The 480849-nt window shown below is 47.3% G+C and overlaps 18 protein-coding genes and 6 long non-coding RNA genes across 70 annotated transcripts; 15 read left to right on the forward strand and 9 right to left on the reverse strand.

The window, feature by feature from the left end:
• Positions 1–17180: 17180 nt before the first annotated feature.
• LOC142091115 (uncharacterized) lies at positions 17181–19880 on the reverse strand. Its single transcript, XM_075170003.1, has 2 exons — positions 19287–19880; positions 17181–19167 (listed from the first exon to the last, which is right to left on the reverse strand). The coding sequence occupies exon 2, from the start codon at positions 19122–19124 to the stop codon at positions 17256–17258; it is 1869 nt and encodes a 622-aa protein (XP_075026104.1). The 5' UTR covers positions 19125–19167; positions 19287–19880; the 3' UTR covers positions 17181–17255.
• Positions 19881–35426: 15546 nt separating this feature from the next.
• LLGL2 (LLGL scribble cell polarity complex component 2) lies at positions 35427–70590 on the reverse strand. 9 transcript variants are annotated; one of them, XM_075170014.1, is made up of 26 exons: positions 69872–70590; positions 61647–61754; positions 55132–55229; positions 54062–54143; positions 52711–52826; positions 51935–52093; positions 50974–51136; positions 50659–50791; positions 49802–49856; positions 49454–49608; positions 45882–46099; positions 45323–45390; positions 44170–44323; positions 43957–44061; positions 43372–43664; positions 42955–43108; positions 42467–42575; positions 41668–41784; positions 40976–41142; positions 39964–40228; positions 39096–39246; positions 38388–38425; positions 37866–37913; positions 37280–37322; positions 36497–36558; positions 35427–36104 (listed from the first exon to the last, which is right to left on the reverse strand). In XM_075170014.1, exons 1-26 carry the CDS (start codon positions 69899–69901, stop codon positions 36097–36099), a joined length of 3099 nt encoding a protein of 1032 aa, XP_075026115.1. In that variant the 5' UTR covers positions 69902–70590; the 3' UTR covers positions 35427–36096. The 9 variants fall into 9 exon arrangements, with proteins under 9 accessions (XP_075026115.1, XP_075026113.1, XP_075026118.1 ...); XM_075170012.1 differs by having other exon boundaries at positions 42467–42617; XM_075170017.1 differs by lacking the exon at positions 69872–70590 and adding an exon at positions 69113–69196.
• Positions 70591–70880: 290 nt separating this feature from the next.
• On the reverse strand, positions 70881–81528 carry TSEN54 (tRNA splicing endonuclease subunit 54). 2 transcript variants are annotated; one of them, XM_075170022.1, is made up of 12 exons: positions 81462–81528; positions 81155–81313; positions 79742–79805; positions 79514–79597; positions 77539–77637; positions 77178–77230; positions 76727–76825; positions 74942–75576; positions 74326–74386; positions 73479–73595; positions 71324–72379; positions 70881–71162 (listed from the first exon to the last, which is right to left on the reverse strand). In XM_075170022.1, exons 1-11 carry the CDS (start codon positions 81488–81490, stop codon positions 72229–72231), a joined length of 1551 nt encoding a protein of 516 aa, XP_075026123.1. In that variant the 5' UTR covers positions 81491–81528; the 3' UTR covers positions 70881–71162; positions 71324–72228. The 2 variants fall into 2 exon arrangements, with proteins under 2 accessions (XP_075026123.1, XP_075026124.1); XM_075170023.1 differs by lacking the exon at positions 70881–71162 and adding an exon at positions 73160–73313 and having other exon boundaries at positions 72193–72379.
• Positions 81529–113072: 31544 nt separating this feature from the next.
• On the reverse strand, positions 113073–117690 carry LOC142091185 (melanin-concentrating hormone receptor 1-like). Its single transcript, XM_075170120.1, has 2 exons — positions 117633–117690; positions 113073–114121 (listed from the first exon to the last, which is right to left on the reverse strand). Exons 1-2 carry the CDS (start codon positions 117688–117690, stop codon positions 113073–113075), a joined length of 1107 nt encoding a protein of 368 aa, XP_075026221.1.
• A 19451-nt stretch (positions 117691–137141) lies between these two features.
• Positions 137142–168475, forward strand: CASKIN2 (CASK interacting protein 2). Its single transcript, XM_075170024.1, has 20 exons — positions 137142–137235; positions 156322–156373; positions 158383–158480; positions 158588–158733; positions 158880–158975; positions 159864–159994; positions 160215–160323; positions 160465–160573; positions 160890–160984; positions 161066–161183; positions 161430–161612; positions 162049–162170; positions 162656–162737; positions 162850–162944; positions 163145–163255; positions 163370–163471; positions 163703–163841; positions 164173–166344; positions 166466–166781; positions 167034–168475. The coding sequence occupies exons 1-20, from the start codon at positions 137142–137144 to the stop codon at positions 167128–167130; spliced, it is 4467 nt and encodes a 1488-aa protein (XP_075026125.1). The 3' UTR covers positions 167131–168475.
• TMEM94 (transmembrane protein 94) lies at positions 167836–238325 on the reverse strand. Of its 9 annotated transcripts, XM_075170026.1 has the most exons (35): positions 238108–238325; positions 234756–235506; positions 231678–231853; positions 219477–219603; positions 219199–219318; positions 207889–208008; positions 207069–207196; positions 206335–206471; positions 205448–205644; positions 204501–204652; positions 203260–203362; positions 202860–202946; positions 202234–202350; positions 193406–193462; positions 191456–191560; positions 190674–190838; positions 190222–190431; positions 189738–190053; positions 188827–189000; positions 185473–185575; positions 183999–184216; positions 182598–182779; positions 182259–182397; positions 181521–181636; positions 180529–180628; positions 178972–179080; positions 178236–178425; positions 177603–177680; positions 177113–177198; positions 176465–176546; positions 175989–176143; positions 175565–175659; positions 174287–174380; positions 173867–174037; positions 167836–173018 (listed from the first exon to the last, which is right to left on the reverse strand). In XM_075170026.1, exons 4-35 carry the CDS (start codon positions 219498–219500, stop codon positions 172946–172948), a joined length of 4203 nt encoding a protein of 1400 aa, XP_075026127.1. In that variant the 5' UTR covers positions 219501–219603; positions 231678–231853; positions 234756–235506; positions 238108–238325; the 3' UTR covers positions 167836–172945. The 9 variants fall into 9 exon arrangements, with proteins under 9 accessions (XP_075026127.1, XP_075026129.1, XP_075026128.1 ...); XM_075170028.1 differs by lacking the exons at positions 231678–231853; positions 234756–235506; positions 238108–238325 and adding an exon at positions 229216–229335 and having other exon boundaries at positions 219199–219294; XM_075170027.1 differs by lacking the exons at positions 231678–231853; positions 234756–235506; positions 238108–238325 and adding an exon at positions 229216–229335 and having other exon boundaries at positions 219199–219297.
• Positions 238326–238503: 178 nt separating this feature from the next.
• GRB2 (growth factor receptor bound protein 2) lies at positions 238504–293000 on the forward strand. Its single transcript, XM_075170054.1, has 6 exons — positions 238504–238639; positions 243848–244062; positions 280638–280735; positions 286532–286654; positions 289142–289310; positions 290702–293000. The coding sequence occupies exons 2-6, from the start codon at positions 243985–243987 to the stop codon at positions 290885–290887; spliced, it is 654 nt and encodes a 217-aa protein (XP_075026155.1). The 5' UTR covers positions 238504–238639; positions 243848–243984; the 3' UTR covers positions 290888–293000.
• Positions 293001–293117: 117 nt separating this feature from the next.
• SLC25A19 (solute carrier family 25 member 19) lies at positions 293118–303659 on the forward strand. 4 transcript variants are annotated; one of them, XR_012676713.1, is made up of 9 exons: positions 293118–293572; positions 293999–294069; positions 294819–294966; positions 295480–295635; positions 296434–296604; positions 297563–297746; positions 298371–298501; positions 299728–300316; positions 303206–303659. XR_012676713.1 is itself a non-coding variant. In XM_075170044.1 (8 exons), the coding sequence occupies exons 3-8, from the start codon at positions 294841–294843 to the stop codon at positions 299926–299928; spliced, it is 969 nt and encodes a 322-aa protein (XP_075026145.1). In that variant the 5' UTR covers positions 293118–293572; positions 293999–294069; positions 294819–294840; the 3' UTR covers positions 299929–303659. The 4 variants fall into 4 exon arrangements, 3 of the variants coding, with proteins under 3 accessions (XP_075026145.1, XP_075026146.1, XP_075026147.1); XM_075170044.1 differs by having other exon boundaries at positions 299728–303659; XM_075170045.1 differs by lacking the exons at positions 293118–293572; positions 293999–294069 and adding an exon at positions 294297–294533 and having other exon boundaries at positions 299728–303659.
• On the forward strand, positions 295548–311480 carry MIF4GD (MIF4G domain containing). Of its 4 annotated transcripts, none has more exons than XM_075170051.1 (6): positions 295548–295635; positions 306947–307083; positions 307891–308000; positions 308315–308470; positions 309206–309298; positions 310499–311480. In XM_075170051.1, exons 2-6 carry the CDS (start codon positions 307002–307004, stop codon positions 310724–310726), a joined length of 669 nt encoding a protein of 222 aa, XP_075026152.1. In that variant the 5' UTR covers positions 295548–295635; positions 306947–307001; the 3' UTR covers positions 310727–311480. The 4 variants fall into 4 exon arrangements, with proteins under 4 accessions (XP_075026152.1, XP_075026154.1, XP_075026153.1 ...); XM_075170053.1 differs by lacking the exon at positions 295548–295635 and adding an exon at positions 298481–298501; XM_075170052.1 differs by lacking the exon at positions 295548–295635 and adding an exon at positions 300240–300316.
• A 181-nt stretch (positions 311481–311661) lies between these two features.
• Positions 311662–315895, reverse strand: MRPS7 (mitochondrial ribosomal protein S7). 2 transcript variants are annotated; one of them, XM_075170047.1, is made up of 5 exons: positions 315787–315895; positions 314817–315008; positions 314442–314505; positions 313294–313461; positions 311662–312442 (listed from the first exon to the last, which is right to left on the reverse strand). In XM_075170047.1, the coding sequence occupies exons 1-5, from the start codon at positions 315840–315842 to the stop codon at positions 312221–312223; spliced, it is 702 nt and encodes a 233-aa protein (XP_075026148.1). In that variant the 5' UTR covers positions 315843–315895; the 3' UTR covers positions 311662–312220. The 2 variants fall into 2 exon arrangements, with proteins under 2 accessions (XP_075026148.1, XP_075026149.1); XM_075170048.1 differs by having other exon boundaries at positions 315439–315853.
• Positions 315896–315920: 25 nt separating this feature from the next.
• GGA3 (golgi associated, gamma adaptin ear containing, ARF binding protein 3) lies at positions 315921–338574 on the forward strand. Of its 6 annotated transcripts, none has more exons than XM_075170034.1 (17): positions 315921–315999; positions 321271–321355; positions 322096–322171; positions 322706–322804; positions 323622–323745; positions 324713–324816; positions 325335–325415; positions 326598–326735; positions 327753–327834; positions 328327–328443; positions 329387–329656; positions 330309–330376; positions 330779–331101; positions 331611–331876; positions 332062–332231; positions 332831–332941; positions 334133–338574. In XM_075170034.1, the coding sequence occupies exons 1-17, from the start codon at positions 315960–315962 to the stop codon at positions 334241–334243; spliced, it is 2265 nt and encodes a 754-aa protein (XP_075026135.1). In that variant the 5' UTR covers positions 315921–315959; the 3' UTR covers positions 334244–338574. The 6 variants fall into 6 exon arrangements, with proteins under 6 accessions (XP_075026135.1, XP_075026137.1, XP_075026140.1 ...); XM_075170038.1 differs by having other exon boundaries at positions 315955–315999; positions 321296–321355; XM_075170040.1 differs by lacking the exon at positions 315921–315999 and adding an exon at positions 316931–317005.
• On the reverse strand, positions 336899–349364 carry NUP85 (nucleoporin 85). Of its 2 annotated transcripts, XM_075170043.1 has the most exons (19): positions 349281–349364; positions 349097–349190; positions 348859–349021; positions 348409–348479; positions 347837–347880; positions 346985–347054; positions 345920–346041; positions 345406–345540; positions 344713–344835; positions 344236–344367; positions 343725–343831; positions 343339–343422; positions 342629–342694; positions 342020–342171; positions 341816–341933; positions 340354–340454; positions 338422–338573; positions 337697–337783; positions 336899–337093 (listed from the first exon to the last, which is right to left on the reverse strand). In XM_075170043.1, exons 1-19 carry the CDS (start codon positions 349311–349313, stop codon positions 336992–336994), a joined length of 1956 nt encoding a protein of 651 aa, XP_075026144.1. In that variant the 5' UTR covers positions 349314–349364; the 3' UTR covers positions 336899–336991. The 2 variants fall into 2 exon arrangements, with proteins under 2 accessions (XP_075026144.1, XP_075026143.1); XM_075170042.1 differs by having other exon boundaries at positions 348859–349190.
• Positions 349365–357423: 8059 nt separating this feature from the next.
• SUMO2 (small ubiquitin like modifier 2) lies at positions 357424–370852 on the forward strand. 4 transcript variants are annotated; one of them, XM_075170066.1, is made up of 4 exons: positions 357424–357777; positions 359507–359638; positions 362784–362855; positions 364421–365106. In XM_075170066.1, exons 1-4 carry the CDS (start codon positions 357757–357759, stop codon positions 364481–364483), a joined length of 288 nt encoding a protein of 95 aa, XP_075026167.1. In that variant the 5' UTR covers positions 357424–357756; the 3' UTR covers positions 364484–365106. The 4 variants fall into 4 exon arrangements, with proteins under 4 accessions (XP_075026167.1, XP_075026168.1, XP_075026166.1 ...); XM_075170067.1 differs by lacking the exon at positions 364421–365106 and adding an exon at positions 369847–370852 and having other exon boundaries at positions 357538–357777; XM_075170065.1 differs by lacking the exon at positions 364421–365106 and adding an exon at positions 367633–367711 and having other exon boundaries at positions 357538–357777.
• On the forward strand, positions 367645–408150 carry JPT1 (Jupiter microtubule associated homolog 1). Of its 6 annotated transcripts, none has more exons than XM_075170063.1 (5): positions 367645–367711; positions 375814–375956; positions 376417–376514; positions 378456–378483; positions 382877–383162. In XM_075170063.1, the coding sequence occupies exons 2-5, from the start codon at positions 375881–375883 to the stop codon at positions 383032–383034; spliced, it is 360 nt and encodes a 119-aa protein (XP_075026164.1). In that variant the 5' UTR covers positions 367645–367711; positions 375814–375880; the 3' UTR covers positions 383035–383162. The 6 variants fall into 6 exon arrangements, with proteins under 6 accessions (XP_075026164.1, XP_075026163.1, XP_075026161.1 ...); XM_075170062.1 differs by lacking the exons at positions 367645–367711; positions 382877–383162 and adding exons at positions 372460–372680; positions 400614–408150; XM_075170060.1 differs by lacking the exons at positions 367645–367711; positions 382877–383162 and adding exons at positions 372460–372680; positions 384051–384139.
• On the forward strand, positions 384842–391499 carry NT5C (5', 3'-nucleotidase, cytosolic). The gene is given in 6 exon segments (XM_075170055.1): positions 384842–384907; positions 384909–385112; positions 389820–389920; positions 390002–390062; positions 390865–390979; positions 391065–391499. Coding segments are annotated over 6 exon segments (690 nt in total). The 3' UTR covers positions 391208–391499.
• On the reverse strand, positions 391847–394399 carry ARMC7 (armadillo repeat containing 7). 2 transcript variants are annotated; one of them, XM_075170057.1, is made up of 3 exons: positions 394096–394399; positions 393871–394014; positions 391847–392893 (listed from the first exon to the last, which is right to left on the reverse strand). In XM_075170057.1, exons 1-3 carry the CDS (start codon positions 394160–394162, stop codon positions 392556–392558), a joined length of 549 nt encoding a protein of 182 aa, XP_075026158.1. In that variant the 5' UTR covers positions 394163–394399; the 3' UTR covers positions 391847–392555. The 2 variants fall into 2 exon arrangements, with proteins under 2 accessions (XP_075026158.1, XP_075026157.1); XM_075170056.1 differs by having other exon boundaries at positions 391848–392893; positions 393871–394363.
• On the reverse strand, positions 400473–409294 carry SLC16A5 (solute carrier family 16 member 5). Of its 2 annotated transcripts, XM_075170069.1 has the most exons (4): positions 408997–409294; positions 404256–404399; positions 402372–403238; positions 400473–400714 (listed from the first exon to the last, which is right to left on the reverse strand). In XM_075170069.1, the coding sequence occupies exons 1-4, from the start codon at positions 409214–409216 to the stop codon at positions 400473–400475; spliced, it is 1473 nt and encodes a 490-aa protein (XP_075026170.1). In that variant the 5' UTR covers positions 409217–409294. The 2 variants fall into 2 exon arrangements, 1 of the variants encoding a protein (XP_075026170.1); XR_012676714.1 differs by lacking the exons at positions 400473–400714; positions 402372–403238; positions 404256–404399 and adding an exon at positions 406460–406508 and having other exon boundaries at positions 408997–409048.
• A 5543-nt stretch (positions 409295–414837) lies between these two features.
• Positions 414838–460469, forward strand: LOC142091138 (uncharacterized). The gene is made up of 7 exons (XR_012676715.1): positions 414838–414927; positions 416600–417148; positions 421209–421427; positions 455157–455672; positions 457626–457689; positions 458184–458244; positions 459814–460469. It is a non-coding gene; the product is annotated as an uncharacterized LOC142091138 (long non-coding RNA).
• LOC142091139 (uncharacterized) lies at positions 421468–424979 on the forward strand. Its single transcript, XR_012676716.1, has 2 exons — positions 421468–423088; positions 424516–424979. It is a non-coding gene; the product is annotated as an uncharacterized LOC142091139 (long non-coding RNA).
• On the forward strand, positions 440619–441654 carry LOC142091144 (uncharacterized). The gene is made up of 3 exons (XR_012676722.1): positions 440619–440759; positions 440983–441058; positions 441589–441654. It is a non-coding gene; the product is annotated as an uncharacterized LOC142091144 (long non-coding RNA).
• LOC142091141 (uncharacterized) lies at positions 442035–443266 on the forward strand. Its single transcript, XR_012676719.1, has 3 exons — positions 442035–442537; positions 443032–443092; positions 443197–443266. It is a non-coding gene; the product is annotated as an uncharacterized LOC142091141 (long non-coding RNA).
• Positions 443297–444798, forward strand: LOC142091140 (uncharacterized). 2 transcript variants are annotated; one of them, XR_012676718.1, is made up of 3 exons: positions 443297–443361; positions 443783–444279; positions 444559–444798. It is a non-coding gene; the product is annotated as an uncharacterized LOC142091140 (long non-coding RNA). The 2 variants fall into 2 exon arrangements; XR_012676717.1 differs by having other exon boundaries at positions 443783–444798.
• Positions 460470–465203: 4734 nt separating the features above from the next.
• Positions 465204–468815, forward strand: LOC142091187 (uncharacterized). Its single transcript, XR_012676727.1, has 4 exons — positions 465204–465987; positions 467078–467217; positions 467449–467524; positions 468718–468815. It is a non-coding gene; the product is annotated as an uncharacterized LOC142091187 (long non-coding RNA).
• A 2712-nt stretch (positions 468816–471527) lies between these two features.
• On the forward strand, positions 471528–478892 carry LOC142091142 (uncharacterized). Of its 6 annotated transcripts, none has more exons than XM_075170074.1 (4): positions 471528–472831; positions 473007–473116; positions 475023–475132; positions 478682–478892. In XM_075170074.1, the coding sequence occupies exons 1-4, from the start codon at positions 472764–472766 to the stop codon at positions 478865–478867; spliced, it is 474 nt and encodes a 157-aa protein (XP_075026175.1). In that variant the 5' UTR covers positions 471528–472763; the 3' UTR covers positions 478868–478892. The 6 variants fall into 6 exon arrangements, 4 of the variants coding, with proteins under 4 accessions (XP_075026175.1, XP_075026172.1, XP_075026173.1 ...); XM_075170071.1 differs by having other exon boundaries at positions 471528–472754; XM_075170072.1 differs by having other exon boundaries at positions 471528–472754; positions 478699–478892.
• The last annotated feature ends 1957 nt before the right edge of the window (positions 478893–480849 follow it).

Consider the following 480849-nt stretch of genomic DNA (forward strand, 5'->3'; position numbering starts at 1 on the left):
AAGGAAATATCAACAAAATTTAGGCAGACTGTGGACTCAATTTGAGGGTACGGGCCAAACAGAACATTAATAAAATCAGTCCGGATTTGGTCTTACTGTGTTAAGCCTGGTCCTCTCTTAGATGTTTTCCTTACATCCTTTACTCTAGCTATCACAATATCAGCCTTAGCACAGGCAAGTTACTATAGCAGTTTTGACAGCAGCTGTATTTCCCCTGGAACCTTAGTGTTGGGAACCAGGCTGGGAAGTCCCTCCTCCACCATTCCAGTGACAGGATTCCCCCCTGGCAGAGGAGGCCAGGAGCCAACATGAGGAGGGTCCTGGTCAGGCACATCCCCACCTTGCTGTCCTAGCCAAGGACAAAGGGCTGTACCTTGCCTGGTCTTTTGACTCCTGACCTTGCCTGGTAACCTCGGAAGTAAGCCTGAATGATTGTGACTTTCTCCTGGAGGACACGGAGGCGTCTGTGGCGAAGAAGGCATCGGAAGTTCCTTTGCAAGGTAACAATGGCCCAACTCTGCCTCTGGTTCCACCGTCTCTCCAGAAGCTGCCTGGCCCTCTCCTTCAGAAAGACCTGGGAAAAGGAAACAGTTGCTGACCCACAAGGAAAGCAGCCAGCTTCTCCAAGTGTTGATCAATAATAAAAGCTGCTGGTTTATCTCCTGGTAGCCTTTAAGGCTCCCTGCTAAGGAAACTGCACTCCTTTAATTGGGAAGGACAGAAGGCACAGGCGCAGGTAACAGAGACGGATGTATATTTGTGGAGGACAGGTGTCCTGGTTTTGGCTGGGATGGAGTTGATTTTCTTCCTATTAACTGGTATAGTGCTGTGTTTTGGATGTAGCGTGAGAATAATGTTGATGATACGCTGATGTTTTGGTTGTTGCTAGGTACTGTTTATGCTAGTCAAGGACTTTTCATCTTCCCATGCCCTGCCAGATGTGCAGGGGGCTGGGAAGGAGTGTGGCCAGGGCGGCTGGCCCAGCTGGCCAATAGGCTATTCCATACCATATGATGTCACGCTCAGCATATAAGGCTGGGTGAAGAAGAAGGAGGGGGGGCGTTCGAAGTGATGGCGTGTGTCTTCCCAAGTAACCGTTACGCGTGATGGAGCCCTGCTTTCCTGGCGATGGCTGAACACCTGCCTGCCGATGGGAAATGGTGAATGAATTCCTTGATTTGCTTTGCTTGCGTGCGCGGCTTTTGCTTTCCCTATTAAACTGTCTTTATCTCAACCCACGAGTTTTTCTCACTTTTACCCTTCTGATTCTCTCCCCCATCCCACCTGGCGGGGGGGGTGAGCGAGCGGCTGCGTGGTATTTGGCTGCTGCCAGGTTAAACCACGACAACAAGGAATCAAGGAGTGATGGAGGTTAGTAGGCAGGAAAGGCAGAAGCCCAGATCTCCATCAAGGAATGCTGGGTAGACAAAGGAGTTGGCCATGCTACTACAACAGGCTGGAGCCAGAGTCTCCTGTTTCTTTATCTGAAATGCTAAAAATCCCTCCTTCATACTTGAGACAAAAGGCAAAGCAAAAGGGAGGTGAAGGCATGCAATGTTCTCCCTCTTTGGGCAGAGAGCCAAGCTGCTCTCTGTCCATTGACAGCCAGTGAATAAATGGCTGTGCCTGTGCAATTAAGATGGGATTCTCTATAGGCATCACCTTTGTTACTCCAATCTGGTAGAGATCTGAGGGGTTCCCCACCACATGAGACAGCACTGCCATGCAGCCTTCTCTCTCCTCCAAGCAGTTGTGACCTTGCCCAGCCAGGAGGCCATACCTGGAAGATGAGATGTTGACAGGACAGAAACCAGGGCTGTAACTGGAGTCCTCAGAGAACAAATCACAGTGTGCTGACAAGTTCATCCAGGCTGGGGAATACTAAGCCAGTACACTACTGTACCTGGCTAGGAAGTTCTGGAATGGAAGACGGACTGGGTATCCCTCCTTTCTAATGTGGATGGCCTCCAGTATCCCAGAATGCCGCAGCTGACAAGTGACATACTCCACATCAAAGATATTGGACAGCTGTGAATATAAGGCAGAAGAAAAATTTAAAACAAGAAATAAAGAAAGAAAAAAGAAAGGAGACAGAGGGCGGAGAGTTTAGAAAGGGTCTCCTTCTATTGTCCTGTCTTTGAGTTAGATCTTGCCATGGTCTATGGGCGATGGAACACAAAACCCAACACGTCCTTTAGTGTCCAGCTGGCACTAGCTTCTTATACTCCAGCATGTAGTCAGCTCACATGGCCACAGGGAAGGGTGAGAGACACAGAAAGGGGAAGAAAATTTTCAAGCTATCAAATGAAGCAGAGAAGTCCAAACCCCAACTGCAAAAGGAGAGCTGCTGGAGAGGACTGGACTTCATGGAACTGAGGGACTCTATAAGGAGCTCAGGGTGCTGCCCTACCTTTTTGAGATTAGGGGTGATGCAGCGAATGAAGAAGGCATGGCTCCTGCAAAACAGAAGGAAGACCCTTTGATCACCCTTCTCTCTGTGCCGACCTAGGAAGGCTTCACACACTTCTGGGTGCAGCAATTGGCCCAGTGCAGGGATGGCACCTTAACAGCATCTCTCACCTTCTCAGCTTGGCTATGAGGTCCTGCAAAGACTGTTGGAATTTGGACACCAGCATGGAGGCCTGAGGCTTGTGCCCTTTGCCTCTGGCCCCCATCTGCTTTTGCTGACTATAGGCAGCTTTAGCCTTCTGGAAAATGTGAGACACCACCTGCAAAAACAAAGAAATGACCAAAGCTCCCTGAACTACAGGGAAATAACAATCTCTTCTATCTGAAACTGGGGGACCATCCTCTCTTGCCCCTAGCAGTGCCAGGAACCCGGCTGCATCCTCAGGCAGTCTGTGTGTTTTATATATAAAATGCATCAATTGCAGGCAAAGACAACTTGCTCAATTTCCAAGTGTCCTTCAGTAGAACAAAACTCCTCACGGTTTCTCCAGGTTCTCCTGACACCTGACCAGGATCTTTCTGCTTCTCACATGAAAGCAGTGAGTGGCTTGTTAGGTGTCTGCAATAGAGATCTTCATCCTGAACCACTAGTGTACCTTGAGGCGGCTCTGAGAGAAGATATCCAGTACCTCTGGACGCAGGTGGTCACGGTTTTTATTAAGAAATTTGTGGACCTGCAGAGGCAAAGTCTGATTTAACGCACTATTCAGACCACCAACCAGACAAGCAAACACCCCTCTTACACAGACCTTGACTTGGGGCAGACAATTGGAGAGGTGGAACAAGGAGAAAGCCCTAGGGAATGAAGCCTGCTGTTCCTGCTGCCACCAGGAGTGGAGGGGACAATGACTTCTGCTTTTAGGAGGGATTGCTCCTTTTCCCCTTCACATTGCCCAGCAGGCTTTGACCCCTCACTTTCTTTCAGCAGCAACAGCTTTCCTGGATTTCCAGGGCTCTGAGACAAGCAATGCAGGCTGTTGTGTAGCTGAGGCCATTACCTATTTTGCTTCCACCCAGAGGCAGCTTAGTTGCCTCTTCTAATAAGAATCTCATTTCTGATAAACCGATGCTCTAGAGGATGTGCAGTTACAAAGAGAGGGCTTTGTTCACAGCAGTTTGAGCTGGTCCATCAGGACATCCACAGTATGCTTCCAAGCTGGCCTATTGCTCCACTGCTCATTGCCCCCTGACAGCTCACCTGATAGGTGACAGGGCCTGCATAGTGCTTCACAGTGAAGACTGGTAAAGGCAGCTTGGGTTTGGCGTACCAAGGGCTGTTTCCATGATGGTAATGACACTTCTGGAGGAAAGTATGGTCAGTGGCCTGTAAATGAGATGACAAACATGTTTCCTGCTGCTGCAACATATTCAGTAGGCCCTACCTTTTTGAGATTAGGGGTGATGCAGCGAATGAAGAAGGCATGGCTCCTGCAAAACAGAAGGAAGAACCTTTGATCACCCTTCTCTCTGTGCCGACCTAGGAAGGCTTCACACACTTAAAGCTGCTGTTAAACCAAAGGTAAATAATACTTGTGCAAACACAGTCCTTGTTCAATTTGTATAACAACTGCCTTGCCATAACCATCCTGTGATAGAGATCACATAAGAGGATAAGAGCTTCTCACCTGAGTCAGTGAAGTCTGGTCATCCAGGATACACAAAATGCCATGGGGTTTTGCAGCAATGAAATCTAGACATGACTCACTGTACATCTTGGAAATAGGAATCCAAGCTAACTGCTCTTGGCTATATTCCTCCTGCATGTGAAAGACCAACCAGTCAAATCCAGCCGTGCAAACAAGAACAAATGGAGGGAGTTAACAGAGGGATTTGTTTTATTCATCAGGAAGCTGGTGTTTCACTGCTGTTAGAATTATCTGGGTTTGCCTTATGAAACTTCTTCTAAAGCCACTAATGATTTTCCTAATTTAAGAGAGGAAGGCTCCTAAGCAGAGTGATAAAGTGAACTGTAAGAGGTAACAAGTCTGATAAATACGCTTTCATCTGCAGGTGGACATGAGTGGTACATAAAATGCTACAAAGAATCTACCACCCAGGCTTTAAAAGTACCAGCTAAAGTCTCGGGTCCTTGATCATGACCAGCTCACTTATAAAGTCTGTAAAAGGGAGCAGGGCACTAACAAAGTCCCCTTCCCTTAATTTTCTACAGAATTAGTAAAAGATATTAAGTAGCCAGCTGTTTGACTAGCATTCCATGAGTACTGCTTAAGAGGGCCAGGTTCACATTCAGCTCCCTGCTTCCCTGCTGAAGGGTACTCTCCAGCTGAGGCTGCCTCAGCTCATTCCATATGTGCTGCCTTTCAGCTGCTGGCATAAGTTCCATTACCTCTTCCTGGGCAATGACAGTCTGGCTGAAAAAATTCTGGAGATGCTCATTGGCAAAGTTGATGCAGAGTTGCTCTAAGCTGTTCACACCTAGATCCTGCAAAGACAAAAAGGCATCGTCACTTCCCAACCCACAGCCCTCCCAGGAGGCTGTCTCTCCTTGCTAATAATGCACAGTGCCAGGTGGTGCTGATCTGACCTGCTGGTTCAGACAGCTTGTTCTGATTAGTAAGTGTGAATGAACTGAGAAATCCAAATCATCTTATGTCTGGTTTGCAAGCCCTCAGCCTGGTTTATTGACTAGGCTGAACAGCAAGAGGCAAGACAAGCTGTAAAGGAGCACAAAGAAGAGGAGATCTACTCTTGGATGCACATTCCCACCTGTATATGCTCCATTGTTTTCCGCATTCATCAGAACACACAGATTTTAACAGGAATCTTAAGTAAAATACTCACAGGCCTTGATGAGCCATATCATTCTAAGCCCCTGCTCTGCCTGTTATTTACTTACTGCAAGTAGTCTGGGAAGCCCCCAGGAGCTCATTGGGGCAGAGACATGCGTGTATATCTGCCACAAGGGTAATAATTCCTGACTCAGAACTTTAGATGTTATCCTAATCTCAATTTAAAAAAGTAACACCTTGCAGGGCCTTTGCTTACAAAATTATCTGCACTTCTATCCCTGGCCTGATCCAAAGCCTAGCGGATCAGGGAGAATCTCTTCAGAAACTTCAGTGGATTCTGGACTTGTCCCTGCTCAGGCTGGGACTAACAGAAAAGCAGGATATGCTGAAGCACGTGAAAAGAAGTAAGTTGTAAAAGATAGTGTTAACATATTTCCAGCTTTATCCAAGTCTTCAGGAACAAATGGGAACAGTTAGATTAAAACTACATTAAAAATGTTTTTCTTACTTCTGTTAGTAATGGCACCAGGAATAATTAAAATGTGATTCATTAAGAGTTAGCTCACTCAGCTCATCAATACAGCAAATTTATACTAGGTGTTTTTCTGGGTTTGGTCCATCAAAACAGGTTGAAGAAGGATCTGGCTCCCCAAGCCACAGCTGAGCAGCAGAACACAGGCTGTGGGGAAAGGACTCTGAGCTACTTTTTACAGGAATTTGTGTATAAGTGAACACTCTAGGAAACTTCTAGGGGATTTGTCAAACTTTCTTTAGATGAGAATCAAACCATGGAGTTAAAATCCCCTTGTGTCCTTTCAACAGCATACATAACTTGGTTTCTAAACTCCAGTGCACTTGCTGAAAAGACAGTTTTGATCTGTATTTAAGACAGCATATGAGCTAATTCAATGGGCCAAGCTGGCTGAAACTGCTGGTTTTGTTGTGATTTAAAACTAAATTATTTTCCTCTTCCTTAGAATGATAGAACCAAAGCTAGCTATATGCACTATCTATGCAGCATCATACTGGTGAGTTCATGCAAAGGTATCAAACATGCAAGGCTGACATGGTGGGAGTACTAGAAGCCACTCTGAGACTAGGTTGTTAACTGCCTACAATTGTTAGGACTCCACTCACACACCAATACTATTTGCAATCCACCCAGTCCTATGTACCTTCAGATTCTACCTATGCCACACAGTCATGGAAGACTATGGGCTTCTCCACATAGCAATTCATAACAAGTGTCTATAGTAAAGGTGTTAAATCACACCCTGAAAGAGCACTTCTCTACTGCCTCTGAAAAAAAAAGTACCCCCCTGAACACAGACATCTATATTACATGGTACAATTACTGTCTCCTTTCTGGGAAAACAAACAAACAAACAAACAAACCCAAAAAGAACCAAAACCACCCATCAGATACCCTTCCATTTCTGGCAGAGACTGAGGAGAATCAGCACATGCACTTGCAGCCCAGAAAATATCAAAAGAATAGGAAAAGCAACCTCAAAACCATGTATGTCCACAATGCCCACGCCACAGTCCGATTCCCAGGGAGCCAACCACTCATTGATTCTCAGCAGCAGCCACTCAAAGAGCAGGTAATACAGAGTCTTGGCAATGGAGTTCCTGAGTATGAGAGAGGAGTAGAACCAGTTACAGCAAAGACAGCACCCATGGGTGCATCTCACCAACTCAGACAATAGCAGCAGAAGTCACCTGGCATCGATGGCTCCTTCTACAGACAGAGGGGTGAAGATCCGATCATAGGATGTCACCTGGATACACAAAGAGCTGGAATTTACTGTTATTATCTCACAAATACACTTTTTTTTTTTAAATCCACACGGAAGTCAGCTCGGTTAATAAACAGATATTTTCTATTTGGCATGAGAATTTACCCAAATCTCAAAGGAAAAAGTAAAAACAGAATTTTGCTGCCACATTTCAGGGTGGGAGTCAGCTGGCCAAAGTGTTAGGCTTGAAGCCACCTCATGTCAGAAAAGAGCCCTCCTAGATGTGAGTTATTCCATCTTTACAGAGTTGCCTTGAGAGGTTCAGCCCATCGCCGTTACTGATCCAGCACAGCAACGATTTTACTCCTGCTGTTACCTCCCAGATTTTGGACCCTCTAAGGTGTTGGACCTTCTGCTGACAGAGCACTGGGCTAGGGCATTCCATGTTTCAGGATGAATGAGAAATTGCCAAAAAGGTACTCACAGTGACACGGTGAGTGACAGCACTTTGCGGGGAATCTGCTGAGACAGACAACAAATTGGCCACAATCTGAATCTCAGTGTCACTGGCGATGGCTGCATGTTCATAGGATTCTTTCTAAATAATGGAGAAGAACAGATTCAACTATGGATGGGATACTAGGTTCCACTAGTATTAATGTTCTTGACAGCACTCAGCTGCACAGAGCTGGTAACAACCTCGGCAAAACACCAGCATCTAGGTTCATTTTGGCTCCTCAAAGAGCCACCCAAGCTCTAATGACCTTTAGTTGCCTCTCATCTTCTGTCCCCGCCTACGTCAGTCTAGAGCCTAATATCAAAAGACCAGAATAGTCTTCAAAGGATATCATCTTCAGTCAAGAATAATGTCCCCAGTCCCACCACATGGGATAACAACAATGTTCAGCACAAATAGCCTATTCCCAAGCTGCCAAGGATTAATGTACCTCATAGGAGGTAAAGCAGATATTTCCCAGTTGCAGAATGGCAGCCAGGACAGCCCAGGTGGAGGTGAGCTGATCGTCCGAGAGGCTGATTCCCTCCAGAGCTTGTACCAAGACCAGAAAGTCCTGACTGTCCTCCTTCCCCAGGATGTCACAGGCTCCGCCCTGAGAGAATATGGACAGATAAGCGTGGTCAGCCCCTTTTGCCTCAGGCTGGAGCTGAGCTACCAGCAGCAATCTTCAGAGTAGTATGTTTTAAGGACTGGAGGAATCTGAAACAAAAAGATCAAACACACCACTAGTGGGAGCTCAGCATTTGTAACAGACCAGTCTCTTTTCTCTCTGGAGTTTTTGAGAGTAAGATCTCTCTTGCCAACACATGCTAATTTTTTATTATGGTTCCAATATAGGCACCCCAGCTACACCTTGCCCACTGTTGGTGTGCAGCTTGAGAGAAGAAGGGATGCCAGAAGCTACTCCCAAATAAGTCATGTCAGAGTTGCTACCCCAGATGGTACCAGAATCCAATGTATCAAAGCAAATGGGTTTCTGTGGCCTAGAGAGCCATCCTGGGTTATAGTCTCACTCACCTCTGCCACAGAGCTTCACTACAACATGGGCACATCACTGTTACTCTTCTTGTGCTTTTCCCTATAAGAGGACACTCCTAACAACTGCCTGTGACCCTAAAGTTCATGAAATCCTGGGTCAAGGCGGTCTGTAGAACCTGTTTGTGTACAAGGGCACTCTTTGACAAAAGTTTCCAGCTGATCGCCAGATTCAGATGAGGACAAGAATGAAGTCCGGGTAGCCCTTTGGACTTCTTCTTGCCAGGACCAAGATTCAAGAGACATTTTGTCAGTCTCTGCTAACTTCTTTACACACAATCTGATCTTTTTCCTTTTTCTTCTCTGCAGCAGGCTGAGACACTCCTGTTAACTATCACCTTGAAGAGTTTAGTTTACAATACAGATCCTTTGCCAACTAGGAACATCACCCCATTACGGGATGGGCCCTTAATTGCCCTCCATCCTTGAGTTATTAATGGTACTTGTCCATTCCTTGACTGAAGGAAAGATGATAGCAATTATTCCTCAAGGATTCCTCATATGACCACAGCTGCTGTAAAGAGTTTGCCCACCTGGGAAAGCTGACCCACACAGCTGAAATAGGAAAGATATCTTGCTATTGCTGTGAACTCCTTGAGTATGGAAAATATTCTCAAACAAAAGAAACCGTGCTCCAAGGTGATGGCTTGCCATAAGTCTGGCAAACAATTTTCTAATTTAAATAGATTGTAATCAGCAGTACATTTCAGTGGTTTAAAATTTCCACCCATTGACTCAGTCAATGAAGCTAGTGTTTTGCCAAAGGTAGAAAGAAATAACCCCTGCTCTTTTCAATCTCACAATAAATTGCAAATGCAAGGAAAGGCAACGAGAAAATAATTTCTTCACCACAGGGTGGAGCCATGGGCCTACATGATGACTCCTTTTTTAAAAGGCTTTCTTTGGGAGCAGAAGGGGCCTGAAAGTTGAGGAAAAGATCACATAAGAGACAAAGGTATTCTTTAGTAGGTCAGGTGTGACAAGGAAGAGAGCAGACTTTAGCATAGTCCTGTGAGGGACACATCAGGAGAGAAGCAAAGTTATTAGGTGCCTCACTAACCAAACAGAAGTGATGTCTTGGCCATTTCACTCTATCAGTTGCTGCAGAGCATCCTCACCTCACTCACCTGATTCAGATAAAAGTAAGACTCTGCCTCTTGCAAGTACATCTCCTCTTTCTGCTCCACAGGCAGCCCAGCCAGTAGCTCATAAAACACATGGTAGTTCCTCTCACCATGGGCCTGACAGGGGACACAGTTCATAGAGTTGACTCATATTCAGTTCCAAAAACCTACAGAAGACACTCAAAGAGCAGGACACTGAAACTCTGAGGTCAGGAAGATGAGGCCAGAAGCCACCCAAGAACTATTTAATTTGAAAACTTTCCAGGGTTTCTCACTGACACCTTAAGAGCATTCCATCTGAGAGCAGTCCCTTTCACATGACTCCAATATCTGAACTTTTCCACACTCCAGACATTAAGAAAAATCAGTGGAGGAAATATTTAACTTCCAGTAATCTCTAATAAGTGGCTTAATTCAACCTGTTTGAGACAGAGCAACCTCCTATTTTACTCAAATAAAATAAGCAATCACCTTGTGCTACACAGAGGGGACATAATTCTTGCTAACAGAAGAAATGGGAGGCAATTCTCATACTTATTCCCATCCCTGTTATTTAACAATAAATTTAAGATTAAATATTAATAAGGGAGACAGGGACCCCTCTAGGAGGGAGGGGCTCATTGGTCCTCACCTGAAACACCACACGAGACTTCTCCAGCAGGTACTGGGAGATGGATGTTCCCACCACAACGCCACTGAGCATAAGACAACAACAGATCCTGTCAGAAGCTAGTGACAGGTTTTCTGTAGATCCATTTCTCTGAGGGTTTAGCAGAGGGAGTTGTTGCTGAGAAACAAGGATATGATCAGACCAACCTGGTCTGATTTTTAAGCTTTCCAGCACTGGTGTTTTGTATCAGACTATTACAGAGAAAGCAGCTATGAAACAAACAGATTCAAGTTTGGGTTCTGAACAGTCTCCAGAGTACAAAGGAGCTTGGACTTGAATGATCCTCACAGGATATATCCTGAAAATAGTCCAGTGAACATGCCATGCCCCTTCCCTTCAGCCATATCCAATTGCTGTTGCATTACCACTTCCCCATCTGACCTTACCCACCCATTTCATATGTCAGGCTGATAGCCTGTGGGGACAGGGACCGCCTTTTTGTTTTGTAATTTAATTGCATCTTGCACAAAGTGATCCTGGACCAAAACCAGGATGTCCAAGTACTACAGCAATAGTGGGACATGTAGCCAGCAGCCTAGAGTTAAACTGCATGCAAGGATCTATTGGCCTTTAAGCCTGTCATGTGTCCCATGCAGATTAGGCAGACGTGTTAATGAAAGGCTGAATTAGTGGGTACCTTAATATATACAATTGATTTGAGAAGAGTCAATATGGCTTCTGTAAAAGGACATCCTGCCTCACAAACCTCCTGGAGTCGTTTGAAGGGGACGACAAATTTGCAGATAAAAACGATATAAGGGATACAGTCTACATGAATTTCCAAAAGGTTTTGACAAAGTTATGGGACTTTCAGGGAAACCAAGCAACCATGGCGTAAGAGGGAAAGTCCTGACATGGGTAGGATTAAATGGCTAATCCTCTTAACAGTGGAAGGCAACCACTAGAGTTCCACAAAGTATCTGTGCTCTGACCTGTGAGTGTAACTCAAGGTTTGATAAGTGACCTAAAAGAGGAGCTGAACTGTAATGTGACAAAGCTTCCCGATTGTATGAAGTTATTCAAGGCAGTGAGGATGAAGGTCAACTGTGAATAAATGGAGATAGATCTTACAATACTGAGTGAGTGAGCAAGAAAATGGCACATGAAAATCATTGTAGATAAATGTAAAGTGACGCATACAGGCCGAAGTAATCCCAGCTTCACATATAAACTGACAGGCTCCGAGTTAACCATTGCTGCTTAAGACTGAGACCTTGGGGTTATGATAGACAGTTCCATGAAAATACCAGCTCAGTGCTTGGCAACAGTCAAAAAGAGTTCCATGAAAATACCAGCTCAGTGCTTGGCAACAGTCAAAAAGGAAAAAAAAAAAAAAAAAAAAAGAAGAAACCAGAAGTTAGAAAGGAGGCAGGTTCAAAACAAAAAAGGTGTTTTTCATGGAACTGGTTAGACCAGTAGAACACTTGCCAAAGACTGTTGCAGAGGCATGAAGTTTATATGAGTCCAAGAGGAAACTGGAAAACCACAAGAGTCTCAGAAAAACTCCTGAACTGCTGCAAATGGTTAAGAGCTAGCAGAGTGTAAGAGAAAAGCATTATATGTATTTGGCCGGTTCTTACTGTTGCCTCAGTGAATGCTTGTGGCCAGTATTGGAGGCACAACATTGTGTTAGATGGCTCCTTGGTATAAACCAGTTCAGCTATTCTTATGTTCTTAATTAATCACCCATCTTGAGAGGTGAAGATCTATTCTTTTGTGGAAGAAACCTAAAAGCAAAATAGGAGTGTAAACTCACCCTCTTCCTGTCCTGCTGATAACAAGAGTGTAGGGGAGGGAGGGCTATTGCATGAGCTCTAAGCACTGCTAGACCTTTTCTCACTCAAGCACCCCTCGACAGCTGGGAAGGACAGCATCCCAAGATGTTCCTTTAACTCACTGTCGCAGGTGGACATTCAGAAGCTTTCCAAAACGGCTTGAGTTGTCATTGAGGATGGTTCTGGCATTCCCAAAACTCTCCAGGATGGGTAGGACATTGCAGGGCTTGAATAAAAGAGGGAGAGAACACTTCAGTAGCAATCACAGGTTTTTAAACCCAAAAGGGACCTTAAGTAACTGTTAGTTTGACAATCCAAGAAAAATGGGACTTCACTGAAATAATTCTTGCCTGGCTAAAAAGTCTCTTTTTAGATTTATCTTGGTATCATTACCTCTAGCCATTGGTGAGGTAATTTACCATTTACCTTCACCGCTATGATCTTTCATTTTACTTCTGCTCTGTGTTTGTTCAGATTTACCTCCCAGACACTGCTATAAGGTCTCTAAGGCAGGTATCATCTCTCTGCTCAGATGCAGCACTCTATACAGCATCAGGACTCCCAGATACTAAAATACAGAACAACAAATACATCAGCTGTCCTCATGTCTTTATGGGAGCTTCATCTTGAACTACAAGCCATCCAAAGTCCAGCTCAGTTAAACAGGAACGAAGAAATAACATAAACAGTACAGCCTCTTTACCCTGTCTTTGGCTTCCGCTCCTTGCCTAACCATCACAGCATAAAGCCAATCTCAGTTGCCTCTTACCTGCCTGATCCTGTGGCTGTCTGATCTCTGGTACAGCATGGTCAGGTACTGAACAATTGCTTTGGCAGCTTCTGTTTTACCTGATCCACTGTGTCCACTAGAGGAACAAGAGGTAAAGAAGCTGGCATCAAAACAGAATTACCTAATTTAGATATATCAGAGAATCTGTTACAGTAAATCAGCAGAGTTGTACTGATTTACAACAAATGAAGATCTATCACATCTATATTGTTTGAAACACTGAGACAACTTGACAAAACAGGCCCAAATAAGATTCCACTGTGGAATGCCAAACACCTTCTCTTGCACTCCTCTGAATTGATGTGAAGCTAAATTCAAACTGTATTTGCACAGAGTGAAATAAAAATCCACCTTATTCATGTTCTCTACTGACAGCCTTCACACACGAGCCAGAATGATAAACTTATGGACAGTGAAATACAAAGATGAAAGTCTTACATAAAGAAATGAACAAGCCTTCAAAAAAGTACCTTTATTTCCTACCTGATGATAACATACTGCTCATGCTCTGATGATTGGGATAGCGTGTAGGCCATTTCTGCTATGGCAAAGATGTGTCTAAATGTACAGAAAGAAAACCCCAGTTAACCGACCTCACATTTCTACCTCACAAATACAGCACCAAAAGGTTACTCATCAGTGATCTACATTAGAGATGGGCCACTATCTTGATCTGAGAGACGTGAGAAACCAGGGAAATCAGAGCTTTGTTCTTTGCTGACATCAGGTTAATATCACTGTTACAAGCTACTGCAAAGTTAGGTTCCTCCAGGACCTCTTCAACCTAATCTGAGTAATGCTCTGTGCCATGGTGTTTAATACAAGGGACACCAGCAGTATTATCTGCACTAGAGGAACCTGCCTACATTGCTAGCTCTGGTAGGGCTGTACAGTGTTAGCAGTGGGGAGCGCATACTGCTAGAACTCCTTAGGTACAGTCCCAGCAGGCATTGAATTCAGGACCTTCAAGCAATGCTGAAGAAACTTGACCTAAAGATTTTAGTTCTGTAGCATTACAGATCCGAGCAACTACAACTTTACCAAATGCATTGTTCACTTCCTGTGGCATTCATCCTGCTCTATCAGATAACTGGAAGAAAATAAAATACTTTCTGGAGCATAAACAGAACAGAGTTTAGGGAGTTATTTGAGAAAGAGAAACATACGGAGCATTTTTTGAGAGGGTCCCTTGGTGGTACTGGGTAGCCACGTCTTCAGAGTAGATACTGAGATCTTTGAAAGGATTCACAGAAACCAAAATTTGCCCAATGTAAGTCTAGGACAAAAATAAGAAAGGGAAAAAAAAATTTGATGGCTTCTTAGAATTTTCTGAATGGGGAATGCAACTGAACACATATATTAATATGAAGATTAAAATGACCTTCAAAGAAATACTGCCTATTCTGACTATACTGCCACCTTATTCAGGGCACAGCACAATTTTTCAATGGTCATTTTCAAAGCTCTGTCATTAATATTTTGGGATAAGTGGGCACTCACTAGTCCGTGGTCATCTTCACTGGTCACTCTATTCTCCAAGCTTCACATGAAATTACAGGCACAGGTTTGAACATGAAGAAGAGAACAATTAGCCATCCAGAACTAGCTCTGGACTGCAACACTGTGAAATGTTTGCAGAAACTATGAATTTTCTTCTCGAGATCCACAATTTTTACCCAGAACTGCTTTGCTAAGACAGGAGAGTTCCATTAGGAGCAGCTGAGGCTAAAACTGAACCCAAGTATACTCATGAGTTGGCAACAAATACCAAAATTAAAGAGAAACGCTGGGACTTTCAGATTTTACCACAAATATTTCATGCTACCTGTTTTCTGAGCAAAAGCAGTGTGAGTATCCTTCTTATCACTCTTCCCAGTAATGAGTGAGCTCTCGGGCTACTTGGTGCAATATTAAAGCTTGATGGTAGGATAGAAATTCTTTTCTCTTAAAGCTCATTGTTCAGAATAAATAAGCACCAGGAAAAAAAAAAAAAACAACCGAACACCACTACCCATACATAAATAAGATTGCGATGGAACCTCTTCTTCAGACACAGCAGAACTGAGCTCTCACTGACTTTCCTACAAACACAGGAAAGGACTTGTCAGCCATAAGCTTCACTTGCATGTATTAATATTAACCTTTCTGCCCTCCCAAGGATTTTGTAGGAGGCTGGGATCTGAAACTATTCACTGCCCTCACGTGGTTCCAACACGTCCAGGATTAACACTCAGAGAATAGAGCAGACAAAGCTCAGAACATCCAGCCTGTCCATCTCCATATGATCACACTTCCTTGCACACAGCCTTTACAGTTGTTTATCTCAACAGGATGGCAAGGGTAGAGGGTGCAGAACATGTGTGAGAAGCAGTGTTAGGTGCTTCTTTTTCAACAACAGCAGTGAACCCGTGATTTAAAAGCTGTTAAAGATGTAGGGCCTGAGTTTGCCATAGCTGAAGGCAATGGGAGTTGCTAAAGCCACAGATGCCAGTGTCAGTAGGCAAACAACATAGAAATGTGCCTCTCATCCTGCAAGTCTTCCTGACTTACCACCCACTTCATGCAACAAGAATGGTATGTCAAATTCCCAGTTTTGTCCCTCTGCAACACCATGAAAGTCACATCAGCCTCTAAACCTCATTTCCCCCACCCGTAAAGTATATTTGGTTTTTTTAGAATGCATTTCAGGACTAGGAACCATTTAACAGGAGAGGTAGAGTTCCCTGGACGCATCTGTAAGAAGGTCTGCTAACTAGGATGGGCTGCTCTCTCTGGTGTGTGACTGCAGAGATTCAATGTGCACTCTCTGTGCAGCAAAGCTTGGGAACACACTATACAAAACAGTCAGGAGTTCCCTCTGCAGCTGTGCTCCTCCCCATGTGATTCAGTGTAGGTCCATAACTTGAATAGTGCAATTCAGTCTTTTACTTAGCTTTACTGCAGACCATCAGTGATATGCATCAAATTAATTCTATTTTCTCACATGGTAGCCAAGGATCTATAATGTGCTTTCTGTTGTTAAGCCAACAGTAACTTTGAAGGATAACAAGCAAGCCCCCCATGACCTTGAATTAGCTGCAGAATACCACTGACAACACATACTCCAGTCTGGTTAGATCTTCAATCTTCTCAACTTCTACACAGTGGTCTTCACACACGTACATCTGAAATGCATAGATACATTACTGAAAATCAGGAGAAGTTCAGCTTCATTCCAACACTGGAGACAACATCTGTACCTCTTTCTGCATGAATTCCATCTCTAGCATATTGTCAGTGATGTCTTCTGCCTCCCACTGGTCCTTGCAGACCTTCATCACATGGCTGTTGGCCAGATGTGAGTCCTTGTAGATGGCCCATTTGCTTAGATTCTCAATGGTTAGTCGTGGCAGCAGCAATTCAGAGTTCAGCCATACTGCAGGATCACATCCCTGAGCCTGCCGCTGAGACCAGTGAACACAAGGTGTGTCTGTGGACCCTGCAGTCTGGAGGACACCTGAACCCTCTTTGACATCTATCTCACTGGAATAATCTAATGTACGTATTGGATCCTCTTCTTGATGTGGAAGGAAGCCCTGTTCACTGTTTCTCTGAGGGCTTTGATCCATCAAAGATCTGGGAAGGTCACATTTGAATCTGCAACCCTGTTGCACAGGCATCACATATTTTCTGTCTGATAGAGATCTCAGTTTCTGTAGGGAATAACCATTCCCAGAGCCCCTGGATAAGGAGCTCTTTTTCTTAACCATGCTGTGGACTCTGGGGAATACTATGGCAAACTTGGCATCAGTAGCATTGTTGTTCTCCTCATCCAAGCGAAGTAAGTATGGAAAGGAACTGGTTCCATGAAGAGGGGAATCACCAGAAGGCAAATCAATGTGTCCCACTTCCTCTGCCATTTTAAGACCACCTTTCCCCTCTACTAATGGAGGAGAAGATTCTTTGTCACTCAACTCAGCCCTCCCCAGCTGTCCGGCTGCACCAGGGAAGGCTTTGCCAGACTGACCAACCCACCCAGCAGTGCTTACAATCTGGATTGCCACTCTCTTTCTGAATCCAAAAGGTTTGCTGCTCCTCTTTCTCTTCCCAAATTTCTTCAAGAGCCATTTTGAAATACCAATTGCACGTGCCATGCCCAGAAGACGAGCTTTCAGGCTTGCTTTCTTGGCAGGTTTTTGACCAAGCCAGCTGGTGACTTTTCTAAAAGCAGAATAGGTGTGCGAATACTTGGATCCTTTCCCATCACGCACATTTTCTTTTTCAGAAGGTGCCTCTGCAACCACTTCTTCTGCTTTCTCTTTTTTTGCCTCTAAAGTCTGGCCTGAACTCAGTTTAACTTTTCCAATAACTTCTCCAACTTTCTTCTTCTTGCCAAGGAGCTGCTTATCAGATGATTTTTTTTGTAATAGTGCAGCAGCTTGAAATATTTGAAAGATTTAATCTTTTCTCTCCAAAACTTTGAGCTATGTTGGGTTCTTTCTGTGTACTGAAGGTTTCTAAAGTCGTGGGTTTTGAACAGATGCTTTCAACATTTTTCAGGTCAGAGTTGGTTTCCAAAACTATCTGGTCAGGATTTGGTTTACAGCTTGTTAATAGTTTGGTCTCAGCATTTTTATGTTTGTTTTTCAGATTGAGAAAGATCTGGGATTGAGAAGAGCATTTCTTTGTAAGCATCATTGCTGCTAACTCCTGCTTGCTGCAGTCTGATGAACTGTCCCTCTGTATATGTTCTACCACTTTACCTTGTTCTGCAATCTCACACTTCCCATATTTCTCTTTCAATGTCATCTGCTGCTTGGAGAGCAAAAGGCTATCTTCCAGTGTGCTGCCTTCATCATTCACCTTCTCTTCCTGTTCAGTTCCTTGAAGTACTTTGCTAAGGCAAACGTGGAGATTTGCTTTCACAGCACTAGGCAGTGGTTGTTTTGTTGCATTTTCTTTTCCTTTGTCAATGCTCTCTTCAGTGCTGTTCTCCTCACTGCCGTCAGAATTATCATGTGCATCTTTTGACATATCTTGAACTTTGTAATTTTCTAATATATTTTCCTTGCCTACTTCATTATTGCCATTTTCTCTGTTCTTAAGACTTTTAAGTTGGAATCCTGAAATTCTTACATCATCATCTTCCTCACTGCTCTCAGCTAGAATAGATTTTGGTTGTCTTGGCATGTCATCTTGCTTCTTCATTTTCTCCTCTGCCTCCAATCCTGCAAAGTCAGTGCCCTCATCCTCAGATTCATTCCTTCCATCTGTGGTCACCTGCTCCCTTTCAGTTTCATTAGATGCTTCATTGCTTTCATCAAGCAGTTCCTTGTAGCCTTTTCCTTCAGCCACAGGAGGATCTTCAAGCGTGGCTTCTTTCTCACTGATGCCATCTTCCTCTGAAGAACTACTCTTCTCTTCACTGCTTGCAGTGCTGTCCACTACAGTCTCTTTTGTACCTTTTTTATGGGTCCAATGGCCTTCATTGCTGGAGTTAGAGCAGCAGTTATCTGAGGTTTCCAGGATATTTTCTTCTGCACTTTCAGTGACAATAATCTTGGTATGTTTTCTAACTTGCTTTTTCCCAGTTCTCTCACCTTTTCCCTGTGCCATGCTGCCTTGGGATAGAGAACCTGACTTCTGCTCAGAAGCTTCCTTAAAGCCGTGATTCTCGTTGTGCTTTTCCCTGGCATTGTGTGCCTTCTGCGGCAAGTCACGTTTCTGAAGAGGGCCTTCAACACTTTGCACTGCAATTGACTTTACAGACTCTGACTCGGTGACTTTTTCACTAACAGCAGGACGCTTTTCACACTTCTTCTTAAAACTGTGTTTCTCACTGTTTATGGTGGCCTTTTCCTCCTTATCGCTGCTGTCCTCACTTTCTCGCCCTGATGTCATTTCCTGTTGCTTGCAGGCGTTTCCTTTTTTCCCCTCCAACTTGGACACTAATTGTTCTCCTTGTTTTCTCCCCAAACCAGATTCTCTTTCGTCATTTCTCTTGTAGGCTCTTTCCCCATGGAATAACTTTTTGTGGCCATTTTCTTTGCTTCCCTGAAGCCTTACCAGCCTCTGGCTTTTTAAGGGGTCCTCTTCACGGGTGTCATCTTGTTCAGGCAATGACTCTTTGTCCTTCAGCTGGCCTTTACTCTTACCTTCCCACTGTCTCCCACAGTGGATCTTAGAATCTCCTGGGGAGCTTTCTTTTTTCTCACAATTCAGCACTTTTTCTTTTCCAACCTTTTTGTGCCGAGTCTTGGATTGGGAAGGAGGCATTTCTTCAGTGTTCAGGAGTATGTGATGGCTTATCTCAATTCACCTATGAATGGAAACATTGTGCATTTTGCTGTGAAATAAGCTACAAAGAGAGGCCAGATCCTCCTAAGCAGTAATTTACCTCATTTCTATAGAACCGACCAAATGTTTGCAGAACCATACCTGTGCAGCTGAGGAGTGCCAAACTGACTGTCCTGTTCCAGGTTAATGTCTGTTTATTTTGTCACTAATCACTCTTATTTTCTTCTTTTATTAGGACTCTTGCCAGAGGCCAGTCATATACAGGCAACTGAACGAATGTCCATGATTTTCCACAGCTGGCAAAGGTTTGGCCACACTGTAGTTTAAGAAAAAATGATTATTTTATTTCAGTTTTTGCTTCTCCAATAACCTTCTTTGTGCTGAAGAAGAGAGGAACACATCTAATGATCTACATCAAATGAATGAACAGTAAATAGTTAACTCAGTTTCCTAGGTATCCAGAATCACAGTTGGACCTATATGAACAACACTGGCTTGCAGGTTGAAAATACACAATACTGAATAGATGCTGTATCGCCGAGTAGAACTGAAAAGACCACAACCGATTGTTAACCAAAAAAAAAAAAAATTAACTCAAACTGTACAAGCTGAATTGATACTGCAGTACTAGAATTTGTACAAGCTGAGCTGATACATAATTAGTAGAAAAGATGCAAAAATATAAGCTCCATGTTTTGTGTGTATTTATTATTCTTCCCCCTTTTATTTGAGCACGTCTCTTAACAAGCAAATAAGTACTTGGTAAATTTAAATAGATATCGTAATTACAGTTAAATACTATCTGATTTTTCAGGGGATAACCTTTTAAATTTTCTCCAGTCCAAGAGAAGGACATTAAAGAACAGATCATACTCAAGATTTGACCTGTCACGAAAAGAGTTTAGCCCAAACAACAAAATTTATGAGGAAACCAGCTCTCATAGCAAATAATGTCTGTCCCTGAACAGCTCTCCTGAAATCTTACTGAAGAGAAGGCTAAATAAATAAGGGAATTAATGAGGAATGGGAAAAAGAGAGAAGAAATAAAGTGGTAGAAAAAAGAAATATAATAATGAGCGGACAACAACAATAACAATCCAATCATGTAAACTGATAATCTCTGCAGGAAAAGGCAGTTGAAACTAGGTTAACTTTGTAGCTTAAGTCTACATTTCCGAATTGCTTCTGAAGACATAAAATACTGACAGAAGACTGCTTTTTTTATTTTTTTAGGATAGCGTATGTTAGTTGCCCACAGCAAAAGGATTTTCAAATCATTATAACCTATTATACATCAGGATTTTTGTTGATACATAACTGTACTGCAGAAACACACTGCATAAATCCTGGCAAGCATTTGTATGCCAAAGAAAATTCCTAATACAGAGCCAGTGCATGTTTGTGGAATTGCCTGACTCCATCTTTTCTTTTAGCATGATGGGGCTGGTTTTGAAGGGTGTGTTCCATGAAAAAGCATTCAATGCCTTCCAGGATGTGGCTAAACTGAACAAGAAGTCAAAAGCAAATACTACTCCACTATGTAACAGCATCCACACAACTCCTCCTGAGTACACTGTTATTAGCTGATAGTCTAGGAAATGTTCAGTATTCTAAGTGTTAATCAGCATTGCTTATCTCTTTATCTTTCCTCTAATCATAGGCAGGAAATAAAGGATGTAAAAGTGCCCAAAGGATTAGTCCTGACCTTTCAGCCTGTTGGAAAATATCACTTCCATCCTTTCCAGTTATAAAGATCCTTTATTTTATGAGTCAACGTCTTGCTGCTTCAGACAGTCGAAAATACCACTTGGGCTCCAGACTCCACTTCTGCACCTTTGTCTGAATGAAGTGCAAATGGCAGAGCCTGGTTTTGATTCCCCAGTCACTAAACACTTACAGAAAACTGTAAGGGCATAACTGAAAGGAAATGGTGGACCAGAGAAAGTAAAACTTGGAGGTGAATGGAAGAGGAGAATGGGACTAAGAAAAAAATCTTATAGCAAGGAAACCCAAGAATCTGCAACATCTTTCCAAACTAAAAAAGGTAAAAAGCCTCCTGTTAGGGGCATTTGTAACTACCTTAGAGATTACAGTAGCCAATGATGGGCAAGGAACAAACCAGCACACAGGACGGGAAATTCCATTATATATTTTGTCCTCTCACCTCTCTCTCTGTTAAACTCTTCTCTCCCTTTGCTCCTTCTTTCTCTTTGTTTTTCAGCCAACTCCATAGATTCTCTACAGGCAGAAGAGAAACTTCCACCCATCGTAGCCTTACAATTTCTCTCAATAGGTAACAGAGGACCTAGCAGTCAAGATTTTGCTACTAATTCCTACCGTCATCATAACTCCACAAAGCGTTAACTTACTTATTTAAAGGCTGAAATACAGTGTCTGGAAGCCTTCAGTCAGATGTTGGACTATTATGGGATGCTGGCAACATATTTACCTGTCTCACAGCTCTGAACCCTGCATCTCAGTGACCATGGTTGCAGTGTACAAGCTCTGACAGCCATACCCAACAGTGATGGGGACTGCAAAGACACACAAGGGCCAGTGGGGAATTCTTGAGAGATGGGATTGAGCTGGGAGGACTTAGCTATACTATATGGTACCAATGTTTTCTTCCCCATAACGAAAAGTAAACCCTTGCTGGTTATTCTACACATGCTACAAGCCCAAAAGAGTGCTGGCCAAGATTTGTTGAAACGTGCTTCCATCCACAGGCCTCTCCTTGCCCTAGGGTGGGGGGATGGGTGAAGAGTACACAGTCAACATTGCAATTCAGCATAAAGCTTTAAATCTTTGCAGCTACTATAAAGTCTGACAAGGAATGAGAAATTTTAACATTTAGTACCTCAAGAAGGCAGCCTACTCTGCTGAATGGAAATCCATCCACTCTCCAGAATACCTTATGACTTGCTTGCAGACTTAAATTTGTCCAAGCATCTTTACAAGTTTGTTTTTTTTTTAAAAAAAAAAAAAAGCCATTAAAAAAATACATTCCAGTGCTTTGGGAACAAACTGGTAAAGAACAACTCAGTGAATCAAAGTTTACCTCACCTCAATCACTCCAAGGAGGGCAGCAAAACCACATTTGAGATTTACACAGTCCAGGAACACTGATGCTCTAAAAAAAGCACACTAAGCGTATGTAAAGCACATGGTTTTATTGAAGATGGGTTTTTTGCGTACTACCCATTTTGTACTCTTCTGCATGACAGAACAATCTTCTGCAACTGGAAAAAACAGTATCTTCCTTTTCCCCAGTTGCAACTCCAATGCTGAGCAAAAAGTTGCTGCCCTGAGGGTTCCTCAACAATCAGTGTCTTCAGTGTTACCTCTAAACTTGCTTTTTTACTCTGGTCTAGAGTTGACACTATTCAAAAAATCTTGGACACGTATGTTGCACAGTATAGAGCTCATCTCTTAACATCAAATCCTCTTCTTTTATCCCTATCTTTAAACAGTACTCTCTATAATATGTAGGTGTCTGGTCACCTTATTTCAGCCCTCCCTCCCCACTTAATACAACAGTACTAGTGGCCTGTATCTCTAAATCCTGCAACAAGAGTTTTGATTAACGGTAGCTGAATTGTACCCTAATGCTGAGATTAACGGTAGCTGAATTAGACCCTAAATCCTCAGTACAGAACAGTTGTTAATATTCTCTCCTCCTGGGGGCTTAATGTTGATACTGCTTCTCTTCAATGCCAAATGCAGCGGAGAAAAAAATGAATTTAAAAGTCTGCTTTTATGAGCTACTGCTAGATTAGTCATGTGTCTGGAAAGCTAAAGCCTTCTGCAGAACAAAAATGTTGCAATACTTGGATGATGAGGAAGGTCAGGAACACTGCCCAAATTTGTAGGGAGCTTAGACACAGGAGTTCGGTTTGACTCACTGTAAAGATAGGACCCCAGACTCTGAATCTGGGTTAGAACGTGAAAACCTAGAGTTCACAATTCTTCTGAGACAGGGTTTTAGAGCAGATTGTTTTGTAACACCACTGTTATTACTGGGAATGGTAAGATGAATTATTGCTTAGATAAACAATTCCTTTGACATCAGACCTGCTTTGATTAACTGCCCTGGACCATCTGCCTCCTGGACACACTGGAGCAGGTGAAAGATCCTCCTCTTCAGTTTTTCAACTCCCCTCACTACACCAACTTCATCTAAATCACTAGAGGAAAAAGAAAAATTCATTTTTGTTCTTCCTTTTTAGAAGAAATAAGAATACTTTACATCAGAGAAAGGAGAACCTCAATGCTATTAAAAAACACAGCATGAACCTACAGACAAAAAGAAGAGTGGATAGTTCATGCTGTTATTTTAAGACCAGTAGAGAAGTCTCATCTTCTGTAAACACAGTGGTTTCTCCCAACTCATACAGAGGAAAAAGTACAATCGTTAATCTTAAAGGGAAATGCTTGGAACTTAATTCTTAACAGTTTCTGTTTTCATTCACCTGTACAAATTGCTCAAGCTCCTTCTTTATAATTCTGCACATTAACTTTTTCAACGTACCTACACCGTCTGTGTTGATTCCAGCGAGCTTCTCAGTACTGCATATCATAGGTCATATTCATGAATATGGTAACATATTCACTCTCCTATACCTTGTTTCCATGCAGCCTAGAGTCTGTTCCAGTGTCCTTGCAAGCCTGCCCAGCTGTAGAGTCTAACATCAATTGTGGCTGGGCTCTGCCCAAACAGTAGATGATTACAGGCATACGGAAGGAAAGCAGCATCAATAATTCAAGCTTTCTCATGGCACCTTTGAACTTTTCAACCAGCAATATCACCAGCTGGTTGGCAGAGTTTTGGATAAGAGAAGAGGCAGGATTTCACCTAGGCAAAAGCCAGGCTCAGATGTGGTATGACTAGGTACATCTCCAGAGAAAGACTGAAAAGGAGAGGTCAATTCCAATACCAAAACATGGCTGCTATAATCCAAGAGGCTACCAGATAAGGCACAGTGAATACTACCTAGATAAGAGCTTAGGCTAGTGAAAAGGATTAAATCATAGGCCTCTTCTGCATCCCTGGAGTTTTATTTCAGGGAGCCAAGCATGGATACCTCAGCCTCTGCCCTCTTCTCCTTGCCAATACCAAGCTCTCTGCTGACAATAGGAAAGTAGTTTCCAGCTCAGCACTGAAAAGACAGCAAAACTGGCATAATTTTTGTCCTCATTATGCCTAAATCTCAGTCCAAATCAAGCAGAATGATTAAATCTCCTTTCAACTGGAATTTCCAAGTAAAGCCATGCTCCCCTTTAAACAAAGCTTTTGCAGACAGGTCAAGGTTACTTGTAGCAGGTGATTACGTACATGCAACGTTGTTGTCTAATTCAGTGACTTCCCCTTCCTAGGTTTTTCTCAAGAAAGCAGGTAACAGAGCAAACACAAATGCACGCAGTCTAGTCTGTACATGCAGTCTCCCTCTGCACTCACCAGGTTGCAAAGTGACAGCGTGGTTAGTGCAGGATTTAACTACTCTGAGGATGACCCTGGTTCTTTAAGGCAAAGTCCCCTTATATCCCCTACCTCCTCCCAAAAGGGCTTTCCAGAGAAATTGGAGATTAAACAAGATAAACTCAGGTGTGGCCAGAACAAGTGACCCTAACATAAAATGCGATGAGTGCTGTTAAGATAATATATTAGATGCTTAGTAGCATTAGTTTGGGTGGAGCCTGTTTTCCTATCTCCTTCCAAGAACCCCCTGGCTGTTATATACTGTCCTTTGAGGGCTCCTTTACTAAGAAGCAAAGATAGAAACTGAGCGCTGAGCTGGAGAACTTAAGAAACATGCTTTACCTTATGCCCATACTTTACTTGTCACTGGATGGTTCTCTTCTCTTAGCTCTTAAAAATGAGGCTGTAGAGCAACAGGTTAGTTAACTATTTCATCATGTTCTTTTATTCATTATTTATAAATAACTCTCTATCCCTCTCTGCAGAGGAGAGAGACCCCTTTTGTAAAGCCCAGAATGACTGTTGTCATCTAGATCATGAATTCCTTATCCAATCTTGAAAATAAGTCCTGGGACTCTTAGCTCTAAACTTCTAATGTGTGCATAGCAGGGAGGAGAAACTTCTTCACAGTTCCTGCGGAGAAAGTGGCTCTAACAAACTCTATGTCATTATCAGCTGGAGTCTCTTCAAGGTTCTGTATACCCAAGGCAGAACTGGAGCCCTCTGTTTCTTTGATTTGTCAGAAATCTCAGACAGTATGATTGGGTTTTGCCTGAGGAGGATGGCCAAGATGAAGGTACTGATCATGTTCACTTTCTTATCAGACTACTGTCTGCTTTGAGCTACACTGAGATGAGAGAGGCTAAACTGAGTCTGTGTAAATATTCCCTCTCCACCTTTACTCAGTCAAGCCTGTCTGCCTCAGCACCTCTAACCCGAATTCTCTGTACAGACTAAACACTGCATTTGTTTGCCTTTCAAAGTGCTCCTAGCAAGATGCTGGCAGTTTGTTCATATCTTTTTAAGGGAAGGGGAGGTAAGCAACAAGAAAGATGAAACATTTCCAGATTTCAGCTCCAGATCCCTGAGCAAACTGGACAGTGGAGTTTGTGGCCCGAGACTTGGGTTCAATGCCCACCTCAACCATTGATTTACCATGTAGTTTTGCCCAAGTCATTGCTTCAATAACAAGACAGATTCACTTCAGACAAGAGTATGAATACTGACGCAACTTGCCCTCATGCACAGCACCCTCAACATTCGATACATACAACTAAGTCATCTTTCAAACTAAAGTCTTGTTTGCACTTTCCCAATTTCACTGCCCTTCTCTCCTCTGCCCATTTCTGTCTAGAGGCACAGGGTTGAGAAGGCAGTGCTGGGTGTGGTAAGGAGCTGGGAAGTACACTGTCTTTGCCAGCTATGTGCTACCCAAGGATACCAGAACCAAGAGGAATTTCGAGCTGGCCAGCTCCTCTGACTTAAAAGCCCTTTTACCTTGGAGAAACAGCTTTGACTGGGGAATCCAACAGCAGATGGAAGAAACAGAAGGCTTTAAAAAAGAGGCTACATTCCTTGAGAAAGTACAAGGCTTCCCAGTTTCCTAAAGATTCCTTCATTTACACAAAATATCAGGTCTTTCCAGCTAGTATTCAGCCACTATTATTTTAAATTATTATTAGAGAGTGATAACACATCAGACCCACCTTTTCACTCCAAATTTTTCTTAAGTCAACTACATAAAATAAAAGCATTGATGCCATTGCAGAAAAGAGAGCTAAGAAGGTAACTCAACTTAAAAAAAAAAGGCTAAATGAATAAAAGAGTAGAAACTGGTCATGACTGATCAAAGAAATTACACTTTGCATAAATTCATAACAACCTTGTTTGTTTGTTAATGGTTTGGGTAAGGGGGCTGGTCAATGCTGTTCCTAACTATTTTTAAGATGAAATGTGATAAATTTATAAAGAGGGTCTCCTCTTGGTTTCATTCTATAGCAAGTAGGATTGACAATCCAGTCAGAACCTTGCAGCCTATAAGGCTGACTTAAAAATATTTTCCTTTTTTTTTGTGGTTGTTTCCGCCCCTCCCCCCCCAGGTCTCATTGCATTAATATAAAATATTTACTCTGTTCCTTCCATATCACATGCTGCCTCATATTGACAGAAAACATTCTCCCTTGAGCCTGTACCCCAGGCTATTGAGGGAGAATTCCTGGCCTTTCACTGCTTCAAACTGGTAAGGCCACTGCTCCCTTCTTCTAGCTATGTTAAGATGAGCTAGAAGGTCTCCAAGGCCCTCTTCCTCAGCAATAACCTGAGAAAGCCAAATAAAGTATTCATGACTGTAAGAAGAAACCAGAACAATTAAGTTACATACGTTTGAAAACAGCCTCCTTGAATATTTCAGGAGCACTTTGTTGTCCAATTGTCTGCCATTCAATGAGGTTGGATGATCCTGTTACACTGGAAGCCAGTGTCCCATGACCTCTACTCAGAGGTCAGCCAAAACGACAGACCAGCACACTGTACAGATGGTATTACACCCTACTGGAGGGATGGACCTTATCTGGGTCTGAGCTGAAAGACTCTGCACTATGCTAAGAGGCAGCTCAGGCTTCCTTCTTTTAATGCCCCGACCCACCTCTGTAGTTAGTGTCTAAAAAGAGCAAACTGAAGATGCAAGGCCAAGCAAGCCTGTACTAACTTTAATCTGGTTTGGTAACCAGAGCAGGTAACAACAGTGAACAGAATAACTACAACAGCAGGAACTCTGGCATGATTAGAAACCAGCAAACAGGCCCATGTGTCATTCTACTGCATCTTCACTGCTGTTGTGTCCTGTGCTAGCCAGAGTATAAATAAAGAGGATGTGATCTTTGTGCTTCCATCATACTTACTTTTTACTGGGCACATTGAGGTGCCTGGGTGGCCTCAAATAAGGAGCAGTCCTTGTTCCCTTTCTCCTTTTCTGCATAGCTGGGAACTGTGGGTTTGATACAGAACTCATTTGAAATCCCCTGGATTTGAACTGGTTTTCAAACCAATTATACATGAATGCAAGAGACTTTCCAATTGTGTGGGCTACAGCCCTGGTATGTGGCTGCCCACAGGGCCTGTTCTCCCATGAGAAATGACTTCTCTGCAGAAAGCATCATAGCCCTTGAAGCATAAATCAAAGGATCAAAGTGGAAAGTTAGATTGTCCAGACTGAAATGATTACACCCAGGTATTTGAAAATGCCCAGCAGATGCTAATAAGCTTGCAGAGATAAAGGTAGAAGGATCATGCAGCTAGGGCTGAGGTTTCATATTACAGCTAAACTGACTTTATGACTGTCATCTGAAAGGGGCCACTCCTTCCTTCCAGTCTCTTCTATGTTCCTCAGTTGTTTCCTTTGCACTAGTTCTGGTAGTCATCTCAGTGCAATTTGACCTCACAGGAAAGTTGATCTAATGATGAGTTTCCTTTTAAATGAGTGGGCCTGCTTGCCTGCAACTGTTCTTGCTGGTTATTCCCTTACTCCAGATCATAAGGCAAGATCATAAGACATTGGTTCAGTTGACTGATTCAGCAAAATTTTAACATAGTTAAAAATAAAACTGAAAAGCACAAATATGTATTAGGAGAAGAAAGGGAGCAGGAGCAAGTGACACAGGAGGGCAGAACAGCTCTTAGCAGCAACACCACAGGTGCGAAACTCTTTTAGGGCTCCTAAACTCTGGGAGAGAATGAAGAGGAGACTACACGGAGGTTAGAGTACCTAGAAGAAGGTTTGGATTTGAAACCTTGACAGATGCTCTGTCAAAAGCAGATTATCCTATAGTGGAACAACCGAAACTTTAGTATGATATTGGGCTACTCATGCCTTTTGTGCCCTGTTATATTGTCTTTACAGTTTTGCAAGCACAGGCAAGTTTATTATGTCTTGCTACCAAATATTTGGGACAAACTGGGAGTGGTTTGCCTAGCCAGGCATTAGAAAACACACTCACAGACTCTTCTCAAGGGGATTGCCTTCAAGACTTGCCATTTATTTTATAGGATGATGAACATTTTCTCCCATTTAATATTAACAAGTCTGTCAGTATCTTGTGCTCTATTCCACTGCAGATATTTCATTTCCTTAATTTTCTGTAGATAGATCCCTATTCATTTTACAAGAGGTCTCATCCCTCCCTATGCACAGAAGAGATCCTCATAAGTGAAAAATACTTCTCAATAGACATCACTTTAACAAGGAAATGGTTTATAGAATTTGAGTCACTTTCATGCAGTATACATTCAAATGGAAAGTTCCCTTTCTGTGCATAAATAGTCCTAAGACAAGCACATCAGTGAGCAAGTTAACCTGCTGAACCAAGTCTGTTCCGTCTTATGAAACAAGAAAAGATCACAGCTACTATCTGCTGCTTCTCGTCAGAGAAAATCTAGCAGTGTTAATGGTACCTGCCTCCCATGTTATTAACTAATGAGGCATATGGAGTTCTGATACATTTATTCATGGCTGTGATGTGAGCTACTGAGAAATTAGCATTTTTCTTGTGCACTAAAAAAAATTGCTAGATGAAGATCTTACTCTTAAGCAGGGTTTTCTAATGGTTTAACGAATAAACCTTTAAGTAACAGCTATATGGGCACAGAGAACAGCAGGGAGGAATCTGCCTATGCAACATCATTACACAGAGTTGAAACACACTAGGAGTGGTTTCTATCCAACCCAAGATTAGTCTTTGAAAGCACAATGCACTTCAGAAAGATGACATGATATTATTTCACTTTGCAATTTTTATGTCCCACTTACCACAGCCAAAAGAAGCCTTTTTAAGGATGGAACCTGAATGTTGCACAACAGAAGTCATAGTGCCTGGACTCTCAGATTGCTTTTAGTAAAGGCTTCTTTCTGTGCTTCCTGAGCCTTTAGGACTGAGGCATTGCCAACTGCAGGGCTCCGTGTGGAGTCTCCAGCAAGTCAACTACGTATAAAATTAAACCAGTCTTTTTTAAAGGTTAATTCCATAGTAGGTGACTACCACTTAATGCTTAAGTTTTATTATTTCCAGAAACTGTGCCTTATGGGCCTAACTTGACATAACTGAGTTTCTTTGAGATGGATTTTTTAAAGTTCTCATTACTGTTCATTGGCATTCAAAATGTCTTCCTATCATGAAAGTACAGGCAAATATCATCAGGTCTGAACTGTAAGCAAACTGTCACAGCAGTGACAACATCACAGGCTATCAAACCAATTAAGGGCTATTATACTTCCTTTGGTCACAAGCCTGCATTTCATCTGCTCTTACCTGTGTCAGAATAAAGACAGGAGGATGTACTTGTCTGTAGAACAATCACACCCTTTAAGAATACCTCCACCAAATTCAAGTGTGGCTAACAGGACAGACACTCTTCCAAATCCAATAATCATCATACTTTGCAGTTTCGAATAAAGCTCCCTCAGCAATAGCTTAAACAGCTTTCAACTCAATATATCGTCTAAGCTAGCAGGTTCTCCTAAAATAACACTAAGCCTTTACTTGAACCTGCACATTCTCTGCTTCCTTGGACCCTTACCTCCATCAGGACTTGAGCTGTAACATCTGACTTTGGGGTGGCATTCAGCAGCTCAGAGATGTGCTTGTATAGCAGATTTGGTTCTTAAGAGCTCAGCCTATTTTTCAAGGGCTCAGGCACAGCAATCTGATAAAGCTAAGTTCTCTTTAAGGAAAGAGAGTGTGAGCAGAATCCAAGCTTCGTTTTTTGAAGCTCCTGCCCTAAGCATAAGCAGAGAACAGGAGACTGACTTTAAACAAAGGAACAACATTCAGAGTCTCTTTAGGAATAAGCACATAATACACAGACTCATTTGCCACAGGAGCATACAGGAAGAAGAGATCCGTATCTTTGGAAGGGGAAGAGTCAGTGACAGGCTGGGCTCTGCCCATGGAGAAACAGGTCCTTCCTACCTAGGGTGACTCTCCCTCACTGCTGTCAGCACGTGTTCAGAACCATCCATCTTAAAGAGAGTCCCCTCACCAAAAAGCCATTTTAAAATACAACTTACCTCAGGACACAAAAGCCACAAAGAGCTGGAGAGCAGTCTCTACGCATTTAGCTGGGGAAGAGGTGTGCAGTGGTAACAGTCACACATCAAAGTATCTTTCTAGCTACTTTCCTCTCTACTGAAACAGGCCACAACTGCAAGGAGCCTTTTAGCTCTCCTGTCTCTTGTGTTCCTGGCAACCCTCCTCCTGCCATCCCCATGGTTCAGTCAACATTTATAAAAACCACATCTTCATGAGATACAAGAGGCAAATGAGAAGTTTGTTTACACAATAGTGTTTCACTACAAAAAAAATCAGTTCCTCTGGAGTCCCTGCAGAGCTGACTGACCTTTCAGGGTATGACTTCCCCCAGCACCAGGGTGGTATCCTTTTCTGCTCAGAGATGGTGGTGAAAGAGACTGCTTGCTTGAATTTCCCATCGCCCACCTTTATTGCTTTGTAGCTTTCACAGTCCTATTTTAGGCAGCAAAAGCAGAGGCTGCTGCAAAGGCACTATTGCTGACCCTCTGCTGAGCAAGGGATGGACATTGGGGCCCAGCTTGAGGGTAAAGTATCAGGAAGGTGAGGTATTTTATGCATTCACACCATGCTCAGAAGGCATTCAATGGTGGCAGCCATGAACAGCATCTGGACCTCACCCAGGACACTTCAGCATGTTTCTAGGGGACAAAGGTGCTTCCTGGGGCAGACTTGGACTGCTATAGCCCTTGCTCCACCATTATCACAACAGAGAAACTTTTTAGCGGTGTACCTCTAGAGAGATGGCTGTGCCAGGGCTTGCATGCACAGGGAAGCTGTCCTAAGGGGACATCCGCGGCCTTCCGCTGAGCCGCCTGACAGCAGCGGCCATGGCGAGCAGCGCCCTCTGCCGCCTCCCCGAGACGGGCGAAAGGGCGGGAAAAGGCGCCGCGTCCCGCTCTGAGGCGAGGGCAGAACCGCCGGGGAGGGCGGCAGGGAGCCGGGCGGGCAGCACTCGAGGCGAAGCCTTCTCCCTAAGCACCGCCAGACCCCCTACCTCCTGGCTGTCACGGCTCAGAGGCGAAGCAGCAGGAGAGGGCTGAGACCCTGCAACAGCTGTCAGAGGGCAGGTTCAGCTCTCCCGCTCTGGAAACCTGTCTCTGAACAGAGGCTGTAGTGACAGGAAACATAAAAAGTAACGAAGAGTCACCTCTCAGCAGACTGTGGAGCACCCAGCCAAGAAGGGAAGAAACTCACCCGTCCCTGCTGACACCCAGCCGTGGCCTCTTTCCTGACGCATAAGCCTACACAGCCTTGCAGCTACATGTAGCCAGTCAGTGGAAGATGACCACTCGCACTGCGAAGAGCATTGACTTCAGTTGTTTACTTCCCATGCCACAGGGAAGACTAACTAAAGGACAAACTAGTTAAGTGGAGAAAACATTCTCCTTTCCCTGCAATCATTTACTATTATCATTGCAGTGCTTGCAACTGCCACCAGAGAAAGCCAGGCTACCTCAGTCTATACATCTCTGCAGGTGCAGCATGAAGAAAAAGTCCTTCCTCGACCAGAAACCACGACCCAGACGCATTTGGCAAGGGGCTCTGCTTGAGAGGACCATTTCTACCCAAGCAACAGTTAGAACAAATTAATCAGCAGCAGGATGATCTCAAGGGCCATCCTACTGCTAAAGCAGCCTTTTCAGCTGCTAAAGCAGCCTAGGATTTTGCTGGTCCTCTTCTAAGTTGCGCCTAATCTGGAAAGCTTGTCAAACTCTCCATCACCATCAGAGGAAGAGGTTGATGTGCTGCGTGGAAATAATCCAAGCACTTGGGGCTTGGGGCTGACAGCGAAGGCATAGAGTTTTCTATGACCAAGAGCTTGTGGCAGCTATAGAAGGAATCGGTCTTCTCCACCTGGCTTACCTCAGTTGCAACAGAACCTTGGCCTTTGCTTGAGAGAGATCACCAAGTCAAATAATGTGGCTTAGCAAGGACTGTCGGGCTTTAGAAGAAAACTTCCACTAAAGTCTGTCTCACACAAATTCAACACCAGATTCCAGTCCTGCTCTTATTAAAGACATCCCAATTCGTGAGGCCACATAGGCAGTGCCGTGCTTTGCAGGCTGAATTTAGGACTACAGTCCAGGTCCAGGCATGCATTTATTCTAGCTGCAATAGATACAAACCATATTCTAAGAAACAGACCAATTAAGCTGTAAAAAATTTTCTTTCTCTCACTAACCAGACATGCCTCAGGCCTTATGACTAAGATGAAAAGTACTTTTTCTTCCAACATTATGTTCTTCTAATAGAAATGTTAGACAAATTCAGCAAATATTCAGTTGCTAAATGTCTGAGGAAAGCCTGCATTACTATTGGGGGGGGGGGGGAAGAGCTCCAGGCCAAGCTTTTCTAGGACTAGAGAATTTTGGCACCAAACATGCAACCCTATAAAAAAGCTCACGTTACAAGAAAGCATTTGACCTAAAACTCAGGCCACTATAAAACAGCGTCCCATATTAGGTACCCAATACGTGTATTCAGATGTGGAAAATTTGGGCTGTTCTTAGCTGTGATCCAAGACTTTCCCCTCTGCAGAGAAACAGGTCTGCAAGGGGTAGGGAACATGCTGCCAGCAGAGTTATAAGAAAGGATTTTTTCAAGCACTGGCAGCCAGTGTTAACAGCAGCTCAGTTCCTGCAGCAAAGGGGCACTTTACGGTGCCAGACCTCAATGAGACTTCATAAAGCAGGAGAAGGGGAGAGCACTGCCAAAGCCCAACTGGCAATAACATTAATAAGGGCCAATGAGCCCTCAGAGTGCTTCCAAGCATTAAGCATTAGCTCTTGGAGACAGCAAGCTTCTATCAGATCCCAGACAAGGGGAGTTCAAGTGAAAAGTAGAGGTAGGCACAAAACTCAAGGAGTTTGGCAGCAGCTGAATCCTCGGATCAGAAATAGGCTATTATTATTACTGTCAACTGATGGGCAGACTAGTGTAATGGAAAGGCTCAGAAGGCAACTCCTGAAAGGGAGAGATGCAGAGGGATTTTTTCCCATTACATTCAAAAGCTGCTTACAGACATTCATTGAAGACTCCCATCCTTCATGAACACCTCATCCCATCACTGTTTTTACTTGCTAGTGGTTTTCTGAGAGCACAAAAAAATACACCCTAGTTCTGAATGTCATGAGCCTTTCCATCCTCTCCTGCTCAGCTCAGAATATAACTGAAAGCACAACACATAAGTTCCAGTCTTCCCCCGCTTTGCCCCTTTGCTATTTCTCCTGTATTTTAGGCATGGCAGCTCTAAAAGGGTTCTAAATACCTTTGCTCACAACAATAAGCCAAACCACTTACTCCAGTGAATCCTTCACCTGTAGGTTTCAAATAAGCATTGCTAGGAAAAATCTGCCATATATCAGCACGCGTCCTAAACTACTCAATCCCATTAACAGTCTGGCTTGTGCTTTCAGGAAGATAACAAGAAGCCTGGATAAAGTGTTTTTTGTTTTGTTTTTAAATCTAAATTCACTTTAATGTGGTCAAATTATGATAGCATTTTTGTGACTTGTCTAACTCTTTCAGTGGACCTATTGGATGTTTCAAGTTAAGTGGGTGAAAATGGGGAGAAGTTATAAACTGCTTTGCCCTTTCTGAGCAGGACTGCTATATCACTTACCCCAAGCCTGCCAGCAAATGAAATACTCAGAAAAAGCATTAGAACCAGCCCATCTGTGAGGAGCAGAAAGAAGCAGCTGGGTGCACCAGGATGATGCACATGCACAGGATCACACCAGCTCAGAAGCTGCTGATTAAACCATAACTTCCTGTAAATTTGCAGCATCAGTGCCTGGCACAAGAGGCAGAAAACAGCAGGCCGCCTTTCTGTTAGCCTCAATCCTGCAGCAGTAGAAACAAGGAAATAATGAAGCTAGTAGAAATAAGGAAATGGAAACTCCTACTGCTGAGTAGGAGAGAAGGCTCTCTAAAACCTCATTAGCAATAAATTAGGTCTCAAAGGAGATACTTCTAGAAGGAAGGGTGCCTGAAGCATCACCTGAGCAACAGCAACTCTGCAACCATACTCTCCTGCAAAATAGAAAGTGCCACCCTAGTACTCTAGGACATAAAGGATCCCTTCGCCTTGCTCAGGAAGATAAAGACAGAGCCCAAAACAAGAGGGCTTCCAAGGAGAGGTTTCCAAAGTATGCCAAGGATGATGGCTCAGCACCCAGTCTGGGAAGATTTAGTTCTTTCTCACTGACTCTTATAGTGCTACAAGCAAGTTACAGGAGAGAAACAGGAGAATACTCTGTTCTTTTTCTTAGCTGGAAAAGAAGAAAGTAGTGTTAGGTCAGGGACAAAGGAACCAAAAAGTTTAAAGAGTGATGAACTACTCTACGCAGAGTTTCACCAGTTTCGATTCAAAATCCATTGGCTGACTAGTCCAGCATTGCCAGATCAGCTGTTTCTCCCTTCAGTGTATTATCACCCTAGTTATTTCAGCACAAGTTAGGAGATGACCTTCGGGGGACTATAATCTGAACCAGTGCCCTTTTCTGGCAACACGATGTATGAATTGCAGGACAGTGATACAATCAACTTGCTTGCCACACTTTGCTTAACAAGGCCACTTAATCTCCAGGCGTGCTCTTTGCCTCTACAGCTCAGAGAGGGACAGCTCCACCTTCTTCAAGGGGTAAGTGGGCATAAGCCTGTCGCCAATGTGTAAGAAGCTGTTGATAGAAAGAATAGATATGAGAGCAGACAAGGATCACAAAAGGGAATTCAGAGTTTTATTTCCAAAAAAGAGCAATGTAGTGTTGAAAAAAATCAAGATCAATTAGTTTTTCTGATTTGAATGGCTACAAAAATAGATTCTACCCAAATCCATAAAGCCAGTTAACAGTACCATAACAAACAAAAACCAAAATTACTCATTCAGATCTGACATACAGCAGTCACAGGAATCTAGCATATATTATTTAATGTTTTTTTTTAAAAAGTAAATTTCTAAAATGTTTCCGTTAAAACCGAAACACCCATACGATTTTTAAAAAATTGTACAAAAAATAATTTTAAACCAGTTGGAGGTAACAGTGTGCGTTTATTAAAATCCTGCACCAAGGCAGTAACATTTATAATTTAAAACCCAGCCCCGTAGAAAAGAGAAATGTGCAAACATTTAAAAGTTAGGTGTACTCAGAGGCTTGTAGTGCATCAGACCTGGTGATCCACTTCTGTCCTAATGCAAGGCGGGCTCCAAGAGGAAATGTCTCTAATGAGGCACTAAAAGGGGAGGCAGAGGCAGGCATGCATATGCATGCAAGTTGCAGCTCACTAGCCTGCGATGCAGGGAGCAGTGGTGCCCTCTCCCCAGGGACGGTTTGCCCAATCAGTAGTGTTACGGCACTCAATCCAATGCCAGAAAGTCAGTGATGAATTCTGGTCAATCTGCTTTGGGATAAAAGAATGCAAAAGCCATTTTAGAAAACAGAAGTTGAAAGCTAATGAGAGCTAATGAGTTGATATACTCAAAAGATTATTGCTATGAGCTCTGGCTACCTCTCCAGCTTGTTTTATGGTAAGGTTAAGAGTCAGGCAGGAGCCTTCAAAGGATTTTTATCTCTTCCTTTAAAACTGATGCAGCATATTTACTCATGTGGCACAAGGTGTGAACAGCACTAGTACATCACACAGCCAGCAGATTCCCATCCTGAAAATTCAGATCAGAGTTCTGAACTATCACAAAGCATTTAAATAAGCTAAATTTTATAAACAAACTTCACTCTACTTTCTGCTTCCTTTGGCTACTTCACTGGGCCTGAAATATCCTTAGCCTCACCTACCTCCTCCATTACTTAGTCCATGTCCTAATGGACTTCTTGCCAAATTTCTTTCTGCATAGCTCCTGCAATGACACAAGAAAAGATTCATTATTGCAATGCAGTATCATCCCATCCACTCCCAGCTGCTGATAGAAGACCAGGATTAGGTAGTGTCCAGAGGAAGTGTGCAGAGCAGAGCATGTCAGGCAGTCACTTATCCTTACACACCAGCAGTTACCAATCCCACCAAGCTTCCTGCATCCGTTGCAAACAGTAGTCCTTTGTCTACACTTCCGTAGCCCCTGTCACCTGAACATCAGTATTCTAGGGAGACAAGATAAAGCCCCGCACCCATGGTGGTAGCTTAGCTCTATTGTATAGGCAGAATGGGAGCAGAGATACTGAACACATTCAAGTGACAGTGTCAAGCCAGGATTAAAACTCCAGAGTCCCATCCTCGACCAACTAAGCCCATGTGGCCTGCCCTTAGATCAGTATGGGTTGACACGAATAGAAACCTGTATGCGAATACTCAGAGTCCTGTTCCTTTGGGATGTGGGAATGTGATCTCTCCTGCTTTTCGGAGAGAAAGAGACAAAGCATTATTCATAAAAAACATCAAGGGACAACATGTGAAAGAGAACCTGCCTCTCTCTTACTATTTCCCTTCGATAGTTTGTGGGACACATACATGACCACATTCCAGCACAAAGATCCATCACGTTGGGCATCCCCCTCTTTCAACTAGAAATGCCCTCCCTTGCCAGCACCACTCATTAGGAACAGAAGTTGGTTGATACTCACCCTCGGCCACCCTCCAGAGTACTCTGGATCTCCTTCAGGACTTCTGGAAAGCAGAGGGTTAAAGCAGTGAGCCAAACTAGTGGAGATCTGCTTTCAGGCAGCAGCCTAGCCACATTCCACCTCCCTGCTGAACAGCCTTTAAAACCTGCCTCCCACAACACAGAGGTCAGACCTTATAATATCATTGCCTCTTCAACAGTACTAGGTTTTTACTGAACAGGCTGGCATAAAGGACTGAAGCAGTCATTTGCCAGAGGAAATGTTGCCAGTCTCAGTGTACCAGAGCCCCAACGGAACAGTCCGTTCCATCTGTCATTTTACCCAAGTCCTACTGGAAAGTAAAGAACCTTCTCTTACCACAGCAGTGAATACGGCTATGTGGAACAACCCCTGCCTGAGGTCATGACTATCTTTCCAACCCCTCACTTCTACTGATTCATGCAGACCCAGTACTTCTACCAGACTTGTGTAAATTGCAGATCCCTTGGAACTGAGTACTGGAACCCACAAAATTCTGAGCAGCTTTCTTCTTTTCCCACCCAGAAAGGCACCTGCCCTGTCAGTAGCAAGACTTCATCTCACTCACTTTCGTCATTGAGTAAGGCATGTTCCATCAGCCTCCCAGACTTCCTTTCTAAAAAAAGAGTAGGAAAAAAGCTTTTACCTATCAATATTTTCCCCTCTTCATGAAATATGTGCAGTTTTGGAAACCCACAGTAGAACTAGATTTTTTTTTTCCCTGTTAAGTACCTTTGGCTTTACTGAGTGCTTCACAATTAATCCTTAAAGCCTCTCACATACTGAATTGTATTTTCCAGCAATACTAGTTTGGCTAACAGAAGATCTCATCTGTAATTTCAGACCTTATTTTCCCACAGCCTCTTCCTTCCAGCAGAAACTACGTTCTATCCTTTCAAGGCAATCTTGCCACATGCAACTTACTTTAGAGCTAGTAACTGCTGCATCCAAGCAGGTCACAATGTTTCCCCTCATAACCCTCCTTACTTTCCCCTTTCTTAGGTAGAAAACATCAACTGTAGCAATAGGAAAGATGTTTCAGGGTTTACACGTCACCATTCTACATTTAGTACAATTATTTTTTGCTTACCATCTTCTCCATAGTCACCCAAACTCCTTCCTGATCCCCTAGAAAAAGAAAGGAGGCAGAAAACAAATACTGACTCTGAGGCATAGGTGTGCAGAGAATTCATGTATACTCTTGGCAGCTACAAGAAGTTCCCGTGCATGCTAACTAAATGATTCGTTGAGCAAGAATGTAGGAAGGGCTTCATCACATGTTGGTGATGCAGAAGTCTGCAGGCACCAGAGAACATTTCTAAACTTTTGGAATAAAATTCCTATAGGATCTCCATGAGCGTCAGATCTACTGTTATTTGCTGATGTTCCAAGAGGAGAGAAGGAACACTGGCTTTTCCTTCACAGAACAACAGTTCAGCCTCATCAGTAACACACAGCCCCTGAAGTATGCAAGAGTCAGGTGTCAGTCAGTCACATCATTAAGAAACAAGTAAAGCAAGCTAGAGCTTACAGTTTATGACTCTAGCTTAGGGATACCAATTCCAAGGCTTCACTACTTTGTCCCACCAGCTGCACTGCAAGTAGGAAAACCATCAGGGAGAGGGTTACATTTCCTCATGCCAATCCATCTAGGAATGTTGTTAACAAAGACTTCAAAGTCTTTTTTTTTTTTTTTGAAAGATGACATTCTCTATAAAATACAAAACTTTGTTGGAAGCAGTCAAGTAGATGTCACTACTCAGACACAGTCAGTGTGCAAGAGTTTTACAGGCTTTACCTGGATTTTCTTACAGCATTCTCCATGCCAGACTTGTGCACAAGATTGTTGCTTGTAACTTCTGGCATGTCCACAACACACCGGGGCTCCACTAACCATTTGGTAGAAAGGGAAAACCTCTCAAACTCCGATGGTGAGATCAGATAGAAACCTACAGATGATTGGGAATTTATAAGCAATTCTCAAGTCCAAGAATACAGTTCCAGAACTAGAGGTGATCCAAAAAAGAACAGATCTAAGCATCCTCTATGTTTGGCAGAAAGGGTTTGCATTTCCACCTATCTAAATGAGGAGGAATTGTTGAGGAAGATATTACCCCAGTTTCCCAAGAATTGGTTAAGCCTAGAGACTGGGCAATTTAAGATTATGCTGAGAGATAACTGTATTGTCCTGTGCTGACATTTATGAAAAGCAGCATAGAAAGATGTAAAAACTGAACTGCAAAGCAGCGATCCACCTGTAGCAGCCATAGAATGTTGGATCCCAGTTTTGCAATTTGAGTGTTGAGCCACAGGCATGTATAGGAGGCACAATGCAGCCATGTCCACAGTGCCTGCTGCTTAGAGAGCCCTGCTTTTGACTCCAGACAAAAGGAGGGTGGCCAGATGGAAGCTACCTATGGGACACGTCCAACCTGTTATCTGAAAACTAGTGTATTCATTAACAATAATGGAATCAACTCACTTCTGCTTCTGCTAATTCATGTGTCAGTACCTGTTGGCAACTGGTACTGGCCAGAAACACATAATGGACATATTTATGTAATATTCACATATATACGCAGCCAATTCTAAACTAAGCCCTATAATCCCTTTTTCATTGTCTCAAACACAATAGAGGTAGATGATCTGGGAGAAGCACACCTTACCTTGGCCGTACTTGGTGAAGACGCAGGATGCAATGCCGCTCACATCCTCTTTGCGGATGCAAGGGTAGCGGATCTGTAACTTGAGGAAGGGCAGTGAGATGATCTGAATGTCTCCCAGGTTAGTCAGGACAGCCAGGTCATTTTCGCTGTAATCGTCAGTCTTGCAGCTGCCAAAGTTAGCAACAGTCACCTTTCGTACCCTACAGCCTTCCAGGGCCGTCAGCTTGAGCTTCAGTTTGGAGCTAACTTTGGGTAATGTGAATACCTGTCAATAGAAACAAGACACTGACATCTCTTTCCTGCACAATGGCAGCAGCCACACCCCAGGACATCTGCTGCTCCCTGCTTTAACAAGGTTTTCATTCACAGTGAATACACACAGGTGTAATCTAAGTCAACCTGGCCCCTTGCTCATGGGACAAGAAGTAATCAGCCAGCCAGTGTTAAAACCTGTTTCTGTTCTGACATCAAGCAGTTCTACCCTTCAGGCTGCAAATTGCATTTCTCCCCTAGTTCTTTCAAAACATCTCCATATTTGGCTACAAATTATTACAGAAAAAGAACAGGGTTTATACTAACTCTGTGCTTTTCTGCATTAAAAAGCCAGGGCCAGCTTAGAGCAAGCTACTTCAAGTCTTCTCTTCTATGCTGACTAGTTAGTGTGCAAAACAAGAAGCTTTTTTAGTTGCTTCATAGAAATGCCTACCAATTCCTGCTTCCGTACTAACCACAGCAAAAGCTCTTTCTCAAAAGCAGAAGCGGCCTTGTCCCAAAGTATAATGTATTATAGGAATAAAATTTCTATGTTCAGCATGTGCACCACTATGCTGAATACCCAATTTGTCAGCACACACCTGATTTATGGACTGCACCAAACAGAAACGCTGTTCCAGGGGTGTTATTCAGGTACAGAAGAATAAGTACTCCCAAGAGTTATGTTTCCACTGAGCACTGCTCAGTGCTTTAGCAGATTTTATGCGCAGTCCATATGCACCTCCTGGGTGATACTTACCTTAAACTGCTCTTCAGACACCACCAACAATTGATGGCTGCCTTGCATATCAGGACTCTTAGAAAGGTCATGTGCTACTTCTAGAGGTTCTGGGAGGGGAGTGCTGCGTCCATCCAAGACGAGTATACCCACAACAGGAGCCCTGTGCATCAGTTGAATCTCTTTGGCTAGACAAGCAAGACAAGAAGGAAAATAAACAAACAGAAAAACCAAACAGGAGTCTAGTCAGAGACACTGTGTTACAACCTCACTCACATCCTCTCAGAGCTGGAGACCTACACAATATGGCTAGAGAAACCCTGCCTAAAAAGATTCAGTAGTTAAAGGGTATTTGGACTGAACTGGCTCATGTTAAACAGTAACTATTATTACATAAAGATAGCAGGTCCAGCTGTCAAAATAACGTACATGTGCACTGAGGCTTGATGGTAAACTTCAATGACAGCTGATGCAAATTTAGATTTCTGAAGTCAGTAGGAAATGAGGCTAAGGCACATCAGGCAGTGCTGGAGCTCACTTACTCTTCAGTTCAGTTGCTGCAGTGAGCATTGCTTAGCTCAGGCACTGCTACATTTAGCTCCACTCTCACTGATAAACAGCAGTGATTGAGCTACCTTGCTTTTCTGTAACTCTTGGTTATACAAGTGATAGCTCAGATCCATTAGGACCTTGCTTTCACAAGGCATACTTACCCTGCTCTGCCCTGACAGGTTCATCCATCCTCCTCTCTGCTGGAGGAACACGTAAACAGAAGGCGTAGACTGTACCTCCATTGGTGCCTGCCCACAAGGACGGGCAGTGGCGGGAGCCTGGAGCAACAAGAAGGCTCATGAGCAAGGCACCACCTGTGACATCCTGGGATAACTGCTTTCCACTAGCTATACACATCCTCCCTCCTAAGTATCTTTATATTAGGGCAGACTTGCCAGGGCAACTACAGGTTCTTGGCACTTCTTTTCCCAATACGTGTCCATCAGCAGCCCTGATAAAGGACATGGCTCGTGAGTAAAGGGAACAGAGTGCTGTTTTCATCAGACAGCACAATTGCTGCATCCAGTTTTCACATATTTATATCACATATGAGCAGAGTAAACTTGTGCATATCAGTCTGGGCTCTGATGCACAACCAGCCACCACCCTCACCAAAATTAAAAGGCTCTGCTGGGGGCAGGGGTGAACTTTAGAGTAATAAGACAAGGAAAAGCTTATCCTAAGAAGTCAGAGGTCATTCCAGCACATTTGAAAACCATATTTAAAGGCTGCATCCAAAGATGAACTACTACTTACTTGCCTTGGATTAGCCAGCAGCCAGAATGGCTAAATAACAATTCTGCATGAGAACATATGCTCTTGTTCTATATTAGTTTTTCAGCATACACAAAGTAGGACATAGGAGGTACTGAATTTTCCTGGTGGTAAATCCTAATACATTCCTTGGCAGAAGGAGGAAAAACCCATTCGGAAGAAAGGAGAGATGCTTTTTCTACTCACTGTCTCTCAAGAAGGTATCAGCAAAATATAAGGTGCGCACAAAGCCAGTGAAAGAGTCTTCTGCAGACCGGGCTTCAATCTTCCGCTGGACTGGAGCCAGTTCCATTTCCTGCAATGCATCTTGGTCAAATTTGGCATTTGCTTCTTGCACCTTCCAAGATGAGGAGACATTTTGTCAGCCAGGCAAAGACATAGGGGAGAGAGAGATAGTAAGAGTGGCAGCAATAGAAAGGGAAAGCACCATCATACCAGCGAACAGGCATATTCTGCATCATATGTTCAACTACAGACAATACGTTTTCTCTAAAAATGTGACTGTTTTATCTTAACAGATAGCAGCATCAGAAGTTGCCATTTTTACCCTTATACCAGTAGCTACTGATACCATAGCAGGACTGCAGACCACCTCCTGCTCTAGGCAGTCTAATCAGGACTCTGCATGCTCCAAGCTATAAACAGACCGGACCGCAAAAAGGTGGACAGCTCACCTCTGAGGCATTTCCACTACCTCCTCGTCGCTTCCTACTGGACACCCGGCTTCTTCTGATCCGCCTGAATGACTGACGGAGGGACTTCTTCAAGGACTTCACCCGAGACAGTGGGCCTTCTAAGGCCAATTGGTCACTGGGATGCAGTGTACACCTGAAAGAGGGAGACAGTAGACACGTGGTCACTTTCTACTGGGTGGCAATCACTCCCAAAAGTCCAACAGGACACACAAAAATGTCAGAACATGCTTATATATTCTTGAAGATCTTCAAGGACTGAGTCCAATGAGGCAGGGCGTCTTGTCTTGCTACACTGACTGCTCTTGAGAAATCACATATCACGATTTGCTTTGTTAGCAATTCCAGGCCATCTTTAACAGAGGATTACCACAGACCTCCTGGAAAGAAGGTACTTACTTGACAAAGACCAGTCGTTTCTGCTGGTGGTCAAAAAGCCCAAAACCATGACTGGTACCAAAGGCCACAAGCTTCCATTCAGAGTGAAGGGCCAATGAGGTGACCACAGCTGGTGGTTGACATTGGACAAGGACAAACGGCTGAAAACCAGCTTCAAATCGAACAGGTCCATCTCGAGTCTTTAGTTTCTCGTGACCTTTCCATCGATAGCCCTCTTGGTCCTGCAGGAGATCTGCTTCAGCATGGTCCACAACATGTTCTGCATCTTCGTCATTCAGTTCCATCACCAGTACCTGCAGGGAACAGGACAAACTTTGCTACAGCTTTTACAATGCAAGCAGTCCTCCAAGCTGCAGGCCTTCTCAGCAGCCGCAAAACTATAGCGTCTCTCAGGGCTGATAAATAGCATTAGATAAAGTCTAAAATACAGATTAGAGAAAGCAGAGAACCATGAAACAACATTTCCAGCAACTGGATCAATTTACCACTATAGAAATGAGTATTTCCAATTTTAACACATCTCCAAGTTGCACTGTGACAATCTGCACTAAAAACAAGGTTTATGGTGACTTTATGTTTCAATACCTGTCCTGCTGTACCAGCTACAGCCAAGTATCCACTGTATTTACACAGGTAGATCTTCTGGATCCCAAGTCTAGGATCATCACTATAAGGGTCGAAGGTACCAACCTAGGTGAGAGAATACACAGTGGCTGGTCTTTGCAGATGCATTAACTAGGACAAGAATCAAAACTCCTCAGGTTTTCAGAAAGCTTGTAAAAGCAATAGCTATCTTACCTTGCGAAGTGGAGGCCATTCGTCCTCACCCAGGGTGTTCATGTTGTCATTGGGATCAGCATCTGTGAGAAATACTCTCACTGTGCTTAGCTTATAAAGGAGATGTAAGCAAACACCAGATGCATCCCAAAACCGCACAGTGCCATCTTCATGCCTGTATGGCGGAGGGTTACAGAAACACACATCATATGAGAGAACAGCAAATCACCCAGATGAGAAAGATAAAACAGAGGGGAAAGAAAACAACCAAAGATTAAACCACACTGTTTACAAAGCCCAGAGCTGTGGCAACCTAGAGCTTCAAGAGAAAGATTTTTGGGGGTTTTTTTGTTGGTTTTTTTGTGGGGTTTGGGTTTGGTTTAAGTTGGGCTTTTTAAATCCAATTTGTTCTCCATAATCTGACACCAGTGAACAATTTAAGATTACTCCAAAAAGCACTGAAGAGGAAAAAAAGCTTAGCATATAGAAGGAAAAACTCATCCTGACAAAAATACTACTACTGGAAGGGAGGGAAAGAAATCAAGCTTTAATCTTAGTTCTCCAGGTGAAAACTGGCAACATTCTTCCAACGTAAGGGTAAGAACTTCTAAGAACTTGGTGCATAAAGAATGAAGTCTAATCAGCCCACTGAAATTCTTAAAAGTGCTTTGAAAAGAAAATGATACATTTTTATGCGATGAGACAATCTCTTGCTAGCTACTTCCACCGCTTAGCTAGATCTGTTCATGCTGATCAAAGCAGAGAGGAGTCCAAGCTAACCTCTTTTTTGAGATTCAGAACAGTGTAAGGTAAAGGGGAAAACGCTTCAAAACCTGCAAGATTAAGCTCCACTTTTACTTTGCTCCCTTTGAACCAGTCTGGATTACTGCCTGCACTTCTACACTGACGTTTGTGAGGGGAATGGATAACACATCAGAACTACAAATAAGCCAACTTTATAGGTTATCTGTAGACATCACGACCTGTTTGCTCAGAAGTAGTAGAATCAGTCAGCTTTACAAAGCTAGCAGTCCAGCTTTGAGAAGTTGTATTGTGAAGTTGCAGCCTTCTCCCTTCAAGATGAGCAAACTTTAATCCCATGGGAAAGCCTCAGTTCAAAAGGAAGAACAGAAACTGGAAATGGCTCCTTGATTGTTATCCGTTAAGCACATACCCTGTCAGAAGCAAGTCCCTCTGCGGAGGATCTGGAGCTATGTTGGTGCCACCATCAATCGGCCACGGCTACAATACATTAAGGGAAGACTGTGACTTCCTAGGCAGTGACAGTGTGAAGAGAATATGCAGTCAGCAGGAGAGCATGAACTTCAGTGCAAGTGGCAGTGAGAGAGTCCATGCTGTTAGCTTTTGTTTGGACTAGATGTTCCCGTTCTGACACCAGCTGTGCTGTTTAGAAGATATTCTACACACTTCCTCAAGAAGCTGTGCCGAAAGCTTCTAAACAAGAAGTTTGTTACTACTGACAGCTGGGAACACTCAGACTTTCCTCTGGCTTGTCAAAGCCTGAAAAAAAAATCACATTTTAATCCCCAGTGTGAATAACTGTATTGGTGGTGCTTTGGGAAAAAGCCTTTCTCGACCCTATTAAGAGGCAGGACAATGTCTGTTGGGACTCATCCCTTCACACGCAGTCAGCAGCACAGACCACCCACATTCTGAGCAGTCATGCTGTTCTTAAATGCATGGGAACACATGTACATTTAAAACTGCCATACCATATTTGAGTAGTGAATGTTCTGCTTGCTCCCAGCACTGATAATCCTCTCCCACAGTTTCAGCGGGATGTTGGAGACATGGTGTGAGCAGGTGATGGCTGAGCAATGGAGAGAAGCCAGGTATGGAGGATGGACTGCTGGCCAGCCTGCAGTTTTCAAGTCTATAACTACCAGCTCTTCTTCTGCCAGCACTACCATAGCAGAAGGGTCATCAAACTCTGCAGAAACAAGATTCATTGAGGCTGACAAAAATGACCATCTAAGGTTAATGGAAACAAGCTTCCTGTAAGGCTTATTTGAAAACTGTTATCACAGATCTCTACACAAACATTTTTGTTGGCAAAACCTCTAAATGCTTCTGTGTTAACTGGGCCTATTGAGGCACTAATGTTAATAGATTTCAAGATACTAACAGATTTACTGCAAATTCATGTTTCTTTACACCACTCCTGGGACTGTCAGAGTGACTTTTTATAGATTCCACTGCAGAATAAAAATATTTGTTAACAACATACATCGCTAAATTACACTTTCATATTCACCATTGTAACAGCCAGAACTCAAAGGACTTTATCTACAGCTAATTAACAGCATGGGGTAGACAGATATGCATACATCCCAGCAGTGACCCATTTAGTACTGTGTTAGGACCACAGTCCATCTAGGCTAAGCTGCTTAAACACAATAATGCCTTGGGTTCTGCAGAATGCTTCTCTGCTTGAACTGACAAGTATTTACAATTCAGCTCTCTTACTTTTCATTTTCCCTGCTTCTCATATGTTGTGACACATCCTCTGGACTTTCTTTTTTAAAGAGTGTGTATATCATCTAATATACATTCACATGTATATTAGACAAGATTACAAACACAAGAAATCTGTTAATGTAACTTTACAGATAACACCTGACACAATCAAGAATTTAAGATTTTTCATTGCAACTAGAATTAAAGTGAAAAAAATTTAGTCTACAAGGACATTATTGCAGTAACATTCCAAGACAGCCACAACAGCAACTGGTGGGGAAAACCAAAACCATGAATCAGTTCACACCAATAATGATTAACACAGCTACAGAAATCTAAGTGAATACACAGCTGTAATGTGTCACATCGGGGCAGGGGGGGGTGATAAACAGCGAGCCACATGCAACCTAGCAGCTTTTCACTGACCTTCCCTGCTAACCTGTACTTTTACTTCCCTTCTTTAGTTGTTTGATTACCTGGAATATACTTGCAAGAAGGCACGTCTATAAGCAAGCACATACCAATGCTGTTCACTCAGCAAAATTAACTTCAAGTAATTAGTACTTGGCGCCACTCTAGTTAGACACCCGAAGTTTCACCTCTGACTAGCCACAGCCATAACACACCACTAATCAGTTCAGTTTCTTCATGAAAAAATGTTTTATGTTCAGTTTTACTTTGCTTTCTTATGTGTCATCATTTGCAGTTGCCTACAGGACTTCTGAATAGAACAAATAATATCATACCTGTACTACATTATGCATGATCAGCCCTGCACTCTGACTGCTGCTGCCAATATTAACCAAATATGCTCTGTTTTAACAATTCTTTCCATGCAAAGGCACATATCTGAGCTCATTGCTTATGGCGAGAATCTATTTTAAGTTGCTGAAGTAGCAAGAATACTAGAATTTGTCATGACTGCCATATACTCATCCACCTGCTAATTTAAAAAAAAAGAAAACAGGAAGGGCTAGCCTTTTAAAAATTGTTTCCACAGCATATTCAGGGTAGTGGAAAGTCACCAGCTACCACCATGCTGCAATGCATAAGCTTTGTGCTTATTAAATTAAGTGGCTTTGGTATACAATTAATACCTTCTTATTGCCATTGCAGGGAAGACTGCTTAAGGGCAAACAAGGCAAGCTACGTAGACCCACTAAGCTTAGGCAATCAGCCACAAGGAAGCTTGTCAACCACAGAAACCTCATTTTATTGTAAAAAAACTTCCTCATCTAAGTGCAACAGCTTCAGCTTCCTGTAGCAGCTCCTGTCTATACCCACTAGAAGTCGTGTTAACTAGGTAATTCAATCCTTGGGTAGTATAAATATAAAGCCTGTAAGTTCAGTTACTTCATCCTAAAGAACTTCTAATAATACCCAGGAATTGAACTCTTACCTAAAAAACTCAGATTTCTTTCACCTTTAAGACTTTTGTTCCATCATCTAGAATCTCAGCTCTGACAACTTCATAGAAAGTAAAAGGGTCTAGTTCCTTTAATAATAAAAGCTAAACAGTCCCTCAAGTTTAATGGCATTGTTAAGCTTGAAGGTTTAGACCTATAGGTTCTGCACATTTGGAAGATGTTTATAAAAGGCAGTGTTGTGTAGGGAAAATCTGTAACAACAGGCACTTCATTTCAGTTACATTCTGCCTATTTCTTTACTGGTTTTTCAGTGACTTGAGAGGGTCTGTTAAGGTCTGGGGGGAGAGGCGAGGGGAATCCAAAAGCTGTTTCTTTATGCCTACTTTCCTAAGACAGTCCTCCCCTGGATCTGTGGTCTGCTTTGCACAATAGGCCAGGGGGAGCCATCCTGCATCTACATATTTGAATGCCCACGCCTGCACAGCGTGTAGCTGGGAGCTGTCACCACCACCACTGGCAGTACATAAGACAAAAAGGTTTGGAAACTAGTCTACTAGGCAAACTAGAAAGCTTGAGAAGATTCAGTAACAGAAGATTTGCCTACAAGCTCCTAAAAAGCTTCCAGACTGCTGCAATTTGGTCTGACCCAACTTCCAATGCTGCACATTTGTGGAGCTTGAAATAGCATTTTATACTCAGTTACTTCAAGTTAACCAGAAGCATGAACTACACCAGCATTAGACAAACAGTTCTCGGGGAAAATCCTTTACAATTCCATGAAGAGAAAGAGTATTATGGCTACGGTGGAAGTAAGGGCACCAAAGCTCTTCAACAGAAGCAAGAATCTGACAAGCTCTAAGCAAGCCATGGAATAAGTACTGTTCAGTTTTAGAACTGTTTACATTCATGTTCACCAGCAGTAAGTAAACTAAGTTCTCTATATACTGACCCTTAGTTCTATGTCACCCTTTGCTGATTTATTACCCAGAGCTCTAGTCATAAATCCAGGTAGTAATTAAAAGAAACAGTGTCTCAGTGGGAGTAAATTCTGTTTTTAATTATTGCCTCCTTTGAAGTGCTATTTCCAAACAGCAATATTCAGATCCTCATTTCACGACCTGGTTATGTCCAGTGTCCAGCTTACACAGACATGAGCCTAAGAGATCTTTTCTCATTAATGGAGTAGCTTAATTTTTTGAGGAATGTATAGCATTTGTAACCAGCCCATTCTTTCTACCAGTATTTTACACTTCACTTTTAAATAGCAAATCTCTTCTACGGTTGGACTCAATCTTAAGGGTCTTTTCCAACTTAAATGATTCTATGATTCTCCATTAAAGTCTCAAAAAAACCCCAAACAACTGACATCCCTCACATTTCATATGCTATTTATACCAGGCAGATTCCCACATGCGTCCACAGCTATTCTAATTCCTCAGTAATGCCCTTTCATCACATACCTGCAGTAGGCTCTGAACTGAAGATTATAAAGAAGTCTATCACCCGTGACGTGAAGTCAAAGGCTGTTTGCTGACTGCCATGGACAACAGAGATACTGTGCCGGTCACCATAGCTAGCCCGGGGCATCCCTCCTTGGAATATAATGTAAGGAAGCCTTAAGAGAAAGACAGAGTTAGAGTGGTGTATGCTGAAGTGAAGAGTAAGTAAAATTTCAAAGACATGAAGCAAGTCAAACTTTGACAAAAAATTCTTACAACATTACTCTAAAGGGCTCTTACGGTATTACGCATTGCACCCTTTAAATGCCTTTGAACAGGTGAGAGTGAAGGGATACACCACGAACTTACCCATTTTTTGTTGTCTGCCAGTAGATCTTGGAGATGGCCTTGCAAGGAAAAGGACCTAAGAGAACAGAGTTATTTGCCGTAATTCAAGAAATGCATCTTTACGTTAAGAAGTTTCTTATTCTGCTTCACCTAGGTCACCTCAGCCTCCAACTCAAGGGGAGCCACCTGAATTAGTAGGCACCACCACCACCTCCCCAGACCAAGCCACATCAGACAACAAGTCTTCTGGGACACACTGGCCACGGTACTCCTCAGTAAAACAAGGCTTAGACTCAAGGGAAGTTTTGAACCGTGTTGCTGATGGCTAGCGGGGAGTGGAAGTGCTGTTGTAGAAGCTGATTAACTAGAAAGGATTGTTAAAAACACAGGCATTCCTGAAACTAATGTAAAGGTTATAGAGCTTTAGAAGCTTCTATATGCTTGAAAGATGAGGTCACCCCCACTTGATGGGTTTCAGCAAACCAGAGGCATCATTTCATCACTGCTCAGGTCAACAAAAAGTACACTTAGCTCACTATTAATTACAGAAGATCCAAGCAACTCCTGCTGAACAGGACACTTGAACTAAAACAAAGAGCTGCATCACTAACACCCTTCTTCATAAGGGACGCTAAGTTCTTCAACACATTTGCTCTCCATGTTCAGAACAGACCTCAACATTGTAAAGGAGTTTAAAATCCAAGAAAAAAAACTAGACTGAAATCCCTTAGTCTAGGCTCACGACCCATTCAAAAGGCAGCTCTGCATTTTGCCATTAGGATTAAGCACTGGGGAGAACGCGACTTAAATATCCCACGCAAGCTCAAAATGAGTTTGCGTTTAGATGGATATGCAACAATTAAACCTCACTTACTGACCATAAGGCACAAGGTTTTCCAGAGGCTCAGGCTGCCTGTTGTCACTGGATACTGGCCACTGGGTGTAACTTCCATCATAGTGACAACTAATGAATTTACTGCCATCCCTCTGCCAGTAGAGGTTCTCCAGTTGCTGAAGAGGAAGACACACAATGACTGCTCTCCAGAGAGCTGTTAACCCCCCCCAAAACCAATGTATTCTTACTAAAAAAAAAACCTTTGTCAGGCTCTCCCTGCACCTACTTGTCTTCAGAGTGCTCTGAGAGGAGAGCGCCCTTCCTCCCCTGCTGAACTGACTTTGGATTGAATTAATACCTGGCTACCCAGGAAATGGTGTGTCACTTTGTTATTCTGCAGGTCCCACAGGACAATCAAGCCCCTGCTGTATCCAATCAGGATCTGGTCGGGGTTCTTAGGATGCTCCTGAAGGGCTTCCACCAATTCACATGATCGCCTGTTAGAGTAATCTTCCTGTACCCTACAGAAGCAGAAGAGAAAATCAAGAAAAGTTTATTCCAGGTACAACCCAATATGACTGTAATAACAGTTAAGGTATAAGAATAAGAAATTAAGCAACAAAAAGTTCAAACAGATGAGAATAAGTACGATCTTTCCACAAATCCTCCAAGCAGCAGAAAAATCTTATGTAAGACATCACACCAGGCCTGCCACATGAACATGCATCCAGTTCCATTTTCCTCAGGGAAAACCCAAGGTTTACAACGAATTCCAGGACTGGATCCCAGGAGTGTAAAGACAGTCTGAATCACCCGCGCTATTCTCTTGTGATCCTTACAGAATAAAGGTAACATGGAAATGTCAGTAGGAAGCAACAACAACATGAAGTAGGACAGTTTTCAGCAGCACTTGAATCTCCAGGGTGACAAAATCCTCATTTGGACAAAGCAGCATCAGAAGTTATGCCAATGGTCAAAAAAAAAAAAAAAAGGGCAATTACAGCTAAGCATAACATTTTTTACAAAAGTAAACAGAAGGAACAGAGCACAAGGTTTGCAGATTTATACTCCTGTATAGTTCTACCTATATGCAGAACTGCCTATATGTCACCTCCACGGTGACAGTACTGAGTTGACCAGGACAGAAACTGTTACTTAACACATACCAGGACCTGACTTTCACAGGAGTCATGCAGATTTGAACAATGCTTAACACAACTGTGAGGCCCCGATACATAATCTAGAGTGACATTTTAACAAAGGATATGTCTGCCAATGAGATTCCACCTCTACACTGCGGTGCCTGTTTGCTCACTCACCGCTGCAGCACAGCCTCAGAGGTTATGGTCCTGTCCTCTAGCACTCTGAATGATGGGAGCTCCACCACAAAGATGTTGCCACTCTCCGTGCCAAGATACAGGACTTCCCGTGAGGAATGGGGAAGGACAGCTGTTATCTGCGTGGCACTTGGTGGAGACCTGGGGATGCAAAGAGGCTCTCATCAACTGCACGCAAAAAGACTGTCTTTACTAAACTTGAGAGAACTAAGAACTCAACAGGGATATTTACAAGTGTCACTTGTTTTATAGACAGAGATTTTGAGCCAGGCATGACTTTTTTGAAGGAGGAAAACACTAGCTTTAAGATAAATTATGTCAAAAGACTTTTGACAAGCATGTGAACAAAGACCCAGATGCCTTTTTAGAGAAGCCTCTCTTATTAAGTGTAGCCAAAGGAGCTAAAAATCGCTCACCCAAAATTGGCAAGATCAAGTGAAACTAAAAGCACAGCAGTATTTTAAACTCTGACTTAAGGGATGCTTAGATTTACTTAACCTTAAGATTTACAGCTCCTGTACACACAGAAGTGGATGCACAATATTAAAAAAAGATGTCATCCTTTACATTGGTACAACACTCTTAAAAGGTGGTCTCCGGACCCCTAGCCAACTCCTGTTTGGTTTCCATGGATGCCCCTTTAATGGATTCACAGGAGTGAGAGTCTGTAAGAACAGGACAAGGTCTAGCTAGAACAATAGCAGAATTTTCTTACTTGCTTATCACCAAACTAGCCCAAAAACACTTTTGCAGATTACCCAGGTGGCCCTTTCAACGTGAAGCGGTGCTCCTCCCGTAGCTCAGATGCTTCATTGTGCTGCTTCAGGCTCCAGAGATGCAAGCTGTTATCATCTAGCAATGTCACCAGCTGGCACTACAGAATCACAACATTAAATATAACACAGTAAATTTAGCAATAAAGTTGCTGCTGTTCATAATTCTCTGCTAAAACAGGACTGAGGAGGCAGCCACAGTTCTTTATAGCAGTGGATATATAGTGCAGCAACACTGTTGGCTAACAAGGGATTTGGGGGTTGGGGGGAGAATCCCAAGAACTAGCCTAAAGGCTAAAAACCCTCTTATATAGGACTAAGGCACAGTTTATCACTGAGGGGGATGACAAGGATTTAGGCTCTTGAAAAAGATCAGCCTATGCCGTAAAGCTCAGCAAGGAGCTGCAGGCTGTTAGCTCACCACCTTCTCACTCAGCATGGTTTGCTGCAACACACCCCAGCTTTGGGTGGGGCTGATACAGTCTACTACACCACACTCCTTACATTCTTCATGTCCAACCTCATTCTGGAGGGTTGTGTCAGAGTCCTTTTATGAGCCCAGCCCTACTGGCTGCATGTTCAAATTGAAGCATTTTACCTGCTGAAGCCACACCTGGTGCAACACTCCCCGTGGGAGTTTCAGCTTATACTATTAGTTAAGCAAACAGACACCCAAAACCGTCTCAAGAATTAAATCCCCTCTCATAAAGGGGCCATACAGGGGGCATCAAGCAACAAAGTATGTGGCCAAGACACCAGTCTTCCAGTCAAGGGAAGGGAAAGTGGTTAGACAGCCACCAGACATTTGGAAAATTTTGCCTTCCTATTTTTAGTTTGTGGCAATAACTGTTCAGCAATCCCCAGGAGCAAGATTCAATATCCCAAAACACAAAGGCAAGAAGCTTAACAGCAGGCAAGGTTAGCAGTACTGTTTTGAACTCCTGAAAATAAATCAGTTCAGCAGCGGCTACTGTTCTGTCTGTTCTGCAGAAGAAAGACCACCCAGTCCTACTGAAATAATAGGGGCTGCAAAAGCAAAACTAAGTCCTTGCTTTTGCAGCAGATTGCCTGAACTATTCTGGCATTATTACCATTCCCAGTATGTTGCTTGAGATAAATGACTAACAGTTATGAACAATAAAGCTACTCTTAAGTTTTACCGAGCATCTCCACAGCAACAAGTGCTGCTAAGAGCACAAAATACACTGCGATAAGCATTCCCAACCAAGCAGCACCTGAATATACTTGGTAATAGGAGCCCAGTTGCCTGGAACAAACTCAACACCTGTTTAAGAGAGGTCTACATAAGTCGCAGAGGTACTGAAAATACACTTACCTGATCAGGTATAAAGTGAATCTGCATTACAGTATTGTTTTCTTCATGTAAACCCATGAACTCCACCCCAGGAGCACCATATCTGAAGAGTTTGTTGAGGATCTACAGTATTTAAGATGACCTACAGCTACAATTAATTGATAAGAAGCTTGCTAGCAAGCAAGATGAAAAGAGATTAGTTTGAAACCATGTTTTACTGTTAGTAATCTGGACTGAAAAGAACCAATAAAAATTACTATATGCTTGTGGCAGGTTACACACACTACAGGAGAACATGGAAGTTTACTTCATCCTTTAAGCATATGCAGAAGAGGTGCCTGGACCCTTTTTTGCTCAGAGATGTTTAGTGGTTTCCCAGACACTACAATCCTGCTTAACTAATTTGTAACCAAGAGACAGATGGCTACTGCCCGCATGTGGCGTCCAGTCTCTGAACAAACGCCACCAAGAATGAATGATTAAGCAGGCAGAGAGAGCATCAACTTTTCCTTTCTGGGCTGAGTGATATGCCTGTTTTACAGCTTGCCTAGCTGGTACTGTGCCATGGGAATCATCTCAGTGCCTCACACGTATACAAAAATTGGACTGGTCATCATTAGCTAAAAAAAAGTCACCACCTTCAATGTTTAAGTCTTTAATGCCTGGATGGTCAAAAACTCTGGAAGCCGAAAGCATTTCTGACTTCAGTTTTAACCTTTGAAATAGAATTGCTTTTAAAAAAAAAAAAAAAAAAGGAACCCTGCCCCAAATATTTAAACCACCCTGGAATTTACAACATGAAGGATTGCTAAACATAGGGCAGATCTAGTCTGACCTCCTGCATAGCAAGAGCAAAGAGTCTTGTCTAATATCTGCATCAGCTCAGCTTCAGTTTGAGCTGTAGTTCAGCTCTTGGCAAGATAATCCCATTCTGATCAGACCAAAATCACTTCAGACCTAGGCAAACTGTTCCAATGTTCCAGTAACCCTTGCTTGCAAATTTATACTTAGTCTAACTTTTTACAGTGTCTTCAAAGTTCCACATTCTGATGCGGTCAGAGAAATCTAGCCAAAGTTGTTCAAAAGAATACAGTTTGATGGCTCCCGATCGTGTTCCAATGGCCATAAGGCGGAGAAATGGGCTATAGCCCAGTGCACTGGGTTGATGGGGAAATCCATGTTCCACAGTCTGGAGAAAAAAAAAATCATGATCAACAGCATGATTCATGGGCATTGTTGTATACAGATAAAAAACATAAGTTAAATATGGCATGGCAGTCTGAAACACAGCACTTAATGGCAGCTTTTTCTGTTGAGAAATGTTCAAATACAGGTTAGATTTGCTGAACAATAGCCTAAGGATGAATCTATTCCAAGAACCCCTGGCTCTGCAGCCAGGATATGCAGAAGTGTAACAGAAATGAAAGAGAAATATTCTGAAAACAGTAACTCAAGCAGCTTTTTATGTTAAGATTATAAATAACTCTGCATAAGCACAGCTTACTCAGTCACCACAATACACTCCATCACTCCACATCAACTTTACTTCTGTAAACCAACTGCTCAGCACAATTTCAAAGTCTGACACAAATACCACGTATCATAAGGTCAGCTTTATCTGTCAAATTCCACACAGGTCAGCCTTCATGACCTCCTCTTGTTGATTGACATCAAGAAATGGTGCAAAGCTATGAAGAACTATTGAGTGAACATCAGAGCTCATCAAGAAAACTAAACAGATTTCCTATGGGCCAGCCAGGAAAACTAATGTAACTGATATCCATTTTCCAGAGGTAGCACAAGGAACACTGGAATTTAATGAGAGCAGGAGCCTGCTAGGCCACCTCAGACTAATTCAAAGCCATTTGGTAATAAAAAGATGTCAGTCACTGTCATGGGGAGCAGTATGTGGCTTGGCCTTAGTGGCTTCCCTAAAGCACAATTTACACTGCACCAAGAGGAAGATTTGGAGCATGTTGTACACACCACACTTAGCATGGCTGATGCATTTACACACTATGGACTAATATTCTGCCGTACTTACAGGATGCAACCAAGCTGCTTGTAAAATAGCTCTGTCAAGTTTTTAGAAGTGCTAATGTACAGCTATTATCGTCGTTTAGACAAAACAAGTATGCATGAGTGTTCAACAACATATAGCCACGTAAAGAGGGATTTGCGTGCCCAAAGATTAATAGGGCTACTTCCTGGAAAACATTGTTATCCTTACAGTCCCAGCTTCTGGAAAATATGTTCTTCTAAGGCAAGCTGGTCAGCTACAGAATAGGAATTTGTTACAAAACATGCAAAAAAAAAAAAAAGAAAAAAAAAAAAAGAGAAGAATAAGCAGCGAACCCTCCATCTACAGAAGGAGGTGCATCTACTTGCACCTCACTCCCATCCTCATTTCCATCATGTCTTTGAGACAGAGCTACCACATCACTTGGCTTTATGGTTTATTCAACCTAAAAGTAACACCTGGACTTTATTTCCTGCATAGTCATTTCCCAACTTAATCCCTTGCAGGAGAATCAAATAAAGCCAGTTTCATTTCTGTGGTCATGCCATTAGCCTGAGGTGCTCCCAGCTGCTGTGAAGTAGTTTAATGCCCCTTTACTGTTCCTGCTCAAAGACACAGACATAGGAGGATATGGCTGACTCCATAGTCTGCCAGACTGCTTCAGTTTTAGCCATTTGATCACAATTCCTAAATTGTAAAAAAGACCTCCTTCCTCTAAATCATCAGTTACCCCAGTCTGAGGTCCTATTAGGGGAAGATGAGCCATTTCAGAAGACAGAAAATTGGAAATACTGGAGCATTTCCCAGTTTTCTGCTTGCCAACTCGTAAGACTAGGCAAAGGAGTAGTTACTAATTTTTAACCTTTTATATATAGTAAATCAAGATTAGTATTACTGGCTCTAAGACCACTGAGTTTATTTCCCTTTATGATAACTTAATCTCCAGCCTTACTTATTTATATTCTAAGAAGATAATTGAAGTGTTAAGTTTGTATTATTAAAAACAAATTTTGAGAAGTCAATCTTTTTAATGTCACCCTTGAAGTTGTTGCTAATCAACCTTTGCTTGCATAGCTGTACATATGAAACTTCCTAGAGGAGACTATATGAAAGTAGCAACCTACCTATGGACTCAGAACTGAAACAGGGCCTTTTTCTAATCCAGCACAGGCAAAGAGTAATTTCTCTGTACCATGATAGCTACTGAGACAACAGAGAAAAGCTTCCTAGTTGTCAAAGTTGTGGGAGCATGAAGCCGTGGTATACAATTCTGGGAAGAAGACTCAAGATAAGATGTTATCTTAACAACAAGTCAGACACTTAACTGAATCAGGTGTACCATGGACAACAGACACCATTCCACTCTTCCCCAAAACAGAGTCAGGAACTTGTTAGGGAGAACACCAGTGTAATTCCACAGTTGTAGTTTCAACTTGTTCGCAGTCGCTGCACTGTCATGTCATCAGCACAACTAGGTGCCATTTTCAATGAAACATCAATTAGAATCTGTGTTTATTCTGAGATGTTTTCCAGCCCAGAAGATAGGGCTTTAGCTATAATTCTCATAATAGAAAACCATGACTTATACAATACTGTACTGCCTGTTAGGAAGCTGTCAATACTAGCCTTAATATTGGCCTAATTATATCTTAATTTTGATGTGTTAATTTGTAAACACATTAGACAAGTCAATAAAAGCTTTAATTTTTAAGTATGAGACCTACGAACTGCATAATTGAGTGTGTACCATTCAGTAATGATAATAGGAGGGTAATTTTTTCTCTCCAGGTTTCCCTTCAATAGAAAATTTCAAGCACTCCCCATTCCATAGATAAATTTGCAAAAGCTACAGTAACTATTACATCCAGGAGTAAACTGTTAGTAATAGAAGGCCACTGCAGAAAATAGTACCCCATGCAGAAGCACAAGAAGAGAGTATCAGTAACTACCACAGTGTGTTACACAACTGCTTATGCAGTAAAGTAAATGTACTAATGGTTTCTGATAGCTTTGAATCTTCAACCAAGATACCCATAAGAGGCAACGAAGATAACTCTCTAACATGTCGTTCATTTGTTTCCACAGCCAGGAAAGAAAGGCATCAGGGTGGCTTTTTGGCTGTATTTGACACCATCAGGGCCAGGCATTCACATTCACTGTACTGATTACCCAGATCTTTTTCTCGTACTTATTTACACCCAGTTGTCAAATCACATCAAGTCAGCTTTTCGGCCGGCCTCCCTTCCTCCCCTCTCTCAGGCAGCTTTCATCAGCGAATCCTTTCACCTGCTCAGCAGGTAAACCCAGCAAGGGGGAGCAAGGGGGGCAGAAGGCAGGAGAGGTTACAATGGAGCCTTTCAGCAGAGCTGAAATGAGAAATTAGAGTGCCCACAACATGCCCTCCTTCTCAAAAGGGCCTTTGTTTCTTCAAGGAAAGGTAGGAGCTTTCGTTTTCATTTTGCTCAGACCACAGATTTGTCAGACTCAGTAAAAGTAAGCCTGATGTCAGCAGCAATAACTAACAGAAATGCCTCATGCCAGTCATACTTACTGCAGGAAAAATGCAGCCAAACTTAACAGTTGTTTGCCGCCCACACTAAAGCTGTGCAGATGAAATTCAGTGCTGTCTTCCTTCTTTCATTCCTCTCCTCTTCTCCTCTCAGATTGTTTTATGACAAAGCTGAGACAAACCCAACCACAGGCAATACAAACCCTGTACCTTTGTTAATATGTCTTTTGAAGAAACAATGAAGCCTGTATGTGTTAAATCTACTTTGCATAGACACTAATTCAGATTTTAGGTAAGCTATCCATCACACCCATTAGCAAAAGGTTAGGAAGACTGAAAAGAGGGGAAAAAAAAAAAACACAAAGCCATAAATTAAATGCAGTGTTCCCAGTTTGGTAACATTCAGCTGTAAGACAGGCTGGTTCACCTGTGTGTTACCCATCATCTAGCCTGACAATGCCAGCCTGAACACGTTTGTTCTGCAGAGCTTGGACTGAGCCAAAGGCATCCAAATACTACTTCCAAAAGCAGGATAAACTTAAAGAAGTAGACTGCCAAGTCCACATACCTTATCCTTCATTCTATCCACTGAGCTAAAAACAGTTTCTTGCAACAGGTACACACAAGTACGGGAAGTTCTTACTCATACAGAGAAACAGATATGCAAAGCTAAGTGACTAGCAGAATTTAGGAAGGTGTTTTTTGAAACAAACACAAGTTTGAGGACAGTTTGAAGAGCTAGTCCAGTGGTGTCAATCAAGCCTTTAAAACCATCTGGACCACCTCCTATCTGGAACAGAAATGTAAGACGGAAACAGTAAAAGGATTGCAACCTATTTATACTTGAGGGAGTAAAAAAAAAATTCCACCACCACCAATTAAAAAGACTTTTTTAATTGAAGACCATTACTAGGTCAGCATGGCCAAATACATTCCACTATATTAACACTAAACTTGTGCAGCATCATGCATTCATACTCAACTTTAGTGTAAACAATAAAATGAGGGCAGGAATCCCCAGCACTTTTAAGGTACAGACCTTCCATTTAGTCACTATCAGCATCACACACCGAAGAGGTGTTTTGCAAATACACCATGCAATTTCTCTGATCAGCAACTTTATAGTCCCACAAAATATTTGCCAAGCAGGTTCTTAACCAGAAGTGTTTCAAAGACCTCAAATAACAAGTGTTTAAAATCTTGCTTACCAGCACTAATGTGCTTGCTTTACTAGCACATTAGACAAGGACGGTCTTGGCACAGAAAGTACTGTTTCTTGGCTCCTTGAAGCCACAACCTTCAACAGGTCAGAATTAAGGTCTGACTTTCCCAGATCTTCTCAGTCTACCTAGCTGTGAGTAGATGTTTATTGTATCAAAGGGTAGAGGCTTTCAAATGATCAATTATCTCTGGAAATACTGGAACGGGACACACAAGACTTGGAGGGAAAAAAAAATATTATGCAAGAAAAAAGTATAATGTAAAAGATCCTGGTATAATGCAATGGTATAATGCTCATTACCTTTGCGATTCTTGATAGAAAAGAACATGTTACTGTGGCTTAAAAGTGCAAACGCATTTTTCAAGGTCTTTAATTACCAGGTTGTTAATGAGAGTAAACCATTAGGAAGTGTCCAAAGTAGTCGCCTCCCTAGAAACAAGATGCAATATTTACCTTCAGGACTGAATCAAATGGAGTCACAAATCCTGATGCCAACTTCTATGATATTTGGATGTTTCCTTCTGCTGCAAAAGCTAGTTCTTTCAACCCTGTTTTGCATCATCCAAATTAGTCTGTCTCTGGCACGTAAAGTTTGGCCAAACGTTCTTGTAAGTGAAAAGTGTATTCAAGGAAGAGACATCCCTAAAACAGCAAAGGTTTTTCCAAGGTATATACAATTTTACGCGCTTATAAGCAATGCTGACCCATCCCTGGGGCATCTTTTCTGAAGCTGACATCACATTCAGCTAAATGCAAACAACTCGATCCTGGTCTTCATCTACTGAAATTTTTACTGCATCTGCACTAGCATTTCCTCATGGTAGCAAGCAGAAAATAGGCCTGAAGCCCTCTTGAGTTCCTTTTGGCTCCCCAGTGGGAGGGAGGTATGCATGGAAATGGTGTGGTTTAGTACCAAATTACACTAAATCATTCATCTCAAATATCCAAAGTTCCACTTTAAGTATATATCTACACTAGAATTTTAATGAATCAAGGAGATTATTTCCTAAGCTGACTTCATTTATCCATTATACTTTTCAACAAAATTCCATTTAAACCTTGGAAATACAAAACCTACAAATATATTTCGGATACCAAATGAAGGTGTTTGTAAGTAGCCATTAGCCTAGCAATGAAATAATACTAGGCATTTACAAAGATGAAAGCACTATGTTCCTGGCCAGGGCTCAAAAGAAAAATGCCCAGAGTGTTGGATAGATAGCACGGCCATTGCCATTTCCTCTTCACAGAGGGAAGGAAAAAAACTAGACACAGATTCAGACTAAGATAACAGCAAAGTCATTATTATTGGCCATTGTGCTGCCTAAGTGCTACCACATTTCTACCACAGGCTTTTAAATTCACATTTAAAAACAGGTATGCTTATAAACCCAAAGTATAATCATGGACAAAGACCTCTGGCTTCAGCTGCATCACAAGCTGTGGCTTATGCATATCTTTAGAAAAATGTTTACTTTCATAGTGGTACTGCAAAGACTACCTATAACATAAGTAGTCACAGCGCATAGCAGGACAAAGTACAGAACACTCGGAGTATATAAAAACTGCTGCAAAGATCTCTTCTTTCAAGCAAGTGCCACTCAGCAGCGTGACAATATCCTTTTTTCTTAAAAATGAAAGCCAGAATTGAGAACATGCTCATGAGTTTAAAGAAAACTAGTCAGGCGCATCAGGGAAAAAAGGACAGAACTGAAAAAGAGAACAAACCACCTCTCCTAAATTTAATTTTTCCACCCACACTCAAGTAGTTTTTCCTTCGCTTTACACTGTGCAGTGGCTCAGGATAGATTTGCCTTGCACACATATGCCTTGAAATTTGAGGAAAGCACTGTACCTTGTTAAACTGGAAAAGGTCGCGTTTAAGCCTCTCTCTCACTGGATCATGTCCGGGTCTTAAGAACCTTCTCATCTTCCTCGCTGTAGTATCTTGGCACCAAAAATCCTAACAAAAAACACAGCAAAGCCATATAAACGAAAGCAGCCTGAGAAAAGAAGCAAGCAGAAGTAGGTTATTTATTTTGGTTTAGCAGGTAACACAAATCAGCCAGAGCAGAATGAGAAAACACCACTATTGAGTAACTAAAACCTGATACCACCACAGAGCGGCACCTCTGGTGCAGGAGTTACACAATACCATTTTCACATTGCTACAGCAAACCAGTACAGATAAGCCAAGAGGATTTTAGAAGAGTTTTTACACTTGGCCATTCTGCGATCACTTCAGTTGACCTTATCCAAAGAAGAGGCAAGCAAAACTGCAGCATTTGCATAAACTTTTAGACAAATCCAATCTAAAAGCTAACTTCCAGGCTCACAGGCATTATTGACCAGTATCAGTTTTCACCCCAGGTAACCCTCCAGCTATTGAGCTAAAAAGAGAAGAATCACATTTTCAGCTCACGCCACGGGTACGGTAGAAAGGGCACTGTGCTGCCTGCAGGGTAGCTGCATTAATTATTAACTTGCTTTTGTAAAATATCAAGCCTAACTCCCTGCTCAAGGTGGGGGTAGGGGAAGGAAATCTTGCACCTGCAGTTCAATGTGCAGCTAGAAGCACAAGATTTTCAGTGTATCTCACTGCCTTGCCTCTCACAGCACCAGCACGATCCAAGCAGGACAAATTAGACCTGACTTGCAACCTAGCAATCACACTGGGGATACCAGGCTACAGCCTCCTATTCTGTACACTCAAGAGATTGTTTGTCACATCTCCCCTCTGCAGAGCTGCTAAGTGGCAAGTAAAACTTTGCCAACGCAAGAGCAAAAGTTCGAATCGCACCCTGACAATTTACCTTGGCGTAAGTGCTCCTGCCTGCCCTGGCAGGGAACAGATAGCTCAGCTGTTCATGAAGCAGCTACTGGACACTCCAGTCAGTATTTTATTTTAATTTGTTGGACAAGAAATTATAGCAAATTACCAGCTACTCTGTACACAACACACATGCACAGCGGGGGCTAGAACTGCTGAGGTGCAATGAAGAATCAGTACAGATATTCTATAGTAACCCATCATCAGAAGAGGTACACACACACATACAGCAAGGTGGGGAGCAGGGATGAGAAGGTTAGTGTCGCAAGAGGAAGAGAGGGACCAGGAGCACCAAAGGCACTGTCAAGTGAACAGAGGGCCTTGGGCCCTTGTTCAGACCACAGCTGGATAGTGATTGAGGGAAGAAAGCTTTCACAATCCATCTGTATAGATGGGAGTAGCAGAGCTGGCAAGTAAGGTGTCTACCTCTGTGCTCCTGCCAATAACGATGGTCTTTGGTTGACTAAATCAGGCAGCCATTCCTGAGGAGCTTGAATTGTTTTTCAAATGGTTTCTAGCAAGGCCTTACCAGCTGTGAAGGACCGAAAAAGGAAATGGTACTGTAAACAGGATGCTCCATAGCCATGCTTTGACAAGTCCCTTTAGAAACTCCCTGAGCTAGAACTTATACCTCTCTGTTGCATTAATCCCCTTTTACCTTTCCTGCTCACACTCCAAAATCTCCAGCCACCTATGCAGTACTGTCCAGAGCTCACCAAGAGGACTGCAATGCAGTCCTGGTTCAGAGGACCAGATCACATCAGCACCAAGAGCCTGAGTCACTTAGTCCCCACCTAGAATCACTAGCATCTCCACTCACCACGGAGAAAAGTGGCTCTGAGTAGGCAGCTACAGGCATCTGTGTTCGTGAACTGTGCCGTCAGCACATGCAGGGATGAAGAATACGCACAGAAACACACAGAGCAGGGGACCCCAAAAAAGAGAGGAAGAAAAAATGTGTAGTTTACTTGGAAAGTATATCCTTCTGCAATGATTTAGGTACCTGAACTGAAATTTCAAAAATTGGATCAGATCATAAGTCTTCTTTCACCAGACATTCCTGAGAGAAAGAGGGACATATTTACACAAGGCTACATTTACTCTAAGTTAGCAAAAGCTACAGAGCAGTGACAAGCTGCTGTGCTATGCAAGGAGAGCATATCACACCCGTGTATAACACACAGTTTGCCCTTAGCCAGACAAGGAAAGGAAAGTGCCAGAGACGCACCCTTTCCCACTGTCAATCAATACCCTGGACCTGTTAAACTAGGCAAACCCACAGAGAAACTCTACTAATTATCCTCCCCACTTTAGAAAACAGACCTCCTCAGCTGTGACAGCAGAGACAAACTCACTTGTTACGAGCAAAGAAAGAAGAGTGGGCTTGATTTGAGAGAGACACAACTTTATATTTAACACCCTGCTAGAATGTTTTATCCTGAAATATTAATTGCATCTAGAAGAATGCTGTTTTAACCTGCTTATGCAAGAAATCTAGCATTCACACTCCAGCCCACAACAACTTGCTCAACTGGCTAAGGAGCATAATAGTTCAGAATCATGCAGTAACTCACTTGAAGAAATGTCATCCTGGCAAGTTGATGTGTCCATTATGATCAGAGAAGGCATGCTACAAAAGTCATCTCTTTTTGACTTGTATCAGCATTTCATGCCTGACCAAAGAATTCCCGAGTGTCACAGTATGGGAGGGAATGAGAGGAAAAGCAGTTTTGAGCAACGGCAAAGAAGGAACAGCGAAGAGAATGGCATCCACTGTACCCCAGGTTGTCCAAGTGGAATTATTATTACAAGTTTACAAGGTTCTTGTCAATGAGAAGAATTTTCTTTTCAGTACAATAAGCAAGCACCTTTTCCAATTCTAGAAAAACAAAAAGATTCCACAATCTGTATAATCTTATCTTCCAGATGCACATTTACATGTTAGCAGACCAGTTTCTCTCCCACACATCTTTGGTGTCTTACATAAAACTCCAGTCCCATGTGCTTTGCAGTTATCGGCCAGTCAGCATTTACAACCATATGGTAACAGTTGTGGCTATCAGTAGCCAGAGAGAAATTCTCCAGTAGCCTCTGAAGCCATGCCAGGTCTGCATGTATCTAACGCTCCAGGGAAACAATTCTTTAGGCTTTCAAAGATGAGCCTTTTACCAGAAACTATGTGCAACATTCTCTTCTTCTAAGATGCATTGAGGTCAGCTGTTTATAAGCAACAATAGCCCAAGGCGGAGTCAATCCCAATTTTGCTCATATTCAGTACATGGACACCTGACAGCAAAGCTCAGAGTGCCCCATACATCGAGCTCCTGCCACTTTGTTAGCCGAATGCTTAGCTAAATATGATGAGGTACCCTTTTTCACCTCAGTTGATTAGATCCAGCCACAAAACAAAAGCTCTTCACTATTCATACAGAAAGGCAACGAAAGCATGAGTTGCAAGATGATGCTGTTTCCAATCACAGACTAAGGAGCAGTTAACATCGAAACCAGATTTCATTCTGGCTTCCTTGCTCAGCTCTGTTCATTTTAGATGTTGAGATTTATGGCAAGTACACATGCCATGTCTCACGACAGACCCATATTCCATAGAAGGCCAAATGCTTCTTCCTAGGAGAAGGAATTGTTCCTCACTGCTGTGTGTTAGCAATCCCATCAGAGCTCCACGTTTTGCTTTGTCTTCATTGCTTTTGCATGCAGCAATATGTCTTGATGCCTATGCACAGCTTGCCAAGACACTCTGGATTTTCTCCATCAACTCGGCATGGGCTGGGGGGGAATTACTCTTTGTAGGAATTTGTTGCAATTTTTGCTTATGTCCTCCCAAGACAGTGGAATTTCCAGCCAAAAGTGTAAGAGAACCAATGTTGTAAGTCCCATTCACACAAGTTAAGCCAGTCTTACAAGATGAGGAAGCCCAGGTCAGAAGTTTTTACTACATAGACAGTATTAAGTGTGGATACGGTCCCAAGTTAACCCCACAACAAAAACATACCCATAATGAGTTTATTTTGCTCATGCAGGAGAGTTGCAAGGTATCATCTGTGTGCTTCCTAGGCAACCTTTACTCAACTTGAACAGGTTTTCAATGGGATAAGGTCCAACAGCTTTCTTTTCAAAATGCCATCAAGTATCTCAAGGACTCTTAAATCTTGCCTTGCTTTAGGTCTCCTTTTCATTCCTTCCTCCTCACCCCTTCCTGCTTATAGGTCCTTAAAGGGAGAACTTCTACCTATGCATCTGATAATTACTTTATCAACCCTGCTAAAATAAAAGAGGCCTTATCAACAAGCTTTGTTTGAACTACAAGCAGTCAGTGCTCCTATAACAAACAGTCACCACCACAGCCTTGTCTGAACTAGGTTTCCTCCCGCACCCAGAAGTTTGCCTTGTTCCTGTTACCAACACAGTCAGCAGCAACAGAACAGAGGCCCGATCAATTGCATAGGAAAAAGCTAGTCCTTAGCACCAATGATCTCACAACAACAAAAATGATCAAAGCATCATTTAAATACTAGTCTTATCAAGTTTATCGATTACAGGAGCCATCAGACATGACTCACCATGAAATCACAAATTTAAGAACACTTTTTAGCTTGAAATTGATGAAACAACCCCTAGCTATTCTTTAACTGGGCTGTCACTGTAAAGTTCATCTCCACAATCATGCTTGGCTCTAGCACACTATCAAGACAGATACTCAAGAAGAAAGCACAAGCCAAGCACAAGCCAGGCAGAACAGCTACAGCAAGGGAAGGAACAGTTGCAGTACGCGGAAAGCTTGGAAGTGTAAGATACCACCCCCTTTTCCCAGGATAAGGCTTCACGGGAAGATGCTCTAAAAACCTTAATGTCATAGTTTAATGATACCATGCAGAGATCTCCTTTACACAACACAACTGCTGATCAACTGCTAGCCCCCCAGCACTCACAGTTTTATAAACAGGAGAGTGTTCAGATGCACCTTGCATACAGTAGTCAGGCATTAGCAGAGAGGTAAACCGAAAGATCCTCCCGTAAAAAGGATTTATTTTTGTGAACCTGGAGAGACAGACAGTTAAATGAATAACTGAACAGACTGCATCAACACAACGTGCAGGTGGCCGCCCTCCCAAAACACAGAAAATACTAAATAAAAGATCAGAGATAGATTCTCCAAGAACTCTTGGAAAATAATTGAGAACCAATCATACAAATCAGGCAAGTTCATGTACTTTCACAGCTTTGTGCTTAGAGTTACCAGGGACCGCCCACTTGCAATGAATTTACTAATTGTGCAAACCTTGTGTGTCGTTATGACTCCTATTGTGTTCTCCTTGTCATGGGAGCATGACAACATGACGTTTCAAAACGCTACAGCAGAACAAAGTCTTTGCACTGAACAACATTATTGCACATGATGCAAAATTCTTTGTACGCTTCTACTAAGAAGCATGATTCAAACGGAAGAGTGGCTTGTAACTTTGGAACAGCATTTTACATCAAACATAGTGTGTCAACGGAGTAAACCACAAAAGCATTTGCTTCTTAAAGCAACACAAAGAGATCTTGCTAGAAGAAACTTTTAGATGAGAATTGGAGTTTCCATAGAATTTCTGCACAGAAATCAAACTTTATCCTTTGATAAACTATTTTAAAGAAAGATCAGGCTACTAGCAGTATTGCATATTTTTATTGTCATGTACTAACTGCATTACATTATATACGTTTAAAACCTCTTACACTTTGACATCTCTCAAGCCTCTATGTCAGCCAAGAAAAAAACCACACTTCTTCCATAAGCAATTCCCAGTAATAATCCCATTACTGTACCAAAAAGCCACTAGAAGATACAGGACTCTCAACTAGTTTAACTCCTCCAATAATTTTTTTCAGACAGTAGTTAGAGCAGATGCAATCTGTTCAAAACCAAGTAAAAGACGTTCCTCAGCACCATCCTATGAAGATCCTATGGACTCCCCTCAAGCGCCTACAAGCAGCACTGAGCAGGATTAGGGACTGGTCACTACTTGCACAGATCACCCGTGTCCCCTCCATGAGTCTTTACAAGAAACGTGCCAGGATGCATGGAGAAGCCTTGCGACGTACCACGGCTTTGCATTCCGCTTGCCAGAAGCGCCAGCTTTCCGAATCAAAGCTAAAATCACCAGGCAGCTGCTTTGGGCATACAGCTTCACCTGGGACTTGGTAAAGCAAGATATTCCAGTTGACTGAAGTGCTCTCAGATGACTACAAAGAGCAGCATTCCCCATCAAGTAACACATTACAATGGACAACTTTTATTATCTCAGTGAAGCTGTCCTCCTCCTATCTTGTCACTATCCTCACACAAGCGTAAAGCTTTGTGCCACTACACTGCAGAAACACAGACCCAGAAGTCTACTTCAACGGCTCTACACCATTAACAACACTACATATAAACACACAAAACTTTCTCCAAAGCCAAGGTTAAGCCTCACCTCCAGGAGGGGAGATATCAGTGACCAGCTTGCTCCCATACCACAACTGCAGGGCAACCCGACACAAAGGCTAAACAACTTGTTTCACCTGCTCGCTGCCTATTAGAAGTAACGTGCTCCCTCACCCATCAAGCTCTTACAACTTTGGGGACGAAAAAAACAAACAGCGACCCGATATATTTAATATGGGCAAGGATTTGAAGGCGGGGGGGGAAGAGAAGAGAATGCTAACAGAGCGTCCCAAGTGAGACACTGCAATTCTTATTAATCACGTCTGCCTCGAGCCAGGCGTAGCAGACGGAGACCCACGAGGCCCGGCTGCGGGGAGCGACATCTCCCACCGCGGGACGAGGCCGAAGCAGAGCGAGGGGCCACTCCGGGACGGCTCCGGAGCGGCCGCGGCAGCTCCCGCCACGGGGCCGCCCCCGCCCCCGGCCCGGGCCCGCTTGCGCCGAGGGCTAAGCCAGGAAGTCGCGCAGCCGCCAGCTCCGCCAGGAAATCCCGGGACGCCCAGCTCCGGCCAGGGCAAACGCGGCACATCAAACCCGGCCGGCAAAACGAACAAGCGAAAAGAAGCGAACGCAAGCCCCCAACAAACCCACCCCTCAGCGCAGCGCGTGAAGGCTGATAGGCGAGCCAAGGGCGGCGTCCCGGGGCGCGCCGGGGCACAGGGGCTTCAGCTGTGGGCGGCCCCAACGCGTCCGGGCCGGTGCCGGCAGCCGGGCTCGCCGGAGCGGGGCAGCGCGGAGGGCCCGGGCACCCGGCGGAGCGGACCTCCCCGGGGGCGGGCGAGCACCTGCCAATCGCCCCGGAGGGATCCCGGGAGCGAGCCCGCGGGGCGCTGCACAGTCCAGGAGGGGCGGGCAGGCGGGCTCGGGTGCCGCCCCGGCCCGGCGCAGCGAGCCCCGGCGGGGCCGCGCTAGCCGGAGCCCCGCGAGGACCCCCTCCCCAGAGCCCATCCCGCCAGGCTGTCCCCGGCCCCGCACCTCCCGCAGAGGCCGAGCGAGCCGCGCTCACCTGCGGGGCCTGGAGCCGGGCCGCCCCGGCCGCGCTCCGCTCCGCGCCCGCTCCCCCCTCGCCTGCGCGGCGGCAGCAGCCCGCCTCCCGGGCACCTCCGGGAGGGGTGCGGCGGGGCGGGGCCTCGCACGCACACCGCCCCCCACGGGGCGGGACCTACAATGCAACCCGCCCCCCCGCAGGGGGCGGGGCTTCGCATGCAAACCGCCCCCCGGGGCGGGGCTCCGCGTACGCAGGCTGCCCTCTTGGGGCGGGGTCTCGCATGCAAAGTAACCTGAGCCGTGGCCTCTCCTCCCTTTCGTCTGGCGCGCTCATGAATAATTCAGCAGCCCGCTCACTCGGAGCCAATCAGAAAGCGGCCACCGCCCCGCGCTGCCTGGCTCGGGGAGAGCTCGCCGCGGCCCCCGAGCCCCGCCCTGGCCCCGGGGAGCGCCGGACCTCGAGCACCGGCCAGGCCCCTTCTCCCGGCTCTGTTCGGCCGCCAGCCCCACGAGGGGCAGGGACCCGGCGCGAAACCGAGGGAAGGTGCCAAGCTGCCGTCGGTCGCAAAAAAAAAGATGGAAAGACTCAACAGAAAGTTGAAGCCTTAGCTGGAAAGAGCCAGACAACTGCCGCTGTCCTGCCACACAGCTCGGCTGCAGACAGCCCGCGTCCTACCATAGGGAGCAATAGCTAGGTGAGGAATTGGTAGTTTGTGGAGCGCAATAGTAGTCCAAGGTCTGCCAATCTCTCTGCAGCCATGCAAAAGCTTGAAATTACCTCTGACAAAGGGCCAGTAATGGTCAACATTTCAGCCAAGCTTCCAGAAGTGCTGTTTTTCAAAAAAAATACTTGTTTCCATCATCTTCTTGCAACATTCAGCTGATGCGCATCGCAGGCCAAAATGAAGCAGTGGTATCAGTCTGTATCATAATCCCATCCTGGTAAAGGCACCATCAGATGTTGTGGTGCTGAGCAAGACAGCCACAGTTTCTCAATCCTCCCTGCAGTGGTTATTAAATTGTAATTGTTTTGTGCTGAATCAGGGAGTCTCTGCCCCAGCGAAACTCACTGGGTGGCTCTTGTAGAGTTCATTGATACAATTCCACCTTGGCATAAGCAGATGAGACTGACTGAAATCAACAGGAGTGAGTTTGACCTAATTCCAGAACAAACACGAGCCCCATGGGTCAGACTGGAGCTCTTCTGGCTGCTCCTGTTCTTAGAAAGTCTCTTCCTGCTGCCTTTAATCTGCAAAACAGTCTGGGACAATGCCGAGGGCACAGACTGGAGATCCCAACAACCCCAGCGTTTGAAGAGGACTATCAGAGCAAAAGCACTGCTGGAAGGAGGAAGAGGAACGGGAGGGCGTGTGGGAGAAGCTGTCAGACCCTCACCTCAGCAGAGCCCTGCTGACTTCTAGCATCTGATAACAGGGGTGTGTGCCTGAGACAGGACCCGGCGTAGTGCTTGCAGCAGATCTCTGCCACCTTGGGCTACGATACCTCTGACCACGCAGGAGGGAGATCGCAAGCTGTCGTGTGCCGACAGGAACTGCAAGCGGACGTACGGACTCCTCCAGGCTCTGAGTCAGGCTGCCCTCCCAGGGAACGGGGCAGGAGCTGGATCCAAACACAGACGGGTGTAGGAGTGGGGTTATGCAGCCACAGGGTTGTATGACTATGAGCTGATGCTACTGGGGTCCCAATAGCCTCCCCAAGAGTGTCTCCCTCTGCATAACTTATTAACATTTCTGCAGGAATTAAGAACCACACTGAGGGGCTCGCACTGTTGGAAAAGGCTTTTTTATTGCTTAGCCTTCTCCCCATCTCCAAAAGGAACTCAAAAATTATCAAATAAAATGCATCTAAACCAGTTGCTATCACAGTTCTGAAAAACCTTGATACTGAACACAGTCGCGCTCAGCACGCTTCTATCCACTGAGCAGACTTTCTGGCACCTGTCATAGGCACTTCTGCATAGAGGCTAAAGCAAATTTGGTACCTGGATATCCTGATGGAAAGCTCCCACAGTAGGGCCTGGAAAACAATGATGTCCTCAGTTTGGAGCACTACAGCCATAGGACTGGAAGGCTCATGAGGAATTTGTAGCTTCTTTCTTTACTCAGGGATCTCTCTCTTGCAAAAGAGAAGACAAGGATCTGCAGCCAGGAAAGTGAATGTCAGGCTGAAACAGAGCCTGGAAAACAATGATGTCCTCAGTTTGGAGCACTACAGCCATAGGACTGGAAGGCTCATGAGGAATTTGTAGCTTCTTTCTTTACTCAGGGATCTCTCTCTTGCAAAAGAGAAGACAAGGATCTGCAGCCAGGAAAGTGAATGTCAGGCTGAAACAGAGGGGGCTGCAATACAGCCCTGGTGAGGCTATCAGATACAGTGTGTTGATATCGGTGGCCAAACTTTAATACAGCATAATGCTGTGTGACCAAAACACAACTCAGCACAGCCACTACAGCATGAGGCTGGGGTGCCATCTGCAATGCTCTGGGGCTTTCTGTGACCCCTGGCTGATGAAATAGCATTCAAGGCAGAGTTCCCTGCTCTCAAGTGCCTGGAAACTTTACACCGGGTGGCTGAGTTTTATGGCTGTGCCTTTTTCCGATCAGAATCTGATCTGACGGTTGTTGGCGTAGCTGAACGACAAGAGGCTCAGGACACCACCACTGATCTGATCAGCTTATTCTGTCCCTGATTGACCTCAATGACCCTCCAACCATTCAACTGGTGTAGCACAGTGGCTCTTAACACGTGACAAGAGGATCACCAGCAAAGTGTTCTCTAATAGTCCACAGATCAGCCAAAGATGACACAGAAAAGGCAGACTAGTGGTCCACGAGTCGAGAAAGCTGGAGAACCAGTGGCTTTAAAAACAAAGCGGTGTGTATTCCAGTCCAGAAATGCCCAGCTAAGCCATACACACTTGTTTGCTGTAAATTTTGCTATTATGCCTGAATCACCTGGTTGGGTGAAGTCTGTAACAGTAAATAAAGTGGTCAACTACCCAAGGTTCCAGTTATCACAGGCTCCATTTTCTGTAATATTTCATTAATAAAGAAAACAAATCCTCAGTAAAGCTCTTCCCTTCATCCCATACCATTTCTGCAAGTGACAGCAACTTCAGTGATTAACATCAACTGGCAGCTTGAATTCCTTTAGCGAATAAAAGGCAATTTCTCCGTGATCCACCAGAGCAAAGACCACCGGGACGTCTCCACTCTGATAGGTAACCTGCTTCAAAGCCCGAAGGGATGGAATCTGCTCGTCAAAGCTGCAGAGAGAAAAATATCCTGTTGTTCTCAAAGCAAGAAGAATACAGAGACAAAGCTGTCCTAGTCAACAATCACAACAGCTCACTTTCGTCTGAGGAGTTGGTAGTGAGCCTCCCCACCCCCTTCAGTCAAAGCAGGAGGCTGCCAGCCCTAAGAGAGTACACTGCATGCCGGGAATGGGGAGCTGTCAAATCCTTTGCCAAAAACAAGGGCAACTGCACACTGCTTCACGCTATGGCTATTAGATGCAGCTCACAGGGCTATTGGCAAATTGCCAATCCAGTGCAATCTTAATACCTTTGTGCTAGGAAGATCTTTAGGTTGCTGGGATCAATATCTGACCTGCTTTTCCCTCCTTTTAATTCTGCAGAGTCTGTATGCTCATAAATGAAAACATTTATAAAGCAAGGATCATCCTATTTGCTCACGACAGACCTTTGTAAAACTGCATTACCACCTTTCTTGCTCTGGCTACTACAGCTGCAGAGAGTGGAGAAGGAACAGTTTTAATATATATCAAAATTAGAAAAGGCAGAGACTGAACTTTGTACCTGCCTTTGGAGTTTAAGTATCAGATTGTGGATCCAGCAAGAAAGGGGACACCTATCCTCTGTTCATATGGATCTTAAAAGTTACATTTGACAAAGATCAAAATACTAAACCCACAGCCCTGAGCCTGTAGCGAGCTCTCAGGAGGTACACCTCTGCAGAAATCCATAGGGATCTGCACCAGCTGAGGATTCAGGTACCATATGTCTCCCTGCAAAACTGAGCTCTACCTGAGTTTCACAAGCATTGCATAAATACAGTATTGGCTTCTTATTCCTGACTCCAGTAATACTCAGACATAAGCAGCAACCAGATGACCATGTAGCGTGGGCTGAGTGCAAGGGCTGGGGGAATTGTCAGCCACAGCCTCCAACAAAGGAGGAACTGAAAGAAAAAAACAGGAAAATTCTGGGCAGGACCACCCTCAAGGGAGGCACTGTGATGATCTGTAAAGCTCACAAGATGCTGGGTCATTTACAGATCATTAGGACTTCATTTCCGCAACAGCAACTGCTATGTTTCAGAACACAGCATAAAACTCATGGATACCTCCGAACACACATCCTGACATATGGCTTCCCAGGGTTTGTCTTCTTAAACTTGGCTACAGCATCTGCTTGATACACATTGAAGTCTATCTTCATGCTCTCTGGGTCCTCCTGCAGCCTACAGAAGACAGAACATATCCGTATAGGAATGAAACATTGTAAGGTATAGGTACAGCAGAGGAAAGAGGGAGCAAAAGCTCTTGAAGCCTGGCTAGTCTGAGCCCTTTGAAAGGCTTCACTCCTCAAAGGACTGACCCTGCAATTGTTCTAATTACTGTCCAGATCTTTCCTGTAGTCAGACCAGAGCGAGCTCCTTCCCCACATCTGCCACACTCCCTTCTCTGCAGACCCCCTTGCAAGAAGCACCACTAACCGATACAGAAGCAAAGCACTGCTCTGCCCTACAGGGACTGCACACAAACACCACACAGACTCTGAGGCGGGAGCAGAACCAAAAGTCCCAAAGCCACGGTTTTATAATCACTGCAGCAGGGATGGCAGCACATTCCAGGGATGAGGCACAGGTAAAACCCAACCAAAACTCCAGGGGAGATTACCTGCCTGGGGTGCAGAGAGGGAACGGCAGGAAAAGAGAGCAACCGCAATGTTTTAATTGGCCTGGAATGCCCTAGCTCTCTTGCTGCAGGACTTGGTACTTCACAGAAATGTCAGCCCCTCACTACAGATGCCACAGGGTCATGGAGCAGAGCGCTGGATTGTCCTGGCATCCTGGATGCCAGGCAGCTCCCAAGCTGCTGCTGCAAGCATCTCACAGACCTCACAAGCAGGGACAGTCACAAGACACCCGCACTCCCTAACAGCTACAAGCTGGCTGGCTGGATACTAACCGGGAGGCTCCATCCAGGATGTGGGAGGGCTGCAGCACGCTGATCTGCTGGAGGAGCACAGCTGGAGAGAGAAAGAATACGAGAGGATCAGCCCAGCTATTTCTCTCCCAGGGCACTCCAAGCACTTCACCACCACCCACGAGCCTTCCTCCTACGACAATGGCTGGCAGCACCACAGTCACCACTGGCTACTTCAAAGACCTCAACTTCCTCATATCCTCCCAGCGCACAGACCAGAACACCCTGCAATTTCTTTGCATCTTGCTGGCCCTGATTTCACATGCCTAACAGCCTAGCAGGAAGGACTGCAAAACAGTAGGACATGGGGAATGGATTAGAGGACGTCCCAAGGCCCTGTTTATCCTGGCACTTGAGTGGGCTATAAAGAGATGGAAAGGCAGAGGACAAGCTTTCTTCTCTCTCCGCATGTCCATGGCTGGGCTCCTCTGTGCCTGCTTTGCCTAGGCCTTCTAACGAGATTCTCCTTCTCAAGGTACTGTCTCCTAAACTGATGTTCAGCTTCTCTATGTCATCCCTTTTGCTGTTGCATACCAGACAATGTTTCATGGCGTTGGGGGGGAGAAGAGGGTCCCTGTCAAATTCCCAGAGCCACTACCTGATGAGGTAGCTTCATCTGGCCGCAAAAGCGGTGTGACAGCTTGCTCCCAGAGATGTGGCGGTCGACTCCAAACCCTCTGCTGGCACCTCTGCTCCAAAAGGGCTTTGTACTCCTGCCAGTTGGAGCAGCGCCTCACCTCCCGGTCAGCATTGACACTGCTCTTGTACCTGCTCTCCCTCTCTCGCTGCTCCCCTTCCTTCCGTGACAGCTTCTCCTGTTTCTGATTGATGCGTGCGCACCAGCAAGCTGCATCAACCTCTCTCCCCGGCACATTTTCTGGCAAGAGCCCGTTATCAGGTGAGGGCAGATGTGTGCATGGCTGGTCTGGGGCCACGTTTGGCAAGATGATGGTGGTAAAATCCCAGCGGGGTGCATGGGTGCCAGTGCTGCTTTCCTTGTGGTCTCCAGCCGAGCTCCTGGAGGGGCTCAGGGAGTTCTTTTGTCCTGCATCAAGAGGAACTGGGTTTGACTCCCCCTCTCCCCTGCCAGCATCTGATTCCTTTGGCTGCTCTGACAAGGGCTTTTCATCCATGGGAAGGCAGCTGGAGTCTCCACAGGCATCTCCAGCTTTTTCAGAGGTCCCTTCAGCTTCTGGAAGGTCCTCGGATACCTTATGTTTCTTCTCATGAGATCTAAAGACAGAAGCAGCAGCATAAAAGACACAGCGAGTGTGTGGTGGAACTTTACACCCTTTGAATCCTGCCTCCGCCCTGCTAACAGGAAGAATGCAGTCTGCCAAGCCTGAAGGAAGGACGGCAAAGGCAGCAGGAACCCCCAGACAGGTTTGCAAACCCTTGACAACAACCTCTTGGCTGAAAGGAGGACGTTTGCTTGTGTGACAAGATGAGAAGGGAAAAAAGCAAGCCAAAAACAAGCAGTGAATGCCAAAGGCAGAATAAACTTCTCAGCAGTCCTGCGTAAGATTTGACTTCAATACCCAGGAGAATCCCAGCCTTGATTTGTATAGACACATGTTCCCAACCTGCCATGCAGCCTCCACACACCCATACATATACTGACCCAAACATCTCCACGTAAACACAATGGACTTCAGCTAAACCAGCACAAGCCAGGCAGACAGCTTCCTGCCAGCACCTCTTACTGGTATGAGATTCAGTCCCTGGATCCCAGAGAAGATGGGGCAGTTTTTAAACCAGCAGTTTTATCTCCCAATTCCTAAAATTTCATAACTCTTCAGGCACTGAGTTACTTGCAACAGGGGAGGACTTGCAGACCCCTCTCGTCCTTCCTGTTTCTTAAAAGATGACGCCACCTACTGGAAGCTATCATAATTATTAGCAAAACTAGTAATTTTATCAGCTTGTGTTTGCATTTTGCAACTTCTAGACACAACTTCTAGGTCCGTGTGCAAGGACCAGGACCCAGCTATGCTTTCTGCTGTACAGTCCTAGCATGTAAGCTGCATTGAGGGGGTGGATAAGTGCAAGGTGAGCACTGTGGTGTCTGCGATCCCTCTAAAAAAGAGCAAGAGGAGACATCTGCCACAAGTTTCTTCTGCAGTGACCTCTCTACCCTTCTATTTTGGCATCTCACCACTGCAGTTGGGAAGCTCAGGAGTACACTGCCCCTATTAGCCTTGCGTGAAGTACAGATATGACAAAAGGCACACTGCAAAGAGTTCAGGAAAAGCACTGCACTGCTTGGGGACAGCCAAGAGAGCTGTACCAGACAAGTCACCCACAGCACAAAGGGCTAAGGATGCTGTTCCCAAGCCACAGAGTCTGTGAGAAGATGGAAGGCGGCTTTGGGCCACATCCTTACCGGGGGCTGGAACTCCTCCTCCTTTTGCGATGGTGTTTCCCAGAGCTCTTGCAGTGACTTTCCAGGTTCAGTTGCCTCTCGTAAGGAGACAGGACAGTGCTGCAAGGAGACACCAACACAGAGGGTGAGAGCAGAGTGGGGCAGTGAAACTACCCTTCTGCTCAGCTCCCAGAATACAGCAACAAAAACCTTTTCTTCCGGGCACAGAAAATCCACAAGCAGGACCAGGATGGTCCTCAGTTCATGCCCCATTTCATGTTCCCAATCACCTCCTCAAGAGGGAGGAGCAAGGAAGGGTAGAGTGCCACTTTTAGCCTTTAATCCTCCCAACAGATGGAATGCAGAGCCAAAGTCCTCTTCCCTGCCGTTCCACTGGGGCCATACAGTGGGCACAGAGCTGCTCAGGGTCTTCAGAAAGGAGAAAGCAGCATGGAAAGGAAAAGCTGGTTACCTGGGGTCGAATCTCAGTACAACATAACCCAGTTGCTTCAAGTGGCTGAACACCTTAGAGCAAAGGAAAGCAAGAGTATTAAACCACTACTCTAAAACCAAACAATTTACTTCAGTCCCACTACAACTGAGTGAACACAATGTGGCACTGGCAGAGGAGAAAATGCCAGGGTTAGGACCCAAAGCAAAGGTGGGGAAACAGGAACTGATCATCTGGAAGACAGTGAATGGGAAAAACTGAGAACGACTCCCCTTCCCTCCCTAACTGTCCTACTCTGCTTTCAGCCACTGGAAGAGGTTGTGTGGCAGAGGCTGGGCTCTCTGCCTTCATCTCCCTGCAATACCTGGAGGTTCCAACACACCTGGTAATGTGGCAGGCTCATTGCCTCCTGGGACAGCAGGATCTCGTAGGCTTCCTGGATTGACAAGGGCAAATCCCTGTAAAAGAGCTGAACAGAGCCCTGCAGGGCAAAAGATTGGTGTTGAGAAAATCACAGGGAATAAATCTATGCAAGCTCACACCAGTCTCTTCCCACCAGTCTCAGTACCCTCTTTTACATGATATCCATGTCTCTGCCACCTGGATTACTTACAGTCCCTCTCCTGTGCCCAGTTCCCCCATGCCCTGGTTTTAGCAGCCAGGTAAGAAGTTCCTACCCACAGCTGTCAGCTCCTGCTCCAGCGCTGCATCTGTTTGGAGGACGCAGCTGGGAGCACAATGCTCAACTGTTAAAATAGTCATTGCTTTGGGAGATAATTTTCTTTAACTTTTATGATCTCAGTGATTCAGGACACAGCACAACTACAAAAACATTTAGGACCAGCACAACTGAGAGAGCTGGAGCAGAGGAATTGATGGCATCCTCAGATGCACCACCATCAATTGGTGGCTCCTCAGATGCATTTACGGCAGCCCCAGTGATCCCATCGGTAGATTCCCCAGGCAATAGCAACTAACCACCAGCAGGCAGTTTTAGGCTACCCCTTTTTTCCTCTTTTTTTTTTTAAATGTGTTTACTCATAAACAAAGAAAACAAAACACACATTTAACACGTCTTTTCTGCTTCTGGGGAGACATTTTGTACTCAGCAACAACTTTATTTTCATCAATTTGTTTACAATCTATTGTTTGTCAAACTGTCAGAGTTAAAAAAGCCCTACCTTTGCAGTTAGGATTTAAAGGATGGCATCAGATGTCCATAATCTGATTAAGTTTTGCTAAGGGAAAAAAGGTCCCCTTTAAATCGGTGCAACCTATTCTACTGATAAAAGGCTTTGGTGGAGAGGAAAAAAAACCCTCTCTACAGCAAAGAAATCCAACTGAGCCCTAACCAGCATTTCTGCAAGCAAAGGAGCACTGAAAGCAACTTGGTCTCACTCCCCTGTCTGCCACATTTAAATTTCTTTCTGCCATATATACTGGGAAGAGATGCCAAGTAGCAACCCCAAAGATCTCTGCTGCAGTGTAAAGCATGTACAGCACTGGCCACTAATGTGGCCCTACCAAGCTGGATAGAGTTTCACTAATTCCCATCAGCTTCTTAGGGAAGCACAGAAAAACCGTGTTAATGAACTTACAAACCCTGTCATTGCAAAATATGTAAAATACACTGGATAAGGGAGGAAGTCAGCTTATGACAGAAAAGGCACTGACCAGGCTCAGATGTCCTAATTAACTGTATACCGGTTCTGAGGAAAAGGATTTCTCAGTGTCAAACCTTTTATTCCAATTAACTCCTGCAAGGAACAGAAGATAATGGTTTGATCTCGTTTCCAGAAATTCACAGAACAGTGAGTTTTCCTGGACCGTGGAAGTTCAAGTCCCCATACACAGACTTCAGTAAAGAAGTAATTGATGTATAAATGTGTGCTTCATCGCCCCCAGAGCAAGAAAGTAGAGATCTCAATAGAAAACTTTGTAACATGCTCCTCATGCTTCTTTCACTCTTGTAAGAGAGCTTATTACTGCTGTACTAACAGAAATTCGGATCAGCTAAAACTCTCCTAGTCTCTATTGTCATATTTGATGTAGGAGTGGGTTAAACACAATACCAGCTGAATAAACCGGCCACCAATTCAACTAATACTCGCTGTCAATGACAGAGAGGCTGCTTTGAAGTACAACATATGAACCCATGGCCTGGAGACAAACAGCTCCATCAGCAACAGGCTAAAAGAGACAATTCCTTGAGAACCAGGTGTTTATCAGCTGCTCAAACTGCAGCAGTGACCAACACAAGTCAAGTGATTTCAGACTTCGGTCTAAAGCTGCTACAGCTCTTCCAATTATTCAGGAAGGACCCAATGGCCCCATCCACACACAGTTATCCTACTTACACACTCCAGCAGGTACAGAGCTTCCTCGGGCAGCAGGCACTGTTTGCCACGCTCTGTGAACCCCATGGTGTGCCAGAACTTCCCCTGGAACAGAAGCACAAATCCGTGATGGGCTCTGGCTCTTCCCTGCTGACAACCAGGCTCTCTCCCATTTCAAGCAGCAAATTAAGGAATCTGCAATGGCCAGCAAGAGATGATGGCACTGAGTACACTCTGCAGCAGACTCACCGCAGGGGACTGCAGCTCTACGATGCTCTGTTCTGGCTTCCACTCAGCCTTCACCAGACTCCCCCTGAGAAGGTTAAAGATTAGTTTGTTATTTCTAGCATGTCCTACAATCAACTCCTATTGTAGCAACACAACAAGCTCGGGAAGGTATCAAAAGGCAGCAAACTTCCAGGTGGCATTTTGGCAGGGTAAGGCTTTAGAAAGACATCATCCTCTGGATCTAGCAGCAGCAGCTGAAGATTTTGTCACCACCAGCTAGTTAAGAGTGTCTTCAGTCAGCACCGCAGATGTCTGTCCATAGGCTACAGCAGCCTGCTGGAGATGCCTGGCCACAATATATCATACGATTGTTTGGATGCTGCCAAGACTCTCAAATCACTGTATCTCACCCACATGGTCTCACAGGAAAAATTTAATAGCTGAGAAAAAGCAGAGGGTGACTTTGCAAGAATGCAAACATGCATTCTTAACAGCTGGCTCATGGAAACAGAAGGTAAGACCTGTAGGGTCCACCATGGACTTGCTCTACATCTTTAGTCAGTACCGCAATTTCCCCACCTAAAAGGAAACCTAAACCTACCCCGTCGCCCTCCCATCCTGAGAGTTTCCACTGCTGCCCCAGACAAGCATTTAAGGATGTACTTGAACGAACCCAACTGTGACACCAGTGGAAGATACCAGTCCACCCTGTCTGACCTGCCTGTCTGCTGGAGGTCGCCATTCTCTCTCTAAAGTCCTCAGTGGTGTGATTTTATGTGAATAGTTTCTGCTGCTACTGATCAGTGCAGATAGAGAAACTGTTACCAAAAACAGCAGGCCAAACAGGTAAAGCGTGTGCTGAGAGGCTGCATGTGAAAATCTCCCAAGAAGTTATAAGCTCCAGAGACTGGTAGCGCTGTTGAAACCACCAAAACTGATAAACCAGGGACACCTAGAGTCGGCCGAACCTGCACAAGGCCATACATGAGCACCGACAATGGGCTGTGCAGCTCAGACCGTGCCCAAGACGACAGTGGCTGCTATTTGCAAAGGCTACAGCATTATGCACACACCTGAGAAAACTAAGGGGCCTTTGAAGGACTTCTGAACGCCCACACTGAAGCCACTAGCATGCCGGTATGGCCTTCTGCTCCCGAGGGAAGAGCCGGGGCAAGCTGTCCTGCTGCTGCTCCAGCCAGGGAGCTGGGAGTGGGTGAACTGAGGGGACGGGCCAGGGAACCTACTGTGCCAACGCCTACGCGCTACTAACAGCTCGATTCCACTCACAGCAACACCTGAACGGATAGCAGCCGTGCTCTGACCGCCCCCGACACGGCCCCTGCCAGGGAAAAAGCCATTCACCGCCCCGCGCTCGGCGGCCGGGCACAGCGGCCCTCAGCGAGGCAGCCCGGCCGCCCCAGCCCGGGGACTCACAGCCGCTCCACGCGCTCCTCGGAGAGGAGCTGCCACTGCTCCTCCCGGCACAGCCGCAGCCTCTCCGCCTGCTCGGCCGAGCCGTCGGGAATGAAGTCCTTCTGGCCGTGGGGACGCCGAGGGGCCTTGCGGCCGCGGGCCGCCAGCAGCTCCGCCGCGCTGCGGGGCGAGAGGGGAGGCAGGGTGAGGGGAGAGCGCCCCGACAGCCACCCCGCGGCCGCCCAGCCGGGGCACCAGCCCCCCGTGCCGCGGGCAGCCCCCGGGGGCGCCAGAGCTGCCCCTGCGAGCCCCGCCCGGGCCGCCCTACCTGCGGCGGCGGGAGCCGCCGGGCTGCATGGCCGCGCCGCGGAAGCCCCTTCCGTCCGCCGCCGGGCCCTAGCGCCGGCAGAGCGAGGCGGGCGCGAGCGCGCCCCCTGGGGGCCCGGAGGGCTGCCCGCGGCGGGGACCGGCACGGGGGAGCGGGGACGGGAGCGGCCCGGGGCTGGCGCTGAGCCATGCTCGGGGCCGTGCGACGGGACGCCCTGCAGGTGCGCACCGGCCGTGCGCGGAACCGGGCTGCGTGCTGCGCCACGCGCAGGAGCTGGGCGCTGGTGCCGTGCGTTGAGCCGTGCGACCGGGGCCGTGCACTAGAGTAGCTAGGGCTGTGCACCGAGCTTTGCCCCAGGGCCGTGACCCAGCGCCGCTGGGGTGAGCTGACCTTGGCTGCTGCCAGCAGCCCACCCAGCCGCTCTCACTCCCCCTCCTCAACAGGACTGGGGAGAAAGTAAGGTGAAACAGCTCGTGGATTGAGATAAAGACAGGGACATCACTCACCAATCACCGTCACGGGCAAAACTGACTCGGCTTGGGGAAAATTAATTTATTGCCAATTAATATTAATCCCAGGCGTGGATATCTGCTCTGGCAGGGACTCCTCTGGGGGCTTCCGGGGAACGCCTGCTCCAGCACCTGGACCACCTCTTCTTCCCCTCCTCCTTCCTCCCTGACCATGCTGCTCAAGGCTATTTCTCACACTTTTCCTCCTCTCCCCTCACTGCCACGCAGTGTTTTGCTCTTTCTTAAATACATTTCCCCAAAGGCACCACCAGCATCACTGATGGGCTCAGCTGTGCCCTGCGGTGGGGCTGTTGAAGCCATCTGGAACCAGCCAGCACCATCTGGAAGTGGCTGCATCCAGCACGGGGCAGCCCCATCCTCTCTTCACAGAGCCCCTCACAGCCCCCCATGGCTGGTGCTGTGCACGCTCAGGCACATGCCGCAGCCCCCAGAGCAGAAGCAGCGGTGCTGGGGAAGGATGTTTCTCCCTTCAGTGAGTGTCACTATTTCTCATGGCTTGGGCTCCAGCAGCGGCCAGCGGGGTGCCAGTGCTGCCAGGCTGTGCGGAACACGCAGCAGTCCAGCCAGGCTGGAAAGTGAGAAACCTCCCTGCACCATAGCCTCGCGTCTCTGCTGACATGGCTGGATTTGCTGCTTGGGGAGGTGTGAATGGACCTGACGGGGAAACGCACCAAAAGTTCAAGTTTCACCTCAAGCTGTCTCCTGTTGCTGCAGGATAGCTCACAGAAGTCACTGAGCCTCAAGTAGGAAAAATACAGTTTTCCCCCGACCGGAGTCCCTGGTTCCCACCATAGTTTCCCAATAATAGTCCTTTGACAAGATGCCAGCATAGGCAGATTAATGCAAAAACAATTCCCCTCCATTTTCCACTGAATGGTTTAATTTTCACTTCCTGCCTGATTATTTCCTCCTTCTGAATTGAGCCTTCATCCTGCAAGGGGGTCAAGCGATATTGGTCAGCGGCGCCTCCCTGCAGCACACGGGGGATGAGGACTCGCAGACGGCGCAAGGGACAGCGGGTTGTGCGGTGGCAGTGCTTTTCCCCCCCAGTTTCCAAAAAACATGTATTTTGGAGGCTGCTCAGACTGCCTGATTTTAACATAATCCCAGGACGCTATGTCCTGTGGCTTTCAACTTGCCGGCTGTCTTTCCTTAAAAAGGAGAGTCTTTAACTTTCCTTTGTTTAACTCAGCCTTTCCTTAAAATAGATGTGTTTCAATTGCTTGGAAAGGCTCTGATCCAGAATTTGCTTTTGTCACCCACTGTGATTACAAGATCCAGAAGACTAATCTCAGTTCACTTTTCAATACTGGTATTTTAGCTGTCATGGGGGGGGCATCCTGTTCCTCACAGGGGCACCAGCAGAGCCTTGTCCATGGTGGGACTGACGTTCTCCACAGCTGAAGCCTCTTATCAGCCCTAATTGACTGAGTGCCATCAGCTGGCTGTGCATGGTTCTGGGGGGCTGCACTTTCTTTTCCCTGTTTACAAATGGAGGGTGAGGTGGGTTTATTTTTTCTCTTTAGATATTTTTCTAGGTTTAAGTTAGGTTTTTTAACATTAAGTTTCTGTGTAGCTGTCTTGAAACCGTGACTGTGGTGGTCATGGTGGTTTTGGGTTGTTTTGGTTTTTTTCTTAAGTTTGGGGTCTTTTTCCCTTTACTCTGCGTAGGACCCTAGTGCATTTCCTGTGTGTGGCAGGAAACCTAAAAAGCAGCTGATGGGGACTGTCCTGGGTGCTCTGCAGTGATTCTTTGTGGCAGGGTTGTGAGAAGGTGGACAGCTGCTTTTGGAGCAGTTCCTCTTGGAGCTAAAATAATGATCATTGAGCTGAGCAGTGGCAAAACTTGGCTTTGTGAGTGAATGGTCTGCTCGGAGGGTCCCGTGAGCTGAAATAAGAACGGATATGGGACTATGAGTCTGGAGGCTGCCAGGGAGGAAGAGTATGGGTGTGTGACGCCAGGTAGCAGAGCAGGATCTAGCCTCATCATTTGGGTGGCATGTGCAGCTGTTGAGCAGCCGTAGAGGAAGTTGATGGTGGAGGCCAATGCTGCCCTCGCCCCAAGGGAAAACGGGCTTGATCTGTCTGGAGAGATGCAACGCTGAATACACCAGGGCTGTGCACCAGGACCATGGGCTCTCAGAGCAGGTAAGTGTGGAGGTTTTGCTCACTTCTCTATTTTTTTTTTTCCTGTTTTCTCTTGGGGCTGGAAGAAGTGTTGATAAAGTGTAAAAAGACTCTCAGGATTGAAAATGTGGGCTGGCTGCCTCTTCTGAACGAGGCGGCCCGTTCCCAACTCTCCCTCCTGCTGCTGACCCTGGAGCTCTGAGGGGGAGTAGAGCAGAGCTGCGGTGCGGGGGGACGGGTTTGAGCCCTTTCAGTCCTTTTCTGTTGTGTCCAAGTTGTGTTTGTGCAGTCCCTGTAATCACAAGTTCTTTGTGGTTAACTCCTGGATGAACGTGGTCTAAATAGACACAGTATTTCTTGAGAAAATAGGAGAAAGTGTGGCCTTAGGATTGTTGTTCTAGTTTCACGTAGTATGCAAGGTACAGCCAGGTGGGAATTGTGTGCTCTGCGCTTGAGCTAAGCAGCTCTGCCAGATATGGTTACCTGCTTTAATCCCTGTGTTAACAACTCCTGCAGTTCCTGGCATAGTGTTTGGAAATATTTTAGTAACTTTGCAGAAATCAGCTGTGCCTCAGCTGTTTGTGGCTCAGACTTACTTGCCAACAAATGGTAACACTTAGAAAACAGTGTCTGAGGTGGGTAACATGGCCCATCCACTTCGTTACGACCCATGGAGCATGTCCTGATACCAGGAGGTTTTGTGTGTAGATGCTCTATGTGATTTGGGACAGACAAGGATGTTACAAAACTCCCTAAAACTGGCAAGTGTTTCAGTTCTCGTGTGTCTTGCAATACATGTTAGCACAATTGCTTAGCTCTGAGCTATGCTCGTATCATCGCTGTTCAACAAACCTGTTACCACAGGTTAGCTGTAGTTCAGCATACAATTGTCTAATTATTATTATACTTAATTATATTAAATATCTTAACTCCGAGCTTCTAGAGCATCATATAGACAAACTTCTTACAGTAGAACATAAGAAGGGGGAGGGTTTGGCAATCAATTTCAACAGGATTTGGCAGACCTTTAATATACACTAAAAGGTTTGGATGAAAAGCAGATAACGGTGTCAGGTGTTACAGCTTGTCTGGGAGGTGTGGGATCAGTCTGTTTTCTAGCCTCACCTAGGAGTTTTTGGCAAATTCCTTGCTGCTTTAGGATGCTTGTGATGCCTGCGATCATTCCCACAGTGTGTTACAGCTGAGAGTTGGGCAGGGCAATGGAAAGAGACTTTTGCCCAAAAAGGATATTACTGAGGAATGTTTCTGGTCTAAACCTCTGTTGTCACCTGTCAGGGCTTGGCTTGGCAGGTGTAAGGAGAAGGTTTTTAAGGAAAAAAAAAAACAACAAACTGTCTTTGAGTACAGGACTTTGGGGTTAAGCGGTTAATACTTCTACATAACCAGTGTGTGTGTGCTGTGGTTCACTGGCATTTACTGCTGCCTTCTGATGGCTGAGAAATGGAAGAGCTTAAATTTCGCCTCCTCTCTTCTGATAAGTTTGTTGTAGAAATCACTTTCATATGACTGTCCATAGACTACAGCACAATTCTTGGGGCTCTGCTCTGCAGCAGGAAAACCAATATAGCATCGTTATGTAGGCTTGTGGTATACAATGAGCTAGCTGAGGCCCCAGGTAATGATCTGAACCTAGGCTTTCAAACCCCACCACTATGTGAATTTCTAGAGCTGCTGTCTGTTAGTCGTCTAAGAATTTATTTGAAATCATTTACTGGAACCTGCACATTGTTAATTACATGTGAAAAGCCAAGGAACCATGGACCAAATCCAGCAACATTGATTAAAATAGGAGTCTTTCTTACCTCACTGATGCATTGCACTAGGCTGAGAGAAATGCCGAATTATTTCTGTCTGGAGATAATGGCTGAAGTTTTCTCATTTCCCCAATTTACCTTGGCATCCTGCTCACGATTCACTTGAACAGATTGAAGATTTACACTGGGATGCCTGCCTTGGGGTAAAGAAGCCTCACTGTTTAGAGTTCAAGGCTATAGATTATGGTCCTTGCTGAAGTTTCATAACTTCTCCTGCAATGTGTTTGCACTCACCAGGTACTTTGAAATGTCTTCTCTGGGCTTTGGAGAAGCACTCAAAGACCTGCTGCTTGTTGCTGCTCCTTTTCCATGAAAGGAGATGCCTGGTAGGGACATGCCTTTAGGTCAGAGACAAGCAACTGAGTCAGGTCTCCCAGGGTGTCTTTGGCTTGTGCTGTGGACTGAGGAGGAGGAAATATTGTTTAAGGCAAGGAACTGGGAGATCAAGGATCTGCTCTGCAATGTCTCAGTGGCTTGTGAAGCTCCATGCTGTTCCTTGCTTGTTCTGCGCATCCCAGGCTTTAAACCAAATGGGATGAACAGTTTATGCTCTGCTTGTAAGGCTGAGTCCATAACCATGACGAGGCTGGGAGCAGCGGGCAATTAAGGTGCTAAGGAAGGGTGAAGAGCTGCTCAGTATCTGCACCAGCAGCCCCCGAGACCACTAAACTTTCTTCTGTGTCGCTGCCTGCATTTTGAAGGTGTTTGCATTGATTAGTTGGAGTACTGATGCATGCTCCTCTGGGGTCTTAAGTTTAATTAAAGTGCTACAGCAAGAAGTTAGAATAATGAAGATATTTTAACAGCTCTAACAAACAAATCAGCCTTGTGAACACTAAGTCCCATCCACAGCACTGTGATGGTGACAGGTCGAGGCAACTTCAATGACAGCACTATAGTATGTTGATTTGTTCTCTGTATGCAAGGCTAAAAAGGATGTTGCTTGCTTTCTTCTTTGCTTGTGGGAAGAAAATTGCCGACACGATTACCAGATGGGGTGGGAAGGGATGAGTCTCCAGCCAGTAGCTGGTGTGAAGCAGGCACTGAGGAGAGGAGTGGGAAGTGAGACTGGTTGTGATTATGCTTCGGGCTATTTGAAAACTGAGCTGCTGCTTGAAAGCTGGCCCATGGCAGCCGTCAAAGTGCTTGTGGGTGGGTTGGAGAGGCTGGCACGCTCTGCTCTGGTGAGGAAGGTGCTAGGAGGCTTCACGTTATCTTCAAACAAATAGCATCCCCTTCACATCATTGACTACTTTGATGCTTCTCTTCCTGCCAGCCCCTGTGTTTCTGCACTGCTGCCTGCTGCTGGGTGCCCAGCTCTCACTCCTGAGCATCTCTTGAATGCTGGGAGGAGGTTTGCAACAATATGATGCTTGCAACCCCTCTTAATATCTCCTTTGGGCTCCCTCCCTCCCGAATGTGTGGCTTCAGGAGCCAAGCTGGGAGCCTGGCAGTGTTGATGGGATGCCCAGAAGGTCTTTGATCCCAGATGTCCCACTACTTGTGGGATCCTGCAGGGTGAGTCCTGTCCCTTGGAGACTTTAAATAAATTTTAAAGACTCTGGATTACTTCTTGCCACCCTTGACTTAAGGCCATCTCCTAACCGAGTGGTGGTTCTTGCATTCGAAGTTGTACACAAGTTTCAGAGCCTACATCAAGGCCATTTAGTGGCTGTAACTCCCTTTTGTTTCAAACTTATAACCTGAGAACTTTCTCTCAAATGTGTACGTGGTATTTTATGTGATTGGATTCCATTTGGACAAAAAAGGCAGGTTTGTAGAAGTGATATGTTTGTGCACTGAAAAGGCTGTGTAAGTGGAAAACCACTCAATGCCTAAGGGCTTTGTGCCAGTCATATATGGGTCTGGGTCCAGCTTGTAAAGCCAGTTACCTGCTTTTTACTCTTCAACAAGGCTTTATGCTGAAGAATAGAGTAATTTTCACCTTACACAGCAAAGGTGGTTTTTAGTTACCTAAAAACAAGTTGGCAGCAGATGTGTTAGATGGAGCACTTGGGGGAGGTGTGGAGTCCACCTATGTGTGTGCAGTAGCCCTGGGGCATCCAGATGAGTATTGCATGCGGCAGCTCCTGTCCCACATGCAGGGATTTCACATAAATCTTTTCCAAATAACCAAGCTGCTTTCTTTCCCCCACTCACCCCATAAAGTTGTTGCTAAAAATTGGAATAAGTTTATAGTCTGCTCCCATGCTGGGCCCTGCTGCCTGTGCTTGCTTGGGAGCAGGGGGCAGCTGGGGGAGCCCCTGCCTGCTTCAGGGGAGTAGTTATGTCCTGATAGCTGCTGCTATTGGTCATCCTGGGGTCACTGAGCTTCACAATAGCAGTTGGCAGGTGCCTCAGATTTAGAGCTGCAAGAGCAGAGCTTGTTCCCCAGTGGTTATTGCAGTCCACCAAATCTCTTGTAAGAGGTGCTTCAGCTTCCCTCAAATACCAGAACTGAGACTTCAGTATGAAAGGTGTAGCTGTAAGATGACTCACAGGAGGAAAAGATAGCTACATATTTGTCTTTAATCAGGGTGAAGAGTTCAGTATGTATCTGCAATGGGAATAGAGGACATGATGGAAATGGCCCTCTGCAGCCTCGTTTGATCCTGGAGTGGCTTCCTGGCTTCTGTGCCAGCTGCTCCCTTGCTTGTGTGCTGCTGTGCATCAGGAAGCACAATTTAGTGCAAGGGCTGTGCCCCTTGGTGTGAACCTCCAGACACCTGGGCTGTGCTCTGTCTCAGGTGTAGCTTGAGTAGTTTCCATTATTGTGCAGCTAAATCAATAGCTTTTATTTCATTTATTTCAGCTGGGAGCACTGAGAACTGGCATTATGAACCTTTCCCTGTCCATCTGTGAGGCTTTAAAAGCTAAAATGTGTGCTTGGGCTGAACTTGAGGGACAGTATGGGATGTAATCTTTGTACATAGTGCTCTGAACAAGGTACTTGGAAAAGTGAGGGCAATGTCCCTGAAGTGAACAGAAATGTTTCTTTCTCCTGAAAGCCTCATTTTCCTTCTTTCAGGAGTTTCAGCTGTTGCTGAGAGCTGTCAGTAGCTGTAGGGATGGGTAGATTTAAGCAAGAAACTGTTCCAGCAGAAATGGCTGTGCAGTGTCAACTTGAGCCAGGTGTAACTTTATGCTAATGCATCTAGAGAGAGTACTTTTTTGTTCCCTTGGTGCACTCCTAAAATGAGATTGAATTTATGCTTCTTCCTGAGCTGACTCTGAAATACCTGTTAGCAAGTATGCCCTGCATACAGGGAACAGCATTAGGAGGGAATGAGTTTTGTTGGAAAACATTTGCAGTGTGGGTTAGCAATAATCCCACCAGCCTAGTGGGATCTGGGGTGGGAACAGGCAAGGTTAAGCCCTTTGATTATACCTACACATCCAAAGGCAACCCTGGATACAGAAACCCTTCTGTTATCAGTGTGCAATGCTCTAACAGGATGCCTGCAGCAGGCTGATATTACCAGTGTGCAGCTGCTATCAAATGGGTGAAATATAGGAGCTTCCAAGGGGGTGGAGGATGGGGAAGGTTGTCTCCCTGCCTTTTCCTGGTGGGTGGGAAGGAGGAATGGTTACAGGATGGGGGGCATGGGCAGGGAGGTGATCTCTTGCCCCTTTGGGCAGTGGCAAGGGCAGAGATGCTAAAATCGCCTGTACAGCTTTAGTATCAGCGTTTTTAAAAGGATATTGAAAGCTTGGAAGGCATGTAGAAGGAAATACCTTGGAGGGAAGGAATGCAAGAACTCAATCTGCTTAGTCCTTATCAAATGAAGGACTGGGTGACTTAATTACACTGTAAGTACTTTCCCAGATAGCAAAGAGCACTTTAATCTTGCAGAAAAAGGCACAATGAGAGCCTGTGTCTGAAGGATAAAATCAGACCAATTGAAGCTAGAAATACTGTGCAATCCGCTAATGACTTCCACCTCGAGGGGGAAATTTTTACTCTTGATGGGATGGCATGAATTGGCCAGAGTTGTCTTGCATCTTGACTAAACCAAGCACCTCGTTTGGCTGACAACGTGATAGTCATTAGAGAGGTCAGATGGGAAGAGGAGGTGTTTCCCACCCCAGGATGTGGGGAATGGGCTCCCTTGTCAGCACTGTGAGGCAGCAGGGTCCAAGTTCTGGGGCTTCTGGTCACCCTTGAACATCTGGCCAGCCTCTTCATACTGGCCATGACAAGCCAGCTGTGCAGTTAGGTGGGCTGATGGTCCTGCCTTGGCCTCAGCCTCCACAAACTCTGGTGTCCAGAGCGTGTTCGATGAACCAGCAGCAGACATGGTCTTCCCTAGAGCCAAGCTCGCCAGAGGCAGTGGGCGGAAAGCAGGCTGTGCTCATACGTGAGCAGAAAAATTACTTCTGCTGGCTCTGTTCTTCCACTTTTATCACTGCTGTTGGCATTAAAAGGGCATTGTATCTGGATTATTCATGCACTGCTAATAATTCCGGAGTGCTGTATGCTAGATCCTGCTTTCAGCTGCACCCAGCATTTCAGTTGCGCTGAAGCCAAGGGAGCTGTACTGACAGATCTGAGGAAAGTCAGAATTTGATATTAAATAAGCTTGCATCCATTTCCAAAGCATGGCTGCTACAGAACAGGAACAGCATGATCCCTGCTACTGGCATAATTCCATTTAAATGACATATCTGCAGACGGAAAAGCTGCCAGTGGGTCTGTCTGGTGGTGTAGAGAGAATTGGAGCACTGGGCTTAGAACACCTGATAAGATAAGTTTTTTTGTCTTCTCTTTTATGAACTGGAGATGAAAAGTGTGTGGGTCAAGCAGATCTCCTGTTGCAAGCTGCAAGGAGTCAACAAGTCTCCAAGGGAGGGTACAGGGAGCACGGTAATTAATATTCACCTAAAATGCTGGTCCTTCTGTACTTGCCCTAATGCTGGAGGGAGCCCAGGTCTGTGTAGGGGTGCAAGTGGGATGATGCAGCATTGGGTTATGGCAGTGCTCAGGGATAGGAAACATTGAGGGAAGCATTGCTCTTAATAAGCTTTATTTGCAAGAAAATGGAGCTTCTTTCTCTGGCATTGGAAATGTGACCTGCTAACACAGTCCCCAGGGGCTGCAGGCAGCTTGGGTCTTCTCTCAGCTCTCCTATGGCTCCAGAAATCTGATGGTGTCTTTGAGGAAGAATCCTTATTTAATTAAGTTGTATGTGTTGGGAGGTGACTTTGAGTGATTTCCTTTGTTAGCTGCTGTCTTGCTTGGGGAATGGCTTGCCTTGTTCTTAATGAAACCTCTCCCTTCTGCTATGAATGGAAAACTGTTTGGAGACTAAAGACCCAGACCTTCCAGAGATGCCCTTGCTTCTTAGGGACCCCAAAGATGCATTTACTTTTTGTGGGGACCTAGCTCTCCAGCAGCAAGATAACCAGCTCCCAGGCAAGCAAGTAAATAAACTGGACGTGTCAGCCCAAAGGGTAAATACTTCCTAGGGGCCAATAGAGACAGCTCCAGAGAGGTGTTGGGGGCCCACGGGTACGATTGCAGGACTGGGACCTCATGCGTTCAGCATTGAATGTTGCTGGGTACTAGTGTAGCAGAGCTGCACCTTTGCCGTTGCACAGAATAAGATGTGTGACTGATCATCTCAATCCTACATGTCAAAACTTGCATATGACTGAAAACCAAACCATGCTTATCTACTGCATGGAGTGTTAAAGAGCAAGGGAGCTTGGGCAGAGTCACAGGTGGAAGAGGCAAAGGCTCCACTATTGCAAGATGAGGCTGAAACTACCCACAGCAGAATGGAGAGCTGGGCTTGAGCCCTGGGTAGTCACTGCCATCCCCAGGGTGATGGGCCTGTAGCTCCAGCTGTGCAACCAGATGCTGATAATGATTAAGTGCTACAGACACTTGCATTGACTTCAGGTGTGGAGCATGGAAAGCTCCTCTCTTGTGTCACTAATAATTCTCCAACCTAATTTCTTTTTCTCAATTCAAATTGACATGTTTCCCAGCAGTTGTCTGCTAAATCCCAGGCAGGTTTTGTAATTGGCCCCCTTTCCCCAGGAGCTCTGCAACAGCAAAGCAGCTTTTGTCATCTTTTCATTCTTCATGAAACTTTTTTCCTGGTGAAGAATGAAATTTTTTTCCTGCTGCCTTTGGTCCTTCCAGGCATGGCTCCTGTGGCTCTCTGGGGGCTGGAGGAATAGTTTCTCAGCTCCCCCTGACAGCATTGCTAATTTCCTGATTATGCAGATAATCAGGAGTCATAAATATTAACTTGGGCTTTCTATATTTCCTTTTTGTTTTGGGGGTTTTTTTTGTGTGTGTGTTGAGAAGTAGATAGGGGCTGCAGCTGGGGCTCTTGCTGGTTTGCTGGGCAAGGGCTCTTTGGGTCAAGGAGAAGTCGAGATCTGTGGATGCTGTCAGACACTGCCATGGGGCTTTGCACAAATACTGATGCTGCAGTGGAGGAGCCACATATGCAGTAAATCCTGTTCCGGGAGTGTCCTGTGCATCAGGGAGCCTGCTGCTGCCGAAAAGCTGTGTTTGGGAGTTAAAGGGAAGGAGCGTGAGGGAAATCCTGCAGTTGTGGGCTGCAACAGTTGCAACAGGTGACCTGTTTTTATCCTGGAGAAGGATCCTGCTGCATTTCTGTGCCTGTGAACCTGCTGGCAGAGACAGGTCCAGGTCTATGTTGCTTCTGCTTGCATGCAAGGTCTACCTCTTGTCAGGAGATTATGGGGAAATGACAGAGCGTCAATGTTGGATGGATCTAACCCTACTGCAACTTTCAGTTTGGACAACTGGAGCTGGTGCCAGGATCCTGTTTGCTGGGGTGGGATGTGTTAATGGGGGGCTGCAGGCAACTGTGCCATGCAAATGTGCTGCTTTTTGCTCAGTGCATCCAGTGCAGGCAGGGTCACAGCCCTGTCAGCAATGAGGGTGCCAGGGGCTCCTGGCTTTCCCTGGCAGCTCACCATCGCTGAGTGCAAATGCAACTTGCACAGTGTCAAGGAAGAGCATCTTCTCTTGGGAGCCCGAGGGCTCAGTCCAGATAAGTTGGCAGTATCAGCCCTTGTGTTGCTGAGCAACCCTGTGGACAGCCTGTGGTGAAGGAGGCGGCTGTGAATTAGAGAAGGATCCACATCTCCTGGTGGCTCTAATCAAGGTCGTGGCCCTGGATGCAGATTGCAGCCTGGTTCGGCTGCTTCTCTTAACTTGAGTCCTGGATGAGTGTTTGTAATCCAGACCTTCCCTGGTGAGGGTGAGAGGTGCATTGGGTGATACTTTTCATAAGAAAACTCAGCTGTCCCCTGGCCAGGGGTGAGACTCAGCTGAGAAGTCTCTTGCTTGTGTGCTCCAAGGTCCCAGGAGCACATATTCTGCCCCAGGCCCAGGATCAGGGACTCCATGGGATCTGCTACATCCAGGAATAGCTCTGCAGGACTGGGCTGATCAGGGTGATGCTCCTGAAATCCAGGCTTGTGGCACCCAGAAAGCAGCCATCTGCTGCAGCTTCACTGTTGGCTGAAGGTTAATCCCCCTGAGATCTGTTCATGTTGCTTCTCCCTAAACTAGTGAGGCTGGGGCTGTCCTGACCAGCAGCTCACCTCTCAAATCTGCTGTCCCAGTGCTGCCTGTAAGGAATTCCAGCAGCTTACATCATGATTTGCGCGTCCCTGAAAATCCTGCATTGGTTCTGCAAGTTGCTCCTGAAGACTGATTTGAATGGTGCTAAACATTTTGATCTCTGTGTTCTTGTTTGCCACCTCCTCCCCTGACCTGCTTTGCGCTGTGACTTTCTTCTGCTGGCTGTAGCCTGCAGTTCTCCAACATTAGTTTCCATTAGGTGACACCTCTTTACCAACATCTACATGCTCAATGTACAATCAGGTAATTGCTGTGCAAATTCACAAACACGGGTGATTTATTGCAAGCTCATGCAGTCAGAGACTATAATAATTAATCTGCAAATTAAGCTTGCTTTTAAATTAAGCCATGCATTATAGCAGCATGATGGCTAACTGCTAACTCTTTAGAGTTAGAAGGCAGTGTCACTTGCTTCTCCCAACCAAACAAACCGTGATGGCTTTAATGTGACTTCATGTGTCCCATCATTCCCAAGCACTGGGAAGCCAAAGCAAAGATCGATCTTGGGGCATCGAGAGCAAAGAGTGTGGTGATGCAGCTTATTGGATGCCATCAATACCAGGAACCAACTGCCATGTGAATCAGACCAGCTCACTCACCAGGCTGAAAACTAATCTTAATCCCAAACTTTGCCTCTAATCCCTCCTGATGTTGGACTTGACTTTAAAATAGCTTGAGAATAAGGGAAAAAGAAGATTTAATTTTTTGCTTGTTTTGCAGCTTCCACTGGGCTACATCTTCCTGATCCAGCCAGAAGTCAATAGGTCTTAAATGAGCAATGCTTGGTATAAATACCTCAGTAAATACCAAATGTCCTTTTGGTTTTCTGCAGCTTTTAAGACTTTGGGAGGAAACTAGCATCATGTGGGTCCATCTCTCAAGGAGGACAAAAACTGTTGGGAACTGAGTGGTGTCAGCAGTCAGAAGTTCAGCATTTCTGCAAAACCAGCCCTTTCTATGCAATATGTGGTTGGTCTAAACTTTAAACCCTTCATACCTTTCTCTTTGTTTGATTTCCCCTTAAGTGAATCCTTTCAGAGATGCTTGTTAATTCATCTCCATTTGAACGGGGATCCCTGGGAGCCCTTGGTGTCTGTAATGCTAAACACTAGCCATACGGGTTATCTCTCTGGCAGTCCCTCGCATTGTGGCTGGCATCCCCCCTTCCTCCTGCAGCTGGGAGCCCAGGTCCCACTCATTGATTCATTAATCCCTTTCATTCCCTGCTCATTTGTTCATATCCTCTGCAGCATGGGGAGAAAATTGCAATCCTGAGAACAAATAGGAATTCTTCTCCTCTTTAGAAATAAAAGCTGGTCCATTTAAATCATTTGTTCTCTTTGAGATTTGCCTGTGTGCAGATGAGAAAGAGGTCTCCTATAATGGAGTCGAAGCCTTGGTGCTGAGCAGGGACAATAGGAGGGAACCTATCTCTCTTCCTTTTGAATTGCACCCTCTCCCTGCACCTCCCCCTCAAAGGGGATCAGATGAATTTTCCAGGGCAGATGGATCAGTTTTAATGATGTACTTCTGTGCTGCTCTGGCCTCCAGTAAACATGATTAAAGCAAAGAGATTTGCTGATTTTTTTTTTTAAGACTGCAAAGCTACTCTGTGGCTCCTGCCGTGCAGAACAGCCACTGCTGCAATGTTTCTTTCAGCCTGTGCTCTAGGAGGGTGCTGGGCTTTGGGTCCATGTGATTGCAAATTCTCCTGCCAGGACATTGACCCTTTTCCTGGCTGTGCGTGCACGCAGAGCCCTGGCAGCTCTGGAGGGGACAAGGTTCAAACCCAGGAGCCTGCTCCCCTCCCACAGGCGTGGGAAAGCGTGGGACCCTTGGCCTCTTGGACCTCTGGGAGGAGAAGATGCCAGTGGCATCTCTCCCAGTCTCCTGCCTCATTCCAGCTGATCCCTTCTCTTATGACTTCCCAGCATAAGACAAGCTTAAGCTCTGCCTGTAACTTTGCTGGATGAGCAGTTTTAATTCCAGATAAAAAAGACACTGGGGCTTACCCTGTTTGGCTTCCCACCACAGCCAGGCTGGGGCAGAGCATGTATCTGTGGGGAATGGGGTTGTCCTGAGCCAGGCGGGCTGCAGCAACCTGATGCAGGGCGCATGTGAGCCCAGGCTCCTGGTCTGTGGTGGGGACATGGCTACCTGGGGGCAAGGGACCTCCTGCAGAGCCTGAGCCAGGCTGCTGGCATGGGTGGTGGAAGGAGGTTTGGGGAACTTGCTTTGTTGTCTGTAGGTGAGTGTAGGCTGATCTTTTTTCCCCTGCAAAAAAGGAGTGGAGTAAGTCCTCCCAAGGTGGATGTGAAAAAGCTATTTAGCTACTGCAGCCTATTAAGTGATCCTCAAAATGTAAGTTTCCCAGTTTGAGAGATGTTGAGCTGCTCAAGTGTTTGAGGTGCTCTGGAAGTGGTTGCTGCCTTCTGAAGTGTCTCTATTTAAAGCTGAGGAGATCCTTGTCCCTGTCTCACACAAGGGGCTTCTTTTCCAGCTTGAACAGTCATCAGCTACATTTACTGTCAGAAAAACTTGTGAGAGTAATGAACTCTGGAAACTGCTTATCTGTCTTTTGAAATAAAAATGGTTTTGTCCTGGAAACCAAATGATATCTTGCATTTGGCAAAAAACAACTAAAACATACTCCATCTCAAATGTCATCTGCTCACAAAACTTCTCTTGAACGACCTACAAAGCAGAAATTGTTTAACATGTGACTGACAGGGTTGAGTTAGTATCACTTTCTGGAGGGCAATAAAGTGAGTGAATTCTTGTAAAGTGAGCTTAGGAGTGTTTGCTTTGGTTTTGCTTTGGATGAGCCCTTTCACCCCCATCCCATCTGAATGAAGTAGTGCTGTTACTTCTCTGACAGGATGTAGCTTACCTTATAAAGGAGACTCTTACCCAGTGCTGGCAGTCCTTCACTGCCTCTCTGCCGTTGCCTTCATCCCCCAGTGTGCTTAGAAAACCAGATAATTTTGCCTACCAGTTTGGGAAAAATTTGTCTACCACAGTGCTAGAGAGTTTATCCAGAAACCCGTCCTGCATCGCTGTCCGATGGCATGCTTATGGTGGAGACTCACCACCCCACAGAGACAGAGCTGCGATCCTCCCAAAGGGGAGTCTGCAGTGTGTTGAGCTGCTGTCTGCCTGCACAGCTGTTGGGAAAAGCACTGCTGACTTTTTCCTTGTCCAAAACCTCTCATTTTTGCTTTTTGCCACTTTAATTCTCCATAGGCAAAAGCATGAGTCTCCAGTTTGAGCCAAATGAGTAAACCGAGCCATTGTGAGCAGCTGTTGCTCAGCTCGCAGCTGGGAGTGGGGTCCTTTCTGGAGGATGCAGCACACAGACCTGGGCTGACCTCGGCTGCAAAGAGCACCTCTGAAGTTGTGCATCGCTCTGACAACTCAGAGGGTAAAACTTCCCCAAGCCTCGCTGCTCTGCATGATTCATCCATTTGGGCTTTGTGTCTCGGTGCTCCTGCTCCTTGTCTCTGGTTAGAGGCGGCATGGCAACCGCGCAGCCCCATGCTCTGCAACCAATGCCAGTAAATCAGCCAGAAAAGTGCCATTTCCACTTCTTGCTTAAAAACACTATCTGCACTAAAAATACCTCTGCCCCTGCAACCCAGACAGTGAATGGAGGAGTTGTCGGGACCGCAGGGGCCCAGAAGGCTGCTTAGCATGACAATAGATCTCTCTAATTGTTCATATGCAATGTTTGGTGTGGTGCTGAGTGGATGAGATGAATAGGCTGGTTGGTGATTCACAGCTGAGTCATGGGTCCTTTGGCTGGAGGGAAGTGTTGCCCCCCAGTTGGAGCAAGGGGAGAGGACTAAAATGAGCTCTAAACTTTAAACTACATGAGGTCAAGGGTGTCCTTCCACGAAGGGCTTAGCAGGTGCTTGCTGCTGAAAGATGTCCAGCTTCCTTCTCATGTGGCTGCTCAGCAAACTAGGGACTGGCTTGGATTGGGTTCAGCATGTGCTAATTAATCCTGAGCTGTTAACCACTGCACAAATGCAGCTCTGTTGCCCCATCTTTAATGTAGGATGACCTGGCCCTGCTCAGATGTGAAGGACTTTCTGGTTTTGCAGCTCTTTAAGAATAAAGAACATGAAAGGTTCAGCCTTAATTGTGGCTTTAAATTAATTTACATCTCTTGAAAAAGCTGCAGGTAGAAGTAGAGATTTGGGAGAATAAAGTGCCTTGCTGCAGGGGCAGCTGGTTTGGCAGGCTGGAGTCCAGCCTCTCCTGGGTGTCTATGGAGAGGCCAGAACTTGGCTGCCTTCTTGCAGGGTTAAAATTGGATGAGGTGTGGGTTAAAATTGGATGAGGAGCTGCAACTGTTGCTGGGCAGGGTCTTTATTTCAGTTGGAAGACTGAAACGGCTGCCAAAGCCATCTCCCTCCTCTGATGGTCTGCAACAGTGCTGTGCGGTTGCTTTTCCTCCACCACTTTAACCTATAAGAGAAATGAGTTTCTGGAGCTGTTGCTTGATGTTACTTTTGAGGAGAAGTAAGTGGGGAAATGCTAATGTGAAAATGCAGCACTTTCCCCTGGCCACTCCTCTTAGGTTTGAGTTAAAATGCATTCAGGCTCCTGGGAGGAAGAGGAGTGCCTCCAATGTGGTAGTCTTAGTCTTGGTTTTTCATTTAATTTAGTATAACTTCATGGCCTGTCTCAAAAAGCCTTATTAACAAGGTAGGGTGTGAATTCAGTGTGAAGGCACTAGGAGCAACATGTGTGGTGATGTGGTTCGTAGTCCCGGTCTAGCTGTCTGGTTTGATTTTTTTTTTTTTTTTTTTAACTGCTGCTGTCCTTTCCTTCAGAGGCAGCTTCCCTCTCGAGGTGGAGGAAACTGTACGTCATCACACCTAGCATGTACTCCACTGAGGCTGACCCTGTTACGGCAGAGTCGAAATGCCGGAGGGTTAGGGTCCTGGCATGCCAAGCACCGATAGTTAAGGATAAGAACCCAAAATGAGTTGTGGGTGGGAGAGACCTCACAAGCACATCTCACAGGCACCCTCCAGGTATTCGGAAATCTGAGAACTTGCTGCCATCTATCCTTGTATCCTGAAAGGCTGGTTTCCTGCGCTGTGGAAGAGAGTACCATGGGAAGACCTTTGGAAGGGGAAGGATGCTGCCCATGTTTTTGGGCTATAGATGGAGTCAAGTCTGATGTTCCTGAATTCTTGGGGGCTGCAGTACTGCAGGCATTAACTGGGGTGGTAAGAAGTTGGGTATTTCTATTGCAATCATGCCCAAAAAGCCAGAACTGGAGATCCAGGATGGGACTTGCTGTGTCAGACACATAATAAGACATTAATGATCCTCTGGGCTTCCAGTCTTTGCTGTTTGGGGAAAAGAGGAGGCGGGGGGGGGAGAAACAACCCCAGGTGTCTGAATTCAAACCAACCAATGTGCAGAGGCTGCTGTGTGCTGATGGGCAGGGCAGGAGGCACTCAGTGCTGTGAGGTGAGCTTATGCTGCCGAGCCCTGCCAGCACAGCCCTTGGTGAGCTGCCTCCCAGAGTCAGTGAAGACAAGCCCTCGCTTGCTGTATGGATGTGTGCAGGATGTCACTGGTAGGGGATGCAGAGCCAGGCTGGTGAGCACCTCAGCTGTGGGCTGGAGACCCTGTGGGAAGCAGTCTGGCCAAACCTCAGCATCTTACAGCTGTATTTGTTAAACCTGATGGAAATGGCTTTTTCTGCCCTGCCTTTGTGCAAAGCCCTAGCTTCTGGGGAGGGCTAAAACTTGGTAACAGCATCCAACGGGAGCTCTAGTCTCTTGTCTAATGACTCACTGATATGGCTATCAGCTCATTACTGCGTGCTGCTCTGCCTAAGTGGACAGTTAATTTGCTCATAGCAGGCACTGCTAGTTTGCATCCCTTATCTGCTTTGTTATTGATGTAACTGCACCCAGCTGCAAATTAATTGGCTGCTGCTTCGTTGGCCCAGAGCAAATTGCTTGCAGATGTATCATAAATTCATGGATGGTAGACTAGATTGGTGGGGAGCTGGGTGTCCTCTACACCCCTCTGTATCAAACTCTCTGATTAACAACTCATAGTGCTTGGAGGGAGGGAAGGAGGTGTGCTCCAGAACAAAGTCATCATGGCCCTGGGTGCCTACAGTTTGGTCGGGGAGCTTGAGAGGAGGTGAAAATAGAAAGAGGATGGTGCTGGATAACCTTTGAAGTTAAGAGCTCTTTGTGGAAGTAGCTTAGTGTAATTTGTCATCTCTTCCCCGTTGCACGCAGTTGGGGTCTGTGGTGCAGAGAGATGCCGTGGGTTGGGGTGAGCCCTGCAGGCAGGGCAGAGCTGGCAGCAAGCCATGGTCTGTCCGCTTTCAGAGTGAGGGTCTTGGTGTGGCTGGGCTTGAAGTGCTTTAACCTGTAGATGCAGGCTGGTTCTTTAGCTGGTTTATCTTCACCCGGCACAAGCATAGCCTAAGTGAAGTATTGCCTCTCTTCACAGCGTTGACGACAGTATAACATCAACGATCTTAAATTAATGATATGTTGAAAGCTCAAGGCTAAGGGAGCAGGAATTAATATCCTTGAGACCTGTCTAGTTCTGCCTCTTCTGACACCTCCTAATTTTCTGTGTAAATTGGCTTATGGGTCTTTGGCTCAAAGGCTGTGTTGTGTGCTGGGGGAGTCTGGCCTGTCTGCTAGGAAATTATCCAGCATAATGGCAGGGTTATCATTGTGCTGTAGCTATTCAGATCTGCCTCCTCTGTGTGGATGCCCTATCTGTGACTATCAGAACAATCACTGCATTTATAGCAGTTTAGCGTGCTTTTCTGGTTTGTTAAATATTGTACGCCGGTATGCGACAGGCCCGTGTGTGCACAGTCGTGCTCATAATAAAACAGGATGTTTAATTCTTCTGTTATATTGACTCAACCATGCATGAACAGCAGGGATAGTTCTTATGCACACACCTAGAAGAATAAGCTTGGGCTTTGGCTTACCCAAGTAAAGTAAATTCGCCCAGAATTTTGCAGGAAGTAGATAGAGGCGTGAGCACAGCTGCAGGGAAATCCATCCAAAAGGTATCAATTCACTCAATTCTGGATTTGTACTGTACAACAGTACAGACTGAAGTCTGTTTCTGACTTCACAGAAAATCAAATGTGGGGGTTGACTTTTAAAACTAATTGTACAATAGGGGAAAAAAAGCTGTGCAAGTCATTCAATCAGCTGAAATTCATTTAGCTTTTAAATTACAAAAGGTCTATCGACTAGCTGTGCTTTGAGTGCTGCTGACTTGAGGGCTGCTTAGCACAGATGAGAACTTGTCCCTCTGCACAGATGGAATAAAGAAAAACAAGGTACGAAAAGAGCCAGTGTCCCTTTGTGCTATGAGTTTGCGATTGGAAAATTCCCTTAATTTGCACACAGCAATGCTCCTTACTTTTAAGGCCTGAGCTGAAGATGGGAACCATAGTAACATCAATAATAAATCCCCAGATGAAAGGGAAGTTTTGCTGAAAAAGTGTCCCTGTTTGACCCTGGAAGATGGCTATGGAAACAAACCTGTGCCTGTGCTGGAGGCTCAGGGGATGATGCTGCCCCTTTTGCAGACGCAGATCTGCTCAGCAGGCTGCTGGGATGGGCTCAGGCTCAGCCCAACAAAGCCTGACAGTTGCTTTCAGGTAGATGTGTATGAGGGCAGGGACCTTTCCTAAGCCCAGGATTGAAAATGAAGTCTTCGCTTAGTTCAATCACCCAAGTTCTGGAATATCTCAGTAGAGATGCTCTGAGCATCAGGTTCAGTCTGACTAGTTGAAATATTTTTGTCTTTCAGGGAGGAAATTAAGATGGAAATGTGCAGACTAGAAGCTCTCACACGCTTGGGAAGGACCTTTCCTTGTAGGCTGGAAGCTGGTTATGTTGCCAACATCCCCTTGCTGACACTGAATGCTGCTTTGTGCTATGGGGTGTTTCAGCAACAGCGTGGCCGGGGCGTGCCCAGGAGGGGAGCCTGAACAGGCAGTGAATGGAGATCTTGAAACTCCTGTGCCAGCCTAAAAAGCAGTATTATAAGCAGCAGTCTTATAAACAGCCAAAATCAACTATCTTGACAGAGCTACTAACAAGGCAGATAAGACTGCAATAGATTTTGGTAAAACTTACCTCTGGTTTTAATTAGCTCAATTCTATTTTCAAAGTCTGCTTGAAAGACTCGGAATTAACTTAGATTCCCCACCCTCCACCCCCTTTATTTTCCTCCCTAGGAGTAAGTAGCAGGAACTAACTTCTGGAGGTGGTCTATTTAAAAACAACCAAACCCACAAATTCTTTCTTTCATAAAACAAGAAGAAGATTGTTTCCCTTTGGCTACCCTTCTCTCAGTGCTCAAATTGTCTGGCTCACTGAGTCTCCAGTGCCCATTGCTCCTTCTGAAGCTTAAAACAGGCCCCTCAGGGGTGCTGCTGATTTCTCTTGACTATTTCCTCTCCCAAAGTGGCACAAATGGTGCTGACTGATCTCTTCGCCAAGTCCTTAGAGCTTCCTTGCATCTCTGATCCCTTCCTAGCGCCTGTTTCATCACCCTTCGTCATGGATCTTTTTGAATAAATATGTCTTGTTTCTAGTTATTTGATGAAAACTGACTAACAGTCCAGCTGACACACTCATCATCGTGGTGTCCTGACCTTGGAGGCTGGTGAAAACCCTTCCTGGGAACCTAAAAGGAAACCTCTAAGTAGAAGCCCAAGGCGGGAAAAGTCAGGTCAGGAGTGAAAAGGAGGAAAGAGATTTATGCCAAACTATTGAGATGTTTTTACCTTGTGTTATCATCCAGAGCAAAGCCTCCAAAGTGCCGTTAGCTCATCTCATTTTAAACCAGAGTATGTGTGCGTGTGTGTGCATCTTGGTTTTCCTGTGTGGGCAAACATTGCTAGACAGGCTGCTGGAGTGGTTGCTGCTTCATCTCGCAGTCTGAGCAAAGATGTAAACACCCCAGGGTGAGCAAATCACAGGGCAGTGGTCAGGATCTGATGTGTCTTGCTGGAATATATCACCACCACCATGAGCACCCATTTCTGTAACTATAGAAATGGGGATAAGTTCATTTCTGCCCCCTCTGCAAGTTATGGGCATGGAGTTATTAATGCTCATAACATGGGCCAGAGGGTGTTGCAAAAGTGCCACCTAAGACAATTTTGCAAGCTTCAAAAGTAGTATAGAATCTGCTGATCAATACTCATTCCCACTCCCTCTTCTCCCAACCAGCTACAGCTCAAGTAAGGCTAATTTTTTTTTCCTTAAGGTGTTTGCTATTCACACTAATGCATCCTGAAATACAGCCATTGGCACAAAAATGTTAGATGTGATGTGAAGAGCCGGATGGGGTAATATAAGCCACTTGCAGAGCCACCGCTACTAGCTGTGTCTTCGCTATGTGTGACACTGTACAAATGCAGGCAGACATCTCGCAGGTCAGTGAGTGGCTCCCACTTCCAGACAGCAATTTTTCTTTCAGGAGTTAATAAAAGTATCAAGTCACAAAAGTCCCTATTTGGATTTTGCAAGGACCAAACCTGTTTTGGCCTTTTTCCTTTTTTTCTGTTGCTGCATCCTTTCATTTGGTTAAAAAGAATATTTATTTACAAATTTCTGTTGTCTTCCTATTGGCGTTTATACTCCACATTTCTCAAAGCTTCCTTTACTGTGAGATATATCAGCTTTGCCTTTTTAGGAGTCAGGCTTTTTTGAAAGACTAACATTATGCTGAGTTTTGTTTCCTGGTGCCCTGTTCTGCAGGAGCCAGCTCTTGTCTCCTCACCACCACCAGTGCCATCTCCAGATTCCTCCCTCTGTGTGGTGCTTTACAAGTCAAACAAAGTTTGAATAGTACTGCCCTTTTGTAGCTCAGCATCAAGGTGAGGAAGGAGCAGAGTAAAGGGACTGGGGAATTTGCTTAAAACTTGATTGATAATCCTCATGAGTTATCCCATTCTAGTTGATGGGAGGGTGAGATAGAGCAGCTTTTCTCCAGCTGTGATCTGGGCTCATTGCTTCTTCCAAAATGAGACACATCTTCAAAGCTTCCTTTGCAAATGAGTTGATAGACATCACCCAACAGCTGCCCGCAAGGGGAGAAATGTGATGTGGATTTTCTGCTTGTGACTCTGAATGTTGGTGAGGTATCCTGATGTGACCGAACACATAGATCTTCCCACGGGAGCTGCAGTGAAGGGTTTCTATTGATAAATCCCATTTCTCCAGAGCTTGCAGTAGCTGGACTGTGCCCTGCTGCTTTTTGTCCCAAGATGGTTGTGTTTTGGGGAATGTGATAAACGCAGATAAATTAGTTCCTGCAGGGTTTTTATGGAAAATATGTTCCAAAATATGAACTGCTGCTTAGATAGTAACTTTGTGAACTGCCTGTGTTGTCTTTGAGGAAAAGACAACATCTCTTCCATCACACTTATTATATCTAATACAGTAGCAAAAGGGTTGAAGAATTCCTACAAAGACCTGACGGTCCTGTAGCATTATTTGACTAAGTTTACTACACGAACAGTCAGATACAAAATTTAAAATTTGGGCTTCTGCACTGAGTTATCACAATTGCAGTTCATTAGTATTGATGGTTCCTCTTTAAAGAAGAGATTAAACACTCCTGAAAAACAGTCATGACAGATTTAATGTATCACAGCCTTGTTGCTGGTTACAGAAGCTTGTTTTCTGCTAATAATTCTGTAAGTCAGCTGCATGTCACTTAGCTAATCTCATACACGTCTGTAGCAATACTCACTGCTCGGTCATCTCTCCCAGCCCACGGGATGTATCTGATATCTTTGCAGCTATTGGAATAAGCACATTTTAAAGAATTAGTACAATAAAGTGATTTGGGGAGATTGAAGAAATTGAGGTTATGTCCTGTCTCTGATACATCAAGGCTCGGCTGATCTGCCTGATCCCTGATGCTTGCAGCCTCGTCAGTACTGCAGCTTTATCTGTCACTTGTAATGCTGCAGACTCAAGTGTTTCTGGTAACTTTGTCTTTTCTTGAATCATCCACTACTGTTTTCTGGTTTCCTTTCCTGTACTAAAGGACAGAGTCAAGATAAGCACTTGCTTGTCTCAGCAGTACTATAGATTTTATCTACACTTTCCAAGGATAAAATGGTCATCATTATTCTCCTGTCTCCAGCCGTCATCTGAGGTTTGAGTCATTAATACTTATAAAGGATTTGAGATTATTAGACTCAAGGAACTAGAGGACAGCAACATGTCAGCTTTCCTCTTGGCAGCTCGTTTTGGTGGTGAAATCAGAGCCTTGAGATGTCAAACTCCACTCTTGGGCAGCCACAGAAGAAGCTTCTGGCATGACTCAGACCTTGTTTTGCTTGGCTTTTCTCTAATCCCATGTCATTAATTTCAGTTGGAGGCAGTGGTGTGAGTGAGAGCAGACTGGATTTCTTTCTGTGGTTGTGCAGTAAAGGGAGTCTGAGGCTGCCTGTGCAACTGGTCTCTTTCCTTGTGCGATCATGGACTGTTCAGTTGCCTGATGAGTGTTAACCTCTTGGATGCATGTGTGCAATGTGTAGGGTGCTGTCCCATTTTGGAAGGGATTAAATACCTGTCTGAACATGGGTGCTGGGGGCTGGTCAGAGAGGGCAGTGAGGCTGGGTGATACTCGCACCCCTTTATCGTGTCAGTTCAGTCACGGGACATGTTTGGCCATACAAGGCAGGTTCCTGGGTTAACTCTTGTTCTAGGAGCGAGTTAGACCATGTGTGAGCAGAAGGGAGATCAGAGCGTGTGGAGTCTGGTCCACAGCTGCCCCGTGTCTGCCCCCAGTGGACTCTCAGTGGTGTCCATCACAGCTTCCATGTTTGCAGCTTGGTTTATAATCTCCTCCTGTTCAGCCTTTCAAGTCTTTCTCTCCAAGCACAGATGATAACTCGTGAAGTTTCATGAACATGTGAGCTGGGAATTATTGCTGCTAAAGAAACTTCTCTAGCCTTGAGCAAACTAAGGCAGCAAGAAGGAAAAGGGCAGACAGCCATGAAACGAGGGACTGAGTCTACCTGCCAGACGTGTCTGGAAATTGTTGTAAAGAAATAAGCAGACACTGATGTATACTGGGCCAAGTCTCAATATGCAGGTATGGGGCCAGATGAGTGCAGCCTTGATTGAGACCACAGTGGTGTCCCCCCTCATCTCACACCCACACACCAACACTTCAGCTATGTGCTTTAGCCAAATCTGGAGATGAGAAAATAGCAGAATATCAACAGTGGAGCTCTAATCCATTCCTAGCAAGCCTGAGCTTGGACACGATGCCATGTGGACAGGGAAGATGATAAATAAGGCCGCTTGTGTGGAGATGTGGGCTGTGAGAGGCTCACATGTTAGCCAGTGGCTGGGAGGTGGGCTACAGATGCTCCCACAGCACCTCTCTGAGTGATGGGATCCCTGTTGGGACCCCATAACTGGATGGCAGAGGGGCTCCATAGGGTCTGCCAGCCTGAACGTGGATGCACACCTGGGCGATCATGGCTGCACCGTGGGATCTAGTGTGGAAAGGCAAGGGAGATGGAGAAGTGCCCATCCAGCTTCCAGCAGCCTTGGGAAAGGCTCTGTTTTGTGTGCCGTGGCAGTATATGATGCTTTCCTGCCCTGAAGAGTTGCCTGGTGTCTCTGCAGGGGGTTTCTCAGTTTTCTGCATGCACATTTCTTAGCTTTCATATTGGCACTGGAGCCGCAGGGAAGACACCTGGCTGCCCTTTTGCTCCAGAGGAGTTTGAAGATAAATAAAGAGGTCTCTGGGGCACGTAGGTCTTTATGCTCGTTCGTTTAAGAACTAACCACCCAGACCAGCCTCTTCCATCCTGTAGCCTTCAGCGTACCAGGAGATCTTCTAGTAGGACCAAAGGTAAAGCCAAAACCTGACTGTACTCAGGATAGCCTTTTTCCCAACTGCATAGAAAGCTGGTCTGCTCCCCTTCCCTCTAAAACCAGGGGTATTTGGCTATGCTGCGGCAAGGTAATGAACAGCGGGCTGGATTTGGTCAGTAAAGCCTCCTAGAGAACACAAGAGACATCCTAATTACCCTGATTGGGCCATTACGATGCAGGGTTGATGGAGAGATGCTGGAATGTTGTTTTGCTTTTTTCTTTTACCCTGAGTCTGAAAGTGTCAGGAAAAGAGGGGGGAGGCCTCATTAAAATCCTCCCAAGAAAGACACGTAATTTATTTCACACCGAACAATTGATGTTTCTCATGCTGAAGAAAGAATGAGTATTAATTCCAGCAAATGAGTCCCTTCTCATTGAGCTGCCAGTGTTTGTGCTCTTAAACCTAGAGACTGTGTCAGTATTGGCTGGGGGCCGCAGCTTGGCACAATGCGTCTCAGCCCGGGAGCAAGTGTTTATGTGCTTTCTTCAGTGGCAGTGGTTGGCTGGAAAAGTATCTGGACTTAAAAGCAAAGGACAGGCAACTTGTTCTCACTCCAAGAGGTGACATTTTACTCTTTTTCCCTTCTAAAGTGGTTCCCCCATTGATAATATGACGAATTTACGTTGCCAGAGCACTTGGAGGTCTAAATTGGGGATTATGGTCTAGGAGGTTATAATGACTTGACCTTTAAAAAAAAAAACGGGGGGGAGGCAGAACTTAAATCCCAAAAATGCTTTGTGCATATTGAAATCCAAAGTCTTCATTTATGAGCAGGCAGGAGGGAGGACAGAGGGAGCCCTGACATGAACAGTCTGCTCCTTTCAAAACCTGTTTCCGTTTCTCAGTGGGAGGGACCTGGCTGCTGGAGAAGGTGCACCTCCAAGAACCGACCTTCTAATGGAATAAGTCTATAAGAGCTTTAAGAAGTTCTCATCAGTGCTAACTTCACTCACCATTTCCATCACCATGCTTATCCCTACCAAGTGTTCTATGCCAAAATGTTAGTGTTTGGCTTTCTGTGGTCAAGCCCCATGGGAGAAAAAGCACAGGCCTGTGTCCCCGAGCCTGCAGTGGGATGTGGGTATGAGAAGCACTGCTCCTGGACGAGGCAGGAGTTTTCTCCTTGGTGTGGCTGCCTAAGGAGAGCTCTGCTTTCTCCTGTGAAGTTTCTGGTGGACCAGGGCATGGCAGCCTGGTGTCGCCAAGCTGCTGTGCTTCCAGCAGCATGTGTAGGAAGATAATCATTAAGAGCTCCTTCAGACTTAGTAAAGGCAATTTAATAATAACCAAACACCAGAGTAATTAAAATGGTATCACTGACTCTCAGCCTGCCTACACTGTGAGTGGAAACCTGCAGAGGACAGAAGAGTACAGGTTGGAGGGAAGGGCTGACTCATCTGTTAACTTAGTTTTAAGTGGAAGAAATAAGGTTTAAGGCCTAAACCAAAACCTGTGTGTGTCACTGTTTAACTGAAGCTTGGAAAAGTCACTGCCTTGAAGGTATTTGTGTGGAGCCAGACCCTACAGATCTCCTTTTCTCATGCAGTGCCAGATGATGATGCAGTCAGTACCCAGGATAGAGTCTGCTCCCTGTTAGTTGTCCCAAAACCCCACTGACTGCTGTGTTGTAAACTCAGACCCACCCTGGTGCGAGGGGCAGAACTTGGCTCTCATTTCCAGGGACTAACCCTGCATGGACCTGCAGGATGGGGCCTTGAGCCTTCAGTGGTGCTTGTGTTCAGCTGCTGCGCTTGGGAGGGTGATGCTGATGTATTCTGACTTTGCTTTGGAGGAGGAATCCTTCCTACAAAGGCTTGACCCCAGAGAGCGTTGACATTACTCCAGCAGCATTTAGAGATGGTGAAAGGTACTGAGCTGACAACCCTGGAGGCTTTTCTAGCATGTTTGTCCTCAGCACGTCTAGAAGTGCTTATGAAATCACCACTCTGTGCACCATCATGTCTCATACTGAAGTAAGCCACTTCTCAAGTGTAACTTTGCAGTTGTTGAAGCCCAACTCTACCCTTCAGGAGAAGCCAGTGCCACTGCTGTCCCATGAGCCAGATTGGAAGATCAGGAGTGACAATTTCCGTAGCCAACACAACCACACTGATAGAAAGATGCTGTCAGAGGAACAACTATTGGTCATGTATGATCGTAGGAACTGTTTCCCAAATGGGATATGGGTAGGGCACAAAGGCTCTAAGAGCAGGTATCATCCCTTGTGCCCTCCTGCAACTGGGGTCTACATCCCTTACCAAAGGTTTTCCCTCCAGTGGTACAGCAAGTTCCCTGCTCAAATGCTGCCTTGTAAATACAGTTTCAAAATACATCTTCTGTTGCCTGGAGGCACTGAAGGGCTTCTGTCTGCTGGAGGAGCCCTCCAGTGGGAGATCAGGTCTCTAGGTAAGACACCTGCCACCCCCTCAACTTTTACTTCTGTACTGGTTGGCGAGACTTTCCTGCGTGCTGCCTCCTCCCCAGCCCCGCAGCAGAGATGGAGCAAGTGGAAAGGCTGCAGGGGGGTGTGAGGGTTTAGCTGTGTTGCTTTGCTAACGGAAGGTGAGCAAGAAAGGGTATTGAAGTGTGGTCCCTGCATCTGGCAGGAGGACCAATGCGAAGCAAGTGGGCTGGGAATGTATCTGTACCTGCTGCGTGGCTCCTCTCCCACCAGTGAGTCTGTTGAATGAAATGCATCCAATTAGCAACTCAGAAGGATTGATGAAACACAATTAGTCAGGTTCTGGCTGTGTCCCAGGGGCCAGTGAGTCACCCCACCTTTCCCTCCTCCCCACCCAGCAGCTGCCAGCATTGTGCTTGCTCTCCATCAGAGCTGCAGCTTGCTCCTGGGCAGGTTTAGCTGTGCAGAGACTTCAAGGTGGAGAAGGGTGCCTGGGGAAGGATGCCACCAGCCCTCTGGGGACCTCAGCTCCAGCTTGTCCTTTGGGCTGGCTTGGTAGAGGTGTGACTGTGGGGAAGGCAGGAGTATATTTTACTGTCCAGTGTGGATGTGGGGATCTGCATAGTGGAAAAGAGGTGAGTGAGAAGGGTGAGCCAGGGACTGAATCCTGCAGCAACCAGCCAAGAGGGCTCTGTTGCTAGCTGGGAAAGTAGGAGTAAAAGTAACTGGACCATCTGCCCCTTGTGGGAGTTTATCAAGAGCACAGCTGTGACATGTGGCTTCAGTCACACCTCTAAGGACAAGGAGGAGAAGAAGAGGAGGTGGAGAGTAAACCGATCTGTCTTCCTGCTGTCTGATGAGGCAGTTCATGAACACATGGGAAAAGTGCTGGCAAAAGGAGCTGAGGAAATTTGTCTCATCCAGTGTGGCCGGCTGTTGATCTGAACAACTAGATGGAATAGTTTCTTTCTATCACCTTTTTGGTTTTGGGGGTGTTTTTCCCCCTGGTTATTTAGCTGGTTTTCTCTTAGTTTCTCTCAAGCAAGAGAGACAACGGGCTGTGTATGGGAGGCAGGACTGCAGGGAAACATGCTGCGTTATCTCTGTGCCCTTCTCACCATGCCTTTCAGACAGACCTCGCAGCACTTCAGCTGCCTATCTTTGCAGGAGTAGCTGTGTCCTTTTCTACTTGGTGATGCCTCTTATTCAGGCTCTGCAATCAGTAACCAAGGCACTGAGATGGGGCGGGGCGGGGGGGAAGGAGAGAATCACATAATAAAAACAAAGAGCAGAATAGACAGAGAGGTAAAGCTGAACACAAACCAGAATGTCAACAGATTCTCCAACTTAACAAAACCAACTCTGAAAAATATGGAAAAGGGGTAGGATGTTTGGAATAGGTCACACCAAGGTGCACAGAGACTGTATAGCTTCTGGAAGTCCTCACCTTTGCCCTTAGGTAGGGGGACACCTCTGGAGGCCTTTGATCAAAAGGTTTGTGTTCAAAGGAGAGGCTTTTGTTCATCTTGCCCCGTGCTTTAGGGTGATTTAGGGAAGGGGGCAAAAAGCTGTCTGTGTTCTTTGCTAGTTTCCTTTGTACCTCTCTTCCTAATCTCCCAGCACATCCACAGATATCGACATCCTTGTCTTCCCAAGGTGCATTTGCCACAGCTTTTATGGGTATATATGGAAAGGGAGGGGAGCCCACAGCCAGCACTTGGACATCTGGACTAGGAAACCCTATGGGGACAGGCAGGAGGAACATGAGGGAATGGAAACTATGAGCCTTTGCGGGGTGGTGGGAAGAGGCAAGTGCCGCTGCTGGGACACCAGCTAAATGGGAAGCCTTGTCTCCCGTGTTGGGACCAGGTCTCTCTAGCATGGCTTTCCCCCCTCATGTAAATGAGATGTAAAAAGACTTCAACTTGGGAAGATGCCTTGACTTCAGTGTGATGAGATCTGGAAAAGGTCTACCCCACAAAGACCCTTGCTGACTGCCCTTCTTCGTTAGCCACGGTGCCCCTGTGGTTTTTAGTGCGAGGCTTGGCCACACTGGGTCAGACTGACTCACTTCAGGTGGGAACAGACTAGTTCAACCACAAACACCTTTGCTGTAAGCAAGATAATATCTTCAATGTGCTGCTCTCTCAGAACCCTGACAATTCAGTCTGTTTTTATTTTCCTCATACTTTCCTCATGGCTGGTATTAAAGGAGGAAAACAACCCACCCAACCATTACCACCTCATTTCACAAAGAAGCATGCCAGTCCTCCCCTTAACTTCCTTACGGGAGAAAGGTAACACAATAGCTTCCCTTGTCCTTGAGAGCAAGTCTGGCTTGGCACAGCACACATCTTCCTCGACCTTTGCTCCCTTCGGGGAGAGTACTGACCAAAGAGCAAAGCAGCTCCATGAACACCAGCACAGGTGAAAATTCCTGGCAGTTAAAATGAGGCAAAGATTTTGAAGTCACAAAGCTTGAAAGCTCCATATGTGTCTGTCTGGCTTTATTGCCCAGGAAAATGATGTCAAAAACATTGACAAGATACTGTAAAGTCGCAGTGTGGAGGTGCTGCTGTGTGCAGGTTGACAGAGCCTGGAATGAAAATACAGAGAGACCCTGTTATGAGGTTTGTTCAGTGACTAAAAAGCAATACACTGCATCTGATGATGTTAAAAGTGCTGCTTTGATTGCCAGAGGTGAGTGAATGGCTGTGTGTTCTCTACAAGGTGTAGACTTAAGTATTGGCTGTTCTTAAAAATACCTGCGAGTGTGGTGTGTGTGCATTAGGAGCACCTCTAAGCGTGCATGTGGCTTGGGAGGTCCTGTGCAGGTGACACAGTTTTGCTGTGTAGCTGTGTAAGGGTGAATTGCTGTTCTGGGTATATCGTGGGTGGCTGGCGGCATGAAACCATAAGCGTGGTAAGAAATTCTTTTGTGCTGTTTGATGTTTTTAATTCTTCTTTATATTAAATTTATCTACAGTAACCAGTTCCTCCATGTTTGACAAAGTGTTTAACAATGCCTGCAAAGTCCCCTGGGAGCCCTGTGTAGGCCATCGGTGTAATCCCCCGCGTTTAGCTGGTCTATGCCGTCTTTTCTTTAGTCTTTGTAATGAGCAAAATTATTTCCTAATCCCCGACTGTTAAAGCCACATATGCAAAACACAGACATTTAATTTTCCCTCTTTTAACTTTGTAAAGCATTTGTTATTTTGAGGAAGCTGCATAAGCAACTCTGCTTCCTCTGAGCTGCCTTTTCACATTTTCTTGCTCCGCAGATCTCTGCACATTGTGTTTTTAGACATGTTTAAAACACTCTGCCTGGGGTTCCCTGATGGCCATGCAGACTGCGAGGCACAAGAGCAGCATGAGGAACTAGCAGTGTGAAAAAAGGCTCATTGGCATGAAAAGCCACAAATCTGGTGTTAGCAGCAGTAGTTTTGAGAGTTGTTTGCAATCCCTTGAAGCAGTGCAATTATTATCTGCCTGATTTTTGAAATATTTAGGATTAGCATAAAGATTAGCCAGTTCTTGAAAATGTCTTGGTTGCCAAACAATACAGCCCACTGGAGGTAGACAGGGCTGGACCAAAAGGCCAAGTGGCAGACCTAGATGAGACTTCTGGCCCCAAGATCTCTCTCTACTATTTTGCTTCTAGGATATGAGCGCAGCCATCAAAGTTTGCAGGTCAGATTTCTTACCAAAAATAAATATATGACATTGTGTTTCAAAGGTTCACGTTTTGAATGAAGAAGATCTATATTCCTAAGCATGCTGCTTAGGAATCCTGGTCAGGCCAAGAGGCAGGGAATCACTGGGCAGTGTTGTTGATAGAGGTTTTACTCTTCCAGGGTGAACATTCCCCCTTGAAATCCTCTTTCTGTCCTTTCTCTCTTTTCCATCCATCCTTTTTGGGGGCCCAGTGTCTTGTGTGATCCCTTGCAGGAGTAGAAAGAAGCAGCATTATGCAGCATCTTGTAGGCCAAGGGCAGTGTGGGAGCAGAGCCCTACAATGAAAAAGGGAGGCACCTGGGCTCTTGGAGGTGGAAGCCTGTAGTTCATATGCTTCACCAAGAATTGCGTGAAGCTTCTGCTTCTCCATTGACTTACAGATCTGAAGGCTTTTTGCTGCGGTCACTTTAAAGTGCCCTAGTGAACAGCCACAGTTACAGGCAGTGAACGTGGGGATAAGTCCTCCAGAAACTGAGTCTGCTGAGTAGATTCTGGTGCCAGTTTTAGACATACACTGGCCTCTGTCATGCTACTGTTGTTGCCAGAGCTGCTGTTGTGACGTGGCTCTTTTGCAGGGCGGATGGCCACTAAGAACTGGTGCTTGAAGGTCTCGCTGAGGGCAATGTAGAGGAAGGGGTTGAGGCAACTGTTGGCATAGCCCAAGCTAATGGCAAAGTTGTAGGCATAAAAGAAGGCCATGGATGGTGTGTCGATGCCGAGGTGAACCAGCTGGAGGATGTAGAAGGGAGCCCAACAAATAAAAAAGGCAGAGCAGATGGCAACTGCCATGCGGGTGACTTTCTTGGTACGTACCCGAAGGCTTCTTTGGGGCAATGGGACCACAGTGGTGGCCATGTGCTGGAGGATCTTAAAATAGACCACGCAGATGACAACCAATGGCACAGCAAATGCCAGCATGAACTGGTAGAGGGTAAACCAGTAGATATCAGTCTCTGGGTTGGGAAGCAAGAGAGCACAGCGGACGGTCCCATCCTCCAGAGGCATAAGACCTGCATACATCCACACAGGAATGATGGTCAGGAAGGAAAGGAGCCACACCAAGCAGATAACTAAAGCTGCAACACATGGGGTCCGGACGTAGGTAGATTTTAGAGGGTAGACAGTTGCCAGGTAACGGTCCAGTGTCATCACTGTAAGGATGTTGGTGCTCGTGATCTGACTGTTGGTGTCCAGGGCAGTGATGATGGTGCATAGGGGTGCTCCAAAATACCATGAGCCATTGCCTAGGAGCTGGTGGATGAGGAAAGGCATACCCAAGAGGAAGAGGAGGTCCACAATGGAGAGGTTGAAGATGAAAATGTCAGGCACAGTCTGTTTGCATTTCAGCTTCTTCTTCTTGACGATAGTGTAGATGACAATGAGGTTCCCCACAATGCCCAGGAAACAGATGATGCTGAAGAGACTGGGCATGATCACGTTGGTGTATGGTGCTGGCTTCTCTGCCACTGCCAAAACAAACCAAAGCCATGAGTATGACCTAGAGGCAACCTCTTTACATGTCTGTGTGCTTGCTCTGTCCTGCAGCTGGATCCCCCTCAAAGATGTAGCTTGGAATGATGTTTAAGACCCTCTACTGTACTTGGAGAGGCTTAGCTGAGGATTTGACATTTCTTCCTCTGCCACCCAATGCATGCAGCACACCACCCAAATCTGGCCATGTGTAGACATCTTTCCTCAGTTCTCCTGATGTACTTCTATCCTCCCCAGCTCTTTTTGGGGGACTAGCATCAGGCTGGTGTGCCTCTGCACTTGCCAGTATCTGACAGGGAGTGGATAGTAACTTTTCTTCCAGGGAGTGCTGGGTGTCCAGCCATTTTGAGGGGAGTGGGTGGGGCAGATGGTGCTTTCCACATCAGAGAAGAAGCCTCTATGTGGGTGCCAAAATCTGGATATAGTCAATGCTGAAGCTGTTGTCAGAAAGCTTCAGGTCGTCTGTTGGGTGGTTTATCTATTGTACGGTATGAGACAGAGTTCAATGACCATGCAGGCAGATAACAAATGCTTATCTATATTGTGAGATCTGGGACTGTACCCTGGCTGTGTCCCACCTCTGTTGTCAGGGCTAGGCCAGAGCACGCACTCCTTTCCATCTTCCTTCCCTGCCCCTCCCCCTTTCTTTAGTTTCTTTTCTAGAAAGAAATCCAGGTGTGTGGCCAGACAGGGTTTTGGGAGTATGTTTCAGAGTGGCCCTTCAGCAGGGAATGCCCTAGTACATGGAGAAAAACATGGCTTAAAGCTGCTGTCTCTGGGTCTGGATGTAGGTGGATTTCCAAGGCAAAATTCTTGCCTGATAACACTTAGCTTATTAGCACTGATGCTTGACTGTTGCTGTTTGGGGTGGGAGGCCCAAACAATCAAATTCACATTTGTCTTGTCTCCAATCGGGGTTTAAAGTTGCATTTTGAAGCCACAAGGCCTCAGTGCCAATCAACAGGGATTTCTGCTCTTGGGCACAGAAGGTTGTGTCTAAGGCACTGATTGTGCTGCTCTCTGAATTGCAAGACTGCCATGTGCAGTGTTTGATGAAGTCTTAAATCACCTTCTCAGCTGAGGCAAATCTCATTTCATCTCATTACTCCTCTCCTATGGGACCTGTTTTTTTTTTTTCTAGGGGAAGGCTTTGTGTGAGTTTTTTGTGTGGTTGTTACAAAGACACGCATGACAGCCCCTAAGCCTAGACTGCATGTGTCTTTCATTGAATTGCAGATGATTCAATGTGGTGTTAATTGGAAATGCTTTCACTCACTGTACTATTCCATCTCCTTAGCAGCCTACACCTGTAGGAGAAGTGGGGAGGTCTCCTCCAACGTAACCTAGGGAAATCTTGAAAATGAGATTAAGTGAAATAACAGATACTCGTAAGGTGTTGACACTCTGCCAGAGCAGTATCTGTTTGCTGAGATGGTATTTGCTTACTTTGACCTCTAGAATTCTTGAGTACAAACTTCTCCACATTTACTTTGGTACGACAGAGAAGCTTGACTGAATTGGCAAGGTATCTGGGATTACATCGCTGGCCTGGCCTGTGGCTGGAAAGCGTGTGCCATATCAACTGTATGTAATATTTCAGTGCTCTTAGAAGTGAGACATGATGAGCCACCACTGCCTCAGTCCTTCTGGCACTAGGAAGCAGACAGCTTAGGCATAAGCAAGGCCAAGGTCAGAATCCAGTAGAGCTGTTGCTGCACCATTTTATTGGAAAGCCTCTATGCAGATGACAGAAAGCAGCCAATGAGGCAGGGACCTGAAGGTGAAAGCCAGGCTTGGTTGAGTAGACAAAAAAAGTCTGGTCCAGGCCACTCATGGGGGTTTAAATGGTCCCCGTTCCTCCTGGCTGCTCATTAATGCAAGGAAATGCCCTGTGTTACATGGCTTTTGGTAGGTAACATACTGTCATCAGCACCCTATTGAGGCCTGATACTTACTCTTCAGCATCCAGCCTGTGCATCTCCTGCACATCCAGACACATCTCGCACCTCCTTAATGCTTGAAGATGGCAGACTAGAAATCGGAAGAATGCCACTGTGGTCCTGTTGTTCTGCACGTAGCTATTATGAGTTCTGCTCTCCTCTTTTAGCCCCAAATGTTGTTATGAATGTGGTGGGAATAGATTGTATGAGTGAACCATAAAGGCCAGTTGGTTAGCTGGAAATTGGGACAAAATGTCCTTTTCCTGCAGTATAATCAATAGAGTGCTCATGGTGACCTTGTCACATTTGGAATGAGCTCAGCTGGCCTGAAAGCAGAATGTGTGCAAGCCCAAAGGCTTTGTGTGAAAGGTAGTCTGTATAGTGCTGTAGCGTCTTTCCTGCTGTTCATATTTGTATAAGCAGGACTTTCAAGTGTTATTAGCTGGAAGCTAGTCTGAAGCTGTAGTCCATGTGTGTATTATATGGGTTGGAGTCAGAAGTGCATGACTACCAAATACTCAAAAGTTATCTCTGTTCTAAAGTCTCTTTCATCCTGAGATATGGTTGAATTTGAATTTTCAGTGCTGCTTCTGTGCACACCCAAATGGCTGTACTTTGTTTACTGAAAGAGCTACTTCAGGCATTGATTTGTCCTTGCTTGTAGATCTGTGGCTGCCCTGTTACTCTTTTTAAAAGTCCCAAAGGGGACTGCACTATGTGAACTGAATGAGGACTGGCCTAAATTTTTTTTTTCTCTAAGTTGATTTTTGTCCTCAGCCATGCCGAGATACATAAGAAACTACGTCTTTGCCTCATTTCAGAAGGAAGCACCTAAGGCACACTTTCAGTTTATAAAGGACGTGCTGGTGGAGAGGGAGTCAAAGACCACATATAAAACACCTTCTGTTGAAGAGTTTCACCAGCTTGCACCATTGAGAACTGGTCTGCCTTGACCCTAAACCGTTGATTTGGTAATAGTGGTAGTATGGAGAAAACAGGAGACTGATGGGGATCTCTGCATCCCTCCCCAGTGATGTCTCATGTTCTGTGCCTTGTTCCCCTCCCTGTCTAGCTGGGCTGGTTCATTTCTGCAGCTAAGACCAACAGGCTGCTGGAGTTATTCCTGTCTCACAGCCAAAAGGTAGCGAATCGCTTCAAGCCCCTAGGGCCGGCTGCGGTGGTCGGGCTTTATTTTGATGCTATGCGGTGTCCCGGGAGGGAGGTCTGGGGCCCTCCCCAGCCCCCGGAGGGGGTGGGCCCCGTCTCGCCCGCCGTGTGCAGCCCCGCTCAGGGCCCGGAGCTGTCCGCCCTCGGGTGCTGAAGGCGGCTCGCCCCGGCTGGCAGCCCGGGGGTGGGGTGCTGGGGGGGGCTGTGCTCTCCCGCTCCATGGGGTACCGACCGGCCCCGCAGTCCCGCTGAGCACGAGCGGCGCCAGAGGCACGTGCAGGCGGACTTTCCGCCGCAAACGCTCCGCGCCTCCGCCCCGGCCCCAGCGCGGGCGCCCCGCCGGGGAAGTGCGCCTCCGCACCGCGCAGCCCCTGCTCACCTGAGCCGTTCCGAGCCTCCGGCGCGGAGAAGTTGCGGGAGGAGTTGGCGGGGGCCATGGGAGTGAGTCCCAGTGCCAGGGACGGAGAAAGCTGGGCAAGTTCCCTCGCTGGATCCGCGGCAGCGATGGGGTGGGGGCTCCCCTTTCCCCGCCGGGGCGACCGGAGCCGGGCAGAGCTCGGGAGGCAGGAGCCCTCCTGCAGCCGGCAGAGGCTGCGGCTCGGCTGTGCTGCGCTCCGCTCGCCCACTCCCGCCCCGCCGAGCCCGGAGCAGGTACTGACATCAAAGAGCAGCTGACTCCGCCAGCCACGTCGTCTGAGAGCATCCCTCCACTGCCGTCGAGTGGGAGGGGATGCCGGTGCTGAGCGGGGCCGGGGGGAGCTGCCCTCCTCGAGTGGGAGGGGGCTGGGCAGTGCCTCGGCAGGGCTGCGGTGAGCGCCCCTTCACATCGCTTCCCCTTGCCGCCCCCGAAGGGATGGCTAGGATCTGCACCTTCCCAATTACAGCCAGCCGGCTCTCGCTATCCTCAGCAGGAGAGGAATAGCAGATTTTGTCTTTTAAGTAGCTCCGATTTCCTGCCTTCAGCGTGTGTCTTTCTCTCTTGCAGAGACACGTGCACGTTTCATCCCTGAGTCACGGGCACATCCCCACTAGTGGGGTCGGGGGATGTCAAGGCACCAAATTACCCGCTGAAAATTGTTGCTTTGACCCTCTGAGCCCTCTAACTCTAATTCCAACCTGAGACACTTCACTTGTAATTAATTCTCTGCTGTTTTCTGCTGTTCCACTTCTTGTCACAGCTCATTTGCTTCCTAGCTCCAGAAATTAGCTCTATTGCTAGCTCAGATTTTATTTGTGTTCTATTTTTTTGGCCTTAAAAATACTAGGCAAGGGAACCCCCTTGTGTTTTGAGAAACTGCTTTGCTTTTTTTCTGTGCTTTGCCAGAACAGCAGCCTGCTCTTTTCTGTGGCTTTGAGTTGATGATTTTGTTGTGCTTCCTGCCCACTGTTTATACATGAGTTGGGTTCCTCCATTATGGTTTGATAAATCACATGTTACCAGGGTGAAAGGATCATTCTGTACCTCTGAGCATTTCCTGCACTGAAAAAGCATGATAGCATGTCAGAAGTTTGCAAGAAAACCAGCAGCAACAGGCAGCTCTTTATCTGTGGTAGAGTGCAGTGTAGCGTACTGGGTTTGCTTTATAAAAACTACATTTGTCTGTCTGGAAATCTCCCTTGCTTCTGTCTCTTTCTCTGTAGTTGCAAAGGCTGGCATCAACTGTAGGGGCTATTTTTTGGAGCTTAATAAGGCAGTATCAATCAGGACTAGAAGTAATCTATACCATTAAAAATGAGGTCCAGCACACATACCAGCAACAATCCCAACATGGGCTGTAAACCAGATTTGGCAGCAGGATTTCCAGTATGGGCCTTTTATTATGTGAGCCAAAGGAGTTCATCATTATTAGGTTGTCCTCTAGTGGACCAGTAGTAGACAGAAATCTGGAGCATGCTTTGCCCAGGCATTGTAGCTCTTAGGAACTGGAGACAGGCTGGGGCCAATATGTCTGCTATGCTGTGAGGTTTTTGCCGAGTCTCTGGAGTTGCCTCAGTCAGTGATTTGGCCAAAAGTTTTTTCCCTGGTAGGTATCCATGGTATATAAGACAGTTTTGAACCTGTACAGCTTGTGAAAAAAGTGGTGTTTCTCAGTCACTTGGTATTTTCTTAAAAGACCATTTTTTCTCACATCTTGGACAAATCTTAGTCTTCATCTATATGGGGTTACTACTGCAAAGCAAGCTATGGTTTGTGTACTGGGATATTGGAGCTAATGTAGGAGAGCTATTGTGAACAGGGTGCTGTCCTCTGCAGTGAGTGCCTTCATGTAATTTTGCTTAATCTAATCTTGAAGCACAGAGTATGTGTTTGCATGGGAAACTGGTGGGCAGTTGCTATTCCAAACATTTTCCCTGCATTGACAAGCTCCTACTCACTTTCCCTGGAGAGGAACCAGCTATCTTAGAGCTTTCAAAGAAAGAACCTGACGTTTAAATTTAGCAGTTTCCCAAGCACAGCGTTATTTTTAATTTGCAATCTCAAATATTGCTGTTCACTTGGAAACTGCCTTGTATTTGAGAAGGCTCTATTTCCTTCTTGTTAGCTGTGGGGGCATGATAAACCACAGCTGCTCCTTCCCTGATGCACACATGTCATAGCTGCAATGACAAAGTCATGCTCAGCACTTGAGATTCACTTCACAGCGTGGCAATGTCACTGTTTTTATTATTGGGCTTTTATATTGAGACTTTGACAAGGTTTGGTTCCCTCTTTTTGCTATGTCAATAATCTATGGAAGCCCTTGCCCCAAAGAGGGGCTGGTCTCTGTAAAACCAGCCCCACCAAGTTGAAGGGATCATAGAATCATAGAATCATACAGGTTGGAAAAGACCTCTAAGATCATCGTGTCCAACCGTCAACCCAACACCACCATGCCCACTACACCATGTCCCTAAGGGCCTCATCTACACGTCTTTTAAATACCTCCAGGGATGGTGACTCCACCACTTCCCTGGGCAGCCTGTTCCAAGGCCTGACCACTCTTTCAGTAAAGAAATTTTTCCTAATGTTCAATCTAAACCTCCCTTGGCGCAACTTGAGGCCATTTCCTCTTGTCCTATCGCTAGTTACTTGGGAGAAGAGACCAACACCCACCTCGCTACACCCTCCTTTCAGGTAGTTGTAGAGCGCGATGAGGTCTCCCCTCAGCCTCCTCTTCTCCAGGCTAAACAACCCCAGTTCCCTCAGCCGCTCCTTATAAGACTTGTGCTCCAGGCCCTTCACCAGCTTCGTTGCCCTCCTCTGGACGCGCTCCAGCACCTCCATGTCCTTCTTGTAGTGAGGGGCCCAAAACTGAACACAGTATTCGAGGTGCGGCCTCACCAGTGCCGAGTACAGGGGCACGATCACCTCCCTATTCCTGCTGGCCACACTATTGCTGATACAGGCCAGGATGCCATTGGCCTTCTTGGCCACCTGAGCACACTGCCGGCTCATGTTCAGCCGGCTGTCAACCAGTACCCCCAGGTCCTTTTCCTCTGGGCAGCTTTCCAGCCACTCTTCCCCAAGCCTGTAGCGTTGCCTGGGGTTGTTGTGGCCGAAGTGCAGGACCCGGCACTTGGCCTTGTGGAACCTCATACATTGGCCTCGGCCCATCGATCCAGCCTGTCCAGGTCCCTCTGCAGAGCCTTCCTACCCTCCAGCAGATCAACACTCCCGCCCAACTTGGTGTCGTCTGCAAACTTACTGAGGGAGCACTCGATCCCCTCGTCCAGATCATTGATGAAGATATTGAACAGGACCGGCCCCAAAACTGAGCCCTGGGGAACACCGCTCGTGACCGGCCGCCAACTGGATTTAACTCCGTTCACCACAACTCTCTGGGCTCGGCCGTCCAGCCAGTTTTTTACCCAGCGAAGAGTGTACCTGTCTAGGCCGTGAGCCGCCAGCTTCCCTAGGAGAATGCTGTGGGAGACAGTGTCAAAGGCTTTACTGAAGTCCAGGTAGACCACATCCACTGCCTTTCCCTCATCCACTAGGCGGGTCACCTGGTCATAGAAGGAGATCAGGTTGGTCAAGCAGGACCTGCCTTCCATGAACCCGTGCTGGCTGGGCCTGATCCCCTGGTTGTCCCGGACATGGCTCGTGAGCACTCTCAAAACCAACCGCTCCATGATCTTCCCCGGCACCGAGGTCAGGCTGACCGGCCTGTAGTTCCCCGGATCCTCCTTCCGGCCCTTCTTGTAGATGGGAGTCACACTGGCGAGCCTCCAGTCGTCCGGGACCTCCCCAGTTAACCAGGACTGCTGGTAAATGATGGAGAGCGGCTCGGCAAGCTCCTCCGCCAGCTCCCTCAGAACCCTCGGGTGGATCCCATCCGGCCCCATAGACTTGTGAACATCCAGGTGGCATAGCAGGTCATGAACTTCATCCTCTTGAATTATGGGGGGTTTATCCTGCTCGTCGTCCCTGTCTTCCAGCTCAGGGGGCTGAGTACCCTGAGGATAACCATTCTGACTACTAAAGACTGAGGCAAAGAAGGCGTTGAGTACCTCAGCCTTATCCTCATCCTTGGTGGCAACGTTCCCCCCCGCATCCAATAGAGGATGGAGATTCTCCTTGGCTCTCCTTTTGTCATTAACATACTTATAAAAGCATTTTTTGTTGTCTCTCACGACAGTGGCCAGGTTGAGTTCTAGCTGGGCTTTTGCCTTTCTAATTTCCTCTCTGCACGACCTAACGCGATCCCTGTACTCTTCCTGAGTTGCCTGACCCTTCCTCCACAAGTGATAAACTCTCCTTTTTTCCCTGAGTCCCAGCCAGAGCTCCCTGTTCAGCCAGGCCGGTCGCCTTCCCCGCCCATTCTTCTTGTGGCACATGGGGACAGCCCGCTCCTGCGCCATTAAGACTTCCTTCTTGAAGAACGTCCAGCCTTCCTGGACCCCTTTGCCCTTCAGGACCGTCTCCCAAGGGACCCTCTCGATCAGTGTCCTGAGCAGGCCAAAGTCCGCCCGCCGGAAGTCCATGGTAGCGGTTTTGCTGGCCCCCCTCTTTACTTCACCAAGTATCGAAAATTCTACCATTTCATGGTCGCTAAGCCCAAGCCGGCCTCCGACCACCACATCTCCCACCAGCCCTTCTCTGTTCGTGAACAGCAGGTCAAGCGAGGCATCTCCCCTGGTGGGCTCGCTTACCAGCTGCGTCAGGAAGTTATCCTCCACACACTCCAGGAACCTCCTCGACTGTTTCCTCTCTGCCGTGTGGTATTTCCAGCAGACATCCGGAAAGTTGAAGTCCCCCACAAGAACAAGGGCTAGCGACTGGGAGACTTCTGCCAGCCTCTGGTAGAATATTTCGTCTGCCTCCTCTTCCTGGCCAGGTGGTCTATAACAGACCCCCAGCAGGATATCTGCCTTGTTGGCCTTCCCCCTCATCCTTACCCACAAGCACTCGACCTCGTCATCACTATCATTGAGCTCTAGACAGTCGAAGCATTCCCTAACATACAGGGCTACTCCACCGCCTCTCCTTCCTCGCCTGTTCCTTCTGAAAAGCTTATAGCCGTCCATTGCAGCACTCCAATCGTGCGACTCATCCCACCATGTTTCCGTGATGGCGACTAAGTCATAGCTACCCCGCTGCACAATGGCTTCCAGCTCCTCCTGTTTGCCGCCCATGCTGCGTGCATTGGTATAGATGCACTTGAGCTGGGCTGCCGATTTCTCCCCCGACAATGGCGTGCGGACCCTAGGCTCTTCTCTAGAGAGCCTGGTTTTATCCCCGTCCCCCTTCGAATCTAGTTTAAAGCCCTCTCGATAGATAGATAGGATAGAGAGAAGAAGAGGAATATTAACCACAGCAGTTGGTGATGTACAGCCTGGCTGTGCATAGAGCTCGCTGTTGCCAGGAAGAGCAGGCAGATTAATCGGCTCATTATCTGGCTGAGCACTTGAAGACAGCAACTCTCTGAAGGACTAGTTCTGTGAGTGTTCATCTACTGGAAACTGCAGCAGGGACAAGCTCTCAAGGAACCTTGGGATATAGCCAAGGAGTTGTACTAACCACTCCATGTAATTACAAGGAAGATTGAGGCACTAACCCCGTGAAAACACATCTTAGAAGAGAGATATAGTAATTAACATTGAAGCAGAGAACTGCCATCTTGACAGCCTAATGATGTAGGTTAAAGGTATGAAATGGAGCTCAGCCCTTGAACATAAAAGAAAAAAAATTACTTCTTCCTACAAACTTGGCATCACCATTACCCTTAGACTATCCTGTCTGCAACATCACTGTTATGAAGAAAGATAGTAATCTTCCAAAGCTGCTGCTAGGCAAATTCTGTGACTAGGGAATTAATCTGGCTGGTCTAACAGTGGTTTAACCCTGAAAGGCTCTTGCATTTCAGTAATGAGTTATATTTCCTGTGTCTGTCCCAGCTGGAGATCCTGTCTTACGCAACACGAGTAGAACCACACCATCCCGTGGGGCAGAACGCAGCGCCGGCTACTGAAACCATTTCCCAAGCTCATTTCACCCAATAATTTCTCATTAAATGGAGACTTTCTCATTTGCTAAATATTTATTTAGTGCCTAGCTACTACTCTGATTTGCACTCTGGAGAGAGGAGCCTTCACTAAAAGCCAAGTTGCAAATCCTCCCCTCTAACTCACTGGTCTCTTTATTCGCAACTCCAGACTTACAGAACGGGCCTCTGCATTTTTATTGCTTAGCTCTTTGTCTTTGTTTATATTGATCAAATAGCCTAATGGGTGAAGTTTTGCCCTTGCAGCGGCCTTAGGGGTAGGGATGATTTCTTTCAGGATGTGTTAGACATGATGCATCAACCCTCTATACTGGCTGAGTACTTGAATATTGTTGTCTTTGTCCGATAGCTGCACATCAGTCTCACTTACCCCTTTCCAGGCAGGATTGGTAAAATAGTTTCCAACTAGTGATCCGTTTTCCCTTCCTTGATCCTGGAAAGTGAGTCTTTGCTATCACTGCTTATCTACAGGGAAGGAAAATGTCATGTGGCAAAGGTAAATAATTTCCCTAAAGCCACATGCTGAGCTCGAGGTCAAAAATTGACAGTAATTTTCTCTACAACAGCACTGGCTTAGGCAACATCTTATCCATCTTCCTGCAATGATTATCACAACCGTTTGTATCCCCACAGAGAGACGTGTGCTGAATGTAATCATTTGATTTTTTAAAAAAAAAAAACAAAACCACCAAACAAAAAAAAAACCCAACCCACAGAAAACCCAAAGGTTTGAAGGAGTAGCTTTGTCAAGGCAACTTGATGGTGACTCAGGCGTTGCTGTCGTCGATCTAGATGTGTGCTGCATATATGGTCTGGCTGACTGGAAAGAGGTTGCTGTCACGTCTTGATGCCTGATTTGGTTCAGATCAGTGCTACCATGTGAGCCAGTACTGCCCTGAGCTGGTATTAATGAACACGGAGCCATGGCCTGAGACTGAGCTATGACCAAAGCCCTGATTTCCCAGCTCCCAGATTCTGCTTTCTCTTACGTGTGCATCTCTAATGAACGCAACAGGGTGAATCCCCTTTCTCAGCTGCTCAATAGTCACACGTGGCTTTACAGGAATACTTAGCTAAACAATCATCTAAAGCCTCTTGTTATCCACGCTGGATTTCTAATTAATTAGCACAAAGTGGGCATTTATCTGAAATCAGATGACCACCTCCTCTCTCCCTGCAGGCTTCCTGCCCTTGAAATGACAGGTCCAAGCTGCCTGGTCAGCCCTGGCTCATTCCGGTCCCACGCTGCTAATTTGAGGTTTTAGCCTTCAGCCTCTGCCCATCCCAGTTGCTCGCAGCAAGCCAAAGGATAGGGCAGCAGCCTTCTGTGGTTTTATTTTCATTGCTAAAGGTTAGAGGACCCCAGAGACGAAATCACAGCCAAAAATAACAAGAAGGGACCAAGCAGGGCTTGCCCTGTGACAGGGAAGCAGAGAGGCAGGTGGGCTCCACAGCTGTCTGCGGCCGATGTGCTGAGGTGAGGGATGCGGATGTGCATCCCTGAATGAAATGTGAAATGAGCAGATCCCCTCGTCACAGATAAGAAACTGTCGGCAGCTCCCGGCATCCGACAGAAACAGCCAGGAGCCCCCAGGGAGGCAAATCCTGCCACAGGGTACGGTGTTAATCACTGTGCTTCCCTTTTACAAGAACAGGCATTAGTGCAAGGAGGAGGCAGCTGTAATCTGAATTCCTTTTCAGTCTGAACGGGGAAAAAAGTTTTGGCTCAGATCTGTAGCTCGCAGATAACTCTGCACGGGGCTCAAGAGGAGGCAGAGCAGGAGGATTGATGCAGGGGGGGTTGATGGCCAAGAATAGATGTCTGCCCAACCCAAAATGAGCGCTCTGCCACCCTTTTCAATGAGAATGTTGTTGAACTTGGAAATGGAAATTACAGCTCTGAGATGAAGCAAAACTAAAAATCCTGAGAGGTTCAAGTCAGGGAGACGAGATAAACTCCAGTCGGTGCCTGGAAAGAGCTGTCACATGAAATTGCAAATCCAAGCACGAGGATTTATGACAGAGCTATCAAAAAAAAGACGTGATGTTTTATAACCAGACTCTGCGATCCTGCTGCCTGATTCTGAGCAGGGGCAGGAGGGAGGAAAGCCGTAATAGCTGATTTTTGAGCTGCGGTACTTTGAAACTACCTAAAGACCAGTAAAGCGTTTGATACGGCATCTCCCAAGAAATTCTTAGGGTGGAGAAGCACAAAACCTGTAAAATGAATAAGGAATAAATCACAGGTGAGACTGAAGTCTTGTGTTGAGAGGGGGGCTGTTAGCAGTGGTAGCATGGGATGGGAAACCCTCCTGACATGGACGTGCAAGCCCCAGGAAAAGCTCTGCTCACTTCAGCAGCTGGGTTGCTGGAGCAGCCAGATGTTTCTTTCCTCTCTGCTTCCCCACTGGCAAATCAGCCATATGTGCCCTGTGCCACTGTTGGGAATGGAGACGTCTGGCAGGGTTGGAGGCAATGGCTGAGGGCACTGGAAGAGATGGGAACCTTTTAAAATTATAATGAAAAAGTAAAATGATGCTCACTTATGAAAACAATAATTGGTAAACCACTTAGCCCCTTAGGCTGTTAAATACTAAGAGCAGAGACAGACATTTCAGCAACAGCAATCAGCATTTGTTATCAGCTGGGAGCTCATTAGTTGGAAAGATGGGAGAGGAGCAAGACATGGGTTTGGTGTAAGCTCCCTGTTTAACATGGCTCCAAAAAGGCAAATGTGATTCTCAGAGGGACCGGGTGAGATGTTTCCCTGGCAGGAGTTACTGTTGTTGTGTAAGATGGGGGTGACGCTTCCGCTGCAAACCTGTGCGGATTTTTGGTCTTTGAGTCCAGGTCGCCATAGAAGGTCAAGCTGCAGAAAGACTAAGCAGGTCAGGGCAGAATTGGGGCGCAGGAAGGTGACTGGGGTGGTGCTGGGGACGGGCAGACCCAGTACCACTTCCAGTTTTGCAAGTCAAGCTCATAGAACAAAATGTTTTCTGAGATGGTGCTTTCTTTCAGACTTGATGCAGGTTTCAGGAGAAGGGTTAAACAAGCCAGAAGTTGGCCGTTTTATTGGTTGCCTTAAAATATTTGGAGAGAGTTCATCTGGATAAAAATCAGCCCCAAATGTTTTTTATTGACTCAGTTCCTAGAGGGTTTTGCGGCAGTAGAGGATGCAGATACATCAGTGCGATGCTTTCTAAATGTCCCAGTTTGCCACTGGGCCTCTTTCTCTCCTCTCCCCCTGGTTTTTCCTGCTGTGTGAGAAGGGCTGTTGGCTTAGAAGGCAATGGAGATATTTCTACTGCCTCCTGCCCAGGGTTATTCCTCTATGCAGAGGCCCCTTTCCACATCTTGAGCCACCGTAGCCCTGTGGTTCAGTGCTCTTGGATCCTCTTCCTGCCAGCGCTGTGCTCGGTAGCCTTGCTCACGCCTGTTTTTTTTCCCTCTATGCTGTATTTTCCAGACTGGGGTAACACTCAATGCCTTTGTAAAGCAAATTGAAATGTATTGTGTAAAGTTTTGTATAAAAGCATGTGTGTGTGTATGAATCTGGGCTGCTGAGGTTGCAGCTGGGGTTGTCACCAGACCCAAGAAACCAGACCTATCTCCAGGTCCAGGATTCTTTCCTGACAGAAAAACATAGTTAATTAAAGCCTTCTCCTGAAAGGAATTTCTTAGCCACGCCAGAGGGATGACAAAGTGAAAGCCGTATCCTTAATCCTGCCCTTTCATCTCCTGGAAATTCCTTCCTCTCCTGTCTCTTTCTCTGTGTCCTGATTGTTAAAAGAAATAAGAAATAATTTCCACTTGGAAAAAACCCAAGACAACAAAACTCCAGCCCAGCTGATCACAGCAGAAGCCAAGGAGACGAGAGCTGAAAGGAGAGAGCTGTTAATGAAGCATCAGCGGCAAGCCAGGGGCAGGAGCTGGAGCCCATCCAGATGGCACCGCTAATCCCCTGGATCCACTTTACTCACGTGTCCTCCACAGCGCTGGTCAGCCGCAGCCTCACCCACGGCCCCGGGAGGGGATTTGCCTGGGTTACTCCAGGCCTCCAAATTGGCTCGTCTGAATTCCCTCCGTGGATGGGGAGTGACATCTTCCCCGCTGACCCTCAAGGGGAAATGGAGCCCCAGACTTTGGGTTTTGACATTGCATTCCTGCAGGGATGCATCAGTGCTCCAGTTGCTGCTCTCCCTCCAGCCGTCCCTGCCAGCATGGCAGGGAAGAGCTGTGAGGAAGGAGCAGAGGGTGCAGAGAGGCAGAGAGCAACGGGAATGGGGCTGCAGCATGGGGAGCAGGGGGTGCGTTATCACGGCCCCGATGGCAGAGCATAGCCAGTAGCCAGGCCGGTAGCGCCCCGTCTGCAGCCCGAGCGCCCGCAGCTTCCCTTCATCCCCAGTCAACCCGGATATTCATGTTTCCTGGCCTGACAGATAAGGCAGCCTCACCATTAATCAAGGGGCCTGGAGTATGGGATCAACATGAGGCAGGCGTGCTGCGGAGTTAATCTCCTTTACTCCCCGATGATGGATGGAGCTCATTGCAGACATTAATCAAGTCTGTGTGCGTGCACTGGGCAAAATGGATTAGACACTGTGCTGTTGGCAGAGGCGCGTCCCGAATCCCTGGGCAATCCTGGAGGATGCCCGATGCAGTGGCCGTGCCAGCTGGGGCTGGAGCACAGTAGCGTGGTGTGGGTGACAGAGGGATTACAGCTGCCAGATCCCAGGGAGAGCTTAGGTGTGCCGTGCCCCCACTTCTGCTCTGCAGGTGCTGGCTGTGCCTCTCTCTGGGGACAGGGCTGGGAGGTAGGTCCTGTCTGTGCTCACCCATGGAACCACTTTCCCGAACAACCTGCAGAAGCTGCTGGGATGGTTCCAGTTGTAACCAAACATTTCCGGTTCTGCAGCCCCTAGACCTACCTGTTACCCAGAAGAGACCCAACTGCCTATGTGCTGAAGCTGAGATGGGAACAGAGCTGGAGCATCAGGCAGCAGAAACCACCTGCAGGCCCCTGGGAAAGGGCTGTCCTGGATGAGCAGGAATAGGACCCACCATCAGATCCCAGCCCTGGTCTCAGCTCTGCAGAATCCCATGTAAAAGGCTCTTTTCTGGTGTGAGATCAGTGCAGGGCAGAGATGGGGGAGATCATGCCCCAGCTCCAAACTGTACTGCAGGCTAGTTTGGACATCATGGACTCAAGGAGCTGTGTCTCGGAGGCAAAGCAAGACTGTCGCAGACAGCATGAGAAAAATGCTCTTCGTCTGCTTCAGACTGGTGTTGGAGGTACTGGCCAGTGAAAATAACCCCAAGTCCTTGTCCTTCAAAGGCAGAAGCTCAGGCCTGAGGAAGCAGAGGGAAATGCCCAATTCATGGACTGTGCTGTAGCACAAGTGTCACACCACAAAGAGCAGGGTACGGATTTCTATCTTAGCCACCCTGCAGCACCTGCTTCTCCCTTAGAAATGAGTGGCTCAGGGTATTCCTGGTGGGCAGCCCTGAGCCCCAATCTCTATTGAACTGATGCTGGTGGCCTGCACACTCCCTGCTGCGTGGCAGCTGGAAGTTGCAATATTCACTGACAGCCAATGAGTTGTGGTTCTCCGATGATTAATGACACCTCCCTCCTGAAGGGAGCCATTCAGCCTCCACAGTGCTGGATGATAACATAGTCAGAGTGGAAATTGGGCATTTCCAGAGAATAACATCCAGCAGGGACCATGGTGCTGGGGTTGCAAGTTGGTCTATTCCCCCGGGATTGACAGTGGAAGGGGACCCAGTTTCTGCAGGTAAATGTCCCTGACCTTCATTTGCAGGATGGGTGCAAGCGGATGGGCAGAACTCAAGAGGTTTGTTAACAGACATTTTCTTTTTCCCCCTCTGCCTTAAGTGCAAAGCCCAACTGACATCAAAGCAACAGAAAGTCTAATCCCGTTTTGAATCAGCGCAAGCACACACAGCGAATGTTAAACAGGGAATCCGGCAGCAAAAAAAGGGAGGATTATCTTTAATTTCCTGAGAGAGGGACTGAGCAAGGGAGACGGAGAGAAAAGAAAGGCACAGGACCAGAAAGAAGTGGCTGTCAGCACGGGGAGGCTCGTGAAGGAGGAGGAAAGCAGGCAGATGGGGAGGATGGTGTGAGCAGCAGCACATGTGTGCCAGGGAGAGGTGAGTCTGGTGGGAGCCAAGTGTTGGCATGTGGCAAGGCTGCTCCTGCTGGGAGCCCCGTGCCGGCCCAATTTCCCACGCGGATGCAGGGGAAGGGATTGTGAGTGGGGTTTGCCGTGCCAGGGCAGAGGCTGGTATGGGCTGTAACTCCTACTCACAGCTCACGCATGTTCGAGCTGTGGCTGCGGAGCTGCTTTTTGAGGGAGCTCGGAGCTGGACTTCAGCAGATCAATGTAATCAGGGGCTGCTTACTTGAGGTTGCATGTGTGCAGGGCATTTCTTTGCTGTAAAAGACTGTAGCTGAGCAGAGTTTCCTAAATCATCTCCAAAGCCCTGTTACCTGCTGGAAAGCCAACTCTAGGTACGGTTTACGTTACTGTCTGCCACCAGCGGGTGCCACCAGCTCTGCAAAGGGCAGTCACTGCTGCTTTTTATAATATGGTTGATGTTCAGCTTCACAGGGCACCTGCACAAGGAGCTGTGTCCAGGTTCTGGCTTGGGGCTGGGATGTGTCCTGGTATTGAAGCCCTGCTGGCAGCGGTGGCCAGCCCGAGACTGCAGGCAGCGACTCTGCTGCACGTGGTGTGGGGGCAGGAGGTGTCTGAGGCCAAACCAGCCCAAAAATCCCCAGCCAGCACCTGGTCCCTGGGAGCACAGCATCCTTTTCCTTGTAGGCAGTGCATCTCCCTCTTGATCAAACCCCCTGGTTTTCCTCCTTGGGCTTCTTCCAGCAGCAGCTATTGCCAGGAGGGTTTATAAAAGGCGATGGAGTAAATGCATAGGTAAGCACCTTGTGTGTCCGGATTCTCCTGTCCTTCTCTAGCTTTGCCCTTGACATTGCGTCCAGCGAGGAGTGCTGAGCCAGGTGGGAAATGCCTCTACTGGACATCATGCGGGAGGGGACAGATGCCTGCGCAGGGAAGAGTCCCCGGGGATGGGATGTGACTGCTGGCCACTAGGAATGAGACCAAGACTTGCTGGGCTGCTTACGGACAGTACCAAAGCCCAGCAGTAGGGCACCTGTCGCCTTTCGGTGCTCAGCGAGCCAGGTGCTATGGGAATGAATGTCGGGAGGTGCAGGAAGGGCTCCTGTGGCTGGTTTTAAATCTGGACAATAACCTGCTTTCTGCCGTGGCCTGATTCAGTGTGGGAGAGGCTGCTCCTCAACCTGCTTCATCTTCAGCCTGCTCCTTCTTCCCCGCAGGACAGATACCATGGTGCCATTGTGGGGTGCCACAGCCTCCATTGCCATGGTGTTGCCCTTATGGATGTGCAGGAACCAGCCTCCAGCCCCTCTCTGTCCCTGAATTAGGAGCGTCCGGGCAGCAGCGTCTGCACACCCACCCAGGGAAAGCAACCCTGTTTGCCTGCAGGAATCCTCCTCTGCCTGCACGGCTGCCTTTACTCCCACGTTAGGCTGAGCCTCCCCCTAGCTGGGTGCGAGAGGCAGTTTTGGGGTTGCAGCAGCAAGTCTTCAGGTCGAGCTGGGCCAGTCCCCTATGGTTTTAAACAGGAGGAGCCGAAGCTGAGAGGGGAGAAGTATGTTTCCATCCATACTTAAAATGTTTTGGATGTCTGGTGTGGACCTTTGCAGCTGTCCTACCCATTCCTGCTTGGTGTGGATGAGATTGCCCCGACTTTCCAAATTTGGCTTTCATGGGTGAGACTAGGAGTGGGAGTTTTGCACTCTCAGATCTTGGAGCCATGTCTGTAACAGCCTCACCTGGAGCCAGCGCTGGCAGCGGAGCTGCTGTGGATGCCACTGCGTGAATCGCTCCTGCCAGCGGGGCTCCTTCCCTCCCTGCTAGCAAATGCATCACATTGTTTTGAGGATGGGGTAAAAAAACGAATCTCAGAGTAGAGAGGAGGGGTTTGAACAGCTGCTAGGGCTGCGAGACGAGCTGGTATGAGTTGCAGCCATCGATCAGATGTATAAGACATGGGCTGGGGAGAGCTGGCAAAGCATTAAGCAGTGGTATTTTGAGTCAAAACCACATCGACTGTAGGAGCAGCTAATCTGCTCCTCCCCCTCAGCCCCTAACCCCGAAAAGCTGCCTTGAAATGAAATGCGCTGAATTAAAAAAAAAACCAACTCTTTCCCGATACTTTGCAAGAAGATGATCTGTGTAGCAGGGGCCTCTAGATGGCAACATCGACCCGAAGATCTGCGAGCAGGAGCAGGGGCCCTGGGTGGGAGCCCCTAGGCCCCGCACCCAAACTGGAGGACATGAATCAGTGCTGCCTTGGGCACCTTTCTGCAGGGGCTGAGGACAGGGCCGGCCATCCAAGGGTGCCTGCACCCCAAAAACCCCGTAGACTGCAAACATCTCACCCCAGTGCGGAGAGGTAGCAAAATGTTAAAGGGGTTTCTCTGCAGCAGAAACTCGATCGATGCTCTTGGCACCTGCTCTGCGGACACATAGGGATAAATGTCACGGTGAGTCTGTTGACTCTGCAAGGTGGACATGGCTGGAGCTGCTGGCATGTCTTTGTGCTGGGATCACCCACTAGCCGTTCAACTTCTGAGAGCTGATGGAAAGCTGTGAGATACATGATAGGAAATGGGGGCCACTGCCTGGTCATCCCCTCTCTGCTGCCTACCTGTGGGCAGGGACGTAAAGCAAAGGCGTCAGGCTTTGGTGTGGAATCAGGAGCGCTGATATGTGGTTTAATGTTCAAAGGCTCCGCTAGAAATGGTGGATTTCTAGTAAATCGAGGTAAACCCTCCAGTGGCACCCTCCGTTCAAAAGGCTTGTGTGACACCAGCTATTAAAGCTTAAATTACCCAGCTTTAACCACACGAGTGTGATTGAAGTGGCACAAGCTTTGGATGGGAATACGGGTGCGGCATGCCCTTACTGCGGTGTTGCGGTCATTGGGGTGGAAAAGTCCTATTCCTGCCTGGAACAGGACACACATTTTGTACAAAGTGGGGCCTGGGCTCCTCTTGCAAAGCGGGTTTAGTCTGTGCTCAGGGAGCTGCAAAGCTTAATTAAGATCCTTAAAAAGACAAAAGGTGCTACATAAATTCAGAGGATTATTATAAATGTCACTGCGCTTTACAAACTCTGGCAAAACTCACAGGAGGAATAACAAGACCTTTCACTTCACAGCCCTTCCTAGCAGGGCTACTTACAGCTTCACGCTTCAACGTAGCAGCCGTAAAATGTTGACATTTCTAATTAGATGTGCATAATAATCTCTTTATTCCCGAACTGAAAAGACAGGGTGTGTCTTGAAACGTCAGTTCCTCTTCCTCGCCAAGGATCCCCCTTATTGGGATTGCTCACGAAACCATCATTTGGCGAAATGTCATGGGGCCTGGTTTGAAGAGGTACTGGATCTTTGCAACTTCCCCAGGGAGCTGTGGGCTGGGCACTTAGTGAATAAAATCAAAGCCTCTGTGTGTTTTTAATCTGATTAGTTGATGATAATCCAGTGGTATCATGCAGCAAAAGCTGTCCAGCTTTATTAGGCAGCTCTTGTTTTAAGAGAACTGTGCTTGGGGGAGCACTCAGCTCTGGTGTTTCTCTTGAGGACCGGCAGAAATGGGTGATTTTTGGTGGTTTTAGTGTTTTGTCAGAGTAGGATATTAATTTGGGGCTTGGACAGCTGGTGATCGGTGGATTTTGGTCCCGGGGCTGCCACCAGCAGCCTGTGCACTCCTCTGCCAGGGTGGTCGGTGGTGGAGGGGGCAAAGGGCTGACTGGGTCGGTCTGGGGCTGAAGGTGGGGGCTCGCCCCCCCCGGGGCCAGTCCCAGAGCACCGGGTCAAGGACGGGGGCTCGCCCCCCCTCCCCCCCCCCGGGGCCGGTCCCGGAGCACCGGGTCGAGGATGGGGGCTCGACCCCCGGCGCCGGTCCCGGAGCACCGGGTCGGGCCCGCCCGCCGGAGCCGGTCCCGGACCGCGGTGGCTCTCCGGCCAGTCCCCGTTCAAAGCGAGGCACTTACCCGGGAGCCCCAGGGGCATCCCCCGGGGCGGGGCGGGAGCGGTGCCGGTGCGCCGGGCTGCGGCGGCCCTGCCCCTGCCCAAATCTGCCGGCGCATCACGGTGAGTGACAGCAGCCCCGGCCCTGCCCAGCCCGCACAACCCGCCGGGCTTTTCCAATCAGGCCGGGCCGGGGAGGGATTTCCTGCCGGGACGGGGCCGGCCTGAGCGGGACTTCGCCGAGCGCCGCCCGCCCTGCGAGCCGGGCAGCCGGGACCGCGCCGCTCGCTCCGGTCCCGGTGCCGCTCCCGCTGCGCGCGGCTCCGCAAGTTGCTGCTTGGCTCGGCTCCGTACTTCTCGGCGTGGCGCGGTCCGGTCCAGTGCGGCTCGGTTCGCCCCGGCGCGGCGGGGAGCGCCGGCAGGTGAGTGGGGCCGCCGGCTGCGGAGCCCGCCTGGCCCGGGCCGCTCGCAGAAGCAGCGGAGCGACTCGTCTCGGTGGGGGCAAAAATCCCCCCGAGCCCTCCCCGAAGGAGGGAGCGGCCCGGTCCCGGGGTGGGGGGAGGCGGAGACGCGGCCGGTGCCCCCCTCGCCCCGGCGGCGGGCAGCGCGGGGGCCTCCCGGGGGAGGCGAGCTTCTCGCGCCCGCCCCTTCGGGATCTAGTCCTGGTGCCTGCTGCTCTTTCGCATCTTTTCTTCTCCACTTACGTAATTGGTTTGTGTTTGGGTTTTTTTTTTCCTCCTCTCCCTCCTTTTTCCCGGCGCTGCTGTTGGCTGTGGGAATGTTTGGGATACTTTCTTGGTTCTCCAGGTGGATTCCTGGGCTGGAGGCTCAGCTCTGCTCGGGTGGGAGGGATGTTTGCTGTTGCTTTTCCAGCTTTGTGCATTTCTCGAATTTTACCTTCGCTGCTGCTCTTCTCTCGAGAGGCTGAAGAGGTGGAGATCGGTATTCGGAGCTCTCGATACCTCTGAGTTACTCGCTGAGCCTCACGTGCTCCAGGAGAGGTAGGCAGCAGCATGGGGCTGTTTTCTAAGTGAGGCCGTGCAGACTTTTTTAATAAATGACTAAATAGTCTTAGTGCCCTCACACTCACTTTTTGTGAGCGCTTTTGAAGAGTAGCACAAACTTGGATGCAGTGCACGGGGTTAAATGAAATAGTTTTGAAGACGGTGCAATGCAGGAGGTTTCAGGAGGGGATTTGTTTGTGGCAAGAGGTTAGTCTGAGTCAAGTGGCTGAAACTTTGTTGTAACGTAGATAAGCGAGTAGGGGTGCCCCAGGATGCAGGGAGGTGACAACTGACTTCGGCGGGCACTGGCCTCAGTGCCTGGTACCAAGCCCCCAGGCAGCCCCAGTGCCCAGGGGCTCGTCAGCTGAACGAACTGTGGGCTCTAGGGGAGCGACAACGGGGAGAGAACCCCCCAGCCTGGTGTGGGAATCTCAGCATCCCCTCGTCCGAGAAGTTAAGCCAGCACCGGAGCATCGCCTCTCCGGCTGCCCTGAATACCGCTGCACCCTGGGGAGGGCTGGAGCACGGGGAGCCCATGGGTAGTCCATGCTTGTGGGCAGCTGCAGCTTCCAGTTTTACCATGGGTGGGCTGAGCGATGCTGTGCCATGGGACGCCCCTTCTGGTTTTGCCCCCCCCACCCCTGACCCAGGCAGGACCTCTCTTCCCGCTGTTGCCTTCTCTCCCCTGTGGCTTCCATCCTCAAAACAGGGACTTCAATTGCTCAGAGGAAGCAACACCTGCTATTATATAAAGGGCTGAGGGCAAGCACTCTGGGAAGGGAGATGGCACGCCTGAGCCCTTCTAAGAGTGCTTGCCCTCAGCCCTTTATGGCTGGGGAAACCGGAGCCGGTTCCGATCCAGCCCAGATCGGCACGGGGGAGTCGCGGGGTGATCTGGCGATGGCCTTGCAGCTGGCATGGCGCACACTCCCTGCCCCCCTGCGCACAAGCTCCTCCCCAGGTGTCAGAGCAGCCTGCCAGATGCATGGCCCTGAACCAGGAGGGATTTTCTCGCCACCCAGTTTGGGCAGCCTGGGCGCAGTGGGAGGGCACAGCTGCGTGAACAGCTGCCACGGGACCCCGTGCACTCTCCGGGGTACCCCAGCTGGCCAGGATGTGGGCTTGATCCTGTTCTCCTGAGCGTGGTTGTGCTGCTGAATTATACCCAGCTCCTCGCTTAGGCCAGAGAGAGCTCACGTACTGGTTAAAGAGTGTCTTGGGTCCCAGGGCACTGAGCTTCACAGGTAATCCAGAGGGTAAGGGTCTACCCCTGAACAGGAGGGGAAGGGTGCCAGGCAGGCTGACCCACTCCCGTGGCCTGCAGAGGACTTTGGCTAAACCTGCCCAGCTCCATCCCTTGGGTGCTGCCACCGGGAAAGGAGAGGGGGAGACATCGTGGTGCCCCGAGCCCCATGTGCTGCCTTTAGGGAGGGGATGGCATGTGCAGCCCCGGGGGGATGGGGAAGGCTCTCTGCCCCCGTCCCGCTCCTCAGCCACCCCCTCGGGAGGTTTCCTCCGCAGGTTCTTCCCTCTTCATTTAACACAAGGACGAGCCAAGTCCCGCCAGGACTAAATATAGTCAAAGTATTCGTTCTTCGGCACAGATACAAAAGCTGTTGCAATGGAGCCGGGAGGTAAATGGCCTTTGAGGGCTGACTCTGCTCTTCCCCTCTGCAGGTCCCAGGCTGCCGTGCCAGGGCTCAGCCGTGTGCAGGGCTCCCCAGCGTGGCTGCAGTGCCGTCGCCAAGAGGAATGCCGAAACGAAGGGGCTAATGAGCACCAGAGAGGGAGGATCTATAACTTCCAGATGGCGACGAGTCTGTAATCTCTTTGGGAAGAATTAGGGACTCATCAGCGCAGCAGAGCCTGGTGAGGGGAGCAAAGCACGACACCTCCAGCTCTGGGAGTGCTGTGAGAGGCTGAGGGCATTCCGATGCCGACTGCGCTGGCTGCCCTGCCCTGAGCCACCTGGCTTTGTCTCGTGGAGCCCTGGTGCTGCCGGGAGCTCGTCCCCAGGTGCTGAACTATTTCTCATTTTAATTTGAACGCATGTTCTCCAACCAAACCCCATCCAGGTCGTGCTCCTCCCAACACAGAAAGGGACTTCTGTCCTTAACAGAAAGACTTATTCCTTCTGGTTTTTATGTCCCGTGGGACTGCAAAGCATCTTTCTTGCTGGATTTCGTCTCCCATCAAAGTTTGTTTTGAGGAATTACGAGCTTATTCCCATGGCTTTATAAGCCTCCAGGATCTGAGGGTCTCTGCCTTCTGCATCGCCGCCGCTCCCACCTGTCTGCGATGGGGCGAGAGCAGGAGCTGATCCAGGCCGTGAAGAACGGGGATATACCTGGTGTGCAGAAACTAGTGGCCAAGATCAAGGCATCCAAGAGCAGTGAGTACCTGGGTGTAGAGCTGCGGGCTCCCTCTCCCTGGCCAGGCACCGCTGCCTGTCCCAGGGTGTGAGTCCCGGCAGCGGGCTCGGTGCTACCTAAGCTAAGGTGGAAGGGCTGGCTCTGAACGAACCCCAGCGCATGAGTTACACCGTGGCTGGTGGCGGGAGCGCAAGCGCAGCCTGTGCAGATAAATGACTGGCTGTAAGCGATCCTCCCGGCAGGGCTGGGGTTACCCTCGGGCTCGGGGCCGGTGGCCCTGAAGTGTGGGCTACTGAGCAAGTATGGGCACAGGGAAACGGCAGCATTGGCGGGAAGCGAAGCTGCTTAGGCGGGGGACGCTGTTACAAAGGGTCTTTAGCTATTGCCGCTCGCTCCTGGCTGTATTTATCTTGTGAAAAATTATCATCCCAGCCAGTCGACTGGAACCAATCGTCAAGCCTTGAATTTCAGTCTGGTAATGTTTAACCCTTCAGCAGGGCTGTTTTCTTGCACGTGCTCTTGGAAAGGTCAGCAGCAAGCATGGCTTGGAGCGAACGTCGGGCTTGTGGGGATCCCCAAGGGCACCGGCGTCCTGCAGGCGCCACACGGCATCTGGAGGAGATGGGGAGGATGGAAGGGTGGAAGAGCAGATCTTGGCTGGTGCCATGGTGCCCTTGTAGAGAGCTGAGCTCCTGGTCGCTTCTCGTGACCTACCAAGAGAAGAAAACTAGGAAAAGTAAATAAAAGGGCTCTCGGTGTGGTGTGTGGCTGGGGGACAGTGGATGGCGCCTGCCCAGGCTGCGGGAGCTTCTCTGGGCTGGGGAGTGCAGGACCTGCCAGGGCTGCTCGTCGTGGGGGGTCTCATGGGTATGTGTGGGAAAGCTGGAGGGGAAAAAACTGTCCTGGGGAGGGAGAGGGGAAACTCAGGCAGGAGAAGAACTCCCCTGGATCAGCTACTGGAAAGCTTTGATTGGGGCCAAAACTTTGCAAATCCCAACTGCCGGGCCTGTAGGAGGGCTGGGGGCTACCTCCTTCCCAGAACAGGGGGTGCCTGGTGCCCCCTCCCTGGGTGAAGGGACTGAGTGCCATTGCCTCTGCTTGCGCTCAGGGACTGCGCCCGTACGGGGTCCTGAGCTGGAGCGAGAGAGGTTTGCCTGTGCAGGCAGGTTGAAGGACACCCCCAAGGCAATAAATCACGTCAGGATGTGAGCGTCCCGCCGGCGGACGCAGCCCTGTTCCCCCGAGCTGGTGTCCCATGGCCGGCGTGGGCAGGCTGGGGTGCCCGTGGCTCTCCTCCTGCACACTCAGAGGGGTGAAGTTACACTTGTTTCTTCTGGTCCCCTCCAGTAACTCTCTCCCAGTTAGACCCCATCTGTGTTTTCCCTCTGGTGTCTTCCCCTCCCTCTAGCTGTGGGGCACCCACTGCAGCGGCATCAGCAGCTCCCTCTGCTTATTTTTGTTTTATTCCTTTGGAGGGGGGGAAGGCGGGCAAAAAGCCCATACCCCTGCAAGGCCACTGCTGCAGCTCCCGAGCTGGACCCGCTGTGTGGGCTTGCCTGGTCCCAGGGGCTCGTCCCCGGCATGGAGGGCATCGCCGCTCCCCATCCCTTACAGTTCCCTCTCCCTCCGCTCACTGATGCTATGTGGGCTGAGCATTTACTGCATTTGCTGCTCATTAAAGTGCCTTTTTCATATGACAGGCTGAGATGCTGATTTTTTTTTTTTTTTTTAAATCTGTCTAAGAGTCCTTCTGCTGTCTCAGTGGATTGGGAGCTCAGTTGCTGTGATCAGCCCTCTGGGGCTTCCTGTACCTAAAAAAGTCACCGCACATAAGCAAAAATCAAGCGCCAGTCCCGGCAGCGGGAATTTCAGGGACACGTTTTTTAATATTCACCATGTGCAGCCCTCCTCCCTGTGCGAGCGCTGCCATACAAGTGGGTCACAGCACCTATTATTATAAGGCGGTGAGAGGGGCAAGGAGAAAGTTTTGGGGGCAGGAGGGGGAGGGCAGGCGTCCCGCCTGCAGGAAGGGGACATTGGGATGATGCCGTGGTCACTTCTGCAGCTGGAAAGGGGGGTCTCCTCTGGGAAAGCCAGGCTGCTCCTGCCGAGTTGGCTGCACTTTGCTGAGGTTCCCCGGCGCAGCAATAGAAACATCCCGCTTTTTGATTTCCTTCTCTCTCTCCCTCTCCCCTCCCCTCTGCGTCGGAGCGCTGCAGAGTTTAATTGAAATTGTTAAACGACCTGTCACGGCTTTGGCCTTTCTCCCTGGTGATCAATCGCTTCCCTGGGCTGGCCGCGCTCACCAACAACATGCCAGTTGGCTGGCCCGGGGTGGCTGCCGTGACACCGAGGGGCTGGGTCTCCCAGGGGAGGTGAGAGGCAGAGCCCCCTGGCCAGGGCTCTCGTCCCTGGGAAGGGTGACGGCTCCTGGAGCTGGATGGTGCCTAGCAAGTTTTGCGTGTCCCCATCCCTGGATGTGCAGGGCTAAGGGGCAGGGGATGCTGGGCTGATGCTGCGGGGCAAGTGTGGAAGCTGATGAGAGCTGGACTCGCTGTTTGCCTTCCTTAAGGGAGTGGTGAAGGCTTTTGTTTAAACGTGCGCAAAGTGCAAAGAAAGGGCGTCAGCTGAGCAAACTGGCGTTAAACTCTCAAGGACAGGGAGCGAAGCCCTGCTGGGGTTCAGCTGCTGCCTCCAGGAGATTCGGCCAGCTTTGGCCAGCCGCTTGCCCCATTTTACCAGTGACTTGCCCCATTTCACTAGCTATGTCGGTGCTGTCCAGACCGTGGATATATTGAGGACAGGGGTGGGTGCCCGGGACTTGGCTGTGCCTGGGTTGTGACCTAGCAAGTTGTTAAATGCTAGCGAAGCTTGCAGGGGGTCTTGGCTTTATCTCGATGTTTGGGTTGGTGCCCCTCATTGCTGCATCCTGACAGCACAAAGCACAGCAAGGTTTTCCCAAAAGTGGTGCCGGCCCTCGGATGCTGCTGTCACCCATCCAGCTGGGCAGGAGAGGGACAATGTTGCTCCGCGTGCTGTGAGACTGCATGGGGGATAACTTGTGGGATAACTTGCTCTCTCCTTCTCCCTTAAATTTCCTCCTAATCCCTGGTAGCAATATCAGCTTAAGCCCCAAAGCGTGAGGTTTAATACCTCTTCTGTGATTTGTTAGCCTTTGCCACTGGCACTCTGTGTCCCCATCCTCTGCAGAAACACCTGCCCTCCCTTCACCTTCTGCTGGGCTTTATCCTTCTCTCAGTGGCAGCGGGTCCATAGTTTTTTGGGGAAGAAGTCACTCCTTTTCACAGTTTGGGGGTTATTTTGCGATGTTGTTGGATGTGCCTTTGTGCTGGCTAGCAAGCCCAGCATGCCATCACCCCTCACTGAAGAGGACCGTCCTCCTCTTTGCTGCTGCTCCCAAGGGAGGTTTGTCCCAAGCCCTGGGTGCTCCGGCTGCTCTGTGTGGTCTGACTGTGGGGAAGAGTCAGGACCGGCCTCGGGCAGGATCTTTATTATTTCAGGCTCTGTTACAGCCGATGGCTTCCCCTGCTGCCCCTGTCTGGGCACCCTGCCCACTCCAGTCCTGCCCTGGGCAGTGCAGGCGGCTGGACCCGACTCTGCCACTGAGCCCAAGTGTGGCCCTGGCCACGTTCCTTGAAGCCTGAGTTTCAAGGCCGGGTTCCCAAGCGTTCTCGGCCGTGTCCTCCCCTCCTCTCCCTGCATGCTGTAGGTCTGACGGGCTGGACCGGCTCCGCAGCCGCACGCCGGCTTGGAAAGACCGTGGGCACGCCTGCGGAGAGACGCCGAGAAACTCTGCCGAAACGGGCAAAACTCCCTCTTCCGCCGAGACTGAGCCAGGAGCAGGGCGAGGCGTCGTGCCCAGGGGAGCCCGGCTGGCGGCCGCCCCGCACCAGGGACCCCACCACCCCACAGCCTACCGAAATCTGCTTTTGAACCAGCCCGCAGTGGGTGGGTGGGTGGGAGGGGGAGAAAAGAGGGTTCAAAAGCTCTGGCGAGCATGGCAGCCACGGGGATGGATGGCGGCGGCGCTGCAGCTGCGTGGCATGGGGGGGGGGGTGTGTCTGTCTTCCCCCCCCTTCTCTTCCTCCTCATGTGGCTCCCGGCGTCACGGGGATGAGGGTCTCCTCTGGCAGCCTGGTGTTGGTGTTTGCTTGGTGGGTTTTCCCACCCATATCCTGGCTGTCCCAGCTTTTTTTTCACCTCTCTCCCCAGAAAGAAAGAGCCCCACACAGGCAGCGGTGGTGAAAGTAAAGCGGTTGCTTTTCAAAGCCAGCCTCTAACGGGTGTTGTGTTTGGAAAGGGGCCCAGCTGCCGCCAGTGTGCACAGAGCCGGGGAAAGCGTCACCGTGCCGAGCGCAGGAGATAAGGCACGAGCAAACAGCGTCAGACAGGGAGACGGAGGAGGCTGTGCTGGGCATCACCCAGCCCAGCGGGCATGGCCTCCTTGGGGTGCCTGGCCCCACGCCCCTCTGCATCCCATCTTCCTGTGTTCACAGGTCCACATGTCCCCCTGTCCCAGGTCTGTATTTCTGTCCCTAGCCTTTGAAAACCTGTTGGCAGGGCAGCCTGGGGCTCCTTGCTATCAGCCTGGGCCACCTGCAGCTGCCTTTTCCCTGCCTGGGTAAAAGAGTGGGGGGAAAAATGGGCTAGTTCTGGGGAAGGGGACAAGTGTGGCGTCTGTCGGGGCTGCTCCAGGACATGCTGCCTTCCCTTGGGGATGGCCGGGCAGCCCTGGGGTATCCCAGGGACTTGCCGGTCTCTCAGGGGGATGCGGAGGTCCCTCAGGGCCATGGATGGAGCCAGGCTGGCGGCCATCCCCGGTGTCACAGGCAGGAGGCTGAGGTTTGGCACAGGAGGGGGATTTCCATCCTTTGGGCACTTCCCAGTGACTCAGCCCAGACCAGGGGGCTCAGCCCTCCCTTCCCGAGGGCTGCGGAGGCTCTTCTGGCTGTCTGACCCATAAACATGGGATGATTTGGATGCAAACAGGGAGGGCAGCCCCGAGCCATGGGACGGCATGTGCCTGGCTGCCGGCGGCACACGAGCACCGTAACGGGGACGGTGCTCCCCAGGGCTGCGCCTAGGCAGGGGAGGAGGGGACATGGCAAGGACACCGCCAGCGTGGGCGTCCCATCCTCCGGCTGGGGCCAGGGATGTGCTGGGGGCACGGGGCTGGTTGCAGGCAGGAAGGAGCTGGTGGATAGAGACTTTCTGGATGGCAGCGACCCGTGCAAAAAGGCAGTTGGCCCTGCGGGTTTGGGGATGCTGGGTGCATGCTGCCGGCACTCCCTGGCTTTCTACCATGTGGGAGAGGAGCTGCTTTTAGGCGAAAGCATCATTGTGCTCTTCCTTTTTCTCATTCCCCCACAGGGCTGCTGGGTCCAAAGATCTTGGCTGCGACCTAGAAAGGGGTTGCAGTGTTGTCCCTGTTTAGGACAAGCGGGTCCCTGTGGACCACGACAGCATCACCAGCATCACTCCTGCCACCTCTCCATCAGGATCCCGGCACCACAAGAAGGTTTCCCTGGGAAGGAGGCAGTGAATTATTGGATCCCAGTGGCAATCGACAGCATCCCCCACGGAAGATAGTTTCCAGCCAGTCATGAGTGCACTACTGCATGCTCCTGACTGGCTGGAAACCATCTTCCACGCAGCATCGCCCCGGCAAGAGTTAAAAGAGGGGCTGGATGCCGTGCGTGTGTGTGTGCATGCACGCGCCCTGCTTTGTTTTTAAAAGCGCCTCGGCTGCCCTGGCCCCCCGCCAGACCCGGGGCCTGCCGCTGGCAAAAACTCCAGCAAAGGAGTATGAAAGGGGCAGAAACTAAATAACAATAAACCACCTCTTTCTGGCTGCTCTAGGAAGCGAAGGGGTGGGGAGGAGCTGCGAGCACTCTGGCTCCCCCAAATCCCATCCTGGTTTCCCCAAAAAATCATGCCTGGGATGGAGAGGGAGGGACCTGCTTCAACCTTGGGGCTGCAACATCGCCCGGGCCTTGCCGAGGTGTCCCAGTGAGTCACAGACCTGTCTGGAGATGCCCAAACTGCTTGGAAATGGCTCTGCCAGGATGATCTTTACCCTCTCAGGGAAGGGCTGGACACCCTCGCCCATCCCTTGCTCCTGTGGGATGCCCGGGGCTGCAGCAGCCTGTGCCTGGGATAGGTGCGCAGGCACCCCAAGCCGTTTGCAACCCTGGGGAGAAAGGCTGGAGCTGCAACCGAGTATAGCTTCGATGGCGAGATAAAGGAGCAGGGAAAACCTGCACGCGCGGCAGGTATGTGGCTCCTGCAGCATCCCAGGCCTGGTGCAACACGTCCGGCTGCGCTTCCGCCGAGCCCTGCCAGCACCAGCGCCACTCCCCCACCAGGCCCCAGCCAAGGCTGCAGAGAGAACGCACGGCCCCCGATGCTGCCACCGTGACCAGACCCCCGCCCCAGCCTCCCCTGGGTGCCATCCCGGGAGCCAGAGCCTGTATCGGCTAACGCCCGTGGGCAGCTGTGCCATGAGGGGTGAAAAGTCCCGAGGTTTCGTAACACTGCCCTCAGCCGCGGGCACAGCTGGTTGTGTAAGGCGCCCTGTCTGCTTGCGAAGGGAGTCAGTGAGCATGGCGCAGGCGTCGGGTGCCTGGCACGGAGGTGCCCTCGGTGGCGGGGCTGGCTTGGGCTGTCCCACCCACTTTGCAGGTGTCTCTTGCCCTCTTGGAGCGTCGGTCCTAGGGTCTGGCTGGCTTTTGGTCCTTGCTCCCCGCCTCGAGCAACCCATCTTGGGGCATCGTCTTGTTTCTTTGCTAGGACAGGCATGGAGAAGCCTGAAGGGGCTTTTGCAGCTGGAGCCGAATTGGGTGCAAACAGCAACAGGGAGACTGCGGATTGGGAGCCCCATGGACCTTCCCCTCCCATGGGCAGGACACCCAACTCACAGCCTGCGCGGCCCCTCGGGGACCTTCCCAGATGCGTCCCTGCCACGGTGAGGCCATGTGAGCACCCCTTGCTTCGGTGGCCTCCGAAAGGGACCAGAGTCCTTCCCAGTGGCTAATCATTGCCTACGTGGGGGACACGGGTGCACAGCGAGCCCAGCCGGCAGCATAGGGGCCAGCACAGCCACGGCAGTGGGGATTGCTCTGGGCTGCAGCCCGGGCTGCTCTGGTTGGCCTGAAGCACCTCAGGTTTGGTTTTGTTGGGCTGATGCAGGTGGGAAGGGCTGCATGAGCCCTCCTGGCTTCCCTGAACAAGCACCCGCTAATTCTGCTGGGTTAAAAAGAAGGGAAACACTCCTCCGTGCAGGGGAAGAGGCTCCTGCACAGACGGAGGAGCTGCCTCTGACCCTGCTCTGTGTCTCCAAACCCTGAGGGCTGCTCAAGCCTTGGGAGAGCCCTCAGCTTCCTCCTTGGCAGTGCTGGGGCACAGGCAGCTCCCTGGCTCAGAGCATCTGTCCCACTGGTTATATTTAGCAGCACGTGCTCGGCTGCACGTGGATGTCCTGGAGCTGCTTCTCCGTTCCCTCCACATCCTTGGTGTGGACATGGGGGGGGTCCAGCTCTGAGCCCCCAAATTCATGGCTCTGCTCTATCCTGTTGCAGCCTGCTCAAAATGCCTGCGGCTTCACGGGGCTGAATTCACACCAGGTGTTGGTGACACCCATGAATACTGTCCTGGATAAACATTTCTTCCCAGGAGCAGTGCAGGTGGGTGCCTCTGCACAGCCCCACCCGGGGACAATCCGGGCACTGGGACAGGGACCGGCGCTTGGCCATCAGTCCCCTAAGCCCCCACACTTGGACGGCCACGTGCTTGCAAAGCTGGCGCCTCGTCGGCCGGGAAGGGACATGCAGCTTCCAGGGCTTGTTTGTTTTCCCAGCAAGGTTGGCATGGCTCGGAAAGCCATTTGCCGGTGGGGCCTGGGGATGAGGCAACCCGCCATGATTCCCTGGTTGGGTGGGGGGCATGGGGTGCCACAGGAGGGGTGGCACAGTGCAAGAAGGGGTGCCTTTTCCTACGAAAAGGAGCCGAGGGAGGTGGGGGGACCCTTTTTCCCCCTGTGCAACCCCGTCTTTCTCCCCGCCACCCCCCCGGGATGCTGCAAGGAGGCAGGCGGGGGTTTCTGCGCTTGGCTTCACCGTCCTGCCTCTGCCGCCAACTCGGGCTTGCTGGGGCCGTTCCCAACACGCACCCGCCGCACTGGAAAGGCGTAAACAGATCGGGTTGCCGGCAGGGGTCCAGGGAGCGGGCAGGCCTTGGCTTGCGTCCCTCCACTGCTCCGTTGGGCCGGGGTGTGGGGAGCGCCGAGGCAGGGGAACAGGATGGAGGGGGCCGACCTGGTGGCAGGGTCCGCACAGGCAGCAGGGTCCCTGTGGGAAGCCGGGCACAACCTTGGTTTGACGAGGGGCCAGGGATGCCGCCCCTGCCTGAGTTTACCTCTGGTGCTAAGGTGGGCCTGCTCTTTAGAGGTTCAGAGGTGTTGATGTGCTGCCCCCCAACCCCCTTTCCCGTCCTCGCGTGGGAAGCTGCCGACTGGAGCTCAGCCTGTGGAGTGGCGGTCCTCAGATCCAACCCCCCTTATCCATTGCAGTCGTATTCTGATGCCTTTGGCCTTGCTGTAAATCGGCCCTTGTCCTTCCCACAGTACGCTGGGGGACGGGGCTGCTCCGTGTTGTCCTTGTCCCCAGCTGGTCCCCGAGCAGCTGCCGGCCAGCTCTGGCGCCTGGGCTGGGCAATGGGAGGAACCTACTGCCCTCCTTGCTGGCCCCGGAGCAGCTGGGATGGGAGGAGGGGGACAGGAACGCAGTGCCCGGAATAACTCAGCAGCCGCCGAGGCCCCCACAGGGATGGCGAGACGGATGCGGGGTCCTGGTGTGGGTTCCTGCTTCCAACACGGGAATGGGGAGGTGCCTCTCCTGGGACATACCGCGTCACTGGCTGCTAAATGCGTTTATCAGTGATTGCTGCTTCCACCTGGGGACACACAGGGTGGTGCACGGCACCACAGTGATACGGGTGTCGCATCCCTCTCCTGTCCCCTGCAGGCAGGGTTCCGGGGGAATCCTTCACTGCCACAGCTGGGTGAAAACATCCTGCTCCAGCCAAGGCACGAGAAAAGCGCCACCAGCCAGATGATTTTGGCAACGGCTTCTCCTGCTTTGTGGCATTGCCCGGCCAGCTGGAAACCTGGGTGGGCAGCCGGAGAGTCTGACCTGGCTGGCGAAGAGCCCTCACACTGGGCATAGGCAAAGCCGCCCTGCTTTCCCCGGCCTTGGCCAGGGAAAGGAGAGAGCAGCAGCAGGTTTGTCTCTCTCGAGCTGCTTGTCCCAGGCTGGTGGGAGCTTGGCCTGTGCCTGCTGGGGACAGACCTGTCCCTTTCCCCTTCCTGCTGGCGGCAGTGTGGAGCAGCCAGGCAGTTCCCGCTTGCTTTGGTAGGCAATCTTGCGCAGGGGATGGGAGCAGCAAGGGTAGACGGGTGCCCTCTGTGCCCTTGCCATCACCAGAGAGGGCATTTGAAGAGGGATCCTTTCCATCCCTCATGGCTTGGGAGTGCCAAGCAGCCGCTGCTGGGTGAGATCCTCTTGCTCTTTCCCAATGCAGACGCCAGAAATGGCTGCAGCACCATGGCAACTGCAGGAGCAATCCCCCATCCAGCATCCCTTGGGACCAGCAGGAGCCAGAGGCCACGTTCCGGCTCTGTCTAGGAGGGAAGGAAACGGTTTGCTCAAGCTGCTCAGATCTGGGCTGCAATTCAGATGTGGCCGAATAGCCCGCGCATCGTTTGCTAGAAGACAGCTGTAGGAAGCAAAGAGCCTCTCGTTTCGGTTTGGTAATAGAGGGTAGAGGCAGCAGTCCCCCAGGAGTGGAAATCCTTGGTTCGTAGGGAGGAAAACCCAGTCCCCAGGCAGCGTCTGCCCCGTCCCCACACAGATCGGGCTGTGTGCGTCCCAGGGGACCACGCCAGCACGTCCCTGAGCAGGGCTGGTGGCAGCACCAGCTTGCGGGGTCAGAGTTGAGGAAGGGCATCCACAAGGTATTTTTAACCACGTGTGACTCCAAACCCCGGCCACGCAGCTGCCAGCAGCGGTCTGAGGTTAGTCTTTGGCTGCCAACGGTTGATTGCTCACGGGCTGGTGGCGGCGAGGGGCTTTGGGGAAAATTCGGTTCCCGGTCACTGGGGCCTCGGGAAGGAGTGACGGCACTTGAACCATCGACCTTCTGGGTGACCTCGAGTGAACGGCTTCACCTCCCAGTGCCTCCCCTCCCATCCTGTGTGTGCCTTGCCTAGATTAGAGCATCCAGGGTGGGGGCAGCCACTCCGTCCGCCCCGGCAGCGCCTGCTCTGGGCACACGGCAGCTTCCCCGGGGCCAAAGTGGGAGGATGTCGCAGGATTTCCAGCCGCCACATCATTGTGTGCTTTGAGTACTGGGTCCATCGGCCAGAGCGGCTCCCAGGTACCAGCTGCCACATGCAGGTACCGGGCTGGCAGTGATGCAGACAGTGCCATAGGGCCATGGTAGCTCAGTCCCCCAGCCTCAGCTTTGCCCCACTGTCCCCCGGGAACTGCATGATTTGCTGCAACCATCCAAGCTACAGCGGGGGGCTGGATCCTTGTTTCACTCCCTTGAGCTCGTGGGGTTTTGCTGGCCACTCTTGGCTGCTCTAATTTTTATCTGGGGCTCATTGTTAGAACCATAAAATAAATAGCTGCGTGTTCCTCTTGAGCGTCAAAACCCTCCAGGTGTAGGTGGGTTGCTGCGTTCCCGCCCGCCCTCCCTAATTAACTGTTGCTCAGCAAATCCAGACTTACTGACCTGCCCTAATCTTCCTGTGCAAGGCAAGCCCTTCGGCTGCTGGCTTCTGCTGCTCGCCTCTCCTGTCCCCCCAAGCCTCTCATGTCCCCCATGAGCTCGTATCATGTGCACAGCCCTGGGCACACGATGGAAAATGGTACCCCAGGAAGCGGCATCCCCCCACGCAGGGCTGCCGAGGTTGTTTTCCTCGCCAGCGGCTCCCTCCGTGCCCGCGCTCACGCTGCTCTCACCGTCCCCCCACATCCTGCTTCCCCTCTTTCTTCCTCCCTTTCTTCCTCCCATCCGTCTGCAGGTCGGATTATTTTTCCCCAGATACTGCAGTCTGCAGTTTTCCCAAGTTGAATCTGCCTGGGTTTGTTCTCCTAATCTCCCTAAGTCCCTTTTGTGTTATTTCTGCCCTCGTTGATCTGTTGAGCAGCCTCCACAGATTATATTAATGTGTCATTTGCTTGGTATCGTGTTAATGAGAATGCTGAGGGTGTCTGTAGGTGCAGCCCCTTTACCTGGGTACCCAGGGGGCACCGGAGCCCTGCGGCCCCTTCCCCGGCTCCCAGGGGAACCAGCTGGAACCAGTCTGGAACCAGTTGAATGGGAGCCAAGGCGCGTTGTTAATGCTGGACCGGATGCTCTGCTGGTCCCCATGTCCTGCAGCCTGGCGATGGCTCCTGGGCCCTGCAGCGTGCCTGGCGATGCACTGTGGGCGCAGATGGAGCTCGCGCTTGGCCGCGGGCCCCTGCCACTATCGCCCCATCTCTTCCCGCTCAGCAGGCGTCCTGTCCTTTCGGAAGGATGGGGGAAATGGAAAAGGCTCCACCTCTTCCCTGGGCAAATACAGCTCCTCTGAGTTCATATCCTGGAGAGCGGAACAGCCAGGTCCCAGCAGGGATGGTGACTTCACCTCCCGGTAACGCGTTTCCCCGGCAGCTGGGAAAGGAGCCCTTGTATCTCTGAAGGAGCCGCCCGGCTTCCCCCACCCAAAGCCTTTCCCAGCTGTTTCCATCCTGGCCAGGGCTGGGGAATGCGATTTTGGCTCTGTAGGGAAGGGGTGTTACCGTTCCCCCTTGCTGGTGGAGCTGGGCTGGGGTGCATTGCTTTGGGATAGGCAGCCAGTGCGAACCCCCACATTATTGCGGGGAAGGGGATCGAGTGCCGTTCATCCCACCGTGCAGCTGAGATCCTTCTGGGGGCCTAAAACTCAAAGCACGAGCACATGTTTGGCTTTTGCAAGGGGTGAATCCAGCCCTAAAGGGGCTGTTTCCCCCCCTTGGCGTTTGTCCCCTCCATCCCCACTGCAGCCGTCAAACCTCGGGGGCGAGAGCTGCACCTTCTTCCCAGCTGCATGGATGGGGATGGGTTTTCCGACTCTGCTTTTCCTTTCATTGTTCTGGGAGCCTTTGCTTTGAACAAGCTGCCTGTTTTTTCCTGCTTTGCTTGGGGGGGAAGCAGTGGGGGGAAATTGAGGATCTGGCCGGGGGTACCGGGGTGGCTGGGCTGGGGGTGAGTGATCGACGTCTGTGCTGTGTGGGGATGCTACCCCTGCTCCCTCCTGCTGCCAACCTCTTTAAAAAACTTAGTTGTTGGATTTTCCCTGGGAAAAAGGCTCCCAGTCTTTCCTAGAGAAGGAAAAAGGCTCTCGGTTGACTCCATGGTCCTGCTGCCATGTCCCCAAACCCTCAACTTTGCCTGTCATGGGTCCCCAGCCCAGGGAGGAAGGCAGATGCCTTGGACCTCTCAAACTCCTCTGCCTTTGCCATCGCCTGCCTTCACCATCATCCACCATCATATCTGAACACGTTGCAGGACGGGAGAACTTAGAGAAGAAGAAAGCACAGATGAGGAGGGAGGCAGAGCTGCCAGAGGAGACTTAGACATGCCATTGACAGAGACAACTTGGTCTCTGTGTGGCTGTAAGCCCTAAGATTTGGGGCTCAAGCCAGGGGTAAATGGTGGAGGCTATTGAGGTTAGAGACACGCAGTCTGTTTTGGCGTGGGGATGCTCACAGCGCAGGGGTGCTGTGTCCAGCCCTTGGGATGCTGTGAGGAGCCGCCAGGAGTTCAGCTCCCGGCAGGTTGCTGCACCTGCTGGGGTTATTGCAGCTGGACCCGGGCTGCTGAAACCAGCAGCGGGACTTGGGTGTGACAGCCGTTGCGCAGCCTGTGCAGCGTCAGAGCAGGCAGGGCTCTGGCCAGGTCCAGTGTGTCTCGCACCTGGGTTTGGTAGGTTTCTCAAGGGATGAAGACACCAGTTATTCTTAAGGAGTTGCCAGACTCTGGTGTAGGGAAAGATAAGGGGCTTTCTGCCATGTCACGCTCTCCCATCGCTGCTATTCGCCCTGTGTTGATGGGAATCTGCCTCCCTGATTGCAGCCTCCCTGTCCCTGCCAGTTAACCCAGAGGCTTTGCCCCAGTCAGACTCACCCTGCAGTGCCTGGCTTGGTGGAGGACCTGTTTATCAGCGTTGGTGGGGAGCCCATTCGCAGGGATGCTGCGAAGCCTCAAACCCTGGCATGGGCCATTTGTGGGCAGGAAAGCACCCATGGCATTTGGACACGCGTGGCATTTGGATACCCATGGCATTTGGATGCAGGGACAGGTGCTTGGCTGGGTATCCCAGGCGGCAGCACCCTGGCAGCCAAATTCACCCACCAAATTCACCCACCATAACCATGGGGGAAATAGGGAAGCCCCTGCCTGCCCAGGAAGCTGGGTGCAGCACTGGGCTTGGCGTTTGGGGTGCAGGCAGGTGGCTACGGCAGGCAGCCGGGGTCAGGAGCCCTTGGCTCTCACCCAACCTCTGTCCCAAGCTTGCTGGGCAACTTTGGTTGAGTTTCTTAACGTCTCTGTGGCCGAGCTCCTTCCCTATCAAAGCAGGCAAATCTCTTCTGAACCTTTTGGGAAACTGTACCTGAAGCAGCCGGTTTGCCGGGAGGCTGCGCTGGGAGGAGCTGGGTGTGGGTGGCTGCAACGGACATGCCTGTGGACGGAGGGGTGACAGGAAAGGGTGATTCCTGCAGAAGAGAGATGGACGTCATGTCTTTGGGTCTCAGTTTGGGGCAAGACATTGAGTCTCTCCTGAGCTTCAGCACGAACTCACTGTATGCCAAGGCAGGGCCACCCCAGGCCGTCGGTGCAGGTCGACGCCGGGCAGGACAGGTCAGGTGAAGCTGCCACCTCCTGCCACCTCCGCCTCCAGCACCAGGAGGCTGCCACTGCCATCGGAGATGGCTGGTGCTCTGCGGGATTGCAGCTGATTAGCTCCTCCAGCTGGTTTATTGGCTTAGTGGTGACAGTCCCTAGGTGGAATTTATTTTCCCAAGAGGGTATGTGCATGTATTTGGTGTGTCTAGAGCACATGGTCCTTCTCCCACTGCCCAGGGCAGCAGGATCCTCCAGTGCCCAGGCAGAGCATCCCTGCGTACAGGGTACTTGTGGCTGGCAATGCAGGGATGCTCATGGGTGGTGGTCCAGGGATGCTCAAGCTGGATGTTGAGGGATGCTCGTGATACAGGGATGCTCAGACCTGCAGTGCCGGGAGGCACTGGCGGTACTTGCAGCCAGCAGTGTGGGGATGCTATTTCCTGGGGCAAGGGGAAGGGACGAGGGTCTGTGACACAGGGCCAGCAGAAAGGTGTATTTTTTCAAGGTGTCTCTAGCAAGGAGGTGGGTCTCCAGTTATAGATCTCTCTGTCCTGCACAGAGACAAAGGCTTGCAATGGAGGAGCTCTGCTGTGGCTACGCTGGATGGACAAAATTGGGGGGTCACAGCAAAAGCACTGCTTTCTGGAGCCTGACTCTCCGTGTGAGAGCCAAGGCAGGAGTCTCCAAGGGGCGCTTTTGGAGGGACATGGGATATTTGGGCATTTCCTTCCCCAGCCAAATCCAGGCAAGCGTGTATTGCTCCTTCCCAGCGAGCGATGAGTGGTTCAGCGCTTCGGAGGGATCGTGTCCATCTCCGAGACCTCGGGGTGAAGCCCAAGGGTGGACATGGGGACAAGGTCTCCAGTGACCTTGTGTGACACAGTGTGACACAGGTGTGCTGGCACAGGGGTGCCGGCCAGGCCGGGCGAGGGCACACCTGGCTCCACGCAGCCAGCACAGCTGGTGCCGGGCAAGCACCCCAGGGTGGTAAATACAGGTTTGTGCCAGGCCAGCTGCCAGCAGTGCGGGTGAGGCGCCCGCCCTGGTCAGCTGCTCCCCAGCTCCTCAGCCCAGCCTGGCATCCCTGCCGTGGGGGTGCAGCCCAGCCCCATGGGAAAACTGAGGCACGGGGTGCAGCATGATAGAGGGGGCTGCTTGGTCGGGGCAGCTGGTTGGAAACACGCTGTGCAGGGCTGTGCCATCCTGGCCCCCGCCACTAGCGAGGATCCAAAAGTCTGAGGGCCAGCACTTTACCCCCCGGCCGGGACCAGAGCCAGAGCGTGCCGCAGAAGAGGGTCTCGGCCCCTTCTGGCGAGCGGGCGGCCACACTGCCTTTGCCACGGCCGGCGTCCAGCGGAGCACGCAGGCCCTACATTTGTAAGCAATTTGCTGGAGCGCTCCAGAGGTGCTTCCCGCCTGCCGCTTGGCAGCCAGACGCTGCACAGAAGCTCACTGGCTCCCTCGAGGCCTCGCTCAGCCCTGGCCCTGTTCTGCCAAGCCTTGTCCTGCTCAGGCAGGCACTGGTGAACGTGCCGGGGTGGGGGGGCAGAGCGGGATGGGAGCCTAGCGGGACCCCTTGAAGGGGTCGTGTTGGGGAGTGGGGCCGTGCAGGCTGGAGTTAACCCTCAGGGTGTGCCAAGCCGGGTTTTCCCCTGGAAATAACCCCTTCAGGGCTTTTTGCATTTTGGCGCTGGGTCCATGTTTTTCTGGGTTCATTTTCCCGGGATGTGAGTGTGCTCCTGGCAGGGAGCGGGGGGTGTGGATCCAGCCCGCGGGTGCTCCTGCCCTGTTGCAAACCCATACGAGGTGACAGTGTGGCTGGGAAGGCCATCCTATCCCAGTGCTGTGGCTGGATCAGCCCTGACCCTGCAGCCCTTTCTCAGCCTGGCTCTGCGGTCTCCCGGCCAGAGCCACGCCTCCGAACTAGCAGGTCTGGGAGGGCTGTGGGATTGAGAACAGCTTGGCCCAGTTTCTGCCGAGCCCCAAAATGTCTGGATGGGAAAGGCTGGGAAGCCTGGAGCTGCCAGGGCACTGACAGGGAGAGAAGGGGCTGAAGAAATGGGGAGAAAAACAGAGGAGCATATGGATGGAACGAGGAAGAGGGATGCAGGGAAGCGTCCCATCACCTGCCTTCCTGTCACCACGTCCCCAGGCGCATGATGGGGTGGCACTCTCTTGGCAGCCCTCATGCTCTCCTGCTGCTTCACCCCATCCTGGCGCTGGCTGCCCGCTGAGGCAGGGCTGCTTTGCTGGCCCTGCATGCTGTACGGTGCAGAGGTGTGCAGCAGGACGGTGCTGGAGAAGGCGTCCCAGCTGCCTGGCTGCGCTCTGTTTTCCCCTCCATCCCTCCACTTTTCTCCTCTTTGCCCGTGCCTTTGTGCCCACAGTGCTAGGGCGCCTGGCCCCTTTCCTATCAGCGCTTTATCTTCCAGCCTGGCTGCAAACCCTCCAGCTCTCTAAGCAGCAATTTACCCACCTACAAACTGGGGACGAACTCTTTCCCTTCCTGCCCAAGGTGGGTACAAGCGTTATTGCATTCACATTCTGGAAGAGCCCCAAAGGGGATGCTGCTCCCAACTCTGCATTTTGGGACCTGCTGCTTTCCCTGCCACCCACGCCGTGTCCACTTGCTCCTGCCCCACGTCCTGACCTTGCTGGGCTGCTGGAGCAGGGAACTAATTTGAGGAATGTTGCTCAGGGGAGGAGCAAAGACACAGGCATTTTGCTGTGGAGATGCTGACAGCTGCTTCCTGGGGCCAAGGAGCAGGCAGGGACACCCGCCGTGTCCTGGGACACCCACTGCATCCCAGCCCTGCCTAATGGACTCCACCGGCCAGCCTGGTCCCCTTGTAGGAGAGGGTCAGGGATGGCATTTTGGGGTGAGCTCTCCCTCTTCAAATAGTGGGTATTGCTCAACTCCAGGACCAGCCCCTGGGGGCTGTGGGATGTTTCTGCCTCTTTCGGGTATGCTTGTGCTCAGTGGGCATCTCCATCCAGCCTTTCTCTTCTTGGCATCGCCTGCCCAGCTCCACTCCGCTGCCCGGCTCACATGGTTCAGGCTCTGCCCCTCCTGCCATGGGTAAGGACCCCTCTTCCTCACCACCCTTTCCCAGCAGCAAAACCCCAGTGGCAATTTTCAGCTGCAGCTGATGGGAGCAAACCTGCGTTGGCCTTTGTTTCCCCCCACACAGAGCACCCTTTAAAAATACCTGTTTATAAACCCCAATTAAAAGGCAGGGGGGCTGGGGGATCGCTCGGGGAGCGGGAGGTGATGGCTTCACAGGCATTGCCTAAAGCTTAGTGGAACTCTTTGTTTATTTTTAATTTTATCTTGATTGCGTCCTTTGGAAATCCCCCAGCAGCAAACGGTTCCTAGCCCTTCCTGCTCCCCGCTTGCAGGATCCATCCCAAGACTTTCAGAGGAGCAGGATGAGGCCTTTGCCCAGCACAGCCGACCCTGTTCCTGGTTCTGCTGTACAGCCCAAGCGCGATCCTGGCTCTGTGAAAGAGGCACCGCAGAGCTCAGTGGTTATGGTTGCTCCCTCACTTGGGTCAGAAGTGGCCGGTTCACGAGTGAAATGTTATTTTTTCCTGGCCAGCGGGACCAAGGGAAGTGGCTTGTCCTTGATGGAGACCCTGGATCCTGGGCTCTCGGGCAATACAGGTCTGGAAGAGAAAAGCAGGAGCTCCGCTGAACGATGGCTTTGGGAGCTGGTTCCTTTGGGAAGGGCTTTCGGGTTGGCAGAGCTGCTCGCTGCTGCTCTGAAGATGAACAGCCCCTGGAAGAGGTAATTAGGGTGATCCTATCCTGATCTCCTCAGCTGTGGCAACGAGTCACAAGTCCTTCATGAGCAGCCACTCCAAGCTCATTTTGCATTAATTAGGCTGTTTACAAAACACTGTAAATTGCAGTAATGAACACACTGTTCCTTGGTTTCCTTTAATTATCCATTTGCATGATGAGTAAGCTGGCCCCCTCTTCAGCTCTCCTTTCTGATAGAGGGGCCACGCAGCAGAGTATGGCTTTGTATGGGATCTGCCGTGTGAGGTGGGCAGAGAGCTTGGGAGAGACGGAGAAGAGAAGGGAATGGAAAAGGAGGAGCAGGAGAGGGGGAGAAGGAGGAGAGGGAGCTGCAGCCCCAGAGATCTGCCTGGCTACAAGGGAGGGGGCTCTTTCCCCAGGACCCCACCACGTTTCAGTGGGGTTTGAGCAGCTGTTTCACCCTGGGCTCAGAGCCTGGCTCTCAGACTTTGATTTTTCCATAGGAAACAGCACAGAAACCTTTCAAAGTATGTAATCCTCCCTGGTTCGGCGATGGGGCTGCCTGGAAAGGCAGAGGAGGCGCGGTGGCATTTGTTGCCCCCCGCATACCTTCCTCTTTCTTTCCCTTTTGACTTGGCGGATGAATTCCAGAGATGTTAATCTGCTCTCAAGCCCTCAGTGAAGAATAAAATGTCCTCTCTGTGTGGGAGGAAGGAATTCATTCAAATTAATTGCGGGAAGGAGCGGGGAGCTGGGGGCGCGTGTGAGGTTGTGCCGAGGGTAGGGTGAGCATCCTCCGCCGCTCAGTGGTCCCCAAAGGGGAGGGAGGGACAGGCAGGGAGATGGGGATATCCGAGGTGGCACAATCCTCGCGTTCACAGCCGGAGGCTTCAGCCTCTGCCCTGGCTGTAAAAATGCCAATCATGTGGTCTGTGGGCCAGGCCTTGGCGGCAGTGGCGGACACAGGGAGCGAGTGGGGGGCAAAACGGCCCCGTTCAGCAGTTTTGGGGTGTTGCTGCCTATAAAAGGAAGGGAAGTGCCATCCTGCTGAGCCGGGGTGACAGGAGCTGTGGGGTCCGACCCGTCCCAGGGGCGCACAGAGGTGGGGCAGGAGGGACAGAGGGAGGAAAGGGTCTGAGCTCGAGCTGGGTCAGCCCGTGGAGGTGAACGTGGAGGGAGAGGAGAGGAGGGGAGGGGAGGGGAGGGGCGGGGCGGGGCGGGGCGGGGCGGGGCGGGGCGGGGCGGGGTGGGGTGGCCGGGATGGGGCAGGTGCTGTTCTGCGTGCTGGGAGGTCAGTGTGGTCGTGGGACAGGGTTCACACGGGGTCCCAGGGGCCATGTGGGGCGGTGCGGGCTTTGCCTCCTGCCCTGACCTTTGCCTCTTCTCTCTGCAGAGCTCCTGGGATCTGCCAAGCGCCTGAACGTGAACTACCAGGATGCAGACGGGTGAGTGCTCGCCAGGCAGGGTGCGGGGTGCTGCTGCCACCAGTGTGGGTGGGCTCGCTCTACCCGATATCCAGGTGATTCTGCAGCTCTGGGTATCGTAAAGCTTTTGAGGGTAGCTGCTGAGCCCCGGAGAAGGCAACAGCATCCTGAGAGGGTGCCACGTCCCAAACTCAGGGCAAGCCCTGCAGAGGCAGACCCAACACCTGCCTGGATCTGAGCTGAGGGTTGTGCTCAATCCATCCTGCAAAATCCTTCGTAAAGCTCTTCTGTATCCCCCTCCATAGGGTTGGGGGTGATAAGAGATCGCAGCGTGTCCATCCAGTGCCCGGTGTCCTGAGTGCTGGTTGAAGCACGGAGGAGCACCTGGCCGGCCACGGCGCCTGCACGTGCTTGTGTCTGTGTTTAATATCCCAAGAGCAAAATCCTTTTGTTTGGAGGGAGGCTTAGAGAAAGAAAAGATGAGGTTGCCAAGTGACCACAGCATATTTGTGTAGCTCATCATTTCCAAAATCCAAGCACTTAATAAGCTGGGTACCGAGAGTTAAAGAAACCACAAAGGCCCGTAAAATAAATAGGCATGTTATTCTTATTGAATTAACTCTGACCCTTGAGTTATTAGCATTGTTTTATGTACTGTTGTTGTTGTACCTAATTTCTATATGTTTTCTTTTCGAGGACTCTGTGGGAGGAGATGTCCGTGATGAGTCCTAACAGGCCAGGGGGGTTTGAAAATGTGCAGGATGGCTCTGTCTTAAAATAATACTGTGCAGATGGAGCTTAATAGAAAAAAAATGTAATAATAGAAGCAATGATCTGATTCTGATAAGGCACAGGGCTTGTGCTCGGGCAGCGCCAGGAGGGCTACTGATGGGAACGTGGGTAAAGGATCCTCATCAGAGGCCCATGTGCGGGGTATTAACAGTGCGAGCGGCACGTTGGGTTTTGCTGGGGCACAGGAAGGGGATGGTGGGGAGGTGAGACCTGTGCACGGAGACAGCAGCGTGCACCCCATGGGAGAGCCATGCTGCTGGTGGTGTCCTCAGCATCGCCTTGCTTGTGGCTTGGAGATGATGGGGCAGGCAAGCGTGGGTTTGTGCAGCCACCTCCAGGGCAGAGCTGGCCCCGCAGGGATCCCCGCAGGGTTGGCTCGAGGGGTATTTTGTATCCCTGCATTCTCGCTTCGAGGCAGAGGTTTGGCATGGGCTCAGGGACACGGCAGCTGCATTGAAGGAGGGAGCAGCATCCCTCCTGTGATACCTAGAGACCCAGTGCAGAGATTTGGGCGTGCCCTGGGACCGCAGGTCGGGAGGAGAGCTGTGTGGCTGGGCTGCATCCCTAGCATAGGGCTGGGACACTGCTGAGTCCGTCAGAGCCCCGGGCCGGCTGGAGCTCCCCACACCTCTTGGAGCAGCACGCAGGCTAATCCCTGGCAGCATGGGGACCCTTCACTCTGCTGTGGCCCTTCACGTGACAGCACGGGGGGAGCGCCGGGCAGACAGGCCCCTTTCACAGCCCCGAGACACAGGGCTCTTTCATTGCCGGCAGCCTCCCACACTGTGCTGTGGGCTCCCGGCATCCCTGCTGGCACGGGGAGGGGGCAGCTGGTGGAGGAGTAGCCGCAGGGCCAATGCGTTTGCTGGATGCTGTGAGCAGCACAGCTTCAGGCTGCCTGGCTGCACTGCGGAGAGGGAAGATGCATCTCTCTCCATCCCACCTGCTTGGCCCCCACACACATCAGGGGGGTGTGGGACCCCTCTTGCTGGGGTCTCAGGGGGTGCACAGGGTCCCTGCATCCCTCGCTGAGCCCTGGGGCGTGGACAGCATGGAGGGATTTATCTCTGCTTTGCTATGAGGAAACTGAGGCACTGGGAGCGGGGAATCAGGAGGGACATAGCCATGAACAGCCGGTGACCATCCCGGTCCTTGGCTCGTGTACCTGTGCAGGCAGTGGCTGTAGGGGACAGCACAACGGGGACCGGGGCTGGGCTGAGACCTGCCTTGTGTCGCAGGTTCTCGGCGCTGCACCATGCGGCCCTGGGCGGCAGCCTGGACCTCATTTCGCTGCTACTGGAGGCACAGGCTACTGTCGACATCAAGGACAGCAATGGTAAGGGGTAACCCCCCAGCATGGCCCCGTGCCTTCGGCAGCCGGCTCAGCCCTCCGAGTGAGGCTGGGGGCCACATCCAGCCCTGCTGAGCCCCGATCCCCTGCAGGGATGCGCCCCCTGCACTATGCAGCCTGGCAGGGGCGCATGGAGCCGGTGCGGGTACTGCTGCGTGCCGCCGCTTCCGTCAACATGGCCTCACTGGATGGGCAGATCCCGCTGCACCTCTCGGCGCAGTACGGCCACTATGAGGTGGTAAGTGAGAGCCCCACGCCACTCATGCATCCACCCTGGGTCTCTCTGAGAGTGCGCAAGTGGGGGCGAACCCTATCGTGCTGGGTGGGAGGGAGACAGGGGCGTGAAATGATGCTGAGCCCCTGTACCACATTGCTCCCCTGCAGTCGGAGATGCTGCTCCAGCACCAGTCCAACCCCTGCCTCATCAACAAGGCGAAGAAAACCCCCCTGGACCTAGCCTGTGAGTTTGGGCGATTGAAGGTGAGCACTGCGGGGCTCTGCCCTGCACCGGGTGCTTCTCTGGGGGCAGTTCTGGAGCTGGCTGGCTCCTCTGGGAGCAAAGCGCTGGGTCCGGCTGTGACTGCTCTCCCTCCGCGACGAGCCTTGGAGCCTGGCAGGCAGCACCTGCCTCTTCCTGCGGCTGGACAAGGCCAGATCCTGAACCTGGGAGCCGCAGGTTTTGCTCCTGACCTCGTTGCAGGGCAGTGTCAGGCTGGGAGAGAAGCTAGGAGTCCTCGCTCCTGGTTCCCCGCAGCCTCCCCCCCCGCCCACCCCAGATTTGCTCCCGTTTAAGCACAGATAGGCTCAGGTGGCTAATCCCCACAAGCCCTGAGCGCCTGGCCCCGCTCGGCTGCTCGAGGTCCCCAGCACGGCTCGCGAGGACAGGGCCGCCTCGTGCTCAGGGAGACTCTGGCCCAGCCAGCACCACCCTGCAGGGCTGGGCTGGAACACAGCCAGCCAGACCATCCCATGTCCTACTGGGGACGAGACGAGGGGGATATTTCCATTTTTGGAGTATCTATAATGTCTGCAGCTATAAACAGGGCAGTAAAAATAATTCCTCTGTGCCTCTGGGCTGCCCTGAGACGCTGAGAGTCACTCCAGGCTTGGAGAGACAGGCGATTTTTAGGGCTTGGTCTGAAAAGCCTGATTATGGGAAGGCTATTTCTGGCTGTTGTGACCTTTTACAGCCCCTCGCGACTGTGGGCCCTGCCAAGCACTGGCCAGCTCTGGCCGAGCCCTGGGGCTGTGGATGGAGGGGAGCAGCGGGATGGGGAGCAGAGGGCTGGCCCTGAGTGTGAGCCCCTCACTGGGAGGGTGCAGGCGGGGGTACCTGCGCCCTGCTGCTCACCCCTGTGCCCCGTGCAGGTGGCCCAGCTGCTGTTGAACAGCCATCTATGCGTTGCCCTCCTGGAGGGACAATCCAAGGATGCCACTGACCCCAACTACACCACCCCGCTGCACCTGGCAGCCAAGAACGGGCACAAGGAGATCATCAGGTAACTCCCCGCCAGCCCGGGATACTGCCCTATCCCAAAAAAACTCATCGTGGCTTCAGTCCTGCTTCCTCCCAAAGCCACCTCCCCGCTGCAGGCTTCAGTCCCTCATCCCCAAACCCTCAGTGGTGCAAGGGGTTGTCCCCTTCCCATTGCAAAGCAGCCCATCACCTGCCCTGATGTCCGTGTCCTCCCGTTCACGCCTCTCCCTCTGTCCTACCAGGCAACTGCTGAAGGCCGGGATCGAGATCAACAAGCAGACGAAGACGGGCACAGCCCTGCACGAGGCTGCGCTCTATGGCAAAACAGAGGTGGTGCGGTTGCTGCTGGAGGTGAGCGCGGCAGGGACAGGGCTGCAAGGGGGACAAGCCCCTGGGTGTCAGCCATCATCCCCTTCCCCTTGGTTCCTCTGTCCTCTGTGGGTCTGGCAGCAGCCGCGGGGTCTGTCCCTGACCACATCCCTTCCTGGGCAGGGCGGCGTCGACGTGAATATCAGGAACACATACAACCAGACGGCGCTGGACATCGTGAACCAGTTCACCACCTCGCACGCCAGCAAGGACATCAAGCAGCTGCTGAGAGGTGAGGTGGGGCCAGTGCGCAGCCGGGTGCTGCCTGGCATTGAGAGGGGCTTCCTCCCCACGGACCTGCCTGGGGCTCCTAATGCTCCTCCTGAACAGCCTAGACCAGCCTGGCTGTGAGCGTCAGTATTCCAGTCCCATCAGGCGTGCCCCTATTCTCCATGTAAGCAATGTCCAGGGATTGAGTCCTTCCTGCAGTATTAATGTTCTCTCCTACTCTCTCCTCGCTCTTGTTTTCTCCCTCCACCTTCCTCGAACTGCTCTCTTTCCCCCTGCCCTCTGGCGTCTTCTTTCTTTCCTCTGTCCCTTGTCTTCAGAGGCATCAGGAATCCTGAAGGTCCGAGCTTTGAAGGATTTTTGGAATCTCCACGACCCGACTGCTCTCAACGTCCGGGCAGGAGATGTCATCACGGTGAGGCTGCTCCCTGCTCCCCGTCTCTCTGCCCCGCCATGGCCCTAGGTACCAACCCCATTCCTCTCGTTCCCACGGCAGGTCCTGGAGCAGCATCCGGATGGGCGATGGAAGGGGCACATCCACGATGCTCAGAAAGGCACTGATCGGGTTGGGTACTTCCCCCCCTCCATTGCTGAAGTCATCAGCAAGCGAACAGGTCAGTGGCTGTCCTGGGCATTACAGGGACAGTCCCCTGTGTGAAACCATCCCAGCCTTCCTGGCACCTCCTGTAGGACAGGGCCCCGCAACCCTGGCTAGCTAGTGGGAGGAAGAGAAGGACTCGGGTGGGCACAGGTGGTTGCACCATCGCTGGGGTGGTAATTTGGGGGTTGAGGCTCAGATATCCCCTCCACGCTGCCTCCCGCACGAGCTCTGACCACGCGTGTTTTGTCTTTGAATGCAGGCATGGTTGTCCCCCGCGTGGCGCCCGCACACCAGCGCCAGGGTCCCCCCGGGGCCCTCCCGGCCCCCCCCGGCGGGTTGCAGCACCTCCCCGACGAGTGTCCTCACCAGGCAGCCCTGAGCGTCCCAGCGGCCTATGGCCACCTCACCCTAACCCGGACGGCCCCAGGCCCTGACAGCTCAGGTCAGGGGTGCAGCTGGGGAGGGAGAGGGGCTGGGAACCTCCCCCTGTTCCCAGCCCTGCCCACGCAGGGGGACATGGGGGTAGACTCTCCTTCCACCTCCCGGCAGGGAAACAGCCAGACGAGAGGGAGCAGGCACAGGGAAGAGGAGTTTAGGGGAGCCCGTAGAGCAGCCCCTTCCCTCCCTATGTCCTTGGCCAGGCCACGTCTCCATGTCCCCTTCGTGCATCCCTTGCCAGCCCAGGTCACCCTGTCTGTGTTGTGCGTGCCAGGAGGCGGGAGGGACCGATGCATCGTCTGTGGCCGGAGGGATCTTGTGGGAGGCTGATTTTTACTGGTGTCACTGCATTGGCACATGGGTCCCTGCAGGGACACAGTGCCCTGTGTCAGCCCCAATCCCGGGGCGCTGCTGACGGCCTCCCCGCTTGCCCCGAGCAGCAGGAGACAGGAACAGTGTGGGCAGCGAGGGCAGCATTGGCAGCATCCGCAGTGCCGGCAGCGGCCAGAGCACCGAGGGCACCAACGGGCAGAGCACCAGCATCCTCATCGAGAACGCCAGGGTAGGCGCCAGCCCCCGCTCCCCCCGTGCTGCTCCCCAGGCCTGCCCTGGCTGGCTTGGGCTGGAGATGGAGCCCTAGCACCTTCCCTGTCACCCCCTGTACCTCCTAGCGAAGGAGGGGCTGCAGGAGTTGAGCATCCTCCACCAAACACGTATTTACTGCTGGGACTCAGTGGAGAGATGCTCCTGGGTGGTCCCCAGTTGCCCCCCACAGCACAGCTGGCCCTTTCGAGTGGGGCTGGAGGCTGTGGTTGGTACCACACAGCATCTCCATGTCCTATGTCACCTGAGAGGATGAAAAGGGCCCTGGGCCAAATCCTGCCCAGATCTCTTCCGAGGGGCCAGCCCTTCACTAGGTGAAGCTGTGCCCGGCAGCCCAGTGTGGGGACCTCTGCCCCACTCCCAGGGGTGCGAGGCAGACCCTATCACCCACCTGGGGGGACAGGGAGGGAGGTCCCTCCTCCACTCACTCCTCCTCTCTCACAGCCGCTGCCCTCCGCTGGCGACGACCTCCAGCAACACCTTTTGGGATCGGAGCCACACAATGGGCAGTTGACCTCCACGGCAGGTGAGGGATGTCCTAATGCCATGGGGCCTTGGGGACAGCTGTCCCCCCAGCCCTGGGGGCTGCTCGCTGCCCAAGTGCCCCTGTGACGGTTCTCCTCTCTCCTCTCTGCCAGGGCCACAGGGCCACCAGACACTGGGCAGCTGCCCCCCTGGAGACAGGGTCTTTTCCCACCAGTTCTTGCGGCCTGAGCAGCTCCTTGAGGGGAAGGTAACTGGGCCAACTGGGGACCTGGTGTGCCGGGTGGGAGGGCCGCATTTGGGGCTCAGACCAGCTCTTGCTGCACTGGAGACATAGGGGACTGGTGGTTCTTGCCCAAGGAGGTCTTGTTGTCCTGCCTGGAGCAACCAGGTCCTTCCAGGCCCTGCAGCCACTGTCACCGGCTGCTCTTTGTCCCGTCCTCTCCCCAGGATGCAGAAGCCATTTACAACTGGCTGAGTGAGTTCCAGTTGGAATTGTACACCGCGAACTTCCTCAATGCCGGCTACGACGTCCCCACCATCAGCCGCATGACCCCAGAGGTAGGGCAGATCCTTCCCCGCCGCCAGCACCTGCCACAGCTGCTGGCCGCAGGTACCCACTGCCCTGCGCTCCCCATGCCACTGCTAACTGCAGCCCCACTCTGCTCGCATTAGGATCTGACGGCCATTGGCGTGACCAAACCAGGCCACAGGAAGAAGATCTCCACCGAGATCGGGCAGCTCAGCATTGCTGAGTGGCTGCCCAACTACATCCCGGTGAGTCCCTGGCTCCAGGGTTTCAGTCAGGCACCCTCTTTTCCCCAGGTCTTTTCTCAGAGCCACCTTCCCCCAGGACAGGATGGGGTGATTTAAGGAAACGCATGCTGCAACGGCCTGCGTTAATGCAGCCAGAGAAACCCCAAAACCACAGTCTCCTGGCCAGGGCCAGGGAGGGGATGGTTGAAAGTGCTGCCCATCCCTCAATGCTCATGGCAGTGCTCTTCGCAGGATGACCTGACAGACTGGCTCAGTGCCATTGGATTGCCCCAGTACCACAAAAAGCTGGTGAACAATGGCTATGACTCCATTACCATCGTGACGGACCTGACGTGGGAGGATCTGCAAGAGATTGGCATCAACAAGCTGGGTGAGTCCCTGGGGTGGCCCAGAGCAGCCAAGTTTCCCACCCAGGTCCCCACGCCCCGTTCTCCCTCGGGCTGGGAGGTGCAGGCATGTCCTGCGCACCCAGAAAAGGCAGTTCATGGCTGTCCCTAAGGACTCCTCTTGGCAGGCTGGAGCTGGGCTGAGCCAGGCTGGATGCCAGCCATAAACTGTCTCCTCCCATAGGCAGGGTTTGGATAACCTGGAGGCCTTTGCCCTGGTTGGTGACATGACCACGGCTCTTCTTGGCCAGGAAACAAAGGCCTTGGAGGCCAGAGCTGACCTAACGCCCCTTTTCTGTTGCAACCTTCCTGCAGGCCACCAGAAGAAGATCATGTTGGCTGTCAAGAAGCTCAGAGACCTCCGCAAAAGCCTCAACCAAGCAGAAGCAACTCTGGCAAGACGCAAAGTCCCCAGTGCCCTGGAGATCGTCACCATTGAGTCACTGGAGAATGGGGAGTGCCAGTCCCCGCACACCCCCAAAATGACAACCTTCCAGGACAGCGAGCTCAGCTACGAGCTCCAGACGGCCATGTCGAACAGCTGCCACGAGACGCTCGGCATCAAGAGCAGCCAGGGGATGTCGCGGAGCCAGGAGAGCATCGGGGTGCGGTCCCGGGGCTCGGGGCACTCGCAGGACAACGTGCTGTCCCGGCATCTCTCCAGCCCCTCACAGGAGAGCCTGGGCAGCGGGGAGAGCAGCAGCAGCAGCGGGCAGTCCTGCACACCACCCCGCAGCAAGGAGAGCCCAGCCAGCCTGCTGGGACGGCCCAGTCCTGAGCCCTATGGGAAGCTCGTCTCCCTCGAGGGGCTGAACGGCTATGCCAACAGCGGCGGAGGCAGCCCTCTCAAGGAGAGGAACCTGCCCGAAGGCACAGATCAGTACGCACAGCCAGTGGCTCAGAAAGGTGCCACGACACCGGCGATCACCCACTGTACTCCTCCCCAGACCCCCAGCAAGGCAACGGCCCCATACGTCTTCATGTACCCGCACGTTTCCTTGAAATCCCCAGCGGTCCCTTCCCTCCTGGGAGCGGAGCAGCCCAAGACCCTGGCGCACCCATACCCCTCCATCTCCTCCGGACAGAAGAGCAGCCTGCAGATGTCGGCCCAAAAAGCCTTCTCCTACCTGCACAGCCAGTGTGGCCCCATGGAGCCGCCCGCCATGCTGCCCACGGCTGGGGCAGCCGCAGGCGCCTGGCAGGCTGGGGAGCAGCACAACGGGGGTGAAGGCTTCAAGTACAAGAAGCGTTCGCACAGCCTGAACCGCTATGCGCTGTCAGACGGGGAGCATGAGGAGGAGGAGGGGGCGCCCACCAGCACCCTGGGCTCCTATGCCACCCTGACACGACGGCCGGGCCGCAGCCAGATGCCACGGGCCTGTCTGCAGACGGATGCCAAGGTGACCCGCAGCCAGTCCTTCGCCATACGGGCCAAGCGCAAGGGCCCTCCACCGCCACCTCCCAAGCGCCTCAGCTCCGTCTCCAGTGCCCTCGCTGCAGAGGCAGATGGCGAGCAGCCCCCTGACCCTGAGCGGCAGCCCGCAGCTCCCCAGGATGTGGCCAATGCAGGTGCCAGCCTCAGTGATGCCAGCCGCAGCAGGACAGTGAAGAGCCTGGCAACTGCACTGGAGGGGATGCCGGGGGCGAGTCCCCCCAAGCCCCTCCTGGCCCCAAAACCACTGCATGTGGCTCAGGACTGTCTCCCTGGGGCAGATGTGGACGATGAGTCCTATGATGGTGGTGACACCAGCATCGCCATGCTTTCCGACGCCGGCAGGGAACCCTTCGAGAGCAGCAAGCCACGGAGACGGACATTCAGCGAGCCCAGTGCTCCCATGACGGAGGTGGCTGCGCAGGGCAGGCGGGAGGATGCCTGCTCAGACACAGAGGAGGAGGTCAAGCCGGGGGTCTCCTCCTCATCCTCCCAGAACAGCTCCAGTGAGTGCATTCCCTTTGCAGAAGAAGGCAACTTAACCATCAAACAGCGGCCAAAGCCCACCGGGCACCCCAAGGCCGACGCAGCTGTGCTGGACACAGAGCCTGGTTCCCAGCCAGCAGAGTCTCCCTTCTGCGCTGGGAAGGAGCCAGTGGTGCCCGCCGCCGCCAAGGAGCTGCCCATGCTGGAGTTCAACCTCACAGAGTCCGACACAGTGAAGCGCCGGCCTCGCTTCAGGGAGCGGGAGCCGCTCCAGGCGGTGCTGAAGGCGTTCAGCATGGCGGGGCAGGCTGAGGCGGGGGCCAGCCCTGTGCCCCAGTATGCCCAGGCCCAAGCAGTGAGCATCGCGGGCCCCACTGTGCCAGCACTGGCACCACAGGCTGGGCTGGTCGGGGATGCATTTGATGATGACAGCATGGAGTTCAGGATTGCCGAGATAGAGAAAAGCATCTTGTCACTGCAGAAGGGGATCAAGAAGGCACCAAGCCCCACCAAAGCCCCCAGCTCCGCGGAGCTGCTTGGCACCACCGTGGTGAGGACACCCGCTCCAGGTAGGTGGGCTTATGGGGGTGTCTCTGAGGCAGTGGTGGGGCCTGAGGCTCCCTCCTGGGTTGGTACAGGAGGCGAGGAGTACGTGTGCCACCGTGAGCCACAAGTCCCCTTCCTTTGCAGATGTCCCTGCCAAGCACACCTCTGTGGCGTCCACCAAGCTAGTCTTCTCTGGGCCCAAGACCATCTACCAGCAGGTCCTGCAGCCCTCCCGCCACACTGTTGCTCCCCGGGCAGCCGCCGAGGCAGTGCCGGATGTGATCGGGTCCCTGGCTGGTCCCGGCTCACTGACGCTGGAGGCGGGCAGCAAGGTGTCGGCAAAGCCTTTGGCAGCTGCCCCGGGGGCCACCCTGGCCCAGCAGCGGCTGGAGCAGACCAACTCCACCCTGGCTGCCACGCTGCAGGCAGCTGAGAAGATCACAGTGGAGGAGGCAGAGAGGTGAGGCAGTGCTGGAGGTGAGGGAAACGCTCTGGTTGGGCCCCTCGAGGCGGAATTGGGAAGCCCCCAGCAAGGGCAAGTGAAGGGCTGTGCAGGGGCACATGCCTGTACACTAAGTCACACGTGCTTGAGTCCGGCTGCATGCTGAGCTCCAGCTGCCACTGGGAAGGTCGGATCCAGCCTGGCCAACCCTACCCTGTCAGCACCTGAAGCCTTTGGATGGTGTTATGACTCTCTCCCTTTCCTCCCCAGCCACCCCAGGGCTGTGCACTCAGCCAAGAACATCCTGGAAGACATCAGCAACATGTTCGATGACCTGGCTGACCAGCTGGACGCGATGCTGGACTGAGGCTTGCTCCCTCCTTCCCCTCCCTGCCTCCGACTGCTCCGCCAGTGCCCCTCATGATGGGGAGAGAGCAGGTCCGGCACCGAGCGGTGCGTTCAGGTCACTCCACTTCCCGACTTTGCACTGCGGCTGGGAACGCAGATGCCCCTCCTTCCTCCCCCCGGCTCCATATCACATGTGCCAGTGCGGCCGCAGGCTGGTTTCCGAGTGGGTCAGGCGTTTCCCACCAGATTGGCAGCAGGAGGAGAGCCCAGAGGGGGTGCACATGCAGTCCTGGAGGCCACGTAGAAGCCCTCGGTCCCTTGCACAGAGCCGAGGAGCCTCCACAAGGGACCTTTCTCTTTCCCTGCTGCATTGCTGAATCCTGCCTCTTACTATTTATCCCCTGCCAACAATGTGTCAAAGGAGAGACCTCCCCGGGCAGCCACCACTGAGCTGGTTATTTACTGAGCAGATTCCAGCCCCAGCAAGGCCTGACAGCAGCTAAAAGAAGACGGGGCTTGTCGCAATCTGGCAGCTTGCGGAGCGAGAAGGAACCTTTCTGCTTTATTTGTGGCTTTTCCAAACGCGTCAGCATCAGGCAGCGTGTAATCCAAGTGGATTGAAATCCTTCCGGTGGGACCCACAAACCCCTCAAGACAGGGCTGGCACAGCCTGCTCCGCCATGGCCCTGCCAGACATGGAGGTCTACCTGCCCCTTCCCCAGAGCGATGAGGATGGTGATGGCAGCAATGAAAGCCTGTGCATTTGTGCCAGTCCGGCTGGATCATGCTGCTAAATGGAGGCTGCCCTCTGCCGACACCATGCCTAGGCAAACTGCCACCCCAGTGCTTCTGGGGTAAAGTAGCAGCATGGTTAGTGCTTTTTTTTCTTTTTTTTTTTCTCCCCTATCCCTTTTTCGGGGAGAAAATGGTCCCTTTTCTCACTCCCCCTCCCTGCGGGGAGCTGCTGGCACAAACTCCGCTGTCAGCATTGTTAAACAGTAGCAGCTTTTGGGACTCTGCGAGATGCTTCCTTGCAGCACTAAAACCCAGCGGGAGAGATGACCCCACGTGCACTGGGTAAATTCAGCTCAGCAACAGCTACTGTGCATACAGGCTGGATGTGGTCACGGCCCTGTGGCTGCAGCAGGGGAACAGCAGCAATAGCTCATTGCATCCAAGCGGTAGGAACGGCTGCATAGCTTCAAGACAGATTTCTCTAGCAGGATCTGTTTAGTAGTGCATGTCTAAATATGTCCAAGAGCCCCAAACTTGGCTTGTGCTTGGCATGCCAAGCAAATGAAAGCATCAGAGCACCAGAAGGGAACCTAAGATCGTACTAAAGTGCCATTTGCTACAAAAATTCCAAACAAAGGGAAAAAAAAATCCACATATCCCCCCTTTTTTTAAAAAATCACCAATGCAAAACCAAACTGGAAAGGAAGAAGGTGGCTGAAGAGGCAGTTGCTTCCCAATCCTTTTAGGAGTTTGCGACTGAATCGGACTGTTGGCAATCCCTTGTCCCCTTGCACGGGAAGGGGAGCAGCCCCTGCAAGCAGAGCCCGCCTGGACATTCCCAAGGGTCTCCACTCACGAGCAGCAGTTGTGCCACGGGCCAGGCGGGCAGGAGGTGCCTGCCGGGCTTCTAGGCTGAAAAACAAAGACAAAAAAGCCCTGAAAAAAAAATATTGTTGGCTGGGACTTGGGGTCAGTTTGAGGCAGTTAAGACAACTTCTCTCCTGGGTAGTTAGTTGCTCTGATTTATACATCACATTGAGTGTATTTAAATGACCGTGTCTGACAGGCAAGTGCTACATCGTGGACCCAATTGTTTTTAAATAGCTACAACCAGTGGCACTTTATCAAAAGGTTTGCAGAAACCTTTTAAAACTGATTTTTACTCTCACAAGTCAACCTGGGACAAGCCCAGTTATTTTTTTTCCAATGTTGATAAACTGTAAATGTTTTTTAAAGGCCAATGTATATATTTTAAATGTGATTTATTATATATATTTACTAACCAGAACTGCAAGTCTTGTACTCTAGGGTCAGGGATAAGAGGACACTGGGGTGGAGCTGTCGCTATCTGAGCCACCTGAGGGCAGCACCACGCTGCTCTCATTGTCAATAAGGGAAACATTTGATTTTGCAATAGAATCCCTATTTTTTAAGCTCTAGATCTCTATTTTGAAGCTACTGTATGGTGTTTAAGTTATGTACACTGCAACTGGGACTAACTGACCCTGGCTGCACCTGCTCCATGCAGCAAGACAGTGAGGGGTAAAAATAGCCCGTGTAATCACCAGACTGACAACAGATTTTAAACCATCTGCTGTTTGTGTTAATCATGTGTTTTGTTTTCCACTAACATCCATTAAGACTAAATTCTATTAAACAGTGGGGCATATTTTACCCTTTTGATAGTTTTGCCTAGTTGTCTCCTTTGTGTCAAATCACACAAGCTTGTCTCCTGCTCTGAAGTTTATCAAGCATCAGCTTTATCCTGCCTCTTGAGTGCTTAAGATCTGGGTTTCCTCAGATAATCTCCCCTGGTAAGAGTCCCACTGTCATCTCCAGCGAGGTTAATGTTCAGTTTGAGTCTTACCACCATGGCATGTGGTGAGAGCGCTGGGGACCAACACTACCTTCCCATGCCCCACTGCCCGGCTTTGGGCACATCTGAAGCCACGGCTACCCCTGCCTGCCAGGCAAAGCACTCCTCCATGCTCCTGGGTGATCAGAGTGGCCACAGCGACACCAGGTCCTGCTTTGCTCACGAACAAGAAGCCCAGGCCTCCTCGTCTCGCCACACTGCTTTTCTCCAGTGCTCGCAGTGCCTGTTCCAGCTCACCCCTGACCTTTCATCCAGAAGGCTTCAAACCGTGCCACCAGCCACAACTGAAGCAGTGCCTGGGAACAACCACATGTGCTGTGCCTGGGATCCAGGAGACCGCGAGGTAATTGGACTGTTACTCTGTAGGAAGAGGCATGCAGAGCTGGACAGATTTCCCCAAAGCTGAGCAGAAAGTGCCAGGATCACGTCACAGGAGCATCAAGCTCTCCAGCTGTGTCCCTACAACAGGTGAGCCAGGTAACTCGGATCCTATGACCCAGCAGCCATACACATTTTTATCTCCTTGCTTTGCTGGGTGCAAACTCCCTCCCACTCTCACTGTATGTGTTATCCAAGACAATTGTTTATTGCCGTTCATACACTGGATGCATGTGGGTCTAGGTTTGTTTCTGTTTTGGTTTTTTTTTATACAATTTACAAGTTTTAATACAAATCAAATATTTTTACATACATCCCAAAAAATTTATTATAAAATATACACCATTTAAAAACATCTTGATGTAGGAAGTTTTTTTCTGAAGCTGTGCACCCTGACCCTCAGATTCCTCAATGGCCGAGGGCAGGGTGGCATTGATGAGACCATCCAAAAGGCTCCATTCATATGCCTCAGCTCCCTCTAAGTCTAGCAGGGGAAGGAGGGTGCAGGAAAATAAACATTTGTGATCACCCAGAGAAGGAAACCTTGGAGGTGCCTCCTCTAGAGGAAGGTGTGGCCAGCAGGAAGCCCCAGTATCTGCTGCCTTTTATCACCTACAACAGTTAGTAGCACAGGGCAAGAGCTAAGGTCTCAGGGGGGCAAGGGGGGAGGAATGTTGCTCTGCAGGAATAGCAGTGAGCAGCTTGGTGCTGCCTCTGACACCAGCTCAGCTCTGCCACAGAGGAGACCGTATCCCACCTGCTAGCTGACCCTGGCATCAGAAAGAAAAGCTGATTTCTCAGGTGCCAGGCGTAGCAGGTCTGGAGCTGGCATTTAGTGAATTGAGTGAGACAGAGAAAGATGCAGCTTGTTCTCCCTGAGTCAGGTAGCTCAGGGAGAGTGAAGGCAATGTTCAGCCTAGCTGGCAAAGGTGAGCAGACCCACTTGCAAGCAGGAGTGGCCAGGTACTGCTGCATTGCAGGAGAGCAGCCCTGTGTTTCCCCAGTGAGATGCTGGCTCCCTATCCCATGCAACCCTGCCAGCAGCATGGAATCTAAACATCCACTCTCCAGCTGTAGGAACAGGGTCCAGGCCTCTGAACACCCCCAGCTGCCCCCCTCCAGCATCCTCCATCTGTCCCCAGAGCTCAGAGGCTGACTGTACCCCTGCTTTGCTCTCCTACCAGACCCATAGCAGGGAGAAGGGTATTGCTTAGAGACATGCAGTAGTGTGCATGCTCTCTCATTATGCTGAAATGTAAGGAAGACAAGGTGGAGCAGCATGGCAGAGCTTAAGGGTTCCCAGCCAGCTCTGGGAAACTGCCAGGAAAGGAGCAACAGCCATTTGTTAGTCCCGGGTACCATAAGGGAAGTAACAGCCATATATTGTAGTGTTAATATTGGGAGCAAAAACAGGGCCAGAATTTACCAGCTTTAGACAGTTTTTAGAACTAGGAAGGGAGTCAACATCTCCATGAGCTGCAAATACTCCAGTAGCCAAGCCTGTATGCTCCTGTGTGGCCCTCAACTGTCAGACCACAATAGCACCAGTGTTCCCAGTATAGTTGGGGTCTGTTCAGAGCTCAAAAGCATGTGTGCTGCATTGGGGCAAATCATGGTTTGCAGCAGCCCTCAGGGGAAGGTTTCCCCCAGTCAAAGGAAGAGACCGCCAGAAAAACAGGGAATATGTGAGGGCAGCAGCATGGAGGGGAGAGACTTCCAAACACTATCACAGAAAGACATGGTGAGGGGGGATTCCCTGTGCAAGTACCAGATGCAGCACAATCCCAGGACTGGGAAAGGAGCCATCCACCAGCTCCGTGTTAGTCACAACTGCAAGATGCAGATACCCTGCCTCCCTCCATGGCAGGTTAAACAGGTCTCGGGTTTTATCTCTAGCGATGGCCCTCTCAAGCAGGCATTTTACTGAAGCAGAACAGCAATTCAAATCACAAAAATGAAGACAGTTATAAACCTCTCTGGGGATTGCTAAAGCAGGTAAGGCAGGGCTGGAGGAATCTGAGCCATGCTGACTCGTGCAGGCAGGCAGAGCTGCCCTCCTGACTCTCTCTGCACCAGATCACTAAGGTCAAATGCAGACAGCGTTTCTTAAAGCCCTGTCTCATCCCTCTTCTCTTGAAGCACTCAACAGTCGGCATGTGGCTACAGCGACAACGCTAGAGGGCAGGCCTGGCACAACCTGGCCATCGCAGGGGCTTTCCCAGCACCCTGCCAGAGACCTTTCCCAGTGTCCCCCTTGGGAATATGAGCTCCAGCCCTCACCTGGCACCCAGCACTCCTGGAGCTGCAAGAGAGATGGCTCCTTTGCCGCAGGACCCAGGGACGTGGGTGGGGGCACGCACAGGCATGCACACACACATCATCCAAGAGAGCACACAGAGATGGAAAAACAAGATGGCTTTCAACAGAGATCTCTTGCTTCAGCAGCCCTATGTCTCCCCTGCTGGCTCCAGATTCTCCTGCCGCATCTAGGAAACCCATTTGCTCACACAGAGGGAAGGAGTCACTTCATTTCAGCATCACCATGATACTAACAAAAACCTCTAGTAATAAATAAATAAAGGAAGAGCAGCCTGAACAGCCACCAGAGCTTGCAGGCTCACTTGAGAGTACCCTAGCAGGCTGGGGACCAGCTGCATACCTGCTGGGGGATCCTGATAGCAATGCCCTGCCTGGGGCCCCCTGGAAGGTGCTGATGTAGTTTTGCAAGGAGGCTGTCTGGTTTGCATGTGTGAGGGAAAACTCCCTGAGCCTTTGGTGCAGCCACTCTCCTAGTGCAGGATGTGCCTGTGTGGCCCTGGCTCCAGGGAACTCGAGCTGGGAGTATTTAAAATGGCGAATTCATCCCCAGCTTTGTTTCAAACTGCAACTTCTGCCTCTTCTGGTAACGGACCCGGACCCTGGAGAAGGCAGAATAAAGAAGAGAGTCAGCATGTGGAGGGGTGAAAGGCAAGCAAGGCTGCCCCATAGTGATTCCTGAGCTGCACAGCCCCAAAAAGCAGGGAAGCCCCTGGCCTAGGCCCTGTGGTACCCTGGGAGTGGAACTGAATCCAGAGAGCAACCCATGGTCTCAGTCCTACCCCATCCAGCCAAGTCCCATCTCTAGGGCCTCCAGACACAGCAGAGAAAGGCCCAGAAATCCTTCCCAGGAACAGGGACAGCAGCTCTGTCCCCATCAGGGTTCCCTGTAATCCCCGCTGCTTTTCCTCAGCAACCCATTTCCTGAATCAACCCTCATTAGTGTTAACTCCCAGCTCCAGCTGCTCCCTGTGCTAGGAAGAACAGCCAGTCACTTTGCCTGCTACTAATTCTTGGCTTCAGCCACTTCCCGTGAAAATGTGTCCCACAGTTCAGGCACTGTGTGAAGACGTATTTCCTCTGCTGTGATTCAATGCCTCTCTGTCCTCATGGGACGAGAGGAAGAGAACAGGCCTCTCCAATTCCATACTGGTATTTCATAGACCTTGGCTGTCTCCCTCTCATTGGTTTGAGATAAGGAAATTTTGGTCTCCCTTCCTGCTCCCAATCACTGCCACTGCCCTTCCCTGACCCTCTTTCCTCCCCTGCACTTCCTCTCTCAGAGGTGGAACATGAGCTTGCACACAATAGCCAGGTGATTTACATAATGCAATCATCTTTTCCTTTTTATTCCCCACCCTGTTCCCTGAGCATCTTTTTTTTGCAGCTCAAGGCCAGGCTGGAGTGAAGCTCCAGCCCTTTTTCCCCATCTTCCCTACTACCCCCATACCTGATTTCATGCAGCTTGACAATCTCATTGATGATAACCACAAGGACCAAGGAAAGAAAACCCAGGAGCCATGAGACCGGGGAGATGGAAACATGGTTAAAGGTCAATGAAGAATTGAGGTTTTCCCAGAGTTTCAGGTCCAGCACAGTCTGTGCCACTTGCCCCAGCAATCTAAAATCGTAAACAGATACAGCACATCTCAGCAGAGATAACAAGCTTCCCAGAATCTGCAGATGAGGGTTCAGGCCCAGATGTAACACTCCTGAGTTCACAACAGAGACCCTTCACCAATTCAGCAGTGAGAACAATTGCCATGTACTATCATTTTCCTCAGCACCAGCAAACTGGTGCTGGAGCAGGTCTAGAGCCCTCCTTCCTCCAGCATTCTGGAGTGCCTCATCAGGGCCTGGGGATACTCACACAACAGCCACAGTGAGCGTCCACCACCGGTTGGAGAGGGGGCTCTTCTTCCACAACGGCTTGGTGCGATGGACATGGGTGATGGATATGAACACTATGCGGACAGATGGAAGAGGAGGTTATTTAGCATCACACACAGATACAACACTTCACAATATCCACCAACAGCTATTACTCCAAAAGGATATGGAGTTTATGTCCCCGAAGCCAACCTTTCATTCAAGGTCCTTTCACCAGACTCCCCACAGCAATTCCAAGTCCCCAAATATGCAGGGCCAGGGGGAGTGCAGTAGTAGTACTGCATAGGATTACTCACTGTGGGGATGCCAAGATTGGTTCGCAGCCTGGCATGTTAAAGCAGATCAGGCAAAGGACAAGAACTAGGGACCAGGGGGGTGTCCTTGTGTCTGGGTCACTGCAGGCCTGCACCAGTGGAAAGCTCCAACCCAGAGAAAGACGTTTAGCCAGAGACCCAGAGCTGTCTGCACAGGACAGAGCACTGGCTCAGCTTTTGCTTGGGCTCTTCAAAACAGCATTTCCCACCTCCCAGGCAGAGCTTCCCTGCCTAGCCTCAGTGATCTGAAGGACATAAAACAGTAATGCACACTACCTCTCTCCAAAGCAGGGCTGCCTCTTAAATCAGGAAGCGTTTCTGTTGGTCTGGACACCCCGCACATCTCAACATGCAATGCTCTGCCTTGCACCAAGGCACAGCACTATGTGACATGGTGGAAAGGGAGCAGAAACCCTTTAAGGTCATCAAAGAGCAGCTGGACCTATTCTGCCAGGCAATCGTGTGCAGGTGATGAGGGTCAGCCAGGGGCTGGCTCCCTGCCCCTCCAGAGGGTTTAAAAAGGCTTCCAGCTCCAGGGTAGTCACAGCTGCACCAGTGCTGTTTGGGGGAAGGAAATGGGGTGCTTCACAAAATGGCAGCAGGCATATAAAGACTTCTCAATCTGTGAATATTTTTGGAGAGCTGCAGGATGCTGCTACCTGATTTGCAAGAAGGCAAAGAGGGATGCTGCTCTTCTGGTGAGATTGGAAAGGAATCAGCACTTCACCAGGCTGGTAGGAGGCAGCATCAGCTATGAAGGTGCTGTCTTTAATCTGTTAGGACAATATATAGTAAGACAAGGGGCTTTATGCCTGTGCTGAGAGACCACTGCAGTGTCTGCTTCAACCAGGGAGTTTGTGCTCTGGTGTAGGGGGCAAAGAAAGAGTCAAAGGATGAAAATTTTCCCCCAGAGTGGGGAAAGGGGCCTGGGAACAGGGACTTACCTGTGTGTAAAACAATCAGACCAGCTGTGAGCTTCTGGGCTACAAGAAGAGCATTGGAAAATGTCCCAAACCAGTCAGGAGCACCAACAGCATTGCTAGTAAATGAGAGGACACAGGAAAGAAGTCAACAGTGGGGACTTACTGTCCAACCTGTTCCCACTAGGGCCATGTCCTCCTCTGATAGCTGAGAGAACTAAGTGTGAGCTTGGAGTCAGGTTGTCCTAGTGCCAGGAGGCAACAGTGAGCAAATGCGCCAAAGATGCAATTGTCAAGGCTATATACCCAGCCCTCTGTATAGCCATTATAGCTGTATCATGCAAGAGTCTGAAGCTTGTTAGAGGGAAATCAGTCCTACCTGGGAAGGGCAAGAACAACAGGCCCTGCAGGGTAAGGGTGTGTGTGTGCGCCAGGCTCAGTTCCTCACCTGTGCAACATGATGGAGGAGCAGGCTGTGAGATTGAGGCTAGTAGTGTTCACGTCTTTGCAGGACTCATGCAGCGTGAACCCGAAGCAGATGAGGCAGGAGCAGATGGTCAGGCTGAATTTCAGCAGGAAGCAGAACAGGAAGTAATGCTGAGTCTGTGAATAAGGGAGAGGCAGGAGGATGACATAGGCATGTCACTGGCCCAACCTCCCCCACATGAACCATCAGGGAATCAGTGGCTGCAAAAGACAAGCTGTAGTACAGCTGAGATGCTGCACTGTGGATCTGCCCTGTGGGCATGCTGGCAGTAAGGGTCTCCCTTCCTGTCCATGCCAGGCTTTTGGATAGCATGGCTCATGCCATGGATCAATTTACTGAGGGAGCTGGGAAGGCACAAGGCCTCAGCTATGCATCAACACTGGGACAAAGTAGAAGAGAAAAATGTGTGAACAATTTTAATCTGATGGGCCACCTACCTTCTTAGGAATGGAAGTCAAGTTTTTCCCTGTTGCCATGGTCATGATGGAGCTGTGGGGAGGCTTGCCCAGGAGCGAGACACTGGAGAAAGGTAAGTTAGTCTCTCAGTAACAAGTTCAGGTACAGGAACTATTGCTTTTTTATCTGTGTCTAACATTTGAACCCAAATAACCTCCTCAGACTGCTTGGAGCATTGGCATTTATCTGGCCACTGCCTCAACCATATGCTGTAAAAGGTGTCATTCGTGGCAGGTGCAGACAGGGAGAGAGGTGACCTCCAAATGTGTGATGGGGAAAACCCCACCCATGGTACCTTGGCTGCTGCCTGACACCCTAGGCTCTCCATCACACTCCAGCTAGTGCAACAGTAGCAGGATTAGAAGATGATCTTCAGCTGGAGGTTCAAGCCACAAAATAGTAGCAGCTCTCAGACAGCAGGCAGAGCTAACACAGCAGTACACAAATGCTCCTATCTGTGTTTCCAAGCACCTTGTCAAAGCAGGTGCTTGGAATACTCCTTGCAGCCTTCTTAGCATGCTGAGGGTGATGTCAGCTTTCTTTTAACATGAACACAGTGAGGCTGGGGGACTGGTCTGTGCATCCTGTGGGTGGGAGGCAGGAGATTCCACCCTGTCTGAAAGACTCACCTGAGCAGTGGGTAGCAGAAACAGGAGAGCCACACAATGTCTGTAGTACTGAGGATGGGGGGCAGCTGTACCAGGCAGGAGAGGAACTGGACAGGAACAATCCAGAGTGAACAGTGTGAGCAGTGCTAGGACAGTATTTTTACCCAAGATGACACCATCCTCCCCCAAAACACTGTGATGTGCTGGTAACTAGGCTGCCACTGCACAGCCTCTCCACATGTTCCAGGTTGCTGGGGCAGGTGCCACAGGGGATGCTTTTCTCCAGGGAAAAAGGGGTTGTAAAGAAACTTCTGTAGGAGGGACAGGGAGAAGGGGCAATGTAGGCTGAGATCACATAGTCTCTATCTGTAACTTCCCCAAACATGCTGCGTAAACCTGACTGAAGGCCACCTTCCTCTCTCGCAAGGCTGCCCCACTGCAGCCACCTATATCTGTGCTAGCACTCCCGTGCTCTGAGCTAAATGCTGTCCCCAGCAAGGCCAGGACTCACCTGAATGACAACCAAGGTCAGCTGGCACTGCAGTAGGAAGAGGAAACACTTGCGGATCCCATACGTTGCATGCCTGGCCTGGAAGGAAGCACAAGCCCTCAGAGCCCTCACTGTGATGGGAGCAGCTATCAGCCAAGAGTAATTATTGGCAGGCAGGGGCAGAACATGTGGCCTGCAGGGGAAGTGGGAGGGGAGAGGATCTGGACACATTGTAAGCAAAAGGGGAAGGTCTCCTGCCTAGATGTAGTGGTCGTGAAGGAAAGGCAGAATTTAGCCATAGGGTAAGTTTGTTTAAACCTCCTGGCTTTTCTGGGGTACGCTTCTCCCTGGCACTGCATTGTGGCTGGCTAGGTTTCTCTGCAAGTTTATACTTTATGCAGTTGAACAATATTCATGTTCTGTTGCCACGAGGCACCATTCCCAAACCATTCCCTACAGCTTGGACCGGTAGGGCCAGGCAGGAAGAGTATCTCTGTTGTGCTTCCTGAACAAAGGACAGGAGACACGAGCAAAACTAATGCTGGCAGCTTATTGTGGGCAACGCAACAAAATGCTCACATCAGCTCCTAGCTTTGTTCTTTGTGAGCTGCAGGCAGAGGGATGAGTACAAGAGAGGGGATATGCCTGGCTTACCTGCTCTATGAGCCTGATGATGCTGGTACTCTCTTCTTGGCGGAAGGACATGGAGCAAGGCAGGCTGTTGAGTTGTCCTGAGAGCTGCAGCGGGGTGAGCTCATCAGAAACATGAGTCATGGTGGTGCTGGTGGCATAGCCAAAAGTCTCCCAGGAGCAGCGAGATGGGTAGAGAGGGTCCAGTGCTATACTGCAAGGACAACACAGGAGGATTAGCGAAAAGTTGTCATGCCAGAGGAGAAACTATGTTTCACTGCAGTCCAGCTTGTAAAGTCATGCTGTGCTGTGCCACCTCTACCTCTCTGGTAGAGAAGTCCTGAGCTGCAACATGAATTTAGGATCAATCTCCCTAGACTTTCAGTTATTCCCAGAGAAATAATAAACATATTTGGGTTTGTGGCTCAAGGTCAACACATTGGTTGATCCAGAGGGGCATTTCCACTCTTTCACCCAACAAGAAACATCTGTAATGCCAGTTGGTGCACAACAGTTTGGCATGTAAGAGTAACGGCTTCCTTTCAAAGATGGAGAGAAACACCTCTGTGTGTCAAGAGATCTAGGTAATCATCCCATCCAATACCACCCAAATGTCCCGTATGGAGACAAATGCAGCTAATAATGGACAGAGCAATTGTGAGCATTGCCCTGCACAATCCACAGGCCTGGTGTGACCCATGGTTGGGCACTTGCTAAGCTCAAGGCAAAGGCAGCTGGAGGAGTCTGGATCCTGCCCCACCTGATATCACTTTGCAGGAAGAGGCAGCTGTTCCGCAGGTTGGCAGAGCTTCCCAGACAGCAAGTCACCTCCCCGTATTCCTGCATGATCTTGATCATCTCACACATGGCTACAAAGGGACAGAAGGAGAAACACAGTCCGTTATCTCATTATGCACACAAAGATGCAGTGTTTCACACACCCTTTCCAGTCTGGATAACAAGCAATCAAATCTTTTAAAATTACCCCAACTGATATTCATCAGTCATGTATAGTGAGATCCAAAGTCAAAGTACACAATTAGATAGCTAATTAATTGCAGTCCAAGTACTCTGTATACCTGCCTCCTGCAGGAACTGAGCTGGGATTCAGAGAACTGTGATCCAGAGATTTACATCTCTTTCAGACCAGAGCTGTAGGTATAGCCTGAGTATATAACACGGATGGCTTCAGCATCAAATGGTTAGAAAAGAGCAGAAACTGATTAACCTAAATAATTCAAACCTAAAATAAATAAACAATTTTAAATTCTGCTCAGCAGCACATCACTACTGTTCCAAGTCTAAAGGAACAGAGGGAATATAAAGAAGTGCCACACTTAGCCATACTCAGAGCCAGGCCCTGCTCCTGCACTGCCACCACTACCTCTAGCCTTCATCAATCTTTTTATCAACATTCTCCCAGGGCCTCTAAATCAAAGCTGGTGTTTGATCTGATTTTTCTTCTGTAGCTCTGTGCACAGTGCTCTGTGTGTATGAGTTTTCTAGAATGTTCCAGGTAAAAAAAAAAAACCAAACCCACCCTCTGCAGATTCCTGTGTAAACAACTTATCTAAATGACTGGTGCACCCAGATCTACAGTATAGTGAGGGGTTAGACCAAGTGGGGAACTGCCACTTCTGTCAAAAAGAGAGAAGAAATCTACTGGGCACTGAATGCCTAGGCAGACTGGGCTGTAACTGGTTCTCACTGACACTGTAAACTGTGCCTAGAGGTACCTAAAATGTCAAATTATAATGACGCTTAGCAATTTTACTGTAGATTAGACAGGTATTAGCCAGCTGAGCACTCAGCCCCTTTCTTAGATAAAATAGCATCTCTTGAAGAGATAAAGAAATTTTGTCCTTTCTGGTCTCTGCAATCAAAAACTCTGCAAAGCAGCAGAAGGTGTTAACAGCAACTGCCAGAGGAAAACACTTCTGGGAAGTGATTTCCAAATTATATAAGGCAGCGAGGGTTGCGAGCAGAGATCAAAGTCTCCTAGCACACCAATAATGTTTACTTAATAAAAAAAGGCAGTAGCATTTTGAATGTTTGCTTTTGTGTCTCTTACAGATGCAAATTGAGAGGATTGGTTCTTAGCCCAATTCTGTAGCTAGGGAACAGTTGCATTAAAACAAAGTTAACACCTCGCTTCTTACAGGTAGCAATAGAGGGTCATTAATATCAAAACGCCGTTCTAGATTTCCAGACTGCATCCCCTTCCCTTCACCAATGTCCACACCCAGATGAGCTAGAGCAAATGGATGGGGAAGGTATTCATGGGCAGCAGGACAGACCCAGGCTCTGTGCCACTTACTCTCTGGGGTGCAGTCTGTGAAGAGGGGCACCAGCAAAGGCACGTTGTCTATATTTTGCAGGTGAGGTCTCACCTGGTGAATCCCCCGTGGGAGTTTGGCCTGAAAAAGAGAAAGAAGAGACTAAGCAGGGGAGTGTGCGTGTCTGTGAGGGAGAGGCATTTCAGAGGGAACAGCTGAAATGAGAATTATGATTCCCAGAATTATGCAGCCTCAAGATCAGATACAAATTGATGTCCCTGCAGACAGAAGCTGGCTTTCCCAAGCCACTGTAAAAAGTTCTGCGAAAGTTCTACACTGACACGCCAAGCTGTCTGTGCTCACCCTCATGGTTTGTAAGATCAGCATGATAAACCTGTGCTCAAGGATTTCTAAGGACTTTTTACCTGTGTGGAGAATCTAGTCAGAGACTGTGTGCTGTCTCTCGGCAACTAGATCTACTTCAATTGTAGCCACATCAACAGACAGCAAGGGAAGGGTTCTTGCTTTCTAAAATGAGGCCTAATAGATTTTTTTTTTTTTTAAATCTGCATCTATCTCTGATATTCCTGTAACCTCTGCTGTGCATATCCGAGTTCTTTATGAGGCAGGAAGAGCTTGTCCCGCACTCTGACTCCTGGGCAGCACGAGCTATGGCTCACAGCTGGAGGAAAGAAAAGTTTCTTCTGTCTGCATGGAATGTGGGGATGTCCCCATTTCCTGCCCAGCACATGGGAAGGGGACCCAGACAGACTGAGATGCGGCTTTCAAGGCTACCCCATGTGTCCATTCCTAAACTCCAAAGAAAAGACCTCTTCAGCAAAAGTGATTAACTGAGAGAATCCCAAACTTCCCCGGCTCTAGATACCAAGCTGGAAGAGGGTGAGGGAAATCAGGAGTCCCAACGCAAACCAGTCAATCAATGTGCTTTGGAGAGCAATTCCCTCTGGGAGTAATGAGGTGATACTGCTGACCATGACAACAGCATAAGGTGTGTAGGGAAAGGGGGCCTCACCCTGTTACAGTCCTCCAGGAAGCTGGGGATATCGCTGTCTGTTGGCTGAAAGCTGATGAGATCCGAGTGCCCTTCCTCTTCCATCAGCAGAAGCCCCTCCACATCATCTCGAGAAACTGGAGCAGAGAGAAGCGGCATAAATAATAAGCACAAACCTGCCTCTGCCACCCCTGTGCCACCCACATGGTATATTCATGTGGCGCTGCAGAAGCCAGGAAACGTGAGGCCTGATTTTCTAGGTTAGCAACACTTAGATCCCACTCAGTCATCTAAAATTTTTAGATGACTAATCTGCTCAGAAGTAGATATGTGAGCCTAGTCTCTGCTCTTCTGAGACACGATAGTTTATTTGTTCTGCTCTTTCTTCTTCTAGGGGAAGAAGAGAATAAAGAAATCCCACCTGAAGCAAGAAAAGAGAGTAATTTACAGGCAAGAGACCCTCAGTGGCTTGACCAGGGCCCCAGCAAGAACCAAAAGCATTAATGAGCAGTTGTAAAATTATGGCAGCTGGTGCACAGAAAGATGTTTTTTTCCAACATCTATGGTACTGACTGGGTAGAAAGGCTAAATGTAAGGTGCTCTCACTCACACGCACGCACACACCTCAGGCCCATCCAGTTTTGTGCTCAAAGCTCTGAAGGACCAGATATCTGATGAGGACACAGGAACCTATGAATGGGTTTAAAAGAACCATCCAGGAAACACGTGGCATTCAAGGCTTAGGTGCAGTTCTCTCACCCTGATGTAGGTCGTCGTGCAGAGAGCCAGCATGGCTGGGGCTAGAGGGAGGGATCTCTGAGCCAGGCACATCACCATTAGGCGTTAAAGATATGTGGCAATTCCAGCCGGTCTCAAGACCCATCTTCTCGGCAAACACCTGTAGGTGAGCAGACAGAAGATTTTAGTGTAGCTGTCCAGGCCAGTGTATTGCAGGCCAATGCCATATTGGAGCGCAGGTACCTTCTGGACTCATTAGGTAGCTGAATCAGATTAACCTTAGATTCCACTGGAGCTAGACTGTCCAGTCAGACAACTAGGGGATATGCAAGTTCAGGGGCTTCAGCAAAGACAGCTTACCTTGCTTTTGAGTTCATCTTCCAGGGAGAAGTAGACGAAGCGAATGCAGGCATTGACCAATCCATCAATGAGGCGGACAATGTCGAGGCGGGCCTGATACTGAGATGAGACCATTCCCATGAAGATCTGTCCGCTCAGAGCCTGGATACAGTCTTCCTTCTCCATCACTTCCCCAATCCCTTCTTCAGACATGCAAACAACACGCAATCACATTGAGACACAAGGAGCCACAAGTGTATCAGACAACAGCACACATGGTGGGAGAGGCCACCAAGATAACACGTAAGGGCACAGTACCCAGATACACAAAAACATGCAGATACACACACATATACAGGAAGAAAGATGAAGAGACATCCATTTGTCCCAGCATATCCAATCACAGAAGCGGTTTCAGGACATCCCCACATATGCGATCAAGAACACAAGCGTGAAACAGCGAGCATGGAATGGAAAAAGACAAAACAGAAGACAGGGATCAGTCACAAGGAACTGGGGCAGAAGGATAAAGGATGTGTGCTGCATAATGTTCACATGTGCATTTTAAACACATCATACTGTGCTTAAACAACATGGCGAGTCTGGCTGAGGCAGAGTGGCATCAGAGCATGAGGGGCTGATGCAAAGGAACTGGATCATGTTCCCTCCAGTGACATTGCAGACACTCCCAAAGAGCCTGCAAAGGCTCTTTGACAGGGTTCCTTCACGATCACCAGATCAGCCTGTGATGAATGGGAGCTGCAGCAGCATGAGGAACAAAATAATAAAATACTTCACACAATTACAAAGCTTGCCACAGGTGGGACTGAAAAATGTTTCGAAAACACTCAGTCACAACTGCCTCTCAACTGTTGGAAACCCTATTATTCACATTTCACACAATGGGAGACCAAGGCAGAAGGAGATTTAGACTGGTTTTCTAGAAAAGCCTCCTGGAGGCTATGTAATGGTATGTGCTTATTTCTCAGTTTTCATTGCTGTTCTGGAGGAGATGTACAATTCAGCTAGTGGGAATCAGTTCCTTCAGCACAGCAACAAAATCCATCAAGGGAGAATAGTCGCATACCACCATGCATTTAATTCCTTTGAAAAACCCAACATATGTGATTTCCATAAAATCAGACAAATAGCAAGCCAAGTATTGAAATACCCAGAAATCTTGACTCTCAGCTGCCTTCTTTAAGAAACAGACTTCCCACAAGTAGAAGAATTTCTCTGCAAGCTTCAATAACTTAACTAGAAACACACCTACCAGCTGCTACATCATTACTTTCTCTGGAAATGCATCTATTTCAGAAACAGTTCTCAATTTCCATCTGCTACTCTGAATAACAATGTTCTTACAGCTCTAGACTGATCAGAAAGAAAGCACCTGGCCCAGCCACAGCAGAAGACACATACCATCTGAGCTCCAGCTATTCCTCCGACTGCTCTGTTTGATGGGGGTTGTCCCGGGGAGATCACAGCATGTGAAGATAGCACTTTGCCCAGGGACCTGCACCAGTTCTATGCACTTGCCATTGAGTTGGGAGGACAAGGCACAATGCATTGGCTTGTATGCAAAGGCAGAACAGTATCCCGAGAGGCAGGCTCGCTGGTAGAAATCTAAGACCTTCTTCCTATGTGGAAGAGACAAAAAACAGCGAAAGTTAGCAGAAACGCGCTGCATTTCTAACAATGTACACTGTAGTTCAATGTAGAAATCACTAGCTGGGTATCTGGAAAAATGTATTCCATGAGGAGTGGTCAGAGACTCTGAAAAAGCCTTTCCTTACTGTTTCTGCATTCTCTAAGCTGCAGGCACTACAGGGCAACAAAAAATACATATTCCAACAGGGACAGTGGTGAATGTTTCTGTTTGCTCATCAGACAGATTGATGAGTATGAACACAGTACTCTTTGAATATACTTATTAATATAATATGCTCTATATGGCTGCCAGATGACTCCAAGGCAGTTCACTGCATGACAGCAGAAGCTTAATTCATCAGAGAGAATTTATCTGTAGGGAGATAAACACCAAGGAAGGAACTGACAACTCTGACAATGGTATCTATGCCAGAAATAGTTACAGTAAGACTCTTCTCCTATCTCCTTTCAGAGTTTGGGTCCCAGGAGCTGTATGTGAAGTCTCCATTTAGACAACATTCAGTCACTGGAATAGTGTAAAGTTCCTTCTCTATGTTGAACTCACAAAGGTAACAAATTAGACTATACATAGGATTTTTCATTGGCTTCTACTATGATAAATATTCCAAAAAGGACCAGTGGGAGTTTTCTTACACCTGAGGATAAGCAGGCTTAGAAGAACAATGTGCTGCTATTCAATGAAACTAAACATTACTGGTCTGCTCTGCTGGCAGGACAGAAATTTAGCCTATAGATGAAAATGCAACAGACACTGTCAGATGTTGCAGAAGGACTAAAAGGGTGTGATGCATTGTGGTGGACTGGTTTGAAGCTGAGAGCTTCAACAGTAGGATTGATCACTTTGCATTTCATGCATTTCACTGCACAAGGCATTTGTCTTGAACAACAAAAAAATTCTCTGCCACCAGCATATGACCTGATTATAATTCACGGTCCTACTATATAATACAGTCAGAGTCCACTTATAAGAGGCTAATATGTTAACAGATACAGTAAGAAGTGGCTTAGTCTTATAGTCTAACAGATTGCTTGTTGTTATCTAATCTCTTACATTGCTATAATTATAATAATTAATTATAAGCAGAGAAGGCTCATGTTCATAACCTACTTGAAGTTTCTATTAAATAGCTTAACAAGCATCAGTAAAGGGAATTTTAACAGAGAGCGTTATCTCTCTGCAATTTATCTGGAGCTCCTGAATGCACCAAATGACAAAGCTGCCCACCTGTCAGAGCCAGAGAGGGGGTAGATATCAGTACCGTCCCAAAAGTCTGTGCAGGCTTCAAGGATGATGTCAGCTGTCCCATGAGAAAACATCTGCTCAGTGCCTGAAGTGTAGGAGAACAATGAGTCAGCATCACACATACAGGCTCCCAGAAAAGGGATATCATACGAACTGCTCCCCTATTTGTTAAAAGCGAGTATTCCCGCAAACTGCCTTGATGCACTCCAGATATCCCCTTTCCTCTGTTGAAAGTCTTCAGTCTCCATCGAGAAATTATTCAAGACTGGATGATATGTATTCAGCTGCTATATGTCTAACCGTGAGTTCAAACAAGGCTGTGATAAAATGTGAGCCACATAGTCAGTTCCTATTCTCCCTTTACACTGTGTAACAATCCTGCTTCTACAGAAGCTGGGATAATATCTTGCTCCTGTATCCAACAGAGAAGAAGAAAAGATACTCCTGTGTGCCTCTTCTCGTGAGAGTACAAGCACCAGTGATGAGCCTATGGGGATCAAAGTCTGCCCACACTGGAAAGTGTATGCAATTTTAGGCCAGGCATGGATCTAAAGGGTCAGAGCTATTCTTTAATACCTTCCATTCAAGTAGCAGAAGATAATTTAACAGTGTGACCCATTAGATAGCAGCCTGTTTCACAAAGGATTCTGAAAACGTGTTAAATCGGGATGGGTCAAGAGTTCAACATAACAGACTCTTTTAGAGTAACTCATGTTGTGATCAGGGAAAAACTGAAAATCAATGGACACCTCAGCTTGTCCTGTTTTTTTTTCCCCCACTACTTTACTCTTTAATACAGACTTAAAATCTTTCATTCTCTCTCGTAGACAGGGGTGTCAAAAAGTGTTTCCCAGAGGTGTGTGATGTCACTTGTCTGATGCAGGTCCCAGGCACAGGACACAAGTTAAAGGATGCAGGGCTACCTCCCCCTCCTCACTTCCTGCTCCCTTTCATTAGCACTGATACATTAACATTGCATGCACGTAGACGTCACTGCCTAGGTTCCCTCCTCCAGCTGCTCTGTGACTTTGCCCCCAACAGCTTCAAAGCTGATCTAATGAAAAAAACATCACTGCCAAGAAAAATGAGCCCAAAGGCTTCTTGCAGGCATTGTTGCCGACTGCAAATGCTCACACTAGCTGGTGAAATCAAGAGCCAAGAATATCCACTCGCACAAACCAGGCAGGGACATTCAGGAACACCGGAGGATTTTCCAAAACATAGCAGCTCTCTGCTTTCTTCTATAAATAGTCATTACACGCCAAGTTTATCAGCATAACAAACCTCCAAGACGAATAGGAGCTGTGTGTGAAAGAAGGAGCCTGTTTCAGGGACACAGAGGAGTACTTGTGCAGAGTTCTGGTTAATTTTATTGTATAAACACCTAATCCTTCCCACCTTGCTCCTACAGTCAGATAGTCCTTGCTAGGAAAAAGGGAACAAGAGTTGTTTATTGATTCATGCAAAACCTATGCCCTGGACACAGAGCAAGAGCTTGCAGATGACCACATGCACACACATACCTACGGTCATGCCTGACAGCAATTGCAATCCATTTCCCATTCAGTATCATCAGCATCCCACACAACAATCCTTCTAAGGCGTAAATAACAGTGACAGCACGCACTATAAACTGGAAGGAGTTCATTCAGCTTTTATTGCCAGTAAAGTGAGCTCAGCCTCTTCCCTTCCTAAATCATGAACTTGAAGGCCAGGATTTCTCTGGCACAAGGGAGAAAACTAATGAATAGGACAGGGAGTATGACTAGCCATTCATGACTGTTGGGACTCGTTAGGAAGAACCAAGCCGCTAGAGCTGAGCCAGTGAGACAGAGCAAAAGGAATCAAAGAGTGCAGCTATAGCAAGGGAAGACAGAGTGATATCAAGCCATTTTACTCCACTGAAGATGCTGGTAAGCCCCTCATTTTCATATGGTTACTACGGATTTGGGATGAACGCTGCCAGATGGCAAGACACATATTTCAATGGAATAGCAAGGGAACATACAAATAAGCTACCTCCTATTTCTGCTACAGCTGTAGAATTTATTATGTATCTTCAGCATGTCATGGGAGTGGGTGGATTCAAAGATTTATTCACAACTAATGTATCAAGAGAGGTCAGTTATGATCATCTGGTGTGACTCTTCTGCATAAACAGAGCTATTTGATTTCACCCAATATTATCTGCATAATTCATTATTCCTGGTTGTACACATTCTAGAAAGATTCAAGGGACAAGACTATCATGTAAGAGGTGTTCCAATGGTTAACTAGCCCTGCTGGCAAAATTCCTCTTAGAATTTACTCTAGACAGCATAATCCAGGTCACACACGTATTCGTCTGAGCTGCAGCCTCTAAACTAAACTGATTAAAAATGACGATAAGGAGTTGAAATAAGGCAACATTAAAGGTTTTTCCCTACACTAAGAATCTCAGCATCAGAAAAATCCTTGCTCACAAAGGCAAGACAGCAGCAATCAGGACAAATGAAAAAGCTCCTCCCCAGATTAAGATACAAATTTAAGAAGAATTGAGCAAGAGAAGACAGCTTACCTGGTTAATCTCGGGCCAGCATAATAATCATATTTCAGATTCAATATTGAACATATGTCAACTCCAGAGCAAAGTTTTGTCAATTTAAGGTATTATGAAGAAACTAAGAGCTCTGACAGGCAAGCTGTTAGATCTTGTTGAAGCGCTTTAAGACCTCATCGTGCCCAGCTGTAAATCCTTTCTATCCTAGCCCATTCCTATTAGAATAGGAAGGAGTAGAAGGAGTGGAGAAGTCAGCATGGCTTCAGGTGTTGTATTCATGGTCGCCATGAGTTTGCACGGGATTTCTGTGATTTCTTAGTAGTATGCAATATACAAATAGAGTATGCAATATAATATACTAGACAACTCACTAAGATAATGATTTATGATTTGGGTTATCAGAAGGATGAGCATCACTAGCTAAAACCCTGAGTAATATTCAACCCTGTGCAGTATCAATTTCACTACCATAATGAAGTCTATTCAAAACCCAATAAAACGCCCACCTTGCCCTGCACTGCCATTTGGTCCCAGAAAACAGATTTACTATGTGCTAAGATAATTTTTAAAAATTATTTATGATTCTGGAGTAAGCCAGAGCTGGGAAGAATTCCCCCCCCCAGTACGCCATAGCACGGATCACTAAGGTTTGTTGAGCATATCTCTACTGGCCATAGGCAGAGCAAGGCTATCACCCCATAGGGACTTCAGACTATTCCAGTGTGACGTTTTCCAGGCTCTCTGGGGAAAAGATCCTCCTGTACCAAGTGGATGCCCAAAGAAAGGGGCAGCCTTACTGGTAGTGGTGTCCTTCACAAACAGGTTAATCATGTGGCTCAGGGGTGGTCTCCTCTTGGTGATTGATGAAAGCTTCCCCAGGATTGTTTCCTTAACCATCTCATCACTTGGCAAGCGGTACAATGCCAAATAGTTCTCCTGCTTGAAAAGATCTTTAGCACCTGGTGTGAAACCTGAAATGTGAACATAAGGAGGAGAAAAATTAGGCTCTAACCAAAGCAAAAGAAAGGTCCTCTCTCCTACTTCTCTGCCACCCACTTTGCCTGCGCTCATTCTGACATGTCCCCAGCAATAGGCAGGTGAGCTGTGTTCACTGTGCATCTACACCAAGATGGCTCAAGATCTGTGATGCAAAACATTCAGAAGGACTAGATGTTATTTGTAATTACAGCTTTCATGCTTCTGGCTCATTGAAGAGAGGAATTATGACATTGAAGGACAGGCACAGAAGTGAGTTCAAGAGCTTCCAGATTTTAATCCTAGTGTTGCCGCTAACTTCTTACCTCCCCTATGCCTCATTTTTCCCATCTATAAAACAAGCTGAGGTACCTCACATCATTTATACTCAAACTTCTGATAAAGCATTACTGTAAAGACAGGGCAGCTATCTGTCCATTAGCAGCTATTCTCTCCTCATGAGATTGCCAGAAGAATACCAAGCCTAGCCAGGGCTGGCACGAAATATCCTTGATGACATTTGTTCCTTTGACAGTGTCTGCAATGTCAGAACCTGCCAAAAGCACTCTCTTTAATAGACTCTTTTGGCAACTGAACAACAACAGAGTCAGCTCTGTAATTCTACCTTCTCAGCAACCAGGACTGGGGAAATATCTTTCTTGTGGTCTCTAAGGATTAAGTATGTATTGACAGCTCTGATTCCTCTGTGTCCGCTCATCCAATTTCTCCTTACCTATTAGCCTGGCAAGCTCACAGAGGCCCCAGGGCACGTGGACAGGCAGCACGGCATTGTGAGTTTCCTGGAGCGCAATGTTGCAGAGGTGGTCAGAGAAGCGGCACAGACGCTCTGTCACACTGGCATTGCAGAGATTGAGCAGCACATTCAGGCCCAGAGGCTTAAGGGAATTCAAGTGCATCTGCCAGTTGGAGTCATCAAACTGGATGCAGGAGGGGTTCTGCTGGTCTTGGGACAGGCTAAGCATCTCAAGGTGGTAGTCACACACAAAGTCTTCAGCCTCACAAGCCAACACCTCACTGTCACCAACAACCTGGTCCAACAGACAGGAAAATTCTAATTGGTTATGATGAATACAGCTTGAGCCTAGAATCCCACAGGGAATTCCCAATTAAATTCCCAAAAGGGGAGACTCTACGGGTTTAAGTCTGTCTTGTAGCTCCACAAAAGACTGATTGTGTGCCCCTTCATTATGTCTTACCTGAGTATGTTCCTCCTCTCCACCCTCTGTGTCCTTGCTAAAACTCACATTGGACCCAGAGGGATGCTTGCTTCTGCTGTTTGGCTTTCGGTGGGCATGGGCATCGGGAGCCTTTGGAGGGTCACTAGACCAGTTGTTCCTCTCTTGCTCATTGGTCAGGTGGACTGTGTCTGCCAGGGGGCCAGAGAGCAAAGCATCTCTTTCATGGGGCTGCAAGAGACCGACAAAGTGGTATTCAGTGGTTGAATATGAGCCACTACTGATTCACATGCTGCTTAAGGACTCCTGTAGAAGAGGATCTCATCCTCGCTGCTTCTTTACCTTTTACGCAAAGAATCATGGCACAGGACTTCTCTACAAGCAAAGGGTCCTCTCTATAATACCACGTTGTGCATGTCAGTCAAACTGTGATTAGAGCCAACATACTACATTATGAATTACATATTCCTCACCTCGTCTTCCATCTCAGGATGGCAGAAGGACCGTGTAGAGAGCTCATCAGTCAGATCTTCATGGCTATCATGAGGTGGTTCCACCTTCCCACTGAAGAACAGAACAGTCTCTGGGCTGGGGTTTGGCCAGGAAAGAATCCCCTGCTTGTCTACACAGCAGAGCACCTAGAACATCCCACAACACCCCCGAGAAAGCAAAATCTCAATGAAAATCTCAGTGTTCATGCATAATTGTAAATATCGCAAGTTTAATAAATACATGGGAGGATAGACAAGGCTCTCCTTCACCAACCTTCTGTCTTAAGACACTGCACCTAACAACCCTCCAAGAAATCTGAGAATTCCTTGCTCTAGCAGGATTGATGGGTTGTTTAACACCAATTTCATCTCAGGATATTGCAAAACTAGGCATGAAGACCACAGAAAGGAAGCAACTACTCAACCTGTTTCACCAGCTAGTACCGTATCAGGATCTGAACCAGCTGGTAGCTGGTTCTTGAACAGGAGTCAAGAAGCTTATGGGACCAGAACCAGAGCTGGAAAATACAGACACCCTGTTAGATGCCACAGAGTATCTATAACCATTGTTTTAGCCTGTAAATGTCCTGCTTGGACAAGACAAGACAGTTACAAACTCTTCTACAAAGACAGGTGCCTGAAGGGTTTCTAATTCCAGCACAGTGAGCTGATTGCTAACAGTCTGCTCAGGGAAGGACGACATGAACGATGCAAATGAAGCATCCATGTAGGGCTCCTCCTTCTGACAACCCAGCAATACTCACAGTGACAGATCCCAGACTATGGAGCAAGCTGGAAGTGAAGCTCAGAGTTGGGGATTTGCCTTTTAAAACACAGAGGAAGTGGCTCCAGATACAGCGTATCATTTCCTGCCAAGGGAAGCAGAGGACATCAATCAATTAAAGACTCATTCAGTGAATGACGAGGGAGAGAAGGAAGAAAGGGAGTATGACATTACCTGCCTTCAGGTTCAACATAGTGATACACTGTAAGACAAACATCAGTCTCCATGGGAACCTGTTAACTGACGGTGCTGACATTCTCAAGGGAAAGGCATTTCTTCCCCCTTCCAGAGGATGCTAACAGACAGTCCAATTGTTGAATTGAGAATTCACTGAAACTGCCTTTGTCTATCCAAAAACACAGGAAGGAATCCTGAAATGATTTCGTTTGGGATGAATCAGTTGTTACTTCTTAGTATTTTTTCCTAAAGTAACTCTCATCCCCTTGAATTATAGAGTTTGAGGCCTTAAGCTTACAATCACCATGCTGCAAATTGGGTAAATGGAGTCACTGTGGTGAGGTGACTTGCCCAAGGTTACTTACTGAGGCAGTGACAATGTTGGAAATAAAGCCAAGGTGCCTGACTACTCCATCATTACAAGTGAATTGTAATCAACATGGTAATAAACTGAAAGAAGGGGATATTTTGCAAAATTAAAATGTCAAGTTGGCACCCTTCATCTTCCAGATGAAAATGTTTCAGAGGGAGTCTAGATAGCAGCAATCAATCGAAGCACCAGAGCTGTATGCTTTTCTCTGTGCACTCCTAAAGCCAGCAAAACCAGGTTTGCATTAAAGTGTTATTTTACTGCTTTTTAGCTGTTGTTCTGGAATGCTGTCACTGCAGAGCATTTCCCACAAAGCTCCTTAGATCAAGTTCGTTACATCTTAAGGGTTAGTACAGCCATAAGCTCAAATGCAAAACCATCATGAGCTATCACCAGGAAGAAAAAAAGCTCTAACTTAAACCAGTTTCTCATAAGCAAAAATGTTACAAAAGGAAAGCAGATCTTTTCAACGAGGAAGGTCAGCTCAAATCACTCCCACTTAACACCTGAAAAACATCTCAGCTAAATGATGAACTGGCATAGAAAGACAACAAAATATTCAACAAAGGAAGCGTGTGTGTGTGTGTGTGTATGTGCATCCACGTGCACTCCTCTGTGTGGCTGGGAGCAAGGAGATATGATTTGGTTCTTATAATATCTAGGGATTTTTAATCACTTCGGGAGTCCATCTGCTTCCTTATGAAAAGGGGAATCTTAATGCCAGATTAGACAGAAAAGTGTCTTTCCTCTACCCACCTGTTTAATCTGGATGATGCAATTTATAGAGTGGCCAGATGCAGTTCCTCCCCCAGAAAAGAGTCTTCTGAATGTTTATTTGCCCCAGCTTTGGAAGCACTAGTAATGTGCTTAAGCTTGTTAAGGAGCCTATGAAACAGGATCAGGCTTTTAGCCTGAACATCCCATGCTCCCCTCTTCACATTTGGTCTTGGTGCTGACCGCCATCCCCTCTGTTCTTTAGTTTTGGCTTGAAGAAGGAGGTTTTTCTAGTACAAGCAAAATACTTCCCTTCTTTCTGACACACACCATAAAAAGTTTATTTTACTCTTGGAACAGGAGGACTTGAAAGAGGTACTTTCTAAAAAAGTTGATTTCAAACCATTTGCAATATTCAGAAAAGCACAACTGGACTTAGCGTCAAAGTCACCTAAATCTCTGGTCAGCAGAGCAGCATTTACATGGGAACATGTAGGGAAAAGACATGCAACCTGCATGCATAGCAAATTAAAGCAGCAAATGAGTGACAATGGACAACTGACACAAGTAAAAAGGGTCTAGGAACAAGCAGGAGATCAGAGAGGAAGGGAAAGGATATCAAGAAGTTCTGCAATGAAGATGGAAGAAAACAATTCATAATAATAGTACCTGAGAAGATACCATCTCTGTGTAGCTGCTGAGAGTGTCCTCTGAAAACTTAGCAAGCTGCAGCAAGAGAAGAGACCAGTTACTATAATTGTGCTCAGAAATGTGTCATGAGGAACATCTTTCCCTAAATACTGTGCCTTCAGAGAGAAGAAAGCAGGAGTCCTGCTCTGTGGGAATCGCTATACCAAGGCAGACCAATAATTCATCAAAGCAATTAAGTCTTTAATGGACTATGCCTTTATCTACGTGTGAAGCACAATCAGAATGCTTGGTGCTGTACATCACAGAAGAACACACAGTCATTACCTAAATGTCTACAGAGGAAATAATGGCAATTAGACCCAGAGGAGGCTCTTTCTGGATGGTTATTTTTAGACAGAAAGAGCCAGGATTGACTGATCTGTTTTTAAGCTATATGGGTCAGTTAAAAGAAGGGAGCTAGAAGAGTGCTTGTAAAAGCAGGTGCCTGGAACACAACGGACACAGAGGAATGAGGTGACGTGAATGGGATGTGTATAGGAAATGAAAAGAAATTATAGCAGGGCACCACCATGGGGCTCTTGGAATTACACCAAGAAATTTACTAACTCAAAATTTGTGCATCCAGCACAAAGGAATTCCACAGTAGATGTAAGTTTGAAAAACAGTTTAAATTTAAGTATATTCATAAGCACAAGTGAATATGGCAATTACATTTGTATGTAAATAAAATGACACCCCAAAATAATACTGCATATATCTGGCACTTTAAAAAGGATCAGTTTAACAAAGCTGAAAAAAGCCAAGTCAAATTTGTGAGAAATAATTTAAACTGAGAACGATGAAGGATAATTAGGAACTGTTTAACCATATTTTATTAAAATTACAAAGAGCAACAACCCCATAGTAAAAATAAAAAAGTCCAGTTTTGAGTGGAAGTGAAAATAGAAGTAAAACTTAACATAAAAATAAGAAAAAGTATACCAGTAGGTAATTAAAACCAGTCCACTGCTTGTTGAAGACAGTGAAATTGCAAATGATATTGCAGGCAAGGCAGATGTGTTAAATAAATACTGCTATTTCTTTATCCAGTGATATAATCATACCACATGATAACTATGAAATATTTTCCATTCTAACACTAGCTACTGAAAGTAAATATGTTTAAATTAGCATATCTGGACAACTTTCTGACTGTTACTGCTGATTTTGCACAAGGCTTGAAGCATGGATTAAGTCCCAGTGCAATGGAAGAAAGCTAATGTGGAACCAATGCCTAAAAAGGGTAAGGAGAACAAACCAAGTTACCACAGGACCCCAGACAGACTTTGATTTCAGATAGAATAACAGAGCTGCTAATATGAGACTCAATTAAAAGAAAATAAGTGGAATAATACAACCAGCACCAAACACAAGTACATTAGTAACAAATATCATCGGGAACCACCTCTGCCCATCTATATGTTGCATCTCTTCCTTGATGGCCTGAGGCATCATGGGCCCACCGAGCTATAAATAATTCACCCTTATGTTGCCAGTCCAGATCCACCTGAGCCACTTCAATCTTAGCAGCCTGGTCCACCTGCTGGTTGTTTTGATGTTCTTCAGTGGCCCGACTCTTGGGTACGTGAGCATCTACGTGACGTACTTTTACAACCAGGTTCTCTACTTGGGCAGCAATATCTTGCCACAATGCGGCAGCCCAGATGGGTTTACCTCTGCGCTGCCAGTTGTTCTGCTTCCACTGCTGCAACCACCCCCACAGGGCATTTGCCACCATCCATGAGTCAGTATAGAGATAGAGTACTGGCCATTTTTCTCGTTCAGCAATGTCCAAGGCCAGCTGGATGGCTTTTACCTCTGCAAACTGGCTCGATTCACCTTCTCCTTCAGCAGTTTCTGCAACTTGGCGTATAGGACTCCATACAGCAGCTTTCCACCTCCGATGCTTTCCCACAAGGCGACAGGACCCATCAGTGAACAGGACATATTGCTTCTCGTTTTCTGGTAGTTTATTATACAGTGGGGCTTCTTCAGCACGTGTCACCTCCTCCTCTGGGGATATTCCAAAATCTTTGCCTTCTGGCCAGTTCGTGATCACCTCCAAGATTCCTGGGCGACTGGGGTTTCCTATTCGGGCCCGTTGTGTGATCAGCGCGACCCACTTACTCCACGTAGCATCAGTTGCATGATGTGTAGAGGGGACGCTCCCTTTGAACATCCAGCCCAGCACCGGCAGTCGGGGTGCCAGGAGGAGCTGTGCTTCAGTACCAACCACTTCCGAAGCAGCTCGAACCCCTTCATATGCTGCCAATATCTCCTTCTCAGTTGGAGTGTAGCGGGCCTCCGATCCTCTGTATCCCCGACTCCAGAACCCTAAGGGTCGACCTCGAGTCTCCCCTGGTGCTTTCTGCCAGAGGCTCCAGGTAGGGCCATTCTCCCCGGCTGCGGTGTAGAGCACATTCTTCACATCTTGTCCTGCCCGGACTGGCCCAAGGGCTACTGCATGAACTATCTCCTGTTTAATTTGTTCAAAGGCTTGTTGTTGCTCAGGGCCCCATCTGAAGTCGTTCTTCTTCCTGGTCACTTGATAGAGAGGGCTTACAATCAGGCTGTAATCTGGAATATGCATTCTCCAAAAGCCCACAACGCCTAAGAAAGCTTGTGTTTCCCTTTTGCTAGTTGGTGGGGACATGGCTGTTATTTTGTTGATCACATCCATTGGGATCTGACGACGTCCGTCTTGCCATTTTATTCCTAAAAACTGGATCTCCTGTGCAGGTCCCTTGACCTTACTTTGTTTTATGGCAAAACCGGCTTTCAGAAGGATTTGAATTATTCTCTCCCCTTTCTCAAAAACTTCTTCTGCTGTGTTGCCCCACACGATGATGTCATCAATGTATTGCAGGTGTTCTGGAGCCTCACCCTGTTCCAGTGCGGTGTGGATTAGTCCATGGCAAATGGTAGGGCTGTGTTTCCACCCCTGGGGCAGTCGGTTCCAGGTATACTGGACGCCCCTCCAAGTGAAAGCAAACTGTGGCCTGCACTCTGCTGCCAAAGGGATGGAGAAGAAGGCATTAGCAATGTCAATTGTGGTGTACCACTTGGCTGCCTTTGACTCCAGTTCGTATTGAAGTTCTAGCATGTCCGGCACGGCAGCACTCAGTGGCGGCGTGACTTCGTTCAGGCCACGGTAGTCTACTATTAGTCTCCACTCTCCATTAGACTTTCGCACTGGCCATATGGGACTGTTGAAGGGTGAGCGAGTCTTGCTGATCACTCCTTGGCACTCCAATCGACGAATCAGCTCATGGATAGGGATCAGGGAATCTCGGTTGGTGCGGTATTGTCGCCGATGCACTGTTGTGGTAGCGATTGGTACTTGTTGTTCTTCAACCCTCAACAACCCCACAACAGAAGGGTCCTCTGAGAGACCGGGCAAGGTGGACAGCTGTTTAATTTCCTTCGTCTCCAGGGCAGCTATACCAAAAGCCCACCGATACCCTTTTGGGTCCTTAAAATACCCTCTCCTGAGGTAGTCTATGCCAAGGATGCACGGAGCCTCTGGGCCAGTCACAATGGGGTGCTTCTGCCACTCGTTCCCGGTTAGGCTCACTTCGGCCTCCAATACAGTTAACTCTTGGGATCCCCCTGTCACTCCAGAAATACAAATGGGTTCTGCCCCTTTATAGCTTGATGGCATTAGGGTGCACTGTGCACCAATGTCTACGAGAGCCTTATACTCCTGTGGCTCTGATGTGCCAGGCCATCGAATCCACACAGTCCAGTAAACCCGGTTGTCCCTTTCCTCCACCTGGCCGGAGGCAGGGCCCCTCTAGTTCTGGTCATAGTATCCGCTTCTCACTTCTTGCAAACGTGAGTCAAGAATTCCTTCATTGCAGTCCGAAGTAAGATCAGCCCTTCTACTCTGTCTGGGGAACTGTTCACTGGAAACTGGACCGCCGTGAGACAGGGTTTTCCTGAAAACTGGAGCAGCATTTTTCCTGAGAGAACCCCCTTGTGTGATTGTTTTTCCTTGCAACTCACGTACACGTGCCTCTAGGGTCAAGGTAGGTTTTCCATCCCACTGCCTCATGTCCTCTCCGTGGTCACGCAGGTAAAACCACAGGGTGCCCCGTGGTGTGTACTTTCGATATCCTCTCTCTTGAGGACAAAAACGCTGACTCCTAATGGCTGAGATACTGGTCCGTATAGGTGGAAAATAGGACCTATCGTCTTTGAGTTGCTGGACCTCTCGGGACAGTTTCTCTACAGCCGAGACAAGGGAGGAGGAGATAGTTTCTTCGAAATCCCGAAGTCTGTTAACCACCTCATCCACCGTTGGTGCTTCTTCCTCTTTCCAGCACAGTACTGCCAACGAACTGGCATACGATGCTGGTGCGCTCCGTACCAACTTCCGCCACATGGGTCGGGTGCACTGGACGTCATCTGGATCTTTGGGTGTTCGGGCGTCATCCAGGTCACTATAAACCACCTCCAGCACGCCTAGTTCTCTCAGGTACTGGATACCTCTCTCCATAGTGGTCCATTTGCCTAGGCGATATATAACATCTTCCTTGAAGGGATACCTTTCCTTTACGCCTGACAGCAGTCGCCTCCAGAGGCTGAGGACCTGTGTCCCTTTTCCGATTGCTTTGTCAATACCCGCTTCCCTAGCAAGGGATCCCAGCTGTTTGACCTCCTTCCACTCTAATTCCAGACTACTGGCCCCATTATCCCAGCATCGGAGCAGCCAGGTAACAATATGCTCGCCTGGACGACGGCTGAAATCTTTCCACATATCTCGCAGCTCACTCAGGGATAGGGATCGGGTGGTTTCCGTCTCGTTTATGAGTTCTTCCTCTTCCTCCTCCTCTCCTCGTGATGTCCCTGCTCTTTCATCATCCCTTTCTAAACGACCTGATCTCCGCTTCCAAGATTTCCTCTTCTGTACAGGGGCAACGGATACCAGCAAGGGTTGGTCCTCTGGTTCAGCTGTAGTGCCTGTTGCTGGGGTTTGGGTAGCTGCAGTGCTTGTCATGGGGGTTGGAGTAATTGTAGTGCCTGTTGCCGGAGCTTGAGTGGCTGCAGTGCTTGTCGCAGGGGTTGGAGAAGCTACGGTGACTGTTGCCGGGGTTTGAGTAGCCACAGGGGTTGTCATGGGGGTTGGAGTAGCCGCAGTGCCTGTCGTGGGGTTTTGAGTAGCCATCGTGTCTGTAGCCGCCCCCGAGACTCGCCGCTCCGCCCGCCCCGATGAGGCACCGCTGCTTGCCCTCCCTCTTTTCTTGTTCCTGAGGGTTGATCTCTGGACAGTATTCCTGAATAGTTGTTTAACCCTAAACAAGGCCTGAACCACATTCAGGAGACATAGCAATATGAACATGCTTGTTTGAGCATCCCAAGGATATTCAAAATTCTCAGGGAATATTGTGGACATCTTTGTGAAGAGGATAGAAGAAAAAGGAGTTTCTGACGATATGGAAGGGAAGATGAACAAGTGGGAGAGAGTGTCCCATCCCGTCTCCCCCTTAAATTCATTCTCCGAGGAGAAGCAAGTGCAATTACCAATAATTTCTAAGAGGTGGTTCCCGAGGTACAGAAATGACGGCAGTGCCGAATACAGATACCAGATTAGACTTACGACCAATGATTTTATCACCTCATAAAACAGCAACAAAATTATAATCTTGGCCCAGTTCCGAATAATGATAAACAGCACAAACGGGAACATATACTGCAAGCAAGGTATTACATGACCCAACATTGAGAGCCAGCCCCACACCTTTGACAGCCAATACATCAACATTGTGACCAATCAATATAATGGATGCTTATAACAATTTTGCCTTAACACACTTTGGTCAGATCTATCGTTATCTCAACCCTTCGAGCCCCACGTTGGGCGCCAAAAAGGACTGTCGTGGTTTAACCTGGCAGGCAGCCAAATACCACGCAGCCGCTCACTCACTCCCCCGGCCCCCCCAGTGGGACGGGGAGAGAATCGGAAGGGTAAGAGTGAGAAAAACTCATGGGTTGAGATAAAGACAATTTAATAGAACAGAAAAGGGAGAATAATGATAATAAATAATGATAGAATATACAAAATGAGTGATGCACAATGCAATTGCTCACCACCCGCGCTGACCGATAACCAAGTAGCGATCGGCACTTCCTGGATCACGCCTACCGTTCATATACTGAGCATGATGTCACATGGTATGGAATACCCCATTGGCCAGCTGGGCTGGCTGTCCTGATTATGTTCCCTCCCATCTTGTGTACCTAGCTCAGTCAGTAGGCATGGGAGCTGTCCTTGGACTAGGAGGGCACTTAGCAACAACTGAAAACATCAGTGTGTTATCAACATTCTCCTCATACTAAATCCAAAACACAGCACTAGGAAGAAATTTAACCCTATCCCTGCCGAAACTAGGACATATCTTTTTTGACAAAATTACAAATTTGACTGATAAATTTAATGCTTTTGACATAGATCATTTGGTACTTTGACTTGATTGATACAAAATGCTTTACTGGTTTTCTAACAAAAACTAGAGTAATAATGGAGAAATAGGGCCCATATTTAATACATTAGAAATAGACTATCTCCAAATGGAACAGAAACTGAGGAATTACTTGCAATAGGATATGTTACTACCTCAAGCAGCGACAAATTCTGGGTATTTTGTTAATAGCCTGAAAGAAAACTAAAAAAACATAACTGATAGAGACTATACAAAGTTTGGGGTAAGGTCCAGTAATAAAGAGAACAGACCACTATTACAGAACAATATGGATTGCTTGCTAAATAAGCAAAAACATGCATACCAACAGGCACAAAAGTAAGGTTGCATACCTAGGAGCAAAAATGAAGGTTGGACCTATAGGATGAGGACTCTATCTTAGAAAGCGGTAACTGTAGATTATCAGCTGAACAAAGCCTGGCCATTTAAAGCAGTGGCTAAAAGATCTAATATAAGCCTTTATTGCATTAACAAGGGAACATAGAGTAGAAAGTCCAAATTATTCTGAAATTTCGTACAAGCACAACTGTTACTGGAATATTTTGTGGGGTTTGGAGATTGGTAATTCTACAGTGATCCTGAAGCACTGGAGAAAGCTAAGAGGAAAGCCAAGAGAAAGATTAGAGGGTTGGAAAATATGCTTATAGTGATTTCAAGGTGCTTAAACTCTTTACTTAACCAAAGAGACGGTACAAGGGAATGTGAGTAGCTACAACAGACCTGAAATTTGATTGACATGCTCTTAAATCTAGGAGACAAAAGATGTAAATGTTCCAAGGGCTGGAAATCAGATACTACAAAAATTTCCACTAACATAGAATGCCCATTTTTAGAAGTGAAACAACCTATCAAAGGCAGTACAAAAGTTTTCAAACCAACATCAAATACCCTTCTAAAAGGAATGCTGCTGTAGTCCAACTGTAGTAACACAACTTGGGGCAGGGGCTCATTTCGGGGGGCACTGGTTTGTGTCCTGCAGGATGTCTGACTAACCAGTCACAAGGGTCACCTATGGCCTTGAAAAACTGGGAATGAAACAGCTTGAACACGATGGGAGGGAGCAGAAGGTGGAGAAAAGCATCACACAGGCCAAGTGATTGGAGAGGAAGAGGGTCTTACCTGCTTGAACAGAGTAGAGAGAAGGAAGCAGTGAAATAGAGAGGCCAAGAGAAGACTGCCCTAGTCAAGAGGGAGAATGACCAAGGCACATCACAACAGTTGTTCTGCAGCAGCAAGGATGGAAGATCATGTTTGAGATGTCACAGAAAGAGCTGGCTGGACAGAGTGAGTTGCCTGGACAAGAAAAAGGAGAAGACAGGAAAGAACACAAGGAAGGTGCAAGTATGAGTGACAGGGCAAATGGGTATGTTGAGAATGATGAAGCAGGGAAGCCAAGAAGTTCTGGCATTTCCCAGCCAAATAGCAAGGTGTGAAGAGAAAGAGGAAGGTTCCAAAGACAGAAACCAAGTGATGCTGAGAATGGGTGGGAAAGGTAAAGTGGAGAAAACACTGAAAAGAGATGGTAAAGGTGCAAATGCCACTGAGGGAGGTAACATGTGTCCTCCCCTCCCAGGACACAGGCAGCTTAGTCATATACAACCCATAGGAAAAAGAATAGAAAACACAGACCCAGGGCCACAGAGGCCAAGGAAGGACAAGAAGGAGAGAGAAACTCTGTCCAAGTACAGGCATAACAGAAGTCAGCACAGAAGACAAACATAGCACACTGCATCTCACCAGCACGGCCACCAGGAGAGAACGAGACACCCATCAGTGCATCCAGTTCAGGATCACCCACCCATCAGACTACCAAACTCCACTCCGCAAACCAGCACAACCACCAGAAGTTCCTCTTACTCCCTGACGCACTGCAAAGGCCATGCCTGCAAGCAAAGCCCCAGAGCCTCAAAAAAGGGCTGTTCAGACCCCTGACAGGGGATTGCAGAGAATCTCATGTATCCCATTCCTTCTCAGGGGTTAAGTGTTCCCTAGTTACTGCCACCACAGGGCATGTATCTCCATGTTAACTCATCTGACAGATTATATTTAGCTGATAGAAAGCACATGCTTTGAAAAGATTTATGGAATCACTGGAGCTTCCTATCACCTTGGGATATCCATAGACAGGTTGAAAAAATTAAAACATCTGTTCAAGAAGAAGCCACACTGTGCTCCAGGGAGAGGGCATAGGTGGGACAACCAAAGGTCCAACAAGCTTTTACAATTACGTGGACACATCTGCTGAATTCACTGTGCTCACTTCACAGAGCCTTTCTCATCTTCTGCCCTTTTCTCTGCAATGGTTTGATGTGGAGAGATACCTACCAGTGAAGTGGATGAGGCCTTGCTCATCTGGGCTAAGACTCTGGCTTCTCCAAAGGCTGTAGCAAGAATCCACAGGACAGGAAAGAGCAATGGAAGGATGGGCAGGACACCATTCACCTGAAAAAAAACATTTGTAATCACCAGCAAGCAGAGAGAAAACAAGAAGTCAGACCTTTCACATGATATCTTTTCCACCACAGTGAGAGGACGGGTAAAAGGCAATGGCAGAAAGGATAGATACTTCTTGCACTGGAAGCATACACCCTTTGGGGCTTGTAATGAAGGAGGCCATGAATAAATCACACCAACTTGCAGCTGGTTTTCCTGCTGAATTTGGCATAAAATCTTATAAGTTTAAAGGCAAAGGATACCATATATATATATACACACACACACACGTATATACATACATGGCAAATGAGAGAGAGCAAACAATTTAAAGGGCAGTCTAGGAGGAATGGCCAGGGTAGAGCTGCTGTCCTGCTCCACTGAGAGCTCCTGGATCCAGCGTGCACAAGGGCGTGCATAGGATGCTGTCACAGGACGAAGCAAGTCACCAAGGGAGGGAATCAGTCTCAGTGGTGCTCTGGGGAGGAGGTGTAGCGGAGCTTAAAGCTCTCCTTTACCTGTAGCTGAAGAAGAGTGTACTGCCAAGAAGCAATTCCAGGAGCTTTGAAAATGAAGCGCACAGCATTGGTGATCAGGAAGCCAGCCTGCAATTCAAACAGAGATGACACTGTCAGCTAGCTACTAGTACTTGTAGGGAAGGACTTTTCACTGCCTTGTAACATTCTCAGCCCTGGGAAAGTCTGGAAGATATACCTGGTCTGCTGCTGCAGTTCCTCCCTCCACTCTCACTGCTAGATGGCTCAGCACCTTTGCTTCTCTGAACTACCCAAGGTACACACACAGTCAGCTGCATGAGTTAAGGCCTGGCCACAATTTCCTGTTGATGGCTGCAAATTCTTCACTTTTATTGACAAAACATGGCTATATTCAACAACAAAGGCTTGAAATGAGACCTACCAATACAATAGGGACAGCGTATTTCAGCATCACTGACTGTACAGTGAATCTCTCATTATCCAGGGCTGTCACAGGACGTGACAAAGCCATTTCCAGACACCACCTAAAAAATGGAAAACAGCTTGAGATTTCAGCAACCAAGACCCTAACCCTGCACTTTCCTCAGATATAAACCTCCTAGTAGACCTGATTAGAACACTGCGTTCACCCTATGCTATGAGAGACGACCTTCAAAAGAGAAGGCAAGTTCTACAATAACAGCGTTGCACTTGCCATGGTAAATTTGCAGTGCTGTTGAGCAAACTCCCCAGGTCTCCTCACCCGCTTAACAGGAAGGCTCCATTGCCCCAATGTGTACTGAAACTCTAACAGGACATTCAGATACCTGTATCTCCAGTTGACCAAAGGGTGTCATATCACTGGTTACATCAAATGCATGAAATCTATGCCCTCCCTGCATTGCTCAAATTTAGTTGGAAAGTAATAAGCTGAACAGTAATACTTAGCACATATGTGGTTTTATGTATTAGCCTAACCTACCAGTTAAGGAGGACAATTGAAGACAGACAGTAAGAGACTTATAGCATTCCCAGGTAATAAAGAAAACACAGCACAGCTGTTGTGGTTTAGTCCCAGCCGCTCGCTCAATCCCCCCCCCACCAGTGGCATAGGGAATAGCATCGGAAAAAAAAACTAAAATTCGTGGATTGAGACAAAGACAGTTTAATATAACAGAAGAGGGAGGCAAAATAATAATAATAATCATGATGATAGAATATACAAAATAAGTGATGTACAATACAATTGCTCACCACCCGCCAACTGATACCCAGCTGGTTCCTAAGCAGCGGTCACTGCTCCCCGGCCAACCCCCCCAGCTTATATACTAAGCATGTCATCATATAGTATGGAATATTCCGTTGGCCAGTTGGGTCAGCTGTCCTGGCTATGCTCCCTCCCAGCTTCTTGTGCACCTGGTAGAGCATGAGAAGCCGAAAAGTCCTTGACTAGTGTAAACGCTACTTAGCACCAACTAAAACATCAGTGTGTTATCAACATTATTCTCATACTAAATCCAAAACACAGCACTATACCAGCTACTAGGAAGAAAATTAACTTTACCCCAGCTGAAACCAGGACAACAGCATATTTGAAAATTCGTGTCCTGGACTTTGCCGCCACAAGGCAGCAACAAGGACACAGACAAGCTGTGCAGGCATTGTGCACTATATTTAACCCACCTGACATTATCAATTATTGGAGTCTTCAAGACACGGAAGAGACGATACAGCTGAGGGTTCTGAGGTCCCTTCTTCACTTCTCCCCTTGGGGAGGGCGGAGGTGAGAAAGGTGGAAACAGGTCTCCTGGCTCCAGAACTATGTGCTCATCATCCTAGAAAAAAAGTCAGAGAGCCCAAAGGCTGCACAGTCGGGGCCTCAGTGGAATTCTGCTGCGAGGGACTGGAGGTTTAGTCCAGAAGGATCCCTCCCACTGCAAGTGACACAATACGTGTTTGTCACAGTTCCCTCTCTCAGCTCTCAAAAATTCCTTAGCTAAACTATTTCTTCAAACTTGAAGCAAAATGGAATGCTTGTGTTCAGGTACATCTGGCTATTTTATGAAAATTGGCATTTGGAGTGAAAGTTACAATGAAAACCAACAAAGGTAAATTTCAGGCTTTAAACTTTTTCCAATCTTCTTCAAGCAGCAAAATCTTTGCATAGATCTTGTAATTCATTTGTTAATTTACTTCTACCCCAGGTATTTTATATTATCTTCTTTTATAATAAATCAGTAGTAAGGACAGGGTCAAAGCAGACAAACTTTATTTCTCCATATAAAAAACAGGATAAAGTAGGGGGTTTGTATGTCATATCATCCTACTGGATAGATTCACTCCATTTATATTTAGCAGCACATTACAATTTCCCTTTGACCCGGAAGAGGCGGAAATATGGTGCTTTGGTATCACATCACTATCTCCTGTTATTGGGTTTGGGAGTTCATAGAGAAGATGCAGTCTGTCTAAGGAAGCACCATCCTTGACTGAACTGGAATTTCAAGCTATTTTCAAGGTCAGAAGAAATCAAACACTCCAATAATCTGTACACTGGAAATTAGAGTATTAACAAGAAAATCCTGGGAAATATATTGTTACAGGCCAGGGAAATGAGACAAGCAAGTTACCTTAATCCCTCTCAGAGAAGCAAACGACTCCTGGCCTGGCCTCAAAGCAATGACATCTCCTTCTACTAACAGGCTCACAGGCAGGTTGACAAGATGACCATCCCTGTAGGCCCAATGAAGGGACCAGGATGGGGCGTAAGGCATGTGAAGGTCAGGGTACATGGAGTCTGGCCATTTCATCTCTTTGCCAAGTGTATCTGAAAGCATAAAGTGTGAAAGAATTAAGTGATCACAATTCTGGAGGGGCTTATTATACATCAACTTACATCCTGTAGTGGCTATAGGTCCTCCAGTGCTAAGCTCAGTCCATTCCCATGATCTTTTATCAATCATCTCTCTCTTTCTTCTTGATGGCTTTTCCCCTCTCTCTCCACCCAGTATTAACAACTAAACATAGTCATTTTATAACCTGAAATACATACTTGTACAACGGAAAAGCTAAAGGCTGTCCTTAAAACTGCTGCAGTGAAATGAACTGCCTCCTCAGGTTCAAAAGCCCCTGTTGAGACGATGCTCATGCAGAGCAATTTATTTCCTTCTGTCCTACGTTGTGGTAGAACCCCACATATTCTTCTCTCATCATCTGCTGCAAGGCAGATATTTTTGTAAGATACTGAGGACTCGAACTACTCCAAAGCACAGACATTACAGACACCTACCTGATAACACACAGATTGGAACTACGTGGCCACATGACAGCTCAAAATAACTATTTTACAGGACAGGCATGAGTAGGACACAATTCTCACAGCCTGTTTCTGTGTAACATAGGGGAAGGCTAGTAAACTACATTAGTAACATATATGATCAGGTTTGGAGAAACACCCAATGGTGTTTATGTTCAATGGAAAACGTAAATGCAAATAGACACATGAATGAGACCTCACCATTTATCTTATCAATGATTGTCTGAAGTCTCCTCTCCACCTCTCTGCACTTCAGCCTCTCTTGACGCCCGATCATGAAGAGATCCAAGAGGAGAAGGAGGAAGAGTGCCAGTGCATTAACTATCTCAGCACCTTGGCTTTGCACAGAAAAACAGAAGAAAGCAGAAAGCAGATGAGGTTTGAGTAAATGAGCAGAATACACTGCCAGCCACCCACAGAGATAAATGCACACCTGCTCAGTTGTTTATTCCTACATCCCACAGACTTATGGCTAAAAAAGAAAAGCAGGGGAGCGATGATCACACTTCCTCTTTAGAATAATGCCACCAGAGAAGTCTGAAAGGACCCGACTCAATTAAAAAATACCCTTACAAATATGGTCAAGGCATGCTATAGCGCATGTGACAGCACAGTAACTTCTCCTATGAGCCCATAATTTCTCCACTAACTATAATAATGCCTTAGGATTTTTCAAGATCTAGGAACGCCACAGAAAAAAAATCTCAATCTCTCCATAGGACACTCCATGGAGAAGAAGTAGAATTAAGTTGTCTGAAGTTTTGCGAAAGGGACTGATAGGGACAGAATTACCATGATGAGTATGCTAATGTCTAGATGTCTAGACAGAATGAGGGACAACACTGTTATGTCAGCCACATACAGTGTCAAGACGATATAAAACTACCACCTTGCTTCAATTAACCAGCAATGGATGGTTAGGATGTTTTGCTTACCTCCCCTGTGGCTGGCTCCCATAGCAGCACAGCAGCAACAGCACTGCCAGAAGCATCAGAGATGCACCAGGCCAGTGGAAACAGGAGCAACGGTTACCATGGTATAGAAAACTGCTCCTCCACACCTCCTACAAAAGGAGAGCAGCAGACAGTCAGCATTCAGGAAATACAGAGCCAGATGTTTGAAAAAGCAGAGTGAGAAAGGATGAAGGCAGCAGTTGACACTCCAGGGTGAACACAACTTTGTAAAATCCCTGAAAATGATACAGAGCATCCCAGATCAGTTATGCGAATGCTACAGCACTAGCAGTTGCTCAGCTGGCAAGTCTGGGCGAACGCTCCCTGCTTTACTCTTGCTTGGAAGAATGAAAAGGCTTCTGTCCCAGGCTGCCTCATTGTCACTAACCCAGAGAAGAACACTTTTAACATTGCAGTACTGTGCATGAACCCTAGCACTTTGTATTCAACACACACACCAGACAAACATGGTGGACAAGGGGAGACTGTCGAGCTTCACAGCTCTTTCTCTCCACCTGATATGGACCCCCTAGGCACACGGCCATTAGTGGCTCCTGAAGCCCTTAGATCCTTCACAGCTGAAGCTAAGCTCCTGTAGAGCTCCAGCAACCAGGACAGAAGTGCTGAGAGAAACATACCCTTAGGTAATTCCTTGCTCTGGTCCCAAGGACTTTAGCAGTTCTATACCCGGACACTCTGCAGCAGCAGTCTGGGAGGGAATGCAATTAACTTTTGTTTTATCTTCAGCTTTACTTTGAGAAGGGGAGACTGAATGCCCAACTTGTGCTGTTTGGTGCCTCACCTTCCATGAAGTCACTTTTTTCTGTTCCTTCTGATGCCCCTCCAGCAGTGCTGACAACTGGTCTCTCAGGATCATGAGGGCTTTCTTTGTGGTAAGGCCCAAACTTGAGGTCATCTCATCCTGAGGTGCCAGAAAAACAAACTGTTTAGTGCCTTCCCATTTTCTTTTTAGGCTTTTTCCTGGTGGCTGACTGAGCGCCCTACTGTGAATGCCCTGCACTCATCATTACCAGTCTGATTCTCCATTTTCCTGAAATAATCGGTGAATTTTAGACTGCTGGCTGGAATTAGAGCACCTAGATAGTATCAGGTAAACAAACCAGTCCTGACTGTGCCAGATAAATACTTTATCAAAGCACAATACCAAATCATTTCTGCGAAACAAGATTCTAATCAGCAGGGTCTGGGGACAATACAAAGGGAGGCTGCTCAGCTCTGAGGTAACACAGGCTTGAACTGGTATCAGCTTGTAGAGACAACAGAACACAGACAGTTATGGTAGAATTTTAATGATACGGGATGGATTTTGCTAACAGTAATAACAACTAAGTAGTAGTATATCTGCAATTCTAAACAAGAGTGTCCGATTTCCACAACTGCTTGTAACAAATTTTTGGTTACGGATCCTGCCTCTGTGGCTAATTTGACACAAAAACCCCCAGATTTAAGTGCTAGGCTATGCATCAGTTCAGGCAGAGACACTACTCCAGCATCAACTCCTCCTTTTACAAAAGAAAGCACTGGAGATTTAAGTGCTGAATTGTGCGAACATACAGGGCTATGGAAGCACACAGAGTCCAGGCCACTGCTCCCTCATTCTTCAGCAAAGAGGCAGCAACCCAAAAGGACGCAAACCAAGAGTTTGCCATCTGATGCTGGTAACAAGAAAGTAAGGTAAACGCCTGCATTTCTGAGGCAAGACACAAGCACTTCCCTTCCTTTCAAATCAGAGAGACTGCTGCGAAGTACTGTGGGTACCAGATCACTGAAAGTGAACCAACAAGGAAAAGCAGGCAGGTGGCTCTGAGAGGGCTACAGCAGATATCCTGGTACTGGTCAATAAAAGTTCTCATTTGCATTTCGTGTTTTAATACAAATACCCTGAGGGTGTACAGCATATAGGATATCCTGCACATTAGAAATACTCAGGTGTATCATACTGTTTACAGAGTACAGAACTACAGAACACAAAGCAGGCAGGAAGCTTCCCCCTCCGGACCCCACCAGTGTGACACACAGCCCAACAAGTACAGCTCAGGCAGGAGCTGCAGCTCTTCCTGCTATTGCAGTCACAAGCTCTTTCCAGTCCTGCCAAACCCACTGTGGTCTTACACTGCAGTAGCTCTGCTCTTCAGGAGCTGCATGCACGCACCCAGCTCTGCAAGTGCAGCTCAGCTATAATCTGCACTTTTCTTCCTGTTCCTTAACTGAGTGATTTCATGATGAACATTTACCGGAAACTAATCTCGGACTTCAGACTGATTTGCATTGACCGTCCAATCCAAAACTGTAACGTAAATGTCAAGGAATAGCAGGTAGATGCTCTTTAAACTACCATTTACCACACACAAACACCCCCTACCTATCAGGGACAATTTGAAACAGCAAATTCTGGCCAGGCAGAGTCTAGCAATGCTGCTTTAGCTGCACTTTTACAGAACTAAAAATAATCCTGCTGTAGTTTTCATTCTGTGTCAGTTTTAGAAATAGAGGAAGCAGTTCTGTGTTGTTCTTGGAAGCCACCCAGGTAACATCAGCACAGGACTAAACATAGGAGTCTCTCAAAGGCTCCCAGAGGAGAAGATGGCAGGCAGTGTAGCTGGCAACAGACATGCTACTGCACCATGGAAGTGCTACAAACAGGAGTGCCTGCGAGCAACATGGAGCAAGTGACACAATAAGGTTTCTCTCTCTCTGCTGACTGCTGGCTATTTGGGGCATAGCAAAGCACCCACAAAAACACTCATCCTCTCCAGCACAGGGAAAGCAGACAGATAAATAAAAGACACAGAATGAAAGGCAGCAATAATAAGAGGGACTCTGAAAGCAAAGTCTGCTTAGACACCAAGCTGGTTCCAATGGATACATCAAGAGCTACAGAAGAAATGAGAGAAAAGCTGCACTTAATGCCAACATCTGCCAACACACGCTGCCTGGAAAGAGAAACTGCCACATCACAGCAGGCAGCGAACAGAAAAAGGCAGCAAATCCAGAAGTAATCAAAAAGGTTCCTGAAATACTTGCACACCTGCTCCAGTCTTTACACAGGAATTACTGTTTTGCCGTAGTATCAACGTAAGGGCAGCCACAAAGGAAGGTGGCTGTAGCAGGTGAGAAAGAACAAGTGCAGAGCGTGGCAAGGCTGGGGAGGAACAACAGCAGGAAGGGCAAGGATTGTTAAACACCCATCCTGACACTTAAAACATGGAGTATTCGGCAAAGCAGGGAGAGCCAGCCTGGTAAACAAACACTGTAATAATGTGAGTGAGAGGCTGCCTGTGGTGACTCGGATAACCTACTGCCGGTGAGCATCAAGGGAAAGCGCTGGGAACCAAGGAATGAAAGGGACAGGTGAGAAGAGCCACCCTGAGCTCCTGGCAAGGGGCAGCTGTAGGTTTTTGCAATAAGAGCTGCCCTGCTAAGTTATCAACTGCTAGTGAGGCATTTTTCAAATACCCTAAAGTAAACCTTTCTACATGGCAAACCTAGGTGCTCTTAAGCTCTCCCAGAGGGATCTTTCCAGCCTTTCATCAGCTGCAAGTGCTCTTCCTGCCACAAAACAGGAGGTGAGCACCCCAAGGTGAAGAAGCCATTCACCGGAGGTGTTCATTAACAAAAACCTCAACATTCGCATCTTTGTTTTGGAAAGTTGCATTCAAAGAGTAATACACTAATTTTCAGGTCAAAACGAAAACAGCAAGATACGTTCCCACACAGCTGCCTTAGCATAGGGCTTCCTCTGAAGAACAAAAAAAAAAAAAGGAAAAAACAGACAGTAAATTCCAGGTTACAGTGAAAGCAAACCCCTGACGGGTATCAGGAAGCATTTTAAAGGGCTATACTTTCCTTTTGCCCATGCCTAAAGGGAAAATGTCCCAAGGAGAAAATGAGCAGTTGCTTCCTCCTTTGCCCCAAGAGGCTGGAGAGCACACGAGCCTCTAAGTGCACTTACAGCTCCTCCAGAGCTGACCCCTGCCCTGGCTATCACAGCCTTAGTCCGAAAGGCGTGACTGAAGCCAGGTAAACACAGGATGATTGCAACCTTCTGTCTTGCCGACGATAATGCGTCTCCCTCAGAGTTGTACTCTGCAGGATGGCTGTTAAGGAAAAAGCACACAGTGCAGGAGATTTTTTTGTACCCGTGATTTCATTTTCTAGAGGGAATGAATACACTGAGGTGTGGACTGGACGGGAAGATGAAAAGATGCGTGAATGGGCTCCTCTTTTCTCCACTTTCAGTAAATATCCTAAATGTTAAATTACCGCTTAGCTTGCCTGCAAACGTCAGGGAAAGGGAACTTGAGCTAGATCTAGCAAATGCCCAGGTTTAGGAGCTGGTTTGTCTCTTCAGGAAGGAGACAAAAAGCAGCTCAGAGCTAGAAGACAGGCAGCCACAGAATCAGTAGACTGTTCTTTGCCTTATCCTCTCAGTTGGCCCTCCATAGTTTCACAGTGGGAAATTAGTTGCCAAATATCCAATGATCCAGGAGCTTGTTTAAATCTGTAGCCTTGCCTGGCTTACAGCAAAAAGGTTTCCTTTACCTTCCTCATGGGTTGCAGGAGCGTTTTCAGATTGATAGGTAGGAAAAGAGTGGTTATCTTCTGATTTTTCCTCCCACAATGTGAAGTTGTTCCTGAGCATCACCACCTAGTCATGTCTGTTTCCCGCAGCCCACCTTCACCCTTACACAAAATCACCACTGTTCCCAGATCTGTCCTCCTAAAACTCCCATCCTGTTCTTTTACACATAGAACCATTCAAGAATATCTTAAAAGTTTATCAGCTATTCTCACACCCTCTGCTATCTGATGAAGGATAGAGGTCTTGCTCCCTCCTTCAAGAAGAACAAACAAGCAGAGGCTAGAATGTATATATGTAAGAAACGGACACAAAGTATTTAAGTCCTCTTATATTTTCATACAGCCATTACACATCCACAGGAGCGTATTTATTTGTTGTACCAGTATATGTTGATATAATATGTGGTGTTGTATCACGTGCCAAACATTTTTTTAAATAATACTGGAGCACAAATATATTCTTTGCTTTACAGAATTCACCCTTCCAACTGCTTCTGTAGACACGTAAGTTGATTCAACTGAGCAAAGTGGGTTGAATCATCCTCTGTCCTCTGTGGATTCAGACTCTTGCAAAATAAGGGCTTCTCACCGAGACTGCTGTACATTTAAATGGAACTGCCTTTTCAAAGATTGTTTAAACAAATAAGGGAATAGAAAACAGAAGATTTGCTAGAAGCTTCAATTTTCATAGACTGCAGTTCCACCCCTCTGATTCAGAGTGCTATGGAAAATCCCTATGAGGCAGCTGTCAGATTGTTTCCCTCTTTCCAGGCTGCACACACTAGGCCGCTTTTTTAACACTTCTACTCAATTGCTTTTCAGATTTAAACAGTAAGAGGCGGGAAACTGGGCAGCAGAATGTTCTTCCCTTTTCTGAGAGCTATTTTGCATTCCTTAGCAGAACCAAGAAGGCAGTTTTTAATTTAACAATGACATTTTGCAGGCTGTTAATCTTCTTCAGGGATTACACCTCCTGAAATGTAAGCATTATTCACAGTTTCAAAAACACATGAGAAGAAGTAACTCCACCAAATATATTTGCATTTAGTACTGTAAGTCAGATTCTTGCTTAGGATACCAGATTCTTGCTCAGGATAAGGCACAATATGACGCATAGTGGCGTTTTTGGGGCCTCATCAGAGAGGATGGCAGACATCATACACACAACAGCATGCAATTTCTTGGGGCAACATTTCTTACAGCAGGCTAGTGCTAGAGAGGGATTTATTCTTGTTCTAAAGCAAATCATACATCAGTATGCTACAGCTCTGTCCAACTGCAGCTGCTGAGTTAGTGTTCAGACTGCCTGAAATGGCATATCCATGCTATAGAATGATACAGAATGAAAAAAGCGAAGTCTTCAGCACAGCAGTGCCCAAATTAATGGACAGAGCAATAGTCAACAACCGTCTCCTTCCTCCATCTGCAGCAACAGTATGAAAGGCAACCCAGATCTCCCCCTGCCCCTGGACAAAAGAGCCCCCACAGTTTGGTAACTGGGTGCCTGCGGGGGCTCCAGTGTGGATGCTGGCTTTGAGGCTCCCCACAGCTCATCACTAACAGGGCCTGCAGATTTACACTGCAAAGAAACACAGCTGCAGGAGCACAGATCTCTCAGACATCTGGCCAAAGCAACACTAATCAGCCATCTGAATCACCACTGCATTTTGGTGTGAACAGAGTCCATTTTAATCCAGACAATGACGTTCACATTTTATGCCCTCCGTAAAGCACAGAGTAAGATGCCAACAGGCATGATCAACCTTTCCACATGGGTAATGCAAAGCCCAGTGCTTTGCTTCTCCCTCAGCTAGTAGCAGCTCACCAGCAGAGATAGAGGCGACTGCTCCCCAGGTAACAGCCCAGTTTTGAATTGTACATTCCCCAGTCTGTTTCTTCGGTCCTGTTTGCAGCAGCAAATCCCCAACCATAGTTACCTGCCCCACCAGGCTGCTGGCAGGATGAAGCAGTGTTTATGCAATGCTTTGAAGCTTACCTGTACTATGCAATTATCAAGCTTTAATTACTCTAATTTATCCAGTTACAGTATTCCTCCAAATTCAGAGAGCAGTTAGGGGTCCATATTTATTCTGGTTTCAACACACAGCATACTGCTTTATGCCAATGCAGAGCTTACTCCAGAGGATGCTAATCCCCTCCCAGAGGCCAGCAATGCTCACAAATCCACAGAACTTCAGCACATCGTTCATTCCCCCCATTAGTTTCCTTCCCATTCCCACTTCTTTATCTGAAGACTTTGGGGACTAAAACTACGAATCAGCCTAGCAGGTGCACTGTGAGACGTTTCAAAGGGGTAAGGAGGTTCAACAGCTACAGATCAAAGCACATCATAGAAGAAAAAGACAAATTTAAGTCATGAGGCAGAGGGACAGCAAAGCAGGAGTCAGTAGCTAAAATCATGTTTGGCCTCTCCTGCTGGTTCTAGGGTTAAATCTGCAGTTTAAAACAGAGCTTCTTTCCCCATCACCTCCAACATCAAGCCATTCCCTAGCTAAAATCATCATTCTCTGCTTCATGTCCTGCCATAACCTCTTTCCCCAAAACCTCAGAGCTCTTCATGTACCGTCACATCAGGCAGGATGCAGGTTGGGGAGGGAGAGAAGGAAAGCCATTTTGAATTTAAATGTTAAGGGAGGGAAACTTACTTTGTGGCATTTGCCTTGGTGGGGGATCCAGAGATCGGCCTGCTTGAAGAGCATCTGGGCTAAATTCCTGTGCCACTTCCCCAGCAACTTGCACTGCTGCTGCCGTCCAAAAATGAGAGAGCAAAGAGGGAGAGAGAGTAAAGAGGGAGAGAAAGCAAGACTGTGCAGAGCCCAGCACTGCAGAGAATGAGACAGAAGCAGCAGAGTGAAGCACCAGTCTGCTGATTAATTCAGCCTGTTTCCAGTCACGCTGCAGATCCAGCAAGGAGGCGGTGGATGGGGGTGGGGGATGAGGGATAGAAAGGGGAAAAAAAAAAGGCAGAGAGAGAAGAAAGTTTGCCCAGGATAGCACCAGATGTCTGTAAGAATGGTCCATTCATCAGATGGAGCCAACACAGCCAGAATCCCTGGGGTCCCTGCCTGTAGTGATGCAAATGCATGCACAGTAAGGGTTGATTCTGACAGACAGGGGTCTGTGGAAAAGCAGATGGCAAATTAGACAGGACAAAGTGCTATAAAATATACTACAGGGGAAGGAACACCTGAGCAGGCAAGGAAAAAGACTAGATTGAGACAGAGAGACCCAGGAGTACTAACTCCCCTACATAAATCTAGGAGAGTGTTCCAGATGATTCCACAGCTTTGGATTCAAGCTCAATTTAAAAATATAAGCCTTTACTATTTAAACAAGTTGAGATGGTTACAAGTCTAGTCTGAAATGTTCCCTTCCTCTTCTCTTCTTGATAGAGAAAGCAGCAAAAGCCCCCATCCAATATTCATACATTCTGAGCCACACAATCTAAACCAAAAGGTGCACATAAATTCTTCATAGTCATGCGCCACGCCTGGGGCTCCCCATTTACTGACACCTTGGTAGTGGCACAGAGAAGGCAAAGGATTAGTGTAGACAGGGAAGGGCTGGGTAGAACAACAGGTAATGGGATAAAAAGGCCTTTGGAGGTGAAGAAGGAATGAGCCTTCTCTCTCATTCTCACCTTCTACCGGAATGCTTCCTTCTCATTGTTGGAGGGAAACACCTTTATAAGTGGGTTTTTATATAGCTCCTATTCCAGTGCTGTCCTAATTCTGTCTGGGGCTTCCCAGTTCTGCAGAGCAATCACTAAACCAATTACTTTCATTCCACATAGAAAGGGATAAAGAACTGGCCCAGCCAAGAACCATGACAATAGCTTGCCAAGGATTACAGCCGGTCAGTATAGAATGGAACAATGGAACAGACAGGACTGGAAAGGCTTCCAGTCTCAGCATATCATGTAGCTTTGAAGACCATTTACAGGTATCTGGATTTGCCTGCCGTTCCTGGCCAAGCTCTTCACTTCCTTTCCTTCCCTGAGATTCAGATGCCTAAATAGTCACAGCCCATATTCTGTGTTTTAAAGCCGGAAGTGCAGAGATTAAGAGGTCTCAGTATTTACAGTAAACCCAACACAGGCTAGATCTAAGACAACTCCTGAAAGAACTAGTTATCACCTCTGTGTCAACACTGAGTTACACATCAGTATGTAACTTCACAAAGCTCTTAAAGCCAAAGTTGAAAGGAAGCAGACAGTGCATTTAATGTCACTTCAGGAGAAAGCGGGGGAGAAAGAGGCAAGACATCCTTCATCCTTCTGCAGAGTATTTTGTTACCTAGACAACAATTTTAAACCGCAGAGAGGAACAAAATGTCCTAATGGCACAATTTTTCCTTCCTTCCTCTTTTCGTGCTAAGAAACTACTCACCTACTCACTTCAACACAAAGAAAAAAAGTAAGGAGAAGAAAGAAAGAATCAACAACAATAACATGGGGTTAGAATGGGCAAACCCTCACACAACATACATGTATCAGCCCCTTCCTATCTTAGTGCTTGCTGAGCTGCTTCCCATGGCTCTGCACCTTCTGGAGAGACTCGAATGAATGTGAATAAAACAACTTGCTAGTGACAGTGCATAACCCTTGTGCTTCATGCAGTTAAGAGGTCCCAACATAACTTTCTTCCAGCTCTGAAACTCCAGCTTTGGTCATGAACACAAATGGAAATGGAACAAATTGCCTCTTCTTGTTTACCCCACTGTTAAGAGACCTTGCTCTAAAGTGTTTTGTGTAGGGCAGTAATTTGTACTATGTAGCTTCCTTCTGATATCAGATGGTATCATAAATTACATCTGGACATGCATTTATGCATTAAACAACAGAATGAAAAAGCAGAAGCTGTAAACTTAAGATCTGAAGATAAAACTGTGGGTTGAAATAAAAGGCTGAGTATAAAGGCAGGGACTGAGACCCATACAAAAACTGCAACATAGATGAGAGATGCCTGTGGAAAAAGGATTAGTTTATGAAAAAGCCCTTGGATGAAGAGCCTGAGGTTTCAGAGAACAGTAGGGAATAAAAACAGAGATACAGTTACTGGCAAGATGGGAAGAGGCAAAGGACTTGGGTTACTTTTCAGTCCAAAGGTAGGACTGCGGCTCTTGTTAGGCATCCTGGAACGAGATACCTCAGGACCAACAGTGCAGTAGCTGGAGCAATGTGGACTACAGCACAGGCTCCCTGAATTCTGGGCTCTGGCCAGGAGGCACACAGTGCTGTACCCAGGCTGCAGCTATTACACTGGGATAATACACCTCAGTTGTTATTGGTAACTATGGTATGGGTGATGTCAATAATTTTTAATAGATGGTGTTGCTGCAAATATGGCCTACATCTAAAGTAACTCAAACTCAGGAGCCTAACACTGACCTGTTGCAATCAATGCTGCAGTCTGTCTTGGTATATACTGAGAGGGTCTTGGAGCAGAGATTCTAGTACCTTTCACAAGCATTAAATTCACTTCAGAAATACACAGAAACTTAAAAAGTTGGGAAAAGAGAGGAAAGAACAAGATATTAGCGCATTTAATTTAAGAAGGTTTTGGCACTGCTCCTAAAATATTCTCTGCCTTTCTCTGCAGTGTCTGGCTTCTGGCAAAAATTGGAAGGCGGCCTACATTACACCTGACAAACTCTGATCCTCAGCCATTTCTGACAATGGAACTGTATTAGCTGACTGGAGCCAGTGGACAAGCCTCTCATCTTCTGAGTGACAGATGTCTGTGCTGCAGCAGTGCTCTGAGCACATCTTCTGTTCCAGGAGTGCTAACTCTTCATCACACACATATATTAGAGCAAAGAGATTGCTTTCAACTAATTTGGGACTGATGTATTCACTTGTGTTCATTTTATTTTTAGCATTTTAAAATAAACATAGCACATCAAATTTACTACTGAGGAGACATAGCAGGTTGATTTGTTCCCTTATCAGCATATATGTGTCCAAGTTCTTCACTTTGAAAAGGAAGATGGATTCCACCTTAAAGGGGATGAAACAAGGATCTGCAGTATTGAAAAAAAAATAGGAGCAAACTCCTTAACACCAAATAATATACTCCTAACAAAAATAAAACCACGGTCTTTCTGCAGTATCCAAACAAAGTAAGTTGTAAAATGCAGCTGTATGTATCAATGTTTTTTTTAAATTCCTATTGAAAAGAGTGTGATGATCTCTTGCCTTCACTTTTAATCCCCATTCAGAAAGGAGGGAGGGAGAAGAAAATTCAGTAAGTCAGGAGAAGAGACTAGGACTTCAGAACACCATGATTCCCCCCATAATTTCCTTGTGCAGGACACTTTCCTAATAGGCCTTTTAAAGGTCTATTACAATACTGTCCACACTGCTGCCTGTCCAGCAATTTGATATGCTCTTCCTGTATTGTACAGTGAAGAATGCCATATGAGAAAGAGAGAGATAAAACAAAGATAGCGACCTACAGTGAAAGTGTACCCGCTGTGCTCTGCCATGGCTGCAGGAATGCCAGTGTTGGCGCTTTCAAATCCTCTGAGCATACCAGCGGCGGGAGGTTCAGGCATGAGTAAATCCAGGCCTTCCTGGTCTAGCACACTACAGAACTGAAAACCTAGCAAATAAGAAGTCTAGTAGGCAAGTTGAAGAGCTGATGTGAAAAACTGAGTACCTTTTAAGTCACTTTTACATGGCTGTAGTAATCTTTTAGAGCAGGTCTGAGTCTAGGTGATTAACAGATAATTTGCTCTAATGAACAAAACCACTTCTTGATGCTGGAAGCACTGTAAACAAAACAGCAAGAAAGGGATGCATGCAGAATAAGAGAGACAGCAAACATGATCTGGCAGACAGTGCTTACAGTGTGGTGGAGAGAGGGACACCAAAAAGGAAAGCCAAGAATGTTCTCTTACCAGAGTCAGCTGAGAGCTTGGCACGTATAATGTTCTCCACTGGTCTCAAACTACCCACCCCGTTTCCGATTGCGATCCAGAATTAGGACCAGTTTCACTTTTTTGAGTGAGAAGTACATATAATACTCAGGTGGCTGCTGAAACATGGCTAAAACATAAGTGACCAGCAGACTACTCACTGAAGTGATCAAAATAATTTTAATTTTGAGAAGTAGCAACATGTGCCCAGTTTACAGTCTCCTGTCAGCCACACCAGATAGGTCTTTTTAGCTTCTATAGCAGCTATACATGAAGATCTCTCTCTCTCTCCTTTTTCCTTTGAAGCTCAAAGCATGGCAAGATAGCAACAGACAGATTGCCCCTCCATACAATATCTAGACTTATCTGGCACTTTCTAAACCAGATCTAGAAATACTATCCTGCAGCACTCCCTAGAAAGACATGCAATTGCCCAAGAAATACATACACTTATAATCAGTAAAACTGGACTCAGATGATTTCATCACCTTAGTTTATTTTAAAAATCTTCTCAGTGAATTCAGCCTCTCAAATAAAGCCAAGCTAAGTGTCCAGGGGACTGAAGCCTTACCTTAAAGCTCAAGAAAGACAAAGCATATGTGACAGCATATACTTCGCCTATGTTGTTCCACCATGGTGCCTCAGTCCCAGTCTGCAAAGGATTTACCTGCTGATACAAGCAAGTACATCCCTAGGAATGTGAAGGTAAAAGACCTCTCAACTTTGATAATAACCATGGATTATACATCACATAATAACGCCAAATGGTGAGTCTTGACCCAAAATAATGAAAGCCAATTAAAAGGGTTGAACGTGTAAGTTGGGCATGTCCCTTATCACGAAACCTACCTGACACTTCTGCTTGAGGTCCATGGCTATGCAGTTCTGTAAGCATGTCCAGCAAAAGGGGATTGCTCCTCAGGGGAGAATGTCTCCTAGGTAGAGATAAGCTTGGCTACACTTATCACATCACCATCTGTGAAAACAGAAGGGGAAGCAATCAATCTCCCCATATCACTCCCTTTAGGACAAGAAAGTGATGGAATTCACAAAATTCAAATGACAGGATTACCTTTAAAAGAAGGAGAACTGGGGAGCTGGAAGTGCTTCTAATAGTACAGCAACACTCCCCTTATTCAGAACTGATCCCGTTAGCTTAACTCCCCCCCAAAACTGGCAGCAGTAGATGAATTAAGTTCCCTGCAGCTCATAATAAGAGTATTTATTATTGCAGCCCTGACACACTTTTGGGCAAGCCTCCAAAAAAAGCTGAAAAGGCTCTGGATTCCACCAGGTGTTGGAGCATGCAGTCACCCATGGCTATTTGTCTTGCTATTCTTAACTACCAGGAGCTTTGTCCAGCTAATCTGTAATGGAGCTTACAGTAATGATTCTTCCATTTGCTGAACAACACATGTAATCTTTGACAAGGGCTGAGCATGTGCCACCATTAAGTAGGCCAGAAGTCATAAAAACAATTCCAGACCTTTCTATTTTTTTCTTTTTTTTTTTTTTTTTTTAGCAAAACTGGGACTCTAACAGAATTGAGGTAGGAAGCTCTGGAACTCACATACTTTTTCTAGCCCATCTCCCCTTGATCTCCCATGGCACAAATTTGTTCTCCTTCCACATATGCAAAATGTCTTTTCTGGTCAAAACAAAGGATCTGTTACATTGCTTCAGAGGATTCTCTTATATATAAACACAATGAGATATTATAAGATTATGCTACGATTGGTCTTGGGAAAGTCTTTTTATTGGTTAGTAACTCTTGCTTCTATTTTTTAATATCACACACAAACTCAGAGCTTGGACATATACTTCTCGTAAACCCAAACAAACAAGGAAGCAGCTATCAATCTGCAAATCAATCCAAACCACCCACACATTTCCTAGATACAACAGGACTACCTTTTGCCAGCTGGGATTTACTACCCTGGTGTATACCATACTGCCTTCTTCCAAGATGAAGGATTCTGGAGATCCCAGCCTTGTGGCAGTCACCTACAGCACTACTCTCCATGATGCTACATCATTTCAAGGAAAACAAAAGGCATCCAAAGCTTATTCAGAAATGCACTGCTGCCCCACACCAAAGAGTTAAATGTCAGTATTTCTTCTCATGCAGGCAAGTCCTGCACCCGCATTCTGGGAAGCAGCAAGCATTCACTATTCAGACTGCTGGTTATCAAAGAACTGCTTGCAGTACAGCAACCAGCACCTGCAAGTGCCATTTTTTGGCTGGCTGGCATGAGCCGCAAGTCTGGACTGTGCTCTACTTTTCTGTTCTATGACCCTTGTCAATATGCACACACCAAGGGAATGAAGCTATTTTCAGTCACTTCGTATCCCTATCAGGCCAATTAGCAATTGCAAAGAGAGGATCAGACAAAGTTACTGGAGCGAAGCTGACGAAGAGGGCTGGCAGTGGGAAGGAGGAAAACGTACTTTTGTATGCTTGCACACAGCAGTTTAGACGCTCAGCATCTTGCCTTTAACTTGAGAGTGATTTCAATATAAAGGAAGGCAAAGGAGATGATTTTAAGGAGAAAATGGTCACTAACAATAAAAGGGCTAAGAAATAAATCCATGATTCTTCTTTTTACTCCCCTCCAACAGAAGATTTATTAGTAGATCTACTGAAGGATTTATGCACCGTGCTCTCACTTGTTCAAACAAAAGTTAAGCACCTGAATTTCTCTCTGGATCTGGATTTCAAAAGCATAATTATGCGTGACACAACTGGGTAACTGGGAAGCCAAAGTCACAAAAGCAGAACAAGAAAAAACATCCTGGACTGTTTGCGCTAAACCCATGGAGCCCGTATCATTAGTGGCGGTGGGTGGCTCTGGCTGGAGGGCAGGGGGCCGTGCAGGGAGGCAGCTGGCCAGGAGGCAGGATTTGCTGCACTGCCATGACTGACATTCTGTTTTAGGCAGCAAACTGAAATGTAATCCTGAACATCATTCCTTCAAGTTCAGGCCGGTCAGCCTGATCTCGGTGCCGGGGAAGATCATGGAGCGGTTGGTTTTGAGGGTGCTCACAAGCCATGTCCGGGACAACCAGGGGATCAGGCCCAGCCAGCACGGGTTCATGGAAGGCAGGTCCTGCTTGACCAACCTGATCTCCTTCTATGGCCAGGTGACCCGCCTAGTGGATGAGGGAAAGGCAGTGGATGTGGTCTACCTGGACTTCAGTAAAGCCTTTGACACTGTCTCCCACGGCATTCTCCTAGGGAAGCTGGCGGCTCACGGCTTAGACAGGTACACTCTTCGCTGGGTAAAAAACTGGCTGGACGGCCGAGCCCAGAGAGTTGTGGTCAACGGAGTTAAATCCAGTTGGCGGCCGGTCATGAGCGGTGTTCCCCAGGGCTCAGTACTGGGGCCGGTCCTGTTCAATATCTTTATCAATGATCTGGATGAGGGGATCGAGTGCTCCCTCAGTAAGTTTGCAGTGACACCAAGCTGGGTGGAGTGTTGATCTGCTCGAGGGTAGGAAGGCTCTGCAGAGGGACCTGGACAGGCTGGATCGATGGGCCGAGGCCAATGTATGAGGTTCCACAAGGCCAAGTGCCGGGTCCTGCACTTCGGCCACAACAACCCCAGGCAATGCTACAGGCTTGGGGAAGAGTGGCTGGAAAGCTGCCCGGAGGAAAAGGACCTGGGCATGCTGGTTGACAGCCGGCTGAACATGAGCTGGCAGTGTGCTCAGGTGGCCAAGAAGGCCAACGGCATCCTGGCTTGTATCAGAAATGGTGTGGCCAGCAGGAGCAGGGAGGTGATCGTGCCCCTGTACTTAGCACTGGTGAGGCCGCACCTTGAATACTGTGTTCAGTTTTGGGCCCCTCACGACAAGAAGGACATGGAGGTGCTGGAGCGTGTCCAGAGGAGGGCAACGAAGCCGGTGAAGGGCCTGGAGCACAAGCCTTATGAGGAGCGGCTGAGGGAACTGGGGTTGTTTAGCCTGGAGAAGAGGAGGCTGAGGGGAGACCTCATCGCGCTCTACAACTACCTGAAGGGAGGCTGTAGTGAGGTGGGTGTTGGCCTCTTCTGCCAAGTAACTAGCGATAGGACAAGAGGAAATGGCCTCAAGTTGTGCCAAGGGAGGTTTAGATTGGACATTAGGAGAAATTTCTTTACTGAAAGAGTGATCAGGCCTTGGAACAGGCTGCCCAGGGAAGTGGTGGAGTCACCACCCCTGGAAGTATTTAAAAGACGTGTAGATGAGGCCCTTAGGGACATGGTTTAGTGGACATGGTGTGTTGGGTTGACGGTTGGACACAATGATCTTAGAGGTCTTTTCCAACCTGTATGATTCTATGATTCTATGATTCTAAGGCACGTCATCTGCATGCTTAGGAACACCACCCTGAAGCCCTTCAGTGCTAGGAAGCAGGATACACAAGAAGGATGTTACAAAGATGAAATATTGGTTGGAAAGAGTGAATATTCCCTATCTAGAGAAATTCAAAAGCTGTTATAATGAACAATATAACAAGAGCTTGCAAAAGTAATCAGTGGTGCATGCAGCACTGCTTCATAATCGTACATGCTCAGGGCTTCTCCAAAATTTGAACAAACTGACCTGAAACCCAGAAGCGGTTCAGTTTCTCTCACATCCCGAATTTAAGGTGCCAACAATAGTCATATTGTAGACATTTCACACAAAGAAAGCAAGAAGCCAAGTCTTTCCTGTGCCAATCTGGATATACAATACAAGCAGAATATTTCATTTTTCAAAGTGGAACTACACTTTAAAAAGGGTTTTCACTTAGAACCAAGAATTCCAAACACAGTTAATTCTAGATGAGTTGGGATATCTTAGTATTAGGACAACTGAAGCAAAAAGCAAAGACAGGCTACAATGAGAAACCATCTTTCCTCAGTTTCTGCACTAGGATTGGCACTGGAGCCATATAAAATGTGATTTACATGCTTTCTTCAAATGCATAATTTATCAAAACAAAAAGTCTGCAAGAATATTGCAAGAATTATGTCATACCAACTAAAAACCTCATATGCATTACAGAGGTCTTGCAAACCCTCAAAGAACAGCTTCACACAATGAGGGACTGAAGCAGCTCATGAATTCTGTAGGCAACGTGCAGATCTGCAGAGTTGTGCATTCATCCACTCCATTCTCCACAAGGTCCTTGTGTGCTCCCCTCCCAGACTCTTCTGTTTCAGGGACTCCTGTAATTCCCACCACCAGACATGTCTCTCCATCACCCCTACCCAACAGCAGGGACTTGCCACACTCTGGACCCATCCTAGGAGTTTTGTGCACTACTATTTCTTCCACACTAGAGTTATCTGCCTTCCTCTGTTCTCCCTGTTCTTATCTCTCTTCTGTCTGCCCAGGCAATTATGCTGTCGACACATTAAACTCTACAAGACAGCAGGACAGAAATGAAGTGGGACTGCTTTGCTGGAACATGTTAGTGGGTGTCAAGTATTCAGCCGCAATCAGAGATGCCTGAAGCTGTGGTTGCTCTCATCAGACACCAGAGGCTCCAAGTGCAGCCAGTTTACCCCTTTCACTTTCCCAGCACACTCCATCCTCCCCAGGATTCTCATGCCTAGAGCAGTCCATGAAACTTGGAAATGGCTGGATGTGGCGTTCAAGTGTCATCATGCTGCATCCAGCCTGAGAAACATTTCCAAATCATTATGTAGAGTGAAACCCAACACAGGGTCCACCAAATAAAATAACTCAATCCAATGCATACAGCACTAACAGCAAGCTAACTTTCTGAAAATCCAGTATGCCGAACTCAGCCAATAGTTAGCCCATAACTATGTGGAAAGGTCTGCACATTAGAATATCTTTATTTTATATTTATAAGGATGAATGAGTTCAGTGTTCAGGTTGCCATGTGTATCTGATACCCAGACCTTTTCAAATCTGAAAAATACACTTCCATCACCCCAAACTCATTTCTGTTTGGAAGTGCCCTGTAGCTTAATCGAGTATCAACAAGTGTTTGAAATCTCCTTCTGAGCAGCAGAAGCAGAGCTTTACAAGGGTCCATTCAAACTTTTGTTTACCTAATCATCTCTTGAACAACACTGCTTTATGCAGTCAATGTATTTATATAGGTAATAAACACTGTGCTTTCAGATCCTCCTTCGAAATCTAAGGATTTCAAAGCACAACTTACCAAACCTCACAACATCAGTATGAGGTATCAGCGTTTGAAATTTAATAAGAAACTATACAGCATGATACATTATGTACAGAACCTAGAAAACAACTAGCAAAACAGAAAGATCATATAACTATACAACCTATAGACACTTGGAAAAAAATGTGTTTCTGAAGCTGCAAGTCTTTTGGGAAGAAAAATAAATCAACCTAATGATACTGTTTTCCCTAAAGTGTTCAATCACTGATGCTTTCATGTTATTTACTGAAAATTCCCAACCTAGACTACTCTATGAAAAATGATGGGGAATCGGAACATTTCTTGCTGCCAAAAGTGAATTCCTCAAGAACAGAAGCCTGATCTGTCACCAAGAATAGAAACACAGGGGAACAGATAATAACCAAAAAAGCAGCTGCCTTGGAGAAAATGGCTTAGATTAGAGCTGATTGTTTGGTATCAGCAGAACCATACGGTCTTCTCACTCATGAGTAGCTGATGTCTGCCTGATAATTTGCAACACGGGCACATTTGCTGATACATGGGCTTCCAAAGGTGCATCAAGTGATAGTGTCAATTGCTTTGAGACCCACTGAGCGCATAGAATAATTACAGCAAAGGAGCTGGCAGCCATACTTCTCGGCTTCAGTATCTGCTTGTGAAAAAACCTGCCAAAATTCGGGCCAGCTAAACATTCTCTGCCTCAATAACCCTAGATTATAGATAGGGATATGCATATTTGCTTCAGAGAGGAACTGTGAAGTAATTTTACTAGTACCTGTAAAGTAAGTGAAATCTTCTCAATTAATGTATATGTATAATCTCAATTGTTTATGTGCCAAGTATTATCAAATCAGTAGTGGTCAAATATCTCATTTGTGCATGGCTATCAAGAATCAGGAGTGTACTTCACACAGGCTCCGCTTCCCTTGCAAAATGACAGGAATTAGAGAGAGAGATCTATTCTACCTTGAATCAGGAACAGGATTAAACTTGAAATGAACTTAAAATTTGTCTTCCAAATGACAAGTGTGCCATTTGGGGGTGAAATTAGTTTTTGTTTAAACCTTATGCACTGAGAGTTTTCCAATAAAAAATATTTCTGACTTCTTTCTTCAGCACAGGACTTGCACATTAGACTTGTTTCCAAGGACAGTGGTGGCTTAAAACGAAAGCTGAGCAACAAGGAGGGATAAAGGGAATAGAAAATAGCTTTGGCACACTTGTCAGAGTCAGAACATCGGTTTACTTGCAAGATTAAGATTGGTAAAGCAAGATGCTACACAATCAAAAGAATACATTTATTTTTGTTTTAATTTTTTTTCTGGTGAATTGAGAAGTAATTGATGGATATGATCAAAAGAATGATCCAACTAGGTTAGTCTACCTTACTGTTTCCACAGGGGCCAATACTGTTCAAATTAAGGCATAGTAAATCTGAAAAATCTTTGCTGTGTTCATTTTTCCTTACTTGGTTAAAAAAAAAGAGTGTTTGGGAATTAAAGGATTGCTTTATCTTTTCTGCTTCAGGTACTCTAAGCCTGCCACAGAAAGACACAGTATGTATTCGGTCTGGATCAAAGTGAAAAATGCAACAAAAGGCACAATTCTGAAAGTTGTAAAGGCCCCTCCAGCTTCTGCAGAGCGATGAGACATCATTTGCTTTGTGGCACGATGCCTTGATGTCTTGAATGACAACTAAAACATTTTACAGCAAATGTATGGAAGAATTCACTGCAAGAGTGACAGCTGTCATTCATCATCATTATATTGGTTATTATGGTAACCAGGATTGTATAAATCCTGTAGTGCTAGAAAACCACAAAAAGGCAACAGTCCAAAATAAAATAAAAAAGCCAGTGCTGTATTTATAGGACCTTCTAGCAAATCAATTTTTGCTGATGTACACTGACTTACAGATAGAAGTGCAGTTTCTCTTAATTCCAGTTTATAAATAAGGGTGTTATATCCAGAATTTATAGTAAATCTAGGCAAAAACACTCTTACTCCAGTGTTTGCCATTTGAAGATATTCAACAAATGTCATATTGATGGGAAGGTGTTTTCTGGGAGTTCCCCAAAGGGCCAGCACCTGAAGGCTGTTAACAAGATCAAGCTCATACATTCATTCAAAGCAAAGCACAGCCCTTATGTAGAAAAGACACTGATCAGTTCAGTAGATTGTATATTTTGCTATTCTCACAACAATCTCCATGAAAGTTTTATGATGAACATTTGTATGATGAACTGTGTCTAGAAATAGGGCAGTGAGCTGACTTACTCTACTGTGAAAGGAGAAGAGGAGCTCTCTGCAGCTCCTTAAGAACTCCTCTCCACTATTCACTCAAGAGTATTCCAGAGAGAGATCTAAAGCGCCCTATTTAGTGTACAAATAGTCCCATACATTATCACAGATGTTAGCCCAACCAACCCAAAGCACATCCCGCTCCCTGCAGGCCTGGATGCAGGACAATGCCACCCAAGTCCTGTTAGGACTCTCTTTTTGGCCAACCCTACAGAAGGACTTGTCTTTTGGCCAATCCCCTGTGGCCCCTGGCCCTGCTCCTGGCCAGTCCCACCCAGCCACAGGGGTATATAAACCCTCACAACCCACCCCTTCTTCAGGAATGTCTCTCTGCTTAGAGCAGCTGGGTTTCTGGAGTGCTTGCTGTGGCTTCTAGCAGCTAGTTTGGGTAGAACTCTAACAGAAGCAAGGGTGGCCTCAAAGATACAGCGACTTAAACAGTTAGAGCTCTAATAGAAAGAGTAGAAGAAGGAGGTTTGTTTTCTTGGTTCCATTTGCAGTAGCAATATTGATTTGTTTTGTGACCAAGGCTAAAAGCACTAATATCTTAATCTTCTCTTCAGATAAAAAATGGTGGTAATGTGTTTATTTAAAAGGTCATGGTTAAGAATATTATATAAAGTGTTTTGATGTGCTTGAGTAAAAGACAACAAAGAAATATAAAGCACTATTCCAAAGAACAAAAGATATCTTGCATAAAACCAGCATAGTGTACCTATTTATATGCAGGCTTCTTAGAAAGTAAATCTAGTTTGCTTGCTAGATTATTCAAATTTTGCTATATTTGAGCAAGCCCTGTAGTTTAATGTAGTACAGCAGCTGTTAAGTAACAGTTTGTTTATACAGAAACTTGCATTTCTAAGGAACCTGAAGTGTTTCATAGACATTATGCACTCCTATACCATTGTATCTCATCGTGTATGAGCTGTCTGTTCAACCAGGAACTTTATTTTACACTTGCTGGGGGAAATAATAGGATTTTAGACAAGCATGGCATAGCAGCTCCTTTTCTCAGAAAAGGTGAAAACGTACTACTTGATAGCTGCTTTGGGAAGATGGATGGGTGCTTAGGCTCATCTGCTGTTATCTTGGTACCTTCTAAGACTGATAAGACTAACTTAAAGAAACTCTTCTGTGGCACAAGCTGTCCTTCTGTGAAAACTCAATGAGTCTTAAATGCATAACTAAAACACTATCTGCTCCTGTCTGTGGGTTTTCCCTTCCTCTCTAGCTATCTGTTGAGAAGATAGTATCATCTAAGACAAACTTCTTGTGCTTTATGTAATGGGATTTTTAACTGGGATTTTTAGACTTTTTCTTATTGATAATGGCCTGTGTTATCCTGATAGGAGAAAGCTCCGAACAAAGGACAAACAGTGGTAATGTAATCCCAAGAACTGCACGGATCACAGCTTTTGGAAATAAAACAAGCGCACATCCGAGGTAAAATGAAGTGTGCCGTGAACTTCTGATCAAAAGACTGCAATGAGGTAGGAGCAGGAGTGAAGAAAATGAAACAACTGGGTGAGTCGAGGCTGCTATCCAAGTTTGTAAGGGATCTAGGCAAACTCGTTGAGGCATTTCAGTCAGAATTTGGCATCATCCCTAAAACCCTTACGCAGAGTACAAAACTGGAGCTGCGCCAAGCGCACCCACAGCTGCTGGAGCACCCTGCTTTGGTCTGCGCTGCCGGGGGCTCGGCCTGGGCTCCCTCCTGGCTCGGGACCGAGGGAACCGTTGAGGCCGGTGCCCGGCGGGGGGTGCTCTGCGGCGCTGCGAGGCGCAGTCTGTCCCTCAGCTGTGGGAGAAGCCCCGCCGGGTGTGCTGAGACGCTAACACGTGTGGGAGCACCTTTTTCGGGTGCTTTTTTATTTCCTCTCCCTCATAAGCCGCTAGGTAACGCTCCGGCGAGGTGCCAACGGAGGGTGTCTGAGGGGAATGGTGCTGCGCGGGAGCTTCGGCCTGAGGGACGGAGGGCAGCGCGGCGGGACCGCCGCCGGCTCTGCCTCGGGCCTCCCCCGCCATGGCGGGCAGCCCCCGGCCGAGGTGAGGATGCCGCTGAGGGAGCGCGGGCCTTCCCGGCCCCGCTCCCCGACGGGACGGAGCCCGGCCGCGCCCCGCCGCCGCTCGGCCCGTACTCACCAGCCGCGCCGGGCAGTCTCGGCGGGGGAGCCGCTCGCCCGCCGGGCCTTCCCCCGCGCCGCCGGGGCCGCCATCAGGGTCACTGGCAAGCGGGACGCCACGGCGCTGGGGACCCGTGGTGGCGCTTCGGGGCGGCCTCAAGAAGCCGGTGTCTGGTTGGTGGGATCCCGCGCGGTCCCCGTACGCCGCGCGGTGATTGGCTTGGCCAGGGTGGCGCGCGAAGCCGAGCATCCGCCCTGGCGGCAGGTCGGGGCTAGCCCTGAGGGGAGCCTGAGCGGGCTGAGCGCCACGACGAGCGGCGGCGCAGCCCCGGCGGTAACTCTGAGGGGGACGGCCATCCCTCTGGCTCCGCGGCTGCCGGCTGCCGAGATGCCTCGGAGGGACGGTGCTGAGGGGCAGTGAGGTGTCTCGGAGGTGAAGGGAATGCGTGAGGAGATGGAGAGAGCCCAAGAGTGCCCTGTGGCCTAAGGCTCCAGCCCCTTGGCAAAGACAGGCCGTGGTGGGTGCCCAGTTAAGGTGGGATGAGGGAGAAAGGGTGTCCCTTTGCCAGGGCTGTGCCTCTGCAAGGGGAGGGTGACACCTGCAGATCTCCCTCTGAAAAGCCGCTTTTGCCGTAGAGTAACCAACTGACTGGAAGTCTCAAAGGAGCCGTGAGGTTAATGCGCACGCTGGGTGTCAGATGCACAGGAAGCCATGGTGGGAACGAGCACACAAATGTACCAAGCCGGAAATCTAATGAGAAATCTAAGCCACTGCGAAATCTGGAAAGGAAATCGGAGGTGTGAGGCAGAGATGGCCCACTTGTGTGCCTCTCTGTACAGAGATTTGGGGTTTGTCTTCTGAATTCAGAGTGGACTGAAAAGATGCATGACCCATAGTTTTAATTCCTTCCCTGTTCCTCTAATTCATTGCAGAGCTTGTATTATCCCAGGTTGTGATATGACAGTTCCCATACGAGATTTTTCTTTACAAAACTGATGTTTGTTAGTGTGCTAAACTACAGATGCCAAAGCCTGGTGCAGTTGTTTGCAATTTTACGGCAATAAATTGTACAAAGAACTTTAGCTCAGCACTGTTTTCCCTGCAGATGCAGTTTTGAACAAGAATGTAGTATTTTGGGAGCGTACTCGATACTCTTTGAGACAGTCTACTTTCACAGTGTCTGAATTGAATATACATACAGAGTGCAGGAGTTCTACAAGTATGATTTCAGCTTTTCTAAATGCAATCTAAATTTTAGTGGAGAGAATGAAGGCTACAAAACTCCTGGTTTTCCTGAGCTGCTTGTTACGTAGAACAATTCCCTAGAATCAGTTAACAAAAAAACCCCACAACTCCAATACACTGTAAGTGTTTTTGGTGTCTTGGAAGGAAATAAAATGGCAGGTCTGGGGAATTTTATGGTGTAATTTAGAGACAGTACAAGGAAGGGGAAGAGGATAAATGTGTTACTGGAATTGTAATAACCTAAGATCATGAGTTGTGCGTAGTGCTGCACAAGCATCTCGTTAGTTCCTCTTTAGATTGTTCCACCCCCAATAAAATCTACTTAATTAGTAGAAGGTTTTAAATAAAAGGTCAGAGTAAAGATACATCTTGACCAGAGATCCGGAGTCTGGATTATTTTGCCTCTGACACTGATTCCCTGTGGGTCTTGAACAAGCCACTAATAAAACCTGTTTTCATTCACAAGTATTCTGTATATAGAATTTCTGTCAATCAGACATGGGCTGATAGACTGGACCTTTAACCTCCTTGTGCCTTTATTTCCTCCTCAGTAAATCTGATGTAACTGTTCACCTCAGACTGATTTAGGCATCTCATGCTTGTAGAGCGTGTTGAGATTAAGTGAAAAACATTATCAAAATGCATTACTACAAGAATGATTGAAAGAGCAGAAATACCCTGGAATTGGACAATGTTGCTATAGATTCAGAAATAGGACAGGTATCCAGACAGCACTTTTCCCATGTATTCTAGTCCTAGATGACAAAGGGAGAACTCAAAAGGCAAATGCTGTGAGGTACTCAAGAGACACTAAACTGGTATGATTTTTGGATCTGTGAACTTTGGTATAAAGACCTGTTCTACAAGAAAGTGCTCTGTCTTACGTTAAATCATCATCCTCTCTATTTTTTAATATTACAGAATTGTGAATGAATAGTCTAAAGGTAAACAAGATAATGTTACTTCTGGATGTTTATAGTAATGTAATATTCCGGTATGGAAAGCTCAGATCAGTCAATTTTGCCTGCAAATTAAGATCACTTCCCATACTTGCTTCAAAATAGCTATTAAAACTATTCCTTGGGTGTTTTTTTTCCACATCCTTGTACTTGGAATTCTTTCACTGTGTAAAGGCCTCCTATATCATTTTGGTAGGAAGTGAGTTTACAGAAATGAAACAGCTACTGCAAACCTATGTGTATGGTCAGTCTGAAAATGCTTAATTTCATGCTCACCATGTCTTCAGCGCAGGGATATACTGTCTCCTTTCGGGACCACAACATATGGGCAGAGAGATGGCTCAGTCTGCAGTAAGCTTCCGCCTCTGAATGGCTTGCAGTGGCTGACAGATCCAAGGGAACTATTTGACCTCCTTGTATGTGCCTTTCAGTCAGTCCTCATCAGTGTGCTGCTGCGGGTAGAGCAGACATGAAAATTTGAGTAGGACCACTTTAAAGCAGGTATTGTATGCAAAGAAAAAAAAAATCTTTTTTTGCCTTTTTTTTAGTTAAGCTCTCTGGCAAGATGTTGAAGTTGCCTTTTAATCAATATTTGATGAGAAGCATTTCTGAACAGTATTGCAAAAAGATTTAAAAATTAATTAAATCTGTGAGATTTTGTATTGTTTAGAAAAGGCATGTCTGTATGTCTGACTCCCCTACCCATTTGCACATTTCGTGACAGATGCTAGGAATTGACCATATTTCTAATACGTGTGTAGTGATAAGGGGAATTAACAGGGGAAGATTGATACAAAAGCTGTCTGAGTCTTAAAAATCAAAAGCAGTAGTTGAGTTGACCAACACCTCTACCAAAGCTGAAGGGAAGATAGTACTTCATTTGAGCTGAATGATATTACTTCCCAGCTCCTGTGTCTTTTTTAATAAATAAGGAAGATGCACATAATTCAATGTCTAATTATAAAAAATGAGATATATTCCTCAAAAGAGAGAGATTCTGCCTTTTAGTAATAAACAGCATCTGCTTTGTTTTTCTCCAAACTGAAAGGTAATTGAACTGACAATTCCAAGCTGTCCTGAAAATGACAGATGACTGAATTGGGAGTAGGAAGAAAGCAGAAGCCCTTTTGTACTAAAGAAAGGGAGATGGCACACTATAGTTGGATCTGGTTCCCTTTTACAGATTTCTTTCAGCACTTAAGCAGCTCTGGATGACCCCAGCCAACTCATTTTATTGTCTGATTTCTTAATGTCAGCAATGGCTATTACAGCTCCCAGGTTGAGCAGCATTTCCTACATAGTCATTTTCATAACAATACCGTCCTTCTCTCTGTGACTGTAGAAACACACACGCTATGGAAGAGAATCTGCTTTTATTACATTCTTCCTAGTTCACTCAGCTTTACTGTAAGCCTGATGGGTGGTTTTGTTTTGGACCTTTTTTCTGCCAGTTTTGAGGCTAAGCAAACTTTTCTTGTCTCCTGGTCTATAAAAGTCAGAACAGTCCGTGTTTGTCTCGCATGGTGATTAAGCTGCCTCACAAGTGCTCTTGAGATCTGTAATGAGTAAAATTATGAAGCTGTTTTGGCAGATCAGCTGTTCTGTCTGGGTCACAAGCACCAACACCTATTTACTGCACTTGGACAGATTCGCAGAAACAGACAGTTGTGATAATATTTCAGTATGTATGTGAGAAAGCCAGAACAGAGCATTAGGGGGGTTTCTGAGCCCGAGGAGCTGGCTGATGGTTACAGCAAGGCTTAGAGGTCAAGAACTATAAATTCTGTTCCTAATGCTGTTGAACATTGTGGTGTTAGTTTATTGTATGGCTTTGGGCAAGCCCTCTATGCCTGTGTTTCCCCATTTGCAGAATGTGGATATTTGTTGTGTATATGTGTATACATCTATTATATCCCTTTGACAGTGTTGCCTTTATCACTAACACAAGAGCTGCAAACTAAAATGAAAATAAGTGGTCAATATACAGCAAAGTAGTCACCCAATCCATTCACTATCCTGCTTTCTAGAGAATAGACACAGAAAACAAATTTGGACAGTTTTTCCTTAGTTTTGCTGTCTGATTCTCTAATTAGTACTGTCACATGATGTTCCAGATACAGGCATGTGGGGAAATACTGTATCTAGACCAGAAATCTAGATCTTGAATTAAGGTTTTAGAGAACCTCTAGTAATACTGCTTAAGTCTTGTAGACTCCATCAATGGGCCCAGCTTGTTTGGTGACCTTTTTAATACTTAATTATGAATGAAGGGGATTTGTTGCCTTTTCTATCTGTAAGTAGTATCTGCAGGTCTGTTGCATGTGGCCTGACTGTAAGACTAGCACCTAGATGCTAGGTTTTGTCAAGGTGTTCAGCATCTTCCTAGAGCAGATCATATTCATTGCTCTGTTGTTGCATCAGGCATGTTTGGTGAAGCAACTTCCGCTCCAAGACACTCAAACATCTAGTAAATGGAATAGCTTTGGATTTTATGGCTAATGTCCCTGGCTTGATTATTACTCGGAAGCTAACATGGGCTGATGTGAGAAGAAAAAGGCAAGAAGGTAATGTTCATGCAACAAATATCAACAGCCCCATTCCCAGCATTCCCTCCTTGCTGTGCCTGCATTCCTGGCATTCCCCTGTTGCCACACCCACTTTATTCCTGCTCATCTCAGACAGAGGTATGTAGCAAATCAGTTTCCCTACAGCTGTCAGAACAGTCTTATGGCATTAAATTTTCAGCTTGCAAGAAAATTGATCAGGGCTATCTTGAGTTATCTACATCTGCTCTACATTCCCCATAGCAGATTGTCTGAATTGTTTTCTATGGGAGGAAGCTTTCTGTCTTGGTTCATACATAGTTGCTTATGTACAACTATGATAACACATACAGTGTTGTGTTATGCTATGTGAACTGCAGCAATATAATGCAGAATCACAATGTGAGATTTTGAGCATCTTCAGATGTGTTGTGCCAGTCGGGGTTTTGCTTTAAAAAAAAAAAATCACTACAATTCTTTGAAAGCAGGAAATGCATCAGAGGAAGAAAGGTGCATATTAGCAATGTATTTTACTACAATTATTGTACCAGATGCCATTAAAAAAAATCATTGCAACAGACACGAAGTTCCTTAAATTGGCAGTTGTGTATTGTAGTTCTTGATGATTGCAGATTCTCATGTCTGAGGAGAATGGGCTTAGGAACAAATGTGAAGACTACAGAAAGGGTGAAGGGAGACATCTTGGAGAGCTCTAGGAGGAAAGTTTCCTCTGCCTGTGGTTCAGAAGAGACAGAGGCTGAAGTACGTGGAATGTAGGGTTAAGCCACATCATTGTAAAGAAATTGCTTACATTTCGGACGTTTGTCAAGAAGGTGATGTGTCTGTGAAACACCAGTGCTGATGAAGCAAGGACTTAGTCAAGGCCAGAGGTTCCCTCTGTTAGAGCTGGGATGTGATGTCACATTCCAGCAACCACCAAGTAGTTCCTACTCATGCTCAAGGGAATTACACCCACCTCGTTTTATCTTTGATAGTGACAGTATCTAAAGTACTCAGATGATAGATTTTTCCTCTTGATTAATTAGAAGTCTTAAAGAATTTGGCCTCATGCAACTTTGCATCAAGTTAACATCTACAAATTAAGGAACTACAAATTAAGGATCACTTTTGTTCTCCACTCGAGCTTGGATTTTTCTTGTTGCAGCTTCTGCTCTACCTGAGATATGATCACTTTCTGGGCTCTTTCTGTGTCTTGCACTATCACCAGAGAGATTCTGCTGTAGGTAAATTTGCTCACAATGCATGCAGAACAAAGAGACCACACTAGCTCATTCTTTCATTACTGCGTCAGTTCACAAGCTTTTAACTCGTGTTTGCCAATAGAGAGAACAGATATGAATCAAAGCTAGAGCAAATATTTTCTGACTATGAACCCTCGCTAAGTTCAATAGCTCTCCCAATAGTTTCCAGTTGCTCTTTTGTTTGAGGCAGAGGCCCCTGGGCTCCAATTTAAGCTCTGACGCTTAGTTTTCAAAACCACCTTTGAAGTTGCATGTGTTGATGCTCTCAGCAAGTGGGAGTGAGAGGTCACTTCTTTATTCCTTTGAATGAAAAGAGACAGTCTAGAATATCTTCCTGGTTAGCATTTAGCTTCTTGCATCAGCCCTACAAGGAAGTACATTTACTGCATACAGTAGCACTAAGATGGTGACAAAAAATAGGAATGGGTACATCATATCTCTTAATACATGCCAGAGTTGCTTGCCTGGAGGAGCAGTATGTTATGACAATATATGCTAAGTTCATGCATTTGCTGTGACAACACTAGAAAAAGTTAATCTTTAGATGACATACAGTGGGAGTTCTGAGTCCTAATAATGTAAAAGTTTCCACAATAACTAAATTCCATTGCAAGGACATGGACATTAATGGAGCATAGTTTAAAGACCGTGTCAAGATAAGGCACGTATTATCACTATGGTTTGTCTTCAGTAACATTTGCACTAACATAACTGCTGTTACTAATGTTAAACTTGATGACATCAGTAACTATTGTCTTTAGTCAGTAACATGGTATTAATATGAATATTCCAAGCAGCAATTTTAAACCCTGAGTGGCTGCTTACACAAAAATACAGTTTTAACAAATATTCCTCTGATCTATTCATAGCAAAAACCATACATTTATTTCCCCAGACTGCTCTGAGAACTTTAAAAAGGTATCCAAAAGAAACATCAGACACCAAGATTCTTCTTACCCTTAGTACTTCTTAAAATACTCAGAGCTAATCTTAGACCATATTTTATCACCACAAACTGTCATAGAAAATTCAAGCTATTCCTAGACTACAGAAAACATCTGAAATTCATCTCTAGCAAAACAATGTCTCTGTTGCCTTTTTCACCCTTGCTTACAGCTATGCCAGGATTTCAGCTTTTGCTGTAGTGAAGCTGCACTGTATTTGCATAGTAAGCTGTATATTTTTCTAAAGCATTAACTTGTTTGCAAGCTGGGGGAACATTCTACATTGATTGGTTTGCAAGCAAGTATATCTCAGCAATTCCTTAATCAGGAATATCTTTCTATAACACTTTGATCTCTGCTATTTCTAAAATTTGTTGCTGCTTTGATTTTGTAGGACTGCCCTTTTAAAATTGGGCAGCTGCAGCCTCTTAAAGTAGCCATCATTCAACTGGCAGCTGTTAGCCATATCTGGCTTTTCAAGTCCAGTTAAAAGTAGCTGCCATAACTTTTCTGAGAAAATGTTATTTAACTTATAGAAGGCTTACTAAGAACTTCTAAATCCTCATTTTGAGGTCATACATGAAACCAGAGATTCTGTAAGCCTGTTCTAGGAACAAGTGCTGGGGACTTGAAGGATCTTCAAATCTAGCTCCGATTTCATCAATCTTTGTGTCATCCTAGATGAACCATTTCTGCATCCTCAGAAAGAATGTCCAAAACATTTGTAGCATCCTCAACTCCTATAGCACTTTTTCTCTACCCTTTCCAATATTTGAATGAAGTATTGGGAGAATTCACACCTTCCCCCAACACTCAAATCTGGGAATAAGTTAAAACCCCTTAAGTACAATGCTATTAGGAGGAGAAAATGATCTTGCTAAGGGTTTAAAGCACAAATTTCATCCAAAAATAACCTCTTGGGGATCTTTATCAAGCTGCTTAAGCATTTAGAATGAGAATATCAGCAGGCAATGTTTGTAGAACATGGTTTGTAAGCCAAATTGTATGAGGTAGCAGTATATATTCTGATGTTATTCGAATCTTGGTATGGATGAAACCATGACAACCCCGCTGCACAGTACAGCTGGGGAGATCAACCAGTGTGGTAGTTTACTTAAAAAAAAAAAAGTGGGTTTAATTGGAGGCTAAAAATATGCATCTCTCAAAACAAAATATCAATTATCTCTGCCTAAATTAGATGTAGTGTTGAACCCAGACCTTGGTCCAGAATAATCCTAAATTTACATGAGCCCAGATGTGAACTCTGTAGCTTATGTCTCAATACTGTGGTACATGCTCAGCATCCTTTTGGGGGTGGGGGAGCAGGGAGCAACCTATCCCCCCCCAAAAAAAGTAACCCCTATAGTTGTCTCATCTTTCGGGGGAGCAGGAGTACAGTTGTAGAAAGGCTCTAGTTCAGAAACTAGCCTTCCTCTCCAGAGCCAGAGGAAAGCTTTCTTTATTCAGTGGCTTTATCGAGGAATTGAGCCCTGATGTTTATCTAAGCGACTGTTTAACTGTATGTTGTAATTAGAGTCTTTTCAAGCTAAAAGAATGTTAGGAGGGTCATATAATTAAATGCTGGAATTAGTCGCCTGTGCGATCTGAATTTTGCCCTCTGTGCGTATTTTAATTGCAATGTGTGATCACACTGTTACGGTTTTTTCCTACAGCATGGCTGGCATAATCAGTGCTCGAAAGGGATGTTACACCCCGGGTGTATTCTTTGCTCTCAGCGTTCGGTAAGCGGTTCCACACCCCTCAGTGCCTGCTCAAACACGGCGTGGACAAGCTCGGCTTTAACGCTGGCATGGGAGTTTTTCCTGGTAGTTACAGGTAGCTTCTGAATTAATTTCTCCTTGCTAGCTCCATGGTGTGGTAGACTGCCCTGTCTTACGGACAAGTGGAGGCACAGATAAATTAGGCAAATACTTTGCACAAACACGGAGTGGTTCACCTCCAGGAGCCTCTACTCATGGCTTCTTCCCCCGGGGGATTAACGTAGCCCAATATGGCGCGGCCCGTACTGCTGCGGTGCTCGGGAGGCCTCGGTACCTCGGCTGCTGCCTCTCCCCTCTCCTCCCCGCTCGCTTCTACGCCAGTCCCGCGGCGAGACCGGCCGTGGGACGCGGTGCCCAGGGCGCGCCGGCCTCGGGGCAGTCGCCCAGCGGCTGCGCGCTGGGCAGCCGCCGCTGCACATGCGCAGGGAATGCCCACCCTCCGCCCGGGGAGGCGAGCGCGCAGGCGCTTTTCCTGCGGTGGGCGGGGCGCGGCGCGATCGCGGAGGGCGGCTGACAGGGCCGCTCTCGCGAGAGTTGCTGCGGGAGCGGCGGCGGCGCGGCGGGCGGGGGGAGGCGGGCCGCGGGACGGGGCCGTAGCGGCAGCTGAGGCGGCGCTGGAGGGGCGGCCGGGACGGGCCGCGTGGGGCCGGGCAGGCCCGGGCAGCCGGCGAGGACCCTCGGGCGGGGCGGCGCCCCCAGCGCTGCGCGGTGAGTCAGGGGGTGTGTATGGAGGGCGGGCGTCGGACCGCCGACCCTCTCAGCCCCCGCCCTGGTGCGGCGCGGGGAAGGCCCTTGCCGGTGGGGCCCAGCTCCCCTGCCCACCGCGGGCCTTGCCGGGGCGGGGGGGGACACGCGGAGCCCCGGTGCCGGGCGTCCCCCGGTGCCGGGCGTCCCCCGGTGCCGGGCGTCCCCCGGTGCCGGGCGTCCCCCGGTGCCGCGGCCTGGGCCGTTGGGGTGTTCCGCCTCTGCCCGCTGTGCTCCGGAGGAGTCGCGTCAGCGCTGTCCCTGCGCCCCGGGCTGTGGGCCTGCGCCCCGGCGGGCCTCGACCTTCCTGGGGCGCCGGGCGCTTCTCGGGGGTGCGGGCTGTGCGGAGCTGGGCTGGCCGCGGGCGGGTGGGGGTTGGGATAAGGTCCTGGGCTGTAGAGAAGTTATCTGCTGGGCGAGATTCCCTAGCTCTCCGTACTTGTGTCCCCCAGTCGGGTTTTAATCTTGGGTCGCTTTCGTCTTTGCCGTACGTCTTTGGAGTGTTGGCTGGTGGCAGTTCTTGGGGCTTACTTTTAATATTCCCCGGAAGAGTTCCGTAACTTCAGGCCGCTTCCAAGGGTTAAAAGGTTGCGAATACCCTGTAGGCAGGTTAACATCCATACCTTTCTTTCTCCGAAGACCTTTTGGGTCATGCTTCAGACATGAGTTCCTATGATAGAGAAGGACATTTTTCTCTTCTGAACTTCCTGCTGGAGATTCAGTGTTGGTTTTGTGGGATAAGGTTTAACTTGCCAATATAGTTTCAAATAATCTGTAGGAGACAAGGATGCAGTCTTGTTAACTCCCACAACATCTGACTCAGACATCTCTTTTATAACCTAAAGAGAAAAATATTCTGTAGCAAGCACAGTTAATAACTGGGAGAGCAATTCCTAGATAAATATAGTGTATAGGGAAGTTCATTCCTTGTTTTAAAAATTATTAAATGCCCGTGGTCAAGGGCCAAAGTTAGAAGGGTCACAGATTGTTAATCTTCTTCAAACACAGTGGTGTTTATAATCTATTTCTGAGCAAACTTTGGATATTGAGAATTTGTGCCAAAAAAAGACTTTTCAATTATTATGATCTCTTATGATGATTAACTCATGTAGTATTTTAAGTATTTCATAATACCAGGCAAGCTTGTAACATTTAAAGCTACTTTGTACAGTTTAAAATAAGGAAAAAAAAGTGGCAATAAATAAATTTTGGCAGAGGTGAAGTTTTCTATTACCTAATAAAATTACTTGATCTGATAAATATTATCTGTGCTTTGTGCTGTTGCTTAGTTTTGTGAGTGATATCTTGAGTTGTCCTCTGACAAGATGTGCTTAAAGAAGTTGAAACGTATTAAGCTAGTAGATCATGAGTATCCTTTATGATTCCAAATGTTCTGGTTTTCATATGTTGATAATTTAATTTATATTTTACCTCATTCATTTATTATATTATACTTACTTATTTGGCTAATTTGAATTAGTGCTCTGTCCTTACAATTTTTTCTTTCTATTCTTTTGTCTAGAGCCTAACACTTAACATTTATGCGTGTCTTCCAGATGATGTATCCACACATTTTTCTTTCCACCACCCTCTGTAATGTTTTGTCCTATAACAGCTATGAAGCTTAGGATCTGATTCTTTGCAAAATCTTCCACCGAATGTATCTTCTTTCTTCCCTCGCTTTAGCTTTTCTAAACTGTCTGTTCTTCTATTTCTGCCCATATCACTTTCCAGAAGAACAGTAAAACAGTGGAAAGAGAACAATGAGAAAGCTCGAACTTGCTAGAAAAAAATGCTGTTTGTAAGAGCAGTATAAAAAGCCTACCTTTGCCAGTGTGTTTTTTGAAATATCTGTTGAAAAGAACGTGAGAATTGTTTCCTATTGGCTACAACAGGGAGGTTTGTATTTATAATTGCTTATATTCCATCCTGAGCTGCAGCACTGTATTGCTAATAAGAATTTACTGTTAGCTGCATCTGCTGCCTTTTCTTCCTCTCCCCCCTCCCAGATTTTTTAAGAGCAAGAGAAGTATCTTGCCCCAAATCACAGTAAGGCGAGAGGTGAAAAACATATTGATATTCTGAGAAATCTTCTAAGCCATTTCTGCAGTAAGATCATCTGATAATTCCTGTAATGTATTCATATTTTGACTCTTATTCATTCACACCTATCTTATTCCATTTGAAGTCTGTGGAGCAAATACACTATAGTATTTGCAAAGTGTCCTGTTTTACTGCTGTCTGCCTAAAACAAATACCTACAGCTGTGCTTTCAATGGGAAGAGACCTAGCAAAAGCTACTTCCCCAGTAAGCTTATTTTTTCCTTTGTGCAGTTGGTTTGTTTGTATTTTAATAATTATGTGGCTGACTATGTATAAGAACTTATTTAGTAAGATTAGTGAACAGAAAATGCTTTCTAAGTGACTTTAAGGGAATTGATGTTCTGAGTTTACCTTTTCTAACGTTTGCTGTGTAAGTATCTTGGTTTAATATTTTCAAAGCTTTTCCCTAATTTACATGTAACTTTCATGTCTAAACTTCAGCTACACTTTTGCCTAAAGCCATGATGGTTAAAATTTTGTTCTACACTGCAGCTGTTGTTAGTATCGTTACCTAGAAACATCACTCCTTTATATGCTGACAATATATACGATGGCGGTAGTAGTATGAATGCGTGTTTAAAGAAAATTGCGTGATGAATCTCTTTCATCTTGAATTGTGCTGGAAAATTTCCCAATGTTGTACTATTGCTAAGCTCAGGGAAATGCCAGTATAGTTCTTGGAAATGCTGCATCAGTTTCTCTAAGAAAGTTGTGTATTAACCCCTTCAGTTAAAAAAAATTCTTACATGCTAATGCAGTACTAGATAGCGATACTTGCGTACCGCAAAGAAAGGAACGTTCACCAGTTGGGGATAATTTCTTTCTTTAGATGTGTCTTGAGCCTATAACATATTATTTAAGTTGTGCAACTTGCTGTTACATTCTTAGGTTTGGAACTTAGAGTTTTCAAGCAGGGTTCCCTTAGCTTTTTTGCATGCCCATTCAATGATACAATATCTTCAAATGTAGCATTGTGCTGTTTGAAATACCGAAGGAATAGAAACCGATGGTGTTTACCGTGAAACGTACAGGGCTTGTAGACAGTATGCTTGAGCAAATGTTTGCATTTTCCATTGCTTCAGATGCAATGATTCACGTTGTTCCTTAATATTGCTATAATAGCAGAAAATTATAAATACCATCAGTTAAAAAACAAAGAGGCCAGGTTAGAAAGATGAGGAGATGGTGAACCAAATACAATAGAGGCTGGCAAAGGGAAAATGTTCCTGGTGAAGGAAAGTTGTTGCTGTTTGTGTGAGTATGCTAGTACAGTGTGGAAGACTGACATCAGAAAGACAGATGCTTTTTCATCAGCATTGAAACTAAAATTAAGTATTTTAGAATCATTAAAATGTAGCTAAGATGATACACTTTTTGGTTTTAATGATGTGTGGGGTCAAAGCTTGGATCCAGTGTGTTCATTTCCAGTAGGTGCAGTAGTCCAGGCAGATTGTTCAGTTGTGATCTTTGTGGCTGTTGACAGCTTTGTCAGTCTTACTGACGTTTAAGTAATGCTGTGTAGCAGTACCAAAGAAAACCCCGAGCCCTGTCCGCATGGGGACTTCACTAAGCTGGCCTTTCTTTGATCAAGGTAAATCCTGTAAAAACCTCTTCTCGATCTGCCAGTCTCCTGGGAAGAAATCTTAGTTCGGGTGTTTGCCTTGAGCTTCATTATTCTTTATGGGGAGCTGAAGGTTGGGCAAACAGGACTCATGGAATATAAGCATGTTAATTGCTGAACTGCATTTATGTAAGGCAGGTTTTTCTCCAAAATGAGAAAAAGCTATTGCCATCTGCTGCCTTTGCATACAGCAGGGCTTTTTCTGAGCCATAACTACAGAGACTGAATTAGCAGGTGCGTGGGTTCACCGGTGTTTGTCAGATCTCTTCTGCCTTGAATTGCTGACAAGTACCAGCTCTCTGCTGGTTCTTCAGAGAGGTATTCATGATTGTTTTTAACTTATAGTCTATCCTACTTGACTTTTTTCTGATCCCTTACTTTCTCTGCTACCGAATGTAGCTGGAGTTAGATCAAATCCTTCCTATTCTAATCTGAGGTCAAGATATAAGCCTTTTCAGTGGTTTCAGAGTGTCTATATATGCCTTGCCAGGTTTGATGTCATTTCTTCTCTGGGCCCATGAGAGATACTCAAACTTGCTGATTTTCATGCTGTGCTTATGAATATTTTTTAACATGTTCTGCTGCTCAAGATGCTGGAATTTCAGGATGGTTGCTTTTACGTTAGAGTGAGCCCAAACTTCTGTCTCTCTGTAATAGTATTTTAGGACACTTTTTGGTAGGCGTTTCAATTCCAAGAAAGTCCTGTAATAGAGGGCCCACAGAAGTATTCTCCGCTTTGTCTAGTTTACTGTATTTAAATTGGTGCGAGCTGCATGAATGGAAAAACCCAAATTATTGGTGTCAGCTGCGTCTCCGGACCGGTCTTTCCCACCGCAGGACGCGGAGGAGAGGAGCGCATCGCCCTTTCGCGGCCGCCTGTCTCCATCGTGGGTTGGAGCTGGTGGGCTTTGGTTTCGTGTCCGGCCCTGGCAGCGCTGAGCGCGGGCGGCGCCCTGCCGCTCGGCTCGGTCCCGTCGTCGGGGCTATCTCGCCGCATCCTCCCGCCTGCTACGTCTCGCTGCAACTGAAAACGCGAGGAGCGGGTGGCTTCCCGTGAGAGGCGGTCCCGCTACCAGGCGGGAGAGGGAAGGCCCTGCCCTCCCGGGGCCGGGCAGCCCGCGCGGGGCGGTGAAGCGGAGCGGCGGCGGGCCCTGCCCGCCCGGCTCCCCCGCCGCGGGGCGAGGGCTGGCGGCTGCCGCGGGGCGGGCAGCTCCTCCCGGCGCGCCGGTGCCGGCCGCGGTGCCGCCTCCCGCCCCTGGGGCCGTCGGGGCGGCCATTGGCCGCGGGACGTGTCACTCGGGCGAGCCGGGCCTGGGCGAGCGGCGGCGGGAGGAAGCGGCGGCCGTGCCGCGCCGGGCGGAGGGAGCGGCTCTGGGCGCGGCCCCGGCCATCGATCCGTGCCACTTCCCCTAATGGCCCGTCTCTTCCTCCTCCTCCCCCTCCCCTAGGGCGGATCGTCCCCCGGCCTCCCTGTATGTGAGAGACGGGGCCGGCGTCTCGGACGGAGCCGGGCCGCGGGAGGAGCGGAGGCTTCGGGGAGCGCTTCCTTCCCACCGCCCGCACCGCCGTGGGCGGCAGCCCCAGCATGGAAGCCATCGCCAAGTACGACTTCAAAGCCACCGCGGATGACGAGCTGAGCTTCAAACGGGGGGATATCCTTAAGGTAAGTGGAGGGTGGCGGCCCGGGGGTTCCCTCTTTCGCCCTGGGCTTTTCAGCTTCTCTCGCGAGTCTCTTCCTGTCCGTCAGACCTGACCCTCTTTTGCGTCCCTGGCGAACGCCATCTCCTTTTAACAGGGTACCTCAAGGTTTCCTCAGTCCCAGTCTCTAAGAGCAGGAGAGGCTGTTTCGTTTCTGTGTTAAGCATGCATCAAAGTCTCTAATTTCTCTCTTCTGAGATTGGAGTATCTGAAAACTTACTCGTAAACATGGTAGCAAATAAGCAGAAGTACAAGATAATCTCTACACTGAATTCCCTTCTACAAGAGGAAGCTCCTTACAGTAATCAAGATCAATTTGGTGTTCCTTTCCTTTGCCTTCTGTCAAGGATTCCAATATCACAGAACAGTGATTAGATTATTTCTCAGTAGATAATCTTTTAGCATCAGGCTGTCAAATATTGGTGCTGAGTTTTATCTTCAGTCCTGATGGATTCGAGTGATAAACTTGTGGCTGCATATTTAATGGATCTGTGCAGATGTAAGTGGATGTTGGAGTGCATTAGAGGAATTTTGGTGTGTAGTTCTTTCAATATATCACAGGTTTTTTAGGCTTCATCTTGGCTATATTAAAGGAATTTGAAAAATATTTGGATTTGTAAAACTTTATTTAAAAACAACGGGGCGCACAGAACAAGCCCAAAATTTTATTTTGAGGGAGACTAAAATATAAAAATCCATAGTGATTTGGCCTCAGTGAAGCATAGGTCTGAGCTTTGTTGCTTCCAAGTAATAAGAGCCGTATCGCAGAATGTTTTAATGGAGTTTCATTCAGAGTCAGTATTTCTCCGTAAACATATAAGATGGGCTTTACCTTCCTAGTGTGATGTATTTAGTATTAAAGTATTTTAAGCTGCTTCTTTCTAAAATGCTTTGAGTAGAAACTGTTTTGAGAGGTGCCTATCCTGCAGATGTAAGGCTGTAACTTCGTGTATGCTGACAAATCAAGTCCTGCAGACCTCAGTGGGATTACTCATCTGCTCAAAATTTTTGCCAGGGAAGGGCTTGATTTTTAACTACTATTTTAAGATAAGTTGGAAAAAACAACCTCTACGTGTAAACTTAATATGCGTCTTTTATAGCTGATATTTCAATAACATAACTGTGGCTTTGTTAAAAGTGCAGTAATATTGTGTGGCCATCAACAGATAAAGGCTGCAAAAATGTGTCCTGCTTTGAGATTGTTAACTTTTAAAATAATTGCATCTGTATATATCCTACACACCCCTGGCCCATAATTGGCCTAAAAATGCCTGTTAGACCTGTACACCTCAATTCCAGTGTTTATGTAAATTACCAGAATATTTCCTTTTGCTGTTTTTAAACATTTGAGATTGTCAGAATTTTAGAAGTCTTCTCTGATAACCTTGCATTTATTTTTCTTAACCTGAGCTGTATTCTTCTATTTTGGGTTACTACTAGCTGCCCTTGGCTTTTATAGTGTATTTGAAGTAGAGCACAGCTGCAGTCAGCTTGTAGAAAATCCTGAACAGGAAGGAGAAATTAAATATAATGAAATATAGTTTATTTTAAAGTGTATTCTTAATTCTTTTCATCTAGTTTGGTATAGAAGTTTGCTGAAGTACATGAAAAAATGTCTTGTAAAATTTGCATTCATTTAAAAATATTTTCTTCTCTAAGTATTAAAGGAAAAATAACTTTTTTTTAGACTTTTGAAAGTTTAATCTGTGCTAAAACTCTTACAACTGTGCACAGTGGTTGATAGTAAGATGTTCTTGAGTCCTAGCCACTTGATGTCATCCCATAGATACAAATTTTGTCACAATAATAGAAACACGGTGGTATGTATGCTGTTACACTACATAAATCATTGTATTTTTCCTAGAATACAGAGAGGGATTTTCCTACTCTACACAAAACCTAGGCTGAACACTTCCTCAAAGTGTTGATGAACAGTTCTTCAAACTGTATTTCCTTTCAGCTTATAATCTGAAAATGCTTACAGATTTTACATATTTACTTCATAGATGAGTAAAATGAGTCATATAAATGGTAAATTGCTCAAGATTATCACTAAAGTTAGTGGAAACTCCAAGAGTTTCAGGAATCCTTCTTCAGCACATAGTTGAGATGAGTTCTGTGGAGCATGGTAAGGTTTATTGTCTAAAGCTGGCAGATTTCAGACAAATAAGCCAAAACCAGTTAGAATTGTTACTGTTCACTTTACTCAAACTGACAAACTTCTGTGGCGCTTTGTCATTTTGAAAGTCTGGTTCACTTCAAATGTGTTTCAGGTTGTGGAAATTAATTTCTGTCAGACATGCCAGATCTGTTTTGTTAGTACTTTGCTCATGACTGAGAAATCTCAGGGTATCCCATTTATGTGCCTCATGTGATCTGTCTTATTAATCAGGTCAATCCTACTGCCCTCAAATGAATTGGGAAGAGAAATAAACTTGTAACATGTTGAATGCACCTGCGTGCTTCGCTCTTTAGATATCCCTTGCTGAGGCGCACACGTAACTTGACATGTAGTGAAGACTTCTTTAAATCTAGCTATTAAACACCTGTCTTGATGCACCTCCAGAAAGTCGAGTTAGTTTGGCTTATATGATGATGGCAAAGGATTGTTTCATAGCGAAATATTATGCCTTGGCCACACTAAGGAAAGAACAAAATCTCTAACGCTTTAATTCCCACTCCTTGGAAGTTCATGTTTCTCTTTGTGGGGAGAGAAGGCAAAGATGCACACTGTCTGACTCCCTCTGATTGCAGCAGATAACTTGTCTATGATGTCATGGTGCCGTTACTGCTGCATACCCAGATACTCGGGACTTGATTGAATAGCATTTGAACTGTAGCCATTAAGCTGGTTGTTAGTAATCTTGTGGCTGGTTTCCAAAAGTGAGTGAAGATAGCTGACCTTTGGCTTGCAATTGTAAAACAGCTGAATGAAGAGGAAAAGTGCTTGGCCTTTTCTTTTGTGGGCACTATATGGTAAAAGCTGCTTCTATGATTTTTGTAATGCTGGCAGTACACTGGATCCCCTTACCGTTTTGTCTAGTGGTTCTATAGCAGTGTGTGGTATTGCCATTCAGGAGATGCAAACTGACAGCTTGCTTTAAACTTTTTAAATACACTGAATACTACTCACCAAGCCTTTTCCAGAGAAAGGAAAGCTTGCTGCTTCCTTCTGTGTCTTCTGATTACAGTACAGTGCTGCCATTCTTTTCATGTACTGGTGGTGGCTTCACAAAAACTTGTTGGTTACTGGCATGCTATTGGGGGTGTGAAGATGGCCTGTCCTGTTATTTAAAATAGTAAAAAAAAGGAAACTGAGGGATTCCTACTTGAAATTTGGATTTACTGTATTTCACTTCAAATAGTTGATGGTTGTCATGATGCTTTTTAAGTCTTTTCCCCTTTCACTTGCTGAATTTATTGAAGCTGGGAGTAGTTAACTTCAGTCTCTCTCTCTATTTGTTATTAGGATTTTATGTCCCCCAAAACTGTTGTATTTCTAGCAGCTTCTGGTTTTGTTGGCCTTTGTGCTAACTGGCAAGTATCCAGACCTAAAGTGTGCTAATACTTGCTGGTGGTTTGGCAGGAGCCGGAGGGGGAGGAGAGAAGAAAAATCATCGTTCTTTCTCTCATCTCATCATCATGTCTTTTCTCTATTCCTCCTACACCTAATCTGAAGTGTACAGTTAATACCATCGTGTGCTGATAACCATTTCTGTGTGGTTAATACAGAAGCACTAAACATATTCATGAATATCTTGAATCTTAGAACTGTGGGTTTTTAAAAAAAAACTATAGACCACTGCTCCATTTCCTCTTTCTCCTTCTTCTGTCGTAGGGTTGGGGCATAGCTGGAAAGTGATCTTCTGAAGAACTGAATAAGTTCCTGTTCCCAGTAGTTGTCAGCATAATTAATTCAGGGGCAGTTATGGATTGTTTTTATGAGTAAAATTGTTCAGATGGTGTTTTAAATAGAGGGCCATCATCTTTAATTTTGGGGTTTGCACTTTTGTGTAACACACAAACCACCTTCCCTATATGCTAAAAGAAGGAATTCCTTGATAGGATTTTGATCACTTGAAAATTTTGTTCAGCAAAGTCAAGATTTTTTTTCCTACTCTGATCATACAGTTGACAGTCACCACAGGTTCTGTTCACATGATTGGTTGCCATCAGACTTACTTTGTTTCTGTCAGCCTTTGAGAGGATTGAGTGTTTGCAAACAGTTGATGCTGAGATGGCATTTTCAGTTCCTGCATGAAAGCCATTTTTCTGTGTCTGGATACAGTGAAACAGTTTTGAATAGAGGGAGGAGTATGATAAACAAGGGGAGCGTGGTCCCCCTTCTCTTCTTCCTCATCCCTTGTCTTTGACCTCATCTGCATTGGCTGTTACGTCGTGGTGTCAGTGCTGGAGAACAGAAATTTACGGCTTGCTGAAGAGTAGTGCAAAGACTTGTCCCCTGTTTTGGGTGAAATTGTCTTCACTCGGATCCTTCCTCTCCTTTCCTTACACACCTCCTTCATCTTTCCCCATTTTTTGTAAGGTGATGAACTCAGTGTGGTCTTGATGATTTTAGTATGTGAGAAATAGTTTTCTGAATTAATGATTCAGGCAAATTACAAGCACTGTGTGCTTTATAGTGAAATAGGTCAAATATTAGAACAGGTTGCCCAGAGAAGTTGTGGAATCCCCATCATTGGAGATAGCCAGAAAAGTCCCTGAGCACTCTCATCTAATTAGAGTTGTTTTGAGCAGGAGGGTTGATTGGGTGACTTCCAGAGGCCTTTCCAACCTACGTAATTCTGTGACTTTGCTGTGAGTGGCAACTCTGTTGTATGTGGTGGTTGATTTGTAAAGGTGCACTTAGGTCACGTTCCTTGGCTGGCGACCTTGAATGAAGATGATATTTGTTATCAATATGTGATCAATATTGCAATCTAAGACGACAAAACTATCAGAAAATTACAGAGACTCATAAAGACAAGTACAGTTATGTTAAATGTAGTTGATTTGGCAGCCTGGCAGTTGGAGATCTGTGTTACAAACAGCTGCTGCTATAAGAGGTTGCATTCTTCTGGTCTATCCAACTATTCAATGCCTGTGTTTTTAGTACAAACTTCTCAAATACTGTTCCTCTTATGTATGATGGTAATCTGAAGGTGGGATGTGTTTTATTAGCCAACTTCTCTAGGCATCAGGGGGAAGGGTTGTGGTAAGGACTACCTAACCTCCACAAGGTATGTGTGCCCAAAAAAGAAAACACTCATGTTCTGTATTTGTAAAAGAGCTTGGACCTGCTTAGAGCAAGATTGCATTGCTGAAGGTGTCTCTGTGCATAAGACATAAATATGGACTGTTCCAGACTGAAGGTCTAAAGCGGTCTTTGCAAGCAAGGAGTGAACACATTCCTTCTTAAAAATGGCGTCTTTGGTTTTATTCAGTAGCTATCTGTGGTGATTATTTAAACTTTCTCCAAAAGTGGAGAAAAATTAGCTCTTGCAAGCTGTGTGCTATCCGAAGCCTACTGGAGTTTTGAATGTCAAACAAGACACTGATTAAAGCTAGTGGTCAACTCAGCTAATTTTATTATATTGACTTAACATGTATTGCATTCCGTTATAACCAGGGGAAATTATGCTAATTTGAAGCTCCAGCTGCCTTTTGTCAATTTAATGGAAGTGCTATTGTTACAGCTTCTCTGTGAGGTCCAGCTTTTGGTATGACTGGTGTGACAGACTTCTGAAAAATATTAGCATAGACATATCAGAAAATCAAATTTTGGCTTGCTAAATTATATATCTGCTTGTTCAACATGCGTGTCAAACTGCAACCAATGTGATGCGCTTTTATTTACTGGCAACACAAAAATGTCATGTCTGTTTGGTTCAGTGACATTTCTCTTGTGATAACTATATGATGAGGGAATGTCTGAGAGTTTCAGATCAGTAAAATATGTTATTCTGAGGGACGCCCCAGGTGTTAATGGACTAACTTTGATTTAGGTTTTTTTTAATGAAAATGGTAAACGTTTGATCACAGTTGGGGGAAGAAAAGAGGGATTATGACTTTTAGTGGCATGTATTAAAGGATTGAGAGTGTCATAAATATAGTGTTCATAGTTTTCCAGTTTCTGTGCAGACCCCTGCTAATTGGGGAGGGAGCAGGGATCCTGTTTGTAGTGAAATTCAGACTTTTCTGATTTCTCACTATAATCAATAAGGATCCAACGAAGCAAGGGCAGATAAGGAATCCAATTTGTCTGTGTACAGCTCAGCCTAACATAAGCAGTGAACTATATGACCCTTTGATAATATCCCTTGTGCTTTAAAGTTGCCGGTGGCGATATACCAGAAATCAATAACTAAAGCCTAAACCTCAGGAAAAAATGAGCTGGGCAAAACTAATTCTATTTCTTTGAAAATGAAAGAAAATTAAGCATTAGTCCCCTAACAACACTGGAGCCAAAAATCTTACAATCTCACATTGAGCAAAAAGGGAATGTAATTCATAAAACGTGATGAATTTTACAATATAAATCTAAACTGGAGGAACTACTAAAGATAACATTAGGACATTTTCACGATTGATGTGAGAGTGAACTGTTGTATTAATTTAAGGCTCTTATACCGATGATGCCAGATTGACATACTTAGCTTGTTGGTTACCTCTGTATTAAAACCTTTGCTAAATTGTTAATGATTTTATTTATGTAGATCTTGAAAGATTTGAAAAATAAAAGCTAGTTCTAGAACCATAAACAACTTTAAAAAATCCAAACAAACACCCCTACTACCGCACCCCCCTGGACAAAAGCACATTTAAAGCCACTCACATAATGGGCATCAGTAAAGGATTTGGCGACATACATGAACAAGATGAGATGAGTTTTGTTTGAGTTTTTCCTGCGTGACTGTGTATGTAGCTTCATGTTTCTTTTGGTTTGTGGTGTTGAATTGCAGAATGTCCTTTCCAGGATTGACGGCAGAGTGTTGTTAAAGCAGTAAGCAGAAATGAGAGGAGTCTGTCGCACCCCTCTTTAGGATTACGGGTATGTCTGCACTGCATAGTGAAGAGATGGGACTGTATCTTCTGTAGCTATGTCCAAGCTAACTTTCAGGTAGTTGGAGTAATGATAACCACGTTATGGGAATCAGCACGATTTACAAAACTTACACGGGACTCTGGATGAATACTTAGCCTATGCTTAGCTCTGTATTAGAAGGTGTGTGATGCATTGATGTCTGAGGTGGCTACTCTGGAGGTCTTAAATTAGCAAGATGTGTAGCAAAGGACAAGCCTATTTCCCTTCTCCCCCCCCTGCCCTCACTCCCTTCTTTCAGTGCTGGTGGGATAGGTGCTAGCCAGAGAGATGAAGCTGTGACTTGTGAATGTAATGTTTAGGTAGAAAAGTGACGAAGGAAATGCATTTGCTCCTCCTCTGCCTAATCTTATGGACTTAGAAATGGAGCTTTTGTGTAATAATCCATTTCACTGGGGCACCTTTGAAAAGAGGCACTAGGTCTCAATGGGTTTTGTTTTTTTTTTTTTTTTTTACTTGCTTTATTTAGCATTTTGTTAGGAAAGCTGCCTTTGATCTCTATCATTGCCAGTTTTCTCTGAAAATTCTGTTAAACTCAAAAGGCAAATGAGTAGGTGACTTGTATGTATTCTGCATTTCTATGCAGATCAGCAAACTGATACTGCACTAGTTTGGTACACAAGTTCTTATCTGCAGCTTTATCCCACAGCAGTTCTTGCTTTTTCATTTCCTTTGCTGGCTCTGCAGTGGCAGTTAACGTTATCTCCCAAGTTGGGCAAACATCAGTGACTAGAATATACACAAGGAAGTAAAAATGTGGGGTTTAGATGCTTTGGGCCTTGGGAGAGAAAATAGGATAAGAGAATACTTTCTATGATTTTTGGTTGGTTGGTTTTTTTGCATTATCTACAGTGTGGGGAATGCTGTATAAAGTTGTTCCTTTCCCTCAGATATCTTTTTAGACGGAACAGCAGCATTGTCGATCTCAATCTGTCAAGCTTCAAGCTGCACATTGTCACATTCTAGGCTCAAGCCCTGTTGCTGAGTATTTAAAGCACTGCTCATGAGTGGCACATGCCTTCAACTTTGAAGTCATCTTGTAACACCTCATAAGAGTAGGTATTCAAATGGAATAGGAAAACGGTTGTGAAGCAGATTGTCTGCGGTGGAGCCTGAACTTGTTCCCATGTCTTATATGCATGATTGGTGCCACCATCTGACAACTCAAGTGAGAATTGGCTTAACAAACAAAAATGTGTTTTTCATGGTGACATGTGCTAAACACATGGGGTTGTACAGCTGAACTCTAATAGAGAAAAAAGTGAACTGACAGTCTCCAAAACTGCTCGTGATAATTATTTTTAGGATATTTATCATATTTCTGAAACCCAGATGCTACTCTACGATACTTCCCTTCCGTGCCTCTGTACTCGGCACTGGTGAGACCACACCTCGAATACTGTGTTCAGTTTTGGGCCCCTCACGACAAGAAGGACATGGAGGTGCTGGAGCGTGTCCAGAGAAGGGCAACGAAGCTGGTGAAGGGCCTGGAGCACAAGGCTTATGAGGAGCGGCTGAGCGAACTGGGGTTGTTTAGCCTGGAGAAGAGGAGGCTGAGGGGAGACCTCATCGTACTCTACAACTACCTGAAGGGAGGCTGTAGCGAGGTGGGTGCTGGTCTCTTCTCCCAAGTAACAAGCGATAGGACGAGAGGAAATGGCCTCAAGTTGTGCCAAGGGAGGTTTAGGCTGGACATTAGGAGAAATGTCTTTACTGAAAGAGTGGTCAGGCCTTGGAACAGGCTGCCCAGGGAAGTGGTTGAGTCACCATCCCTGGAAGTATTTAAAAGACGTGTAGATGAAGCACTTAGGGACATGGTGTAGTGGGTATGGTGGTGGTGGGTTGATGGTTGGACTCGATGATCTTAGAGGTCTTTTCCAACCTTAATGATTCTATGATTCCTGATTAGTTACTAGATGCATCTGAAATTTGCATTTTAAATGGTTGTGTTCATAATTTTCCTCAGCCCATATTTCTCTCTTTACTAGAAGAATAGCGTTTTTGTGTAGATGCTAAATAAAAGCCCATTTTAAAAATGTCTTAAATGTCTCGAAGAGTCCAAGAGGCTTTTTTTCCCTCTTGAGAAATGATTGCTCACTTGAGTTTCTGTACCTGATCTTAGACCCTTTGTCTCCAATTGTTTGAGGTTTTGAAAACAGATAAACAGTCCTATTATTGAAGATTCATCAAATCAGTTGGTTTTTTGATCCCTGGGGGGCAGGTCAGGATAGTGACTAGAATAAGGCAAAAGTTAGGACAACTATTTTTGTCTAGGAAGTAGATTGTCAGCCTCTATAGAGTAATTACTTTATAATTATGGTGTTCAAACATTACTGACCTTTGTAAATAAAATATAGAAAGTGAATACTTCACACAGTAGATTTATTCTGTTACCTGCTGAATTTAGCTTCTTTGCATGCGTTTGTGTCAGCATGCACACTTTGTCATGAACTGCGTATTGCCTCCACTGCAGCTGGACCTCATGCAAAGAGCAGAAAGCATTCTTTTTAAGTTCAGCTGAACTGTAATTATACTGTTAGTCTCTAAAGCCTCTTATTTAAATAATTTGTCTCTGGAATTGATGCTTTCTGCATTGATCCAATCTACTTCTTGCTCTAACTTGTACTAAACCTCTACAGGTTCACGTGTGGAAGAAAAAGTGCTGCTGTTATGCAAAATTGTTTTCCTTGGGAGGAAAAGGGGGAATTCTTCATGAGCTGTGTATGAGCCAGCAGGTTCCACTAATCATAGCAGCTCTGCTAATGCAGAAGACGTGTGGTCTAAGCTAATCAGCCCTCTAGTTTGTGAGAAATTGGCACAAAATTTTAGACCATGCAACTCTTGCTGAGCTTGAGTAGATTTTTCCGTTATAAATCCTTATGTGTGGTCAAATTTTGAGTATTCTTTTGTTACCTACACTTCTTTAGCATAAATATGAAAGTGATATTTTAACCATTTGATCTGGCTTTTACTTTCTACTGTTAACAGTAAATTATGGTCTGCTTGGAAAGAACTATGCTTAGATTCCAGGTTTAAGTGAATTTATTTCAGAACACGGGAAGAATTTTAAGCTGCAGAAGTGTGCATCTTTTGCTAGTTCCTCTGGAAAATCCGTCATTTTTACTTCAGGGGTATTTCCCTGAGCTCCTGTGTAGTTCAGGTCTTGTGCTCTGATCTGTACTACTACTGGGGGCATAACTAATCAGGGAAAATTTCCAATTCTTTGGGGGGGGTGGGGAGGGAAGGCAAACAAGTGCTCATAGTGTGTCCTACAGTTGCAGAGGAAGGGAAGAAACAAATGCAAGAAGGAAAATGAGGAGGAAGTGGCAGCTGTAATGGAGACAAGTACAATGGAAACTTTTAAAGGTGAAATTTAAAATACTGGTTTTCCCAACCTTGCCTTCAAATAGTACTTGAATTTTGGCGAGATGAACATCAGCTTGACAAACGTGTCTTGTTGAGGCAATATCAGGAAAACCTATTGTGCATATATTCCACAGCTAGATTTTATGTTTCTGTAATGTTTTGCATGTCCTTGAAGAATACTTTGTCAAGACGTGTCCTTAGCCCTGGAAGTGATAAAGCATGGACTGGCAATTCAGGCTCTCTTCTGACCGCTGGAATGGTCACTTCTGTCCTTATTTCTTTAAATATATTTTGCACCAACGCCTCTATCCTACCTCTGATGAAACTATAGTTTGTCAAAAACTAATGTGTGGATTTGTCTGTTTGGACCATTTGTACCAGCGTGCTTCTTCCAGCATCAAGCTGTTTTGACTCTTCCTTACTCCTTAGCAGGAAGTGATACATTCCTCATTTTTTTTCCTGAAAATTACCTTTTAGGTTAACAGTGTAATTTGCTCTCTGCCAGGATGGATAGATGAAGACTGACATGACTCTACCTAGAAAGACCCAGATTGAAGCTAACAACTCTCTTTACAGTGTCACAAAAAATAGAGGTAACCAAAGTGACTATAGTTGACCCAGCTTTCCTAGCTTCCACCCCTTCCTTTACAGCTTGTTGTGTCTGAAAATCTTGCAAGCTGTTACCTTCACTCAGTTTATTTAGGTAATGTAAAAAGGAAAAGCATAGGTAAAAAGAGGCTTCCGATGTTTCTATAAACTTTCTTGAGCTTTCTTTTCCTTGAAAAGCTTGTATTTCATTCCACCTGTCTCTGTTTGGATTACAAACCTGTGTATGGTGCTGCAGTAAGATTAGAGACACTGTTGATGCTATTTGCGTTATGAGTAATAAGTTCCCCATAAAGCTTATTTGTTGAGAAGAAAAATTATTTCTAACTTTCAAAAAAGCTGAAGGCAATATGTTGATAAAAGAGCCGCCTTACAGTCTCGTCAGCTACTGAAATCTACCCATGGGTGACTTATGTGAGTTGCAGATTAGCATTCTGTGGAAGTGTCTGAGCTACCCCACAAGAGTATAGTTCTAGACCCTTTTGGGCTCCCTAGTTTAAAGTCTTCACAAAGCAAATACGGTTATACCATGTTCTTAGTTTGCTTTGAATCTAACTGGATTTAGCTGGTTTTGTTCAGGATTGCAGTCCAAAATGAGAAGTCTGGCCATACCTAATCAAACTCTTTTAAAACCACCTGTTTTCCCTCATTCATGGTCCCCAAAACTCCCAATTTACCAATTGGAGGGTGAGGAGAATCATCCAAATGAGTGGAGCTAGCTCTTGTGTCTTAATGCAAGGAACAAGTAACATTGCTGGGGTGTGCTTGGGTTTGACAAGGTTTTTCAGCACTATCATGGACAGATTTGAGCTGACCTTTTACATGGTCCTTGTACCATGTTGCCAACTACTTGTATTAGTCAGCTTTCTCCTACTCTGTGTTCGTTGCCACAGATAATATTAATGGATTATAATGGATTATGCTTTAGACTTTCTCCTGTGGAAATAAATTCTACCCTTCATAATGTTGAAACAGTGTCCCGTATCATTCTGGGAGCAGTTCCCATCTGAAGTGAATTATATGCAATTTTCATGATTAAAAGTAACAGAAAACTCTTTACACAGATAATGTTCCTCTATTCTTCCCTGAATAACTGTACTATTTGCCATTAGAGACTAGGCAAGATGGACCCCTTGAGTGCTGGCTGTATTGGGTGAGACATTTAGCACTGGACATCATCTTCCTCCTTGTATCAAGTCTTGGCTTCCTATCATCAAGCTTTAGTGACTTTCTTAGCTGGAGGCTGTATCTGGACTATTGTGTTTTAGCAGCCACTAATGGCCACACCTTCTGTGCATCTTTCTAAATCCATTTTGAGTCCATCTGTACATTATAGCATTAAAGTCCCATAATGTAAACATGTACTGTGTGGAAAAAAGTTATTCCTTTTGTTGGTTTGAAACTTGCTACCTGGGAATTTTATTGACTTTTTTTTTTCCTCTTCTGTCCCCCTCCCCTTGCAAGAGATATTAGGAAAACATCTCTCCCCGTACTTCTCATGGGGTGAATAGATTTGCAAATGTCCTCTTGTCTTTGTCACTTTTTTTCTGAGAAGGAAGCTGGGGGAGTCTTGTCTCCTATAGTGCAAAAACCATTCCATACTTCGATTTATTCTTGTTCCTTTCTCAACTTTTTAAATTCATTTTAGTGTTTTTTGAGATGGGTTGAGTGTAGGTACTCAGAGTATTCAGGGGCTGACACAGAACAGATTTACAGGGTCAAAATATTTGTTTTGGTTCTTTCTTAACAGAGTATTAGGTAAGGTTTCTAATTTGTTTTCAGATTACTACCCCCATGATTCCAGGATATTTGCTAAGTAATAGGAGTAATAGTTTGTTTAAAACCTATGGCTTTGTATAGTTATGGTTCTTTGGGGTTTTTGGTTGTGTTTTTCCTCATGCATGTTATTTTGCATATTGTATTTAATCTGACATTTATCACTTGGTGATAAAATATCTTTTAGTATTAGAAGTTACCTGTGCAACTCATCAATTCTAAGGTTTGAGTATGCTTAATAACTATCTTGGCGAACTTTGCCACTTCACCCCTCTGTCACCTTCTCAGGTCACTCATGAAGCTGTTGAACAGCCCCTCCTGAGATTGCTGTGGTATAGCCTCCTTCCACTGTGGACGTTGACCCTTCGGTTTCCATGTTAAGCCACTTATATTAAACCATTGGGGGTGGTGGTCCTGTGTTGTTAATGAGTATGTTTGTGGAGGTGAGTAGCCGAAAACCTGAGTAGTTGTTTTTTTTAAAATGAAGCAACCCACATAAAGCCTAGAAAAGCCTGAGTCTTGGCATTGCAATTATTCTAGTTTATCTCAATTAGTGATTTATCGGTCTTCTATATGGAGTTATATTTTTGTTCTCACTTGCCACTGATTAAATGGAGGTCTGAGGTGAAGACTGCTTTTTGCTTTTATAGCTTTGCCAGAAGAGCCCAGCTTCCAAACAGCTGCCTGAAAGTCAACTTAATTGGATAGCTGTATTTCCAAGGAGGTTTTATGGCTGCATACTAGCAATATTGCTGCAAACCAGCTGGGACCAACTGGTATCTATCATGGTGCAAGACATGTATTTAATTTCTTTAGATAAGGCCTGATCCTGGTTTGTGAGCACATTAGTGAGATGGCTTCCACATATTGAGGTCTTCCCAGAACTCCACTTTCGGGAAAGTTTTTGAATGCATCCATGCTAACGCATGGTCTAAAAATCCCATTTTGTTGTGTAGGAATGATTGACCCCTGTTCAGGGCCCTGGGGGGCAGGTTTTTGTGGTCAAGGCATTGATCTCCTGAGTCTCCCAGTAAGGGAGAGTTTTAGTGCTTTAGCTTTTACTGAGACTTACAGTGGAGATATTGTGCTACTATAATGTACTTCGGAGCTTAAAATTAGTCAGTGGTCAAATAATATACCCTAGGGTATCAGTGACCTGCATTATGATATCCCTTCCAGGTTATTGCAATGGAGCCATGACAAGTTCTATTCTTGTTTTAATTTGTTCTTGACCTGGAACAGTTCTTCTAATTTGAGACACTAATTAGGAGATGGTTTTAGTTATCTCTGATCTTTTCCATAAAGAATTTGATGCCTCAGCTGTCTTGACTTTAGGATTCTGGAGCAAGTTACTGCTTTGGGCATTTAATATCTGCATTTCTGCATTATTCATGTAAGGACACTCTTTGATTTTCTTTTTGCCCATAAGCCAAGAAAGCAGCAATAAACTTCTCTTGTAGAGATCGCTGGTGTTTCTAATAGTATGCTACATTAAAAAAAAAAAAAAAAAAAAAAGAAAGAAAAAAAAGAAAAAGGTATCAGTACTTATTTATCAGTTTTATATTTCTCTGTTCCTCTGAGATATTGTAGCTAGTGCATCTTTTTAAATTAAAAAAATATTCCTGTATTAGTATACTAATACTGATTTTCTTCCTAACCCTGAGTAACTTTGAACGAGTATTTCTTTTCCCAATCCATGTGATTGTGAGCTACAATGACTATTGTAGGCTCAGAACTAGAAAGTTCTCCTACTCTCACTTGGTGTGAGCAAATTCCATTTAAATGTTTTATTTTCTTTTTATGGAGAGAATCGGAAGTGAACTAATGCTATTTTATTAGCCCTGAAGTGAAAGAGGAACTTCATAACATACGGGGAATTTTTTTAAAGCATCGCTTTGACGTGCAGGCGGTGCCTTTTTTTTTTTTTTTTTTTAAATGCTTCTCGCTTTTCCCTCTCCCCTCCACTATGGTGCATAATTCAGAAGATTACTTTCAGTAAGCCCCCACAACTGTGGTTTTGGACATTTTCTAAGGTAGAATGCAAGTTAAACTTGCTTTGGAGTTCTTGGGCCTTGCACTTTCCCAGTTTAAATCAGAGTAGGAACACTTTTGACACTGAAATGAGTGTATGTTACAGAGCATCAGGCAGCTCTCTGGCATGCATATAGTCCTTACTGTATGGTGGTCATCTTTGCTGCTTCTTTTTTAAAAGAGGAGGTTATTGGTATCTTTCCACTTTTTGCCATTCATAATGGTTTCTGGCATTCCATATGGGCTTCTTTTGGGGGTTAGATACAGGCCATTTAGTTCTGATAGCTTTCCTTGTTTTAAAGGAATGATCCTTATTCTTCAACAGCTAATTCCTTGTTTATGGTTCAGACATCCTTCTCTGCAACTCCTCAGTCTATCATTAGTTATCAAAGCATGTTCTTTTTTCAGTATACTGAGGAATGCATATTTTTACAGGCTTTGGTGGGATGTGTGTTTTTCTTTTCTTTTTTAAAGGCTAATCTTTCCTGTTTTGCCAGAAATTGTTGGGCTTTTTATGGTTAAATTGAGGCTATTGTAATTCTGAATTTCGTTATTCCAACTTTGTGAGTACAGAATTGTAGATGTTTTGTTCTGTATACTATTGGTTCTCCAGAAATTGAACCATAATCTAATGATGAGTTCGGAGAAGAAAGAAAAATGGTTTAGTGTTGGAGTGAATCAAAACTTTTAACTAAGGGCTGTTGTGACCCAAAAATAGGCTAAACTTAAATGTCATTAAAAGATTTCCAGGATTCTAGTTCATTATTCCATAGCAGACTGAAAAGAATCATACATTTCTCCTTAAACTTGAAGCTATCATGAATTAAAGATCAACATGAGACGTTAGTACTCCAACCCCACTTTGTGTTTTTATAGAATTCGGTGCATTTGCCCTATTAAGGTTCACATATGCTAAAGACATGAGTTGCTATGAAAGCACTGAAGAAGCTTTGTGCAGCAAAGGCTGTCATTTTTGGCAGTTGTGTAAAAGCTGGGGTTGATCATTAAGTGTATTGCCCAAGTCTTCCTAAGAAAATGACTGAGAATACTATATTAAGAGTATTGATATACAAGTTGTATCCCTCATGATCAAAGAGCTAAGGAAACCTGGAAAAGAAATGAAGGGTTTATATCTGAAACAAGTTGTTTTGGTCGCTTTATAGATTTAGAAAGATAACTGAGCATAACCAGTTGGTGCAATTTGTTTTTCTTCGCTTTTAAAATTGTTAGAAACGTTTCTCAAAACAACCTGTGAAGCAGAGTTGTGATTAAATACATTTTCACAAAGATTACTTAGCTGCAAAATCCACTGAAATCCATTTTTTTCTGTTTTTTTTTTTCATCTAACGTCTCTGCCTTGTTGACTGTTTTTTTGAAACTTTTTTGCTTCCTGCATGCCCAGAAGTTTGACTTTGCAGTGTACCTGATGTCTTTGACTAACAAGGGTCTTTCAGTACAGCTGTTACTTGAAATCTTTTTCTCTTAGTAGAACCTGACCAAATGGAGATAACCAAAGTTGCTGAGTGAAAGCTCTGTTGTATCTCATAACGACCTTCAGTGGTGACTTGAACAGTCTGTAAGAATGGACTGTTTCAACTGTTGTCCTGGTTTTGGCTGAGATAGAGTTAATTTTCTTCCTAGTAGCTGGTATAGTGCTGTGTTTTGGATTTAGTATGAGAATAATGTTGATAACACACTGATGTTCTAGTTGTTGCTGAGTAGTGCTTACACTACATCAAGGACTTTTCAACTTCTCATACTGCCCTGCCAGCAAGGAGGCTGGAGGTGCACAAGAAGCTGTGAGGGGACACAGCCAGGACAGCTGACCCAAACTGGCCAAAGGGATACTCCATACCATATGACATCATGCTCAGTATATAAACTGAGGGGAGTTGGCCGGGGGGCGTGCGGCCGCTGCTTGGGAGTTGGCTGGGCATCAGTCAGTGGGTGGTGAGCAATTGCATTGTGCATCACTTGCTTTGTATATTCTTTTATCATTATTATTATTTTCCCTTCCTTTTCTGTCCTATTAAACTGTCTTTATCTCAACCCATGAGTTTTGCTTTTTTTCCAATTCTCTCCCCCATCCCACTGCGGGGGAGTGAGCGAACGGCTGTGTGGTGTTTAGCTGCCTGCCAGGCAGGCAACTGTCTTTGAACTTCAGGTTGTTAGTGCAACACCAGCATAATCCTGGTTGTTTTTTATTTGGTGTTTGATTTGATTTAGTTTGGTTTTTTTTCTAAAGTGTGGCTCATGACCTGCTGGGAGCTGTGGCCATCCATTGAACTATGGGTGCAAGAAAATGGCAATGTGCCGTCTCAGGCCTTTAAAAGCAAGTCCCCTAAAAATCTTTTTCCATTAAAGGGCCTCTTTATTATCCTCTTTTTCTCCCGTTCAGTGTTATGTGGGCAGGAAAATCACTGGTGCTAATGTGATGTTGTACAGTAAAGCTGCGTCTCATTTCTTGTTTGGTTCTGTGAAACATTTTGTTCTTTGAGACATTCTGTGAAATGTTTTTAAGTGTGCAAACTGCCTTCAGTTTGCTTAGTTTGATATGTACGCTTACACTCTCATAAAGGTTTGCAAGATCTCTTGGTGTGCTTTGCATTATGCAAATGTGACAGGAATGAATCAGACGATATTCAGTGTTCTGATCAGAAACCATTTGCAAGTGTCTTCCTCTTGTGTGTGCGTGTGCATGTCCCACTAGAGAGGAAGTCTGAGCAGCTTTGCAGTTACTGGAAAACAAGAAGAGTTCCTGTCTCTCTTAAATATTCTCACTCTCTGAAGATCAGCCAGACCAAGTACCTGTACGTTTCCTTTCCAATTTGAGATGCTGCTAGCCATAAATCAGTAAAAACATTAAATAAACTATATCAGTCAAAAATATTCTACATTAAAACTGTCACTCTGCAGCTGAGAAATCTCTTCTCTGATGAATATACTTGCAGTTCCTTAGCAGTAAATGAGTATTTTAGGTGCCTTAAATGGTGTTTTTTATACTGTGGAAAACTGAGCTCTTATGTCCTGCTAAGCCAATATGTTGTTAGTGTATGCACTGAAATTGCCTTGATTTGTACAGGGAAAGATAAGCTTCATTAATTTATCTTTATTTTGGTCAACGCTCATTTATAACTGAATTTATAATCTAGTTATGAAGGTGTCTTGTTTTAAGCAAGGGTTTGTTTACGTGCAGTTGGATTAAGATTCTGATAGGGAGCAAAAAATCATCCCTGCCAGGAGGCTAAAGTTACGCTATTGTTGGTTTTGCTGTTCTTTTTATGTGGACAGGATTGTCTGACCAGCCCTGCGGAACTGATGTGATCGGGTCTCCTCTTCGGGCTTTCGTCAGTGAACCATCCTAAAATGAAATGGGTTCTAAGTGCTTTTTGCAGCTCTGCATGTCTTCCCCACAAAGGAGTTAAATTTAAAATTTTAAATGCGCATACAAGAGGTGAGGCGGCAAGTTATGCATATGTACAAACAGAGTTGAGGCAATAGAAAGAGCTTTGTGTGGATACCAACCAAATTATTAATTGTGGCTATGTCTATATAATATGTTACAAAATCATGAGGGCTGTGAGAGTGTGAACAGGCTTTTTGTGGGCTGAATTAAGACATACTGTAAAATTATTGGCTAAGAACAGATGCATGCAAACTGCTAACGTGCTCTAAGAGTTATGAGAGTAATTACTCTGAACTAACAGGTGAACCTACTTGGTAAAAGATTGGATCTTATGGTGCCTTTTTCCTTTTTTCTTTTTTTTTTCTTTTTTTGCCTTTCTCAGGTCTTTGCATAACTAACTTACAATACTGCTAAACTTCACATCAAACCTCAAAGGTCTTATGTTGCAGACTTTGATTTAGAGAGCCTGAGGCTTTTGCTGACCTACAGGGTAGGGCTTTTTTTAGCCGCTTGAAAAATAATTTTCCATTTATCTGATAGCTACCTGTCTATTTTTAATTCCTTGGATGATTTCTTGCTTACCTGTTTCTCTTAACAGTGCTATTTGATCTCAAGGCATCTTCCTGATCCTATTTGGTGCTAAAACTTAGCATGCTTTTTTTTCTTTTCTCTAAGTTTCCTTATTGCTGATTCTTGGCCAGGTTCCACTGAGGTAGCTGGATAGTGGCCACCATAATCACTTTCAGCTATCTTGTGTATCTGAGGCTATTTCATGCTTCCCCTCTCCCCCCTGCCAATATTCAAATCTTGCAGAATAGAAGAGTTAAGGGGTCATTCCATGCTGCATTTCTTTAATATGCTGTCTTAAACCAAGATTAAAACTGTCGCTTCCTGTGACTGCTTCGTGTCAAACTGGTCACAGATGCAAATTGCTATCCTTACAGTGTTTATCCACCTTATAGTAAAAATCAATAAGCAGTCTCTAGTTTTTCAGATGATTGGCTCTTTACTCACTGTGTTTCCAATTAAAGCATCTGGGAATGGTATTGGCTAGTGTCTCAGTAAATTAGTCTTTTAGTTAGTCTTTATTATATTCTGCAACATATTAAAATCATATTGATGTATTACTTTTTCTTATTGTTTATGTAGTATGGATTTAGAGATGCCTGATTCTCCCTTCCAATATGTTGTATTAGAATTGGTTAAATAGGTACAGATTAGCAAAATGTTGACTTACAGCTATGGTGAGCCTTGAAAAGCTGCCTATTCTAGGAAATTGGCCTCCTGTTATCTCTGATTTCATGCTTTTTCCATCTGTCTCAAAATGAAGAGATCAGAGCTGATCCTAGCTATGTGTGTGAGGCAGATTATGGTAATCTTATTATTCTGATCTCATTACCCTGAGTCTCAAGTTTTGAAAATGTCCTGGTTTTAACCCTTTCTTCAACAGCTACAAAAAATTTATTGAAAAGGTAGTTGAGGCGTGTTCTGCAAATTTTGAATTAAAATGTTGATATCATCCTGAAATAATCAAGCTCTCAAAGACTTTCGTAGTTAAGAGTAATACACTTAGATTTTTTTTTTTTCTCTAAACAGACTATCTAAAATGATGGGTAAATCAACTCATTTGAGTTATAAAGGATGAAATTCCCCCATATATGACAACAAGTAAGTAATAGTCATTAAGAATTCCATTTTCTTTTTACTCTGGGGAATCTAAAATAAGAGGACCTTCTGCAGATCCTGAGTTCATGATAGGTGAGAACTTACTATTTTTTTCTAGCTTTTCTGAAAAGAAATGGGATTTTCCAGAGCTTTGTCCCAATGTTTGACACACAAAAATACAAAACTTAATGGAGTGTCTCTCGATCTCATTACAGTTACAGAGAATTAATGCAAGATGCTGGAAAATATGTAGCTGTGTATTTTAAAAGAAGAAGGGACAACTGAATTAGAGCATCGAATTCTCTAGCTTTTCAGTATCTACAGCACAACTTTGCTATTGTTACTGGGAGGTCAACTTTAATTGATTGCAAAGAGTTAATTTTCTAGTCCATGATGGAGAAAGGGAGTCTTCTCTGCCCTGGGCTCATAGGTTTTACTGAGAACACTAATGCAAACATTGTCAGGTGAATGTTGAGGATTACAAGAGGTCTTTGTCATAAACGTGTGGAGGAAGCAGTGTGCTTTCTGCAGTTTCAGGCACCACTTATGAAATAAGTGTTACTGCTTCTTCAGGCCTGTAAGTGAAAAGAAAGCAAAATGACAATCAGCTGCCGATTGTGGGAGTTAGAAAGCAAATATGATTCTCTGTCTTTAAGAGATTTGTATTTTATTGTAACTCCTATTCAAACAGATTCATAGGGTATTTAAAATTTCATTGTACTACACTGATGGACTTCTAGGTTAGATACTGCAGAGAACTCGTTTTAAAGTATTTGAATATTGCTCTAACTGTGGTACTGGTCATCTTTGAACACAAGCATATTTGCCAGTTCCCATCCTGAAGTTGCGTTTGGAGGACAGGGAAGAAGATTGGAAACGAAGGGGAAGAGATGTGTTGGTACATCAAACAAAACTGGGATAGAAGGAAGCAAGTTCCTTCTCCTTCTGTGTTTGTTCAGTCATTTTTATAGGTCTTCTAAATTGGACCTTTTTGTAGAATGGTATATATTGTTACACCTGGTTTTGCTTAGAGAGAAGTGTGCAATGCAGGAACATCACTTAAGTTGCTGCCGCAACTGCCTAGAGTACATTGACTGTATAACTCTTAATTAGGCTTCATTGTTTTGCAATACAGGGACCACTTGAGCTTTTCCTCTAGTTGCTAATTCCTGTGCTCTGTTGATAGAAAAGTCACGTAAATGACCGAGCTCCAGTGGGACTGAGCACGTTGGGAAAAAATGGAGCCCTTGCAAATTACAAGTTTTTTTCTTCACCCTGTTCAGTCTTGACTAACTTCTCAAACACTTGGGCCAGCACAGGGTGGGGATGGAGAGTGCAGAGGTGAAAATGGCTGGAGGGAAGAAGGTACTGGGAGAAGCTTAACTTAGCTGTCACTTCAATTGTGGAATCACTGCCTTGGAGACATGTCTTTGCTTTACAAACAGGATATTCTGTTTTGTGTGTCACACTTACTTGTGCTAGTGCAGGCATTTGTAGGGTTGCACTGTGAACTGGTCAGGGAAGAGAGCCAGCGGTGGAGGGGGGTTTGTTGTTTTTTGGGGTTTTTTGTTTTTAGCTAAGGTTGTCTTTGATTTGATTTAAAGTAGTTGTGCTGGCTGCGCTGGGGGGAGACCAGCTTTGGCTTGGGAGTTGGATCAACATACTCTTAAGCTGGCATTGCTGCTGAATGCTTTTGCTGCTGTCAGACTGCAGTCTTCATTCCTGCCCTCAGGCTATACATTTGGTTGAGTCTTATGGTGACAGAGCAGTGTTCTTTCGCAATTATAGAGTAGACCTTTCTTTTTGTAACTTGAATTATTTTTCTTGCTGTTCTCAAGAACTTAAAAATTTGCCTTACCGAAAATGCTGCTTCTATTGTGCATTCACACTGGGTGGTGATGGTTGTTTTGCTTTGAGTGCTGAGTTGCTGGCAATGTTTTAATATATTTTTAGGTAACAGTGAAGTATTTGTTTTTCAAATGAGAGGTAGGAAGTTGCAAAGAATAAAGAATTGCATGAGCTGGCTTAATGATAGCATGCCTGTTCCATTTGGGGTAGTGGAGGAGGAAGGGGGAATAGATGGTGATGTAAGGGTTGTTGCTGTGACACTCCCCCAGTAATAACTTCTGTGAGGAGCCGTAAAGAGTTGAAGGAAAAATAAAGATGTTGAGGATTCATTGACTTTGATGCTTGGTTTGAGTCATATCTTCTCTGTTGTAAGAGGAGGATAATTCAAATGAGCACAGTGAACCCTTACTGTAACAAATGCAAAACTTTTTTGTCCCGCCTGAACTTCATTCTTGACAAAGCAGGATTTAGATTCCAGTCAGTCTGAGTAAAGGGTTGTCTCTATAAATAAGGACCATAAGATTCCTGCATAAAATTATAGCAAACAGAGTTGTGGAAGCTCTGCATTGATGAGAGAAGTATTTAATTTGTGGTATGTGTTGGTTTAAGGCAACTACAGTAAGCCTTACATCTGAAAGAGTCACATTGCCTTGAGATTGGAGACTGATTTTCTCATAACGCAGTAGAAAAGTGGAGGGGTTTTCTGCAGTATTTTAATTTCTATTTTCTGGACTAATTATCACTAGTTAGTCTTTTCCATTCTGCTAGTGTGTGAAGTCTGCTTAATAAAGATCTGTATCTTCTGTCCGAAAAGCATTTATGTAATTTTGTTCTCTGTCAGTATGCCTGGTAAATTTTATGGCCAAAGCCAAATTATGATTTCCCAAAGGTTTAGATGCAACTGCTGTTGCCTGTCCTAACAACAGTAGGAGGTAGGGCTACTTTGCACGGACAGTTGTTTGTGGAGGGATTCTCAGATCCTGTCCAGAGTACTGATGTTGCTTTGCAGCGATTGCTTATAAAATCCTGTGCAGACTTTTTAAAAGTAATTTTCATTTTTCATCTCAAAATGAGATTTCAACACCATTTACTTCACTTTTTCAGTAGGATAGGAATTGAAATGCGTGGGTTGCAGATGCATTTTGAAGTTGGGGAAAATGCAGTTCAAATAGATGGTGATAATACTATTCTTAGATCACTAAGGCTGTAAACCTTTTTTGGTGCTAACAGGAAATGGCAGACTTGAGCTTCATTGCCCAAAGTGATCAGCCTTTGCAGCTGGGGTCTGAACTGAATAGTGATGACATTTGGGGCAGCTGTCTCAAGGTAGTGGAACATGGGCTTTTCCTTCTTCTGTACTTTCAAATGCAAATTGCAGAGTATGCTCTAGGGACTGGCAGAAAAGTACATGTGTATTTTAGATGTGTAAGAAATTAGTAAATATTGATTGTTCAATTCCTGCAGAAAGGATATTGCAGTTAACACTCGCTTGACATCCTATGTCTAAAACGTTTGAGTTCGTTTGAGTTTTGTGCGCTGGTATGAAGTGATAATTTTTAAATATCTAGTCATAAAGCCCTGTGTGCAGTTTTGCAATGTGTAGTTGGAAGGGATGACTTTTGCCATGCATGTCAGTGATGTAACCTGTAAAGAATTAAACTTGTCAGAAGGATCAACAGCTGTCATTGTTGAAAGTACAGAGCAGAAAAAAGGCTTGATCGGCCCACCAGTATTTCTTGTAAGTGTCCCTGAACTTGATAGCTGTTTTATGCATGAAGTCTGTGTTTTCTCTCTCTATGCTGCAAAAATCTTCAGATGTCTCTTGCCAGGATCAGTACAAGTCTTAGCTTAACCTGGCTGGCTGACCTGAAGGTAACTTTTCTTTCCATCTTATCCATTAAAGGTCCCAGCTTCAGTTTGTATACAGCTTGGAAAAAAGCTTACCCAAATTAAGCCTATCATCAGAAGACACAAATATCTCTGTAAGCCTCAGCTGAGTCCCTCACACCTGCTTCCTCATTTCCCCGCCTCCCACTCGCAGTCAGTTGAGTCCGGGTTTTTGCTGCCCCTTTGCAGGACCACCCACGTGCTCTTTCTTGAACCTTTTGCCATAGTCTGCTCTGTTTAACTCTGCTTAGACAAAACTTTAAGCAAGTGGAACTGTTAATTCTTGCATGTATAAGTTTTGGAGTTGTTTGTTGCAAGAATTGTGGAGCAGGCCTTTTTTGTGTCTTTTGAAACTGGAACGAAGGGTGTTTCCTTCATGGCAGTGCCTGCTCAAGCAGTCCTGCCCTATTCCTTTCCTTCCCATCTCCTCAGTCGCTTGCTTCAGTTCCAGAGTTGTACCCTGCACTTGCTGTGTAGCCAACCAGTCAACTGAGACAGGTGAAAAAACACCAGCTCCCTAAGCTGTTTTGCAGTCAGATCACTTCCCCAATCTGTTGAACTACACAAGTGCCTGTTACCACTGCAAGGAGTGCATGTGAGAGGGTGCAGCCAAACGGCAGCGACTGCATAAACCAACGCAAACAGTACTGCTGCCAAACATCTAGCGACTACAAACTGATAGTGTAGCCTCTGAGTTTGTAGCTGGGTAGGAATTCATGCTCAGAAGTATGAATAAACTAGTAAGATTGTTAATTCTGAGGTCAAGATGTGTGCAGTATCAGTATTAACAATTTCATTGCTGACTGTTTTGAGAGATGCCTGAAAACATCCTCATTCCTGGATGCAGGCTAAGTCATCTGGATTTTGGCATATGGCTCTGGGTTCAATTGAATAAGTGTTCTACCTTTCAAGGCATAACTTAACAACTGTGATTTTTGAGGACCATCAATAAAAGACTTGAAATGTACAAAAGTTCAGTAGTATCAGAATAACTAAAGTGTTGAAAACTAAAGGTTTTCAAATTTTTTTTTTTTTTAATATGGCATATCAGGTGTAATTGACCTAGGGAAGTTTGTTCTATAGATAATTAGTTTTCAAATCTTGTTCCTGATACCTTTCTGACAAAGAGCTAAGTAAGACTGTTTCACATTCTGTAAAATTTACAGTGCTATAAAATATTAAGCTATTGATATTAAATGCAAGAATCTGTGCTAGTAGAATCCTAAAGCCTTTAAATTTTAAAAGCAAATGAAGCAAAGTTAAGGTTTTTATTGCTCTGTTAACTTATCCACACTGTAAATACTGTAATAAAACAGTTTAAACAAAATCATGCACTTAGATAATCTTGTAATTTTTTTTTTCTTTATCTTGTAAATATATGCCAATTGCACTGAAAGTTCTTTTTTCCCTTCTAATAGTCAGCAGGAATCTGCGTCTTGTCTTGATCTTTGGGAGCATGTTGGACCTTTTGCTCGTGTGATTGCGATAGCTCTTTCACTGGAAAAAACAAATAGAGCAGCTGCAGATCAAATTAATTTACTTCCTTTAAAAGCAAAAAATGAAAGTCTGTTTTGAACACTTCTGAAATTTTTCTTTAAGGCCTTTATGGGTTGTATCTTTTCTTAGTGTGCTTTGAAATGTAGCAGATAGTGTTTATAATTGTATTTCCCACTGAAATGTAGTTGGGTTTTGGTAGTGATTTCAGGCAACCTTTACATTTTTTCCTTCCGGCTTGCTTTGTAGCTGGCGGTTAATGTTGGTATCTGTCTGGCTTCTCACCAAATAGTCTGGTTGTCAGTGCAAGGCATGTGCATTTTTTCTTTAACTTTTTCCAGGTTTTCAAAGTACATCAAGACTGCAATTTGCATAATGTCTTTAGATACCTTGTTAGTCACTTAAACTTGCCAGTGCATCCTGGGGTATCAAGCCTAGTAGTTCGCTGACATTGGCAGCCTGTTTTATAAGCAACCAGGGAGACCTCATTTACTGAAACCTACTTACTATAGGAGGCATTGTAAAGATACTTAGAAAACCACAATCAAGCTTAGGTAGCGGTGGTTCACTGTTGCACTTGAAGGCTCTGAGTATCTTTCCACAATATAGACTTGGGTATGATAATATTGCATTAATGAACTGGGTGATGAAATAGAGCATGCTTATAATATTTGTGGTGATGATTCGTTGAGTTGGGCTTACGCATGCTGAAGATGCAATTTAAAACTATCTTGATTGTTTGAAGAAATGTAAACAGGAAGGTGTTCAACGAGGATTAATGTACTGTCTTACACTTAGGCAGAAATAATCAACTGCACCAATAAAGGATGAGGAATAACTAGCTAGGTATCAGTTCCTGTGAAAATACCTCAAACATTACAGTGGAAAACTGGTTGAAATCAAAGTGGTGTAATGCTCTTAAGACAAGCAAACTCGTAATGAGATGTATAGACAGGGCTGTAATACCTATACAACATGCAAAGAAATTCTTCAACTCGGTGCACGTAAGGCCTTGGCTGTGGAGCACTGTAGTTTGAAGTCTACAGGACAACTATAAAACTACCCTCTAGTCACATACCCTAAATTTCGGATTCAAGATTAAGTCCAGCTTGTTCCACTAGTAATCATCTTTCCTCCTGCCCAGCTTTTCCAGCATTGGAGTAGAGGTGCCTTACATGGTATGGTATTTTTGCAGAATGCCAAGTGGACCAAGCAATATTCAGCTTCAGTGGCTGCAGTCTTTGAAGGTTTGTATTGCGCAGATGTTCATAAGCAGTTTGTCTTCTTTAACACATCCTTTTAGACTTTAACCTGCTATTTCTTATGTACATCATAGCAACTTTATTGTGTACAAGCGTTAGAATGGTAGTAATAGAGAACCTCGTAGATGGAGCAGTTGCTCAATGTCACTCCACAAGTAACTGTTCCTATCTGGTTAAAAGTGATAGGTAAATTGCTTGAGTTTGTGTGCTAGGAAAAGCAGTAATTAAGAATGAAAGTACAGGGAGTGGAGTGTTGGACTTGGTGGTTTCTTGGGCAGTGAGGTATAGTAGAGATAATGGTACACATGCTCCATTTGGAGTAGAAGGCACGACTGTCTCAATTTCAGCATTTCTTATCTTTCATTCTTGATAGAGGAGTTTTGGGGATTTTATGTTTGTAGAGGTTCGAGGTACCAAGCATGAGATGATTGAGGGCTGGTTGTTACTGTTGCAATATGCTGTTCTTCAATGAAATGCAAGCCTTTCCTTGTCCTCTAGTGAATGTTTTAGTCATGTTGACTGCTGTAGTGTGTTTAAAGGCAATGTGTGGGACAACTAGCAAGGAACTTTTGCTTTCTGGTCCTAGCTCTGTTGTATGATCACACAGGAATTGTCCCTGTCTCTGTGAGACAGGTGTATCTGCTTCCTCAGAGATGGTGAGAAATATATTCTCCGGCAGTGCATTTTAGTAAGAGATATTAGAACAAAATAGGACACATGCAAATAGAAATAGGAACTGTAGGGTATTCAAGTAAAATTCTTATGCAAAACAGATTAAGAATGGATTTCACAAGCTATGAATCTAGTCTGATTTATGGACTGTCATGCATGTGCATTTCCCCAGGGTATTTTTCACTTTTTACTGTATGTGACCAGCTTCATTTGTATTGTAAAACTCTAAAAGGGCAACCACAGCTGGAATGACAAGCACATGTTATGACTGCTTGTTCTTCATTACGTTTTTCAGTTTTGCTGTTTGATACACACCATCAGGTAATGGTTTACAACAGAGCCAGCATGATGAGAGAAGTTGTGTGAGAAATGTATGATTTTGATATGCTTGCAAACTGCCATAAGACAACTGCTGATATTTCTGCAGTGTTTCTCTGTTAAGCTTGAAAGCAACTCTGAAACACTCTCATTGGAGTGCTTGATAGCTCTTTTTATTACTATTTTCTGGCAGCATCACTTTCGACCTTCATCCCTCAGAGCTTATGCCAAGAGCTGTTACAGAAGCCTTACGGTTTCATTAAAGGCCTGAAAAGTTGTCGTTGGTTGTACTTGGATAAATAGTGTAGAGCATATGATAACAGATGTGTTTTATGCTTGGTATCCATGTTGCTAAACTTGAAGGGATAGCTAGAAACAGCCCCTCTTTTAAGATGGCCTGGAATTTATAGCATTTGCATTAGCAGCAGGTACAGGAATAGAAACCAGGAGACCTTACTCTGACAACTAGGTAAAAGTAGTTCTTCAAAATTTTTCTTCTCAAAATTGAGGGTTTATTTAGATGCTTAAGGCAATGTATACTCTGTTCTTTACGTAAAGATGTGCATACATGCATTTGGGTTATTTTGGGGTGTGGTTTTGGATTTTGAACCTTTCCCAAATAGAGCAGGTTTTTACTCAGAATTCAAGGCTGTTTTCTTTCCTCAGTAAAAGAGGGGAGGATGGCATAGAGCTCTTTAGGCTTCAGAGCTTGACCTGTTCTTCAATTTGTGTGCTTCACTGATGGTTCTTCTTTTGGGACCCTGCTTAAACCTAAATTAAACAGTACAAATCTGTTTACTTTTTAAATAAAAACTCAATGAGGAAAGACACTCATTTGCAAGCAAATGACCATCCCCACTAGTACCTGAGTAAACTAATCCACACTGCACAACAGAAAACTGACAAAATGCTGTGCTCTTCAATGCTTCCAAATTCAATATGGATTGGGTTTGAGATTAAGGAAGGATGTTTTGTCTTCTGTTTCCATGATAACATCCTGAGCACTACAACTAGTTATAAAAGGTGGCTGGTCCTGGTCGTTAGTCACTGTAAACTAACCCTTGGTCTGTTAGGGAAAAACTACACTCCTCTTCCTCCTTTTAAGAAACTGTTCTTGTGAATCCCATAGCATTCTGCTCTCTACATGTGCAAGCCAAGCAGTGGAGCTTAGGCTGTGATAACAATATTTTTACTTTTTTGCACTCCATTTTGATCAACTACTGAAATGAGACAGTGCATTCATTGCAACATCCAAATGTTGAACAGTCATCCTTACGTTATGAAGTTAATCAGATCTAGTGTTCACTTAAGCACCATAAAAGTTGCTGAACGTAAAATGAATCTCACTTCTGAGAGTCCCTGCTGTTACTGAAACACTTGCGGGTCTTTTAGGTGAAGGAAGCCTAATTTGAACACTAGCTGTAGCTACTTCCAGCTCTGTAAAGCTATTTTTGTTTGGGTTGTAAAATCACCAATACTGGTTTTTACTGCAGGCTACCATTCTTTCTATAATGGAGATTTTGCATCAACCTTCTTGAAAATAAGCAATTTGTGGTACCTATAGCTTATAGCACTTTATAAAAGTGATAATAGTAATTTGAGGCAGACATCTCGCTATCCTTTGCAAGCAACATAGGCAGAACTGGTGAATTTGTTATCATTTTACCTCTATGTGTTTGTGCTAGTGGAAACTTCGTACACAGAAGGGAACTTCATTGAAGACGAGACCTGTGGCAAAGTTCCTTGAGCTTTATTGACTCCTTCCAGGATCTCCATTAGACGTTTTGGAGGTCACTACAATATACTTTAAAATTCTGGTTTTTTTCCTCCCATCTCTTTGTGCCACATAAACCAAAAAAGGTGAGCCATAGGGAAAGAGAATTGTCTAGATTGTTCTTTTTTTTTTACTTCTTTCTCTCTTTCTGCTAGTATCTTAAATAAATAAGTAAGTCTTCATAATTGAAGGCTTTTGCCAGAGGGGAAGTAGTAGTGCAAAACTTGCAAGGCCTGAGAGGCAGGGTAAGTTAGTCTGTGCTGAGTTCTGTCCTTGTGGCTAGACTTGATTGTACCTCAGCTGACTTAAAGTTGCCTCAAGTATTCTTGTGTTACATTAAAAAAAAAAAAAAAAGGTGGTTTTGAAGTGAAAGTTTCAATGCTAATTCCTAGCTACATTCCTCTCTTTGGACTTTGCTTTGTTACAACATACTTCACTGTACTTGCCAGCCAGTGCTACTATGGATTTCTTGACCACTGTATCTCTCTCTCTCTATCTGGAGTTTTGCATGGTGAAATATTGCAGGGAATTGTAATTGCAACTTGCCTTTATCTCATGTAGTTAAAAGTAACATCGTTTCCTGTAATCTTACCCAGCTACTTCTCCCCATCAACCTTTTCTGAAGGTTAGGGGAATACTGGATTTACCTATAAACGTTTATATGGAACGAACCTCCAGTGAGGAGTAGATTTGTGCAATAGACATGGGGGACAATATTAATTACAGTTTGGAAAGAGAAGCTTAGATCCTGGAGTGGCTGTGTCCTGTGACTTTCATTGTCTTTTTTGGTTTGTTTTCTCTCAACTTTGTCTTGTATTTTACTTTGGACTAGTTTCCACGTTCCTTCAAGATGAATGGAAATAACTTAGTTTCTTTAAGAAGAAAATATGTCTAAAGACAGCACTATGTAACCCAGACACTAGCCTTTTGATTTGAACAGCTACAAAATTTGCTGTCCTTGACTTCTGCTTTCAGCTGTTTGGCCTGCTGTGGTAAGTGCTGTCAGTGTGAAAAGTCAATGTGTGCACTGTGTTGAAGTAGCAGTCATCGCTTCAGATAAGGCTTCTGACAAAAGCATCGCTTGAGTGGGGAGAAGGGTCCTTGTACTTTGTATTTGTTCTGGTGGGAAGACTTTCTGAAATTATTTTTTTGGAGTTTGTATTTTGTGCCTTTTTTGTGCCCTTAAAAAGATAAGGGTGGACGAAGTGTTTCTATATTGATAATGAGAATTGGGGTGAGGGTGAGAATGAAAACCTGTATCCATAACACATTATTGCGTTATATTACAATCTACATGCATTATTCAGGTATTATATTATAATAGTTGGTAGTTGAGTGCAGTTTAAGAAACAGTCTTTCTCTGGCTGTTTCCAGTAATGCTTGCTCAGTGGTTGATAAGCGTTTTCACAGCTTTTTATATCCACCTAGAGAGCAAGTATTCACAATCTTATAGCATGTCCAAACATGGTGCTTTAGGTTTTGATCTGAAAAATGTGGATATTTTGCATTTCCTATGTGTAATTATGATAAATTGAATTTAAGGAAAAGCCTAAAATATTTTAGCAGTTTTGTGTTCTCGAGCTAGTTACCTTAATTGTCTAATGTATCTTTTTGCATTGAATGTTGGAAGTTAAAATAACTTGTACTGTGTGTCATGATGAAAAGAAAAGAAAAATTCTGATGTGGCTTGACCTGAATTACAATACCATTTTGACGTGCAGATTACCCTAGGTTTCCTTAAGATGCCATTTCCTCCGTACAGCCACCTTGTTGATGGCGTTAGGCAGCCAGTGAGGAGGATTCATTTGTTCAGGGATTTCGTGCAACGTGAGGATGAGGCAGGGAGCTGCAGGTTACCAAGCCACATCTTGGGTTGTCTTCTGCAAAACCCTGAAGAGATGAATTTGAATATCCTGTGGTGCCATTTGCAGTAAGTTTGTGGGGAAGAAAAATGCTATATAATGTGTTGAGCTTGCTCTGTTGAATCCAGGTGTAGCTTCCCTTGAAGCAGTGGGTGCTTGATTGTTTTGTAGCTCATTCGTACCTCTCTTCCTGGAGCAGACAAGGAGCCATTTTTCTCTGAAATGAAAAATGTTAAAGCACCTCTGCGGAGGGTGAGAACCATCCTTCCAACCACCATTCCACCCTGGGACGAGTAATTTCCAGGCTTAAAAACCCAGTTGCAGCATTGCTGCCTTTGAATCGTTTGTCCACTTTTTAAATTTTAATTCCTGCCCTAGTTTAAGTGTCATAAGCACTTTCCTTGGATTCCTGAGACTTTGGGAGTGTTTTTAATATACTGCATTGTTTTCTTTGTGGCAGTGTCAGCACAACTTTGTCGAGGAGAAAAACCACATTGGCAGCTAACAGGTTGTACTTGAGCAGTTATGTTACCTTCTGTTCAGTTAGCACAGCAAGAATCCCAAAACCTTGTAATTCAGGGAAAAGAGAAGTTTCAGCCAAAACTCAGAGCCCTCTCTGAACAAGTTTTTTGGGTTTTGTCTCTCCAAAACCCAAGCATTCTGATGAATTTGGCTAAATTCGCAAGCACATAAGTATGTTTGAGGCCTTACATTTAGTTTCATGTCTGCATATGGGAGTCAGCTTGCAAGTTGAGATGCAAGATCTGCTTGTTATGTTCCAGTTTAGTGCCTGCATGTTCCTGAAAGTTGTTTGGTTTTGAGAGGATCAAGGCTGATGTGCAACAATTCCACAAGGGTGGAAAAGCTGTGCTTAGAAATAATCGCTAGATATGGAATTGAAAATGGCTGGGGATGCTTGTTGTGTGTGAACTGTTCTAGCTAAAACTTGGGAACTGCCTTCTTGTGTGGCTCTTCAGGAGTGCCTCTTCTCCATTTCCATGGGAACAGATGGGCTTTTGTTGATAAGAGATCTATTATCAAACTAGGAAACTGACGGGCAGCAGTTGAGCCACTATTACTGTAAAACCGGGCTGACTACAGACTGAGGCCATCACATGGCAGTATGTGTTCAAATGTAGTGGTTAAAAATATCCTTCCTTCCTTCCTCCTCTCAGGCACAGATGCCCCAGTGTGAAAGGAAGAGTCACTCTGGCATAGATTTGATCAGATCTATAGCAGACAAGGGTATTGGCCGCAAAGGAATGCTTTATGTTTTGACCTATACAAAGAGCAGCAGTTTTTAACACTTGTTGAGATAAATAAGTGTTTGTGCCTTTTAGATTTTTTGCAGACTCTGAAGGCTGTCTCATTTTGGAGCAGTGAATCTGTCTCAGTTTGGAGCAGTGAATCTTTGTTTCATTTTGTTGCTTAATTTATCTGTATTTATTTGTACTTGGGGAAGTTTTCAAAGCAAAATCCAGTGATACATGTGGTACTTAGACTAAATTTTATAGCTTCGGTAAGTCTGGGAAAAATCTTACCGTAGTTCCGTTAAGAATCTCTATTTTTCTTAGAGGCGTAGCACTGGCTTTTAAGTATCCAGATGATAAATTTTAATTATTATCTGGAAATCACTTGGAGGCCAGTTGGAGGTATAGGATAGATGGATTTACTGGGTGCTTTTCTTAAAATGTTTTGCAGCAAAATGGTTTAATTACTTAAAGTCAGTTCTTTCACTTCAGTGGGTTTACAATTTAAAAGAAAAGAGAGCAATGTCAGATGTAAATGTCTAAGCCAGATACACCAGTGCAAGAGAGTTCTTAAGTGTATTCCTGACTTACCTTTTAGTTGTATTTCACTAATGGAGTTAGTGGCATAAGTTTTTTTGAAAGCTGAAATTTTATATGACTATTCTGCAGTTGTCATAATAATAGCTACATAACTTTATAGCAACCACCAGAATTCCAGCCTTGTGCATGTGACTGCAAAGTTGTCCTGAATTTAAGGTACTTCAGTACAAGTCATTTTTGCTTGACTAAGCATTGGGAGCAGCTCCAGTGGTGTCTATTTGAGACACTGTCAGAAAAAAATGATTTTGTAGATATCTGCATTGTGGAGGTGACTCCTCTTGAAATGATAGGTGAACAGGGAGCTTTGTAAAGAAAATAGTACATTCTATTGCCTGTGGAAGAGTGCACACTGAAAGACCCGGAAAGGGGAAAACAGGGGTGTTTACAGGGTGACTGTATGTGTATAAGCTCTCTGGTATATAATACAGGGCATGGGTAGTTTGGCTGTCTGCCAGGGTGTGAATGGAGCTGTGACAGCTTGTTAAAATGATCCTAGAAAGGACAACCAGCTATGAAGATATGTCAGTCTGGGTGTGAAGCAGGAAAAAGTCCTTGGAGCAAACAAAGCCACTGAAGGGGGGGAGCTATGGAGAATCCATTATTACAGCAGAAGTCCCCTGAAGAGGTTGTATATGCATATGTGTAGGCAGTTCACCTTACTATACCTTTTATCCAGCTATTTTTTTCTGGTCACAAAGCTTAATGCATGCCTCAGCAATGCTCCCTCACTGGCATTTGGCTTCAGGCCAAGCATTAATGAGTACCCCAAGCACTATGTGATTTGGCTCCTCCAAATCTATTAGCATATCTTCAGAGCAAGATAAAACTCATTAAAATAATTTACATTTGGGCATTAGACCTTCCGATAATTTTTAATACCTACTGCCAAAAGCACAAATATGTGGTAATGCCCTTCATATGAAGCTACGTTTACCTGTTTTTTTATTCTTGGAAAAAGAACAGACTGCCATATCCCTTAACTGCTCTCTGGTAATGAAATGAGTTTGTAGTACACAATCTCATCAAAGGTTTGATCTGTGCTATCTTTGATAAAGGAATGCACACTATTGCATAAAATTTGGCTTATTAGAAGTCACATCAAAATGTGTCACGTTTGTGTTTTGTTGTATTATAAATTACTCTAGTGATGGTGGCTGAGGTGTATAATAAGCAAACTTCCTGGTCATGCAAGCTATGTGCCAAAATCTTTGCATGACTGAGTTGTAGATCTGGGCTTCAACCTGTGCCCTCTGTCTCCCTAGTCTCTATGCAATTCACTTTTTTACATACCTGTTTTTAATCTCCATCTTCCCTGCTCAGTATCCCAGAGCTGCCTGCTGGTGTCATCTACTTGTATTTCATATTCTGGACTTGAATCAGTTTCTGCACAGAATGCTGTCTCGCAGTTAGTACAGTGGTTGTGAGAGATGAGCACTGTTCTCTTGCTTAAAGGCAATTCAGCAGACATCAGCTGATTTTTGTCAACTCTCCATGTGCAAGCTTTTACCTCAGAGACTGTAACAGAGCCACACTTGAACTGCTCGTGACCTGTAGTCAGATTATCCTTACTAAATGACTGAACTGTAATGCATGCTATAACAATGCTTGTAAATAAATAAATGGAAGCCCACAGTAGTAATTGCACAAAAGATAGCTTAAATATTTTTATCCATATAAAAGTACTTAGGATCTTTTAAGTATTAAAGTCTCTTCAACTGAAAATATCCTGAAATGGGCTGTAAAGGTGCATATCTTTGCTCATGTGAAGTTCTGTAGATGTGGCCGTGCTACTGTGCTAGTTCCCCAGTGGAGGTGCTGGCACCTGGGGGATGTAAATCCTACTATTAGCCTCTTTGGCTGGAAGTTAAGGAACAGGCATGTAACTATTACCCACTGTAATTCACTGAGGAGATTCAGATTCTGTTCTCTTTTTGCTTTACCGGATTTCATTTCAGTAGGTGTTGAGGTTTTTCTCTTTTATATGTAGCAGTCAGCAATGAGGCAGGTTAGGGTGTTGACATGTCATATATTTTTGAAAGGCATTGATCTTTAGAGTTTAATTTTCTGAAGCGCTCCCATCACCTATAAGAATTTTAAGGCCTGCACTTGCAAATTCTTGTCAGCTTTTCCTTTTTTTTTTTTATTTCCTCTCATCACCCTTTCAAAAAAGAAACATAGTGAGATAGCAAAAAAAAAAAAAAAAGGTCAGAAATGACAATAATTGCTTCTGAAGATTTTGGGGTTTTGGATTTTTTTTTTGATATCTCCACCATAACTGCATGTGTATGTAGTATGTGATCTCTGGATCTGCGTTCATGTTGTCTTTCTCTTTGCATTTCCTCATCTTCCCGCATTCAGGCAGTGCTAATCATGTGACGCTTTTGTGACTTGAGGTTTTAAGTATATCTTTTTTTTTTTTTTTTTTTAAACTCAGATCCAGCTTTTTGTTAGCCATTGTCACAAAGTTAAAAAAGAACCTCAGAGGGCTGAGAAGGAATGAAAGTGCTTGGGGAAAAGTGTTGTTGTGGTGCTTAATTTTAAAGGGGGGGCAGGTTCTGTGTGATGTTTACTGCCAACACCAAATAAAATCTTTTTGAGGAGAGGTAGTTTCAAACTATAGCATGGCTTTATTTACAGAACATAATACTACTTTATTCGAGAGACTGCTTTCAGTCAGCGTACCAGGCTTGCCTATTGCTCTGTACCAGCTGACAGAAATTGAATGAAAAATAAAGTACCCAAGTTTTTAGAGCAAGTATGCTTTGAAGTATCAATTTGTGCTTTCTAAAGCTACCTATTCGTGTGGCTCCTCTCTTGTAACTCCTGATCTGTCATTCATTTTAGAATAAAGTTATAGTAAGAAAAGTATGCCTTTTTTAAAAAAAAAAAAAGAGAAGAAACTTTGTTCATCTACATTTGCTGTTTGTATGTGTTTAACTTGCTTTATTAACATAAAAAATGCTCAACAGGGAAGTCACTGTTTCTGCCATCCGATTTAACCTGGTTTTAACTTGTATCGGCAAAACCAGCTGGAGCTGCTAGTTGTATCTACAGCTGGGCCTGTGTTAATGTTGTCATTAGGGAGGTGGGTTTTTTTATTTTAATTCTCTATAATATAGAGGTTGCCTAGAATCTTTAACATATCCAGTATGCAACCAGTGCAAATGCAGAAAAGATGGATGAAATCACATTTATACTGAAAACATCAGGTTTTCAGGAAAAAGTGATCATTATAATGAAGTGATAAAGAATCGGAAATTCTTGGCTTACAGATTTTGGACAAAATTGTTTGGTGATGACAGCCAACTTAATCTTTGGCACAGATCTCAGTCTAGTTATGTTGGTTAAAAGTACCTGTGGACTTACAGTAACTTTCTTACTAAAGCATGGTGTTTTGGCACTAAAATCCTTTGGGTATTTTAAATTACTCATCCAGCTTTTTGTTCACCACAGTTCTGAAAGCTCATGAGATGCAGTGGAGCAGGATGACTAGCACCATTTTTTTAGGTTCGTCTTACAAGAGCAGTCTTTGAAGCTGGAATGGGAAGAATAAGCTAGTACCTTCATCAGTTTTGCAGTATTTTGAAATGTGGTAAGCTTTTTTTTTGGTTTTTCCTTCAGGTTTTGAATGAAGAATGTGATCAGAATTGGTACAAGGCAGAACTCAATGGAAAAGATGGCTTCATTCCCAAGAACTACATAGAAATGAAACCACATCCGTAAGTAGAGCTTTGGTGATAGACTCACTTGATCTTACTTTGCGCACCCTCTCAAACAGAAGGGAGGTTTGCTGTACTATGCAAAGTGTACCTCACCAGATCTACCAAAATGTATGGATAGATAAGGGATGGCTATTGAGTTGTATCTCTGGCTGCAACTTGCAGTGTTCTGCACTCTAACTCATTTCACAGCTGGCTATATAGCAGGATATTTTGGAAATTTTTCTGGTGGTTGCTCTGGTGTTTTGCTGTGGGGTCGGTCAGACTGACCTTGGGGTAGCAGGCCTAAACCAGAAGAAAACACTTCAGTAGAGAGTTGTCACTACCACTGCCCCAGGAAAAAGAGCGACTGTGATCATCATTCGTGTGATGATTCTCTATTTTACTTAGCGTAGCAGGTAAGAGTAAAAGTTGTGGCATTCAGAGCTCACCAGAAAAATATTTAAGGATATTTGGAGCTGAACTCTTAGTATGTCTATGTCACATCCTGCGTATAAAATCACACAATAATTTAGGTTGGACAGGACCTCTAACATTCATCTGGTCCAACACCTTCCCGGCAAAAACAGGCCAACCTCAAAGAGTGTGTACTGTTATGCAAGTATAGTTGCATTGATTTGTAGCTCCAGAGAACTGTATTTGAGTAACTACTTTGAACATTTCCTCTTAGAATAAAAAAACAAGCATATGAAAATAGTAGCATTTCTTGACCTTTTTCTTTGTATCAGTTCATGTGTTTCCGCTGTCTTCTACTAAACTCTGGTTCTGCCAACCTTTGAGATCCTTCAACATCTGAACAAGAAAACAGCAAGCTCTGGGTAACAGATTCAAAGGGGAGAAAAGGTTTAGGAAGCAGCAGCAAAACCTGTAATCAGGGTTTTTACAAGGAGCTGTAGTGGTTCAGTTGCCCTCAAAAACTGATGATCGATTTGTTAATTGTTGGCTGTAATTACATCATGAAGATATTGCAGTTAAATGCAATCAAGAATTATTTTTCTAAGGGCTCTTTTGAAACAGCAGAAGGAAGCTTTTGAGGGACTGTGTCCCAAGAAGGAGAGGAGATATACTGCTTTAGTGCAGCCAAGTGTGGGAAGTGAAGCAAGGACGCACCAGAAAATTCTGAAATGTTTAAAGCTTTGTCTGCTGCAGTAACATATCTAGATTACCCTGAATGTGCTGGTCCACTGGGGATCACATATGTACATTGCAATTTCTCTCTCTCATTGATTTGAATCATCATACATCTTCTCGTAACAGTTTTGCAGGCATTTGAGTTATACTGCGGTGATGTCTCCTGCGATGATGATGATCGGTTCTGTAATCATCCATGGTATTTTGTTTTAGAGGAGTAGAACTGTCAGTTTTTCACTTTTTGATATCAAAGGGGAATGAACAATATCTGAGCCTGCAAGTGCGTGAATTTGGTGTTTTATAAGCATAGTTAAGATATTTAAACTGCTGATGGCAGTTGGATGGAGTTAGTTCCGTGTGTCAGCAATGCTGAGAGTCTTAACTACTGCATTAACAACCCTGGGAAATTATGCAAAATTTTTTATAGTGTAATGTTAGCTTAGCTGTAATGCAGAGCTCTCCAAGTAGTCCAGCAGGTCATACAAAAAGCAAATTGCAGGCAGCTGGCTAGGTGTGAGAAAGAGAATGTTCCTTTTCTCAGACCGCTATCAAACCGTGTTGTGGGAAGGCGGCACGAGAGCTTTTCAAGAGGATGTGGAAAGAAAGCAACTGAAAATGGCTTTAAATCCTGTCCTGGGATCTGAGACTTAAATACTCCAGCCCCATAGCTAGTCTTAAATGCAGTGGTTTTTCTTGCTTGTATTTTGTAAATCTTCCAGTTTGCTTTGTAACTACTAGCAAATGAAGCTGAAAGGAAAATACGGCACCTCTCGGTCATCAGCTGAGTCACCTGGGTTCGGAAGGGTTAATCTGAATTGCCACATCAATTAACAAAGCAAAGGTGTGAGTAGACATAGGCATGATACTCAGAGAAGAGCTGCAGGAAACTCTGGGCAGGGAGGCTCCCTGTGAAGGCACAACAGTGCAGTTCAGCAGCAGGATTACCTTTCTCTCTTTAAGCAGGCAGCGGAAGAATTTGATGTTTATGACGTGGCCTGAATCAGACTCATGGTGTCTGTATCTCAAGTGTTGGTGTTTGTAATCAGCTTTTCTTGAAGGTATTCCTGAAGTCTCACTTTGCAGTATTTAACTTAGGTGGAGGAAATCGGCCAAGCTAAATGGTTGTGCGAAGTAAAGCCAAAAGAATTGCCAAACTGACGATTGAAATGAGCCTGAATGCAATGTGAACTTTGTGTTGTACCGATCAGTGCATCTCCCTCTAGCTGTGCAGCATCAGCAGTAATGCCTGGATTTGGTTTTGCAGTGCTGACTGGATGAGTTTCACCTACATTACAAAGCTAGTTGGAGACAAGTGTTATCAAGCTTAGCGCTTCACCAGGGAAGCTGTGGGAATGTTGTGTTCAGTTTCTTTGGCCTAATATTCTTGGACATACTGTGATTTTTGTTAATTTTTCAATCATTCCATAGCAAAGATTCATATGTGCACAACACTTCTGATGCTTTACAAGTGTGTTCTTAAGTAGACACTAGTCCTTCAAAATAACTTACTTTGTTGCTTTCATCTATGGGGTTTTCTTTTCGTCTTTTTCATATTTAAAATTCAAGCTCTATTTACTCTGAATGGCTGAAGTAGTAATGGAGTCATAAAACTGCAAGGGAGTTCAAGAATTGTGAAAGATTTTTAGTCTATTTAAAGTGCCTTAGAAACAGCTGGTAGAAAACTGTAAGAATTTGATATTGTTACTTTAGAAGTGTTACTTCCTTTAATCGAATTGTACACTTCTACTTTGTAGTGATTCAGTAAAATTTAGGGGGAAGATAGGATATACTTCTGAGGCTTCAGGAAAGATTATAGAAGTTCGGTTGAGCTCTTTCAGGCTTTCCTTCTATTTTGCAGAGATGGATGAGGTGTTTTGTTTTTGTTTTTTTTTTTTTAAGATGAGGCTTTCATTTCCAAGTCACATGCGAGTAATTGAGAATTATTTGAGAACTAAACAAAGTTAAAACATTTTGTAAACAAGAACTATGGCAAGATACCTAAAATCATAATATAAAGTTTGCTTTACATAACATTTGGCAGAGGCAAAATTGAAGACTTCCTTATCTTTCTGACAATTGTGCCAAAAGCCCAGGAAACAGAATACTACCTTTGAATTCTGAAGGAGTTTCACATAATGGTTTCTCGTGGTTGATTTTTGAAGGCAGCAGAGTGCAGTGAGAGACAGGTAGATGCTCCCTCTGCTGTCTCTGCCACCACCTCGGATACTGAGAAGCAGCGCAGATGCTAAACCACCAGGAGAGTAGTAAATGCCATAAAGTTCTTTATTGCTGGAAATAGGATGGTTGTGGGAGAAAGCTTTTCCTTTCCATTCCAGGGGATAAAAAGTATACAACAAGACTTGCAAGCAAGTAAAACATGTCCAGGTGATCATGGAAACCGAGTTTGTAAACAAGATGTATCATTTTCAGTGCCAAAATGCTTTTCATAATAGAGCTGCATAGCTAAATGGAGTGAATGCTCCTTTTACAAGGGGGATGTCCTAGAGTTGTTTTATTGAATGTGTTGCATATAGTAGAAATACATCTGTGGACGCATCATCCTTGATATAATAAACAGATGTATTTTTGTGCAGCCTCCTGTGGTGAGCAGATACTGAAAACAGCTGCTGAGAGGAGCTAGGGCTTTCCAGTAGCTGGAGAGTCTGTAATCAAGTAATTGGGTCCTCCTTCACCTCTAGAGATAGCTGCTTCTTAGAGAGGGAGATCTTGTGACTTTGTGATTTCATGAAAGCTTCAACTTCTCTTAAGAATGACTCTGTTTCAGGAAGGGTTCTACAACTTTTGTCTTTTTGCTGCACCAAAACCTTCACTGTGGAAAGTAAACTTTGAGAGTGGAGCTCTTGTTATTAAATGCCCTCCTGTAAGGTCAATCATCTGCGTGGTTATAGGCTGTGGTTAGTGCTTCTGTCCTGTGTGATCTGTTACTCAGAACTGAAAGCTGTACTTTCTGGTTGTGAGGATGGTTCTGCTTTTCCCACGCCATGTGATCTACCACTCAGCCCTTGTTTGCCTTTAATCTTGGGTTAGTCTGGAAATGCAAATGTAAATGTGGATAAGAATCCTGTGACCAGGAGCTGTTGGTCAGTGCTGATGATCTGGTTGCCTGAGGTAGGTTCACCCTTGGTGTCATAGAGGTGGTCAGCCTGTGGCTTTGACTTCTGTGCAGCTGTCAAGAATTTCAGATGTGGCCTGATGGTGCAGCTGTTTCATGTGACTGCTTATGTGAAAGCTGCTAGATTCTCCTGACTGTAGGAGAAAGCAAGAAAATAGGCTACTGAAACAAGTATAATCAGCATTTTTCCTAGAACAGAATTGCATGTCCAGCTCAGCATTCCTCTGCAATGATACAGGGAGACCTTGAGGGAACTTTTCTCACTTGGTCTGCATGTAACTCTACTCCTGGCACCTGCCTTAGCTTTCTGACACGATACCTGTCTTTGACCGCAGCGCTCTGGAAGGGGTCAGAAAGATTGGACTCTGGACTGCAGGACAGCCAGCTGCTGAATGAAGCTACTCATTCTCTCTGCTGAAGCAGTCGTGTCTTACCACCTGATCTAAAAGAGACTAGAAATTGGTTTCTTTCAAATGCACTTTCCACTTGTGCAGGATGGGTCAGTCCATAGACAGGATCATGTTTCTAGAGCTGTGATGTTTCTGAAGAGAAACCTGTGAGTGAACTCCCAGTGTTTACCTTGCATTTTGCAAATAATACCTTTTTTTTAGAGATTCCTACCCACTAAAATAGTGATGCTTCTGTGCTTAATCCGTAATAACTTAAATTTTCTATATTGTCTGCTCTGCAAATCATGACTAAGGCATGGGTGGCTTCTCCTTAGGACGCATAAGTAATAAAGGAGACTCTGTAATTACTCCCCACTGATTATCTTTGGATACTAATAGTGAAATAAATGCTGCTGTATCATAGGGAAGTTCAATAGTGACCAGCCACTAGTGCAGGACTACTTTGTTGTCTCCGAGTTGATGGCATCATACCGTTTGGACAATTAAAACTTTGCGTGTAGAGACATGAGACTTTATTCCTTAGTGATAGAGGAACAGACTTGAGTTTCTTGCTTGAGCTATGCATTTAATCTGTTTGACTTCAGATTATGAGGCCTGATTACTAAGATATCAGTGCAGACCACAGTAGACATTTTAACTTTGTCAAAGGTTGTAGCCAGTTCCCAGGGTAGTCATCTTAGTCTCACAAAGCAGGACTTTGCTGTGAAGCAATTGTGTGTGTTAGGTTCTCATTGTGATGTTTTATATGCTAAACTGCAGATACAATAGGGTGCAAAACAATGTGAATGATACATTAAATTTTGAGCAGGTTTTTTCCACCTCTGAAAATAAATCCTGTAATTTGAGGATTTCACTCTTACTATATCTTTGCTTTGCTAAATTGGGTGAAATAGGGCTATTGCAAGCACCTGCTTATCAAGTCATGGTTGCTTCATTGCCAGGATGAAACATTGTGAAAAACTGCATGGTTCAGTAGCCTGTATTGGAGTGGCAGTGAGGTGCAGTGCAGTTACTTCTGTTAGGAATCAATTTCATCTCTGTGTGAATATCTACATCTGGCTCTTCCATGAAAGGATTAAAATTTTTAACCTTCCCTATTGTTTTCTTTTCTGCGCTCCGCAGGTGGTTTTTTGGAAAGATTCCCCGAGCGAAGGCTGAAGAGATGTTAGGCAAACAGAGACACGATGGTGCCTTCCTCATCAGGGAGAGTGAGAGTGCTCCTGGGGACTTCTCCCTTTCAGTCAAGTAAGTAATGCCAAGAAGCAATCATGTGTGGTAATCAAGCCATCTACTGCTCATTTGGACTCATGGGTAAAGGACAGGTGATTGTCAATGCTGAGGAGCAGGAACATTCCAGATGCCCTATAGCATTCCTGTTCTTCTGGTGATACTTATTTATTCCCTCTTTAATAGAAGAAATATATATGCTCTGGTTTGTAATGAGCCTACAGGGCTGACCTGGTGACATGTTGCTGTCTGGCTCATGTAGTCTCAGGCACGATCTGTTGGTTGGTTTGTGGATCCCATTCCTCCTCCTTACAGCCACAAAGTGCCCAGTGTGTACCTGTTCTCTCCTATCCTCCTTCATTCCTCTTCTGCAGTACAAGTTATTACTCTATCTGTTCTCCTTGTGTAGTACACTTCCAAATATGTTTTTTGTGTCTGCTTGGCACATGCTTTGGGGATATTCATGTTGTTTAGCACTGGGACACGGAGCTGTGAATGCAGAGGCCTTCATCTCTCACAACTGCATTCCACGTTGGTAGAGAAACTCAGTCTAATAACAGTGAAGTGAGGAGGAGCAGTTCTTATCCTTGAATAACCTTACTAGAAGTACTGGCTGTTAATCAGCAGGAGTTCCTGCTAGTTAGCCATGGCCCATAAATACCATGCTACCTATCTTACCCATCTGAATTCACTATAGAATAGAGGTATTAGTAACTTGAAAGGGTATGTGATATAACTTAACGTGGGTTGGGGGTGGAAGGGATTCTGTCCTCAGCAGTTGATTTTTGCCTTTTTCTTTATTTTCTGTAATCTTCCCCTTTCCTACCAGAAATGAACCAGATTTTCCTTAGAATCCTAACAATAATTTTTTATTATTCATGCATGATTCCTAGTTTGCTCTATTTTCTGTGGGTATCAGTGATCTCGGCAGGATTTTTTTTTCTGGTCATCTTTGGTCTGTAACCAAATTTTTGTCCTCGTCTGTAGCAGCACTGAGTCATGCCAACAAACTGGATTAAAGCCACTGATTTTAAGAGATGTTTATATTTCTGTCTCGGATACAATCATCTTAGCTGGATTACTAGATGTGAATGGAAGTTTCATTCCGGAAAGTGCATTCCTTTAAGAAACATAAAGTTATAGTGGCATAGCTCTGCCTGGTCGTAATGTCTCAGTTGATTTTTTTTTTTCCCCCCCCCTGTTTAATTTAGAAAAGTCTGCTTCATAAACAGTGATCTGCAGGATTTGAAATGGTGAGAAGCTCTCAGGTTGAGGAAGGGAGAGCAGAGGCAGTACTCATGAGTTGTTTCATGTTAGCTTTGTAGCCAAGATAGTGTCTACGTTTTCAGCCAATGTACAGAAGCTGTGCATGCCAAGTGGGGAACAGTTGTCTCCTGTTTTCAGTGTTTTAGACTGAAGCAAAAATACTGATGTGCCATTCGTCTGGAAAATCCCGATGGACTCTTTGGAGTTCTCCTTTATTCAGAGTAAAATTGGTGGAAAAGTAGTTTCAACTGAATGCCATCATTTGTCAGAAAGAATTGTTAATACAGAATTGGAGTTGCTGCATCACCTTTCGCGCATTTTCTTTTTTTTTATTTTTGAAGGACTAGAGAGATCCTTTTGTTTTGCAAGACAGTCTTTTGCATAAGTCCAGACTGGCTCCCAAAAGAGACAATCCTACCCTCCCTGTGGCAGTGTTTTCCCAGCAATTTACCTATAAAGGCTCTGGTGCTTTATGTATTGCAATATCGCACACACCCAGTGGTGGTGTGTGAGGGAGGGACTGAGACGATGAGAAGTACAGGACCATAGTGAGAGTAGCACAAACCTAAACTGGCTCGAGTCAGTTGTGAAATGCTGTGTGTGAAGAGCTAAACTGAAGCTCTTGTACTGTTTGACTTCGAAATCTTGCGAATGTGGAGTGGAAGGCACCATGGTGTAGGTACTTTAATGTGACCTTGCACTTGTACTGCAAAGTCCATGGTATGTGTCCGAGGTATTCTGTGCACTGTCTTCAGTGACTCAGGTGACTGTATACATACATCAAAAAGTGCATGTAGTGGATGCCAGCTATGTGGCAATGTAGTGTAAAATAAAAAGCTGAAATACTGCATGTTACCCAGGATAGAGTGTGTTGTGACACCAGAAATTCTTTACGAAAAGACCTCAAACTTCTGCAAATTCAGAGTGGTTTGAAAAGCTGGTTTTAAACTGAAGTCCTATTACAAGAAAAGCACATGTGAAGCTTGCAGGATTTTTTTTTAAACAAATTCAGTATTTGAATTCTGTTTCTCTGATCACTGATTTCTATAAAATACAATTGACAAGTGGTTTTCAGACACCTTTTTTACACCAACCAATTAGTATGTATATCATCAGTGCCATTGGCAGTTTTCACTGTGCCCTGAAAGACCTTTTTATTCTGTGCTGACGATCCCAAAAGAGGAGTACTCGGTGACTAATAATGTGCTTTTTTTTGTGTTCTTCATTCTTTCCGCACAGGTTTGGAAATGATGTGCAGCACTTCAAGGTGCTTAGAGATGGGGCTGGCAAGTATTTCCTCTGGGTGGTGAAGTTCAATTCTTTGAACGAGCTGGTAGATTATCACAGATCCACATCTGTCTCCAGGAACCAGCAAATATTTCTCCGGGACATTGAACAGGTGCCACAGGTAAGAGAAATGTTCCCGTAGAGTGCACTTTTCAGACTATTGAAACCACAGTCTGAAGTGTGATTGCATCTTAGAGTAAATGAGTAGGGATGGAGAGAAGCTGACTGACATTTTTCTTGTCTGTGGAAGCATACCTTTAGATCCCACAGCTAGAATTATACTGGGAAGTAAGCTGGATGTTTGTGCAAAGCCTACCTGCTAACTCCTATTCTCCTCTTCAGTTCTGGCAAAGTGTTATTGTTGCTGCTTGAACACTTGGCTTGTCTTAATGTTTATGAATACTGTTGCAGGAAGGTCATCTGATTCCTGTGATTTAAAAATGGGTTTACTGCTGGTTTAGGACATAGTGAGAAGGGATAGTTCTACCTGTACTGATTCATAGCCAGAACTGTACCCCTCTATAGCCAGTGAAGCTTTGGTATTGGTCTTTCCTGAAGAGATGGTTACAGGTAGTAGCATATGGAACATCCCTACCCTGATGGTTTGGATCTAGCCAGTGTTAAGAGAAACCAAAATCTACTGCCAAGTGCCAGCAGAGCAGCTTGAGTATATCTAGCTCTTTGTTTTTTTCCATTTCCCAGGGCAATCAAAATGTCATGGTGGATGTAACTGGATCTTTTGTCGATTTTGGATAAATCCTTTTGCCTCCATGTGCAGCACTCTAGTTCTAGCTTGAAGCCAAGGGGTGTGGAATTCATACTGCTCTCCAGGTGCCATGGGCGCCCTTTGCCACAGTTTGTCTGAATTAACATCTAGCTCTGCACTGTCGGGTTGGTGATAAACAGAGGATGAGAAAACAGCTGGCTGAAAACGGCAAGCATGAAGATACCTTTGTAGCCTCACGATTTTAAGAATGCAAATGCATTTTAAATTAACTGTTAGCTTTTCCATAAGAATGGAAGCAATTGCTGACCAGGCAAAATGCATCAGAATTTCTTGGTACTGGAGAGTTTTAAGGAACATGTGTGAAATGCCAACATCCAGTTTTTAGGGGGAACTTTGTGTATCACAGTGTTAGGTAGATTAGTAATATTCATGCTATCAGTTGGTGAAAACAGGATGAATAAGCAAAAAGACCATTGCATTGCAATAGAGTACAGATTTACAGTACTTGATGAATACTGCAAAAATACTAGGAAAACATCTGAGTCGTCTGCTGTCTTTACTACAGCTCTTGCACAGAAACTTGCCTTTTTTTAAAGTCTTCTATAGACTATGCTTTCCTATTCAAGCATGTTACAGATGTTGAAAGCTGGCTTGCAGGGAAATGAAACAACCCAAATGTTTATTGTTAAACTCTGGTGTAAGTTAAGCTCCTGCCTGAGGGAGCAGATGTCTCGAGTGCTGTGGATGATTCTCACTTCGCGTATCTTTTTTTTTTCTCCTTTCAGCAACCAACATATGTTCAGGCCCTGTTTGATTTTGATCCCCAGGAGGAAGGAGAGCTGGGCTTCCGCCGCGGAGACTTTATCCAAGTCCTTGACAATTCTGACCCCAACTGGTGGAAGGGAGCCTGCCACGGACAGACGGGCATGTTTCCACGCAACTATGTCACCCCAGTGAACCGGAACATCTAGAGATAAATATTAGAGATTATTTAAAGAAACCAGAGAAACAGTAAATACACATACAGAGCCTAACTGCAGCCAGTGACCTAAAATCACACGGCGATAAAACCTGAGTCACCTTTCACCGTGAGGTGATCCTCCTTCACTCAGTACGGAACTTCAAGGGCGGGGTGGGGAAAGAGTTCAACTTACACACCAAAACTTATCTTAAAAAAAAAAAAAAAAAAGAGAGAGAAAAAAAAGAAAGTAACAAATTTCCTCAGCTGCTCCTGGGTTACCCCCTTTCATTCACTCTTCCCGTTTCCCCCTCATCCTCTGTCCATCAGTGCATGAAGTTTTAATGCCATATAAAGTCCTAGCCATGCGGTTAAAGGAAAAGGGAGAAACTCTGCTGGTATTTTCTCTCTCTGCAAACGGTCTTCATTTGACTTGAAGGGACATGAGAGAAGAACCAAATCCACAGTCCTGCCTTTTTAAAAAAAAAAAAAAAAAAAAATCATCAGTCTCTGCTTTTGCCTTCAACATTCAGCTCTTCTTGCCTGGGAAAGATGAGGTGTTAATCTAATTTTTATTGTCTCTTCTCCTTTGGCACTTTCTTCTGAAGCTCAACAGCTTCCAAGCAGGGGAAGGGAGAAGAGTTGTGTGGCTTTTTGTTTCTTTTTTTTTTCTTCTTTTGAGTCACAGAGCTGCTTTGAAAATCTCCAGCCTACAACTGAAGTCTGTTAATGCTGTGCTGACTGCTTTTTTGTTTTTTCTTAAAGGTGTACGGTTGAGCACATTCTGTAATTTTTTCCATAGTGCCTTTCCCTTATTTTCTTTTTTATTATTTTTTAAGTTAAAAGGACAGTCCAGAGCTTTTCAGAGGGTTTTTTTCTGCCTATGTGTAAATAAATACTTCTGGGGGAAGGGTGTAAAGGAGGGTGGTTTTATCAATGGACATCTGAGAAAAATCTACAAACAGAGATGGAGCTTTAATCTTAAGATTTGTCTTACTGTTCAACTTTCCTTATTCCAAGGAAAATAAAATCAAGGCATTCAAGTGGCAGCTTAGGCTGCTCAGAGGTGGGAGCTGCAACCAGGAGCCTCAAAAGAAGTAAGAGAAAGGGGGAAGTTATGACCAGGGAAAATGAGGAAGAATATTTTGGGGAGGGAGGGTTAACAGGGGAATTTGAGAAATAACAGCCCTGACATGTCCTATAAAATGTACATTCCTTTGATGGAAAACTTTATAATGCAGAGAAACCTCAAGAAATAGTGCTTGAAAAAACTTTATGCTATTAGTGAATGTTTCTACATGATGCATGTAATCAGCCTGTCTCTTTGGCCTGGATAAGGGAGTATTTGCAGTCGTGTTACTCTTGAAAAGTGGGGTTGGCATCACTGTTCTCCTGTTTCTCCTCCCTCCTCAGGTCAGTGTTACTGTTGAAGTAGATTCCCCCCACCCCACTCCCCATTCACAGCAGGCTGTGTGATGACTGTAATCCCCACCCCACACGATAATGGCATTTTTTGTGGCCATTTGCTCCTCCACTAGAGCAGTGTGACGTTAAATTGGATAGAAAGGAAAGCAATCAAGCCGCACCACTCTCTGTGCCAATCTTCAATTACATTATTTTTCCTTTTGCTGGCCATTTGGCTGGATCCCTTCACCCCACCAACGAATCCAAAAACTGCAGCGGAGATCTCCTCCCACCCTGCCTAAGCAGGGGCAATCTTTTGTTGGAGGGTGCCTTTTTTTGTAATAATTGTTACAAATGTTTTATTCCTGAGATGGACTCTGCCTTACACTTTAATTTTCCAGCAGACGAAAGAGAAGAGCTATCCTGTAGAGTATTACTTTCTCCCCCTCTCCTTGCTAGCTGTCACTTTCTTCCTTCTTTGTAAAGTGATTGGAAAAGGAATCTATGGCATTCTACACCTGGACCATTTGATTGTTTCCTTATTTTGGAATTGGTGTATATCATGCAGCCTTGCAGACATATGTCTTGTGTGTGTATATATATTAAAAAAAAAAAATCAGTGTTTAAATAAAGAAGGCCTATGTACTTAATCCTTTAACTCTGCAGCAGCATTTGGTAGATAGTAATTAACTGTGAATAATAAATATACATTGAATTCTTCACTTGAGCATCTGTCTGTTATTTCAGTTAACTGACCAAAAAAGAACTGATTGACCTAATTTACAGGATATTAAATTGCTATGGGAGGGAAAGGTGTGCTCTGGCCTGAAGTGCTCAGACTCTTTACATCATAGTTCAATCTCAGCACGCCTGGCTGAATTCGTTACTCTTTCAAGCGAAGAGCCATGTCACTTGGCACATGTGGCATTATGGATAGTGAGGAGGGAAGGAATGATCATGTCGCTTCCGGGATTGAAGACCATGTATGTATCAGCTGAATGGGGGGTGGCTCTTGCCTTTTTTTTTTTTCTTACGGTTTCTTCCTAACTACTCAAGCGTCCCTGTGGTATGGACTGTAATGTCATAAGGAGCCAGTAATGGAGAACAATATGCTAGTTATTTCTGGAACGTCTTGCTGAAGGACAGAGGGGAAGGTGGGCATATGACCTGTGTAAGCACAGCATCTGTGGCTCAGACTGTCACAGGAGCTTTTGCTCTGATCAGTGCCCTGCAGATCATTTTCACATTTCTCGTGTTGCCTGAAGAAGTGGAACTGCTCAGTTGTGCTAAGAAGGTGTGTGGGCAGCTCTGCAGGTTACCTGTCAAGCTGTCAGTCTGTTGGCTCTGCAGCTTCTCCCCAGCCTTCGCTTACGTTCAGAAAGTGCATGTGAATTTTGTAGTACATTTTAATATGCAATAGGAAAAGGCCCACTGACATGAGGGTTTGGGTTGTTTTTTCACGGTTGCTCTTAGTTATTATGCTCAAATACAAATGTAGTTAAGGAGTTTCTGGTTGCTCAGAACCGCCTGGATATTCTAATGATTAGTTCTTTATTTCTCATTTGTGCCAGCACAGTCAACATAGAAATGATTTGCAGTGTAGTTTGGAGCTCTTGGCTTTTTTGTAACGCTATAACAACATGTTGCTCAATTGTGTGCTATTCATACCTTGGGTATCTACTGAAAAGTTTAGAAAATCTTCCTTTCCTTTGCTCTATAGAGGGAAGAAAAATGTTTGTTGCCACTGTGATTGTATAATGTCAAGGCTAAGGCCGTGGTGGAAGAACTATTGTAAGCAAGTCATTTCTTTTTGGATGTTTCCCTTTCCCATTTACCAGCTTTGGCATGTGGGTCAGCAGAACCGGTGGTAGCCTGCAAAAAAAGCCTAAATTCCAGCTTGTGTTACTGTCAGCCGCCTGATCCAGCAAAGCAGCAGCACGGGAGCCGCTGGAGTGCGGGGTCCTTCGTGCAGGCGTGGTTTCTACAAGCACGAAAGCTCGGGGCCGAGCCCTCTCCGTTTCCGGAACCGCGCTCCCCCGCGCGGGCGCCGCGGGGCGGGGCCGCGGGACTACATTTCCCAGCGCCCCCTGCGGCGCGCAGGCGCAGTGCGGCGCGGAGGCGCCGGCGGCCGCTGGCGGGCGAGTGAGGCGTCCCGCGCGGCAGGGAGCCGGCCGTGGCCGCGCACCGCCGCCCTGGGCCACGGTCAGCCACCAGCCAGCGGCCCCGCCCGGGGCTTGGCTCCATATCCCACTCCGGTGCCTGCCACAGGCTGGGCCGCGGGGCAGGGGGCGCTGTGGGGCCCGTGGGGAGAGGGGAGAGGGGAGGCTGCTGTGGGGTCATGGGGGGTGGGGATTGTGGTGAGGGGGGACTGTGTGGCCCTTGGGGTGAGGAAGAAGGAGATCTGTGGGCCTTTGGGGTGAGGGGAAGCTTTGGGATGGGGGGTACGGTGAGGTAAGGCTGTAGAGCCTTGGTGTGGGAAGGAGCGGGGAGAGCTCCTTGCCTGGCGAGGGCTTACTGGGGCACCTTGTCCCCCTGCCCAGGCTGCGGGGACACCAGCCAGGCATGGTCGGCTATGACCCTGAGGCCAAGTGCGTCTCCGCAGTGGAAGCAGCTGCAGCAGGATCAGCATCCGGCTTGGTCACTCGGGTCCTTGTCAGCCCCTTGGATGTCATCAAGATCCGCTTTCAGGTACCTTCCTCATGGCATGCTCGGGGACAGGGGGTGAAAGAGCCTGTTACAGAGCAGAGCTGATCTTGGCCTAGATGAACAGGTCACTTGTGCAACCAGAGAGCACTAAATCTGCTCGTCAGTCCTCACCTACATTGTATACAGGTTATGCAAGGTAGTAGGGCTACCTTGTGTCCACTGCTTCTGTTTATATAACTTAACTTGAGCGTTTGAACGGGATCTTGTGTTTTTCATAGTTTATTCTATTTCTCTGTTTTTCTGAATGATCTCTGCTACGTGACTGATTTTCACCATCATCCCTACTGATTCCCTTTGTGTTGCATGCATGTTTTTATTCTTTTAGAGCCCTACATAAATAACATCCTAGTCAGTTCTAGATGTGATTCTGTGGGAAGGCATAGTGACATCTCTTAGCATTGGTTGGCTGTTAGGGTTGTGAATTCCTGAATTGGAAGCTCCAACCTTGTTGAAATGTGACATGGAATTGAAAATATTTTCTCTATTTTCCTCCAGCTTCAGATCGAGCAGCTCTCCTCAAGAAACCCAGGGGCTAAGTATCATGGCATCTTGCAAGCTGTACAGCGCATCTTCCAGGAAGAGGGGTTGGTAGCCTTCTGGAAGGGTCATGTTCCTGCTCAGTTCCTTTCAGTTGGCTACGGAGCTGTTCAGGTAAGGTGATCAGACATCAACCAGGCCCAGTGTACATACATAATGACTCTGCTTTGCTCCTCTTCAGACTGGCTGCATGGGCAGATGCAGAAAGGTCCAGGTTTAAGCTGTACTGATGCAAGCCAGCTCCAGTCTCAAAGATGTGTAGTTGTATAATGCTGATGTATAATTCCTAAGTTAATATTCCTGAGCTTGCTGAACAGCGTGTCTGGCCAGCCTGTACTACAGCTAGAGCAAACTGAGTTCTGGCTGTATCTGGTGTCGCAGACAAGCCCTGTTTGTTCCTGACACTTGGCTTAGCTGTTCATGTTCCAAGTCTGTGTAGTTTTTTGCTTTGGTTCACACTGTCACCCTAACAGCTTGTTAGTAAAAAAATCAATGAAGCTGATGATGGTGTTTTACACAGCATTGTTATGCTTAATTTGTAAATATTAACAACATGTTTTATGAGCAGCGGTTGAGAGAATAATGGGCAGCATGTCTGTAATATAGCAAATACTCTTCAGGATATATAGAGCATTAAAATGAGTTTTTCACAATTCTAAATGCAAGATTTAGCAGAAGTGTCAGAGATCAGAATATTCCAAGCATTCCCTGGGCTGCTCAGTGATTTTTACAGAGTATTCTTTGAGCACATGCTCCAACAGGTTGCAAGTTGGGGAGGACATTTCAAGGACAGAGAGAGAAGGTGGTTACAAGCGGTGGGTGGAGCTCTTTGGTGAAATGAGAGAGGAGTGGGAGATCCATGTCGGTGATAAGGATTGACTCCTTGACCTGTGTATTGTTTGTTTCTGTAAGTTCATGGCGTTTGAAAGCTTGACAAAACTGGTGCACAACGTCACCTCATACAATGCCCGCGATTCCTTTGTGCACTTCGTCTGCGGTGGACTGGCTGCTTGCACAGCCACTGTTGCAGTTCAGCCTGTTGACACACTACGCACCCGCTTTGCTGCTCAGGGTGAGCCTAAGGTATGGTTGAGGATTAATGCTTGGAATTATCATCCATAGCAGTAGCAATATTTCATGTGTATGAATACAGGAGGTTTGAAAAGTATATAACAGTCTGTGGGTTAGCGTAAAGGAACAGGTGCTGTTATTGGGCAATGTTTGCACTGTTGCCAAGTTATCCTCTGTGCTGTTGACACAGCTTTCTTAATTATGTTTTGCTGCTCCTGATTGTGTTTGACTCCTGACAGATGATCCAGAAAGGAGAAACTGTCCTTAACAGGATAACTCAATTTTCATTTCGGTTGGTGGCCATTTATAGAATACACTCCCCAGTCTGTCAAACGTTGCGTGTTTGAAACTTTCCACTTGCACAGAGTGATGTTTAGATAATGATGGGGATGATACGTGAAACCAGTCACCTTTCACCTGAGTTTCATGTTCTTATTTATGCAAGAATTGGTCTCTATGCTAATTAAGTCTGTAATACCTAGACTCGTATGGGTTTTTATCAGAGCCATTTCTGGTTTTTGACTTAGCCTGCAGTAGAATCGCAATATATATTACATGAATTCTGTTGCAGGAGCAAGCAGAGCTGTTAAGAGAAAAATAATCGTGTCTGTGATGCAAGTGGTCTCAGGCCACAGCTCTCAGCTCTGTGCCTTGTTTTTTCCCCTCAGGAGCACAATGTCAGCCCAGGCCTTTCAGTGCAGAGCTAATGATCATTCGTTCAGTTAGTCTCTTGTGGCTCAGAGGTAGGTTTAGGTTGTCAGCTTACTTAGAAGAGTCACGAGGGCTTAGCTGAGGATGCTGTGTGAAGATGTGCAAAATCACTTTCTTTGTTGCTTTGTGCTGAAAATCAGTCAATTGTATTTTGGGCAGCGGGAAATTCCTATCCTCATTACTGGGAAATAACCTGACCTTTGGTTTGCTGTTTTTAAGCCTGTTTCACTAGAGAGTCGGCCTCTTCTTTATTGTCTAGCTCTATCGCAGCCTTCGCCATGCAGTGGTGACCATGTACCAGACAGAAGGGCCTCGGACTTTCTATAGAGGTTTGGCCCCCACAATCATTGCTATCTTTCCGTACGCTGGTCTCCAGTTCTCCTTCTACAACATCCTGCAACAGTTTTCTGAATGGGTGATTCCAGCTGAAGGAAAGAAAGGAGGTAGGCACTTGGGAGAGTGATGTCTGCAATCTGGAGAGAAAGAGAGGATGAATGCTAGTTTGGGAGACTGACATAAGCTCAGTTTTCTGTCCTATCACCCTTTTTGATGCAACATCTGAAAAGTATCTCAATTTTCCATATCTCATTCTTACCCCTGCACAGATATTGCCAAAGTAGAATCACAGAAATCATCAGGCAGTGTCAACTTGTGACTTATTCCAATCTGGAATAAGTCAGTATGAGCAATCAGGAGTGCAAGATTTCCAGTGACTGAGCTTTTACTGGGGGGCATGACAACTTTTCTATCCACTAGTGGCAGGTTCTCTGGTGGCAAGAGTTTTTTTGTGCAATGCCACTTGGCAGAGCAAAAGCATAAATCAGTGTAATGAACCACGGTTAGCTGTAATGCTCTGACTCCAATGGACATTGCGAGCCTGATGTAGAAAATATGGATGGAGGTTCTGCGGCCCAAACTATGCAGAAGAGGTGATGTAACTTTAAAGGGCCTTTTTGGCCTTATTTCTTGTGAAAAGTGATTTTAACTTACCTCTCATGATCTTTAATCAGAACTCCCTGCTGATCTTTTTTCCTTCCCTGTTATCCTCTCCCCTTTCTGCTTTTCAGGCAATGTTAAAAACCTTGTTTGTGGCAGCTGTGCCGGAATCATCAGCAAAACCCTTACTTACCCTTTTGACCTGTTCAAAAAACGACTGCAAGTGAGTGGCTTTGAGCATGCCCGGGCAGCGTTTGGGCAGGTGAGAAATGTTTGAATTGACTCATTTTCATAAGGGTGGATTTGCATCAAGACAATCCAGAGCCAGTCATCACCAGAATGCAGTGATGATTTGCCACTGGTACCTGTTGTGTTCATATTCAGGTTGGGAGCTCCCAGGGAGTTTCTGGACGCTGAGCATTGGTCTCACTTAATGCGAAGAGCTGTATGAATAAACTGGGTTCATTTTATGACATTGTCCAACATACCTCTGCTCTGCCTTCTCATCCATTTCCATCAAGTTGGCTGTCTCAGAGCTGGGGATGAGTTAGGCAGGCAAAGGGGTTTCGATTTACTTTACTTTTCTAGTGGCAGCTTGGTATTTGTGATTCAGGACCACGTTACTAGCAGAGGATGACACTAGCTTTATGCTGGGATTGTTATCTGTCAGGATCCTTTTCTGCAATTAATATTTTGATACAAGGAATGGGCACCAAGTGTTCAGCATGTGTCTTATGTACGGAACATCCTGAAATTCAAAGCAAATTAAATACTTCCGGTGTTCTTTAGCACCATCCTTACCACCTTGAAGTACACTGTAAGACAAATACAGAACTTCCAAGCAACTATCTCTTTTTTTTCCATGAAATGTGGAAATTTTCTTTTTTCCTTCAAATTCCTTGGATCTGAGAAGCAAATCAGTCTGTACCTCAGAAAACTCTGGGATAGGAATGTGAAGTCTTAACCCATGGCATTGGATGCTTTTCTTCTTCCAGTGAGGTACAGAATTTGTTCTTAGCATTGACGTGTCACAAGATGTTAAACCTTCACAATGCGACACCGTGTCATGCAGATAGCTAATTTAGAGACTTCTAAGTGCTGTAGCTGTGTTTTCTTTCTGTCAGAAAAATGAAAAGTTGTCCCTCCTTAGAGAGTGAAGGGGGTGGAAAACAGTAGCAGCACAATCTGAAATAATTACTTCCCAAACTTGTACCATAAATAATACATGCTGTTGTAGCATAAAGATTTTACGGCTATTCAATCTGCATAAGCCATTGCTGTTGCAAAATACGTACTTTTCCTCTACTCCACTTTCTACAAACTGGCTCTCTGAAACTTTCAGTTAGTTATAACAATAGCCAGAAAGGCATCTCCAGGCTGCATGTCTAGATTATGTTTCTGTGGTATAGTTTGGGGAACTCTGTGTTCTTTTCCACGTAAGTTGTCCTGGAGTTTTCTTGTTTAACCTCTTCACCATTTCTCTCTCAGGTACGGATGTATAGGGGTCTCCTGGACTGCATAAGGCAGATCATGCGAGAGGAAGGCCTGGGTGGATTCTTTAAGGGCCTTTCGCCCAGCTTGCTGAAGGCTGCTGTCTCTACTGGCCTTGTCTTCTTTTGGTATGAGCTGTTCTGCAGCCTCCTATGTGCCCTGAAGAACACCAATAGCACTGCAAGGAAGGAAGGCTGAGAGAGGCATGTATATGGTTACCTGCTGTTCTCCGGGCGGAGGGGAAACTGATGGCTTTGCTCTGTCATGAGTATGTTGGAAATGTCAGAGGTCCCAGAGCTCTATCAGCCTGTAGGAAATCACCTCCTGGGACCAAGCAGAAGGAGAAGGCAACTGCAGTTCTGCTGAAGACACTGAACTGCTTTGCCGGAAGCTGTTCAACTGAGCACTTTTTTACTCTGTCTCCTCTAATATCAGCACACTTTTAGTGGGGGGAGAGGGGAACCAAGTGGACAACTACCTAGCAGAGACTGTGCTCTGAAAAGGCACCCGATAAAGTGGGTGAATTCCTGTCCTTGCCCTGGATCACAGAGAGGGGTCCTGGCCGACCTAGTGCTGCTTAACCAGTGTAACCAACGACATCCTGTCGCTGCATCTGCACAGTTTTATTTCTTGCTCTATGGCTGCTGTTTGCACCGTATTCTTTTCTCTGTATTGCACAGGTAGCTCTGTCCTGCTGTTGTAAAGTCAGTTAAAACCTCTTTAGTGTGCACAGAACTTCCGGTTTCCTTTTCTTTGCTGCCAGCTGCTGCTTCTTCATTACCACTTGCTGGCTGCGCGTTCTCAGCCACCTTAAACACAGAATCTTCTTGCTGACCCAAACTTGCTCTTCCGTTAACTCTGGAGACCTTGATTGTATCCTGAGTGCCCATTTCTCTTCCTGTGTGTCTTGCCGTACATCTCTTAGGGTTTTGCATTGCCTCAGTCACGCTTTTTACAAGTAGACTTGCAGATGAAGAACCCTGCTCTGAGGGGATTCAACGCACAAGCCCAATTCTTAATTCAGGATTCTTTGCTTCAGTGCAGTGAGTAAACAAATGCTATATAGAGTTTTAGAAATATTTAGTCTAAGTTGGAATAATGAAGGAAAAGTCCTGTGGAAACTAGTAAATGTCTTTTTTTTTTTTTTTTTTAAATACCACCTTTGAATGTTTCCAGCAAGTATTTCTGTAGTGGCCTGAAAACATTTCTGAACCTCAGTCCTACAGTGGTGCTAACAGATGAAAATGTTTTGACAAGATTAGCTGAAGTGAGAGGACTGAACATCAAATCAGAATTGGTTGGGTTAGCATGGTGTTTGACAAGAAAAAGATGATGGAATTAGAGCTGGAGAAGGGTTTTTCTGGAGTTTCAAAGGTTTTATGAATGGTTAAAAAAAAACCAAAACAAACAACCAACAACTCTGATTTACGTAACAGGGGAAAAGGGGAAAATTACTTTCTTCCTCTTCTATTCTCTGTTTTTTCAAGCTGAGCAGGGTGTGGTTGGATCAGTGTGTGGAAGGCAGTCTTCCGAGGAAGAGCCACTGTGATACAAAAGCATGTTAGTCATCTGGCGAGTGACGGATAGGGCAGAGCACTGCAGTTATTTAGAGGATGGTTTAATGGTTCTTCTCTTAACGCAGAGCTTTTCGTGGGTCTTTTGCAATATTCAAGGTGTTGATCCCAAATGGCCTGGCCAAATTCCAGCATGATCAATTGCATTCTGTTGATGCAACTTCTCCTGATGATTTTGAGCATATCAGCGTTGCTCACTTATCCTGAACTGTTGTGAGAGGCTGTTTTTAAAGAGCAGCTGTTTCGCTGGTGGCTGAGATATCTAGAGAGATTCCTTGCAAGCCCAAGCCAAATAACTTTGTGTCTGCTGTGGTCTTGAGATCTTGGAGTGCAAAGTGGCTGTTTCACTGCAGGTGACTTTGAGAGCTACGTAAAATTAAATTCACTGAGCAGCGTCAGTGTCAGGCAGGAGGCTAATATATGAGCCTCAAAGAGGGAGTGTTAGCTGCATGTACTCTAAAAATGGGCAGTTTTGCTTAGAGGAGAAAATGCAAAGAATGTGGAGTAAAGTTTCTCAGAGTGCCTCAATCCTATTGGTGTTTTCCTGTGTTATTTGGGCTCTTCTGAGATTCCCCCAAAATCTTCTTAACGATATTTTGCCTTTGTTTATTGTTCATCTGTTGTTCTTGGAAAGACATCATAACCAGTAATGAACTTAACCTCATGGCATCCTTCTGAGGGAGAAAAATACCTCATTTCAAAACAAGCACAAACAGGTTGGGGTTGTTACTGTCTTTTGGCTGCTGGTAGAGAGGAATGCTGTCATGGTTAGCAAAGACAGGACTGGCCACAGTAGGAAATTTTCTGTGCTGAGCTAGGCTTCCATTGGAAATTGGGACTCATCCATCCTGTCTAAACATTACAAGACTCTTGTTTTCTACTTTATGTCAAAGAGCTGCTGTTAAACTGCACAGAATAGAGGGAAAATGGTTAGGAACTAGGCAGTTGGAATTGCAATCTCTGAAATAGGGAGTGAGTTGCTTTGGTTGCCACAGGGGCAAAGAATAAAGAACAGAAAACTGTGCTCTGCTAAGATGATGTTCAAGTGTGCTGTGGAGCTTGAGGTGATGCAGGCAAACAGCTTTAGGGGCATACAACTTGGCTGTTCCACAGAGAGGGCAGCAATGGAAAGTATAGAGCAGCTTTTCTTCTCTGGGATACTTTTTTCCTCCACTCCACATTAAATGAGCTTGCCTCCATCCAACAGATGGCAAAGTCAGAGTTCAGGTTGTTGTGCCAGTCTGGCCCAGGCTATGGAAGAGGCACTCCCTGGTCGGAGCGCTTTGGCATGCAGCCTGGTTTATGTATCCCTTTGGGCTGTTCGTCATAAATGTTATAGGCCCATAAAAGCAGCTGATCTTCTAGTGAGTGAAGAAGAAAGAAGTGGTAACCCCAACTATACAATATTAGAAGTTGCACCTAAGAGTTGCTTCATCACTCGCTTCTGGTCAGCAGCATCTGCCTGTCATAAATTTCTGACGTGCATTTTGCTAACTGGGAGTCGCTGCTGGGGAAAGGACTGTAATAGGAATATTATTTTCTCTTTGGGACTGAGACTGGTTTAGTGCAAAGCACTAGGAGAACAGGTCTTGTTTCTGATGCTGCTCTGGCAAAACACATGCCATTTGAAGCTAAATTTCGTAGAATTAGAGGAGCAGGAGATGGGAGAGATCTGTAGTCACCTTGTTCTCCCATATGCTGGAAGAGATTTGCTCTCGGAAACTGCGCGCAGTGGTTCAGATTCAAGTGACTCAACGCGGTGAGGGACTCGTGAGGCTGCGCTGGAGTTTGCCCATTGGGATGTCTGGGATTTCACTCTGATGTAATCCTATCAGCAGGGATTTGCATTGCCTATAATTCACCTCACAAGCTGTTCAGCAATTGCGTTTGTTTTCTTCTAGTGCCTTTTACCATCAGAATGTCCAAAAGCACTTTAGCAGGCAAAGCATTCAAGACGAGTTGCACTGTGGCTGTTAGGGGATCCACCATTGCTCTTAGCTGGCCTTGAACAGGAGAACATTGATGCACAAGTTGTGTGATGAATACGCTGTTTCTTGCAGCGCCAGCTGGCTCGCCGAGTTCCTGGGACAGTCCTATTCTCAGGATGCTCATCCAGAGCTGCAGAGCATCATTTTTTAAAAGAAATGAATGTTTTAGAGTTGGGCTTGGAATAGATTGTATTTAATTTGGGTTTAATTTTCTCTTGTGATGTAGAACTGTAATTCTCTGCAGCATTTTGCTGTGTTGCCTGAGTGGATCTTTTGCAGCTGCTGTTGTCTGAAAGCATCTGAGCAGAATGCACACAACGTGTGCCTACCTTTGAGAAAAGGTACATTAAATATTTTGTTATGCTCATGTCTGGCTGCAGTTTGTTTACTCCTTTCCTCCCAGTGCGTACGCTCAGCTGGACGCCGCAGGGCCGCCGTGGCCCTCCTGCTAACAAAAGGGAGGATAATCCAGAGTGTGGGGCGGCAGGAGCCGTCTGGTTTTCCCTTCCCATCGCTGGCTCCTGAGTGCTCCTCAGCAGCAGGCAGAACCGTCCCATCCCCTCTGCAATACGGGGTGATGCTTTGGGTATCGCTGTTGAGAACCACACCAAGGGGGATTGGCTGAGGAGGTTTGTGCTGCCCGGTCCCACCGCTGTGCCCGAGAGGGACTGTCAGAGCCACGGAGGCTGGTCCTGAGCCCCGCACCCGTGGTGGATGAGTTTCAGGCTTTGTTTGTATCTAGCCAGGCCACGCAGTGCTGTACAAGATGTTCCCAAACTGCTCATTCTGCGTTTCCTGAGGCTGTTCTCTGATTTCAGCAGCCTGGCTGCTCTAGTGTCGTCTAAGTGTTGCGAAGACTTCAACCCCTGAGGGGTCTTCCCCTGTGGAATGGTTGGGAGTTTAGAGAAAAAACGTGAAGTACGTATACCTCACTCAGCTCTTGTTACAGTGATTTGGCTTAGTGCATGTCCCCTTTCCTGACTTTCTTCTACCGGTTTTTTTTATGCCACTCTGCTGCAGCCTGCCCTGGCCTGGAGGGGAGGGCGGATTAAATGCGGTTCTCACCCAGAGGGCGGCACCGCGGTGCAGCTCTCGCCGGGAGAGCCCGGCCGGTGCTCGGCGGGGGAGGCTTGAGGGGGCCCGGGGCGGAGGGGTTAAGTGCCGCCTTCAAACCGCCGGCGGAGGGGAGCCGGGGGGGAGCGGAGCAGCCGGCTGTGCCTGGGAGTGCCGGGGCGGCCGGGAGGCAGCTGGCCGTGCCTGGGGAGGTGCCCGGGGGAGCAGCCGCGGGCGCCGGGCATCAGCCCCGCGGGCCGCCGTGACCCGGCGCTCGCAGGCGGTGGCGCTGCCGCGGCTGCCGCGGCTCTCCCGCCCCGGCCCGGCCCGGCCCTCCCCCGGCTCCGGCGAGGAAATGACCTAAGAGGAAACCTGGGCCGTGCCGGGAGGGAGCGGGGCCGGGGCGGCGGGGCCCGGGACGCTCCGGCGATGCCGCGGCGGCCAGAGGACCCAGCGGGGGCGGCCGGCAGGTCGGTGGGGCTGCGTCCGGCTCCCCCTGCCCTGCCCGGGGGCACCGGGGGGCTGGTTTCTCCGGGATCCGCGGCTGCCTCCGTCCCGGGGACCCTTGGGCTCGGAACGGCTTCCCCGCGGGGCTGGGGCGAGGCGAGGCAGCAGTGGGGGTTCCCGGGGGGCTCCGGTGGACCAGGTGCCCCGGGCAGGAGGCGTCTCGGTGGGGATGGGACGGGGGTCCTGGGCAGCTGGTAGCGTCCCTCGGGTGGTCACGGGCAGATGCTCGGGGCGGTAGAGGAGACTCGCTGCTTTTCTCCCTCCCCTTGCGATGGCCAGGGCACGTCCAGCTCATCCCACTAGGTATGACCCCCGCAGGACAGGGCCCTGGCACACAGGCCGGCTGATCACCGGCAGATCAAGGACGCTAACCCCGACCATGTCAGTTCCTGGGGCAGCTCGTCTAGTGGGGACCACCTGCAGAGGAGGAATTGGTACCCACGGGTGATGCTGCGGCTGGTGTCACGCACTGCCACCAACCCTTTGGGCAAGGTGGCCCTGGCAGCAGGATCTCCAGTGCAGATGAGGCCTGGCTGGTTTTACACTCACACACTGTGATTTGCTCTGGGCAGGGTTATTTGGCACAACAGTTCAAAGCAGCCATGCCTGTTCCCAGGGAGCGGTGGGGAAGGAAGCTCCAGGAGAGGTGCTGGGCGGTGGCGGCAGAGACGCTGCCAGACAGGCTCGGGTGCTTCCTGCTTTGCTGCATGCTGTGCTGAGCTCTCGCCAGGTTTCTTCCGCGCAGTGATGCTGCTGGTGGGACGCGGGGCTGCTGGCGAGCTCGGGCTGCTCTGCTAGCAGTGCAGAATGGCGTGAGGGAGAGAGACGGTGCAGAAGGAGGAGAGGTCGGATGGGAAGGCGTTTGCCAACCAGACGTGGCACGGAGGGCAGCCAGCTGCTTCTGAATCCATCTGGGAAAGAAACCTCTGTGCAGGTCTTGGGCCCGGTAACCCTGTGCAGGTGAGAGCTTCGGCTGCGAGAGCAGCATGAGCAGGTTGTCACCCCCATGGGGCAAGGTCTGCCCTGGGCCTCTCAGAGAGGCAGGCGAGGAGGGCAGAGCCTCTACCCACCAGCGAGCTCCGCTCTCTGCTCTGTTATTGCGTGTTGTGCTACGGCTTCATGGCAAGTGATGTGTCTGAGGGGTCGAGCTGCCTGCAATATGTGTCCCATGCCTCTAAAAGGCGGTGGGCTCTTTGGCTTTAATCCGGGTAGGGACCTGTTTGCAGAGAGGGGTGATTAAAGGCCCAGGAATTTCGACGAGCTGGCAAAACTCATTTGGCCGATTGCTTTCTCCTGTTTGTGCTGCGGGTCTGGCCAGCCCAGCATTCTGCACCCAGCAGATCATCTCATGTGCGTGTCGAAGAAAGCCCTTTCTCTCTGTGCTGTAGGTACCCTCTTGCTGTCTTCACTGTATCATGAAGCAGAAGAAAATTAATCTAGAGACTATTTAGGAGCATCGTTGGTACTGCAGAGAGCTGTGCTTGACTTCAGGGGGATGATACGGGAGCTGTTGCTGTTGGGGATTTGGCTGCAGAGCTTGCTGTGTCTCACTGGAAGTTGAGGAAGCCTGACTGGCGCAGGAGAGGTGTTCTGCTCACTCTGCCAAGTGTGCGTTGGATGCTTAGGTGCCGGTTTGATTCTTCCCAGGCTTTTGTGTGAAACCAGCTGAATTTGTGTTTCAAAGGCACAAGGGAGCAGCTCTATGGCATGCTCTGCATGTGCTTCCCTGTGATATAGCCACAGGGAAGCCTTCTGAGGAGAGGTCAGTATATTTTGGGGCTGCCTTGGGGTGCCGTCCACTTTGAACCTGCAGATCAAGAGGCTGAAACAAATTCTTCATGTCAGAAAAATGTAAAGGCTCTGAAGATGGAGTCCTATCATAGGCTAGAAGGAAACAAGTCTTGAAAAGATGTGGGAGTGGGCCTTTGCTCAGATCTAGGGCCAGAGTTGGGTGCCCTAATAACAGAGAAGTTTCCTTGGGGTGGGGGGCTGTCAGAATAACAGCTTGTGCTCCAGCACTAGACGGGATTTGCCGGATGGCGAGGTGAAGGTCTGCCTCTCTGTTCAACTAAGCTCTGTGTGCTCTTTCCCCAGGGACTGTCACTAGCCCATCCTTTGCCCTGACTCTTGCCCTTGGAGGAAACCAATCATGGGGGAAACAGGCAAAGAAGAGTATAAAATACAGTCGTTTGACAGCGAGACTCAGAAGCTGCTGAAAACAGCCCTCAAAGGTCAGCAGGCTTTTTACTAGCTCCTCTGCCACGCACAGCTTGGCTGGTAGATGAGGCTGGATGCTTGGACCCCTTTAAGGAACACCAATTGCTAAGTGTACAAAAGCTGTTTCATAAATGCTGTTCATCCCTGACTGGGTGCCATTGGTGAGTCTTCTCCGGGAAGGTCTTTGCTCCCTGCCTCTTGTCCCCTCTCACCTTTTCCCCGATGTTTAATGGTGCAGCTGTTCAAACTCAGCTCTTGGTTCTCATCCTTGTGGTTTTCCCTGATTTCAGGGTATCCTCCTCTCCTGCTCTAACCCAGCATTTCTCCCCAGATTTGGCCTCTCATCCCTTTCCAGTACCTAGTTCCTGCTCTCTGCCCCTCCCCGCTGCAGGGCCGTCTTGTCCTCCTGGCTGCTGGGGTCTCCTGCTCACCGGTCTCTATTCAAAGCCCAGCAGGAGTTTGCACATCTGGCTCCCGCTAACCCAACTTTGAAGCAGTGCTGGGATTTCAGATTCAGATCAACTTCTTGCTTCACTATATTACCTGCTTTTCTCCATCGCTTTCCCATTGTGAAAGCGTGGCTTTCCACATTGTGGCTGTGTCTTCAGTCTGGGAGGACTGTACAGCATTGGAGATGGTATCTCCAAAGCAGCTAGTGTGCAAGAGGAGCTGTGACTCTTGATGTGGGAGTGAGCATGAGGTTTTGCACCATATAACATGGTTGTATCAGGCCTGCGCTGACCTTGGTTGCTCTCCAGGTACCCCAAAGCAAGCAGGGCACAAAGGGTGCTGGGTCCTGACAGTGCTTCTCCTCTCTGCAGACCCCAGCAACGTGGACCTGGAGAAAGTGGCCAATATTATAGTGGACCAGTCTCTCAAAGACTGTGTGTTCAGCAAGGAGGCAGGGCGCATCTGCTATACCATCATCCAGGTGAGACCTCCTCATGCCTGGACAGCGAAACACTTAAGCTGTGCAGGTTGTCCCTAGGCTGGGCCAAGAGAGGCTTCGCCCCAGCCCTGTGCTCTGACCCCTCAGCCAGCTTTCTTCTTCTGCCGCTTGCTCCGTGCAGTGGCAGCCTCCAGATGAGCAGCCGGCAAGCACAGGCAGTTAGTTGCAGCTTTCCTGCCTCTCTGGGCAACCACAAGAGGGTATCTGCGTGGTCCTGCATCACCCAAGTGGCAGCATCCCCCTGCCCCTTTCACACCCCCATTTCATCCCCTCATCCTGCTTTTGTGGGCTTGTAGGCAGAGAGCAAACAAGTCGGCCAGAGCATCTTCCGGAGGAGCCTGCTGAACCGGCTGCAGCAGGAATACAAGGACAGGGAGGAGCTGCGCACCCGCTCACTCCAGGCATGGATCTGCTATGTCACCTTCATCTGCAACATCTTCGACTACCTGAGGGTAAGGAGCCGGAGCAGAAGCACCCAGCTGCTGCTGCCTAGGTGCAGCAGAAGGGCCTGGGCGTCCAAAGATGCCAGGGCAGGGGTGTTGGATGGGTGTTGTATGGAGCCTCAGGGCCGTGGCTCAGAAGTGGGGGCCAGAGCCCCTTCTCAGCACAAGGATGCTGCTGGGGCTGGTGCTACCTACAAGCAAGCGAACAGGCTTGGAGAGGCAAAGCCATCTCTCGGAACAGTCATAAAGTCTGAGCTTCCTCATTTTATACCTAGTGTTTGAAAGCCCGATTTGCCTGCTCCCAAATGTCCCAGATTGAACTAGTTTAGTAGCTATGAGGTCCTGGGGGGGACCTGTGGGTGCTCACATAATTTCTAGCCCACGTACTGATGGAGCTTGTCTGCAAGCCTTCACTGCAGTGTGTGTACTTGGATGCCTGCTTGGAGTAGATGTAAAAACGATGCAAAGGCAAGAAAAATGCTGTTGCAACAAGTGTATTTCCCAATACTACCTGCTTACATTTAAAAATAGATGTTTTTTACATCATTTGTTCAGCTTCTCTGGCTCCTGGAGACACTCATAAGTCTGGTCTCCTACGTAAATCCCACCAATACAGCATTTGGCAGCACAACTAAATTCTGCTCCTTTCTCCTTTGAAGAGCAGCAAGGGAACAACTATCTAAAATAGCTGCAGACTCCTCCCTTTCTGGCCCCAAGCTGACGATGGCTCCTGCCTCCTTACAGGTGAACAACATGCCCATGATGGCTCTGGTGAACCCCGTTTATGACTGTCTGTTCCGGCTGGCACAGCCCGACAGCCTGCGGAAGGAAGAAGAGGTGAGTGCAGGGAAGAGGGCTGCTAATGCGCCTGCTGTCTTGCCAAGGACCAGCAAAAAGCACAGCCCAAGGCGGATGCGGTTGCTGCATCCTCGTGCAGAGGAGGGAGAGTTGCCTCCTCAGTATGTGCTGAAGGAGACCTGCTGGGCAGGAGGATTTGCAGCCCAGAAGGAAGGAGGATGGAGGTGCAGGTTGTGACTCCCTGGCCCAGGCCGCACATCCTTCCTAGGGGCAGCTTTTCTCCCTATTGCCCAAGTGTCACCACTGGAGACCCAGCAGCCCAGCCGTCCCTCGAAGCAGGGGCTGTCTGGTGTTACGCAGGTTCACCTCCCGTCATGATAGAAAAATGCAGACAACTCTCCCCGTTTTCACAGAAACCAGCTCCCTTTCCAGCAGCCCTGGCTGCCAGACATCTGGAAAAGCAGCTGTCACACTCACCTGCTGAGGCACCGCAGCCGTAGGAGGTGATGGCAGATAGCTGCAGTGACCGTAGGTGAGCAGAGCAGCTCTGTGTCCCTGCAGGTCCCGGGATGTGCTGTGCAATGTTTTGTATAGCTGCCACTCACCTGCTCAGGCCTGCAGTTGATGCTGCGCCAGACCACAGCAGGCTGGAGAAGACTATTCTGGAGCTGGAGCTTCGCACACACCTGGGTGTGTGGCAACTGCATGGGGCACCCCCCTTGGGCGAGGGGTTCCTGTAAAATGTAGGGGCCCCTTGGATGGGTTTTTCTCCCCCTCTGCAGCCCATCGACTTTCCCCTCTTCTCCAAAGACCGAGTTAGTGCGCCTGTTTCCTGCAAATCACCGGAACTTCCTTAGTGCGCACGCTTTAGTGCGTGTTCCAGCCTCTTCCCTCTGTTCTTGGAGGCACCTCCTTACTCCAGCCTTGGCTTCAGCCTTACCATCTCCTCGTGGACATCCTGCAGAAAATTACTGTTTTTCCACCTGTTGTGGGTGCATTTCTCTGGCAATTTTGTCTGAGAGGCAGGGGAGTTCAGGATGTGCTTTTCCAGTGCTTTTACTACTACAGACTAGAACAGATTCAGCCTCTCCTGCCTGCTGGATCACAACGACTTGGGGGAAGCAGAACCGTCACCTGTTGGAAATCCAGAACAGAGGGAACAGGATGAGTTGGTCCATAAGTGACTGATAGGGACCTCCACAGAGATGTGCCAAACTTCTTCTTCTCTTCCTTCTGAAGGTGGACTGCTTGGTCCTACAGCTCCATCGCATCGGTGAGCAGCTGGAGAAGATGAACTCCCAGAGGATGGATGAGCTCTTCTCCCTCCTCCGAGATGGCTTCCTTCTGCAGGAGGGGCTCAGCTCCCTGTCCCAGCTCCTGCTGCTGGAGATCATCGAGTTCCGGGCTGCCGACTGGAAGATGACGGATGCTGCCCAGAAATACTATTACAGCGAAGTGACAGATTAACCTCTCTACAGCAGAGGTGGAGAGATGTCCCCAGCACTTTCACCAGCAAGCTTCATAACACGTTTGAATTTCTTTTCACCTTAATGTTTTTCTAGCACTTCCTGTAAATAGGATTTATACTGGCTAGAGCCTCTGGGCACGTAACTGTCAGGCTGCAACTGGTGCTAGCCTGACTTCGGAGGTTTGGAGAGGTAGGAAGGGCAAGGCACATTTAACCCAGCTCCCACTCATGTTGTCTAATATTGAGCTGCTGCCAGCAAAGGGCAAGAAAGGCTTCTAGCTCAAACCAGCATTTTATATGGGTGTTAAGGAAAGCACAGTTTAGGCTGAGAGCATTTTGGTTTCACCCAAGAGCCAGCGGAGCTGAAGGAGGCAGAGGGGAATTCTTTCACAGCTCAGGTTGTACGTGGTTCTCTGGGATGAGTCACAGAAAACACTGTTGCCTCACAAACAGCTCAACCAAGTGCTATTTTTCCCAGACTCCTTCCAGCACACTGGCTGCACCTGCATGCACACAGCCTCCCCTGGGGATCATGAGCCACCAATACCTGCCACAGGGCAGCTTGCAGCAGGACAGGTCCCTGAGCACATGTAGCTAGGAACAGGTTTTATAAGTTTTATACAACAATTGTAATGTTTTTTCAAAATTTAGTGAGTTTCAACTATGGTATGTTTCTTACAAGAATGGGAGAGGAAGAAAGGAAACAAAATAGTCTATTGAAAGTTTTTTCCTAATAAAAGTTTTCCACTAATATGTGCCCTGCTTTCTCTCTATGCAGCTGCTGAACTATGAACAATACTTAAAAGTTGTTCCTGATTGAAGCATTAAGGCTATGATACTCATTTTCTCCTCCAGTGTAGGGTGTGGCTTTACACAACCAGGGTAGCTGGAAAGAGCAGTGTGAGTTTCAAGCAACAGAGACAAAGGTTTGGAATCAAGAAACCTTCCCCATAAAACTGGCTTTATTTCTTCTGTTAACATTCCCATCAAATCTGTTCAAACAATGTTGCTGATGACCAAAATCAAAAATCAAAAAGGGCCTTTTACTGCTTTTTGTACCAATCACCAATGGTATGGAAAAAAATCCAGTTCTGCTCTTAGCTGTGCTAAGAGCAATGCAAACATTGCTGATTACAGGAGCAGAGAGACTTAAAAGTTCCCAGGAAACAGGTAAGTGGAAGATTATTTTGTAGAGCGTTGCTCTAAGAAAAACATCTAAGGCTTCTCTTCACAGGAAAGCAATTATGAAATAACTAGAGCGTCCGTGCAGGGATTGGTGACTCTTTCAGATTCCCCCTTCCCCCATCCAAACAAGCACAAAGGAAATTAACTTTGTGGTGATCAGATAGGCTGTCCCTGGCTTAGTTCAGAAGCTATCTGGAAGGGATCTTCCACTTTTCCCTCTTCTCCCCAGCCTCTCCCAGGCAGGCGGCCCTGGGGCTCTGCTCTCCAGGCTGTGAGGGTGGTGGCATCATGTCCCGCGCACAAAGTCCCTACCACCAGCGGAAGTGGGCATAAGCCCGGTTGGCCTCCGCCATCTTGTGTAGCACATGCTTCTTCTTGATGATGGGCCCTTCATTGTTGAAGGCCTGGAGCAGCTCCTGGGAGAGCTTCTCAGGCATCAGCATCCTACGGTTCTTGTTCTCCCTGCACTCGGTGATTAACCACTTCATGGCCAGGAAGCGCTTCCTATTGTCCTTCAGAGGGACCGGGACCTGGGAAAGGTTTAAACCTTAACAGTTATCACACCGCGAGGTGCAGTAACCTGCTCTTCTCCAGCAGTCATACAGGTCCAGCTGGACACGTGCAGATTTACACTGTGCTGCGACTCCAGTGGCAGCATGCTGCTCTGCAGTAAGACCAGCTCCCAACAGCTGATCTGTGCCAATTCACCTCCTCTGTCCATAGAAACTGGCTATTGAGACCAAAATGGAAATTCTGATCGGCCTTGGGTACTGCCGGCAGACGCTGGCCTTTGTAAGGACTTCTGGCCTATTTGGGAACTGGATCTACAGGCTGGTTTGTGCTAGCAGAAGTGGGAGATGGTCACCGGTCCTCTGCGCTGAATGACAGAGACATGCCTCCACATCTCATTTCTCCATCAGGTCTCAAGTGTTGCAGAGCCCATACTTAGAGACAGGTTCTGCTCGTGTTTCAAATATCGCACTGTATCTAGTGGACTTTTTCTGCTACACTGATCCTCCCCAGGGCTTTGGGGCCTCTACCCAAGCAACATGATGCAGCAGAGAGGATGGGACTACTAGACCCGGGACCGCCAATTCCTTTGCTGCCTGTCACTGATCTCTGTCTCCTTGGACATTTGCTGCATACTCTTTTTATCTAGTCAGAAAAGCAGAGACCACTGCTGACAGGGGAATTACCATGCTCACAGGCTAGGGGCCTGATCTTGGACAGTTTCTTAGGTGCTGTTTTAATCCAGATTGCAAAGTGGCTCTCTTTCCAAGGAGAGGAAAGCTTGAGCTGAAGGGGTGGAAAACAGTTCATCTGCTTCCCTAGCTAATTCTCTCCCGACCAGATACGCTCCCAGGCCCCCCCGCCCTTTCACCTGGTAGGTTTTGCCTCCTTTTGTGATGCTGCTGAGCCCAATGATGGGCTGGCAGTTTTTCAGAGCCTGGTGGAAAATTACATAAGGGTTGCACTCAATTGTCTCCTTCTCATCTTCTGGAGCTTTGTGGTACTTCTCCAGCTGCTTCCTCTTAATGGCCTCTAGAGTCTTGGGACAAAGACAAGAAAGGAGACATGCAGAGCAGATGGATTATCCCACTCCATGAAGTTACATCACTTTACAAGCACCCCATTTTCACTTGAGCCTGCAGATGGTTTTCTAGCCCTGTAGGCAACAGGCCAGTCAGAGATTCTCTTAAGTTTTACTTCACCCTCTTCCAACTCTTCAGTCTCTTTATTGGACATTGCATTTGGGGCAAGGAGCCCGAGCAGCACGGACCTGGGCCAGGAGCCAGGGGAGTGCAGGGACAAAGCAGAGACAGGAATACAGGTCTGTGTGCACTAAGCATCCTCCCCTCCAAAGCCTGGACTCAAGAGCCCAGAGCCTGCCTGTTTTTCTGTGACAAGGCATCAGCAGTTACTTGGGGAACATTTGGGCAACATGTGTCCCTGTTTCAAGGGCTGGAACACGCCAGATGGTACCACCAGCTAATACCAGTTACTGTATGTCAGAGCAGGGGTCAAAGCTGTGTCATACAGGTGACACATTTGTGGGACTTCATTGGCAAGTTATACAGAAGATAAGGCATGAAAGAGAGCTGGAAGGAAGATCTTTTGAGAAAATCATGCTTTTAAGGGTATATTCTGAGTATATTCTGAGTTTATGGTTTAGTGGTGGACTTGCTAGTGTTAGGTTAACACTTGGACAGCTGGATGATCTTAAGGGTCTTTTCCAACCTAAATGATTCTATGATTCTACATAAGGTCCAAGAGACACTGAAGAGTGGAAAGAGAACTCCATTAAGCTATCACCACCTGGTCTGTGAATTGAATGAGGTTGGGGCTTGTACAAAATGTACGTCTGATCAGGTAAATAATGGTAGGAGTATTGTGTGTGCAGAGGGAACTGCGTTAGGACCGCAGCGATGACCTGACTTCTGGTAATTCCTAATTCCAGTGGGCTTGACATCCCAGCCTTCCATTTTGTATTGTTTTAACATAGTAGTGAGAAGAAACGTGAGTTCTCACCTGAGCCATGAGGCTTCTGGCCAGCACTTTATTTCCATCCTTCATCATCATATTGGTGAATTTACTGTAAACACAAAGCCAGATGCAATCTGATTTAAATTCTAATTTTATTACCCACAGAAATAAGCCCCCCGCCTTGTATTATTCCCATGGCTAAGTCTGGGTGCTACTAGATCTGCTGTAATTATCTCTAATTACTGTTAGTCAATGGACTGGCTTTGTAAGAAAAGATTAACCTGAATAAAGGGACTGTGCTGTAACAGAAGGCAACAGGCAGCACAGCAAGTGAAGGCTGAGGAGGACAGCACAGCTCCCAAGCATTTTGGCTCCATGGGACCTAGCTGTAACAGAGGAGGAGATAATGTTTTTTCTGACCTGATCATAGGGTCTTTGAACACAGAGCTGGAGACAGTGGGAGGAGCAGCTTTTATGGGCTGAACAGCCTTAAACTCCAGTTTTTCCTTTTCCTCCTCAGACAGCTCCTCCCAAGGTTTCTGATACAATTCCTTGTTCACTTCTGGCTCTAAGAAACTGGGGTTGTAGCGACTCCATCTCACCTGCGTCAGCCTGCAAAGAACAAGATGAGGAGGGTTGTAAACTGATGCACGTGATATGTCATGGAGGGGATATGGACAGACATGAACGCATCTCAGAAGGATATCTTAGACTTGAGAGGCATCTCCAACTTCCCCTCCATCACTGCTTCTCTACTGCAGCAGACCCAGAGGCACAAATCAACAACCAGGCCCACAGCTTAGCTGCGAAACTATCAGGCAATCCCCACACCAAAGAGAAGGTTGGAATGGGAGTCCCACGCCGCAGCTCCAGGCGCTGCACACCAGCAGCGCTGAGTTTGCCTTCCTGCCAGACCCTGCCTGTACCCACGGATGAGCCTCCCCAGGGCCGAACGGCCCACAGGCCTGATGGTGCCAGCTTCCAAGTTCTGTGTGGCTTGAATAAATACTATATTCTGTGCTCGTGGGAGTGGGACGAGTACCTTAAACTGGAACTTTTTTCATTTTTCGCAGCAGGAGGCGGCATATCGGTGTGTTTTGGAGAAGAGCAAGGGGGCTACGGAGATCCCAGCGCCCCTCTAGCCCAGCGGGTCAGCACACGCACCCGTGACGGACCCCACGCGCAGAGGCCGGGCTCCCCGAGCCCCGCAGATAGCCCACGGCCCTTGCTACACAGACACCCACGCGAGACCACGGCGGCGTCACGCGCAAGCCCAGAAAACAGCTACGCCGTGTGCGGCCCGGCCCGGGGAACGCCGCACTGCTTGTCCGTGGGTTTCCGGGTGAAGCGCACACCGCGCCTGCCCACCCGCTCCCCCGGCCCCGCTTACCGGGGCAGCCAGGCCCGCAGCCGCCGGGCCAGCCCTGCCGCGCTGGGCGCCGCCATCTTCCCTCCGCGCGCGGGGCGGGGCCAGGCCCCGTGAGGGGGGCGGTCCTCTGTCCGGCCCCGCCCCCCGCGCGGCTCTCGCGCGGCCGGGGCGGGGCCTTGGGCCGGGCCTGCAACATGGCGGAGGGGGAAGGGGAGAGCCTGGAGTCGTGGCTGAGTGAGTACCCCACGGGGCCCCCCCCCCCCGCCCCGCCCCTCCCCTCAGCCCCCCTCCCCTCAGCCTCCCTGGCCGGGGGCTCTCAGCCTCCCAGCCCCGCTCCCTTCGGCCGAGCCCCCCTCAGGCTCCCTCAGCCCCGGCCCCTCCACCCGGGCCCTTTCCATCGCCTCACGGCAGCCCTCCTCCCGGCCTTCCCCGCCGCCCCCTCAGCGGGGGCCCCTCAGCTGGCCGTGGCCGTAACCGTGGCCATGGCGGTGCCGTCCAGGGGAGGCTGAGACGGGTGTGAGCACCCTGGGGACGGCCCCCCGGAGCAGAGACCTCCGCCTGCCTGGCCTCCCCTCTTCCCGGTGGTCACTGCCACCGACGCGCCCGCTCGGGTGTCCAGCGCCCGCGGTGCGACAGCAGCAATGAAGGAGAGATGCAGAACTATGGTTTTAGGGGCACAACACCAGTTTGGGTCCGTTAATCAAGTTGCTTGTTGGGAGGTGTGAGGAATGGGCAAGTTTGTAGCTCACCTTGCTCAGCACCTGCAAAGCTATTGCTTTTTTTTGACCATAAAGGCTCACGGTATGTGTCTGTCTCTGCTGTTTCTTCTTCTGTCGCCTGGATTTTGGTTAGCTAAGTGTACAGCCTTAGTGCTGTTTGTGAGGTTGAGAATTGTAGGGATTTCCCAAATAAATTGTATTCGTGTGTTATACAACCATGATTTTCAAGCAGACAAATACTGCTTTATGCCTAGCTGCAGTTTCATGGTAGGAGTTATGGATGTCCATTCCATACAGACTGGAATATTTAAAAGTCCTTTGTCAAGATAAGGTATTTTTTATCACAGAATCTTAAAGGTTAGAGAGAGGGGGAAAAAAAACCCATGGCTTGTTCATCCACAGCCCTTGCTAAGTATCTCCTTGTTGTGTCTGTCCGTGCTGTGAGTCGGCTGGCTTTTGGGCTGTTGGCTGTACAGAACCTGACGCTGCGGGATCCCGACTCAGCACCAGTGGATCAGGAGGTGATTCTTGAATGAATCAGTCATAACAGTAATTGTTTTTCATGTATTCCACTCTCAGGGGCTCCTGCTGCTGTCCCTTGGAGGCTGTCCTGCACATCACTAGCTTGTTGCCTAGATTTTCTTCTTTTTTTAATAGTTACTTGTTTGATTACAGCAGTGAGTGAAGTTCCTAAGTAGTTGGGCACTAGGCAAACAGCAGAAGATGGTCATTACTCTATATACCTTAGAGTATAAAACCTGTTACCATTTTACAGTTACCCTTCCATAAACAAGATTTCTTGGTATTGTTAATAAAATTCAAGCACATACATGGTATCATCATCTGTTATAGGAGTTACTGGCTAAATTACATTTTCAGCTCTTACTTCTCATTTTAGATCAATCCCTTCTGTCTCCTTACCATTTTTGCTCCTCCTCTGAACTCCCACAGTTTGAAAATATCTTTTATTGTAAACAGTGAGACACATGAAAAAACACCCACACCCCTTCCTTTTAATCTTTCTCCGAGGAGAACTGACTCAACAAGTTCAGTTTGTATGTGACAATATCTCTGGTAGGAAGGATATTTTAGGTTGTTTAGCCTGGAAAGCTTCCTGACTCTTTGTTTTGTGGGGTTATTTTTTATTTGTGGAAGTTAGGAGAGAAGTTATCTCTTCTTGGCCAAGCAGTAGGATATTCTGCACCGGAGAACATATGCTGAAGGGTAGTGTTGCAAAGGCCTTACTCGCTGTAAGAAATATTGCAGTGCGCCTGATTGCAGAGGTGTTCACATTTTTCCAGGCTTGAGTGTTGCTCTCTCATTTAAGAGGATGCATTTATGCCTGGTCACTGCTACAGTGATTTGTGCTGGTGTGATTATATCGCTCCTCCCATTGTAGGGGAGCACGGAGCATTTAGTGTACGTAAATTACCAGAGGAGTCGTGCAGACCAGGAAGGCAGCGTACAAAGGCTGGTGCATCTGAGTGCTTTCACCGGGCCTCCTGAGGTTTCTTTTTCTTGTAACCATCACAAAGCTGTGCCGTGTCTAATGCTAACCTTGAGGGTGTGCACCTGCTGTGCCCTTACTAAAGGGAAGGGCCAGAATTGCTCAGCAGCACAGCCAACTTCCCAGTCACAGGAAGATGGAAAATTTCTTCTTGCCAGTGATTTTTTTTCTGTACCAGTGGTATGCAGCCTTCCACGCTGCCCTGTCTCTGTCATCAGGTGGAGTCATAGACCCATGAAGTAACATCATCCTCGTGTCCTAATATTGCAGCAAGATCTACACTTCAGCCAGTGATGATCTAGCATCTTCATGTCTCCTGCCTCATTTCAGGCAGCTGGGATGAGAGGAGATGATCCTTTCTGTTCTCTCCTTGCCGGCAGGCTCTTCTTCTGCGCTTAGATGAAATAGAAGAGGAGGTTAGAAAATAATGTCAGTTGTACAAACACAGCTGCATCCTTTGACTTTAGCCCTGCCTTTTCTACTGCATCCAAAAGGAAGCTTATTGTATCACACTCATGTCAGGCTTAGGCAATGTCCAGCTATGTAATAGATGCAGATGGACAAAGTATTATGATTGTCTTCATTTCTTTTTTCCTTGTATTGTCATGGGTCAGCATTCTCCTCCTCCTCCTGGGAATACAAACAGAATCTGACCTTTAGACTCGACTTGCTTGGGCTGGGGATTCCCAATTCATATGCTAAGCCTCACCTGGGGAAACCCTTTGTTGAGATGGCTTTTGTCTCATTTCGGTGGAGAAGTAAACCCAGGAAAATGTGAGCATTCATTTCCAGTCAATTAATGTTCTGTGGTTCTCTGTGTCCCAACAGAGAAAATAAGCACCTTTGTTTCATAGCTAATGATGCATCTGAATGTTGACTCATTAGTGTTTCAGGGTTTAGCAGAGCAACTGAGGGCTGAATGGCTCTGACGCTTAGGTCAGGTATGAAGCAACTTTATATGTCCTAAGCGCATGTCTGAAAGCTAAGGCAGACATGGTGGCAGGACCTGGGTAGTGCTGAGACTTTTGTTCCCAGGTTGCTAATTCAGATTCACTTCACTGCCAATGTGAAATGGGTTTTTCAGGATGGGACCTGGTAGACAAGTGTCTCTGAAAGCAAACTTTATAACCAGTACCAAATGGGCTTTTGTTGGCAGTTTCAACAGAGGAGCCAAGGATTTGGTATTCCAGAGCACCAAACTCTTCTTCCTCGAACAAATCCTTGCATATAAGGGTTGAAGTGTATTTATAAGGCAGTGCAGAGGAGCTCCCTGGCCACGTTTTAAGAGTTCTGCATAAATATAGAGGATTTTAGGTTATGCCTTCATAGATGTGATGCAGCTTCATGTAGGGATCTCCTGAAAAGGTTAAGCAAGGTAATTTAGCTCACCTGGGATGCTATGTTCATGTGGCTGTACTGAGATTGGTATCCAAATCAGTTTAGCTATCCATACACACCAGTGCGTTCTGTCATGCAAACACACCAATCTCCAGAGCCAGGGCAGGACTCCTGGTCAAGCTTATTAACTTTTATGAACTGGGCTTTCACATGGACATTTTATGAATGTTAGAAATAGTTATGTGGATCATAACTTCCCTTCAGTAATCTCCTTCTGACACTTTGCTATCTTTATGTGAGAGCTTTTGGTGCAAAAGCTTCGATGAATCTGAACCCAATCTGAAAGCATGAAATAATCCAGTGTTGTTCCAAGAAATCTTTGGGGATGTTCGGAACTGTTTAGCAGTTGTGGGTGTGGTAATAAGGTTTAAGTGGCACATACGTTTTGAACAGTTTCTTGGCTCTGCAGCAGCTGCATTTTAAACTAAGCCTCCCTTGAATCTCTTGAGTTTAAAAAAAAAGCTTGGTAGCTTAGCTAGTGCAACAAGATGTGATCCTACAGTTAGTCCTCCCTAGCTGCCACCTTTTGCTTATCTAGGGTCCCAAGAATGTCAGCAGCGGGCACAGAGATTCGCCTCTGCAGGTGCAATCCATGGAACAATTTACAAAATTGCTTTACAACTATCCTTTTGTGAGGAGGAAAATATGAGCAAACCTTCTAGGACTGCCACAGTAGGGGAGGACTAAGGTGCACTGTGAAAGTGAGGTTTCAGAGTACGTGTTTGACAGCTGTTTTTATCTGCCTGTGGAAAGATAAAAGGATGTGTTTTAATGATAATAAAAAATGACACTTTGTAATGTAGCATGTGTTTATTTTGTTATGCTTCCCTCTGTGATGAAAGTACAGGGATGTGTGCTGGTTTTTTTCCTGTCCTTCTTTCCCTGCTCTATACTATCTGGCTAAGCAATATTTTCTTTCTGTATCTATTTCCATTGTATTGAAATTTTGAGGAAGGATTCTTAAATGCCAGCCCTTAAATATATAGCTACAGTGTGTTGTTTTTTCCCTTATAAGAAAGAAAAATCATCATGTCCAGTCATCTTGGCTGGAAAATTAGGTTAAAGCAGGAATCTGGTCTACTGTAAATTCAGTGCTCCATCAGAATTAAGTAGAATACATGGAGAAGATGCATTCATAACAAAAAAAGATGCTGATAGCCTTACTATTCTTCAATCAGTACAGTAAGCGAGGTCCTGGTACCCGAGGGAGGATCCTTCAGGAGCCTGAAATAGTCCAGTCAGTAGAACATCGGTTTCTCATTTTGAGCATGTAGCATATATATAATTCCTGATCAGGTACGGGCTGTGGAGTTTATTACTTGCAAGAACAACTCAAAATATAATAATAAATTTCAGTTCATAATTCCCAGGAGAAGTGCTAATGATCTAACAAATCAGCTGGCACTCTAAAAACAAGTGTTAATGCTAAATGACTTATATTAAACATCTGATGTTCCAGCTCTTACTTCTACAAAACTCCCAGGGAATACAGAAATAATTTCCTATGTAGAAGTGTGAGGGTTTAGCCTTTAAGGAGTTTAATGTTATAGCCAAATAAAAAGAGATAGCATTTCAGGCAGAGGGAAACTGTGTGAGCTCAATTATTTTATCTTGTACTCTCATTTAGAGTATGGAAATAGCATGTTTCTAAGTACTTGAGATTTGGCACCTGTTTTTTTGGAAAGCAGTGATTCTTGCTGGATAGTTGAATGTCTCAACTTGGACACACCCTTTTCCCTGAACAGGCATACCATGTGTGAACTTCTTTCTCCTTTTTTATAGTTGGCAATGGATGTCAAATGCTTTTCTCTAGGAAGTGCGTGACATTTTATACTGTTTCTTTTGCTTGATTGGTAATATGTTCTCTTTCCCTTACCAAAGATAAAGCCACTAACCCATCCAATAGGCAAGAAGACTGGGAATACATCATCGGATTCTGTGACCAGATCAACAAAGAACTTGAAGGGTGGGTGTCCCAAACCGCTCTAGACTTAATAAATTAACATTCACAGTTTAAAATAGATAATTTCATCATCAAACTTTCATGTTTTCTTTTATATATACTGATATCACAAGGAAGATCTGGCTACAAAAGAAACAAGGTGCTATGAAGTGTGATTTCTCTTCTGTGAAAGGCAGCATGGCTTGTACACAGATTGAGCACTAGGAAAATGGGAATTCTGAATCTGCCTCTAATGTCAGCTTCTGCAGCTGCAGGGTTCTCATCTAGCCAAAATTATTCTGTTTGTCAGTCTGTAAAATGGGATTATAACTCTTAGTGCCTGGTGGGGCTTCACATCTTTAAAATCTTTACAACGCTTAACTGAGGAAACCTCCTGGCTCATAGCATTCCTGTGAGCTAAGGAAGAAGTGTTTTCTTCTGGAAAAAGGAAACTAATGCAAGAGAAATGATTTCCTGGGATGGAGACTGTACTGGGAGTTGTTTGGCCACTCCCAAGGAGGAATCTGGAATTGCTGTCTTAGACTACCAGCCCTCGCTTCCTTTCATCCGTGCAAACACCTAGGCTTACAAAGAACATTTCTTGTTAGCCTTTGTACACTGATGGAAAGATAAAAAGCACTAAATGGCATTTCCTTTTAATTGTATGAAAGACATCTCGTTTAAACAGCAGAATTTGTGAAAGTGTGAAAATCCTTCAGCGTATTCACCTGCTTTGTTTGTAATGGGGATCTGCTTTGTTTCAGGCCACAGATAGCTGTGAGACTCCTGGCTCATAAAATCCAGTCGCCACAGGAATGGGAGGCAGTCCAAGCCTTGACAGTAGGTAGTCCTTACCCCTCCTCTTTAATCCGGTTATATATCATTTTACGTCATCTGTGCAGAGTATAAGGGGGGCACAGTGTGTGTCAGTGGGGTTAGCTGGGGCTAGTTCTGGGGTTGAATGCCCTGATTCCCTTCTGCTGGGAGGGAGTGGACAGTGAGAGGGAGCACAGTTACGTAACTGAAGTGTCCAGATTGCTCATTAGCAATAGAGCAGTCAGAAATAACTCTGGTTTAGTTTCAGCTGCTTTCGTTTGTTATCTTCAAGTAAGATTTGTGTTCATTGTTATGAGACCTAATGGTGAGATAACTTAGACCCATGTATACATGGCTGAGACCCATGTATAGATGGGAGACCGGCCTGTCTTGATGTGTCATCCCTAAAGATCGGAGATTCATGCCTGTATCGCAGAGCAGGAATACGTGTCTCACTGACATGGGTCCTTCAGTTCCCCTATAAGCAGAACACAGCTACGCTGTTATTGTAGGGTTTTGGTGTTCATTTCAGACCCTGTTTTTGTTACTTGAATGCAGGTGCTGGAAGCTTGTATGAAGAATTGTGGGAGAAGATTTCATAATGAAGTAGGGAAGTTTCGCTTTCTAAATGAGTTAATAAAAGTTGTGTCTCCAAAGGTTAGTCCCTGAGCCTTATGGCTGTATTTACTTTTTGTTTGGCCTCCGTAAGCTACATGCAACATCCAAAATGTTTGCAGTGCTCTGTCTGGCTCATTGCATTTATTAGCCTATATTCAAGAGCATTTGTTAGCTGAGTGTGGTTTGTTTTGGTTTGGTTTTTTTTACACTCTGCTTACTATTTTTCTCAGTAAGTTGTACTTATTTACCATCAGTACAGTCTTTGTACTGTTCTAATTCTTCATGTAACTCAAGGGCTTCTAAAGCTTGGGCTGTGTTTTTTTAAAAAGCAAAGAAAACTCCAGCATCAGTGGAAGAGAGGTGTCATGCAGAGGTTAAAATAAGAGACTTGGCAACACATCATAGAGTTCTAGTCCTCACTCTGCTGCTGACTTGCTGTGTAAAGAGCCTGGCTAAGTCCCTCAACATTCATGATCAGTTTAACGTGGCAAAAAATGGACAGAGGCACCCCACGGCATAATTGACGCAGCAAAGAATTTCCAGATTCTTTCCTGTAAGACAGGGGAGGGGGTGGTTATCTGTATTGTTGTAATTTTTAAATAGCAAAATCCTGAAACCGACAGAATAGCTGCTTTTCATTTTGCTGAAGATAATCACAAAGCTTCTCTTCACTGTTATTTCAAATATATTAGAGGAGCATTTTTTCCTCCTAATATAAGATGTATCTTAGATCATCTTGGAACTTGGATTATACACCTTTTAATGTATATCACTGAACTTCCATTCTCTGGGTTTGGGCTTTATTTTTAAAAAGAAAGGAAGAATGTGGAGAATTTACATCTCTTTCCGCTCTTAGTACCTAGGAGACAGAGTCTCGGAGAAGGTGAAGACTAAAGTCATTGAATTGCTGTATAGCTGGACAGTGGCATTGCCAGAAGAATCCAAAATCAAGGATGCCTACTACATGCTGAAGCGACAAGGTAGGAAGCTAGCTGCTCATTCCTGCATTCTCTCCAGCCTGTGCTTTAAGCAGGAGTGTCACAAAACATACAGCTCCTTACAGGGGTCAAGGCAAGCTCTGAGGAGAGACAGAGCAAGGGAGAAGTTCCCTGAAAAACTTCTCGTTATATTTAAATGCCTTGGGCTGGGTTGGATTGGCTTTTTTAACTAGGTTAGTTAAACACCTTGCAAACACTTTTGTTTTGGTTTGCAGGGCCTTTTTTGATTTTTTCTGGAACTACTTATTAAATGATTTGAACAAGTCTAATTTAAAGTGAAATAAAAGCCTCCATGTAGCCTTTTGTGTTCTTTTAACTAGATCACTTTACAATTGTACCTTTAGTTCAACTGATATAAATTTCTTGTGAAGGCACAGTGAAAAAAGCTCAGCTGAGAAGCATGCGGCTTCAATGCAAGAAAAATTGGTTCCAGGAAAGTTCATGAGGTAGAGCACAAATCTAAGGATTTGACAATGGAACAAGCAGGGAGCTTAGCTCTTTCCCCACTCGTGGTTAGGAGTCTGCTTATCACTCCATTTTGCATTGCTGTCTGCTTTCCTGCTCAGCTCATTTATACAAACAAATGTCATGCCCTTGAGTTTGCACAAAGCTGGGTTGTCTGGGACTTCTCTTAGTGGTTCAACAGCTAAAGTGAAAGGGGGAAAGACAAATAGTGGAGAGCTATTGATTATACTGAGTTATTAAAGGAGCAATATGGACATGGCAACACATTTTCTGGGGTTTTGGCCTTTATCAAAGAAAACTTTCTTTGTTTTTCCAGTTAGCATGCTCAGTGATTTTGATCCTATATTGTTCATTAGAACAGCGTGCTAGTATCAATGGACAGATGGGCTGCGTGTTCACTTTGATAGCAGCCTGCAAATAACTGGATGCACTGCCTGGTGTGACTGCATGTGCAAACTCACGTGGGTTCCCTTTCTGCTTTCAGGGATTGTTATGTTTGATCCTGTGATTCCTGCAGACAGAACCCTGATTCCTTCTCCACCGCCTCGTCCCAAAAACCCTGTGTTTGATGATGAGGAGAAATCCAAGGTACAATGAAGACTTGTGTTGTAATCACTAATGAAAAGTGATTACTCAATGGACATTTAGAATAAGGAAGTAAAGTATATTAATTCAGCTTTTATTTTTGGGGTGGTGGTGTGTGCTTTCACAGAACTCATTGCTTTGTCCACCTGCCTAACCTGAAGTTCCAGTTAAGGCCTTGTCTGTGTTACCATTATGCCATCCTGCTGTAGTACTAGAAGGCAGAGAACGTTTCACACACAGGACCAAAAATGAAGTATGGGGGGAATAATTATCAAGTGTCAGAAGTCTCTGAGATTTCACAGTTTATGTCCTGTGTAGAAGCAAGAATGCAGCAACTCACATAAAATAATAAACGATAAATGACTCCTGCTGAAGTCACTGTAACTATGAAAGCAATGTAAGCTTTGTAATAGTGGGCTGTATCTTTTTTCCCCTAAATTGTTCACTTAGATTCCTTTCGCTGCTTCCGTTTGCCAAAGGGTCTTTATTTGTTTCCTGAATAACCTCCTCTTGTCTTACAGCTTCTAGCCAAACTGCTGAAAAGCAAAAACCCAGATGATTTACAAGAGGCCAACAAGCTTATAAAATCCATGGTAAAGGAGGTAAGAAATTCCTGTAGGATTGGTCCCAGTCAGCAATCTGCTTTCCAGGTTTTAAGCAATTTGACTTCAAAATGGTGGAGAGCTTTAGGATCATGTGAATGGCAGAACCTGGGTTTTTCAAGCTCCGGGAGTATTGCGTTAGTACATTCCTTACTTAAGTTGTGGGGACTGAATGAGACTGACCATCGGCGACATCCAGCCTTTTATTATTTTTTAAAACCTCTAACAGTGCTAACTTGCATCTAGTCCCCGTGGTTACCGGCATAAAGGGGGTGCCATCTGATGACTTAGTAAGGCTCTGTGTGATATGAATGCATTGTAATTTTGACTCTAGCTCGCAACTGGGAGATGTTTGTATCACAAAAACGTCTACAGTTGGTGTCTCTGGTGCAGGACAGGGCAAGAAGGGGCAAGGATTGAATGCTCCTTGTTGTAATTAACTATGTTCTCATCACTCAAGATGGTATTTCACGTCAGGGTTTGGTGGGAGCATTGCAGTACCACCCCTGGATACTGAGGACCAAGTCATTGGACTGGGTCTTCTCATAAGCAGTCTTCATGGAAACACCTTCCTGTTTGTAGAGCTGTGATGCATCCACCCATGGCAGTTATTAGAAACTCCGGAGTCCAGGAAATGACTCACTGTGATTCTGGCAAAAAAAAGAGGATAGCTTCTAGACTGAAGAGGATGTATAGGTTACTGAAATGTTTCCATTCAAGCTTCTCTTGTCCCCAGGGCAGACTCTCCTACATCTTTAGTTGGAATCTCAAATCAGAGATGGGTGGACATTTTCTACCAGAGAGTGCTTGTTGTTCTTAGTAAATGTTTTTCTTCAAACACATCTTTTTCGTAAAATGGCATCAAGTGACCAAAAAAAAAAACCTTCTGAAAAGGCTAGAAAGGAACTTTTGGGAACTTTTCTGGTTTTAGTGGTATAATTATACATTGAAGTTTATTTGATGAGACTTTTTGGAAATACGGGGTTTTCTTATCATTTCACAATGGTGGTGAAAAGATAATAAAATAAGCAAAGCTTCACATGAATGGAAAGTTGTTCTTTTTTTTCTAACTTAACCATAAATAGACATTACTTGACATGATTTACAGATAATACCTGCTGTTGTGATACTGTGGACCTTTACAGGGAAACTCATTTTTTGTCTGTATTTTATACCCTGGAGGATGAGGCTCGGATTCAAAAAGTGACAAAACGCATGCACACGCTGGAGGAAGTAAATAACAACGTGAAGCTGCTGAATGAGATGTTAGTTCATTACAGCAAAGAGGACTCATCAGAGGCTGATAGAGAACTCATGAAGGTGGGTCTCAGCTGCTCCTTCTTCCCAGAAATCCTGGAGTCAGTCCTTTCTTCTTACAGACTTGAGTTTTGCAGAGAATTACACACAGTGCAATAAAATGGAGAGCAATGGCGGGAAACAAGAGCAGTTGTTGGAAACAGCAGGAAAGAAAATAACCATGTGTTTAACAACTTTCATCAAAGGACTCAGTGGGTAATAGCTTGGTTTTGCATACACTTGAAGTGAGGTACAGATGTCCTCCAAAGATGCAGCGTGGCAGAATCAAGAAGCTGCAATTCTGTAATTCATGCTTCTATTAGGACACCCTGATTGCAGATAATAACTGTCCCTCACAGCACTGTGGATGGATAAACTAAAGGCTGAATGGGGCAGAAAATATGTCCTCCCCTTCAAAGGAAGCATTTTAGCTAGTGTTATAAGGTTGGGAGAACATCAAGAAGGTAAAAATCAAAACAGCCACCAGGGGTGGTTGGGGAGGCCCAGGGCCTTGAAGAGTTGCACCTTATCTAATTTAAAAAGTTAAAACGACTCATTTTTAACAACAACCTCCTGAAACGATGGTAAGAAGCTTAAGAAACTGGTTTGTTTCTGTGAAACATTTCCTTGCCATCTTTCTTCTGTGTGGTTGCAGACTCCCTAGTGGTTGCAGCATAATTGTTGAAGCACAATTCTGCTCTTCCTCACGCCTTTAGGGACTGCTGTAATACAAGGAACGATCATCTCTTTTGGACTAGAGCTGGCCATAGGTGCTGATGTGAGGGAGGACTGAGAGATGTTGTGTTGAAAATGCAGGTTGTGTTTAGACTCCCAGGCTAATGTAATGCTTCACAGCTTTGTTAATGGGGCAGGGACAGGGGATCTTGGTTGTCCAGCCACACTGGCACGTTCAGCACAGGGAGAATGGTTTCTCTATTCTAGGCTTTCCAGTGCATGCCTGGGCAGTCATTCTGTGCTGACTGGTATTGCTGACAGTGGCTCCTGGCTGATGAAACCCTTTGTCCTAATCTGTCTTCCTAGGAGCTCTATGAAAGGTGTGAAACCAAAAGACGGACATTATTCAAGCTAGCCAGTGAGACAGAGGACAATGACAGCAGTTTGGGTAAACAAAACTGCACTTCTCCTTTTTTAATTGCTTTTGTGACCTATGACTGTGCAACGGTTCAGCAAGGGAATGACTGCTGTAAAGACACCTCTTCATTGTGAATGCACTTTGCTTTGAGCAAGCAGATAAAAGACAAGATCCTTGCCTCTTTGTGCTTACCATTTAAATTCAGGCAAGGACTTGACAGTAGAGTTGGTGGTTAGGGAGGCTGGGGGCGATAATGAGGGACAGCTGCTGCTTTGGAAGGGGAAGGAAGTTGGTGGGGAACAAAGCCTTGGACTCATTTTTTCATTGTTACTCTAAAGTGCATGGACCTAGAAAGGTCAGGGTATTGCTTAGAGAAGCATGGCAAAGAGAGTAATGGAGCTCATAGCCACATAATTATGTTTTTTCTTGCTGATTATTTAGTTGATAACTGAGTACTCTCAGCATTAGTGGGAGCAGAGTTACTAAAGTCGTGGAGGTCGTTTTTGTCTCTTTTGCATATAGGGGATATTCTGCAGGCCAGTGACAATTTATCCCGTGTGATAAATTCCTATAAAAAAATAATAGAGGGGCAAGTGATCAATGGTGAAGTGGATCTCCCTGTGATGTCTGTAGTGGAAGGTGAGTTCCTGGGAAATCAACTGTTTAATTTTGAATCCTACAATTCTAAGTCTTTTGGATGGGGTTTCCTATTAATTGTGGTGAAGTAGGCTATTGGTGGTTCTTGTGGCCAACAGTTTGTGAATCAGAGGGGGACAAGACACGTCCTAAGCCGTGGATAGACAATTCTGAGCAACAGTACTGCAGCTTTGCATTTTCTATTGCTTGTTCCATGTTACTGAAACCTTTAGTAACATCAGTAGCAAATCTGCATCTGAGCAGTTTGTGTGGCTGGAAGTTCTCATACGCTTTCCTCTCCACATTTGTCCTGTTTCTTAATGGTGACATGTAAGAAGAGGATGATTTTATCAAAAGGAAAATAACAGGAGAGAGGGAGCTAGGCCAGGGGTCCTGGCTTTGCCAGCAATTCCATTTGTGAATTTAGGCCAGTTGCCCACTTTACACTTCACTTTCACCATTGAAAGCTCTGGACATGTGTGTGGCAGAATTACCATTTGGGAGTCACTTACACATTTCTGCATGGAGAGCAGCAGAGGAATGCATCATGTTGCCTGACAGCATCTTATTGGTACAAGACTGTCCTAAATATGAAAGGAATTCTAGATCCAGACAGTATGAATTTTCCTCAGCTCTCTAGCTCGCTGGTAGCCTTTGTTGATTGTAATTCTGTAGGATCTCCCAAAGCCTCATCTGAGCTCAAAAGATTTTGAAAAGACTACGAATTATGCCACAAGAAGCACTGGGGAAGGAGCAGTGGTTGGAGCAGATGTTGCTTTTTAGATAGAAATTTCCTAAGTATCTGGGTTATAAAGAGCCATAAGCCATGATTAAATGAGGATCTGTGTTATCTAAACCATCTCTCTGATAATTTCTTCTGTACATTGGGTTTGCTCTGAGCCTTTTGCCTTCTTTCCTAGTAGTGCTCTTCTCCTGTTCGCTGCAGGGAGTAACTCCACAAGTAATCTCAACACCCTCATTGACCTTGCTGGACTGGATGTCACCAGCACCCCGTCACCTCCAATGCCACCCACCACCCTGACGCCAGCCCCCACAGTAGCCCCAGCCCCAGCAGAAATCCCCATTCTCCCGCCTCCTCCCCAGACGTTCACACAGTTGCGGAGCAGTTCCTCTAGCCAAGTGGAAGCCGCACCCACTCAGCAGAGCAGCATGGCCAGCTCTCTTTCCTTGCTGGATGAGGAGCTTCTGTGCTTAGGTAAGACACTGAGGGGCTCAGAAAAGAGCTACTCAATTCATGCCTAAAAAAGACTGCTTTCTTCCTTCAGCATATGTGTGAGGGCTGGCTGCGCATGTGGCATGCCTAAAAGGAGCATGAGATGCCTTTGCTTTCTAGAGAAGTCCAGGGGACGCTCCCTTGCATAATCCTGAATAGAAGACCCGGTCAGTGGGTCAGTATTAAAAACTGATCTTCCCAGAGTAGGCTGCAAGTGAAATAACAGTTGAGTGTAATTGCAGTCTGATCTCTGTAGGTGCTTGGACATGCAGGCTGCAGTTTGGTACAGATTTCACCCCTGACTTTGCGGCTGTGCTAAAGAGCAAGGTGCCTTAGAGGGGTTGCGTATAGAAGCTTGCAGAATGCCTGCCTGTGGAGCCCAGGTACGAACAGTGGAAGACACTGCAAATCAGGAAGGGTTAGAAGAGCTGTGTGCAAGGGGTGACTGTCAGCTACTTGTGCTGTCAGTCTCTCTTCCTCATCATAGACTTGCAGCCCATTTCAGTCTTTCATCAGGTTCTTGGGCTCTGGCAGAGCTGGATCAAGTAGTTTGATGGTACTGAAACAACTGCCACGGGGGTGACACCTAACTCATTTTCTCCTCCAGTCACCTACTTGTTATTTTTTCTTTCAGGCCTGAATGACCCAGCCCCTACAACAATGAAGGACACATCAGAAAACAACCAGTGGAGCATGTTTGAGGTACAAAGGAGGGTCTCAGGGGAAGGGAGGGAGGGGCTGTCATTGTGAGAGATCTTGGGACACACTCTGTCACCTTGGAGAAATGTGTGATCACACATTTAGGCAGAGGGGCTGCCGTTCCGCAGGGGAAGTCTGGCTTAGCCCTAAGATCTGGGATAGCTGCATCTGAACAGAGTAGACATCCTTGAACCTGGCTTTCTCAGTTTCCCATCTGTCCCCCATGATATTAGCACTTCCTTTGCTTAAATTACAGATCAGATGTAGTCCTGACATAGGCCACAGACTTTGCTGCTTGCCACCCAGCACCTGTTTTTGCGGTAAATCTATCTCCCTCTGTAACAGTGCCATCTCTACAACGTGGGGTAGCAATGAGTTAGAGCATCTACTTGTCCTCTCTTTCAGAATGACCAGTTGGACCTGGATTTCTTTAATCCGAAGATGGTGACTGTTGCTTGCAACCCTACTTGCAACCCTCTTCTCCATCACACACCACAGACCACGTGTGGAACGTCAGTGACTCTGGCTTCTGCTTTCACAGCCTCTCAGACTGCTCCCAGCATCCCAGCACCAAACTCAGCACCATTTGTATTCTCTGCTGTACCGGCTGCCCCTGCAGGGCCTCCTAAGACTATTCCAGCTGCTCCTGGGTACTTCAGCTCCTCTGTGGGGAGCAACATGTCACATAAGATGGATGCATTGGGACAACTCCTTGAAGAAGCTAAAGGGTAACCAAAAGTCCTGGACTTTGCTTTGTCTCTACAGTTAGAAAGCCAAGCTTGCTGCAGCATCAGGTTCAGAGGCAGACTTTCAACTCTCTGGTTTGGTAGAAATGTGTGATTGGGATTTTTCTTCTCAGAGGGTTTCAGTGTACAAACTAATACGAGGGTCCCACCTCTGGAAGGGAAAGGCAGGCACTACTAGGTAGAGCACAACAGCTGTACTGTTGCCTGATAGAAGTGTGTGGTGTAAAGTTGAACAGGCTGCTCAGGTACAGAGGCCTTTGCCCATCTTAGCCTTGCCACCTTTGCCAAGGGGGGACTTAGAGAAGTGACGCCTAACCCTACCACCACCACTTCCCTTGTAGCTCTCTTTCTTATGTGAGACCATAATGAGTCACAGACTCCAATCTGGCTCCGGGCCACTGCTTTGTCCTCGTGATCTGCTGTTATCTCTGGGTTTGTGGCCTGCTTCACTTTCAGCTCAATTTCCCATGTTTTTTCTGTCTCTCTTCCAGGACTGCCACCCAAGGCATGGCGACACCCTCGGTGTTCCCTGGGGTTACTTTGCCAACCACTGTCACCTCTGCCCCATTAATAGCACCTGCAGGGCTGCCAGCCACTGCCCCTAGAGCACCTCCAGTTCCTTTCCCAAGCAGCTGCACTGCTGGCTCAGGAAGTCCTCTTTTGCAGCCAGTGTCATTCCAGCAGCAAGGCAGCCCCATGAAAGCCCCTGAAATTTCTTTGGCCAATGTCCATGTTCCCTTGGAATCCATTAAACCCAGTAAGTATCTCAGGTTTTTCACCTTTCTCAGAACATTTTTTAAAAGCAAAGCTTCTTGACAAAGCTTACGAAGTAGAGCGAAGGGATGAGTTGTCCCAGCCAAACAGTCAGATTGCCTAATGCTGCTATAGATCGTCTTCTGCAGCATAAACCTGCATTCCTCTCCCCTTCTCTCTCTGCGGTAGGCAGTGCCCTCCCGGTGACAGCCTATGATAAGAATGGCTTCCGGATCCTCTTGCACTTTGCCAGGGAGTGCCCGCCGGGAAGGTCGGATGTGCTAGTCATGGTGGTCTCAATGCTGAACACGGCACCGCTTCCTGTGAAGAACATTGTACTGCAGGCTGCTGTGCCGAAGGTGCGTGGCTCAGACCCATGGCGACATGAAACTCTGCATTTGGGAAGGCCTGGGTATGATCCCGGGGACTTGGGACAGCCTGGTTCTACTTTTCTATAGGCTGTGCTCTGCCTGTTTTCAAAACATAAAGATGGTTGTCAGAGGCAGAAAACACTGAATAGGATAAGTCAAGAACTGCAGGTAGTGTTCTATTTTAACAGACATCTTAAATCTGACAATATGTTCCATTCTAGTCTTGCTGCACCTAGATAATTTTGGATGGCCAGCTTTGTGTTTTCAAAACTGGCCCAATCTCGGCTATGCTCTGCCCACCATCGTGAAGGTGTTTGCATTAAAACCTCTGACAGAAGATAACTCTGATAGGAAGGTGCTGTTGGTGTTCACCTGACCCATGCTTTTAGTCTGGACTGACTTGTCAGTCTACCTGTTCCTATCATGTTGTGCAAGCAGGGCTGGCTCTTGTTTCCTCATCCTCGCATGTGGATTGATTCTCTTTAGTTTGGATGTGTGCTGTTATCTCCCCAGCCTGTGCATGCATCTTTCATTGTCCCCAAGGTAGGAGATAATCCCTGAGGTTCCGCTTTCTTTTTCATTTGCAGTCCATGAAAGTGAAGTTACAGCCACCCTCTGGAACAGAGCTGTCTCCATTCAGTCCTATCCAGCCGCCTGCTGCCATCACCCAAGTCATGCTTCTGGCAAATCCTACGAAGGTGAGAGGGGCAGTGGGATTTATCCTGTTGTTGTCAGACAAATTTGATGTAAGCCGAATTCTACAGGGGGTTGGACCAAACATTTGAGCAGGTACAGCTGTTTGTTCCTAACTTGCCCTCCAGAGATGGTCACTGCATAATGTTGGTGTTTCATTTCAGGGCTAGAGGGAGGCTGTACATAGTCTCTTCCTTAACAGACTTTGTCAGCAAGGAAAGGTATGAGAAGGACCTGTACATTTCTCCCAGCAAAAGGGCAACAGTCATATAAGGCTCAGCATTAAAGGGTAGCAATCAGAGCTGTATCAGGAGCTTGTCTGATTCCCTTATGCACTGGAAGTGCCTGGCTTTAATGATAATTAGACTGATGTCAAATTAGCTGGTGCTGTAGAAATACTTTTGCTGTGTTGAGGCTATAGCCTGACAGACGTGAACCAACAGACAAATGTCAGATCATGTCTGTTCCATTATTCTTTGAGGATGTACCTGTGGCCAGTGAAACAACGTGGTTAACACTTTCTTTTCTGAGTAGCTGTTTTTCCTTGCTGTTGTTACTCATTGAAATAGCCTGCTCCATAAAGCTCAAAGCTGTGTGCTGAAGTAGTTTCTAATTATTTGACAAATCTAGATGTTACTACTTGAGAATTACAGCAAAAGGGTCCTTAAAGTATCAGCTGAAATCTTTGAGATCCAAAAGGATAAATGTCAGAGGGGTTTGGTGGATTGTTGAAAAACTTTGAGGTACGTAGAGATCCCCTCATTGAAGGACTGGTTCCATCTCCTGCTTACTGTTTTACTAGGAATTTTGCAAAGCAAGAACTGTTTTATCTTCTTCCACATGATGAGGAATTTAATTTTGAAAATGTGGAACTATTGCAGCAGTGTTCTTCAGGCTCACTGGAGAGCAGCTGAGCAATGGGTGCTGGCCACTTATGTGCAAACTATTATCACCGGTGATTCATGCTTTTCTCCTAATGTTCCATGCCAAGCAATAAAACTTTTGAGGTATAAATACTGTAAGGTAAATAACTCTGGTTTGCTAAATAGCTGAACTACTGAACTAACCTTGGCCCTTTTCCCTGCTATGTGCAACAGAAGTCTTGTGCTCTCTGTAGAGCTGTGACAGTGAAGTGTTTTGTTTGGGAGCAACTGGGGCTGTTCTCATGTTGCTCTTGGGTTTTGTCTTTCCTGCAGGAGAAAGTGAGGCTGAGATACAGACTGACCTTCACACTGGGAGACCAGCCCAGCACAGAGGTTGGCGAAGTGGATCAGTTTCCCCCGGTAGAGCAATGGGGGAATCTATGACCTTAGGACACTGCCAGAGACTCTGTGACAGGACCAGGAAAGGATCCCACAGGACTGGAATGAATGTGACGTGGGGAGGGACACACATGCTATCCACTGGTGATGTTCAGCTTTGTTTACATGTCCTGACCACTCTGCTTGTAGCTTTAGTCCAGAATGTTTTGCCCCACGTTGAAGGGGTCCTGGGACATTTATGCCAAGTATGAATTGAGTGGCAGCCAGTAACAGGCAGTGCTGGCTGCTTTTTTCTTGACCTCTGGGTGAATCTGGTTCTATCTTCCACTCTATTAAACTTGAAGTTATTGTATTTTGAGGGGAGACCTGTCAGCAGAAGGGGATTTAGTTGTCTTGTTCCTGTACTGCTGTCCGGAGATACCTACAGGCTGGTGGGGTAATGATGCCACCATGAGTTTCCTCAGTGCAGAGCCCTTACACATGCCCTCCCTCGGACTTTTACTTTCTCAGTGCCAGACCTGACTCGCTAAGCATGTTGAGCAATAATGCTGGCTCCGTGAGGGAATGCTTATTTTTTACACTGAAATGGCACTTAGCTCCCTTCCTTCCCCTCCACTGCTTCATTCCCAATGGCCAATGTAAGCAGACCCTCGCTTTGTGCTGTACAACACTGCTGTATCTTTAGTTGTTATATTTATTTTATACTGCTAGCTGTCTCCCTGTTGTATCCATTTGGGGCAGCTGGGGCTGAGTTTTGTATGCAAATGGTTACACTGGTTATTTTTCTGCCTTCATTGCATTCCATAGTGTGGAAAAGAGGAAATGTGTCATGAGGAGGTAAACAGGGCTGGACAGGAGTGGTCAGTATTGGTCCAAGACAGCACCTGGACTGCAGAAATGTCTTTACAATCACTAATCAGGTGCAGTGACTGAATCGAGGGATAAGGAGAGTTGCCTCTCGCATCCCCTCATGCAGGCAGTATTATTATTGTAGTTGAGTACTGTGTTTTATTGAGATGAATACAATGAAATACAAGATTTAAACAATAGAGCTGTAGGATATCTAAATAGAAACAAGCAGACAGTGAAAGGAAGGAAGGCTCCACTGGGCTGTGATGATGCATGTGCTGGGTTTAATGCGCTGGTTTATTTGTTCCCTTTATTAAGTGGCTAAGTGCAATTGTCTCCACAAGGGGGAAAGCAGTTTTGCTGGACATCAGTGTTCTGCGCTAACACTCAGCAGAAGAGCTGACCCCTCTAGCTACAGTCTCACAGAAACTAGGCTTAAATCGCTTGAACTTGATTCTAGTAGTCCCTCCCGTCTCCCTCTCAATTTCCAATCTCAAGCAGTGCCTCAACTAGCTTTGAAACAGACTGTTTTAAATTAGCGGGCTTTTTAACATCCATTGACAAAAGCACAGATAAGATGGGTCCTTGGACACTAAGCTCAGCATTTCTAGCACTGCTGTCAAGCAACAACTCTTACCAAACTATGAATGGGAGCAGCCAGCTCAAGAGCTGAGAAAATCAGCAGGAGGAGACCCCTGCCTGTTGCAAGAAGAAAACTTCAGAGGAAAAAGTGCTGCTGGAATTAATGGTGGCTGTAAAACCCATTACTGCAAATGCAGCTTGGAGTTATTTATAGTTGAATTTTCTTTACTGTGTTGCAAAGTAAAAATCACTAGAGGCAAAAAACTCAGTGGATTCGAAGGCCTGAGGTCCTAATCAGAGGCACCAGGAAGTTGTAGAAGCCCTGAAGGTGGAATCAAAGCTTGGCCAAGGAACTTGCTGTAAAATCGTGGTCTGAAGCCTATGAAGACCCCAGCCTTGTCAGCTCCCTGACATAGAAGGCAGGCGAGAGGGATGGGTACGTTGTTTGCATCCTTAAAGAAAGCAGTTTTAAATCGATGGACTAGAATAGGGGACAAGGAGAGAATTCTTTTTGCTCAGACATGTTCTTGCCAGCACTTTAGGCAGAGTACGCATGGGGGTAGTACTTAGGTCACAGTAGTGTGTCCTGAGGAAGCAGGTTTCACTTCTTTAAATGCCTACACGCGAATCTCACTGTGACTTTGAGGAAGTCAGAAAAGTACAAGTGCTTTCTGCAAGAATGGCTTTGTTCTCAGTGTTAACGGCAGTGCACTGCCTGCACTGTACAGCCAACTGGAAAGATGCTGAAGTCCTGCTGTGTGGAAATGTGTTGTTAAAAGCTTTGGAAATTAAACTATGAATGTTCCTTGTCTGTAGGGTGAGGTTCCTCCTTCATACTGAACAGCCATAACTGTATATACATCTCAAATGCATTTGTTCTGCTGCACGTTAAATAAATTGTTTTCCTTACTTTGCTTTGTGGATAGCCCTTACTAGTGACTGCTTGTGGAGTAAAGTGCTGTTTCTGGAAATCCTAAAACTCAACCCATCATCTCAAGACCATCCAAACTAAGCGAAAACGGAGAAGTTGCTGTTTTCTAAAACCCCAGTGGTTTAAAAGGTGGGCTTAATTTCAGTTCTGGGTGTAGAGGTAAAGCAACTGAAAAAGCCAAGGTAATGCTGCCATTGGTAGTGAGGTTTACTTTACCAGGGGAGGGTTGCCAGACCACGTTGGAACAAGCAACCTTAACGTTTTGATGCAGCTCCTTACAAGTTACATTTACTTCTTTTTAAAGTTATATTTATGGAAGACAAGAACAAATCCTCAAGCAATATGCAAAAAAAGACATTTATTCTTAGAAAAGCAGTCAGGTTTATGTACAGTGAGCCACAGAGGATGAGTAAAATCACGTATTGCTGTCTTCAAGATCCTTCCAACGTGCCTTCTTTGACGATGACTCGTGCAAGATTTCGTGCAAGAGCAAGTCTCAGCATTTCCACTTTCATAGTCTCGACGTCATCATCCTAAAAGCGAGCAGAGTTTGGGTTAGACTGCTACACACAGTAATAAGCTGGCGATAGGTTCTTTTTCTGAGTTTTGGAAAGTGAGGATGCAGGTCGTTAAGAGGAAGTGTATATTTACCTGTCATGGGGACCTCCTGAGAAGAGCAAAAGCTACATTTCCTACTTTTTAGATCAACACAAGACAGCATTGCCAAGCCTTGTCTTTTTCTGGCAGCTGCAGAGGTTTGCATGTGGAGCAAATGGCTCCCTGTTCTGCACCTGGAGTGTTTTATAGCTTAAGCTGTTAGACGGCAGCATCTCAGCTTTTCATTGCCCATGTAATTTGCAATTATTTGTCTTGGAAAAGTATCACAGTCCAATCCAAATCAGCAGTAGAGTGAGGAGTGAAAGTACTCCTGTACTGGTTTTGTGTATACTTAAATATCTCTTGATAATGCCTCATTTGGCTGGCCTTTAAAAATAACAACACATACCAGCCTCGGTAACTCAGGCTCTCCCTCTTTTCTGCCCCCACATAGGAATATAAATTTAGAGTTTGCTTTCCCCAACCCTCCCCACAGCCCCACCGATTCGTTATCCAGTTGTCCTCAAAACAGGAGGTACCTGGAATTTCTGCTTATCTGACTTCCCTGCTGTCAAGTCTTCCAGGCATCGCATCAACTCGTAAGTCTGCTCTGCTGAAAATATGACCTGTGGAAATGGAAGTATTTACTGAAAACAAGCAAGTTTAAGGACATCACACGGTCTGAGAAGATAACTCAGCTGAGAGGAAGAGAATGCTTTCACACTCCCACAGATCCATTCTGACCCTTTAAATCACAGGATCAGAGGAAATTCAGGCTGGAAGTGACTTTGGGAGGTCTCTAGTGCCACCTCTGGCACAAAGGAGGGTCAGCTGTGAGGTCAGAGGGGGTGCTCTGGGCTTTATCCAGTCATGGGTCTGTAATTACTAAACTGCCATTTTCTTGATGGATCTTAAAGCAAAAATTGGTCTTAGAAGAAGGAAGCACACTAGAAAAATCCTCAAGCCAAGTACCAGAAGGAACTGGATGCAGCGTGTGTTTAAATTGTCAGCATATATGTATTCCACTGCTGTTTTCTAAAAGCAGCGAACCAAGTTAAGAGTCAATTTTCCTATCCTGGGTCCTATGTGCTCCCACTGACAGGACATTCCAGCTGTGCGATTCTGGAACTGCCACAAACAGTTCTTTTGCACTGGAAGTGCAAGTCCTAGTCTGGGGGCAGAAAGGGGGTCACCACTTTGAGATACCTTGTCAGGCAGAAAGGAAAGGAGGGGGGACTTTGTCATGTATGACCAGCCTGCTCACCTCTTTCTGCTCCAGCAGGGGAAGGGCATCTGTCAGCAGGGTCATCCAGAAGGAGCAAGGAGCAATGTGAGCCGTCATCAACATCAAAAGCAATTTGGCAGCTTCAGAAAACCGCTTCTCCCCATAGAGCCGGTGGAATTCTCGGTACTTCCCTACACGTGGGTGTTGGTGAAGGGTAAAAGGCATCAGTGTCTGTTAGACCTGCTCAGGCCTGGGTTACTGGATGTTAGGCAGTCCGTTTGCTCCCATGAAGCCTGTGGTAGAACTACCCCCAACTGAAATGAGTCTGCAAAGCCGGTGAGTCTCGGGGAATGGGAATTTTGTGCATGAAGAAAGGTTAAAATAGAGGCTGGCTGAAAAGGCAGCCAAAAACCTGTTACTGTCCTTGGCAAGGTTTACTGTTTGAACCAGCCTGTTCACTAACTGATACTGTCTGGTGCTGAGTGTTTGCAGGGTGAGCAACAGCACGAGTGGCTTAGAGAGACTGGTGGCGTCTGCAAAAATCAGGAACAGGAGGGGAGAGGCGGGGGGGTGAATGTTCTTTTTTATATCGCAGAGTATCAGGAGGTCTGAAAGGCTTCACTGTCTTCCTGCTTGTTTAAATGGAGATCTTTGTTAATGTAGAAAGTTTTGCTTTTGCTAAGAGTTAGTTAGATCAATATCCAGCATGTGAGAACTGGCTGAGGATGAAAGTGAGTTTTATTCTGCAGCTTTGTTTGTATCCACTAAACTGTTAAAATACTGGAAGTAATGATTCCCATTCAGATTCACCTTTGACTAATGCTTGAGCTCAAGATAGAGACATGTGAAAGTTGTCCAGCAAAAGTACACCTGATGTTTCTAAAACCTCCAAAGGAAAAACAAGCAGAAATATTTTCAGGCCTTTCAGGATTTTTTATAAAAAGCAGAAAGGGAGGTAATTTCTCTATAAACACAGTTACACAATTAAACTACAAATCTTTGGGGCTGATGCAAGGGTCACTGGGTGACATTGGGCATACAGAGATATGAGGGATTACCAATTTGGTATGTCACAGTTAACTTCTAGGCTTAATTTAGGATAAGGTTTAAATGAAGGAAATACAGTTTCAGTTTTGCAAGCTTGGACCAAATGGGAATGGATCAAATTCAGGATCACCCTCACTGTAATGCTGGTGTCAGCCAGAAGGGAGTCAATCCAATTCCTATTGGATTTGGAGCTATTCCAAATTCCTATTAGATTTTGGCCCGAGTAATTGAGTTTGCTAACTGCCACAGCTCCAGAGAAAGATGCATTTTAGCTCAATTTCCTGTCTTGGTCCATTAATTAAAGGCCACAGAGCAGCTGCAGCCACATGGGCAGGTTACCACAGCCCGCACTTGTGCCAGCCAGGAGAAGGAAGCTGTGGTATGTAAAGGAAACTAGCTGGAGGCCCTCCGCTGTTATTTGGCACAATTGCTATAGTGAAAGGGTAGGAGAGATCTTATGTTTGAGTGAGTTTGAAATTGGCACACTGAACCAACAAAAGATGTTGAGATTTTGGAGAACTTTATGAAGTTAGTAAAATGATCGCATTGTCAAAATAACTTAAACCAGTGGTTTACTCTTCTAAGGAAGCCCCTTAAGGTCTTCCAGATTGCGTTTGCTAATATTTTAAAGTCTCTCTAGGTAGTGATACAGTCTGGAAAAAGACTAAGAAGGGGGAAACCTACAAGTGTCAGAATTCAAGACTATCCTGCTCAAAGCAGTGCAGAACAGATGCCTACTATGACTGAAATGCAGTCTCCTGGTAGCAAGCAGGCTGCATCCCAAATCACTTTCCATCATTTGCTTTACCCTCATCACTAGAACAGGATGTAGCCAGATGGAGGAAGAGACAAATCCAGATAATTCCATGGAGTTAACCGTGTTCTAAATAACAGACCAGAATGAAAACTGTAGACACTTCTTACCAAGAAATGTTAGCCGGTCACTAAGCAGCATGGATGGTCCCAAATTATCAATGAGGTCTAAGTCAGAGAAGCATCCACTCTCGCAATAGTCCTTAAGGAATCTAGGGAGAAAGTAAACCACAATGAAAGCTTAGAGGGGAGAACATCGTCCACATTCATTTTGTATCTCCTAATACCTTCCCAGAAAACTTTACTATACAACTGAGTTCCATCTTAATCAACCTCCCGTGAGGGTTTCAGAAGACATCAAAACGTTTCCTGGGAGTGGCCACTGAACTGATGTCATGTGTGTTTAACAGACACTGTTTATTCTTCTAGATATTGTGGTAGTTGAGATCTATTCTTTAAAAGGAATAAGTGAAGGAAGGAGCACAGGAAGCTGAGGCTGGTGGATGCATAAATAACACTCCCAGATCATAACAAAAGCTCTATTTTTCTGCTGCGTAAAAAAGTTGATAAGCAGCAGGAACAAAAACAATTCTGAAAGCTTTTCATCTGCTTTGTCGCACCCTTCATTATGCTGCTTTTTTCAGAGCTGCTTCCTGTGATGGTTTCTGTTGAAAGAAATACAATGATTCCCACTCCCTCAAAGAACAAATGAAAAAAAAAAAAAACAAAACCACAAAAAGCCCAGCAATCTCTTACTACTCCCTTTTTTCGCTGTTGAAGATAGAGTATTGCCTGGCCACCTACCCAGAGTGTAATTTCAAAATTATACTCTAACTATGCAGAGATTGGTACCTGCCTATCTCCAATTAGCAAAAAAATACATGACATGGATTGCTAGAGATTAAAAAGAATAAAGAGAGTTCCCGTATCTTTTGTCTAGGCCTAAGCTAAGTGTTTTATAACAACCTTCCCGCCCCTGCAAGGTCAGGTATTGACAAGATTATGCAAAACCAGGGACACGATAAAACTTTACTCTTTGTTATGTATGTTATAATTGTGGCTTGAGACTTTTTGTGGAAATGGTGGGTTAAGTGACTCCCACTGACTTGTTTGGAAACTGCATGGTGAACTAGACTGGTTAAAAATAATCTGCTGAATAAAGCACAGAAGGGGATTATCCTCCACCCAAATCAGGGTGGTTCACTGTACAGTCCATCAAACAGCTGTGTTAGAGCAAGTGAAAGGGCAGTGCATAAGGTAGAGCTATTGCCAAAAGAAATGTTTATCACAGCAAGGTCTAAGAGGATTGGATTGTTAGATAAAGCCGATCTGTTTCATCTCCAGATTTCATGAAGTAAAACAGTGTAGAAAAGAAAGAGCTAGGGTATTGCAGATGAAGGTACCCAAGGATGTAATTTTCTAGTCCAGAAGCAGGTACTTGGTCTGAGGGAAAGACAATCCTAATCTGCCTGCAACAGGACCTTTTCTGGTCCATCGCAGGATGGCTGCCTTCTCCCATTCCTACCACCCCACTACAGCAGCAGTCATCTGAGAGCTTCTGACTCAGACTCACCGATCCGATATTAGTGTAGCAAAAGCGGCATCCTTAGCTCTGATGCTCCACGACAGGGCAGAGCCCAAGCGATTATTCCGCAGAGCTTTCATGGCCATGATTTTACAGATGCTACGAACTTAGGAGAAAACATTGGAGAAGAGGGAAAAAATTAGTTTCAGTATCTTCACTTGTGTCACTACAAAACAATGAGATTTCAAAAACCTTGTTCATGCATCTGTCTCTGCTCGCAGATCCTCAGCACTTTGAGGGCCTTCTGTTCTGTGTTAAGGGGTATCCGTTCAATATGAAGCTCCAAATATACCCTGCCGTATTCTGGACAGTGATCAAAGTAATCTACCCCCAGCTGCCACAGGCTGAGAGAGGAAAAAAAATCATCAAGCATTCCAATCCTATAAATCTCAAATAAGCACAACAATAAAACCATAAGGAGAATCTGAGTCTGCTCTGATTATCTTAGTATTCACACCTAAAATGGCTTTTGCTTTCTACTAGATACCAGCTACCTGTTACACGACTTTGGAATACCTGCATCTCACAAGTGCTTTGGTACAAGTTGCTCTGTACCAAAAAGCCACAGTGGCAGGAGCAATTCTGTCCTGGTCAATGTGCTTGATGAGTTCTAACAGATAGCTTTCATCTTCAATTCAGGAAAGGAAACATGCTAGTGTTGTTTGATCCTTAGAGACACCTTTGCTGAAATCCTAACAGTGGCTTCTGTAAGCTTTGCCTTTTCACTTCATTAACATGTAGTTATTTGCTTTGGTTGCCTTAATGTTAGTCTATCCTTTGAGTAAAAAAAAAAGTTGCTACCTGTGATGGGAGAAAAGTCCTGAGGCATACTCTAGCAGAAGGAATTCACGCATATTTGAACCAAAACTGGGGGGGGGGGGGGGGGAGGGGGGGAAGAGAGAAAAGAAACAGGCATTATTATTTGTACCTCATTGGAAAAACCTGCTTATTTTATTTCATAAGTACTTTTCAGTTATGCAGCATGTTTCTTCATAGGCTATCTTAACAAGCTTCACACCTCAAGCCTAAGCATGGAGGTCAGCTTTCTCCTTGGGGACACCCGCCAAATATTTACAGCACTTAGTGAATATAACTTAGAGGAAGTGCTTTAAGAAAGTGAAACTTCAAGGAAATTCAGATAGCAAAATTCAATTGCTCAAACTTGAATTTATTCAAAGCGTGAGTATGGAAACTCTTTTTAGATGAGTTTCTCACCATTCCCAATAATGACAAACATCTGGGCCCTTGATCATATTTCAGATAAAATTATATTTTAAAAAAATCCTAACATGGTTCTGAGGCACTGTTGAATAGCCTATCGAATTCATCAGGGCAGCAACTGCTTCTACTTCTCAAAGCATCTGGGCTGCCTGTCACTTCAGAGGGACATGCAGCACCTTTATTCTCCATCTTCTCTAAAAGCCCAATGCTCCTTTTCAACCAAAATCCACATGCTGTTTCAGTCATCCTTGCTTCTGGGTGCCGAATAATCAATGCAAATAAATACTTACTAGAGATTGTGAGATTGCAGGAGTTTACAGTGGTCCAGGAGGTCAGTCAGATGAGCCACAAACCACCAGTTGCTCAGGGCAATGCTGTATTTGAAGCAAGCAAAAGAAAGAAAAAACTAAGCCTACCACTGCCAAGGAATGCATCAGGTTTTCCACAGGCATTTCTTACCAACACAGAAGCTGTATTACAGTATAATGTCTGGTTGCAATGTCCCAGACCTAATGGAATACTTTTAATTGCTGCCCACTTCACATATTTTTGCTAAATTCTTTGAAAGGATGATCAGATGGGCTGTACCCATATCCTCTACCCCAAATACTATTGGAGTGAATGCACACAGAAGCAATACTGTAGAACAAGAGAATCAAAAACCTTAAAACTCAACCTGCATTCCTTGATCACTTGATGCATCTCAAATTCAAAGGCTGCCATTAAAATCGTGTCTAGAGGCTCAGGGCTGCTTTCTCCACCCAGGAACAGGTCCATACTAGACTATGGGGTAAGATTACAAGACATGATAAATGCAGAAGTTGTGATGTGGTAGAAGGAAGACATTTGTTTGGATGTAGCAGCCTCATTTAGGTTATTTTATGGGAAAGAATATGTTATAGAGACTGAACACATTAGCAAAAAAGATTTTTCCTTATTTTAGCATAAGGAAACTGGGAAAACAATTTGCAGGAATAAGACTGGTAACATTAGACACTGAAGAGAGTTGGTCTTCAACAATTATTTATCCACTGTATCAGTCTCCTAGCCCACTTACAGATTCTAGGAAATGTCTTACAGTTACATAGTTGCTGTAAGATATCAACCCTCCCAAAGTTTTTCTTTAAGTACAGTAACCCTTGTGTGCATGAAACAGTGGAGAACATAAAAATAATTCTATTTCATGCCTGTGCATAAAACCGCAGTTCCATTGGCTTCACAGTTGGATGAGAATACAGGAGTCGGGTAACCAGAAAGTGGTACCAAGTAGTCATGAGATCCTTTTTCTCTAGTATGGCATCCTCATCTCCCAGCAGGATCTAACAGGAGAAAAACATAGGAGTAATTCTGCAAATTCAGCAATGTACAGAGCTGCATCGTAACTCTTCAGAGGCATTACTCCCATTTTACAAAGTTGAGAATTTAATCAAAATTAAAAAAGACAAAGATCCTTCCAAGAGCCCAGTTTCCTCATCAGCCTTATGGCCTTGGACATGAAGAGAAAACGATCTGCCCAGGCTTGCAAAGACACAGTACAGAAGAGTGGCTGAAATCTCCTGATTTAATGAACAGATCATCCAGCATATTAACACAGTGCTCCTGAAATACACAAGGAAGGATCCAATGCTTGTCCACAGTTTCCTTCCTTCCCAGCAAAAACACACCTTGCAGATGGACTCCATGTGGGAATTGGAAGCAAAAGTTCCATCCTGTAGGTACCGCTGACATTCTTCATGCCAGTGCTGCCATTTCAGCTCGATCTCGGTCAGTGTCTGGGTGTTGCCAAGCTGAACAGAGGTGAGATACATAAAATAAAGGAAACACCAAGTCAAATTACAACAGGCACTTAGGCTGAACTCACAGTCATTCATGATAAAAAGCTAAACACGGGGCTGCCATCAAATTTTTCCTTGTCCTACAGTTGCATTTGAAGTGTCTTACTTCATCCAAGTAAGGCAAAGGAGCGCCTATGAGAGATCACCGTGATGCAGCTGCAATTTTCTCTCCACAAGATCACTGCAACAGAGGGAAACTCTGCTGGTGAAGTCTTCAGAGAATATTCTGTACAAGAGAATAGTTCTCAACGGGAACTGTTTCAGACAACTGGATAATGTATCCTGCTGCAAAAATTATCTTTCTGACTATGTTGGTTTGTCACCTAACAGGCTTTTGTCTGAATGGTTGGATCTTTTGGGCAATTCAAGAACACAAATATTATTACTAATACTGTAATTACTGTAAAGGATTAAGACTGAGATGTTTTAATGGCGAACAAATTGTGACGTTACAGGAGCCACATCAGAGGCAGCTCTCTTTTCCCAATGGAATTGTGTGAAAAAAGTCCACTTTGTACATACACTGGGCACAGGCATCTTCTTCATCAAGTCATCCAAGATTTTGTACATGTTAACCGACGTGGGATTGGCACTGGCTTCCTTGGAGAGCAAGTGCCGTGCTTCATCCATTCGGCCTTGCAGCACAAAGACATCCACCTGCAAAAACCACCTATCTGTGAGCACCACACTGTGCGAGGCTACAAAATACCCAGGAAGAGTATCAGAGAGGAATTTTAACTTGTGATTTAGGCAAGTTAAGTGGAGTTAAAATGCTTAAACTGTAGGCCCTGCTAATTCAAATACACAGTGTAAGTCTTGACCTCTATGGATCATGAAAGTTTAAGGATCAGGATGGGAATGAGGGGTAGGATGATCATCAGAATGGCTTCATCTTAAAACCTATACAGGCAGACAGCAGCAGTGTCCCAGGTATCAGTTTCTGAGATGTAGTCTAGTGTCGAGTGGGGAGGAGGAAGGCAAAACACATAGGCGTGAATTCTCTTTGTTTAACAATCTTATACATGACTATACTCACCACATTCCAGAAGAGCTCATGTTTCGATGGATTTTCACTGCTCAGAACTTCATGGACCATGTTGTCCACATCACAGACATGAAGCCGAACCCAGTCAAGCAGGCGAAGCAGAAGGGGACCAGCTTTATGCAGAAAAGATATCATTCTTTTAGTTCCCAACTGTTTGTTCCCAAACTGTTACTTTACATGCTTCTAACTTCAATGGTTTGACAACCATTAGGTGAGGTTTACTAATTGGATTTCTATCTGCTCAAATTAAAAAGGAACAGAGTTCCTTAAGTAGCCAAGCTGTGGGAGCACCAGGCTGCTGACAGATTTCCGTGTACCAATTTTAGACAGAACGACAGCAGAGTCCAACAGAAAATCCTAACCAGTTACTTGAAGAAATAAAAGGTGAGTGATTCGGATCATAAATCTTGCAATGCCAAAAGACACATAGAATATTTCTGTTTTATTTAGCATCATGTCATTATTATTAACTGAATATGAGGAGGAAATCTGGCACTAGGCGATTAACTTTTCTTCAGATTAAGTAATCTATAATTTGTGAATCTCTCTTCTGAATTCTGGGACTGTGCAAGTTACATATTTGTTTGCATAATCTGTCCTTAAAAAATTATTTACTACTTTAAAATGCTTGTGTAAACAAACTGACTTCAAAAATGGCATCCTGAAGTTAAAGGAGTTGCATCAGAGAATGTGTAAATGTTAGTTGGCATCAACATATTTGATGCTTAAAGATGTGTTTATGCTTAAAAATCAAATAAATTGGCAACAACTTTTGATATCCCTCTTCTTCACTATCTTTCTGTAAAAAAGACAATTTAATTGTAGTGTACTACACATGAGGGTAAAAACTAGAAGGCAAATCTAATAGCTTGACATAATTCAATACAAAGAAGGCAATTTACTGAGACAGAAGAGGTATTAAAAGGCTTATTGACACTTGTCATATCTCTAAAACATATCAAGATATGACACGATGGACGCTATATACATTTTAAACAAATAAATATGCAAACAAAAAGCCCTTCAGTCTTAAACGCAGGACAGTTCACTGCCCACCTGCAGCTGCTTCAACAAACAGAATCTCACACAAGTTCCAGATCAGCTCCATTGCAGAGAGAATAGAAACCTGAAAAAAAGCAGGGCCATGTTTCATAGTTAGTAATTACTCTCGCTGTTGGGGTTTTTTAACCACACAGAGGCATCTGCTGTCCACAGCAATCAGTTAAGCCCAGTTTTTACAGACAAGAGATACAAATGAAAAGACAGAAACAGGCCACAACTTCTCTACACACACTCAGCTTAGAAAATATTAACGCTGTTTGTGTATTGAAATGCAATGATAATCTGTCACCAGTGGGCAATACTAAATAGTACAGAAAGTGTTATTTTCAGCCTTTTTGCACTCTTAAGATTTAACAATACAAACAGCAAAGAAAGAAGGAAAGGCCAATGAAGCAACATCACTGCAGCTAATAGGTCAAAACTACTGTGAGCACTCTGCTCTTCTCATAACATTCTTCTAGTGTCTGACAGTTCACGATGAACATTTAGAGCTTGCTACAAGGCTCAGATGCAGTTGATTGGAACTTGAGTGTTTGAGAGGTGAAGTTTCAGATAGGCAAGTACTGGCCCACAGCTGACTTTAAGATGACAAGAAAACATCACACCTATAACACTGAATATATGTTTAAGAAATGGCAGTGAATCAAGATGTTGGGCATCTTTTTATTGTTTTAGAAATACAGGAGCTAACTGTTTATTCCCATTTATTCTTGGTCACGAACTGCATCCAATATACTAAGCCAGAGTTAAATCTAAACTGCCCTACTGCCACAGTGTTGAATGAATTGTTGAATTTGGTCAGTGATTCATGTTCAGTTGTGACTACATGACACGACTGCAGATTACCTGAGTACTATACTGGCTGTGCAGGGCAGGGTCCCGGGTTAAAACTGAGGGAAGAATAAGGAAAGTCAAAGAGCAACATATTTACGTTTCACAGCCCTTTCTGGGCTCATAAATAAAGACGACAATACCTGATCACTCATCATGCACAGACCTAAATGAGTTAGCACATGGCAAAGCTAACTTTTATATAAAACTTTATAACTTTTTTTTATAAATCCTGTGCAAATCTGGGTATGGCTACAGGGCAAGATGGAAGGGAAGAGTAAAATCTCCCACTTTTGGGGGGGAGCAAGCTGTTAATTTGGATTCAGTTTCCCATAAAACTGCAACCTGAGATATGAAAAGACTGTGAGTCCCCAGAAAATCAGTTAGAACTCGGTGGGAAAAAAAAAATCTCTAATGAGATTTACAAACCAACTTGGAAATGTCCCGGATGGAAATGGAGTCTTGATAATTGCTGAAATCTATGCATGCTATTTTACAGTTGTTGCAATAGCTTACAATTGAAATGCTATTTTTATAATCACAAATAGCATTTTATTTTATTGCAGTAAGAGAACAAACAAACTTACTAGCTGCCTGGTGCATGTCTTCCATACAGGCTCTTATCACCGATCGGTAGTTTTTACTCACTTGAACCAATCTGCCAAACACAAAAAGGCCTCAGTTAGAGAGAGCTGTTTGAGTTTTAGTCTGATGCCTATTGTCCACTAAAGCCTTGCAAGTTTCTCTGCAGCGGTAGTCACTCCCAGTGCTTGGGTGAATCCAGTAGAAGTCAGCGAGGCTGTGCGCAGTGGTTGCATGTACGCTGGCTATATGCACAAAGGTGCTGGTCAGCACGGTTCTTGGAAAGATCAGGGCCTTGTTTTGTAAAATTACCCTAAAACTCAATTTTTTCTGCACTGCTGCAGATTACAGCAGCTCAAGGCAGTCTGGATTTATAAGGTCAATGGCATTTGCCTGGCTGGAGAAGGAGCAGCGACGGCGGGTGTTTCCCACCCTCCCGCGCCCCGTCCACTCACTGTGCTTTCCTCGACTTCCCCGCCAGCTCCTCCTCGCTCCGCTGGAGGCCGATGAAGATCCCGTGCGACTCGTTGAAGAGTTTCCGCAAGGTCTGGATGTAGATGTCCTGGTCCTTGCGGACCACGAAGAGGCGGGAGGAGCTCGACCCTCCCTCCCCGGTGCCTGCAACATACGCAGTCAGGGTCCCGGGCAGAAGCGCCCGGCCCGGCCCGCCCTCGCCCCGGGACGGGGACTCACCTCTGCGGCCGAAGAGGGTCTCGCACACCAGCACCTCCGCGGGACCCCAGGCGAAGCACAGCTGCCTGGCGGACGGGTCCGCGCCCGGCACCACCTGTGAGGGAACGGCGGCCTGTCAGAGGCGCCCGCGGCCCCCGCCCCGCCCCCGCCGCCCCGGCCCGGCCCGGCCCGCCCCTGCCCGCACCATCAGCGGTGGCTCGGTGTCCAGCTCCTCCATGGCGGCGGGCGCGCTCGCCTCCCGCCTCCCGCCTGCCGGCGCGCGGGGAGGCCCCGCCGCGGCTGCCCGCGCCGCTGCCTGCGCCGCCCGCGCCGCCCCGCCGCGCTCCAGCGCTTCCCCGCCGCGCTGCCGGCCCGAGCTAAGACGCCGGCCGGGGGAAGGGGCCCGGCGCGTCTCCGCCGGTTTGGGGCAGGCGCCGGCTGCTCGCCCCGGAAGCGCCGCCGGCTCTAAAGGCCCCGCCGCAGCGGGAGCGGGGCGTCGCGGCGGGACGGGGCAGGGCAGTGTGGGCCCCGCCCCGCTCCACTCTCGCCCGTAGCTGCCTCGGGCGCTTCTCTGAGGCCGACCGCGGGCAATGGGCCGGGCCTCCTGAGCCCTGTTAGGCGGTGGCTGTCCCGGAGGGCTGGTGCTGCCCGGGGGGTTCTGAGCGCTGGCTCTCGGGCAGGGCCCAGCGCCGCAGCGGAGAGGCAGCAGGTGCCTCAGGCAGCACGGCGGGGCGAGCAGCCCGAGGGCTGCCCGAGGCCTCTGCCTCCGGGACTGGCGTTTGCCGCCCCTCCGAACCTCGTACCCGGCTCGCGGGGCCCGGGGTGGGGAAGAGGGGAAGAAAAGAGGCTGCCCCATTTCCATCTACTTTATTTTCTTGCCTCGACTGTTTAAGTGCTGCGTGGATGCAGTGCTGGTTCCGGATGTGTGGTGATCTAGTTGGTCAGTCAACATTGTCTTTGTGTTGACTTCATTGACTTGATTGCCTTGCAATAACCTGCTTCTCTTATTTCTTTACACACTTCAAACACTTGCAGATAGATGAGCCTCCAGGTTGTTGAAGGTGACATTCTCTGGAGTAGAGTTGGCTGGAGCTCTTGGGCAAACTCTTTGATAAAGCTGACTAAGCAAATTATGTGCATTATGACTTCAGTGGGTTGCCCGCAGGTTGGAGAAGGTCTTGTAATGAAGCATTAGATCAATCACAGCAGGTCAGGGAGCCGTGCTGGCAGGTGTCAGGAAGAACTCTGCTGTGCACGTCTGCCTTATTCACTTACTCAGGGTCATGAGATCTTTTCCCTTCTCTGCCTGGCAGGGGTCAGGGTGGGAGTTAATACCCTTGAGAGTCTGGGCAGAGTTTGCCTGCGGAGGCTGCTGGAGACTGCCTAATCAACTTTCTGCTAACTCTGGGAGCTCACGTACTGATGGAATTGAACTTGAGTATCTGTTAATAACTTGGTGTGTGAAAACATTAACCACACTGCTCCTTTCCTTCCATTCTGCTCTCCTTCCCATCTCTGCATACTCCTCACTGTTTGCCTATTCCTCACAGTAACAAGCTTGTTCAGTGATGCACTTTTTAAGGAAAATATTAACAATGCTGTCTTGCTGAACTCGCAGCTAGAAGCAGCCGATCGCTCTCAGACTGGTGCTTTTCGAAGAAGCTCACTAAGAATTAATTTTCAAGATGGCTTAAATCATTCGCTGTCCTCGTATGACAAATGCTGCAACACTCCACTGCTAAATTGCCTTTTTTTACTTTATTGGCTACTGCATCCATCGTTTCCAATAAAAATAAAGCTAGCAGTTATCTTTGGTAAGAGCATGTTGTGACATCGATCGTGCTGAGAAAAGGAAGTGGTGTCTATTCAGGTCAGTTAGTCAGGAGGAATGGCTTGTTGCAGGGTAGAAGAACTTAAAATTAATCTTCAGAAACCTGCTTGAGAAACTTAAGATTCATCAGTTTTAAGAAAGCTCATCCTTTATTGTGGGTAAGAGTCCTGTATTTTGGGGGAATTGGGGATGTGCATGTGTTTGAATCTCTGTTGTACAAAGTCAAATTCATCTACTATCTTACAAAATGGTGCTGCTCTATGCTGCAGACTTGTGAGGATATTCGTTCTGATATCTAGATCTAAAATATCCTTCAACATGTTACCAAAATGACTCCGGATACAAATCAAAACTGGATGTCTGAAAACCCAGCAGTAAGAGGTCTTCTGTCACCATTCTTCAAGCATAAGGTGCTGCTTCTATAACTGCATCAGTTTGTTGTGTCTGGTAGAAGGAGACTTCTAATGGCTCATGTTATCAGCCGGTGCGCTGGAGAAAAATACAGAGCCCACTGCTTGTATGGGCATCGTAATTAAAAGCTACTAATGAACTAAAATGCATAATTACTATAGAGCTGGCTGTCTCTCTTAGTGGAAATCTGAGACTTGCCTACCAAGTGAGATCCTTCTTAGAAGGGTGGGAGTTGCTATTTGCTTTCCATGTAGTGATGCTAAGGAGTTCTCTCCATGTCAGCTCATTTGAATATCAACCATGATAGCAGAACGTGCCACCTGAGACTTTCCTAGGGACACTCGAGTGCCTGGAGCGTCCCTGTGTTCTTTCACTGTGCTGTGCGTGTTTCTCTTGCTTTCCTTTTATCCTTTTCCACATGTAACACTTGTCTCTGTGGACCACTCTGTAGGGAACCACAGCCCTGCCTGCAGGGAGAGGCAGCCAAAGGCAGGTGATCAGCCTTTACCAGCTATATTGCAAAGCCTGACAACCCATCGGTCTCACTGGTGTTATTTTCTCTTCATCAGCACAGAGAGAGAAGTGTTGATTACTGAGGTGGTGGATGTAGGAGTGGTACAGTGTCCTCTTCTGCTCCAGGATCCATCCTGTGTAAAGAGACACTAAAAGCTGGTCCAGGAACTCTTCGATCCTCTCCTGCCGTCTCTTGGCATGTACAGTCCATTTTGCTCATTCACTAAAAGTGTAAGTGGCTTTTTGCATCTGATGCTCTTGAACTGATAAGGAAGGTGGCTGGTTCCTGGGGAAGTCATCTTGGAAAAGGTGAGTTTTCGTATGAAATCTTGACATTTCTTAGTCCTCCTTTGAACATTGGCTGGAGGTCTGCACATATCTAGAAGGGAGACCTTACTGCACACCTTGCAAAAAGGCTTCTGTGCCTGCCCAGTCCATGTAATTAAGCAGAATTGGGAACCACCGTATCAGCATGGAACTTCATGTTGCCCAAAAAGGCTTTGGAGTACAGGCTTTGGGTCCAGCAAGGAACACAAAGGCAAATAGAAACTGTGTTACTGTTTTCCAGTCAGGGGTAAAAGAAAAGGAAAAAAAAAAAAAGGCAAAAAAATCAAGGCCTGATGAGGAGGAGAATTGCTAAGTTGCAAAATAGGAGGTTTGAAAGCTATTTCATGACTTGGGGAACAGAGGGAATGATCAGCGTCGTGAACAGGGAAGGCACAGAACAGGCAGTGCCCCCGGCAAAATATATTTTCTATTTCTGGTGCTAAACTAGTATTAATGAAGAGCAAAGGCTGAATAAGCCACGCAGACCTTCAGAGTCCAGTCTGAGAAGGCAGCTTCAGCCCTACTCACTTGCTTATACCTTCAAATAACTGCTTTCTATTCTTGCATTGAACTAATTGCAAAGTAACACACGGTTTTGAAGGGGTGGGGTTGCTTTTGTAGGCTTATGCTTGCTAATGTACAGTAGCACACACTTGTCCTACTCTGCTTGTAGCTGTCTTAATGTCTTAAAAATCTTAATGTCTTAAAATCTCAGTGTGAAAAGGAATGTATGTTGAACGCCCATATTCCCTGCCCTCTTCAAAAGACGGTGGAGAATTAAGCCCAAGAGCTCTGCAAGATCTAAATACGTCATATTTCTTCCTTAGAAAACTGCTGTACAAGAATGAAACAAGGCATGGAAATATTTTAGGAAACAACACATGGGATTTTCTTCCCCGAGATGGAATTTCTCTGGAGTTCTCACTGTGATGCTTCCCCATTCATTGCCCTTCAATTCCGTGCACTGAAGAGGAGGAGCTCACAGAGACAAAAAGCTTTGCCTTTGCCCCACTGCTGCGGCCTGGATCCTGCAGGACTGGGTCCTTTATAGTTCCCAGTGTGGCTTCTCCCCTGCCGCTTGCTCTGACTGCTGCTGTCTAGCCACTTATCTTTGTGGGGTTTAGCACTCTGTTTTCTGTTAGCTCCACTGATCTCCTGTATAATGTGAGTTTCCTCTGTTGCTATATTAGAAGAAAAGCCATATAAATGTGAGGTTTGTAGAAACCTGCTCTGTGATTGGGGATCTGTGTAATTGGGGGCGAGACCAACGGTGGTACAGCTGAAACAGTTTTCAGGTTTTTTGAGCTCCTGTAACTTCTGCAGTGGTAACAAAATCCCATACGTTCTCATAAAATCTAGTGTATTTTCCTGTCTCCTTTTAAGCACATTTGTTCTATTTGTGGTGCTGGCCTTAATGTATGTCTCACTTAACACCATTCCTGCATTCAGTTCTTTCATGCTGCTCTCAGGCCTTGACCAGTTACATCCCACCTCCCAAGGAAATCCTTGTCCTGCAGCACAGAGATCTTCAAAGAGGGAGGGTGAAGAAGTAGCGAGAGCAAAATAAAACAGGACCATCGAGCAACATCAGTCTTGTGATGCCCTTCCTCACAGCGGTCGCTTCTCTGTGATGTTGCATCATTTCTAAAAATAGAACTTAAGGTCCTTTGGGAAATGGCACTTGTCTGTTGTTTTGTAAAGTACCCCGTGTGTTTTAAGTCCTGCTTTAAAAAGCCATGGACGAAGTAGAAGAGTGGGTTTTAAGATGCTTTATTTCCTTGTTCTCATGTATAGTCCTTTATTTCCTTGTTCTCACGTATAGTCCTGCTTCTTCAGGAAAAAAAGGAGAATTTATCACCTTTGGAAGAAGGGGCAGGCAACTCAAGAAGAGTACAGGGATCTCGTTAGGTCGTGCAGAGAGGAAATTAGAAAGGCAAAAGCCCAGTTAGAACTCAACCTGGCCACTGTCATGAGAGACAACAAAAAATGCTTTTACAAGTATATTAATGACAAAAGGAGAGCCAAGGAGAATCTCCATCCTCTGTTGGATGCGGAGGGGGGAACGTTGACACCAAGGACGAGGATAAGGCTGAGGTGCTCAATGCCTTCTTTGCCTCAGTCTTTAATAGTCAGAGCAGTTATCCTCAGGGTACTCAGCCCCCTGAGCTGGAAGACAGGGACAGCGAGCAGGATAAACCCCCCATAATCCAAGAGGAAGAAGTTAATGACCTGCTACGCCACCTGGGCGTTCACAAGTCTATGGGGCTGGATGGGATCCACCCAAGGGTACTGAGGGAGCTGGTGGAGGAGCTTGCCGAGCCACTCTCCATCATTTACCAGCAGTCCTGGTTAACTGGGGAGGTCCCGGACAACTGGAGGCTTGCCAATGTGACGCCCATCTACAAGAAGGGCTGGAAGGAGGATCCGGGGAACTACAGGCCGGTCAGCCTGACCTCGGTGCCAGGGAAGATCATGGAGCAGTTCGTTTTGAGGGCGCTCATGAGCCATGTCTGGGACAACCGGGGGATCAGGCCCAGCCAGCACAGGTTCATGGAAGGCAGGTCCTGCTTGACCAACCTGATCTCCTTCTATGAGCAGGTGACCCACTAGTGCATGAGGGAAAGGCTGTGGATTTGGTCTGGACCTGGGCATGGGCATGCTGGACCTGGGCATGCTGGCTGACAGCCGGCTGAACATGAGCCGGCAGTGTGTCCAGGTGGCCAAGAAGGCCAATGGCATCCTGGCCTGTATCAGAAATAGTATGGCCAGCAGGAGCAGGGAGGTGATCGTGCCCCTGTACTCGGCACTGGTGAGGCCGCACCTTGAATACTGTGTTCAGTTCTGGGCCCCTCACTACAAGAAGGACATTGAGGTGCTGGAGCGTGTCCAGAGGAGGGCAATGAAGCTGGTGAAGGGCCTGGAGCACAAGTCTGATGGGGAGCGGCTGAGGGAGCTGGGGTTGTTTAGTCTGGAGAAGAGGAGGCTGAGGGGAGACCTCATCGCGCTCTACAACTACCTGAAAGGAGGTTGTAGCGAGGTGGGTGCTGGTCTCTTCTCCCAAGTAACAAGCGATAGGACGAGAGGAAATGGCCTCAAGTTGCGCCAAGGGAGGTTTAGGCTGGACATTAGGAGAAATTTCTTTACTGAAAGAGTGGACAGGCCTTGGAACAGGCTGCCCAGGGAAGTGGTTGAGTCACCATCCCTGGAAGTATTTAAAAGACGTGTAGATGAGGCGCTTAGGGACATAGTGTAGTGGGTATGGTGGTGTTGGGTTGATGGTTGGACTCGATGATCTTAGAGGTCTTTTCCAACCTTAATGATTCTATGATTCTATGATTCTTAGTGGTGATAATGGACTTAAAAATGGCATTGCGCATTGCTCTTCAGAGCTAAAATAAAAGGTGAAGGGAGATTGTAGGAGACTGATACACCATCAGACTGTGCGAGGGGGATTTGTACAGAAGCTGTTGTTTTCTCTAGCCATATGTGCTTCTTTGCCTCCCAATAGCTTAAATAAATAGAAAAATAATAACATGAGTAATTAAATGCAAGGAAAACAGGCAGGATAGACTAATTGGAACAGTCTTCTAATGATAAATCAAGGAAAATGACACAGGTAGGAGTACCAGTTTGAGTCTCAGATAAAATTTAAAACAGCGTCTCAGTTGCCTTCCTGGGTCAGACTGAGCTCTTCCAGTGCCTCTGATTTTTCCAGAACTGACTCATAAAGACTCTTGAGAAGGAGTAAATAGTAAAACTAAGAGGTTCTATGAAATTTTAGATGAGATTTAATCTTTCAGAGTACTGAAGCAGAGGGAAAATTGTATGATTATGGGAGCCTAGTCTACAAGGAGATGGTAAAAAACTTCCACTGAGTTTTGTGGAAGCTCAGCTGGCTGCGCAGGCCATCTTCACTACCTCAGGTAGGGCTGCGGCTGTGTTATTTTCTCAGCTGTGGATTTGGGTAAAGGTTCAGCTTCAGCTTCCTGTCTTCTTCTTCAATTTCCAGACAATTGCAATAAAACAAATAACTCCCTGCGAGTTTGCACTCAGAAGGGAGGTACTGGGATGTAAAGTAACGTGACAAAAGGCAGAGAAGGGGCATCAGAATCCACGGTAAGAAGCAGTCTGTATTTGCTCATTAGTTAAGTTTCTCTTCAGTTGATATTTCACTACTTGGGTAGTTTATTCTGGACAAATCCCATCTTGTAATTTCTCCAAAATGGTGCAGGAGGTGCGTTATACGCAGGCCTGGATTTTGTCATGCCAGGAGCAGAGGGTGTGCGTTACTATATGGCCACCTCTCCACCTCTGCGTCGTGATCCGGAGCGTATTCACCACTTGGAGTGGCGCCAGTGAAGACTAATGCCCATCTGGTAAATCCATCCCTGAAGTACTTACGAGGATCATTGTTGTGGTGTTTCTTTTCCACCTATGTGCTGTAGAGAGACAGTTGATAAATGATGGTGGCGGGTGTAATGCTGATGAAAAAAGGCTCAGAAACTGTTTTGTGGGAACCCCTTCAGTGAAATCCCTGGAGTTATTGAGAATTTCCTCCTCCCCTCCATTGGAAGGAACTTGAAGGAATCACATCATTAGTAGTATATCCTCTTATTTATGTATTATAATTTTTGAGGTGCTGCACCATGTCTTTAGCCTGTTGAAGACTGTAAGTAAACCTTGACTGCAATTGTTTTAATTATATTCAAGATGCATTTTTCAGACACAGCAGAGAGGCACAGCGGGTCTCGGTTCCCTCTGCAGAAACTACACGTATTTCAGGGCAAACTCATGCCTCACCTTCCTCAGGGGGACAGCCGGGGATTTTGGAAGCACAGCAGATGGCTGTCAAACCTCACAGCCTGAATCACTGTCATCCGTAGAACAGCGAAGGCCATGAGTAGGGGGGAAAATATGTCAGATTTGAGGAGGCCCAAGAGGAGGATGACACAGAAAGGTCACCCGTGGGGGAGCATCAGGGAAAGGCGTCGGTGGGGAGGGCACAGCAGGCCCCCTGGGTGAGGTGCCGAAGGGGCGGCAGCGCTGAAGGTGCCCCGAGGAGACCGGGCCAGGACGGCGCGAAGCTGGCGGGTCCAGGCGGGCGGCGGAGGACCCTTCCCGGGCGGTGGGGAGGGGCGCGGGGCGCCGCAGCCCGGCGGCCATTTTGAGGAGGACAATACCCGCCGCACGGCAGGGCCCGCTGCGCCCGGCGGGCGGGGCGCGCGCACGCAGCGCGGGCAGCGGCCGGGGCGCGCGCACGCTCCGCCTCCCGCCGCCGCGTTATGTAACGGCCGGCGCGCGCGCGCGCTCCCTCCCCCCCACCTGTCCCCGCCCCGTCCCCGCCCCCCCGTCCGCCGGGGCCCAATGGGCGGTGGGGCAGCGCCGTGGGGGGGGGCGGGGGAGAGCCTGGCGGACGGGGCGGGCGCGCGCACGCACGGGGGCAAGGCGCGGCCCCGCGGCAGTGCGTGCGCGCTCCCTTCCCCCCCCCCCGCCTTCCCCTCTCTCTCTCTCTCTCTCTCTTCTCTTCTCCGCCGCGCTCGGTCGTTTCTTCCCCCCCTTTGTGAGGCGCTCGGAGTGGCCCGGACATCGCTGACTCGCCATGGCCGACGAGAAGCCCAAGGTGAGACAGGCGCCCTCCCATCTCCTCCGCCTCCCTCCCTCCCTCGCCCCCGCCGTCTCACTTCGCCCCTCGGGCGGCGGCGGGAGGCCAGGCCCGGGGCCTGGCCCCGGCCCCAGCCCGGCCAGCCAACGGCCTCGGCTCCACCGCGCCGGCTTTGCGCGCCATTTTCCTGCGCACCCAGGCCGCGGCCGCCTTCCCGCCCCGCCGGGGGAGGGGGGCCGGGGCCGCAGCCTCCCGGGGCGGGCGGAGGATCCCCGGGGAGGGCGGCGGGGAAAGGGGGGGGGGGCGAGGGGGCGAATCCGGGCTCCCTTCCCGCCCTCCTCAGGGAGAGAGGCAGGTCCGGAGGCGGTTGCTGCCGTTGCCTTCCTCCTCCTCCTCCTCCTCCTTCTCCTCCTCCTCTTCCTCGCGGGGCCGGATCCGGCCTACCCTGCGCGGCTGGCGGTGGCTCGGGTGCAGCATCCCCGCTCGTAACCAGCCTTTCGCTGGGGCACTTGCAAGCCCCTTCCCATACGGTGCTGGCAGGAGCGCGCCGGGGCCTTTCCGCCGCGGGAGGGGCGGGCGGGCATTGCTCCCTGCCCCTTTTGTGCTGCCTCTCGCCCCAGCTCCCCTGGCCGCGGGAGGGGCCGCCCGGAGGGGCTCCTGCGGGCGGAGAGGAGCCGCGTGGAGCTTCGCTTTTCAACAGCAGGAATTAAAAAACAGCCACAGCAAAAAAACCCACAACCAGCGAACGCCGCGCTGCCGCTGTTCTTTTTTTTTTTTTTTTTTTTTTTTTTGGTCCTTTTTTTCTTTTCCCGCCTCCCCTTCCCCCCCACCATTTTTAAACAGTTTGAAGGCGCCAGAAAATAATAAACGGCGGCTGGTGTATCGGGGCCGTGGCCTGGAGCGCGGCGTGCGGGGATCTGTCACATGGCGGGGACACGCACTCCGGCCGGGGCCATCCGACACCTTCGCCGGTTCTCTGGCCTCGGGCCGCTTCTTCTAAAGAAAACAAAGATGAAAATGCTGCTGGGCACCTCAGGAGCGGGCGCTGCCTAGGATCTGGGTAGTGTTGAATCTTCTCTTTGCTTCTCCCGCGATACTCAGGATCAGAACACGAGCAACGGAGTTGCAAGTTGGTTCTCTGCAATTTCTGCGTGTGGCTTCTAATGGAAGCGAGAGGATCGGACTGCTTATTGAGGAGGGGGTTTTTTTAAACGTTTTCTGACGGAGAAAGCGGAGTTCTTTTCAGATTTTGTCACCTTTTCAAATACAGTCCTTTATCTTGAAATTTTCTTCAGAAGTACCTCAACTGATATGAAAAGTTTGAGATATAGTAAGAAAGAGACTTGCTAGTGGTTGAGATCATAGTTGTAACATAAATAACTATTCCTTTGATTGGGAATAGTAGTGTTGCATATTATTATGCCCTTGATAGAAATAACTTTTTAATTTGTTGTAAAACAACTGGCCTAGTAACTCTTCATTGCTACTTTGCATGTTAACCAATCTCAAGAATGATAACTAATATTAGTAGGGCTTGCGGGTTTTTTGTGTGTGTGCGGCTTTTTTTTTATTTCCCAATAAAAAGTACTGACCTTTATTTGCTAATTCAAAGCTTTAAGTTGGTAAACAGCTATAATATCTTTATTTCCTCCTTTTTAATGACCTGTTGCACTTTGGTAAAATGTTAACTTCTTGTTTCATACCCTTTAAAAAAGTGTTGGGTTTTTTTCTTTTATTTCCTCAACAGGAAGGAGTGAAGACTGAAAACAATGACCACATTAATCTGAAGGTGGCAGGGCAAGATGGGTCTGTGGTGCAGTTTAAGATTAAGAGGCATACACCACTTAGTAAACTAATGAAAGCCTATTGTGAACGACAGGTATGCTCTTGTATGATCGTCAGGAGAACTGGGGGAGTCTGGGGGAGAGGTAATACCCATAGAGACAGATGAAGACAGTAAAGTCTTAAAACTATGTAAATATGCAAAATGATAAAGACTTAACAGAAACGAATTGTGTTGTGTAAAGTGTATTGTTCTTAGGATTTGTTATAGCGTGGACTGACAGGGTTGTGACAGGAAACGGGTCAAATAAAGATCTGTTGTTATCTTTGTGAAATCTGCATTATAGGTGTAGGCTGTTGGGAGGTGACTGTTACTCTACTGCTCAAAAATATCAGTATGGAAAGGGTGGGTTAGGAACCTGTGATATGAACTTAAGATAGAGAGTTGAGTGATAGTCAGAGGTATTTTTATAACTGAGTAACTTGGTCTGGTCATAGACTTCTGATTTATTAGCTTAATATTATTGTATTGAGATGAGAGAATATCAATGAGTATTTCAGGGTTTAAAGGTGTCTAATGTCCAGCTTGAGAAGGAGCTTGTACATTTAATGATGAGCTTTGTTTTTTCTCTTGTGGCCTAGTTGTCAAATTAATCCTCTGAGGAACCAAAAAAATGTATTTTGCTAGTGTAGTGGCAACTGCAGCCAACCTACTAGATTGCAAGCAGCTATTGCAAGTTTTAAAAACACCTGTATAAGAGTAATGCTATTTAACACTTTCTTACGAAAGTGTTAAATTTGATTAGGAAAATTTTGTCTCTGCTGTCCATGATTTTTTAATGACTGTCTGCCTTTAAAAAGTTCCATCTCTACAAAAGTGTTTAGAATTGGGGAAGGTTTTCTTTTAAGCACAAATATTCAGTGATACCATCGAATACAATAAAATCAGTGTAAAATATTGAGGTAACTATTTCACCACCAAGAAAAACAAACTCTAATTTGCATGCAGCGTGGTAAAACCTCTTTGGTTTACCCTTTGGCACAATAGGATAGTAATACAAATAAAGACAGGGAAAATCAGCTCTTACTGAACATGTGAATATGTTCTTGTATGGCTGTTCTGGGAATAGATTAGTGAATGTTTGAAGCTTTGAGCTCATTTTTCTTAAGTTTGTCATACAAACTCATATTATGCAAATCACTGTGTATTGCTTTTTCAAACATAAAGTGCAGTTATAGCTGTCTTTTTGGGAGTTTGAGGATTGGTTAATTGTCTGTAAAGTCCTGGGAAAGATGATTTTAGAAGTACCATTCATACTTCAGTTACTTGGAAACAAGCAAAAGTAAGATTCTGAAACTTTTCACCTAAATTTCTACTCCGCTTTAAAAAAAAAAAAAGGCAAAAAACCCCAGGTGTTAATTGGAGGAAAAAAAAAAATCTTTAGAATGTGAGATGTTTTTTATGATTTCGGTTTTAAGCTAGTAGGTATCCAAAGGATATTTCTGTAGAGATGGACTTGTCTTTAAATTTTATTTCTTAGGTGCTTACTTCTCAAACTTTGTTTAAAAGCATTTGTTCTCTGTGTCTCTAAAAGTTTTATTTTGTTTGTGTTCCTAACTAGCCATACCCAATCTTAAAATCTTTAAGCTGTGGACTTTAGATTTAATTTTGGAGAGGTGGAAGCTGCATATAGTAGAGAATTTAGCAGCTTTAAAGAATGAAAATCGTGTATTGCATGTAGTAGACCTAAAATGGAAGTAACTAAATCTTGAATGATACGTTTAGGAGATCAAGACTATTTGCAATTATTGTAAGTGGAGAAGAAATCACCCATGGAACATACTTAATTTTTTGTGGATACTAATCTCACCAAGGTACAGTTTTTCAGTATGTTTTCAGCTAGCATTTATTCAGCTCATAAAGTTGTCAGGAACCTGCAAAAAAACAACACTTTTGGAATAGGAAATATGTATTTTAAGAAACACAGTGTCGGAGAAAACTGCTCAAACCAAATGTTGCTGTGCAAAAATGTGTTGCTGCCATGACACTTAGCCACATGATTTTCTTAAATAAGATGATGTTCTGAGTGAACACTGCAGAATCTTAGTCACTCTAGAGAAGGCATTTTGCTCTGAGCTATAAAGTCTTACCAAAAAGTTTACTCATATTCTTTATTAAAATATTTTTCCTGAGAAATCAAGTTCTCAAAAATAATTACTACATTAAGTTTTCTTTTGTATGTTACATCTGCTCTTGCATGGCTAAATGAAGGCTTCTTTTCTAATTCAGAGATGCCAAAGCAGCACCATGCAATACATGGGATTTACTTCAAAACCAGCTAGACTTCTTGTATTTTTAGATAATCTGTAGAGAGAGTAGATGGAACTGGGGAAGAAGTAGACACCAAGGTTCTTGGTTCTGGTTGTATCCTCAAACTTCATTCGTCTTCCTTTGCAGAATGTAGTGTGCTGTAGAATACCTTTGAAAACTAACTTGTGAATTTGAAGGTTGCATTATTAGTAGGAGGCATTGTTGCTCTCTAGTTATCTTTTTGAATCTGTTGGCTCAAGCAAGAATAAGTAGTAGTCTGAGGATGGAAGAGGTCAGCAAAATGACCATTGTGTTGTAGAAATGCTAGTTTGAAATACTCTTCAGTAGTTTCTGGAAGTAGAAGATTCCTTTAGTTTTTTTGAAAGTTCCAGCTGTGCATGGAAGAACTTTGTTCCATTGATTTCTTGTTAATAGGAATTCAAGGTCAAAAAGTTACCATTGACTACTCTTTGCTGCTGCAGATGAATAGGTGGTGGTTGCATTTCTGGAAAAAATATTTTAGAATACCTTTGCTTTTGGGGAAGATCAGAAAGGCCTATGACATTTGTTATCCGAAGTGTTGCATCTAATTTTTAAGTGAATTATTATTAAATAGCACTATAAAAGTCTTGGCCTTTGGGGTGAGACTTGTGTACTAGAAATTGCTTTATTTTAACTTAAATTCAGTGGGGGCACTGTTGCTTCTCTTCGTTATTGAACACAATGCAATTTTTAATACAAAACAGATCGCAAGGATTTGTAGTGAAATGCCTTAAAGTCAGTGCATGAGGGGAGTACGAAAACTATATCATGCATTATGCATGGTGACTTTTAATGCTCATGCTGCAATTCCAGTGACAAGTTCAAGAGAAAACTAGGGAGTACTTTTACACCAGACTTACTTCTCTTTGTGTTGCTTCTCTTTGTCCAGGGGTTGTCAATGAGGCAAATCAGATTCCGGTTCGATGGGCAGCCAATTAACGAAACAGACACACCTGCACAGGTAAACAACAGAAACAAGACTGAATAACTGTATTTGAAATTTGCTGCAGGAGTTGATGCTTCTGTTTCAGATAAAATACTTGTGTAATTGTATATATCAGTGATAGAACTTGATCTTTTTTTACCATTGTTCTGGTATAACTAGTTTAGAATTATTGAAAATGGAATCTGAGACTACTTTAGTGTTTTGAATAATAAGTCTGTATCACTGTAGTAATAAAATAAGAAAATGAAGTACAACGTACAGATGGTGAGTCTGTATTTGAGTCACAGCTCTGAGGTAAGAATCGGTAAATTAAGAATTTAGTTTTTCTGAAGCAATGGCTTTATTTTTTTATATAAGCTTGCCAGGATGCTATCAGAGATCCTGTTTGCAAACTTGCATTTGTAATACGAAAGTGATTTTCTCTTATTTGTAATTTGAAGCTCTGTTTCAGTGGCATAAAATTAATGAATACTGTGTAGTTTGGGTTGTCTGTTTCTAATTGGTTAAAACAAAGGCCATTCTAAGAACAGAATGGTTCACTGTGACTCTTGAGTATTTTTCTGTACTACTCCACATAGCTGTGTTTAATCAGCCTTTCCAAGTGATAGTTTTATATGCTTTTCAGAATCATTTGTTATGAAATAAGGGACTCTTGTTTTTAGAAGGTTTATAGTAGATCTCTATTTTCTAAGCAGTTGCTCCAAAGAATGTGCCTCTTATGGCCACAATCTATGGAACTTTTTAACTTGGGATACTGATAATTGAGGCAACAGGGTGCTTTTCTCTCCATCCATGTTATGCTGAAGCTAAGGATCATTCTATTTATAGCTGCGGTAAATGCCATAGGCCAGTTGGATTTGCTGGAGCAGAAATTGAGATTGTTTAGAAATACAGCTTAGATTAGTTATAGCAACTCCTTCAATCTTGGTACAGATTTTGTCAGTAGGTAACATTAACATCCCAGGAATATCAACTGTAAAAATTATGGTGCAAAAAGAGAATAATTATATTAATGAAATATTGCTGTTCCTCACTGGCAGTTTGTTACATTGTTGACCATGTAAAGTGTTTTTAATTTTTTTGTGCTGGCTGAGGCTTGGTTCTACTGCCTGGTTGGGCTAGGGGCCTTAATTATAGTCTGCTTTCTTTAGTGCTGAGGTTGAAGCCATTTGCACATTTGAACAACAACAGCAAAGTGGAATTGTGGCAATGTTCTAAGGTAAACTGAGGAAGTAAATAGGAGAAAGAAGATGCAATGGCAAAGTAGGCAACAAAATTAAAATACTATGAATGCCGATCTTTTCCATAGGAGTCATACAATGCACCCTGAAGTTACATACTAGAATTCATTCTAGGACAACAGCTATCAACTGGCATTTTTTTTCCCCCATGTAATTTCTTTGCTTTTGAGTTACGGTGAAGTAGGTTAAATGTACAAAGTGATGATGATGGAGGGGAGCGGGGCTGGTCTGGTTAGGTTGCATAAAAAGTAAACATGAAGACAGCAAATGTAAGAACAACCCAGCCTATAGTAGATATCTGAGGAGAGTTGAAAGCCTTTTTTCTCTTTTCTGCTATAGTTGGAAATGGAGGATGAAGATACAATTGATGTGTTCCAGCAGCAAACAGGAGGAGTTTACTAAAAAAAAAACAAAACACACAAAAAAAGAACCTGCTACTTTCCTCTCCAGAACTGTGCTCCCACAGGCGACACATTCACAATTAGAAAAATGAGACTTGGTTCAGCCACATTCTGACTACTGCAGTATAGTTTTCTCTCTTCTCTCTCTGATTTTTTTTCCTATTCCTTCTATTGTACATAAAGTAACTGGTGTATGTGCACAGACATAATGCATATTTTTTTTAACTAAATGGCCAATGGTATGTTTTGATCAACATTTAATGGAGATGGGGTGGGAAAACAAACTGGTTCTGTGAAAATGCCCCTTTCTCTGTTAGTGGCATGCTCCTTCTACTTTTATCTTTATATTCCAGTAAGTTATTTTGCTCTCACTGTTTAAAAACAAAAACCTTGCATACCTTGTTTGATTGGATAATTTCAATGTTTTTCTTTTATCATTGTAAAACCAAGGACAATTTTATAACTTTTTTGTACGTAGCTGTTACATGTAGAGCAATCTCTGTCTAAGTAGGGGTAAATTACTCTTTAAAAAAAAAAAAAAAAAAAAAAGGAAAAAAGATCCTAGATAGTTTTCCCTTCAAGTAAAGCGTCTTGTTGTTTAAATAAACTTCTTGTTTAAAATAACCAGTTTTCTTTATTTTTCTGTGGAGTAATAGTACTCAGCACTTGTATTTCTTTCTCTGCAGCACTTTATGCTTCTCAATTCTCAGCTTTCTATGCGGTAAGTAAGCATAATCCCCCTTTTACAGTCAAAGAGTGTTGGAAAATGAAAGGCTTCCTTGAGACCTCTCAGTCAATCAGTAGTTGAACTGGAAATAGAAGTCAGTTTTCTCTTCTTTTGATTTTTTTTTTTTTTTGGTGTATGTTCTGCTAAGCCAAAAATGTTTGATTAGGCAAACTGCAAAATACTGGACTATTTACTAATGCCTTTGGGTTGAGCTCTTTTTGTCAGTCTTTAATGGAAGCATCAATATTATTGTTACAGTAGCTTATTTAAAACCCTGTATTTAAATGCTTTTTGATGTAAACATTAAGTTTAAAAGAGCAAATAATTTCCTTAACCATTCAGTTTGCCATGGTATCAAATGGGAGATGCTTGGAAATGTAAAGCAAAAATAAAAAATTGAGTTCTGTTTTTGGGTGTATTTAGCTATGGTGGTGTAGATTCCACACTCTGCTTTACCATTGTGGTGTTCCTGCTGGAAGGGGGAAGAGGCTTGAAGTACTGAAGGGAGCTAGTGACAGTGACGTTGTTCATGGTTCTTTTCCACAAGGCTGTTCTTGAGTTTTCTCATGGGGAAGTTTAGAGGTTGCAGTGAAATCCATGGAGGTTCATGAAAGGTTATATACCTGTCTACTGAGCAGCCCCAAAGCATTCTCCCATGTCCTAGGAGTGTTCTCATATTTCGTAGTGTTTGCAGTAAGTTAATGCTCTTTTAGGTATTAACTTGCTAGCAGAGCTCACTTTTTGGTGGTAGTTTTTGTAACAGTTAATTCAAGAAGTGATTATTACTTCCTAGGCCTGTGCCTGCTGGATCTGGAAATTCTTTAACTTTGAGGCAAAATGATGGATCTGTGCATTTAGCTGATGGACAATGATCTATTTGACTTTTGTCACGATTTTAACATCTTTGATACTATATTAATTGCATCTATTTAATAGCTATACTATATTAATAGTATCTGTTTTTGCAGTTGCTTTTGACTATGTAGCTGAAGAATGTAATCTACTGTATGCCATTGTTTGAATTCTAGGAAATTCTACTGCTGAGCAGATTATTCTGGTATGTATCTTGTAGACTTCTGTGGTATATTGCAAGGTTGGAATTGCCCTCTTGTGAACAAATGTTTTCATATCCAAACCCACAAAGACCTGGAAAAAACTTCTTTGAAAAAAAAAAAAAGGGTGGTGGTGGGAATATATTTCAACACCTTTCTTAGGTTAGACATGGAATACATTGCTCTTTGGCTTTAGAATCTCTGGCTTTCAACCTGGCTAGACTGCTGATAACAGTGTGTAAAATTCTTTTAACTTGATGTCATGCCAAGATTTTCCCAGGAGAAAGCTGTCTTTATCTTGTTTGGCCAAAAAAGATGTTTGGACTTGCTTTAATTTTCTGAAGAAAGGGTGAGGTCTCCTTAAATACAGGTTTTTTTCAGCCCAACTTAAGATTGAAGCTCAAAACTCCCTATTGTATCTTGCCTACTATTTTTTCTTTCCTGAGGCAATATAAGTCAAGTGACAGGTACTGAACAGCGTGCTTTCAAAAACAATGTCTTAATTTCCTGAATTAGTAGAGTGGTACTTCATCTGACATGAACTTACGTGCAGGATTCTTGTTACATAATGTTCCATTAATAAAACGAGACCATTTAACATGAGTTTTCATTAGCTTACCAAAATTACCCTGTACAAAAATGAAAAACATAGGCCTTTGTGCCTTTGAATTGATGTGACAGCTTTGGAAATACCCCTTAATTCAGCATAAATTGAAATTTCCTCTAGTGTTTAGCAACAGGCTATTAAAAAAAATGGAAAGGCATTGATCACCTAAATTTCTCCATTTCTAACATCCTTCTGCTATTCACCTGAGTTTGCTCCTCATAGTTCTGAAATATTTCCTCCAACAGTGCTGAATGATGTTCATGTAAGATGGTAACTGCAATCAAAAACTGATAAAATGGTTTTCTGAGAGATGTTTCCTTGGTTAGATAAAAATAAAGAAACTCTCAAAGATCTTAAGTGACTTAGTTCCTTAAGAGTGTCAAACATTTAATTTCCATTAGTCTAGCAAACTGTTAAGCGGACTGGCACATTCTGATACATATTTGTGTACCCAGCAATGCAGAAATACCTGTTTTTTAAAAACTAATTCTTTAGAACTCTTCTTGCGTGGTCTTGCAAATACTCTCCTTATGACAGAACTTGTTGCTCTGGTGCTTAGAGAATTTACCTGTTGATTCCTGTTTGCTGGGACCTAAGTGGTTTTATTGTGACTACCTCTTTACTAAGAAAGCTACTGCTAGGGGTGATGATTCAGCAGTGGTATGAAGTACAGGGTCATAAACAATTTAGATCAAATTATTTGGAGTTCACTTAGCTGTTTGGCCTGGCTTGATTTGTAACAGTTCTTGTGTTTACACTGGTAGCCTAATGGACTACTGGATGTCCAAATGTCAGAGGATAAAGGAAAACTGGGCAAAGAGGTCTTGTCACGCTAGTTGGGAGGTAAGTTTTTCATGTTTATTAAACAGCTAGGATCTTTCAAGAGCCTGGGCAAATTATATTATTACCCACAATTCTCAAATAATGTATTCTAAAATTATTGCCATGCAATTTAGTTAATACTCCTCTCATGGTTTTTAAATGAAAAAGAATGGAATAAGTCATAATTAGATACAATACTCTAGCAGCTTCTTGTGGATGATAAGACCTTGCCTTTAGCGTATGTTGGGTCTTTAGTCCCTTAAACAGTTTCAGTTTCAGTGGTGGAATGGACACTACCAGTTACTTTAAAAGATGTAACTAAAATTGTTTGTTTCAGGCGCCTGAAGAAAGGCATTTTTATTCATGTACAGGGAGGGATAATTACAGATTGAAAGCACCGCTGGTTTTGGTGGGACCCTTAGTTAAACTAAGGCACTGATTTTCAGGTGTTATCTGCACGATGGGGATAATACCCATTTAATAGGGCTCTTGTGCGGATCAACACTAGGTGGTCTGAGGTGCTGGTTCAAAAGGGGTTCTGGGAGTGCAAGGCTGTTCTGAAATGGAATATGCTAAACTGCCAACAGTGTAAGGAAAGACTCCAAGTGGTAATGTGAGAGAGATTCTTGTACTGGCATATAGAGGTGTTCTCAACAAAAGAAACATCTCTGAAGTAGTACTAAGATAATTGCTGCTGCAAGATAACTACAATATCAAAACAGATACAGTGTCTCTGCAAAGGTTATGGTCAAAGCCAGATATTTCCTTGCAAGAATATTCCTTTCTAGTATCTTCACTTCGTTACTTCTGAGTCAGACAATGTAATGTAAGTGCTGTAATTTTGTCTGTTGGATACTGGTTCTATTGTAACCGTTACTGCAACATTAATGAAAAGGTATAATGTGACTGGCTCAAAGAAATAATACTTTCTATGCTTCAGCCAGTTGGGAAGAACTGAATTTCTAAGGAATAGCAATTTGTTTTCAAAGCTAAAAATGAAAAACTATAGATGCTTCCTTGATCATCATCTATTAAATTGAAAGTGAACAATAAATTGAAGGATTTTTATTAGACTTTTAGATTGTGGCCATTTCTCAGTACGCTTGTATCAGCTGGTATGTTGGACTGTTGTGGAGTAATAAAAGACAATCTAAAAGCATTTAAATAACTTGAATTATTCTTAATTATACTACCACTGTAATCTAATGTATTTCATTCTGTGGATTATTGAGGTTGGTTCATTCTGGCTGTTAACTGGTTGCCAAACTGAACATGTTCTGATAGTGAATAATTTAGTCCTCTAATTTATCTTGCTTTTTTGTACTTAGTGTCAGAATTGGTAGTACAGCACTTCTCCCTGGTGGTTAAGATGTAGGAGTGTGAGGATAAATAGGAGATGGAAGACTGGATTTTGATCCCTGTTTGCAGTTTTTGGTTGGCCTTCAAGATGCTTAATTACAGAGGCTTTTTGGTTTCTTCACTAGTAGTGTTGGACTAATGGTCTTACTCTTAACATGGAGATGCTGGGAGGCCCAGCCTGGTGTTTATGAAATGGTTTGAGTCCCTCTGAGGGGAAGAGTTTTCTTCTGAAGAATTTCAACTTGTGCGGGAGGGATCAAGTAGGGCTGGTGGTGCTATGAAACAAGTGGTTCGCTGTCAGCAAAGATCCTGGAAGTAATGAGGTTCAGTGGGATGCTGTAGAAAGACAACACGAGTGAGTTGGCGAGGAGCTGCAGTGGGAATGGGGACTATGGGAAGAGCTGTAGGTTTTGACAATTAATTAATCCTGATACGAGGATGACTTTGGAGCCCTGGGGAAAGATTAAAGGGGTGGAAGCCCAAATAAATAGTAAACAGGTTGTTGCTCCTTAGGAAGGGAATATTCTCTGGAGGGACATGGACACAAAGGAAACCCTTTGTGATGAATTTTGTGCTGGTTTTGGTGGCTTAGATCCCCCCCTTTCAGCATCCAGTCCATAGATCTCATTAAAGTACATCTGATGCCCTGCAAGGGCTCTTGAAGGATCACTTGATTAAGAAAACTTCACGCTTTAAGCAAACTCAGACAAGACAAAAGTGGCATGAAAGGAGCTTTTTGAGGATTCTCAGGACACTGACTTCCCCTTCCAGTGATGCTTGTCTTTTTTTCCACTAAGGAACAATGCTTTGGAGTACACTGCCAGACAAGAACAGCAGCATGAATTGGCCACTCTGCTTTTCTGTTGTTCAGAACTACATCTCTGCAGCTTTGAGAGGAGTCTGGACATTGTGATTCAAGCCTCCTTCCCAAATAGTAACTTACTGTTACGAACTTTACCTGAAGATGCAGAGAGGCACCAAAGCAACTTTCACAACTCTTGCAAACTACAGCATTTGCTTGGTAGGACAAACCATTGAATCTGTAGGATACCGGTCTTCCACTGAACTTCCACCATGCATTGCTTCAGATATGAAAGTCTTTGACAGCTGCAAATCCAGCTGTAACAAGGATTATTTATTAGCTGATGCTTACTTTTTACCTTCAGCTGTGAATGAATTGGGGGAAGAAGAGACAAGACTGAGTCAAAACCTCTTTTTTTGTATGATGTGCTTGGAATAAAGAAAGCAAGTGCTTTGTGACTGCCATAAATAGCAGAGACTGGCGTGAAGAAGAAACCCTTGGTCACGGGAGGATGACCAAGCTGAGGCTTTTTCCAAACCAATGGGATATCTCCTTGCCTAACCCTTGCATTTCCTGGAGTCTTGTTCAGATTTCCAGATGCTTTTTGCATTCATTCCCAGTTGAATTTCAACAACAGGTGGAATTGTTTGGTGTCTGAGTTTTTCAACAGCTGCTGAGAATTGTTCTGGTCAAATGTCATCATCATGGGAAGGATCGTAAGCCCAGTTTCTGTAGGCATCTTCATAAATCCCTTCATCTTGTTATGGGTAAATAATCAGCAAAGCAGCTTTTACTTAAAGATTATCCTGCAGTCAGGACTGTTTGAGATATCAGTGGGGTCCCTTGGAAATACTGAAGGTTTAAGAGTTTTAAAGCTGGATGTTAAAGCTAGCTTTGTCAGAGGGAACGGGTTTTTCTTCATCTTGACTTTAAAAAATGGCTCCATATCTCAGGTACAAATTTAAGAGTCAAATCCTGTGGCTTTGAATAAAAAGCGTTTAGATGACAAAATACTTGTGAAAGTTCCCAAGAGAGCAGATGCTTACCCCTGTATACAAGTAGGTATCATTTGACTTCTTAATGCCCAAGCCTAAGGGATAATAGAATTAAAACAACTGTGTCATGTTGCTTAAAATTTCTACCTCTAGAAAGATGTGATGCAACAGAGCATTCCCTGGGGACCTAAATAGTGGTTGGGGCTTTTTTTTTAAAAACAACAATTTTTTATAGATCCTGGATTAGAAAAAATAAAATACTGTGGTCCTGCATGTGTAGTTTTAGCAGTCAGCTCTTTCCTGAGTTGTGTTAATATTAAGGCTGGTGATATTTCAGACACTTGACCTCATGTTTTACGTAGAGTGAAGTAGCACAAAGCTTGCATTTTCTAGAGAAAAGTGTTCTAGGGGTATTAAGGGCTGTTATTAGTGCAAACTGAGAGGGATAGATAGAACTGCTAAGGGTTTTCTTTCCCCCTTCTCCCTCTTCTATGCAAGTACTAATTAAAATCACATTTGCAGTGGGAGGTCCTGATGCATTAATTTTGGAGTAAAAGTTGTGGTGATCAAGGAAGCATCTATGTCTCTGAAAGTTGCAGGGAGTTCAGGAAGCTCCCAGTCACCAAATCAAAGATGGATTTGACAGACAGGTCAACAGCCAACATCTGCTAATTTAAATTATGGGCTGTGTGAGTTTTGTGCTGGCACTTGGTGTAAGACACATGGCACAAAAGCACGCAGCCTCGTGCTTTTAAGACTCCAGTGAGCAGCGTTGCTGGGCTTTGTACTCCACCTACCGTAGACATTTTAATGCAATAATGCACTGCTCCAAGATCGTCTGATGTTGCAAATTATTTTATTGCACTATTGTGTTCTGCTCCAAGGTGACTGTTTCATGCTGTCCCTGCTGCAGCAGCCCTGTGTGTCTCTGCAGGCTGTTGGATGTTTCTCCATCCTTATTGGAGCCAACCTCTAATGCCGCAGCAGCCTTGTGCAGACTCTATATTGATGGCCTCTATATTGTTCATCTATGTACTTTGGATATGCTCTGAGGCAACTTCAAGGCTAGCATGGGCCAGGCCACCTACCAGCATGGTGATGAGTGTGAGAGAGCAGGGCCTCAGCGGGGATGGCCAAGTGGAGTGCCAGAGATGGGCATTGGTGGCCCGATGGTACTTGAGGTGATGTCCTTAGAGGTGGCTTTGGGGGCAGGTGGAACATGATGGGGTGTTCGTCGAGGAAGGGCGATGGGTGGGGTGATGGGGCCTCCCCCCTCGCCTGGCCTCTCCTCACAGCGCGACCTCCCCTCATAAGGGAAACGCCACCGAGACTTTTGTCTCGCCTTATGTATGGCTAAGCCAATCACAGCTCACCTGATATGAGCGACAGGCCTCCCGCCAATCATCAACAAAGGGCGCCACCGCCCAGGCACAGCCAGTCACTGCAGAGCAGACGCGTTGTTTCACCAATGAGCTTTTACGGATGAGGCAAGGCGCCTCAGAATAGACAGTGAGGCGGGCCAAAGGACAGAGTGGCAGCGTGCGGTCGAATAGGAGCTCGGCATGGGGTTTGAACCGTCCAATGAGACGGCAGCTGAGGGGCGGGCCTTACGGTAGGTATAAAAAGCGCGGCGGATGCAGGCGGTGCCTGCAGTTGTCACCGGCAGCAACAGGGCCGGGGAGGTAGGAGGAGGGTGCTCTGTTCCCGGAACCGTCACTCCCCGCTGGCCTCTCAACGGAGCTCTTACCGCTTCCTCCATCTCCTCTGTCCCTGCCGCCATGACCACTACGACCACCTTTTCGGGCATGGACCCCAGTGGCAGGAACAGCTCCAGGTCCGGCGGGGGCTCGGGGATCGTTGGGACCATCAGGGCGGCGGGGCTGAGGGCGTTAGCGGCGAGGCCGTCACTCCCTCTCGCCTGGGGGCCTGGCTGGGCACGGAAGGGGCTCCCCGGAGCGGCTCTGCGGGGGGTGGAGGGACGCGAAGCTCGGCGGGGGGCCGCGGGGGCCGGCCGGGTCAGGGCTCGGCGTGTGCGGTTTCTCTTCGCCGCTTGCCGGCTGCGCCGGCGGGAGGCGGCGGCGGCCGCACCCACCTGGGGACAGGGGGCTGCCTGTCGGATCGGCGAGTCAGCTGCGCTGCCGGGGGGGTGGGGGCAGGCCGTAGCCGTGCCCTGCCGCAGCTGCCCGAGGGAGGGGGGTGTGGGAGCTGGCGAGACCCACCCCGGGCTGCTCGGGTGTGCGTGTGCGTCCCTGCCTCTTCCTAACAAAGAAGGGAGGCGACTCCCTGCCTCGCTGCGCGGCCACGCAGCGACATCGCGGGGGTGAGGGCACTGCTCCCCTCCTCTGCCCGCCTCCTTCCCCTCCCTGAGGCCGCTAAGACCGTCCTCACCCCTCGGCCTGGCGGAGCAGCCCCGGAGGCTGCCGCGTTCTGGGTGGGGCCGAGCGGGCTCCATTGTCTGCTCTCCGCGGCCTCCCCACCTGCCCGCTTTAGCGGGAGGCCGCGGGTCGGCCGGTGTCGCGCCTTGCTCGCAGCCTGGTCCCCGCACGCAGCTGCGCTTGGTGGCCGGCCGGCACCTCTCCCTGGCCGGGGCGGCCGGTTGAGCTGCTGCTTCGACCGTCGGCTCGCAGGGAGCATGCTCGGGGGCGGGGGGCGCCCCGTCCCCCGGCTCCGGCGCTGCGGCGTGGCCTCGGCCGGGCTCCCGGGGGACAAGCGGGGGCTGGGGAGCTGCGGCTGGGAAGGGTGTGGGGGAGAAGCCGTAGCCTGTCTCGAAACAAAGAAAACTTGGCAGGTACGTCTGGAAGCGATGCACGGCACTTTGTCGGGCATCCACGTTTCTGCAGGAGTAAAAGCTGGCTTGGAGAGGATCGTGTCTTTTTTTTCAAGCTATCGTGTCTTTTTTTCTGTAACGTTTTGGCCTGACAAAGCAGATGCTTCCTGTTTGCTTTTAGCTTTTTGGGGTGCATTTTAAAACAAGGGAAAAAACCCCAAACCTTTTACAAGAGTGCTTCATGGATGGAGCTGTGGGTGAATTTTCAGTATGCATCACTGGGTGTCAAGTGCAATTTTAAGAGCGGTTCATTGCTTGAAGTGTTAAATGTAGCTTTGATGAAGCATTACCACATCTCAGGGCTGTGAGAGGCTTCTAATAAAATCTGTCAACCTCTAGCTGAGGTTGGCAATAAGGATTATTTTTCTTTAACAGTTTGAGTGATGGCTTTTTTTTCCTTCAATTGCTTCTTCTGTTAATTTCATTAAGACTGTCAGTGGAAACTGTTGTGCCCTTAAGAGAGTACTGGTTTCACTTCTGTGATAAAATAAAGGTGATCTAAGATGTGGGAACAAGCCCTCCTTTGAGCAGATGGTTCTTCAAATTACTAAGTGCAACAGATGTAACGAAGAAAATACATCTTCTATACCAGGACATTTCCTCTGGAAGAAAAGATAATAGAGCGATATAAGACCATTATACCATATCTCTTAATTCAGAAAAGAGACAAAGCAAGTCATAAAAATGTTCTTGGATTCATAAAACGTATTATACAATCTACTGGTATCCTCCCATTAGCAGCTGAGCATTAGTAATTAGAACTTTGGAGAAAAATTTTGTAAGGAAAAGTAGTTTGCTAGTTAAGTGACACTAAATATCCATGCTAGACACCTCTCTGAATTTTTCTTGCTGTTGTGTTGAGTTCTGTAGGCTGGAGAAGTGTTTTTGTGTTGCATCTGGAATGCAATAGGCACAAAGTCTTTAAATATGTGAATGCTATTGCCAATGGTGATGACATGTAAAAACAGATGTGTTCCTTGTGTTGGATTCCTAGGTTTGCTGCATTAACAAGCCATGTGCTGTTTTCTGTTGTAAAGTTCTAACTTTAATTTATTAAATTATTTGAAAAGAAGATGAAGTGTGCACCTTTCCCAGCTTGTTCTGGTCTCCATTTGAGAGCACTGAATGTCTTGAAAGCCCAGTTCTATTGGTGTACTCGCATCTTTCTGGGGGTTGTGACAGTTCTCATATGGCCTTATACATTTTTATTCTGTTAGCTTTTATCTGGCTTCTCCAGCTAACGCATCAGCCTTGAAAAGATCTCATGCTTAAGAAAATGAGATCTGAAGGAATTTACATTTCAAGATTTATTTTGCTGCTGCTGTTAATTTTGGTTGATTTCTGCAAGTTGGAAAGCAGACCATAATATAGCTCATGAAGTACCAATCAGGCTTCTTTTGTGCCTGTCTAATAGAAGATTGTTAGATTTAGGTTATATATCTGGAGCTTTGTACATGTGTTTCTCCTAATAATAGTCTAACTTAAAACTGTTTAATTGCATCTTTTGAGTCTAGTCCAGTAGCATGCTGCAGACTTGAGGGTTTTTCTAATGAAACAAATCTAGATAAACGCTGCAGCCCCCAGTCATCAGTGATGCAACCAGTACTTTGACTCGTATGCCAAACGTTAGTCTTTGCTGTGCTGCCAGTTTGAAGATTAATGTTAGCTTTCACAGGGTTCTGTTAAAAAAAAAAAAAAAAAGCTAGAATTTAACATGTCCACATACTACTCTTTTTTTTTTTTTTTTTTTTTTTTGGTCTTAGACTGAAGACTGGTAGCAGCAGCTCTTGTTGACACCTAGTAAAACAAGGGCACAAGTAGAGTGCAGGAGCATTTTATTTTTCTAAGTGTCGCTGAAGAGAAGAGTAGTGGAGAATACAGTGCCTGGATTGAATGCTGGCAGGCAACTTACCTTTATAGTTCAAACTATGTGCTGAAGACATGAGAGTCCGTGTCATTTGTTAAAATCCAATGCATAATACAGTCATCTCGCGTAGTTTCTGTTTGGACAGAATTTAGCCTGTATGATTGCCCATTACAAGAGCCAACAATCATCTCTTGGCTTATTAGTCTTGGTTTATATATTAAGTGCAGCTTAGTAATGGTACACGCAAGGTTGTAAAGCTGACTCTCTCTCCAGAGTGCTGCGTCCTCCTGGTGGTGGGTCCAACTTTTCCTTGGGTTTTGATGAACCAAAAGAACAACCCATGCGAAGGAACAAAATGGTATCCAGCATCTTTGGAACTCCTGAAGAAAACCCACCTTCCTGGGCTAAATCATCGGGTAAGAACGTAGTGCTTTGTTTCCAGATCTGCTGACATGCATTAATTCTTTTTTTTTGGATGCAATTTCTCAAAGTTAATCAAGTCACAGTAAGGTGAACTTGTGTCTTAGTATTTGGAGTAGCACTGATTGGTCTTGATTAATCGGAGGAAGTTTAGCTTTGCGTTGTACTTGCAGCTGGGATTAAGCTTCCGTTTCGGCAAAGCACTTCCAGTATGTATGGCCTTGGGACCCTAGTTTCCAGCTGTTAAATGGCACCCTCAACTGCATGAGATGCTGTTGTGAGACAGTATCTAAAGGACCAGGACATCTTAGAATGGTAAAGGTTTAATTTAAAAAACAAACAAACAAACAAACAAAAACCAAAACACCTAAACCCCCAAAAAACCCTGACTATTTGTGATCTGCTTTCCCAGTAAGTTTATCTTGCAACCTGATTGGAATTAATCTCTGCTTGTAGGGACTAAGCCAGGTGAAATCAGAGAAGACTGTGAATCATCTGGACCACAAAGAAGAAATTCAACTGATGCGAACTGTGGAGACTTTGTAGATCCCAAGGTCAGTACCTTAACTACGAAGAGCCTGATAATGGGACAATTCACGCTCTGTGTGTGATTGCTTTATCACCGATGTTCACCCAGTTGGAAGCGTTGTAGGATTTGAATCTTCTTTTCCTGAAGGTTTTCTTTTCCACCTTATAGTCTTACAGTGTGTTGATGAAGGACTGTATTTTTCTGAAAGGACCACTTTCCTAGAGCTCTTAACTCTTCTTGTTGATGAGACATTAATGAAGTGGGGTGAAATCTAGCTTCAGCCATGTGTGTAGTTGTGTGTTTTAACAATTTTGTGTGTTTGTTTTACAAACAATAGTTACCTACAACAAACTGTATGGATCTGTTGACTGATAAAAGACTTGGTTTCACATCCCAACAAGTGCTTACCTCAGTAGCTTGAATGCTTGTTTTATTTCTGTTATGGTCTTTAATAATACCATCAGGTGTGTTACTTTCTATGTAAACTGTCTACTTGGTAGCAATAGAGAGCATGATTTGTAGTGTTAACATGGGTTTTGCTTGATATATGATTAAATTTAATGGGAAAAACAGAATGAAGAGTAACAATTTGTCTGAACTTAATAAAACAGGAACCTAGGGTAGACTGCATTTACATAAACAAATTCTGGAGGAAAAAAAGAATCCTTTTTTCTTTAAAAGCTCTCCTGGGTAGGTAAATTGTTGATCTCAAATGTTGTGGAGATACTTTTACCTCATGCGTTATAAACAGCAAGCTTTATTTTGATTATTGGCATCGATCATCACTTTAACCCATTTTTGTAATTAATAGGCGCTTTGAGCCATGAAATTGTTCTTTGTTGCAGAAAATGTCTTGTTCCAATTTAGAAATATAAGTGAGATTAAATTTATAGCTGCTACCACAGAAAACAAAATAAACTGTTTAGTCTAATTCTATTTTCTACTTAAATGGTATTAAATATTGTGGTTCTCATCTTAGCAAACAAATTCTTCCAATGCAGAATATTTTAATTTTATGCAGTAGTTACAGCTTCAAACAGCAGAAGCTGGAGCTAATGTACTGTAGCCCAGTCTGAGACTTAGGGCGATACATTTGCGTGAGTTTCAGTGCATCTATATCCTGATGACTGCAGTTTCATTATGTAATTAGCAATGTTAAATCTGTGAAAGCTGATAAAACCTCATGCCATTGAGGAGCCTTGGTTGCTGCTAGAAGACTTTCTGTATCTTTGTGTCAAGTTGCAGCATGTGAACAGATTTAGTATGAAAAGAATGTTTAGCTGTTTATGTAGCGAAGGAAACTTTATCAGTAATGTTGCAAAAAACTGATCTGTATTGCACAAATGAATTTAAATATCCTGGATTAAACAAATGCTCTTGGCCTTGCTAACAGATAAATGTTTGATGTAGGAAAGAGTTGCTTAATTGAAAGGAGGGGACACTGAACTATTGCTAATTGCTTACGGTGTAACTTTCTTGTCACTACTGCTCAGCAGATACGATATTCTGGTTACTGTCAGTGCTGCCTCATGAAGGATGCTGTTTATAATAAAATGCTCTTGCCCACCCACATCCTTCACAGTATGGGAATAACAAGTATGCCACATGTTACAGGTCATCAGGATTTCTTCAGTAGTATCTGTTTAAACTTTTAAAAGGATGTTAGGTAAATAAAGAGCTGATGAAATTAAATTAGTCACTCTGTAAGAATTGGTGCTTACAAACCCATAATATAAATCTGCAGAAATACGTATGCAGAACTCACCGTGCCACTCTGATATCTGTCCCTAAGAGCCAGTTGCTGGTCTAAAAGTGCTTCATTGGGTCTGTCGCTCGGAAAGTGTTGCTAGATAGAGCAGTGTGCCCCGACCACCATGGTCATAACATGGAGTGTTGAGTACCCTTTTGATGGAGGGGGGAAATACATTGTGAAGTGTGAGATATAATGTGTTTCTCTCTCTTCTAGGGAGGGGATGGTGGTCGTGAAACCTCTGGTGAGTAACTCCTTCGGACTCTCCTAGTAAAAGCCTTTTGCGGTTAGGCGCTTTTGAAATAGAAGAGGATGTAGGATATATAAATGGTCACGTATTAGGAGAGAGACAACTTGGGGTGGTCCCTTGCTTCCATCGAATCAATAAAGTGACTTAACTACTTAAGTGGAAACGTGGATATGGAATGAAATGGCAGAGTGCTTGTTAGTCATTAGGTTAAAAATGAGAACAGTCCTGTTAATTTATTTTGCCAGCAGCAGTTGATGTCAAGATTTGTTTAAGTACTAGAAGGCAAGGCGGATACCATCTTGCAAAGAGTTCAGTGATTGAAAGACTATACTGCTGTTCATAGTAGCTTATAATTAAATAGTCAACTTAATGGATTTTAGTTTAGCAATTTACTTCTTTCCTATTGTCTTCTCATACAGCAAACACTACATTCACAGAAATAATCAAAACCAGCTACTGCATCTGCAAGTGTCTGCGTTAACTAGCTTTTAAGTTCCTGTTGCTTTTTAAATGCTGATTTTTGCCAAGGAAGTTCATATGCATACTGCAGATTTCATGTAAACAGAGGCATTTACCCTAGCAGCATGCATGTTAACCTTGAAGTGTTTTTTCTAGCTCTGAGGCTGGAAATCTCTCCTTTGTAACATTCACCTTAAGTATAGCTTACTTCCTGATGAGAGGAACGTGTATGTTGACCGGGTACTTTCTTAAGTGTTACTTTCAACACCTAAGAATTGTGGGAGATCACTAAAGCTATTAGCAGTTCTAAGGCCTGAAAAGCCTTTTGCTGGGAGGGTGAGAGTTTTTCCAGAATGTTTTTAACTGCCTCCTAAATGGTATCTGTTCCCAAAATAAGTCTTGCTTCTTCAGCAGGCTGCTTCTAATCAAACTATACAGGCTTCTTTAGTATTTCTTTCCCATGTCTGTCTGATCTTAATTAGCACTGTAGGCATTTAGAGTTTATGCCTCAAGTAGGAGGATGTGGTTTGATAATAGAAGTAAACTGATCTAAGGGCTCTGCTGCTTCTCCTGGTACTTGTTTAAACCAGCTCACTATGGGGTCAGATGAGAGCCTGCAAACAGTGGTGAGTCAAGAAGAGATGGGATGGGAGGAAGCAGAAATAGGGCTGCCTGGGTTAGCAACAGCTGACATGAGTGCAAAATTATATTCCCGACTCTTAGAACAAGTTCCCGTTTTCACAGGTGTCATGTTTGTTGGCTTTTGGTTGTTTCTGGTAGATGACAGTGAAGGAAGGTTCTTATCAAGTATGAAGTAAATGTATGCTGGGAGGTGGTTTAAAAAAAATGTTACTGGAAAGTAACTGGGATTGTTTACTGTTGTAATGAAATTTTTTAAGATTGTCAAGATGAATTAAAAATGACAGGCAAAGGTTTGAATGTTAAACTTCCACTGTTGGTACTTAGGAAGGAGTAGAAAGTTAATGCTTCCTGGACATGGCGTCTGTGGCAGATACCTGAGAATTTTAATGAAATGTTAAATTAATTTCTAGTGTTGATAGCTTTGGGTATTGTAGCTTAATGAAGCACAGAGTCTTGTTGAGCTAGCTGTGTCACTCCACCACTTGATATTCCTGCTATGTGAGATGGCAGACATAAGCTGGTTAGCATTCCACCTGTCACACATGTGATTTTTGTACTTAATATTGTAGAGCTGTCTCTGAGGTTTGAAAGGGGCTGAACGAATACACCTCCAAATAAAAGCTGTCTGCTTACGAGTTTACAGCATAACTAGATTCTTAATAGGTTTCCATCATTAAAAAAATGTTTGTTCTTCTGAATTTGGAAATTATTTTCTGTATGTAACTGATTATAAAACCCCAAGTAGGTGGGATATGTGTATTTATTCACATCTGTCTAGGGGAAGAAAACTTGTTCCTTTTGCAGCAGTGTTTTTGTTTCCTGTTTGGAAAACTGTAGTTCCTTTCTGTGCATCAAAGTTTCCAGTGGTTTGCAGTATACTCGATAGAAAGCTGTTTTAGAGATTATACCCTTTCTGATAAGGGAAGAACTTTAACATTTGATCTGATCCCGTTGCATTTACCACTTTAGTTATTAGGTTAGCAAACTTATCTGTACCTTGATTATGTGGGAAGTACTAATGTGTATATCAGTTGGCTACATGAGCCTCTAAATGCTATAGAAACTTCCCCAAAGTCTCTTGTGATAGATGGTAGTTCTTGTTTCTTTTGTGATTCAGTTAGCACTGTGTACTTAATGAATGTGACTAGCTAAGGAGAACTAGACAGCACTCAATTGACTGTCACCAATGACTGACATTACATGATACACAGGAAGGTGGAGTCTGGCATCTGGTGGACAGATCATGATCACCAGTACTGCACAGTACTCGGACTGTCTGCTGAAGGCACAAACAATGGAGCATTCAGGGCTGTGGGCATGGCCGCAGTTGTTCTCAGCTTGCTGAGTAAGCAGGTGGTGGTATGCATGAGCTACAGAAGCTTCCAAGCTTAAAACTTTGTATTAACTGTTTTGTTCAGATGTGCCTTTGGGTTAATGAATACAGCAGAGAATCTATATTGTAGATTATTTCTGATTGCATGGAGACTATACTAAGCTGCTGGAGTTCTTTGATATTATTGTAAGCATGGATATAGGAGGTTCAGTGACATGAGTGGGTTTTCAGTGTTTCTGATAAAATTCTGCATCACAGGTTATTAAAAACTAACAAAAAAAAAAAAACCACACACACACACACAAAAATCAAAAAAAATGCCCAAACCCCCAAAAAACTGAGTTGCCGCAGGATTGGAGGAAAGCTGCTCCCATGGATAGGAAGGTGGCTAAAGAATAGGAGGCAAAGGGTAGGGCTTAATGATTGCTTTTCAGGTTGGAAAAATGAGTGATGGGAAGTGATGCTGGGACTAATTTTATTCAGCGCCTTCATCCGTGACCTGGAAAAGGTAATGAACAGTGACATCTCCAATTTTGTTGGTGATATTAGCTCTTCAAGTGGCCAGATGTGCTGATGGTGAGAAAATCTAACTGTAGAAGGACTCAACTTAAACAAGATAGGCAGGTAAAAAGGTGGCAGAATAATCTTTATATAAGTAAGTATACAGTAATGCATCTGGGGGGAGAGGGAACCCAACACCTAATCCATAGTAGTCTTGTGTTCAGCTCTGCGCAGCAGTCATCTCCCAGGATCTGTCTTGAGTCTTATTACTGAAAGTTCTCTGAAATGTTTGGAGGTGCCAGCAAAATGTTGAATATCATCGGGGAGAGAATGGGAAACAAGACATTGTTTTGCTTCTGTAAACAATGGTATGCCTACATCTTGAATCGTGTATACAGTCCTTGAAATATAAAGGCCAGAAGGTTGTAGTGGAGGTAAACAAGGGGCAGAGGAAGGTAATGGGAAAGGTAAGGAGGTGCAGGAGCTGCCTTATGAGGACAGACTAAAATGGCTGTGCCTCTTCAGTTTGAAGAGAAGGCTGGAGGAGAGGGAATACGATCAAGATTTACTAAATCATGAAAGTGAATGTTAAGGTGAATGCAGCTATTCCCCGAATCCTCCAAAGCAAGAACTAGTGATCATTAGACAGAACTAAGAGGTCTGTTTAAAAAAACAAAGTACATCTTCACAGAGCTGGCGGAGCTTCACTCCCCTCACCCCTCCAACTGTCACGGAGCTACTTGGTGCTGATTTGAGCCTTTGGCTAATAACTGTTCGTGTTAATCTATAAAAATGTGAGGTGCTAATGTACTTGCTGTGCTCATTAATTAATTGTTAATGAAGCAGATACATTGGTTATCTGCTACAGTATCTAAAGTTCTTCCTGTGAAGAAATCCTTCGGTGTCCTGTATTTAAAATAGATTAAACTACCATGTGCTTTCCAGGGAATGTACGATCGGAGCCTACCCATGCATGGTTATTCCCTAGTGTGTTCTGTGTGAAGCCTCAGAAGTGTGTGTCAGATCCTCTTTCCTCTAGTTACAAAATTGGGAATGTAGTTTGAGCTCTTGCTTACAAGTACTGGTGCTTGTGTGACTTGGTTCCCAGCACCTGCTCGGACTTGAGTTACAATTGTCATAGTCATGCTGACTAATAATATGTGCAAGACTTAAGACTTAAGCTGCTTGTCATTAAAAAAAAAAAAAAAAAAAAATTGCTAGGGTCCCCTAATGATAGCTGTGTGAATGTGGCTCTTGAATGCCTGAAACTGAATTGTAAGGCATCAGAGTTCATCTGAAAAACACTTCAGAGGGCTGAAGTCTGTCCTGCCAGCAGTTTACAGCAGCACTCTGAATGTGTCTGTAAGGCTGGAGAAAACTTACAGGAGCTGATCTTCTGTATAAGCCAGCAAAACATCTGGCTTTCATCATCCACATCAAACTCTTCAAAAGCTTCTTTTCTTCTAGAAAACACTGAGGCTGATGTAGAAGCTGCCCCAGGTCAGAATGAAGAAAAATCCCTGCCTGCTGCACCTGTTCCTAGCCCAGTAGCACCAGCACCATCCAGGAGAAATCCACCCGGTGGCAAGTCCAGCCTAGTCCTCGGTTAAACCTTTCCCTTCCTGGCTGTTTTGAACTCATGTCTGTTTCTTTCCCCCATGCTTGTGAACTGCACAACTTAAGCCTGACTGTACATCTCGAATTTCTTTCATTAAAAAGAAGCACTTTATGTACTCCATCTTTTTTTGAGATCACGGTTTTTTTCCACTTCTGTCCTGTGTTTCCCCCAGATTTACTGAAAGTGACATGAGTGTTTTCTAGTGATAGACTTGAGGGAAAGCTTTATGAAGTATAGTAATGTAATTCAAAGGAGAGTAGATTGGTTCTAAGTGTGCTTAGAGGGTTTTTGTACTGAGATTTTTTAGAACCCCTTAGCTTTACAAGGGTCTAGAGTCCTGGTTAAACAGGCCAGCAAACAATCAGCAAGAGCAGTCCCTTCCCCCACATGTGGGATTTGGGGATCTAAAAGGCTTCATTGACTGCATGTGGTAAATGCCTTGAGCCCTGCTGTGCCATATAAATCATGAAGTGGTTAGTGTACACCAAGCTGCCTTTTAAAAAAAAAAAAAAATCTTTATACTGGACTACTATGAAGCAGGGTATGTGCCAAATAGAGGGCTGATGACCAGAGCCGCCTGGCCTGATGCTAGGAGGGGATTTATTGAGACTTTATTCAGTAAGGGTGGAGTGGATCATATAAATAAATAAAAATTACAGGGCATTTTTTTTACAACTGACTCAATGCTGTGCATGATCATGCTGGTGCTTGACCATGAGGTGAAAATCTCATCCTTTAAAGTGTGTGTTGTAATTTCACAAAGCTGGACTGTTGCTTAAAAGTAAATAATATAGAAGTTTTAAAGCAGTGTTTCCTGTGTGGGTTTTATTTCATGGGTTTGGTTTTGCTTTGTTCTCAGTTGTCCTTGTCTCAGCCAACCTGCCCTACTCTGATAGAGGTGGAATGCAGCAGAAGAGGAGAGTTCTTACACCTGGCTTGAGGGCACCATCATGTGCCATCTTCCCCTGAAGAAAGTGTCCAACTTACCTCTTTGTTTTTATCTTCTAGATCAGAGAAGCATGGAATATGGCTTGATGTATATAATCTGTTTTATATAAAATACTTTTTTCTCTCAAGAAGATAGAAGAAAGTTTATTCTCCTGACCAAAAAAAAAAAAATATTAGACCCTAACAAGGGAGGGGGTGGAAGGGAGATCAAACCATGAAGTTGTCTACTGTCCTGGAGCAGATCTGCTGCACGATAAGCCAAAGCAATGAAATTGTACAGAACTAGTGTGTCTGCTGCAGAGAGTGTGCCTTTTCCACCCTCCTCCCAGAAGAACCAGTGCCTGAAAATACTCTGGCTTTCCAAATCAGTTTTGGAGAAGCCCTAGCCTTAGGTGCTCAGCCTATAAAACTGGATTTGCTCTAACATGCTCCTCCGCTCCTACATTTGGGGGTGGTGTTCCTTATAGCTGATATGAAATGTGGTATGGCTACCTGGTGCATGTAAATTGTGCCTACCTGTTTTCTGGCCTAGGAGGAGGGAAAAAAAATCAAATTATATTTCCTTGGCGAGCCTCACAACCAGTGGAACTTGTTAATACTCCTTCACGGTTGCTGAGACTTTGGCCAAGTGAAGCTGCCTTTCCATCTGCCTTCCTCTTTGCCTTGGTTGGAGCACAGCAAGCACAGCCACCATCGACTGCAAAGGTGCTGAGAAGTGTGAGGAGGCTCTTGCTCGCTCCTTTCACCCTGAGCAAGTAAGATCAGTTATTGGTGCAGCCCACCCGTGTTCCCACGTGGGTGTTGGGCGAGGGGATCCCCGCCGAGGAGCGCCTTCCCCGGCTGTACCGCCCATGCTCATGCATATTCACGCCCCGAAGGTCCGCCCTGCTCTCGCGTGTGTTGACGAACCCGGAGCGCTCGCCGGGCGCAGGCAGCGGCATGGGCAGCGCGGCAGGCCCGCTGCGGGTGCTGGTGGACATGGACGGGGTCCTGGCCGACTTCGAGGGCGGGGTGCTGCGGGGCTTCCGCGCCCGCTTCCCCGGGGAGCCGCGGGTGGAGCTGGCGGCGCGGAGGGGCTTCTCGGTGCGGGAGCAGTACCGCTGCCTGCGGGAGGACCTGGGGGTGAGCGCGGCGGGCAGGGCGGGCAGGGGCCCGTGGCAGAGGAGGGTTTGCAGCGAGCGGCAAGCGCTGCGGCGTGGCTGGAAGATGGGGAGGTTGGGCCTTGTATACAAAGCTCTTTCTCCCTCTCTTTCTGGCCTTGTACCCTGCCGGGAGCAAAGGAAATCTCTTCCTACTGACAGTAGATATGCAAAGCAGAGGGGAGGGTTGGGGTTTTTTTAAGGGGTGCTACAAAGGGTTGTTTCATCCTAGCAGCCTTAATTTGTATAGTAATAATTAGTGACTTCTTCCAGGATGATTGCTAGCCCTTTACAGAGAGATATGCATGCAGGAATTGGGAATGAGTAATTCTGTCATAAAAATAACTGGATGAAACTATTCGCTGAACCATCTTCAGCTTGTTCTTTACCTACTCATAAACTGCTCTTGCTATGCAGCAGTGGTGATAACTTACCTAAAGCTCTCTGAGCACTCTACAAGTGTTAATGTAGCTCCATAGCAGGACAAGAAATAAAAATATTATGTATGGGTTTTGTACAGCTAATAAAGCCCCATATCTGTATCATTCTCTCTGCGTGCTCTGACAATCAAAGTGCACGGTAGGTAAGCGATCTGGAACAGTATGTAAAAAGCTTGTGGTACACCCTATATCTGCACAAATTGTTGCTATTTTTAATGTTTGCTAATGACTGAATGAATGCCAGAGACGTTTGCAAGGCAAAATTAAAAATACTGTGAATCTAGACTTCACCTTCCTTCTGGTTACCGCAGGGCAGTCGGGGACTCTGTAAGAAAATGGAATGGATGCTGATCCAGGCTGTGCCAGACACTTTCCCTTCATTGCTAATTTTAAGGTCGTGTACTGAGCCTGTAGGTTTTTTTACTGCTAAGAAATGACAACTCACATTAATTTCCCTCCTGTTCCATAGCGAGGTACAGAGTCCTGCACCAGTGTGACGGATGGGAGTGCTGCGTCCGAGCAGCATTTCCACAGGCTTCAAACTGACCAAGTTCTAATCGATGACTATTGATGCTCAAAACTTCCTGGAACTAGTAACTTGTAAATACAGGGAGTAGGTATGATTTGTTTATCATTTTGTATAAACATGGTTTATTGCTTAAGTGAGTATTCCTTAAGTGAATCCCATTTAGGTATACTGGGACAAAAAAATTGCAAGTAATTTAAGGGGTCGTGGCTTTTTATTTGTTCTTATTTGGAAGACCTACAATCTGATCTGTCCTGAAAGTTGCATTCTGTTCTATTTCTGGCATTCCCATTCCCTAATTTGGGCCTCCCCTGGTATCCCCTTCATGCCCATCCTGTTCCTTCCCAGACCTTAGGTGTGTCAATGAAATAACCAGGTAACTGGTTTGAATCCCACGCAGATCAGCAGTGCCAGAAAGCTCTTATCATACTATTCGTTATTAGCCTGGCTTCCTAAGGGAATTAGGTTTATATAGTTGTGTTGTGTGTCTGTCTCCTTCAGTAACCTCTGGATCTCTGGGATGTTTTAGGTACGTTTGGCAGAACAATGAAGTTGTAAAGATTTGAAGCTCCATGGCTGTTTAAAAATAGAGACGTTAGTTCTGCCACGGCAGTACAGGGCAGGAGAATCCCCGCAGGGGAAGGTCTCTCCTTGCCCCCAGCTGCAGGAAAAGCTTCGGCAGGAACTGGCAGCCCAGACACCGAGAGCAGCTTGTCTGTCCTGTGCCAGCGGTGCGCAGGGGTCTGCAGGGCCGCCTGCCCGTGCAGAGAAACCGAATCTGCAGTTTGTCAGCTGTTGAAAGGAGGGGGATCAGCCTGACACCGAGCTCATTGTGGCAGGTGTCTGCTATGTCTGTCCATGAACAGCCAATGTGTTAAGGTAGTGTCGTGACAGGGGGTGTGGGAAGTACTGTGATAATGATTTATGCATTGCCGTCTTGCTAAGTGGTGCTTATGCTTTGTTAGTGCTGAGCAGCTGCCTCTTGAAACTGGAACTATTACTTTGTTTTTTCTTTCTTTTTTGATAGTAAGTTGATCATTAATTTCACATTGTAAATCCATTTTATTTAGAAAGTATTTTGCTCAAGACTTTCTTTACTCTACTCACCTATCTAGCCTCCTGTGTGTGTAGCAGTTTTGTTGATGGGGATTTACCTTCCAAGCGTTCAGGATGTGTTACCTGGCCCCAGACAGTTTCAAAAAAGGATTCAACATCTCCAGCGGTGGCAAGAATTTCTAGAATTATTTTAAGTATTGCAAATGGGAAAGCTTAGGGATAGATGTAATTCCTCCAGTTTTGAATCTAAGTTGTTATCTTGCTAATGGAAGTTAAAAGCAAACGTTCAGCAACCATGGGATGAGAATGAGGAAAGAAAATTGTTTTACTTTATTTTTCTAGTAATTTTTTTTTTTTTTTTTTGACAAATGGTTTTTGGTTCTAAGAGTCGTCAAATCAAATTTCTTTTTCCAGCAAAGCCAGACTTTTTTGTGGCATGGTGGAAGCTTGCCAGTTTCTGGTGTCTTACTGTCGGATAAAAGAGCTTTCAGACACAAGCCCTGATTCTGTAATTCAATCTCCTTGGGAAGAGCTCCAGGGAATTGTTGCTGGGATCAGTGAGGCTTTGCATGGAAACAGAGATCTGGGCAGATCTGATTGCCACGTCTTCACCTAGACTCCATAACCTCTTCTGATTTGCATGTGAAATCAGGCAGTGCTTCCAAATTTCTGGCTGTTGATTTATGAGTATTTGTAAATTATGATAGCTGAGTGAGCACCATGATCTGGGAGGCTTGTTTAATGCTGACTTCTTCTCATTGCTGCTTAATTGAAATGTTTTTTATGTTGATGTTCCACTGGTGATACAGAGCAAGGAGACCATCAGCTGGACTATAAAGCAATCTTGTACAATTTCTAAGCAAAGGCTGCCAGCCTGCCTTTGAAGAATACTTACCAAGAACTAAGTTTTCCAAATTGTTCGGTGGCATGGGAACGTAAGACTTTAATGCTTGTGGAAAAATGCTAGCTCGGCACCTCTGAAGTTCATTGTATGACCCCAGAGAAGGTAAGATTCATGTGTCTTAGAGTAGAATAGATATTGGAAGCTTGACCTCTCTGTCTGAGAATGAAACTTAGGCCTGGAAGTGGACTCAGCCCTTAACGCTGCTGGGACACTGCTGCTGCTGCAGCGGGTGCTTTGTCATGATGGGTTGTGTGATAAGAAGAGCAGTCTGCTGTGACCTGCACTGAAGTGCTGTAATTTAACACAGGCCACTGAACAGTCACCAGGTAGCAATTTTTAGAATTAACTCACCAGAGTTGGATTCAAACCAGTGAACTTCCTAATAGTAAAAGGTGTGAGAACGTCTTATCAGTAAATTAAAAAAAAAGGACTGGAAGGACATCCTACCTAGAGGCACAGAAATTGCCCTGGAAATACTACCTTTCCTTTTAGAGATTAAAGATGCCACTGTACTGTATCATATTAAATTCTTCTTACCTTTTTGTACCATTTTTGGCCACTTTAGCCTGGGAAAACATTGCTTCTCCAGTAATCTTGTTTCTTTCCTACTTACACTCACTTAAAAAATTATTATAACTTTAGAGAGAACCTCCTTTCCCACCTGTTTGTCATTAATTACTTGTCTGATTCATATTGCATCCCACATGAATGTATCAAAGGTGGGATGAGAGCAGGTGCAGAGAGAAAAGGGATAAAGTCGTGATCCCCTTAATCGCACTGCGCAGTCCACTGGTAAGGTTGTGTGCTGTGAGTCAGATGAGGGGAGCGGAAGGTGGGACTCACCTGTACCACCACCAAACGCAGCCCAGCTGGGGCTCACAGGGGTGCACAGGTCAGTTAAGAAAGCCGAAGGTTCTTGGGGCAGCACAGGGATCCACCTCTGAATTTCCTGCTGCAGTCTCACTCTTTTGAGTAGACTTTGCACCAACACGTTACCACAGAGGAGCAGCTGTCCATGCTGAAGTCAAGATCTGCTCCTTTAACAAGTGTTATTTTAGTGTGTGATTGAAAATCATAGAAAGCAGCAAAGAAATGTAGCTTTCCTAGCTCTCCTGTCCTCTTCCTTCCCTCTTGCTGAGCTGTTCTGGTCTAAAAGGATTAACCCCAAATGTGTGGGTGTGCTGACCTGGCCCCTCTGTTGAGGATGGTAATTAGCATGGTCACCATATTGCCCTTTTTGTTCTGAAGGAAAAGGTGGCTACTAGGTAACACGTGTCTATCCACTCATGCCTGGTAAATTCCCGAGCCATAAGCAAATTTCAATCAAACATGACAGAGGAGCAGAAACCTTAAACTTGTTCCTTTGATTTTCATAAGAGTTAGTAGAGATCTGCTGGGAAGGGGCGAGGCGTGAGCTCTCCTCCTGTCAGACATCAGCAAGTCGAGCTGTAGCACAGTGCTGTGTTTGTGGTGCTACTCATGGAGCGGCTTGTAGAAACAAAGCCAGGTCAGGACCAGCTCTGCCTCCTTACTCCAAACAAGCCACCAGAGAGTAACTTCTCATTCTGGTGTGCCTGAGCGGGATTTTTCCTGGAACCCTAAAGGTGAGTAACTTCATAATCCACTCTTGGTGTGAAGCATCACCTCACTCTCTAAAGTGCTGGCCCTTCGACCGCTGTTACACACGGGGTAACTGGACAACTGTTGTGCACAGAGCTCAGATAAAAACACGGGCATCGCTAATTGTCCTCCTGTCTCTTGCAGGCTAAGGTAGCCAGCGTCTATGAATCACCTGGCTTCTTTCTAGGATTGGATCCGATTCCAGGAGCCCTTGAAGCTATGCAGGAGATGATCCACATGCAAGAGTAAGGATACTTTGCACTCTGCAGCCCTTTTCCATTATCTTACGCGCTTTCCCCTGACTAATGAAGGCTGTTTCTTTTCAGCACCGAAGTCTTTATTTGCACAAGTCCTCTCCGGAAATACGAGCACTGTATCGTGGAAAAGGTGGGAGAGAATTTATTTTGCTGGTTTTAATGCTGCTTTTGCAAGGCCTTGCTATTTCATAGCAGCCAAGGCAGAGTCATTCATTTATACAGTAGCTGGCGCAGGCTGCCAGGCTTCCCTGCGATCCCTCTGTCTGAGGGGCAGCTGCCCAGACACAGTAATAGTGTAGGATGGGGAATCTCGGAGTGCTACGTGATGCCAGCCTTATTGCGGGGCACGTGAGCTCTGTGCTCTTGGAGCTGGCGCATGACACTTGGGCTCCAGCTGTGTCAGCGGGTGATAGCAAAGGAACTATTGCAGCGTGGTCAGGTAAGGCAAGCTTGACTTTCAGCATGATGCACAGGGATGGGATATTCCCAGGGGATTCCACACTGGAGGCTCCTCAACTGACAAAACCTTAGTCTTTCTAAATCCAGAGTCTGAGATACCCAGCTATCCTGAAAGAGGCCAAGCTGAGGAGGCTATAGCGTTGGAATTAGCCCTGTTTGCCACTGGCACAAGAACAGAGGGGGGGACCTTAACATTGGAATGACTTAGATGGGCACAATCCATGTGCTTTGGGCAAGCAGCCAGTTGCCGCTTGCAAACTCGATGACGACTAGACACAGCAAACGCAGTGCTAACTGAAGGCCATTAAAAGTACAGGCTAAATCAGTGTCCTGGGCCATAGCCAGTCTGTGGCAGGGATTCGCAGACACAGATGTAGGTTTACGGGGGAAAAGATTGCTGTATTAGGGCTTGAGCAATGTGCAAACTGAAAATATGTCAGAATTTTCTCCTATCTTATTTCTTGCCTCCGCAGTATAAGTGGGTAGAAAAACATTTGGGACCCGAGTTTGTGGAGCGGATTATTCTAACCCGAGATAAGACCGTTGTATCTGCTGACTTGCTGTTTGATGACAAGGATACCATTAGAGGTTTGAAAAGCATTTGCATCACTTTCTGTTAGCTGGGGAGGAAGACCCCCAGCTGACTCCAGCTTTCCTCTCTTGCCCTCCTCAGGCGCAGAGCTGAACCCGAGCTGGGAGCACGTCCTGTTTACCTGCTGCCACAACAGGCATGTCCAGCTGAAGGCACCGTGCAGGCGGCTGCTGTCCTGGGCGGATAATTGGAAGGCAATCTTGGAAAGCAAGCGCAGGCAGTAACACAAAAAAGGGATGCTGTGCTCTTCCCATTGCCAGGGCAACAACTAGCTCACCTGCTGGCAGGGAAACCCATTCCCAGGAGGCAGCGAGTACCATCACCCAGGCAGGGGCACTACGGGGGGGGGGGCAGTTATGATAAGAAGTGAGCTGCCCTTGTTAGACATGCTGCAGAGCTGACTCCTCTCCAGGTTTCTGGAAGATTGCTCTGCATTCAGTTAGTTAATCTCTGTAGAGTTGTTTTGGGTGTTTGCTGTTGGTGAAGAGAAACTATAAAATACAAGCAGTTGCGGGTTGTTGTTTTTTTCTTTTCTTGTGTGCATGTGCTTTTAACCTCCCTCCTGTTTGGTTTGGGCTGACTGGGGGTGGAGGGGAGAGAAAAAGAGTAAGAAGTAAAGCTCTGAAACCTGAGCAGACACAGTGTGGGTGTCTGTCAGGGAGCACTGTGCTCAGCAGCCAAAACGTTCTAAATTTTATTTATTTAGCCACCCTGGCTTTTGGGTTGCCTTTTGCATCATTAGCCAATAATGACAGGAGACCAAGCTGGCTTCAATTTCTGGCCCGTGTGCATGAGTAAGAGTGGGCGAAGGCTGGGCTGCAAGTGCTGTAGAGAAATATTCATGAGCTTATACAAGACTGTTTACACAGCATTTAAGTTAATGTTTTATTAAGAGAAGGTTTTACAAGACAGCTCTTCTCATGAGCCAGAGTGCCATGAGCCCTTTGTTTAATCTTCATCCTTCTCACCAGTGGTAATGAAAGAAAAACAACTTTCCACTTCCTGATGTATAGGATAGCTACAACCTGCCCTGTGTAGTGATTTACTAGCCGGGTGCCTATAGCATGGTGATAGGATGGCATATTAAGTACCAAAGGGACACAGTAAGATTGCAAACTGTGGGGGCAGGGAAACACCTTTCTTCTGCAGGAGGAATAAAGTTTATGTGACATTTCAAAGTCATTTAAGTTGACACTGAAGAGGAGAGCTGCAGCAAAACCAACCAGGAACTGGAGGGAATATAAGCTGCCCAATAACCCAAGCAGAAAAACCTCTAATTGCTGGGAAAGGGTTATTTGTGCAGGCTGGCTGCTGGGCTGCACTTGGCAACCTGCTCTCCAACAGCCATGACCTGTTTTATTTTAAATATTTGCTTGCAATTTTAGCTGCTTGCTTGGCCTGACTGACATGGTAGTGCTGTACCGTCCTCTTCATTACCTAAAAAATCCAGTGCTGGTGTTTCCCTCTTTAATGTTGTTCTTGACACACTCTTGACCTGCTGAGCAGAAAGTGGAGGCCTGGGAAAACAGAGGGAGGTCTCCCTCTCAACAGCTCCGCACTGCTCTGACAGCTTCAGTCCTTGGGGAGAGGAATCCCCACTGCTGTGTGTTTGCTTAGATTCCTGGCCTCTTCTACTTGCAGTGGTGTGCAGTAATCCTCCAGGAAGACGGTTGCCAGATTGCTGAGCCTTCTGCTGGCTGAGAGAGAGAAGCGAAGCATGCACTCCACCACTGGGAGAGCCGTGGTCTGCTGGCGTGACTGCAGCGTTGTCAGGTACATCAGCGTCGTGACTGCCGACATGACCGTCTCCTCATTGGAGCTGGAGAGGCAGTTGATTATAGGCTCTACCCCATTTGCCTCCAAGATGTAGTCTTTGTTAGTTTTATCCAGGCACAGGTTACAAAGACCACCTGAAACAGCAAAAGAAAATGTCCAACACATGCAAGACAAACTCTTCTCTCCACACCCTCATCTTTTTCATACTAAGATTCAAATTCACTGCTTATCCCTTTTTTCTAATACAGAAATAAGCATCTAGATTTTCTGTGAGATTTGGATGGAAAATTCTTAACGGCTTCCTGGGCAATGTTTTCTTGAATCTTTCCAGAGATTTTCCACCAGAACATTCCTCCTCCTGTATGTCATTAGAGGGCACTGTACTGCCGGACATAACGTCTTTCACAGAACGAAGAATTCCAGTATCACTTAACCCTAACAGAGGCTCCAAGCCAGCAGTTTACTGCAGGTGTTTTAGAAAAACAGAGAGCAGAGATAACTACTAGCCAAGAGGCACAGAATGTTTGTACTTGAAGCTTTTAAGATGCAGTCATACCCTGGCATGGCTCAGCCACAAATCTTAAAAATCAAATATATTTATTATCATCTCATGGAATCACTCACAATTAGGATCTGGTCCCTTAGCTTATGTTCAGACCATGACGAATCATTATAAGGCAGTTCCTCAGAGGACTTATTAAAAAATTTCAAGGAAGTATTCTAGAAGACTTGTTGTCAATAGTAGAATGATAACATTGGACCTGTATATTATACAGGGCAGCAATTTATGTATTAATGACTGCTGCTCTATAGGAGAGATTTTGTTATGGTCATTCATCTAGTGTTTACCCACAGTCTTAAAAAAAAAAAATCCTTTCTGGAAAGCATCTTTTTTAAGCACAGCAGCTATATTAGGATGAAGGGGAGATACCTGCCTCCTACCTCTCACCCCATTCCACTCATTCTGCACTAAATGAAGCCCCTTATCAGCACACCATGGGTCTGTTCTTGCAGCACAACTGCTATCTGCCTCTCAGGGAGGAGATTAACCACCAAACAGAAGTCCCCTAGCCTGTTAGCCTCTTAGGAGGTGTTCAGGTGCAGTCCTTACCAATCGCAAACTCCACGAGGGTCTCGTTGTCTTCAGTGAGCGTATCAAGGAACAGATCCAGGACCTGAAGTTGCCGGAGGTACTCGTAGTTTTTGGGATCGTAGGCGAAGTTGGCCAGGTTCGCCAGTACCTGCTCCTTGGCCTCTGCAATGAAGAAGCACCAGGTGTGTGAGGAAACACACTGAACAGGAAGAGTATTAGCAAGCAGCAGTGCCCGGGGGTTACCTGGGCTGTCTGTCACCTGGAACTCGGTGACGAGGGCCTGCAGGTACTCCAGCCGCCCAAGCTCCATCCCAGGCCCAGCAACAATGTGATGCCCTAAGCTCAGCCACTAAACGTCCGGCGCCTGTGACACACCCCGCGCTCGGCTCTCCCCTCCCCCGGGAACCGCGTGGTAGGCTGGGGCGCGGGCGGTGCTTGCTCACGGCGAGGCTGCCCCACGGCCGCGTCCCGCGGGGTGGAGAAGAGCCAGCGGCGGCAGAGGCGCCACAGCGGCCAGGCGGGAAGGGCGCGGCGGCCGCCATCTTGTGGGCGGGGCGGGGCGCGGCGGACCGTTGCACTCCTCAGGCGGGAGGCAGCGACGGCAGCTCCTCCTCCGCGGCAGGCGGCTGCCGGGGTGCGGGGCCTATGGGTCGGCTGCTGTGAGGTGATTATAGATTGAAAGGCAGTCGGCTGCCTAGCGCGGTTCCCCGGCTGGGGTGTGAGGCGGTAGGCAAGCGCCTTGAGGGGCTGTTTCCTTCCCCGTGGATCGTGTTACCCGTTGCCAATCACGGCAAATAAGTGAGCGTGCATTGTGGTGTTCCACTCTGTATTTTGGTACGTGGCAAAACTTTGATATTTAAACACTTTTCTCTGGAAAGGAGCTAACCTTTGCTCACTCACTAGTTATTCACTCAAAAATTTTTCACATGTATATATTTTTTCCTACTCAATTTCAATACCGTTGTCCTTCCAGGTTCTCCACAGTTAGCTGTAGTGGTGCTGCTCATTGTGGATAAATCCCGAGCCGCTGCCCAGGCCGTGGCTCTGCTGACCAGCTTCCCAGCCGAGGGCCTCGGCGAAGGAATGAACCAGTTCTGGACCAAGCTGCTTGCTCGGTCTCGGCGTCTCTCTGGGTGGTGGGTGTTCAGTGTTGTAAAATATGGTACAAGCAGATGGTAAAGCGATGGCTGGGGTGGTAGGGAGGGCAAGGGTAGGGAGAGATGCAGGAGGAAATAAAGGTTTTAGTTAGTTTCAGTTTTAATATGGGACTGCAACTCATGGGCTAAAGAAGGACAATGGAGAGATTTTTTGCCTTTTGTAAAAAGGCAAAAGGATTAGAAGCTGAGGGAAAAGGTCAAAAGAGAGCACAATACATGCATGATTAAGGTAAATTACCTGGGGAGAAAAAAGGAAGTGAAGCCAAGAAGAAGTGAATTAAAACAGCAGCAGATAGTTCCACCCTGGTTGTACAATGCCCTGGCCTAAGCATAAAGCAGAGCAATTACATGATTCTGAACTAGCACAGTTCCAATGAAACCACTGTGATTATAAGCGCTGCAAGTGGGTTCAATTGTGGTTCATGTTGTGCAAATATATATGGTAAAGGTACATAAATATCATAAACTAGGGGGGTGGACTCTGCAGAAATTTGTGTTGCTTTTATTGAAGCAATTAAATACATGGAGGTTCTTCTGTAGATAAGCTAGGAAACAGGCTGTGAGCAGATGTTGTCTTTTGTATTGTCTCAAATGCAGTTGATTTTCATATAAAGCAAATTGAATATGGACTGATCTGCCAGATACGTGGCATCAGTGACAAGCATGTTGGGCTGATAATCTCTTTTACCACACAGCTGGGTGTAATAAAATATCTGCCCATGACCACATTAAATGGAAGGATGAGCAAAGCAGCTACACTGAATGCAGTAGTGCTAAATCTTTTAACATTGCAATGGTGTGGGAAGACAGAGAATGTGAAAATGAAGGTATTTATTTCTACCTGGTATAAAAGTTTAAGCCAGGCCTGTGCTAGCAACTTCAACTCTTTATCATAATTATCAGCTGAAGTCGATACGTATATGTGTGTATGTATATATATGTTGTATATATATGAAAATGATCAGGAAAGGTGCTACAGACTCCTATGTTAGAATGTTTTGGTAATGTATTAACAAACCTCTTTTAATGTATGCCTTTGTAAGTGGTAAGTTTTGACATACTTTAAAGCCACATCTGTCATTACACAGAAAGTGAATGACTAATGTGAGAAAGCAGGAGAAGAGAAAGTAAAGGCAGAGGAGCCAGTCAATACAAAGAGACGTGATTAAGGATATTGGGATTGGCTAATAAGGGGTGAAAAACAGTATTTAGAGAGGAAAAATGCAGTGACTTCTGTCTGTAAGTACTAGATCTGTGGTCAGTCAGTATAATTTTGCATGCACAGACGCAGTAGGAACTTTGTCCCCTGGAGTGGTTTCACAGAAAGCAGTGGTTAGAAAAGGCTGGTGTCTGTGCTGGCTGAGTTTCAGGTGATGCATCTCCAGGTCACGGTATTCAGTGCGTGGCAAGAAGTAACCAGGAAGAGAGGAACACCTGTACTTGTCTTCCTGCGAACTGCGATCTGTGCTCCTTCTAGCCTTTGTCTTGCATTGAGTTTAATCAAAGCTGGTTAAGAGATGTGTGGAACATTTTACATTTAATTTGCTGTGTTGGAGCTGCCTCCTGGAGGAGAGTTTGATAACATCCCCTGGTTTTGTAGTCCTCAGAGATTTTCTGCAGGAGTTGCAGACCGTGCTAGTACTGCTTACACGACCTGCTTTGTTACCCGCTGTGTGCTTGTCATCTTTGTGCTGACTTACTGCGGGGAGTTTGTCCTGATCATCCAGAAAGATCACTTGGCAGTAGGCAGAGTTGGCTGGGGTACGTAACTCTCTTACTCAGGCTGTTTACTCACCCAATATTGGCTATATTGTTTAATTGTCTGAACGCTTCAAGCACGTGCTGTTTGCAAGAACAGTTAGCACAGAACAGGCTAGTATAGCTGAGGTGTTCACAGCTTCAGGGGCTAGTCTATCTGACATTGATAGCACACCAAAGTTAGAATTCAGTGAATTTTCATTTCTAGTAGTTGTGTTTCTTTTCTTGCAGTTATTAGCCAGGTCTGCAAACAGCATGCCAAGCTCTTCATTTAAGTGATTTCGCATTCCTGAGGTGTTTTAGTGTGTTTAAGTTTACCGTGACCTTTCTTTGGGTTTTTATTAAACTTTTCAAGAATTACATTGGCAGAGTATCTAAAGCTTTTAAGGATGACGATCTTGCAATATTGCAGTGTGAACTTTCTGGTGAATGTTTCATTGCAGTAAGGCAAGGTGCTTGTTGCAAAAATGCTTAGCTTGCAAGGTTAATGATACTTTAAATGATAAAGGGAGCAGGAAGGGGTAAGAGGGGACCAGGCGAGGAAGGGACATTTGTTGCTGGTCAACTTTTCTTGCTCTGCTGGTTCTCAGAGGTTTGTAACCTGGCTGAGGTATTAGAGTTTGTCCATAATTAAAGCCAGGGTTATTTTATTGTCTGTAGGTGTTAAAAAAAAAACTGCTTCAGGGGGTGGTGGTAATTAAGCTGTGGTTGCCTTGCATAATGGGACAACCTTAAACTAATGAAAGGAACTTTTATTTTTCTTCTGGGCCTCAAGATGCTTAAGGAATGAGTATTACTGCTCCTGTACGATAGCTCTGAGGGGGAATATTTATTATACTGTAGCATGCTCAGTATGCATGGTCCCTTCAATAAAGCTCCTACTTAGGGCAGCTCGGAGTTCAGGTTGAAAAGAGGTAGGAGTGGAAAGCTATGGAACAAGAAAGGAGGGGGGTATTTTTCTCTATTATGGGAGCTCAGACATCTTATTTACCTATGGAAACACAGCCTAAAATGTTACCTCTTCTCTCTCCAAGATTTGTTTCCAACCTGTGGGTTGTGGATTACTTCTAAAGGGTCTGTGGAAAGTAACCAGGGGAGACAGGCCTGTTTTCAGGCAGCTTAAATTCTGTAAGTCTGCTAGAAAGTTTTTAGTCAACAAGTTGAGAAAAGTTTAACTAATGGATTGGTGAATCCATTGTTTTTCTTCCCAGAAACATCTCTCTGCTCTGCAAATAAGTCACAGTGACTCTGGTGTTGAGTCTGGGAGTATAAAAGAGCAGTTCTATAAAGCGCTCTCCTAACTTCCCATCCTAAATTATCTTGCGCTGCTGTGCCCAGATAAGAAATAGTCAAAACAGATTTCTTTGCTATGGTGTAGGAGGAGCTGATATCTGTGTGTCAGCTTAAGTTAGTGAGTACCTTTTTTCCCCGCCCCGTATCTGGCAAGCACGCATTAGACTATACATGTGCTTACTCATGAGCCAGCTAGAGCTAAATCATTGCAGATAGAGCAGTTGGCTCCACACAGGAGGTGCATTCTATTGCTCCTTCAACTAACCTTTTCTTTTCTGTGATAAATTTTGATGGGTTGTAGCTTACACCATATCTTGCCTGTTTTGCCCAGGACATTTGTAGTGCTGGGAGGATTTGGGATAACATGACCCCATATTTCAGGAAGAAAACAGAAAGGGAATGTAGAAAGGTGAACAGAATTTAAAATTTAAGAATTACACACAGAAAAAATGGCAATCTGTTCAGCTGCTTAGCTGTTTTATTCGCAATAGCTAGAAGAGGTTCGGGACTTGATCCCTTTTCACTGTTTTTTTTTTGAGAGGGGGAAAGCCCCATCTTTTTCCTGGGAATGTAGAGCAGTCATTGTTTCGGTAAGCTGAGAAGCACCAGTCCCTGTTTACTTTGTAGTTATGGACCACAGAAGCATTACACAAGTTAATAAACATGTGTGATGAGAGATTAGATATGTATATCTCCCACTAGCCATCTTATTTAAGTATATGTTTGATCAGGAAATGCAAAGCCTACTGGTTCAGTAATCCTAGAGCAGTATTGAAATACAGATACTACTGAGTAGTGGGAACAGGAACCCTTCTGAAGGGCTGATACCTCTTCCACTGCAAAAGCCAGCTGTGAAGCCGTTACAGTCTTGGAAGACCTTGGGGTCAGTTTTCTGGTGGTTTCATCCAGTGTTGGTTTTTTTGGTCGGTTGGTTTGTTTTGTCTGGGGAGCCCATAGCTCTAATGAAAACTGTGGGTTTGTAGCTGGAAATTTGATACAACAGTTCTCAAGATAAGCACTGCAGCTGAGTTGAAAGTTGTTACTTTTTCCATTTCACTCCCATTTTATGCTTCTGTCTTTCTGATCATTCTGATGTGCTGAGTAATCTTCATCTGCAGTGCTTTGTGAGCTCTCTGCTTCTGTCAGATCAGGAATGATACAGAATATAAACAGTTTACAACTCAAGCTGATGCTGAGGGAGGCTGGAGGTGGATGCAGCTCTCATCTAAGTACTTACATGTGTAACTCCCAGGAGTGTAGCAAGAAAAGCCACCTAAGTCAAGGCTGTATGGATATGAAAGTAAGTAACATTGACTCTTCTCAGTATACTTTTCCCTACAGATTTATTTGTAAGTTATGCTTGTGCTTATAAGAAATGTAAGTTATGCTTGTGCAAACTTCTCTATAATGAGAATGCTGGTGTAATTAAGTCTGAGAGTCTAAGACGAAAGAGCTAAGTTCATTTACACAAGGGGGAACTACAGTGGCTTTGAATTTAACCCTATATAAGGATGCATACACTTATTCTCAGGTCTAGTAACACCTTCCCTGCTTCCCCCCCCTCAAAAATGGGTCCCAGTTAATGCTGGAAAGAACTGTATTTACACAAACCATGAGTCCTGTTTTGTGATATATCAGGACACACTTGAGATATCATTAGTTACACATAGGAGGCACTCTAAGGTTTGGGTTTTTTTCTTTTTGATGCTCTGGAGTTGAACCTTTGAGGCTTTGAAAATGTCCTTGGCATGAAGAACTCTATATATATACTTCGTAGGAGAAAATACTTGATCTTACTAGAGACTTGGCTGAGTTCTGCAACCCATGCAGCAGCCTCCATATAATATTTAAAGACGTGGAAAATAATAATAAGCTTCCTGTGGAAAGTGTTTGTCTTGCCACCTCCAACTGGGAAGCAACCGGGAAACTTCATGTAAGTCTGCACCAAAATTGCATGTTCAGATGAGGCAATAACACTTCTTTGTGAAAGAACTACCATTGTGCATAGCCATTAATACGTATTGTCCAGTGCTACCAACTGAAATGTGTATGTGAAATTCCAGTGACTTCTTAAACATACTGACTTAAACCAATTGAAGTGACGCAGTTTTTGTCTCTCAGCGCTGGTTACCATGGCTGTTATCCCATGGTTTGCTTTAGGAAAGCACAGTTCTCTTTGTCCTTTGGCTGGCGCTGGATTCTGGGCTCAGCCTGTGATCTGGATCGCTCATGTGGAGTCTGACACGGCCCCATGGAGTGGAAGTGTAGGGCAGAAGGATGATGACAGTTGTGGAAACCAGATGCTTATTTTCTCATCTGCCATCAGTGCTGGCCCTTGTGTAGCTTTGTACAGGCCACATAATTGTTTGTGTTCCTCTTTTTTTTTTTCTTTTCTCCTTCTTTTCTTTCTCTTCATATGCTTGTGATGTACATGACTGCTGGAGGGGATTGACTCTCAGACTGTGGTTCAGTTGGCATTTCATTGTAGTGGTATCTGGAGGGATTATCCAAAGGTACTTTTGAAGCCTCTTTCAATTTGTTTTTCTTTTCCAGAGCGTAGAAGCTGAGCACCATGAATAATGCAGCTGATATCAGGAAGAAACTGGAGTTGTAGAAGACATAGTGGAAATCACGAGTTATGTCCACCAGGAGACCTGAAACAGAAGCCACAGCTTAGTCAAAGAGAAGATGCATACTAAAGGCAACTGGGTGACGTTTACATAAATGTTAAACCTAAATCATTCATCAAACTGCCATATACAAAAGATAAGCATTCACAGATGAGTTAAGTTCTCTTCTCTAGATTCTAGGGTTTGTTTGGTTTTTTTGTAGTCACTGCTCAGGTGATGTTTCTGCTTCTGTATAAAGTATTACTCTATACACAGAAAAATCAGGAAAGAAAGGAAATTGTAACTTTTCCCCAACCTGCTGATTCATTTTGTTTACTCAGCAGAGGACCCCTGTGCCACTGCCACTCACTGGATTTCGGAATGAGTGACCCTGTTACATCCCAGCTCAGAAAATAGAACACATAAATAGAGAAATGTCTCAAAAATCAACATGTTTGGTTCCCTAAACTGAAAACTTACCTGTAATGGAGTGTAATCAGGGAGAGGAAAATTCATAGCATAGCAAGCATTATGACTAACATTAAGTGCCTCAATATAAAACACTTAGAAGTGTGATATATCAAATGATTAATTTAACACTAATGTTAGAGATGGAAAGGTGATATCCAGGTCAAATATATGATGCCTTCTCTGTAAGCTACTTATTTATATGGAAATACTGGGATAATGTTTGTTTGCATGTATTCTTCAGTAAAGATTGGCGATGATTCTTTTCATAGTGCACTTTTCTTTAGCAGATTTTAGAACTACAAATAGAAATGCAGCAGCTTTTACTGTACTTTGTTTTGCCCATCTGCCATTCCTATCAGAGATGTCCAAGAAAAGACCTTTTTTGCACTTTGAGAAAAGTGACTGATGCACTAATGCCAGGGAATACCATGAAATGTGGTGCATGTTATCGTCCCATTCTTAGAACAGACATTGTTTTCCTGCTGAATGGCACACAATTCATTGTCTGGAGAAAAGAACTAAAGCCTGAATTGAGGATTCATGCTCAGGTTCACATTTCTTGTTTGTTAGTCTTTTGAATTTGCTGCTGTACTGCAAGAGCAGGTGCGTCTTGGACAGGTCACTTGGTGGCATTTGGAGCGAACTGTGAAATCTGTGAATAATTTATTCGATTGGGGGTCATAACTAGCTCCTTTCTTATCTCCAGATTAAAATTAATACACTCTAGAACTTGGAAAGAAGAGTGAACAGAAGCTTTTACTATAAGGGTCTTGAATAATGTAGAGCTGGTAATAATTCTGATCACAGTTAATTTGTTTAATGGGATGTTAGCAATTCCTTGAGACTTCATAGATAAAACAATGCAAACTAGCAAAGCAGTGAAATGGTTCATAGACAGCAAGATCCTACCACAGTAATTCCTCTCTGTGCCTTGCCTCTCACTGGAAAAAAAGCTCTCCTCGCTTCCATGCCTATCAAAGCTGCCTACCAAGTGGGTAACTTTTTCACTGTCTGCTGTTGCTGCAGTGACACTTGGGCAGCTGCAGAAATGACCCTCCTTCAGCTGTGAAAAGGGGCTGATCATTCCTTTCCAACTCTCCCTTTTGTATTGCTCCCTTTGCATAACTCAGCTGCCTGCATGGGTTTGGAAACTCCCTCATTTCTCTTCTTTATGCTCCCAAATACTTGTCACCAGTGTCTAAACAACCAATTTTTCCCTAGCTTCTCTCACCTGTGAGAGGGGGTCCGATGAGGAGCATGATACTCTCCAGGATGGTGAAGAGCCCTAGAGCACTTGAGAACCTGTCTATCTCCACCACATCCATCAGCACCTGGAAGGTGAGTGCCCCGATGCCACTCATGGCTATACTGAGGATGACGCAGTAGATGATGAGCACACTGAACTCAGCTGAAATGACACAAATGAAATTGCTCAGCCCACAGAGGAGCACAGCCAGGCTGAACAGGTAGATGCGTCTCCCTGTGAAGACTCTGTGTCCTGAGAGCAGCCCTGTCAAAGGCCGTATGAAGATATTGATGAACCCGATAATAGAGATGAGGAGGGCTGCCCTGCGTTCCTCCACCCCGTTCTGGATGGCATAAGGCACAAGGTAGACGTGGGGTAATGCAAACCCCATCATCATCCAGGTCACTCCAATAGTGTAAATCTGGTAACCTTTGTTTTGACAGAAGATGTCAAAAGCCAGGTACTTCTGCAGCATCTGGAAGCATGCAGTCCTTCTGGTTTGCTGCTGGAGCTCGGGGTGGGGAGAAGATGCTCCATTGGACAGTTGTGCCCCTTCTGCTTTTCTCCCTGGCGCCTCTGCAGGCTTGGGTGACTGTAGTGGTGATTCTGATGCAAGCTGAACTGGTCTCATGATGGCTCCACAAACACAACAGTTCAATAGTATTCCTCCAAAGATAAGAAAAGTGTTTCTCCAGCCCATCTCATCCAGCAAGTATTGAGAAAGTAGCGGCCACAGCGTGAAACCAAGAGAGACGCCAGTGGATGCCATGGCATTGGCCAGCGTTCGCCACCGTACAAAGTAGTAGCCCAGGACAGTCACTCCTGCCTGGAAGCTGAAGCATGATCCCAGACCTAAAGGTAGGAATGAAAGAGAAAATGACAGCACATGATCCCTCTGCCTTGTCCTAAAGGGTGAAAAGAGCCCAAATCCAGAATGTACCCACAGATGACTTCATCTACTACTGAAGCATCTCCTTGCCTGCCAGGCTGCACAAGCCCCAGTGATTAGTACTCAGAAACCCCACACAAAGGATGAAGAAGGATGTTGTGCATAAATTAAACTCCTTGTGTTCTTGGGTATACTAAATATACTGATCTAAGCTGACATTTGTCTGGGGCACGCTGCCATTCCTAAAATTGTTTTGGAATTGTTTATTAAAAACTTGTTTTTTATACTGCATGCAACAAGCAGTGCTGCTTTCCTGACACTTTCATCAGGGCTCAGGGAGTTACTTGTTTTTCTCTCTGTGCAGTGGACACAGCTTAGCTTGCAAGATCCAACAGGATTGGTCCCAAAGTAACCTCACTGAAGAAATTAATTTCTCTGTGTTAGAAAAAAGCAAGAGTTGAACATCAGTCACATAGGAGAAATATTTGGAAAGGAAAAGTTCCCATCTGTTACTTCTGTTCAAAACAATACGTTCTTTTGTTAGAAAAAGGTATCTCCACATTTCCCCAGATTGGGAGTGGTAAAATACAAGCCCATGGAGCTTGGGAAGGACGTTGTCCCAACACATTACATTCCAAGATTGAAAAAACCCTCCCTTTTTCAAAGACAAAAGGCTGAGAAGCTACTAAAAAGAACAGATATCTTTGCTCTCCATTTTGCCCTCTGGAGACCTGTAGCTTTTTCAGCTTTTTCTAGAGAGAAGCACTTTCCAGTAAGCTTGGCTGCATGAGGTGTGTGTTAAAGGGTTGTGAAGGGCAAGTCTAGCTGCTATATGATTCCTGCTGCGCTGTGGGGCTTTTGATTTATCCTGTTTCACAGATGAATGGAAAAACATGAGCACTTAGTTGGGACTTTCACCATTTCCCGTCTTTCAAGTCAAACACAGCAGCTGCGTTTTCCTGCTGTTCTTTGGTACTTACCAGTGATGAGGCCAGCTGTTAAGTAAAGCTGGCTGATGGACTTGCAGAAGGAGCTGGACACCATGCCCACTCCACTGAGCAGGCCTCCCAGCATTACAGCAAACCTGCAGCCAAATCGCTTCACCAAGATGCTGCAGAGTGGCCCTGGAAGCAAAGAAGCAAAAGGGAAGCAGTTAGGGAGGAAGGAACTATTTTGTGACTGCTGCAGTTATCAAATTATTTAGTCTAGAGACCCTAAGAATTGTCCCAGTGGCGTCATGTAATAGGGGAGCCAGGAACAGAAAATATATCCCCTGATCCTCCCAAGTGCGTGGTCAGCTTGTTAGCTGAAGGGGAGGCTCCTGTGATCTGCTTGGTTTTTGGTCATTAGGTAGGATTTCTAAGCTTCCCTGTGATGGATTTTAATTAAAACTCTTGGAAATGGAATGGAAGAAGGACCTTCAAGTGTAATTCTGTTCTCACATGATATAAATTCTGGGAATGATTTGAAAAAGCAGAGGACTTGCATTTCTATGCCTCCGAGTAAGAGATGTTAAGCAGGGTGATACTTCTGTTTGCATATTTCCACTTTCATTTCACTGTGGTTTTCAAATATTCTGCCACAAAATCTCCTGAATTGCCCTTGGTGCCCCGCTACCTAGGTGAAATTCCTTGCAAGAGAAGGCAGATTGACTCTGAAATAGATCAAGAATGGGAGAAAAATAGACTTCATTGAGGAGGATTATTTGAAAATGGCTGTGTCATGGTTGGATTTAGTATAAGAATAATGTTGATAACACACTGATGTTTTAGTTGTTGCTAAGTAGTGTTTACACTAGTCAAGGACTTTTCAGCTTCCCATGCTCTGCCAGGTGCACAGGAAGCTGGCAGGGACATAGCCAGGACAGCTGACCCAAACTGGCCAACGGGGTATTCCATACCATATGACATCATGCTCAGCATGTAAAGCTGGGGGGAAGAAGGAGGAAGGCGGGGGGACATTCGGAGTGATGGCATTTGTCTTCCCAAGTAACCCAAGTTACGCGTGATGGAGCCCTGCTTTCCTGGAGGTGGCTGAACACCTGCCTGCCGATGGGAAGTAGTGAATGAATTCCTTGTTTTGCTTTGCTTGTGTGTGCGGCTTTTGCTTTACCTGTTAAACTGTCTTTATCTCAACGCACGATTTTTCTCACTTTATCTCACTTCCGATTCTCTCCCCCATTGCACCAGGAGGGAGTGAGCGAGCGGCTGCGTGGTGCTTAGCTGCTGGCTGGGGTTAAACCACTACATGCTGGAGAGGTATATTCATGTCTGCATGGGAATCAGTCTAAGCTTCAGGCAGTAGCATCCAAGCTGCAGCTTGTGGAGTCTTGCAGCTGTCCTGCAAGTCATCTTCCCCAAAAAAATAATAAGATGTTATTGTCAGCACAGCTCTTTGCACATGCCTGTCCTGGCATACCTGGCAGGGGTGGGTAGGTTTAACTGGGTCCACTTCCAAGAGGATACAAGCCTAGGAGCAAACCACGCACATCCCGGTTTCCACTCCCACACCTCTGGCACAAACACTGCAGAGGTGGGAGGGAGACCCAGGTGGTTCTGATGGGCTAGAGCCCGGCACTGCCCTTCTTGGGCAGAAACCTGCATTTTATTGTGTATCTACATTGCTGGCAGGCTTTACTAGGAAAGAGTTATGTTATTTCATCAGAAAAAGCAATGAACAAATAGGCATGGAGGTGCATGTTTAAGGTCAATTAATTCTTTAATTTTCATAGACTTTTGGTGAATTCCATGAGATTGTGGTAAATTACCAGTTTGTTAATGTCATTTAGCATCCTTCATTTTGGGGTAGGAGAAGATTAGTTCAGACCTGCAGACCATCAGTGGGAAACATGCTTCTCTGTGCATGCTCTGGCAGAAGAGGATCTGAAGTTTCTTTTATTGTTCCTTTGAGGATCTTCAAGGTTTTCCAGGTTTTATTATTTTTTTCCCCCCTCTTCTGAACACTTAAGGTTATATAAACAAATGCAAAATGACTGTAAGTACAGAATTAGGAATTAATCAGTGTAGAGAAAAATAACCTGTGGCATATTTGTGACCTAAATCAATGTCTGGTTTGAAATAAAATCCACATAGTCAAGCAAACAGTGGAACATTATTAAAATTAGGACTGCAACTGTCTGTAGTTTGATCTGCTTGCGAGATTTTCAGCTCAGACTTCAACTGGCCTTTGAAAAAGTGTTCAGCAAACTGGTGACTGGATTATTTTTCCTCCTGCTGAAGACATTAAAGATGGTACTGCTGTTTAACCAACCCAAATAGCCAGAAGTCATAAATTGAACACTCCAAAATAATGAGATTGGCTCTAAAAATCTTAAAGGTTTTTCATTATTCGTTCCTGTTAACTTGCTTTCTAGGTTTCAAAGATTATTTGTTGCTTGCCTGGGGCTTTTGTGCTTTTCTTTGCAAAAATAATTACAACAAAAGTGCTGTGTTTGTATCAGTGTGATCCATAGAGTTACATGTGCATGAATCTCTAGGAGCTGGAACCTGTAAGAGCCTCAACTCTTGCATTTCCCCTTTCGGAGATGGCCATAGGATCCTGAGGTCTTTCAAATGATTCTTACAACAAAATAACCATTAATTGCTTTTACCTAGGAACGTAGCATGGGTAATGAGATATGTTTGGCTTAGTAAGTTATGAGCTATTGTTTGCACTGTGCCCTTCCCTGTTTCCTTCCACAGCTCTGGTGAGCTCTGAGGTTCTCTCTCACTGCATGGGACCTTCTCACTGCACTGATCTGAGGATGGGCTGCTCTGTCCATTCCCCTTCTTGTTTACCAATTTTTGCAACAAACATGTTTTTCCCCTTCAGTTCCTCTGAATTAAAAAGAATGAAGGAGAAGAAAATAGAGAAGCACCTTTAAGAGACACTGGTGACATAGCAGAATGCAATTTTGGAAAAGGTTTAAGTGCCAAGGTGATGGATGTAACCAAAGAACCTGAATCAAACAGAGCTTGGCCCACCGCAAAGGAGGTCAGAAGTTGCAGCAAAAGCCATACATGCTTGGTCCTAGAGGGTGTCTTTTATCTCTGGGGTTTTTTTTGTTTTTTCTTCCTCGTTTATGGTTGCATTACTCCTGCCTATGCTGTGGGGGGGCAAGAACAAGCACTCCTCTGCTGTAACAGCCTGCAATAGGAGACATAACTGGTAAGCAAAGTAACAACTCTCTTGTTATTCACTGGCTATGCCCTGACAAATTCTGTTAGTGAATATAATTAACATGAGGCTGTTCTTTCCTTATGTAATTTATAACTTTTGGATCTACTTATTGGCTGTCTTTATTTTACCTTTTACTGTGGTTCCAGCTTCCTACAAAACAATTACTTCATTAAAGAAGATAGGATAATGGATATTTTCTTGCAGATACTGCCAGACTTGTCCTTCCTGGACATGTTGGGACTGAGCTGCTTCTGAGACCGTTTCCCAGAGCCAGCAGGTCCCATTTGGCTCCTTCCCACTAACCACAGCAGGACCACAGGGGACGGAAGGCAGCACAGGGAATGCCCAGCAGTTTCCAAATTCAAAGCCCCAAGGACACTGCTCTATTTCTGCTGACCTTCAGTGATAATTCCTCCTGTAGTTGCTTCCCCTGAGGTCTCTTTCCATCTGTACCTTGCAATTTTGGACCCAACTGCTTCTGCTAAGGTGCAAACTCTCTCTCCCATGTCAGGTGGCTGTCAGCCAAGTCCTGCACAGGAGAGACTGAACCTGCCACAGCCTTCACATCAGCATGACTCAGGGCTCTGCTTTTTTTTTTTTTCTTCATAGTATAGTGTCACCTTTCACCAGTGTTGGAAGGGGGCAGGTATGAACTCAGGGAGCAGCTCACATACATGGGCGTCACTGGATACTTTGCTTCTTTTGCCTAGGTGGGGTTTGGGTAGTCAGTTTATCAAATAACCACAGAAGCTGCACATGAAAGGGTCAGCAGCAACACGGCTCGCTCATTGGGAAGTCCTTGAGGTGCTGGGGATTTTTCTCTTCTGTGCAGACATATCAGTCTGGGTGGGTGATCTGTGCAGCTCCCACATTTTCTTTGGGAGAAAACACTGTGATTCACTCTACTATCTGCAAAGCACCACTCTCCTTCCATCTCCCTTCACCTGGAGGGTGTCACCTGACCCACATTCTGCATTAATCCAGCTATGCTCAAGTCCACCCTGATGCCTGCTTGGGTGTGCATTCTATGCCACTGCCCAACGAGCTGCTTTTAACACTCTGCCTCAGCTAGCAGCCTGGAGGAGCTTGGCTTTTGGCATCTTTTCAGACGTGAAGTACACAGTTGTCACGTGGCACATAGAAGGAGATGTACTCTTGTGGACAGAAGATGAATCAAGAAAGCACCCAAGTTCCAGCACTGCCTGCCAGCTTATTCAAAGAGCTGCTATGGGAAATAATTAAGTTCTCGCTGATCTGGAGAAGCTGGGCTGAGAAAGGGATTCACTTTCTTTGACCCAAGGGTCTTGGTTGTCTCTTAGAGTGGCAAAAGGCAGCTTGATATCTGTGGACACTTAGCTTTGGGCCATGTGATCGAAGTGGCTGGGAGATGCTGTGCACTGCCAACCAGCCAGTCTGTTCAGACTTCCCAGTCCCCTCCACCTTCCACCTTAATGAAATGCCAAAAGTGCCCTCATTATGGCCCCTCATCAGCAATACAACCGCGGGAGGTGGTGGAGGGCATTCCCTGCAGCCATTACTTACCACCTCCGTACAGCACAGCCACCATGATAGACGGGAACCACGATGTCTCGCTATTGCTGGCCTGGAACTCATGCTGGAGGTCTGTGAAGAAGACACCGATGCAGGAGGGAAAGCCCAGCGTCAGCCCTTGCAGCAGCACTGCAGCGAGCAGGACCATCCATGCCCATCCCCGGTCCTGGGGCTTGGCAGCTTCGCATGCTGCTGCTCCTCCCTGAGACATGATGGCTTCTTTCTCCTCCTAAGCTAGCCTGCTGAGGAAGGTAGTGCAGCTACCACGCAACCCTCAGCCCAGCGAACGGACCTACAGAGAAGGGCTGGTGGTATTCCTGAGGCTCAGAGGCACCAGTGCGTCCCATACCTTTTGCAGCTGACACTCTAGACTTCTTGCTCTGCATTTCTTCTAGCACCTCGCTTCCTTCTCACTACAGGATCCTGGCAACAGATTGCTTGAGAAACAACTGCCTTCCCCTTTTATATTTCACAAGACTGTGGCCACAGCCAGGTGCAGAACAGGACCACACCTCCTCTGAGGTATGAATTGGCCTTACCTAGTTCCCGCCCTTATTTTCCCTTTCACCTGCTTTCATCATACGGAGTCCCCTTGCTGGTAATTGCTAAGGTCACTCAGTCCTCGTGCTGAGAAGAGAAGGAAAACTCTGCAAATGCCAGGAAAAAATAGAAACATATAAAGCTTGGATGTTGCAGCAGAGCTTAGTGTGAACTTTTCAGGAAAACTGCACCTACCTACAAAGTGCTAGTGGTGAAAAAACATTTTTAAAGCTGTTAATTAATTAGAATTCAGTGATCGCAGATAGGCTTTTGCGTTAGCTCTGTTTAGATCTAGAGCTTCTTCTAAGAGATCCTAGTTTTGATTTCGTTGAGACCAGCAGCACAAAATGTATAGCAATAGCATTCCCCATCCTCTCCACATGAATAAACACGCATTAAAAAAAAAATCTTTGGCAGCTGAGCGAGCTCAAAAAAAGTGCCCATAAGGTCACTACATAGTGCAATATTTATTTAGCACTCAAACAGTGGGTTTTCCCTAAAACAATAGCTACATTTGAGTTTTGTGAGCAACATTAAAAATGAATAATAGTTTGATTTTGCTCATTATTTCAAATATGCCATGGTGACAGAAAATTAGTTTCATACCTCAGGCTGAGACCAGAATTGGTCAGACGGACTGTAGCGAGCGTGTGGCTGCGTGCGCAGCACGGGCGGCTCATTCCTTGTGTGTGCAGCCCTGACAGCTCATGGCCCACGGTTAGATACTTCTGCTTCAGTAGCGACTAAAAGCCTTGATGAAGTCTTTTGCAATATTAACCTAGGCATCACTTCTGTAAACAGGGCTCTTATGCTGGCTGGCTCACAGCCAAAAAAAAAAAAAAAAAAGGCTGGGAGCAGAGGGGGCCTGTGGGAAGGGGCTCTGAGATGCAAATCACGGTGGTGGTGCTCAGCACATTTTAATCCTTTGTCCACTTTAGCTGGGCACAGATAATGCAACTAATTCAAGTGCTTGTCTCTCTCAGTGAATTAGCTGGATGACAGCCTAAAAACTCTCCCCGGCAACAGCAAACCTGCAAAAAAAGGCAGAAGCACAGCTCCTCTCTGTTCACAGCTGCCCTGTCCAACTCTTGAGTTTGTCCAGCAGAAGATTTCTGGCTCCCCTCACATCTCCCTTGCGCCTGCTCATTGGGGAGGACTCTTGGCTTTTGTCCACCTTCTGCCTCTGGCTGCAGGACACCTTTTTACCCTGGGCAGCCTGACCTGCACAGTCGCTGCAAGGACCCTGCAGATGTGCTGCCAAGTGCCACATGGCCTCCTCGCTGCCTCCTCGCTGCCTTCCTCCTACCTAAACGTAAAGGAACAAGTTTGTTCCAGTGCTGGCCACACCAAACAACAGCAGCAGCGCAAAACCTTGGTTTAACCCTTCCCAGGGTAACCAGACAGGATGGACAATGCAAATGTGGAGGGCTAGTGCGTGCTTTTGTGCTCTTACAGGCTCGATGTTCTCGGGCAACCTGCTCCTGGTGTTGAGCAGTGAACATGAAAGACCAGGGACATCTGCGAAACACAGGCAGATTTTCACATGCACGTGATCATCTCGTGCTACTAGTGTTGGGAATAGGGTTGAGGTTCATAGCAATAGCCACACCTGGGTGCCTACTGCAAACAGTGTACTTTTGTTGGGAGCAGATGAACCGGTGCAAAGGTGTTTCCCTCTACCAGCCTGTGCAATGCCCTCTACGGGTGCCCTGGATGGGACAAGAGAGAGCACACTGCTGGTTTCAGTCTTTCTTTCCTGGCACTCTCTGCCAATCACTGCCCTGATGAGCTAATTCTCTCTTGTTCAGGTTTGAATGTTTGTCCTGGTTTCAGATAAGATAGAGTTAATTTTCTTCCTAGTAGCTGGTATAGTGCTGTGTTTTGGATTTAGTATGAGAATAATGTTGATACGCTGATGTTTTAGTTGTTGCTAAAAGTAGTGTTTACACTAGTCAAGGCACCATGCTCTGCCAGGTGCATAGGAAGCTGGGAGGGGGCACAGCCAGGACAGCTGACCCAAACACTCCGAAGGGATATTCCATACCATATGACGTCATGCTCAGTATATAAACTGGGGGGAGTTGGCCAGAATGCAGCGATTGCTGCTCAGGGACTGGCTGGGCATCGATCAGTGGGTGGTGAGCAGTCGCATCACTTGTTTTTCCTGGGTTTTGTTCCTCTCTCCCTCTCGTTGTTTTCCTCTTCATTACCATATTATTGTTGTCGTTGTTATTATTGTTTTATTTCAAGTATTAAACTGTTCTTATCTCAACCTATGAGTTTTCTTACTTCTGGCCTTCCAATTCTCTCCCCCATCCCACCAGGGGAGGGTGAGCGAGCGCGGTGCTTAGTTGCTGACTGGGGTTAAACCATAACAGTCCTTTTTGGCACCCAGCGTGGAGCTCGAAGGGTTGAGATCATGACAGATTTGACCAGAGCGTGTTAAAATAAATTTGTTATAAGAATTTAATAGTCACTGGTCACAATGTTGTTTTATTTGTTCGCATGGTTGTATTATGTAAATCCTTATTTGCAATATGTATTCCCTGCGGTGCTGTTTATCACTTCTGGGAGATGGGTCAAGATTATCACTTTGCTGTACTGTGGGTACAGCATGGCCTTCTGATAGGATAATATTATTGGTAAAAAAACTTATTTGGGACCTGTAGTTGGTATTCCTGTCAACTCCGTACCTCGAGCGCCATCTCTCGGAAATTATTAATAATGACACTCTTCACCTTCCCCCCCGGAGAACCAATTTATGGGGAAGACAAAGAGGAGGCTTCCCCTGTTCTTTCACCTTTCCTTTCTCCTTCAGGCTAGTTTACACCAGCTTTCAAGAATTTTTAACATCTTTGGGATGTTCAAGCCAGCATCCTCCTATTGCTATGTCTCCTGAATGTGTTTCAGGTCTTGTTCAGGGTTAAACAACAATTTAAAAAAAATCACCCAGAGATCTGCTCCGAAGCTGGATGCTCATGGGTGGCACTGCATGTGGGAGAGAATACGGGCAGGTACTTAGAGAACTTCTCAACTCCAATGAGCTGGAACTTCTCTCCTGAACAACTACAGCATCCTGACGAAATGATAGAATGCTTGAAAAAAAAAATGCCGTGCTTATTCCAAAGAGGCAGAATTTACTGCACTGTGCTGGGCCCTGGCTAGTATCTACCAAGCACGGGTCGGTATTATACAGCACCCTCTGGGAGAAGAGAGGGAAAACAAACCAACAGGCACTGCAGCTACTCCAACCCCAGCAGCAGGCACTGATGGATCCCTGTTTTTTTTCTTTCTTCATCTCTCTCTGCCTGGCTCCAGATCCCTCTTTGTCCTGTAGCCTGTCGGTATTTTTTCTTTCTCTGGCTCTCTTTGTCTGGCTCCCTGTCCCTGTTGTTCCCTTTCTTCCTTCTCGGCCTTGTAGCACGTTGTGATTCTGTTTCTTTCTCGGCCTCTCATTTCTCAGCTCCCTCTCCCTCACTTTTAATTCCTCCCTCTCTGTCCTGTCGCCCATCAGAACCCTCCTCCCTTTCCATCTCACTTTCTTGCTTCCCATCCCTGTTTTTTAATTCCTCCCTCTCTGCCGCATAACCCATTGCCTTTTTATTTTCTCCATCTCTCTATGTCTCTCACTGCCCGTTTTTTAATTCTTCGTCTCTGCCTTGTACCCTGCCACTATTTTTGCCTTTCTCTGTCCCTCTCTGTCCAGCTCCCTGTCCCTATTTATTAATTCCTCCCTCTTCTTCCTGCACCCACTGCTATTCCCTGCGATCTCTCTCTCTCTGTCCGGCTCCCTGTCCCGAGTTTTTAATTCCTCCCTCTGCCCCCCTGTAGCCTGCCTGGATTTTTTCCTCACTCTCTCTCTCTGTCTCGTTTCCCTCTCTCCGTGTTTTAATTCCACATTCTGTCCCATAGCCCCACGCTTTTTGTTTGTTTTTCTCCATCTCTCTCTCTCTGGCTTCCTGCCGCTGTTTTTTATTTCCTCCCTATCCGTCTTGTAGCCCATCGCTGTTTGTCTGGGTTTTTTTTCTTCTTTCTCCACGTCTTTCTGTCCAGCTCCCAGTCCCTGTTCTTTAATTCCTCTCTCTTCCCTGTAGCCCACTGCTGGTTTTTTCCATCGCATTCTGTCTGTTCCCCTATCCCTATTTATCAATTCCTCCCACTCTGCCCTGTTGCCTGTCGCTTTTTCTCATTTTACGTCTGCCTTTCTCTCTGTCAGGCTCCCTGTTCCTGTTTTTTAAATTCCTCCCTCTCTGCCCTGTTGTCCATGTGACCTTTTGCCTCTCTCTCTCTCTCTCTCTAACCAGCTCTCTGTCCCTATTCATTAATTCCTCCCTCTCTGCCTTGTAGCCTATCGCTTTTGTCTTTTCCCCATTTCACTGTCTCTGGCTCCCCAATGACCCTATTTTAGAATTCCCCCCCCTTCTTTCTGAATGCATTGCTATTCTTTTTGCTCTCCAGCTCTCTTTTGTGTTCCCGCCCCTTCCCTCCATCGTTTGCAGTCCCGGCTCCCTGTCCCTGTTGTTTCATTCCTTCCTCTCTGCCCTGTTCTTGTAACTTTTTTGTCTTTCTCCATCTCTCAGTCTGGCTTCCTGGCCCTATTCTTTTTCTTCCCTCTGTCGTGCTGCCCGTCCCAGGTTTTTCCTGCATCTCCATCTTCCGTCCTTCTTTGTCAGTCTCTGTCGTGCTCCCTCTCCCTCTTTTTGCTACTTCTCTTCCTCTCTTCCTGCTGCTTCTTTCACCACCTTTGTCGGGCTCCCTGTCCCCGACCTTCTCTCGCTGTCCCGTTCCCTGCCTCACGCTTTCTCGCTACACCCCCCGTCTAGCCTGCTGCCGCTTTTTTCTTCTCGTGTCCAGCGCCCTGCTCCTCATTTTTGGTGGCCTCCACCTCTGCCCAGCAGCCCATCGGTCCAGGAGCCAGCCGAGCGACCGTCCGGTCCCCGCCGAACCGACAAGCGTGGCTCCGGGAACAACTGCCGAGGTGTCCCATGGGCTAGGGGAGTGTCGGGGGCCCCGGAGCAGACTCGCTCCCGGGACTTGTTACGTGCGTGACTGAATAAACACTCGCCGTCTCCTTTGCCCTCCGGCTGCGTTTGCCCGTCTTTTGTACGGGGCGAGGGGCTCTTACAGAGCCCAGCGGAGGAGATGACGCGCTGTGCGCGTCGGGTGATGGCCCCCTGTTCTTGCTGGGCTCCAGCTGCGGGCCGGGGCTGGAGGAGCCCCAGGTGTGGGCGGTGAGGCTGATGGCGACGGCCCCTCCCTGTAAAGGGGTGGCTGCCGGGGGAGGGGCTGGTGCTGCCCTGTTCCGGGTGGCCGTGGAGGGGCCAGTGTGAGCTAAGGGAGGGGCGGAGCGGTCACCAGGTTGCGGCTGCACCGAGGGAGAAGGTGAGCGGGGGCCGGGCGATCGACCGGCGGGTCCCGGGGAAATCCCCGAGGAGGGCGGCGGTGCCTGCGGGCGGGATCCGTGTCGGAGGCACGGAGCGGCGGCGGCGGTGCAGCGCGGTGTCGGAGCCGGCGGCGGGGGCTGCCCGGAGCCGCGCCGGGGTCTCCGTAGGGCTTCCGGGTGCGTCGGCGGGGGGGAACGGTGTCCCCGCAAGGTCAGAAAGCAAGGAAGGCTGCCTCTCGCGGCATGCCAGGAGCTCTAGTCCTGGCGCACGGGGCTTCCGGTAGGCCATGTTCGTTCCCTGGAGCATGCCGGGAGGTGTAGTCTTCGGGCACTCGGCAGCCGGGCGGCCGTCCTGTGTTTGCCAGTGCATGCCGGGAGGGTGTAGTTTTTGCGGACTTGGCTGCCTGGCAGCCGCCTTGCTCTCGAGCGCGTGCGGCGCGGCGTTGTCCTTGCCACCGCCGCGGCCCCGCGGCGCGGCACGAGGTGTAGTTTTGTTGCCGGTTCCCTGTGGTTTTCTGCGGGCTTCCAGCTGTGTCCGCTCCCCAACAGGCGGTGCGGCCGCCCCTCGCGAGTGCATGCGCGGTGGCGCGCCGCCCGGTGTCCGAATAGCGGTACTGCAGCTCGCACGCGGCGGGGTGTGGCGCTCGTCCGTGCTCACTGCTGCCGTCTAGCGAACGAAACGCCGTACTGCAGGTGGGCGCCGTGGAGGCGCCGCCGTGCTCCACGCTGCCGTCCGCTGGTGACGGCAATGCGATCCTGCGGTGCCTGCGGGGTGGTGCCGCCGCGCTCGTCGCTGCCTCCCGGTTAGGAAACGCCGCTGCAGCCCCACGTGCGCGCTGCCGGCGGGCGCTGGGCGCGCAAAGCGCGGAGCTGCAGCGCCGGTGCCGCCCCCGGGCACGCGCCGCCCGGCGGGTGTCTCCTGCTGCTGCCGCCCCGTGGCCGAATCGCGGTACTGCAGTGCCGGCACCGCACAGGTGCGCAGCAGCGCCGCCGCCTTCGCTGCTGCCGCCCCGTGGCCGAAGCGTGGTCCTGCAGCCCGGTGTTCACCCACCGGCTCTGGCCCCTCCGGTGCGCCGTCGGCGGCTGGCGCATGCGCGTTGCCCGGGAGCAGCGTGGCGGCGCGCCCGGCGTAGCATGGCGGCGGCGAGTGAGGACCGAGGCCACCGGCGAGGCGAGCGAGCCCCTTCGGCGGATGCGGGGGTGTCTCCTGGCCGCTCGGGGGTGGCGGGATGGGAAGCTCAAACCGCCCGCCGCATCAGGCTCCCAGTCTGTTGGAGACGACACACATCAGGGCAGCCCCAGGGAGTTACCCGAGAGCTGATAGACGGGAAGAGGGGAGGGAGGCGGACGTGCCCCAGGCACAGATGCCAGGCATCTGCCCAACTCGCCAGAGCTCCTCCTGAGTCTCCCCAGGCCCTGCTCGTCCTGTGCAGCAGCCTCTAGCTCCAGCATGTCCCCTAAGCCTGTCCCGTAGCCTTAGGTCATCCCCAAGCCCTGTTGTGAAGGCTGCAAGCTGGCCCTCAAATGTGCTTGATTCTTCCTTAATGTGGCTGTTGTTAGCAGCAGTGTGGGGAAAGAGTGGCATCTCCAGAAGGCGCTGCAGAAGGAGAGGCTTCAGCCAGGGGCAAGTTACGCTAATAATAGTCACTGCTGCTTCTTTCCCTCTCCCAGAGACTGCGCTGAGGATGCCATTGACTCCAGCTGCCTCAGGCTTGCATCAGTTGTCTCTGCCTGGCCTTGCTGTCCTTGCAGCATAGGGGCGAAAAGGGACAGGCGGAGCTCTTGCTGGCTGTGGAGAGAAGCTGCTGTGACTAAAGCTGGAGAAGCCAGAGAAAGGTAAAGAAAAAGAAATCGAAGGCCATCTGGCTGGCAGCTGCCTCCTGCTGCAGGCAAGAGAGAGCCTGCCTCTCCAGGTGAGGAAGGATGCCTCTTCGTAGTCTGCAGCAGGCCAGGCTGCCAACATGGACCGCAGGGTCTATATGCGTCACCAGCAGCACGGTACGGCCACGTAGTGCGCAAGTGAGCAAGACTACTTTTCTAGGAAGCTTTGTCTCATAAGAGCTGTGAGACACCCACGTGTTCTCTTAGGTGGAGGACAGTATTTTCTTAGGTGGAGGACAGCCAAGCGACCAAAGTTACAGAAAAGGAAGGGAGAAGAGAAGGAGAAAGAAGCGTCTGAACTGTTGAAGTCTCCTGGCAGCACCGAGAGCGAGAGCTGCAGTGAGCCCCAGGCCTTCAGTCCTCACTGCTTTTTTCTCCATCTCGGTCCAGATCCCTGTCCATTTCTTTTTCTCTTGCTGTCCCTCTGCCCTGCTTCCTCTCGCTATCTTTTCTGTCTTTCTTGCTCTGTCCCATTCCCTCTCCCATCCTTTCTAACTGTATCCCCCTGTCCAGTTAGCTGTCCCTTCTTCCCTTTCTCTCTTCCTCAGTATTTTTTTCTTCTTCCATCTCCCTCCCACTGCCTATCACAGTTGTTTTTTTTCCTGTGTCCCTTTTTCTCTCTCTGTCATTCTGTTGTGCTCCCTGTGTCTATTTTTTTAATTCCTCCATCTCTGTCCTGCAGCCCATCGCTGTTTTTTCCCTCTTTCATCTTTTTGTCCTGCACCCTGTCCTTGTCCCTCTTTCCCTTTTTTCTACCTCCCACCCTTTCCCACTTTCTTGCTCCATCTCTCTGTCCTGCTCCTTATCCCTCCCACTCTCTGTTTCTCTGTCCTTCTCCTTGCCTTTCTGCCCATTTCTCTGTCCTGTTCCCTCTTTGTTTTTTGTTCTCTGTCACTTTGTCCTGCTCCCTGTCATTGTTTTTTCTCACTCGGTCTCTGTCCTGCAGCCCAGTGCTGTTTTTTCTTTCTCCATCTATGTCTCCTGCTGCCCATCCTAGGCTTTTTCCCCTCCATCGCTGTCCTGCTGCCTGTCTCTTATTTTTGCCTGTCTTTCACTTTGTCCTGCTTCCCTGTCTCTTTTTTCTCTTTCTGTATCACCTTGTCTTGCTCCCTGTCCCTGTCTTTGTCTGACAATCTGTGTCCTGCTCCTTGTCCTTTTTTTTCCCCCCTCTTTGTCCCCCATGCTTCTTCCTGTCTTTCTTTTCTCTCTTTTTATTCTTCTGCCCCAATGCTTCTTTTTCCACCTCTGACCTGCTCCCTGCCCCCTATTTCTTCTCACTGTTCCTCTGTCCTGCTTCCTGTCTCCGTTCTTTCTGTGTTTATTTCTCTGTCCTGCTGCCTGTCCTGTCATTTCTTGCTATACCTCCCTGTGCAGCCAGCTCTCCCTTTTTTCCTTTCTCTCCTCCTCTGTCCTGCTCCCTGGCCCTTTTTTCTCTTTCTTTGTCTCTGTCCTCTAACCCATTGTTGTTTTTTTTTTTTTTTCCTTCTTGGTCTCTTTGTACAGATCTGATCCTTTTTTTATTTCTCAATCCCTTTGTCCTGTTCGCTGTCCTTTTTCTCTCTCTGTTTGTATGTCCTGCACCCTGTCACCGTCTTTGTCCCTCCTTCGTTCTTCCTCTCCTCCCTCCCCTCCAACTCTCCCTCTCTCTGTCCCGCTCACTGACCCTACATTTTCTTGCTCCACCCCTCTGCAGGGCTCCTCATCCCCATTTTTCTTGATTTTTCTACCTCTCTGACCTTTTCTTTCAACCTTCCTTTCTCTCTCTGCTTCTTGGTCTTCTCCCTTGTCTTATTTTTCTCTTTCTACTCCTTTGTCCTGCTCCCCAACACTGTATTAAATATGGACGGGACGGGGCTAGGGTGCCTGTGTAGGCGCAGAAGAGCAGCGTTGTTGGCTGGTTCGGATGCTGCGTTTCATTTCACTCTGGGCCAGGGGGCAGCTGGAGCCGCGTCAGGGCAGGTTAGGGCCCGTGGGGCTGGGCGAGTTATGGGGCCTTGGGTGCAGCGGGTCTTGGATGTGGGATCCCCCAGTCGGAGTCTCCATGGACAGGTCTGGGCTCTGCCCTCCTGGGGCCAACCAGGGCAGAAGCGGCCCTGGGGCAAACACTGCCCCAGGGTCGTTGCAGGGTTTTTGGGGCTGAGTCTGTGTCTGGCCAGGGTGAGCAGGGGCAGCCTCATCCCATCCCCAGCTGTCCTCGCTGGGGCTGGGCAGTGGTGGCCCAGGGGACTCCTGTGGCACAGGGCGGGTCCCAGTGCCCGCACAGGCGGGGAAGGGCCCTGACTGCTGCTGCCAGTGGCTGGGAGTTCTTGGAGGGGGGATGACTGGGCATGGCTCTCCATGGGGGTCCTTCAGCCGGGGCAGGTTTGGGGTGCAGGCCGTGCGGTGCTGGTGATGCTGGAGAAATAAAGACTGAAACAGCAATAATAAAGCGATGCCCAGCCTGTGCTGGTGCTGCCCCACAGAGGCATGGGGCCGGGTGTCGTGGTTTAACCTGGCAGGCAGCCAAATAGCACGCAGCCGCTCACTCACTCCCCCCCACCCCCAGCGGGACGGGGAGAGAATCGGAAGGGTAAGAGTGAGAAAAACTCGTGGGTTGAGATAAAGACAGTTTAATAGAACAGGGAAAAATAAGGGAAAATAATAATGCTAATGATAAAATATACAAAATGAGTGATGCACAATGCAATTGCTCACCACCCGTGCTGACCGATAACCAAGTAGCGATCGGCACTTCCTGGATCACGCCTACCGTTCATATACTGAGCATGACGTCACATGGTATGGAATACCCCATTGGCCAGCTGGGCTGGCTGTCCTGATTATGTTCCCTCCCACCTTGTGTACCTAGCTCAGTCAGTAGGCATGGGAGCTGTCCTTGGACTAGGACAACTAGTCCAAGGACAGACTTGGACTTAGCAACAACTGAAAACATCAGTGTGTTATCAACATTCTCCTCATACTAAATCCAAAACACAGCACTAGGAAGAAATTTAACCCTATCCCAGCCGAAACCAGGACACCGGGCCCTCCGCAGTTCCCAAGCACTCCCCAAAACTGTGTGTGGGGCCCTGGGGATGCAGGCTACACTCCCCTCGGCATCGCACATGGGGACTGCAAAGGGGGTCAGAAGGGTGAGCTGGTTTGGGGCCTGAAAATGGAGACCAGGTTTTCTGTTCCTGGGGCTTGAAAACAGGGTCATGGGGCTCAGAAAAAGATTGAGTCATGTGTTTTCAGGACCTGACAGAGGGGACCAAGTTGTGTGGTTTTGGGCTTAGGAACAGAGGTAAAGCACTGCATTTTTGGGACTTGAGAACAGTCTCAGCAGCTGGGTTTTTGGGCTCAGAAGTGGGCACAAAGTGAGTTGGTTTGGGGGCCAAAAGCAGAAGCCAGTTTGGCTGTTTGTGCAGGGGTTGGGAGGGCATTGGAGGCTGTGGAGGAAAGCAGGGGGTGGGCAGGGTGTGTGGACCCTCCCCGGAAGGTGGGGATGTGGTCCTATCGGACCCTGCAGTTTGGGAGGCTGAACTCAACATCTGAGGTGGTCTCTGGGGGGAAGGGTGCTTTCCAGACCCCACACGCCCTCTTGGAGACCAGCTCTTTTTTGTACGCTGCCTAGAATAGTTATTAAGTAATTAATCATAGAAACTAATTCATATTTATACAATGTATAGCTATGACAGTAATAGTAATACTCAAGTTATGACAGCAATTGATTTATGACCTTGTCAAAAGCCCAGACTGCTGCAAATAGCTGGAGCTTGTAAGAAGAAGGAGCCGAAATCAGCTGGAGCTTCAGTGCGGAGCTGGAGCTTCAATTAGCCAGAACCGCAGCAAGCAGGAGCTGGAACGAGACGGGGTGTCCGCTGTCTGGGGCATGCCTTAGCCAGAGGCAAAATTACCTGCAGCTGTAACGAGCGGGAGCTGCGATTCGCTGCAGTGTCTGTTTGCCGGAGCATCCGTCGGCCAGACTGCACTCTCAGCACGGCTGAAGAGCAGCCAGGCGCAGGCAGGGCTGTCCCCGGCAAGGCGCTCCGAGCGGCAGGGAGGCGAGTTGTCCTTCTGCCAGCGGGAGACCGGCCTCTTCCCTCGGGGATTAAATCCACGCCACGTGCCTCTCTCTGCGTGGAGGGTCTCTCCCGGCGCGGTTCCCAAAGGCCGAAGTGAGGTGGGGGTCCCCCGGCTCTCCTGGGGCAGCCTCGCTGTGAGGGGGTGCAGGTGAGGCAGCAGCACGAGGTGTCGTCATCTCCCCGGTACCTGGCAAAGGGGAGGGAGACTGGCCGGCTGGAGCTCCTGGGGTGCACAGCCTGGCCCTGCATGTCCCCTCTGGCGGAATCCTTCCCTGGGTTTTCACCGTTGGCTGGGTGTGACAAACAGGTTCATTTTGTGCCTCCTCTTTTCCCAGCGTCACCTTCTGCATCACATGAAGAAAATCCTGCATGGTTGATGCCACTTGCTGCTCAGGTAATGGCACGTGTGGGGCTGAGGGAGCGGGGAGAAACATTTGCGAGTTCAAGGACACTGCACTCAAACCCAGGGAAAAGGCAAATTTGCTGCTGGTGCAGAAAAGCTGATGAACAGTTGCTGTTAACAGAGCGTGCCTCGTTCCTGAATCGGTCCCTGGGTTGTTACGAATGTTTTCCTTTCAGGTAAAAGAATGAACTTCCATCTACGATAAATTAAGAGAGCTGCCTGTGACCTTCTTTAGGGTCAAGTGTTTCTCTTCTGTTTGTTCGTACTGATTTTATGGACAGGTTGGAAAGGGCCTTTTATTTTTACATGCATAACTCAATTTGTAGTAATATGTGGTGTCAGGATAGTGAATTTTTGAGCACCTAGATGCCAGTAGAAATGTAATGAATGAAACATGGTGGAAACTGATATTTAAATTTGATTTTTATTCAATTTTTTTTCATTAGAGTGTTGATGGCATGTTGTCCTGTGGCTCAATCCACATTCTGTTCCATGGAGTCTTCAATCTAGGACTTTGATGTAAAAAAGTTTGTCCTTCCAAAAAAGAACTACTCATTCATAGGATTGGGGTGTAGACTTGGAGAGTCTCTTAAGTACATGATCAGAATTAAAGGCAAATTTCACTTAATGTTGCTGCTGTTGGTCTTCACTCTCATTAATTTCCCCACCACTCCATCACGGTTGGGAGTTCTGAATCCTAATTTTTTTCAGTCTCTGACACATTTTTCTCCCCAAGGAGAGGCTATGTTTAAAAGTTAATTAGTTTCCTCACAAATGCATCAGTCAATAAAATTGAGTTACGATTATTAAAACCACAAAAATGACACCAGTCTTATAAATCTGGACTATTTCTGAATATGTGTTCATCACATGCAAATGTCATTGGGATACAGATCATCTGCACTTCATGCTCTGACAAGACAATATGTTGAGACAGGGATGAGCTCTGAAGGGCGAGGGCGGGGGGAGAAAGGAAAAAAAAAAAAGATACAAGGTCATGGGGTTTTTGTTTTGGTGTTTTTTTTTTTGGGGGGTGTAGGGTTTTTTTTTGTGGGGGGGGTGGCTTTAAAAGAAGAGTGCAACATTGAGTGGTGGCAGTCTACAGGCTCTTCTGCTGCTTGAGCTCTCCTTTTATTCTCTTTCATGGCTATAATTTTAATGTGGATAATTTTAAAAGAGCACCATTTCACCGTGGTTGCCCTTTCTTCTGCCATGAAAGTACAAGACAGATGGAAAGCATCCGTAGTGGTCTGTAAGTACAAGGTATGTCTGTGATGTGTGTCTGCATTTTTCCTAAGGTACTTGTAGTATGGGGTTTCAAGTTAACATTGAGAATGTGGCAACTCTCCTTCTATAGTTTTTATATGAAATACTTTAATACAAATACTAGAAATAAGGTCTGTTCTGGAGCATGTTATGCCTATGCAAAGTTTACTTCTCTCCATTTATTTTCTCTTCCTGAAAGCATAATCTTCTGTTTCTGTGTGCTTACTGTTAAATGATACTGTGAAAATAATTTTGTACAAATAAAGAGGAAAGAAACTGTAAGAGTTCAGATGTTCAGAAGAAACAGACTTTGTTTTCATGATAAAAGCAACATGCTTTTTCAGTCAATAAGTTTTTCAAATATCTTACAGTAGCACTCAAAAACCTTACTGAGATACTAGCATCTGTACTAAAAGCAATCAAGGTCAAAGAAGAGACATGGACAAAACAGGACAAATCGGTGTCACTTCTGCATGTTTTCCAGGCTTTGCCAAGAAGCATCAGCAGTCTTGTAACTAGTGACAGTGAGTCCTGATGGTGGTTTTGGTGAGTTCAGTAAGGTCCTTTTTCCTTAACCTATAGTGTGTAACTTTTACTTCAGTTGGAAAGTGATTTTCCAGAATGGAAATCTTTCTCAAAGAAGTTGCATTTTATGAACTTCCCATCAGAGTGGATCTTCAAAGATGATGTACTTGGCAGTAGAAGCCATCAGCAACAAGACTTTTCACTCTCTTAAAAAAACAAAAAGTCAGTCAATTTCCTTCCAAAGACCCAAGCACAGCATGTCTTCCAATAATTGATGTATTGTTGGTCTTTGGTTCTCAGGAGTAACAGTCGAGATAGCATAAAAACGTGTTCCTCTGCATCCTTCAATACAGCCAAAAGCATTAGCAAATCCGCCAGTCCTTTTCGGTAGCCTTATGTATTGCAGCACAGGGGATTTGATGTTTTGGTTCCCCGCCTCCCCCCCCCCCCCCCCCCCCCCCCCCCCCGCAAAAGTAAACCATATGGGGGATCTCTTATCTCACTGATTTTTCTATCATAAATGAAACTTTAAAAAAGAAAGTTAAAATTGTATAATTTACAAACTGACTTGCGTTGTTTAAGCTGTAACTGCCAAATAGCTGTAGCATACAATTTATTAGGTGTATTTAAGCAGTTAGGTATTTGTTCTAAATCTTTAAAAAGAGAGGCAACTGAACGTTACAGGTGTTGTTTTTCCCAATGTTTTGATAGAGTGCTTTGAAGTACTTTATTTCTGTCTCGCTTTCAATGGCGCATTTCCCTGGCAGTTCGGTAGCATCACTCTCAGTGCAGCTGGCCATATGTCCCTCCTAATTATGTAACACACAAAAAAAACCCCTAGTCAAACTATCGCTGTGTGTTTTGGAGATAGATAATTTAATGGTATCAATTCACAGTTATGCAAGTTAAATTAATGCAGAAGGAAAATCAAATACTTTTATAGTATAAGTATTTTTATTGTATGTATATAAACATACGTACACCTTCTTAGTATAAAGTGAATGACTGAGATTTGTTCTTTTTTTTTTTTTTCATTTTATTCTTTAAAGTTTTACACTTCACTTTCAGCTTTATTGACCCAGCAAGCAAGATGTGCAGCAGCGCAAGGGCTGTAGCTGTTGTGGTGGATCTGTAAGCGTAGATTCTGATTACGGTACACCCTTGTCCTGCAGCCTCTCGGGATTATCTCCCTGCAGCGGTGCTGTAAGGAAGGGACGAGACATTTTCCAAAAGCAGCAAGAGTGTTTACTTTTATGCTAAGAATGTGTTCAAAATCATATCAGTTAGTCTTAATACTGATTTTAAGCGGTCAAATCACTCTCACTTTTAAAGCATGTGTTGTATTTAGAGCTGACTTGTTTACCTAGAATCCTCCTTTAGCTCAACTACTTTGTTCTGTGCTATTTTTTTAATATGCTGAAATATAATTTGGGATTTTTGTTTTTCAGATATCTCACTGCAAGTATCTCGTGGTGCTCAGGAGAGACCCCCAGCCCAGGTTTGCCTGCCGGTTGTTAAGCATGCTGACGGTAAGGGGCCAGCCCCGTGCCTGGAGGCTCCTGGCTTGGTCTCCAGCGGGTGCCCCGCAGGCGCGGCAGCGAGGGCTGTCTGGTGGGGGGAGTCCAGGGCCAACAGGGACCGGGGACGTTTGTTGCTTTCGGGAGCCTGTCCCAGTGGGGGAACGGAGGGGGAACATCGCGGAGCGGAAAGAAACGTGGCATCATCCTTTGGCCCTCTCCACCCCCACCCCGCGTTGGGCAGCCACCAGCCTGCAGGACAGGGGCTGAGGGAGCTGCAACCGTTTGGGGGGGCTGTCCCCCCTTTATTTTTCTAGCAGAGCTCCCCTTTTTTTTTGGTGGGGGGGTGTGTGTACATATGTAAATGGCATTATTAAAGTAACGAGCTGCCGGTTGGGGCTGTTTCTCTTGTTTTGTGCCTATTTGGGGGGTGAATAAAAAGGGGGGGTGGGGGGGTCTGGGGGAGGTGATGATGTCATTTAGGGCACCCCAGCGTCACCGGGGGGGTGATGATATGGTGGAGGAGCAGGTGAGTGGGGAATGGGAGGTCATTGGCGGGGGGGGGGTCCCCCCAAAAAAGGGGGTCATTCGTGGGGGGGTTAAAAAAAATTTTACAAACTGCAAATATGTGTGTGAGGCATTGAAATAGAGAAAAGTCTCTCATTTTTATGTATATTGAAAAATAATACTCATTTATATAGGTGTAAAAGGATTTCAAAATAAAAAGATATGTATCTACTATATCATATAAAGGATTTTAGGCTATAGAAAATTCTAAATAGACACATATAGGGTTTTAAAATACAAAAATAACTCGTGTATATGAATTAATAAATACAGGACTAAAATGCAAAAAGGATGATATATTTTTATATATGAAGGAATTTAAAATAGAAAAAAGTCTGAATAGATAGAGCTATCTACACTTACTATGTGTAACATAGTAAGTCTAAATAGATATATGTAATCTAAGATTATATATAAAGTGTAAATAGAGATATCAGTCTATAAATGTATAGGTGTAAATATATATAAGTGTAAATAGAGAAGTCTATAAAGGTATTTAAGTGTCAAAATATGTAAGTCTAACCAGATATATAGTCTAAATAGATATGATATATAATAAGTGGGAAACGGGGGTTTCAGTGAAAAACATAAATATATTCCCTAAATATATATATATACACATATGTATGTGTAAATAGATACATAAGTGTAAATGTCTATGATAGATAAGGTTTTTAAAATGCAAAGAAACCCTGTTTATAGAAAGGATTTAAAAACTCGACCCCCTCTCCTTGAAATACCTCTCTATTGAAGATATAAAAGCACTTTCAAAAGCTGCCCCTTCGCCCTTCTCCTTTTCCGCCTTTTCCCATCCCCATTTGGGGCCAGTTCCCCAAATGGGGACTTTCCCCTGCGGGGCTGCGCAGACAGAGCGGGACCTGCTGCCACGGCATAAAAATACCCCCAAACCCCTGATTCTGGGTTTGCAAGTGTGTGTGTATGGGGGGGAAACACGACAATTTGGAGGAAAAATACCCAATTTGGAGCTCCCGGGAAAGCCAAATCCACCACCAAAAGCAAAAATCACCAATTTTTCTGTTGTGGAAAAGCGCCGAAAAGCCTGCAAACTGAGTATTTTAGAAAAGAAAACAACTCCCCAATTTGGGTAAAATTGGGGTGAAACACCAGCAGTTTGAGGGGCATCGCTTGGGGTTAACTGGTGTGGGTCAGTTATCTGGAACGGATTATCTGTTGCGGATTATCCCAGGTGAGTTATCTGCTGTGGATGGTCCCGGGTGGACGCCCTGGCGTAGGTCATCCCCACGCATGTTCCCCCACGCATGTCTCTACCCACACACGCCCCTCCCAGTGTCTGCCCCGCCTTTCCTCTGCGAGGTTTTTCCCCTGTGCGAGGTTTTCCCCGTGACGCGCCCCCCATATCCCCTGCCCTCCTGCCTCCTCTCCCTCCTCCCACCCCCCTGTGTTCCACACTGCCTCCCCGTAACCCCTCTGCCCCGGACCCCTGGGGTGCTGCCTGCCCCGCCAACCTGCCATTGCCCCCCGCCCAAATTCTGACACCCCCTTCCCGCTCCCCTGCACCCCGCTCCCCTGCACCCCACTCCCACCCCACTCTCCCTCCTCCTGCGTTTTGGGTGTGTGCTGAAAACAGCGTTGATGATGCAGGGGTGTGTTAGTTACTGCTGAGCAGCGCTTGCACAGCGCTGGGTGCTGTTCTGCTCCTCAGCCTGCCCTGCCAGCGAGCAGGCTGGGAGTGCGCGAGGGTTTGGGAGGGGACACCGCTGGGAGAGCTGACCCCAATGGACCCAGGGGATATTCCAGACCCCAAATCTGGGGGTCTGGAGGGGTCAGGATATAAAACTCGGGGGGCGGTTGGCAGGGGGGCCGCTGCTGGGCTGCAGCTGGCTGGGCATCGGTCGGTTGGTGGCGAGCAATTGTTTTCATTAGTACCGCTTGTCTGTCTGGGGTTTTTCTCTCTGTTGTTCCCCCCCCCCCCCCTTTTCCTTACGAGTGGAGTTTTTTCACTTTTGCCCTTCCAATTCTCTACCCCATCCCACTGAGCGGGGAGTGAGTGAGCGGTTGTGTGGTGCTTAGTTGCCAGCTGGGATTAAACCATGACACAAGGTGAGTTGCAAGCCCTGCCTGGCTAAATGCTTTAGGCTCTCCGTGTTATTCCTACCATCTTGATAGGCCATCCTTGTTCTTTACTGCTGCTTTAAAGTACCTTTTGCTCCATAAGCAGGCTGGGAAGTAGAGTTGTTGCAGAAACTGCTACACCCTGTGACTCCTTCTCAGGTTGTTAGCTTTGCCCTGTGTATGGGCTGCCGAGGTCGTCGGCTCTGCATGGGACACAGGCAGCCCGCAGAGCTTGACGCCAAGCCATTCCTTTCCCTTCTGCGCAGCAGCGCTTCTGCCATTGCTACAGGCAGCCACTTGCTCGAGGGCGACGGGCTGGGATGACGACAGGCTGCTGCACGCTTCAGTCGAACTGAGACGCCGTTCTCTGGGGAGCCGGTGCAAGGAGAGCTCAGGTACGTTCTGTACTGCCGATGGCTCTTCACAAGGGAAGCGTGCTCTGGTTTTAGCAGAAAAAGGTGTTGGTCACAGGCAGCCACCTATCACTGTGCACAGCTCAGCTATTTGGCAGGGGTCTTGCTTGTTCAGGTAGAGGCATATTCCTCGCCTTGCAGTCTCGATGGCAAAACAATCGGGGGTTCAAACTACAAAAGCCTTTTGACATTGGAGCGAGATGGCAGCTGGGTTTCTACCAGCACCGTACTTAGCTGTGTTGCTCGCCGAAAATGGCTCACAGGCCAGGAGATATGCAGAGGGGTCTAAAATAAAGAAACTAAGTGTTGAAGTGATTGTTTCAAGGAGGCAAATTAGGCAGCTAAAGGCACCGAGCTGCTCACCTGTCACGTTGGCAGAACAGCCCCTCCAGCCCACTAAGTTCTGCGTGTTGCAGGCAGCAAAGTGCAACTGTGACGCTTGCTGGCAGGAGCAGCAAGGAGTGCAGAGCTACGCGCCCTGTACAGAGCAAGGATGGAACCTGCCGGGCTCTACGGTCACCTGAGGACACCTAATACACTAACAGGCCTCTTGGCTTTCCCTGCTTCACTTCTAATTACTTTGCACTCTGGAGGGCAGGGTGGTAAGTGACGTCGTGCAGCGTCTCTCCTCCAAGTGACAAGCCCTGCGTAGCAAGCCTTGTGTGTGTGCAGGATGAGGAGAGCAGAGCGCTGATAGCACAGAGGTGAGGAAAGGTGCAAACACTGCAACAAAGGCCCAGGACCACCAGCGTATCGCTCGTTTGCAGATCAGCCACTGGCACCAGGTCTGCTCAGAAGCGCGGTTTCCTGATGGACATAACTGCCCCTCCCCTGCTCTCAGGGTGTCACCTGTGTGGCCTTATTTTTTTTAAATCTCTCTCCAGCATCTGTTGAGTCGCCGCTGTCACTCCCACAACCCAGATGGCCACGTGCAGACCGAGACAGCAATCCCTGGGGCTTCCTCCGGGTTAGAAAGAAACCTGTTCCACAGGTTCCCTGTGCTGCTTCTCCTCCCCAGGTAATGGGCTGGGGGGCACGGGCAGAAACAACCACGGGACTTGTAAAGCGGCCAAAGGGAAAGGACTGAAATGCTGGGGCCACCGGGTGCTTTTTGGTACAGAGGCGATGAAGATTAGTGCCCGGGCCGCGAGTGGGAAAAGGGCAGGGAAATCTAAGCCCAGTACCGCCAGTAAGCAGTTACCGTCTTGCGATGGTAGAAACTGGGCGGAGAGATCGGGAAAGGGTCGGTGAGGCGACGGTGGCACCCGGCGGCCAGAATTCGGTACTGCAGCTCGGGAGCCGCGCATGCGCGGTGGCGCGGTTTTCTTTGCTCGCTGCTGCCACCCGGCGACCAAAATACGGTAATGCAGGTCCAGGGATGCGCATGCGCACTGGCGCGCTTTTCTTTGCTCGCTGCTGCCACCGAGCGACCAGAATTCGGTACTGCAGGTTGGGAGCTGCGCATGCGCAGTGGTGCGCTTTTCTTTGCTCGCTGCTGCCACCTGGCGACCAGAATTCGATACTGCAGCCCCTGGATCGCGCATGCGCAGTGGCGCGCTTTTCTTTGATCGCTGCTGCCACCCGGCGACCAGAATTCGGTACTGCAGGTCGGGAGCCGCGCATGCGCAGTGGTGCGCTTTTATTTGCTCGCTGCTGCCACCTGGCGACTAGAATCCGGTACTGCAGCTCTTGGGTTGCGCATGCGCAGTGGCGCGCTTTTCTTTGCTCGCTGCTGCCACCAGGCGACTAAAATTCGGTACTGTAGCCCTTGAGCCGCGCATGCGCGGTGGCGCCCCCCTTCTCCGCGCTGCCGTCCTCCGGTACCGGCGCTCCTGTCCGCCGGTAACCACCAATACTGTGGTGCCTGCGGGGTGATGCTGCCGCGTTCGTTGCTTTGTCCCGGTAAGGAAACGCCGCTGCCGCCCCACGTGGGCGCTGGGCGCGCAAAGCGCGGTACTGCAGCGCCGGCACCGCACAGGTGCGCAGCAGCGCCGCCGCCGCCGCATTGGCTGCTGCCGCCCCGAAGCCGAAGCGTGGTCCTGCAGCCCGGCGTTCGCGCGCCGGCTCTGGCCCCTCCATGCGCCGTCCCCATCCCGATACATTCGTCATCCCGGGCGGCAACAGTTAGGGTGCCCCCCCCCCCCCCGCATGCCAGCACCCCCAAGAGTGTCGGTGTGTCCCGGTGCTGTCCCCATCCCTGGGGCAGCTCCCCGTCCCCTGTCCCTGCGGCTGGTCGTTGGGCTCTGTGTTCCCCCAATAAAACACGGGGATGGAGGGGACCCCTGGGGACAGGGGGTGGGGACCCCCAGAGAGTGGGCTGTGCTGCTGTCGCTCCTTGGTGCTGGCCCTGCTTGTCCCCTGTCCCCCCAGCGGTGATGAGCTCTGGGCCACTGGCGGAGACCCTGACTGTCACTTTCCCCCCATGCCGGTTGCCACCAGCGACAGGGACAGCGACGCACCCCCCCTCCCCCCCACCACGCACATGGGTGTGCGGGGGCACAGGCCACCCCCCCCTCAGGTGGACACTCTGGGGACACCATCTGCCCCTGGGGTGTTTGGGGTCCCCAGGGTGGGAGTGGAGCTGCAGGATGCCGGGTCCCCCCTGCCCGAGCCCTGCAGACCCACCCAGGTGGAGCACAGGCAACCCCGGCCCTGTCCCCAGCCCTGTCTCCGCGTGGCCGTGGGTCGGTGCTGCCATTGCGTGGCCAGCGGCTGGGAGGACACAGCTCCCGCTGGCTGGGGCCAGAGGAGCCCGGCAGCCTGGGGACCCCTGGGAAGGGCTGGCTGTGGTGGAGACTCGGCGCCCAGGGCACCCCAGAGACCCTACAACAGGGTGCAGCGTGAACTATTTTATTACCTGTGCAGTATCCACGAGTGAGTCCCCATCGTTCCCATCCTGGTCCCTCAATGGGTCAGGGTCCCAGCCGCCCCTGGGAGTGGCTGCAGGTGTGGGGGGTGGGATTCTTTCTCCCCACGATGCCCCCCACCTCGCCAGGGTCATCCCTCCCAGTCTCAACCCCCCCACATGGTGTCCCCAATCTCCCGAAAAACACCTCTGTCCCCAAATGTCCCCCTACCCCACTCTCAGGGTCCCTCTCAGACCCCAGGATTCCCCCCCTGCCCCATCCTGAGGCCCCCCCTCCCATCCCCACGGTCACCCCCAGCCCTGAGACACTCCCCCACCCCTCCTCTCAGCACGGCAGGTGCCTTGGGAGACACTGGGAAGAGCCGGCACCGCCATCTCGGGGTCCCGCTGGCCCTCATTCCCCCTAAAGTCTTGCACCATGCTCTGCTCCTTGGGGGGAGTGCCCACAGTCGGGGGGGGTGGGAGGTTCCCTCCTCCCCAGGGAACCCCCCCAACCTGTCCAGGGCACCCTCTGCCACCTCCCCAGGGTCCAATCACTGTAACAGGGTCTGACCCTGGCATCCTGCTGGTTAATGTCAGGTGCGAGAGAAGGTTCCTCATTACTCCTTGATTAGTTCTTAGGTGCCAGCTCGAGCGGGGTGCCTCCAGAGAGGGACCCCTACCCCGGATTGTCCTCCTTGCACACCTGCACCCGTCGCAGGAGGGTCCACGCACACCATGGGAGCCACGTGGGAACCGGAGGCGGCCTTGAGGCTGCTCAGCAGCAGTCAAAACACCCCAGTGGTTTCAGACACCGGTTGTTTTGCTCCTGTACTGCCGAGAAGGATAACCACCACTGTCACACGGGGGTCCTGCACAAGTACCACTGTCACACGAGGGTCCTGCACAATCACCACCATCGCACAAGGGTCCCCGTGCACCTGCCCGCCATTGCACGAGGGTCCCCTGCACACCAACTAATTGCATAAGGGTCCTCCTGCAGTGCCCCCCCGCATTGCACGGGGGTCTCCACACACCGACCCCCCCGTTGCGCAAGTGTCCCTGCACAATCACCACCGTTGCACGGGGGTCCCTGCACAGCCACCCGCACGGCACAAGGCGCCGTGCGCATGCGTACTTCCGGGGCGGGGACTACAACTCCCGGCGTGCCCCCCGCGGGCGGCCCGGCGGAGCCGCGCGCTGATTGGCTGCGGAGGATATTTCAACGGGGCGCGCGGCGAGGTCTGCACCCAGCCGCCGCCGCCGCCGCCGCCGCCGCCGCCGCCGCCGCCGCCGCCGCCGCCGCCGCCGCCGCCGCCGCCGCCGCCGCCGCCGCCGCCGCCGCCGCCGCCGCCGCCGCCGCCGCCTGAGGGGAGACCTGCAGGCTCCGGGGAGGGGGACTGGCGGAGCGCCAGGTCAGGGAGAGGCTGTGAGCATCTGGGGAGTGGGGCTGGGGGGAGACTGCGGACCCCCGGGGGGCCGAGGAGTGGGGCTGTGCATCCCGGGGGGGGCCGGGGAGTGGGGCTGGCGGGGGGCTATGCATCCCCGGCGCTGTGTGCCCTAGATACACTGGGGAGTGGGGTTAGTGCCCTAGGGGGGCTGGGGAGTGGGGCTGGGGGGGCTGCGGTCCCCCAAGGAGCTGGGGAGTGGGGCTGTGTGCCCTAGGGGGGCTGGGGAGTGGGGCTGGGGGGGGCTGCGGTCCCCCAAGGAGCTGGGGAGTGGGGCTGTGGGTCCTGGCGGGACTTGAAAGTGGGGCTTGGGGCTCCCACGGGGCTGGAAGATGGTGTGGTCGGGTGCTGTGAGCACCGGGGGTCCTGGGGCTGGGAGGTGCTTGCAATCGCTGCGGAGGGGCTGCGAGCATGGAGGGCACGAGGGTTGCACCAGGGTCCGTGCACGATCATCTCCATTGTACGGGTGTCGATGTACAGCCAGCCGCGCTGCACGAGGGGCCGGGGCGGCGACTACAACTCCCGGCGTGCCCCGCGCGGGCGGTCCGGTGGAGCCGCGAGCTGATTGGCTGCGGAGGGTATTTCAACGGGGCGCGCGGCGGGGTCTGCGCCGAGGCGGCGATGCAGCGTGAGTGTGAGGGGCCCGGGGAGCCGAGGAGGGGGGCTGTGGCGGCGGGGGCGAGGGGGGGGCGCGGTCCTGCAGGCTCCGGGGAGGGGGGCTGGGGGGGCTCCAGGTGGGGGAGGGGGTGTGAGCATCTGGGGAGTGGGGCTGGGAGGGGGGGGCTGTGTGCCCTAGGGGGGCCGCGCAGTGCGGCCGGGGCGGGGTGGGCGCTGTGTGCAAACAGACCCTCCCTGCGAGTCCCCACTGTCGCCCCGTGGGGCCGGGGACCCCCCAGCCCTCCCTGCAGGTAGACGGGCAGCCTGTAAGCAATGGAGGCCGCCCGCCCCAGCGAGGTGCTCGAGCCTGGGGGCTTCACGGGCCGAGTCGAGGGAGGAGCTGCTGGAGAGAGGGATTAGAAACGGCCTTCTGCCCCCCTGGAGCGTTTTAAGGGGGGGGGCAGGTACACCCCAGAGCCTCAAGGGGAAGACCTCGGAGCAGGGACTTGGGGTTGTTCCAGGAGCAAAAGCTGGTCCCACCCAGATCTCCTCTGCTCCCCTGGCACTGGGATCGGACCTTTCAGCCCCGTTTCTGCCAGAAGTATCACACAAGCACAATCCCCGGGGGCATCTTTGGGCCTTGAGAACAGGCACAGCAGCTGGGTTTTTGGGCTCAGAAATGGGCGCTAAGTGAGCTGGTTTGGGGGCCCAAAGCAGAAGCCGGTTTGGCCGTTTGTGCGGGGGGTGGGAGGGCATTGGAGGCTGCAGGGGAAAGCAGGGGGTTGGCAGGGTGCGTGGATCCTGCCCGGAGGTGGGGGTCTGGTCCTGCTGGACCCTGAAGTGCGGGAGGCTAGCATGCGCCAGGCCAAACTCAACGTCTGTGGTGCTCTCTGGGGGGAAGAGGTGGTCTCTGCTTTTCAGACCCCGCACGCCCTCTTCGAGTCCAGCTCTTCCTTGTCGACTGCTTAGAATAGTTATTAACTAATTAATCGTACAAACTAATTAATATTTGTACAATGTAAAACTATGACATTTAATCTTAATAGTCAAGTTTTGACAACAATTGATTTATGACCTTGTCAAAAGCCCAGGCTGTTGCAAATAGCTGGAGCTTGTAAGGAGAAGGAGCTGAAATCAACGGTGCAGAGCTGGAGCTTCAATTAGCCAGAACCGTCGCAAGCAGGAGCTGGAACGAGACGGGCTGTCCGCTGTCTGGGGCATGCCTTAGCCTTAGCCAGAGGCAAAATTACCAGCAGCTGTAATGAGCAGGAGCTGCGATTTGCTGGAGTGTCTATTTGCCGGAGCATCCGTCGGCCGGACTGCACTCCCAGCACGGCTGAAGAGCAGCCAGGTGCAGGCAGGGCTGTCCCCAGCAAGGAGATCCGAGCGGCAGGGAGGCGAGTTGTCCATCTGCCAGCGGGGAGCCCGGCCTCTTCCCTCGGGGATTAAATCCACGCCACGTGCCTCTCTCTGCGTGGAGGGTCTCTCCCAGTTCCGTTTCTGAGGGCTGAAGTGAGGTGGGGGTCCCCGGGGGCCAGGTGGCAGTACGAGGCGGCGGTGTCTCCCCGGTACCTGGCAAAGGGGAGAGAAACCGGCCGGCTGGAGCTCCCAGGGTGCACAGCCTGGCCCCGCACGGCAGAATCCTTCCCTGTGTTTTCAGTGTTGGCTGGGTGTGACAAACAGGTTCATTTTGTGCCTTCTCTTTTTCCTGCATGGTTGATGCCGCTTGCTGCTCAGGTAATGGCACGTATGGGGCTGAGGGAGCGGGGAGAAACATTGGCGAGTTCAAGGACGCTGCAGCTACTCCATGTCAAACCCAGGGAAAAGGCAAATTTGCTGCTGGTGCAGAAAAGCTGATGAACAGTTGCTGTTAACAGAGTGTGCCTCGTTCCTGAATTGGTCCCTGGGTAGTTACGAATGTTTTCCTTTCAGGTAAAAGAATGAACTTCCATCTACGATAAATTAAGAGCTGCCTGTGACCTTCTTTAGGGTTAAGTGTTTCTCTTCTGTTTGTTCACACTGATTTAATGGGCAGGTTGGAAATAGCCTTTTATTTTTATATGCATAACTCAATTTTTAGTAATACGTAGTGTCAGGATAGTTAATTTTTGAGCACCTACGTACCACTAGAAATGTAATGAATGAAACACGATGGAAATTGATATTTAAACTTGATTTTTACTTGATTTTTTTTTTCATTAGAGTGTTGATGGCATGTTGTCCTGTGGCTCAATACACATTCTGTACATGTATATGTATGTGTAAATAGATACATAAGTGTAAATGTCTATGACAGATAAGGTTTTTAACATGCAAAGAAACCCTGTTTATAGAAAGGATGTAAAAAATTAACACCACCTGCTGCCCCCCCCCCCCCAAATACCTCTCTATTGAAGATATAAAAGCGCTTTCAAAAGCTGCCCCTTTCCCCTTCGCCTTTACCGCCTTTTCCCATCCTGATTTGGGGCCAGTTCCCCCAATGGGGACTTTCCCCTGCGGGGCTGTGCACACACAGAGTGGGACCTGCTGCTGTGGCATAAAAATACCCCCAAACCCCTGAATCAGGGTCTGCGGGGGGGGGACGGACGACAAAAAACAAATCACAATTTTGGGGGAAAAATACCCAACTTGGAGCTCCTGGGAAAGCCAAATCCACCTGGAGTTGTGCAGCTGGAAAGCAGAAAAAGCCCCATTTTCATGCACAAAACCAAAAGCAAAAATCACCAATTTTTATGTTGCAGAAAAGCGCCGAAAAACCTCCAAGTTGAATATTTTGGAAAAGAAAAAAACCCCAATTTTCATACTATGGAAAAGCAAAAGACCTCCCAATTTGGGGTGAAACACCAGCAGTTTGAGGGGCATCGCTCGGGGTTATCCGGTGTGGATTATCTAGTGAGGGCCAGTTATCCAGAACGGATTATTGGTTGCGGTTTGTCCCAGGTGAGTTATCTTTGTGCATTGTCCCGGGTGGAGCCCCTGGTGTAGGTCATCCCCATGCATGCCCCTCCCCATGTCTGCCCCTGCCTTTCCCACGCGAGGCTTTCCCCTGCACCCCAATCCCACCCCACTCTCCCTCCTCCTACGTTTTGGATTTGTGCTGAAAAGGGCGTTGATGGCACAGGGGTGTCTTACTGCTGAGCAGCGCTTGCACAGCGCCAGGGGCTGTTCTGCTCCTCACCCTGCCCTACCAGCGAGCAGGCTGGGGGTGCACAAGGGAGGGGACACCGCTGGGAGAGCTGACCCCAATGGACCCAAGGGATATTCCAGACCGTATGATGTCATGTAGTAAAACTAGGGGGGGGGTTGGCCGGGGGGCCGCTGCTGGGCCTCACTTTAACTTCAGTTTAAAGCTTCAGAAACTGCATTCACTGAAATCAGTATAGGGGGAACTGATGGTTGTGGTTTAACTCAGCAGGTAGCTTAACACCGCACAGCCGCTCGCTCACTCCCCGCCCTATGAAGTGATTGGCTGCGGAGGGTATTTCAGTGGGGCGGGGGGCGGTCCTGCAGGCCCCGGGGAGCGGTACTGGGGGGCTCCAGGCAGGGGAGGGGGGCTGGGGGGCGTGAGGGCTGTGTGCCCTAGAGGGGCTGGGAGTGGGGTTGGGGGGAACTGTGTGCATTAGGGGGCTGGGGAGTGGGGCTGGGGCAGGATGCAGGCCCCTGGGCGGGGTGTTTTTGTGGGTCAGGGGCAGTTTGTGGAGGGTGTTCGTGTGAGGGAGGGACAGTTTGGAGGTGTCCGAGGGGCGAGGGGGCTGTTTAAGGGCCCGTGTGTGTGAGGGAAGGGGCAGTTGGTGGGGGCGTGTTTGTGAGGGGAAAGGTGCAGTTTGGGGGTGGATGTGGGGGGGGAGAGGGTAGTTAGTGAGGGGGAGGTGAAGTTTACGGGTGACCGGGGCGGGGGAGGGGCCGTTTAGGAGGGGGAGGGGCGGCTGGGGGAATCCATGTGGGTGTGGGCAGTTGGGGGGTGTTGGCGTGGCGGAGGGGCAGTATTTTGTGGGGGACTGGTGGGGAGGAGGAGCCGCACTGACCTGGCATAGTTTGGGGGCGTGGTGTGGGGAAAGGGGGCAGGGCTTCAGCGCCACCTGCGTGGAGCGGGACTATGGGTCCTTGGGGTGGGGGGGCGTGACTTTGGGTGTTTGGGGCGGGGTTACAAGGTGGAGGCGTGGCTTGGGGTGCTCTGGGCGGCCTGTGGGCAGGTGGTGTGGCTTCGGGCGCTGCCTGCATCCCTCGCAGTAGCTTTGGGTGGGCGGGAGTAGGTGTTTTTGGGGGTTTTGGGGAGCTGCTCATCCCCTCCGCAGTAGCTCCCCCGGGCAGCATGGCAGAGGGCTGGCAGGACTGCCCTGTCCTGGGACCGGGCTGGAAGTGGCAGAAGGTTGTATGGAAATCTGGGACCTCATGTGGGTGCTGATATCTACTGCAAGAGGTACTGCTCCCCCACCCACACTCATCCCCCCTGAATGCCTGCATTCCTCCAGTCCCTCCCCCATACCCCCCAGTCCCTCCCCTGCCTAAGATTTTTACCCCCTCAACCCTAAACAGGACCCGGAGATCCTCCCCACAAGTTGGCTTGGGGAGGGGGGCTGGCTCTAGCCACACCCCTTTCAGGTCTAGAGCCCGCCTCCTGGGTCTAAGCCCTGCCTCCTGCCAGGTTTGGGGCTCCCCTCTAAGCCTGGACCCCCCGGGTGGTCTCACAGCCCCCCAGGAGCGATTTCAGGGCCTCCCCAGGAGCTTCTCCCCTTGCCATTTTGAGCTACCCCGGTGCTATTTTGGGGTCCCCTCACTTCCAGGGATACCCCCCTTCCTACCAGTGGCCCCTAAATCTCTGTTACCTGTTTCAAGGCCCCCCCCTCTCCTAGACTGTTTGGGTCCTGATGGGGGCATTTTGGGGGCCCCTGGGGTATGTCGAGCCCCCCCAGATTTTGGGGGATTCCCCATGGATTTCGTTCTCCCTGCCTCATTTCCACTTGTCTTTCCCACTGCTTCTGCTTGGATTTTGGCATCCCCTTCTGATCCCCGAGGTTTTGGGGACCACTCCATCTCCCCTCCTCCTTGATTTTACCCCCTACTGCCCCATTCCTGCTCCTGCCTCCTGCTGCTTTCCCTTGAATTTTGGGGGTCCCGCTATGGGTCAGTGATGCCCTCCAGGTTTTTGGGGGACACTCCTGGGGTTTTGCTGCCCCCCCTCCCCCCCCAGTTTTGGGGGACCCTGACCACTTCCTCCCCCCTTGATTTCATGCTCCACGTTGCCCCATTTCCACTCCTCCATCCCACTGCTTCTCTTTGGCTTTCTGGTTTCCCTCAGGGGGCAGCGACCCCCGCTGGGGTTTTGGGGACCCCCCTGGGGTTTTGGTGTTGCTCCTAGTTTCAAGGATTCCCCCCATCTCTTCCCCATGTTGATTTTATTCCTCCCTTCCCATTTTTGCTCCTCTTCCCCAACTGCTTCCCCTTGGTTTTTGGGGTCCCTGGGGTTTTGGGGACCTCCCAGTTTTGGGGACACACCCTATGTTCTTCTGCCCATTAATTTCACCCCCCACTGCTGCTATTCCCTCTTGACGTTTGGGGTCCCCCATGAGCCCCCCCAGGGGTTTGGGGTTTTCCACCCTGCCAGGGCTGTTTTTTGCCCCTGCCCCTTCAACCAGGGCTGGTTTTCTCCCCCATCAAGGCTGATTTTCCACCCTGTTGGGGTTGCTTTTCTCCCCCTGCTGTGACGGGGGCTCATTTTTCCCCCCCCACCAGGTTCAGTTTTTGCCCCATGCTACATCCGGGGCTGGTTTCCCCCCGTACTGGGGATGTTTTTTACCTCCCTCACTGCAACTGCTGCTGTTTCCCTCCTGGCAGGCGCAGCTGAAGCTGGCAGAGGAGATGGTGCAGCGGCAGGCAGCACAGGCAGCCAAGCTGTGGGTGCAGGCAGCTGCCCAGGAGCAGCAGCTGGGGCAGCAGGAGGAACAGCTCCATGGCCTGGAGATGGAGCTGCGACATCTCCATAATCTTGTCCAGGAGCTCAAGGTGAAGCCCGGGGGGGTTTGGGTGGGGGACGAACCATCTGAATTCCCTCCTTGTACTGCTAAAATAACAGCTTATCTCCTTCCTCAGGTCAACATCTGTGTCTTCTGTCATGTGTGGCTGGTGCTGCCCGAGGAGGAGGAGCAGCAGAAGGGCCTGGAGCATCTCTACTTCCCCCCAAGGACAACAAGGTGCTGGTGCTCTCCAAGGCAGGGGAGGTGAGTCGCTTTGGGGGTGTCTCCCTGTCGCTTACCCCTATTTTGAGGGGCTGAGGGTGTCTCTGCTGCTAACGAACCCCTCAGCTGTCCTTAGTCCCCCTCTGATGGGCTCAATGAGATTTTTTTAGGACAAACGGGGGGTTTTAGCTGCTCCCACTCGCTCCGGAGGGTGAGGACAGAGTTGGGGACCCCCCAAAAACTCCTTTTACACCCTCCAAGTCTCATGTGGGACATGAGCAGCGAGACAATGTCTTGGATTCCGAAACCAGGGGTGTGACCCTGTGCGTAGCGCAGCAGGTCTTCAAGGGTGCCTGGGAACTGGCAGAAAAAGGCTGGAAAGTGAGTTTAAAGAAAAAAAAAAACACAAACCAAAACCAAAGCATTAACTCCATTTTGGGGGCATTTCTGGGCTTTTTGAGGCTTGGTGTGATGCTGGTGGGCAGTATGCTTTCACCGCCAGCTTCCTGGAGATCTACAACAAATCTCTGTGGGATCTGCTAGCCGGCTGGCCGAAGCGCAGGGCCAAGCTGGAGATCCGGCAGGTCAGCTCGGCCAGTGAGGAGGTGCATGTCCCGAACCTGTGCTGCGTCCCCGTCGCCTCCGAGAAGAGCGTAGGGGGACCCTGATTCCCCCCTTCAAAGGTCAGATTGGCTGTGTGGGTGGTTTTGGGGGGTAATGGGGCGTCTGTGTCCCCCCGCAAGGTGCTGGGGCTGCTGCAGATGGCAGCCGCCAACCACTCGGTGGCCCGGACAGCCCTGAATGACGGCTCATCCGGCAGCCACGGTGTCTTCTAGCTCTGCATCCAGGGCTCCAACACTGCCCGGGACCTGTGCTGCGCCTGCGAGTGGGGGCGTGGGACCCTTTATGGGGGGCCACCCTTTAGAGGCTGTGGTTTGGGGTGAGCCTTTAGAGGTCACTGCTTTGGGGACACTAGTTTGGGGTGGGCCTTTAGGGGCCACTGGTTCAGGGGCACCCTTTATGGAAGAGCTTTTAGGGGCCACCTTTAGGAGCTCCTGGTTTGGGGTGAGTCTTTAGGGGCCGTTGCTTTGGGGCCAGCTGGTTTGGTGTGAGCCTTTGCAGGGGCCACCCTTTAGGGGCCACTGGTTTGGGGTGAGCTTTTAGGGTAGGGACCACCTGGTTTGGGGCTAGCCTTTAGGGGCCACTGGTTTGGGGCCATGGGTTCAGGGCCAGCAGTTCGGGGTGAGCCCTTTTGGGCCCCTCGTTTAGGGCCATGGGTTTGGGGTCACTGGTTTGGGGTGAGCCCTTTTTGGGTTCTTCCTCTTGGGGTGAGCCTTTTAGGGGCTCCGCTTTCAAGGCCATGGGTTTGGGGTGAAGCTTTTGGGGCCATGGGTTCAGGGCCCCCCTTTTGGGGCCACCAGTTTGGGGCAAGCCTTTTCAGGGTCATGAGTTTGTGGCCAGTCGTTTGGAGTGAGCCCTTTTTGAGACACCCCCCCCCCCCCCTTCTGGAGTGAGCCGTTTTGAGGCCCTGCGTTTGGGGCCCCAAATTTGGGGTGAGCTGTTTTGGGGTCCCCCTTCTCGGGCCACAGGTTTGGGGCCACTGGTTTGGGGTCAGCACTTTTTGGGGCCCACGGGTTTGGGGCCACTAATTGGGGTGAGCCTTTGGGGGGCCCACCTTTCAGGGCCATGGGTTTGGGGTGACTCTTTTTGGGGTTTCTCTTTTAGGGCCACCAGTTTGGGGTGAGCCCTTTTGGGGTCCCACTTTCTGGGTCACAAGTTTGGCGTCACCAGTTTAGGGTCAGCCTTTTTGGGGCCCCCTTTTTTGGACCACAGGTTTGAGGTGAGCCCTTTTTGGGCCCCCCTGTTTTTGGGGTGACCCTCCTCTCCCCCCACAGTGGTGCTGAGCCTGGTGGACCTGGCAGGCAGCGAACAGCTGGATGAGTTGCTGTTGGCGGGGGAGCGGCTGCACGAGACACAGGCCATCAATGCCAGCTTCTCCACCCTGGGGCAAGTCATCATGGCCCTTGCCAAAAAGGTACGGGGAGGCCCCTGGGCTTGTGGGGGTCCTCAGGGCCCTCGCCTTAACTGCCAGGGTCCCCGCAGGAGCCCCACGTCCCCTATTGCAACAGCAGGCTGACCTACCTCCTGCAGAACTGCCTGGGGGGCTTTGCCAAGATGTGATTGAAGGGCTTGGGGGGGATATTTTGCGGGGCTGGGAGTTTTGGGGGACCCCACTGACACCCTGATGTATCCTCAAGATTGGTGTTAGTGAATCTCGCTCCCCTGGAGGAGAAATTCACCGAGTCCTTCACCTCCCTGCGCTTTGCAAGCAAGGTGGGGGGGATGGGGGCTGGTTTGGGGGTGGGGGGTGGACTGGTTTTGGGTGGCTTTGGGAATGATTTGGGAAGGGGGAGATAGAAAATTTTGGAGGGGGGGTTTGGGGGACATAAAGATGGTCTTGGGGGGTGGGGGTGATTTGGGAAGGGAGAGATGGGAAGTTTGGGGGGTCAGATGGTTTTGGGGGGCAGGGGAGCGTTTGGGGGAGCATAGGAGGGTGTAGAGGAATGGGGGCCAGTTTTGGGGGCAGATGGGGGTGATTTGGCAAGGGGGATATGGGAAATTTGGGAGGACTGGGGCAGTTTTGGGGGATGGGGATGATTTGGGGGCACACAGTTAGAGGAGGGGGAGATTGGTGGGTCAGGGGGCAGGTGGGGGTGATGGTTTGGGGTGCTGGGGGTCTGTTTTGGGGGGACAGGTTGGGGGGGACGGGTGGGGTTTGGGGTGGTGGTTGGGGGGATTTTGGGGGGTCTCTGGGTGGTTCTGGGGGTCCAAAGTTCTCTCCCACCCCCCTCTCCACAGCTGAGCGAATGCGTGGTGGGCATGGCCCATGCCAACTGGAGGTAGCCCCTTGCTCCCCTGGCAGCAAAATCCATAGGGCGAGCCTCTTCCCTTTGGACATCTGCCATCTATAAGCCTCGCCGGCACCTATAGCGGAGCGTAAATGCTCCCACGTATCAGTGAGCTTAAATTCCATTTTTATTTTTTAAGGATTTGATGTTTTTCTCAGTATATATTAGGGCTCCAACCCTGAGGATTATAATAAACCTCAGAATTGGTTTTTGATATGGGTAATAATTAATAAAAAAAAAACTTAGTAGAGGCAAAATAAACAGTTAAAAGGGATAAAATAAATAGTTAATTTAAATTCTGGCTGTTTTGGGTCACGCCTTGCCGTGGTCCTTCCCATTTTGGGTGGAAAAAGGTAATATTTAATTCTTATATTTCTAAGTTCAGGTGGGAGGACAGCGGAGTAGGGGCACAGGAGCCGCAATTGAATGCCCCGATAAAGATAGGTTGAATTTTGCTTAAAAAAAAAAGCAAATTTTTTTTTACGATCACAATTCATGTGTGTTTTATACCCATCTGGGGTGTTTTATTGTCGATATTGATTATGTATCACACTGAGGACTCGTCGACTTTTAATTAAGGTATGACGAGTACTGTTTCCTCACCAAATCGTCGCAAATGACCCCAAGCCTGCCAGGATTTCTCTGCTTTCGGCCTCAAAATCTGGGTTATAGGGAAAAAGGAGTAATATGTGAGTAAATATACACATAAATATACCCTAATAAATAGTTTAGTTTCTAGCGAAACTAAAGCTTGTAGTTGTAGTCTTCACAGAAAAGGAAGCTTTGTGCTAAATGTGTGTGGGTTTTTTTTTTTTTTTTTTTTGCCTTTCCTCTCAGCAGAATGTCAACTGCCGTGAAAGTACGAGACGGTTGGAAAGGATCCATAGTGGTCTGCAAGTACAAGGTATGCCTGTGATATGTGTCTGCATTTTTCCTAAGGTGCTTGTAGTGTGGACTTTACAGTTAACACGAAGAATGTGGCAGCTCTCCTTCTATCTGATTTTTTAACATGAAATATTTTAACACAAATACTAAAAATAAAGGTCTGTTCTGGAGCGTGGTACGCCTATTCAAGGCTTGCTTTCCTTCGTCTATTTTCTCTTCCTGAAAGCAGAGTCTTCTGTTTCTGTGTGCTTGCTATTAAAGGGTGCTGTGAAAATAATGTTGGACTAGAAGAGGAAAGGAACTGTTTGTAAGAGTTCGGATGTTCGGGAGAAACAGGCTTTGTTTTCGCGATAAAAGCTTTATGCTTTTTCAGTCAGTCAGTGTTTAAAATACCTTACAGTAGCACTCGAAAACCTTACTGAGATACTAGCATCTGTGCTAAAAGCAATCAAGGTCAAAGAAGAGGCGTGGACAACACGGCACAAATCGGCGTCGCTTCGGTGTGTTTTCCAGGCTTTCCCGAGAAGCGGTAGCAGCCTCGTAACTAGTGACAGAGAGTCCTGATGTGTTTTCGGTGAGTTACTGATTCTATAATGTCCTTTTTCCTAACCTGCAGCGCGTAATTTTGACTTCGGTTGGAAAGAGATTTTCCAGAATGGAAATCTTTTTCATTCAAAGGAGTTGCCTTTTACGAACTTCCCATCAGAATGGATCTTCAGAGATGACGAGCTTGGCAGTAGAAGTCATCTGCAAGGAGACTTTTCACTCTCTCTGGAAAAAAAAAAGGAGTTAAGTCGATTTCCTTGCAAGGACCCAAGCGCAGCACATCTTCCAATAGTTGACGTATGGCTGATCTTTGGTTCTCGGGTGTAACGGTTGAGAGATCGTAAAGACGCGTTCCTCCGCACGCTTGGGTACAGCCAACAGCGTTAGCAAACCTGCCAGTCCTTTTTGGTAGCCTTATGTATTGCAGCACCGGGGATTTGATATTCCCCACCGCCTGCCCCCCCCCCCCCCCCCCCAAAAAAAAGTAAAACCGTATGGGAGATCTCTTATCTCACTGATTTTTCTATCATAAATGAAATTTTAAAAAGAAAGTTAAAATTGTCTAATTTCCAAACTGACTTACATTGTTTAAACTGCAACTGCCAAATAGCTGTAGCGTATAATTTATTAGGTGTACTTAAGCAGTTGGGTAGTTGCTCTAAACGTTTAAAAAGAGAGGCACCTGAACGTTATGGGTTTTTTCCCGATCTTTTGGCAGAGTGCTCTGAAGTACTTTATTCCTGTCTCGCTTTCGACGGCGCGTTTCCCCGGCAGTTCGGTAGCATCGGTCTCGGCGCAGCTGGCCAGGCGTCCCTCCTAGTCATGTCACACACGCAAAACCCCTGGTCAAACGATAGCTGTGTAGCTTGGAGGTAGATAATTTAACGGTATGAATTCACAGCTACGCAATTTCAATTAACGCAAAAGGAAAATCAAATATTTTTATAGTATGAGTCTTCTCATTGTACGTATGTAAGCGTGCGCACGCCTTTTTAGCATAAAATGAATTGCTGAGATTTGTTCTTTCTTTTTCATTTTACTCTTCAAAGTTTTACACTTCACTTTCAGCTTTATCGGCCAAGCGAGCGAGATGCGCAGCAGCAGCAGCAGCAGCGCAAGGGCTGGAGCTGCGGCGGTGGATCCGTGCGCGTAGATGCTGATTACGGCGCGCCCTTGTCCTGCAGCCTCACGGGGTTATCTCCCGGCAGCGGTGCTGTAAGGAAGGGACGGGGCGTTTTCCGACACCAGCGAGAGTGTTTACTTCTCTGCGAAGAACGTGTTCAGAATCGTGTCAATTAGTCTTCACGCTGATTTTAAGCGTTCGAATCGCTCGAGCTTTTAAAGGCCGCGTTGTATTTCGAGCTGACCCGTTTGCCTGGCACCCTCCTTTAGCTTGACTGCTACCCTCTCCCTTATCCTGACCGAATTCCTCTGTTGCCTTCGGTGCTGTTTTTTTAACGTGCTGAAATATCCGTTGGGATTTTTGTTTTTCAGATGCCTCGCTGTGAGTGTCCCGTGGTGCTCAGGAGAGACCCCTGGCCCAGGTTTGCCTGCTGGTCGTTAGGCGTGCTGAGGGTAAGGGGCCGGCTGCCAGCCTGCGGGATGGGGGCTGGGGGGGGCTGCAAGCGTTTGGGGGGGCCGCCCCTCCTTTATCTTTCTAGCAGAGCCCCCCTTTTTGGCGGGGGTGCGTGCGTACATACGTAAACGGCATTATTAAAGTAACGAGCTGCCGGTTGGGGCCGTTTCCCTCGTTTTGTGTCTTTTTGGGGGGGTGAATAAAAAGGGGGGGTTGGGGGGCCTGGAGGGGTGATGATGTCATTTGGGGCACCCCAGCATCACCACGGGGGTGATGATGCCGTGGAGGAGCAGGTGAGTGGGGAATGGGGGGTCATGGGGGTCCGTGTCCCCCCCTCCCCCCCCCCAAAGGGGGTCACAGCCCAAATTGCCTGAAAATTCATGGGGGGGGTTCAAAAATTTTTAAAAACTGTAAATATATCTGTGAGGCCTCGAAATAGAAAAAAATCTCTCCTTGTTACATATATTGAAAAATAATATTAATTTATACGTACAAAAGGATTTCAAAATAAGAACCTATATCTGCCCTATTATATAAAGGATTTTAGAGTATAAAAAAATTCGAAAGATGTATATAGGGTTTTAAAATACAAAAATAACTCACGTCTCTATAAATTAAAAAATAAAGAACTTCCAAATGCAAAAAGGATGATACATTTTATACATGAAGGAATTTAAAATAGAAAAAGGTCTGAATAGATACCGCTATCTACACTTACTACGTGTTACATAGAGAGTCTACATAGACATTATATGTAATCTAAGAGATTATGTACAAGTGTAAATAGACATCTAAGTCTAAAGTCTAAGTCTATAAAGTTATAGGTGTAAATATATGTAAGTGTAAATAGAGAAGTCTATAAAGACATTTAAGTGTTCAAAATATGTAACTCAACAGATCCATAGTCTGAGCAGGTATTATATATAATAAGTGGGAAACGGGGATATAAGTGAAACATAAATATATTCACTAAATATATATATAGAGATATGTGTAAATACATTAAGTGTAAATGTCTATGATAGATAAGGTTTTTAAAATGCAAAGAAACCCTGTTTATAGAAAGGATTTTAAAACTCGACGCCCCCCCCCCCCCCCGCCCCGAAACACCTCTCTATTGAAGATATAAAAGCGCTTTCAAAAGCTGCCTCTTCCCTGTTCTCCTTTTCCGCCTGTTCCCATCCTGATTGGGGGCCAGTTCCCCCAACAGGGACTTTCCCCTGCAGGGCTGCGCACGCAGAGCGGGACCTGCCGCCATGGCCTAAAAATACCACAAAACCCCTAATTCGGGGCCTGCAAGGGGTGGGGAAAAAAAAGCCCACAATTTTGGGGGAAAAATACCCAACTTGGAGCTCCCGGGAAAGCCAAATCCGCCTGGATTTGAGCAGCCGGAAAGCAAAAAAAACCCCATTTTCACGCACAAAACGAAAAAGCAAAAACCACCAATTTTTGTTGTGAAAAAGCGTTGAAAAACCTCCAAATGGTGGAATGTTTTGGAAAAGGAAAAAACCCCAATTTTGATATTATGGAAAAGCAAAAAACCCCCCGATTTGGGGAAGATTTGGGGTGAAACACCAGCCGCTTGAGGGGCATCGCTCGTGGTTATCCAGCGAGGGTCAGTCATCGGGAACGGATTATCTGTTGCGGGTTATCCCAGGCGAGTTTTCTGCTGTGGGTGGTCCCGGGTGGACCCCCTGGCGTAGGTCACCCCCACGCATGTCCCCCCCCGCCCCTCCCAGTGTCCGCCCCGCCTTTCCCGTGCGAGGTTTTTCCCCCCGTGCGAGGTTTTCCCCGTGACGCGCCCCCCGTATCCCCTGCCCTCCTACCTCGTGCCCGCACTGCCCTCCTCTCTCCTCTCCCTCCTCCCACCCCCCGTGTTCCGCACTGCCTCCCCGTAACCCCTCTGCCCCGGACCCCTGGGGTGCTGCCTGCCCCGCCAACCTGCCCGTTGCCCCCCGCCCAAACTCTGGCACCCCCCTCCCGCTCCCCCGCACCCCACTCCCACCCCGCTCTCCCTCCTCCTGCGTTTTGGGTTTGTGCTGCAAACGGCGTCGGTGACGCGGGGCTGCGTGAGTTCCTGCTGAGCAGCGCTTGCACGGCGCCGGGGGCTGTTCTGCTCCTCGCCCCGCCCTGCCGGCGAGCGGGCTGGGGGTGCGCGAGGGCCTGGGAGGGGGCACCGCTGGGAGAGCTGACCCCGGCGGACCCAGGGGATGTTCCAGACCCTATGACGTCAGGAAATAAAACTCGGGGGGCGGTTGGCGGGGGGGCCGCTGCTGGGCTGCGGCTGGCTGGGCATCCGTCGGTTGGCGGTGAGCCATTGTTTTCATTTGTACCGCTTGTCTGTCTGGGGTTTTTCTCTCTGTTGTTTGGGGTTTTTTTCCCCCCTTTTCCTTACAAGTGGAGTTTTTTCACTTTTGCCCTTCCAATTCTCTCCCCCCTCCCACTGAGGGGGGAGCAAGTGAGCGGTTGTGTGGTGCTGAGTTGCCAGCTGGGATTAAACCACGGCACAAGGTGAGTTGCAAGCCCTGCTGGCTAAACGCTTTAGGCTCTCCGTGTTATTCCTGCCATCTTGCCATCCTTGTTCTTTCCGGCTGCTTTCAAGTGCCTTGTGCTCCAGCAGCAGGCTGGGAGGGATGGTTGTGGCAGGAGCTGCAGCACCCTGTGACTCCTTCTCAGGCTGCTAGCTTCGCCCTTTGTATGGGCTGCTGAGGTCGTCGGCTCTGCAGGGGCCACAGGCAGCCCGCAGAGCTTGACGCCAAGCCATTCCTTTCCCCACTGTGCAGCAGCGGTTCTGCCGCTGCTACAGGCAGCCGCTTGCTCGAGGGCGAGGGGCTGGGATGACGACAGGCTGCTGCACGCTTCAGTCGAACTGAGACGCCGTTCTCTGGGGAGCCGGTGCAAGGAGAGCTCAGGTACGTTCTGTACTGCCGATGGCTCTTCACAAGGGAAGCGTGCTCTGGTTTTAGCAGAAAAAGGTGTCGGTCACAGGCAGCCACCTATCACTGTGCACAGCTCAGCTATTTGGCAGGGGTCTTGCTTGTTCAAGTAGAGGCGTATTCCTCGCCTTGCAGTCTCGATGGCAAAACAATCGGGGGTTCAAGCTACAAAAGCACAGAGCAAGGATGGAACCTGCCGGGCTCTACGGTCAACTGCTGAGGACGCCTAATACACCAGCAGGCCTCTTGGCTTTCCCTGCCTCATTTCTAATTCCTTTGCACGCTGGAGGGCAGGGTGGTAAGTGACGTCGTGCAGTGTCTCTCCTCCAAGTGGCAAGCCCTGCGCGTGTGCAGGGTGAGGAGAGCAGAGTGCTGATAGCACAGAGGCAAGGAAAGGTGCAAACACCGCAACACAGCCCCAGGACCACCGGCGTATCGCTCGTTTGCAGGTCAGCCACTGGCACCGGGGCTGCTCAGAAGCACGGTTTCCTGATGGACATAGCTGCCCCTCCCCTGCTCTCAGGGTGTCACCCGTGTGGCCTTATTTTTTTTAAATCTCTCTCCAGCATCTGTTGAGTCGCCGCTGTCACTCCCACAACCCCGATGCCACCTGCAGACTGAGACAGCGATCCCTGGGGCTTCCTCCGGGTTAGAAAGAAACCTATTCCACAGGTTCCCCGTGCTGCTTCTCCTCCCCGGGTAATGGGCTGGGGGGCACGGGCAGAAACAACCACGGGACTTGTAAAGCGGCCATAGGGAAAGGACTGAAATGCTGGGGCCACCGGGTGCTTTTTGGTACAGAGGCGATGAAGATTAGTGCCCGGGCCGCGAGTGGGAAAAGGGCAGGGAAATCTAAGCCCAGTACCGCCAGTAAGCAGTTACCGTCTTGCGATGGTACGAACTGGGCGGAGAGAAGGGGAAAGGGCCGGTGAGGCGACGGTGGCACCCGGCGGGCGGAATTGGGTACTGCAGCTCTTGAGCCGCGCATGCGCGGTGGGGCGCTCTCCTTTGCTCGCTGCTGCCACCGAGCAACCAAAATTCGGTACTGCAGCTCTTGAGCCGCGCATGCGCAGTGGCGCGCCTTTCTTTGCTCGCTGCTGCCACCGAGCGACCAAAACTGGGTACTGCAGCTCTTGAGCCGCGCATGCGCGGTAGCGCGCCTTTCTTTGCTCGCTGCTGCCACCGAGCGACCAGAATTCGGTACTGCAGCTCTTGAGCCGCGCATGCGCGGTGGCGCGCCTTTCTTTGCTCGCTGCTGCCACCGAGCGACCAAAATCGGGTACTGCAGCTCTTGAGCCGCGCATGCGCGGTGGCGCGCTTTCCTTTGCTCGCTGCTGCCACCGAGCGACCAAAACTGGGTACTGCAGCTCTTCAGCCGCACATGCGCGGTAGCGCGCTTTTATTTGCTCGCTGCTGCCACCGTGCGACCAGAATTCGGTACTGCAGCTCTTGAGCCGCGCATGCGCCGTGGCGCGCTTTTCTTTGCTCGCTGCTGCCACCGAGCGACCAAACCTGGGTACTGCAGCTCATGAGCCGCGCATGCGCAGTGGCGCGCCTTTCTTTCCTCGCTGCTGCCACCGAGCGACCAGAATTCGGTACTGCAGCTCTTGAGCCGCGCATGCGCAGTGGCGCGCTCTCCTTTGCTCGCTGCTGCCACCGTGCGACCAAATCTCGGTACTGCAGCTCTTGAGCCGCGCATGCGCGGTGGCGCGCCTTTCTTTGATCGCTGCTGCCACCGAGCGACCAGAATTCGGTACTGCAGCTCTTGAGCTGCGCATGCGCAGTAGCGCGCTCTCCTTTGCTCGCTGCTGCCACCGAGCGACCAAATCTTGGTACTGCAGCTCTTGAGCCGCGCATGCGCATTGGCGCGCTCTCCTTTGCTCGCTGCTGCCACCGTGCGACCAAAACTGGGTGCTGTAGCTCTTGAGCCGCGCATGCGCGTTAGCGCGCCTTTCTTTGATCGCTGCTGCCACCGAGCGACCAGAATTCGGTACTGCAGCTCTTGAGCCGCGCATGCGCAGTGGCGCGCTCTCCTTTGCTCGCTGCTGCCACCGAGCGACCAAAATTGGGTACTGCAGCTCTTGAGCCGCGCATGCGCGGTGGCGCGCTTTTCTTTGTTCGCTGCTGCCACCCTGTGACCAAAACTGGGTACTGCAGCTCTTGAGCCGCGCATGCGCGGTAGCGCGCCTTTCTTTGCTCGCTGCTGCCACCGAGCGACCAGAATTCGGTACTGCGGCTCTTGAGCCGCGCATGCGCGGTGGCGCCCCCTTTCTCCGCGCTGCCGTCCGCCGGTAACGGCAATGCCGTACTGTGGTGCCTGCGGGGTGATGCCGCCGCGTTCGTTGGTTCGTTCCGGTAAGGAAACGCCGCTGCCGCCCCACGTGCGCGGTGCCGGCGGTCGCTGGGCCTGCAAAGCGCGGACCTGCAGCGCCGGTGCCGCCCCCGGGCACGCGCCGCCCGGCGGCTGCTCGCTGCTGCCGCCCCGTGGCCGAATCGCGGTACTGCAGCGCCGGCACCGCTCAGGTGCGCAGCAGCGCCGCCGCCGCCGCCTTCGCTGCTGCCGCCCCGAAGCCGAAGCGTGGTCCTGCAGCCCGGCGTTCGCGCGCCGGCTCTGGCCCCTCCATGTGCCGTCCCCATCCCGTTGCCTCCCTCATCCCGGTGCATTCGTCATCCCGGGCGGCAATGGTTAGGGTGCCCCCCCCCCCGCATGCCAGCACCCCCAAGAGTATCGGCGTGTCCCGGTGCTGTCCCCATCCCTGGGGCAGCTCCCCATCCCCTGTCCCTGCGGCTGGTCGTTGGGCTCTGTGTTCCTCCAATAAAACACGGGGACGGAGGGGACCCCTGGGGACAGGGGGTGGGGACCCCCAGAGAGTAGGCTGTGCTGCCGTCGCTCCTTGGTGCTGGCCCTGCTTGTCCCCTGTCCCCCCAGTGGTGACGAACTCCGGGCCACTGGCGGGGACCCTCACTGTCACCTTCCCCCCATGCCGGTTGCCACCAGCGACAGGGACAGCGACGCACCCCCGGGGGTGTTTGGGGTCCCCAGGGTGGGAGTGGAGCTGCAGGATGCCGGGTCCCCCCTGCCCGAGCCCTGCAGACCCACCCAGGTGGAGCACAGGCAACCCCGGCCCTGTCCCCAGCCCTGTCTCCGCGTGGCCGTGGGTCGGTGCTGCCATTGCGTGGCCAGCGGCTGGGAGGACACAGCTCCCGCCAGCTGGGGCCAGAGGAGCCCGGCAGCCTGGGGACCCCCGGGAAGGGCTGGCTGTCATGGGGACTCGGCGCCCAGGGCCCAGGGCACCCCAGAGACCCTACAACAGGGTGCAGCATGAACTATTTTATTACCTGTGCAGTATCCATGAGTGAGTCCCCATCGTTCCCATCCTGGTCCCCCAGTGGGTCGGGGTCCCAGCTGCCCCTGGGGGTGGCTGCAGGTGTCGGGGGTGGGATCCCTTCTCCCCGCGGTGCCCCCCACCTCGCCAGGGTCATCCCTCCCAGTCTCAACTCCCCACATGGCGTCCTCAATCTCCCGAGAAACACCTCTGTCCCCCAATGTCCCCCTACCTACCCCACTCTCAGGGTCCCTCCCGGACCCCAGGATTCCCCCCCTGCCCCATCCTGAGGCCCCCCCCCCCCCATCCCCATGGTCATGAGACACACACACACACCCCCCCTCCAGTACTGGGGAGACACTGGGAAGAGCCAGCACTGCCATCTTGGGGTCCTGCTAGCCCTCATCCTCCCTAAAGTCTTGCACCATGCTCTGCTCCTTGGGGGGAGTGCCCACAGTCAGGGGGGTGGGGGCTCCCCTCCTCCCCAGGGAACGCCCCCAACCTGTCCAGGGCACCCTCTGCCACCTCCCCAGGGTCCAATCACCGTAACAGGGTCTGACCCTGGGATCCCGCTGGTTAACGTCAGGTGCAAGAGAAGGTTCCTCATTACTACTTGATTAGTTCTTAGGTGCCAGCTCGAGCTGGGTGCCTCCAGAGAGGGACCCCTACCCCAGATCACCCTCCTTGCACACCTGCACCCGTTGCAGGAGGGTCCACGCACACCATGGGAGCCATGTGGGAACTGGAGGCGGCCTCGAGGCTGCTCAGCAGCAGTCAAAACACCCCAGTGGTTTCAGGCACCGGCTGTTTTGCTCCCGAACCCAAGGGTACTGCCGAGAAAAATAACCACCACTGTCACACGAGGGTCCTGCACAATCCCCACCATCGCACAAGGGTCCCCGTGCACCTGCCCGCCATTGCACGAGGGTCCCCTGCACACCAACTAATTGCATAAGGGTCCTCCTGCAGTGCCCCCCCGCATTGCACGGGGGTCTCCACACACCGACCCCTCGTTGCGCAAGGGTCCCTGCACAATCCCCACCGTTGCACGGGGGTCCCTGCGCAGGCACCCGCACTGCACAAGGCGCCGTGCGCATGCGCACTTCCAGGGCGGGGACTACAACTCCCGGCGTGCCCCCCGCGGGCGGCCCGGAGGAGCCGCGCGCTGATTGGCTGCGGAGGATATTTCAACGGGGCGCGCGGCGGGGTCTGCACCCAGGCGGCGGCGGCGGCGGCGGCGGCGGCGGCGGCGGCGGCGGCGGCGGCGGCGGCGGCGGCGGCGGCGGCGGCGGCGGCAGTCTGAGGTGACGCGGGCACGGCGGGCTGGGGGGAGGCTGCGGACCCCCCGGGGGACTGAGGAGGGGGGCTGGGGGGGCTGTGCGTCCCGGAGGGGGCCGGGGAGGGGGGCTGGGGGGGGCTGTGCGTCCCGGAGGGGGCCGGGGAGGGGGGCTGGGGGGGGCTGTGTGTCCCGGGGGGGCCGGGGAGTGGGGCTTTGGAGGGGCTGTGCGTTCCGCAGGGGGCCAGGGAGGGGGGCTGGGGGGGGCTGTGCGTCCCGGAGGGGGCCGGGGAGGGGGGGCTGTGTGTCCTAGGGGGGCTTGGGAGTGGGGCTGGGGGCGGGGGCTGCAGTCCCCCAAGGAGCTGGGGAGTGGGGCTGTGGGTCCTGGCGGGGCTTGAGGGTGGGGCTTGGGGCTCCCACGGGGCTGGAAAATGGTGTGGTCGGGTGCTGTGAGCACCGGAGGTCCTGGGGCTGGGAGGCGCTTGCAAACACCGGGGAGGGGCTGCGAGCATGGGGGGGCACAAGGGTTGCACCAGGGTCGGTGCACGATCACCTCCATTGTACGGGTATCGATGTACAGCCAGCCGGGCTGCACGAGGCGCCGTGCGCATGCGCGGTCCCGGGACGGGGACTACAACTCCCGGCGTGCCCCGCGCGGGCGGTCCGGTGGAGCCGCGAGCTGATTGGCTGCGGAGGGTATTTCAACGGGGCGCGCGGCGGGGTCCGCACCGAGGCGGCGGCGCAGCGTGAGTGTGAGGGGCCGCGGGCCCGGGGAGCCGAGGAGTGGGGCTGTGGCGGAGGAGGGGGCGGTCCTGCAGGCTCCGGGGACGGGGGCTGGGGGGGCTCCAGGCGGGGGAGGGGCTGTGAGCATCTGGGGAGTGGGGCTGGGAGGGGGGGGCTGTGTGCCCTAGGGGGGCCGCGCAGTGGGGCCGGGGCGGGGGGGCGGGGTGGGCGCTGTGTGCAAACAGGCCCTCCCTGCGAGTCCCCACTGTCGCCCCGTGGGGCCGGGCACCCCCCAGCCCTCCCTGCAGGCAGACGGGCAGCCTGTAGGCAATGGAGGCCACCCGCCCCAGCGAGGTGCTCGAGCCTGGGGGCTTCACGGGCCGAGTCGAGGGAGGAGCTGCTGGAGAGAGGGCTTAGAAACGGCCTTCTGCCCCCGAAACTGCTGGAGCATTTGAAGGGGAGGGACAGGTCCACCCCAGGGCCCCAAGGGGAAGACCTCGGAGCAGGGACTTGGGGTTGTTCCAGGAGCAAAAGCTGGTCCCAGCCAGCTCGCCTCTGCTCCCCCGGCACCGGGATCGGACCTTTCAGCCCTATTTCTGCCCGCAGCATCACACAAGCACTTGCCCTCCCCGGGGGCATCTTTGGGCCTTGAGGACAGGCGCAGCAGCTGGGTTTTTGGGCTCAGAAATGGGTGCCAAGTGAGCTGATTTGGGGGCCCAAAGCAGAAGCCGGTTTGGCCGTTTGTGCGGGGGGTTGGGAGGGCATTGGGGGCTGCGGGGGAAAGCAGGGGGTGGGCAGGGTGCGTGGACCCTCCCCGGGGGGAGGGGCTCTGGTCCTGCTGGACCCCGAAGTGCGGGAGGCCGGCATGCACCAGGCCCAACTCAACGGCTGCGGTGGTCTCTGGGGGGAAGAGGTGGTCTCTGCTTTTCAGACCCCGCACGCCCTCTTCGAGTCCAGCTCTTCCTTGTCGACTGCTTCGAATAGTTGTTAACTGATTAGTCGTACAAACTAATTGATATTTATACAATGTACAACTATGATATTTTATCCTAATAGTCGAGTTTTGACGGCGATTGGTTTACGACCTTGTCAAAAGCCCAGGCTGTTGCAAATAGCTGGAGCTTGTAAGGAGAAGGAGCTGAAATCAACGGTGCAGAGCTGGAGCTTCAATTAGCCAGAACCGTCGCAAGCAGGAGCTGGAACGAGACGGGCTGTCCGCTGTCTGGGGCATGCCTTAGCCTTAGCCAGAGGCAAAATTACCAGCAGCTGTAACGAGCGGGAGCTGTGATTCGCTGCAGTGTCTGTTTGCCGGAGCATCCGTCGGCCAGACTGCACTCTCAGCACGGCTGAAGAGCAGCCGGGCGCAGGCAGGGCTGTCCCCGGCAAGGCGCTCCGAGCGGCAGGGAGGCGAGTTGTCCTTCTGCCAGCGGGGAGCCTGGCCTCTTCCCTCGGGGATTAAATCCACGCCACGCGTGGATCCGCTCTCTTTGCGTGGAGGGTCTCTCCCGGTCCCGTTCCCGAGGGCTGAAGCGAGGTCCCCCGGGGGGCAGGCGGCAGCACGAGGCGGCGGTGTCTCCCCGGTACCCGGCAAAGGGGAGCGAAACCGGCCGGCTGGAGCTGCCGGGGTGCACAGCCCGGCCCCGCACGGCAGAATCTTTCCCTGGGTTTTCACCGTTGGCTGGGTGTGACAAACAGGTTCATTTTGTGCCTCCTCTTTTCCCAGCGTCACCTTCTGCGTCACGTGAAGAAAATCCTGCGTGGTTGACGCCGCTTGCTGCTCAGGTAATGGCACGTGTGGGGCCGGGGGAGCCGGGAGAAACATTGGCGCGTTCAAGGACGCTGCAGATGCTCCACGTCAAACCCAGGGAAAAGGCAAATTTGCTGCCGGTGCAGAAAAGCTGATGAACAATTGCCGTGAACAGAGCGTGCCTACGTACCCTTGTTAGCGTAACTAACCCTGGGTAGTTATGAGTGTTTTCCTTTCAGGGAAAAGAATGAGCTTTCATCTACGAAAAATTAAGAGCTGCCTGTGTCCTTCTTTAAGTTCAAGTGTTTCTCTTCTGTTTGTTCATACTGATTTTATGGGCAGGTTGGAAATAGCCTTTTATTTTTATAGGCATAACTCAATTTGTAGTACTACGTGGTGTCAGGATAGTGAATTTTTGAGCACCCAGGTATCACTAGAAATGGAATGAATGAGACATGATGGAAACTGATATTTAAACTTGATTTTTACTTGATTTTTTTTTCCTGAGAGTGTTGATGGCACGTTGTCCTGTGGCTCAATCCACGTTCTGTTCAGTGGAGTCTTCAGTCTAGGACTTTTAAGGAAAAAAGTTGGTCCTTCCGAAAAAGGGCTAGTCATTCATAGGCTCGAGGCATAGACTTGGAGAGCCGCTTAAGTACGTGATCAGAATTAAAGCCAAATGTCGCTTCATGTTGCTGCTGTTGGCCTTCACTTTCGTTAATTTCCCCGCTGCTCCGTCATGGTTGGGAGCTCTGAATCATCATTTTTTTCACTCCCTAACGCATTTTTCTCCCCAAGGAGAGGCTACGTTTAAAAGTTACTTAGTTTCCTCACAAATGCATCGGTCAATAAAACGGAGTTATGATTATTAAAACCACACAAATGACACCAGTCTTACAGATCTGGACTATTTCTGAACACGTGTTCATCGCGTGCAGATGTCATCGGGATACGGATCATCTGCATTTCATGCTCTGATGAGACAATCTGCTGAGACAGGGACAAGCTCCAAAAGAAAAAAAAGGTACAACGTCAAGGTTTTGTTTTGTTGTTGGTTTTTGTGGGCTTTTTGTGTTTGTGTTATTTTTTGGTTTGTGGTTTTTTTTTTTTTTTAAAAGAGTGCGATGTTGACTGGTGGCAGCCTGCAGAGCTCTCTTGCTGCCTGACCTCTCCTTTTCTTCTCTGTTACTCCTCTTTCGTGGCTGTAATTTTCACTCGGGTAGTTTTAGAACAGCGATTTAGTTCCTCGCCTGTGTAAATGTGCTGGTAATACCTGGAAGGTAAATGCTTGAACCGGTAGCGAATAACTTGGCTACAAGTAGAATTTCTGAAGGAAGAACAGCAACAGCAGGAAGCAAGTAGCGAGTTACCACAAATTTGTGTGTGTCAAACACATCAAAGTTTTATTGCCAAACATTGTTTGGCAATGTGTTCCAAATGGCTCGTTTTGGTAAACATAAATTTTCAGGAAGTTCAGGGTTGTGTGTGGAAAAACGTGCCCCTCTGTCTAGGTGTCCTGCTACGTAAATAGCATCAGTCAGTAGCACATCCAGCGGCAGGGCTGCTGTTCCCTGCTCTCGATATTGCCATAGTAGTGTTGTGATATTTCGACCTAAGAGGCGGGTTTAGGAATGGAAGGAGAATGCCTGCGTTCTGCAAGGGCTACGCATGCCGACCCTTTTCTCTGCCTGCTGCTTTCCTGTGCGTGAGATGAAACTGTATTTTTTTTCTCCCTTGTTCCCGGTAGAAATATTTCTGAAGCTGTCGCTGCTGTGGGTTTGCAATTTGCGTTACTGCGTTTTTGTAGAGTTCTAGTTACGGATCGTTTCTGCCGCGGCAAAGTATCAAGATACGGTTTTCAGTTTAAAGCTTCAGAAGCTGCATTCGCTGAAATCGGCGTAGGTGAAGCTGGTTGTTGTGGTTTAACCCGGCAGGCAGCTAAACACCACGCAGCTGCTCGCTCGCTCCCCCTGCCCCCAAAGTGGGGTGAGGGAGAGAATCGGAAAAAAAAGTGAAGTTCGTGGGGTGAGGTAAAGACAGTTTAATGGGACAGAACAGGAAGGGGAAACAATCATAACGATAAAAGAATATACAAAATAAGCGACACACAATGCGATTGCTCACCGCCCGCCGACTGATGCCCAGCCGGTCCCCGAGCGGCAGTCGCCGCCGCCCGGCCAACTCCCCCAGCTTATGTACTGAGCGTGACGTCATATGGTATGGACTGTCCCTTTGGCCAGTTTGGGTCATCTGTCCTGGCTAAGGTCCCTCCCAGCTTCTCGCTGGCAGGGCATGAGAAGCTGAAAAGTCCCCGACTAGCGTAAGCGCTACTTAGCCACAACTAAAACATCAGCGTGTTATCCACGTTTTTCTCGTCCTAAATCTAAAACACAGCGCTATACCAGTTACCAGGAAGAGAATTAACTCTATCCCAGCCGAAACCAGGACACTGGTCTTGCGCATGAACCCGCTGTGCTCGCAGGGGTGCTCAGTGGCTCCTCATCAAAACAGCGAGGTGTGTGTGGACGTCCGTAGGGTTGCGCTAGGGGTCTGGGGGCGTTATGTATTTTTGCTGTTGGAAGACGGAATAGAGCGTGTGCCTGTTAAATCTAACGATGGTCGAAGGTTGGGAGGGACCCTGAGCAGGTTTGGTGGCACAACTGCAGTTTTCAAAGATCTTGACCGTCTGGAGAAACGGCCTGGAAAAAAGGATTCCTCTTTTGCAGCGAGTTCGCGAGGACAGACGGGTTGCCGTACTCTTTAACAAAAATACTCAACTTGGGACGTATCGGGTGAGGAAATCGCGGCTCTACTTAGGCTTGAGAAAACGTACGTAGGTGTCTGTGCCTGTCACCTGCGCGTCTCTAGGCAAGTGAGTTCTAGCGAAACTAAAGCTTGTAGTTGTAGTCTTCACAGAAAAGGAAGCTTTGTGCTAAATGTGTGTGGGGTTTTTTTTTTTTGCCTTTCCTCTCAGCAGAATGTCAACTGCCGTGAAAGTACGAGACGGATGGAAAGGATCCATAGTGGTCTGCAAGTACAAGGTATGCCTGTGATATGTGTCTGCATTTTTCCTAAGGTGCTTGTAGTGTGGACTTTACAGTTAACACGAAGAATGTGGCAGCTCTCCTTCTATCTGATTTTTTAACATGAAATATTTTAACACAAATACTAAAAATAAAGGTCTGTTCTGGAGCGTGGTACGCCTATTCAAGGCTTGCTTTCCTTCGTCTATTTTCTCTTCCTGAAAGCAGAGTCTTCTGTTTCTGTGTGCTTGCTATTAAAGGGTGCTGTGAAAATAATGTTGGACTAGAAGAGGAAAGGAACTGTTTGTAAGAGTTCGGATGTTCGGGAGAAACAGGCTTTGTTTTCGCGATAAAAGCTTTATGCTTTTTCAGTCAGTCAGTGTTTAAAATACCTTACAGTAGCACTCGAAAACCTTACTGAGATACTAGCATCTGTGCTAAAAGCAATCAAGGTCAAAGAAGAGGCGTGGACAACACGGCACAAATCGGCGTCGCTTCGGTGTGTTTTCCAGGCTTTCCCGAGAAGCGGTAGCAGCCTCGTAACTAGTGACAGAGAGTCCTGATGTGTTTTCGGTGAGTTACTGATTCTATAATGTCCTTTTTCCTAACCTGCAGCGCGTAATTTTGACTTCGGTTGGAAAGAGATTTTCCAGAATGGAAATCTTTTTCATTCAAAGGAGTTGCCTTTTACGAACTTCCCATCAGAATGGATCTTCAGAGATGACGAGCTTGGCAGTAGAAGTCATCTGCAAGGAGACTTTTCACTCTCTCTGGAAAAAAAAAAGGAGTTAAGTCGATTTCCTTGCAAGGACCCAAGCGCAGCACATTGTTGTGGTTTAATCTGGCAGGCAGCCAAATACCACGCAGCTGCTCACTCACTCCCCCCGCCCCCCCAGTGGGACGGGGAGAGAATCGGCAGGGTAAGAGTGAGAAAAACTCGTGGGTTGAGATAAAGACAGTTTAATAGAACAGAAAAGGGAGAATAATGATAATAAATAATGATAGAATATACAAAATGAGTGATGCACAATGCAATTGCTCACTACCCGTGCTGACCGATAACCAAGTAGCGTTCGGTACTTCCTGGATCACGCCTACCGTTCATATACTGAGCATGACGTCACATGGTATGGAATACCCCATTGGCCAGCTGGGCTGGCTGTCCTGATTATGTTCCCTCCCATCTTGTGTACCTAGCTCAGTCAGTAGGCATGGGAGCTGTCCTTGGACTAGGAGGGCACTTAGCAACAACTGAAAACGTCAGTGTGTTATCAACATTCTCCTCATACTAAATCCAAAACACAGCACTAGGAAGAAATTTAACCCTATCCCTGCTGAAACTAGGACACACATCTTCCAATAGTCGACGTATGGCTGATCTTTGGTTCTCGGGTGTAACGGTCGAGAGATCGTAAAGACGCGTTCCTCCGCACGCTTGGGTACAGCCAACAGCGTTAGCAAACCTGCCAGTCCTTTTTGGTAGCCTTATGTATTGCAGCACCGGGGATTTGATATTCCCCACTGCCTGCTGCCCCCCCCCCCCCCCCAAAAAAAAAAGTAAAACCGTATGGGAGATCTCTTATCTCACTGATTTTTCTATCATAAATGAAATTTTAAAAAGAAAGTTAAAATTGTCTAATTTCCAAACTGATTTACATTGTTTAAACTGCAACTGCCAAATAGCTGTAGCGTATAATTTATTAGGTGTACTTAAGCAGTTGGGTAGTTGCTCTAAACGTTTAAAAAGAGAGGCACCTGAACGTTACGGGTTTTTTTCCCGATCTTTTGGCAGAGTGCTCTGAAGTACTTTATTCCTGTCTCGCTTTCGACGGCGCGTTTCCCCGGCAGTTCGGTAGCATCGGTCTCGGCGCAGCTGGCCAGGCGTCCCTCCTAGTCATGTCACACACGCAAAACCCCTGGTCAAATGATAGCTGTGTAGCTTGGAGGTAGATAATTTAATGGTATGAATTCACAGCTACGCAATTTCAATTAACGCAAAAGGAAAATCAAATATTTTTATAGTATGAGTCTTCTCATTGTACGTATGTAAGCGTGCGCACGCCTTTTTAGCATAAAATGAATTGCTGAGATTTGTTCTTTCTTTTTCATTTTACTCTTCAAAGTTTTACACTTCACTTTCAGCTTTATCGGCCAAGCGAGCGAGATGCGCAGCAGCAGCAGCAGCAGCGCAAGGGCTGGAGCTGCGGCGGTGGATCCGTGAGCGTAGATGCTGATTACGGCGCGCCCTTGTCCTGCAGCCTCACGGGGTTATCTCCCGGCAGCGGTGCTGTAAGGAAGGGACGAGGCGTTTTCTGACACCAGCGAGAGCGTTTACTTCTCTGCTAAGGACGTGTTCAGAATCGCGTCAATTAGTCCTCACGCTGATTTTAAGCGTTCGAATCGCTCGAGCTTTTAAAGGCCATGTTGTATTTCGAGCTGACCCGTTTGCCTGGCACCCTCCTTTAGCTCGACTGCTACCCTCTCCCTTATCCTGACCGAATTCCTCTGCTGCCTTCGGTGCTGTTTTTTTAATGTGCTGAAATGCCAGTTGGGATTTTTGTTTTTCAGATGCCTCGCTGTGAGCGTCCCGTGGTGCTCAGGAGAGACCCCCAGCCCAGGTTTGCCTGCTGGTCGTTAGGCGTGCTGAGGGTAAGGGGCCGGCTGCCAGCCTGCGGGACGGGGGCTGGGGGGGGCTGCAAGTGTTTGGGGGGGGCCGCCCCTCCTTTATCTTTCTAGCAGAGCCCCCCTTTTTGGCGGGGGTGCGTGCGTACATACGTAAACGGCATTATTAAAGTAAAGTAACGGTTGGGGCCGTTTCCCTCGTGTTGTGTCTTTTTGGGGGGGTGAATAAAAAGGGGGGGTTGGGGGGCCTGGAGGGGTGATGATGTCATTTGGGGCACCCCAGCATCACCACGGGGGTGATGATGCCGTGGAGGAGCAGGTGAGTGGGGAATGGGGGGTCCCCCCACAAAAAGGGGGTGACAGCCCAAAAACGCCTGATAATTCATGGGGGGGGTTTCAAAAATTTTTAAAAACTGTAAATGTATCTGTGAGGCCTTGAAATAGAGAAAAATCTCTCCTTGTTCTATATGTTGAAAAATAACATTCGTTGATATGTATAAAAGGATTTCAGAATAAGAACCTATATCTGCCCTATTATATAAAGGATTTTAGAGTATAAAAAAATTCGAAAGACGTATATAGGGTTTTAAAATACAAAAATAACTCATGTCTATATAAATTAAAAAAGAAAGAACTTCCAAATGCAAATAGGATGATATATTTTATATATGAAGGAATTTGAAATAGAAAAAAGTCTGAATAGATAGAGCTATTTACACTTACTACGTGTTACATAGAGAGTCTAAATAGATATATGTAATATAAGAAGTATATATATAAATGTAAATAGATATCTAAGTCTAAATAGATATAAGTGTAAATGGATATCTAAGTCTATAAAGACACAGGTGTAAATATATGTAAGTGTAAATAGAGAAGTGTATAAAGATATTTAAGTGTCAAAATACCTAAGTCTGAACAGATACATAGTCTGAATAGCTATTACATGTAGTAAGTGGGAAATAGGGGGGGAAAGTGGGAAATGGGGAGGAAAAAGTGAAACATAAATATGTTCCCTAAATATATGTATATGTATGTGTAAATAGATACATAAGTGTAAATGTCTATGATAGATAAGGTTTTTAACATGCAAAGAAACCCTGTTTATAGAATTGACACCATCTGCTGCCCCCCCCCCCCCCCCCCGAAATACCTCTCTATTGAAGATATAAAAGCGCTTTCAAAAGCTGCCTCTTCCCTGTTCTCCTTTTCCGCCTTTTCCCATCCTGATTTGGGGCCAGTTCTGCCAATGGGGAGTTTCCCCTGCGGGGCTGTGCACACAGAGCGGGACCTGCCGCCATGGCATAAAAATACCCTCAAACCCCTGAATCAGGGTCTGCAAGGGTGGGGCGGGGGGAACAAAAAACAAATCACAATTTTGGGGGAAAAATACCCAACTTGGAGCTCCTGGGAAAGCCAAATCCACCTGGATTTGGGCAGCCGGAAAGCAAAAAAAACCCCATTTTCATGCACAAAACCAAAAGCAAAGATCACCAATTTTTATGTTGCGGAAAAGCGCCGAAAAACCTCCAAGTTGAATAGTTTGGAAAAGAAAAAAAAAACCCATTTTCATACTATGGAAAAGCAAAAAACCTCCCAATTTGGGGTGAAACACCAGCGGTTTGAGGGGCATCGCTTGGGGTTATCCAGTGTGGATTATCCAGCGAGGGTCAGTTATCTGGAATGGATTATCGGTTGCGGTTTGTCCCAGGTGAGTTACCTGCTGTGGATTGTCCCGGCTGGACCCCCTGGTGTAGGTCATCCCCACGCATGCCCCTCCCCATGTCTGCCCCCCGTTTCCCACACGAGGCTTTCCCCTGCACCCCACTCTCCCTCCTGCGTTTTGGGTTTGTGCTGAAAAGGGCGTTGATGACGCAGGGGTGCGTTAGTTCCTGCTGAGCAGCGCTTGCACAGCACCAGGGGCTGTTCTGCTCCTCGCCCCGCCCTGCCGGCGAGCGGGCTGGGGGTGCACAAGGGTTTGGGAGGGGGCACCGCTGGGAGAGCTGACCCCACCTGACCCGGGGGATGTTCCAGACCGTTATGATGTCATGTAGTAAAACTAGGGGGGAGGTTGGCCGGGGGGCCGCTGCTGGGCCTCACTTTAACTTCAGTTTAAAGCTTCAGAAACTGCATTCGCTGAAATCACTGTGGGGGAACTGATGGTTGTGGTTTAACTCAGCAGGGAGCTTAACACCGCACAGCCGCTTGCTCGCTCCCCGCCCCACGAAGTGATTGGCTGCGGAGGGTATTTCAGTGGGGCGGGGGGCGGTCCTGCAGGCCCCGGGGAGCGGTACTGGGAGGCTCCAGGCAGGGGAGGGGCTGTGAGCATCTGGGGAGTGGGGCTGGGGGGGCGTGAGGGCTGTGTGCCCTAGAGGGGCTGGGCAGTGGGGTCGGGGGGAGCTGTGTGCATTAGAGGGCCGCGGAGTGGGCCTGGGGCAGGATGCAGGCCCCTGGGCGGGGTGTTTTTGTGGGTCAGGGGCAGTTTGTGGAGGGTGTTCGTGTGAGGGAGGGACAGTTTGGGGGTGTCCGAGGGGCGAGGGGGCTGTTTAAGGGTCCATGTGAGGGAAGGGGCAGTTAGTGTGTGTTTGTGGGGTGTTCGTGAGGGGAGAGGTGCAGTTTGGGGGTGGATGTGGGGGGGGGAAAGGGTAGTTAGTGAGGGGGAGGTGAAGTTTACGGGTGACCGGGGCGGGGGAGGGGCCGTTTAGGAGGGGGAGGGGCGGCTGGGGGAATCCACGTGGGTGCGGGCAGTTGGCGGGGGTTGGCGTGGCGGAGGGGCAGTATTTTGTGGGTGACTGGTGGGGAGGAGGAGCTGCGCTGGCCGCGCGCCTGGCATAGTTTGGGGGCGTGGTGTGGGGAAAGGGGGCAGGGCTTCAGCGCCACCTGCGTGGAGCGGGACTATGGGTCCTTTGGGGGGGGCGTGACTTTGGGTGTTTGGGGCGGGGTTACGAGGTGGGGGCGTGGCTGGGGGTGCTCGGGGCGGGCCTGCGGGCAGGTGGTGTGGCTTCGGGCGCTGCCTGCATCCCTCGCAGTAGCTTTGGGTGGGCGGGAGTAGGTGTTTTTGGGGGTTTTGGGGAGCTGCTCATCCCCTCCGCAGTAGCTCCCCCGGACAGCATGGCAGAGGGCTGGCAGGACTGCCACGTCCTGGGACCGGACTGGAAGTGGCAGAAGGTTGTATGGAAATCTGGGACCTCGTGTGGGCGTACTGATATCTACTATAAGAGGTACTGCTCCCCCACCCACACTCATCCCCCCTGAATGCCTGCATTCCTCCAGTCCCTCCCCCATACCCCCCAGTCCCTCCCCTGCCTAAGATTTTTACCCCCTCAACCCTAAACAGGACCCAGAGATCCTCCCCACAAGTTGGCTTTGGGAGTGGGGCTGGCTCTAGCCACACCCCTTTCAGGTCTAGAGCCCGCCTCCTGGGTCTAAGCCCTGCCCCCTGCCAGGTTTGGGGCTCCCCTCTAAGCCTGGACCCCCCGGGTGGTCTCACAGCCCCCCAGGAGCGATTTCAGGGCCTCCCCAGGAGCTTCTCCCCTCGCCATTTTGAGCCACCCCGGGGCCGTTTTGGGGTCCCCTCACTTCCAGGGATACCCCCCCTTCCCACCAGTGGCCCCTAAATCTCTGCTGCCTGTTTCAAGGCCCCCCCCTCTCCTAGACTGTTTGGGTCCTGATGGGGGCATTTTGGGGGCCCCTGGGGTATGTTGAGCCCCCCAGGTTTTTGAGGGATTCCCCATGGATTTCATTCTCCCCACCTCATTTCCACTTGTCCTTCCCACTGCTTCTGCTTGGATTTTGGCATCCCCTCCTGATCCCCAAGGTTTTGGGGACCCCTCCATCTCCCCTCCTCGATTTTTACCTCCTACTGCCCCATTCCTGCTCCTGCCTCCTGCTCTTTTCCCTTGAATTTTGGGGGTCCCACCATGGGTCAGTGATGCCCTCCAGGTTTTTGGGGGACACCCTGGGGTTTTGCTGCTCCCCCCTCCCCCCCCAGTTTTGGGGGACCCTGACCACTTCCTCCCCCCTTGATTTCATGCTCCACGCTGCCCCATTTCCACTCCTCCATCCCACTGCTTCTCTTTGGCTTTCTGGTTTCCCTCAGGGGGCAGCGACCCCCGCTGGGGTTTTAGGGACCCCCCTGGGGTTTTGGTGTTGCTCCTAGTTTCAAGGATTCCCCCATCTCTTCCCCACGTTGATTTTATTCCTCCCTTCCCATTTTTGCTCCTCTTCCTCAACTGCTTCCTTTGGTTTTTGGGGTCCCTGGGGTTTTGGGGACCTCCCAGTTTTGGGGACACACCCTATGTTCTTCTGCCCATTAATTTCACTCCCCACTGCTGCTATTCCCTCTTGACGTTTGGGGTCCCCCATGAGCCCCCCCCAGGGGTTTGGGGTTTTCCACCCTGCCAGGGCTGTTTTTTTGCCCCTGCCCCTTCAACCAGGGCTGGTTTTCTCCCCCATCAAGGCTGATTTTCCACCCTGTTGGGGTTGCTTTTCTCCCCCTGCGGGCTTATTACGCGAGCTCATTTTTCCCCCCTCACCAGGTTCAATTTTTGCCCCATGCTACATCCGGGGCTGGTTCCCCCCCCCCACTGGGGATGTTTTTTACCTCCCCCACTGCAACTGCTGCTGTTTCCCTCCTGGTAGGCGCAGCTGAAGCTGGCGGAGGAGACGGTGCAGCGGAAGGCAGCACAGGCAGCCAAGCTGTGGGTGCAGGCAGCTGCCCAGGAGCAGCAGCTGGGGCAGCAGGAGGAACAGCTCCATGGCCTGGAGATGGAGCGGCGACATCTCCATAACCTTGTCCAGCAGCTCAAGGTGAAGCCCAGGGGGGGTTTGGGTGGGGGACGAACCATCTGAATTCCCTCCTTGTACTGCTAAAATAACAGCTTCTCTCCTTCCTCAGGTCAACATCTGTGTCTTCTGTCATGTGTGGCCGGTGCTGCCCGAGGAGGAGGAGCAGCAGAAGGGCCTGGAGCATCTCTACTTCCCCGCCAAGGACAACAAGGTGCTGGTGCTCTCCAAGGCAGGGGAGGTGAGTCGCTTTGGGGGTGTTTCCCTGTCGCTTACCCCTATTTTGAGGGGCTGAGGGTGTCTCTGCTGCTAACAAACCCCTCAGCTGTCCTTAGTCCCCCTCTGATGGGCTCAATGAGATTTTTTTAGGACAAACGGGGGGTTTTAGCTGCTCCCACTCGCCCCGGGGGGTGAGGACAGAGTTGGGGACCCCCCAAAACCTCCTTTTACACCCTCCAAGTCTCATGTGGGACACGAGAAGCGAGACAATGTCTTGGGTTCCGAAACCAGGGGTGTGACCCCGTGCGTAGCACAGCAGGTCTTCAAGGGTGCCTGGGAGCTGGCAGAAAAAGACTGGAAAGTGAGTTTTTTTTTAAAAAAAAAAAAAAAAAAACAAACCAAAAAAAACCAACCAAACCAAAACCAAAGTGCTAACTCCATTTTGGGGGCATTTCTGGGTTTTTTGGGGCTTGATGTGATGCTGGTGGGCAGTATGCTTTCACCGCCAGCTTCCTGGAGATCTACAACAAATCTCTGTGGGATCTGCTAGCCGGCTGGCCGAAGCGCAGGGCCAAGCTGGAGATCCGGCAGGTCAGCTTGGCCAGCGAGGAGGTGCATGTCCCGAACCTGTGCTGCGTCCCCGTCGCCTCCGAGAAGAGCGTAGGGGGACCCTGATTCCCCCCTTCAAAGGTCACATTGGCTGTGTGGGTGGTTTTGGGGGGTAATGGGGCGTCTGTGTCCCCCCGCAAGGTGCTGGGGCTGCTGCAGATGGCAGCCGCCAACCACTCGGTGGCCCGGACAGCCCTGAATGACGGCTCATCCGGCAGCCACGGTGTCTTCTAGCTCTGCATCCAGGGCTCCAACACTGCCCGGGACCTGTGCTGCGCCTGCGAGTGGGGGCGTGGGACCCTTTATGGGGGGCCACCCTTTAGAGGCTGTGGTTTGGGGTGAGCCTTTAGAGGTCACTGCTTTGGGGACACTAGTTTGGGGTGGGCCTTTAGGGGCCACTGGTTCAGGGGCACCCTTTATGGAAGAGCTTTTAGGGGCCACCTTTAGGAGCTCCTGGTTTGGGGTGAGTCTTTAGGGGCCGTTGCTTTGGGGCCAGCTGGTTTGGTGTGAGCCTTTGCAGGGGCCACCCTTTAGGGGCCACTGGTTTGGGGTGAGCTTTTAGGGTAGGGACCACCTGATTTGGGGCTAGCCTTTAGGGGCCACTGGTTTGGGGCCATGGGTTCAGGGCCAGCAGTTCGGGGTGAGCCCTTTTGGGCCCCTCGTTTAGGGCCATGGGTTTGGGGTCACTGGTTTGGGGTGAGCCCTTTTTGGGTTCTTCCTCTTGGGGTGAGCCTTTTAGGGGCTCCGCTTTCAAGGCCACGGGTTTGGGGTGAACCTTTTGGGGCCTTGGGTTCAGGGCCCCCCTTTTGGGGCCACCAGTTTGGGGCAAGCCTTTTCAGGGTCATGAGTTTGTGGCCAGTCGTTTGGGGTGAGCCCTTTTTGAGACCCCCCCTTCTGGAGTGAGCCGTTTTGGGGCTCTGTGTTTGGGGCCCCAAATTTGAGGTGAGCCCTTTTGGGGTCCCCCTTCTCGGGCCACTGGTTTGGGGTGAGCACTTTTTGGGGCCCACGGGTTTGGGGCCACTAGTTGGGGTGAGCCTTTGGGGGGGCCGACCTTTCAGGGCCATGGGTTTGGGGTGAGTCTTTTTGGGGTTTCTCTTTTGGGGCCACCAGTTTGGGTTGAGCCCTTTTTAGGCCTCCCTGTTTTTGGGGTGACCCTCCTCTCCCCCCACAGCGGTGCTGATCTTGGTGGACCTGGGAGGCAGAGAGCAGCTGGACGAGTTGCTGTTGGGTGGGGAGCAGCCGCACGAGATGCAGGCCATCAATGCCAGCTTCTCCACCCTGGGGCAAGTCATCATGGCCCTTGCCAAAAAGGTACGGGAGGCCCGTGGGCATGTGGGGGGCCTCGGGGGCCTCAGGGCCCTCCCCTTAACTGCCAGGGTCCCCGCAGGAGCCCCATGTCCCCTGTTGCAACAGCAGGCTGACCTACCTCCTGCAAAACTGCCTGGGGGGCTTTGCCAAGATGTGATTGAAGGGCTTGGGGGGGGTATTTTGGGGGGCTGGGAGTTTTGGGGGACCCCACTGACACCCCGATGTATCCTCAAGATTGGTGTTAGTGAATCTCGCTCCCCTGGAGGAGAAATTCACCGAGTCCTTCACCTCCCTTCGCTTTGCAAGCAAGGTGGGGGGGATGGGGGCTGGTTTGGGGGTGGGGGGTGGGCTGGTTTTGGGGGAAGGGGCAGGTTTTGGGTGGCTTTGGGAATGATTTGGGAAGGGGGAGATAGAAAATTTTGGAGGGGGGGTTTGGGGGACATAAAGAGGGTTTTGGGGGTGGGGGTGATTTGGAAAGGGGGAGATGGGAAGTTTGGGGGGTGAGATGGTTTTGGCGGGCAGAGGAGCATTTGGGGGAGCATAGAAGGGTTTAGAGGGATGGGGGCCAGTTTTGGGGGCAGATGGGGGTGATCTGGCAAGGGGGATATGGGAAGTTTGGGAGGACTGGGGCAGTTTTGGGGGATGGGGATGATTTGGGGGCGCACAGTTAGAGGAGGGGGAGATTGGTGGGTCAGAGGGTAGGTGGGGGTGATGGTTTGGGGTGCTGGGGGTCTGTTTTGGGAGTGGGGGCCTGTTTTGGGGGGACAGGTTGGGGGGGACAGGGGTAGGATTTGGGGTGGTGGTTGGGGGATTTTGGGGGGTCTGTGGGCGGTTCTGGCGGTCCAAAGTTCCCTCCCACTCCCCTCTCCACATTTGAGTGAATGCGTGGTGGGCATGGGTCATGCCAACTGGAGGTAGCCCCTTGCTCCCCTGGCAGCAAAATCCATAGGGCGAGCCTCTTCCCTTTGGACATCTGCCATCTATAAGCCTCGCCGGCACCTATAGCGGAGCGTAAATGCTCCCACGTATCAGTGAGCTTAAATTCCATTTTTATTTTTTAAGGATTTGATGTTTTTCTCACTATATATTAGGGCTCCAACCTTAAGGATTCATAATAAACCTCAGAATTGGTTTTTGATATGGGTAATAATTAATAAAAAAAAAACTTATTAGAGGCAAAATAAACAGTTAAAAGGGATAAAATAAATAGTTAATTTAAATTCTGGTTGTTTTGGGTCACGCCTTGCCGTGGTCCTTCCCATTTTGAGTGGAAAATGGTAATATTTAATTCTTATATTTCTAAGTTCAGGCGGGAGGACAGCGGAGTAGGGGCACAGGAGCCGCAATTGAATGCCCTGATAAAGATATGTTGAATTTTGCTTAAAAAAAAAAGCAAATTTTTTTTTACGATCACAATTCATGTGTGTTTTATACCCATCTGGGGTGTTTTATTGTCGATATTGATGATATATCACACTGAGGACTCATCGACTTTTAATTAAGGTATGACAAGTACTGTTTCCTCACCAAATCTTCGCAAATGACCGCAAGCCTGCCAGGATTTCTGTGCTTTTGGCCTCAAAATCTGGGTTATAGGGAAAAAGGAGTAATATGTGAGTAAATATATACATAAATATACCCTAATAAATACATATATGCATGTTCAATTACTCTTTTACTCTTGTTGTTTTGCAACATCGCATTGTGTCCAAATTTATTATATCTGGTGCCTTTTCGACCCCGTTACCTGTTTTTTATTTTATTTTTGCCCCAACTTGAGCAGCTTTTGATCCTTTTTTCCCCCCATATTTCCCTTGCGAATTTGGGGGGAGTTTAGGGAATTGATGTAACTAAGGTATCGGGGAACCACTGGCATTAAGCTATACCCACACTCTTCCTGCTCCCCTGGAGGAACAATCTCCTCCAACGGGCTTGATTTCTAATTTATTGTTTCTTGTGAAAGACTCAAGGAATAGTCCTATTTAATGATTTTATGGGTGGGTTAAGGGCGACAGCGAGCCCAGCACCTTCCCAGACCCTGTGCTGCCTTGTTTTGATCAATATAATATTAATTATGATTAATAATTTGCCCTCATGCCTCTGGAAACTGGCACCGGCAAAGTCGAAATACACTCCCCGCTTTCACCTCGAGCCCCTGCGGCCTCCCTGCCCGGCGGCATCATCGTGCTGGACGATGAGGATGAGGGGGTCCGCGAGCCTCCACCCGGCACCTCCAGAGGATGCCACCTTGGGGTCTCTGTTCCCCCTCCATCATCTCCATGTTGCTCCCTGCGTGTCTTCATCCCCCTTGGTGTCTCAGTGCCACCCCGGTGTCTCTGTGTCCCCTTGGTCTTTCCATGTCACCTTGACATTGCTGTCTGATCTCAGCATCTCCTTGTTCTCCTGCAGTATCTCCATGTCTGCCTTGGTGTCCCCACACCACCTTGGTGTCTCTGTCTCCCCTCAATGTCTCTGTCCCCCTCAGTCATCTCCATGACCCCCCTTGGGTGTCTCCGTCCCCCCCAGTGTCACCGTGCCACCTTGGCATCTCTGTCCCCCCTCCGGCATCTCCGTGTCCCCATTGGTGTCCCCCTTGATGTCTCACCTCGGCATCTCTCTTGATGTCTCGTCTCGGCATATCCACGTCCTGCCTTGGTGTCCCCGTGCCACCTCAGCGTCTCCATCTCTGTTTTCGCTCCATCATCTACATGTCCCTGCTGGGTGTCCACATGCCACCTTGGTGTCTCCATCCCCCCTCAGCCTTTCTCTGTTCCCCCCTCCCTCACCTCCCTGTTGCCCCTGGTGTCTCTGTCCCTCTCCATCATCTCCGTGTTCCCCTTGCATTACATATGTGTTCCCCCGAGGTGTCCCCGTGCCAGCTCAGTGTCTCCATCCTACCTGGTTGACTCTGTTCCTGCTCCAGCACCTCCCTGTACCCCCTGGGTGTCCCTGTCCCCCCTCCATCACCTCAGTGTCCCCACTGGTTGTCTCCGTCCCCTCTCCATGACCTCTGGGTGTCTTCTGGGTGTCTCTGTCCCCCCCGCATCATCTCCATGTTACCCCTGGGTGTCCCTGTCCCCTCCTTTGTCACTTCCATGCTTCACCTGGGTGTCCCTGTGCCACCTTGGTGTCTCCATCTCCCTTGGGTGTTTCTGTCCCCCCCTCCATCACCTGTGTGTCCCCCTTGGTGTCCCCATGCCACCTCAGTGTTTCCGTTCCTCCTCCTTCACCTCCCTGTCACTCTGGGTGTCCCTGCGCCGCCTTGGTGTCTCTGTTCCCCCTCTACCATATCTCTGTCCCCCCTTGGGTGTCTCCGTCCCCCCTCCACGATCTCCACATCCCCCCTGGTTGTCCCTGTCTCCCCTCCATCACCTCTCTGTCCCCCCTCCGGGTCCCTCTATTCCTCCTCCATCTCCTCTCTGTCCCTCGTGGATTTCCCTGTGCCACCTTGGCATCTCCCTCTCTCCTGGATGTCTCTGTCCCCGCTCCAGCACTTTGGTGTTCTTTTCAGTGTCCCTGTGTCCCCCTCCATCACCCCTCATCCCCCCCTCGGTTGTCTGTCCTCCCTCCATCATTTCCACTTCCCCCCTGAGTGTCTCCATTCCCCCTCCATCACCTCCCTGTCCCCCCAAATGTCCCCGTGCCACCTCAGGGTCTCCCTCCCCCCCGACCCCTCTCCATTTGCAGTTCCTGGAGCTCTGCACCCGCCTGAAGGAGGAGCACCCCGAGGTCATCCCCTTCCTCTGTGGCCATCACCCAAAAGCCAGCCTGGATTTCACGGTCTCAGCTGAACTCGGCAAACTTCAGGAATTTTAATTTAGAAGCGTACACACGATTACGTTTTAAAGAAGAGGGAATGTGAGGATACGTGATATCTGAATCGCCACAAACTGCGCCCACAAGAAGGGTGCCTGCAGCAGCACCCGCGTTGATGGGCTGGAAGCTTCTGCTTTCTGAAACAGCTGCACGTGACCTAAGACATCTCCATCTGAAAGTGCCACTCACATCTCCAGAGTTCACTCTCTTAACTTGTCATTAAATTTCTATCCCTTCTCAGAAGTTTTAATGAAAAATAAAGAATAGTCTAGTTCAAGACCTATTTTATTCCTATGATTTGGGTACTTGTGAATGTTCCTTCGATAACGTGAATAAGGATTGCAAATGCGTATTGACAGTCATTATCGAGTACAGAGTAATTAAAAGCGTAATTAAAATATATTCAGATAATTACTATAGCCAGAAACTACATCTGTATCCCAATTCACATTTAAACTTTTTCCTTTATTTCAAATCATCTTGATTTCTCTTGGACAAGGAACTACATCACATTTTCCTTATAATCTAGAAAAATACTTATGATTGGGCTTTTGTCATTAAATAGTTATCAATAAGACTGCAAGTCTGTCAAAGGCAATTTGCAATACGGTACACATTTAGCAAAAGCTGGGGGAGGGAACTTCAAGTGCTTAAATTGGATATTTAAATCAGATAGAAAAAGGCAATTAAAAGTGTTCCTAAAATCATGGCCTCAAAAAAAAAAAAAACCAACCAGCCTTCAGAATGGTTTCACTTTTATACTGTGAAGTGAATGTTTTCTGTCTTTTAACTAAACATATAGGATTCCTTTTCCACTGAATATTACAGATGTCATGACAAAGCAAACATAGACTTTAAATTGAATCACTCGGTACCAATTTTATTTCTCACACTGTGAGAGACGCCCCCCTGCTCCACGCTGCTGTCCGCCGGTAACGGCAATGCGGGCCTGCGGGGTGGTGCCGCTGCGCTCGTCGCTGCCTCCCGGTAAGGAAACGCCACTGCCGCCCCCCGTGCGCGCTGCCGGCGGGCGCTGGGCGCGCAAAGCGCGGAGCTGCAGCGCCGGTGCCGCCCCCGAGCGCGCGCCGCCCGGCGGGTGCTCCCTCCTGCTGCCGCCCCGTGGCCGAAATGCGGTACTGCAGCCCGGCGTTCGCCCACCGGCTCTGGGCGCTCGGGCGCGCCGTCGGCAGCCGGCGCATGCGCTTTGCGGGGGAGCAGCATGGCGGCGCCGGGCGCGCTTCCCGGCGGCGGCGGGTCAGGGCCGAGGTCATCGGAGAGGCGAGCGAGTGCCCTCGGCGGATGGGGCGGTGTCTCCTGCCCGCTGGCCGCTCGGGGGTGGCGGGACGGGAAGCTTCAAACTGCCCGCTGCGGCAGGCTCCCGGTCTGCTGGAGCCCTGTAGCCCCAGGTCACCCCCAAGCCCAGTCGGCAAGCTGGCCTTTGATGCGTCTCCAGAAGCCCCTGTAGAAGGAGAGGATGCGGCCAGGGGAAGCTACGGTAATATCGGTCGCTGCTCTTTCTTTCTCTCTTCCAGAGGCTGCACTGAGGATGTGGTTGTCTGTTCCTGCCTTGGGGATGCCGTTGATGACACCCGCTTCAGGCTTGCGTGGGTTGTCTCTGCCTGGCCTTGCTTTCCTCGCAGCGTTGGGGCAAAAAGGGACAGGTGGAGCACTTACGGGATGTGGACAGGGGCTGCCGCGGCTGAAGCTGGAGAGGCCGGAGAAAGGTAAAGAAGATGACATTGAAGGCCACGTGGCCGGCAGCTGCCTCCTGCTGCAGGCGAGAGAGAGCCTGCCTCTCCAGGTGAGGAGGGATTCCTCTTTGTAGTCCGCAGCAGGCCAGGCTGCCAACACGGACCGCAGGGTCTGTGTGCGTCACCAATGGCGCGGTACGGCCGCGTAGCGCACGAGCGAGCGAGGCTACTTGTGTAGGAAGCCTCGTCTTGTCAGAGCTGCGAGATACCCACGTATTCTTTTAGGTGGAGGACAGCAAAGCGACCGGAGTTACAGAAGAGGAGGGGAGGAGAGAAGGAGAAAGAAGCGTCTGAACTGTCAAATTCTCCTGGCAGCGCCGAGAGCGAGAGCTGCGGTGAGTCCCAGGCCCTCAGGGCACTGTCTTCCCTCTTATGCATCCTGGGCCTTCCCCGCCCCTCCCCTGGTCCCCTCTGTTTCCCACGCTGCAGTGTTTTTCTTTGTTTTGTTCCCCTGTACCTCTTCCTCTATTCTTGTGTCCTGCTCCGACTCCCTCTTTTTTTTCATTCTCTGTCTCTGTTCTGTAGCCCATCGCTGTTTTTTCCTTTTCTATCTCTTTGTCCTGATCTGCATTTGTTTCTTTTTTCCCCACAATTTCTCTGGTCTATTCTCTGGCTTTCTTTTCCTCTCTGCGCCTGTACGTGCAGCGCCATGTCCCTGCCTTCCTACCTCTATCTCTCCTTTCCTGCCACCCTATCTCTTTCTGTCCTTCTGTCTCTTTCTCTCTCCTTCCTCCTGTCCTTCCTCTCCCCTGCCCCCCCGCCTCTGTCCTGCTGTTTGTCACTGTTCTCCCACTCTCTGCCTGGATTTTGTCACTCACTCTCTCTCTCTTTCCTTCAACCTGTTTTTTCCTCTCTCTATTCGTCTGCCTCTAATGCTTCTTTCTCTATCTTTTAGTCCTGCTGTGTTCTGCTGCCCATCTCTGTCCAGTTCCCTTTCTGTTTTTTTTCCTCTCTTGGTTACTCTGCTTTTCTTCCTGTCCCTACTTTTTTTCTCTCTCTATTCCTCTGTCCTGCTCTGTGTTCCCTCCCTCTCACTCCTCCAGTGTCCCAGTAATATGCAGTCCTCCTGTGTGTTACCGGACCTTCTCCCTGTTGATTTTTTCCTCTTGCTCTACTCCTCTGTCCTGGTCCCTAGAAGTATTTTTTAAATTATCTGTATTTTTGTTCTTTGGCCCATCACTATTCTTTTGTTCTCCATCTCTCTGTCTCCTGCTCCCCATTCTCCTCTTTCTCTCTCTGTCATTCTTTTCTTTTCCCTGTACCTATGCTTTTCTGTATCCTTGCATCCCACTCCTTCCCTCCCTCCGTCTCCCTCTGTCACGCTGTCTCGCTCCCCATCCCTCTCTTTTTATCCCTACTCTTGTGACGTGTGTGTCCCACAACCCTTCCTTTTATGTGTCCCGGTCTTTCTCTCTACATCCTTCTGTCATTCTCCTTCTCTTGCTGTTCTTGCTCTTTTTCTTTCTTTTTCTCTAACCTGCTGCCCATCACTATTTTTCCTCCTGCATCCCTTTGTCCTTCTCCCTGTACTTGTCAGTCTTTCCCTTTGTTCTGCCTCCAGTCTTTCTCTGTTTTCTCCATCTCTGTCCTTTTCCCTGTACCTTTTTCTGTGTGCTTCTCAGTTCTTCTCCCTCATCTTATTTTTCTCTTTCTGCCATCCCTCTCTTTTTCTCTGTGACCCTCTGTGCTGTTTCCTTTCTTTTCTTTCTCCAATTATCTGTTGCCTTACCTGTCCCTCTCTCTCTATCTCTCTTCCTCTGTCCTGCTCCCTGGCCCTATTATTTATTGCTTCACTTCTCTGTCCTGTTCTCTGTCTTTTTTCTCTTATCTCTTTGTCATCCATCCTCCCCCTAACTTTTTGTCTGTATATGTCCATACTACTGCCCGTTTGCATCGTTTCTCGCTATATACCCCTGCCCAGCATGATTCTCCTTTGTCCTGCTTCCTGGCCTTTTTTCTCATCCTGCAGCGCTGGTTTTTCTTTCTCCCTCTCTTTATCCTGATCTGTCTCTCTCTCTCTTCCCCTCAGTCCTTCTGGTGTGTTCATTATGTTTTTTCCTCTCTCTCTCTCTCCTTATTTCTGTCATTCAGTTTTTCTCTCAAGCTGTGTGTTCTGCACCCTGCTTATAATTTTCTTCCTCTTCCCCTCCGTCCTACTCCTGCGTGTAGCGCACGAGCGAGGCTACGCGTCTAGGAAGCTTTGTCTTGTAAGACCTGTGAGACACCCATGTATTCTCTTAGGTGGAGGACAGCCAAGCGACCGAAGTTACAGAAAAGGAAAGGAGGAGAGAAGGAGAAAGAAGCGTCTGAACTGTCAAATTCTCCTGGCAGCACCGAGAGCGAGAGCTGCAGTGAGTCCCGGTTCCTCCGCGCCCCTCCCCTGGTCCCCTCTCTTTCCCACGCTGCTGCGATTTTTTCTTTTTGCTTCCCTGTACCTCCTTTCTCCATCTTGCTCTGAGCGGCTCCCTGTTCCCATGTTTTAGGTCCTCCCTTTCTCTGCCCTGTAGCCTGTGGCTATTTTTTCCTTCTCCGTCTCTCTCTGTCTGGCTCCCGGCCACTATTTTTGTGTTCTTCCCTCTTTGTCCTGTAGTTAGTGTGTCGGTATTGTTGCTGTCTCTGTCTCTCTCTGTCCAGCTCCCTGTCCCTTGGGCACTTCTTTCCTTTCTCCGTCCCTCTCTGTTCATTTCGCTGTCCCCACTTTTAAACTCTCCTCTCCTTTGCCTGGTAGCCCACTGCCGTTTTTTTCTTTGTCTGTCTCTGTCTGTCCCACTCCCTGTCTGTAATTTTTAATGCCTCCCTCTCTCTCTGGAAGTCTGTCAGGAGTTTTCCTCTTCTCAGTCTCTCTGTCCCGTTCCCTCTCCCTGTTTTTTAATTCCCTCCTCTCTGCCCTGTTACCCATCACCATTTTCATTTTCTCTGTCTCTCTCGGTCCGGCTCAAGATCCTGATTTTCTAAATTCCTCACTTTCTGCCCTGTAGCCTGTCACTTTTGAAGTTCCCTTTCTCCGCCTCTTTCCATCCGGCTCCCGGCCCCTCTTTTGTACTTCCTCCTTCTCTCTCCCTGTGGCCTGTTGCCTTCTCCCTCTTATTTCTCGGTTTCTCTCTCCAGCTCCCCGCCCCTGTTTTTTCATTCCTCCCTCTCTGCCCTAGAGCCCATCGGTCTCTTTTCTTTCTCTGTCTCTCTCTTTCCAGTTCCCAGGACCTGTTTTTCAATTTTGTCCTTCCTGGCTCTGTGCCACGTTGCGATTTAATTTCTTTTGCCATCTCTCCCCGTCTGGCTCCCTGTCTTTATTTTTCTTTTAAAGTTCATCCCTCTCTGTCCTGTACGTGTCGCTTGTTCAATTTTTGTTCCCCGACGTCTCTCTGTAGATCGCTTCCGGTCCTGTTTTTTAAAAATTCCTCCCTGTCTGTCCTGTGGCCTATAGCGGTTTGTTCTTTCTCTGTCTCTTGTCATTCTGGCTCTTGGTCCCTATTTTTCAGTTTCTCCCTCTCGGCCCTGTAGCACAATGCTATTATTTGCCTTTCCTCGTCTCTCTCTGTCCGGCTCCCTGTCCCCGTTTTGTAATTCCTCCTTCTCTGCCCTGCAGCCCGTCACTATTTTTCCGTTCTCTGTCCTGCTCCCTGTCCTGAGTTGTTAATCGCTCCCTGTCTGCCCTATAGCCTGTTGCATTTTTTTTTTCCTTTCTCCATTGCTCTCTGTCTGGCTCCCTGTCCCTACTTTTTAGTTCTTCCCTCGCTGCCCTGCGGCCCGTCGCTATCTTCTCTTTCTCTGTCTCTCTCTGTACGGCTCCCGGTCCCTTCTTTTTTGAAATCCATCCCTCTCCGTCTTGGAGCCCATCACGGTATTTCCTTTCTCTGTCTCTCTCCGATTGGCTCCCGCTCCCTATTTTTCAATTTCTTCTTTCTCCATCTCTCTGTCTGGCTCTGGATCCCAATTTTTAAATTTCTCCTTCTCTTCCCTGTAGCCTGTCTGTTTTTTTTTTTCCCTCTCTTTATCTCCCCCTCCACCTCTGGCTCTCCGTCCCTATGTTATAATTCCTCCCTCTCTGCCCTCTAGCTGTTGCTGTACTTCCTGTGTGCATCACCCCGCGTCCAGGTCCTCGTCCCTCTCTTTTAATTTTTCCCTCTTCTCCCTGTAGCCCGTCGCTATCATTTTCTTTCTGTTTGGCTCCGGATCCCTGTTTTTTCCTTCCTACCTCTCTCTGCCCTGTTGGCCCCTGGTTATTTTTTTTTTCTCCTTCTTGCTCTGCCTGGCTCCGGCTCCCTATTTTTTTCATTCCTCCCTCTCTGTTACGTAGTCCGTTGGTATTTTTTCTTTCTCTGGCTCTTTTTCTCTGGCTCCCTGTCCCAGTTGTTCGGTTTCTTCCTTCACGGCCCCATAGCACATTGTGTTTCTATTTCTTTCTCCGCCTCTTCTTTCCCAGCTCCCCGTCCCTCACTTTTAATGCCCCCTCGCTTCCTCCATCTCAATCTTTCTTGCTTCCCGTCCGTGTTTTTTAATTCCTCCCTCTCTGCTGCGTACCCTGTCGCTTCTTTCTTTTCTCCATCTCTTTATGTCTATCTCGCTGCGCCCCCTTTTCAATTCTTCTTCTCTGCCCTGTTCCCCGTCGCTATTTTTGCATTACTCCGTCTTTCTCTGTCTGGCTCCCTGTCCCTATTTATTAATACCTCACTCGTCTTCCTGCACCCACCGCTATTCCCTGCGATCTCCCTCTCTCTGTCTGGCTCCCTGTCCCCAGATTTTAATTCCTGCGTCTGCCCCATGTAGCCTGTCTGGATGTTTTCCTCGGTCTCTCTCTGTGTCCGGCTCCCTCTCTCCGTGTTTTAGTTCCACATTCTCTGTCCTGTAGCCCCATGCTATTTGTCTTTCTCTATCTCTCTCTGTCCAACTCCCTACTGCTAGTTTTTATTTCTTCCCTATCCGTATTGTAGCCGTCGCTGTTTTTTTTTCTCTCTCTCCGTGTCTCTCTGTCCAGCTCCCAGTCCCTGTTCTTTAATTCCTACCTCTTCCCCGTAGCCTGCTGCTGGTTTTTTCTATTCTACATTGTGTTCTGTCTGGTCCCCTGTCCCTATTTATCAGTTCCTCTCTCTCTGCCCTGTGGCCTGTCACTTGTCCCCGTTTTATTTCTGCCTCTCTCTCTGTCCGGCTCCCTGTTCATGGTTTTTGAATTCTTCCCTCTCTGCCCTGTCAGCCGTCCAATCTTTTGCCTTTCTCCATCTCTCTCTGGCCATCTCTCTGTCGCTATTCGTTAATTCTGCCCTCTCTGCCTTGTAGCCTGTCGCTTTTGTCCTCTCTCCTTCTCACTGTCTCTGGCTTCCCGATGACCCTATTTTAGAATTTCCCCCCTCTTCTTTCTGTACGTGTTGCTATTCTTCTTGCTCTCCGGCTGTTTTTTTTTTCCCAGCTCGCTGTTCCTAATTCTTAATTCTTCCCTCTCTGCCACATAGCATGTAGCTGTGTGGTTTGTTTTGTGTTGTTCCCCCCATACGGCCCTCCATGGTTCGCTGTCCCGGCTCCCTGTCCCTGTTTCATTCCTCCCTCTTTGCCCTGTTCTTACCGCTTTTTAATCTTTCTCCATGTGTCTCGGTCTGGCTTCCTGCCCATATTCTTTCCCTTCCTTCCTCCCTTTCTGTTGTGCTGCCCATCCCAGGTTTTTCCTGCATCTCCATCCTGCTCCCTGTCCTTCTTTGTCAGTCTCTGTCCTGCTCCGTCTCCCTCTTTTTGCCGCTTCCCTTCCTCTCTTCCTGCTGCTTCTTTCTCCACCTCTGTCGGGCTCCCTGTCCCCATCCTTCTCTCGCTGTCCCGTTCCCTTCCTCACGCTTTCTCGCTACACCCGCCTGTCTAGCCTGCTGCCGCTTTTTTCTTCTCGTGTCCTGCACCCTGCTCCACATTTTTGGCAGCCTCCACCTCTGCCCAGCAGCCCATCAGTCCAGGAGCCAGCCGACCGACCGTCCATTCCCCGCCGAACCGACAAGCGTGGCTCCGGGAACGACTGCCGAGGTGTCCCATGGGCTGGGGGAGCGTCGGGGGCCCCGAGCCCCGGAGCAGACTCGCTTCTGGGACTTGTTACATGCGTGACTAAATAAACACTCGCTGTCTCCTTTGCCCTCACGGCTGCATTTGCACTCCCTTTGCACCGGGCGAGGGGCTGTGACAGAGCCCAGGGGAGGAGGTGACGCGAAGTGGGGGTCGGCCGATGGCCCTCTCTTCCTGCTGGGCTCCAGCTGCGGGCCGGGGCTGGAGAAGCCCCAGGTGCGGGCAGTGAGGCTGATGGCGACGGCCCCTCCCTGTAAAGGGGTGGCTGCCGGGGGAGGGGCAGGTGCTCGTGCTGGTGCTGCCCTGCCCCGGCTGGCCGTGGAGGGGCCAGTGTGAATCAAGGGAGGAGGAGCGCGGTCGCCGAGCTGCGGCTACACCGGGGGTGAAGGTGAGCGGGAGCCGGGCGATCACCCGGCGGGTCCCGGGAAAAACCCGAGGAGGCCGGCGGTGCTTGTGGGGGGCCGGCCGGGCCGGCGGGGTAAGTGTCGGAGGCACGGAGCGGCGGCGGCGGCACGGGTGCGAGGGTGCCGCGCCGTGTCGGAGCCAGCGGCGAGGACTGTCGGGAGCCGGGCGGAGGGGCGCGCCGTGTCGGAGTCGGCGGCGGGGGCTGCTCGGAGCCGCGGTTCGGAGCGCGGTGTTGCACTGGGTCTCCGGGTGCGTTGGCGGGGGAGGGAACGGTGTCCCCGCAGGGTCAGAAGGCAGGGAAGGCTGCCTCGCGGCATGCCGGGAGTTGTAGTCCTGGGGTGCGGGGCTTCTGGTCGGACATGTTTGCTCCCCGGAGCATGCCGGAAGGCGTAGTCTTCCCGGCACTCGGCTTCCGGGCGGCCATGCTGTGTTTGCCAGTGCATGCCGGGAGGTGTAGTTTTTGCGGACTTGGCTGCCTGGTAGCCGCCTTGCTCTCGAGCGCGTGCGGCGCGGCGTTGTCGTTGCTACCGCCGCAGCCCCCGTGGTGCAGCGCGATGTGTAGTTTTGTTGCCGGTTTCTTGTGGTTTTCTGCGGGCTTCCAGCTGCGGCCGCTCCCCGACAAGCGGTGCAGCCGCTCCCCGACAAGCGGTGCAGCCGCTCCCCGACAAGCGGTGCAGCCGCTCCCCGACAAGCGGTGCAGCCGCTCCCCGACAAGCGGTGCAGCCGCTCCCCGACAAGCGGTGCAGCCGCCCGTCGTGAGCGCATGCGCGGTGGCGCGCCGCTCTGCGTCCGAATAGCGATACTGCCGTTTTTTCCCTTTCCATCTGTTTGTCCTTATCTGTATCTGTCTCTGTTTTCCCGTGCAGTTTCTCTGGCCTGTTTCCTGGCTTTCTTTTCCTTTCTGCGCCTGTACGTGCTGCTCTGTGTCCCTGCCTTCCTATCTCTCTCCTTCCTTTCTTTTCTTTCTATCCCTTTGTTTGCTCACTGTTGCTATTTTTTAATTCTGTTTCTCATTGTCCATGTCCTCCTTCCTGTTCATCTCTTACTCTTTGTGACCCTTTGTGCTGCTCTCTGTCCCTCTTATTTATTGCCTCACTTGTCTATCCCTGTTTTTTCTTGTGTTCCCCGTCCCTCTCTCTTTCATGGTATTCCTCTTTGTGGCTCCCTGTCTTCATCTGTTTTCTATATCCCTCTGTCCTTCCTCCTTTCTTTCCTTCTCCCTCTGGCCTACTACCCATCACTGCTTTTTCTTTCTTTCTCCATCTCTCTGTCTCGGTCCTGTTGCACTCCTTCTCTCTCCGTCTCTAATGGTTCTTTCTCCATCTCTGCCCCGCTCCCTGTCCTTTTTCTCTTATTCTCTCTGTTCTCCATCCTCCCCCTAACTTTTTGTCTGTATATCTCCATACCACTGCTCGTCCTGTCGTTTCTTGCTGTATCCCCCTGCCCAGCTTGCTGTCCCATTATTCCCCTTTGTTCTGCTCCCTGGCCTTTTTTGTCATCCTGCAGCCCAGCGCCAGTTTTTCATTCTCCCTCTCTTTGTCCTGATATGTTTGTCTCTTCCCCCCCCCAGTTCCTCTCGTTTGTTTCTTAACTCCCCCCCCCCCCCCTTCCTTATTTCTTTCATTCA

The sequence above is a fragment of the Calonectris borealis genome, chromosome 20 (assembly GCF_964195595.1).
Source record: "Calonectris borealis chromosome 20, bCalBor7.hap1.2, whole genome shotgun sequence".
NCBI lineage: Eukaryota > Metazoa > Chordata > Aves > Procellariiformes > Procellariidae > Calonectris > Calonectris borealis.

Excerpts from the sequence above, each read along its gene's own strand:
- LOC142091115 (XM_075170003.1), bottom strand. The coding sequence starts at position 19,124 with ATGCCTCCTTCCCAATCCAAGACTCGGCACAAAAAGGTTGGAAAAGAA.
- LLGL2 (XM_075170012.1), bottom strand. The coding sequence starts at position 69,901 with ATGTTGACCATTACTGGCCCTTTGTCAGAG. Across the intron at positions 49,857-50,658 it reads GGAAAACCTTGTGCCTTATG|GTCCTTTTCCTTGCAAGGCC; the intron begins GTCAGTAAGTGA and ends CTGTTCTCTTAG. Across the intron at positions 41,143-41,667 it reads ACCTGTCAGGGCAGAGCAGG|CCAAAGAGATTCAACTGATG; the intron begins GTAAGTATGCCT and ends TTGCTTGTCTAG.
- TSEN54 (XM_075170022.1), bottom strand. The coding sequence starts at position 81,490 with ATGCAGCCCGGCGGCTCCCGCCGCCGCAG. Across the intron at positions 79,806-81,154 it reads GAGGAGCGCGTGGAGCGGCT|GGGGAGTCTGGTGAAGGCTG; the intron begins GTGAGTCCCCGG and ends TAACCTTCTCAG. Across the intron at positions 76,826-77,177 it reads GTACTGAGATTCGACCCCAG|CACTGTCCTGTCTCCTTACG; the intron begins GTAACCAGCTTT and ends GTCTCCTTGCAG.
- LOC142091185 (XM_075170120.1), bottom strand. The coding sequence starts at position 117,690 with ATGGCCCCCGCCAACTCCTCCCGCAACTTCTCCGCGCCGGAGGCTCGG. Across the intron at positions 114,122-117,632 it reads GGAGGCTCGGAACGGCTCAG|TGGCAGAGAAGCCAGCACCA; the intron begins GTGAGCAGGGGC and ends TTGTTTTGGCAG.
- CASKIN2 (XM_075170024.1), top strand. The coding sequence starts at position 137,142 with ATGGGGCGAGAGCAGGAGCTGATCCAGGCCGTGAAGAACGGGGATATA. Across the intron at positions 160,574-160,889 it reads CATCAAGCAGCTGCTGAGAG|AGGCATCAGGAATCCTGAAG; the intron begins GTGAGGTGGGGC and ends CCTTGTCTTCAG. Across the intron at positions 166,345-166,465 it reads GGTGAGGACACCCGCTCCAG|ATGTCCCTGCCAAGCACACC; the intron begins GTAGGTGGGCTT and ends CTTCCTTTGCAG.
- TMEM94 (XM_075170026.1), bottom strand. The coding sequence starts at position 219,500 with ATGGACCTCAAGCAGAAGTGTCAG. Across the intron at positions 191,561-193,405 it reads CAGAGATGGTATCTTCTCAG|GAAATGATACGCTGTATCTG; the intron begins GTACTATTATTA and ends TTCCCTTGGCAG. Across the intron at positions 182,780-183,998 it reads GAATAGCTGGAGCTCAGATG|AAGGGATTGGGGAAGTGATG; the intron begins GTATGTGTCTTC and ends GCATGTCTGAAG.
- GRB2 (XM_075170054.1), top strand. The coding sequence starts at position 243,985 with ATGGAAGCCATCGCCAAGTACGACTTCAAAGCCACCGCGGATGACGAG. Across the intron at positions 280,736-286,531 it reads ATAGAAATGAAACCACATCC|GTGGTTTTTTGGAAAGATTC; the intron begins GTAAGTAGAGCT and ends TGCGCTCCGCAG. Across the intron at positions 289,311-290,701 it reads ACATTGAACAGGTGCCACAG|CAACCAACATATGTTCAGGC; the intron begins GTAAGAGAAATG and ends TTCTCCTTTCAG.
- SLC25A19 (XM_075170044.1), top strand. The coding sequence starts at position 294,841 with ATGGTCGGCTATGACCCTGAGGCCAAGTGCGTCTCCGCAGTGGAAGCA. Across the intron at positions 296,605-297,562 it reads CTGCTCAGGGTGAGCCTAAG|CTCTATCGCAGCCTTCGCCA; the intron begins GTATGGTTGAGG and ends TTTATTGTCTAG. Across the intron at positions 297,747-298,370 it reads AGCTGAAGGAAAGAAAGGAG|GCAATGTTAAAAACCTTGTT; the intron begins GTAGGCACTTGG and ends TCTGCTTTTCAG.
- MIF4GD (XM_075170051.1), top strand. The coding sequence starts at position 307,002 with ATGGGGGAAACAGGCAAAGAAGAGTATAAAATACAGTCGTTTGACAGC. Across the intron at positions 308,471-309,205 it reads ACATCTTCGACTACCTGAGG|GTGAACAACATGCCCATGAT; the intron begins GTAAGGAGCCGG and ends GCCTCCTTACAG. Across the intron at positions 309,299-310,498 it reads GCCTGCGGAAGGAAGAAGAG|GTGGACTGCTTGGTCCTACA; the intron begins GTGAGTGCAGGG and ends TTCCTTCTGAAG.
- MRPS7 (XM_075170047.1), bottom strand. The coding sequence starts at position 315,842 with ATGGCGGCGCCCAGCGCGGCAGGGCTGGCCCGGCGGCTGCGGGCCTGG. Across the intron at positions 314,506-314,816 it reads TTCAAAGACCCTATGATCAG|TAAATTCACCAATATGATGA; the intron begins GTCAGAAAAAAC and ends TTGTGTTTACAG. Across the intron at positions 312,443-313,293 it reads AAGGAGGCAAAACCTACCAG|GTCCCGGTCCCTCTGAAGGA; the intron begins GTGAAAGGGCGG and ends AACCTTTCCCAG.
- GGA3 (XM_075170034.1), top strand. The coding sequence starts at position 315,960 with ATGGCGGAGGGGGAAGGGGAGAGCCTGGAGTCGTGGCTGA. Across the intron at positions 316,000-321,270 it reads GAGCCTGGAGTCGTGGCTGA|ATAAAGCCACTAACCCATCC; the intron begins GTGAGTACCCCA and ends CCCTTACCAAAG. Across the intron at positions 332,942-334,132 it reads TTCTGGCAAATCCTACGAAG|GAGAAAGTGAGGCTGAGATA; the intron begins GTGAGAGGGGCA and ends TCTTTCCTGCAG.
- NUP85 (XM_075170042.1), bottom strand. The coding sequence starts at position 349,313 with ATGGAGGAGCTGGACACCGAGCCACCGCTGATG. Across the intron at positions 342,695-343,338 it reads CTGCAATCTCACAATCTCTA|TTTTGGTTCAAATATGCGTG; the intron begins GTAAGTATTTAT and ends CCCCCCCCCCAG. Across the intron at positions 340,455-341,815 it reads GCTACACTAATATCGGATCG|ATTCCTTAAGGACTATTGCG; the intron begins GTGAGTCTGAGT and ends CTTTCTCCCTAG.
- SUMO2 (XM_075170065.1), top strand. The coding sequence starts at position 357,757 with ATGGCCGACGAGAAGCCCAAG. Across the intron at positions 357,778-359,506 it reads TGGCCGACGAGAAGCCCAAG|GAAGGAGTGAAGACTGAAAA; the intron begins GTGAGACAGGCG and ends TTTCCTCAACAG. Across the intron at positions 362,856-367,632 it reads AAACAGACACACCTGCACAG|CCTAATGGACTACTGGATGT; the intron begins GTAAACAACAGA and ends TTACACTGGTAG.
- JPT1 (XM_075170058.1), top strand. The coding sequence starts at position 372,481 with ATGCAGGCGGTGCCTGCAGTTGTCACCGGCAGCAACAGGGCCGGGGAG. Across the intron at positions 375,957-376,416 it reads TTCCTGGGCTAAATCATCGG|GGACTAAGCCAGGTGAAATC; the intron begins GTAAGAACGTAG and ends CTCTGCTTGTAG. Across the intron at positions 376,515-378,455 it reads GAGACTTTGTAGATCCCAAG|GGAGGGGATGGTGGTCGTGA; the intron begins GTCAGTACCTTA and ends TCTCTCTTCTAG.
- ARMC7 (XM_075170056.1), bottom strand. The coding sequence starts at position 394,162 with ATGGAGCTTGGGCGGCTGGAGTACCTGCAGGCCCTCGTCACCGAGTTC. Across the intron at positions 392,894-393,870 it reads CCTCGTGGAGTTTGCGATTG|GTGGTCTTTGTAACCTGTGC; the intron begins GTAAGGACTGCA and ends TTGCTGTTTCAG.
- SLC16A5 (XM_075170069.1), bottom strand. The coding sequence starts at position 409,216 with ATGTCTCAGGGAGGAGCAGCAGCATGCGAAGCTGCCAAGCCCCAGGAC. Across the intron at positions 404,400-408,996 it reads GGCTGTGCTGTACGGAGGTG|GGCCACTCTGCAGCATCTTG; the intron begins GTAAGTAATGGC and ends CTTTGCTTCCAG. Across the intron at positions 403,239-404,255 it reads AACAGCTGGCCTCATCACTG|GTCTGGGATCATGCTTCAGC; the intron begins GTAAGTACCAAA and ends TCCTACCTTTAG.
- LOC142091142 (XM_075170071.1), top strand. The coding sequence starts at position 472,159 with ATGCGGTACTGCAGCCCGGCGTTCGCCCACCGGCTCTGGGCGCTCGGG. Across the intron at positions 472,755-473,006 it reads GCTGGAGAGGCCGGAGAAAG|GTGGAGGACAGCAAAGCGAC; the intron begins GTAAAGAAGATG and ends GTATTCTTTTAG. Across the intron at positions 473,117-475,022 it reads CGCCGAGAGCGAGAGCTGCG|GTGGAGGACAGCCAAGCGAC; the intron begins GTGAGTCCCAGG and ends GTATTCTCTTAG.